At 41.2% G+C, this 471,421-nt stretch overlaps 14 protein-coding genes and 1 long non-coding RNA gene across 31 annotated transcripts; 8 read left to right on the forward strand and 7 right to left on the reverse strand.

Annotated features, from left to right (window-relative positions):
• Positions 1-8,684: 8,684 nt before the first annotated feature.
• On the reverse strand, positions 8,685-13,231 carry zic2a (zic family member 2 (odd-paired homolog, Drosophila), a). The gene is made up of 3 exons (XM_026145552.1): positions 11,243-13,231; positions 9,897-10,060; positions 8,685-9,697 (listed from the first exon to the last, which is right to left on the reverse strand). The coding sequence occupies exons 1-3, from the start codon at positions 12,213-12,215 to the stop codon at positions 9,503-9,505; spliced, it is 1,332 nt and encodes a 443-aa protein (XP_026001337.1). The 5' UTR covers positions 12,216-13,231; the 3' UTR covers positions 8,685-9,502.
• A 3,434-nt stretch (positions 13,232-16,665) lies between these two features.
• zic5 (zic family member 5 (odd-paired homolog, Drosophila)) lies at positions 16,666-21,014 on the forward strand. The gene is made up of 2 exons (XM_026145531.1): positions 16,666-18,164; positions 19,487-21,014. The coding sequence occupies exons 1-2, from the start codon at positions 16,952-16,954 to the stop codon at positions 19,924-19,926; spliced, it is 1,653 nt and encodes a 550-aa protein (XP_026001316.1). The 5' UTR covers positions 16,666-16,951; the 3' UTR covers positions 19,927-21,014.
• A 14,119-nt stretch (positions 21,015-35,133) lies between these two features.
• On the reverse strand, positions 35,134-101,296 carry clybl (citrate lyase beta like). The gene is made up of 8 exons (XM_026144784.1): positions 101,215-101,296; positions 62,767-62,980; positions 47,962-48,150; positions 43,305-43,406; positions 41,845-41,938; positions 41,035-41,202; positions 37,080-37,204; positions 35,134-35,900 (listed from the first exon to the last, which is right to left on the reverse strand). Exons 1-8 carry the CDS (start codon positions 101,256-101,258, stop codon positions 35,805-35,807), a joined length of 1,032 nt encoding a protein of 343 aa, XP_026000569.1. The 5' UTR covers positions 101,259-101,296; the 3' UTR covers positions 35,134-35,804.
• A 9,273-nt stretch (positions 101,297-110,569) lies between these two features.
• LOC113007951 (G-protein coupled receptor 183) lies at positions 110,570-120,417 on the forward strand. Of its 4 annotated transcripts, none has more exons than XM_026145032.1 (4): positions 110,570-110,834; positions 118,653-119,012; positions 119,348-119,862; positions 119,961-120,417. In XM_026145032.1, exons 1-4 carry the CDS (start codon positions 110,771-110,773, stop codon positions 120,123-120,125), a joined length of 1,104 nt encoding a protein of 367 aa, XP_026000817.1. In that variant the 5' UTR covers positions 110,570-110,770; the 3' UTR covers positions 120,126-120,417. The 4 variants fall into 4 exon arrangements, with proteins under 4 accessions (XP_026000817.1, XP_026000820.1, XP_026000819.1 ...); XM_026145035.1 differs by lacking the exon at positions 110,570-110,834 and adding an exon at positions 115,749-115,776; XM_026145034.1 differs by lacking the exon at positions 110,570-110,834 and adding an exon at positions 115,800-115,816.
• An 8,711-nt stretch (positions 120,418-129,128) lies between these two features.
• gpr183a (G protein-coupled receptor 183a) lies at positions 129,129-132,874 on the forward strand. The gene is made up of 2 exons (XM_026145714.1): positions 129,129-129,191; positions 131,100-132,874. The coding sequence occupies exon 2, from the start codon at positions 131,118-131,120 to the stop codon at positions 132,216-132,218; it is 1,101 nt and encodes a 366-aa protein (XP_026001499.1). The 5' UTR covers positions 129,129-129,191; positions 131,100-131,117; the 3' UTR covers positions 132,219-132,874.
• Positions 129,136-141,279, forward strand: gpr18 (G protein-coupled receptor 18). 2 transcript variants are annotated; one of them, XM_026145716.1, is made up of 3 exons: positions 129,136-129,191; positions 139,592-139,641; positions 139,932-141,279. In XM_026145716.1, exons 2-3 carry the CDS (start codon positions 139,607-139,609, stop codon positions 140,941-140,943), a joined length of 1,047 nt encoding a protein of 348 aa, XP_026001501.1. In that variant the 5' UTR covers positions 129,136-129,191; positions 139,592-139,606; the 3' UTR covers positions 140,944-141,279. The 2 variants fall into 2 exon arrangements, with proteins under 2 accessions (XP_026001501.1, XP_026001502.1); XM_026145717.1 differs by lacking the exon at positions 129,136-129,191 and adding an exon at positions 138,751-138,866.
• A 14,275-nt stretch (positions 141,280-155,554) lies between these two features.
• Positions 155,555-249,607, reverse strand: dachd (dachshund d). Of its 2 annotated transcripts, XM_026143811.1 has the most exons (11): positions 248,581-249,460; positions 202,595-202,710; positions 196,027-196,179; positions 182,591-182,763; positions 182,310-182,454; positions 182,016-182,147; positions 166,101-166,246; positions 163,823-163,970; positions 162,984-163,127; positions 161,808-161,876; positions 155,555-157,761 (listed from the first exon to the last, which is right to left on the reverse strand). In XM_026143811.1, the coding sequence occupies exons 1-11, from the start codon at positions 249,135-249,137 to the stop codon at positions 157,724-157,726; spliced, it is 1,821 nt and encodes a 606-aa protein (XP_025999596.1). In that variant the 5' UTR covers positions 249,138-249,460; the 3' UTR covers positions 155,555-157,723. The 2 variants fall into 2 exon arrangements, with proteins under 2 accessions (XP_025999596.1, XP_025999597.1); XM_026143812.1 differs by lacking the exon at positions 161,808-161,876 and having other exon boundaries at positions 248,581-249,607.
• Positions 249,608-285,188: 35,581 nt separating this feature from the next.
• Positions 285,189-289,621, forward strand: klf5b (Kruppel like factor 5b). The gene is made up of 4 exons (XM_026143744.1): positions 285,189-285,506; positions 286,329-287,259; positions 287,376-287,435; positions 287,786-289,621. Exons 1-4 carry the CDS (start codon positions 285,327-285,329, stop codon positions 287,962-287,964), a joined length of 1,350 nt encoding a protein of 449 aa, XP_025999529.1. The 5' UTR covers positions 285,189-285,326; the 3' UTR covers positions 287,965-289,621.
• Positions 289,622-293,170: 3,549 nt separating this feature from the next.
• Positions 293,171-329,767, reverse strand: klf12b (Kruppel like factor 12b). The gene is given in 7 exon segments (XM_026143745.1): positions 293,171-295,136; positions 296,726-296,883; positions 303,116-303,251; positions 307,408-307,945; positions 313,914-313,996; positions 329,602-329,665; positions 329,667-329,767. Coding segments are annotated over 7 exon segments (1,191 nt in total). The 5' UTR covers positions 329,697-329,767; the 3' UTR covers positions 293,171-294,954.
• Positions 329,768-358,715: 28,948 nt separating this feature from the next.
• tbc1d4 (TBC1 domain family, member 4) lies at positions 358,716-386,605 on the reverse strand. 5 transcript variants are annotated; one of them, XM_026144337.1, is made up of 24 exons: positions 385,578-386,604; positions 384,982-385,423; positions 378,571-378,699; positions 378,249-378,480; positions 376,943-377,187; positions 375,793-375,882; positions 375,374-375,478; positions 375,139-375,271; positions 374,922-375,013; positions 374,720-374,830; positions 373,869-373,991; positions 373,290-373,349; positions 370,410-370,627; positions 369,781-369,942; positions 368,126-368,283; positions 367,218-367,424; positions 365,660-365,821; positions 365,351-365,509; positions 364,202-364,302; positions 363,942-364,085; positions 362,892-363,051; positions 362,567-362,736; positions 361,934-362,110; positions 358,716-361,302 (listed from the first exon to the last, which is right to left on the reverse strand). In XM_026144337.1, the coding sequence occupies exons 2-24, from the start codon at positions 385,366-385,368 to the stop codon at positions 361,072-361,074; spliced, it is 3,756 nt and encodes a 1,251-aa protein (XP_026000122.1). In that variant the 5' UTR covers positions 385,369-385,423; positions 385,578-386,604; the 3' UTR covers positions 358,716-361,071. The 5 variants fall into 5 exon arrangements, with proteins under 5 accessions (XP_026000122.1, XP_026000123.1, XP_026000120.1 ...); XM_026144338.1 differs by having other exon boundaries at positions 370,410-370,624; positions 384,982-386,605; XM_026144335.1 differs by having other exon boundaries at positions 384,982-386,604.
• A 2,228-nt stretch (positions 386,606-388,833) lies between these two features.
• Positions 388,834-391,610, reverse strand: commd6 (COMM domain containing 6). Its single transcript, XM_026145763.1, has 8 exons — positions 391,540-391,610; positions 391,336-391,448; positions 390,608-390,666; positions 390,086-390,151; positions 389,896-389,972; positions 389,546-389,714; positions 389,281-389,433; positions 388,834-389,190 (listed from the first exon to the last, which is right to left on the reverse strand). The coding sequence occupies exons 2-8, from the start codon at positions 391,358-391,360 to the stop codon at positions 389,140-389,142; spliced, it is 600 nt and encodes a 199-aa protein (XP_026001548.1). The 5' UTR covers positions 391,361-391,448; positions 391,540-391,610; the 3' UTR covers positions 388,834-389,139.
• A 1,041-nt stretch (positions 391,611-392,651) lies between these two features.
• Positions 392,652-401,258, reverse strand: LOC113008391 (uncharacterized). Its single transcript, XR_003270014.1, has 3 exons — positions 401,197-401,258; positions 393,216-393,355; positions 392,652-392,753 (listed from the first exon to the last, which is right to left on the reverse strand). It is a non-coding gene; the product is annotated as an uncharacterized LOC113008391 (long non-coding RNA).
• uchl3 (ubiquitin carboxyl-terminal esterase L3 (ubiquitin thiolesterase)) lies at positions 394,233-400,005 on the forward strand. The gene is made up of 9 exons (XM_026145762.1): positions 394,233-394,369; positions 394,549-394,560; positions 395,747-395,875; positions 395,980-396,133; positions 398,346-398,431; positions 398,713-398,760; positions 398,861-398,936; positions 399,096-399,154; positions 399,240-400,005. The coding sequence occupies exons 1-9, from the start codon at positions 394,328-394,330 to the stop codon at positions 399,327-399,329; spliced, it is 696 nt and encodes a 231-aa protein (XP_026001547.1). The 5' UTR covers positions 394,233-394,327; the 3' UTR covers positions 399,330-400,005.
• Positions 401,259-401,446: 188 nt separating the features above from the next.
• On the forward strand, positions 401,447-449,653 carry lmo7a (LIM domain 7a). Of its 8 annotated transcripts, none has more exons than XM_026145753.1 (32): positions 401,449-401,531; positions 401,660-401,835; positions 409,440-409,510; positions 411,731-411,800; positions 417,623-417,729; positions 424,967-424,997; positions 425,906-426,019; positions 426,931-427,153; positions 427,726-427,975; positions 432,241-432,264; positions 432,924-433,038; positions 433,880-434,019; positions 434,485-435,166; positions 435,583-435,834; positions 436,194-436,308; positions 437,348-437,509; positions 438,307-438,491; positions 438,607-438,670; positions 439,909-439,965; positions 440,229-440,270; positions 441,042-441,070; positions 441,570-441,674; positions 443,421-443,507; positions 443,963-444,288; positions 444,506-444,562; positions 446,143-446,198; positions 446,338-446,496; positions 446,917-447,100; positions 447,268-447,603; positions 448,263-448,371; positions 448,780-448,882; positions 448,972-449,653. In XM_026145753.1, exons 2-32 carry the CDS (start codon positions 401,764-401,766, stop codon positions 448,992-448,994), a joined length of 4,350 nt encoding a protein of 1,449 aa, XP_026001538.1. In that variant the 5' UTR covers positions 401,449-401,531; positions 401,660-401,763; the 3' UTR covers positions 448,995-449,653. The 8 variants fall into 8 exon arrangements, with proteins under 8 accessions (XP_026001545.1, XP_026001542.1, XP_026001539.1 ...); XM_026145758.1 differs by having other exon boundaries at positions 401,450-401,531; positions 438,391-438,491; XM_026145760.1 differs by lacking the exon at positions 447,268-447,603 and having other exon boundaries at positions 401,447-401,531.
• LOC113008387 (LIM domain only protein 7-like) lies at positions 428,589-431,361 on the forward strand. Its single transcript, XM_026145761.1, has 3 exons — positions 428,589-429,293; positions 429,543-429,689; positions 430,179-431,361. Exons 1-3 carry the CDS (start codon positions 428,995-428,997, stop codon positions 430,972-430,974), a joined length of 1,242 nt encoding a protein of 413 aa, XP_026001546.1. The 5' UTR covers positions 428,589-428,994; the 3' UTR covers positions 430,975-431,361.
• Positions 449,654-471,421: the final 21,768 nt, after the last annotated feature.

Genomic DNA, 471,421 nt, shown 5'->3' on the forward strand with positions numbered 1-471,421 from the left:
TGGTTTTCGGAGTCATGTTTATATTCATGTTTTGTAAGACTAATATGGATCTCTCAAGAATATATGCATGCACCTGACACTGATAGGAGCGAAAACATACTGACAAACGTGCTGCCCTGACACTTTTGATTGTCTGTCGACAACACGTGTAGACAACACAAACTACTATGCATCTGTGTCACGCCAAACAGTGATGACCCAGCAGATAAAACTTCGGGAAAACAAATCCCAGCTCCTAATACAATTGTAAAATAATCATAATAATAATTTAGAAGGATTGACAAAATTTAGCCAAATTCAATCATGGCGAGTTGAATTTATAAATGAAAGCCTTGTATTTCTGTGCCCATGGGTTTAGTCAGAAAATGGCCGTGGGTGGCCACAGTCATCGCTAACTAAAGGGCCCATTATGACCCCTGTTCTCACCTTTGCAAGCACCAAAAGCAGTGTCACATCTGCTGGTGCAAGCCATGCTTTGTGTTATTTTAGCTGGTGATGCACCTCTCAAATTTATTAACCGTGTGAGGTTGTCATGGCCACCGCTGCCAAGTTACCCAGACAGCACCTTCCATCACTGTGATGTTGGCATCACAGAGGAATGTAGCTGGTAAAACAAGCTCCTTTAATACAGCGCAGTGATGTATCCTATCTCTGAGTGACTCTACCCAGGAAGCATTGGGTTGTTTGGAGAGAAAGCTACATTAACGCTGCTCTGTGTTTGTTGTGCATAGAGAGTTGGAACCTTGGCAAAGCAGCTCTAAACAATGGAGAAACAACCTCTTCCCACTGCATAGCACCTACCACCACCCACATAACAGATATTCGTCGACGGTAAGTCACTGTCATTATGGCTTTTACCACCATTTCGGTGTTAATATGGTGCAGAACTTCAGCTATTCCCAGATTATACATGGGGAAGTACTTAAACAGCTTGAAAAGATGAGACCTTCTTGAGGAAGGCTTTCTGCCACGTTCCAGGTACTTCAGATGTTGGAACTCAGGAGTCATGTAGCTCCTGAATTAGTGCAATCCAGTAATAATGTTGGAAAAGTAAGAAAAAACAGGATTGGTTTGATTTTTAATAACTGCTGTTTTGTTTGTTTGTTTGTTTGTTTGTTTGTTTGTTTGTTTGTTTGTTTGTTTGTTTGTTTGTTTGTTTGTTTGTTTGTTTGTTTGTTTGTTTGTTTGTTTGTTTTAACTTAAAAACGCTGTGCAGTTTTAATACTACTTATGCTTCCTGCTGCCATCTTGGATTGTTAAGTAAGGGTTGGTGGGGCCGGAAGGTATGCATATACTCATTTATACACCTACATCAAATAATTATTATCATTGTAGCAAACTTTTTTTGTTCAAACAATGCAAAGTAAATTTTTTAAAATGTTGAAACATCAGTGACTGTGCCATCCAGTGTCCCGATGTAAATAATGACCTCGGCCTGGTGACCTTACCCAAACTAAGTTTATTCCTGGGTACAGATACTTTGCACTGGGGTTAAATCTGCCATAATCTCCCAGACTGCTGTCAGATAAATCAGTTCTGCCAATGAGAAATATACACAAACACCCAGAATCTTAACAAGACCAAGACTGGACTGGACATTGACATGTCAAGTGCTAACTGACTGCCTGTCAATACACTCACTGACCAGAAAAGTCTTACTGTCAGGGGACTGTGGTGTACAAGGGAGAGAAAAGAAAAGGAGGTGAAAGTCAATGAAATTAGCTCCTTCCAGCTCACTAAACTCAAGAAGTAGAGGTAAGCAAGTTCACCCTCGTCTCAGAGAACAGACAATGTCTGAGTGGTACCCTGCTGAGAAAGCCCAGCACTGGAGAAAACTTGTCATACTTCCAAATTTCCAATAAAAGACGAATATGCAAGAAATATAATCAATACCATATATCATTCCTGTGACCAAATGGTGAATTTAATGGAAAAACAAAAGTTGAGGATTGCTGATTTGCATGTGACAAAGCCTACACACGTGTGTTATTTGTTTGTCTCCTCTGGTGAGTGGAACCCTCTGGAGAGAAGCAGAATGTGAAAATGCTGTTAAGATCAGAGTGATAATGACTTTGTGAATAAGAGTCTGCGTCGCGACGACCGCAACTGGTTTGATCTCTGTCCACTTTCATTTCTTTCTTATTAGTTAAACCAGTGGAAGTCAGACAGCCTTTTACCACTGATGTGCTTTAAGATATTAAGCATTCAACACAGTCACGTCGCAACACATCAGAAATGAAATCATCTCAAAGTGAGGCGAAGATTTACTCCAAACTCTCCTCGCTGCTTTCCTTTAGATTAAGCTCATGTCAGGGGTTGTCTTGTAAGATTTGAGAAGAAGATCAATAAACAAAATCTGAAAAGATGAGAAGACACACAAGTTGACAGAAGGTTTGTAGGCTTGCGTTTGTGTCTGTGTGTGTGTGTGTGTGTTGGGGGAATTAGTAGGGGGCATATTCAACTCATTCCTGTGTCATGTCATATAAAAATATTTGAATATGAGCAGTGACTTTTGTTTTCTGATCGTTCTTGATCTGAATGTGAGTGACAGCGGAGGGGGGCATGAGCACTGCGCTCGCACCTAGCTTCGCTGGCATGAATCGCTTTCCTGAAAGAAAAAAAAAAAGTAAAATAAAATAATAAAAAAAGGTCCCTCAGAAACTTTTCTAATCTGTCACAGTGAATGTTCAAATGGGAAGATCAACTGAGTGAACGTGATTTGCAGTGACTTACAGATTGCATTTTCATATTGCGATAACGTTTTAGCTGTGACCTTTTGAGTTTGCTGTCACTGTCGAGAGGAAACAAATCAAATGCTGCTCGCTACAGCTTAAGCAAAAATCCTCAATTTGCCCATTTCAAGTGCTATCAGTGCAGTCTTTTTAAATAAAAATACAGACTAACACCTCATAAATGATCAGCTTAGACTGTTCACCATGATCCTATTTGCACAAGAGGTGAAATGACTCCCTTTGAAACCCTTCTACTCACTTTCTGACTCGCTTAAAATGCTTTGTTCTTTTTTGCACAGGTACTATTATTTTAAAGTGTTGCATTTAAAACATTTTGACCTAAAGTGGCAGTTTTTACTTCAGCATTCAGGCTGCAGTCCTTGTTCTTGGACTTGACTGTGAGGTGATCGGGCTTAAGCGTCATCTGAGATGCTCCTCATTAGGAACCCACTACAGCATGGGCTTAAAATATGAAATGCAAAATGGCCGTGAGGTATGCTCCATTACCGGCCAGCATTCCTATAAACCAGAAAACACACACCACCTAGTCACCCTTTCTGCACGGGGTCCCCCAGGGCACAGCTCTGGTCTGTTTGAAGATCAAAAGAGCTGAGGTAAAACAGCATGTTTACAGGTGTGAGGAAATTGAAAATTTCCTTGGCCTAGTCTCTCTCTCTCTCTCTGTGTGTGTGTGTGTGTGTGTGTGTGTGTGTGTGTGTGTGTGTGTGTGTGTGTGTGTGTCAGAGACAGAGAGAAAGAGAGAGACAGGGAGTAGTGTACTTCTTGCAAATTTCTCAAAACATTCTGCAATGAACTTGTCACATGTTCCACATTCTGTGTGTATAAAAATGTGCAAACTGTGGATACATGAGAGAGAAAAAAATCAATAACATAATCTGATTTCTGGTTAGCTTTGTTTTCAGCATGCAGATAATTGGTCTTTGATGCTACACCTGCTCCTGTCTTGAAGAGTCTTGGCTTTGGCCAGAGAGAAAGAAAAAAAGAGGAGTTACCTGAAAACGTCTCGTATTAGCAGCACATTATCTATTGTTTAATAAACAGAATTGGCAAAGTGATGTGTAGGAGCCACTTCGAGAACTTCACTGCAAAATCAGCAGCAGGGGAGGATGCAGAGTTTTTTGAGGGATTAGTGGGTTTCAAACTCTTTTCTGGGGGGACGAAGACAACAATAAGTCAGTCCAGCTCGAGTATGTCATTTACTCTGCACCTCTCCACTTTGTGTTTCTCTGTGTGCATAAGAGGACCAGTCATGCCAAGCTTTCTGCATGAAAGGGAGAGTGTTTAGCTTTTAAGGCTATTTGTGCTTCTGACTCTGTAGTGTTTGTGTCCGATGGGAGGTGCCTGCGCCAAGCTTCCTTAAAGGAGTAGGGGGTTTTGTTTGTTTCTCCATCGTGCCAGGAGAAGTGACAGCCATTCCGGCTCTTTCACAGAAACACATTCATCTGTGTGAGAAAGGCGGCCGCTGAACTCAGATGAAAGGCCATGAGAGCTGCGTTGTACAGGAAGGCAGACTGTGCATCGACTTCAGTACAAAAACAACAGAAGCCGTGTCACAGACAGACGGGCAGACAGACAGACAGACAGACAGAAAGAACGAAAGAAAGACATGTTCTCCCCGGGGCTTCAGAGAATAGCAAATAAAAGATGAATTAATAATTAAATAACTTCATTTTTACTTTTCTTTATTTTTATCACTGTTGTATATATAAATTTTTCACTTTCTCATAATACAAGGCCCTCTATCTATCTATCTATCTGACATAGTGAAAATGTTTATATTCTACTTAAGCTATTTATTGCTCTGGATATTAAGTGGACTGCACTTGTCTGCACACTGAAGTGACACCCCTATTAACTTTTACGAGGGGAGACCAGGAAGGCCTTGTCACACCTCCTCCTCCAAGTCTACATGCAAATTATAATATCAGCATTAAACTAATCTTGTCAGTCCAACTTTAATTCATATATAAAAAGATAATAAAACATTTTTTCTTTACATCATGTGAGTAAAACTAACGTGAGCTGTGACTGTAAGTTTTTTTTTTTTCGTTTTCTATACTGTTTCTCTTTCATTGTTGATCTTTCTTTAAGGAAATCCTACGTGACATTTACTACACGTATTAAAATTCTCTTTAAGGTGGGAACGCCCACTGTTTGAAGTGACAGAGCGGCTATAAATAACACGCGCAGGCGAACAGACGCGTTCATTAGAACGGTTCAAATTCAATTAAAGGATGTGACGTTTTTGCTTTAAAACTTTTCTGACCAAACATGCTCACCGACCGAAGAGCGCTCATGTTATTTCTACTGAGAACGGCCCGTTTGGGAAGTAGCCTGCCTGCATCGTGATATGACATTTCTTTCAACGCCAACTAAAACAGCAGAATTCACAGATTTGGTAACGAAGCAGGGCAGAAGAAAAGAAAAGCAGGCTCATATATATATATATATATATATATATATATATATATATATATATATATATATATATATATAGTATTCATTCAGTGAATTCATGTCTGACTGTAATCGTAAATTTGGCCTTCACAAACTGGTTGGCTTTAAAAAAAAAAAAAATCAAAGTCCATAAATAATAGAAACATATGGCATTGCTGAGGTGAAGATCTAAAGTAGCATTTATTCATTCATTCCACCCTTATCGATGGCTGTTAAACCTGTACAGGCTGAAACCTTTATTTTATAAGATTCTCTTATTACCTTTCGTCGGTCAGTGTGGAAAAAAAAACCTCACTAATCCACCCACTGCCCCTCAGTGCTCCGCATCATTACCGCGTTCATAATGTGCATCGTGACGTTTGATATCTCAAAGTAAACCGGATCCGTTTTATTTACCCTCACGCTGGCTGCCTGTCTGATCAGGGGAAGGTAAAACAGGTGTAGCTCTGTCCGTAGCCTTCGCTACAAATAGGCTACATGGACAAAATGCTCGACATTAAACTAAAACAAACAAAAAAACAAGCAAGCAAAGGGTGCCATGAATATGAATTATGAATGACAAAGAGCAATAATTTATGCTGTGGTAATAACCGATGGGCCTGCTGTTACTTTAATTTTTTATTTATTTATTTTTTCCCCCCCACAAGACCTCTAACCAGAAATAAACACACACACACAGCCACACGTGTTACAATAAAGCACCTTCACGTACATATTTATACTGGCTGAAAGCAAACCGTGGACACTTAGAGTGTATGAGAGAGAGAGAGAGAGAGAGAGAGAGAGAGAGCGAGAGAGAGAGAGAGAGAGAGAGAGCTCCTGAAATCACCAACGAACGACGCGTCTCATGTGTTGCTGTGGTTGCAAACCCAACAAACTACAGCAGCTCAGGACACGCGCGTTACGACTTGGTTTAATTCCCAGGAGGCCCACGGTCCCATCCAGAGCTGCCTCCCTCTGTTACTCAAACTTCAAACCAGCTCCAGTCAGCAGATTCCCTTTTAGCTCACATCTTGAACTGCAACTCCGGTGCAGCTGAATTTAGATATTCTCGAGTCAAACGCTGTACCTAATAGTTGTTTGCCGTAAACACGTCCCTAATTATGACCGAGGACATCATTCACAATTCCCTAACTGAGTGTAATACTATCCCCATTCTCCCTGAGAAATGACAAATAAAGTTGGGTGCAATAGTATCCTAAGTAGCATAATAAAGGCGAAAAATACACTTGTCATTTTTTTTTCCTATTTCGTTATCTACTGTATTCTATAAATGCGCAATACGCTGTCTGTTAAAGAAGCCATTATTTAAAGTAGCCTATAATGTGAGTGAAACCTGTTGTTTCCAAGCTGATTTTATTTTACTGACATGTTGGTCGCAAAGGCGACGATGGTCTAGCAATCAGGGTGCTGATTGCGTCTCAGTAGCAGTTTAAAATCCAATTTGTATTCTCCATCTCGGAAATTAAACATCACCCCCAAATAGTCGTCCAATTTTTATTTATTTATTTTAATTTTTGCATTTTTTTAATGCATATTAACAGGTTTCACCTCTGCTGTCCGCATATAGTCTGACCGCAAAAGTGACACTTTGTCAAAGTCAAAGTAAACCTTTTTGTCATCTCTGTTATATACAGTACAGTAAGTATAAAGAGAGACGAGACGACGCATAACACGTTGTGGAGTGAAACATCACAAGACTTTAACAGACCTATATGTAAGGGCCCTAGTGAGGCAAGTCGAGTGTGCCTTTACAGTATACACTACAGTATTATCCTAACAGAACACAATGTAGCCTACAAAGAGATGTGAGAAGGAAAAAAAACCCGCTTCCTTCTCTGCGGATCAATATCAGCACAGCAGGAGCCGAACAGGAACCGACATCGACACACTGTGTGGAGCTGACCTTTCCCACTCCCCACAGGTCATACCTTCCTCATGCGAGGAGGTCACCGGGCCAGCCACTAAAAAGGCCATTAGGAGGTGATTTCAAGTGCTAAATACTGTGAAAAAAAATCCACAACTAATAATTCTTTCGTCCATCTCTGCCACAATGATAAAACAGCACCAAACTCAAGTTTGCGCTCTTGATTGGCACATAATCCAAGTATGTGAGGCGGAAAGGAGTCTAACAAAACTCAGATGTATTAAAGAATTGTAAAAGTGAGAGAGACAAAGAGAGAGAGGGGTGGGGGGGGGGGGGGAGAAATAAAAACATATTTTTATAAGGTTCTAACAGCTTTTAGTTAATATTGTCTGGTCGTAATCAGCCTGACTTCCCGGAGGATCCACAATCTTTTCATTAACCACATCACTCCGAGAGCCAAGAAATGTGAGCACTAACTCAGTGTTTGCTAACAGCTCAAGAAGACAGAGTGCCACTTGCTGCTACAGCGGTCTGGAAAAGATAACGAGTCCCACTTCGCGTTTTTCTTTGCTCAACATCCATGAAGCACGACTCATGTAAAAATAATGACAGCAGCTCGTTCTGGTAAGCATGCGCAATACAGCAGAGGCCGGCGTCTCTCAAAGCGTCACGCCACTAGACAAGCACTTGTCGTGGCCTCAGACGGTGACATTTAGCCCTTGGGGTGTAAACAGGCTGCAAGGTGACACTGATATTAATCTGAGTCGTTAAGTTTAACAGCAGCAACACAAACCTTCACATCCGAGCACTAAAAACCATCTATATTAATAGCAGGACTACGGGAAACACATGGTCATCCCCAAGAACAGGCTGAAACCAGAGCACCAAGATGAGCTCCCAGAAAACAACTAAAGCTGTGTCAAGTTCAAGTTCACGGCTGCTTCACGGCTGCACTAAACTCCTGTCCAGTGAAATGTCCAGCGTGGGGGGAGGGAGGGTGGGTTATATTTACAGTTTCTATTTTCAAATAAAAATCCCCGCACCTGGTTTGGGAATTTTTTTTAAAAGGGATAAGACAATGATGTACGGAGAAGAAAAGCTTTTGCTCCCCCCACACGCCTGCGCGAACCGAACAGCTTTCGCACGCATTTTGTTGCGTTCACGTGCGCAGAAGTTAAATTGCGTAGTTTGCTTTGTTTTCCTCTTTAATTAAAATAAAACTAATGTACGAATTGAATCATTCTTTTTAAAAAAGTTAGAAATTAAATTCATTATTTCAAATAGTTTGGCTTTCAGAAAATTCAGACTGTGTGCGCACACAGGTCACTTTTAATTCCGGGACTTCTTATTTATCTCCACAGCCCCATTGTCTTAAGGGCCTGACAGCATGATTTCCACGATGCCTTTTCCTCACCGAAAAGAAAAGAGTTGACAGCATGGACATTTAGAGGGGAGATAATGACTAGTTTAGAAAAAGAAAAAAAAATTGGTGAAGTCATAAAACTTCTCTGACCCATTCCAAACCAGACTAAATCCCAAACTGCGTGTAACTCACTACAAACTGCACCAAGCACCCAGCAGCGTAAAAAGGAGGAAAGGCAAAAGGGTATTTAGCACTTGCAACACCTTTTATTATATTTGTATGCAGTAAAATTCTTATCACAATAAGGAAGAAAACACCTCTTAAAACTTTGAACAAAAGCACATAACGAAACAACTGCCCATGTTTAGCTCGTAATTGTACATATTTATAGTAAAGAAACATTCTTTATAAATACTGTTTCATCTGTAGCAAGTAAATACCATAATTTAATTACAAATGGATAAATATGGCAGCTGATATTTACAAAAGGAAGGGTGTAGTTACAGGAAAGAAAAAAAATCGAACGGCACAACGTTTATTGTCCTCACAATCTTCCAGATAGTGTTTCACAATTCCAATTTGCAAAGCACAAAACATCACAAGTTAAGCCCAGCAAACTAAAATATACATTCACAAGCATAATATTGTGGTCTGTTTGAGTTAAATGTTAACTTTGGCACTCTTTCCAGTTTATAGATGTTTAGTATAGTACAATCAATTTGCCTTAGGATCACAATATTCAACATTATAGTACAATTTTATTGTAATGTGTGCACTAAAAGGTCCAGTTAAGAGAAATAGCTACCATTGAAGGAACATCAACACACCAAAGACAGACGAACTATCACAACCAAATGGAATTTGGGCTTTTAGTGATTATTTACATTATATGAAATACACCTCAAATATTATACATATTTTTCCTCTGTTGGTAATCATCATCTTCCCTGGTAAATCCAAAATAATAAGATTAAAAAATAAAGAAGTGTTCGTGTGCCTCCTGTGTGCACATGTCCCAAAACTCAGTGAAACGAGTGTGTGTTGCTTCATTTCAGCGTAGTCCTAAACATACCATTCACTGAAATTGGAGGACAGGCCACTGTGGTTGGTGGTGTTGTGCACAGCTGAGGCTGGGGAAAGGGTGGTGTTGCTTTGAGTCTCCGTGGTGGGTGACACCAGCCCTGGAGGTGTGGATGATTCGTAACCAGAGCTGGCTGCTGGTGATGAGTCTGACGCTGGTGGAGAGGATTCGTGGACCTAAAAAAAAAAAGAAATAAGAAAAAAGAAAAGAAGAAAATACATATTTATTTTCTGATTTACACGTTAAACAAAAAAAACACACAAAAAAAAACACACCATAAATTCTAAAAACCACCTGGTATTAGACTGTACAAAAATATTAAAAAAAAAAAAAAAAAGAAGAACACACACACACTTCCCTCAACGCCTTACTTACCTTCATGTGTTTTCGTAGAGAGCTGGGATGTGTGTAAGACTTGTCGCACATTTTGCAGAGATATGGCTTGTCCGACGTGTGAACGTGCATGTGTTTCTTTCGGTCGCTGCTGTTTGCAAATCTTCTGTCGCATCCCTCAAACTCACACTGGAACGGTTTCTCTCCTGCAAGAAAGAAATAAAGAAAAGAAAAGATGTTTTTGAGACTGCCTCAGGCTGAAGTGTGTAACAACAAGAGCTTGTGCAGAACCAGTCTGTTGTAAAAGTTGAGTGCAGAGTATTGCTGATGCCATCCATTTAAAAAAATGTAAATAAAACGCAGGGTTAAAAGCAACACGTTTAGCCGTAACAATTGTGACAAAGTTTCAAGCGTCTTTTAAAACGAAGTGGGGGTGCTGCAACGTCTTATTTAGCCTAAATAATGCGCATAGTGATTGGAAGGGGGTGGGAGAAGACGACGAGGCCGTCCTCAGTAGGCCTGCAGAAGGCATATCATTTGCCGGGAGACAATAAAAATCTAATTAGCACGTGGCCAATTTCATGGCACGGCACCGTAATGTATTTCCTAGAAAATAAGTCAAAATGTGAGAGGCTGGTAATGGCCCTGTCTAGCACCTCAACACATATGAGAGAGGCGCATGGGAAAACAAAAGGCATTCCTGGCAGCATTGCTGCTACTGTGCTCGGCTAAATCTACACACAACCCCCGAGCAAACACCAAGTGCAAATCGTTTCAGAGCTAAATACAAATATTTAATAAGGACACAAGGAGAAAAACCTATATGGAAAAGGGTGGGTGGGGTTGAGGAGACGCGAAATACACACATACATACACGCAGAGTATCATGAATGAGCTGATGTGATTTTACTACGAGGCTGGCTGCTCTAGGACGCACGCAACGCGCTCTCTCTATTCCCTTTGACCCATTTCTAAAGTTTAGCCTGAACAATAAAGCTCCCAGAGAGCCAACTAAACTGCTTTCTGTGCGTTTTTAAAGCTCCAGAAGAAGAGTTCGAACGGGCCCAGAGTAGCCGTGTAACGAAGAAATGAAGTATCCCCACCATTTTAAACGCATTTGTTCTCTCTTCTCTTCTCCCCCCGCCCCCCCCTCTCCCTCTCTGCCCTGGATGTGATCCTGGAATACTACTTTAGCAGCCTAAAATACCCGCTGGTAATTAGATCTTAATGTGTGTTTGTCTTGGCAAGACACGCATTTACAACAGCGAAATAAATCCTCGGGTACGCTCGGTGACAGCACCCACACCGGGCTTACTATTTAAATAAAACAATTTTATATCAAATAAAGCTTGCGCGATCGTTATTATTTGCATTATTATTTTAATTACCTGTATGCGTCCTCTTGTGTATCTTCAAGTTTTCCGACCGTGCGAAGACCTTCCCGCAGCCAGGGAAGGGGCAGGGGAAAGGCTTTTCTCCAGTGTGCACCCGAATGTGGTTGACCAGTTTGTATTTTGCCTTGAACGGTTTGCTCTCCCGGGAGCAATCCTCCCAGAAGCAGATGTGGTTGGTCTGCTCCGGACCACCGACGTGCTCCACTGAGACGTGAGTGACCAACTCGTGCATGGTGCTAAAAGTTTTATTGCAACACTTTTTGGGGTTGCTGAGCTGCTCGGGGTCGATCCACTTGCAGATGAGCTCCTGCTTGATGCACTGTTGCCTCATGTAACGGAAAAAGGCACCGGGGTGGTGGTGGGCTGCCATGTTCATCCCCATGTTCATATTCATGGAGCCGTACTGGTTGTGGAGCTGCGCGGCCGAATACGGGTCGGTCCTCGGACTGGAAACCTGGTGGTATTGGTCGGAGCGTCCGAAAACTTCGCCGGGTAGTCCAAGCCTCATTTGCCCATTCAGGACGTTCGGGGATCCGTGGGACCCATGCTGGTCGTGGATCCCGGGGAACAGAATGTGGCCTTGAGTGTCTGTGTGGGAGTGATGAAGGGATCCCGCCGTGGGGCCAAAAATAGTGTGTTGGCTACTCGCCGGAGAGGATTCTCCGAAGCCGCGACTACGAAAGAGAAAGTCCCTGGTGGAGTTGAAAGGGGAGCTTGCATACGAGGTGACATGGGCGGCGTGAGCCCCCAGAGCCGCTGCGGGGTAGCCCGGCGCCTGGGTGGTGAAGGCAGAGCTCTGTCCTGGGGAGAGATCATGGTTCAGCTTAAACGCACCCATGTGTGCAGAGTCAACAAAGCTATTTTGTGCCAAACTCAAGTCTCTCTCCTGCATCTCGCTGGCTGAGTGATGCCTGGCAAACGAGCCCACTCCGAGTCCTGGGAACTGGTGACCAGCATCCAGTAGCATTATGTCTTCAAAGCGATTTCTTTTTTTTTTAAATATAAAACACCAGCACAGAGCTCGAAGCTACAGCAAATTAGTAAAAGAAGAAGACGGAAAAATCAAATCTCGGTGCTGGCACGCGACGATTGAACTTCCAGCCTTGGAAACAACATATCAGGCGTGTTTCAAAGCGCTGCTCCGCTCAAGAGTTGAAAAAAAGAAAAGAAAAGAAAAATGTAAAAAATAAAAAATAAATAAAAGAGGGAATCTCGGCTTATCGAACACTGAATTTACTTCTAGTTTACTTGTGACTTAAAAATCCAAGAGTTTCCTCGTGTCCTCTTCTCTTGACTACGGCAGTTTTTTTGTTTTTTGTTTTTTTTTTTTTTTGCGTTAAAATCGACTCGAAGAATTAAATAATTATCGTACTAGGTGCCTTCTGCATACAGCAGAGAGACAGTAGCTGGGGCATCTCAAAAAACGCCGTTCCCAAACGCGCACGTATTTATTTCTCTGGCTTTGCCCGTGTTTATCGCGGAGGGTCCCTGTTTCTCCGTGGACTGGCTCTACCTCCTCTTCCGCCCCCTTTAACTGGAGAGCGTTCATTCATTCCTCGCAGTCTCATTGGCCGCCGCGCCTCATCAATCCCAGGTGCCCCTCCAATAGCAGGTAGCGCTTTGGCGACTTAATAGCGCAACGCCATTTTCCACTAATAATTACCGCCTACTTTCAGGAGAAGATTTGGGAGGTGTGCGGGCGAAAGGATCACGACAAGAGAGAGGAGAGCTGTTTTTGTTGTTTATATTCTGAGGGAAGTTGTAGTATGAAGGATACAAACACAGCATTTGATGAGAAATAGTGAAGATTGTAAAAAGTAAGAGTTGACATAATGGATTAAGGTATTGATTAGGTAGTTTTGTAGATGTGACGTAAGTGGTCTGTGTTTTACTGTATCCCTGTTTTTAAAAAGCGCTGATGTTGTATTTAATTTACAGAAACTGACATCAAAAATAAATTGTCAATTAACCACAACGCTATACAGTCATATCATCTCAGTAAAGGCAAAAAAACCCATCTATCCATCCTTACCAGAAAAAAATAAATAAAGTTTGAGTCACTTAATTCATGACAGCTGAAAAAGCATGTGTGGCTCCATATGGAGTCCAGTGGTTTTCCACTGGTTGTACAACCACAACTGGGCCTTTAGTGGTTCTCCAGGTCTCACCCGGGCAGCCGTCAGTGGTGGCTGACGGTTTCTTTAGTGGTTGTATATGTCGCTAGTTCTGCTTCGTTGGTGGTTCTCACTTTACCACACCAATTAAGTTACATGTTACAGCGGTGAACTGGGCTAAGGTGAAAGTTAACCCTTAGTGACCTATAAGGTAGAGGTTGTGTTGAACTGTCAGTGACGCATTTTCGGCCATAAAGTAGGATGTGTTGATAGTGACATATGGTGTGTTTTTGTAAGAAAAAAAGTCGATTTTTTTGCCCCACGTTAGCACAGTAATGTCTACATTGGATTTCTTGTTCTTCTTTCATTTTCCCCCTTTTTGGTGTCCCACGCAGCCAGACAGATAGAAGTCAAATACTCCAAAATACTTCTGTGAATTATTTACTGACACCTTCCCACAACAAACACACACTGAATCTGTAGCCACATAAATACACAGGCCGTGCACCAAAGCTGCTTATTCACATGCAAGTCAAAGGAAGTTTACTTACATTTTCACCCCCCAAAAAAATCCCACAAGCTCTGCGGTTCCGTCACACAACACAGCTTTCTGCCTGTCTCAGCTTCTCCGGTGCACTCTAGACGACAAATAATGGTGAAGACCAGGGAAACGTTTTAAAAACTTTTTTTTTAATTGTGTCTCCTAGCTCTGAGTGGGACAGGCTGAGCGTTGTATGCCATTCTTCCAAGTCTATTTCAACTCGCACCACAGGAAACGCAGGAGCTGATCCAAGTTCAAAGTCACGTCTGCCGACCCCTATAAGAAGTTCTTTATTTCTCTGAAGAAGAAAAAAACACACAAAAACCTTCCCCAGATAGGGGAAAGGAGAAAGAAAATTTTGAGAAAAAAAATCAATCATCAAGAGGCTGTGGGTTTTCCCTTCTGCCTGGAAAAGAAAAAGCCTCCAACCTATTCAAAATCCCCCACAGACTAGTATTTCAACAGGTTTTAGAAGTACCAATACTCACTATGCTCACACACGTAACAAATAAATCACGTGAAATATTACACACACAATCTACAGTTACAGCTGACAAAAATACAAAAAAAAAAAAGAAAAAGCCATCTGACAGGTTTATAACATTAAACCCAACAATCCCGATCGCGCAAGGGGCGCTCTGCCCGTGTGTTATAATGGATGCCAAAGGCATATTTCTCCTCTCCGTTGTCTGACAGTATCAATATGTTGACACATTGCAAGGTTACTTGTGTGGCTTGCTTGACCTTGTGTTTCATGCATGTTTGACCTCTGACCTGTTAAGACCACATATGTTGCCCTCTTGACTCCTTTTGGTAAAATAACCCTGTTTATGACAAAGCGTCTTTGTTTTAGAGGGAGCGAGAGAGAAAGAGCGAGCGAGCGAGAGAGAATAAGAGAGAGCGAGAGAGCAGTAAGACGCCCCCCTCTTCTGTCTGAGGCATCGACAGCTTTGGGTTATTTGGAAACTATAAGTAAATAAAAATTAACCCATTCCTACACCGATTCAACAAATCCCAAACTCCATTTATTTATTACTTTTTAAAATGTATTTCCTTTTTAATCATTTTATAATAGGATTCATGTTAGAAATGGGGAAACTACGTGCCAGTGACCAGGATATGTAATGTCCTTAAATTGCCACGATCAAAGCAAAATATTTATAGCCAACTAGCAACCAGTGCTTTACCACCAAAGTGAGACATTTGTTTTATGAATTTCTAAGTGTGTAAATTATATTAAACCCAATGTGCTGCTTAATGTGGTGAGCGTAAATCAGGGGCCCTTGGAGAAATCATAAACAATGCACTCACTACTCTCCTGTGTTTTATGGATTTCCAGAAGCTCTCTTTGGAGAAGGGAATAATTTATTTATTTAATAAAGAGCACAGTCGGTACACACACGTGGTCGTGGGTGGATGTTTTTGTGTGTGTGAATTTACAATTCCCATAAAAATACATTTGACACAACAAGCGACAATAATATGGGTGCCTATAACTGCTAATCTTGAAAAGTCTCTTTCTCTCTCACACACACACACACACACACACACACACACATATATATATATACTTAATGTCACTGCAGCGCCCTATTTGTACGTATGAAAGGTCTTAAAGCAAAACCTTCAGTTGCTGATTATCAAGCTCATAAATCAGTTCAGCAGGGGGGCACGTGCAACAGGACCATAACGTGTAGAGGTTTTCCTCCAACATAATGAAAATCAATTACAAAACTTCAGTGTCCGTGGGGAAGAAAAATGCACTGCTTAATAAATATTTTAGATTCTCCCTATTTTCAAAGTCGGCTTCTTTTTTGTTTAAGGTGTACAATAAAACTCCTGACACAACTAGCTGACATGCTGATTTGCGGTTTGAGGCGAGACATCACAATTCGATTGGAAAGGTGAATTAAGACATATCAGTGATGGATACACGTACTGCTGTCAGCAGGGGTTACACCGTCACGCCATAATCTGTCATATGAAGTAAACTTAAATACAGCTGAAATGTCTGCCAACCTAAGTCATAACCAATATTTTTTTTTTTTAAAAAGCTGGTAAAAAAAATAAAGAGCTGGTGAAATGAACTGAGGAGAAGGGTGTAAAAATAAATACATTAAAAATAAGTGTTGCCTTTGCAGTTCGCTAAAATAAAACGAAAGGTTAGGCTCTGCTACTCTTGTCCTAGTGTGCTGCTGGACCTTAACACCTCAAGCAAAAAAAAACAAACCTGGCTTACATTTTCTATTTATAAAATTTTTATTTTTAATAATTGTAATAGTTTTTGTAGTTTTTTCCCATCTTTTGTGTGTGGTGGGTGGGGTAAGATGTGTGAACATAAATATATATTTTTTTAATCTTCAACATTAAAATTAAACGACTGCCTGTAAACACAAAGTTATTTCATATTAATCAATATATTGGGGAAATCGGTCATGTGTATATAACACTTAAACAGTTTTATGCATTAATGTTTAATTGTATTTGTGTTTTACTTTAAATTAAGATTTGCATAACTTCCACTTATCAGGAACGTGGGGCGTCCACTCTTGTATTTTGTGACAAATTATACTACGTCTTTGTACGTATGAATAAAAAAAAAAAAAAAAAAAAAACAGAACTCACTTCACATTTGAATATTTGTACATATCAATACTTGAAATATTTCACAGCATCCACAAGCGCCCCCCCCCCCCAAAAAAAACCAAACAAACAAACAAACAAACCCAAAAAAACAACAAAAAATGTGGATAAACCAAAGCCGGAGTAGACTAAGGTTTGACATGTCACACAAACTGTTATTTTGGTCATCCACATGCACCAGCAGCAGTAAACACAAAGCCGCCCAAACGGATCTGCTGGTAACTTTGAGTACAACTTTTTGGAGTCAACAGCAATAAAGAGAGTGAGGGGGCGGAACCCTGCTGAGCCCCTGCGCTGAACGACAGCCAATCGCTTCGTTCTCCTAACTGCCAGTCACCGAAATCCGTCCAATACCCGCAGTGCCATTTCTAAACTGTATTCCCCACTGTGTCCTCCAACTGTTGTATGTTCTGCCAATCGCTTGAGGACAGAGTGGGAAAAGGAGCAAGCAGAGTTAGAAGCCGGACAAAAGAACTTATAGACCCCTTATATACATATTTTCCTAATGTTTTAGAGAGCGTAGTGTGGTGGGGAAAATCAGTTGCGGTGAGTGCGGATGGACTTGTCAGTGTAGTTATGGAACCCCCTTTAAGCAAGAGGAATCCGGCGATAAGATTAGCGGATTTGGCAGCGACTCAACCCCTTCCTCATCAGAATATGACAGGCTTCCCGGGGCTAGGGGGGCATCACCCTCTCTCCCACCATGCCCACCTCCACCCTGGGGAGCTGGGCAACGACCCCGGAGTGGCACTCACTCCATTTGGACCAGAGCACATGGCACAGACAAATGCTCTCAAACTTAGCCCATCTCAGCACATTCAGAGCCATCCCGAAGCCCAGACCGCGGCATCTTTCACTTCTGCTCAGACCACAGTTGGTTTCCCCGTGGCTCACCCCCACTCAGGCTACTCAAGCAGCAGGGACTTCATCCTCAGGAGAGAACTCTCAGCCTCTGCTATGCATGCACTTGGCGACCAGCATAGTTCCGCCTCCTCCCCTCATCACCATGGCATGTTCATCTCCCCAACAGGTGCTTATGGGCACACGGAAAGTGGGGCCCATTCACTTTTCACTGGACTTCACGACCAGGCGTCCCCAGGTGCCCACCACCATGCCCTCAACGGGCAGATGCGCCTGGGTATACCGGGGGACATCTATGGCAGGCCAGAGCACTTCGGGCACAGGCCAGAGCACTATGGACCGTCTTCTCTCCACAGCTACAACTCCATGAACCTCAGTGTGAACATCGCTTCTGCTCCTCACGGAGCCGCGGGGGCGTTTTTAAGATACATGCGGCAGCCCATAAAGCAAGAGCTAATCTGCAAATGGATCGACCAGGAGCAAAGTCAAAAAAAGCCCTGCTCTAAAACTTACAGCACCATGCACGAACTGGTTAACCACGTCACGGTGGAGCATGTCGGGGGACCGGAGCAGAGCACCCACGTCTGTTTCTGGGAGGAATGTCCACGAGAAGGAAAAGCTTTCAAAGCGAAGTACAAACTGATAAACCACATCCGAGTTCACACGGGAGAAAAGCCTTTCCCGTGTCCTTTCCCGGGATGTGGGAAAGTGTTCGCGCGATCGGAGAATCTAAAAATTCACAAGAGAACTCACACAGGTCAGTACTTCAAATTGAATAAAGAATACGCACCACAGTCTGAAAAAAACATGGCTTGGTTGCAGAGAATGAGACTATGTCTGAGGCGATCTTGTTTTACTGTTCACACTCGAAACGGACGTATGAAACGATCGTGCGTAATTGCGCGCAGAAGCGAGAAAAAAAGACTTTTATTGATTAAAGAATTCGCGTGGTGAGTTACCGTGTTCCATTTTCTTTCTTAAATATAAACTTTTTTTCCCCTTACTCACCAAGACACTCGCAGTAGGCGTGAAAGGATTAGAGCATATGATTTGTAAAACGTGCTTACGTACCTACAGCACAGCGACAGAACACGCGTAAATGTAATTGTCTTTGGGCGTAGGATCCTTACGCAAAAGCACGGTTAATATATTGATGATGAGTGTATGCACATGGCAGATGGCATTTAAACAAAAAACACATGCTTTAGGCTTCGACAGATTTATTGGTAACCTATCGGGGGTGCAAAATATTTACAACTACCTCTCTGAGAGTGCCTTTAGAGAAAGACAGTTTGCTCTCATATTCTGTCTACTAAAGTCTGGCAGAGCTGCTGAGAGATAAAGAAAGTCAATTTTAGCCGAACAACTTCCTTAAATTGTAATGTGTGCTCTTTATGAGAGCTGTTTATGTTTTTTAAATAGACTGAAAGTCAAATTTTGACCAGTAAATAGCCCAGTTTTGGCTTTTTGCCACCAGTATAAATAGGCCTCTTCGCCTAACTGAATTATGTAAAATCCACAGGGGAAATAAATAATTCACTGAAGAAAAAACATGGAAAACCCTTTGGAAATATTCTAACCAATTATTGTTATGAATATACAGGATGCATTAGACTTCACATTCCATTCCGGGTTTTTGTTGTTGTTTGTTTGTTTGTTGTGCGTGACAGGGTTGTATGTATCTTTGTGTGTGCGTGTGTGGGAGAAAGAGACCAGTACGGCACATATAGGTCTCCTGGTGTTTTCCGAACTGCCCCCTTTTCAACTACATACACACATCCCCTGTAAACTAGAGGGGCCTAAAGGCATGTTACACGTGTTCACGCGGGAATATAAAGTGGGTGTGGAGCAGTGGGTGTAATGGACGTTTAGTCTGCGGAGGCATACAGGCTTCTACACTGAACACTTGTATTTATTTAAGGTGGAATGCTGACAAGTTGTGGTATAATAGGTACAGAGCATTCAATTCCAGTTGTTATTCTGACTTATTAAAAAACTACAACAAAAACAAAAGCCATAAAGCTTTAACTTCGTGATGTTATCACTCGTAACAGTATCTGTGTGTTTCATTTCTTCAAGGAGAGAAACCTTTCAAGTGCGAGTTTGACGGCTGTGACCGAAAATTCGCCAACAGCAGCGACCGGAAGAAGCACTCTCACGTCCACACCAGCGACAAGCCTTACTACTGCAAAGTGCGCGGCTGTGACAAATCCTACACACACCCGAGCTCGTTGCGGAAACACATGAAAGTGCACTGCAAGTCCCCTCCGCCCCCTGCCACCAATGTCACCTATATTTCCTCCACAAACCCTCTCGGAGACCCTCTTTCGCCCACTTCTGAACCGCACAGGAACCGCTCCTCGAACCTCTCCCCTCAGGTCACCAACCTCAACGAGTGGTACGTGTGCCAGGGGAGCGGAGGGCCCAACCACCTTCACACCCCCTCCAGCGACGTGCCAACTACAGATTCAGACGACGAGGACTCTTTCAGAAATTCAGACCCGAGGACAATGCTCTGATACCTGGTATACATCCATGGGGACTTTCAAACTTGTCATCTAGTTGACCCGTTAAAGTGTGCATCTGTGTTGTTCCCCCACCCGGTTCACTTGAGATATTGATCAGTAGTGATACTGACTGTCCTAAAAAACAGCAAAATTACATTCAGTGTGGATGCAATGTAGCTTCATCAAACAAGAAAGGATTTTTTTTGTCCCCTTTAACCCAGATGACCCCTGACCTTAACCTAACATGTAAATCACAACTGTCCAACAATCAGTTTAAAACGGAGATTTGACATTGAAAGAAAGAACAAAATTTGCTTCCAATTTGAAAGAACCAAAAAAAAAATTTTTTTCTTTGAATCAGGTCGGACTAGAACTAGATTAATGTGTGTGTATTTTTTTCCACGAGATGAATGCAGGATTTAATTAACTGCATAACTCAAGACTCCACTGGTGTGCTGAAATGACATCTTTCACATCCTCTTGCAGTTAATAACTTCACTGCAATCAATCAGTGTCACATTAAAGAGAAGGTACTGCTTGTAGCTCCACAAGTAGAAATAATGAATTTTAAAAAAATCTAGAGGCTAGAGAGGAGGCCTTTTTTCTATTTCAGCTAATCTCTTTAAAATGTGGTACAAACTTTGAAAAAACTAATAAGAAAAAAAAAACAGGAGAGGAGGCAAACATCTGAGTGTCTTAAGGGTTCGCATTTACCTTATCAGATTTATACATGTGTTTGGATTGAATTTTGTAATATTTAAGAACTATTTAAGACTATATTTTATGCAAAATACACAAGTTTAACACTTGTTAAAGAGTCCAGTAAGTCCCTTGAGACCCTAAATGTCTACACTGACAGGCTTTGATCCTGTAGGATTTGTACATATGTAATTGTGCTGATGCTTGTGAATGTTGTGTAGTTTTTAATTACAAGGAAAAAAATGTTGTTTTGTACATTGTAATTTATTTGCTGGTTTCAATGTTGTACTGGAATTACAGAAACACCAAAGAATAATAATATCAGTTTTGGTGATGCATAGTACCCTGCTGATGGTTTTTGTTTTTTTGTTTTTGTTGTTTGTTTGTTTTTTTCAGATTCACCTTTTAACTTTTTGAGTTTATATTTTTTATTTGTGCTCTGTAAAAGAAGAAACATTTACTTGAATAGGCTGTGTAATGTGAAAAGTCCCTCTCCCCCCGCATGCCTTTTGTAGTGATCTGTCTTTCATATTGAGGTGCATGGTGCCATTGGATAATAATGGATGGAGAAAAAGAGAGAGAGATGAATCAGCTATGATTGTGCAGACCTTTGATGTTCAAGAATTAATTTACAATATTAAAAAAAAATCATGCTAAAATTTAATAATAAAAACAGGACATATACAGTAAATAAGTGTCACATTATATCATTAACATGATTTAAGGGTGAGTTTGATTATAAGGGGTCATTTGTTTTGGCCTTAGAAGTTTTTATAGGAGGACTGTGCCTGTACTTCTTCTTGTTATTATTATTATTTTACGCTATGTGATTTAGCAGACGTCTTTCTAACGTGGACTACACACAGTGACTGCAAAACATCAACATCAGTCTCACCTCGAGTGAAAAAGCTGAAGCAGCTCTCTTCACCTGCCTTACTGACGTTTCTATAAAATATCCAGCTCTTCTCAGAAACAGGCCTAACGGGCCAAGGAGGCTGGTACAAACTAATCACTGAGCTAATGGGAAAACTTATAGCCCCCTGATGGCGCTACCTCTGAAAGGCGCGACGGCACAAAGCAGCCGAGGCATGAATCATTCATGGGAAAAATAAAAGATAAAAAGATATCCGACAATAAGCAGAGCCTTGTATAGAGTGTATAAAACAAGCTCCCCCTCTTATTTCCTCCATTAAAACGCGAAATCTCACTTTCAAAGAGTTGCCTGTCCAGTCTATAGAATTAAAATTGACCAACGCCAGTTCTGCACCACTTCAAAGGCTGCAGCCTCTGAGAGGAAGGCTGGCTGCTTTGACAGTCTTCATGGTGCGTTAGGATTTCTATGGCAATTGGGTAGTGAAACGCTCGCATTTGAATATGTCCGTTTAAAAGGGGAGAAAAAAAATGCTAACTGCCACTAAATGAATTATAATCAAAGCATAGGATGTACCCTCTCCAGAAATGTGTGTGCTGTCACAAATATACCTTTGGCAGGTTGGCACCTAAATTCCAACCAGTCTGTGAGCGTATGTGTGCAACTAGATTCCTGTGATCACAACAAGAAAAATTGTTATCAACTAACACTCGCATATAAAAAAAAAGAACAATGAGAAATGATTATGAGATTTAACTGATAATACACCTGACTTGGATCAGCCTGGGAGGATTTGGGGACTGAGGCAATAAAAGGCGCACAAGGGAATCGTCACCGGCGCGTAAAACAACATTAAATGAACCTAATTTTACAGCCAAAGAGGAAATAATAATAATAATAATCACAGCAGCACCGCAAAGCTTTAATACAAGGGCAAGTTTGTATTACACAAGCTTGATCAATTTTACAGCTGCCTTCTCAAGAAAAAAAAGAAAGAAAAATGGGGGGGAGAAAAGAGAACACTTTATCTGCCGCTTCATTCAAACTATACGCACTTGTGGGCCTCTTCTTGTTTTGTGCCTCGACTTTTTTCTTTTTTATATATATAGAAGGGGTAGGGGCCAAGAGAGTAGCGTGCTCTTGTATGTCCTGTTTGGAAACAAATGCTCAATGAATGTTACAAAATAAACACGATGAAAAATAACCAGAGACATTAAAAGGAGGGAGAGTTCATTTAAAAAAGGAGTGAAGCGGTCACCCTTCAGTGAGAAACGCTTTGAAGTAGAACTTATTATCTGAGAAATACTTTTTTGGTTGTCCTAACGACGCTGTTGAATTGGAAAGGCACTCCTTTGTCAACGATTTGTTCTCCTTAAGAGGGATGTCCGTGGAAATCACTTACATGGGCCACCTTAACATACTGCCTGCAAATCAGTAACCGGCAGAGTCAGACATGCAGACGCCACTTGGGAGAGGACAAAGCAAGAAGTCGCAGTGAGAGCGCCGCTGCTTCTCAATCGCGCCCCTTTAAAAGGGGGTTGAACGATAATTTCTCAGACGAGCGTGGAGGCAAAACAAACGCCGTCTTGTCAGAGTTTACAAGCATTATCCATCTCCTGAATACTACCGGCACAATGCTCGCCAAAATTGCATGTGAAGTGATCTTTTTTTTTTTGGTCACAAAAGTTAAGAGTCTCGACTCAAGACTGCAAGAGATTTGATCCGAGTACCTGCGCCAGAAACTGCAGTGCGCATGGATCACCTTTACGGCAACAGAAAAGTGCTCTTGGGTTTGGGGGGAATAAAGTACAAGAAGAAGGAGAGACAGAAGAGGGAGGATAAAGAAGTTGAGTTTAAAAAAATATTTTTTGATTAACTTTACTTTTAGTTTTGGGGAAGCAGAAATCAGGTGCGGAGACGCAAACGGCACCTCTTCACACTAACCCCCTCTCACCTCCCAGAATTCACATACAGCAGAACAGCAACACCTTGTGATACCTCTGGCCCGTTTTACCATCTCACCTAAAAATAAATAAATCACACTTCCCCCGTTTCCTCAATATGAGAATGAAGACGAGGGTGATAATCGTAAGCCACCACTCCTGTAAATAAGACACGGAATATGGCTAAATAAATCTGACATGTCGAGATTCTGCAGGTATTTCACGTCAAATGGATACCAGTTTATTAAAGTAAGTGCACAGTTCACCTACTCAGCTCAAACAAACGTCCTGATGGGTGGAAATAGTTTTTATTTATTTTCTTTAAATATTTCCTATCAGTAAGAGAATCAACCTTATAAACTAGCAGCCAGTAAAAAGACAGTGATAATAGCGCTGCCAGTTCTTGCTGTGGAGCCAAATGTTAATGGAGACTGATGTTTCTGAATGATGGTGGTAACTTACGAGCAAGTTCAGTTTCTCTGCACTTACAGCTTTAAAGAGCGTCTTGCCACAGGATTCCACCTGTTTGGGCGCATAACTTTGTGAGTGGGAACTTTGTTTTTACTGGCTTCATATTTGCAGTGCAGGCATTTTGCCATTTTTCAAAGCTCCCTACCTGGTTACTAGCTAGTTTAAGTTTCATGAGCATGTCAGAAAACAAGGCAGCTCAGTTTCAGTTGCACGGCTCCCGCTTAACTTCCACATTCGCAACTCCAAGGCTGCCTTTAGAGCCGATACCCCCCACCCCTCCTTTTTTTCTCTTCTTTTTCCTCCAGCAGAATCAAAGTGCCCCTTTTTCAGTTTGCTCTGCAGCCATTAAGTTTTACACTTTGCACTCCAACCTGCAGGAAAAAATTAGAATTCCAAGTTAAAGGATGCGATTTAAAACATCTGCGTTTTTTTTCTTTTTCTTCTTTTTTTGTTGAGGAGGGGAAATGAATCTTTTTCCAGAAACATGGATTGGGAACGCTTGGAGAAGTGAAAATTCTTCGTCTGCTTTTACACTCGGTGCTCTCGGACTTCTGCATGTCGCTCCTCTTCAGCCCGACATCAACAGCTGTGGTTTCACCTATTAGCCCTGATGTCTTTCCCAAAGGAGTCCGGGACTTTAAACATCTGACACTGGGCACGCAGGGGGGGTTACTCTACTGACCTGTAGCCTACTTGGTTTTAGTTTCATAGGAACTTCATTAAATCAATTACTGTGAGCACATCATCATGTTTATAGCGTTAATAGCAAAAATATGTTGGTGTTTTTTTCTCCCCATTATAATATTTTGCCTGTTCTACAAAGACATGTAGGAGCTTTGCAGGTTTGGGCGCTTTTATCATTTTATATAAACAGAACCTGAGTGATGAGGAAAATTATTCTTGCTCTGACATTTAGACTAACTTTTTGTTAAGTGGTACCACTAATACAGGCAGAGTGTACACAAGAGCTTGCTCTTCTGTTTCAAAGTCATTTTTAAAAGCTTTCCATGACTTAATTTTAAATGCTTTTTTGGGTCAAAACATATCCAAAAAATGTCCCTCATAAGGACTATATTTTATATATATTACACTAATCGAATTAAGACTAATTATTGTGCTTTCAGCCTAAAAAATATTCTGGAGGGGCACAAGAAAAAGAAACTCAAGCAAAAAAAGCACAAATGAAGTGTAAAAACCTGCTCACAGAACACATTTCTAACAAGTGCCAGGCATCTTTGAAACACAATACACATGTGGATATTTGTAATGTTAGCACTGTGAAATTAAATTTGAAGAGCTAATATAATTCTATGTGAATGAATTGAAACAATTACATGTGGCATATTTTCAAGCCAAATAAATATTATTTTTTATTCTAATGCTTAAACAAGAAACATTTGTGTATTGTTTTGTTTTAAATGTAAGCTCTACGTTAGTCATCCCTGATGATAAACACTTTGTTCTTTACCTTGTCCTTTAGGAGGTAGATAATCTCTGGGATGAACGATCAGTGCGTCACTGGTAGAGGCATAATTATAACATTTTAACTAAGTCTTTTAGGGACTGGGTTACTTAACTGATTTCCTATGTTGTCACATGTATCATGGGTACTTTGCAGGTGCACTGCTACTCAGAAGAGTGTGATACATCACTCAGAAACTGACATAATATCTGGTGGCTCAGTAACATCTGTGGGGGTAGAGACTTGGTGCTGGTCCAAAGCCCCCATCCCAGGACTGGGAGCCACTCCAAGGCAGTAGGTGAGGAGAGCAAGGTCGTCCACGGACAACCGCATGAGCCAGGCCCTGCTACCTGGCCCTTATATTGCCCACCGGCCAGAAAGTAGAAACTAAAGTGCAGATAAGCGTGAGCATGCTGCCCCAGTAGTCTCTTATTGAATGACAGGGCTTTCCTAAAAGCCTCTAAATGCAGGATGTAGGCTTCATCGTACTTGGAAACTAGGGATGAGAGGGGTGGAGGGAAACAGTGAACTATATGCTCAATCAAAGCGAAGCAGATGGACTTTTTAAGTCAAGGATATTTTGATTCGTGCCCAGGGATGGAACTGCTTACAGGGTACTAGGTATATCTAAAAGAAACAGATTCATATCTGGCACATAAATGAGGGTTGCTTTCAGATATAAAAGCACAATCAAATTAAAAATGTTTTGATTTGAGCTCCAAAGAAAAAAAGTAAAAAAAGAGAAAAGCCATGACACAAGCTCCATAATATAGCCAGTTTATATTCATGCACTGACCTGGGTCAAGTACATGAAGGAGGCCTCTCCATAAAATAGGATTTACGTTCACCACCTGAATCCCTGCTTATCAAATTCAAGTCCATATAATACCCTTCCTTTTCTCACTTTACATATCTTAAAACCCATCTTTGATTGCTAAGAATAATTTCAGAAGCATAGTGCCAGTCCACCAGTTTATTTCATTGCCTTTTATAAAATAAAATAAAAAGGCAATGAAAGCCTCTCTTTTGCTTGTAGTGATTGATATCAGAACCAGATTTGTGGAGAACTATCATGCTTGCAACATCAGAAAGACGGCCCCTGGATGCATCTGGTTTATTGCAGAAAAGGTCAGCATTTAGAGAGTGAAAATCACTCTGTCGCAGCTGGGGAGAGGGAGGACGGGGCATACTTGGAAAGGACAAAAAAACAAAAGAGGGTTATGTCCAGATAAGGAGGAGCAAAGAGAGCTCAAGACACAGTCCTGTCAATAAAGAAAAGACAAGGAGCTATTTGTGCCAACACCAGATAAGAGTGTGACTGGCGCTCTGCCTGCGAACATCTCGCTGTCTTTACATCGCTGAAGCACTATATGTTCATCATGGGCAAACTGGTGAAGTTGGCTACCAATCATCCTTAGCTTCGAGGTCACTGCAGGAGCTCTAATCCAATGTGATAAGGCAGTGTGCTAGCAGTAAAGCTTCGAGTATGGAGGCGCCACTGCTTCCTCAACCATGCAGTGCCAATACCTCCCTCTGACTTCATGGAGATGTCTGCGTGGATCCCAAACATCATAAGCTGCCTGAAAACCCATTCCCTTCTTTTAAACATACTTGGGTTTGGCGGTGACCGATATGGCTCTGAATGAGCAGAAGAAAATGTGGAGTCTTGATGTTTCCAACTGGCCAGGGATAAGCCAGAAAGGAAATATGGCTGGATGGGCAATAAGATTGAGATATGGGGGTCTCAATGTGACCTGGGGATTCAAAGAGATGTGGTTTGGGTCTGCTGAGGCCCCAGATGAGGCTTAAGACATGAACGATTGAATGCCAAGATGACCTATGGCAGTAATGGTGTCCTGACAGATTTCCATCCGCCATACATTTCCCTTACACTTTGTACTTAAGGGCAAGTTTGGTTTTAACGCTGGCTAGAAATCACAACGCTCCACCTCCATCTAAGGACATAAACAGCACTCTTTTACTTGCTGTGAAGACACTGATGACAGCCATAATGTGTCTGCTTGTCCCACAGGACACTTAGCGCGGGACTGTCCCAATCACAAGACTAATTGTATAATTAGGCCAGCTCCACTGGGGACGGGGACCTTTCTGGCCCTTCACAGACATTTGCCATTGTAAATGACAGTATAGCTCACAAACCATCAACGCTTATCCATCTTAGTGACACAGGCCTTGAGAGATGGTGATATTTTATTAACATGACTGATAGTTCACCAAAAGGAAAAAAAGAAGTAAAACATAACCTGTAACTCTCACCTGGGGAATATTTATCACATAACGTGAGGTAATTATGCAGGTGCACTGTTCACTTCTAACAGCTCCAGCACTCGCACATTTCATAGGCATTTGAACGGAATCAGATTGTGAGAAGACCAGCCTGCAAATTATGTATTCATCACTTCAGTGGGGAGGCTGCAGAGTGGTGCTTTTCTATCAGGAGTGTGTTGTATGTGTTGGAGAAATGCAAAGCCAGAATCACCCCCTCCCCTACACATACTACTACTACAGTTCTTATTTCCCTACTACAGCCCCTCCTTAGATTTTCAGCATCACCATGCGCGTCATTATCGTTGTCAAAAGTTGTACACAGAGTATGAACTCTCGGGGATGCGGGGCTGTGGCAGACCCTGCCGGGGGGGAGCTAGAGGGGAGGAGCAGGAGGAGGTGGAGGGTGACGCGCAGGTGTCGGTGCTTCAATTCTGACCGGCCGTGACGAGGTTAAGACACTTTTCTCCATCCAGGAGGGCCCCCATAGGCGCCCTCATTAAGCAGGCCCCTGTAGCACCGAGCGGCGTGAAGAGGCGAGGTCCGACTCCTCACTCTGAAAACCTACCGCTCTCACCTGGCCTCTGTCTGTCTCGTCACACTTCCAATGGGGAGAGCTCCCAATATGAATGATAATAAGCATAATGACGACCATGCAGGTTGCTGGACGGTTGGAGTTGGTTAGGCAAGCGCCAATTTCGCGACGCCGTCTGAGATGTCATTTAAAGCGGCGCAATGCGCTGAGTAATCACTTAAAGAGTAAGCTGCACCGAGTCGCTGGTGGCTTTTTTCTTCTTCTGCAACAGAATGCGCTCAAATGACACTCCGAAATGTTTCTCATTTGTTAATTTGCAGCGCAGTCCCACACCAGCCCTCTCCTGCGTCATTTTATTTATGACGCACGTCGGAAAAGTTAAACAAATGAAGTTTCTTCAAACTTCCCCGCCGCACACTGTGACCGAGATCCAAAGGGCAAGTGGTGCTTCATTAACCGTATCCCCATTTACTTTAGATCCCCCCTGAGTCTCAGAGCGAGCGGATTAATGTCAATTACCTGTCATTTTTGCCACATCCACAATATGTTATACCGGCCTGCTTAGACGAAGCTCCGAATAAAATCCTCAGCAATGCATTCCCGCGACTTTTAAAAGAACGCATTTAATTTGTGGCGAGTTCAGTTCATTTTGAAACTTTGATTTCGTTCATCTGAGTTTTCAATTTTTATGATTATTTATTGTATTTTTGTTAAGAATCGGTGGAAGTTTCTACTCCAGACGTGGCTTAATGAATACTGGGGGAAAAGTAATTAATTCCAGAAGGTGCCGTAAAACCAGTCGTTTATTTGTGTTTGAGGTTTAAGGGGTTGGAGGCGGTGACGAAAAGCCAGGGCTGAATGTTATCTAGTTGTTTTTTCATAACAGACACAGGCCTAATCTGCTTAAACAAAAAAGGGCAAATTAGGCACACTTTAGACGTCGATTAATGTTTCCTAAATCCCAATTAGCGGGCTGTTTGGATTACAAGTTTTTCCCCATTTAGCGAGATAATAAAGAGACTCTAGATGTTTGGAGATTTATTCATTTTGTTTCAATAAACTATTCTTCGCTGACGCAGACGAATAACTGCCACCGACTCAATAAACGTGATTTCCCTTTAAAGACCTAAATTAAAGGGCTGCTATGCATGATGACCGTACCGAACAAAAAGCCACAGGACCGGACAAAGAACACACCATCCAGCTCGAGGACCAATAAGGGGTTTCTTTCACTTTTCAATCACTTCTAGTCGTGCCCGGGATTAAGAGAGGGCTCTTGACTCTCTCTTTCACACAAAACCAAGAGTGCTTGTCAGCAACTCGAAGGGAAAAAAAGAGGAGAATAATAGTGAGTCCAGGGTTATCGTGTTTAATTGGATTAGATGGTGTCATGTTGAAGTCCGGAGCATGACAAACAAGAGATAGACGGCAACACGACCGGGATAAATACAGCATTATTCCCACTTAACAGTTTTTTTTGTTGTTGTTGTTTTTAATTTTAAAAAGGAGGAGGCGGATAATTTGGTGAAGGCATTTTATTTGCTTTCTTATTTGGATAGAAAATTGCTTATACGTATCCAGTTCCTGAAAAGAGAGCATGTTTTGGCGTCTCTCTATAAAATGAAGTGAAACATGCTGAGGCTAAGAACTGTGGCGCTGGAGAGGTTTATATTGTCGGGACTGTGTTGTCGGGTTTGCGCTGTGCTCATCTGTGCGTCAAGCAGCGGCAGCAATAACAAGGTGCGCGCAGCTGTGTGCGCAGGTGCAGGTGCGAGGCCTCCACCTGCTCAAAGAGGAGAGAGGAGTGGGAGGAAGGTCCACATCAGTGCGTGCTTTCCCCCTTCCTCCTCATTTTCTGTTTTTGTCGAGATTGTAAAAATAAATAAATAAAAATAGTGCAAATAATGCCGAATTCACGTCGTTGCGTTTTGCTTTTATGACGCTTTTATAACAGTTCAGTGATTTTTTTTTTAACAAGGCAAAACCCTTGTATTGTTCTCCCATGCAAATTGTGAGCGCAGCAGAGAAACACAACCCTTTTAACGCGCCTTTAAACTTTTATCTCGGAAGGATAAAGTTGTTACAGCCTCTTATTCGTCAGTTATGCTCCATTTTAACAGGTCCGACTGTCATTTTTGTTGTTGTTGTGCGTTTGTGTTTGTCTGTTCTGCTTCAAACCGTCATGTGTGACTCGACAAATGAAGCCAGTGTGAAGGCGTTTTTATAGAGGATGAGCAGATATTGATATTGCTCAGGTAAACCGAACAAAGGGACGGCGTGTAGAGAGCAGGATCACAGGGTGCGCATCAGTGCCCAACCACAGCAGATATTTTGCCAGGAAAAAAGAAAGAAAGAAAAGATTTTTTTTTAAAAAAGTTGCAAGGTTGTGAGGAAGCCGTAAATCTTTCTATAAATAAGTTTGTTTTCAACTTTTTTTTAATCGCTGTCAAGTCATAAATATATAATCCATCACACATTTGGAGATGATACCGACTCTTAGAGGCAGGTGTGATATTTGATGTCTGGCCCTCCTCTTTAAAGACCATACACACACACATACAGCCCCAATCGCGTAAACTTTCCATCTTGCTGATGCATTCAGGGACATTGCAATAAAACAAACAAAAACCGAGTGGCTTTTTCCCCCTCAAAACTAAGCAGAATCGGTTTCATAGTTTATTCAGGTAAAATAGTCAAATATGGAGGTGATGTCTCATTAAGCTCACAGATGGGATATAAAGAAATACATATATACATTCTGACAGCACACGACAGCCTCCTGTTTGTACGCTTGCTCTAAAACTGCTTTTTGTAATTCATCGGAAATGAAGTCGACTACAAAATAAGGAGCTATTGAAACTCATTATTCAGTAAAGTCAATAGACGAAATAAAAATAGAGATACTAAAATGTGACGACAGATGGACATTTGAGAGGAGGGGGAAATAACTTTTTGAGACTTTTGAGCCTCTATAAGGAGGCTCATTACCATGCCACCCCTCTTCCCTCTCCTCCTCCCGGACACCCGTCCTTACTCCTGGCAACAGCAGACAAAGCGGGCCGATTTTACTGGTCTCCGTCGGGGCGGGCAGCCCCTTTGATCTGAGCCCGTTAAAAAGAAGTGAATCGAGGGGGAAGTTCGAACAAGACAAAGCCTGGAGGAAGGTAAAGTCACCTAGATTTCTTTTTTAAAAAAGCTTACCTTTAAAAATAATAAAATCTGACCATAATTTAACTTTTGAGGGCATCATTCCTAATTTGCTCTGAAGGCAAAAGCAAGCTCTAACCCGTCCAAAGGTTAGATCTCACCAGCCTGACATCTGTTAATAAACTGCACTATCTTCTTTCACTAAATGCAGATGACATTAAACGGACACACCCCGGACATCCAAAAGAACCAAGAGGGCCTTCAGAGGCCTGCGCGGCTTTGGGGGCTTCAGCTCAATAGATACAGTTAAATCCCGCCCATCATCGTCAGGATGGGTCTTTAGCAGGTGGATAGAAACTAGAACAATATTTATACCCGTGAGGAGGATGAAGCGTCGTCATTATTCGGCTTGCATTGGGAAGAAAAAAAGGTCATGAAAATTATATAATTTATGGAATAGTTTTAGACACACTGCATTTTTTAAAAGAAAAGATTTATGGCACAATTTAAAAGTGAGAGGAGACTTGGGGTTTGATATCTCTCCTGATTTCCTCCCACGCCGTCCCATCCTCTCGGACTTCACTCGGTGATGGGGACACTCAGACAAAAGGTCTCCTCAAATGAAGTTAGTAATGGTCCACATGTGCCAGATGAATCACGCAGCACAGACAGGGCCGCGATGAATTTCATTTCATATCATCCAAACGCAATGTTTTTGTTTGTTTTATGGGGGGGGGGGGGGGGGAGCAGACGAAGAAGAGTGGACATGCCCCTGCCATCAGTGGGAGAAATTTAAAAGGTTCCGCCAAGAACGAGTTAGTGAAGATTGTGTGGACGCTGCCAAGCAGGCAGACCATTCAGAATACAGCAGCTGATATTAAAAGAAAAAAGACCCTAAATCAAAGTAAAGGTAGAGCATTTCTGTGTGACTTGATACAACCTGCAGTTCAAATACACGTGCCACATTTTTACTCTTAAAAAAGAAAAGAAAAAAACACCTGAAAATTGTATTTCTGCAAGGCCATGATGATACCTAAAAAGAAAGTAATTTCTTTTTATTTAAAGCCCTTTAAAAAATATATATATATAATTTATTTTTTGTATAAGCAGTCCGTGGTAAGGGATAACATTTTTGCGGGGTTGTGCGCCTGAGGGCAGTGATATAATGAAAATTAAGAAGCGACTGTAACAGTGCCGTCACAGTTTCGTAGAAACACGGCCCATCGCAGTCACTTTGAAAATGTCCTCATTTATTTAAAACAATATTACTAAATATTGAAACAGAGTTAATTATCGTAAACGAAATGTTTCTATATTGAGCAGCTGTGCACACCTTATTTTTAAGCCGTTTTTGCTAATAGCTTTACACTTCTCAAACTGTGCGCCAAGCGCAATAACGAGGTATTTTATTGCTTTAGAATAATCTTCTGCTGCAATTAGTTTGTCATATATTGTCATTACAAGTCTATTAAAACATCAAGTCATTATTTGGGCATCCCCGGGCTGGGGAATTAGAATAAAACTATCTTTGCCACACGGGTCCCATTTAGATTAATGGAAAAATATGTAAAACATTTCGTTTTAATTTTCTTCTGACAGTGTTTTGCATACATGCATTTTCTCCGCCTGCGCTGTCCCTCATTATTTATGAAAGCAATCTCGACCAACACATTACCGGGCTATGAAATACTGCTTGCAGCCTAATTGATTCCCGTCACAATTTTGTGAGGTTATAATCGTGTTAATTGTAATTTAATCTCTCTGGGAATACCGGAGAGATGTATTTAAATACAACAGTCGAGCGAGCTGGGAAGATTTTATCAGTTCCACACATAATAGAAATGTCATGTAGAATTACACAGGCAGACAGGGATGCATTCCTCTAATCTACAGAGATGTCACCTACATCGTTCACTTTGCCTGCCCCCCATTTCCAAATGTTACGGAATTGAAAAGTCGTCTAAGTAAGTGCAAAGATACCAGGAAAGGGGGGGGGGGGGGGGGGATTAAGAAATACCCAATAATAACAAGATCATTGGGCGGAAGGTAAACATGATATTATATGTGGCTCATTAACCTTCAGAGGGTGTTGTGCTCTTTTTTTTTTTTTTTTCAAAACATAAAGTGACCAAATCATTTCCTGATCAGCCACAGACGAGCTGCCCTTTTTGCTTTGTCGCTGCATGATGCCATGTGCTGCTTCCTCTGCTCTGAAATCTGCCTTCCTGTCTGTGGGGACACCTGTTGGCACAGAGCAACTTGGAAAAGCCAGCTTGTCTCATCAGACTGGTCGCGCTGTCATTGCTGGACACTCATTCTACTGCGCTCTAAACAGTTATTTTATTAATGGCGGCAATGCTACAAAAAAACTAACTAAAACTTGACTAATCAAAATAATCAATGTATGTATTTAAAGTATACTAAATATTTCATCCATCTGCATACTTTCACATTAAAAGCAAGGTGTGTTTGCTGAATACATAAGATAAAGTATACAGATGGAGGGAATATTTAAGACTCAGCATTATATAAAGTGGGGACTGACGCTGTCTAGACAGTCAATCATTTTATTCATTTGCTTTATCTTTATTTCTGCAACTTTTTAAAAAATTCTCACTCAGATCAAAAATGCATCAATAACAAAACACCTAAAAGTTTAAAAAGTTAAAGTAAAGTACTTCAAAGTTTGATGAAAGTCTCCACTGAGTGATTTTGAAACAAAGTTACACCATAATCAAAGCTCATAATGCAACCCAGAGGTAAAAGAACTCATCTCTTTTAATTACTACAGTTTTTGTCACAAGGATGAGCATAAAGATGCCCGAGATCTGTTCTGAATGGAATGACCTACAAAGCCTCGCAAAATAACTCTACCTAAGTAATATTTTGAGGAGGTGGTTTATTTAGTGGAAGTCAAACAGCAGCAGTGTTTTCCACCAAATTCAGGGTATAATTTGGCTGACAACAAACAAACACACACACACACACACACACACACACACACACACACACACACACACACACACACACACACACACACACACACACACACACACACACACAAGCTGAAGGGGTGGGGAAAAAAATTATGTGGCCAAATGCCAAAGAGACAGCTTACTGTTAGGGTCTTTGGCTGGACCCAGGAGTGGCTTCGATCTTTTTGTCTGGGCCTGGCCTGGCACAGACACCAACCCTGCCCCAGACACAATAGATCATACAGTAAGAGATAGAGATAGAGAAAGAGAGATGGAGAGAGAGAGGGAGAGACAGAAAGTGGATGAGGTGGGGTAGAGGAGGTATGGCGCCTTTCATTACCATGGTCACCAATGGCACTATTAACCATTCAACACCCCCCCAATTATCCTCCTATCCACAGTCAGAGAGAGACAAAGCCCCAGTCCTGGTCTGCTGGAGCAACATGGCCACTAATCTGTCTCATTCTAACATCACACCCACTTCACTGTCTGTGCAAGTCAGACACGGACAAGCACTTCACAAAGCCCCTTTATGCTTCTGTTTGTGATGAGACAAACTTCTCTGCCTCGCTCGCTAACGAGTTCATCTTTATGTTTCGCTGTTTATAAGATTAAAGTTCCTTAGATGCCAATTTAATATCGGATCACCTTAATCTCAAGATAAATGATTCATATAAAGACTACTGCTACCAGCTTGTGTACTTTTTTCGTCGAAGTTAATGGTGAGCCTGACGCCACACGCCTTCTCCATCAACACACAATCAACCACAGGCTCACAGCTGTCACAGAGAGAGCTGCATGCCATTACTAAGGAGAATGATACCAAAAAAAAAGCTAAATTGTGAGTTTATTTGCTTCCATCTGGGTTTTTCTTTTCTTTTCTTTTTTTAAAAAGCAAGCAGGACTTTGATGTTTGTGAGTCAGACCCTGCGCAGGGGGCTGAGGCCTGACTTGAAGTCTGGGGCCCAATGAATAGATCCACAACAGTGGCTTGTTGTGTTTGTTTACCCTTTTGCCCAGCTGCCTGGACCGTGGAGATGGGAGAGCATTTATCATGACCTAGGAGAAAGAGGAGGCATGGTCACACACACAGACACACACACACAGACACACACACACACACTGCAGAGCATGCCAAGAAAGCTGCAAGGGCAATAGTCCTTGTAAGTGAGTTTTAAGAGGCAAATACTGTCGACACATGATAGTTGCAGAGTTGGTATTGCTGAAAACAATGTGAATTGGACCTCAGCAGCAAAATTAACAACAGTTTTGTTTTGTTTTTAAAAGGGAAAAAAGCTACATAAATCAACCTTAATAAAACCAAAAATCACAAATGAAATCCACAGTTTCCACACTGCATTTTTGTGAAGCAATGAGACGATGGCTGAAAAGTTTTTGAAATGTCACTTTAGCCACGAGATCAGCAGCCTTTCCAGTTTCCTTTGACCTCCACGTCCCAGATTAGTCGTGTGGTTCCTGCCATTTCTTCTCACCAGTTGTGTTATTTCCTTGGCACCGCGGCAGAGAGTGTTATTATGTTCTGAGCCTGCTTCAGCGAGGGCATGTCTATCATGCTGCCGAGGAAGGTGAACGCACCCTGAACAGGTTTGCAACACAAGGGAGAACACAGAGAGAAACATAAGATCAGACGTGCCCAATAAAACGCATTTGATCCTGATTTGCATGACGAATGCTCGGAATGTCTGCCGTACAATATAACCCTCAAGTGTTATTTAAACTGACAGTTAGCAGCAGACATATTAGTCAAAACAAAAAATCTGCAGAAAAAAAACCCTTTAGTCAAAATTGTTGTCAGTGGCTGGAGGTAAAGATTATGAAAGGCAAGCACCTGTCACATTGTAAGACAAAGGGACAAATCCTGCTCACCATTCAAACCATTACGTACGCACTCCCCTCTCACACACAGAAAGACACGTACACATGCATACACAGCAGAGGGATGGGTAAGATATGAATCCCTCGGGCGATGCTTAGTAGGAGCAGCCCTGGCAGTGAGAGAGGTGTAGGCAGATTGTGTATTACCTCAGCAGATAGACCACAGAGCTCAGCACACAGGATCCAACCATGCACTAAATTAGGAACAATAATATTGTACACTTAATTGGCCCAGCTCCCCCCACCCCTCCACCCTCCTATGTTGTCTCTGAGAGTCACCCAGGGGTGTACAGTACGTATTCTCTGGAACTACAGAGGTGTGTAACACAAAAAATGTGTATCACAAAAGATCGGTCTGAGTGATAGAGCAGAGAAAGACCTCGGACCTGTCAACAGACAGTCGACACAGATATTTTACTGTCCTGGACACGACCATTTAAGGGGGAGGGATCACTTGAAATACTCTTACATCATTTATAAAAAAGGTTTTCAGTCAGTGCATCTTCTGAATGATTCACAAAAAAATATTACTGTATAAAAGAATAAAAATGGAATTCAATTGTCGCTGCAGCTTGAATACAATTGCTAAAAAAATCGATTAAGAGCCAATACTAACAAACTGATAACCAAAAAGAATATACAGAGTCACATTTTGGGTTAAAAAAAAATTGACATTTAAGGCAAATGACACACCCATCTATGGAGCTGATGAATTATAACAAATTAATAAGATCACCTTCACACTTACATTTTATCAGCTACGAGAAAAAATGTTAAGACATTTTAGACCAAAACACTGCCATCACAGAGAAACTCCACTGACTTTTCAAAGTCTGAAAAAAAATGCAGTTTTACTTTTCTCAAAGGATGTTAACATTACCTTTCCCTCCTTCTGATGTTGGTCAAAAGCAGCAATGAGCTCTTTGGCCCACTGGACCCTCTCCTTGCTGGGGGAGAACTCTTCTTGCACAGCTTGGACCTGCCCTGGGTGGATAACCTGCTTACCTACGGAGAAACACACACACAAAAAGAAAATTAACTGTGCTAATTATAACAGCGGGGTTTCAGTGCCTTCAAACGAAACCAAAAAAAAGAAGAAGAAGAAGAATGTGTTCTAAAAACAATGCTTTTACTTGTTGATATAGAAGTAATACAATTCGTGCACGACTAAAACCAGATAAACTGCTTATTTTCATGTGAACTGATGCACAAAGATGATAGAAAAAGAAAAGCAGGCTGAGAATTAGGAAGGACTGAGGCCGAGAGGCAATGAGAGAGGAGAAGCAAGAGAGGATTGTATAAGTTTCAGAATGACGATAGTCAGGAAGCTGAACGGGGCCAGACGATGCTATGCATTATGACAGATAAAACGTGTCTCCGCTCTGCTTGCAGCCCTGCTGTTAAGCAGAAATGTCACTAAATGCTTAGTAAGACTTCATTATGTGACAGAAGTCATCTAAAAAAAACACACTTACTGATGAAGGAACAGTTTGTGAAAGAACAGTTTGTGGGCATACACAGGTAAGTAAATCACTGGAAATTGACAAGGAAAAACAAGGCTAAATAAGACAGTGCAATGTATATGAAGTGTTAATTTTATAACCACAGTGAAACAGTTAATAATCCAATGTCTGAATTGACACGTATCATTTTTCTATATTTAATTTTAGGATGCCATATGATCAGCAACCCTGCCTTCACAATGACACTGATCTTAAACAGAATCCCAACATGGATTTTCCGGCTCCATCTGCCACAATCCCCCCACCTTCCCGCTCCCACTTCCTCTCACTTAAATGTGGGTGAACGGCACAGACATAATCCCATGTACATTTGCAGATCAAACTTGTAGTGATAAGTTAAGGTTATGAAACGTCTGGGTGAGAACGGCGGCTCTGAGGCAGCCAGCAGGAACTCGACACTTTAGGGCTTAGCACTGTCGCCAACAACAAATCCTTCAAGGTGGCTGAGCGGGCGGGCGTGCTGCACGGGCTAAAAAAAAAGAAGAAAAAAAAAAGGGGGGGGGGGGGGGATTCGGCCCAGGAGAGAGGAGGAAAGGCAAGGAGGGGAGATGAGGCGAGAGAGAGAAACCCTCTCTTCATCCTGCTCCACTCACCCTGGTTAACCCTAGACAAACCCGCAGCGCTCGCACAATCAACACGCCATCGTTAAAGGCTCGAACAATTACTTATGAGCCCACATAATTCATAAACCGCCATTTGTAATAAATAGACACCTTTTAGGAAAGTGTGCATATGACAAAATATGTTCAAAAACCCATTCTGTGTGTTTGTGTGTGTGTGTATTTGCGAACTGCCAGTGACTGCTGATGGGGGTTCAGTGTGTGAAGCAGAGATTGTGACAGCACATTTTCTGTTGAACAAACAGCCCGAGGACTCCCCAGGCCACTCTGGAGTTGTGTATGAATGTGTACTTGTATGTCTGCAGGCTTGTGCATGTGTGCATGTGTTTGCGCATATGCCACTGCAACAGTTAGTCTGATTCATTTCAACATAAAAAAAAAAGGTAGAAAGCAAATATTATGTGATAATTTTTCAGTGGAACATTGTGCCTGTATGTTTAATCAGAAGTGAGAGAGGACGAGTGTGTGTGTGTGTGTGTGTGTGTGTGTGTGTGTACCCTTCTCTGCCACCTGTTTTACTTCTGGGCAGAAGACGGGGGCATGTTTCCACACAGAAAACCACCAGGTTTATAATATGGAAAGAGGGTGTCTATTTGCGTCTGTGTGAGGGTGTGTGTGGTTGTTTAGGACAAGGGGAGAATGACAGAGCGAAGAAGCAGACAAGGGTGACTCAGGTGCCCTCAGTTACAACCCATTGGTTCTCCTAAAATACATCAATCATGCCCTCCAGCCAATCCCGGCCTGCCATGTGGTGCTGGCATCTCATTGGAGGATTGCTATTTAGCAAAGTGCTCTCAAGCGAATGATGGGCAGGGTCCCAGGGATGGAAGTGAAATGTGGTCCCTAAGAGCAGAGAATTTGTGGAACAGTGCTGTTTCTGAGCAGCAAACATTTTCACAGGGATCACTGAGCCTTAACAGGAACCTGATTTATAGCGCATTAAAAAAAAGTGCTAACAAAGTAAAGAGTGAACTGATAAAGAACTCAACGGATGATATTCCTCCCCAACATATATTTGCATAGGAGTTTGGCTTAATTTCTGCTAACCAGTAAACAGCAGCGAGTGTTTAGGTTTGAACAGTGTGTTCCGTGCTCAGCACTAATGGGTGCTGTATGCGGCTTAGTTAGTGCCAAGGTCAATTACTGCACAGGTAGAAGCTTTTGGCTGCACCGCATTATTGCTTAAGCACACTCGGGCCAGTAATAGCTACTAACTAAGATTATACAGAGTGCCCATGGCTTGAAAGCCACTAATCCACTGCTTTAAACAGTTCTGCTCCATATCAAATCAAAAGCATTTATTTCTTCAAATGACCGTTTCTGTTAATTCGTTTTTAAAACGTTTGCTTCATGTAAACCACACTTCAGATTTCTTTTGATTCTCTTTTTGCTTGGAATCACGCCGAGTCCAACAACTAAACAAAAACAGTATATTACACGTCTAATAATGGCATTAATGTGAGGAACCCCTGTACTAAACATAATATACATTCTGAGTAAAATAGCAGCATAATTAAAACAAACAAACAAGAAAAATGTAAAATAAAAATAAAAATAAAAGGCACTTGGCTATAGTGCAATATAGAGTAATTCTGAGATAAACACAATCAAAAGAATGCACACAAACATGCTGCACCGGAGAATAGAGGTGGCAAATGAGGTCACCTGGAAGGGTTTCTGTATGAGACAACCAAAACCAAAAAATCAAAAGCAACAAAAGAAGCTCAACTCCAGACTGATTTGTTGATTTTAAGTGCAAGGTAACGTGTGTGTCGAGTAGATGTTCAGAAGAGTGTACAAAGGGATTTACGCTTTTTGTGCCAGTGCTTATTTTTTCTCCATCTTTTCCCAGTGTGATTGGCGACTAATGTCCGATGCTGTTCTGCTAAAATGATCTGAAACTGGGGCAAAAAATAAAAAATCCTAGCCATTACAAATCCATGAAATTCAGTCATGTGTTGCCTTAGTTTATGTGGATCTACACCACACGGGGGGAAAAGCTACATATATTTTGGATTTTAAAATCTAAAAAATGGTACAAAAATATCAAAGAATTATTTGCAGGATTGCAAGAACAGTGCCTGCAAAAACACACTGTGGTAACAGGTTGTCCTGCCTTCTGTGGTCTGTTGCAGGCAGTCTGCAGGGCTACACACACATACACACACAGACACACGCACACACAAAAAGCATGACCTGGCTATAGACACACTATCACACACTAATAACTCCTTTTAATTATACATACTCAAGTGCACACACACCCATTCATACAGGCACAAAAGAAATGTGAGATCTTCATTGCAGTGTGCAATACAAGTATATAAATAACAAATGAAAAGCCAAAGGATGCTCTGTCACCTCCCAGAGTGTTTCATGTAACATTTTAAAGCATTTATCAGCTGGTTCATTCCCCATTCTCATTTGGAGAAAAAAACAAAACAAAAAAAACCCCACATGTAACAGAGGGCAGAGGGAGTGAAAGCTGAACTGCCTGTATGCCGCTTGCAACAGGAAGTAAGGGATGCCCGTTGGCATGCTATATTCAGGAAGGTAAAGTAAGAGCAACAGATGAGAACAATGTGAAGCAAATGCAGAAATCAGAGGTAAATCACAGTGACAGACGTGATGTCTCAAGTCATGACTTGAAGGAACAAGGGCAGATTTCAGATAAAGAAACAAGAAACTTTACCTGTGAAGCCCATGAGAGCGCCTTCTCTGGCCTGCTGCCTCAGCCCCTCCACATCTTTGTAGTCGATGTAGACCAGGTCAATAGCCTGTAGCCCAAAGGCTTTGGCAGTCACAACCACCCTCTGCCTTGCATAAAGGAGCTCTCTGGCATCCTTGGTCCGTGTGGCACCTTATGAAAAAAGTCCAAGGACACATGCACAGTTTGCCAGACAAGATCTCAAAGAGACGCTGTTGATCTGTAAGTAGGTGTAGGTTAGATGAAACTGTGATGGGCGATGAGCAGCAGGTATTACATAAAGTACACTGACACATCCTTTTATGTAATAAAAAATAAATAAATCAAGGTTTATTCTGTCATTTCCGATTCTTGCTGCCAAACAGTCGATTGGGATTATTAACCACTGGTCTCTGTGCTTCATTACCCATTAACTCTGTCCTTTAAAACAAACCTACTCATTGGGTTTAATGATAAGAAACAAAAACCAAAGAATAATCATTTAGACACAATGTCCTTTTTTACTCATGTGACCTGATTCAGTGAATTAGATCTTTGAGTTCCAGCACATTTACATTTATCACTTAGGTATCCCACGTCTGTAAATCATCCCTTATTTCGACTGGAAAAAAATGTCTTCCCTTTTCCTGCAGTTCTGCAATTGTGTGTTCAAAATTGAGAACATGTGACATGCATTATATTTAAAGACTAGCAACTAAGCTTGTGCATTTTACACAATTTGAACTTCTCTGCCATGAATCCAGGAGGAGAATAAGAGAATTTGGGGTCAGCAGTGTCAGAATGTGAAATAGCTACCTATGCTTGCACAGAAGTCATCAGAGCCAAACACCACGCCATCATGGTGCAGACCAACCTTAGGACCAAGCGAGCGAATTTCCTCACACACCGCCTGGAAAGAACAAACACCAGCCCGATTGAGATGGGTTAAAGTAAAACAGACGAAAACAGGCTAAACTGTAACAAATGCTCCTAATTTTACACTCGTCACCACAAAACTATCCTAATTACTCTTTCTGAAATCTTTAACATAAAGGTAATATAATAACACACATCATTTATCTCTCCCAATTACACTCCAAGCTTTCTTTCCTCAGTGACTCATATTATTATACCAGCCCACTAAAGGTGCCACCTGCAGGTATGTAAACAGACACCTGGCTCGCGGCTCTTAAGGAAAAGTTGCATATCAAGCCTCCCTGCTATTTTACACAAGGTTTAATTTGTTAAGACTGAAGCAGTAAAGTTTTTAAAACCTGTAAGGTAATCTTAAATGTTTCCTGTTTTTTATTTATTTAAATTATTAAATGTTTACATTTTTGCATATAACAGAACAGTAATTTGTGTTAAGAAAACACGAATCACTAACACATCGTGGAGCTGCTTTATTTTACTAAAGGAAAACAAAAAGTTTTTCAAATTATATTTCATTGCTCTTCAAAAAAGATTTGAAAAAAAAAAATCAAACAACAACAACAAAAGCAAAGACTAATGGCTCCAATTATTACGGGGGAAAGTAAAACTTTAAAAAAGAAAGAAACCCTTTTGAATGCGATTGTCTGTGGCGAAGGCTGTGAAACAATATGAACATGTTTCCTGCTTTTGTTGGCCTCCAAATTAATTTCACCACTAGCTGTGCCACAGCGAGTCTTTTTTTCATGCTTGTAACCCTGGGTTCAGTCGGGGAAAAAAAAAAAAAAAAAAAAATTACAGGGTGTTCTCAAGACAGCACACAGAGCCACCCCCTGCCACCAAAACACATATACTTTCAACCACAGCCCCAGAATTAGGCTGAAGAACTAAAAGACAAATCAGAAGAAGCAATGACAGCTGGTTTCTCCCCAAATGCCCCAAACCGTGCCCTCTTTTCTCGTGTAGCTGAAGGTCGTGATGTACTATTACCAAAAAAAAAAAAAATCACTTTGATGCTATCTGAAATATCATTAAGAACTTTTGCACTGTGACGATATTAAAATGGTTCTAATTAAAAAATGTCAGCATGTCTGAAGAGGACAGTCAGAGAGAGGGACACGCGACGGAGAGGTAGAAAAAAAAAAGCCTCAAAAGGCTCGTTTTGAGGGGGACAGTCTGAAAGCTTTGAATCCCTTTTATTTTAGACATGTGGAGTTCTCTGCTCACTGATGCAGTCTTTAATCTAAAGTGAACAATGGACAAACAGAAAAATGTCTTACGCATGCAGTTTTTTTTCCCTTTTTTTTTTTTGTGTGTGGAGGGGGGAGATGTTGTTTGTAATTTACCTTAAAATTGAGCAGGCCCACAGCGGTTTCCACAAAGGTGATGAGGCGAATGGGTTCTGTCAGTGCCCATCCTTTCAAGTGGTGCTGAAACCTGTCAACAAACTAAGCACACGGGGACCATTTCATGCTCGTGCACTCATTAACAAAACCCACTGTTTCTGTGAAGCGAATGCAATAAACTCATTTGCTCTCGCTACCCTGTACAAGATAATACACAGGATATTTGTGCTTATTTGGAGCATTCGATACATGTCTTAACACTTACCATAGGAATATTGAATTTCCATATGTATAATCATCTTAAACCCAGTTACAATTTCTTGGATAATTTGTGCATCTACTCTGCTGCAACATTCAGTGGACTTATCAGCGCACTATTAGTTAAGCGAATGAGAAAACGCAACAGAAAGAGAAATCTGAGGCACAGAGCGATTGTGTGGTTGTGTGTGTGATTTTAAAAACTGGAAGGGAAAAAAATATTCAGCAGTAACAATTGTAAATGATTTGACACATCTTTCAAAAGTCACTGTGGGATAAGACAGAGAAGGTGGAGAGAAAAAAAAATCTTAATGTGCAAAAACTCACTTTTGATACAAATCTTGACACCTTTATTACTTGCACTGTTCCCATTTCGGTCCTTATTCAGAGGCACATCTATGAGGGTTCAAATAGCGCAGAGAGCAAGCACAGGAGAGCGGCAACAAAAGCAAGTGAAATGAAATATTTTACATTATCACCAGGGTTCCCCCCTTCGTCTGAAGTCTTCTGCTCTACCTTCTTTCAGAGGCTCTGCACAACTGCAGAATGTGCTCCCCCGAGACTGTGTGCACACATGTAAATGTGCACACGCACGCCCCAGCACATGCACACACACTCACACACAGCAAAACCAAAGAAGAAACAAAACACGGAAAAGGGGAGAAGAAACAAGATTTAGGATGTCTTTGAGTGTGTTTTACTGTGACATTATTCTGTTTTGCGTCCCTCCTCCGTGGCAGGGAACAGGGAGACTGGAGCAACAATCAGAGTGTGATGTGACATTTTGGTGAGGCCTTTATCCTGCACGACTCCTGCTAATATGCAAGCTCACCTAAGTAGGCCTTTAAAACCAAGTTTAATTCTTTGAAGACCAAAGCATTCCAATTTTTTCCAACAGACCAGTTCACAGCTAGCCCTGGACTGCCAGTGGGGTAGCCCAAATTCCTAAATCTATCATCTGGAAACACACAAAAGCCCCCTCCGTCAGATATTTCCTTTCAAAGCCAGACAAAAAAAAAAGACAAAAAAGAAGAGAGTGCAAAAGCTCAGAGTAGAAATGTCTACCTCCATGTCCCCCCCACCCTCCCCCCATGCCGTTTTCTTCCTCTTTGACACACTGGGGGGAAAAAAAAGAAAGGACGGTTATAAATAACCTCAGGTACGGTGCTACTATTTTTCTAAACGAAGAGCAAAATAACCCCCACGCTCACACTCACCACTCTTGTTCTCAAAACTGAAAGAGTGGGCCTCCATTGAAGGATTTCAAAAAATAGGGGCAATTTTAATCATCTCTCCATTCAATCTCAGTTGGATAAATCATATCTGAGAGATTTGCATAAATACAAACCATCAAAGTCTTTTCATCTTCAAAGAGGTTTTCAAGACCCAATAGGCTTTGTACTGTAATCATCTGAGGTCACAACCCTGTGGGAGCAAGGTTGCTATGGCAACATAAAAACTAACGCTGGGGGCTTAGCATAATATCCCCCCCCCCCCCCCCCCCCTTCACAAACACAGGAAGGGGTGCGGGGGTCCGAGAGGGAGTGTGAAAAGAGGGTGTAGATAAACCTATTTCTGTGACAGAGGAAACTAGATAGATATGGCCTGTTGTGGGGAAACCTATCTGATATTACACACGGAGATTACCACCAAAACGCTGCGCCATGCAAACCCTAACAAGGCTGAGTGGACTGTTTGGTTTCCACCAAAGGGAAACAAATGACAGCTCCACGCAGTACCGCCGGCTGAAAAGCCTCCAAGGCTTTCTGATTACATGTTTATGTCCTTCTGCTGTATTCTCCTCCTCAGCTATTGTACACTTTAAGGGTCTGATTTACACTGCATACAAGAGGTACTACAGTCCTTGTTCACTGGTACTCAGATGGGTGCAGCAACCATTAGCTATCAATGGCTCTTAAAACTAGGTCCTGTTTAAAATGTTATTCCGCCCAAAAAGGGAAAAAAGAAGTAACGTTAAAAGAAGAAATAACACCTCTTCTCTTCATTCAAAGCCACGCTGCAAACAAGGCCTCTGATAATTTCGCCACCTAATCATGAAAAGAGAAGGAGGGGGAGATAGAGCTAGAGAAAGGAGGCTATAGTGGGACAAGTTTCAATTAATTTTCTTCAAAAGGGGGCCAGATTAAATGTTTCCGGCCAGCTGAAGTGTTCATTTCACAGAGGGGAAGCGGAGAAAGGGATGAGGGGAGGGGACAGGAGGAGGAGCAGAGGAGGAGGAGCGGGACAGGGTGCGATTCTTTTGGTCCCAGTGCACACCAAATAGTGTGGTGGGCAAAGAATGCACACGGCTCCGAAATCTTTGTGAGAATTGTATTCAAACAAAGGAGGGAGTTACGCCTGTTACAGCCCAATAAGGCCTGTCAGTCACACAAGGGCCGGAGGAGAGGAGAAAGACAGAGGAAAAGATTTCCACACAAAGAGAAACAAGCAAGTCCATCTTTTAGCGACAAATCAGTCTGGAGGTTCCTGAGCTAATATCAATAAAAAGGGAGGAAAATAAACAAGTGAGGGGATTTACTGCACTGCCTTACAAGAGTGGAGAAAATCAGACACTTGTTTACAACACAAGGAACATGAATGCGCACACAGACGCACAAAAAAAGTACAAAGCGCTAGAGACTGAAAAAGTTGGGAGGGATGGGATAAAGATAAGACTCAGGTCCTCATCGAGTGCCACCAAGTTCACTTTGTCTAAGGGTACATATGCACCAACTGATGCAAAAATCATACTGGCAAATAAATCAAATGCTTAAAACAAGCAAGCTACCTACAGGCTTTTTCTCTTAAGGGGTACAGTAACAATATAAAGGGCTAACTTAAGTTTTTGCATTAATATTAAAAAAACCCCACCACATAACATAAACAGACAGTTATCCACAACTTAAAGCTTTCTAAGTTGGCTGAGTCACAGCATAACAACACAAGTGGATTTTTTTTAAAGTAAAAAAAAAAAAAGACTTTCTTAAGTGAATAAAAGCAGCCAAGGGAGAAAGGAGCTAGGGGAGAGAATTAGTGAACACCTGTCAGCAATTATACTTGCAAGAAAGAAAGGGCAGCAGGAAATAGACATGTTATAATTAAAGCCACTAGTTAAAAACTTCCTGCTCCTTCCCTCAGACCAAGTATGAGCATAAATGTGTGCGTGTGTGCATGTATGTAATAACACAGAGGCAAAAAGAAAAAAAAACAGAAGCAGACTAGACATACACCTTCACAACGTGTCGCAGTTGTTTAATCAACTGTAACTGTTCTGAATACATGCAGCTTGATATAGTAGAGACCAAAAAAATGTTACTTTAAAAGCTATATCCCCCACTTTGCATTGCTTGCTTGGGGTACTCAATGCAAAGTGACAGCAAGAAAATCATTTAGACGTAGTTCGAGCACCGTGCCTTTTTTATGAAAATGAAGGCCAGCAAATGATGTCGATGCAAACAGTAAGTAGACTGGGAATAAATCTTGCTTACCCTGGCATGTGACTGGAGCTGATCATACAGGTCTGCATTAATGATGTCAATGTCTGCTGACTTTTTGGGCTTGACTTCTCTACATCTGTTTTCCTGGTCTTGGCCATCTTGGTTTGTTTTCCTGGTATTGGCCCTACCTTTAATCTATAGAAAGCAGAGGTAGGGCCAATACCAGGAAAACATCTAACACTATTGCTTCATATTAGATTTATCAATTCAGTTTAGCGACCTTTTTCAGAGAATCAACCTTTTTAATATCTGGCTTCAGTTTTTGATAGGCAGTGCAGTCGTGGTTAGGCTTTTTTTGCAAGTTTGCACATGCGTAAACATTTGCAACATGCTATATTTAAAGGTGTATAAGAATAAGAGAAAGTAATGAATCTGAAGCATTCTGGTTTGGCTATCGGGTATTACATTTGATTAAATCAGTTCTTAGACACAACAGGACACTGTTCACAGCAGTCCTCCGTGAGTTCACCAGAGGCAGAAGGCACCATTGCGCTCTTACAGAAAGTTATCAGGCTTCTGAAGTTAAACCGAAGAAATGTCATCTGTTTCTTGAGCAGCAGCCAAGAAAAACACTCTGTCTGTCCCTGACAGGGATCGATTCCCTCTTTTACTTGGAAACGGGAAAGCTTGTTATGACTGCTTTGAAGATTCTCGAGGTTTCTTCTTACTTCATGAGTTTGTGCAAGATCACCAGTGCTTTTTAAAAGACTGTCAGAGTTCAAAGAAAGAAATGCAATGGGAACTTTAAGTGCAGCTGTTTTTTTGCTGTTGTTTTTTTATTTATTTACTTTTTCATACATTTTTTATAGGCTCAGAAAAAAACTCAACTTGTCACTTTGAGCTTATTTTGATTTTGAAAAACAACAGTTATTTATACATGACGATGATGATTTTTCACTCACCCATTGCACTTCCTGTGTGTCCTCCACTTTGGGCAACATGATGGCACGAGGGAGAACCTTGGCCTTCAAAATTACCTCCAGGTCCGCCTCAGCCAAGCCACTAGACACCGAGTTCACTCTCACACACTTTTCTGTACGGCCCAGGTCCAATTCCGCTAGCATCCTCGGAATAGTTTCTCTGGCTTCTGTCTGTGAAAGAAACCATGATTTGAATATGCAGCATATAGTTGTTTTAAAATAAAAAATGAAAGTGTGTGACATTGTTAGATTAAAAACTCTGCATGGTGAAAGCACGTACAGTTAGATTTCATCATTGCTATAGTAGTTATCTACTAAAACAAAATGCTTAAAAAGGACAAAAATCTCTCTGGTGCTGAAAACTACCTACTTTGATTCAACATATACAAAATGCAAGTTCTTAAAATTTGCAAAATCATTGGAAAAGTTCAGTTTTCATCAAGGAAACTACAAAAGTGAATTTGGACACTGAGATGAGCATGAAAATAAACCTCGCATTATGAACACAAACTGTGTGATCAAAATGAGCGGCCGACAAAGCACACAAATACGAAATGAATGACCTCAAAATGAAACATTAAACGTGCATGAAAATACAAAACCAAAATAACATAACATAGATCTGCACTCTTTTTTCCTCTGTAGTGCATCTATATCCAGTTTGTCAGAACAGAAGCTGCACACTCAGCTTTGTTCTCTCAACGTAGGCATTGTAGGATCTGAGCAGGAAGAGAGATGATGAAAAATCAAGGAGAAGCCTACACTCCCTACTTCTATCGGTAACACAGTAGCACGCACTGCAATATTCAAACCAGATGCTGGCTACAGGAACGGAGAGAAAGATGGATGGAATGGGGAGAGAAGCCAGACTAGGGAGAGCAGAGAGGCTCAGTGGGAGAAATGTGGTCTGAGTTAAGCAGCATGAGGAAACGGTGGCTTAGGAGTTGTCAGCTCAGATCAGAAGCTGGAGCCTTTGAGTGCTTGTGTATAAATGTGTGTGTGTTTGGGAATTCTCATACTGGGATTTTTCTCCTGATTCAAAGACTACCACTAACAAAATGTTAAGAAATGTACACTCAACCTGATGCCAATTGCTGGGTGAACCACAAAAATGTTCCGATAACTCGTGAAATAAATTTCAAGTAATTCAAATATTGCACCGAAAAATGCTGGCAAATGTGGCACGATGCCATGTGATGTAACTCCCTGGATCACGCAGAGCATATAGTAGTGCATCTAAACAGGGTGATAATCAGCAGACTGACAACTAAAATAAGTGTGTGCATAAAAGAGAACATATAGACAGACATAACATATTGAGCCCATATATCACAAACGCTTGTAAAAACTCAAGCGGACAAGAGTCAACCTTGGTTCAGTTGTATGAGTTTAGGGGGTACTCTCAAGGGTCACAAGGACTAAACCAGTCCTAGCTCTGATCTCCTGGAATGCAGAACTGTATGTGATATTGTAAACACCCTCCCAGCATCAATAAAATGCGGTATCAGAGTACATATCAAAGATTTCCTTGGATTTAATAGGGTTCATGAACAGGCTGAGCTGCTGTGTGTCATCTTTGTCTCCTTTTTGCCTCACTGAAAGAGACAAGAGGGATTGTCACACCATATGATGAGGGCACTGTGATCTTTGACTCTTACTCAAATTTTGCTCTCTCCTCCTTTCTCAATGCCGCTCCCATAAGCCAACACAGACCCGCAACTCGATTGCAGTAACTTGAAACGGACGGAGACGATTTACGCAACCATAACTCACTATTCATAAACCTGCTACTTGGTGGATAAAATTCTGTCTGTCTCTGCGTAGTTCATGGTGACTAGAGAAAATTGATCTGTGAGAACTGCTGGCTGTTTTATGTGCCAGGAGTCACATTGATCCCTGACCAAATTAAATAAATAGATACCCAGAAACGATCAAAAAGCGTGCTTATAACGTCCTCAGATCAGAGACGGGAACGCTCCCAATATCTTTCTCAAGGCTCAACCTGATATACTGGTGACCCGCGTGTATAAAATTCTTCTTATGTAAGCAGAAATCACTCATGAAAAGGACAGATGTCTTTTCTTCTCTTTTCCAAGGCCACGGCAGCAGAAGTGGTCAAGGAGACGGGCTGGGGTCTCATATAAAAAACTCTTACAATCAATTTTCATCTTAAGAATCCTTTAAGAATCCTTAAAGATGGAAAACATAGAACACTATAACAGTGAGTTATTTTGCACCAAGAAAATGTTAATTTTGAAAAAGTGATTATTCTGCTGTTTATGTAGAGACACTCAGGCCTGTGGTTCTTCGGCAAGTCATTGTCAGAGTCGTGGGAGGGCTGGAGGTGGCCAGCCTGATGCAGGCTAGCACAAAGAAATAGACAACCACTTGCACTGACATTCACAACTATGGCCAATTTACCCACTAAGTGCATTTCTTTGGACCGTGGAAGGAAGCCAGAGTACACGGAAGGAGAGAACCACTCGAACACTGGGAGAACATGCGAACTCCACACTGAAGGCCACTGTGCTGCCTTTTATGAACATAACAATAAGATATGTTAGTGAAAGGTGACAGGAATTGTTTGTCACACCGAAGGCTTTCTTGTCCTTGAGTTATGGAAGGACAGTGAAAAGTTAGTTTGCAGATTTGACAGACTTTATTTGCACATAATTGCCTTGCCTTCCAAAATAGCATCTCTCTGTTTTTGTTATCCACTAAACATTATAAAATGGGAAGCTACAAGGCAGGTGCGGTCAGTTTAAGTTGTTTTGTGATCTGAAACAGAAAATGACATTCTCAGAGCCTGTCTAAGCACCTTTATTTAGTCCTCAGCATCTTTCATGAATTGATTGTAAGCACGCGATCTAGACATCTGAACACACGATCTTAAGACTAAGTTCAAACATAGAACATTTTTATAAATGAGGCCCCAGGTCACTATTCACTATCCTTACTTTTATCTTCTTTTCCGCCTAAAGTGAGAGAGAGATTATTCTGCCAGACACCTTGACCCCTATGGGCTCCGCTACTCTGAGCTTGAATAAAGCTCTTTGAAAAGAAGATATTTTACATTAATGGACAGCCATCCAACAAGTTGCTTCAAAGCTCCCTCCCCAATCACCTGGTGTCCTATGGAGAGCTCGCCCCAACGTCAGTGCCATCCCCTCTTTGATTCCCTCCATCATCCTCATCATTAGAGGCTGACACACAGGCAGGCAAGCTTGCAAGCAGTCACCCAGGCAGGCAGGGCCGTCGAACGCATAGATGCACATGAGAAGCTTTTCAAGTGCAGAGAGGCTGACCTTCCAGGAGAGCGAGGGCAGCTTCTTAACACACAGCCTGAGCTCTGACACTCAGAATCCTACAGAGTGCTGTATATATGTGACACAGCATGGCTACCGCCTTGTAGACACAAAATCAGACTACAGCATCCAAACTGGTATATGTGCAGTCCACAGCAGGACCAAATTCCTCTTTAGCATCAGATCATGGACTTCCAGCCCTTCTGCCATGTTGCTTGAAACAGGGAACGTCAAACACCCCCTCTGGATAGTCTATACATGTATACATGTACACACAGTCTGTCCCTTCATTCAGCTTGAATTGTTTTTTCAGTAGAGGCATGATTATGGTGGATATACAGAGGATATGTGACTTTTTTTTAAAGGGCATAATTTGGGCTAGACTTATTTTTTTCTCATACAATATTGTTATAATATTGTTATAGTTATAGTAAATAGCAAAAACATTAAGATGTCATAAATTAGCATTATTTACAACATTAAAAAGTCAATGTCATTCTAAAAAAAAAAATTACTCACATCTGTGCACCTGCATTCACAAGAACAGCTTATATGTTCATCCCACTTTTATCATTTCCATTGTGCCTTCAAACAGTAGAGTGCTGTATCTTTAGCCTGAAAGTGGATATAGGGTTTCATGTCTAAGGAGTGCAAGATCATGAGTCACAATGCGTGTAGTTGTTTTTCCTTTTTTTAATACCTTTTAAGATCGGGTGTTTTGCACCCTGCTGTGTAACTCGTGATGCCATTTACAATGAGCTGTAGACTCTCGCAGGTGAAGGCTGCCAGCCTCAAGTGTAACTGTCCGCACTTGTTCATCTGTCTTTGTTAGTGTGTGCCAGATTGTGTGCGTGTGTGTGTGTTTTTGTAGGCTTCAAGTTATCGTGGATGCGTTTTGACAAGTGACATGCTGCACTCTATAAAGTGGGAGTGAGATGACTGACTAATTCAGGCTACGCAGATAACTGAGACGTAGCAGGAGGAGATTCAGGCCTTCACTCTGTCAGTCGGAGGCGCTCTGTGTTATCTGTTACACTGTCAGTGCAGACAACAAGACATAACTAGCAGGAAAGAGGAGGAGAAATTTGTAAATCATGAAACCTGCCTGTCATTGATGGTCAAAGCTGACAGCATGAGGCAAAAAACAGCTAGTTATTACACACTTTAATTAGCCATGAAAGGAGCTCATTAAAAATCTTTGGTTACAGTTCATTACAAGCTGAAATCCATGATACCATATCAATCCATGAAAAAAAAATACAGTTTACATTTTTATTTTACATTCTGTAAAATAAGAAAAATTCAGATTCCACCAGTCTTCTCCAAACTAGTGCCAAACTATTGATCTTTTGGATACTGCAGGTTTTTTATCATTTCATATTTGTAGTTTTAAAAATCTTTATTTATTCCAGGATAGCTTTTGGGCCTCTAAAACCAAAGCAGAGTTCTCTGGTCTAATTGTTTACAATTTGATTTGATACCTCAAAACACATTTTTCTGAGTTTATGGCCAATACAATATATATATATATATATATATGACTCCGTATTAGGGTTGTATTAGGGCCCCTATTACATGACTCTGTAACAGGGAGTTGTTTTGGGGGTTGAGGGTGGCTATACAATATATTTACTTTTGTCTTGGATTGATGCAACATTGTGACTATTCTCTGATCAATACCATAGGCCAAGCCAATGAGTTTAGTAAGTTTACACAAGACAAGCAGTAGGACAGAGACTTCTGAAAAGCGTGGGCAGCTCCTCAATAAGTCACAAATGTAGTTCCATTTCATACATCCCAGACGCATTTCGTCTGTATTTCCTGGAATGCTGTCATGTTGAGTTGGGAGACTGCCAAATTCATGGTGATCACAACAACTTCAGTGCTTGTTGCAACTACAGAAGAACCCAGCTCATTCAAAGACCTTCCTCCTAAACCAGCATCTTTTTCTGACAAAAACTCTCAGCAATGCTGGCAGTTCTTTGTGAGCTTTGGATCAATGTCTGTTGATTATAAAAAGTAACTCCACTATGTTGGCAGATACTAAGAACATCAAACAGTGCCATTTGACGAATAACCAAATAACAACATGTATAAACAAATAAAACCAAAACAAACCCACTATAGTTTGATTACTGCTCTATAATATCAGAATTGTGTGTATGTGTGTGTTTAGTTCTATTGGTATGTGTCCTTTCTATCTAAACAACATTGACTGGAGGTTAGTCCTGTGCAGAGTGTGGACCAAAGAATCATCTGCGGTACAGGAACAGAAATCTCATAGGTGACTGAGGATGGGTACCGGTATCCGGTGCCATTATTGCACAGGTCCTGACAAACGGTAGTAACCAGACCGAATTTTAATTTGAGATGTCATACACTTTGGATTCTAGCCAATCATTTTACCTTTCCAAGGATAGTAGGTGGGCCCGGGTACGTACGTTCTTTTAGAGCAGAGCTACAGGTTAAAAATGCCCAAGGCGATGCGGTCAAAAGTCTTGCTGTACTTCACAGCAAAAGATGCAAACTCAGCAGCCTGCAACAAGTGCTTTAAGGTGATACTGTGCAAAGGAGGTAAACACCTCGAATCTGATGAAGCACCTGGCGATGCATAGCAATTTTTTTAAAAGCTGAGAAATGCACCGTATTTGATAGCTTGCTGCAAGACCTCACACCGACCACATCTACTGCAGGTGTGGTGCCTGTTATCGGACCCAGAGTTAGCAACATCCCCCAAGAATCCGAAGAGGAGAGTCCTGGCCCCTAGCCCTGCCAGTGTAGCAGAAATGATGACGAATGATGATGGCAACAGCAGCCGTTCTTCTCTGGGTGAGTAGCTTAATGTTTTTTGTGTGTAATTTATGTTAAGTAGGCTAACCACGTTCACCTTAATGCACGTAAGGTGAACTAGCAAACACCGTCATAGTTACACACCCACAGTAGATGTGGTCAGTGTGAGGTCTTGCAACAAGCTATCAAATACGGTGCATTTCTCGGCTTAAAAAAAAAAAAACGCTATGTGTCGCCAGGTGCTTCATCAGATTCGAGGTGTTACCTCCTTTGCACAGTATCACCTTAAAGCACTTGTTGCAGGCTGCTGAGTTTGCATCTTTTGCTGTGAAGTACAGCCAGACTTTTGACCGCATCGCCTTGGGCATTTTCAACCCGTAGCTCTGCTCTAAAAGAACGTACGTACCCGGGCCCACCTACTATCCTTGGAAAGGTAAAATGATTGGCTAGAATCCAAAGTGTATGACATCTCAAATTAAAAAAGGCACCGAAATGTGCGTTGCTTTTTGGTCTGGTTACTACCGTTTATGTCAGGACCTGTGCAATAATGGCACCGGATACTGGTACCCATCCCCAGTCACCTATGAGATTTCTGTTCCTGTACCGCAGATGATTCTTTGGTTCACACTCTGCACAGGACTAACCTCCAGTCAATGTTGTTTAGATAGAAAGGTAAAATGATTGGCTAGAATCCAAAGTGTAGGGCATCTCAGGGAGAAAAAAAAGCACCGAAATAAAGCACCGAAATGTGCGCTGCTTTTCAGTCTGGTTACTACCGTTTTTGTCAGATGGGTACCGGTATCCATCCCTATTCACCATACATATATTTATATAACATTTGCTGCATTTACAACCTTTTTGAGTGATGCTTTTTGTCTTCTCACCATCTGCCCACCAATGAAGTCTGACCATTTTACTGCTTCTCAGCTGATTTAAAGACTTAAACCTCTCATCCATGCATTCATTACATCTAGACTCAATTTTGACATTATCATATTCATTGTGTATCATCCAAAATCCTCAGTAAGCCCCAGTCTTCCCGAACCTTTAATGAGTCCCTGTCACAATGCATTTGATTCAAATTTATTATAATCACTCAAACTCCACCCTAAAGCACCTCGTACCTCACCAGTCTTCACAGCCACACACTTTACTAGAGACTGCACCCCTTAAAACCACCCACTTATACAGAACCAAGCAATATACCTGGGATTTCTCCAAGTGTGCCCCCACTTGCTAAAGCTCTCTCCCAAAGTGCATTTAAAAGCAAAGCAAGAAGGTTTCGGGTTTGAATCCCCTTGCCAGTAGGGCCTTTCTATGTGCAGTTTGCATGTTCTCCCAGTGCTTGTGTGGCTTCTTTCTTTCCAGCTACTCTGGTTTCCTCCCACAGTCCAACGACATGCAGGTTAGGTTCATTAGTGTCTCCCTTGGTCTAAATTGACCATAGATGAGAATGTGAACGTGAATGACTGTATTTCGTCCCACATTTCTCCCTCTCGCAACTCTGAATTGACTAAGCAGTTTAAAAAAATGGAATGGACGCATACACAGTTAAAATTAGAGATATCAGGAAAAAACAAGGTAAGAAAATGTGGAAGGTATATTAAATGCATGAAGGTGAAATTTGTGTGCTGTACAGATTCTCTGAACATTACCACAGAACTATAATTAATTTCCTGCTGAGATTCAACCATGAATCAGACTTAAACACAATCATTTTAGGGTTCTGTTTTAAAGTAGGCACTCTTGAAGGCTGCACTATATAGTTACTGACCAAATGAGCACAATCCCAATTAAAACATGTTAATTTACCTTCATGCTATTGATATACAGGTTCACTAAAGCTCATTTGCAGTTTAACTACAGCTCAGTTCAATAAAACAGAGAAAAACCCAACAATCTATGAGAAAGTGATTTGGAGGCAGTGGAAAGGAAAAACTCCCTTTTAACAGGAAGAAACCTCCGGCAGAAACTGGATAGGGAGGGATGGCCTTCTGCCATGACTGATTGGGAGTGAGGGGAGGAAGACAGGACAAAGACATGCTGTGGAATTAAATGCAGAGTGTTGTATAAAGACATTGAGTGAAAAAGGTGAATGAAGAAGAAGCACATCGTGGGAAGCTCCCAACAACCTATTGCAGCTTAACTTAAGGGAGAATTCAGGGTCACCTGATCAAGCTTTAGCTATATGCTTTGTCAAAAAGCAAAGTTTTAAGCCTAATCCTAAAAGTAGAGATAGTGTCTGTCTCCCAAATCCAAACTGGGAGCTGCTTCCACATACGAGGGGCCTGAAAGCTGAAGGCTCTGCTTCCCATTCTACTTTTAAATATCCTAGGAACCACGAGTAAGCCTGCAGTCTGAGAGCGAAGTGCTCTATTGTGTTGATATGGTACTATAAGGTCTTTAGAAAAAGATTGGGCCTAAATATTCAAGACCTCGTATATGATGACAAAGATTTTAAATTAATTTCTGGATTTAACAGGGAGCCAATGAAGAGAAGCCAGTAAAGGAGAAATATGCTCTCTTTTTCTAGTGGATTTTCATTTACCTCTACTACAATTTAGTATCTGCCCCAAAATAGATGAAACAATTAAAGGACAAATAAGCAAAAAGAAAATAAAAGAAAACAAGAACTGGTGAACGATATATTTAAAAAAAATAAGACATACATTTAAGATGTGCAAAAAACAGACATATTCAACTTATATTGCCATTTTTCACTGTTATATATACAAATGTTATTTTCAAGTGATTATGATTTAGAGCAAGAAACTTTTTCATAGGTTTTAGTGTATGTTATTTATAGCGCTAACTAGTAATTCAAGTTCTTGTTCCCTTAATGCCCACCAATACTTAAACACAATATTAAATTTTATATTTAAATCTCTTGTGAAATAAGAGCTAAAGTATATTCCCATCTCATCCTCCCATCTGCTCCATCCCCTCTCTTCCTCCCATTCTTTAATGTTTTCATCGCCTTGTACTCCTCTCCATCAACACTACTCATACTGGGTTACTTTCTAAGCACTGGGTGGGTTGCGCAAGCCACGTAGCACAGAGTGGTGCTGGCCAGTGAAAACACAAGAGTGTAACAGGATAATGAGAGGCAGAGAGGACCTCTCTGTTCTCCATCTCGGCATTTTCCACTGCCTTGCTCAGGTTCATTCCTCGCACTCAGTCCACTGAAGCTGTAGCACAAATGAGTTTCAAAACGCAACCAGAGGGGCCGAAAAAAGCTGTTAATAGCAAGTGTACAACTTCTGAAACTGAAAAAAAACAGACACACAAAAGTACTGCTGCTAAAAAATTTATAAATTAAAAAAAAAAATCAACAAATACATCAACATTTCATCACAAAGGATGCTAATCACAGGACTGTTATCCCTCCCTTGTACACCCTGACCACTTGGTTACTCTACCCATGGTACTCTCAACAAACAGACCAATTGATTCCTGACAAATGACACTTAAAACACGCACGCACTCTAAACAGTAAGGTTTGGACTGGATGGTATTTCTCGTATGGCCAGGACAGGGTCTGCTTTCTGGCGGAGTGCATTACATCTCAGTTGTGAGTTTTGGCAGACAGACTGGGAGTTTCTCTGGAGTCTCTGGGGTCTTCTGAGGTGTAGAGCACATGCACAAGCACACGTACAAGGATGTAAATACGTGTGCAGTCCCATCCTGTATAATACACAATAAATAGAAATGTTTAGCATTCATAATTCTACCGGTTACCATTATTCCCCAGGAGCACTTTCTGTCAAGAGTTTATTCATTTGAATCCACTTAAACAGGGAGCAGGCCTTTGAGTGTCCTCTGAAACAACACAGTGAGCAGTGAACTGAGGTCACGTATCAGTTGACAGTTGGCTGCATAATTTATGTTAAGTTGCAATTCTCTGGTGTCAGACACAGTTCATGCATAGACCATAGCTCATGCATTGACTGACAATGAGATAAAGTTAATATACAACTATAATGATGACATCCACTCCACAATGTGTCATTCAACTGAAAGTACCAAGACCAGTGGATATTAGTGTTACTGTAAAAACAGAATTACAGAGAAAAGACAAAGAGAGAGAAATGTCTGGCTTAACACTATGCATTACGAATTAGATGCTGTCATTTGCACTTAACCATCACTTCCTAAGTCACTAAGTAGAGCAAAAAGTAAAGTCAATGTAAAGTGCTGTAAATATAATTTGATTACTCATTTTGAAAATGTGAAATATGGTCAATTTGGTCAAAAAAAATCATATTTTCTTAGACTACAGGGGGCGCATGACATTATTATCCACCTATAGACAACTGCCCTCCAACAAACAAGACTTTTGTTTATTTGTTTATTTTTGTCGTAAAAGTGTCACATTCAATATTCTGTTCATGTGTTCATGCTTTAGTTTGCCTTGCATTTTATTCTATGGAGGCCTGAAGACTTTGTGCATCCAATGTAAGAGTATTATATATAAATGAGATTTAATAATGCAAAACCAAAGGTACAGTGTATGGCTGTAATCACAACCTTCTGTTTATTTAATCTTACAGTCTACTACTGACCGATTTCTGTTCATATTAGCACTTTAAACACTACTTTGGGCTCTGATTACTCCATTTATTCACCGACTTTCTATTTAGTTGTATATACTACCTACACTTTAAAGTGAATTACCTCCTTTCAAGCCCTAACAACTGTTCCTAGTTCAGTAACATACTGAAATGAATGCAGGACACTGATGTACAGTGGGATACCAACTGTAACAATCTGTGTATGTGTTTATCTGTGTGTACTTGTGTGCGAATGTCCGTATGTGACTACACGTACACACTCATGCATGTGTGCATGTTTGTATTCTGCTGGTCTTGTGTGCATTTACAGGCGCGTGCGGGTGTGTGAGAGGTGCTCCCCGTTGTGCCGGCCGCGCCACTATGCCATCTGGAGAGGAAATCGAGTGTGAAGTACAGTATAGTTTGGGACCAAGCTCCGTGGCAGCGGCTCAGCAGTTAGTTCATTAGTTCCAAACTTCCAGGGATTAGGAGAGAATCTCTGCGGCAGGGAGGCAGGGGGGAGTCATGGAGGATGGAGGGACCCATGTGGGGAAAAGAGAGGCAGAAAGAGAAACACCAGGAGGAATACTGGACCAAAGGGCACCAAGAGACGGAGACAGAACATGGGGGGAGAGAGACATAAACAATCTTAACCCTGTGGACCCTAGAGAGGGGAGATGAGCGAGAGAGGGGGACGGTAAAGAACAAGACGGCGAGGGAGTGAGGAGGAGAGAGGACAGGTGTAGCCGTCAGTTCCGCTCTGGGGTTTCAACCTGCCCTCCCTTTTCCTCCACCCCACTGATCATACAGATATGATGATATGTGTAAGAGTGTTAGAGCAGTCAGCCTTGTCTTCCCTCCCCTCTCACCTCCTCCTTCTTTCCCCTCTGGGTCCGTGGCGACAGTTAGCAAGCTCTGGGTGGCTCCTACCCTTTACTCCCTTTCTTTTCTCCCTACCTCTTAAGCTGCCAGCATTACTGCCAAGATGGAGTGCAGACATTTTTAGAGTCAAAGTGGCAGGCAATTAAAGCCAGCATTCCTGGATTTCAATTTAAAAGGGGAGGGGGGGCCAGAGTGACTTTCACCACGTACCTTTTTGTCATGAACATCCTTTCCTGTTTTAAGGTGAAGGTGAAAGATAATGAAAAGAATACATTAATGAACACATAATAGGAGTGTGGTGGTGGGCAGTAGCCCCATTTAAGGCCTACTCATGCATACTCAGTAACTGCACTCAACATTTCGCCATCTCGCCATTGTTATGTTCACCAAAACAGTGGTTCAGAATGGCATTTAGCAAGCTGGGTCATTGCTTTGCTCCCATTAGATATGCATTATGAGACTTTAGGACATTGTTGAAGCCTGGCATGCCTTGCCAAACCCACAGTGCAGACTGTGCAGTTGTCATGGTGAAGATAATCGTTTCTAGGCTATACGGTGTTGAAATTGTCAGCAGACACACACCCACATTGTAATAGCTAACTCTCATCCATTTATAGATCAGTTGGTCCCAACGCACAGCTCAAACTGAGTTAATAAAAGACAGGGTAAGGGTAATATTTTTGACAAGCAATTACGGGGTATGCTTCCAACGCTTCCTGCAAATTACCATTCACTAGGTACACACAATTGTGTCAGTGCATTATTCAATCGAGCTTGGTATTTACTTGGGCAGTAAGATGCATGCGTGTCCAGCAGCAGCATCTGCATCTGATTTGCATAAAGTTACATTTACTCTGCAGATGCTTTTGGCACAGCGACTTCCAACAAACACATCCAAACCTAAAACTAAGCAGGAGCCAAAACGCATCAAAAATTGGCAAAAATTTTAATGTAGGTACTTGACTAAACTTACTGTGAGCCACGAGCCACAAGAGAAAGCACATAAAAACAGGAAGACGTGGAAGAAAAAAGTAACAGGCAACGTTTTTTTGGCACTAAACGAAAAGTTCCTTTGAAGATATTTAATAATATTTTTAGTGGTGTGTTGAGTTTTCATGTCAATAAACTGTAAATAGTCTCTCAACCAACCTGTGTGCGCACATTACACAACGTCCGTCAAAAGAGCAGCATCAGTTCTCTTTCACTGACTCCAGGTGTGTTTATGTACAGAGCTGTCAGGTAATTCGTCTGTGTTTTAGCAGCACTGAGAGCCTAATGAACAATTATTGGATTTATGCGTGCATAACTGAATAAAATAATCATAAAAGCATAAAAGTATGCTTTGGGTGTAGATATAACCATAAAGCATCAAATATGAGCCATTACACAGCCTCTGTAGGCAGCAGGCATCAATTAGAAGTGCATCATTAGAAGTGCATCACCTCTGAAGCATGTAACACCTTTTGACAAGATTTTTCACCTCCTTTAACTAGTTGTTTAATTTCTCAAAAACAATAAATGTAAAAATTTGTATCAGCACCTGTTTCCTCACGTGTTTTGCTTCTCTCCACAAGAACCGCTGAAAATAATGCCAGACTTAAGACAATATTTTGTCAGTCTGGCTATGATGGTTTAAAGGGGTCAAAAAAAAAATCGCGATAAATACCCCCCCAGGCTATGTAATGAAAATAATTTGAAAAAGATTTTTTTTTAAAACACACAGTGAAAAGTAAAACAATTATTTCAGTCAACTCATTTCCACATAGAAATTTATAAATCCAAAACAAATGTTTGTGGTATTCCCAGAAACCCACAAACACACACACACACACAGAAACACACACACACATTCACACAAAGAACTGTTCATCGAAAAGGAAAAAATATCATCTTAAGGGAAGGTAGAACTACACAACATCCCCCATGGATTTCCAATTGCCACAGTGGAGAAAGACGCCAAGAGTGTGGAAAGTGAAGAAAGGGTGCCAGTAGGGAAGGTGCATTTTGTTATTGAGTATATTACTAATTTTTATATTACACAGCACGACCTAGCAAACACATAATAGGCTACAAGACTTTTTGCACACTGTGCTGAAAGCCAACATGTCAAAAAGTGTCAAAAGCTCAAATCTGTTCTGACGCTATGTTCTGCTTTGCAGTGTAGTGCAGACAGGAGAAAGTAATGGGATTATTAGGTAGGAAACTACTGGTGGACAATACTATTTTCCAGAATTTAATGTATTGGTATTTTTATGTGAATTACTCAGAGAAGTAGTAGTGGAAGGTAGAGTGGTATGCCTGCTGAGGGACATTACTCTGCAGTTTGAATAAATGGGTATATCCTGTAGCTATGTACATTTTCACTTTATTTGTAAAAGCACATACTGGGGCTATAGGCACAACCCAGCAATAGCTAACACAGAGGAGACCTTTTGAAAATGAGAAAAACAAAATTCTGAATTTGCAATTGTTGCCTACAAATTCAGCCCCCCAAAATGTTCATGTTTCAGGTGAAATGAATATGTTGGTGTAAAGAATATGCTGGAGCAAAACACTTCTGCTTAAACACAAGGAAGATGGGGACATGGACCTGCTGACAGTGCAACAGTCCAGCATCTGAAGCCTGAATGGCTCCTTCAGTGCTGCATTCCTCTCCACATTCTCCTTTATCACACAATAAAGACAGAAGCTCTTACATCCCACCAACACCATCGCAGGGTCACAGTTTTAGCTGTCAGTCACACAGGCCATCATCTTATTGTCTTTGTCTACTACAGGAACAGCCTCCAGCCATATCAATCATCTTTATTATCATGACTTAAAAACCTTTGTTAGTTAACTTTTTGCCCGGGCCCCTTCTTTATCCCACTCTCCAATCACAATTTCATGGGAAGTCCAGCAGGGCCAATGAGGAGGTAGCGTGGGCAGGAGGAGAATGCTTTTAACCTGCTGCATCTGGTGCTTTCCCACTGCTATCCCAGTGGGACATGGTCACCTTGTTTTAAATGACTCTAATGCGGTTGAGGGGGGGAGCGCTGTCTTTATACTATCATAATGGGGTGAAATGTGCTTGTTATAAACATCTCACTTAGGTAGTTTTCCTTTGAGTGATTAAGACCAAGCACCTGTCTGATAGAGAGATATGGGAATTAAAATATATCCAAGATCAGACAGCTATGGGAGTGTTTGTGGCTTCCCCGCTATCCTATTAATACCAAGCTGAATTTCATTTACAAGCATGCATCTTAGTACTTATGTACCTTTTTGCTGAGGGCTACTCCATCTTCACAGTCCAGCACAGCACAGTCGACATCCAGTGAGGCTAGTTTCTTCAATTTTCGCTCATCGTTGCCAGGGCAGTAGAGAACTGCCCTGCGGGGTATGTAGTGCAGAGAGGAGCCTGCAGAGTGATAGTGATGACGCCATGCTTCAGCATACAACTGCCAGACTGCGGCCCGGAGCCACCCGCCCTTTCTGTCAACAACAACATACACATACATAAGGACATGATGATGTAAGGACATAAACATACATGCTTTGGTGCACAGAGTACATACATAGAAATGGCAGGCAGGTGTACTATGAATGCACTAATTCATGTCTCTGGTGCATATATTACTCATGAGCACACACAGTATCAATAAGTAGCTAAGGGCCATGAATAATTAAAGGCTGTTGCTGCATTCATAATATATGTAGTGTTTATAACACTCATGGAGATCCAGTGAGGAGGACTCACTCAGACTTGAGTGAAAGTCTGGATGCATTTCATTTTGGGAGTTCTGTTTGCCCTTCAGCTTTTCATTGAAGTGAATGAGAGACGCTGACCTGTGCTTTGGCAGTCTTTGTGAGAACAAACTCACCCAAACACCGAGCCACTCATATGCTAATTATTGCCACGCTGCTGAATATCTAGGCACGGCAGAAAGTGAATGAGTATCAGAGTCACTGTTGTTTAGTGCTGAGTCACAGAAAAACTTGTCTTAAAAGTGCGGATCTTTATTCCTACCATGAGCTCTGAAGGTAAAAATCAATTTTACATAATAATGTGTTCTTTTAGTCACATAATTCCCAAATGACTAAGTATACATAAAGATAATGCAATTTAAAATTAAATTGCAAGTATGCCATGTTACGAAGTCACAAATTGCATTGTCAGTGGTAGTAGTAAGTAAATTATAGATATTATAGTCAGCTAACATTTGGTATCGAGCCAAAAAAATATTTAAAAAAAAACAGAGAAGGAAATTCCCCGATACCTGCTGATCCTTTGCTCAAAGAAGGTGGGGTCACTTCAGGTCTGGAACATTTTAACAACAATCGTGTTGTAATGACAGCAGAGAGTTCAAAACCCAGCTGAGCTCCAGAAAGACTGACGGTATATGGTCGCAACTCTGGAACCTGATATGTGCTGAGTGAATAGATATTTATTAAACCTTATGAGCAGCTTGGGGGGAAACTTCATGAAGCACAGATCCATGAGGATTTGAGCACTTCCTGAGTATTGCTCATTTTGCATTAATGAAAACAATTGTTGTTTCATGTTTTCTTACAGCAGAGTTCTCTCAGGGCACCGGATGTCCATTCTGTATAAATAAATATTTATGTCTCTCATTAATATGGTTTGCCCTCTTGTGGAGATAATGTGATATTCAAATAAATCGATTCTGTGTGAATGAAAACCCAAAAGTAATTGTGTGCACACAGGCTCAAAGCCTGGGAGTCACTGTCAGTTCATTTCTCTGTTGAGAAAGAAGTTGTTTACACTGTTTTTAATTGTAGTTGCCAATGCTGTATTTATATCTGTACCCATCACGAAAGCCTATGTCACTAAAAGTTCCTCTTATAGCTCTTATGAGACACTGACAGCAGGAGCTCCAAAAACAGAGTTCTAAAAACTACAATAGGACCTAGAATCTGCTGCGCAGACACAGAAATAATAGGGTACTACATTCATCAGCTCCTGCAACTATGGAAAGGTTCCTGAAAACACCTTTTAACATTGCTGTACTCTTTCTGGGTATCAGAAGTCTGAGGATCCTATTGGTAGATTGGTGTCTTTCTTTGCCTGAGGAGGGCAAAAGAAAGAAAGAAAGCAAGTGAGGGGATATCCCTTCTGTAAAGAGGGGCTGAGTTATTCTCTTTTCATGTTTCTCGCTCTCTAAAGGAGCTAAAGTGACTTCAATAGCCACTTAATCCTGTCAACTACGCTTCCACATGCCCTCCAGTCCCAATAAGGCCTAATCTACACTGAGATGTTGCAGTTGTAGCAGGCAGTTAAAACCAATTTAAAATGCTTCCAGCATTTTAGTGCTTCCAGGCATTGAGTGTGTTTACAAAAGGCTTGGGGACAAAGTTTGAAGGGAGAACTACGGCCAACCCCATGCAAATTGTAGACCCGTTAAAATGGGTACAGCTCACAATACGTTTAGGAACTTAAATCTAAAGGACCAAAAACTGGTGAGAAAGAGATGAAAAACAGCAGCACTGAAACTAGAAAGAAAGACAGCGGGTCCAAGAATCCAGGCGAGTCTCAAAATGAAATGAGTCTATTCTATTCTATGCACACTGCACCAGGGGAACTGTTACAACGCTATACTAAGTACCAATCGATAAATCACTTTTTCATCGGCATCATGATGGGAACATGAGCAATATACACGCTGAAAAAGACTGTGTGAAATGCCATGAATGTGAAAAGTTCTTATATTTATATGTGGCATGTACTGACACTCAGCAAGCAGAAATAGCACCTTGCACAATAAAATCAAATTTGAGGTCATTTTGCATTGCAACACTTGAGTGGCTGGCTTTGTAATGCCAAAATGTGGCTCTGGAGACACATACCAAAGTGGGAACTGCCACAAAGCTGATTCTCACAGGATACACAGTGCATAACTAATTTATTAGACGACCACCCAGAGTAAGGTTTATGACACAGCCGCCCTAAATTAACAATATTGGTAACTAACAAATGTTTGTGTTTGTTTTTATAATGTGTGTAACCCTTTAATCAAAATATTTTAAATGCTAAGGTATAATTACAGTAGATATCCAATCAATTTACTGAAAAAAGACAAAAAAAAGACAAAAAATGATAAATTATTATTTTTTGATTAAGTGGCCAAACTACAGTTCATTTCCTGATCAGAAAAAATACTTTGGCTGGATGTCATGCTTGATTAATTTCTGACTTCTCACTGTAACAGCTCAAATTTGGATACAAAACTGTGAATTTAGTTTATTTGACCAATAAATAACTGTATTTTTTTAAATCTGTAAACAGGTTTTTGACAGATTTATAAATTATTTGTGTTTTCTTGTTATTCATGACAAATTTGTTAAGCACTGCATTTTACCAACACGTTAATGACACAGTCATGATAATTACAGTCTAGAAACTTTAAATTCATTTAGTTTTAATCAAACTGAAAGTCAAGATTAAAGTTAGGTGCAGTCTGACATAGAGAAAAATACTCTTTCTGAATTCGCTACTGTACTTTTTCATTACAGTGGATACCTTAGGCCACATATGTACCCGGTCTGCAATTCCTCCAGTGCTGAAGTGGGCAGCATACACCTACAGGTGTTGTAGTTTATATGATTAAGAATAAGAAGGACGCCCAGGTGCAAAGGAAAATCTACATGTGGAAGACAGTGACTAGTGCAGCTACATCCATAGCTCTGCCCTGACTCATTGATTAGACAGGGTATTTACGCTTCTGTTAAATTTTAATGTGCTCATAACTCTCCGTATGATTTGATATGATACATATGGAGTTTAAAAATAATATTTTCATAATGGGTGTAGTCTGAATGTTCACAAACGTTGCACTTATAGTGATCCTATTATAAGATGTTCTTGATAAAATTGACCAAAAAGCTCTCAGGAGTGGTCGATACTAGCTGCTAGTATCGACCACTCCTGGGAGCTTTTTGGTCAGTAGCTGGCAGGACTGACTTCCAGCCAGGTGAAAAACATTCTCCATCTTTACCCTAAATTCAAAATGTACCAGAATGATGGGAAGAAGAAAACGCATACAGAAGATCTGTAAAAGCTCATCATTGAAGAATATAACATCATCTGTAAAACATAGTGGAGCCAGTGCAATGGCATGAGCGTCAATAGCTTCCAGTGGCATCAGGTCACCAGTGTTTATAGATGATGTAGGAGAAGACAGAAGCAGCAGGTAAATTCAGTAACCTATAAAGATTAACTTTCTGCTCAGTTACAACCAAAAAGTTAATTTTTCACATTGTAACTGGTAATTGACAAAAAATGGTGAACTTAATTTAATTTGCTGTTTTGGCATTGGGATTAAAGATGGTGAGTGTGGTTGTTTGCATTAAACATGCATTTAACTTGCATTAAAGTTTTCATGAAAACCTAAAGACACTGCTTATATAGTCAAGCAACCACAACAGCGAATGAAGGAGAGCTCCGACAAATGGGAATCTGAACATCCTAACCAAATACACACATAACATCATACAACATCTGTTTGATATTTCCACATTATTAGATCAATGCATGATATATTTGCATTCTACATATTTAAAGAGTCCCTAGAGTGCTGTTTTCCCCTGTACTCCTTTTTTACTTTCTGGTTTTTTACATGAGGGGTTATGACAACTCAGGGCTATGTGACCATATAGCAGCTGTAAAGTGGTTGAGGCTTGCCTCATTGACTGTGTTTACTGGTCTTAGATCAGAGGTAGCGATATGTTAGTGGGTTATATGGTGCTGGGTGCGAATGTTTCTTATTAGAGAGGCAGCAACAGACACAGGCCTGGCGGCACTAAAAGAGGTGGGGGTGGTGGGTAGAATGCAGTAAAAAGGGTGGTAAGCTCAGTGTCAGACTGTACATGGGTACAAACCCCGACTATGGTATACTATGTTTGGACCAGCCATCTAACAGTAACTTGTCAATTAGTATTTTACATGCAGATTTGTGTCTTTCGTCAACACCAGACAGTGTCTTGGACAAAGCTGTTCACAAGTACAGAACAACCAACTGATCTTCAACTCAAACAGACTAGCCTCTGATGATGTGACACTCACTGTCAGAATCTTTGTAGACTCCAACTACAATAAATCCACCTTGAACCACAAATCCTTGAACTACACATCTTATCTACCCCACTCTGACTACTGTACACGTTCACCATATTCATGTCCTTATCTCTGAAATCCCCTGTTATTTAATCCAGGCAGGTGCATCAATGTGTCTCTCAATCTCTCAAGGTAACAGGCATGTCACTAAGAAATGTCAAACTTTGTAACGATTTCACACTTCCGCCAACTTGTTTAGACCGTTGAGGAGTTTGTGTTCTGTTTCAGATTCTGCTTCTGGCATTTGGGGGTCCTGTGAACACATGAAAGTTCACCACAGCTTTGGGTGGTATTGCATGTTTAAGTGACAAAGCCTGCTGCTGTGGGAATGATCACAGTTACTCAGAGGAGAGAGAAGCAGTCAAGATATGGATACAAACATCTGCTGAGGTTGGGAAAGTGTAGACCCTACTGTCAAAGATGGCAATCTCAAGCTATACTACTAGTAGTAGTTACTAATAGTTTCACTGAGCAGGAAAGGCCTTGTTTGTTATAGACGAGCTTATTGCTACATAATTTATATTTTAAATTTAAAAAAAATTATCTTTCAATTCTATAAAACATTTTCCCCCAAAAAAGTTGGAAAGAATTGTGTAAAATATGAATACAATAAACCACAAACATTGTAAGAACAGCTTTCCACAAATATCCTCCCCGCTTGTTCTTTAGAATGGACAAAAGTCCACCGATGAGCAAACATTTGTAAGTCTGACAGACAACAAATGAAGTGTTTCTGGGAGAAATGTTGTTTCTTGGATAATATAGGCTTATTGAATAAAACAAAATGTGGAATTGCTTTTTGAAAGGTGGGCTAAAGACGAGATGGACTTTTATCAGTGTATCTGTAGTGGTATGGGGATGCACTATTGCAATGAAACTTGTACATGTATGAAAAAAATATACACAAATACACAGGTTTTCGAGTCATTGAGATCAAAAATCTCAACGCTTAGACACCTTATGTTAGTCTTTATGGTATTTACAATGAATACATTTGTTTTTAACAATACTAAAAATCCAGTATTTTAATTTCATTTAATCTAATTTTTCTTTAACCTTTTTGTATCTGAGTGTGTGTGTTTGTGGGGGTTGGTCAAACTTGGGACACAACAGTGTTCTTTAACTTTATCATTACAATTTTTTACTTTATGTTCTTGCTGGTTTAACTGCATACTACTGTAGACCATGATTAATAATCAATTTGTCATAAGATATGTGTGTGACATAACAGTTTCAAAGCACTGTTTATTGTACTCTGGCATTCAATATTGTATTCCGGATACTCTGTAGTAATTGCTTCATTATCATGACATGATGATCACAGTTTCTTGTAACTCTACTGCCCTCCACATGGCAGCATAATAGCCTAATTCAGGTGGTCATATTCATCCAACTGCATGAATTACAGGAGATAACAAGAGGCCCACTCCAAAACAGACGCCAGTGACAGCCTCCCTCTCAATATGTAGATTTCTACAATTATCTCCAGCATGGTGGTGCAGGCAGAAGCTGTGTCTAAAATGCACAAAATTAAAGATCTGTGTTTCTACCCCACAATAATCAGCTACTTTTTAATATGCAAACTACATTCCGAGGTCTGTGACGTTTAAGATTCAAGATTAAATTTGGTGAAACTAAAGATGAATAAAGAGTAGGGAGGAAATCAATGTTACTGAAGCATCAACAAGCCCTCTGTCTGCAGAAAGCTGTCTGCGGGTGGGAAATAAAATGGTCAAAAAGTCATCAATATTTACCTACCTTCATGTCCACCTGCCTGTCTGACACTTTTTGTTTTTTCAGAATGAAAGAGCTGAAGCATTCCCCGCACATGGTCCTCCTCTCAGCATGATGCTGTATGTGCATGGTTTTTTGTTTTCTGTTTTTCACACTGCCTCAGGACTGAGGACACAACTGGATGGCAGAGAAATGTTGAAAAATTAACCAGAGACACCCAAGACAGGGAGAGGAAAGAATCAAACACTTTTCTACTACTTTTGTGCCCCCTGCTTTCTTTGCTTGCCCTCTAGCAAGTTGGAGCTCAGGATGAGCAATCCGTTCCCCTCCAGTATAGATCAGCTGGGGGTTTCAGAATTTACTGGGGGCTAGTCTCTCTTTTACCAAGAGAAGCAGGAGAGACAATGGCTTACTGGCCACGCTAGCATTTTGTTGCTGACATCTGTATTGACTGTACTTTGCAAGGGATAGGATTTGTTTTATTCATTTTGCTCTGAATAATCCACATCCCCTCAATAGAATCATGTGCTGTTCCACTGCCATCATAAAGATTATTTAATTTTACATCTAAAAAAAAAAAAAAACTTCTTTAACCCAAGTCTTCACTCATTCAACTAAAGAAACCTTCATGTGTTTGCAGCAGAAATTGAAAATGTCAGATTATAACATTGCTCATGCTACATCTTTCTTGCTTTTCTTTTAAAAGCTATTTCCAGTAACAATGTCCCTCACCTTACACATCCTCACGTTCACATCTTCTCCCCTTTCCAATCTCATTAGTTTGGGTTTTATGCCTTAATCTACACAATGAGGACAAAGTCATGGCAGTTATCTTCAGCAGCCAATGTCTGCCTACCTGTAATCCTTCTCAAAGTCCCCGGCTTTCTTCCAGCTCACAAATTGGCCCACAATGCTTTTATGCAAGGCCTCCATCGTAATGCTCACAGACGACAGCAGCCTTTTTTCTTCTTCTTTTTTATCCTTCCACATAAAACTGGTTGAATAGATACATCTTGATCTAGATCTCAGGACAGCAAAAAGCCACGATGCAAAGGACACAGGTCTTATATTTTGCAGTCGCTTGCAATGTTACGTGATGATTGGCAGATATCACTCCAGCTTCCCCGCATTGTCTTTGTCTGTCAAAGACTCAAATCTCAAGACAGTATTCAACAATGTCATGCTGTATGCACACTATGAGTTTGATTAATTAGTTATACAGAATGTAAAAGAAAACACAACATTAAACACATGCAGAATAATCCACTTGAAATGAGTGTTAAGACAAAAAACTAAATCAATGAATTTATTATTAAAAGTTAATTGAGAGGGGGACTTAAAGGTCAAACAAGTCGGTCTATTGGAGGAGGGCATAAGGGGGTTAGCTTTTAACTTAGCATTTTTATTGACTCTGACAAAACAAAATGAGCGGGCTCTGTAGGATTGTGCACTCTGCATTGGCCATTCAGGCCTTCAGAGCCCCATTGTAGTACTTTGAAGAGAATGAAAGGAAACCCCACTGGTGGAAATGCAGTGGAACAGCCCCACAACAGGCCACAACTGTTCCCTTATGCATGAAAGGCAGTGACATAAAAGACAAGATGGACTTCTGAGGTAGGGCCAAAAACAAAAGCAACAAAAGTGCTGATCACGAGGGGATGACACGACTCGTCTCAGCAGAAGGAGCAGGGAGAAAAGGGGCAGGGGACAATAGCACTCCCAGCCAAATGACATGTTGAAGAATTGAAAAATCCACACAAGAAGTGTCTTCTCAATTCACTAAACCCACAAGAGCTGGGTGAGTTGGCTGGACCTTGGTCAGACTGAGTGTGTGTGTGTGTGTGTGTGTGTGTGTGTGTGCTGAGGAGGGGGGGGGGGGGGGGGGTGAAACAGCCCACGGCTTTTCTCTAACTTTCTTTCCCAAATCTTTTCCTGTTTTGGCAAACAACTTGGCAAGGGCAGAGACAGACTGGGGTGACGGCTTTAGTCTGTACACACCAAACCGAAACCAAACCAAATCAAAGCGTGGTGGATTCCTCTCCCACAGCTTCCGTTTTGATCTGTTGGCTGTCTGTGTGTCTGATCTGTTTCTGTTTGTGTCCTAAACACAATTATGCTACTGCCCAACCTCCATGGAAACAGTCAGACGGACACAAATGTTTGCTTGCGCTCAAAAGGATCCTTGTTTTTAGAGCAACAGTGTAATGGCTGATATTTGGCCCAGCATTTCACAAGTCATACTAAATAATGCTTCGTTAATAACAAAGCTAGATGATGCTTTTGAGCCTGAATACATCTAAGCTGAAAAAAAGCTGTGTTTTTCCCAGTACATGAAATACTTTTCTTCCATCAATATGATGAAACACAAAAAAGCCATGTGTGCATGTATTTGTGTGTGACAATGGGTTAGCTCAATTTAAAATAAAAACCATGATTAGTGCAAAATGAATGCAATTTTCATAATCTGCTCAAGTTTGCATAAATTATTAAATAGCTTTCAAATGTATAAACATTGACATTTCATCATTTGAATAAGAAATCTTCTGTATTAAGTCACATTTATTCTTTTAAATCAACGGTTGGCACTACTTGTTAAGCCAAACTCTAAACACTGTACTCCACAAATGAAGGCCCTCCTCCACGATAGCCTGAGGCCTATCCCACAATTCTTCACACATACCCATGGGCCCTTTCACTGGCCATCACCCTGTCTGATTAATGGATCGATGTGGTAATTGATTAGTGAAGAGGAGGTGGGAATAGTAACATAGGTCAAACGTCAATAATGTCCCCCTGACAAAAGATGGAAGACGTAAAATTTACCAGTGATAGCCTGCAGCCAGACCTCTACCCATCAAAAGCCCTGGCAGGGCTAACATAAAGGTCCCCAGCACATTCTCCGGTGAGCCCTGCCCTCCTTCCTCACAGCTCCTTTTCTCTTGGTAATGTTGTCTGTTAAAGTGGCAGGAACCATTCTGGGAGCTGCTTGTCAGCTCACCTTCATAAAACAAGCCGTAAAGCAGCAAATAACAGGCTTATATGGCTTCATTATACTGGCTATGCAGGATCACAGCCCTAGGCTGAGGGGTGAGGGGTTTGTGCTGGTAGCGGAGAGGCGGGGACAATGTTGGCAGGACAGCATAGTTCTCGTGGAGATTTGTTGTCGCATCGGCTGTCACCATGTCCATGTTTGCTTGGGATAGGGGGAACACTTGACCCCTTTCAACCCTGTATTACCCAAAATCCCAAGCTAGACAAACAAAGAGGTATGACTCAATTTGGAAATGTTGTGACAGCTCCATCTAACAGGACTTCTTTAATGTATCTTTTTTCACTCTAATACTAAAGTAGAAATATTCCATTTTAAGCATCTAACAAATGTTATGCAAAATAATCACCAACCATGGTTGTGTACCTGAACAGTTAAAGAATGAAGATAAGGAGAGGGCCAGATGGAGCATGCATCTGCGACAGTAAACCTTTGGCCACACAGGGCTGGATATGAGAGACATTCTCATTTATTTAATGCAAATATCTAAAGGCTGTTTCACAACTTGACAGCGAGGGCTAAAATGCAATCGGTATCTCGTGCCGTGTCCCCAAAATATTTCTTCTTTTCTTCAGAATCAGCCATCAGAGGTCCATCTCAGTAGAAGCAACAGTAGATAGGTGTGCTTCCCAGTATAACGGTTTGCTTCAAAAGGAAATTTAGTTCCTTTCAAGAAAATCATTCCATGTAGATATATGATAGATATGTGTATATATTAAGGTTCAAAGCAAAGGCAAAACTATAGATGCTCTGCTGATATTAGTAATTCAAATATGCATATGCAAAGGCTTGAAGTACATCTGGTGGACAAGCTTACACGACACTCACCAAAGTGACTGCCTCATTATGTCATCTTCCCAGTCACAGTCATATCGAGATCAATTACTTAACGTTTTAGTGATCAGCACTAAGAGTGAGCGGCATTACTTGTGATCACTCCATAGTTAATTGTCACCTCGATCAACATTAACACTTTCTAACATGCGAACCAGAAGGGGGAAAAGGGGGAGCTGACAGCACACTCTATTCTGAGGCTGACACTTGTTCTCTGAGGGGCGTTTTTTTAGTGTCAGGATTACAGTGCTCGGAAGAAAAGAGGCGGAGGAGAGGTGGGGAGCCTTCTCCGCAACTCATGTCACTAGGTTTGTGTCACAGTAGCACAGGAAGAAAAGAGAGATATGGGGAAAGGTAGCACTGATTGGCATTTACTTTTTCGCTGCCTCTCAACCAATGGGAAACCAAGGAAGCTAGCATGCACGACATCATCTTCCCATGACAGCATCTCATGGGCCAAATTAATCCACCTCCCACCTCGTTTGGCTGCATGATAGATGCTGTGGCTATATGATCTCACAAGACCTAAATAGGCCTATCTGGAAGCAAACGCCACAAGGCAAGGTGAGGTAAAAGGTTCAGCGTAAAGACAGTGGCACATATACACACAAACACATCCACACACTGCACAGCATCATCTACACATATTTGGCACCAGGCCAGAAGGATTCAAATGTGTCACCGCCAAACCATATGGACACACATATCTGAGCTAATCTAACAAACACTGCAGCACACAGACACATATTCTAACCAGCACACAGACACACATATCCTGACTGCTAAACAACATTGCCATCTTGAGCCCTGTGGATCACTGGAGCCACGTGACACCGTGGAGCCTGAATGCATTAATGCGGGCAAGGTGGCTATACTTTCCATCTTAGCTAACAGTGTTACATAATCGTCCATTATATGAATGCATTAAGGGTATCAGTTCTGCAGGTGAGAACACTTGTCCCTGCTCAGCAACACTAGCACCTCAAATTAACTTCAAAATAAAACTGCACAATTTGAAGATGAAGTTGATGACATGATACCTGGTCGACTTTACAGGTGGAAAAGCATTGGTTAATTTTGCTGCAGAACAGAGTGAATAACGCAGGAAAGCACTTATATGGGTTAGCTTTAAAAAGAAAGCATGGTAGCAACAGACCTACTATACAAGCTCTTAGGCTGGGGTGTGTCTGGGTGGATATGAACCTGGATATGGATATGACTGGTACAGTAGATCAGAAGGTAGATCAGAGCATTAGGATATTTGGCCTGTGATGTGATATGTGCGTCTGGTTCCTTGCCCCCACCCATTTACCCGCTCGAGCCCAGACACAACTACACCCCCATACCCCTCCTCAGACCTCAAAAAAAAAAAAAAAAAGTCTGACAGATGGGTGTACTGGAAAGATCCACTCAGGAGACCAAAACATACTAAGGCGTTGTCTGTCTGACGTTTGGATTTGGAGGAAACTATAACCACAGAAAAACAGGAAAGGGAAAAAAGGGGACATCTGTGGTATTTGCCTTATTTTCTCTCTTGTGGGATATGATGTGTTATGAGAGAGCATTGAGTCTTTTGGATCATATTCCATTTAATTAATGAACCCCCCCATGTACAACATTCACACCCCATCTTCAAGCTCCATCCCTGTAAGTTGCCTGTGCCCCCAAGTGGTCTAATATAATAACTGCATCTTTTTTTTATTATTATTATAAATAAATCTGCTTCAGCAAACAAGACATCTTTTACTATAAATTTGACCTTTAGATTCAAGATCCTAACATATGTATACTTCAAAAAGCACTGAGAAAAAGGACTACACATGAAGGGCTTTTAGATGGTGCACTATAAAGTACTTCTCACTGTGACAGAAACGGTAAGCAGTAACCAGAGTTGAATGAAGATTTCTCATAACAGAGTGAACATTGGTATTCTCTCATAGTCAAATGTCCAAAGCCAAAATCACACGATATGCATACAGGACATCCCTCTTGTATACATGAAATTGGTTCAACCTGTCAATTTCATCAAGTCACAAGATGGCAGAATGATATCTGACTGTGCTATTTATGAGGCACTACTATATTATAATTTGTCCACGTCAAAGCCTGAATGGTCAGTCTCTTTAAAGAGGAATTTTAAGTAATAAAGCTGATACTCCCCATAGTGTTGTAACGACAGACAATTCATTCTTTTAACCAACGGGGATGCCTTTTGCCCTCGACTTCTGCCCAGCCCCGAGCCTTTAATTAAGACTGGCTTAGGCCTGATTGATCCTGACACACCAGGAAGTTTCTTGAAAATCTTACTGCCAAAACCATGGAAGTATTATATAGGCCACAACCCCCCAAAGCATCCCAGAGCCCCTCCCTACATGCCACATAAAAAGGACTGTAAGCTGAAAGCCCTTCTAGTTGGTCCAGTGGGACCCTGCATTAATAAGGTATGCCTGTACATTTTGCATCAGCCCTGAACGACAACATCTGGATTCTCGCTTGTCTAAGTAAGTGATTAGAGTTTTTGGCAAGTATAAAAACAAGAAACAAAGTAAACAGGGGCCAGAAATACACTTCTTTCAATCATTTTTCTTAAGTATTGTTTTCACTGGATATCAAACTTGAGATTGCAAATTAGCTACAAAACTATTATGAAATTATTTGCTAATATAAAGCAAGTTGTATCCGAATTTAATACACACATTCATTTATAACCTTGTGAATTCCAGCAGTTTCTCCTGAACAACAGACCTAAAAACACCACCACATCATTAAATCAACAACACATTTCCTGTAGCAAAAGCTGTGATGCAAATAGGAAGCTGGGTAGTAAGATTGTCAGAGCTCTGTGTTCAGCGGGTGTTGCGCACCACATGGAGAGAATTCTTGTACCGGCTTTCACCGCAACACAGCCACTGATGAGTCAGTAAACCCCATGAAAGTGCAAGAGCTCTACAAACGCTGCCTTCATTTCATGGTGTTCCCATATTCCCCCACACCAGAACTGTTTGATAATGTAAATTTTACAAATAAAGTAGATTATATGCAGATTAAAAAACAAAAATAAATAAAGCACAATACTAAAATGTCTAGTTGACAAAAGGATGAAAATGTAAATAAGGTTATAAAAAAAAAAACCAATTACATCTTATATCCAATTTTTTTCTTTGCTGAATGTAGTCCAGATGAACTCCTTTAACCTTCTACTGTCTGACAGAGCCTCATGAAAATTCCTACAACATAGATGTGAGGATGGGACTGATGAATCAAGGACACTCTCCACCTGAGGACCTTCCGCATGTCTATTTAAGTCTGTGTTTTGCTTTCATAAAACACAGTAGGTAGCGATTAACACACATTTCCCTGTGTACCACAATTGGGTTTGTTCGCTATTTACATATTGTGGCGATCTGACGCCAAACTGCGTTTTTGTTTTTCTTCTCCTTTTTTAATCTTTAAATGAGTGTTCAGCTCACACCTACATCTAATCTTCCTATTTCCCATGGGGATTCCCTACTCTTTCTAAATGTGGCACTGCTAAAAGCCAAAATGGCAGCTTCCTTATAAAGAAGTGGCAGAGTAGGTCTCCCTTTGCTCTCAGTGCACCCGTTAGCTTAGCACCTATCGCTGGCTCTGCAGGTAGTCTCGATCTTGTGGAAAATATGGGGAGTCATTTATTCCACGCTGTGCAGACCTTAAATCACCTGGGAACTATGGCAAACACTAGGAGTCATATACACACTTCTTTTCCACATACCCAGAACCGATGCAGCTTATACTTCATTATTATTTTATCATATTTTTTGGATTTTCCCGACAAAGTCTTTGATTTCGATTTTTGCATTGTGTTTGTAATGCACCGTTTATACTGCGGCATTCACTGTGTGTGCTCCTGCTTTGTACCATGCTTGGTTCCCTAAATTATAGTGTTGGTTTGGTGTTTTAATGTACGTTTCATGGTGGAGTGATATTCTAAAATCTTCAACTCATTTGGGGGAATAACCTAGTGAAAGATCTAACTTTGTTAGCAATCACATCAACTGGTTCCACAAAATTAAAAATTAAAAAATTAAAAAACCTAAGAAAACTGATACACTATAATTGGCAATATATATTGTCTATCAGTACCTAATAACAAAGACATTACTTTTTACTCACTTCACTCTCTACATGTCAAACAGCAGTTTGTAAGATAAAGAAACCATAGGAGTTCTGAAACTCACCAAATCTGTTATTATACATTACCAGCACGTTGAGTGCTGGTTAGCCTGCTAGCTTGAGGCCTGTTTGTATATATTACTCCTTATTCTACCTGCTGAACCTTTAATGTCTGTAACTGTTTTGCATATTGATGTAAATATTTTACATTTATTTTGCTAATGGTTACTGCCAAGATGCATACTTTTTGATATGTGTATAAGTTACAATTAAGATTTGTATTAGACAGTGTAATCTTATTTAAGAAATCACACTGTAGACACACAGCATGAATAGAATTGTCACAGTATAGCATAGGGGTGGGCGATATAAACGAATTATGATGGAAAAAATATAAATTTGGCCAACAATAGAGATTTTGACTATACCGCTCTATCGCGATAGCGCATGTTGATGATGTCATCAAGCTGCGCCTGTTTTGGTCGAAAGCATCGCAGTGGCTACAACAATTATCATCTGCAAATTATGCTGAGAGTCATAGCAAAGAGATGAAACACTTTTGAAATATGGGGAAAGCCGAAAACTGCGCTTCCTCCACTTCCGTAACATTGATTCATTAATGTTGAATTCTCTCGCAGCTGCTCTATGTTGCAGTATATTAATAACTAACCTTGTATTGTGGATGAATGATCTCAGTTGTTCTCCTGACTGAAGTTTGGCCCGTGTATAGTATCCTGCTATACGATTGCATTTGTCCCCAACCACCAGAATCCCTCGCGTTAACTTTTATCGAGTGGAAAAAAGTTGGCGTTCATCCTCCAGCTTCACTGTGCTAATGTTATGCTAACATCAGTGTTGGTCAAGTTACTTGAAAAAAGTAATCAGTAACTACTGTTTACTGATTACTTCCCCAAAAAAGTAATCCCGTTACTTTACTGATTACTTATTTTCAAAAGTAATTAATTACTTAGTTACTTTTTAAAAACACGATTTACAACCTGAAGAGGTGATAAAGCGATAGATCTTTCAGCGCAATTCTACTTTTTCTACATAATCCATCATACAAAATGTAATCAAATGGAAAAGTCTCTTTTTTTAAACTTGTTTTATCAGTTTTAATCTTTTAACTTTATGCATCAAGCAAAAATTTAATTATATGCAACATTCTCTGACTTGAATAAATTAGTTTAACATTGAAACCTATTTTCTGCACATTCCAGCACGTAAAATATTTTTTTGTGTGTGTTTACACTCACTCTTTCAAATAGATGCAAGTAAAACACAGCAGAAAATAAATAAAGTCAAAGACTCAGCGGTCCTGTTGCTCTATTTTCACCTGTAAAGCAGGACTGCGGTAGGCGGAGGTTTACCCTGGTGCAGGTGTGCCGCGGTCAGTTGAAGAATCCGCGAGTTTCTCTGTGAGTTTCCCATTACGTCGTTGCGCACTCGGTGCTTGCTCGGAAGTTTAGGGGGTTTTTTCGCTGTAAAAAGAAGTTTTCTTCCCACGCACGATGGACGCTAATGTTTTTGTCACTTTTTATGGAATCAAACTCAAAGTAAGGTCAGTACTTCCACGCTTTAAACGCTGCATGCTCATACTCTCTCCCACAATCGATATGTGATCCATTGTTGATCTGCACACAGCTGTTGTCACTAACGGCGCACTCGCTTACGTCACTGTCGTGAGACATTCTCGCAAAAAATCACGGTTTTAGTAACGCAACGCAGCGTTACTACGGGAAAGTAACGGTAATCTAATTACCGTTTTTGCAATAGTAATCCTTTACTTTACTCATTACTTGAAAAAAGTAATCAGATTACAGTAACGCCTTACTGCCCATCTCTGGCTAACATAGCTGTGTTGCTAGCAATCACGTAGCACAACATTATATACCAGGTAGTCCAACTTCAGTAACCCTGCAAACCCCACTGCTGTTTAGTTTTCTGTCTTCATTATTTTGGAAGTGGTAGCAGAGCTGTACGTTTTAATTAGTTTCAAAAATCTCTCAGTCAGAACATGGTATGTCATGTTTAGGTGGAAACTAGTGAGCCAACTTCCCGTTAACTTCTAACTCCGTTAAATTTAATAAATTCTGTTTTCATGGATGCCTGGGTGTTAAACTTAATTGTTACACCTGGTAAAGCAGCAACGCTGATGATTTTATTAAAGATGAAAGAATTTAGACTGTTTTTAACTCTCAGTGTTCGTTTGACTTTGGGACCTGAAGCGGACGGAGTTTTGGACCCAGATTACTCCGCGAAGGTCCTCACTACGGCAGCCGTAATGCTCTGACAATCCATCAAGCAGTGCGGCTTGCCAAAGTTGTACTAAAACATTTTTTAACAGATTTCTGCACGCCAAAATCGGTTCGAGGTCAGTAAGCACAACCAGAATTCACACATAAGGCACACTCTCGATTTTTGAGAAAATTAAAGGATTTTAGGTGTGCCTTATAGTGTGGAAAATACATTATACAGAAGAAAAGAATATATCGCGATATATATCGTTACCGCACATGCTTCAAATTATATCGCAATATGAATTTTAGGCCATATCGCCCAGACCTAGTGTAGCATACTGTGAATGTTCTTTAAGAGAATAAAGACATATGTCTAAATGTGGACTAAGACTATTGTTATACTTGCAATAACTGAAGCAGTAATAATGTGTTAGTAGATGCAATGCTTTGAAAAAAAAAAAACATTAACATAAGCCCAGTTTCAATGTTAAAGGTCACAGGGAAACATCAAGACCCAGCCTTGGACTATTTCTCCATTAAGGGTGTGGTGTGAGGGAGGGTGGGAAATAACCAGTGCCCCTTCCTTCCCTTACTGGGAGGATCATGGAAACTAAACTCTGAGTTACATTTTCACTTTGTTTATCATCAACTTGTGTCAGGACCACATTAAATATTATACAGGTTATAAACTCACTTAAAATATTAAATCAGGTCTTTTAGGCATTTTAATATAAAAGTGATCATTTTTTTACTCAGGAAAAAAAGTATATTAGAACAGTATATAACAGAGCTGGTAGCACGTGGGTATCCCCTTTTAACTGAGTTGAGGACTTCAGGTTTAAACTATATTGTTACTAATAGTACATGCATTTATTGTTCTTGGTGTTAAGTTGGTTGATCAGATTTATCATACTAGAAAGGCTAGCTTCTAAAAACATGGCTGTGTGTTAATTCACACTGTACAGTAAGTTTTAGTTTTAAAACAGCCTTTATTTGCAGCAAGGACCATGACCAGTGACACTTTTGAAGCTGGACAAGTTGGACGAGTCACCAGTCACTGCTGCCCAGTTTCATATAAGCCAATGTGTCAAAAGCAGTGACAAAAACATCCACGTTTGTAATTGATGCTGAAGTGATTGCGTGCTAATCTGCCATGTGTGGATTGCAGAAAGAAAAAAAGAGAAAACTTCCATGCAAATATCCTATCATAATTTAACAAATACAAATATCGTGTGATCACATCACATGAGGTCAAAATCATGTTACGTATCTTGCTAATGATAATCACAAGAAAATAAAGGTTTCTGCCAAACTTCATGTCATTGAAAAAAATGTTTTTTCATTTTCTGCTAAAGGCCATAATTTTTTCCCTCATATTTCGAAGTTTATCTCTGAGTGTGGCTCACAAAGGCCATCAGATGGATTTTTGACTTGAATCACTCTCAAACAACTGAAATGAGAGAAATCCAACAAGGAAATGAGATCCTATTTCAACAACACAAAAATGTACAATTTGACTAATACTGCTACTGCAATAATCAAAACTGCATGTGGCCAAAAAGCTGTACTTTAACCACATGATGCTAATGTCTATTAGCACAGTAACAAGTCCCAGGACCAATCAACATCTCATTCCAATTTATTTGGTGTGACCATAACAACATATTTAATTGAAAGGTTTCAAAAAAAGCTCACGTCTTCCAGTTATTTTTAGGAAATTCAATAGACCTTACCCAGGGCAACCTAATGAAAAAACTAATATTCTTTAGCTGCTTCATTTTATAAATTCTACACTTACAATTACTGTTGGGTTTTTAGAGTTTGTTTTACAAATCAAAATGTATTTTAGTCACTGAATTATTGAGAAAACAAACTGCCGAAATACATGCAATGTTTAGGACAGAAGTAGTGGTGGTATCCCAGTAACTTTGATGAATGCTCAACACCCAAAAGTCGCTTCTGCTTTTACCCAGCTGTAACATATGAATGTGCCTAAAAGGGATATATATTAGGGATTTAATTTACTTTTGCAATTAGAAGAAGTAATGCCAAACATATTAATATAAGATGCCGAAAGAAAAAAAAATCACATAATTAGGACTTTTCTCATAACTAGTACATAATAGCTGCAATGCATCATGATATAATCTTAGGATATCAATGACTATCCTGGTTAAATCCAGTCTAAGAATGACGTTCTGACTATGAAAGCAAATCTGGGACCCAGTGCTTCAGTGACAGTATTATTATTGGTGATTTCTGAACACAAAAGAAATGTAATGCCAAGCTTGAAAGTTGTGAGCATAGTAAAACTGATCCAATGCTGAAATCGAGCAATAGCAGGCGTCAGGTACAGGAAGCCATTAAGAAGATTCCATTTGGAGTTAGCAAAAGTTTCCTGATCAGTGCAGAATGGGTGTTGGCATGTTGTTACTGGAAATGTCTGTTGATTGACACAGGGCATGAGGACTGACGTGCTGTTTTGACTGGACTGCTGCCTAAAGATCAAAGTGTTCCACAAATGTTATGATATGGAAATCTTTATAAATCCACAGATATATGGTCATTTCACAAGGCCGAGTTAACTCTTATTATTTATCCAATTCCTGGTGAAGTTAAGATTCAGAAATGTATTTCAAAGATACAAAAATATTTTAATGGAAATTCTGACTTATGAAAAATTCTACTTTAAGCTCAGAAATCTGAAAAAAAAAAAAAAAAAAAAACCTGGCCAAGTATTCACTTCGGTATTGGTTTCAGGCTTTTTCCTTCCTTTGGGTCCCAGTAAAACAGGATTTCAAAAGAGCCTTATCACCGTCATTCTCTTAGAAAAGAACACAGTAATGGAGACCGGATGTACAAGCTTACACTAGGTTAGGCTAACATAACGAGGAGTGAAGAAATGCTTTGAATGATGCTTTGAAAAAGGAAGAGCTCCTGTATCGCCCCCCTGACCTTCCCACTCCACTTCCTTCCTGAGAAGTAAAAGAATGCTGTGTCAGGTTTTATGAATTAGTAAAGACGTGTATTTTAACTTCCCCATAGCAGATTCCACAATTAATTCCCGCATGCTCCTGTGAATTGATTACAAATAACAAAAATGTAATGGAAAAATGGCATATTAAATTTAATGAGTTAACTGAAGCCTTCTTTAGACAACTATTATAGGCAACATTTTTGAATGTTTGCTTGCATTGGGCGATGGGTTCTATACTACAGCAGTTTTAAATCAGACTAAGATCCCACACCATGTAAGACTTTGTGCACTGCTGAGAAATAAAGCTTTTCTTCACATACACTTTGAGCATCTACAGAAAAGTGTGAAACCTGAGCGTGTTCCATGAGTTGATTTTACTACATGAAAAATCACAAAAACAGTGCTCATAAACCGGTACTGTGTATTTAAATTGCCAACAAATAAATAACTGAAAATATTAAAACAGATCAATAAATGAAGATTAAAAAGAAGCCAAACAATAAAAGTGACTTTTCAAAAATGCTCTACGGTCATTTTGTCAAAGTGGATAAAAACTTCTGTCCTATGCAATACTTTGTCATAAATAAATAACAAAATACATCAACAGAAAGACATCATGGTATTTAGAAAATGAAAGCGTAAAACAAAGTGGTTAGTGATATGTGGTGTCTTTTTGCAAGTGCAGTGGGGTTTTGGTTGGTGGCAGAGGTGGTAAACACATGGTTTTGTTTCTTTGGTATGGTTAAATTTACTAGGTTTAGTAAAATTTCATGGTTTGGGTTTCACAACTTTTAGCACTTGTGAAAGGTTTTCTGCCAGAAAGACAAATTTCTCCCATTTCTCCTCCATTTTCATGGTTTTCATGGTGTGGCCTATTTAAATCACAAACAGGTGGGTCCTATGTGCATTAACAGTTTTACTTTTACTACTACATAGCCATGCTACAGTATTGTTTAGTCTGTCATTTTAGTGCATTAGATGGTTGCTAGGCAACATGATGATCATAAAGCATCATTCATAAGTCATGATTTGTGGATAAAAATGTGATGCCATTGTTGCCAAATTAAAATAATACAATACTTTTAGAAGTTGTTGTAGTTGCAAAAACACTATGTTGGTCATTGGTTGCTAGGTAACATTATACCATCTAACAGTGATACAGACAACCTTCAGGGGGGCTAAAGCTACACCATAAACTTGGAGGTGATTTGCAGCAACTGGTGAAAAGACAAAACAGAAGGTCCATGAATTCAAGCGACTATGTGCACAATAACTGCTGGCGATGGACGTGGATAAGAAACGCTTTTCTCAACTTCGAGGCAAAAGACTGAAGTAACTACCAATGAGAGTCAGAAATACCGTTGACTGACATATAACCAGGTAGCCATATTTCACCCAACCAGAGCTTCTGGCAGAAATGATGACTCATTTCAGCATGATGACACACAGCTTGACTCATTCATTATTCTTGTCTTAAATTTTAGATATTCCAGGCAGCTGGAATATATTAAATTGATCAGCCATCAGCTTCAAAACCAAGTGCAATGACTAAACCTCTCCAGTGTGTTTGCAGCTTATGATGTACCTGTGTGACAAATTTTGTTACTGCCATCCTGATGATCTCAGAGATTTAATGTATTACAGCAAGATAAACCTCCGTGAATTTAAAATGTTTAGGGCAATTGATTTTTTTCCTTTTAAGTAACACTGCAAAATGACACGTCACCACCACTTGTGGTACTGCCGCTTCCACCTGAGAAACTTGGTGGCCTGGGTTTCAATAGTTTCTGTCTTCCCCAGGAAGTAGAACAATATCATTCAGCAGGTTTGTGATCAATCTTTCTAAATCCTGTTGGTGGAATTCCATATTAAAATCATATTCTATGCCAAATCTTCACTATGGCAGATTCAGTAAGAAAATGTGCAAATGCCTATCGTCCTCATCCAAAAACATAAAGCCAAGTCAGAGGTTATATTCTTCCTTTTCAAAATGTAGCATTTTAGTCATTAGCATAGTAACAAATATCAGTGACATCTTTAGTTCACACCTCCTAGTTGTGGAACAGAGAATTCACTTCAAATACTGTGTGTTAAATACTACAGCAAATATAGTATTTAACAAGGCCTCCTAAAGAAGGAACAGCAAGTATTCCTCCACTTTAAAGTGCATTCTGGCTTCACAATCCAAAGAATAAAACCAAATTAATATATTTCTTCCCATTTATATTTCCTTGTACATCTCTTTTGTTCCTTTCTTCTCCATCTTTGCAGTGGCTAACCCAGTCCAACACAAGGTCCCTACTTTGACTGTGGCTTCATCCTGTATTTTCCAATTATCACCTTTTAAAGGCCAGCTGGGTGCATTCCAAACCATCAGGGGGCAATTCCATTTGCATTGCTCTGAGACAAAGTCATGCACAAGTACTTTCATGCTTAAGTTCATAACAGACAGCCTGAATGGAAGTTATAGGTGCAGCTTAAAGTCATCCCGATAGAATACCTTCAGCCAAGTAAAATGCATGAATGTGAGAGCGGTGTGACTTTTAAATAAATGTTATAAGTTAAAACATTTGCTTGGTATTTGAAATCCCCAAAAGTTTGCAATATAAACACAGCACGCAGCTTCTCCAAACTTTCTCATTTTACACTGATCAATGGAGCTCTCCTGTGAGTGAGACTCTGTTTACAATTTCAGCTCATTATGCTGATTTTATTCTTCTTCTTCATTAACCTGATTTTTAAGCAGCTGGAGAAGTATTTTACATTTGTTTTATTTAGGTCAGTGTTTCACACAAGTTGAAATTCCCCCAAATTAAACGGCTCTTCCCTCTTCCGAAACAACCATCGCATGTGCGTATATCCATGTTTGCATGCATGTGTTGTTTTGTGTGGTGACGGGTGGGGGAGTAAGGTTTCGTTTGCTTTGCACATTAATGAACACTGCATTCTCTGCCTGCCTTTAGGCTCCTTAATGCTGGCTCTTTAATGCTGGGCTGTTCACTTGTGTAAACCTGTGTTTGATTTCTCCTTTTCCCCTCCCTCTCGGACTGCATATAGTAGCATTTAGCTGTGAATTAATTTTCATGTTTGGATATATCCTGCTGAGGTGTGATGCCAGTGGTGCATAATCAAAATCTGCAACACTACACATTGGTAGATAGGCCTTGTGGGTGTTTTCACTGTGCAGATCTGTAGCTGGGTGGGAAAAAGTAAAGGACAGAGTGCAGTCAATGGCCAACACACAGACACAACAGAAGTCAGCAACAGGACAATGGACATTTAACACAACTGAATAAATCTATTATTTTATGGTGGGATCTGGAGCAAAGGATAACTTTTGCAGTGTGGTGTGCAGCTGTGAGTGTGCCTGTGTGATAATGCACATGTCTCTGGCCGTGGGACAAGACAAGCACCCAAAGCCACAGCTCAAACACCAGCAGCCCTTAACATGGTGTGTCTAATGCTCCTATTTAGCGTTTGGGGTGCAGTGGCGCGTGGACTGAGGTTTTTGGGAGGGGAGCGTGGATAGCACCTAGCCTGACAGCTGTGCCCCAAACTGAAGACAAAAGCCTGAGGAAGTACCGCATCAGCGAAGATGGGACTAAAAGGCATGGCAATTTGCTCGTGGTCTGGCCTATACTGCCATTTAATTCGGTGCATCATCCACCATTCATGCAAAATATAGCCCAACAGCAAACACTTCTTTTGTACACCAGAGCTTAAGCTGGTAGGACATCTTTAACAAACTCTGTTATTTAAAGAACAGGCATCATGTGGTACATTTAGATCAAAAGTAGATACACAAACTACAAATTCATAACAGACTTTCTTTTAGACAAACACAAACAGACAGAACATAGGCCACCTTTTGTGCATCACGTTTTTTTTGTTTTTTTTTTCCACTGGAGTTTGTAATCCTTTGATTGGAGGGAGTCTCTTTGTCAATCCATGCACTTCAAAGCTAAGCTAATATACCACGCTGCTTGTGTTTGTGTGTCTATGTGTGCAAGTCTGCATTCAAGTCTTTAACATTTCACATCAAGGAGTGTTTTTTTTTTTTTTTTTTTTGCTTTGTCTTTTGTTTAAAAAAAAAAAAACTCGACTGACTGATCGACTGATTGAATAACTGATCGACTGATCAGAAACGAGGCTGTCTGTCAACTAAAATTGTGAGTTTGAGGGCAGAGTTATGCTAAAATCTATTTAAAGCATTTAGCACCCAGGATTAAATTTCATACACATTAACCCTTTATTGCCATACACAGAGGTACCTCCTTTTCTGGGTTAGACTAACAGAAGAAGAGATAATTACTTGTTTGTTGTCACATCAACTATTAGGTGATAATTAGGCTGGGCGAGAATTTTAACTCGCCTAAATGGTTTGTTTGATCTGAACACGTGTTCTCAGATGGATGTCTGAGTATCCTGCATTAATTATTGTAAATTGAAGTATTATCCAGCCTGTTCAAAGATGGATGATGCTGATGCCTCAGTATGCAGTTCTCCTCACTACGGGGTGGAAAACAAATATTTCTTTTGAACCCACATGTCTTACTGTAAGATAGTTTTGTAAGTAAGCATAGGTGGGTGTGCAGATTTTCTCTTATGTTTTTAATCACTGTGGTAGGTTTAGCTTTGGTGTGAATTGATACTAGCTGTGAACTTTACTTGGAGCTGAGCGAGGCAGATGAAACGTTCGTAAACGTGAAGTGTGGATGGAGAGGTGCTCGCAAAGGGGTGGTGCTGCTATTTCTGGCCGCTACATCAATAACTAGCCCTGCAATAAAATGGAAAACTAAATATTTAGAAATATGTCTTAACATCAAAACAGGAAACCTATCCATGCCTCGCATAAAGGAACTACCTTTATTATGCCCTTGTGTCAATCCACACAATTGCAGAGATGTCAGAGGATTGAAGCTGACTCAAAAATAACTACTGGTTTAAATTAGACCATCAAACAGCCAGCTGCTGATTTGTTTCCTGTGTGTGCGCGTGCACATGTTGGAGTGTGGATGTGTGTATGTTGTGGTTGGATGGTGCACTGAGGGAGAGGACCGAGCAGGTTTCTGACCTCTCACGGGTGCAGAAAAGTGATTGCAACGGAGTCAGTTGACTAAAACAACAATGTGTGCAATAGGCCATTTCAAGCAAACTTTAATACATACTGTAAGACCTTTTAGTCTTATGCGACAATATTAAGAAGGGTCTAAAACTGGAATTTTTATGTCTAAACAGTAAACTATTACAAGTCATTTTTAAGGACAATTCCACAAGGCAGGGTCCTCCCACTTATCTTTTATAATCAAGAACATCAAGAAGAAATGCTTATTTTCTCTTAAATGAGAGGGGCATTGTTGATACTCCACATTTAATCTGTGACAAGTGTGTTATACCACAAGATACTTGTTTATTAGGTGAACTTAGGTGAAATGACCTACTTTTTTTCCTGTCATCCATCAGATTAGTTGTGCCTCGTCTCAGGTTGTGGCCGATTTCTGTTTTAGCAAGAAGCAACATAGATTTTCTATTTGCGCTTTCCAAAAATTCTTTAAAAAAAAAGAGTGGACTTCAACCAAACCCTACCCTTATGCCCAGCCTGAGGGCAGGTCACCTGGTACGTGTTTAGTCACGATGACTTTTTATAGCAATAGTCAGAGATGCCATTATCCTGGGTTGTTTTATATAAAGCGTACTCAAATGATGTCACTGTTAACTTAGTCTCACCTGTTATGTAATCAAATGTCAGCATATGGAAAACTAAAATGGTAAAAAGCTGCGTGCAAGTAGGTCGGAGATTTCGAGAGAAAGTATTTTTATAGACAGCCGAAGGCTAAACAGATGAGAACATGCAATAAGGCTTTCTAAGGAGCTGCTGAACTTTAAATAACAAAGCACATGGTTTTCAGAATAAACCAGAAAATTTAAAAAATAAATAAATAAAAGCCAGTTGATGATTCTGGTAAAATTTTCATAAAAATCCCTCCATAACAGGAATTTTTAAAAATCCTGCTAACAAAAGAAAACAAAAAATCAGCACTCTTTACATGTTGGTGCATTATTCTGATGCAAAAAGCCATCACTTTATTTATTTGATCCAACAGTTTGTTTTCTTCTTAGTAGCTTCCATTTACAGCAGCCGAGATAGTTTGATCATAGGTTTGAATAGCTGCCCCGCGCCCTTTAAATGGATAAGTGGAAGAAAAGGGATGGATGGATATTATTCACTCAATTAGGACATCTTAAATGGAAAACACTGCCACTGCCAGTGTGATAAGACTGTTCCAACCTTGTCAAATCAAAAGGTAAAAGTGTCTCTTCTGACTTTTTAAACATTGTTTATTTGTATAATTGTTTTGCCCGCAATGTTTGTTTTTGCTCCACAACATGAGCATGTGCTAATAGTAAGGGTTCTGGTGTGCTGTAAAGCAAACCCTATGTGAGAGTGTCTGTGTCTTTAGAGGGCATTAGTAGAGGCATTATCTTGTTGAGCCAGACAGTTCAGTAGTAAACCCTCTGGCAAAGGGCCTCATAGTAAATTCTGATGGTACGGCACAGTAGAGCCGGAGTGTTGTAGCCTTCCTGGCACAGAGATATGGGTCGTGCTAGACTGTCCTCTCCCTAACCCCAGCACCACAGCCCAAACCCTGATGAGATTAGCTGGCCAGCCAGGCGCTCAGTGGTGGTAAAACACAAACACCACTGATTATGTGAACATTAAAGTCGGATCCCCTCACACTTTAGCTCAGATCCCCTTGTGCAGGGTCACAAGTGGGTCAGTAAAATGACTGTGCTGCCATTTGCAACCTACAGTATATGTCAACGCGACTTCTACCTTGGCAGCCACCGTGGACTTTGCTGATCGTAAACAAACGGAAGACTTATCCTGCGATTAGCGATTACATCATCAGAGACACGTGCTACCACTTTTAGTGGGTGAAGAATGGAACAGCAAAACAGCTGGCTTCCCAGAATCTGCCAAATAATGGTGTTTATTTCAGGAAACATGACTGCTTGCCCGACTTTCTTGACAATAGCCCAAATCAATAACAGGCCAAAGATTTTTATATTTCCTCGCAGAGACAAGCTTTTGTGGGGTAGGTGAGTAAACACAATGCTTTGTCCATTTATACTCTGTTAAATCACTACTAGAAATGGGATTAGGCAGGTTGGTATGCCAAGGTAATCACCCATTCAGCAGCAGCCAGAAGAAAAGGCCTCCTTAAGGAGAAGGGGTGGGTTTTATATAGCCGAGAGCTTTGATTACTGCCCCGTCTTAAAACCGCATCCGATGAGTAAAGACATGCACTGGTCCTCCCCCACATTTACTGGGCAAGTTGCCCTCCTGGGTTCCTGTAAATAAGTGATGTCACAGCGCTTAATGATGCCCAGACTAGACTCAGCGAGGTCCTGGAAAAAGGAAAAAAGAAAAAAAAAACACTACCAGCTTCATCACTATTATAAGCATGCTGCCCTACTCTCATTTTGTGCACTGTATCTTAACAACATCAAGTGTACTCTTTCTAATTTTATGACACTAGAAAATTTAGCCCTCTCAGAAAAAAGCCAAAACATTGTCCTCATCTGACGTTCCATTGTTCTCCGGGTAATGAAGATGTTCCCATGATAAGCAAGAAAGTTTCTCCAGGCTTTCTCCCCATCTCCAACGACGTAGACTGGTAGTGACAGTTGTTTCCAGTTGCTACATATAAAAGGGCCCATCATAAAGCCTGGCTAGAGGAAACAGGATAAGCGCTTGAGCCAAGGCAGTAAAAAGCTCTCTGGGAACTTGAAAGCCACACAAATGAAGTCTGCGTCTGCCATCTGGAAACAATAAACAAACAAAACCCAGCAGCCAAACAAACACCACGAACGGCAGAGAGGGAGAGAGAGAAAGACACCAAGAGAGAAAAAGCGAGCCAAAAAGAGAGAGAAAGAGAAGTGAAATCTGGCTTTAAGAGTTTGAGAGTGTAAAAAGGGAAGGTATCAATGTTTAAATGTGTGCAGCATGCATCATTAGCAGACAGTGATAGGAAGACAGACACAGAGACAAGCCTTTGTATAAAATATCCTTTGATGCTGGGGAGATGGTCCTGCTGTTTGAACGTGTGTGGTACCACTGAAACCTGGTTCTAATGAAGTGTAGTGCTAACAGGAGGCTGCCTGTCTGCAACCAGTGCTGGTGCCAGGGATTTGATGAGAAGTTATAAAACCAAAATTTCCAAGTTTGAAATTCTGCAAAATACCAAAAACTCTTTGCTTCCCACCCAAATAAATCATATTTTTCTTTCCTTATTTTTTAAAATTCGGGTGAAAGAAGAATAAGTTATCTACTCCTTTCACCCGAAGGCTTAGCTTTAAGTGTCGTTAAATTTTAAATTTTCTATGAATCATATAGAGTGGCACACCTTCTTGAGAATACACTCAGGAATACCAGAGTAAACTTCATTACATATGATAGAAAAAAAGGTTCAAACTCGACAAACTTATGATCAGATTAAAAACGTGTGGTCAAAGCTCACCGTGATGCTACTAAACATTTTTATACCAAAACTCAATAATTAGTTTGTGACATAGAGCAAAATATCAGACAGCTAAAGGTATTTGATGCCACAATGCAGAAAATCAGGTTTTCTGGGCAGTCACTTAGTGACAGTGTGTGACTATTTAATGAGGGAAATTCATGAGATAAAGCTTCACCTTCTAATAGACTAAAACTCAGAAGCTTCTCTAAAAGACTTTCTCATAAGAAGACCCACTGTCAACACTGACACCGAGGGGTTAATCAAAGAACTGCAGCCATGTGGCCACAACACTGACCCTTACAGATACTTTCACATATAGGCATACATACACATAAGCTTCCTAGCGCAAAATGATACAGGGAACAGCGCTAACACATACACCACACACACTCAATCCCCCCTGCTGTGCCCAGTTAGCAACACTTTGCTATAAAAGCAGGCCTCTTACTCATTAGTTTGCTGTGTATCAGACAGGAAATGCTGGGTAAATTACACCTCATCGCGCTGGAACTAGCCGACCATCACCATGGCAATGAGCCAACCTTGGTGCCGTGAGAAGACCTAAACATGATCGTGGCAGAGGAAGACGTGATGAGACAAGATATATCATTCCCTGTTAATAACCGCTCAGTCCCAGTGACACAAATCTACTCCTACAGGTTTCTGAGTTGTTAACTGAATCCAAATCTCTATGAATTTAACAGGCCTCCAAAAAACTCTGGCCTTTTGACAGAGGAGCTAACTCCAAACCTGGAAGTAATATCCTGCCCACACACAACTTTGACTGCTACCCAATTAATGGTACATGGGCTAAACAGCAAGAACCAAACAGAGTCTGTGTGAGAAACTGTCAGTCATCTGTACAATATATGCTTCGGTAGAGTTAAATCAGTTGTAAGTAGGTTAAAACGAGTCATGGCAATCAAAAGAGATTGAAATGACCTATAATTTGGCTTTTAATCAATCAAAAACATGCTGATCATGATTTACTGATACATTTAGTTTTTAACAGCTTCCACTATGCCACTTGAAACCTATATAATGTATGCATTACATCCATTTTCAGCGGTTAGAACTAAAATACCTGTACGTTATACTTTCATCACAGCACTTGGATTGGCTCACATCTCTAAAAAGCAAAAACACAAGTTTCCCCACTTTTGTTTTCATTAATAACAGAATATTTCCCCAGCTTCTCATTCAATTCGACCACCACGCTCAAATTCTTAACCACATAAACCACCCGCTAGCCAAGTCCACCGCATGTCTCTAGAACAAAATTCTTTTGTTGCATTGTTCACACATTCCTCCCTGGTCGTGTTTATACAGATGCAATTCCATGTGCGCACCGAGGTCGTAAGAAGTCCTACTCTGGAGCCGAAGATGTGCTATTGATCAAAGGCTTAAGCGCTAGAGCAGAGATACTTGTTTTGATTGGATTTTTTTTCCCTCCCCCTCTGTAGATACAGGTTAACATATCCATCTGTTGGCCGTATGGATCCACCTTGGTCAGTTAAGGGACAAGTGTAGGCCTCTCTACTCTGCCAGCTCTTCTCTCTCATCCCTGTTTACTCAGCTGGTCCCCACGCCAGTCGTCAGAGCTTTGTTTTCACACAGCAACATGTGTTAATGCTCTGTAACAGATTTCAAAGGCGAGCTTAGCTGGGTCAACAACAGGTAATAGAGCAATTTATTGATTCTGAGGCTAAAGTGAAAAGCCCCTACTTGATAGTCACTTTTAAATATAGACACTAATGCTGTATCAGTATAGTTGGTATATTTAAGTCATATCCTGTATTTTGGGGGTGTTGCATAATTCAGCTTGATAAAACACCAGCTCAGCTGACATATAACATGAACAGTAAAGAAAAAAAAAAGGTTAGATTTAGAAAAAAAAAAACGGATAAAGAAAGGAAGGGTTTGATGTTACTTGACCAACCTGCTCACTCAAGGTCCCCACGGTTGTTTTCTTGCTTGATTGGATTACGGCCACACACCTTAAGCTCAGCTTCCACCACCAATCAATGAGGAAATGAAGTGTCAACACTCTGGTGTTTATTTAACACTCATTTATTTTCCTACCGGAAGCCAAAGAAAGCTCAGCCACAGAGGACACCAGATGAGCAGAGGGATTTTCGTTAGCCATTTAGAATTATTGCATATAACTGTATACTTCTAAGAGCATTACAAACACGGCTTTCTGTGGCGTGCAACTGCTAATTGCTTTTTCAGTTAATAAAATGTTGGTTTTTATTTTATTTTCCTTAATTGCTTTGCATGAAAATTCCTGTGGCATTATATAGTTTTGAAATTAAATTAGCCAATTTAGTGTGAAATTACTAATGTATTCAGACTGAATAGCACTTTGCGCTACAATTAAGACATTATAATATTAGACATGTATATTCAAATTCTGCATGTTTCTAATCTCTTTTATAACTTGGAATACGAAGCTTTTAAACTCCTGGCTGTGCATCCATATGACCAAGTTAAAAGAACTGGTAATGGGAAGACAACAGGAAGTCTGTAATGCTTCCAGTCAGCATGAAGTGCCATCAAAATAAAATTCTGCGCAGTAGCTGCTGCTTAAAACAACTGGGGCAATTGAAAATTCCCCTCACAATTTATGCCAAATGCCACTTTATAAACATTCTAGCACGACTGCCAAGTGTCTGCGCTGCTTTATGCCCTTTCTCTTAATTGAAAACATTATAGGGGTGCATTACACTTAAGGATTTTATAAGCTGTGCTATAAAGCCCTAGCAGGCCCTGAGAGGGGAAACTGCCCATTAACTTATAAGGTCCAGGCCTTGGCTCTCTTAATTGACAACCTCTAGGCTACTTTCATCACTTGTCGACTTCATAGCAGCAATCAATGTTTCCTCCAGGATGCTGTTGCATCTTTGACACGAGGGTGTTTGTGACAAAGAGCAGTCTGCCGCCAATGCCAGGGCGAGGGCTCTAGGCTGTCCATAAAACAAGCACACACATTCCTCTCCTAGCTCCAGCCATCTGAGAGGGCTCCATTTAACCATTCAGGTACTGCTTCCCAGAGACACCAGTGCAAATTCACTATGAAACCTATTAAGAATGTGGACTTTTTAATACGCCTCTGCAGTTCATATCAGCACAGATGAGAAAAACAATTTCTAAATGATCCACTAAAACAGTTTCTCTTATCAAAGTGGTATTAAAAACATGACATGCTAAGCAAATATTAGGTAAGATTAGGAAAGAAACTATTTTCTTTCAAACTTTTTCATGCTATCCCCACAAGCGAAAGAAGACAGACACACACACCAGACTGGCGTGACAGTCACTTCACACTCTAATGTGGCAGGATCATCAGCTTTGTGCCTCTGGAAATTCATATGCCTTGAATTAGAGCCACATGTCACGATGTTGTTGACCTGAACAGACACATTAATAGAATATTAAACTCACTAAAAGTTCTTTGTGACAAACATGCAAACTGTTTGAAGTGTCTCATTATACCTCTTAAGAGACATGCATGACAATTTACAAATGTAGGAAAGCAATAAGCAGCTCTGACTGTTAACCACCTGTCAATGGATCTCGTGAACCATCTAACAAAAACACACTCAAGTGTAGCAGCAGTATCCCAGCAATATAATATTTGAATTCTATGAACTTATAAGTCATAAGCAAGAAAAAGGATTAAAATCAAAAGAGCAGATTGGAAGGCAGCACCGGTCTTTTTTTGTTTGTTTGTTTTATGACAGTTTACATTTAAATTTGTTCATCCTTATGTTTTCCTACAGAAATTAACAAAAACTATTGCTCCCCTTTTTCTTTAGTGGGGATAAATGACAGAAAAATTGAATTAGCTACATTTTTAACACATCATAAACAAACATTTAAATCCATTACTATGACAGATCCGCAGTTCATTTGTTAGCTGAAAAATCTGACTGAGTATTAACATCTACACATGGGTATCATGATACGTGGAGATGGAAATATTGCTTACATTTGTGTCTTGATTTTGGAATCATTATACCCCTCTTAACTATCCCATGACTATCTTATAACATTGCCCTTGTGTGCCATGGTTTACAGCAATATTGGCATGTTTTGCTGTGCTAGCTCGCAGGAGAGAGATTTTCAGTCAACTATTCTTCACCAAACTGCTCTCAAATGACTACACATACCTGGCAGTTTACACATCGACTTCATTTTCATTTATTTTGGCAGGAATTCCACACAGGAGTTCTCCTGTTTATATAGTCACATCTAATCTCAGTGTCACACACACTTTACATGTAATAAGATGCAAAATATTTAACACAAAATAGTCACATATACTGTTTGTTTATTTTGTTTTAAATAACTTAATAATTGTTATTTATGAAAATTACGACTATTCCTAGTCCATTTGCATTGGCCAAATATCAGTATCAGCTGATACTGGCCGATACTGGCATACAACTATGTCAGTGGCCAGTGTTTATTAGTTGTTCCAGTTTTCCACTGGTTTAATGTTAAAAAAGAGAACAAAATGGGAAATAACAAAAACAAAAAGCAAAAAAGAGCAAAAAGAAAATGAAAAGATTGAAAAAAAAAAAGACATTTATTGTTGCAGAGGATGAAGCCTAGTGACTTGGGACATCATCTTCTCTGTAGTACCACAAGCCTGACAGGTGCCACACAGGAAGAAGAGACTCCATTGTTATTATTATTTGAAAAAGCTATATGAGTGAATCTTGTATTATTTCCTAATTTAATGAATACCAATTACAAACCCATAAAGGCATACCCATTAGCTTAACTGGTTTTCGCCTCCTGTTAATTTGGCAATAATATCATGCTAGTAGACAATATTAAGAAGCGAAAAAGAAAAACATACCTGCCTAACAAGAGTACTGTCTCTGTAAGAATGTAAGTACACTAATGTGTTGTCAAACTTCTAGACAAATTCCAATCTTGATTTAGAATTTTATATGCTTTTATATGATGAAACACTTTGAAAGTATTTAAGTTGCTAAATTACAGACTGAAAATTGTCATTCTTAAACACAAAGTCATTATTAAAGTAATTTTCAACAGATCGCTGGTCACCAAAAAGAAATTACCTGCTTTTATTCTACTATTTGTAGTCTGGACATTTCCTCTTCTCAAACATTTGGGTAAAGTTGGTTGTTGTCATTTCCTACTCTGTGCTGTGCCTGTTGTTCAGGTACACACACCTGCCACTTCATTAGGTACAGCTGTTCAACTACTTGTTAGTCAGTCAATCACATGGCAGCAAACAAAAACATTTTAGGTACTTAAACATGGTCAAGATGATGTGCTGAAGAGCAAATCAAGTACCAGAGTGAAGACGAAAGGTGATTTATGGTTGTTGGTGCCACATTGGCTTGCCTAGATATTAAAAAAAAAAAAAAAAAAAAGCTGATGTACTGCAATTTTCACACCAATCCATGGGTTTCCAGAGAACGATCCAAAAAGAGAAACTATCCAGAGAGTGGCAGTTCTCTGGGTGAAAATTCCTTGTTGATACCAGTGTAGAGATGCACTGATTTCAATTTATTTGACTAATTCCAATTTCTGATTTTTCGGTAAGTGTGACCTGGCAATACCGTTGCATACATAGTCAACTTAAAGAGATTATTAAACTTCACGATCTCTCCAAATGTATATCAAGTAAACAACTGATAATAAAGTGCTCTTCTACTGAAAAGACATACTGATAAAATGAGCTGCTGTACACCCACGTTTACATGACAGGTTTTACTTAGCAAGCAACAGCAAGTTCCCCAGAATTATATAACAAAACAAATTTCAGGTACTTCCATCATTTTCTAGTATGTTTATAGCTTCAGCAGATAAACGGACGTCAACCATTTCTCTTTTTCACTCATCTCCATAATTTTCCCATAACTCCTTTGATCATTTGCTCTTATTGAGCCTGCTGCCTTCTAACATACTCTGGTCTCTGGTTAGCTTTGTCTTTAGCCACTTTTCCTGTGTTAGCTCCTTTAAAATGACCATATATAAGAGTCTCATTAGGTTTGTTGTAAGGAACATTTTCAGTTTCCCCCTGCAGTTTACTTTAGTGAACTTTCACACTAAAAACATAGCAAAGATTGTAAAAAATATTAGTTGATCTGGCGAGTCTCCATTTCTGCTGTGACATTCAGATGGTAGGGGGAGATTTTGGTGTAAACAACATGAAAGCATGGATCCATCTTGAATTGTATCAACGGTTCAGAATACTGATGGTCTAATAGTCTGGGGATATTTTCTTGGTACACTTTGGTACCAAATGAACATCATTAAAACACCACAGCCTACCCCGGTATTGTTGCTGGCTATGTCCATCCTTTTATGGCCACAGTGTACCCATCTTCTGAAGGGTGCTTCCAACAAGATATCACACATTGTGACAAAGCATCTCAAACTTGTTTCTTGAACATGACAATGAGTTCACTGTACTCAGATGGTCTTCACAGTCGCTAGATCACAATTTAGCACTTTTGGGATGTAGTGGAATGGGAGACATGCATCACAGATGCACAGGTGACAAATCTGCAGCAACTGCGTGATGCTGTGATGTCAATATGGACCAAAATCTCTGAAGACTGTTTCCAATACCTAGTTGAATATGCGTCACAAAGAATGAAGGTAGTTCTGATGGCAAAAAAGTGTCTAAAGATAATAACAAAAGACTAACTGTAAAATGTAACAGGCACTTTATTCAATCAGGCGCAATTCCATAAATGTAGTTTTATGACTGTAATGACCAGTTTATGTGCACTGTATTGGTCTACCAGTATTCCAGATACTAATATCAATTCAGCACACATTTTCCACATTTAGAGGTTAAATTAAAAGAAACACCTCCACTCAGCATCACCACAAAGTACCACACCTAAAAACCTGAGTTAACCCTTGAATAGGGATGGGTATTGATAAGATTTTCACGATTCCGATTCCATTTTCGATTCTGTTTAACGATTCGATTCTTTATCGATTCTCTTATCGATTCTCTTTAAAAAAGGAGAACACTAAGGTCGATTAGCTTAGAACATAGGTGTCAAACTCTGGCCCGCGGGCCAAATTTGGCCCGCAGCCTAATCACATTTGGCCCGCGAAGCCATACCAAATTACTATCAGAGCTGGCCTACTGGTATTATACAGCTAATATATATATATTGTTTAGTATTAAGCTTTGCTTATTCCATATTCAGTTTTTCAGCAAAACGTGTTTGAGTCCATAAGAAAAGATTCATTCTTATATCTGGAGCAATAAATATATTTCAATAAATATTAACGTTAGCCCGCAACTTTGTTCCAGTTTTGAATTTTGGCCCACTGTGTGTTTGAGTTTGACACCCCTGGCTTAGAACTTTGTTTTATATCTTCTCTTTGAACAAGATAGAAATTTAGGAGTAACATGGCCTTACAAACCCAGCAGTGAGATCTTAAAGAGATCCAGCCTACGGCTCTTCAATGGGGTGTCACAGGGTCCCCAGGAAAAAAAAATTGTAAATGTAAAATAATAAAATAAATATTCTTCAGTAGCAATAACAAAGTATAACATAAATTGTTCTGTGGCAATTACACAAGAATATCCAGTAATGTCCCTGCCTACAATTAAACACATTCACTTACCAAAGTGAAATCGGGGGTATCTGCTGTGGCAAATGGGTTCAAGCCTTTTACCACAAACTTAGTCACTGCTTGGTGTCATTCATCTATCCTGGCCTGAAAGGAGACGCTACCGGTAGACTGCAGCGAGAGCTGCCAGCATCTGAGCCAGACTCTGTCTGTCTCTCTCATCATGGTCACCTAAATGCACAGTAATGGCAGGTTTTGTAATAAGGCAGATCGCGCTAACATAATATGCACTGTTATTTACCTGCCGCATTAACGGGAGAGGACGTGCAAACGTTACCGCTGCTGCTGGGTTGAGCTTCACGAGTCCGGAGCGGAATTAAAAACACGACATTCATTTAAGGTCATCGCGTGTTTTGTGAGCAAATGCTTTTGCATACTCGTAGTGTTTCCTCCCTTAAATTAAATATCTACTTTGCAATTATTGCAAGTTGCCCTGTTGTCATCCGTTCTCGTAAAGTATAACCAAACTTTTGAGCGTTTGAGCCGCTTACGCGCCGTGTTTCCTGCCAGGTAAATGACGCTCCGCAACGTGATGACGTCATTCGGGGCAACTGGAATCGATAAGGGAATCGTTTGCAAAAATGGCAAACAATTCCAAGGAATTGAAACAGTGGGAACCGGTTCTCAACAAGAACCGGTTTTCGATACCCATCCCTACCCTTGAAGAAAGTCCAGTTTATTGCAGGGCTGGTATATTGTTCCATTGATTTGATTATATGTCGCAAAAGTCATTAGCATTTGCATTTATCACAGCAGCATAACTCGAAACTGGCAACTTCCTTGCAACTAGGAAGGGAGAAAAAAATCAGTGGTTGCACGATGACTGCACTGAATTTTTTGTAACATTTACTCACAAACTGCCCATTAACTGAACGTGAAACAGCATCAGCACACAAGCTGAGCACAACTCACCTGCAGGACACCTCTTTGGAAGAGGAGACTCAATTCAACTGGTTGCCAACTGCTTGTATTCTGGTTATATTCCTATAATCAAAGTAAGGCTTCTGAGCACTTAGAGTATGTCACTGATGTGAGTTCACCTAGAATTTTGCTTGTGTCAGTGAGCAGGTGAAGATTAGTACACTAGCCTCATTTGAGTATCATTAATAAGAATGGCTCTCCGAGGTTGCACAGAGCTCCTTTAACAGTGAGGATCATTTACTTTTCCTCCAATTATGATGTGGTTTTGGTTTGATTTTCATATGAATATGCATCTTTTATTCATCACTCAACCACAGCATATCAAAGAAGTCTGCAACAGTGTAAAGTGATAGAGTATCCCATGTTATGCGTAAGTGTACAGCATTTGATATCCAGCATTTCAACTGGCTCCAGCATTTCTAAAGTGAGCACTGCAGGACGAATGCGTTTCTAGACCGGGCTTTTATCCACTGTCTAAGGAGAAAGGGGGGAACGTTGTCATTATGGGACTGTGTTAAATGTCTATCAAACAGTGCACATTTAGAGCAAAGGTTGACCTGTCACCATCTTCTGCTGCCTATGGAGAAAATTGCGATTCACCGTGAAGTCACAATTTATGACCGAAAGTACAGCAAAGAAAATGAAATGCAGCTACAGCAAAGCCAAGGTAGAAACTTATAAAGTTGCCAAAGGAAGGCAACTTTTCCCCAGGTTATTTTCAAGGAGCAGAATGCAACCCTGTGATCTAATCTTGTAAATGTGACACAAACATAAGAAATATGTGTCTTAGAAAAACAAAAACATAAAAAAGAGGTGTGGTGATATATTTGGATTTTGATGGGAATTCATCCAAAGATGATCACTAGAGAGAACAGCAGTAAAATAACTTTTTCTTTAAAAGTTACGGGAAAGAAAAGGGGCAATAGTGGAGTGGAGGACGACTACCGCAATGCAAGAAAATAACTGTCAAACTTTTATGTTATTATATTTTCTTTGCAAAGTCGTCGGAAAAGTTGCATTTAAAAAAAAAAGCAAATGTCCCTCACAAAAGCCAAGCCTGCATAGCACACGGTCTGTGTTTAATGTTTTACTTAGTTATCAAATTACACACTACCTCTTGGCCCCAGTAACATTTTTACTTCGTTTCCCACCTCACATTAGATGTGCTGTAAAACTGCGACCCTGGGCAGAATGAGTCACACATTCTTACACTACATTACTAAAGTCGTTCAACAAATAACAGCCACGTTGCTACAATAAAAATAAACAAAAACTGTGTATTCCGTTATTTTGGAAAACGCAAGGCTGTAAAAACATGTTGCTACAAACACAGCTGCTTCTCCACCGCCTACAAAACAAGTGACATTTGACCAGCAGCTGCTAGCTGCACGCTATGAGCAGGAAAACCTATTCATAAAAATTAGCGCCTAAATATTTACAGTGTGTTTTGTTTTTTTCCTCCTCAGCCGACAGGTCAAATCATCATTTTCAATCGAGATAAACTGAAAATAAATTGACTTACTGTGGGACGAGTTGTTTCACAGCTCTAGTAATGTGCGCCGCCATGTTTTCCGATGACGCTACAAGAGCAAGCGGCGATTGGCTTCACTAGCGGCGCGTGTGTGCAGCTTGAATCATGTGATTGGCCACAGCCTGGGAAGGGGCGTATCTGGAGTGCTGTTAGCACATGGAGTGGTAAACAGAGAGTAACTGGCTGAGACTGCTGTCGAGGATAAAGTGCAGCGGATGAAATATGTTTCCAGTCCAACAGTTGTGATAAAGTAGCAGAAATAAAGAGTAATTCAACAAAATAAGAGCAGCTGCATAAAAACTAAAGTCAAAGTTTCTGTGGATTACACATCATCTCAGAGTACTGTCTCTCTGAACTGGTCCTCACATGAACTGTCTGCTCTTTGAAGGCACAGACTGCCCGGAGCTTCAAATGGAAGGAAATGGGGGAAACAAAGTGAAAGTGAGATTTGAGCACAAGGCACGTCACCCCAGGAGTTGTCTCTCGCAGCAGTGGTGAATTACTACAGCTACCATCAGCCAGGTCCAAGTGTGGTGCACAAATGACACATAGTATTTGCCATGATTAAGTCAGCAGGAGATTTGCTCCAAATGTCAGCATTCAGAGGACAGCCTTTGGGCTGTGTTTGAATTTAAATGTGAATGTGCTGCTGGATTTATTGTAGAGCTTACTTCATGAGGGCTATAGAGCCAAATGTATCTGTTAGCTTAACTTGAGAAAAAGTCGAGAAAACGTCTCAAGTTCATGATTTGTTTCTTTTTTTTATCTTGCTTTTTGAAATGTAAGAAATGAAAGAAAGAAATCTATCCACTACAGATCATACCAAACAAAATATTTTATTTTCTCCTCATAATAAGATAAGATAATTGCCCCAGTTTTACATAAAGTAGAAAGTCCAAGTTAAAGTACTTTTTACTTAATGTATTTTTTATTCTGCATTATTTCTTCATTTTTTTTTTTACATTTTGAATTTCTTTTTTTTATTATTAAATATACAGTACACTACACCCTTGACACGGGGTTAAAGTATAGACACTGCATCACCTTCAAGACTAAAAAGCCAAAAATGCCAGGGACAACTGAAGGAATGGATTGCCATTATTTACTTTATCTTTGTCATAGACTAATAATACATGGAAAACATGACAAAAAAATAAGTTTGGTTCCTCTTTGTCACTTGAAAAATCTGAAATCTTTTTTAGATAGGCTAACGTACATTTTTAAAAACATGCAACTAAACAAAGAAAGGTCATTTCTACATGTGATAAAACTGCGATGGAGTTGGAAAATTCCATCCATGGGTTACTTGGAAACTACTTCTTTCCCTCCCCCTTCTGTTCATCGAACACAATTGTTGTCTACTAATCCAGTTTTGATAGCATTTGGCACACTTTCTTTGGATCACAGCAAGATGCTCAACTTCCATTCTGGTCTCCCCTAGGAACCTCTGAGCCCAAGAAAGCAGCCGACAACAGGTCGCGCCAGAGCAGGAGGGTTCTCCGTGTCCTCATGAAGCACAGAAAATTATTTTTTGATTCAAGTCACCCTTTTCCACACACACACACACACACACACACACACACACACACACACACACACACACACACACACACACACACACACACACACACACACACATGCACAAGCTCATCAGTCTGGTATTAATTCCAGATATATGCAGAATATGTGTTTATTCTTGTCAATCTGTTATGTTGTTGAATGTTGCAATCACCTAATGACCCCCCTGTAAGGCAACAGAATATAAAATATTATGTCAAAGGAGAAAGCTTTTTGCCTTTGTCCCGCTCTGTACCCCCCTCCCCCCCATCCAAATGGACAATGCATCACTAGGCCTTGATGCCTCAGAAGTCTGGGTTCATTAAAATCTTGAACGAGTGCCAAAGCTGTAGTCATAGATAAAAGGAATATGAAAGGATAACAAAATTTATGGATGGCAAGTCACCACCTCACCCTGGCATTTATAATAAACAAATGGTTTCTGTTTCCAATTTAAATTTCTCATTATACTGTGACTTTTGGAAAATGTGTTTTGATTTACCAACATTTTATCTGAAAAACTGTATAATTGATTAGATTTACATGGCTCTGATTTTAATGCTGATCGCCTGCCTTCCCCCAGTAGCACCCTCCCCTCCCCAAGCCCAACACTCACCCAAAAAAAAAAATGATCTGAACAGCTCCTGAGGCACATTAACATCATATAAAACAAACCTACATATCAAACAGTTTTTTTCTGATAAAATAATTGGTTTAAACCAGCATAGAATCCAATTCATCCCTTTGAAAGAAACCTCTGCGAGTGCACCAGAAAGAGAAAATGGTGAGATAGACTTCACAGCCCAAGTGAGATGGACATCAATGCGGTGTGCCAGCAATGGCTATATTAACCCATGGCTAAATCCCATCACACAAATGTCAGTGTATCCGTTATGAAACCATGACATTTAGATCCAAGGTCTCCATTGTGGTTTTAGAGGGAGCTGATGTTTGTCCATTCTTTGCATCCATCAAACCCGCACACAGCCTCACAGCCAACTGTACTCTAAGCATAGAAAGGTTAAAGATCATAAAGGTTTACATATCCAGTGTTACTGCAAACTGTTTTTAATACAGCAAGTTTTTGTTTTGTTTTGATGATGTAGGGAAGAAATGATCAAGGTAGTCTGTGCCAAGATTTTCATTATTATTAATGTCACGATTTGGCTAAGAGACAATTTATTGTAATTATATAAAATAAAATATAAATAAGATATATATTATTTTTCTTTTGAAATGATTCATTTTGTTTGCAGCATTACCAGTGATCTGTAAAACATATACTTCAATTATATATATTTTTTTCGCTGCACAAAATTTTGAAACTATAATATTTATTGAGTAAAAAAAATCTGAATATCGGTCAATTTGTTGAAATTCTTCTAATATTTAGCCATATTTGCTACTGATTTAACCTAGATAAAATCTCCTAAAATCACTTCTAGCATTACAACACACCAGGGTTGGCCTGGTCTGACACATCACGACCACTCATGAGTCGTTTGTAATGAGGAGCAAAAACCATATTCAGGATGTGGACAATGTGTCATGAAGCTCTCATGTTACAAGGGAAACACCTATAAGCCACTTGGCTGAGAATCATGAGATGTTTAATTGTTGCCTCCTTACATTAGCTTGAATCTCCCCCCTGAGGCATCAGTTTGGAGGTCAGGTTCTGGAGTGGTGTGTGGAAGAAGGGGGCGATACTGGTGGTGTTGGTGGTGGTGGTGATGATACGGGGGAATAAAATCCCTTTATTATCAGATCTCTCTTACACTCTCTTTCTCTCTCTTCTACCAACGGCAGTCCAGATCAGGAATTACAAATGATATCATGACAATTTTCCATGCTCTTCAAACCAGTGATGTTTTACCGACTCATTTGCTATGATACCTTGTTACGGATCCAGCTGTGAATCAGGGACGTGTCATGGGGCTAGAAGCCCACCTCCCGCTGAGCCTGGCCAATGACCTGGAAGGCAATAGGGGATGCCAGTGCCTGCAGCATGTGCTGCACTGACAAAGCAGCAGGGCACCGTCAAAAACCCTCTCATACAAACTTTGCAGATCACTCCGTTTTTAACAGATGAGTAAGCACTGGTGCTGGCTTTTTTTTCTCCGCACTAACACAAGGTTTATGGATTTCCCTTCACAAGTGTGTGGCTCTGGTTGACACTGAGCAAAACCCTTGCCCAGAAGGGAAATAGTGTAGTGGTGGATCTTGCGTAGAGGGGTGCAGATAGCATGTGGCAGGGTCACTGCGCAGGTTAAGCAACAATTCATTTGAGTGCCCATAAAGGAAGTGGAGTGTGGTTGGAAACGACCAGCACACCAGTTAAAGAGGCCATGCAATTCAGATTAAACTTTGGCCTTTTAACTGAAATCATTAAAAAAAAACAAAAAAAACCCTCAACTCATACACATGATCAAGGGTTTTAAAATCTTTCCTATTTAATCCTCAAAACCAGATCGGTTATTTAACCTTAGAGAGATTTCCTGAAAAGCAATCCCTTGGAATATGGTGTAATCCCAGGAGACAAAGTAGCAACTTAAACCAGTCATTAATTTTTGTATGCATCAACAGGAATTCAATGAGGTTAAGGTTGTTTGGGTTTCCAGATGAGAGCCCTCACGCAATCCTAGGCCCTGATGACTTCTGCATTACAAAAATGATGCTGCCAGGACTGATGGAGCTGAGAGTGTCAGGAGGCATTAGTCTTCACAGCCCAGAGCTGGTGGACAAAACCAGAGTGTGCCCCCTGACCCAATCCACCACCAAGTTACTGACCCAGCAATCATGAGAGGAATAAGGAGAGAGGGAAGGAACAGTAAAGGAAACGATTTAAGCATAAACCAATGTGAGATTAATACACTGAAAAAACTCAGGAACAAGAAAGGGAAAGACATATACTGACCCCCGGACTTTACCACATGCTAGCCAAATCATAGGAAATGGTCTTAAGGGCTTTTTTTCCCATTCGGTTGACTCTGATTCTGCCTCTTTCACTTCATTTAACTGAATTAATGAGCAGGTTCAGCCAGACTTCAGAATATTAACTTCTTGGGTATTTTGTTGAGGGATTGAGCAATTATGCGAATAATTTCACAATAAGTAAACATGTTTGGGCCTGCTTCAGTTACACTTTCCCACATTCCCACTTAATGACTGGTTTTGACACCTCAGGCCTTAAATATGATAGAAACCGCTCAGTTCAGAAAAGAGCTTCAAGGCTCCTAGTATGCTTTCAAGTGGGGAAAAAAGTTAAATAGATACAAATTATTTGGATGGCGAACAAAAAATGAACATCACAGCACTCTTAATTCTTGAAATTTAAGAACTGCTTGTAGTTTTATGAAAGAGTGTTCCAGCGGTACTTGCCTCAGTACACTGACACTGAGCAAACACAGTGGGATAGTGGCCTCGAAACACGACACCAGTTGACTGAGAAACACATACATCAGAGAGGACCTAAAGCTGTGTACACATGGTTCACCTCAGGACAGACCACCTTACAAAGCAAAGTCAGTGCTGGACTCACCCTGTGCACTCTGTCAAATGCGCTCTGTCAAATGTACAGTAGACAGTAGGCTCCCATAGCATGCTGCCCACTGTTTTATGTATGATGTAGTATTTTGGCCTGCAAAAGCACTTTAAACTGCATTGCTTTTATTTAACAGTAAAACCCACTGGCAAAAAAAATATGCATGCTTATTTCCATATGTTGTACATCCCATCCGATTTATGAAATGATATGAGTCCATTCATTATTCATATTGGTAGTGGAGTTATTACCATTTTCCCATCAGGCTTGCCACTGACACCATATTATTATGAAATCACAGTTCGCCCAAGGCGTTGCTGCTGCTGTGTAAAGTGGTCACAACTGACTACTTAGCATGGGCATGCAGAACACTGGAGACAAGCACTAAATGTCATACAAGTGACCCGTGAATTTTTAATACAAGCATAGCGGCGACAGTAAGATAAGTGACAAGAAAGAAAAATGACTGTGGAAGTTAGTGAGGCTTAAAACTCTGGCTCGAAACACCAAAACAGCCACGGCACTTTCAGCAATTACACCAATCTTAATGTAGTCCAGACTGTACTGTAGTCACGCCGGGAGTGAATGTGGTATCAGCAGGTTCCATTTGTAGATGTCCCACTTTTATAAAGCAAACTTCTTTTAAAATGAATAAAAATTTCATGCAACAGCAGACTTTGTTGTAAGCTAATTTGTCACAGGCTTATCAAGGCCTATTCATCACTGATCTAGTAATTACCAGAATGAGCTACAGGATAGCCCCCCTGCTCCCCATTTGCCCCCCACCCCCCTCGCAGCGATGGTCAGCCTGTAAAACTAGGATGTGTTGGCACCTTTATGATATAAATACTCACACACCCTGGGCATAGGAAAGCTGTCAACAGTACATTTGTTTTCCATTTTTCACCACCCAAAGTACTTCAATCTGAGGAGAAAAAAAAAAGCAGACAAGGCGTTAAAAATGCACTGCAACACTAACTATTTTGCCCTTTGGTAAATTTCGGTGCTTAAACAGATGGGGCTCAAACTGGTTCCTTTTTACTTAGTGTAGCAGGCTTGTCTGAATTTCCATGCAACAAGTTCTCACCTCTGCACATGCTTGGTTACAGCTGGCATACTGAGATTAGTGCTACACACACACATACACACATGCAGAGCATTCACACTTTAGTGAATATGTGCTGAAATGCACACACGACCACAACAGCTGCGATTGCTGCTCTCTCTTAGTGATCGTTCATCATTGGACTTCTTGTTTATTGAAAAACACGAGTGCATGTCAAGTGAACGTAAAGACAAGAGACGTCAAAACCCTCACGACTTGACCCACGCATGGACGTAAGCTGTTATAACCCCCCCCCCCCCCCACACACACACACACACACACACACATACACACACACCCCACACCAAGCCCATCCACCCACACCATAAATAGATCAAAGCACATCTGTTTCTGTGTCCAGCAGCCACACATCTATAATTGCAGATTGGCCGTAATGGCTTAGAGCGACCCATCAGATGCTAAGCAGTTTGGACAAAGGGGATACTAAAGCATATGAGGATAGGGTGACCATCAGCAATCGCCGGCCAGAGAATTCTCTGAAGCCACAGTGGCGGCTGTCTGGTCTGTAGTGGACTGAAATAGATAGCACAGCTTCAGCCCTGGGATAGAGGTCCTGAGGGCCAGCACTGACCACACAGCTGGGATTGCGAAGAAGGGGTTGACCAGTGGTCAGAGTCAGAGATGCCGTTTGGATCACGGTATGGGTAATGAGTTGAGGAGTTAAAGAAATGCCTGAGCAGGAGATTATTGGTAAAAATTGAATTCGTTTGTCAGACCTAGAGTTCTGTTTTAGGCAAAAGAGAAAAGGCCAGAACAGTTAAAGGTTTTAAATTAGGTGTAGGACAGTCCGAGCTGGTCTTGGTTGAACGGAGTAAGCAGTGAGTGACGAGCGAAGCCTCAAGTTGGCCACTTGTCACAGTGTGAGGCTGATTCGGCCTAATGAGCATAGTGCTGTCACCACACATCTGCCTTTCATTCACTTGTAGAATCTGGCAGACTCAAAACCTGCTGGAGTCACTGCTAGATGCTGGAACTTGAGACACTGTTACTTCACTGGTTGCCAGATTGCAAAAATAAATAAAATAAAAAATCCTCACAAACTAACCAACTTTTGCTTTTACCAAATAATCTGATAGCTGATATAAAATAACAAAACACACATATTTTAATCATTCCTTGTTTTCCAGGAAGAGTGAGAAAGTATAACCAGAACGGTTACTTCTTACAGAGGCAATAAAAAGTTTCAATGACTAAACAAAAACAGTTTGTTTTAATTGAAACATATTTTTTTTTATAATCAAAAAATCATTTTAGCTCATGCTAGCAGTTTTCTATCTTATATACACACCTAATCAAACCTAATCTCATGACTTTCTTGCATGTCACAATTGTAAGATGGGTAAATAATGATTTAAATAATGTTCCAAAGCCATCTTGCAATTATTTAGAATAACAAGTGCCACATTCTATAAATCTCTTTTGCATGATCTAATAATTAAATGTTACAGTAATAGAATTAGTGTGGTGTTTAGTGGGTATTAGTGGTTCTGTTGATCAGAAGAGAAACACAGAGATACTATGCCCTTTAAGGTGATAATGATGATTAGGTCGTGGTGTCTCTGATCTGCAGACGACAGCAGTCATCTCATCTGTCCTGCCTCTGAAGGCGTGTCTGTAGACAGAGCAGCTACTCAAAAAATTCCTCATGGGCATCCTCCTGGAAAATAGCACAAAGGTTTACTAAACATCATTGTGGCGGTGGCACCAATTATTGTTAATATACATCAAATAGCCTCGGCTGAGTCCAAGGAACAGACTGATCACTCCAATGACGGCAACTGTCAGTCTCCTCCCCAATGAAGAGAGCTGTTGAAATAATTAGTCCATGCTTTGTGAATAAAACAATAATACAACAGCCGAGATGACATCCAAAATATGCACATCGCCTCAGATGACCCGAAAACTGGCCGTGGCGTGGACAGCGGAACAAGGCCACATCTTTAAACGCAATCAGAGTCACCGGCTGCAGATGAATGCATGCTTTGTTTAAGCTTGGTATACAAATATTGATGGAAGACCAGTGACAAGGAATTCCATAAACACACAGCTTTTGGAATAGCTCGTAATATCATTGACAATATTGTCTACCTTCACGTTTTTGCATTTTCATGTTTGCATACTGTTTTTACTGCTTCATAAAATTGTGTGTGTTTCTTTTATCTGCTGCTTGCATTTTATTCTTTATTCTTTTTTCTTTTCTTTTTTAAACAGAGTTTCACTAACTACTACATCCTCTTTAAAATGTATACACTTCTTTGCAAAAAACAAATCATCAGAAAATACACCTGCAGCAGTCCAGGTAATATGAAAACACATAGAAGAACATATAAGTCAGAGTTTAGAGTGCTTAAGTATTGTTTCATTGCTGAGCCTGAAGATGGTGCTGCTCAGCTGCGCGCTTCCTGTTGTAATGGTTATGAAAATGAAAACCCCTGCAAACCGCACTAACTTCAAACCTTGTGTTAACCGAGCTCAGATCCTTTTTCCGGTAACGGATCTGTTCTGGTTAAACAGAAAATCACTGAATACCTTTTCCCTCTAGTGCTAGTTTCTGCGCAGCTGGGGTGGTGGGTGGTTCGACATGACATGAGGTTCTATAATTCTATAAATATAACTGAATATTCCAGCTTAATGTAGCTTTGCAGATAAATGTGTGTATAATATTGTCATTTATTTACAGTGTGATTAGTGTATATTGTTAAGTGGCATTAGAAAGCAAAATAGCATGTACAAAAACACGCTTTCTTACTTATTTCCTTTCGTTTTAAAACCACGTGCACATTTTGCAACCTAAAAACTTTTTTAAACTTTGTTCAAACTTTTAAGTTAGTTAGATGGGCCGTTTTGTTGGTGCTTTGTTGCAACTCTTGTGAGTTTGTATTGATTTTTATATATTCATACACGTGAAGAGTTTGGCATACAGTTCACATACAGTAAGTTCAAAGCATGTCCACTGCTGTGAAACGATGACACGCAATGGTTTGGTGCGTGTTAAAAACAGTCTGTGATCCCCTACGTTAAGACAGGCCCAGAATGAAATGTGAGAGAAATCGTGGCCTGCTAATCACAGACACCCGTGACAGCTTCTAACGGCTGCTTTTCGCACATACGCTCTCATTCAGTCTCGTTACTCTCCCATAGTAACAAGAGTCGTGTAGCACCCTCGCCTCTCCGAAGCGAGCGGAGTTAAATTGTTTCCAGAAAAACAACAAAGGACTCATCAGTGATAAAGGTGACAAATATGAACCAAAGTGTGAAAGGAAAGTCTTCACGCGAGCATGGTGGCAAAGGGGACAAGGCCTGAGTAGGGCAGGCGGCGATTGATGCGACTGATGAGACCAGACACGAGCCACATGAGGCCCACTGACAACGCAGGAGTCCCCTGCGGTATGTCCACCAGACTGCTTATGCACGCACGCACACACTCACACAAATGCACGCATTCACACAAGCACGCAATTTTAACACTACCACAGTGATCCCGTGCAAACGCAAATAATGCAGACATAACAGTTTTAATAAAAAGAATTTTTAAAATGATTAAAGCTTTTGCTTATTGCTAACTTATGAGTTCGTTTATCCTTCGGATTTGTAATGTTCGCCCACCCTCTAGTGGTTTTATATTATATTGCAATTATCCCAAAATTAGCACTGCACATAAGAACAGATTTTTCTTTTCTTTTTTCTTTCTTTTTTTTGACATTTCTGTGTTAAAGTAAAAAAACAACAACTGCTGTTTCTTCCAGTCATTATTTCTTCTATTTGGCTGCCAAACAAATAAACAGCAGCACAGTGAAGTTAATAAAGTACACTTTGTGTGTCTCGTGTGAGTGGGGCAAGTTTCACACGCAATTCATTTTGGCAGCAAAAAACATCCCAAATTTGGTTGGGCATCATTTGTGGAACCACGCTGACTATCCTACACATGTTGTGGACACCAGAAGTCATTCCCAGTTTGGCTCACCAACACACCCCTGGTTCCCCTCCACCGTGAGGGTGCCTTTAAAACGATATGCCTTCTGGGGTGTTCTTTTATGGACTGGAGTTGCACCATTGAGTATTGTGTAATTCTCTTCAAATCACTTTGTTCCCCTCTCTCCTCAACCCCCTCCTTTTTTTTAGCCCACCCCTGACTTAACAACCAGAAAAAGGTCACATTTTTGAGAAGTGACTTCCATGCATGTTCCATGCTGGGTCGTCACTTTCGATTTCCTAAGACCTTTCATGTCACACACCCATCAACCCAGAGAACTGCAAGCACGCTACTACAAACTACCATGTGCAACTTTTTATGCTGCTGCTGCCACTGGTGTTTTCTTCACTTATTTTATTTCAGGTTTGTCAGAACACAAAATATCATTCAAATGCACAATGTGCTGTGTATTATGTTTCTCTTGTACACCCAGGTTTTAAATCTCTCTGTGGGTACTGCTGAAGCCCATTTTGGGGCTTTAGTAGAGACCCTGCATGGGTAGGATTGGTGATAATCTTCTCCCTTCGTGTCTTCCTGAGCTTCTGCAGAATTTAACACTGAGATACCCTCAGGACACCTAGTGAGGGCTTAACGAACGACTGTCTTTTCCTTTTCCAGCACATCTTTCAGATGGTATGAGATGTTTAACTCAGGGCACAATATCATTAATGGAGCATGAAATTTAGGCCTGAAGTGCAGCAGGCTCCTAACCTGCAGGTGACACTGTCTGCATGAAGCTTTTATTGTGACTTAAGTGAGCTGTATTATAACCACATTTGACTGGTGACAATTAGTGACCTTTTGCCTATCCAGCAGCCATCCATTTCAATTACGCAAAGCTGGAAATCTTTTGTGGATAACCAAGTAAAATACTAGCCAGAGAGCTTCCACTGTACTTTTACTGTACTTTACTGCACTATACTTTACGGAACCAAAAATTAGGTGAGAAGGGGTCTATATTTATGGGTGTGGATTAACAATAGTCAGCTGCGTCTGACCTTCTGTGACTATATTAATATTTATTAGACAATATACCAAACAAGGAGGTAGATAACTTATGGATGAAGCCTGCTATAGGTTATTGTGAGTTCTTTTTTCCAGTTAACTGTCCTCCTCTTCTAGTAAAAGTCTTTCTCGTCGATCAATAATTAATAAATCACAAAGTTAGATATTGTAATCTATGGTAAATTTGCTAGCCCCTGATGATGCGAAAACTGAGGCTCTCTCCCTCACATCACATGATGTGCTTAAGTTATGATATTTTTTGTGGATTATTGTTAGCATTGTCAAAGTAAAACAAACCCTTATTTTTGTACCTTTCATAAGTGTCCACAATATGTACTTTCAGCTTCTCACTTATTTTTTGTGTTTACCTTGGGACCAGCACAAAGAGTACACTAGCTTGTGACCTCCCTAAAGCTGGGTTTGTGTCTCTTGGTTGCAAACCGGGGATCTTTTAACCAATTAACCAATAAACCACAAAGCAACTTCCTAAGTGTATCCACAGTGAACGTCAAATAGCTTACTGTAAAACAAGAAGCACTCAAAGACCACAGAGCTCTGCAAAGGCAGGTTGCCCTCTGGGCAGAATTTACTTTAAAGTATTTTGTATATATTCAGTTTGTTTTCATTGTTCTTTTTAAAAGTACTTTAAGAATTTTATACTGTTATAAAAAAGAGACATGTTGGAGTCAACTTGAAAGAAAGTTGTCAAATGGGGCATGATATTTGGATGCAAACTATAATGGGATATTTAGAATCCCCATATACTAGTATCATTTACTAAATGTTGCCAATACAAACAAAGGCAATAGAACTTTAACAATAGTTTTAAAGATAAAAGACATTTTTAATACAAGTTTGACCTTGAAGAAGAGTTCAGATGTCCAAAGTAATTATATATTTAGAATCCCCGCAAATGTGCCTGGCACAGTTTTAAGGAATACACTATTTTGCCAAAAACATTTACTCACCCATCCAAATCACTGAATTAAGGTGTTCCAGTCATTTGGTACAAGAACCCACATAGCAAGCAGGTCTGGCCCAGATCTGGTATCAAGTCGGCACTGCTGGATGACTTCTGGGATGGTAAGTGGTATGTCATCCAGATATGGGCCAGACCTGGTGGATTGGTTTATGTGGCCCAGGCCCATAGAAAACAGGTCTTCCCTGGATCCAGCATCAAGCTGGCACTTCTGACTGACTGGTGTCATGGCAGGGTGTATGTCAACCAGATGTTTGCCAGGCCTGGCAATGATGGCAATATTTATATTCCTATTCTCCTATTTTAGTCAGAAGACCCAAATGCCGTGTTGCAATACTATACTGCTATGGTAGCCAACGTTTCAAATGCAGGTTTGACAGGTTTGTGAGTATACACTTTATCCAATACCTATTGACGGTTTACTCATCTCTGTCAGTGGGTGGCTGTAGCTCAGGAGGGAGAACAGGTCACCTTCTGATTGAAAGGTTAGTGGTTCGATTCCTGGCTCCTCCAGTCTGCATGTCAAGAGTGTGAATGTAGTTAGGAAGCACTCAGTTTAGTGAAATTGGGCAAGTTGTATAGAGCAATTTAAGTAATCCTGAAGAGTAGAAAAGCACTATAAAAGAATCAGTCCAGTTTTGTCATGTTACTTTTGCAGTGTTTTGCATGTTCCGGCATATGTTTTTTATTATATGGCTTGATTAAGGTACACATTAGGCTGACATCTGCGGCCAGAGCTGAAACTGTTCTGGGCCAGCACAGAGCCAGCGGTGTGTCTACTGCTGGCCCATGTGTGGGCCACATCTGGCAAACCTGATCTGGGCCACCAAAGGGCTGTCATTCTTTGCAGTATGTGGGCCATGTGTAAGCACATTGTGTGGGCCAGATCCAGGCCATACCAATTTTGCTATGTGGGAAGCACCTAAGCACGCAGACTGCTGCTACAAACATTTGTGAAAGAATGGGTTTCTCTAAGGAGCTCAGTGAGTTCCAGCATGGTACTGTGATAGGATGCTACCTGTGCAAGTCCAGTTGTAAAATTTCCTCCCTAATAAATATTCCACATTCAGCTGGTAGTAATGTTATAACAAAGTGCAAGGGATTTGGAATGACAGCAACTCAACCATGACGCAGTAGACCATGTAAAATAACAGAGTGGGGATTGGTGGGTGCTGAGGCACATAGGGGAAAGATTCTGCATGGGTTTCCATGACTGAGCAGTTACATCCAAGCCTTTCATCACCAAACATAATGCAAAGTGCCAGATGCAGTGCTCTAAAGCACATCGCCCGTGTACTCTGTCTGGCAATCTGATGGACGAATCTGGGTTTGGTTGTTGCCAGGAGAAATGTACTTGTCTGACTCCATAGTACCAAGTGTAAAGTTTGGTGGAGGGGTGATTATGGTGTGAAGTTGTTTTTCAGGCTCGGTTCTTCAGTTCCAGCCAAAGAAAGTTGGCCAATTTCATGCTCCCAACTTTGTGGGAACAGTTTGGGGATGGTCCCTTGCAATTCCAACTTGGTTACGGACCAGTGCACAGAACAAGGTCTATGAATGAGCAAGTTTGTTGTGGAAGAGCTTGACTGACCTGCACAGAGTCCTGAACTCAATAGATCACCTTCAGGAATTAGAGTAGGGACGGCGAGCCAGGCCTCTTTGTCCAGCATCAGTGTCTGACCGGTGACTGACCAATTATGCTTCTAAAAGAATGGTAATAAATTCCCATAAACATGCCTAAAACTTGTGGAAAGCCTTCCCAGAAGAGTTGAAGCTGTTATAGCTACAAAGGATTGGCCGACATCATATCAAACCTTATGGATTAAGAATGTTACTCAAGATGTTACTCAAGTTCTATGGCTGTGAAAGATGGCTGAATACTTCATAATCTAGCATTATTATCACTCAGTGTTGGGGAGTAACGGAATACATGTACCGCCGTTAAGTATTTAAAATACAAAATATGAGTAACTGTATTCCGTTACAGTTACCGTTTAAAAAGGTGGTATTCAGAATACAGTTACTTTGTTGAAATAAATGGATTACACTGCGGTACTTTCCTGTTTCATTTTGTCGCGGGTCAGGACTGTTTGGGTTTTGTTTGACAGCTACGTTCTGTTGTTCCAGGCGGCAGCGTTACGGTTGCCATGGTTACAGGGCGACGCTCGCTCTCTCTCTGCGACTGTGTGTTTCCTAGGTGAGAGAGCGCCTTTTCGTTGTTGTTGTTGTTGTTGTGCTAAGCTAACAGGCAGAATGCTACAAGCATAGCTCTAAAGAATGTAGCATCATGGGCAGTGTAGTCCGCAGAGAGAATGGACTGCCATACACGTTATGGGTCTGTGAGCGCGAGGAGGGAGAAAAAGGGGAGTGGAAAGGTACGAGTTGTCATCGAGGAAAAACGGGAGCTGGAAGCATGTAAATATAATAATAACCACTTCAGCCAAGCTATTAAGACTCGACTGTACACCGTGTTCGTGTTTTCCTCCGAAAACAATAAGTTCCGTTGGAGCAGTCTTTCAACGCCTCTCTCTGTCTCTCGCAAGAAAAGTTGACCCACACAACAAAGTAAAGCTAGCTTTCGGCTACGAGCCGACAGGGACCCCGCCGTATTAGTCAGAGGTCCCTTTACTACAGCTCGGAGTCGCGGACCTTCAGTAATAGTAATAAATCACACGGCAATAGTACATTCACGTTGTTGTAAAAAGCATGATAATATATTAAGTAATCCAAAGTATTCAGAATACCATACTGTCATTGAGTAACGTAACGGAATACGTTACAGAATACATTTTGGGGCATGTATTCTGTATTCTGTAATGGAATACATTTTAAAAGTAACCTTCCCAACACTGTTATCACTTTCACCTTGAAGGAGAGGTCAGAGGTCAAATTTGACATCTTTATATGGTACTTTCTATATGTTAACAATACACACCACACTTATAAGAATCATAGTTTCTAAGTTCTAAGGCTTTTTGTCAATTTTGATCAATAAATCATTAAGTTTATCTTGAAGACCTTGGTGGATTTAAGCCAAACTTGAATGGATTTTTAACATGACCTCACTCTATACCTTTTTTCAAGCTACTTAGATTACTGTGACCTGGATGACTGAGAACCTGCACAGACATATTTACAGACAGAAAGACATACATGCATTCACTTTTGTTTTTTGCTTTTTTGTTTTTTTCACTCATCAGTTTCAATTATAAAGGTTTTACAGTCATGTGTCATGAGGGAAATGGCAACTCCAGCTGTCAGGTGGCTGCTGACACTGCTAGCTGTAGCTACACAGTTAAAATTAGTCATAATTTATTAGAATTAGCGGGGATTTCCCTCCATCAACGCCACTGGACTATTCTTCATCGTCTTGATGTTTTCACTTTAAAATACAAAACAGTCCAAAATGTTGGGGCACCTAATTTCCATCAGTGAAGTAGTATGAGCACACTGCGTCTTTTGTTTGCAGTGAAGCTCGTGTTGCACCTTCCTTTGCCAACACAGATTCACATTGCCACATGTAACCGCTATAACTATTCTCAGAATTTAACACCTTGTATTTCAGTTTAGAGTGTTTATATGTTTTTAATCTTTCAGGCGGGTTGGTGGTTTTGATTTGTACATGCACATATATATATATATGGAGACACAACTGCCTTCAGACTGTTAGTGTTTCATTCACACATCAAGCAATACTTTAGCTTCCTGCTATATCTTCCATCAGTACCATCTCAGGCCTTCTGCATTTACCTCAGCTACATAAGAGTATGAACTTGAAAAACCTCAGAGACGGGAACGTAATAAAACCTCACACTCTATCACTTCATCTAACCTTTCTCAAAACGGCGCTGCACCCACTGCCAGCAGCAGTGAAAGTGACTCCTATGTTAACTGCAGTCAATTCAAATCATATCACAACTCCTTCTGTGGTATGCATGTAAGTCTTGCTTTTGAATATATTCAGACTCTACAAGAAGAAGTAATCAGTTCTAGTCAACCTACACGGTCCTTTTTTTCAATCCTGCTCCCAAATGAGGTGCATACTCTTCGACACAAGACAGAATAAGACAAGATAGGATATATTGTATCTTCTCCTTATGCCCAGATCACGTCATATCTTTCTCTTTCTAAATTGTAAGACGATTTGTATTTATGTACTGTAGTACCCTTTCTACTCTATTTGAGCACTTGTAATGCTTTCTACTACAAATCCCATTCGCCCAATCACACACATTCATATCGTTTTTTGTTTAACACTCACACACACACAAACTCACAGGGACAAACCCTCACTCGCTGCTGACGGATGCCTCAGGGCCAAGTCAGGGTTCAGCATCTTGCCCAAGGGTACTTCGACATGCTGACTAGTGAATTGGTAGACAACCTCTTTGTTTCCAAATCTCATAATCTTTTAGTTACTCCACTGTGCAACTAACAAAAACTCAAATTAATTTAAATTAATTTGATTTCCCCCTTAGTTTGCATCACAAACCCTCCCCTCAAACAAGATTTCTGCCACCACAAACAGTGCAAACCTGTGATGGTTTATATATATTTTGTCTGCATAAAGGAAAAAAACAAAAACAAAATTGAAGTCACACATCACAGTCCAAGTGGCTTCTTGTTGTCACACTTTAAGTGTTAATACCCAATAACGATAAACTTTTAGAAATAACATATATGAATGTTACTGTTATGTTCTCAGCATGTATGTAAATTTATGCCACATATATGTATGTATATGCATGTAAATACATAATGACTACCTGCCTCACAGCTTGTGATTTAAAGTAGCATTGTCATCCCAATTAAAAAGTAAAAATACTAAAAAAACTGAAATGGCAAATAGGATGACAATTGATACAAGTACATTATATCTTAAATGAGGGTATTTTAATGCATTGCATGTCCTGGGGGACAGGATGTTAACATGCAACTACTGTTGTTGTTCATGTGTGACATTTACCCAAATGTAATGTGTGATGTCAGAAAGGAGAGGTGGGATTTGAACACTTCACATAAACTTTGCAAAGATATTTCAAGCCTTGCTGCTTCTTTTACAACCATAACTAGCAGACTCTGCAGCATTTACAGTTAAAAAATACTTGGTTACTCTGTTTCTAACTGTAAGTATTCCTTATTATAGTTTTCTTTGTCTATATAGCAGCACAGTGGTCTGTTGCTCCTGTATTTACATGCATTTTCCTGCCTGTGTTGATTTATTATGACATTCTTTCTTATTTTCATAAAGTGACAGGCAAGATGGCTGGTGGAAACATGACCCTGGACTCTGTTGCAGTTCCATCAAACCAGAGCAGCTGTGATGTGTTTGTATACCAAAGAGCCGCAGTGGTCCTTTTCCCCATTTTCTACTCTGTGGTATTCATCATCAGCACATGCGGCAACAGTTTGGTTCTCCGTGTCATCTGCCAGAGAAAACAGAAGTTCAACTCCACCTCCATTTATCTGGTCAACCTTGCTTTATCTGATGCTCTGTTCACACTGGCACTTCCTGGGAGAATTACCTACTACATCCGTCACTTTGACTGGCCTTTTGGTGACCTTCTCTGCAAAGTGACCACACTTCTTTTCTTTACAAACACATATGCAGGTAATATGAGAAATTTTGTCATTGTACTTTTGGAGCTTGTCTTTGTGTATGTCTGTACAGGTGCTGCCAGATCTTTATACTAGTTTTAGTTCACTTTTTTCTATTTAGAAAGACACATGCAAAACATGTCAGTAATTACAGACATGACCAGTACATCATATCTGTCACATATGACATATATATCTACTAACACTCAAAAAGCATTGCATTTAAACTTTTGAAATACATGAAACATTTCCAAATGTTCAACAACAAAACAAAATGCTCAGATTGCAACTGGGATGGTGAACGCAATAAGCAGAAGCTGTGTGTCACTTCCATTACATTCTCACCAGGTATCGGCTTCATGACCTGCATCAGCTTGGACAGATACCTGGCCATGGTGCATCCACACCGGCTGCAGTGTTTAAGGAGTGTAAAGGTTGTTCGAAGGGTGTGCTGCCTGGTCTGGGCTCTAGTTTTTCTGGAGGTAGCGCCTCTGCTGTTCCGCAGCATGCTGCATGAGCATCAGGGAAGACGAACCTGCATGGAGTACTTCAACTTCGAGGGCTCCCGCTTCACTCCGTATCTTCTGATTCTGGCCTGCGTTGTGTCCTTCTGCTGCCCGCTTACCATTATCATGTGCTGCTATGCCAAGATCAACATTAAACTGCGAGATGCAGCTAAAAAGAACTCTGTAACTGGTCGCTCAAGGAGGAATCACAGGGCCAACACTATTATTCTGCTCATCCTCCTCACCTTCATCGTATGTTTTAGCCCTTATCACGTCAATGTCATCCAGTTTATGGCCAGAAAAATACACCACCAGCCAACCTGTGAAGAACTGAGAGCCTTTAAAGTGTCTTTACAGGTGAGAACTGCTGTGTTTTCTTTTTTCAATTGATTTTAAAATGTCCCCGTCATTTCTCTTTCTTTTTTTCCTTTTCATAATTTACCCTTACCTTCTAGATTACCGTTTCGTTAATGAACTTCAACTGCTGCTTGGATCCAGTCATCTACTTTTTTGCCATTAAGACATACAAGAAGAGAGTGATGAGCCTGTTTAAAGACTATCTCTATACTTCCGGCGCCTCCTCCAAAATGACAGCTGAGAACAGCAGCAGCAACACCTGAGAAACCACAGCTGATTCTGCAAGATGCACATATAGAACATATGCCACAGACCTATTTTCCCATGCTAAACTAAAAAAGAAAGAAAAAGAAAAGGGCTTTATTTTACGTAGTCTCTTCTGCTGATGTGTTTTTTTAAATCCCTTCCATCTAAAATATATATCAATTGTGTATGGACACATGCAGTGTATGTGCCTTAATTTAGCTGTAAAAAAATGAACTAAATCCTTGTTCTGCTGTTAGTGTTGCACCCAGTATTTGTTTGTACTGTATGTATTGCCAAGTGGTTTTGTTGTTGTTGTTTTTGTTCATATGATGGCCTTTTCTTTTTTTCTTTATGTGTTTTCTTTATTATTATTTTTTAGTTTAGTTTTTTAATTTGTTTGATTTTGTTTTTTGGTTACAATGTGTATTCAGTCTAGTATCAACAGCGTCATACAGTAATCGTAAAAGGAAGTTACTCTAATCCATGTTTTCGTGGTAAAAGGGATTTTGTATAGTTATGTATTTGTACATTGTTAAGAAAATGTCCCAACCTATGTGTTTGTTTCCAAACTCTTTCTGAAAATACTGTGGCCATTAACGCAACACGAAAGCAGCTTGTACTTCCTTTTTTTGTTAGAGAAGCACATACCCAGCCAAGTCTTGGGTGAAATTTTTCACTGTAAGAGGAACCATTTGAGCAAATTTGTAAAGCATACGCTCCTGCTATCAAAGATGTTATTCATATGATCCCAGCAGTATTACATATTTCACAAAATGGAAGAACTGCGGGTAGGACAAAATGAGAACATGTCACACTTCTCTCTTTCATACCCACATCTGAGTTTTGTGTGGGAGTACGCAGATGAAAATCACCACTTCCTCACCCACCTTTCCTGCTCCCCTATCATAGGCCTCATTCCTGCTGGGCTCCACATCTTGTGGTGAGGGTACACTGTGTATTTTATGTGTGTATGTGTGTGTGTTTGTGTGTGCGCTCCTTGCAAATTTACGCAGGTGCACATTGTCTGTTTATAGCACAAAGTGTCATATTTAAATTTAACCTTTCGCATTTCCTGAGTTTTTCTGGAGATGTTGCCCTTTAGTTTTACATCGAAAACAATGTGCATAAACTATTCTATAAAGAAACATTAAACTGCTTTGAATGATTACTAATTTTTTTTTTGTTGTTTTTTTTATTGCTGGGGAATTTATTCACTTGTCAAGACACGGGCTACACAAACAAGGAAACAATTTTTTTCCACTTCTAGTCTTCTGAGGTTCTGAGGAAAACACAGTGAAATGAAAAAAAATGAAAGATGATTAAAACAGAAAGCAACATCATTGTCAGATCAGAATAGTAAAGGTTAATGAGTTCTACTAAGTAAATCCGAATTACCTTGAATGATTTTACATATTTTATTAAGGTAAATTAAGAAACATTTTATGTGTTCATATATGGGACACAAGCATTTGACGTATATGATGAAAATGTATAAATAAAGACAATAATACTAACAACATTAAGCAGCATTAATGGAAATGGCTTCATTTGTTTGAGATCTGCTCAGTAATTCACTGTATATTGTATGAACCTGATTAAGTCTAAGTGATCTAAGTGATCCTTAAATTAGGAGAAAAATGATCATTTAACAGATCAAACATAGAGGTTGTTAGAAACAGCATTTTAGCTCATCAGACATGGTAACCACAAAGGCAAACGAAACACTTCCTAGTGTGAGAAAATTAAGCAATAAATTGTTTATCACATCTGGCAAGAACCCGCAAGTTTGATATTCTATGTAGATCTTTAGATAGAGTACCAAACTCTGGTGCAACACAAGAAGTTCTCGTGTGTGTGTGTGTGTGTGTGTGTGTGTGTGTGTGTGTGTGTGTGTGTGTGTGTGTAGGGGTGTGTGTGAGAGAGAGAAAGAGTGAGTGTGTGTTTGTGTTTTGTTTGTTTGTTTGTTTGTTTGTGCATGGGCAGCACAGAATTAATGAGGTTAGCAGGAAATTGTTGCTGCTATTTTAGCTGCAACAAAGACAAGCTTGTTATGTTAATAAGTATATTCTATATTAGATGCTCGGATGTGAGAATGCAATGGGCTGGTAATTAACTTTTTACCCTGTTCAAGCTGGGATAAGGTAGTTATGAAAGTGGATGGATGGATTAATTTGGGATTAATTTAGTTTGGGTACAGGGTGAGCAATCTGAGCAGTGAAGCCCACACTTTTCTTTACCCCAACCACCACTGAGACATTCTCAAGAGACATAATCTCTCCAGCGAGTCCTGGGTCTGCCCCTGGGCCTCCTCCCAGTTGGACATGCCCAGAATACTTCACAGAAGAGGTTTCCAGGAGGCATCCTTGTCCGATACCTGGACCATCTCAACTTTCTATGTGAAGAAACAACGGCTCTACTTTGAGTCCCTCTTGCATGACTGAGCTCTTCACCCTATCTCTAAGAGCCACTCTTTGAAGGAAAATAATTCTGCTGCTTGTATCTGTGATATCTAATGAGCTTGGAAAGAAAGTGATTAGATTTCTTTAACGTTTTTTTTTTTTTTAAGGTTTCAGCTCTCATCTGAGAAGCTTCTTCAGGTAAAAAGCAAATGGTAAAGAGTCCCAGGTATTTAATCCCTAGTGGGAGTTGTTAAGAGTGTCGTTGACCCACTATTGATCATGTGCCTCATCACATGCTCCAAGGTGTGAAAAAGGTTTTGGGCGAAACCATTGTGAGACTTTGCCTCGCCCCATTATGTGACCCATTGAGATCATCTGATGCAAGATGTGAGTGGGGTTGAGGCACCTCGGATGGGATCTCAAAACTGCATTGTAGGTGCCAGAGAGTTGGTGTCATAAGACACCCCCTCTGTTCAAAGATGCTTGTTCACAGTGGGCATAGATGGTCTCTTTCACTCCTCTTTCCAGCCATCTGTCTTCTCTATAGTGTATAAAAGCCTATTTCTTCTTAAAAGGTGCACAATTGCAGAGGTGGGAAGCAATGAAGCAAAAAATCCTGTGTTACTGTACTTAAGTAGAATTTTCCATTATCTTTACTTTCCTTGAGTATTTAGTTTTCTGGAAACTTTTTACTTTTACTTTTTACATTTATTTTCTTACAAATATCTCTACTTCCTACTGCTTACATTTTCAAAACAGGGTAGTTACTTTTGGTTTAAGACATTTGAGGAGTTATTATTTCACGCTACTGTATACCTTCAATCCTGAATGTTTTTGATTCAATCACCACGGCTTATCATGAAAAAGGCAAATGAAAAAGACAAAATCATGTAATTTATGCATGATTTACTGCGCAATATTCAGGTGTTCTTACTTCAGCATCTAGCTACCCCTACAGAGAGAAATGAGCACAAAGAGTGACATTTTGTTTTTGTTTAAAAGTGGTAGGTAATTTCAAATGTAGCGTTTCTATCAGCTCAACAAACATCAGCAAACACACAAACTGTTTCTGTGAAGCTTAGGGCACACTCTGTATGCTAGTTAAAGGTACAATTGCGATATTTCCCAACAGGAGAAAAGAATGAGAGCTCACGTCACTCAAAGATGGAGCAAGATGTATGAAAGACAGGAAAGGAGAGGAAGACAGAGTTCTATTTAAAGGTAAGAACAGCTAGTTATGGAGCAAGAGACATTGGAAAAGAGAAAAAAAAGTACTTTTGTGAAATCTGAAATGCAATTTTTTATTTTTTTTTTTAAATTGAGATCCCAAGGGAGACTCCCCCCCCCCCCCCCCCCCCCGTATTTATTGAACTTCCATTGGTACCTGTGAAGCTGTACAAAACCGTGCAGCTAGATGTTACCGTTTTTCTCGATTGCTTAAACAAATTTTTTGAAACTATGCCTCGTATTCTCAAAACACAAATCCATAACATCTCACCCAATTTCCCAAACATCGTATTTTGAGGTCAAAATGAAGCTCTACACCCAAAACCATACCCTATGGTTTTGGTTCTGCCTGGGAGGCTATGAAGGCAGAAAGATGTTAGAAAACCTCATGAACCAGAGCAGCGCGATGGAAGCTAACATTATCCCAAACAAAAACGTAGTGAGGGTGCTCTGGCTGTGCTGGTTCCCTGTAGTCCAACTGGAACATATTTTGTCTTAGACCATCAAGAAAAGTAAGGAGAAGCATGGTGTTATAGGGTCCTAGAATGGCATGGCGGTGGAGTATCCCTCCATGGCTGATGGCTGCACACAGAGTGACATTCCCTCCACGCTGACCAGGGACATTTACAGTAGCCCGATGGTCAATTATGTTCCTCCAACTCTACCTCATCCACCTCCTCCTCACTGGTGTCCTAGACTGCCTTCTCCTCCTCCTCCTCCTTGACCTTTTCCTTTGCTTGTTTTTGGATCCATTGTTTCATCCTAAATGAGCTGACTTTGGCCATTTTGTCTATCCATCAAAGTTTCTGATTGGTCTGTGATACAGTTTGACTCCTAGTGTTTCCACTATTGAGCTAAAGGTGTGCTGATGTGAGAACATTATTGACTGCTAGTGCTTTCTAAGTGACCACATGGTGTCAGAACTGACAAATGTAGGGATTTTTGAGTAGAGTTTTGCAGTAACAGTTCACCACATCTGACTCATGTGGTAAAGCAGGGGCATAGTGTTTACAGTTCAGTGTTTACAGTGGGTGTCCGTTTTGGAAAGTGTCATTATGGTTATTAAATTTGGGTTCACGAGACTGGTTATAGTGTTTAAGCAATCAAGAAAAACTGTAAGATCTTTCTCCTACTTATGAATAGCACTCAGTGTGCTGCTATGTTGAGCATATAGTAAGAATAAAAGGAGGCAGAAATAAAATGAGTTCTGTCTTTTCGCTAATATAATTTTATTACATTAATATAGCACAAGGTTCAGTTTGCTTTGGACAAAAATAGCTGGTAGAAACATCTTATAAAGAGTTATCTTTGTTTACTTTCTTACTTTAAGTTTATTTCAGAGCCTTTACCTGTACGTATACTCCACTTTTGCTTCAGTGTAAAAGTTGAAACAGTACTTCAACTTTTACAAGATTATTTTTAAACCCACTTAATTACAGAATGTCTGCATTTTAGCCACCTCGCCACACGTGTAAGGAAAATCTATTTGTGTGTTGAGCAGCAGAGTTGAGTTGAGTATGTGGTTTGCGCCAATAAAAGACTCGTCAAATCTTCTCTGTCAAACAGCTTATTCTGCTATTAACGCTTGTTTGGTGTTGGTTATTGGATCAGATTATTGATGTCTGAAAAATAAACAAGACATATTGCTAATTTATCAATTTATTAATATAACTAACAGGAGCCTCAGTCCTCCAAGATGACAATGCTCGTCCCTGTAGAGTGGGGTTTCCAACAATATAAACAGGGGTGCACATAAGTGGTCTGCAGGTGCGCATTCGCTGTCAAAATAAAAGACGCGCACCAGATAAGAAGTTGCAATGCGTGTTTGCGTACATAAGATTTTCTGGAGGAGGACAGACATTAGTTTAGAACTCTTAAAGATGTCGAAGAAGCAAGCTCCTGTAAGCAGTTACTTTGGTGTTCCTCCACCTCCAAAGAAATGTCAGAAGGAGTCCGAACCGCAAAAGAAGCGCGTATTCTCGGAAAAGTGGTTGCAGGAGGTGAGCCGGCTTCAAACAAATGATGAACGCACAGATTTATGATTACATACTCTCTCCATTCCATCCGAAGTTGAATAGACTTTTTATTTGACTTTTATTCTTGAGTAGAAATAAAATGAAACAGCACAGGATTCTGTTACCTTTGGGATCAGACCAGTTCAATCAGTTAGAAAAACAGATTTAATTTGCTGGGCAAGGTTGTTGTCAAAGAAGATACTAAAGAGAAGTACTTGTGTAAGATAAACTACCTTAACCACTGTACGTAGATCTCAAAGAAATTCCTGAAATTGTCAATTATCTCTGAGTTGCTTTAGCTTAATTGTGCAAAACTCTTGAGCCAGCCCTAATTTCTTTACACTGTATATTGATAGGAAAATGGGGGAAAATCTGATTTTAGTGAAACATTTTAAACATTTTACCAGTTAATTTTAGTTTTCAAATTTCAATATCTATCTATTAATTCCATGCAATTTCCTCTAGTTAGGGCAATGTGTACACCCTGCATGCACAGATAGTGACATAAATCTCTTTTAGGCCTGCTGATTCCAACACTGACTTGAAATTTATCTCTTTTTGTTGCAGGTAGAAGAACTGTAAAGGCATTACTGCCATCCTGTGACTTCTTTATGCTATGACGCAAGTACTGTGTGTACCATGTGTTGGGAGCGAAGCTTTGACCTTCTCGTTTTCTTTCTCCTGTTGCAACATAATCTAAATATCTCAACCCGCAGTGCATTCCACTTGCCAGAAGAGAGCACTGCTCCTGGGTAGATGCTCCTGATCTGACGGAGAGAGTTTGATAATCGGCCAGATACAGTTAAGAAAAACTGTTGTGACATGACAAGAAAGGCACATGTATAAGGATTGCAAGAGCATAGTTATTGCGACATGTCCTCTGCTCTACATGGTCCCACTTCCCGCTAATAAACTGTATAAAGTCATTGTCATCACAGGAACCCATTGGTCCACAGGCCACTGAATTGCATTAATGTTGAAATGATGATTTGTAAATATGTTTAAAAGTAGTTATATGAACTTGGTTTTGAAGTTCTTGTAGCCAGAACAGCATCAGCTGTTATTGTCCTATAAATGAATTAAAGTAAATTGTGCTCTCAAATATTAATGCAATCACCGTATATACAATTTAGTCTCATGGGAATTTTGTTACTTGGTAGATTTGTTTTTGGCTTGTTTTCAGCAGTATGATGAATAGCCACAGGAGTTTCCTGTTGCTGTTGCACTATACTGAACCACAAGCTGAACAGCCTTTAAAAGATTGCTATCGCACTATTGATAAGCAACTCTACACATTTTTAAAATCTGTTAGTGTAAAAACTACGCTATACACCCTGTGAGTAGACCAGCCAATTCAATATGTGACATTTGTAAATCATGAACAGTTTTTTGTTTTTTGTTTTTTTTATTTAATGAGGGCAAAATTAAGGTTTTAGCTTAATGTTAAAAATTAGCAGTGTTTGGTTTCACGTGTCCTATATATTAATACTACCAAACCACAGTTCTGAACTGATTATGAACTATTTGAATACACTGACAAGTGACACATAGATCATACTACTACTGCCACACTGGCAGCATGGTCTTTACAGCCATGGTGACAATGTTTGTGTGCCATAATATGCAACTCAGGAGGAAATCCTTTTCACTGTTTCTCTGTCAAAACTTCCTTCCATGTGCACAGGATGTACAAATTTTGTTTAATTTTAAATTAAATTTTTTTTTTTTTTTTTTTACCAATTTCTCATTTTATTAGTCTTTGTTTTACGCAACTGATTTTGTTGTTATTGTCACAAAAAAAACTATCAGATATCTTTAACAAAAACCCAAGATTTACAAGAAATGTAAAAATGTTATTAGTGGCTTAGCCTTTGCACTGGTACAATATGTCTACTATGAATAGCAATGGTAAAATTCTTTGCCTTTTGTCTGTCATCACCGGGCGTGTTCTGGCTGTCTAAAGACCAGTGAGTCAGACGCACAAGGACAGGCCATGAGGAAGTTAACTGCTTCCTCTCTCTCACTACCAGACATGTTTTGAAGGAAGAAAGTTTGTGGCCAACAAAAAAAAAACCCCAAAAAAACAAGAACAACAGAAATTCTTTTAGAAATATTTCCATTTCCCACCACCTTAACAAGCATTTAATAGATGTTCTTAGTGATTTTTTTAATTTTTCTTTGAAGTTTGAAGTTGAAGTTCTTCCACACCTTAAAAGCAGTGAACTGAATGACTGAATGGAAAAACAAAAGGTGCAGAAAAGATATTTATGCTCTCCACTATACAGTTGCCATCACACTTCACATCCTGTAGTTGTGCGCGTTCAAATTCAAAGTATCCTAAAGGGCGGTGGTGATTTAAAGGTGTTAAAACCACAGGATAACTGTTGCTATAAGCTGTAAGTATACCGAATTTGAAGCTCTAATTTGAGCATAGCAATAGCATTTTGTCTTAAAGTTAATTGATGCCTTCAGAAAACCTGCTCATTTAAAAGCACAGGTATGTAAAATCATTTTTTCTTTTTTCTCTGCAATATATCAAAGCATAACCACATAATACAGTGAAACCAGTCTCTGATCTCTTACTCCAAAGCATGTTTGCGACTACCACATTTGCCTGCGGGGATTCTTTACTATATTTGTGTCGTCTCAGATCTGTGTGGTTCGTCAACTTTGAAAGTGAGCCTGAGCTAATAACATCAAAGCCAATGTATCTTTGGACTGAAGGGGAAGTTTATCACTCATTTAGCTATCACTCATTTGTTTAGTCTAGGGGAAAACTGATCAGAAGGAAGCGAATTACTCTGAGCTTGAATTGAGGATTACTGGAGAGAAGTGCGGTGCTGTTGTGGGCCAGTCTCTTTACAATAATACATTAAGAAAAACAAAATTGCTGTGTTGCATATATGATTTTATAAAAATGCTGACGGTCATACTCCTGCACCTGAAGCAACATCCTCCCATGAGTACTCACATGGGCACAGCATGTGTATGAAACCTACATTTTGCCCCCCCGCTCAAAAAGTCACACATGACTCACCACCCACTTTTTAGACCACAAATGCCAATGAAATGATTTGTTTTATTTTGATGTAACGAGTGACACTGAGCACGTCTTTTGGCGTTATCAGTAGGTGTTTTGCAAGATTTTTTTTAAAGACAAAACTTTTGAAAAAGTTGAGTTAAAGCGAGAAAAGTGAGAGACGGGCAAACGGTGCGAAAGAAACAGAGAGAGAGAGAGAGAAACTGAGCGCTAGAACAGGATATTTTGTCACTATGGTTACTGGCAGGAGATACTGATCTTGATTACTTTGTCTTGTTATTTTCACCCAGGTCAGTGTGACGGTACCGCGCTCAGGGCAGCTGTGATATCTTTCCGCCAAAAATAACGTCGGTTGAATAAATGGGACTTCAAGTCTGATGAGCAGCACGTTCCATCTGTAAGGTAAGTTTCTCTCTGTGTTTTTTCCAAACTTTAACTTGTTTTGTAGTGTAACGGTGAACACCGTGTCTCTTTTGACTTGCCAAAATCAATTTCAGGTGATCATATAGATTAATATACGTGGACTAAATGTATGAAAACAGGGCATAGACTAGAGTCAGGAATTTACTCCACGTAAATGTCTCACACCAAAGCAAAAAGTGTTTTTAAATAAACATTTTTAAATATCGTTACAATCTTCATCCTTTATTCTTTAATGTAATTGAATTTGGCAGATTCAGAAAAACAAAATACTCGCTCACTTGTGTAAACGTGACATTACCACAATCACATTACTAACTATCTTAAGAAACACACTTTTATAACACACACACTTCAAATTTGTGAAGTCATACAACAGCTTTTTGAAACTATTTAAACACAACAGTGTTCAATTCAATTCAATTTTATTTATATAGCGCCAAATCACAACAAAAATCGCCTCAAGGCGCTTCATAGATACAGAGAAAAACCCAATAATCTTAAGACCCCCTATGAGCAAGCACTTTGACGACAGTGGGAAGGAAACAGTGTTGTTGCAGGTTTGTCCAAAATGCAATTGGTGGGCCAGGAAACATTTTTCTCCACCCCACCATGTGGTCAAACAGATAGATAGAATGATAAGGCAGTCTCAATGTACACAATGTGGCACTCCAACTGCCTTCAAGGGTAGAGTACCTTGGGGAAGCTCACTTCCTCATACCCAAGGCCAGCTAGTAACACCGCTTTTTTTTTTTTTAATAAACTTTTTTTTTGTGCTGTTTATGTGACAGAGTTGCAGCTGCATTGAGAATAGCCGTTGAGCAGAGGCATTGTTCACTGACTTCCTTCATGGCACTTTTAACCACACGCGCTATGCCAGAAACGTCCTGTGAGTCAAAAATTTAAATAAAGGATTGGAACAGTTTGGAAATGAACGTGACTTGTGCTATTTTCCCTGGTAGTCACTTGAGACAGAAATATAAGAAATATAAAACCAATTTCATGTATGAAAAGGAAAATATGCTATATTAAAAAAAACAAACCACAATCATCTGTCAGAATAGAAAAGAAGAAGAGCTGCATATGCAGATTAAAAGCTAAATATGCTAACCTCACGCTGCGAAAAAGTAGCCAGTCGGGACATAAATGTACAACCTTTGGAGGCGTTCGTTTATCTTTTCGTAATGCATTATGAGGTTGGCTCAGGATTTTATGAATCATCTGGGTCGATGGGACTGTGATGTTTGAAAGCCAAGGCTTCATACGTGTGGCTGTTTACATGTGCTTTGCAGTTCCAGTCTGTCACCAGTTCCTCTCAGATATCAGGTGTATCTTTGTTTGCACAAAATTTCAAACCACAAGATGGCACTACAAAGCAAAAAATCTATTTGTACCTTACAGCACTTTGTTCACAGTGTTCACTGTTTCACAACTCATTGTTAACTCTTGCTGTTGACAGATCAGGTTTTACTTTCATGAAGAACAAAATAGTCAATTTGCTTGCTTTGACTGTCCATAGCAACAGTTTTTTTAAAATATAACTTTATAATTTGTTAGAGTTTAGAAACACAACCTAAAAGATAATGTCAGCATTGCCATTTAAGATTTTTTTTTAATGATACTGCCATTCACGCAACAATTTTGTAGACTGTGAGGAAATTGACTTTTACTTCCCTTTCGAAACACGGTCATGGATCTGTAACCCTCTATGTGTTCTCACACCAATGTTGACAATAGTTTCATATCATCATAAAGAAAGTCTCAGCAGTTCAGTTTATTTATTTATTTTCCTTTAATTTGTTACATACAAAAAATAAGAAAAAAACTCAAAGCAATGTGTTACTCTCTAGATTGAAACCAAGTGTGATTGTATTTTTTTCTTTTATGCAGATACTCAATAAATTTAAGATGGGTTCTGCCGCCGCAACCACAACCGTCAACAGTACCTCTAACTGTACCACCCTGTATGCTCATCGGGAGTATGCCAAAATCCTCATGCCTCTTTTCTACAGCCTTGTGTTCTTTGTGGGACTGTTTGGTAACTGCCTGGCCCTCCATGTAATCCGTCCCAATCTGAAGAAGATAAACTCCACTACCTTGTACTCTCTCAACCTGGTCATATCCGACATCCTCTTCACCCTCTCTCTGCCTTTGAGGATCATCTACTATGCTTTGGGTTTCCACTGGCCACTAGGAGAAGCTCTGTGCAAGATCTCAGGCCTTATCTTCTATATCAACACCTATGCGGGAGTCAACTTCATGACCTGTCTCAGTGTGGACCGCTTCATCGCCGTGGTCTTGCCTCTGCGTTTTGCCCGACTCAGGAAAGTCAGTAACGTGCGCTACATTTGTGTTGGCGTGTGGCTGCTGGTCCTGGGTCAGACACTCCCACTGCTTTACATTAACATGTGCCACAATGAACCTGATGGCTACATCACCTGCATGGAATACCCCAACCTTGATAAAGTTCCACATATTGCCACTACACTGATTGGTGCTGTTGGCTTGGGTTATGTTATCCCTGTCGTCACCATCCTGGTGTGTTATTCTGTCTTATGCTCCAAGCTTCACTTAACAGCCAAGAACAACCATTTAACAGAAAAGTCCGGCAGGAGCCGCAAGGCCATCGGAGTGATCTGCTGCGTGTCCGTGGTGTTTATCGTGTGCTTCAGCCCCTACCACATTGACCTCCTGCAGTACATGATCCGCAAGCTGGTGTCGGAACCCGACTGCAGTCAGCTCACAGCCTTTCAGGTGTCACTGCACATCACCGTATGTCTGATGAACCTCAACTCCTGCTTGGATCCGTTTATCTATTTCTTTGCCTGTAAGGGCTACAAAAGAAAACTCCTGAAAATCCTGAAGGTGCACGTTAGCATGTCATTCTCCAGCGCAGTGAGAGTGTCTCCTGAAGGTTCCTCCAAGGATTTCCTCGACGGTAACAAGATCCAGCTAAACAGCTCAGTTATGGGAACAGTCACAGAACGAAGATCCCACTATCACGACTGATCTAAAGAATTAAGGGACAAAGAGCTGCACAGAATAAGAGGAATCTTTTTGTTTCGTTTTGTTTTTCTCAGGGTGACTTTTCTCAAAGATAGTGTCTCAAATAAAGAGGTTTTAACCTTTAAATGGACTTTTGCATCATCACAAATGCCCAGCATCTGTAGACACTGGAAATGGATTGTTTTCCACAAGTGAAAGCACTCAAAGGACATTTCTGGAAATGTCTGAGAATTCAAGGAGGAACCTGTTGCAGAGCTAACATGGAGAATGGGAAGAAACCACAGTACCAATAGAGCCACACAGGTCTGGAAGGCACCAGCCTGGATTCAAAACCAGCAAGCTCACATCAAAGGCACTCACTTACAGTGATACTTCTATGAACTGAAATGTAAGGATGAATTAGATCTGACAGAAGTTTCATTCTCGTACAGAATCACGCTTCAATTGTCTTTTATTTTCCCCAAGTTTCGGTTCAGCTTTCAGGTGTAATAGTTCAGGGAAATCGACAGAGATTATTCCAACTCTCTGCCAACCTTAAATGTTTGCAAAAGCAACATATTTAATATTTTCCTGTTTGGATAATCATGCATTGTTATTTAGTGGCTTGAGGATGAGGTTGTTTTTTTATTGTTTGTTTGTTGTTTATTTAAAGAGACGTTTGCAACAACTTTAACTGTTCTGGATCTGTTTCTATAGTTATTATTTTCTGTCTGCGCAAGAGTTAGAGACGCAGTGGTTTCAAGTGCTATATGTTCCACCACCAGCAGTTTGTTATGTTTCTTGTTGAATTTTATGGTCTATATTTTAGGTTTAATGTGTGAACAACACACAGCATTTACCACATGTAAATAGGCCACAGGAACGGCCGTCATAAAACTGTATGCCATGTGTAGTGATATATTTATAAAACCGCTGAAAAACTGCAGAAACTGCATTTCACCCTGTGGTTTGCTAAGTGATTAACATCTGTTAAGTCAGTCATAAAACTGTTTAGCTTTGCGAGCGAGCTCGTAGTACTCAACAAAAAATTTGGGGGCATTAGAAATCTTTAAATATGTAACCATTATACCGTACTTTCGGAAGGGTGCTAAACTTATTCTTTAGTATGATTTTAGAAGTACAACTAGTGCAATAAAGCCTGAGGTAGACCAATCATCATACATGTGTGGCTGGAATTACCCGAAGAAACGGAAAGCATTGCAAAACTCTAAATTCACAAAAAAATAAAGTGTAGCTAAATCTGAAGATAGTTAGAAAACCTTTAAAGGCCCTTGATCTTTGCCAGTCTTTAAGTTTAATTGATTGTAACTTTATAACACATTGTATTATTTACTTTAGTTCAATCTGTTACTTTTCTTATTGGAGCAGCTCTAACAGCATCATTTTCTTGGGGATTATAAAGTATTCTGATTCCGATTCTGCCCAGATACTGATATGCTTTTTTTCCTTTTTACTGCACCTTGTGTAACTATAATTGGTAAATGAAAACTCTTCACAGCATTGTTTTTGGAGCAATTGTCACTTCAATGCTTGACATGTTTATGCAGCACTGTACATAATAAATGACTTGTAATAATTATTAATAATGTTTTGGATGTGACTGAGATTGTGTTTATATTGTGGTTATATCCGCTTCTTGCTGGATGCAAACAGCAGCTCTGTTTATAGTATATTGAGTCACCACTACGAATCGTTCTTAGATTTAACACCCATTTCACGTTATCTCACAACACCATCACCTTCCCACTGAACTAGAAGGCCATGAAGGGATGTCAGGTCTGGTTATTAGAAATTCAGTCAACACAGATGTGTTTTATCAGTGAAGCAGCAGAAATTGTGCACATATAAATTTCAATATTTGAGGTAAGAAAGAATTATAAAATATAACAGAATATTGCATGCATCCAACAATATTTTTAAGGACATTGAGAAATGAGCACTAGTTTAACTAATTTAACTGGTTAAGTAAGCCAAATGCTTGGTCTGAGGTTTGAGAAAAAAGAACAGTGGTGTGGTGGAATGCAAACTCTCACCTCTTGCATAGCAGCCTGCACCCAACAGTACACCACCATGAACTTATACCTTTCAGCACAAAGTTCAGAGAGCGTCTACTGTAAGCTGGCATCAAAAGGTCTGAAAAAATATGTGCGAGGATTTATTTTTACTGCCTTCGCATTTTGGAAAGGTGTAAACTTTTTGCTTTTAGTTTGAATTACACATGTGTTGGGAGACTGTGACAGGCCTTTTGGTCGGTTCAAGCTACTGAAGACAGTTTGAACTTTAGTTCTAGAATTTGATCTTATATTTGTTTACATATCTTGCTATCAGGTTGCACAATTCTGTCTAATTTGCTAAGATTGTGAAACAGTGGCCTTTTTTGGCTGTTGTGTTTAGAACAGAGCAGAACAGAAGGAATATTTCTGAAGGAGGCTTTGATATGCGATTGCAAAGAAACGGAGCACAATGTTAAAAAAAGACTAACTAGTGAGAAGTTCAGCAGCGTTTAACGCTTATGTGTCACTATAACATATGCCAGGGTGGCAGCAAACCCACAGAGCAAAACACATGGCACCATTTACAAAGTACAGTACTGTGAAGAACTTTGAACTTTGGAACGCAAGGGGTTTGTAGCACTTATTACAGAAAAATTTTATATATATGAAAAAATGCTAAGAGTGCCATTAAGTGAAGAAATCAGAGGTACTAAGAGTATCCAAAAACTGTGCCACTGATTTGTAAAAATTAGCAGTTGGGTGGAATTGCTATCAAGAAATTTACAAGTATGTAAATATAAAAGACATCAAAACATCAACAGAAAAACTTAAAGCATCTTAGTATTTGTATTAAGAAAACCTGGTACTCTTGTTACAGAGCTGCCAGCCCTCTGACACATTCACCACCCACATTTAGTGTGTCACACAAACATTTGCACTTACACATTTGAATGTCAATGTGTTTCCTGTATCACTTGATTTCTCACAAATAATCAAACGATAAAAGATAAAACGACACCATTTTAATGTATATATAAAAGGGGATGTTGAGCTCTCAAACAATAGTTTTCAAAGGCACACTGCCATCATTTAACAAATCACAACATGACCACATTAGATAAAGCCTGGTAAGTTACGCTGAAGACAGATTTGCAGTTGTAGTGTCAGAGCTAGCACGAAGGTGCTGCACCGAGAACATGGTTTATAGCTTCACCTGGATGTAATCTGATCCACAGATCTGTCAGCTGTGCTGTTTGAAAACCAAACAGCAGCGATGTACAACGATAAAAACCTGAACTCACGGTTTTGTCTCCTCTGAGTAGGCTGACATTAAAAGTACTCCAACAAGTAATTAACGTAACTTTTCGCTGTCACCTCTGTACAAACCTGATTTAATCTCTAAGCTGCAGGAAGTTTGCTGGTGTGGTAGCTGTGAGAAAAGGAGCAAAAAAGTGAAGCTGTGGTAAAAATACTTGAAACTAGACAAAATACTTGGAATGTTATCTGATGACATTTAGTCACCAGATAGAAATTAATCAGCCATTTAAGTTAACCATCTACGTCACTGTCATACGTACATGCAAAACAGCATCTTTCTTTCTTGGATTTTACGCCTTTGGTTATACAAAACAAGATATGTTTTCTTGTTTTGTTGTTCATTTTTTCATAGGTCAACTTATGTTACTGGAATGTTTTGCATTTACATAAGAGTTAAGTATGAGTCAGAATATATGCATATATTGACATATATGCATTTTGACACTGTTATCTTCGTACGTTTAGTTCAACGGGAACATGTCTCTTGATGATAGTGTGGTTTCTTCGTTTGCAATAAACACATATTTCACACATATAATTGTCAGCTGCTTCATCGTGCTTTGTTTCTGTCACTTATATTTCTCGGAGGGGCTGACAGTATGAACATCATGTCAGAATCATGGCCATAGGTCAGATATTTTAAATATGGAGGTTTTTGAGACAAACCTTTATAATAATCCCAACTAATACATGGAAAATTGACAGGTAATGAATGGGTATTTAGTTAAAGTTTAGCATGGTGCTGCATGGTGGTGGCCATGCTCTAGGTGTGAATTTAAGTGTAAATGATTCTCTTACTCTGTGTTAGCACCGTGGTAGACGCGCAACATGCTCATGGTGTGTCCTGCCTCTCACCCAGCGATGGCTAGGATAGGCTCCATGATGACTGATATTAACTAATCTTTAATAATTACAGAGTTGATGTTACTTTGTCGCATGTTGTTGTGACATAAAATGATTAATTTATGAATTAGAAATTAATTTACATGTGTGTGTGATAACAACAATATTCTAATGCATAGGTGTCAAACTCTGGCCCGCGAAGCCATACCAAATTACTATCAGAGCTGGCCTACTGGTATTATACAGCTAATATATATATATATATATATATATATATATTGTTTAGTATTAAGCTTTGCTTGTTCCATATTCAGTTTTTCAGCAAAACGTGTTTGAGTCCATAAGAAAAGATTCATTCTTATATCTGGAGGAATAAATATATTTCAATAAATATTAACGTTAGCCCGCGACTTTGTTGCAGTTTTGAATTTTGGCCCACTGTGTATTTGAGTTTGACACCCCTGTTCTAATGAAACTGGCACAAGTAACATTTTATAGACTCTTGTGGATTTTTTTTTTATAATTTTAAACATTACTTTTATATGACTCGAGCGTCATTACTGTTTAGTGTGTGTGAAAACGAGAAACACCAAAGGTCACCAAACGGGAAACAGGGAGTCCCACACAGGCCTTCTAGCACACTGCAGTGGGTCTGAAAGGGGGGCCTGATGATGAAAGTGCGCATGTGGGAGCCAGAGTGCTTCTTGGACAGGGTTGAGACAAACCATAATTCACTCTCACATTTAGACTCATCAGCTGATAAAGTACATCATAAGATCGACCTTTTTGGTATGAGCTATCACTGCTAACCACTACACCACAGCGCAGCTAACTAATGTGGTCAAAGAAAGAACCTTTTCACAATGTTTGCGTACAAAACCCTTCAACTCTGCGCCACCTTGAACAAATATTGAGTATGCGAATCCTTAAATTTATAAAGCAGTTACTACAAATAAAATATGATATACTGATATAATGCTTTCTTTAATGTAAAAATAATATATACGTTCCGCAGTGAATAAATAAGCCACAGGCTGGGTGTGTTGTAGTATTTCTTTTCAGCCTCTAGAGGGCAGTGTAAAACAGCGTAAGAGAGGTGGTGATTAACCAAATAAAATGTGCTTCTCAGAGGGGCCATATATCAATTCTAAATGTAGACGGAAGCTACAAAAGAGGACCTAATAATCATTTTATTGAAATATTACTTTTATGCTTTTACAAAAAATGGCATAGTATAAAATAGATAGTTTAAAAAGAGCAAAGGGAGAAGGGGAGAGGTAGTTGATGTCTGGTTATCTGTATAGAGAAAGCATAAATACACTCCTTGTTGCTTATACAGGTGAATAATTAAACATGTACTATAGAGTTGAATATTGACGCAACCACATGACAAGTATCAAAGAGAGGAAAACATCACACAGACTGTTGTCATAACAACATATTGCAATGAACACAAAGTACCATCTGGTGCGAGATTTTTTTTAAGACACATCAAGAGGACAAGCCGATAGATAATTATTTCCCAGGAATAAGAATTAGACTGAATGAGCTGTGATCAAAATGCAGTACTAAAAAAAACCCAAAATCCACTGACAATAAGAAGAAGTTTAGCATCAAAGCTGACAAATCTGCACGGCACAATTATGAATGTGCATCGGGGCAACATGTAAAACCTTTTGTGGGAGCCGCAAAAAAGAAAAAACCTGTGGTGAGTGATGGAAACGGTCTATTTTAAGCCCTGCGAATGAACCAGCGAGGACGTGAACAGAAGAAGTTTTGTTCTCACAAAGTTCTTTGAGTCAAACGTCCCAATTGATAGTTTTTACCACCTTACACACACACACTAATCAGACGCATTAATCTGTATTCAATCCGGGTCCACGCTGACCTTGAGCGTTTCACCTGAGCTATGCGCTTTGCATCCATTAAGCCGATGTGGTGTAAAACCATCTCCCAGCATCAGCGTGAAGTGTCTATTACCACCGTCTTATTTCCTGTTTATATGGCAACTGCCTCAACATCCTGTTTTTAATTACTTCTCTCCAGCAGCAGATGCTTCTCGCAGCAACCTGCTGTGGATTACTCCCCTGAGAACTAATGTGCTGTGACAGACCCCACTTTTCCAATCAATAACTCGCCCTAAATCTGCCATCTCTCTGCCTGCCAAACACACTCCCACTTCTAATGGCACATCATTTTCTTTAAGGGGGTGTAATTGCAGACTGTGGAAAGCTGTAGTCCATTTCTGTTCCAACCACGCAGACAGTGTAAAGGAATCTAAAAAAGAGCAGAAACTATAACGCACGGGCGACACAGGAAGTGAAGGGGGCTTTACAGCCTCTTCTGTCTCGCCACCATTACAGTCAAATTCAGAGAGAAAGTATTCACTTCCCTGTTTTGGCCGTGAGAGCTTGGTATTCTGACATCTTCATGAGCTCCATTTGGCTTCATAAACCTGCTGTTGTGAGCTTGTCAAGATGTTTGTTTGATTTTTGTGGTAAGTGCAGCCTTTTATTGTCCAGGCAAAGCTACCTGATCTGTTTCACTTTTAAGCGTTGAAGGTTGTAGTATTGGCAGACGTGTTTCATGGCTACTTTGTACAGTATGCGTCTTTTGGTGCTACTAAAAATCGATTCACATGATATGTTTGTTTCATTTACATCTTTCTTTCATCTAGATTATGTCTAGTTTGCTGTGGGATATCTAGATTGATAGATATTCTATAATTTTATTTACATACAATAAAAAAAAGTACGTAGAGTGGAGTACAGTAGAAAAGAAATGGGTAAATGTCAAACAGAAGTCACATGATTTCTTATCAAGATACTAAATCACTTTCTCAGGGATACAAATCACACTTCCACATTTGACTCTAACCACAGATTGCAGTTCAATCAAACATTTGCTTTCATTTTTTTCTTTTTCTGTTTATTTGGGTGATTTTTGTTGTCTGCAGTTATAGAAAAGCTCTCTGTTTTGCATGGTACAGCTGCACCGCATTTTAAAAATATATATTCAAATTAACAGCTGCTGCTGTCATCTGTAACATAAAAATGTCCATATTTAGAAGAAGCCACCATTTCAACTGAGTGTCACTTCTGTAAATCTAATTGTGTCGTTTTAATTCCCGTCTAGAGCAGACGGTTTGATCGTGCTAAACGTTAGGAAAGACTCTTAGTTTTACATTTTTTCTAAGTTTTATGTTTTGGTCTTTCTTCTCAGATTTTACTCGTGTGGATGGATGAGGAACAGATTCAAAACAATCCATATATGTAAGTTATATTTTGAGTTGTTTTGACAGATTATTTTGGTCATAACTGTCACTCTAAGAATTTGTAGCTGATTGAAATTATTCAGCTCCATGTAGCTGATGTACTTTTAGGGATCCACAAGTGGTAGCCAAAGTACATCCTTTTCAGTACCAAAACCTTTTTGGATGTGTCATACGAATATTAAAAGCACCACAGCTGCATCAGACATGACCACATGTGATATATAAACCGAAATGTTGAAACAAAGGTACTAATGAATGACAACTGAAACAAACGCCATTGTCTTTCAGTATGACAGTGGATCTAAACTCCACCAACATGTCTGCAACTATGAAGCCAGAGCAGGGACCAGTGGAGTACCGCATTTCAGGCCTGATTTTCTACTGCTTCATCTTCGTCATTGGAGTCATGGTTAATTTCACAGCTTTATGGGTGTTTGCCCTAACCACAAAGAAAAGGAACTCAGTCACTATCCACATGATAAACGTGGCACTGGTAGACCTCACCTTCATCCTGCTGCTTCCTTTCAGAATGGTATACCACCACCAGGACTACTGGCCTTTTGGAGATCTTTTCTGTCGAATCATGGCAGCCTTCACCATTTTCTACCCTTGCATGGCTTTGTGGCTGTTTGCCCTGATTAGCACTGACCGTTACATGGCCATTGTCCAGCCAAAGCACGGCAAGGAGTTGAGAAACGTCCCGAAGGCTGTGGTGGGCAGTGTTGGGGTCTGGGTCATGACCATGGGCAGTTCTGTACCATTGCTCTTCTCCCAGAAGGACCCTGACCGGGCCTCTAACTTCACCACCTGCATCAAGATGCAAGACATCATCCACATGCGCCATGACAACCCCGTCAACTTTGTGCGACTTATCTTTTTCTTCCTCGTCCCCATCTGCATAATGATCGGCTGCTATGTCGTCATTGTGGACAATCTGATTCATGGCCGCACCTCTAAACTCAAACCTAAAGTAAAGCAAAAGTCCATCCGGATTATAATCACGCTCATTATCCAAGTGCTGGTGTGTTTTGTGCCTTTTCATGTGTGTTTGGTTGTCCGTTTGCTGGGGAACGGCATCGACGGGGGGTATAGCACTTGGGCAGTCTTCACCACATTCCTCATGAACCTAAGCACAGTCTTGGATATCATCCTGTACTACATCGTCTCCAAGCAGTTCCAGGACAGGGTGATTAGCGTGATTCTGTACAGGAACTATCTGCGGAGCGTGAGACGAAAGAGCAGGCACACGCACACAGGCAGCATCAGATCAATGAGCAATATGACCAGCGCAATGATATGAAACAGCCACAGTCATTTCAAAATGGGACTGCGATACGTACTGTGAGCGCTTTTGCACAATGTAACACTGAATGCATCGCTGTGTACATGGTTCATTATCAAAGTCTAAATCAAGAACTTGCAATTAATTTCCAAGGTGTAATTTACACTCACAGTATGGGAGTGCTGCTGTTGTGGCAAAAAACATCTGTGTTCAGAGCTGATTGACTCACCCATGAGACTTGAGATGGTGTTTTTCTTCTTTTTTTTGTGCATCTTTGCTTTAGCAGACAAAGCACGAGTGGCTGTGTCTCAGGTGTGATGTGTGCAGGTGAAAATAAAGCTCACATTCATTTAAGATGTAGCACACAGTATCTCAATGTCTGCTTTGTTGTACGTGAACATTGAAACTCTTCTCAACCTACTCGCAGCGTCACTGACAGCCTCCACGGGGGGTGGGGGTGGGGGGGGGGGGTGGGGGGGGACTTACAGGAAACAATGGTGGGTTTTACATATTGTCTCTTTGGTTTGTTATCGTGCGGTGTTTTGAACTTTACCTCTGCAGCACCTCGGTTTCTGCAGAGGCGAAGTGAGCAAATGTTGCCATTGCTGCGGCATGATGTCATGCACACAAGGAGCAAAGTTTTTTCGGCTGCTTTTATATTTAGATTTGCATAGAAAAAAGGGAAAGTCCAACCTGTGGTGCAGCACATACAACACACCACAAGTTTTGTTAAAATTGCTGTAAATTTATTGGCCAGGTGATGGCAGCATGGCACAGCTACAACAGATCCCATCAACCCAGGAGAGCAGGCCATCACAGTGCTTTCTTGACTTTTGTCAAGCAGACTGTGCAAGATTTTTGTTTTCTGTTTTAAAAGTCTTTTTCTTTGTTCATTGGGGGATTTCATTTATTACATCCAGCTTCACAAAAGCCAACACTTCAGTTTTTCTTCCCCGTGAAACAACCAGTGCGCCTCATTTACACAGAAGTCCTAGCAGCTTTCCGAAACAGGAATCAGACCAAAGCGTGTTTATGGTGCAATGTGAATTGTATTGATTGGATGTTAAATGATTCAGTCGCTTGGAGTGCATTTACAGTAACATGCTCGAGAGATGTCAGGGAGGCTATTCGGTAGATTTAAAACCACCTTAAGCTTAAAAGAGAGAACCTTTTTTTCTACACGGAGATACTTCAGTGTCAGGTCTCTGCCGCAAAAGTAATTTATTCTCAGTTTCTTCTTCCTCAAATGACAGACAAGGAAATGAGTTAGACGTGAATGCGTGACAGTTCTGTCTCTGCCAAGTGGCTGTAAGTGGAAGAAATGTGACGATTTTGATAGGTGTCCAGCCCAAACATCACTAAGAATTGATTTTGGTGTGGCCAGTTGTTAAAATAATTGAGTTATTGTTTCTGTCGCGACAACGCAATCTTAATTGGGTCAGACAGTAAGCCAGTGTAGCTGGGTAACAGTGTAGTGGCGCTTTCGATTACACAGTAAGAGCACCCTGTGGTGCAATCACAGATAGCAAAGTTATTGCATAGCTGATCACTTGCAAACACAGGCTAAATATACCCCATTAAACTGTGAAAGTCTTTAAAATGTGCCTGATTCTGTTAATGTTCTGATTGATTTTTCACAAGCAAGTCCAGCTGTATTCATACTCAGAGTAGTAAAAGGATAAACTGCACTGATGGTCCACGTGGCATTCGGCTGATTGGTTAACAGCATTCAGATGAAGAAGAGGCCAGTGTGTATGGCATGAAAGGGTTAGATTTACACTGTCCTAAATAAAAGAAGGCAGACATCAAAATTTCCAATCTCGTGGAATTCTGGGAACTGCAGTTCATCATATGGTGATAGGTTTATTGGCTGGTGGACTACAAGTGGATTTATAAGGGAGAGGTCAAAGGTCAAATGAAACATCAGAGGGTTGTCTATGTGTCCCACCTGTTAGACATCAAAGACAAACCAGCCACAGTGCTCACAGCAACTGGCATTTAAAACAATTAAGTTTCCTGTCAAGTCCCTGTGATGAATTATCCGGAAGCTTTACCCGCTGTAATTCTAAATCTTCCCAACAAGTGCCTTTGTTGTAGAGAAATTAATGAAAACAAGATTGTCTTTCATAGGAGCTGATCTAACAGCGCAACAGCCAGCTGCTCTTCTTTGGGAATAAAAACAGTCAGCATTAAACACAGCTCGCACAAAATACTTTTTTTTTTCTCCTTTCTCTTTTTTTTCCCACCACTCGTGTGGAAAACAAATCAGGCAGCAGGCGCAGTGGCCATCTGTTTTGTTATTTGATATGTGTGAATACATGTTGTAATGACTTTGTTTGTGAATCACTCTGCGCGGCAGAACACACGAGAGCTCTCGAAGTGCTGGAGTGTTCAAAGCTAATCATATAATTGGACACAATAGTCGATGACAAATGGAGACGCTTGGAGCCAGCCAGCTGGGGAAGTGAATATGTAATCATTGTAAAATCATATCATTTTTGCATATTTGAAGACAGCTTAATAGAGTTTGCGTGTCAGCACACTATCAAATGATGATCAGAGACAGTGTTGCTGCATTTGTTTTTCAGATTGTGCTTTTTTTATATATTTATCTGTGCCGTGATTAAAAGTGTTTCTAAAGAGCTGGTTTCTGATGCTGCGTGTTCATGTGTGTTCCATTAAATCCTGAAAGTCAAAGCAGATCTGGGAGAAAATACTCCTCTGAATTAGGAGAAAAGAAGGAGTAGTTAGAGCTACAGTTGTACCGTAGCCTGGGGGGGATGCATGGAAAGATTGTGCATTTAAAACATTAACAAAATTCCAATACAACTAAAATATATTCACACAGAGACACCTGCATGCTATGTGCTGTAAAGAAAAACGTGAGAAATGGACAAACTGCTGACTAGAAGTATTGTTCAGTTGTGGAAATGCGCTTTTTCTGCCACTCCATTTACTAGTAGTTAAAATTAAAGCCACCAAACCAAACGAAATACTTTGGTTTACTTTGGGTTTTTTTAACTGTCTGACAAATAATGTAAAATAAAATGTTGACTGACTTCAAATTAATGCCGAAACAAAGGTGCCTAGTGGATTTTGTAACAGTTTTGTTTGAAGCAATGTTTTCCACAGTTTTACTATATACCATCAGTCTTCATATTGTTCCCATTAGAGAGCACAAGGACATGAAAGAGGGCCTATAATGTTATATAGATACTGTACACATCCAGCCTCAGCTGGGCCTCCTCATCTACTGTATGGCATTAGCAGCCAGCAGCTGCCTGCATTTACATCGTTTAGCGTTTCTCTCAGGGCACTTTAATACGCTGAACCTCTCCCCTGGTAAACTTTACAATAGGATGTTGAAGGATACTTCTGGACTGCCATAGGAAATGAGAGGCACATGTGCGTGGATGTAGCGGTGCAACGGCGGATTCCCCCCTGCGATACTGAGCTTAAGGGCTGCACAATGAGACTAATGGATTCCTTTTGTGGACAAAACTAGGTTAAGCACATGAGCTATTGTTTTTATCTGTATTTGGACGTGCAATCATATCTTATGAAGAGCAGGAACTGTGTGAGGTATGCACATTAGCAAGGATAGCCTCTCAGAGGTAATCTTTTCCTCTGGCAACTGCAGTCTACTTCTGCATTGTCTTTTGTCTCTATTAAAAGGAGATAATCTAGTGCAAGAGTTTCAAATGCTGCTAAACTGCCTCCAATTGACCCTCTATTTAGCACAAGAAGGAGAGGAAATGTATGGCCTTGATTACATCTGTGTGTCTATTTTAGCAGACTGTTCTATTGCTGATTCACACACACGGCCAGCCACCATTAAGAACCATAAATAATGTAAAGGCCCTCATCTGTGTGTATGTATGTGTATTTTCCAACTCCCAGCTCAGCTAAGTGGTTGAATGGAAACCTTGGCCTCCTCCTTGTCAGGTTCTCCGTAGATCTATATAAGATTTGTTCAAAGTCATTGTAAAGAATAACATTCACAACACTGTTCTGCTCCATGCACATGGCAAAGTTTTTTAATTCTATTAGGTGAAGTGGAATAGGAGCTCCAGTGGGGACTGTGTCAGGTTGTGTTAATATTTAATCCGGTCTCACTTCGGGTTCCGCATGATCCACGGTATTGTCAAAGAAGAATGAGAAAGCAACATTACAAGGCGGAAAAAAAGACATGGATAAAGACACCGTAGCTCCAGGACACGGCCTCACTTAGGATGTAGTGTTGTGAAATGCTTGTTGAAGACACTATTATGAGATGCCACTTGCATCTCTCCTCTCTGCAGAGCTCCTTGCCATAGTGCAGGGCTCTCTGAACAGAAAGCAATATTATGGCAGCTAATGCTAATGCACTTATTTCAGCTGATGTGCATCTAAAGAGAGCTGACTGACAAATTGAATGTACAAGCAGGTAAAGAGGAAGAGAAGAATAAATGTGCATAAAAGTAGGATGCCGCATTAGTCTATAGTGTGTGTGTGTGTGTGTGTGTGTGTGTGTAGGAAAGAGGGAGAAACAGAGGGAGGGATGAAGGAATGGAATGAAGAGCGAGGGAGGCCTTTCACTTCCTCTGTGTGCACATCACGTCTCCTCTCCCTGAGCTCAATTACAGGATTGATACTCAGAGAGGAAACTTCATCATGTCGTACAGATGTCTTCACTGGGAAAAAGAGGGAGACGATGCATGTTGTCATTTAACGTGACATGGCCTGCGCTCATTGAGAACAAACAAAATGAGAAACAGTCAGACTATAGATTTCATTAAAGGCTAATAATAAATATGGAGCACTGGTGTAGAGAGGGAGCCCGCGGAAGGAAGACTGGAGGCTACTTACTGACGGAAGAAGGAACTGGAGGTTGGCATGCCTGTTGGATAGAGAATTTAACAATTCTGCTGAGTGAATTAATCGAAAACAATATCTTGTAAACAATAATACTCTTTCAGCGAGCCATTCTGCTCCATCATAGTAAACATTTTTTATAACCCAGACAGCTCTATAAAGTGCTTTAGGCATCATTGGGCACAACCATCATTAGTCAGTGCCTGTGTGTAAATCTGAATAAAGTCACTGGGCTGGTGATGCAGCGCAGACACAAGCCCATATCTATTTTACACTGTTTCATTTCAAACGTGACACAAGCAGAGAACACACTCCACAACAATGGCCATGTTTTGCTTTAATTTGATTAGGTTTTGTCTCAGCAAATGCCAAGTCCTGTTTTGCCTCAAGAACATATCTCTTAATCACGTTCCATCCAGGCTGTGTCTTTCATCTAAATCTCACAGCCGTGGCTCACACCCAACTTTATTTCGCTGAAAGGTAGGGGGAAAAAAAGCACATACACACACACACACACACACACACATATACACAAATGTACCAGCAGGCACACGCACACATCCAACAAGGGGGAATACAATGACAAAAGCCTAGCTCTCATCTCTGTCATATAAAGTGATGTTTTGTGTTTAGCTGTGTGCAATAGAGGTGTGTGCGTGTCTGTGTGTGTGCTTGCCTCTGTGTGTGTGTGTGTGTGTGTGTCTGTCTGCAGGGCTCAGATCCATGTTGTTTGGTTTGCTTCTCCATTAAGAGAGCTGTAAAGGAGAGGGAACAGATGGCTGCTGGCCCGCTCTGTCCTGCATCCTCTCACAACTGCCACACTTCCTGTGCGTCCATTAATCTTCTCTCACTAGTCCTGCAGCACAACTTTATTAAAACAACTCAGGAGAGAGCGAACAACAAGCCCGCACAGCTGTCAGGAGCAAAAGACAGAACCATTCGTCCACAGAAGAACGGCCTCGGATTTCGAGACGCATCTGTAAAACAGCTCAAGTAGAATCTGGTTCGCTTTGAAGCAGGCTCTGCAAAGCGAGCGCTGCTGTAGAGGCACAATAAATGCTCATTAGAACGCAGCTGGAACTGCTGTTGTTGCAGAGTTCATTGGCATAGTTTGTCAAACTTAAACGTGTACGGCTCTAGCTCCCTGTCTGGAACAGACTACTGTTTTACTCCACTCTAGAAGCTTGTGGGAAATGTGGTGTACTGGGCACATTTTGGCCTGAGCTAAAGCTTTTTGAGCACTAATAGAATGCCTGTTAAACATTACAATAAATTATACATCTGAACTTCTTAATGCGATCGTGCGCGCTAATTCGCAACAAAAATGTGAGTCGTTTTTACAGTAACCTTTCCACATAAATGCGTAAATTCTATAATCACACAAGGCCTAAATTTGTTGTCTTCCCTGATTGTTTTCTTGGAATGAAACAAATGTGCAAATTTGCATGTTTGGCTCTGTCATGACAAATTCTAACAACGTAGCTCTATTTGGCCCTATGCTCTGTGTCCATAACAGTCAGTGGGTAAATTGAAAAATCAATTCCAATTTAAATTATTGGAATAAAGGACTCCAGGAGCTGAGGATATAAAAAAAAAGAAAGAAAAAAAAACGTCTTCTAGATCCCCTTTAATTGGAAAGTCATTTCTTCGGGGTATTCTAATGGTTCTGTGGGAAGATTGCAAAATAAAGTTGATGAGCTGGGGGGAGGTTAATAGTGTGTGCTTGTGTTTGTGTGTGTTCTACTGACCCTGTGTGTTTTCTTTGCTCTGCCAGCCAACGTTCAGTCTTCCCCTCCCTTATGACAGAGGCATCAAATGAAGACTAATCCAGTGGGCTCACACACACTCAGACACACACTCCCTTATGCCTGTGGTCACTCGTCTCATCTGTCTGTTATCTGGGGGAGTGTCGGTGGCTCTTGGGTCAAACTAAATTAACCATCCCTCGCTCACAATTGTAAAAATGTAATTGACTTAATATAACCAACCCTGGTGATTTGGATACTGTGTCTGTGAGTAATTTTGCAAGAGCCTGCAGATGCCACTTCAGATATAAATCACTATTGTATTGATATTTCAGGAAAAACAGTGGCCGCTTAAAAAATGTATCTGTTCCAGGGCCAAAAACTCGTTATTCCACAGTAACAAATGATACTGGTTCAATGTCCTGAAAACACAGGTGAAAAAGTCAGACAAGATAAGATGTGAATCATTTACATCACTTTCCGAATTTCTAATTTATTCATAAACTTGAAATGGATCTACAAAAATTCCCTTGTGCAAATATATCTTCTTATTTCTAAGCCCATTGTTTGCTTTACTTGCTCTATGTCAGTGACAGATGATACTCATGTTAAGTTTTAGATAAATAAACCAAATCATTAATGATATGAATGCAGGAGCATGAAAACTAATAGGTATTAAGGCTTCAGCCACACCAAACAATTCAATGAGTTAGGAATTGTTTCCCTCACTTAAAGACATAAATCACCAACTGGAGCTACTTTGGTAACCTACTACTTTTCTCATCTGAGAATATTAACCACATCACAAAGGGAATGTTGATGAATTTAGAATACCAATTTAGAATTACGTTTTAACCCTCAGTGTATTTACAGAATTAAACCTTTTTAAACATATATATTACCATTTTAGCAACAGAAACACCAACATATGATACATGTTTCAAGTTTTCAGGGCCCCAGTATTGAAACTAAATATTGAGTTTGTGACACAGTTCCCGACTTTTTTCTTTATGATGCCACAGGAACAAACTAAAGTAAAAGGAATGACTGTGTCCATCATACGCTACTGTGGTGGTGGTGCTAAAAGGCTTGCAGAGGCCGACTTTTGTGTAGTTCCACGGTGTACTAATCTGAAATACAGTGAAAAAGTCAGACAACAGAAGACATGAACCACTTACGTCAATTCTTATATTTCCTCTGAGGGCAGGACAGGGTCCCTCACCTTAGGAAGCCTAGGAGCAACACCTCAGAGTACTCATTTCACTTGGTTGGGTCCACTCTCCATTTATATTAGAAAAAAATAACCTTCTGTTGTCACCGCAGGTGTAATTAATTACTTTGGCAATTTCCTTCAATACCAAAATATTTTTTTTGACACGGCGTACAAAGGTTAAATAAATGCATAAAACTATCAAATCATTTAATGTGTGCCACATATTCAATAATTTATTCATGTTTACCGAGGTAATATAAGATTGAATGAATATTAGGTTTATATACTGAATAGATTTAAATCTTCACATTTCTCTGTATGAATAACAATAATGCTCCTTGTGGCAGAAATCAAATTTCCTATTGACTATGGATCATGTGACAGCTAGTACTCCTACTGGCTTTAACTAAAGAACCCACCTCTGTCCATCTCTTTCAGGATCCCCACAGTTCTAATGATCTAGCTTCTTTGCATTTCAGAATTTTCTTTCTTCTTCCATCCATTCTTCCATCCAGTGTAACTCATTCACATTCACACCTACATCCAAATGTATAATCACCAGTTAACCTAACATGCATGTCTTTGGACAGCCTGAGTACTTGCTAACAGCTCACAAAGACATGGGGAGAACATGCAGAGTCCACAAAGAAAGGCAGAATCCTGTATTAAACCCAGAAGCAACAGTATTAAGCACCACATCACTGTACCATCCCCAAAACAGAGGTAATACTGGACTTTGCATCATTGTGGCCCATGATATAAACTTAAAAGAGTGCTAATGATGCTGATGTTGGTGCTAATTAGTGCTACATAACATAAGTATAATTTTACTTACCAAAAAATAAATTCTTGGACAGACTGTTTGTACTTTTTTTTGATAATAATACATCTTATTTGGCAGAAAATTATATTATGAAAGGCACCGACACCACAAACACAGTCAGGAAGTTTAATTCATGATTTGAATTAGCCAAAGTAAAACCCAGTCAGCATCTACCTGTGGCGTGGTGCTTCCACAAATTAATCAAATTGAAATAGGAAAATAAAAACCCATAGCTATCATCAGTGTTGGTCAAGTTACTTGAAAAAAGTAATCAGTAACTAATTACTGATTACTTCCCCAAAAAGTAATCCCGTTACCTTACTGATTACTTATTTTCAAAAGTAAGTAATTACTTAGTTACTTTTTAAAAACACAATTTACAACCTTAGGTGATAAAGCGATAGATCTTTGAGGCCAATTCTACTTTTTCTACATAATCCATCATACAAAATGTAATCAAATGGAAAGGTCCCTTTTTAAAACTTGTTTTATTAGTTTTAATCTTTTAACTTTATGCATCAAGCAAAAATTTAATTATATGCAACATTCTCTGACTTAATATTTAAACCTATTTTCTGCACATTCCAGCACACAAAATATTTTTTTTTGTGTGTGTGTTTACACTCACTCTTTCAAATAGATGCAAGTAAAACACAGCAGAAAATAAATAAAGTCAAAGACTCAGCGGTCCTGTTGCTCTATTTTCACATGTAAAGCAAGAGTCGGGTAGGCGGAGGTTTACCCTGGTGCAGGTGTGCCGCGGTCAGTTGAAAAATCCGCGAGTTTCTCTGTGAATTTCCCATTACATCATGCTTGCTTGGAAGTTTAGGGTTTTTTTTCCGCTGTAAAAAGAAGTTTTCTTCCCATGCACAACGGACGCTAATGTTTTTGTCACTTTTTATGGAATCAAACTCAAAGTAAGGTCAGTACTTTCACGTTTTCAACGCTGCATGCTCATACTCTCTCCCGCACTCGATATGTGATCCATTGTTGATCTGCACACAGCTGTTGTCACAAACGTCGCACTTGCTTACTTCACTGTCATGAGACATTCTTGCAAGAAAATTCACGGTTTTAGTAAGGCAGTAATGCAGCGTTCCTACAGGAAAGTAACGGTAATCTAATTACCGTTTTTGCAATAGTAATCCCTTACTTTACTCGTTACTTGAAAAAAGTAATCGGATTACAGTAACGCGTTACAAGTAAATCAGTTATAGAAACCGAGCCTAGGCCTGTGTTAGATCATACTATCCAAGATAACAGTGATATAAACATTAAAATGATATAAAAATGTCATATCATGATATCGTTGCTATAGCAACATTAACATGTCTACACAACAAGACAACTATGAGCCAGGCATGTCTGACAGTGAGTAAGGATTTACTACCTAAACAGGGAGCCACTTCAACAAACTCCAACAAAGCAGAGTTTTGCAGAATATACAAGTAAACAGGATGAGCTGATGTTAGATGGGAATTACTGATGTGGTCATATGGTGGAAAACATGGCTTTAGCAGGTGGTTTAAAAGCTCTGTATCTTTAAGATTCACTATGTGACAATACTGATTTGTTAGTAGGTTAAGTTGCTTTAGTTATTGTTAAACTAAAGTATTACGCAGTTGTTTTATGTACTACTCAAAGAAAAATTAAAGGAATACTTCTTAATTACAAAATAGCATCAAGAGGGCATTGTCTCCATGCATACAAGCACGTGGAGCCCATCGAAACTGCTAAGTACCATTTTGAGTTGCTGCAATAAAATTAGTGAGAGAAGGATTATTTTTTCACTTTGTTTTCTGGAGTCTCTTTGAATTCCGCCCTCTGTAGGTTAATAATTTTCATTTGCACGAATCAATGCGGCATCCTTTTGTTCCTAACACATTAGCCAGTCAATTTGAAGATAACTATTCAACACGATTGTTGTGATCTGGTGTGTTTTCAAAATGTTCCTTTCATTTTTTTAAGGAGTGTACCTATATTAAAATTTCAAGAACACTAACTAGGCTATGCTGTCTCACAGCTATTGCATTATAATGCTGTGCTTGTGTCAATGGATTCACACTTTGAATTAGGTAGTGTGTCATCAGTGACAGTAGCTCATTTAAAAAGAAGGATGGATAAGGCCCTTCATTTACTTATACTTATAATTTGGTGCTGCTTGCAAGCTGCAAACATCAGAACACTACATCATCATAAATATCATCATCATCATCACAGATTTTTTGGAAATATCGTGATATAATTTTGAAATCGTTCCTATATCTGGTTGTAAACACAAGCTCTAAAGTCAGTCATGTTAACATTAGTGTCTGTGGAAACTGACTGAACCAGCCTCAAGTGGCCATTCCAGAAAATGTAGTTTATGGCGTTTTGCACTGACTTAATTTTTCAGCCCAGGAGTTTTAATATGGTGCACATTGTCTGTAACTGCCTGTATCCAGTTAAGTTGAATATCAAAAGAATTTTAAGCTAGTGATGTATTATGACTTCCTTTAAAAGAAAAAAAAAGTAACTGCAGTCATTAAATGTTGGACTTGAATATCTGTTCCTGTGTTTACAACATCAGAGGGGTTTTTTCATCATGCATACACATATTTAAGCAAAAACCCTTATTTATTTTTCCAGGTGTTAACCCATTACCTCACCAGTACAACATAAGTCTGGCCCTCCACAATCCTTTAGTAAAAAATAAAATAAAGAAAAATACTCCATACAATGTTGCGCACATCACCCTTTTTTACCAACCTGGTCTGAGACCTTTCTCCATCGCCTCACTGACATTAAGGTGGTGCTGTGTAGAGACATTTCCATTCAACAAACTTGTTGACATAGTTATCAGACATCAAAGAGCCTTGTGTCATTTTGAAAAGGCCTTATGAGAGTAATGGAGATGTTAAAGGCCGCGTTGGCCCCAAATATCACAAAAGGATGAGAGGATATGAGCACGCTTTGACTGAAGACTCAAAGGAAGGCATGATAGAAACATAGTTAAAAAAAAAAAAATCTGAAATGCATTCACTAGAGAGAGGGGGGGAAGAGCTCGGCTTCATTTCCGCCTAAGAAGCGCAGAGTTAAAAGGTGGCCCCTGTACAAATGAAACTCAATTTCACGCCACATTATCCCTCCCTGTTCTCTTTCCTGGCTTTCATTTTCATTAAGACCAGAGACAATCATAAATTAATAATTACTGCCGAATGTCTAAGCACAGGCCGCCATCCTACAGCCCTCCTCTCGCTTCTGTCGTCTTCCATGTTCATGCTTGCAAAATGTTAATTTAGGTAATGTGGCCTGGCCCTTGTCAGATAAAACTGTTTTGTAGTTTCACTAATGCATAATGGTCTATCTGATTAGGTGACATTAGTCCCATCTTTCAGATGATCAGCCTGCACCTTCCTAATGCCTCTCCACAGACTCCAGGTCACCACTGAGTTATCAAGAGACATGCAATATTACTGCCTTCACTAAATGGTCATCGCCTGGCTGGGATGATGAGCGAGGAATTAGTTGGGGTTAACTATGTAGTTGACACGACGTTGAAGCATAAATAAAGCTTCATTTCTCACTTGTGAAACTTTTCATCCTTTAAGTGCAAAAAAATCTGTTGCCGATCTTAAGCTAACCATGCAAGCACAAAACATCAACCAAGTCGCATTGTGACATTGGATGAACCAAAAGGATCATGCAAGAATAATCATGTGTTCATGATGTCTTCATGAGCGCATCGACACATTGAGCCAAGTAAGTAAAACACACAGCTCACAAGGCTTTCTGTGCTTTGAATATGCAATCAGCAGTGTGCTTTCCGCACTACGTTGAAGCAAAAAAAAAGAAAAAAAGGCAACAGCACATCTATAATGCACATTTGGTATTTAAAGTCTTTGTGCCTCATGGTCATATTTGTACTGAATTGAATTTATTACAAAATGTGCAGTGATATGAAACATGTAGCTGCGGGGCCTTTTCTCTCACATGCAAGTGCAGGAAAATGCATCAGATAGAGAAATAAACAGAATATCTGAGTAATAGCTGAGAACAGCCCACATCTCAGAAGCTCACTGGAGGTGAGCAGAGTGAATCTTTCACTGCAGCGCAAAGAAGGAACCTTGGAGTCATTTGATGGATCAAGTGGACGTTATGCAAGTTTCTTTCAAACGATAGTGAACTTAAGTTTTTACTGAGTGGAGCGTTGACAGCCAGTGTGAGTCTGAACTCCACGAGAAGCATGGTTTCATGATTGATTGCCCACTGTGTGTCATATTGTTCTTTCAAGGTTGATTGAAACTTTAACCTCATTTTTAATAAAAAGAAGAAAAGCTTGAAATATTTTAGGCCTTGAATTTTTACAATGCAGCACTGAATTATGCAGCAATCAGTCAATTATTCATCTCTGTGGCTGTGTTATGGCCATGCTTTAAAAAGCATGCAAAATGGGAATGGGCCAAGCATGCTGTGTCAACACATTTCACTCAGAATTGCTTACTAGAGAAATTTGTCTTTCAATGTCGATTTTATATTTTTTATGTGCTTTAAGAGCTGTACCTGTTACAGTTACTTGAAAATAATCCCTGTGGATAGGTGTTGTGAATCAAAAACAAAAGCAATAAATCAAGAAAAGCTTGTACAAGCATCTACCTATTAATTGTTTTTATTCCGAACAAAAGTCCCATGGAATTTTTGTTCGTACAACTAAAAACTAAATGTAGTGCAGAATGTGTCAGGATATCCAGCTCCACATAAAAAAAAGAAATATTATCCAGGGTTGCTGCCTTCCTCTTGGTTTTTTTAATTAAACAAGTCCCTTATTTAATGCTTTCCATTTTATATTTGTTCCTTCAAAATCCCCCCCCCCCCCCCCCCCCCAAAATAAAACAAAAACAACAACAACAAAACATCAAAAAAGAGTGGTCCACTTATGACTTATGACCACGGTTCCCTTTTGGTATTGTAGGCATGTACTTGTGTGTATGTGTGTGTGTTTCAAAATGGAACAGATGACAGGACAGGACAGATTCAAACCTACACCCCTGCAGTCTTTCAATATATGGTTACCAGGTGAGCTATGGCGGCAACTCAGGTGAAAGACTTTAAATAAAGAATTACAGGAACCTGTATTTCCCTATCCGTAAATAAATAATCTGTTGTGACTAAGACCTATGTATTTTCTGTTATATTATATAAAAAGGGCATTTAAATAATATTTTCAATTTTGTTTTTGTTTCCTTAAAAAAAAGTGGTCCACTCATGAGCTGTGTAAAACAACGGTCCCCTTTTAGTACAGTAGGAGTGTACACTGTGTGTGTGTGTGTGTTTGTGTATGCGCAGCTACTTTGTTTCTCCTTGCAAGTGCATGGTCATTAGGTTTATTTTTATATTTATTTTTAAGGACAGTGGAGAGCAGACAGGAAACAGCAAGCGGAGGATGGCATGCAGAAAACAGCCCAGTGCAGACTCAAGCCTCGCAGGCATCTGCGATGTTTCAGCATATGGATCACCTACTCAACCAGGTGAGCTATAATGGCAATACAGGTGAAGTGCTTCTGTTAAATAATTACAGGAACCTGTATTTCCTCTAATTTTCTTGTGAAAAATGATCAAATGAGTAACCGATTGTGACTAATGACTAAAACCTGCGTCGCAGCCTCACGATTTGACAGCTTTCAAAAACTTTTAATGAATTTGTGCTTACCTCAGCTAGTACTTTAAGTGTGCAAAGGAAATTATTCCACTGTGGACACGACTGCGTCAGAAAGCATGCACACAAGGAAAACATATTATGCTGCCGAAACGTTGCCAATATCACACTCACAAAACAAAAAGGCAGCACGACTATAACAGCTTTATGATTTCTCAACAGCTCAGCGAGACCCCAAGTGCTTTTTAATGCGGATATTACGAAGCATGGCCATTCATCGTGCAGGGCTGGTTAAAGGGAGTGTTTTTGTTTATCATTTTAGGGCAATATATTGTGAATTAGCATCATACACACGGAAGTACACATGAAGTAATTTATTTACAGTGAGCTTGGTCACACCCTCATTTGCGTCTTTTATCTAAGATCAGCCTATGCATTAAACACACACACACACAAGTCAAAGGGCACACTCGCACTTGCATCTGGAGTCAGTGAAAAGAAAGGAAATTGTACAGAAGTTATTCCCATCATCTGATTATACACATTTTTTTACTGCTTTAAAAAGCAAAGAACAATATGTTCATTCATTCTTAATACATAGAAAAGAGTTAAAAGTCTGAAGGCTGATTGTAAATGTCCCTAAAATGAACACAACTATACGACCTCAAAGAAAGCAGATGCCCCCATGTTTCCATAAAATCATGTTTGGGTATCGCAGTGGTAAAGATCTGTGTGTTTATGTTTCAGCAATATCAATGTGCAATCTGGAAATGTTACATCAGCGTATTGTGGGGCAACCGCTTCAAACACGTCAATGGCACAGAACTGTGTCACAAACATTGGGTTTATCATCAACATGTTAACTTTATTTGAATTTGAAATACAATGAGGAGATGATTCAAGAAGTTATATAAGTTATCAGTGACAACAGACCTAGACACTCCATTGAGAACAAAAAAGAACAAACATTGTGAACATGGGACACTCTCCCTCCTCCTCCTCCTTCTTCTTCTCCTGATTATAACGCAAAAGGTCTAAACTGTTTTGCAGTTAAAGGACTGACATCAGTTTATGTCTTGAGAATATACACAGGTGTTTCAGCACCAAAACTCCAAAAGTCTTTAGGGAAAGTAACAGTAAAATTATGAATCTTTTCTTATCGGGATATCTTGAAACACTATAAAAAAAACTAAAATAAAAAAAGTGTATTTGTATAGGTCAAACAGGGATTAGAGCAATGTAATCAAATAGCGTTTAGATTTGAAAGGTTGCATCATGACTGATTGTTTTTCAAGCTGACACGACAATAATTCATCTTTTTTTTTCTTCTTCTTCTTTTTTTTTTTAAAAAACGCATCGAGAGGTGCTGATTTCTGAGTGTGCCTCATGACAAAAATGTACAGTAAATTCCAAGAAATATTACCTCTGTTACAAAGATTACAGTAGTATTGACAGCAAAAAAAACAAAACAAAAAAAAACCTCATTTTTGAAAGTGAAACATTTGTTAATTATGTTTTTAAAATCATCCGGGCTTGAGTGAGTCAACCCTAGTATTTGTTCAGCACAATATAGGATTTATTAAATATCATAATTCCAGGACAAACATTTACATGCCTGCATGCTTTCTCACCAAAATGGCAGCTATAGGAAAGGATGACGGCTCAGAGATAGAACGAAACAAAACGGAAAAAAAAGAACAAAAAAACAAAACAAAAACTGAAGGTTTATATAAATGGCGGTATTGTTTGCCTAATAGTTCTACTGCATACACAATACCTCTTAACATTATATACACATACCTTATCAATCCACTCGGGTTCGACTGGAGTGAGTTTTTCCTATCAGCATCATCGGATCTCGTATGTACAACAAATGTAAAAAGGAAACTTGATTGTATTATCATCTAATTTAGAAAACATGAAAATCAAACATCAGTCGTCTTCTTCTTCTTTTGATGAACACATGGATAAACTCACGTTTCCCCTCCCTCCCCCTTCCCACCCCGCCCACACACAAAGGTTCATCTCGTTAGCTTCTCAAAATTCAATTTGAAATACAAAACAGAACTTCAGTCGGATTTCTTCTTCTTCTTCTTTTTTTTTTTTTTGAAGCTTTCTCGCTGGCTGAGATACAGTATAAAAATCTTCAGTGCTGTGAATTTATGAGTTATTACCAACCATGTACCATGGGTACATTTTTACTGTGCTCAATATATATGTTTATCCTTCACGTTGGCCAAGCTGTTGTGTCAAAACCTGCTTCGTCAAACTATTTCATAGTTGGCCTCTGCGATGAAAAAAAGACTCCTTATTCTACATTCAAACTCAACCTTGTCCAGCACTGGGGTGAACACAGCATGTCCATTGAACTCCTACAAGCAGCTTGACTTCCTTCCACTAAATCTGCCTGGATAAGGGCTCTCGAAAGTCTTCGTGAGTTTTCTTTTCTTTCTTTCTCCCCACCCCGCCCCCTTTTTTCTCGCTCTCTCTTTTTTTTTTTTTAATTCCTCCAGCTCCTCGTGGCCTTATCAGTACATCACTGTGGTTTTCAAGAAAAGTCTTCCATCTGCAACAGAGAACACACAGAAGCCAAAGATTAGCCAACAGCTAACATCCCGCTGACGTAAAAAGCACTACTCAGGATGCGATTGTTGATGAAACCTAACTTTGAAATGTTGCCCTGTAGTCTTTCAATTTCAGCGGCACCGCTATGAATTCATAAACTGATTTGGGGATAAGATTAAGTTAGCAGCCATGACAAATATGATTAAATATCATGCAGACTTTTTACTTTATTACTTCCAACCACTACAAGAAACTTGGTGATATCAGAGGGAAAACACCAATACAAAGTGTGGCACGCTACATCAGCATAGATATATAAACACAGAGCGTACATGCATATTTTAATGCCAACAGTGTAAAAGCAGTTATAACAATGATGCACGAGACTCATCACACATATTTAACACATCTAAACTGATATCCTTGTTGAACATAATCCTGCACTTACGACGTAAGGTGCTCGCTAAGTGACATTTCCTGCATGGGAATGGTGTTTATTAGAAATGGCAGACATTCCATTGCTACGTTATCTCCAGACACCTCCAACCTAACGAGCTTTGTCCATTTCAGGCAAACACTCTTGTCTGAGTGTTCGCCTGAGCGAGCAGCGCTGCTCCGACACTGAGCTGGTAAAAGCATCTGTTAGGCACAGCTCAGGAGCATGTTTGACGTTTATTACCTTCACATTTCCTCTGCCGGAGAGTGCCACGGTAATGCCTTTAAGAAGCACACCTCTCCATGGCAGTGCGCCTAAATAATTCAATGTTAAAGAGAAACGCGCACAAAGGCGTTTAGCGGCGCGCGTTGTCGGACATGACACAAGCCGTGCAGGACATCAGAGACGGCGCTTGACTACTATTCCGCCGAGCCGCAGAGGATGCACCTGATTACGATGTCTTGGAAACAGAAGAGACAGCATTCACCTCCGCTAATTAAAAACATCCTATTGCTGTTATTTTAACACACATTTTTGGGGTGCTTTATTATCATCTATATGCTCATTACATTATCAATATTTTATCAATTAGTCCTGCCCTCCCTTTTAGGCTGTGTTTTATGAATTGTGCACAGACGGGGGAGACAACAAAAGCTTGTTGTGTGTATGAGTGTGTGTGTGTGTTTGTGTATGTACTGTGTGTTTTTTGGGGGGGGAGGATGAGGGGTGTACAAACACACAGGCTAATTACCCAGCACTGCTGTAGGTCTCAAAGGCATTGCACTCTGGCTGCCTCTATTCAAGCAACAACCACTGAGTTCTGTGTAAAAGTCATTACAGCATGAATGCAGCAGTAGCAAGAACAGAAAGCCAAAGATGGAGGGGGGTGGGGGTGTTTGAATTTGTGCGAGTGTGTGTGTGGGGGGGTGTGGGTTAGGTATGCACAACTCGACGCACACATGCACACAAGCCCACAACAGCAGATCAAGCATCACCTCGCAGTCTGTCTGCCTGCCCAGCTTCACAGTTGGAGCAATTTATAGGGGTGTTAATGAAAACAAAGAGAATGCGATTATTTGATAGAGGATGACATTTAATACACTGTCGAGAGGGGCTTAAACATCGCGGCGTTTTGCTCCTGACAGATGAAATGATCACGAAAGCGGGGGGGGGGGGGGGGGAGGTGGGAACTCGACAAACAAATCTCCCCGATTCAAATACTTCCTGAAATCGGCGCTGATATTAGCGCAAATGTTGAAACATCTGCTTTACACACGCGACGGGGGGAAAAAAACCCCCGAAAAACTGGCGACGTCTTCACACGTTGTTTTATGAAAGGCTGTCTCATTAAAATATGTTAAAACTTTTCGTATTTTTATATTCAAATCAAGATGAAAAGTTCATTAAAGAGAATAAATATTTCATTAGATGCTAAATAAAACAAAGGGAATTTTTGGCTTCTCTCAGCATAAAATTCCTTTGAAAGATTAATTAATACATGTAAATTATGCAAATTATGCCCATGCAAATATTTTATGAAGACAATTAAGGGATCCATTAATTACAGTCTTTTTTGCTTCAGTGACATTCATTCATTTAATTTTAATTTCACTTTAACTGTTTTGATGTTTAATCTTGCAACAAAGAACTTTATCTCCGCGCGCAGGGTCGTGTAAACTTGCCGAACACGTCGAGTGGGGAAGCGGCAGGGAACCAGAGAAGATACTGGGGGAAGATATTCGCGTGCGCACCGTTGCCAGGCAGTACTGGCGAGGTACAGTCCCAGTAGCTCGCCTGCCTGTGAAAAGAGCCACGCTCCCTCTTGGACCCGATTCAAAACACTGTAAAAGCAATTAATAAACACAGACTGTGTTAATATCGCAGAATTAGAGAAGTGTGACAAAAGACAAATAGAAATAATTAGTTCTCTAAAATTATGCCCTCATTATTTTTTTTTCCACCCCTCTCTCTCTCGCTCCCTCTCCCTCCCCGTTCGCCTCCCTGAGTTTGGAGTTGAGACTATACCCACACATTTCTCTCGGCTTTCATGCGAGTGATAGGCTTGTTTTTTTCCCCCTTCTGCTTGTGTAATTTATCAACATCATTTTTTGCCATTTGAGGTTAATTATACGGCGAGGCTTGCAGAGTAGAGTAGAGGAGACATGGGTGGCAGACAAATGCTTCTCTAATTGAACAAAACACAAAGTGCAGCCTGTTATTCGGTTTCCGCCTTCATTCCACTCTTCGAGGCAATGATCAGAGTGATTGAGAGACCACAAAAATTATATGCTCTACGCTCCCATCATGGTGTTTCGAACCGGGATTAGACGAGGAAAAATAATCATTTCGACCCCGACTTTACATCGCAGCAGGACAATGGCTGCTGTCACTTTAAGTGCAAAAGCTTTAACACATTGAATCTGACACAATTACATCACAAAGAGGCAGGCTCTTGACGAAAGTGTGAAATATTAGAAATTAAAGGGGGCTAAATATACTAATTTGGTATGAAATAGAGAGCTATAATTGTGCTGTATCTGGAAGTTATCTTTTAAATGATGACATATGGATTTCCCTTTTTTTTTTCCTTTCTTTTTTTCGGGTGGGGTGGGTGGGGGCATCAAACTGTTTCAGATCCCCGCAGTGACTGAATGACATTTAATTAAGGAGAAGTCATTATTTCTCTTGCTACATTTCCTCTTATTTTTGCCCTTTCACAAAATATCAGTTCAAGTAGACTAATCATACATTAAAGAGTTAAAGGGACCTAACTTATTCACAAAACTGAACATTCCCCCACTTTTCACAGCAAATTACGTGCAGCATTTTCCTGGATAAATTGGGACCTCTCCCACTGATAAGGGCGGTTCTGAGCAGATGCAGCTGAGGCGTATTAAAGCATTACGTTCGAGTAATAATGAGGATATTCAACCTCTGTGAGGTGTCTTGTATCTGGGTAAACACAGATAGCAGACAGTCTACAGAGGTTATCGCTGGAGCGCCCTTCCCCAAACACATACTGCACCCCCAAGGCTAACAAACAAACAAACCATTAAAAATGTACAAGGCTTATTCATAAAATGGATTGATTTGCCCCGTTTATGACTATCAAAGGAGGGATTCCACTGCTTTTTGTGGTTTTATGACTCATTAATGCCGCCTGAGTTGTAAATAAACAACTTTTTTTTAAAGTCTTTTTTTTTTCCACGACCTTACAGCTTAGCTTTTTCGCTATTTTCCAGCTCTATCCCACGCGAGTTTTACCTCTTTCCCTAAAAGCATCACACCCACTAAAAGTCAAGAGAAAGAACAATATTATTTCTACAGAAAACCAATGATCTTGACCTAGTGCTGTGGCCCAGATGGTGAGCTGTATGTCTGAACAGCAGGCACAGAAACACTAATGTTCATAAACTGAAGCAGCGTGTGTGTGTGTGTGTGTGTGTGTGTGTGTGTGTGTGTGTGTGTGTGTGTGTGTGTGTGTGTGTGTGTGTGTGTGTGTGCAAAGGAGGGTGAGAGAGAAAGGGAGTGGGGGGACAACAGAGGAAGAGAGCAAAAGTGAGAGCCAGAGAAAGAGAGGGAGATTTATTGTCTCATCTGAGCCCCTGTACCTTGTATTGTCCTTTCAGCATCTGTTCTCCCACTGCTGCGGTCACTCTCCATCTCAGGGGTCAGAGATTCTGAGAGAAGAGAGGGATCACCGCCGTTAAACATCCCTGACATCCACCTATCACAATGCCACTTTCACAGCATCATTCATTCAAAACAAGAGACTAAGATGTCAATCTCTATCTAAGCCGCATGCGTCCCGTTTCTCGCTTTAATTACCAACAGTGTTTGGGAGGGTGGGAGAGAAAGAAAGAAATCCTTGATTTAACACTTTGAAATAACAATCTTTTAAACTAAAAACCCCAGCGTGGCTTGATGAAATAAAGCTAGCAAAGCAACGTTACACCTGCACCTAATATGAACAGTCGTGTTTTGATTTTTTTTTCTAATTGCCTTAATAACTCCATACTGCGCACCGCTAGTGGCAGACCAGTGAACTAATGATAAAAGAATGCCACTTTGATACGGCTGAGCTTGTGCATTAATGACTGACGCATTGAAGTGAACGTTTCTTTTACAAATGGAACTGGGCTTCTGCCAGCTTAGAGCTGTCAGATAAACACAGTGATCAATAATTGAGGAAATGTACTTGTACCTCAAAGGTGCTGGAAAGGTGTGCTTGTCTGTGTGCTTACACCGGGATACATCCCTGTGTAGAGTACTCGTTAGAGCTGAAAACGTCAGCCAATCGGCTTGCAGATAGAGAGCAAAATAAATCATTTGGAACTATTTTATTCATCAATTAATGCTGATGTTGTCTGTTCCAGCCTTCTAAACGCGTGTCATAGTCAGCGTAATGTATTTTGCCTCTGACAGAACAAAGGTAATCATGTAAAGATATGTCACCATGGATATTTTAGACATGTTAAATGACTAATCAATTAATCAAGAGGTAGATTAAATGATAATTGAAATGACTGGGTGCTGTAATAGTAGTAGAAGGACATAATGAGAACAGAAAGCAAATGTATAAGTTGACTGTGGGAAAGTTGCAGTTGAAATGAGATAGCAACTAAAAAATATTTGATGTGGATAAATAATAGATCATTTTTGTTTTGTTTTATCACTTTTCCTCGGGAAGAATTCCAGCATTTGATTTCTTTTCCTTATTTGTCCCTCTAAATTCCACACTTAAGTAGTCATGTACAGCAACACTGTCTCACTGTGGAGTGTCTGACCGTTGAGTGAGCGCATGCTGTCAGAGGGCGAGGGCTGCTTCAGGGTCTGCTCGGCCTGCTCTCTCCTTTTGGATTCATACTCCAGAGCTTCTTGGAGTTTCCTCTTGGCCTTCTTCTCCTTCTTCAGACGCTTCTGAATGATGGCTAAGACGAGGAAAAGACCACAGCGGGAAAATAAAATGAGCTCTGGGGCAAATTAGCGGTGCCTTATTTTCAAATGAAATGTGTTTATCACCATACTCTAGCAGAAAGATGGTAATCTTTTTTTTTAGTCAGTGTAGCACACTATTATGGAAAAGGGAAACTCAATTAATCCTAAATATTTTATTATATATAAAGATATTTCCTTAAAGAAGAGATTCTGAGTAAATACTCACTGTGACTTAGTAAACTGCTAGAGGGAATTAAAGCTAATTGAAAAATTTATTGGGATATTTTTCATGAGTTTCTCTCATTAAACATAAACGATACAGTTAGCATATGACTGTGATGCATTTTACATGAGACTGAGAGTAAATCTGTATCGAGTGTGTATTTCCAATTATGTTAACAGACTAAGAGGGGGAAAACCAGAGCTATGCTATCACATTATGTGCAGCCACAGAAGCACACAGAAGCTTATGTCTGCTTTAATCAGAAGCATTAAACATACATGGAGAATTGCTTATATACATTCAGGAGCGATCATATCTACATGAGCACAGGCCTGTGAAGTCTGAACATGAGAACACTGTACACAGTTGTGCACAAGCCCACCCACCTGCTCTCACTCTCTCTTACACACACACACACACACACACACACACGGCTGACAGTGCCAGGCAGTCGTCAGGCAGTACCTCTGTTCTTCTGCTCCATGGCGAGCTGCTTCTCCAGAGTCTCCCTGAGCTCCCTCTCTCTGAACAGCTCCATTTTCAGCTCTGTCTTCTCCAGCTGCACCTGCTTCTCCTGAGCCCGCGCATTGTCAATTGCCACTTTGAGCAGGCCCTGCACACACGCACACGCATACAGAAACACACACCAATGAATATATACACAGCGAGATATACAGCAAAAAAGGGATGAGTGGGGGGGGCAGAGAGAGAATGATGTGGTCTATTTAAGAGCTTCAAGATGAAGTGACAGCAAACCACACTGAAAGTATGTCACAGCAGCTCTTTGTACTGCCCACAGCACTGAAGCAGAACACAGGGCCAAAAGCTGACTGCTTCTACACGTTTCCTTTCAGTCAGACTGTCACCTGAACTAGCCTCTTACCCATGACGGTGCCTTTTAGTGCAACCTTTTGCTCCACAGCTCTGGGTACAGATCTACAAGAGTGTGGGGTAGTTATTTTCTTTCTTCTTCTTCTTTGTTTTGTTTTTTTTAGATACAGAATACTGATGTGAGTGCTGCATATGTCTGACCCCTTTTGGTCAAAACTGTGAAATACAACTGTTGACAGCTTTAACAAGTTAGAGCTAAAGGAAGCAAACGTTAAGAAAAGGGAAGTTTGTCAGAAAAAGAAGAAAAACAGGAAACACTTGAGATGAATTTGGTTAAGTAGAGGGTAAACGATTACTATGGACAACACCAGCTTATTCTCTCTCTGCTGTAACTTTACAGACTTACACAGCACAGCGGGGGTTCATAATACGAACAAAAATGACAAGCAACTCATCATATACTCCTGACTGTCCTGAATTACATGTTGCACAGTTCTGTGCACGTATAAAAGTGGCACTTTCATCACAATTAGTCCCCATCCACATGCAATTATATCCAATGCACTGGGCTATAGCGTACTAATTGTTGATTCCTCTAACCCCAATTTATTCTAAGTTGCTTTATCTTAATTTTCTGCTTGGTTTCATTTTGTTGATTTGTATATAAATATTCAATGCGAAGATCATTATCAAAGATGACTTAGAGGAGTGTTGGGAGCTCGCAGTGGGTTTACTTGTGCCTTTCTAATTACCACGCAGAGCCAAAAGAGAAGCAGGACTCTGGTGCCAACGGTACAAGTGCAACGAGAAGGGCAGCAGCGTACACACATCATTACACTCAGACAGAAGGCAAATACATTCATCTTTCTGACTGAGGGTGTTTGAGTTGCAGCTTAAATGGAGTTCTGAGCAGATAGTGCTTAAGGTCTGCAAACTGTCCATTCAAATCTTCGTGTCATGAAGTTTTCTCGGACAAAGAAATTAGCTCTTACTCTGTAACACTGACTTATAGCATCAGAAGCCTTAATATTGCAGAGAAACTTAAACAGTAGAACATACTGACAAAGATTTTGTGAAGAGCTTTAAAGGTACAATAAGAAATGTTTTGAGGTTATTTATGTACATCGCCTTTCTGCCTGTAGCTAGACCTGCCACGTACATAGTACACTTTATAAGTTACTTTTAATTTAAAGATGACAAATTGCTCTTTCAAACTTTATATGACCACTTAACATTTTTACATTTGTATTTGCATCATTTCTTTTTTAATTTGTTCTCACTTCTTCACATCTTCAATTCATAATCATTCTTCACCTCATCTCCTGAACTGTGAAATGTGCTTATTTATTCCTAATATTGTTGCACTTATCACTGTCCTGAGACCCTCCTGTCTCCGGACACCTGACAACAAGCCGGCTAAACAACAACAGCAGGTTATAAGCTAACACTGTGGTACGGCGGTCACTGTAGCTAGGATTATGAACTTGAATTGGGAGGGATAAAACAATATTCAGTTGACTGCAATCTGCTGACATCTAGTGGTGACATTTTACGCACTGTACCTTTAAAAATCTATAAGAATTTCACATCCTTAATATGCTTGTCCCAGGCACATAGCTCTAGCTGTGAACATCGAAGCTCCACCCACCTACTGTTCAGTTTGCAAGGGCCAGCCAATCAGAAAAACTTTCTTAAAGGCAGTGAGGGTGAACTGTGGAATTCAACTAAGGCCCGCGACGAGATACAGTAAGTAAGGCTTAAAAAAAACTATAAATCCCGCAAAGCTGATCTAGTAGGGTGCAGCTGGAAACCTTTCCAGGCTTTTTTAAGTCTGACCACGTAGAGGCCCTCATATCTGAGGTCAAAGGTTCAACGCAAAGTTTACTACAAGAACACGAGTGAGCAACAATACCTGTATGTTGGTAAGGAGAGTCTCTATTGATGACAGGCCGTCTGGGAAGAGAAAAGGTGAAGGGAATCCCGGAGGCAGGGTCTGTCCAGCCAGTGACAACCGCTCGTAGCTATCTCTTGCTGTTGGAGTGCACATTGGGTTGTCCTCTGCAAAGAAAAACAGTAACAACAAAGACTGATTGATGATTACTAAAAGTTGCTCCACTTGAAAGTAAGTGGCCATATATGTAAGCAGCTTTTTTGTTGGTAAGCTAATACATATTGATCCTGAATCAAGTTGACCAGCAGCAATGGCTGGGCCTGTATTGATCTCTAGGAGCCAATCCCAGCTATCCTTTCCACTCAGAAATATAGTGGACAGATTGCTCCCTTGGACATTCCTTCATATTTTTTTGCCTCTTCTCTCAGCCTGAATGGTGGAGTTGAACAATATCAACCAGGACATAAATCCAGCTTCCCCCATTTAAGAGATGTCATGTGGACTCCAAAAAATCAGAAGCAGGCCAGCAGTTTGACCCCAGCGGCTTGGGCTTCCTTTATGTATGCACGCATGGGTGACTGTCAAACTTAAGATGACATCATCCTCCATTCATCACCGGCAGAAGGGTAGGGCCCTGCCATCTGCTGTCCAGCCTCTCCACCGGGCCTCAGAGGAGGAAGGAGGAGCTTTAGAGGGAGGGGAGAGAAAGCAGGAGGCAGAGCGGCAGAAACACGTACAGCCTGGTCAAACTAAAACAGTATGTCAGACAGTGCCGTTTGCTGCCCCATCAGATCTGACACATGTTTTTGCCCAGTGAGCTTTTTATCAAGCCAGGAATTTCTAAGTGTTACCATCTTGCAGAGAGACACTTTATTAAACACATCCAAGTCTAAAAAGGTCTCCACAGGAAGCCTGCGCCATCAGCTGTTTAATTGTTAATTTAATGAAAGGGGGGGAAAAGTTTTATTTGTAATGTGGAACCCTGGCTGTGTTGTGCACAGCACCTCTCTGCTCTCATCCAGTATTCATATCTGTTTATGTGGCAGGCTGAATCTTGAACAAACAGCGAGCGGAGCTGAACAGCCCTGCCTCTCCCTCCCATCAATATTCACCAACGCCAGCCAAGTGCTGGGAACAGCTGGTCTTACATTAATTAGTTTAAAGTATTTATTTCACCCATCCTCAGAGCAGATTGAGCAAAAACATTGGAGATTATTTCAAGCATCTGCAAATGCCCTGGAAACATCTCACCGCCAAAAGTCGAGTGTTAGGATTCACAGTTTAGGTTTGTAATTTGGAGATCTTTTTTTCCCCTTCTCCCCCCTTCTCTTCCTGAGTGGGGAAGATGGTGAAATATGCACCGCTGGTCCGTGGAGAGAGTAAACAACCTTTCTCCTTTTTCAGATGGAGTTCACTCCTGTTGATTAATTAGAATGGATGGTTGCCTAATGGATTAAAATTTGTTTATAATTTGACTTCATAAAAATAATGAATTGCCTACTTTTAAGAAGCCACTCCTGCGGTAATTTATTTTGTTTGGTGCAATCCTGTCTGCATTCCGAGGTGGGCGTCTGGGTTGAGATATAAAATGCACCCTCCCTTATACAGTGGCACGACATGAAAGTCCCATTTTATCTCAATAAAGTAACTAATCAAAGATCAAAAGCATTACAGTTGGCTCCAGCTCAGGTTGATATAGATGTATTGCGTGCATTATATGCATGCATCACCCACCTCCAATAAAATCTCCATAACAACTAGAGACGTTAGTAGACCTCGGGGAAAGGTCTGCTGTTGTAGCTTTGTAATTGATTTGTACTGTAGGCACTTTGTCCCTTATTTAGTGTTGGCATTAATCATAAATCATTGCTTTAACAAACTCCGGCTTCCCACTCAGCAGGCCTCCCCTCCAACACAATGTTGGATCACAGAGAATATTTGATGGCTTTGTTGCAGGGGAAACAACCTGTCATGCTCTGGGAAAAGCAAACAGCGTGTTTTGTTCGACAGACTCAAACTACCGTACAGCACCTCTTGTCAAATAACATTTCCACCAGGAGCTGCACATAAATAGTGGCATTTTCACACAAAAAAAAAAAAAAAAAAGGTGGGGGATTTGGGGGATCTAATAAGTGGCTAATTTCATCAATATAATCAAAAGTGGCTTAATGAAACTCAAATGTAAATTCCAATGAACACGATGTAAATCCGCTGGTTTCCTCTGCTTCCAGTGTTAAAGCGCCCCCAACTCCCCCACCCACCCACCCACCCACCCAACATTTCTCTCTGTGCCTGGCTGCAAATGCTGGCACGTGTTTGCATGTTTATTTCTCACCATCGCTCCAGAATCATTGACTTCAACTTAATTACAGCGACAGGCGTTGGAGTGATGGGGGCCGGTGGAATGGAGTACTCTGTTTCCAGGTGATATTTCTGCACTAGCAAGGCTGCCAACAGCAGCTGTGACAGCCTCTTGTGCTTACCGTACGGTAAAGGTACAGTTAAGGCCCCCCGACTATGAAATACTGTGTGGAAAAACACTCGCAGGTCACCCCTGTCACAAATAACATTTCATGCACAACTGTTTCGGTGGATAATAGGAGCCACAAATAAAAATGGGACGCTGTAAATACAATGCATTCTGAATGAAATGCCATAATTTAAAACAACGTGTCCCCCCCACCACCGCCGCTGCCACCCTCCTCCCCTCTCCATCCTCCTCCTCCACCCTGTTCTCAATAGCTGCAGAGGGAGTCCTTGACAGTGTGCTAGCAATGATGAATCACCTATCCAGTTAATTTTCTCACTCCTCATGTGTTGTGCTGCTAAAACAGGGGCCCAGGAATTGACTTGACAAACTATGAATGTAAAAAATATCACTTGGAGGGATCTGGGCTTATCTCCAATTTACATGTTATTAGATTTGTGTTGCAAGCAGCACTTGGACCTCGCAAAACTGAAGCAAAAAAGATGGGGCACATGATAACCAGAGATAAAACATGTCTAAAACTCACTTGAAAGCCTTTGAAACATTTGATGGAAAGTCGCAGGGAGTGGAGGGAAACAGAGGAAACTGGCCTGATTTAAAATGTGACAGACACACATTGCAATCTGTGGTAAATCTAGAAGAAACCTTGGGAAATTTAGCTGCAATCTCTGGATAAATAGCTGTAATTGACCTTGGGAGTTGAAAATGTGCCATATGTTTCTGGTTCCTGTGTTTGAAACTGGGTCCCTCAGGACATTTCAGCTGAGTACTCACACGAAGGCAAGCGTGAGCAGGAGGAGAGGAAGATACGGGGGGGAAAAAAAGACACACAAAAAGAGTGAGCGAGAAAGAGGACAGAGGGATGCCGGCAACAGAGAGATAGATGTTTGAAGACGGAAGACGGATGGATAGATAGGTGAGGCACGGTCTGAGGTAGAGGAGGCTGCAACAGAAGAATGAAAGAGTGACAGAGACGTAGAGAGATAGTAGAGAGAGGGAAAGAGAGAGGGAGAGCAGAGGTACATTTGGCTGGCCAGTCAGTGTGATATATTGACAGGTGAAGCCTTTGTCCTTGCAAACCTGTGTTCCTCCCAGCAGGAGAACTGAATGCTAAACCTGGAGGTTGTCAGCACAGGAAACACAAAGCAAGGCAATGCTTTTTCACTGCACAATTACATTTGATTTGACCTGCCAGGGCTGCGGAGAAAACCAGCCTCCTTCAAATGGAGTAGTTATGACCTCTCGGACAGCCATTAGCAGCAAACACAGCATTATTCAAGCTGCACTTAAAGCGCTAGGTTCGGAAAAATCTTGTCAAGGGAAATATCTGTCTTCTCGTACGAACGTGGCGATGCAGAGCTGGGCAAAAAAAAAAAGAAAAAAAAAAGAAGTTGCATGCAATTTGAGCACTTGAAAAAAACATGAGCCTTAGCTGATCTTGCACATGATGTCTGCACTCTGGAGGAAAGGAAAAAAGAAGAAAAGTCAGCTGTAACTGCGAGAGTTTTAAACAGGTAGCGTAGCATGTCGTATGCTGATTCTAACAACTGTAACCCCTGCAAATGCGATAAAAGCAGGTTTCATTTCCTCGCAGAATAAAATATGTACACGATAGCTTGCGATCAGGAAGATTTGGATGGCTCGCAAGCATGCTCGTCCTAAGCAAAGTGTTTGACGAGCCATACAGGACAAATTCTTTCGGAAGACTATCCCTTGCATATGCCGCGCATATGTGTGTGTGACACGCCGTATATGCTGCGAGGAAAGAGGAAAGGCTCACATGCTCGGATGTATGCAAAACTCTCAAGCGGACATACACATTCATTACACGCACGCACGGCACACACACTTAATGTGCCCTCATCACATTTAAGCTAATTTCCTTTTCATCACGGAGAGAGGAAAATGAGTGTTTGCCCCATCCCTGCTGGGGGACAAAGTCAAGAGCCCCGGTCGGTTTGGGCTAGATTAACAGGTAACATTTGGCTCCCACTCTCTTATCACAGCATGAAAATCAAACCGCGTGTTTTTCCTCCGTCGCTCTCTCTCCCCTCCCTAATGTTCCCTTCACTTAGAGATGAAATCGCTTGCTGCACAAACCCATTTGGAGAGAGGAGAGAAGGTGAGTGGGATAATCAGGCTGGCCACTGGGCCGTGTTTCCTAAATGCTCTCCAAAACATTACTGTGCACAGGCATAAAATTAGCACCGGGACCTTAAAATGTTGACATTTAGCATGACTTTTTGGAGAGTGACACCCTCATATTTTCTTGTAGGATATCATTAAATTTCAACTGCCCTATGGCTGTGCCTTTCCATTAATAACCAATTCAGTGTGTCACTTCTCCCTCTCTCGCTTTCTCTCCCCCCTCTCTCTCTCCCGCTCGCTCGTGCCACCTTTTTAAAGTAATGAGTCCATTGCTTTGCTTTAATAAATTGAATCGTATTCTCAAGGCCATATGAAGATAGAGCCACAGATGGACAGGCTGCATGGAGGAAATAACCATAAATCCTTTACTGTCACAGAGGCGGTCTGAGGTGACAAAAGAAGAAGATCGCAACCCTCGATTGGGATCGCGCCGAGATTACAAAAGACACAGTCAAAGGTTGATTCTGTCTGTTAAAACTGTGTTCTCCTAGCAGGGACAAATATACCCAATGACGCTCTTGTCGCTGATGCCGGCTTGTGGTCAAACGTAAGAAACAACACAAGGATCAGAATACTGACAGGTGCTTGTCCCAAAATGTTTTGGAGGGTACGCTGTGCATAATGGCACAGATTACACTGTTATGGTGCAGTTAAGAGAGATTTTGTCCTTTGTTTAACTATTAGCTTGGAGAAGGAAGGGGAGGGGAAAAAACAGGGAGAGAGAGAAATGGAAACAGCGAGAGCAAGAGGCAAGGGAGCAGGATCTGTGTTGACTTCCATTCAGGAGGAAGATATCTTGTCTTTTTATGCGGCCCATGTCATATTTATTGCATAAAGGTCAGAGTGTTCATTTGTTCAAAGTCAGCGTTTTCCCTCTCTCCTCTCCTCCATGTAATAAATGCAGGGGCTATGTCATTATCGGACCTCTGAGGATTACAGGCTTGGCTGACTGTGATGACTGCATAAAAGCATACAGGACTTTTGTTTCTGCCAGCGCACAGCTTCAAATGAGCTCTTAAAGAGAACAGTAGCGGAGGCAAAATGGCATTTTGTAGAGAGAGACGATCGCAGTTCGGATGGACAAAAGGGGAAAGGAGCGAGTTGGTTAAGGCAAAAGATTGAGGGGCTAAAATCCTCGCTCTTGGTTTTAAGTCAGGCCAGTGGTGGCGGAGCAAAATAAACTTGTGGCTCAGAAAGGGAAATGACAGGAGGGGGGCTGACTTGAGACTTGAATAGATTTCTGTAATTCACCTATCGACTCTGAGCCCAAACTGTCAAGAAGATAATGCTTGGAGAAGGACATCACTGCGAGCAGCTTTGAAGGTGTTTAAACTGTCTTTGCATATTGACCTCTATTGTCCGGGCCCATTTATTAACAGAAGAATCCCAGAGATTAAACTGGCCTCAGCTATCGATTGGCTATTTTGCCCAAATCATTCACATTTCAGAGGGGGGATCATTTGTACTGTACACCCCGCTAAGCTGCCTGACCCACTAATCATCAAGCCATTTATTTCTCTCACTCTTTGTTTAGTTCTCCTTTGTTTGGCATTTATTAATTCATTAGAGCAACTTCTCATGCAGCTTAACTTAGACGGTGACTGGGGAGTCCTGTTTCCAGCCGATAGCAACTTACATTCCAGCAAAATATGCCACCGAATATGCGCCCGACATCACAATACAGATGCCAATTACATATTGATAATTAAGCATTCAAACAAACAAACAGAGAGGAAATCCCCCATAATCACCAGGTTTTAATAGAACAAGTATTAGCTTGGCGTGGTTGGCCAGATAGCCTGCTGCTAGATCAGAGCTTTGCTGGGTTTGGGAGGAAGGGGTGGGGTAGGGTGGGGAAGCGGAGGAGGGGTAGTGGGAGGGGGGAGACACATTGGTGTCATTGCCTGGCATTGCAATCCTACAGGGAGAGGCTCTGCCGTTCTGCCGCTACTGCTGAATGACTGTCGACGACAGCTGGCACTAATCCAGACTGGATACACTGAGCTGCTTTTCTTTTCTTTTTCTTTTTTTCCCCTTCTCTTTTTAAATGAAGATGAAAGAACAAAAGAGAAAATGGGAAAATGTAAACTTTTAAAGAGGGCCTTGCTTAGGAGCACTTGTTCCGCGGCTGCCTGGTGAGGAAGCGGCAAAAAACTGATGCAAATCCATTAGCGGTCCTGTTTTCACAGTAATAAAAATACTTAAGGGGTTTTAATAGGAGCGACGTGTTAAACGTGTGGAAATCTGTTTTGATAACATTATTCATAACAGTGGCTTTGCGCTGTGTGAATTAATAACACTTCATTTACAGACGGAAGAAAGCTGGCATGGTATTTCCAGTTAAAGAGATTAATTTTTAAAGACCTAATTGACAGGCTGGGGTTAGGCAGGATAAGCAACAGACTATAAGGCTGCAGCTGCAAAGTCAAGGTGACTGGAATACTCAGAGAAAGGCTTTCAAAAAGCAGAATAGAGAGGGAGGGAGTGAAGAGAATTAGTCCTCGAGCACTTTTCCCTCCGCCCCCCATTCTTCCTCTCTTTATTAGGAATGATTTACTTTCTCAGTGAAAGGATATAAAAGCTCAAGTATAGCGGCGTAATTATCGCCGAGTGAAAATTTAAAGGTTTGACTCACAATGTCCTCAAGTCTGCGAGCAGACTGCCAGACGATAAGAGTGACTGTGTTGAACACTCGGCATCCAATCGGTTGTGCTTTATGGGCTTTGCCAAGGAAGAGCACACAAACAGCACTCAGCTCTGCAAGTCTGTAAACATGATGGACTGTGGCAAACTACTAGGGCTGGTGTTTACCTTGGCAGAGCCTGGCCTTGGCATGTTGGTAGCATCGCTTAATTACTGTTTACATGTAAATATTAAATTATACAAACAACCCCACAGAATGTCTCGGAAAGCGCAGAAACACACATTCAGGGTCAACCTTATCTGTCTGCAACAGTTGCCGCCGCTACGATAGGCATTGTTTTGAATCGCAAATTTTCTGCATTGTACATAATCTTCATAATTGTTTAGTGCTGTTGTCCAAGGGCATTCAGGTAAATATGTTCCCATAATCTGCATAATAGCAGATGCTCAGATATGTAAAACGCACCTTGTGTTCTCAGAAAGAAAAAAAAAAGACGGGGTTATTGTTCAACAACAACAGTTTCATCAGGATAAAGAAGCGTGAGCATTAACGTCTCCAGTCAAGACAGATAGATGATTGCTTTGATTACGGGGCCCTGCTTTCCTGACGGTCCTGAGCAGCATATATAGTAAAGCACTGGTGCCTACTGTGCATCTCTAGTATGGCTGAGTAAAGCACTTGTTCATTTGCAGTGAAGGGTAACATGAAACAGGTCTGAGCCTTCTGATGGACAGGGAGATTTCACCTTCGCCAGTGAATGATAATGCATTATTAAATTTGCCTCTCTGCTCACTAGATACACTTAGCTGACCACAGCATATTTATCTCCCCATCCGAGGCTCACGTCTTGGCAGGAGAAAGCATTCTGTCACTTTTGAGGCATTTCAAAGATTAAAAAGAACCTCTCTCTTTTCAACGTTCCTAAAAGCATCCCCCCCCCCCTTTTTTTTCAGTGAAATGTGATTAGCAGGAGATGGTGTCACGCAATGGAACATTCATGAGAGGGGAGAACAAATATCCAAATGAACTCCCATGTCCTCGAGGAATAGCCCCTCTCTGCACCATCAGCAATCTCTCTCTCACACGGGCTGAGGAAATTTGATTGATCCTCTATTGAATTATTTTTTTGCACTCTTTCATTTCAACAGGACGCACTGACAAGTTGTTTGATCATAAAGCATTATTGTCTGCCAAGTCACATTTCAGGGCTGTGATGGCTAATGATCTTGCCTCCTGACTTAGGGAAAGTCAGGTAGTCAGCATGTGTTTGAAGCTTGCGATTCCAAGGACATCGGGAGGTACTGAGCAAAACACTATACATTAAAAGTCAGGGAGATGAGAGGGAAGGAGCTCGAACTTTTAATGATACTGTACGGCGATACCATCGGTGTCAGTGGAATATTTACGAAAAGAGCACAAAACTGACGCCGAAACTTTTGCCTGACCCAGAGTCCCCCGCCTGCCTTTTTATCATTGCAAATGCTTATGCAAAGAAGGAGCAGAACAAAGACTACAAAGGCTAGAAATCACTCTTTTGTCTTTTTTCATCTTTTTTTTTCTAAACTACGTTCCCCTTTCTCTCGCTCGCTCTCTGTACACGAACCCATGAGCATCCACAGGTCCTTGGCCAAAGCAGCTGTATGGAAACAGACTGTGATGCTCATACCTGCTCGTAGAGCTGGGCGATAGAACGATAACGATATGTATCGCGATATAACTTTGACTCGATAGAGAAATTAAGCTATCGCGATAGACCTCGCCGCTCTTGTCCTCAAGAAAAAAGAAAAAAAAAAAGAAGGTCAGCCAATCCAAATTAAGTAGCGCAGAGCCGAACCAATCACAGCTGCAGCATCACATCGCGTGACTTGTTACGTACAGCACAAGTGCCAAGCCGCACGTGTGTTTGTTTGGGAAGCAGCCAGCGGGTAATGGAGCCAGCGCGTAATGGAGGAAATGAGTGTGCCGACTAGAAAAATCAACCGAGCGTGACCGAAGAGAAAACAGATGATGGTTCCAATGCCGGAGAGATTGTCGAACGGAAGAGCCATAGAAGTTCCGTAGTGTGAAGGTATTTCGGCTATTTCAAGTCTGACAAAAAACAGAGTAGCGTGCACTGTAAATTGTGCCGAAAGCAAGTCGGGAAATACAATAAACTGGTGCATGCGTCACACTGTGCGCCACGTTATTGTTTCGGTAAAATTAACTTCTACAATACTGTTAATTCTACTCTCTGCAGTGTTTAAATGCTTACATATACACACAGTTACTGTCCCTCCACACATACGACTCGGTTCTGCTTCTATGCCCCAGCTTTGTTTACTTTTTCCCACCGAGGCTTCTAGACTTCTGATTGGCCAACATTTCGGCACGGTTAGGAATCTAGCGCCACCTGCTGCTTTGGCATGTTCATAGCAGCGTTTTCCTTCATTTCTGCCTTTATGTGTGGACGGGATTATTTTTTAAAACGAAAACGGAAAATCTCCGTTTTCAAAGATACCCGTGTACGTGTGGACGTAGCCTCAGTCTCTGACTGGAAGCGCTAATTCATCATTCGGCTTTTGTCAGACTAAAGTAACTGTTAAAACTGTTTGAAAAGCTAAGCTATACAACAAGGAGAGATTGAGAATTTCCTTTTAGTTCTCAGTTTATTTGATATTGACAAAAGTTAGTCAGTTTTGTCTGTTCTTCTGTAAAACAAACTAAGATTTATTTTTAGAATTAATATTTTGTTTCTAAGTGGAATTGACAATTTAGTCTGTTTTGTTTGTTCTATTTTGAAACTTAAACGCTTTAGTGGCTGCCTTTTGTGTAGTTTGCAATATTTGCCTTTATTTATCTGAAAAAGTCTCATGTTCCTTAAGTACATCTACCCTGTTGAACTTATTATGGGAAATAAATATTTAAATAAAAACAAGCTGCTGATTATTTCACATTTTACTTGTGAGCAACGGCACATTTAAATCTTACAAATATAGTTATTTGGCTGATATCGTGATAGATATCGTTATCGCCTGAAATGAAAAAAACATATCGTGATATGAAAAAATCTCATATCGCCCAGCTCTACCTGCTCGGTTTGATCTTTGAGAGTGCGAGCTGGGGCTGCGGACAGTGCGCCTAAGCAGCGTCCTGACAAACAAAAGGCGAGACAAATCAACTTTGTCCATTGTGGTCACACCAGTGCACGGTGCATCGCCGACTGCTCGGATGATAGCAGGTATAGGAGAGGATGCACCACCTAGGTGACATAATGCACCACAGGCTTCCATTTATGCTTGAGAGGAGATTAGGAGCGCATCTCCTGTTGTGTCAACAAGTATACATAACATTCACTAGTGAAGTGCCAATATCATATTACTAATGATTCAGCCGCTTTTAAAATATGGTTTACAGAATCGCCTTACATACTGTACTTGCCTCTGCACGTCTTGTCAGGCATTTTTAGCTCGGTGCAAAAGAGATGTGGCATGTTTACCTGCACTTGGGGGTGGGGGTTAGAGCTGTTGATGGGAAATTGCTTAAACTGCCACATGTTTTTTTTCTTCTTTCTTTTTTTTTTTTTTTTTTTAAACAGAAAACTCTTCAACATACATACTGTACATATGGCTTGTGTTTCAAACACCTTTTCCCCAAGGAAATAAAATGATAGCCAGTGTTTGATGTCCAAAGTAAGTTTACAGCTAAAAGGCTTCTGTACCTTTCAAATTTCCCCTTGTTTGTCAGCTACCTGCTGTTTCACGAGACAGAGGCTTGTCGGAAGCTATCGCCGCAGACTTTCTGTTTGAAGCAATTCAATTAGTCACATGTGAGATAACACTTAGCTTTCTACTAGCCTTTTTATTTTTTATCCCCCCAACGTATCGACTAATCTCTTTCTTTTTTTTTTCTCTTCTTTGGCAAAATTTGGACAAAAAATAATCACGTTCAAACAACAGCAAAAAAAAGCCCTACCATCTGGTTGCGCTGCACTTGGTGACACAACTTTGGGAAGTGTCTGTTTTATACGACAACAAACAGCCTTTGTCCTTCATCACCAGAGATGACATGAAAAAGATGAGGCACGTTCATAGGATGTGAGTGCTGAGGCATTATAGGGGCTGTCTCTGAGGCGTCTGACTGTTTAAATAGTCTCCATATGAGCCGGGGCACTGCATCCGTCCTCTGCAGCCAACCTGCTCCCCTTCTTAGAGTGCATTGCAAGAGATTAATTTAATGCTCTGCCAGGATCATAAAGATCAAACAAGTGGAGAGATATCATTAAACCATTGGAATGTTATCTCATTTATCTAAACAAACTGATGCGATGAACGGCCTAATTAAAAAGCTCGCCATAAACAAAGCTTCGGATGGGGAGGCCTCTCCCCTCTTTAACAATGGAACACATTTATTTTATTAATCCAATGCATCGTGTATCATATCATTACAGTTCAATATATCTATCATTAATTTTATTCCCTTCACTTAAAGCTTTTATTGGAATTACTTTGGTTATTAGTTGGTTCTAATGTATTGGTTACCTCTGTATTTGGCTGCTACAATCTCTCTTATCTCGCTGCATAAACCTGTGCATGTTATTCAAATTGCCTCATTTATTATGATAGCTTCCTCATGTAAATTGTGCTGACTGCTCGCCCTTGCACAGTCCTCATTAGACTAATGAAAACCTTCAAACGAAAAAACTAAACAACCTGCCAAATAAAGGTCTGGGGTTATTATGAAAATTACAACTGTGGGAGCCGGGAGAAGCTCTCTTCATTAATTCATGCTCAGCAAATTGGTAACTAATTTAGTTGCACTCCTCTGCATTAATGGGTTATTTTATAAAAATGTTTTCCACAGCCCGAGACCTCTGGTGCACACACTGAAGAGCTCAGAATCCTAATCAAGTCCAGTGACATATTAGGAATTGACAATCTCAAAGATAATACAGCGTGTGTTTGCTAGTAGATGTGCGCGGGTCAACTAGTTAGAACTGCCGCGGATTGCTCGGTCATTTGCTTTCTCCTCTAATATTGTGAAGAAATTAGAGTCATTTGTGTTGATTATCTGAGTGTGGAGGAGGCACTTCAGCTGAGAAGGAAGATTTCTGCTGCCGAGGAAACATTCAGTTGATTTATGTGTGCGGATCCTCGGTTAAACCCTCGTTCTTTGTTTGCGTTACCCCGTTAGTGCAAATCTCTCCTTGTTTCACATACGAACACGCACGCACACACACACACATATGCTCGCACACGTGCAGTTAGACGGTCTGTGACCCATAAATTCAGCTCATGATCCTGCTAATTATTACTATTCACTGCTTCACACCCTGTGAGTGAAGGTCTAACACTGATCTTCACGTCAGCCTAGCCAACAGGGAACATACAGCCGAATGATTTCCATAGTGGTTTTATTATCATTATCAACCTCACCCCATCCTGCATCACCCAGCACAGCTCCGCTAAAACCAACAGAGAATACTGAAATCTATTATTTGCTTCATTTTGTATTTAATCTGCCATGCTTAGTAGATTTCTATCTGCTTCTTTTCTCATTTTCCTCTTCTTCATAATTCTCATCAACAACATCGTAATGAATTTATAAAAGCAATTAATAGCGTAAAGGCTAATCGGCTAATTCTGCATTTTATTTTGGTAGGAAAGATTAAAAACAATTGATATGTGTGGCAACAAATATCATACCTAAAAATAAATAATTAAATAAAATAACTGAGATGCAAAATCTGTGTGGAAATCAGACCTAGCTGACATTTAGTTGCACTATTAAATGTTTTTGTAGTTAATTAAGAGAACTCCAGGGGTGTTATTAAATCGCAGCATGTGCATTACAGGGGGCTGATATGATGTTGCAAATGTAAAACGTCCAAAGCCAGGTAAAGACACTTTCAAAGAGATCCAACAAGCAAAACACATGTGTGCAGTTAACTTATTTCTATGTGCCTGTGCAACAATGCGCACTAAACAGAGACATGAAGCCATAGAAGCAGCAGCACAGTCTGACATCATGACAAATGAAGGGCAGGATCAATCTTTAAATTAAAGGTTTAACATTTCTCAATTTTATTGCCAATATTCAAGGACTCAAATGGACTTTTAGGGCCCTTTTCATAAAGCTCTAGAAATATAACACTTTTCTTTTGATAATGGCATGCAGACTTTTCCCTTGTGGATTGTAAGTTTCTTTAGAAATCTGTGCAACGATGACAGTTGTAATGCTGGCAAATGTTGCTGCTGGTACAAAAAGTAAATCTGAGTTTATGAAACTTTTTGCTGCTCTTGACAAATTACACAAACTAGTGTATGACCTATTTAAAACAGGCATATGCAGCAGAGTGAGCAGAGTGACTCCAGTCATTCATGTCAGGGGGAAAAGGTTTGGTCAGCAAAATACTGTACACACCTGATCTGCAACAGTTCCGCAAGTCTGGTCTCAAACTGCTATGCAGATATATGATATAGCCTTGAAAGACTTAACTTTACTTTTCACAGTTGTGTATGCATGTCACAGCATTAAATTACTGCTAAGATGAGCAATGCAAGTACTGATTTTATAAAAGGACAGCTCTAATGATGCATTCACTCAATGCAAAATACCCAACATTAGCCTGATTGTGCAACAAGAGCTTGATTTTTATTAATGGCTTTATTTTGCATACTTTACCTACGCTGATAAAATGCACATCCCAAGCATTCCAAAAACAACCCAACATCGTGTGGAATTAAGCTTTCATACAGATTGAGTTTTGAGCTGCAGTGAGAGAATGAGCTCCGCCTGCAGCTCACTAAAGATGCCATAGCTAGAAGGAGGCCTTCTGGATAGGTTTCCTATTGAAACGTCAGTGCAAATCCTCAACTGCTTGTTTAAGGGGGAGTAGGTTGCGGTCACTGCGGTTGCCACATTTTGAGAGATTGCTGTGGAGTAAAGTTTGTCAGCCCTCAGGGGTTCCCTAATGGCCTTGGGCCCAATGCCCATTGCCTGTCTCGCCTGTTCTCCAGCTGCCTGTCTGACTGCTGTAAAACTTTAACAGAAAATAACTTTTACTCAAAATGTGAGGAGCGCTCATCCCAACGACTTAAAAGTCCACACGGCGCTGCCTCGACCCCCACAATTACCTGCCAAGTGTGAAGAGAATCTGATGAACAGTTGATGAAAAATGCAAAGAACCAAAAGCCGCACAACACACACATACAGAGATTTCACCATTTATTAGTGAGACTAGTGAATGGTCTGTTTAGTAAGAGTGTTAATGAAGCCCATCCACAGAGAATCTCTTCACTTTTTGTTGACACTGTTTCATAGAAATTAGTTGCATCTCAGTAAATAGGAATAGATGGAGCTAAAGGGAAGGTAATTTTGCCTAGAAGACGCTGGCATTATATTATAATTAAGTATTGCTTATATATTGTATGTATGTATGAATGTATGATTTGAATGTTCTCCTACTGGATGAGTGGACTGATCTTGGTGAAACTTTGGATAAACATTGTCTAGCCCACTGTGAGTCCCATATATGTAAGTATGTGCATGTATGTAGTTTGCTAGTTCTTCTAATGTATGCTGATATCAGACTTGAAGATTTACAGGTCCACACTAACTTGATGGCACCTTTAAATATTATCAGTAAACATTGCTTAATTTTGCTGGCTGTTCATGCAAATTTCTTCAGACTTATCACTGCAATTCCTTCAGTCCCCAGTAATGCATCTGCATTGTGTGAAGTAAATTTAAAAAAAAAATGTCTGTCAGGAAGTTTGAAAAACACACTGAAATACCCGAGATTGTGGCCATTCAAACTGTAACTGTTCAGCTTTCTCGAGAATTTAAATTACATAATTGAGAAACTGAAAAATATGTAAAAAAAAAAAACCCCAACAAACAACAAATAACATAAGAATTTTGTGTTTCTACTTACTTTATGTGCTCTTGACTCATTTCAACTATACTACTTTTACTGTCATTTGTGGACACACTATAGTTTCTCTTCTCTCGTCTGATCTGTTTCCTCAGATATGGGCATGTTTCACTAGCTCTAAGTTCCCTCCCCTACCTCCAAAACATTCTGTCAGGCTAGAAGAAACACTGATAACGAAAAACTAGATAGCCAAGATATCCCTCATCTAAACAACACTTGCTCAGATGCCTGGACTGAAGCCCTTCAAGTCTAAAGTATATTAGAAAAACAGTTGTTCAGACACTTATAGAGCATGTAGTTGTAGACTAACATTCTCCCAAAAAATCTTTCTAACAAGAAATCTTAGAATGAGAGGCAGAGCCTTCAGCTCTCAGGCCCCTCTCCTGTTGAACCATCTCTCAAGCTCCTGGTGGACTAGTTTGCTGCACTCACCTCTTTTCACTCCTCCCCTGTTTATACGTCACTACTGCACTACTGTACGACTATAGTGTGTGTTTGGTCTTGTCTCCCATGGTCATGGCAGATGGCTTCCCCTCCCTGATCCTAATTCTGCTGGAGCTCTCTTCCTGTTAAAAGGGAGGTTTTCCTTCCCACTGTTGCTAAGTGCCTCTCATAGGGGGATTGTCTGATTGCTGGGGTTGTCCTTTTAATTGTGTACAATATAAAGTGCCTTGAAGCAACTGTTGTTATGAATCGGCAGTACATACATAGAACTGAACAGAACGGGGCTGAGACTTGACTCACCTTTATCAGCGTGCATCCTCTTTGCTTCATGGCTCATGTCATGAGCCAGGTCTCCCTCTTTAGGTCCCGGTGCGATGTTGGGTGACAGGCCAAGCAAGGCTTGGTTCATGGAGAGACCATTGTGGTGTGCGGCTGCATAAAAAAATCAGCAAAAAAAACCAAACCATTATTAGCTAGACAGGAGCTTAAACCTTCCATCTGTACAATCTGTAAAGCCCTTTAGAGTTTTTTTTTTCTTTATTTTTTCTTTATTTGTGTTAATAAATGTGCTGTGAAGCAATATATAATACGTACGTATCCTGTCTGAGGAGCTTTCTGTGTGGGCTGGGGAGCTGGACACACTGCTGCTGCGGTGGGACGATGGGTGACTACCTGGCCTCCTGTGGTCTTCTAAGGAAGGAGCAGGGGAGGGACTGTCCGGCAAACGTTCCTGCAACCCCAACAGCCACAAAACCACACATGCAAAATAAATATCCAGCGCAGGCTCGAGTGTTATGCCACGAGAAAGAGGGAACTGTGTTTACAGCAGCCAGCTGTTATTATGACATTGCTTGCTTTCTCTTTTAAAAATTTACCTTTATAACAGAGGTGACCATTCTGGAGGGCAGACTTTGGCCCTGTGCTGCGGCGGCCATATTTGCAATGGTGCTGAGGTGGTTCATCTGGCTCATCGCCATAGTGACAGAGGCTGGGGGCAGGCTGACTGGGATCAGAGGGTGTGGCATCATCATGAAGGGGAGTTCCAGGCCTGAGACACAGGAAGAGGTCGTTGGTTACTCAATGATGCATATTATGAGTGAGCTACCCACAGGGGAAACTTGGCTGAAAACTCAGAACCTGCTGGTGTTAATTCAGCAATCAGTAATTCCCACCACTGAGATCCCCTTTAAAATTGGTGTCCAATAACACTAAAGCTTTACAGAGCCAAGCGCCAGGAAAAGAAAGGAATAATTCAGATTAATCACGTCTCGGGTATCTTTCCATGTTAACACAATACACATAAATGTTTTACAGCACGTGTTAATAATAGATACTACTGCAATAATAATAAAGAAAATGGGGACGATAACTATACACACAGTCATTCAAAGACCAAAGTTTACACTGCAATAAATATGCATCAATTATTCTATGATGAATAAAAAGGGGCAAATTATGGAAATTCTCTCAATATTTACATATAAAAAAATATCTCGGTAAAAACAAGGGCAATCTTGAAAGTCATTACCCAAATGACTAGTTAAACGCGCTAATGACAAACAAGTAGCGCTAGGCTACAGTACGGCAATGACTTTAGGCTAATTATAGCCGCCGACAGTGCAGACCAAGAGACAAAGAGAAGAAGAGAATGAGACAAAAAAAAAAGAGTAGGTCGCATTCAGCTCACCCAATAATGTGATTTTCAGGGTTTTTTTTCTCTATACGAACACACAAATTATTCCATTACAACATCAGAGATATCTTACAAATGTTCTAAATCATTCAATTGCTGTCTGGCAGTAGACGCCTAATTGGGGAAATTGAAGACATTAGCAGCGAGAAAATGTAAAGAAAGTCTAATAAAGATACTGCGGGTGGGGTGCGGTGGAGGGGGGGTTGTAGCTAGTCAAATAGTGGCCCTGAACTGCACTTCTGAATGGCTTAATGAAAACAAGCCAACTTTCAAAGGACATGAGCACAGACAGAGGGTCAAAGCTAGGTGTCTGTATCCCCCTCCCCTCCCCAGCCGTGGCACCCCCCTCCTTCCCCCCGCCCGTGCTCTACAGGGACTTTGAACTGGCAGGATCAAAAGTGACTGGGAACAGTTTGGTCTCATTCCTCCGCCACTCAGATGCTTTTCCTCAAATGCTTTAAAGAAAACCTCATAGACACTATTGGATCTGATCGAGCCTCTCTGTAGATTTTTTTTAACTCCTTTTTTTTCTGTCTTTCTTGGCAGCCCGGTTCAAGGTAAAAAAGAAAAAAAAGAAAGCTGTGTAGAGAAAAAGGAGGGGAAGAAAAAAAGATAGCACACTACAGAAAGCTATCCACAAAACAACTCCACTCTTCTTTTTTTGACAAAACATCAGTAGCCAAAGGGCAAGGAGATCTGCATGGCGAAGCCTCTAAAGAGAAGGACACTGGTTGAAAATGAAAGGACATGAGAAGTACTCCTCTCTGTCATTCCCCTCCTTCCAAAAGAAGCATTGATTTCCATAAGAAAGGTGGCATGCAGTTTCTCAGTGGCAAGTATTCCCAAACAATATAAAGCAGGGGAGATTAAAGAAAGGCGGAAGCCAAGCAGCACCTTGTATCAGCGCCTCTGCTGAAGCTCAGACTGAATCAATTACCACTCAGCAGGCTAAGCTCAATTAAAAAACACCACAGAGGGCCTGATTGCGGGGGTACTTACTGTAGGACAACATGGAGAGGTCTAGGCTACCTATCAGCCTTTCAAGGCCACTCAAGGGCCAGAGTGAAGAGACTTATTCTGCCTTTGAGGTGTCTCTATTACGCCCATTCAATCAAACGCAGCTACACACACATAAAGGTAGATTTTCACCATATCAATAAAGTATGAAAAAGAGGTGAAAAGTCACTTAAAACAACGCAGGTCTGCGCTTTGTTAGTAACATACCGCCACTTATCTCCCTGTCATATCTTTCTCTTGATGGCATGTGAATTTCATTGATGTGTCTCCACCTGACTGACAGGCTGGCGCGAAAACACAGGACCTCTGTTTGCTCTAAAGGGGTATTAGTCTCGCTTTCAGTGCCCGTCCAGCCCCTTTCTTGTCACCCCATCCTAAAGCGATGTTTCTCCCATAAAGACCCATTCAGGCCACTGTAGGGGAATGTGCCACGGGCCAACAAGGGTGCACCAAATCCTTTTATTTATGGCTGAAAGGAGCCAGGTGAGGAGGATATGCATTTATTCAAGGAATCTGGCATTTTCACAAGACAGTTAGAGTGTTTTCATCGCATTCATATGCAATTTCTTCTCATTTTCTTGATTTTTATTCTCATTTAAATGAAAGGACTGTGAATAATTGCAACAACTTTTTTTACGTAGGTAACAATAAACAGAGATTTTTGCTTCTTTTTTTGTCCTTTTCAAAAACCAGAATGAAGAGACTCATTAATCGCTGTGATATTGTGAAGATATTCCAGTGGGCAAACTGTTAGAAACATATTTGTCAGTTTTCTGTTTATCTCTGAAATAGAAGTTCAGACCTGATGAGAGGTGAATTCCCACAAGCCCCCCTCCCAACCACCACCTCTCTCTTTCCTGAAGGGCAGACAATGCATTTGGAGTAATTTACCTGAAGTAAGCCTGAGGGACTTGCAAAGGTGAACTCCTATTTACCATCATTAAAACTACAAATCACTTAATACCAATATAAACAGCTCAGCTATTATGTCGTGCAGTGCTTGGGAGTTCACGCATGGATAAGCAAAGATCTGAATCGCGGAGGATGAATTGAATGAATTAAAACAGCCCTTGGTAGCAACATGATTAAAAACCTGTTACATCAGAATCAAACCTCACGGCTAATGGCAGGTTTGTTACTTATTAAAAAAAAAGATTTGAAGAAAAGTGGGAAAAAATGGATTGATTGACTGTTGAACGATTTAAAAAAATGATTAAAACGCCAGCAGTGATTTATTTTGGTGATTTGTGCCGCAGTTAATCCTCATCGACACAGAACTTCAGCCTTTTTGGCCATCTAACCCTACGGAGAAAAATAAGAGGAGAGGAGCTAAGCCATTGTCATTGAAAATGGGATGAGAAAGCAGCCGGGCCCCTTACCCTTAACTCTGTTGTGGACAGATTTCCCCTGACAAAAATTAAACTAGCTCCTACTTGGCACTTTATTATCTCTTCAACTGAATGATTTATTGTTTGTGGAGCGAAAGAACCAAAGAGAGGGGGAAGATTACATTTCCAGCCAAAGCTCAGGCCTGATCTCGTTTTTTACTCCCTCTGTCCAGGAAAAAAGCTCCCGACAAACAATAATGTCAGCTGTAATTGATCGGAGGTCGCTGGCTGGGCCTGCAGTAAAAGCGCACTATTTAAGCGACAATCGGCCCCGCGCTCTTCAGACGCTGGCTAATGAAGCTGTCTGTCTGGGCTATTTACCTTCTCTTAAATGGAAGGGGAGAGATGTACTGTAAGAGACAGGGCTGGAGAGGATCTGCCTCTCACTCCCGTGAAATAGGACCTGCACATGCCTCAGGAATGTATAATTGGTTGGCGCAGCCAAAGCTGGGGATCCGGTGCTAATTAAATGACTTGTTTAAAGCCTATCTGTCTTTGTTTGGGAGGCTCTGGGCTTCAGAACAATGCATTGTAAATGCTGTTGTCAAACAAACATTCCTGGTTATCCTTTGATTTGAATTGAACAAGACAAAGGGCTGATTTGCTCACTGCTAAGCCTTTGGTTTTCATGGTGTTGAGATATTTTTTCCTTCCCTCTTCTGATCTGTCAAACTGAACAGGGCCATTCCAGTCAAAGCTGCTAAATGGACTGACTCAGTGCACAATCCATACGCAGCTCGCCGCCGCAAAAACAATCTCCGTTTTCCCTCTTAATTGCGCTTGTAAAAATGCCCCCATGTTGTGTATGCATTTCTCCGACAAAGGTAAAGACGGTGGCGTGCACAAGGAGAGTCTTTGTTGTGGTCGTATCAAGGATTTGCACACTGGTCCCAAAAGGAAATGAATGGCTCATGAAAAAGTGTCTGTCACGCGGCGAGACATTTAGAGGTCTCCATAGCACTAATCAGCTAGTCGTCTTTACTATAACTGTTAATCTCCCTTTTTAAAAAAGGGGGGGAAAAGGAAGTCCTGCCACGGAGGAGGTGGACCGGGGGGGGGTGTGTATGCATCAGATCAAACATAAGACACGGCCTCCATAAATAAGTCGTCTAGAATTGTGGTGCCACTTTAGACTACACGAGTGCATGCTTCCATGTGCTTGCTAGTCCCACATTCATATACACACAGGCAAACAAGAAAACACACACACACAGATGGCAGGTTCAGTCAAGGCTGGTGAGTCCTGTTTCTCATTAAAATGGGGGGAGAGGGGAAGGTTTCGAGCTTTGATGTAGCCACCCACAGCCCTTCAGTGTCATTGAATGAAACTTTGAAGCTTTTTGTGTTTACGTAGTTAATGCTGATAATAAAGCAAACATCTTGTCTTTGTTAAATACCTGCTGTCCACTCACGTATGCCTACACACACGCACGCACACTGCAAACGGGGACATAAAACGAATACATCTTGCAGCAACAAAGAGAGGTAAACATGAAAACACACGGCCGCACGCTCAGACAATGATGCAGTATGGATAATTGTGTAAAGTTACGCGCCGGCGCAAAGCCAGCCGAACATATAAACACATGCGGGAAAGAAAAATGCTTTACATTCCAAGAGCTGTAACGATTGGATGAATAACAAGCTATTAACGCATCAGCAGACAAAATACGCTCGACGTGCCAAGGCAAAGACGCGCAACTGAGGTGGGCATAGACTTTTTGATGAACTAAATCACGAAATGTAACAAAAAAAAAAAGAAAGAAAACATGATAAGAAAACATTTCTGCTTTCATGAGGTAACATAATTGCTTTCCAAACCCAAACCGCTGGAGTGTAACATGTGGTAGAAATTATCAAGGAGACAGAGGTGTTTGTCCATTAAGCGCATAAAAATCTAAGGCAGGCAACTTTTATAGGATAATTTAAATCCTCGGCTCTAATAGTGCGCATTCCTTATGAAAATTGGAAGATCAATCATCTCCGTGACAGATCTGTTGTGGAAGAAGTTCTCGCTATCTTTTAGGTGGTGGTGGTGGGGGGTGCTGAACACGTTTCGCCACCGCCCCCCCTGTGCTACCCCCCCCCCCCCCCTTCCCATTTTAGCTGTCTATTTGTCTCTTTGCTGAAAATGTTAACGAACAGAGCAATAATCAAGCCATATGCTTGCATGTGGCAAATCTCATTACAGTAAATGACCTTTACCAACCAATGCCAACATCCTTGTGCTTGATAACACAGAGCGTGCGGGGCGGGCGACACAATGGTGGGTTTTAGTTTACGCAGTCATGCGCGGGAGTATGTGTGTGTGTGTGCAGTTGGCCAAGACAGCCAGGCCTTCAGGACACATTAGGACACGGGAGGCATTCACTAATTTGGGTCGGAACCAGGCTCACTTCACATTTGCCACACGTCACTCCGAGGATCGCCGCGGAATCGGCGCAGGAGCTCCGACGCTGGATCACTCACAATAAGCGGTGGCACGGAAAGTGCTGCGAGCAGAAGAGGAGAGGCGAAGGAGAGGAGAGATATTACTAGCAGCTGTTACTACTGCGGCTGCAATATATTCAAGCCCAATCAATAAAGCTCCTACAGACAGTGACACCCAAGCAGACAGAGGAATCATTTTCATCTGATACTTAGCAAAGGCTCCCCCTTTTAAAAAGATTGCTTTCAGTCAATGACAACCAGTTGTCATTTGACTAAGGCTCCTGAAATGAAATATATTGACGAGTGTTATCAATCACGACCCACTCTGCCATCATATCAATTTAGCCGGGATGGGGGTTGAGGGGTGGATGGTGGTGGTGGTAGGGAGGGATCGGTTTGCATGTGGTCATCGGATCATCTGTTTTAATTACAAAATTAGCATCACTACCTCCTGCGCTCTCACTTCCTCCATGACAAGCACCTCTCGAGAGAGAAAATCAGTAACGCTCAACCGTTGTCAGCGCGAGGTTTCCTTGAAATGCAGTTCAGTGTGGACTTTAACTGAGGCAGAGGACAACATGTTAAAATATACATAGATATATATTTGTTTGATTATTTGTCTGGAGATTCTAAATATCATTTATCAAGAAACGCCTTCCTTTGTTTGTTCACCCTCTGAAGGGCGTGCTGATTGTGAAATTCCTTTACGTTGTTTGAACTTGCTCACGCGCTCCGTCTTTATCTTGGTCCCAGAGGAGAGGCTTTGTGATGGTGAAGATGTCTGGGCTCAGGAAGGCTGATAGCTCTATTTGGATGAGGGTTCCCATATCATAATTGAGAGAAGAAGAAGAAGAAAAAGGGGGAAAAAAGTGCTTTTGCGGAACACGACCAACTTTCTTTTCTGTCACGAAACGCTTTTTGAATCCTTCCCGGGCAATGCTACATTTTTACAGTGCAATCACAGTTAAAAGAGAACGCCATTTCGCTGTTGTCATCACCGCGCTGCCATTACTGTTATTGTGTACACACAGTAATATCATTACTCTATGCTAATGTTTCCTCTTAGACATAATCACGGGGAAATGAGAGCGCATGATATCCAGCCTCTAACGCTGCGCCATCTTAACTGTGCATGTGAAAACGGCTCCGCATCCGACGCAATCACACACCACATATATTTCACATTGCTCCGACCTGCGAAAGCTCATCATCACCGAAAGGTTGAATGTCATTTATTACACGTATCACATTTACAGCAAGTGACATTGTCTTTTCAAATTGTGTTGATCTCTTCACTTTCAAAGGTCAGCCCCTTCCCTGGCTAAATTCAACCTGACAGAGAATAGTGAGGAGGGGACAGCCGAACACATGCATCACCCCGGCATCAAAGCGCTCCAAATTAATCTATCCAATTAATGAGGAATGAGGCCTAATGTTGATGAGGGATGACAACTCGACTGGTCAGTTGTTTTTTTATAGCTCTGCTCCTGCTATTGTGAGCTAACCGCAAGAGACAATCAAACAAATATTTCCATGACGGTTTGTCGAGTGCCGCCGCCTCTTCCTCTCCGTAGCGCCGCAACTCCGCTGCCACTCAAAGATGATAGAACTTGATATGGATCATTACGGAAATAATGTTTAATCAATTCCCCCTGTTATTGTAATCTATTTCTGCCGTTGTCTGCGTTTGTGTGTTTTGTAGCTACATCGGTGCGCCTCACAATTTCCCAATCATGCATATTCAAGTGTTACGCTGATGCTTAACAGCCGACGCAACCGGAATTAGAACGAGGACATTAGACTTCATTAAAAAGAGAAATGATTATCAGGTTTATCTTTTGAAATGTCTATTAAAATGTGTGTGTCGTTCTTCACTTATCTGTCACCTGGCTCCCATGAGCCTGGCAGCCTAATAGAGAGATGGTGAGGGCCAAAGCCCAAGAGAGCGACGGAGACCCATCAAGCTCTTCACTCAGACTGGAAGGCTGCCTGTCTGCTCTGCCACTCTCTGTCTCGCTCACTTACCACCACTAGCCCCCGTTTGCCCAACGCTGGCAGGTCAAAGAAATCCTGTTTTGTCTGGAGAAGGACCCTTGATATAAGAAGATGGGGAGAAAACCCAAATAAAATGTTGAATTGCATAAATTAGTCAAGACAATAACCTGCCGCTGTAAAAAGAGGTGTTATGATATGTTCGTGAAATGAATTCCATTCAGCCTATGGCTACAATCTAGTCTCTCCAAAGAGCTTTGGCTGACAAAGGCTCCCACAAGAGAGCTAGAGAGGAAGATGGATGAAGTTGCCCCTAGACACTCATATCAGGTCAGTATGTGCTTTATCCCCTAATGGTTAAGGTTAGGATTGAGTAGGGGGTGATACTAGATCTGAGCCTGAGGGCCACTGTTCTAGAGGAGAGGTGCAGGAAGTTGCCACCATCCTCCATCATGGCCCACATTCAGCTGCGCTGGGCCACCAGCACTAATGCAGCTAGCAGGTTGGAGCGCGTAGTTAGCTAGTTGGACGTGTCCTTCCACCCAGAGAGCTTTATTATTAGAAAGGACATAAACAGACTAATTAAATCGCAGCAGTGGAGCTGGGCTGACAGCTGGCACAGAGAATGTGACCAAACAGATCCCTATCAAAGTGCAAGAGCAGTGTCTCTCTATATGGGTCCTGCTTTTGTGTGCGTGGCTTTGTCTGTGTGTGCTGACACGCATGCCTGTATGTCCAGTAAATATACGCCCGGGTGCACGTCACCTCTACCCATTTTAGCCCCGTGTTCGGCTCACATTCGACGACTATCATTTCTCCACTCACACGCGCTGTCATCTTAATGTCTTATTTAGCGGCTTATCGCAAAGCACACTGACTCTCTTATATGTTCCAAAATTGCACAAATGCTATCCAACAGAGCAGTGAACACTCCAGTAATTAGTGCATGGTCTCAAGCCTGACTCCACTCAGCTCTGCAACATGGCCAAGCACGGACCCCATATAGAGAGGAGTCTAGTTATGCATTGATCTCAGAAAATTAAGGCTAACTGCCCCAGACTGCGGCGTCTTGATGTACCTTCTGGATGAGCAGTGTACTATACTTTGTGTTGTTTGTGGCGTAAACACGGTGATTTTTTTTTTCTCACTCGCCACGCTTTAAAATAAATACATGCTAAATAATTAATGACCCCGCCCACCCTAAAAGGTAAAACCACTGATGATGAGAAAATATGGCCTTAACAAGTCAATAATGGCGAGTGCAACAAGAACAGCCTAATCAATGCGGCTGCAACGTTTGCAAACAAGGACTTGAATTATAACGCCAATAATTGATCCCTTCCATTTTTTTCTCCCCACCCCCTTTCCCCTTCATGTGATGTCATTGTTTATTGATTGCTTCTCGCCCGTGAGGGATGATGGGAAGTTTCGGAGTTTGTTTTTTGCTGCGACTTTTGCCCCTCCCACCTCCCCTCCCACATCCAAATACACCACCCACCAACCCACCCTTCCTCCATTTGAAATTTGCAAGCTGTAGCACCAGCTTAACCAAAAAGGATTAAGTCCCATACCCAACTGAGAACACAGATAATGCTCAGTAATTGGTAAAAAATGAAGATGAATGGGACAGCTAGATAAGGACCAATTAGCTGCTGGGAGTGTACAGCTGTGGTCTCCTCACAGAGCGCTCTCAGGGGCCAAGGCCCCCTCTTCCTCGCTCTCTCTCTCACACACATACATACGCACGCAGGCACACGCGCGCGCACGCATGCAAACATGCAAGCGTGAGGGTAGGGCTTGCAGAAATTAGCCTGATGACCCTGGAAAGAGAGAATGATGCTTCCTCATCATCTCACCCAGAACCTCTTTCCCTCAACTCCTCACTCAGTCAGGCAAGACTCCAGGTACCTGTCACCACCCGTCCAAACTTCAGACTAGCATGAGGCTTTCCACTCCCCCACCCGCCCCTGTTGGGCGCAGGCAGCCTGGACCGAAGCCACAGATGTTGAGACAAAGGCTTTTCAGGTTTTCATGCATCGCTCCTTTTAAAGCTTCGCTGCGATGTTACAGTGCGGACTCGGAAGAGTTTGTTTTTTTTTTTTTTGGTAGATTATGTTAGCAGTGACAGTTGTGTCTTCTCCTTCTACCGCCGCGCTGTTGTTTAGCCGGCATGTCGTGGCATCATCTGGCTGATGACAGTGGAATTCCCATATCTAATTACAAACAGGATTTCAGCTCCATTAGAGTTGTGTGGTGAGGAGTCAGATGAGTGGCAGGGCAGCACCCAGTGGCCAAAGAGAGACAGAGGGTGAAAGACAGAGAAGTAAGTGAGACAGAGAAAAGAGGACAAAGGGTGAAACCCCTGCCTTATCGTCTCAACCTGATTTTTTGTTGGTTCTTTTTGAAGCTCCGAGAAACACTTTTTTCCCCCCTTCTGTAACTGGAAAAAAAACAAACCCAATTCCTTCTCTTGGAATTGGCAGGTGTTTGTTAGTGGGCAGCTGACAATATTTTTTCTCCCAGTAATGAAGGTTGTGGCTGGGGTCAATGCACTGGGAGGGAATGGCAGGCTGTTTATCCCCCTCAAGGCCAAGCGCCACACGTGTTTTGCTTGGTCTGTGATCTGTAATTGTGGCATTTCCTGAGAGGCGCAGGAACAATCCACATTGTGCTTTGAGAGCTCTCCCTCTGCCCAACTAAAGAGTGCGAGGGAAAATCAAAGAAAGACCCCACACACACGCACACACACACACACACCATCCTGCCTCTCTTTACATTTTGATGTCATTCCATCTCCGTATCTTTTTTACCCTTCTCTCCTGCCTCCCCTTCTTCATACATATCTATTTCCTTCTCTCCATCTCTCACTCAGGATGTTTGGTTATTTTGGCAGAGAGTTGAACTGGCTGTTTTTTTCCTTATAATTAATAACATTGATGCAAACAGGAAGGTCTAATTGTGATGAATATTTAATGTGAGGGAGAAACATTAGCCTGTTCAATTTACATCAACACAAAGACAGCGGCGGGCAATCCAACTCTACAAACAGTACAGAGTGTCCTTCACTGGCTGGCTCTGCTGTGCTTTGCTTTAAGCGCTTCACAATACAAGAACTGCTTCAGACAAACACTGAGATGAGGCACCTGTATTCTGTATTTTAGCCCGAGGAGGCTTTTTTTCTTTTTCGTTTCCCCTCCACGGGTTGATGTAGTGGCTCTTTTCTGATTAAATGGATCTATGTCCTTAGTGGTATTATCAGAAGGATGCTCATTATCATATCAATTCCTATCGTGGATGGTAACATAATTTGTGTAAGTAAACACATCCGTTTGTGTGGGTCTTAGTTTAAGCCGGTTGATTATAAAACGCCAGTCCATTTCCTCAGAGCAGCTGTGGTCTGAGTCTGTTTTAAAAACAGCATGAAGTCATTCCCCAGTCAGCACTCTGAACAACAGTCAGTCCAGTCCCAACAAAAGCCCCAGCCAAATGCATTTCCCCCTCTGCTACATCAGTCAACTGATTTATACGTCTCGATAGCTATTGGATAATAGGCTCAAGTGCTGGATATATTAGGGATTCGCACTTCAAAAAAAAAAGAAAGCAAAAAAAAAAAAAAAAAAAAGCTCATAAATCAAACCCGAGCGAGCCACTTTATGGAATCTGAAGTAAAATCTGTAATCAGGCTTCCTTGTTAAGTCTCGCAACTGTGGAATCCCAAAATGCCTTCATTAAAAATAAAACATGTGAAGCAAAGTCTGGGGCTAGATGAAGAAGACAACATGCTGCTAGCTTGTGTTTCATGGCTCTGCAGTGCAGAGCGGGCCATATATCTCCAGCGTATTATCAGGATGACTCCTGCTGGCCACCCTGTCACAGGAGAGTGCTTGATATAAACAAGAGATTGCTGCGACACCCAGTAATCAATATTAGGATGGTTTCAGTACCAAACATCATTTGTCTCTGCGACCATTCCTTTGACCAAACGAAGCATTAATTCAAATCATAAATCTGAGCTGATTTAAATCCGAGGAGAGTGAGGGAGAGAGAGGGGCCCCTGTCTGACTGCCTGCCCCTAATGATTTATTTTCTACATTTCTGCGAGCGAGAGATTTGTCCATACTCACTGACAGGTCACCTTCAAACGCCAGTGGCAGACTGTTCATCACCATGCAGACGAGCATCTCATCGCTGCGAGTAAATATTAAAGGAAAAGAATCCAATTGATTGTGGATGGGGCCGAGAGGCGTCACTGCCATATATTTCACTCAGAGAGCTAATGCTGTGGCCCATGCACCCACACCTAGAACTGCTCCCCCTTGCCAGAATTATGATTCTACCGGGAGCCTGTGTGGCTGGCTGTGGGCTCAAGGTTACAATTTAAATTGTAAAAAGATAAAACAGTTTCTTATTAGCTCCATTGCCACAGCCTTGCTGTTAGTACTCACATTTATCTTTATTTCCGTGACCTCGCAGGCTCGTATTCTCTCTCTCTCTCTTTTTTTTTTTTTTACACACTCCATTCTCTCGGAGTGATGACCTCACACTTTATGCATTTCGCATTGTTAAATCTGCTTAGAAACACATCCTGTTTTCATCTCGCACGCCACAAGCTCCATGGTGTCAAGTATTATTGTCGAAATGTGTTCAGGAGTCAAGCCATTTATTACAGTAAGTGAATCAAAACCTCAATTTAGCAGGCAAAGCTACGGGGATTACACTTGGTTTATAATTCGGAACGGGCTCATGAATCCACGCTAACATACATTATCATTCTCTTTAATACACTAAGTGCTCGTGTGTGATATTGCAAAAAATCCTTCTGCATTTTAGGGCTAATAATTAATTGAAATGGCACATAGTGAAAAACCAGAGCTCTCACAGCAATTCAATTAGACCTTGTTAAAAGCTGATAGCTTTGGGAAACTGTGTTCACAGTTTCACTTAGCTATTAGGAGTTGTTTTTTTTTTCTTTCAACATAAAACACTTTCGGAAAAACATGACTTACATTACTAAAGCGGGCATTCCCAGTGCATACAAAATAACTAAAATCAATAGTTTATTGCTTTATAAACTTTGAGAAGGCAGCAGCACAGTGGAAAGAGCATCTCATGAAAGAACACCGTGCGAGTCTTCGGTTTAAGGCAAGCTGTGTGTCTGTGTGTGCCTCTGTGTGCGTATAACCTTTTTATTACTTTTGACAAAGCTCCATTGACACAAAGAACAGTGTGTCTGCTTTAATGACGAGGTGTAGAAACGACCTTCTTCTTTGACATATTTCAGTCTAAACCTGCTCTGGAATTATTGTTATTTTGGACTTTTTTGCCTCGGCTGGAAAGAAAGGAGGCAGGATACATGTAAAGAGAGAATGAAGGGTTTGATTGCCAGCATTGTTTTTTTGCCTGCTGGGGTACCTTTGGAACAATGCATGGAACCGCATAAGCTTTCACTCTTGCAAATCAAAGCAAATTTGCTCAAACTTACTGACAACCCTGACAAAAATGGAACTTGTTTAATAACCAGTCTGCATTTTTCCCCCTAATGTGTTGATTCTCGTTTTATACGGCCGAGGATTGAGATGTGTATAATACCCTGCCTCTCTGGACATTTTCTGTCTAATTTTTTAAACAGATAATTGTGCAGTCTTGGAACAGTTATGAGTTCTTTGAGCGTGTGCTGAAACGGTGACAAGTGTGCAGGTCTTCGCATGTGTTTGTGTGCGGCTTGCATTTTTTTCCCACTAATGCGAGATGTATTTGTGACAGTGTGTGCGTGTATGAAGGGCATCCTCACCGACACTGGAGCTGAGGTCTCCATTCTCTCCGTCGACCCCGTGGTGGTTGGCGTTGCCGTGGTAGCTGCTCATTGCCTCCAGCTTGATCTTCTTGACCTTCATGGCCTCTGCGATGGCTGCGTTGGCAGCTGCTGCCGCCGCTGCTGTCAGGCCTGGAGAGAAGAGGCAGAGGAGACAGTGCGCTTACAGACCGCTACATGTCTGCTGTGGCTGAGCCACTGCACCTGCGAAACCTTTCAAAAAGCCTCCTTGGCAAATAAAAAAATGAAGGAAAAAGAAAACAGAGGGCAGACTTTTGAAATAATAAAACAATGAATAATTTTATACACTATGGGGAATAAGCTCCTGCGAGATCACGACTTTGTTTTTCATCTTCTGACAGGGGATATCTTCACAGCGGGTTATCATGCTGATGAGATGGATCCCCGTGTGTGTGGCAGCATATGATTTTTATGAATGTTTCAGAGACTCTGGCATTCCTCGCCGCTCTGTATTGATGTATTTGTACCTTGATGGAAAAAGATGCAGTCAAGATAACAGCGCATGATGCAAGCACTTTGTGTGTACAGCTTATAATAGTGAATGAGGAATAGTGATGCAGTGTGACACAGCGACGGGGGATGGGGGGGGGGGGGGGGGGCATTAAACATTAAGTAAAGCGGGTTAAAGTGAACAGACATAGGGGCTGAGCTGCGTCTTCTGAATCTTATTGTGGAGGGTACTTCAGTGATACCGTCTAATGCATTCATCAGAGCTAATCGACCTGAATAATACCTCACAGTGCTGCTCGTGTTTCTTACAGCAATACATTGTCGTGCCTCATAATAAGAGGGCTCTTCTCACTGTCAAGGCGAGTCATCGGGCACAATGGAATCCTATAGACAGACCAGCAAGTTTAATAGTTAGAGGGCCATGAGTGAAAATTAACTAAGGAATGAAGAAGGAGGCAATATGTGAACTTTTGTATCATCTCTTATTTCAAAATGTTCTGTGGTCTGCAGAAGTACGAAACTGATGAGGCAACAGGTCAAAAGTGGCAGTGAGCTTGGCTCAAATATACTCAAATATTCATACTGGTTTTTTGTACGGAGATGATATGGGTTATTTAGTAGGCTTCTCAAGAGAGAACCAGTCAACCAGTTGTGGTAGATGGCTGCCCCTCTGTGAGCCTTGTTCTGCCTGAGGTTCCTTCCTGTTTTTTCCTTCCCACTGTCACCAAGTGCTGGCTCATAGAGGCTCATCTGATTGTTGGGGTTTCTCTGTATTATTGTAGAGTCTTTACCTTGCAATATACAGCTCTTTCAGAGGTGACTGTTGTTGTGATTTGGCGCTAAATAAATAAACCTGGACTGAATTGAATTGAACTGAATTTGAATGTATTTGAGAATTTTACATGGATTTACTTGAGGCCAAAGTTAGCTGCTTCGTTAAACTACATGAATACTGACACCACTGAATCCCCTCTGTGATCTCAAAATACATCCCGAAATAGCAACTTTAGACGTGGTCATCCACTTTAATGAAAATGAACTTGATGTGATTGACATAGTAGGTCTAATATTACAGCCATACATATGCTGAGCACACTGCAGAGATCATAAAGCACTGGTCTGTCATTGTGGTAGTTCCAGGGTTCTGGTGTATTGAACGTGACTGAAATCTTTATTCATGAGGCTGGTCTCAAACAGCAGGGACAGATAGTGCTAAAGCTCCTCTAGGCTTGGCGTGTCTCAGGAGAGTCCCACGACTCTTCTCGCCAGCCCCAGCAACAAAATCAAAGATGCATGGCGAGAAAAAGATATGTACCTATTACTGGAATCACTCATATCCACAATACGGTATATCACCTGCCCTTTCACTGGGTGCTGCTTGTACTTGATATGCAGGTTTGCCTTACGTTTGACGCAGAACAAAGCGGCGTCTCCGTTTATCATCGCTAAGCTGTCACGTCTCCGTGATGGGACTCAAAGCAGCTATTAGCCATGCATTTGAGGGGAGACACAAGTACAAGGAGAGGTAGAAATCAAACACGTGGCTCTAATAGATACATGCCAGCACATGCAAGCGCTAACAGACACACACACACACACTGACAAACACGCACACAAGAGCATACCGGCCTGGACACCCTTTCCTCTCATCCCCAGCTGATAGGCAGATGGTGAGAGTCACTCTGAGCCTCTGACATGGAGGTGCATATAATTTAAAGCCTTGTTTGCATCTTAAAATACATCAGTACCATATTGACGTACAGTATACATCATGTCAGCGAGGGCCCTCTCGTTTGCAGTGGGCCCTGGCTGCTGTTCCATATGCATAGGCTGGGCAGGAGGAGGGGGAAAACAGCCATTGCCTCATAAGAAGGTGATACTTCTCCACATAATGAATGTGGCCTCTGCCCAGTCTGAAGGTCAGCCTTCATTTGTGTATAATGGGCAAGAGTCAACTGTTTTCCAAATGAGACGTATGCAGAACAGACTGCCGAGTAAATATTGAAATCACCTCTGGGCTGTTTGTGTGATAAATTCCCCCCACAAATCAGGTGCTGCTAAAAGGAGTGCAGCAATGGAGCTTTCTGATGCTCTCTAACTTGTAGGAATACGGTGGTTTATTGCACTGCAGCCTATCTGTCCTCAACACATATATATAATATAATTTTTTTCTTTAGTCGACTAAACTGTAGAGCCACTAAAGCAAAACGGAAACGGAAAGTAGGAGGTGATGAGTTTTGATCAAACGTTTAGCGAGAAAATAAAGGCTAGGAAATTGATTCGTACCATTGTGAAACGGATGAAATGATCACTTTTCCATTTTTCATTTATCATTCGCCCGCAACATCCACCCCTGTCTTTGACTAAGTGACACACTCCATAAATCGAAATCTTTGTTCTGATAATTGCTTCATTTCGCCGGATCAATTGTCATATCCACACAACGCACACCTCAATACAGCGCGTGTAATAAGGAAGCCAGGGAGATGTTGGCGCCCAACAACAAGTCTATTAAGCCACTAGAAGTCTAAACGTCAACAGGACCAATCCCACTCGGTGCTAATCTGCATTCATTACTATGCAAACAAAACAATCCAGCCTCATATAGTCCTTCAAAGTCACCTTTAGATTCAGACACTTTTCTCGTATAGACGCGCCGGCGAGTCCGAATCCTCCAGAGCACAAAACTAACAGCGCATCACGGTCGCATGTTGAGAGTCACACCAGCAAGGAAACAGAAAGGGGGGAACATTTCAACAAATAGAGAATAGCATGGTACTGTCACATGGGGAGCACAAAACAGCAAATAACAGAGACAAGGTCTGATGGTAGCCCTTGGAGCAGCTGTCATATTAAATAATAATGAAGGATCTATTAATATGCAAAGGAAGCAGCAGCCGACTGGCTTAACGCTGTCATGCCTCTGCATATTGTCAGGATCTTCATCATTAATTAACATGCTAGCTGCCCCATACCTGCGCCAATGTCAGAACATTCTTACAACAAACACCCCAATGCCTGTGCCCTCCGCAACTAACTCTTATAATTAAATTAAAATCAGATTAACTTCACATCAGTACACAAAAGACCGACTTTTACGACTTTCTCTTGCAGTGATTGCAACTCCCCCCCCCCCCCCCCCCCCCTCTCAAAAAAAAAAAAAAAACCCAAACAAAAAACAAGAGCTTATCTGCTGTGTTTCTGTTCTCCTCTCTGTTAGGGACTGCACCATGGGCAACAATGAAAACACCGGTTATTTATCGGGCAAGCAGGATAAATAGGGAAGAGACACTCCATGTCAATGAGCATGGCCGCCTAATTTTATGCATGGACTGGTGGCAGCACAGCAATGACAAACTGGGGATGGGAACAACGCGACTCTTAGGTACACTAAACCACTTGAACTGTGCTATCCACATCATGACAAATTTAGTATCAATTACAGAGCGTGCTAACCTTATGACAAGCGGCGGACTCAAAGAGGAGGGGCAGAGGCACAAAGAACTGACACTAAATTACCTGGCGCATACTGGATCTATTTTAAAGCAGCTTGAAGTGGCGATGGATTAGATGATCCACTCTGCAGCAGGGGATGACGTGCTAATTGTACACTGAAAGAGGATAAATATTACTGTATGTTTCCACTTACAGCACTCGTGAGAAGAAGAAGCAACTCTCTGTGTCGCTCTTAAAGCGAGGCAATGCCAGGAGGCATTAGGAAATATTGTTGTTGGGGTTTTTTTTTTATCAGCAAAGTACAGGATGCACCTCGGTAAGATGTAGGTGACATTCATTTCTCTAATGGTAAATGCAGTACTCTTGCGTTATTCAAAAGATTGAAGCCATATCCAGGACATAAATGAATTATATTGAAGCTGCTGCTTAAGTAGTGGCCAGAGTGTGAGTGGAGGCCACCTCTCCACTTTAAAGGAGATGTCATCTCAGTGTGGTGTCAGTCCACAGCAAATAATCCGATTTGGGGGCCAATCTGCCTGTAATGCATCAGCAACTGGAAAGGCTCCAGCGTAAACCCCTGCCCCACACCCCCTTCCTCGGGGCATGAAGTATGCACACGTTCAGGCACTCACACAGACACACGTGTGCCTTCACACATGTCCTTAAGTGTAAAACTAAGCACTAACTCAGCACATTAAAACGTCTATTTCTAAATGGAACTGGTGTATGTTAACAATGTGTCTCACATCCACTCTCTGGTCCTGATGAGTGAAGACGACATTTGTTCTCATGCACTTCTCACATGTGACCGATACAGCCACCGAACTTAAATCTATGACCTTAAGTCTGACGCTTCAAAAGAGCTGCGCCAAAAAAAAAAGAAGGAAAAAAAGAAATAAAATAAAAGGGAAAACTGTAAAACGGTTAAGTAAGTGCCTGTCATGCTGCTCTTTAAAGCTGGGAGATGAGATAATTGAACAACTTCCTGCTTCGATCTCAAGATGAAACTTTTTTGCCAGTTTGAGCAATAGTTAACCACTATTACCATATTTGTTAATGCTGCTTATCTCCTTGGAACATCAGCAGAGGGATGACATGTTACTGTGAACCAAACACTGTGCGCTCTTCATCCGCAGCCCAAATGAAAAAGGGCGCAGCTATTTTGTGGGCGGCTCGAAGAATTGGTGAAGCCTCGGGAAGAGCTGTCGGCCCGTATTCTGTCTTTCTGTGCAGGCGCTAACTCATCTGAAAAATGAACTAATGTGACATGACACGATGGTGTAACTATTTAAGACAGTCTCTCAATGTCGTTTTTTATCATCAATCAGAACATTTGGACATGACAGGGAGATCAATTAGTCGCCTACTTAGATGCTAACTTATGTGTGGTCAATTATACTTAATTACTAATCTGTCAAAGTCTGTAACTTCCTTGACGTTTAATGCTTAATACTATCATCAAAACAATAAATGGTTTAATTACGACACAGAAACTGGTGCAAAAAGTTCCATCTCGCCACAGTTAGGAAGCTTAAGGCAGTTATGAGAAGACCAAAAAAAAGAAAACCTCAATTACTTTATCGCTGCCCCCTGAATACCCTGACTAAATGTCAAGATCATAGAGTCCCTCTGGGCTTAAAGGGGATGATATCAAAAGGCTTTTCTGTTGCTTTATGTTCCACTAAATAACATGGGTCTTTCTCATCATTGTCCCTCTCTGTGTTCACTTCAGCCTTTAAGTTTGCCTTCTATACTGCTGCGCAGATAGCCAGTGACCTCATCCTGTTCCCACAGTTCAAAGCACTGGCCTGCACTGAACCGGCACCCGCGTTTAGTAGTGAATTTCAAAGTGGGTGGCTCTTAAACGAATACGAAAACAAACAGAATTAAAATGTGTTCAGTGGGATCATTAAAAGTGTTCAAGTTCACTATGGAAAATCTGCTGCGGTGCTTTATCTCTTTGCAAAAGTGCAAAAAAAAAAAAGAATAGTCGGTTAAATAGAATGCACAAAGCTCCTTTCGACAGCGTAATATCATTAAAGACGTATCACTAAGGAGAGCAGAATATGCAAAGCAGAGCACTTACAGCCACCAACATCAAAGCAGTCACAATGAAGCCAGCCACAAATAGAACAAAAGCATTAGTTGCAATAAGACTTGGCCCGGGGGTAAGTTAGGGCACAAACGGTTGTTGTTGATTCTTGTGGCGATAAGCTTGCTTTAGCATCACCACTGCCTATGTACATATACCAGTGGAGTGGATTTAATCGCACTAATTAGAATGCACTCAAGGCAAAATGCAACATCTACTGGAATAATCTGAGAGAAAAGATCTCCACTCCAATCTATTCTCCTCCTCTTTGTTTCCGGCGAGGGGGGGAGGGGGGGGTGGACAGCAGAGGATCTGTTTTTGGTAAACGAGTGAGCGGCTGGTGTCTGGTGGTTGGATGCATGTGTCACTTTGGACTGGTTGCCATTTCGAGGACAAGCTGCGGGGAGGCCACTCGTGGGGAGGCTGAGCGTGCATGTGCATGCGTGCGCTTGTGTGTGTGGAAGAGACCTAGACAGAGTGAATCAGAGCCTTAGCAACAGTGACAGAGAGATACAGACCAAACCATACCTGTGGGCGGGATCATGCCGGGGGACATGAGGCCGGGGACTGAGTGGGGCATGATGTGGGGGTTCTCCGGTGATGTCACACTCTGGGTTCTCTTCGGAGGCCGGCCGGGTCTGGAGCTGAAACACCGGGCAGAAAGAGGGAAGAAGTCGGGTGAGAAATGAGGAGGAGGGGCCGTGTGGGTAGTGCTGGTCTGGTGCTTTGTGGTGGTGGCGGTGGTGGGGGAGTGTTAACATTTGGAGCACTCCAGAATGCAATTCCATTCCAAAGAGCTAACATGTACTGTAAATAAATTTCTTTTCAAGGACAGTTGCTTTCTGCAGCTCAACATAATAGACTTCCATAACTAATTAGATTACACGGTGAATTCATTTCCTTTATTGAAGATCAACCACTTTTTGATGCATAATTCATAACCCGTACCTCGTTACCTGTTCCTCCGTATTAATATCCCCACACTATTTGAATTGCCTCGTTTGCATATGCTAAAATCCAGCGCGCGGCCCTCGGCCTGGAAATTACATGTTAACTTGTTATAATTATTGCAGTCAGGCCACTATTGATTTATGAGACTTTTAAAAACCAAATATGTGTAGTTCTGGTAATGAATGATATTTTAAGGTTCTTCAGGAAATTAAAAGGCAATGGCTGCCTTAGGAAATGTTCTGCTTGCTTGATTTAATGCGTGCCTTAGCTGGAAGGTGGTGTGACAGAGTGATTCAGACCTGTTGGACGGTTCTGATGGGGGAGTTTTATTACACCAAACGAGGGGCACAGATCCAGCCGTGATAAATGACTGTGCCACCTTACTGTGGAGGAGAAAAGGCCTTCAAAGCAGATACACCCCTGACTTTCCACACATCTTACTCATTCACTTATTAATACAGCTTCGAGTTTCAATCAATACCTACTTTGCTGGCTTATAGTTACAAAGAAAAGCCTACAGGCTGAAAAAAACAACAACACAATGAGCATGTAATGGGCCGAGATTCTATAGAGGTATATTCTTTATGAACAAGGGGCTGGATGTCTCAGCTGAAGATGAATTATGGTGACGTGACACAGGTGACATATTGGCCTCATACATTATTTCACATACAATAGTCCATTTCAAGCTTTACCGGGATACCGAGCGCTCTCTATCAAGAAGTGAGTTTGACTCGTTTTTAAAACACCAAAAGGTTTCCAGAGTGTTCTGAAACTACAGGAGAAAAGCTGGATGGATAGTGATATGTATATATCAGTTTTATATACATATATTTTTTTTTCTTTTGAGGTACGAGACATTTCTTTGTTCATTCATCTCCTGCAGGTAAAGTTAGTTCACACTTAAACAGTCATAATTAATATGAAGACTGAATTACACCATTTTTTTTAAAAAGAAAAAAAAAGGTGTTTGCAAGAACAATCTAGATTCAATCAATGTAACAATAATGTCTTTCTCTAGACTTTATCAAGCACTAGGCTGTTTGTGTTACAGTACATTTCACTGTATTTCCCAAAGGCGGTATCTGTAGAATGACGCAGTGTGTTTTAGTTCAGACGCCAGTCGAAATTTATTCAGCCATATCTTGCGAGGTTTATTTACCTCACTCCTGCTAATAGAGTGCACTCACTCTATCTGTCTGAATGTGCTGACTCTCTCATATAGTGGCGCTGGAGGTTTTAGGACTAAAAGCAGACCTTCACCCAACTGTGTCCCTTTGGAGGGGAAGTACGAGAGTGATAGAAAGAAGTAACAAGAGGGAGAGCGAGCGGCAGAAAGCGAGAGGAGGGAAAGGGAGAAAAGAGGGAGGTGGAAAGAGAAACGAGTGCCCGCTCAACCTAGGAACGTCTGGAAACGTAATTCCTATTTCTATAGAAGAACCTCTTTGATCTTATGAGAGGGAGAGATCGCAGACAGTTTTGCTGTCATCACTTTCACTTGTACTCTGGCTGAATTATTTATGAAAGACCTCAATAGAGGGTATGTGATGGGTAAAAGGCTTTTTACTAACAATACTAAAAGCAAAAGGACCCTCAAATGGACAAAAAAATGTCACATCAACCTTAGATCATGTCAAAGGATGTGAACTCGGGTACAAAGGCCCAGTTAAGTAAAGGTAATGTTTGGATAGGCTGCGAGAGATTCTGTCCCGTGTGTTTAAAGGGATAGCATTTCATCTACAGCCTGCACACAAATAACACCAGCGAGCCATGAAAGCAATACACCAGCTGAAAATGGAGCTTTGAACTGAGGAACCTCCGAGCAACAGGAAAGCCTCTCAGAAAATTAATGCTACTGTCTCCTTTCCTTATGGCTTAGTAGACGTCTACATTTGCAGAAATGGCAAACACTTTATTAAAGAGGGGGTGAAGTGGCTCCTCTGCTCAACGTTTCCAAAGACTGCACGTGTATAATGTTCCCGAACGATTTGCGCCACATTTTCCCAGGCATACGGATCTGTGATGGTCAGAACCATCCAGGCTAATAAGCCGGGTCCAGGGAGGAACTCAACCTGGCCTCAAACAAAAGAGCCAGGCTATTTATCAAGCAGCAGATGCTGATTCCCTAAATAGCCTGGCACAGAAACAGCTCCAAACTAGGCCATTATTGCAGAAAAAAAGATAGCACAACTGGATTTATGATTGGAATTTGTGTACCTTTGCTACATTTCTTATCCGCTGTTGTCTTTTCTAATCTTTTATTTTTAAATTTTCTCTCTCTCTCTCTGCTTAAAAAAATCGAAACGTTTCAGGAAATAAGAGCCTCTGAGTTCCAAATTGGGGCTTGTTTGGACAACTTTATTTCTGTTCTAGAGGTCAATCATGAAAGAATTTTATTTCATGCTTTATTTATATTTATGGTTAAGATATTCAGACCCCCTTATATCTCTCTGGCTTCAATTAAGGAAGCAAAATAGGCCCCACCAGCTTTGGGCTGGGGCCACAAATATGTTACACATCTATTCTCTCCCTTTTTCTTGTTTTGCTGCTATGGTGAAAAGAAAATACTGGTGAACTTTCCCTGAACCAGACTTCCTTTAATGGCCCGGCCGTGTGTTGACCCAGCAGAGTCGGCTGGAACCTGATACTATCCAACACACTACGCTGCGCAGGCAATCAGATTACACGGGGCCCAACAATACACTCCACACGAGTCCAATTTCAGCACTACAATGCAATAAAAGCACAATAATTAAATTCACGTTCTCACCCCGTTTACAGGAAGCCAACACGAGGTGATAGGTATAATAAGAGGCATAATATCGAATGAGATATCAGGATGCTTTTTGATCTCACGGCAAAAATCTGACATCTCGCCATCAGTCTCGTTTCTGACAACGGAAGCAGTGACTGAGATCTTATTACCCAGAACGCTGTTAATGCAGTGATTACGATCTGTTATAAATCAATTGAAACCACAAATGTAATGTTTAGCCCAAGTGAGCACACTCCCTTAGTGGATTCAGTTACACACAGAAGTCATCCGCTCCTCCCATCTTCGGATATCTTTAGGAATTCAACCTGATTATGTCAATAGTGGCTCGAGTTTGCAGAGAAAGAGCATAATATTATTTCCTGGTGGTTATGATTGAGCCATTAACCTTTTATCGCAGTCTTTTGTTTGACGTTTCTAAAAGCTAAGGATGAAGATATTTATTCCATTTCCGCCCGGTTGGCCAAAACAAGCGAGTGAATCATTCGTCTGGGGCTTGTGTAAACAAAAGGCCTCTCCAGGTCTCTGCCAATCAGGTCTTATAAAATATTAACCCAATGTCATTGCCCTTTTAAAATCTCTCACCTAGAATTCCCTAATTGTTCCTTTTCTTTATCTCTCCAGTGCAGAGAGTAAATAAATTAACAAAATAGCTTTTATCGCCCTGAGTAACCTTTTAACTGAAGGATTATCTGGGGTTTATTTTTCATTTCTCTCACAGCGATAGCAGAGCATGCCCCATTGATTGGTTTGCTGGGGTGGTGACCAGCCATGAAAACAAGGTCTTATTGATAAAACAAAGCAGTTTCTTACCTTTTAAGTGCCAGGTCAGGCAGAAATTCAGACGCCCTGAACCCATCAGGGGCCTGAATATGCTGAGTGCATTGGTTTTTTTGGAGGTTTGTTTTTTTTTTTTAATTCAGTTCATCAAATGGTTTAAAAATATGCGCACAACTCCCCTGAGAGGTTAACTATGTTTTTAAAAAAAGATAGGAATAACATGTCTGTGCTGTCTTACTGCCAATTTAAAATCCCCACAGGTCAGATAACATTGTTGTCTGGGAAAAAAATAGTGCGATGCTTAACTTTAATTTGAGAAATGAGTTGTGTTAAAAAAAACTTGGTCTGCTGGACAAGAGAAGTGTAATGCTAGCAAACGCAGAAGGAACAGGAAGTTGTGCTCTTTAATTTTACATTTGTTTGTTGATTAAACTTTAAGAGTAATAAAGAATTTTACATTTGCTCATCGAAATCACTGTTTGAGCAAAAGTGTCGACCGCTCTCTCAAACCGAGTATCTCTGGGTGAATAAGCAGCGTAGCATTTCTCGAGATTTTCTCAAAATCTACAATCAAATTAGCTGAGAATCGAGCGTGCGTGTATCAAAGAAAGCGTAGCAACTTGACAAAATGAAAACCAGCGAGAATGACAGGGCTATATGTTGCTTTCAACAAAACGGGGAAAAAGAAGGAAAAAAAAAAAAGATGATTTATATTTCCTGCTGACCTTGGCAGTCTATTCGTTGTGATGATCATAATCTCAGAGTCACCGTGTGATACATGGGAATGCATTCGCTCATCCATCTTTTTCATGCATCCATCTATCCTTACCCTCATCTTGTATCTGTATTTGCATTGAACCTATTCTTGGATTATCTCAATCAGCTTCCCCCTTGCACCTGTCAAACAACGCCTCGCACAGGTAGCCACACGGCACTTATCTGATCTAGATAGCTGGATTACAGCGAGTTTGAGTGCGAGCAGAGAGAAGAGGAAAGAGAAAAAAAAAGGAAAGAAAAACAGACTTTTATTTATTAGGGTTAGGAACAGCTGCATCCGCCTGCAAACTGTGAACCTTTGTTACGGAACAATATATCACAGATCAAATGGTGTGAAATCAAAGGCGGGAGAGAGTTAGCATCAATCCCACTAAAACCCCTTTTAAAGTGCTGTCTGTGCTCTGATCCCTGTGTGGACTAATGTGCGGGGTTGAGATCAGTGGTAGTTGGGAGAGTGGGTGCCTTCCTGATGCCTTTGTCTGGGCTCAGGCCTGATTAGGACCACGCTGGGTGAGACGATCGCAGAGTCTGACGGTACGGGGGAACTCGGAGCCGGTTTTGCTCCTTCCGCTGTCCTCGAGCCCGTGCAATGAAACAAGCAGACTTTGAGAGAAGACCGATGTTACAGCAGCTATAAAGAGCTTAGTCCTGTAATCGCTCTCTATTAGAGCCGTTTGAAGCCTTTCGGTTGTGAAACCGAATCTAAAAAAGATCTGAAATGCGATAAACTGCTGATTATTCCCATGCATCATTAATGTTAAAAGCTGATTTCATAATTGTACGTCCCATAACTACAGAGTCTAAGATTGCTTAGCACCACATGAACAGACTCTGATAATGAGTAAGCAGACTTCCTACATCACGGGAACTGATGAGGAAAGCCTAATTGGTTGACTTTTCCATGCCTAATGGATGATTCTCTTAATTAAAAAGATACTGTACCAAATGTTAGAAATCAGATAGCGCTTAAAGTAAATGCAGTTAATCAAATGTATGAGAATGAGCAGTTCCAGGAAAGCCTAAATGAGATTGGTAGATATGATTTGGCTCCAATATTTATTAATTGCAAGTGCCTTTGGTTAGCAAAACAGAACAGGTCTTATCTTCAAACTGCTAGGAAATTTCATCTAACCACTCTCACTGATCTCTCTTTTTCATGAACTGCGATGCATATGAAACAAGTCTTCAAAACAAGGCTTTTAAAACTTACCCAGTCAGGGTGCCTTTGAGGATATTTAATTAAAATCTAATCCTGCATTCATTAAGGCTCACATAAATTAAGCTGTCATTCATAAGATTTATGGATTCTCATTTGCATATTGCATACAATTCATCAATTACTCAAGTATGAAAGGAGCGCATTTCCCTTGGAGCTGCCTGCTAGCCTGCCAACATTTGAAATGAGAGAAAGAGCACGACTGTCAGGCATTCACTGCAAACTTTTCCCCACAATGTCTGTGCACTGATTAATCTCATTTTCTAGGCATCCCTTACAAGATTGTACACAGTCCAGCTGCACTTTTCAATTATTTCTCCTGTCCTCTCAACTAACTTTGAAAGCAGGATGGGCTAAATGTGGACTGGAGGCTACTTTGGTCTTTATGTATATAACATGTCTTTTTGCCATGGTAATCATAAATTAGAGAGAGGGGTTTTAAAGATCCTAATGGAAAGGAAATGTAGTAATTTTATTGCAAATCCCATCAGGCAAATATTCTGCATGCTATAATAGCATATTTCCTGTCACATTTAGAGAAGAATACATCCAGCAGGCATTCTGACAGAGGGAGAAAGCTCAAGAAAAAACAAAAAAAGATAGAGGGGGAGGGTGGACCAATGAGAAAGAGAGTTGCAGTGAGAAAACAAAAGGGGGGGGGGGGGGATCTTAGTGCTAAACACATAAAAACTCCCTTTTTGGACATGAGGCTATGGGAAACGCAGTATGGAGTAAGTGCTTAAACCAAGCGGAGCGTGAACGCATCTAAGATAAAAGGTCAGGCAAACACAAACAGGCCACTCGCGAGGACGAATGGAATTAATTGACTCATTAATATGCATGGCTAATAAAGCTCAAAATCCTAAAACAAAAATCATTGTCAACCATTCCCTTTTAATGGCTCTTATTTTCAGCTTGAGAAGAGCTAGTCTACAGGGTGTATCAATCTTAGGAGGGGTGGAGTTCCTCCACCAAACAGGCTTGGGGTAACCTCGGTGTTGTATGCTCATGTCCTCCCCAGCAGACAAAGGCAGAGTTGTTCTGGTGGAGGGATTAATTGAGAATTAATCCCAGTTTCTGGCAGTGGAACAGACCAGCAGTTAGAAGTGAAAGTCATCCTGAAGGGTAGTTAATTGGTTCCCCATAGCAAAAGCTTTGGAGAACAGAAATCAAGCTGCATTTTCATTAATCCTCCCCATTGTTTTGTGAAATTGTTGTGGAGAGTGACTTCAGATAGAGTCAATAGTTAAGGCTTTTAATTTGCTTTTAATTCTGCCAGTGGGGTGACAATTAACAAACCCCAAAGAACAATAGCTGTGAAAATTATGCGTTCGATTGACTCTAAATGACTCTGAAATCAAAAACCGATAAGCAATTAATATACTGTACTCTACAAATGGTAAGCACCTCCAACATACTTGATGCACTCCATCTAACTCTCTCACTCTATCTCTACATATACATACATATATATATATAGGGCTTTTAAGCTTTGGGAATAGGACCGTCGGATTGTCGGATGTGATTAATTACGGGTCCAAATGGACACAATAGACAGAAAGGGTGATGTAATCATAACACGAGGAGACACGGTGGCTAACGGCAGAGATGGAGGAGGAAAAAAGGCGCAGAGAAAACGAGAGACGGAGCACAAGAGACAGCGGCGGCTCACAAACACATTCCACGTTCAAGCTAAACAGGAAGACCGTGGTGATTAGCATTAATTGCACTGAGGATTGGAATCCTGTGTGAAACATTAAACAAAAATTATCTACTGTTTATTCTGTTTTTTTCCCCTCATTTTTTTTTCAATAATTAATGAAAAGTAAATACTTTGGAGGAGTCCAAAAATGATCTGGGGAGGAAAAGAAATGTTTACATAATCAGGAAAAATGTTCCTGTACTCTTTTTCCTCTGTGTGCGCGCGTGCGTGTGTGTGTGTGTGTGTGCACACATGGAAAGGTTAGGGCTCAGGCCTGGTTCTCACTGTTCCTCAGTGTTTCTCCATTAGAAGTAACAGTGTCTGTTCCCCTGAGTGCCGACTGCTGGGAGAGTGTTTGCATATTTAGATACAAGCAGCCCTGTTTATGCAGCCCCACTCTTGGCTGCTCAAGTTCACTCCAACGCAGGTCCTGATCAATTTGGCCAGCTGTGCTTTAAATGCTGTTTACAGCAATAACATTGTGGCTAACAGAGCACAGCCTAGCCTGCACGCACACACACACGCACACACATTCTTACCAGTGAGAGACAGACAGACAGAGGGAGAGAGAGAGAGAGAGAGAAGCAACTTCAGAGCGAACCCCCAGCCTGCACATCCCCAGACGAGCATTTGTACTGAGTTAAAGACGAATCAAAGCCTGACTCCTCTGCAAGACACGGAAGAATTGGATTCCGTCTGTATACATCTCTGTGATCCTTCCGGAAGAATCACTGACTGCGAGCGAAGAGAGAGGAAATAACAAGAACTCAAACCCGGAGTCCCAACCTGACGTGTGGGCCAAGCTGAAGGTGGCACGTTCCAAGTTACAGGCGTCGTTTCTGACGAGTGATTGGCACGGAGCACAAAATAAAACGTCAGGCTCGCTGAAATTCCCACACACACATGACAACTGCTTTCGACAAGGTGCCGCGCACCTCACAAATAACTCTGTTTGGGCGAGACGCTACATTCCTCGAGACTTTGGGGGTTTCTCTTGAAAGCTAAAACTCCATTTAAGCCTGGCAGGACAGCAAATAGGCCTACTCAGCAAATAGCAGTGAAGCTGCTGCTGCTGCTGCTGCTGCTGCTGCCGGTGTGCTCTCGCTTGATAATATAATTCTTAATGTACAGCTTGACGAGACATAAATCTTACCCGAGAACCACCTCACCTGAATTCTTTTCCCGCTCTCCTTCTCTCCCTCTCTCATGATGAATTGTTTGCTACATCTCGGAGACTAAAACCCTTCAACCTCTTCAAACCCGGGTTTCTAATAACGCGTAGGTGCTGGGGAGAGGTGACAGCATGATGAATATCACAACAGACAGCTCCAATATGGGACAATTTTACCAGATCGATATCTCACTGCAATATCACAGAAAAGGAGCTGATATTAGTCTACACAGTGTATTACAGATGGGGTACATTTCTTCTCTCTGCACTCCCAGTGAACCTGGGCTATATTTCATCCACGTCGGCAATGGTTTACACACTCACAGACGCTCTGGAAACTAATCATAGCGTGGTAGCCACACCAGATGCATCTGCTTAAAATTATCCATATGTGTGACGCGCCTCTAACCCCCTTGTTCAACACGGCGATGGACTTGCAAATAAACTGTGAATCACATTAGAGGATGTTACAGGCCATTATTTCTAGCGAGAACAAATGTTTTGTCACATTCTAATAGAGAGATCACAGGCATCATGTGCGCAGCTTTTTAGAGCAAAGCCGAGGCAAAAGAAAGAGGCTTTGTCACGTTTGAAAAGAAGCACGAGAACCTCGCAATTAGGCGACAAAACTCTAAAGTTTGTTTGCCAATAAGCTGAAATTATTAAAAAAAAAATCTCTTCAACACGTTTTTTTTGTTTTGTTTTTTTCAACTGAAATCAATAAGTCCGAATAAACTATTCCTTTCTAATTAAATGGCGCATATGTGTTTGTAGGCATGTGTGCGATCACAGGTCTGACTTTAATTTGCGCTAAGAGTAAATTATGGTTCGGGGAATTCATCACAGTACAAACATTTGTTGAGCCCTAGATGAATAAATCAATCACAAATGCTCTCTGACAAATTAACTGACACTGTTCTCTTTGTCAAGCTCGCCGCTAAACACCGTGGTCAAGTAACGTGTGCCTGAAGAAATGGAATGAGACACCTTTTACTTCCAAGGGAGACAGATGCATATAGGAGAGAGGGAGAGAGAGGGAGAGAAATGAGAAGGAGACTGAAGGAGGGAGCGCAGACGCTGCTAACGCTTAATATCTTCTCTCTCCAGGGGGCCGGGGCTGAGGGCCCCACTGCTGTCAGCTGCAATAGGACCAGTCTTTTCGTGAGTGCCCAAGGTTCGTTAAGGGCTATTAATGGAACACAGTATCCCTTGTGTAGGGAACTTGTCAGTGTTTCATTAGAGACTGATAAACATATAATACATAAGTGTCAAACACAGTGTGCGCGCAGTGTGACGTGGTGGCGGGAGGCGAAAGGGATTTTGGGATTGGAGTGTTACAGTCATTCCCATGCTCTGCACTGACAATATTTGGGATTTCATAAAGAGGGAGGAGCGCAGTGGACACACCCCGGGACCTGTTGAGCAAACTGTTTGGCTTTACGGAGAGGAAGTCCACAGCCGGCGGTGCCGCTTCGGCAAACACCGAACTGTATTATATTCTTCAATGGTTATCTGAGAAAAGAGGGGCGCCTTTTTGCACGTGCGTAACTGGTGAAGATGAGCTGGCACATCTCTTCTTACTGCTTAGGCCCAAAAGTACAAGCAAAAGAAATACATCGTATTCAATTAAAGTTCTTTTTTTCACCACTACTGAAACAAAGCAGCCCACAGCTGGGACTCTGGGTCTAGTTCACAAAGTCCTTTTGATCATTTTGTGGCAGTAAGAGAGTTTGGAGTCCCGTGGAGTACGGGACCAAGCCGATCTTATTATGATAATTGGGATACATCAACTTCAGATAGCACTAATGGAGTGAGATTTCAGTGATCAAGAGTGCGTATTCGACTGTAGAAGCAAGTTCACTTTTTTAGAAGGAGGCATTATGCAACGCTCCGGTTGTGTTCCCAGTGGGCAGCCACTGAAACTTCCAGAGCAACCCAGAGTACGCTTTTAGCTTTGGTGTTGGAAGCAGCGCTTCACTCTGACGTTTGCCACCGAAGACAAGTGTTGCTCCGGTGAAGTTAAATCTATTTCCTCGCGAGTGAGTAATTGGTCACTATGACTATTAATCAGTTAATCTTCTCCTTTTCTTTTTTTTTTTACACCCTCTCTCTTCAACAGAGAAATATCAGAGGTTCAATAATTAAAAACGTGTCAGGTGAAAGTCCAACGCGCTTCCTCACACTGTATGTTCTCACATTCCCTGCTTTGTTCATCTTATTAACCTCCTCTCCGCTCGCCGCGCCTTTAAATGAAATCTTTAGCCCCTTACATGTGAAATTAAAACTGCCCTCCCTTGAGCGCTTTTAATTATTCTTCTTCAGGAGAAACTTCCACTTCTACTTTTTGTCAAGGCGGCCTTCTTCTCTCCCCCCCCCCCCCCCCCCCTCCCCTCCCCCCCTTTTTTTTTTCCACACTCCTACTCACTGCCCAGGTCTGTCATGCTTCACTCCTCCCCTCCAGCCCGTTGCTCTTTCCCATTTTTTTTTCTTCTTTTTCTCTTCTTCTGCAGGTCTGTTTAATTCTCACCTTGCTCTGCCCTTGTCATCAAGCCGTTGAAGCACAAAGCCAGGAGCAAGGGAGTGTTTACTCATTTCCCCACTACATTACCTCTCCTATTAATCACTGCATGGAAACTTCTGGACACTGAAGCATCTCTGCAGTCGCTGCCCCAGCTGCCCCTCTACGCTAACAGGGCAAACTTTACATAAATGCCATTCTGGATATAAAAAAACCAAAATAAAAAACAGAGTGCAGAGCGTACGCTTGCACTTGTTTCTTCAAGTAGGCACCCTTAAGCCAAGACTGCATTACTTCAAAGAGTTAAATACGTTAAATACCGGGATAATATTTTAATGCCCTTGTGTAAAAGGAAACATAACTACGGCTCTCGATAAAAAAAAAAAAAAGAAAAAAAAGAAGAAGTTTTGAAGCAAACATGAGTTGGTTGACATTGAAATGCATGATACATTATGAGCACACAGGACAGGCAGAGGTTAGTGTGTCTAATTAATCAAATTTAATTGCATGTAAATTGTACTTTAAATGCAGATGAGGAAGAAAAGCTGTTTTTATTTTTTCTGTCAGAGAACACCCCCCCCCCCCCCCCCCCCCGTTATTCTTCACTTATTCTATTTGTGAGATCAGAGAGATGAAAAATGAACTGTTTGCTAAAGCAAAGCTACGTCTCTAATTCCTAGTGTTAAGGTTTATTTAGACAAACACTTGATTTTTTTGTTTTGTTTTGGGGTTTTTTTTGTTATTAGTACTAGGGGGAAAAATGTTTAGCGTGAAAATTCAATTTGAGTCCTGTGTGTCCACGCTGCCCCACGAACAAGGCAAAGCTGCTGCTGTGAAAGGATTCTTATGAAATTCAATTAACACACCAACAGCTTTCCTTTTCTCTCCTGCCCTAATTCCCACATTCCCGCTGAAATGACTGCATTCCCGGCAATTATGCTAACCGCTCGGAGTGCACCATAAATTTACAGGTCTGGGAAAGGCTGTAACGAGAGCTCCTTAAATATGGGAAGGAGACGTTTGAGAAGATGGATCGCCGTGGGCTAGTGGTCGGCCGGCAGTGGGCAGGGGGAACTTGTTTGTGAAACGCATACTACTAGCTGCTCTGCTTCTTCTAATGAGGCTATGGACATAAGGAACATTATCATTAATGAATGAACCCCTCCTTTTTCCGGCTTTTTCTTCATGTGTGTTTTTTTCTTCTTCTTTTGCTTCTTTTCTTGCCACAGCCCCCCTGTCCTTTTATTACTGTTTCACTGGGCAGCCCAAGGCGGCGGGCGGCATGTGCGTCGGCTATATATGAGAAAGAGAAAGAACCCAAAATATTTGAAATGCAAATAAATGAGTAATGTAAATAGTTTTGAGAGAGTTTACCCAGTGAACAATGGCCCCTTATGAGACACAAGTGCGACAGAGGGAGAGAGAACAGGACTGCTGGTGTGGGGGATCTGAGCGGTGGGGGTTGGAGGGATCATCCAACACAATGTGGCCCTTCTCCTAAAGCAACTTGTTATCAGGCGCTACACAGAGCCCCCCATTCAATCTGCATTTAAATACATTTCAGTCCACTCACTCATTTGCATTCATTTCTCCCATTATATTTGAAAATGGCTAAATGTCTAGCCAACACAATGTGGGAGCCTATCACCGGCCAGGGGAAGCCCACACCTGATGCCAATTTAGCCTGCTCGGATCTATTCAATGCCGTGGCCTGATCTGACAACTCCAGCTCTTCCCCATCCAGGAGACTTTTCAATTGGATCTGCTCGCGGTGACAAAATTGTTTTTGCTCATTGAGGTTTTTTTCTCCTCTTCTTCTTCTTTTCTTTTTCTGTCCCACCCCCACCTTTCCATCTTTCTCTCCCTTCTCCCATCGTCACTCCCTCCGTCTGTGCGTCTGGGTGTCTGTTTGGGAGCCATGGGAAAAGGAGAGGCAAATGATTCTCAGTGGCTTCTGATTTCCACTATTTGTTCAGCATTAGGCCCACTTATCTCTGAAAGAAAAAGCAACATGTGGAGAGAAAGTGACAGGCAGAAATTCAGCCTCACTAACAGGCCTATTGTGCCCTCAAGATCTGCATTCAAACACGAGGGGCCCTCCAACTCTTTCTCCCTCTCTTTCTCCCGCTCCCTCTCCCTGTCGCTATAAAATGTGCACATACTTGTGCATAGACCTCTGTCACAGTCAATTACTGCTGCTAATCTGTACTGCAATGGAGAGTAAATATTTCATTACTTTTTCAAATAAACAGTTGGTCTGAGCTCATGGAGTGTCATCTATTCTGTGAAAGGAGCTGTGACGTTCACATTCAATTACACCATAAAAAGCTGCCAAAGCTTCTGAAGTAGACTTTTTGTGCTGAGAGCACACTACCAAAATCATTAAGACTCGGTGGCAACATCTTGAGATGAAAAGCTGAGTGGAGAGCCCCAGCATTTACACTACAGCACCTTTTCTTCGGCCCGAAAAATCATCCTGGGAGCGCTGCCCTTGCCTCCCCCTTTCCTCGTTCTCTGTTCATCGGCCGGTGTCTACGCGGCTCAGCAGAGACACACAATGTTGTTTTCTCTGCAATGTACTAAGTAGTGTTGTGTGAGATTAGCAGATGAAATAATGCAAGGAACGGGGAGGGCAGGGCGGGAGTGGGGGGGGGACTGGCGGGGGGTTGACAGAGAGATCCCAGAGTCTACTGCTCATTAATCACTGCAGCGTCTTTGACCTTTCATTTGCCAAGGGCGCTAAGAGAGGAGGAGGAGGGTGGCCGCGGCTGCTAACGCTGCCCAGGAAAGAGGCTGAAGAGAGGAGAGCAAAGGGATAGACGGTGGGGGGGGGGGGGGGGAGAAAGGGTTGGAGAAGAATCAAAAATATGACCGCGAGATTCTGCCGTGTCGAGTCCAGACGAGATGCGTTCTTAAGGAAGAGTGAAATTAATCAGCTTCGCCAACCGTTAGATGAATCAGGCATTTCCCAGCCCCTAGGAGGTATCAGCTGCTCTGCTCCACTCACCGGGCCTGATAGAGACCGATAGGCCCCCTTTCCCATTTACACATGTTATTAAAAGAATTACAAAGACGTCTGCTCGGCTCCCTCCCCTCACACCAGTGTGGGCTTTGGGAACTGGGTGCTGGAAGTGGCAAGAGGGTGTGACATTAGCGTCAGGCGTATTTTTAGCGTGCGGATGCTCCGCTCTCGGTTTACCAGGTGGGATGACTGAAGGCAGCCAGGCAGCGGTGGTGGTGGAGGTGGTGAGAAAAGCTTGACACACTCCAGCTATTGCAGAGAAGTGCTTGTATATGTGAGAATATGCGTGTGAAAAGAGAGGAGAGTGAGCGATAGAAGTCGTGATTGTGGCCCCGCTTTGGAGACTTGGAGCGCTGATTGATTCGTAGGATGATGCCTGTTATACATCATTACATCTCCATTGTCTGTTGTAACTTGGAAACACACTCCTGTAATTAGATAATGAAGTCACAATGTTTCGCAACAAGAGCACTATAAAAAAATTAAAATAAATAAATAAAGATTCCGGTCTAAATAATTAAGCTACAAATAAGCACGAGAGGAAATGAATGAGAATGATAGCTAATCAAGTGAAAACAACGCCACTTACTGAATCAATACAGGGGAGATGAGTGATGCAAGTGCAGTATAGTTTATCACTGGATATGGTGGACAGTTATTAATATGCATTTAAGCTTATTTTTAACCCTAATTGATGTTCAAGGTTAATCTAATCAGACCAATTGTACCTCTGAAGAGGCTGCTCCAATTTAATTGGCTATTTTTATTGCCTCAGCGAGATTTTAATTGAAACCAAAGGGGATCTAACAACAACTGTGACATGTTGATGTCTGGGGGATAGTTATAAATATGTGACAAAATATGTGCATTATTAATGTGACTTCTTAATGCATTATTGTAATGCGTCCCCAGAAACGTAGATATTACTTTACGCAACACGGGTTTAAGAGTTGGGGGGGGGGGGCTCAGCTCATCCTGAATATGTCAACAAAATAATACAGGGATGCTTTAATCTGACTCCAGGCAAATCAGATTTAAATTGTTAACATTCAAAAGGAAAAAAAAGGATAACTTCTGTAAGTGTAATGAACTCTGAAGACTCCAGGAAAAAAAAAAAAAAAAAGAAGCTGGCCTCTATTGAGTCCTCACAGTTGAAATGCTGATAAAAAACTGTCAGCGTATTCAGAGCCTTTTGCGCGCCACAGATAATGTGGTTCAAGAATAGTGTTACTACCTACACAAGGAAAGCGATGACACCATAAAAAAAAAATGCCATTGATCCCAAAAGAAGAGATTACATTGTGTCTGACACAGGCGTGAACATTAGCATTAGACTCCTGGATCAAATTCTGCACTGCAGCAGTAGCCATTGATGATATCGATCAGAATCGTGGCTACTACGATTATACATGAGCCATCAGCTGGCACTTTTAAAAAATGGACTTCCTCTCCTTCCTGGCTTTTGTAGAAAATTCTCTTTATCTGTATGAATAGCCCCCCCCCCCCCCTCTTTTTTTGGGAAGATCAGTGATTTTAGACCTAAACGGCTTATTAATTGCAGGCCTGCTTCCTGCTGAAAGATCCAGTGAGAATTCAAGGGGACACGGGATTTAGTGCTGTTGGAGTGTTGCTATTTGTCCTCCAAGGGATGACAGTCAGTGTCAGTGCTTTAAATATCAGGCCTATTTCCAGACCTGGAATGACAGAGGTTGAGATAAGTAAACATACAAGGCGGGCCAAACAAGGCGGAGTGAGGGAAAGAGTGAGAAAAGGTAAAAACTCCGGACTGCTCTGTCATCTATGAATAAAATGAGAGTCTAAGCGGGGCCCATAGACCAACAGTAAGAGTGGAAAACATCACCTACTCAAGCCTGACATCTGTATAAAAACAAAAAATAATCTGCTGTCAGCAGAATGTTCAATGACTCCTATCACCCGGCTGCTGATAAAGACTGGCCGCTGTAAGGATTGGGCTGTTATGCGAGGGGCTCAGTGGATCGGAATGCATGCTAATTGCCATCAGAAATATGTGGCGAGCCTTACAATTTCTGGCACTGCTCCGCACCTTGGCGAAGGACATGCCAGACGGACTCTAGCAAAACAAAGATTAATGAACAGCGTTGAATCGCTGTAATGCCATGTCAACAGTACCATACATTTCATTACAGAGGTCACCAGTGCGCCGGTGTTAATGCCATGCGAAAAATGTACACTGCACAAGTCTCAGCCCTTTCAGCAAGCTGAAAACAAGAGATAAATATTTTACTTGTTGGATTATAGTATTCCACTGATGTGATTACAAAAAAGCCCATTACAGTGGCCAAATGCACATTTACTCAGCCAAAGGTGTGTACATATATATATATATATATATATATATATATATATATATACTAACAAGGGGTTTTGTAAATGGAAAAGTTCACAGCACCATCAGAGTGACAGCAGAAAAATATATTCACCGTGTCAGTGTAATTCAGTGTGTCAGTAAAACCTGATGCTCTAAACAGGAGCAAACCTCCCCTTTTAAATAATTGATATTTTCTGATTAAATGTGGCAGTTTGGAGATAATGAATTCTTTATAGTGTGCCTTGAGCAACTCAACAGCTTTGCCCTGTGTGACAGCTTTATGGGGCGTCTTTTTACCCAAATTTTGAAAGTTTAACCTATGTAGATCAATGTGCTTCCTTAAAAGAGTTTAATAAATTAAAGTGCAGGGGGCTTTTTTTTTCTTTTTTCTTTTTTTTTTTCCTCAGCGAGCAGAAAAAGCTGATGAGACAGGTTTAGTTTAATCTCAGGCAATAGAAGTCATTAACCATTCTCCCAGGAATTAAAATATAGCTTGCCCTTTTCTTCTCTCACTTATCATTAGCATCACTTTAATCTCCCCGCGTTTCACACTGCTATTTTAATCATTACTTACTGCCTTTTGACAACTGAAGAACATGGCTTCTCCCCCGCTCAGGCAATATCCTGATTTTAGCTGACAAAATGTAGGACATCATTTAAAAATATCTAAATTTCCTCTTCTCTTTTTTTTTTTTAATTCTTCTAACTTCCACTCTTTAGACCCCTGAATGTCTGCCTATTTATATCAAAGAAAGCACAAAAGACGAGGGGAGATTGAGTGGACGACATTCAAAATGTAATTTGAGTTAGCTGCAAGGGTAAGAAAATGTGTAATACGGTTTATTTGTGCCTGTAGTGTTATTCAAATAATTCCACATATTGCTCTATGTGGGTCATGTAGGGGATTGGGGTTATATTTGTCTGCCCTTGAATCAATGAACATTTACAACAGTATCTCTGGAGCAGAGTATAAATAAAGCATTATGGCCAGTCTCTCAGTGACAATGACAGATGTAGGGCAAGGAATTTTCTTCAACTTTTGTTTTTTTATTGTTACTGGTAACAGTAAAATAGAACAATAGTAGAGGATCTGGAGCATGGTTAATTTGTAAATGACGAAGAATGGCTGAACAGGTGATAGTTTGTTTTTTAAAAATGTGTATTTCTTTTGGGGGGTGGGGTCAAGCTTCACAAAGCTTCATTTTTTTGGAAGCGGACCCGCACGACTTGTTTTTTTTTACGCTGCTAATTTCTGTTGTGCAAACGCATCTATGCAAATAGGTGCGTTCTTGCGTCATTACATTTCATTTCACTGATTTAACAATAATCCATCTAAGCTAGTGTCGTTCTCCCCTAAAACACATGAAATTGAACTAATCTGCTTTTCCCTAAGTGACTCACTACTTCACTGCCTTCCCTAAACTGTGCCAAGATTAAAGGCATTACCAAAGAACAGAAACCTCGAGTCCTTTAGATTAGTGTTCAATTACTTAATCCTTTAATAGAATTTGAGTTTTGTCCAAAACAACAAAGTACCTCAAATGCGCATTATTATTGCTGTCAAAAGCGACAAGAAGATTAAGTATAACTGCTACAGGAAGGTTTAAGACTTCAAATTCAGCGCACGTGCAACTCTTTCACAAGTGGGAGAACTGATATAATGATCATTTAGAGAAACATATGGATGGCATATTGTCCTAATGAGCCACACAAGCAAAGGCAGAGCTTGAGAATTTGGAGCTGCTCGAAGACCGCCTCTAAGAACTCCACATTGCGTTAAAGGGGAATAAAAGCAGTTGTTTTTCTATCCTTGCCATCGGGTGCACGTAAACACGAAACCGGCACCCTCCCTCCCTTTCCTCTCTCCAAAAAAAACCCCCCGTGCCTCCCCTCCCCTCCCCTCCTGCCGCAATTTAAAAATCAACACTGAACTTGTTCGCTAAACGGTTGGAAGCAGTTTATGAACATTTCAACAATAAAATCCCCTCCTCTTACATCAAAAAGAATCTCGATTCATTTCTGATCTCTATCCAAGTTCAAAGGCTAAGTTAAAGTGATACTTCAAAGAAGCGTGTAATCAAAGACATGCAGCTGTTAAAACAATCTTTTGTTAGTTCATTGTCTTCAAACCAGACTCTTCACAAAATCCCCAAATGAAGGGGAAGCAGAATCAAATAAGTTACATTCAATCATTTTGAGTGGGAGGCTTTGGTGTCATGCTAGAATAACTGCAACACTGAGGATTTACTACTATTTACAGCAGCTGAAGCAGTACAATAAGGCTGGTATCCTGCCGCAGGAAAAACTACCAGGGTCCTCTTAAATATGCCAAGGGCTCGAGGCGCACTAAAATACGCCCCGCACAAAAAAAGTGAGGCATTTTGACAAATTAAGCACCTAGTTATGAAGGCTGCATTGTTATATTTGATGTTGTAGCCTTGCTTCTCGACTGCAAGGCTCTGCGGCTGTGTGTAAAAGCTGTATAATGTCCTCTCAGTCTTTCCTCCGTGGCCTGCTGCACTGTGTCATTTGATTTCCTGCACAAGGGCAAGTTGCAGCTGTATTAACAAGTCCCTATCACTACTTGATGCCATTGAATTTTAATGCCAGGCCAACCAAAAGGAGGGACAATGAAGAAAAAAAAGGGGGGAGCTTTGCCAGTCCACTGGCTTGGCTTAATTTTTTAATATGCGTTAGCACCTTGCTTTAATCCGACTCTAATGTACATCATCAGGGGTTACTGTTGAGATAGAGAAAGGGGCTGTCAATCAAGGCTTGGTCAAATTATACCCAGACTCCATTAGGTTTAAAATAGAGCGATGAGGTCTAGCGTGAGTCAATCAAATCATTTAAGGATGGCTGTTACAGTTATTACGTTCTCCTTGTTATGGAACCTGCTCTTACCTTTATTACCATCGCTGGCGGAGGAGAAAGTGAACGATCGCTGAAATGCACCTTTTGTTTTCACATTACATGTTACAGTAAATTTTCCTGGCATCCTGCTTTACGGTGACCATCATGCAGAAACTAAAAGTGCATACTATCAAGCTACAGACAGGTGATAAATTAAAGGAAAATCTAAAAAAAAAAGAAGACTAAAAGTGTCTTGATTGGATGTTGGAAAACCGGGACAGCTATAGTGCGTCTCGGTTTCGACTCTACACTTTCTTGGGCATCTGTTGAATGGATGGGACGTAATTCTTCAAAAAATATTCCTTCATTTTGTGTTTTGAGGATTGCAATGGAGAGCTCTGACAAGTCAGTCCAATATCTCCCCCATAGGTGTTTAATTAGGTTGAGATCTGGTGACTGTGAAGGGCAGAATCATTTTCCCAATTGCTCTACATGGTCATCCAGGAAGAGACCAATCGGGACAGAAACATTTCATCAAAGCATGAAGGTGATCATAACTTTATTAAGTGATTTACAGTGAAGTGGACAAGTGGACCTTAAGCATGGAAGCAAAATACAGCCCCCGCCCCCTTTTCCCAGACAAAGGATAACCAGGCCACCCAATGCTCTCAGGTTTTTCCTTTAATTTGTCACCCATCTGTATAAACGAGACATTTCAGAGAATACAAGTATTGCATTACAAAGTGATCTTGTTTTTTTTAAATTACAACAATCATTAAGGGAGTAGCTTGAGATAAAGTAGAACGTATGGGAAAGGTAGCTTTAAAAAAATAAAATAAAAAAGACAAAATAATTTTTAAGTTCTTTTAAAATATACAAAGACCAAATGGTATTACAATAGGAGATAGTTTGGGTTAGATTCGCTTTTTGCATTTTTGGTAATATAAAAATTACCAACCTGTACATGAGAAGATCCAAACAGGAAGCGAGCAAGGTCACCACATGTGAAAAGAGAGAAAAGGGAGGGAAACAAAGTCAGAAACAGATTTTTCTGTCAGGGCTGTAACTTAATAACTCTATTTAGCAAATCAATGAAAGGAACCCCAACGTGTTTTATCTCCGCCATAAAGACTTTCACATTGTGTTCTGCTTTTGTTGGCCCAGTCCTCACCAGATCAGTGCAATAGCAAAATAAGATGAGTCTGACGCATCTGTTCTGCGACGCGTTCCACGAACTCCGAGCCAAACGGACAATATGCGGAAAAATTCAGAATACTGTTGCGAAATATTTTCATTTTGGAATGTTTGCAAACACGCCACGAGCCGCGTGACTGCCAGACAGCTCTTAACCACCACGTTACCAACTAACAGAAAAGTACAGGAAAGACAGAAAAGAAATGGCATCATCATCTCCGTATATGTCACAAGCCAAGGAGATCTATGTCAACCACCGAAGAAAAAAAAAAGGAAAGTGTGTGAACCTGCCCGCGAGCACGCGCCTGCGCGTATGTGTGTACATCCTTGTGTATGTAAGCGAGTCTGTGTGTGTCTGACCTGCTCCATCTGGAGGATTCGAGCACTCGGGGGCTGTCACACAATAGGGAGACGAAAGCCCGCTGAAGGATAACAAATGACTTCATGGCAAAACAGCCATTGAAATTCTTTCAGTATGTGGCATTAAAAACAACTGAACAAATAGAGATAAGAAGGTGGGTAGGATTTGAAATTAGATTTTTCTTTACTCTCCCCTCTCCCTTCCTCTCTCCCTCAGCTTAAAAGCTAAACAAAACAAATGGAGCTTATTACTGCAGATTACCTTACACTGGACAGATTCACCACATGAGGCCTAGCGTAAACAATGTCTTTCTCTCCGCGCACTAACTATGTGCCATTTATAACAGTGAGCAATCATATCCACCGTACCCATAGATAAAAGCAAAATATATCCTGGCCAGCAGTTTAAAAATATAATTGTTTAAGGGCCTGTTTCCATGGGGGTTGCCATAGCAAACACTGATAAACCAATTAGGGTCTGTTGTGTTACTGCTTATTTTACCTCTGCATAAACGGCAGCTGCCACAGGAGACCGACTGGATGTGTGTGAGTCAAAGGAAAAGCTGAGCCCTCCGTCTTCCTAACGGTGTCACTCACAAAGTGTTCGGACACGCAGTTAGCACTGCCAAGACCTGAACCATGGTTTCTATTTCCATTTAATAAATCATTTGATTTGAAGGAGGGGTGGAAAAAAAAAGCTAATCGCGTTAAATGTACTGCGCTGTCCTCTTTAACCCAAAGTTTTCTTGCGCCTGCAGCCAAAGATCCATCCAAATATAGTGTGCACACTTCATGAGAATCAACCAGGGAAAATTCTGGTTCATGCAGCTTTCTGTTGGATGGATGCACTGAATCAGCAGCACCGGAAGTGGCAATTCGATTAAATAAAGCAGGCACATTAACATTAAAATGGGACAATATTTACATTTTAATTCTGCTTGCTTTATTTTTTCCAAAAATGACTTTAAATAGGATTTTTTTTTCACCATGTGGATGAGAGTGCATCCTCATAGAGGGTCATCTGATTGCTGTAGGGTCTCTACCTTAAAATATACAATATTTACAAGTATCTAAATCCTACTGTTGAATTGAATTTTGTTTGCTTGTCTTTTTTCTTACATTTTTCCCCCTAAAATAGTCCCAATAACATACCAACACTGGCTGGAAAACCTGTGCTTTACCATATGTAGTACAGCATATGTTTGAAGATACAGTTCATATAGTGGGCCTGGCCTCTCCAAATCTTTTTTTGGTAGGGAGGGGGTTGCATTTTTGGGTCCCCAAAGTTTTGAAATTAATCTAGCAGCCTTGTATCAACTAAACACCTGTGGGTGCTAATTCTCCAGTCAAGTGGTTTTACTCATGCAGAAGAAGATGGCAACACATACTGAAGTGGTTCAGAGTCTCAATCAAACCTCGAATGAAACACAAACTGTGGAAAACAACATGGAACGTGTCAGCTTGCACTGTAATAACTTGGGAAGCGTTTGAGTCTTCTTATCGGTCCACAATCCACAATTTTCTGTCTCTTCTGTGTAGTGGAAGTGTCAGTGTATGATTAAGTCACACGGTTCTTCTGTGTTATGATTTGCTAAAAACAGAAGGCTCGTCTCATTGCTCTTTGTCACGGGTCTCTTTCTTTTAAACACTTGTATCCATTTTTCACCATTTCCAGGCATTCTTTTATGAAGCAGATACATACTTGGCTGATCGACAGCAAGCACCATCATCGTTTCCAGAGATGGACAGTGTCTCAGTATTGATTTTAAAGAAGTGGGTTTTGTGAAGTAATTTCCTTTACAGCTTTTCAGTGAAATAATTATGTTCAGTGCGTGTAAATGATCAAAAGAGTTGCATTTAACAGGCAGCATGATCGGCGTTAGGTACAGGGGGCAGCAAACACACAGCTATTGCACAGAAACAACCTGCTCAAAATTTATCATGCGACCTAGTCGGCCTAACAATCAGGCGTTAAAGAGAACAAAAGCCCATTCCAAATAAATTCCCACTGTATTTGTGCTGGGATTTGATTTACTGGCCTGTGGGGAGGCACCATTTGGTAGCACAAGAAGAGGCGGGGAGAGGTAGGTGGTGTCTGAGAGGAGAGCGTACGAGTGTGTGAGTGTGCGCGCGCCTTGTGTGTGCGTGTGCGAGGGGGCTAGGCACCAGGGGATGGTGGGTAGGGGGGGTGCTCATGTGCCAGAAGTGTTTATTGTGTCATGGTGATTTATTGAGTGAGCTTCATTTCACTGAATGTTCTCAGATATTTATTTCCCTAAAGGCCCCACAAAGATATGAACAGGCCTGCATCCACATATGTCATCATTGCCCATTTTACAGCGTCAGGAGATTTCTCTCAAACTAAGAGGGGGGAAGGAAAAAAAAAGAGAGAGGTAGAGAAACAGCTAGTGGCGATCAGGGCACCTCTCCATCAAAGCCCTGTAAACAATGGTACCTCAGCAACACGGAAATGGCATTTTGGAATATGGCTGACGACTTTTCAGTGTTCATCCCTCCTCCTCCTCCTCTCCTCTCACTCATTGCTGCCAAATACATACTTACAGAGCATACATAATTTAAATCGCGACTTTGAAGGCCCACTCAGCAAGACCTCGCTTTGAGTGTTCGCCGCGTCACAGTTTCGAGAATTTCTTAAGCAGAACTTGAGAGGAGTCACCGAAGACTCGGGCAGACATTTCCGTCTCCTCGTGCAACATTAAGGGATTGCTGAGGCAGGCTTAGCATAAGATGCTAACTGAGATGCTAGGTTGTATCAAGACTGACGCATGGTTCGAGTTTTATCCTGCTTTGGTTCTTCGTTGCAAAAGCACTATGGTCATCTTAAACAGTGCTGCTCTAAAACTTTTCTATGCACATTCCAGAAAATGAGCCTGAGAGGACACGTGAGACAAAGCTGGAATTAGTGAACATCAGGTTTGGCAGGAGGATGAGCTTGTGTTCATTTTCAGGTCAGATATTAAGACACGAAGGCTTGAAGAAGGAAGGTTGGGTCTAGCTTTTTCTTCTTCTTTTTCTTTTTTTTACTTAAATGCACTTTTACCCGACTTTTTCTTTTTTTTTTCTTCTTCTTCTTTTTTTTTTTTTAACCAATAGGCCAATGAGCGTTATGGCAATGTAGTATCTGGTTGATTCTTATTCTGTGGGGGTAGAGAGTGGGTGAGGCAGCCAGATGGTAGGAGTCTTTGATTCTCCAGATGGCTGTTCTGTGTGGTGCTCAGTGACACTGGGCAGGCTCATTGACATGCTGCCTCCCTCCCCTCCATCTCTTCGCCTCCTCTTCCTTCACCTACTCCTCCAACACAGTCGCTGTTACGAAGATGGATACCAGCCCCCTGGCCTCTAGCTGCAGATCTTGAGAGGATGGGATGGGACTCACCACTTAGCCCAACATAGAAAATATCAGTGTTTGGGTTCGTATTGATGACACCCATTTGCCACTGTCAGATCTACGTGAATTGTCTGTGGGAGGCGCTGCTATTGCGGCTAAAATGATTTAAGGAACGAGGAAGAACTGATCTTAGGCTGGCTGCAGCATGACTACGGGGCGAGTTGGAATTGGGGTTTAAATACAGGTCCTGCTTTAATAAATCAATTTCACAAAGCAGGAACATTTGTAAAACATTTATTCGGCTTCTCTCTTTATTAAATTTATGAGAGCCCCGTTTGATGGTTATATGATTATTCATTCTATGACTGGCAGTGCTATTTAATAAACTTTTGGACCTTTATATGAGAATACAACACAGAGTATCACATGGTTATTATTAAGTCATTTTGTCTGTGTGTATAAATTATTATATTGGGAGTTGACTGCTGACATAAAGAAAATTGTCATCTTGACCCTCATCATTAATTTTATGGGAGGAGAAAACACACCCTAGCCATACTCACGGCTGGAAATGAATCTACATTCATGCACATCTAAATTAGCCAGTTAAGCAAATCTTGGCCTAATTTGAATTGGACCAGTTAAGACCGTGTTTCTGCACATCAGCCAAGCTCTGGCATTAAACGCTCCCTGCTTTTATTCCCTGACCCCTGGTGCACCTCTCCTTTTGGGGTCATATCATCATTACCATAGTGCAAGCTCAGAGACTGTGTTTCTGTGTGCCTTAATTAATGTGTGTTTATAGGGGGCCACAGGAGTGAGTGCACTTAATGAAACATTGCTACGGTAGCCTCCAGGGTCCAGAAGAGACAGCTTCTCTATTGTGCTGCTGATTCTTACAGGCTGTAAACACTTAATTGATCTGAGGAGCATATTTCACTGCGCGTTCTAGGGAAATCCTTTTTGAATTGGGACTGTTCATGATTACTTTTTAACTTCTCTTTCAGGGATCTCGGAAAAAAAAATAACACTGTCTGGAGTCTGTTTATTTCCACCAAGAGAGGTTTAATTAATGATAAGTCTGTACATAAAATGAAATGAAAACACAAAAGAAAGGGAGACGGCGAGTAAATATACGGCGGGAAATCAAGCGAAAGAATGCCGCCGTCTTTCCAAGTGTTTTGTGCGATTATGATGATGCCACTGGAAATTATCTCTGCTTGTTGTGATGTCACGTCTGGGAGTCTGGCGTGGAAGTACTGGTGCTATAAAAAGGCCTGGAGGTCCCTGCTTTGTGGCAGATTGCTTTCCTCCAGCAAAGAGTGATCCTGTGTTTGCGTGTGTGCGTCTGTGTGTGAGTGCGTGCAGCAGGGCCGATGACAGGGGCCATGGCCTCCCCACCCGGGGGACCGCCAATGAGAAAGAAGCATTTCCTCTAACATTCCATGGGTCACAAAAACAATTTGCCCAGAGAAAAGTGGCTAAACAGCCACAATCCTACTCAGTGAAGCTTGTGCAGGGTGGGGGGAGAGAAAACGCTTCAACTTTCGTGGGAAGAAATGTGCTATACCCTACAACGAGGCTGTGTGCTAATACCGCGCTAGCTCCACAGCAGTGTATAATTAATAAGTTTGCTCTGTATGTTCTGAAACTGTTTTGCATTGGAAAAAACAAATTCATTTTTCACGCTTCAGTTGCTTTGTGATTACTGTTAATCGAGAACACAGAATGATTCCCTACTTCATTACCCTGTACACATACCATGTCTGCAGCAAAAAAAACCCCCAACCATAACTACGTGACTAACCCCTCATAGGTGTCCACATCACAGCGTACACCTCTCCAAATATACCTCTGCTTGAAATGGCCATATTATCTAAATATAAGCATGGAAAAATCAGACGTTCCCACCCACACAAGCACACACACACACAATCATCTGTGGCCCTTTAATCAGCACAGAGTCTGGACTCTTGATAGATAGATATTCACGATGACATAACACCAGGTCGAGTGAAACCTGGAACAGGAAAGCCAGGCAAAGTCCGCCATAAATAAGCTTGAGCTGATAGAGAGAGAGGGAGAGAGATGCAGCTGGATTGCTGCTGAAGCGCACAGAGCACTTCCTCTGTCTTTCCCACAAGCCAGACGGGCCGACTTCTGGGACAGGTACAGGGAGCAGAGCGGACATTCCTCAAAATACTCCCGATCTAGGACAACTGGAAAAAAAGACAGTGACAAGTTGCTGGTGCGGTGTTACTAGGACAGTGGGACAGGAGGGAAAAAATAAATAAATAAATAACCTCTGTCAAATGGCCGTGAGGCTTGGCGGTGATAAAATGCTGTGTCGCGGGGACGAGAGCCCGTTTCAAACGGCACAGCTCGGGCTTATCCTTTTCACTCATCCAGATAAAAGTTGTCGAGAGAGCACCGAGCCCTCACTCGCGCTCTCTCCGGCTGGTTATGAAAATGTGTTTAGCGCCAGTCTTTAAGAGGAGTTGATTGGGGGAGGAGGATTCTCCCTGAACACTGTGCTTTTCCTGGGAGAGTGAGGCCAGGTAGTTAATAGGGGTCAGAGCCAGGGCTGAAGTGTAAATTGGCAGGGGTGCATCAATTAGAGGGTGGCAGAGGCTAGGATAAGGAGAGGAGAGAAGAGCTAGATGGAGCAGGAGACAAGCATATAATCTTTATCGCCACTGCAGGACGCTGCAGGAGGTCTACAGAAAGAAAGAAAGCTAAAAGATTGCACAAATTAATGAGACAAAGCAGCGGCTTTATATTCACGTCCAGGGCTCGTCTAGGTTAGCGTGTCGGACTTGATATATTATGTGTAGCTGCAGCGCTGGTGTGTCTCTGAGAAATTACAAATGTGTCTCTGTATTTGCATAGAAGGGACAGAAACAGCCACTTATCCCACCTGGACACGGATGCACTTCAACATATATATATATAGATATATACACATATATGCACCTGTGTGACCCTCTTTCCCGCTAACATGTATGTTCCGGTGTCCGTGTGAACAATTATAATATGCTCACCTATCCAAGTGATCCAAATAATCTGAACACTGAGCACTGGAGCAGACGGCCACTACAGAGCTTACATTTGCAATCTTATACCGTTTAAGTGTATATTGGAAAAAAGACAATCTCGCTTATTGAACACATTCACCCTGGAGGGCAAACTGCTACGGTAATGAACACCACACTCTCAGAGAATTACAGTGTCCTTTATCCCGCTGTAGTGGAGGATGAAAAAGGATCTGGCCGACACGTACACACAGGCGGGGACACGCGCACGGGCTCGCACACGCACACGGGACGAGGGGGGAAAGTGGAAGAGAGGAGAAAAAGAGAGCAAACATGCATTTCAAGACCCCATAAACCTGTAAACAAAATCTGTGGAGCAGATAAATTATAAACGCCACAATGCAATTAAAGCCGAATTCAATTTGAGCACACACTGTCCATCTGTCACGGTGAAACAAAAGCCGAGAACCTCCATTATTACCAAATCCCTGCTCCCGTTAATTTGCTTGCTGGGAGATTTTTAGTTTCTAGGAGCGAGTCGTACTTAAATGCCAGGGTTGCTCACTCAGGGCTACATCCTCTGAAAAACAGCCTCCAGATGCTCCCAATCAGCCTTCATCCAACTGTCACCTCTTCCCCACCACCACCCGCCCCTCCCGAATAAGAATTTTTTTTTTTGTGTGCCCCCCCATCCTAATGAGCTTTTTTGTTCAACAACAATACAGCAAAACAAGGATACCTCAGGAGAGAGCTACCATAATCTACATTCTCCAGCTTTTGCTATAACGTGCAACAGAAAATTAGCAGTAAAAAAAGAAAAAATAGAAAGAAAGTGAAAACATCTAGAGGAAAATTTTCTCCTGGAGTGTGCTCTTTTGATCGCATCTGCATGTCTTGCAGGGAATGCCTGAAAGCTCCTCTAACAGGTGAGAAAACAACAGCTGATACAGTCACAGTGTGCATCTAAGATCTTTAGTCAGGCTCTGGTGAATTGTGAATCGTGTACGCTTCCTTGGTCCTGGTGAAACAGAGGCGCTCCTCTTCCTAATCCTGTTTGGCCACTTTAGAACGGCAGATAAAGATCTGTGCCCCAGAATCTGAGAGTGGGGTTCAAGGGACTGAGCTTTCTCTGCTTTATGCCAGCAAGAAGAAAAAGAAGGAAGAAGAAGAAGAAAAAAAGACACAACTATCATCTTCAAAGGTGGAAGAGTGTGTCAATTTAAAATCAGAAATGTATCTGCCATCTTTATGCTTCTTAAACTACAATACATCTCGGCTGATTAAAGCACATCAAAGAGGGCTCATTCGTTCCTCAGAGCAATAACGGGGGAGATTTTAATTGCAAAATGTTAAACCTCACAATTAAAGGCTTTGTGGTAGTCGGATCTAACCCAAACACAACCATTAAGGACACCATACAAATTAGCCTTAACACGAAAGAGGCTCGGGAGGAACAGAAAATGGTAATAAGACGAGCAGAAATGATAATCTCCCATCAAAATCCTCATCTCTGCCCATGCTTTTAGAGAACGAGGACAGAGCTGGACTCTTTTTTTGTTTGTTTTTGTTTTTCCACAGAGAGGGGCAAGCCTGCTAAGCATGAGGCAGGAGGTGTGGGGGGTTAAAAAAACTTATCGGGCCTCGCTGCTTTTTCTTAGACAAACCCATTTTGGACCGGGGGGGGGGGGAGAACAGATATGCACTGTCCGTAAACAAACAAGTACATACTAACGCACACGTGCACGCGCGCACATACCATTGAGGTGTCGGCGTGTCAGAAAGGGCTGCGGCTGCCATGATAAGAGGCTGACAATGATACTGTACGGCTATTAGGCTGGAAATAGCCTGCCAATACAAACAGTTGTCAGGCCAGCCCATTGTCAGGCTGTGGATTTACAGTGAAGCCCAAAGAATTTAGTCGACTGCACTTTCGTAGGTAGTTTCCTGAGAACCTATTCAAAACATTGTTTTCCTTCAAAATACTTGAGCATTAATAAAGAAAAATAAACATGCTGGAAAGGTGCGACAGTAAGTGAATACATAAAGCACGCAGCTACACCACACTCACTCACACATAGCCGCACGCACGCACACAATGCGCACACATGCCTCCTTGTAACAAGCACAGAGCCTCCTTTTACAACCCCTTAGAGTAACAACCGTGTCTAATTAAAATTCACATTTCAACCAAAAAGGGAAAACAAGCCATCTTTGAACAATCCCGTCCGTCCTCGCCCTGGTCATGAATTTCAGATAAACACTGCGATACACAGAGAGTAGTGCCACATTAATTAAAAGCCTTGATAGACGTGGCTTCCATCTAACAGACCTATCAGGAATTAAATTTGTATCAGCGGCAGAAAGAGCAGTTGAGGGGTCCCTCAGGGGGATTAATGAAACAGACTTTCATAGCGGAGTCATCAGAGCCCTGGGCTGAGGGGAGGAGGCAGGGAAGAAAGGGCCAGCAGCAGGATGTCATGTGTGGGACCGTCGCGTCACTGACCTCTCATTTCATACTTTAATAAAGTTGCACCCAGGTGTCCTTGATGCCTTCCAGTTGCCTGGGGCTCTGGGAAAAAGCTAAACAGGAGGCAGATATAACATAATTCCGAATGCCCGCCCCTCCCTTTCTGCGTTCCCTCTGTGCTGTTGTGATATACATCCACGGGCACGCAAGCGTCACTGTGTGCTGCGAGCAGGCACGTATGTCGCAGGCACTTAAGGCTTTCTCGACCGTGCAGATTTTTGGGGCTTTTTATCAAGATGAAACTATGCTTTGGTTGAGAAACCTCGATGTGTTTCCTCACTCTCAAACTCGAGCATTCAACTTGTGCAATCCAAAGTAAGGGTGTTACATCAATTCTTCAGAAGTAGCCTCAAACGCTGCCGAGTTGGTACAGCATTTGCCGTGTCACTTCGGCTTCATGATTTACTATCACTGTGCAGTTGGTTACAGGAAATTGGAACAGTGCTGACTTGCTTTTGAATTGTGGTCGAGACAGTTTTCTGTTGAAAACAGAAGCAGATTATCTCGACGAGAGGCCAGCAGATTTAGAGATGTACAGTATGCAATATGTTATCGCAGCGTAGTCGGCCCAGACAGCTGCTATCTGTCATAAACTCTGCCTATTGTTGGCCACACTACACAGCAACATGTGACCTAATCTAGATGAGCAGCCACTGAGCAAATACAGAGTGGAATGGTGTCATTTTTAATAAAGCTGTTTTATGGACTCCAGTCAACAGAGCCAGAGGAACAGGCTGAAACTTCCTTGTGCAAATGATATGGCAGTAGGAGTTTCATAACTTCCTCTGCGCAGACAAGCCTGTGGCAAGTCTCCTAACAGAGCACAGAGCAGCAGTCACAGACTGAGAGAGAGAGAGGGGGAAAAAAATAACCTCAGCCTTATCAAGATTTTCCAGAGACATTTCTTTAATTAGTTTTAATATTTCTTGTTTAGATAATGTCAGCCAATTGACAATTCGGTCCCAAAAGAAACGGGGCAAGGGGGGTGTGAGGGATGGGAAGGTTGGGGGGGGGGGGGACTGTGCACTTGTCTGATACTGAGAAAAAAAAATGGCTGATTAAACAGATTGCTTATTTCATTTGTTTTAACTGTATTTGCATTTTCTGGACAGGAATCAAATACATTTGCATGCACAAACTTTTGCCGCTGATCGTTATCTCCGGCGCCCGAGCGATATGCCCTCTCCCCCCTCTCCCCGATAGTATTTGTTAAATTTACAGGTAAACCGTCGCAGAGAAGAAAGCTATCTCCGAAACATTAACTGTGTAAACACGCTCGCAACAAACCCCGCGCTCTCCACGCCGTTACGTGCTCTCCGACCGCCGTCCCGGACGTGGAAGCGTTCACGCCGGTGACGGGGCGGCGATGGAAAAGCAATTAAGGGCTGCGGAGGAAAAAAAGTTTCCCCTCTCTGTGAGATCTCGGAGAAAACGGGGCTCGGACCGCCGGCCTCACACAAACAGTGCTGATCAAAGCACGTAAACATCTGGAGCAATGCCTCTGGAACAAAGATATCTATTTATATATTTCTCTCTCTTTCTTTTTCGTTCTTTCCAAGATAACCGCTAAAGATAACCGTATTTCACGCATAAGGGAGCACTTAGAAAATGTTTAGACTGTGATACTGTAGCCTACCTGCATATACACCCACCACCAACACCACCTGCCTCTCCTCTAATCTTTGTTTTTTCACAATCCTCACTCCCACATTAACACATTCTCTGCTTTTGTACTCATGTCGCCTCTCCCTAACCACCTATCTCTATCCCCCCCCCCCCCCCCCTTCTCTTCTGCACACACCTTTTCTCTTCACCGGGCAGCAGGTGTTGAGTGGTTATGTTTACTCCCACCACCACCACCACCATACCCTCTCACTCTCTCTCCCTGTCTTTCTCCTGGTCTCTCTTTCGCTCTCTCTCTCTTTCTCTCTCACTGGCAGCTGGTAGGAGGAGGGAGAAGGCTATAACAGCTGCACATGAGGGCGGGTGGAAAAAAAAAAGAAAAAAGAAGCACACAAGGAAAACAGCTCAAACCCCCTCAGGGTTGTCAACTCCAATCCCCCCCCCCCCCCCCCCACAAACACACACACCCACAAACACACACCCCCAAACCCCACCTCAACCTCTGGTGTTTCTTAACCAGGCAAACAGAGGGGAAAACTGTTGCAGTTGGAAGACATCGGGTGGCTGAAGTGGGGGCTCGTTTTTTTAGCCCTACCTGGTGATCTCAGCCTCAGCGAGCAGGAGTTTGCGCTCCCAGAGGGTCTCTGTATAAAAGCTGTCTAGTAGCCTGCATGAGAAGTGTCCACTTAAATCCACTTACTACCATTTAATCATTTCGAGTTTGAAAAACATGTCACTTCCAAATGGAAATTGTGCTGAAGGTACTTACATCTGTTGGAGAATAACACAAAACAACGGACACCATTGGGGCGGGTTTTTTTTCACTCTTCCCTCTTTTTTTTTCACCCCTCTCAAAGTCTGAGCACTGTGTCTGCATGTGTGTGTGTGTGTGTGTGTGTGTGTGTGTGTGTGTGTGTGTGTGTGTGTGTGTGTGTGTGTGTGTGTGTGTGTGTGTGTCGTTTTCACAAACAGCATCAAAATACATGAGATCAGCTCTCGGGCTTTGTTTGGCCCTGGCAAGGTTAGGCCAGCCTCATTCCAAATTTCCTGAGGGGGAACAGAGAGAAAAACGATTCCATGCAGATAAATCACTCGCACAGATCAAAAGACAAATCAGTGGCAAAGACAAAAGATGCTGACTCGCAGAGAACAATGGAGACAGGGAGATGTAGGTATCAGAGGAGTCGGCCCTAAGATCCCCGGCACCGCTCAATCAAACCTGCTAACCAGGGTTTGCACACTAGGTCAAACAAACTCTGCTTCTGTGAGAGGAAAAAGTGTATTTAAACTCATCTTACAAAGATGGGGTTTTTTTCAAGAAGGAAGGGGCTGCTGTGGTCTGATGGTTTAGTTTTGCAGGAGCACAAGTAGAACTGAGAATTGAGTTTCTGGCTTTTGCAAACTCATCTTCTAGTTTTGATTTAATAGCTACCCTGAGAATGGGAGATGTCCCGGTTTGAAAAGAAAAATGAGAAGAGAAAGAAAGAGAGGGGGTAAACTATTTGATATAAAGCGCTGGTATGTGTGGGTAGTTGTGCATCCGCACGTCTGTGCGGCTTGATATATGTGTTCAGCCGGGCTTTCTATAGTTCTGCATCTAAGACGAGAAGTCCTGTCCCATGCAGCCCTTCACGCATCACAGCCCACATTCTTCTATTAACTTCTTCAATACGAGCAATAAATAAATATATAGAATCCACAACTCTTTACCATGCAGCCATCACTTTTGAGAACCGAGGTGTCACGCAGACAAAAAAAAGAAAGAAGACGACGACGAGAACCAGCAGCACCCTCACCGATATTACCTTTTGATCAGACTGCTTCAGAGATATCAGAGGAAGAAACACATCACTTTTAGAGCTCTGTTTAAAAACAATTCTCACAAAGGAAGGGTCATGTGAAAAGCACCTTTGTGACTTCGCTTGAAAGCATGTTCCATAATGTAGAGAACCAAATTATGTTCAAAAACAGTTCACCATGCCCCACTGACAGCCATTATTTGATCCCCTCCTCTGAGATCCATGTATGATAACGCATCAATTTAGATTAAGGTGATATGAAAGAGAAATGTAAAATAGGCTTCAAGAGGGAGGAGCTGATGCATTCGAGATGAATAAAATGATATTAAAATTAACACATTGAGCATGAGCACAGTCACATTTGACCTGTGAAGTGTGCTTAAGAAGAAAATATTATAATTTCCAAGCTCTGGGTCCAGATAGGCCGTGAGAGCTGTCCATAAAATCTGCTGAACTCGTCAAAAAAATGTGTCACAAGTCTTGACATCGGGCTTTATTCGAATATATGAGGAGATAAGGAGACCGACGGGGGCAGAGGATTTACCCTAATAGATTTGTATAGCTGGTGAGAGCCCCATTTGAAGTGTCCAGTGTGTAACTCTAACTGTTAAACGGAGCTGGGTCGAGCCCTCGGAGAATCTGACCCACGTTCCACACGGTGTTTGCCATCTCCAGTCCAAACATGTAAGATTTGATACTGCTGTTCAGGCCTGGAACAGAGGGGAAAAACAAGCCCAGTGCCACAACAAAGACAGGAAATTCAGCATAGATTCCTACTTCTCTCTTTTCTCCGGCCCCTCTATACCTAACAATGCTGGTAATGGAGAGAGAACAGTGCCCGGAGCTGGCAGAGACACCTGCGACATATTTTCTCCCCCACTCCCACTCACCCACCCACCCCCATCCACCACCCTCCTCGCTCTTCCCACCCCCTCGACATTAAAGTCCTTCACAGAAATCAGAATTTAATAAATCACCCCAGAGCCTGACAGAGTTTATCTCTGGGGGTCGCCTCCACTGTGCAGAGACTCACAGACAGACAAAGCCCGGCCCGATAAGATGTGAAATTAAATACAGTTAGCAGTTTGAGACAAAGGAGGGAGAGTGTCAAACCGAGCTTTGTACGACGTAAACGGCTGGCTGCTAGTCGGGGCGCGTGCACGCACACACAAACGACACCGAGACGGCGGGGTGATTCATTTCAGGTTTCCTCTCACATTTAGCCTCATTTGCATCATCCACTGTCAACATATCGCCTCTCCCAGATATGTTCAAGAGCTTTCATTAGACGTCCAGGGGATGACATCCTTTTTACCCAGATGCACCATTATTAATCACCAGCTCTTCTCCTATGTGGACTCATCTCCATCACGGATCAAACGCTATCTGCCCGTGTTTCCTTTCATTCAGCAGACATCCCTGACACCAGCCATCACTACAGCTAAAGGAGACTTATGGGAGTGTGTTAGGGCTCAGACGACCTTATGAATGCGGTACATAAGCATTTAGTACTGAGAGGATATAAATGTGAGGATTTGTTCGACACTGGTAGGATCTGTCAGCAAACCTCCAGCCGACTAACACGTGTGCCTCGCAGCATACCAACTGGAGGACTCTGTGAGACAATTAGTGGCACTTTGAAAAAAAGAAAATGAAACATCCAGTATGAAATTGCTGCCTGGTGTTAGAAGCCTGATTGCAATGTCTCCATAACAGTGTACCGTAATATTCTTTTCAATTAGCAGCGGTCTCCAGTTCACATCAGGATATGGCCGACCTCAGCTGTTCAAAGCTGATTTTTCCCCCTGCTCAGTAGTTAAGAGAAAGCACAGTCAGGTTTCCAGGAAGAAGGCGAGCGGGTTGCTTAATAGGCTTAGCCTGGTCGTTGGACCTGACCTTTCCCTTTAACAATACCGGGGCCGTCGGGCTCGGGCCTGCTATGGGAACACAATGACCCGTGGGTGAAGCCTAATCTTCTCCAACTCCATTCTCTCTGCTGACCAGACAGCCTTCATCCACAGCCTCTCTGTTGCTCCAACTGATGTCTTCCTGCTGAGACAACAGTGCCAAAGAACTGTCAACAGGCCCGGCCCAGCGGGGTCTCGGCTGGGACGCTCACACAGAGCCCTCTGGGGTCCGCAGGCACTGACACTCTGCGCTCAGACTGTGAGTGCCCCTACGCAGAATGTCGAGAATGACAGGAATGCTGGGTGCCATCACGAATCCTGATAACGCCGTACATCTAAGAGCATGATTAGCAGTCTCTGTAGTCAGCCCATCTATAGTTGTTATTTAAAAAAAAATGGGCTGGTGGATATTGTTGACTTGTCACTGCAGTGCAGCAGCTTGTCATTTCAAATAACCTGATCCCAAACCTCCAGCATCACATGTCCACAACGCCGTAGCGCGTCCGTGATAATGGCAGATGATTATATTATTGCGTATGCGCTTAAAGTTTCGAGTTCAGTAAGTACAACTCTGGAAAAAATATGCATTAAAAGCTTGCCTTTTGATTTGGCCTCTACAATTGTTGTAGGAAGGCATCGGTTCAGATAATATTAGTCATTAATGTTTATTGCTAGGAAAAATAAATGGCTATGCTGTGGAAAAAGCATTACACGTCAAAGAGTATTGTAAATACGTGTTTATACACTCACAGATCCGGACCCACTCAAGAGATTAGCCTCGAGTGATTCTAAATCTCGTCATCCAAAGCCCATTTCTGTGACAAAATGCATCTGATAAAGAAAGAAAAAAGTAAAGAAATGCCTCAAAACTCAATTCAGCGCTGCGCTACTTAAACTTCTTAAGTGTTTGATCTGTGCAGGTGCTGACAAGGCTGTTCATTCTTTTCCCCAAATATTTTCTTGTTTTTATTTTTTTCACCCCCCTCCCCAAGTTCAAATGATGTGCTGCGAAAGGTTGTTCTTTCTTCTCCGCGCAAGTAAAACTATACAAAGAGGTGTTTGATCTTTGAAATCCGATCTGTATTTCTAGCATTGTCTCCAGTTCCTACTGTGGCATCTTAAAGGTCAGGAGTGAAAGGCCATTTGATAACTACAGAAAGACCTTTCGGATTTATTACGCTGCCTTTCATCTCCTTTCCTGCGGAGGTTAAAACAAAGCATTGCATCCTTTGAAAAAGAAAGGATAAAATGGATCGCTTTGGAGCCTCAAGCCTCTTTTTTTTTGTCACTAGGGGAAGTCTGGCGTGCAGTGTACAAGGAAAACTCTAGTGGGATATGTTTCTGAGAGCGACGAGTCTTCTCAGGCACAATTAGCATATGTCCTCTCAACCTTCTACCAAACCTCTCAATGAGACCCTGAAATCCTATTGAGATATTATTACCACTCAAACAGGGCATTACACGAAACATCTAAAGGATGCACGCAACCGCTCGGTGCACACGCGCAAACACACACGCACAAGCTCAATGACATCCACTTCCCTCTGAATATTCCTTTCTTTTTAATGGTAACCTTGGGAGACGGGCCGCACCGGCGCGACACTTAACAGCCACTAGTCTGAGAAAAATGTTTTTGATATGCTTGTGTCATTTAATCATCCACATTCTGCCGAGGCTGTGCAGGACAATTTTGCAGGATATTAACTCCCAACTAAACCCTGGCTTGTATCATTTGTGGGGCCAGTCAAGCAGGAGTCCCAGGAGGAGCAGAGACTTCCTCCTCACAGTCGTAGTAATCTAAGCTTGACTGGGCACACACACACTCGCACGCAGCTACACACACAGACAAACACACAACTAATAGACAGGTAGAATCAACCATAAAGGAGGGAAGGAATCGGTAAACGTGTGGCACAAATAAAGGCCTTTTACTGACAGTCGCAACAGTAAAAAAGAAAAAAAGAGGACGAGTTTATTTGTGATTTGGGTGATCAAGTAACAAAAAAACAACACAGCCCAGGGAGGTTGAAGCACAGCTACAACAATTTTACTTCCTTTTCTTTTTTCATTTTCACCCCAAAAAAGTTAGAGATTGAAGAGCATTCGTAAAAATGTCACTTTAACGTGATCCATTTGGACAGCTCACATTGCTTAATGGGGTAGGAAATTCATTTTTTTTCTGCTGTGGGACAGACATAGTGGATGATGTGATTCTATGCAAAATATATGAAGCCATTACTAGAAAAATGCATGAGTTTCAATAGTTGGGGGGGGGGGGGGGGAGAAAGTATCTGAGTGCACGGAGGCTATCCCTATTCTTTACCAAGAAGCATCGCATACACACACACACACACACACACACACACACAATGCAAAAGACAGCAAAGGCAACTGATGAAAACCATTTTTGTTCCGTCACAAAGAACTAGGTCACCCTCTCATAATTGTCAATCATGCAATAAATCTCTCTGTGGCACAAATGAATACAGCATTGGAAATGAGACAAAGCTTATTGGCATGCTATGTCAGCTTGACTCAATTCATCCTCCTTTTCACACAAGACCATTCATATGTGAAGTTGTGCGAGGGTGTCTCTCTCTCTCTCTCCCTCTGTCTCTCACGTTCACACTCTAACTCTCCTTCTCTCTCACACACACACACGCATACACATACACTCTCTAACGGAGCGCCCAGCACGCACTCGCGCGCAGGCGAGCACGCTCACACGCTCCTAATGTGAAAGACACACAGGGTTAATATATGTGGACAGACCATTTCAGCCAAGGGCCGCTTTATTATCATAACCATGTTTGTTTCCATAGAGAACGTGTCTCACTGTATTTTCTGCACTACTGTGGAATTACTCGCAACGTACACAAGCGACTGTTGCAGCGCATCACTTTCAAGGGATTAGCACACGTACGGGCAGAGTTTGACAGCTTCAGACGGTCGAAGTTATCACAATCACGTGCAAGCTGTATTTGTTTCCAATAACGATGAACAACTTGCTTTTTTTTAAAAATCTTTTATTATGAAGTATTAAACTAAACTCACAAGCATTACCAGGTGTACAGTGGTTCTGTTTCCTGCTATCTGATTGGCCGGGAGCATTGGCTTGACGCAGCACTACAGCTCCATCCACAGAGGTTTGTGTCACGTCTCTTAGGACCCGACTGTCACTCTTTAAGAGGCGGGTAATAATAGCCAGGCGCCACAGCAAGTGGTGGCACAGGCGATTTTAAAGAAACATCAGGGAGACGGTGACATTTGAGTCTGCGAGGAGAGAAACCCAAGCGCCGCAACCAATAAAGACTCCCACCGATATTCTCACTAGGCTTACAGGGGAGAGACACAGAGGCAGAGAGTGAGGGGGCGCGAGGCAGAGAGAGATGTCAGTGTTAGATGAAAATGTGTTGACCTGGAGATATTGATACCCCCGTTCATAACCTCTACAGGTGTGCGTCAGGAAGCAGCTCTGGGTGTGGCTCTCTCTGTGGATAAAAGCCAGAGTTGCAGACCTCATTGTTTCACAGCACACTGAGCTGTGCACGGTTCACTTTGAACTGGCGAGAACTGAAACTGAGAATAGAGGTACCCTAAGTAAATAGAAAAAAAACAACCACTTTTTGATTGGGCAGATTTATTAGCGAGCTTATGGTGATTTTTTTCTTCTTTCTCTCTCATCTTTTGAAAGACAGATCTGGAGCAATCTGTCGAGCAGCGCCTCACATCAATCTCTGTTGTTAGATGTCTCGTCTAGATATGACCTATTAATATATTAAGGTAGTCTCGCAAATAATCGCAGCAAGTGAGACAAAAGTGTTTTTAAAAATGTAAAAATAACACAACTCTTCATTCCCTCTTTGCAGACTCTGATCCCCAAGAGTTTCTGAAACTCCAAAAACCAGAGCCATGAGAGAAGCTTAGCATCTAGCCTGCTGGCTCAACAGGGAGCTTATTTTATGCACACTGTTCGCTATAATTCAATGCAACAAATTGACTGCATAAAGTGTTTCTGGTGTCTAAGTGAATTCAAATTCACACAAATAGCTGTGGGGATGTTTTTTTTTTTGTTTTTTTTTTAATCGCAAGGTATTGACTGAGCAGATGCTTTGAACCACCGTAGAATGTGCTGCTAGTCTCAAGTGTCATTAGCTTCAGGGCTTTTCCAGCTAGCGCCAGGTAAAGATTAGATAACAATCAGCCCTTTAATAGATACTGTTGGAGGCACTGGAGCCGTTCCTGTGCTTTGCTGTTCATCTGAAGCTAACAACAGAAGAAGAAAAAGAGTGGAAAGCGATGTCATTTCCTCCCCGGTTTCTTCTCTGTGATGTACCGCTGAGCCCAGCAAGGAACACGGCTGTTGTTAAATTACATGTAACTGTTGGCTCATAGCAGAGTCATTGCAGAGTGGCTGTCTGTCTGCGGTTAAGCATTCCTGCTAGGATTTTTTTTTTAGAGGCACAATTCTTTTGTGTGCCTATTTTTTTAAAGAGATGTTGAACATATTTAGACATGAATTTGAGAAATTTAACTTTGTTATGAAATTCATTTATGATTAGTTGACCAGCTCCTCACAATTCTAGATCAAACGTGAAAAAACAAAAGAGACGAAAAAAAGAAAATTTAATTTAAATTGCTCTATGCCGGACAAAAGACGGCTTGTGCAGATTCTTAGCCCTTACTCCCACTGTAATGAAAAAAAACTGCTGTATAATATGATGAGCATTACTTGAAATTCCAAAAAAAAAAAAAAGTACAAAGGGCTTTTTGTTGGAGGACTTTCTTCTCTTAATATCCTCCAATTATTAAGGAGGAGTACTGCATTGAGCAAAAGAGCTCCAAAAACATTGACACTGGAGGAATAACATCTGCATGTTTACTCAGGAGAAGATTCATCCCCGATAGCCTCCACGAAAATGAAGAGGGGGAGAAAAAAACAAGGAGAGGAAATTTGTGGAATCCCATCTGAGATTGCTTCCCTGATGGATTCCTTTTCCTGTCAGCTCAGACGAGAAATGAAGCCGGGGAAAATTAACTCCTGATACAGCTACGCTGAATTAGACAGAGAGGAGGGGGGAAGAAGAAAAAAAAACCAACAGACTTTTTAAGGATTCCAGCCTTGTCATTTTCAATTTTCTGCTCTTTGGACATGCTTGTATTCAGATTCCCCAACATCTATTCGCCATATCAATCCTAATTAGACAATCTGGGCCCACGAAGGATGAGAGCGGAGTTATTTGCATAATTTAATCATAAATACTCAGTGATACATATTTCCAAATGCATTTGTACAATTATCTTTTCATCCTTGGGGCAAAAGTATTAATATGATTAGGCAATAATTCTTTAAAAAAGAGGGAAAATAGGAAACCAGCAAGTGTGCACTCTTTTTTAAACTCCAGCTTTGGGCTATATGAAAAATTAATTAATTTCTGAGGAAAATCAATTTCTCTATGTGACCATATTAGACAGAGCCAGGCACGGCCCTGCATTCCTCCTCCAATCAGGAAATCTCATCTGCTCCCTCTAACTTCTGTCAGTAGCATTTAACATCCTGGTACGAGCGTCTGTGACTTCCGCTGTGCTCCCTAAATGCGCTGTAATGCGAAAGAGCTCGTAAGTAAAGACGAGCTGGGGAGCTGTGACCGAGGACGGAGGAGAATGGAAATGAGCATGACCCAAAATCTATTGCTGGCGTGTTAGACAATCACTCACAGGTGAAAGAAATCATCAGGAAAAAATCAAACCGAGCTTAATGTGCAAGATTACTCGTGGATAGATGGAGAGATTTTAAACAGCTTAAGTCTAGGGGGGGAAAAAAAATCTAAGCTAATGCATGTCTATGGTTGAGGAACGTAGCAAATAAATCATTTTCACGCGCTGATCAATGCAGAAAGACCTGACGGACGTCGGCGTTGAGATTTTAAGCCACTTCGTTTCGCAAAGGAATTAATTGGTAATTCAAACTGCTGTTGCTGTTCCAGTAAAGGCATGCAAATAAGGCAGGAGCATGGACAACTAATGCGTCCAACAGGCAAATTAACAATACAGGCCTCTTTGCCATGCAAATAGCCTCTAAATCCACAAATGACATTAGACAGTGTCAAACAAAGCCTCTCTAACAAGTGAAATCTGTGGTTTCAACAATCTTGCCTCCCACTTCATTTAAAGCTATAGAAATACGATCCCAGAAAGCAGTGAGGACTTGATGTAATGTAACTTTTTTGTTAACTGAGCTTCTCCGTGGACCCCCTTCTCCCCAAAAAAACAAAAAAAAAATGTTTTAATTTGCTCTTGTTCCAACTGAGTGAATGTCAAGTCAATAAAGCAATTCTGATTTTCAAGGAGACTATTTGTTTTGCGGGAAAAGAAAAAAAACAAAACACCTTGCCACCATCTGCCAACTGCACAGTTGACTTGAGCACATGTACTGTACCTAATCAAATTTAGCAGAGCCCCACTGAAGGATTAAAATGCAAAAAAAAAAGCAGAGAAAGAACGAGAAAGAACCTTAAATGCTTCTTCTTCTTTTTTTTTTTTTTTTACTTCAATAAAGTAGCAAAGCACAATATGAGGGCCAATTTGGCTTTCAAGAAAGCAGTTCAATAGATTTGTATTTTAAACAGCTTTGTATACCATTATCTCTCTCTATCTCTCTCTCTTTCTCTTCCTCTCCCTCTCTTTCTCTCACTCTCTCTCTCTAATCAGGCATCTGTCACTCTGTTTTTGAAGTTATTATCGCCCAGGCTCCCTCTTGGATGTGGTTGCTGGGTGACGGGTATCTCGGCACCCACTCTGACTGGGAATGATTTGAATGGAATCCAGAAATCTCCCCTGAGTACCTGTAAACACATCCGTGCCTTGTAGAAAACAAATATATTATAAGAGAGCTCAGCAGAAGAGAGGCGGGAGAGAGACAAGCTGGCACCCTCAGTGGCAGCTCACACTGAGCGCTAAACAAAACAATTACCGTCATTTGCAAATATGTGTGTTTAGGCATAAACACTCTTGAAATAGGAACAAGAGAGGTGATAGCTCTCGTAGCACTCGCTGTCATATCAGTATCAATTAGACGCATTTGTTAAAGGAAAAAGGGGCTTTCGCCGTGACCTGTCACTCGCGACACTTCGGAGGAGGATCTGCTCGACTGAAACAAGGCAGGTAAAAATCTATTTAAGGGGAGCATGTAAGTGAAAAAGCCATCGCATTCCCAGCGGTGGGACATCGTCTGGGGCGTGTGGTTAACCTTCAGAGGTAGACAATGATTGTCAATTAACTGCTGTATTTCTTGCGCCCCAGCATCGGATAGCCTTGCCTCCACAAAGCACACCAATGAGAGATATGCGATATCAACACCCCCCCCCCCCCCCCCAAAGTCCCGCTCCCGCCCCACCCTCCGTGTTATAATAACCTTTCAGAGAGTTCAAGTGTCACACAGCAATAAGAACCTTTTTCATCCCACCGCGGGGAAAATGAAAAGGAAAACAAGTAGCTGAAACAGAGGGCTCCTGGAGAGGCCAGAGTCATAATGTTGGGGTGGGTTAGGAGGTGGGGGTGTGTGTGGGGGGGGGAATGAGATGGCAGAACCTGCATCAGTATGGGAGCAAGAGCGCAAGAGCGAACATGGCTAATCTGGCACGAGAGTCCTTAAGAAAATGAAGGGGCCGAGAATCGCTATATGCCGAGTGTCTTTAAAGATGAGCAATAATAACTACAGGGTAAGCAGACACAGTTTAAACACTCACTGTAAAACTAAGAACTTTAAATGAAAATGAATTCTAATTATTTAAATCTTTTTATAAAACACAGGAAAAGGGGGGGGAAATCCAACACGGCCTTTGTGAACAGCTCTGCTTTTATTTTTATTTTTTTTTGAGTTGTGCTAAAGTAAGCATGGTGGGGAACAATTTGGTTGGAGCTTGTTTGTGTCCACATCAAAACTAAAACAGCGGGATGCAGTGGTGCTCTGTGATGCTATTCACATTCACACTGTGTACAAAATGAGACGAGTGTTGTTTTAGCACAATAGACTGTGGGAGGGGGGAAAAACAGCATGTGAAAAAGTAGGGCCCATTGTATAGGAGTATTATTCACTTCATTGTTATCACTCTGCCACTGTATAAAAAGAGTAGTGACATCGTGGTAATGGGGAGAGATGAAAAGCTAAACTATCTCGGGCAGCGGGCTGTTGTTGTGTAACCTGAGCGGGTTAACCGGTGAACTCGTCTTTTTATCTGGAGAGAGCACAAACAGCAAATAAAGAAATAAAACGAGAGCAAATACTTCGGAGAGGGGACCTGTTCTCACCTACGGGGCAACCCGCGTCCCCGTGACTCGGGCCGATCATTTTGTCACTAGCTATTCAACGACAAGGAGAGCAAAGCACACATCCCCGCAAATAAAATCAAACTCTTTCTAAGTAACAGAAGCCTTTTATCCAGCGGATGCCTCGCTCTTCCATGATGTAATTCTCCAAATGGGGCAGGCAGGCAGGCAGGCCGGGTCTGAGTGATTGATTTCAGCCCAGCACAGGGAGAACCTGGCTGCTTTCAGAGACAATTACAGTCCTGTCCATGTGCCTGTAATAGCCCAGCACTTTAGCGTCATTAAAGCGACGCGAGGCACTGCATTATCCTTTAACCCCATCGCTGGCCATCCCCCCATTGACAACCCGGAGAGTTCAACCACGTACTTTGTCACCTGAAGCCCCACGCCAGGCTTGAGAGGAGGATCACCGCACTGTATGCTTCTCTCTGCGGAGTGTGTGTGCGTGTCTGGAGTGTGTGTGTGTGTGTGTGTTTTGGGGGGGGGGCTCTGCTCTCTTGATGCTTTATGTAAATGAAGCTTAAGCGCCAAAGTGCACAGGTGAGATTTTTGAGACGACTGCAAGTGGGATGGAAACATAAGACTGCAGCATATTTATACGGGAGAATAAAAGGGGGGTGTTTACTGATAGCATAGACTGCAACACAATGCTGTAACATAAATTTAAACATCTGAAGTGCACGACAAGCAGCCTCGTCACTGTAATAACATCACTCTCAGACTTCCTCCCTGTGCGGTGCGTGCTATTTGATTTTTTTTTTCTTTCGTTTGTTTGTTTTTCTGCTGTTTTTTTGCCCACATGTACTTTTTTAGTTACAGCAACACTTTGAGGCTTCAAATATACTAAATGTTAACACTCGTGGATTTCTTAATGACACAAACTGGCAATAAAGAAGAAGAAGAAGAAGAAGAAAAAACATGCTTGCGCAGCAACTTGTGTGTACGCGTCTGTGTGAATATTTGCACGCTGCATCCGAAACTCTGAATTAAGTTCGACCTCACACGGTTGGGGTTTTTTCTGGAGGGGACAAAAAATAGGGGAAAAAAAGAGGATGCATGCTTTAAAAACTGAGACTCAAAAGTGTTTATTGCTACCCCTCCTCCCCTCCCCAACTGATGTGAGCCTTTCCATCATATTTGCATTTCCAGCTCATTTCTAGAGCCAGGAGATCAATATGGAATCAATCATACTGACAGGTAAGATGGTAAATTTGACCAGGCTGAACCATCCTGTGAGACTGAGCGATACATCAAAGCTAGGAGCAACAGGACAATAATATTTTTTTAAAGGCTTTTAATCAAATATTGATCTTCGCTTTAAATCACACTGATTTTAAGATATTTTTTTAAAAAACTCCAAAAATAACTGAATGGGTCAAAATGGTTTAATGTATTTATTTAAACACTCGTAGTCCTTTGCCTCATTTGATTTAGTGAAATCAAGTATGTTTAATTAAGACAGATAACTGAGTGCTCTCATGAATTATCCTTAGCACTTACAGTGTGCAAAAAGAAAAGAAAGCTCCTCCATTAGTGCACTGTAACCTCCCTGAGAAATGTCATCAATACTAAAGGGGGGTGAAAAAAAATCATACAAGAAAAAAGCTGGCCCTTTTATTTTTTTTTAATACTCTGGTTCCTTCTTGTTTACTGTCTGAAAACTCAAGTTCTAATTGAAATCATGCTACCCCCTGTGGCAAGGACAAATAATGAGGCATAGCCTAGTTTTATTTCAGTCATTAAAAAAATAAAATTGAGCTAAAAGCTGTCTAAAATTAAACAGAAATTGGAGTTTTAAAAAAAAGAAAAGGCTCTTATTTGTAGTTGTATCTTTGTGGTGGCAGCTGTATAGCGAAAGTTTATTCAACAGCACTGTGAAACTCAACCAGGGTGTAGCCTACATTATCGATTCATTTGTTCAGAGGGAGACAGGCTATCCATCACGGCACAGCTTTGCCTTGCACGTGTTAAAAAACTTTCACTTAACTTTTCCCCTCTCTCTTTACCACTGGTGAAGTGCGCCGGTCTCTTCCTGCCCAAACACACCAGCCTCGGTGTTTGGGATGGAGTTTGACACACACACGCGCGCATTTTCACACACTCCTTGTAGGAATCAATTATTAAATTCGGCTAAGACAATCGTACGACTCTGACCGCTTGTTTTGCAAAGGCAAAATGTCTCCCCCTTACTACCTCCTGCGCCTTTACGCACGGCCGTGTGTGCGGACATTTAAACCCCCCAAAAAGAAAAAGGAAAATCCACAACAGAGCTCGCCACTAACCTCGCATTGGTGCAGTCGTTGTACAGGGTCTCGAAGTCTTTTCTGGAGATGAGTTTACAGCGGTTCACGCCGGGCTGGATGGCGCCGAGCCCTCTGAGGATGCGGACCTGCTCCACATTGCACACCACCGGCGTGATCTCGAGCCGCTTCAGCTTGGTGTAGACCGTATGCAGTCCGCCGACCAGGTGCTTCAGGAACAGGTCGAAAGCCTGAGGAAGGCAGATGAGCTCGCAGCCGTCCACGGTGAAAGAGGCGACTTTGGCACCGCGCAACTCGACCATCTTGCACTCGTTGTTTTGCGGTATGTTTTCAACAGGCGACGGAGTCGAGTACACGGGTTTGCTCGGGGGGAGAGCCGCGGTTGGGGTCGGGATGCCCGGGCTGCTGGTTGCGAGGAGCTCTGATCTGAACAGGTTCTGTCCGGGTCCCGATGGGGGGGCCAGGGATGGAGATGGTGATGAAGTTGTCGACGGCGGGGACGTCGTCGCGGAAGGAGTCGAGATTGGAGGCGGTGGGACCAGAGGGTTTGGTGGGATCAGAGCAGCCGGTACGGCCATGGTCACCTACAAGAGGGGAAGAGAGTAGCCGAAGTTCAAAGTAGAAAACCCAGCCTGCCGAGATACCCCTAAATGAAAGAATCCACGAGAGTTTAGCTCCTCAGATAAGTTGGAAAGTAAAAAGAGCTACCGAAAAAAAGGCGTGCTGAGTGAGGGTTTTTTCTTTTGGGGAGGGGGGCGAGCGGCGGGACAATGATCAAAGATAGGAGGAGGAATGACAGGAGGAAAATGAGCTGAAAAGTGCAGCTCCGCTCTGTGGATGAGTTGTTGTTGTCACACGGTACAGAGAGGGAGGAGCTAGGGGACAGTGGGAGCCTTTGAAGAGCAGATAACTGGGCTCCGGCCACTGCTCGCACGTTTCACGTCTGTTAAATGATTTCATTGCCCAAAGTAAATACGTTTATGCTGGATCATAAGTTGTAAAGAAAAGCGTATGTTTAAAACAAATAGTTTTTAAATCCCTTTTTGCCAACATTAATGCAAAGCTCACTTCACCTATGGCGATCAAGATTGGGGTAATGTTTTTTTTTAACTTTTGCTTTCATTTTCGTGCAAATACTAAAACAAATTTTTTTTTATTAAAAAAAACCCCCTCAAATGCTTAAAAAAACCCTTTTAATTCGCACGTTATTTTTGGTAATTTTTGTCATATTTACCAAGAATGCACGCCAATATGAATCACTGTTCAGCCGACTCCATCTGTGAGGAAGGATGTTTGGTCTTTTTATGTGCACATCCAAAGTGGCTGTAACTTTTTGTCTTGTGAAATATTTTTTTGTAAGAAATATGTGCAGTTAATTGCATATAAAGCTTTCATATATATATATATATATATATAAACCCTGTCATGTGAGTTAGGGGTTAATGTTAATGTATAGATTACATAAAGGTAGCATATTTTCTGGTAATTTTGCAAATTGAAGTCAGACAGTAAAGATTGATTTCCAACAGCTTTATATCATCTTTCACTTTAAGTGCATCCACTCAGTTTTATGTACTGTCCATCTCAAACCCCATGATACTTTTCACAGGAGTCAGGTGAATATTAAAAAAAATGTCATGTAGGTTAGGGGTTAAAAAGTTCATGCACTTAAAGGTAAAACCTCAGAAATGAAAGATTTAAAATATTAAACAATATTATAATATTTTAGAACTGAACTATTGAAGTTAACCCGGTAAGAACACAAAGCCATAAACTCCAGGAAGTGCAGGAAAGAAAGATAAGAGAGAGGAGGAAAATAACAGCACTGCAGAAATGTGCAGGGTCAAGTCCATGTGCAAGTGTCTTGCTGCAGCTCATATACACTTAACTGCACATTTATTTCCAACCACTAAGGTACATCATGAGGTGGAAAACCTGACTTCCTGCCTTTCCTAACAAATCAATCAGTTTATGCAGGGCACTAAATCATGTACGGATTATTTTAAATCAGACGTTATTTTATTTAAAAGATGGCAGGCCATTATTGATTTCCTGGGACATTTGGATACTGCGTACATCACTATAAAATTCTTTGTAATCCATTTCCCAACTACCCGAGATTTCTAAATATCAAACTGGTTGTAAGATAAATTATATAAAGTATACTATACATATATGTCACGGCTTTATTATTTTGTTTGCGCAAACTTTTTGAGACAAATGTATTTCTCATTAGTTGGATTTCAGTTAGTTTCATTCTGGTGAGCACATCAGCACTTATTATGTATTGCACATCTTAAAGATTGTTGCTTATCTGTCTGCATTTGCCTTAATATTTTGTGTATTTCTTGTGTCCTGTTAGATCAGCTTTAAGATAAGCAGTGTGCCATTTCAAAATTATCATTCAGGGAAGAGGTAGCTTGTAGTGTAAAATCAATAGCTGCTTAAAATTCATTGCCAGGCAATCCATTTGCCCTTTATGTTGCTAACCTTTCACTTAAATATGCACCATATTAAGATTTCATTATATACAATGAATGTCACAACAGTTTGCCCACTATTTCTCTTGTTTGCATGGGTTAACTGCAAATCATGGCGCTTGTAATGTCTGAAAAATGACTTTCATTAAGAGTATGCAGAAAAAAATAGGGAAACTATATGAGCTTGAGTGGTCTAATAGGTATTAAAAGGCACCACCGGATGTGTATGATGTTTTAGATACAAAGGCCCTTTAAACAGACTGGATGTGTCTGTATCCAGTTACGAAAACAGCCACATAGCACAAAAACATATCCGTGAAGTGGTGAAAAGTGAAATCCTTACCTGATGTGAAATCATGTATTTTAACACAATCTCAAAGGAAACCATTTCTCAGAAGCTGAGAAATGGTTTTTAGAAAGTTTACTTGTGTCTCGAAAAAAAAAAAAAGAAGTGTCTCGACTTTTTCCTCAGGCGTTGGTGACCTAAGTATTGGCAGCTTGGAGAAACACTTTCAAATTAGCCCCATGAAAGGAGTTCTCTGTGGCCTAATATTTGGTTAACTAAGTAACATAAACAGTTAACACAGTTTTCCTAAAAGTACACAGAAGTAGAGTACATGTGGATGAGATTGCGGTAAACAAATGACTATGTCAAAATGTAATCACCCCCCCGTATGATGAATGGCATCAGGAAAGTGTTTGAAAATGTATGGATATGGGACAGGACTTGTGTATGATCAATGACACAGTATATTGTTTGATGTAATAATTTATTCACCCCATAAAGCTTTGATAAAACAATGTTGAAAAGCAATTTAAATTGAATTCATTTAAATGTCAATTCTCATGGTTAGGATTTTTCTATAATTGGCTATTTAATTAAAATAATTTTCATAGTCATTAATACAGCCAGCAACTTGTAGCGCGCTGACGTGTTTTAATTACATGGTATTAACAAAATTGATATGCTTTAGAAAGCATGGTGAATAAGAAATAATTAGACCAATCATACATCATCCTCTTATGGACATTAAGTGTATCACAATATAATTGATGAACTTAAAAAAAACGAGAAAGATAAATAACTTTAATTGTACAGAGTTGGTGTACAGAGCTGGGAACAAAGAATCATACTTACGATGTATTATATTTCAGAGGCAATTCATTATCTGTAACATCACTTAGCTCTCTGTGCCCAGCACTCTCCCCTAACCTATGATTACATGACATTTGAAAGCAGTGATACTGTGTAGTCTTTTAAACTGTCCTTTTACCCAGTCTGCATAAATCTTCAAAGTGCTTTTCCGCATGGGCAAATAAGAAGAGGAAAAGCAGCTTCAGACATAAGAATCATTTAGATGCTTGGAATAAAGCTCTTATTGATCATGAATATTTGTTTTCTCCAAGGTTATACTGCCTTGACCCCATCTATCCATAGACATCGGCCAACACAAACATGCCACTTGGGGTGAACAGGGGGATGTCAGAGAGCACTTTCTGATGGTGGAGGATGAGTGATAATTTTCGGCACAGTCTGCATCAGTGTCTTTCCATGTAGAAAGAGTGGACTTTCACACCTGCTGTCGAGTTGTTGAGTTATCAGAGAGTGTTTGTTCAGAAGCCCTTACTTTTCATTTACAGAGCAAAATATGATCCTTTGACCTACAATGGCTCATTCATTAACCAGTCAGTGGAGTGCAAATGAGGTATTACTTACTACATTTTTCACGCACAACTCTTTCTCAGCTCCTCTCATCTGTGCATTTGTTACTTTTTGTCTGTTTTATATGAGAGCAAATTGAAACTTTTTTGCTCTCGTTCAGATATCAGACATAGAAACTCTTTAAACTTTTTTTCACGATTTCCTTAAAGAATTTTATTTTGACCTCTCTTTTATGTATAAAGCCATGATGCATTGAGTTTTTCCTTTCCAGTCACCTTTCTCAATCACTATGTGTTAATAGACCTCTCTGCATTGAATCATATCTGTTATTAACCTCTGTCTCTCTTCCACAGCATGTCCTTTATCCCGTCTTCCTTCTCTCACCCCAACCGGTCGCAGCAGATGGCCGCCCCTCCCTGAGCCTGGTTCTGCCGGAGGTTTCTTCCTGTTAAAAGGGAGTTTTTCCTTCCCACTGTCGCCAAAGTGCTTGCTCATAGGGGGTCATATGATTGTTGGGTTTTTCTCTGTATCTATGAAGCGCCTTGAGGCGACTTTTGTTGTGATTTGGCGCTATATAAATAAAATTGAATTGAATTGAATTATAAAGCGAAGGTAAAGTCAGTATTGTTAACCAAAGTGGTGAAATATAAAAGAAACAAACGGAAAAGTTCTGAAAGTCATAAAAGAAAGATAAAACGTCACAATCGGCCAGGATTTGGTGAACTGAATTCGTCTCTTTATCCTGCAGCAATTTTCTTCAACAACACTGCCAATATGAAACAAAGTAATTTGGTGCAAGAAGCTGTGTGTACACTTAACCTTGACAGACGTGCGCTGAGAGTTTGGGTATTGTAGATGCGCGGTCTTCGACCTCTTCACCCAATTGTTTGGACTCAGCCGAGCTAATAGAAATGCTCCTTCGCGCAATAACAGCTTTCTGGTAATGTAACTGCTCAAAGGAGCAAATGGAGCTCAATTCATTTTCAAAGCACCAGCCCCACCAATAGTACCACAATTAGAGTAGTCACGGCCCACATCCTCTAGTGCTTCATTTGATGCCACGCAGCTTCCAATATAACTGGGGTGCAAGAAACAGAGAGATTTGTGGATATCTAAATTGCTAAAGCAGAAACCTGTATAAACAGCGGTAATTACCGGCCCATTGACAGTCTCTCAGTGTTGTGCTCATTCTGCCACAGTCGCAGTGATTAAAATGAATCCTCATCGACTTCTCCATTAAAGCGCTGGCAGGAGCGATCCCGTGACCTTTCCCCATTGATTGAACATAACAATCACAATTCAATTGTAATGCAAAGAGAACATTTGTTATAATGTACACGAGATGCATGAGCCATTTCCTGGGAGCGGAGAAGGGTAATCAATGGAGTGACTCTTGGCGTGATGCAAGGAGAATGAGGCTGTGTTTGCGGGCCCTAATTCATACAGCCTGCAGTGTATGATGGAAAGCAATGATATGCATGTAAACACTCAGATTTCTCTCTGCTCATCATTCAGCGGGATAACAACAAATTCTGATTTCTATATCTACATGCTCTACGTCACTGTGGTTGGCAGTGGTGTACATGCCTGCACTTTAATTCAATCTGAGGTTACAGTTTGCACCGCAGTCATACTGAGGTATCCCTTCCAAATTGTCTTTCACAGAGCAGGAAATGCCAAGAAGTGACTTAATGCAACATCTGACTCCAGACTACACAATACTAGAAGAGTTACTCAGCTGACGGCTGAGGAATAACCTAAACCGTTACGCTCTTGGAACAATCTCACATGAAGCTATACAGTGTGTAAGTGAGAATCGAGCAAGGACAAGCTTGTATAAGCACAATAACTAACGATTAGCCAAATTCGTGCAAATGAAACTACAACTTGAACAATCTGTGTGCCTGAGAAAAAGAAAAGCATGATAGGCATAACAACCCATGCCGTTCAATCCCCCTTTAAAAGCCGCACTCGATCATGTCTTTCAAAAACTGCCTTATGAAGAGTGTATGCGAATTATGTCCTTAAGGGATTTCGTTTTAGAATCAGGAGATTATAGTTTACACGGACATTAAACAGATTAAACCAGCCAGCTCTCTAAAGGCAGTTTATCTAATGGAGAAAATGTGGTATGCTAATTGAGAAATTCCGATGGTAAAATTATATTTAAACCCCGCGCTCTCTCGCTCTCTTCCTGCTGGAGGATTTTTAGTTTGGCTTGATGAAATCAAATGGCTAATCACAGCCATAAGCTGAGAGACGTTAGCTGAGTGAAACAGTGTTTGCCATGCTAAAAGGTAATTGTCCCGGAAAACTTCATCGATGACAGATTCAATTCCATTTAGTAAATGTTTAATAAATGTTGTACAAACAGGCAGGCCTATCTCGCTGCGCTTGGAAAACAAAGGGAAACTTTAATTGCTTTAATCATCCCTAGCTTTGACGTTGTTATTGGCCTTAAAAATAGCAGTTAACAGAAACTGTCCTGCTGAGGAAATTGAACCACATTTGGAAAGCGATCCGTAATTAAGATAGGGGCATCCCGAGCAGCTAGGTCCCAGCAAATTGTTGTGACTAGGAAAAACATTCCAAGTCATACAAAGCTATTCAATTAACAGAAGGACCCAAGGAAAACAACCTCTCTATTATGTATCACTTACTTTAATCAGATCGAAAGCAATTGTATCCCTTTTTGAAATTCCCTTAACGCAAACATGTTAATTAACAGATAGGAAAGTGGAAAGATGTATTTTTCATTAGTGGGTAAAATAATGTTCCCCTTTAACATCAAGGAAAATCAACTGCTTACTGCAGTTAAACCAGTCAGCGGTGTAAATTCCCTGCCAGCATTTTTATTTAAAACCTCATTAATGTGCTTCAACCCAGCATAGCTGTACCTTTAATCTGCACTAAAAGGAAATAATGCGTTTCCTGCTTTATTTACCAGCCTTACTTAACAAGTGTTCCTGTACAATTAGAATTGTTAATAGATCTGGAAACAAAAGGACTTTGAAGGTGGGAAAGTGCTGACATTATTTCACAGGGGAAAAACACTCTTGAGAAAAAAGATCTGCTGTAAATGTAGTTTCCTGGAACACAGGCGTACTGCAATGTTAGTCTCTCTCATTAGAAATGCCATGCACAGGACATAAATCAAGGCCCGTAAAACATTTCATTGCCACACAACACTAAATTACACACTTGCTGGTTTGCCACACTGATTGTATTTAAACGTTGTAATTTTACTTTATTCCCATTAAATCTATGCAGAGTTTTACAATCCATAAACAGAGCATCCGTAATAAACGTTAATAAATGTCATAATTTGCATTTGGAAAAAAACACCCCGCTACATTTTTGCAAATATCAATCTATGAACCTTTCAACATTTCGTCAAACAAAATGCTAATTGTACCTTTAGGAATTTAGGAGACAAGTGACAAGAAATGAGATGCAATGTCCTTTGGAATCAGGAATCAGGGAATCAGCTAAGCGGGAATACATTAAGGGAGACACCAAAGCAAACCGGAGGAGGAATGTTCATATAGTGGAAAAAAAAGAGAATGACATTACATATATTATCATTATACAGATATGCCATTTAAGCATTTAAACACCTGTTTCACGTGACCCTTTGTTGCTCTGTTTTGTACTGATTCTCCCCACTTTCCTGCTACTTCTTCTTTACTTGATATACATGGAGAAGCTTACCCTCATTGGCTAATCCTTATAGCTTACTATTGCAGGTTTGGATCCCACTTCTACCTCCAGAACTTCCTTAATTCTTTGTGGCATAGATTCAAAAACAGTCCCAGAAACATTCCTGCTGCAGATTTGTGGGCGGCACCTTCGTGATGTGATTCTCCTGTTCCACCAAATCCCAAAGGTGCTCTGCTAGATTGAGATCTAATGAGGCCATTTAAGTACAGTGAACTCATTGTCATGTTGAAGAACACAGTATGACATGAATGACCCTCGTGACTCAGCTGCTGAAAATAACCATCAGACGATGGGCACATTGTGGTCACAAAGGGCTCGACATGGTCAGGAACAGTTCTCAGACAGGCTGTGGCAAATAATTGATGTACTAACAGGCTCAAAGTGTGCCAAAAAACAAACAAACTACTACATCACCACCAACCTGAATTGATGGTACAAGGTGGAATGGCTCCACAGAGAAAGTGCAGCTCATCAGACCAGCAACACTTTTACAGTCCGGTCTAATTCAATTTTGCTGAAACCATGCCCACCATAGCCTCATTTACCTTTTCTTAGCTGACATTAGTGGCACACAGTGTGGTCTTGTGCTGCTGTGGCCCATCTGCTTCAAGCTTTGACGTGTTGTGCATTCAGAGAAGCCTCTCTGCATACCTTTTTATTGTTGCCTTTCTATCAGCTCTAAGCCGTCTACCCATTCTTCTTTGACCTCTGCTGTCATCAAAGAGTTTCTATCCAAAGAACCAGCACTGACTGCGTGTTTTTCCTTCTTCTCTTTCGGACCACGCACTGAGATGATCATACACGAAAATTCCAGGCGATCATCAGTTTTTGGAAATATTCAACCTGCTTCTTGCACACCAACAACCGCGCCACACTCAGAGTCACTTACATTACCTTTCTTCCCCATTCAGATACATTGACTGAACTTCAGCAAATCCTATTAACCATGTTTATAAGAACAGATATTTGCTGTAATGAGCAGTTGAGCAGAAACTTATATAAGAGACGGACTATAAATGTATGAATGCTGTGCATTAACTGAGATTAAAACTATTACTAATGTCATGTTGAAGCTGTTGTGTGCAGTTGCATCAAAGCAAACACTCATTATTTATTAAATTACAGCACTTTAAGTTGTATCTTACATTAAGAAACTGTCAAACTTTGAAGTGTGCTCCTCAGTGTGCAGAAGAGTCTTCTTATACAGGCCAAGATTTATTAAACATATTATATTTAATATGTAATTTTTCCAAACTTACAGCGTAACGTCCTAGTATGAAGCAGTGTATATTAAATACTAACCAGCTTATCAGTGCAATGTTTAAAGTATGAACAATAGGACAGAAACGTTAAATTATACAATTGTCTTTTAAGTAACAGACAACTGCAGGCAGTTTGAGAGCAAACATTATATAACTTACACTTATTTTGTGTGTAATGCAAGATGAGGTTTGGTTAGGTTTGTGTAAAATTACCTAATTTCCCACAGCTTCATAAAGCTAAAACTACACAGCTGAACATTTGTAGTAATAGAGAAGAAACCATTTTTAATGGAATCATGTTTGGCTAATGCCCAATAAGTTAAGGGCGGTATTCACACTGAATCATTGTGTCATTAACATGAACACCAATACATCTTACACTGAGCAGGCCAAGCCAAATAGAAGCTGCTTGCCAGTCCAGCAGCATCAACAGCCATCAGTCATGGAAATAATCGGCAATTTGTAGCAGTAAGTGTGCTTCTTTGTCCACGTGTTTGCTTCACAGTAGGTCAGTGCTTCTACAGTGTGCGATATAATAATTAGAATGTATTTTGTGAGTAAATACGAGAAGTCGTTTCTCTTTTTAGTATCCAAAATGCAATACATCAGAAACTCTTGGCATGGCACCGCCACGTTCTTTAATATCTCTCAGTTTGCATTAGGTCACCGTGTTCTGCCGACTTAAACTATGCATCCAACAACAATGATTATTCATGTCATTCTTCAAAGGTCCTTGAGAGAAGCTTGATGCAGCAGCGATTCAACCTTTCGTATTAATTCAAGCTTGGCTAAGACTGTACCATCTGGGCCCTTGTACTTCATGATTAATGCCAAAGAGTTGATTCATATGTGCAATTGGAGTTTAATAAACATGGATTTGGGAGTTAAATGGCACATACAAATGCTCGGGATGAACTCATTCATAGTATCTAATTTGTGTTCTCTCTAATAAATCCTGCACATAATTGCTTGGTACAATCATCTCCCAGATACACAAATATTGGGATTTTGTGATTAGCATAATGTGTTTCTTCCATAGAGGAAATAATCCTACAACTCTAAGATGCCTTCAGACATATGTACATAAGATTCTTTATTTGGTCCAAATTAACTTACTGCGGGTACAGCGTGATTAATACTGGCACCAAAAATAATTACTGTTCAACGCTGCACAGATTAAGCATCGAATAAGTTTTTCCCTTTTAAAATCATGTTGTTTGTAGTAGACATTATGGCTTGGAAAACAGAATTGACTTTGTAATCCTTCTCTTACTTATGCTCTCTTGATCTCTTTCAATGTCACAGTACTTAGTGGAGGCTTCATGAAGGAAGGTGCTACTACTGCTGGTAGTATCCCAGTCTGACACAAAGACACCACACAACAGTGACCTCTACAGGAATAGAAGAAATCAAGTGAATTCCAGTTCATGCTTACTTGTACTACTGTAACATTAGCCCCAAAATGATCACATTAAACATTGCACTCACCTGATTGTGTTCTACAAAAGCACAATCTTTGTTTCTAATAGAGTACAGAATTATATTTGTTTTATTACAAATACCAACAACTAAGAGCAATAGTAGTTTCTAGAAATTTGCATTTATGGCACAACTAAGAAGTTAGATTATTGTTGCTTATTGGCCACTGGATCCCTGTGGATGAGCCAGGACCAAGGCAAGTAAGAGTAAAGGTGTAACGCAAACAGGTGAGTTTACTGCATATTAACAATTAATGGCCTCCCGAATTCCAATCCCTCTTCTTTTAGCCCAAAACAAAGAACGGTGCCGATCAGTGTCTTTGGTAGCGTAGAGGAAGAACGGGTGGGTGCCAAGCCACACAGACCTCAGCCAAGTGCAGGATCACAGAGGAGGAATGAATGATGCTCAGATAAGGGGCAAAGTAAAGAGGGCAGACCAAACAGGAAAACTAAGACGGGAGAATGTGCGGGGCGTTGCCTGCCTGAGCAGGGAAATGTGTTGATATGAATACATGGCATTCCTTTTTTGATTCTTGGTGTATTGTATAATCTGGTGTTTTTTGGGGGGGTTTACTGCAGTAATGACTGGAAATATTCCAATTTAGCATGTATCACCAGGGTGTAAACGGTATAATAAGGCGTCATTATATGACAAAAGTGCAACCCTCTAACTCTAACTTAGCAGAAATATGTAACTTATTTAGTAGAAGCTCTTTTAGTGCAATAATTCCTTTTGCAGAGTTGCTTAGCAGAAGCGCATACTCTGATTAGAAAGAAATGAACTATCACTAAGGAACAACACATCTGAGAAAAAAAAAAACGGTCCGTGGGGGTTAAATATGCAGCTCTTGAGCTAAAGTACTCATGGCACAATTGGAGACCTAAAAAATGCTAAATTAGTAGTTGAGACCAGGCAGAGAATGGAAAAAAGAAACACATAGGCTAATCTGCCTCTTTTCCCACACAAGGGACCGGGAGAACACAGGCTATGTTGTACCCCCCTTTTCTTCTTACCCGAGTTCTCCTTTATGTATTCAAATTCACTTCAGCAGCATAAAATTCTCCCAAGAGACAGCATTGTCCTCCTGTTTGTCCCTTGGGCTTCCCATCTCTTAGTAACATCTCTTCACTCCTTACAATTTATCCCTACATCTATCAGACAGACTTTTTTTCACAGTACCCTCTTTTTAAATAGTTCAATGCAATTTAAGGAAAATTAATCAAAATGCCTTTAAAAAAAAGGCATTTTTAAATACTTAATACAAATTATTCTAGTTTTTTTCCTTCTTTCTTTATTAGTAGGACAGTCAGAAACAAGAGCTCTGAATCAGCCTTTCACTGGGTTTAACCCCTGAATAATAATCTCGGTTGTGTTATTATGTGTGAAAACAAAGGGTACACACATTTTCCCTCTCTCTGTGTCTCGCTGCATTCAGGAAACTTAGAATGGCAAATTTTACACTGATGGCTGAGTTGCAATTGCAGTTACAAATGTATGAACACTAAACTTTCATAATAACGCGGTCCAAATGTTTCAAAAGGCACGTAGGTCTGCTCTAGTGAACTTGAATGTGTGGTCCATGGTGCATAAAGTAAGCATAAGGCCAGCTCTATAGCAATGAGGCTTTACTGAATGAAAAAAAAGAGGGGGGGGGAGCCAGAGGCGTCAGAGTTAATACATTAACGAAGGGGACGACGAACAGACAAGAAATACAAAGAAGTGAAAGGACGACTGATTAGCGTGGAAGTGAAATAATGCTTATTATGGCTTATATTTTCCGCACTCAAGCGATGATCCAAATATAAGTTGGTGAATCTGGAGCCTCGGCGTGGAAGAATATCACGAGCAGTTGCGCCAGGGGCTTTTACTCCGAGAATAAAATCATCACACTTTAGTGGGAGTGTTTCTATCACATTCTAAGTATCACAATATTGTGATATCTATTCACTGCTGGCATGATGCAAATGGGCTCAATGACATGCTTGCCTCTACAAAACTCTCCCACAGGGTTCTAATAAAACAGTACAATTTCCCACTCTCCACTCTCCCTCAGAAATGTAGCAGTCTGCAGCCCTGTGATCTGCCACAGACAAAATGAGACGCAGCAGCTACAACAGAACTGAGACGCAGCCAGAGTATTCCCTGCGCTCCTTGAATAGATAATGCTTTCCTTCACATTCCTTTATTCTTTCAAAAAGAATGCATCAGAGGCCAAATATTAATTCTTCTCGTCATATGGAAGAGCTACACAAGTAGCATACTAGGATGGGCTTTTGAATGATTAAGGGAACACATAAAGGGTTTCTTGTGGCGCTTTGAACTTTCTGCAGAGTTCTGAGCACTCGCAACTTATTCCCCACTCTGCAGGAGACTTGATGTTAAAAGACAACATTAATGAAAGCTCTGTAACAGGTAGAGACAGAGGGATTAATGCAATCTAAACACAGCAAGCCTCTCAGAACTGGCTCTGGCTAGCAGGTGAACGAGGAAACACTTTTCCTCACTTTCCCCCTTTCCTCTCACCATGAATCTCCTTTAAAGAAATGCCAATAGATCTGATTGCCTAATTCACTATTCCCTCCCTTCCTCCCCAGGCCCATAAAGATGCACGTGTGGGGGAATCACTTCAAGGAATGACATTGACTGGGGAAGTGCTGACTTGCACCGCTGTTTGTCTTTTGATGTGAGAGATCAAATCAATGTACACGCCTGTCTCCGAGCAATGTGCAGGCAGATTAGCATTAGCCCGAAGGTGCCTGCTTACACTCAATCATTAGCGTTTACGTGCAACTCTCTAAATAATCAGGATGTACTCAGTGACGTTGTAGGTGCAAAAATAGAAAGAGAAGAAAACATTTGAAGACATTTGAGATGAAGGGTACTGTGAGGCTGTCATAATGACACCTACCTAAGCCACAGACTCTGCTTGACACTGGCATTTATTATTGGTGTGAGCTGTGTTATTTGTCACTGGTCTGGTGTGCAATGGTGCTTTCACATGGAAAATGCCACAATGAGATCTCCTGAGTGCTTAAGTCAGATGGATTGAATGCTCTTGAGCGCTGATAAAGGTTGATTTTAGGTTCTGCCAACATTATTGTGGGCACACTAATGCAGAATAATTATCATATTTTTTGCTGTCAAAAGCCAGGACGACGACATATTTAATGCTCTAAAGTGTGCCTTCGCGTCACAGGCGAGAAATGAATTCAGATTTGAGTACGCTCAGGTTCATGTGTTTGTATACTTTCTCAAAAATGCTAATCCTAAATGTCCTGTCACCGTTAAAGCCTCGGTCCTCAAACAATCACTGTGGAGGGGAAAAAAACTATTAAGGGGTGCAACTTTGAGATTAAAAAAGGCACGAAGATCTTGGCAGTGCGTTTCTGCCACATTTGAATTCATAATGTTTGCCTGTAACTTCATGCTAATGATCAAAGTTGGGGGTGGGGGGGTGGGATTCTCCTGAGTGCAAGTTATGAAGATGAGATGAGGAGAGAGAGGGGGAAAGGGAGAGGGAGAGAGAAACTGCTTTGCTGCCCTGCTTTGAACACTTTTACACTTTCCAACAAGCTTTGTTTTTTAATTGGCTGAAATTAATCTTAGGGATGTAGATGCCTGATTTGCATTCATTAAAACCCAACCAAAAGAAGTCATGCTTAATTCCAATCAAATTTGCTTAATTATGCATGGCGAGATATTCCCAAATGAGCTGTGGATTTTTGTTAGACCCTTTTTTTGGTTTCCTATAGCAAATAAAATGTAATGAAGCTGTCTTTTTGTGTTTTACTGAATGTTGAGGAGCGTGTGAGGAGCACCTTGAGCCCGAGCTAGAAAACAATATTACTGCTAAAGTAATTATAAGAATCTGCATTTTTCATTGTTAATTGTGGATGTCAGCGTCATTAATTTTAATTTACGACAGGCAATAAAATTAAGAATACTTTGTGCTGATGTTTTAAATCATGCCTATGAAAGGGACACATAATGCAACTTAAATCTCAAGTAGATATTGATTGGGGTGGATGGTCTTTTCTATGAATCTTAAATAGGCAGATGCTGGGAATCTGCTTGAGACTTCACTTTTACGAGTTAACTCCGGCACCAGATAGCAGGAGTGCAATACAATTAAAGTGTCAGTTTAGGCACACACACTTGTGCGCACATCCACACACACTTAATCAGCTAACCGCCTGTCGAACCCTCATAAAGGAGTGAATGTAACAACGCGGTCTTAACATGAACTTCTCGAAATAGAACTCCACCGCGCTACCTTTTCTTTAATCCAGCAGTCGTATTAATGCAGCTGTTGGACGATCTCTGACTGTTTGTACAGACGGATTGAAAGCAGGGAGAAGGAGTTCGAGGTGTGGTACTATAGCGGGGTCTATGGGGGATGACATTATGTGTTTCTGCTCCAACACTTGATTTATAGCTTCATTTGGGCCGTGCTTGTACGAAAAACATCCTGCTGCTGCAGGAGCTTTAGTGCATTGTAGTCTGAAAACAAAGGAAGAATAAAATTGATCTTTCTGGACACACACAAAATCAATGAATGGCTATTTCCTGTTCCGTGGCATGTTAGTCCAACTGACTTGCTCAATCCTTGAACTTTCCTTGTGTCCTCATCGCGGGAGAGGAAAGGTCTTCAGAGTTCAGTGGAAACATAAGATGATGTCATTTCAAATTGGCCTTGGATTGGAGGGTTTTTTGTTTTTACCTCTCTACAGCCGTCCCTAAAGAGAAAATATCGAAAGCTTATCGTATCTTTTAAAGTTCAAGGTAGACAGAGTTTTTGGTTTTTAAAGAGTTAAATAACACTCATGTTGCCATCACGACCACAAAGGAAAAACATAATAAAAATCTTGAAATGTGTGGGCTCTTTTTTCTTTTTTTTAAATTCCACATGTTTACCTATTGTTCTAGAGGATGTGTTTGTACCTGTTGCACAATGCTTTCTGTTCTCCAACAAGGTGATTGTGTTTCCAACACAAAAAGACTCTACAGTGATGTTCAATTGTTCTCTTTGGGGCTGGCTGTTAGCCAGCAGCTCCTTCATGACACATGGAGCTGGTACTATCAGCTCCCCTCTCCTCTTCCTGCCTGCTTTCCTGCCGGTGACTGAGGCAAGTCACTCTAATGCAACAATGATGGTGATTTCACTCTGCTTATCGAAGCGAGTAAGTACTTAAGCAGCTGCTTGTACTTTGATCCAATTTACTTCCTGAATGTGTGCTTCCTCATGCACAGTAAACAGGCCTGCCTAAGTTGTCATTAGTTCAAAGCCAAGGTAAATAGTTCACATGATTATTGTTTGCTCTTTTTTGCTCTCCTTTGTACAGTAACTCTGTTAACAGAAGTGAGCTAACGTGAGCCCTCTAAATATGGGGGATATTTCAGGTATCGGTTTTTATCTTGCAGCATTGCCTCTAATTCAATACTGCCGGCGGAACTCTGGAGGTTGAATGGGAAAGCCATAAGCTGAATACCGCAACCTTTAACATCATTGTGTGCTTGAATCATCCCCAAGGACAGGACAGATAAAAGATGATCAGTAAGAAAATTGATAGCACTGATTTAATAAACATCCTCAAAATGATCTCTGTGACCTGCAGGGAGTGCGGCAGTCACTCGTACTTCGCCTGGGTTAAAGAATCAAGTGCGATGATTCATTTGAGTGACTGAGGTAGTTGAGTTTGATGGATCATTCCTAAAAGCATCATTGCTAATCTTCAGCTCCTCTTTTTTAGGTTATTCACAGATCAGTGAGTTTTCCGGCTAATCCTGGACCTGACGCTGCTCTTGTCTGTGTACATGGTATTCATCATACTCTGACAGGGAGAGTCCTTCAGACGACAAATAACCTTCAGAGAGAGGAGGCAGGCAAGCAGTAGGTGTGCAGTTATTTTGGATACATTTCACAGTGGAGTAGGAAAGCTGCATGGGGAGATGTATGGTGTCCTTGTTGGGCGCGAAGAGATGGACCCCTCTCCGTTTCCTAGCATAATCATTCTGAGCCTCAGCCATGCCTTCGACAACTCAATCAGACAGCCCTCTACCTGTAAAGTGGCTGGGTTGATTTGATTGCCATTTTTATTGGATCCTGGTCACATAAATCAAACCAATGGGGACGGCTGTACAGACGTGACCACTCGTCATTCGCTAGTAGCCTTGGAAACATTGTTTCGGGGACCGCGTGGCTGTCATCGGAGGTAAATCAGGGTTCTGAAGTTTCTTTCCTCCAACACAGGAGCATGGAGTTAAATCATCTTGAAAATTGATGTCACTGTGCCCAAGTGTTTTCACCTATCCCTTAGATAGAGTCCCATCAAGTGGTGACAATGTCAGCACTTTCACCTTTCTCGCACAAAAAAAAAAAAAGGATGTTTCCTGTCCTCGGGCCTACGGGCCTGCTGTGGCTGATAAGAACCCTTAAAGTTTTCACCGTTTTAATCATAGGTCTTCATCCGTTTATTAAAGACGTAGCTTTAAAACAAAGACGAGCAATCAGACCAGCTACATCACTCTATTTGTAATGTATCCTGTGTTATATGAAGTAGGCCGCTGTTTCAGGAGGTAAACTCAGAGACCTTGTCTTTAAAAGTTAATACATTGTTCATCGCTAAGCACTGTCTGGTGAGCATTTTGATTCAGTGCGAAATGATTAAGTCTAACATGTCCACCAGCGCTTACAGTGGGAACATATTAGATTAAATACAGGTAGCTAATTTCCTCCTCTGCATGGGTGAGTGGGAGTATGAATGAAAGTGATGTAAAATTAATTTAGACCTCTAAAATTTTGATCACGCCGCGGCTATTTTGGTTCTCATGATGACAAGTAATAGGACGTTGTTGCTTTCTAACCTCACAATATTACCATGTTTGCCTATAGGGCTTTCAGGATCAATTTCATTCAGCATAAATATCACTTGATCTGTAAAACAAATTAGAAATAATAAAAGCCATAAAAATGCACCCAAGCTCTATTGAGATGTCCCTCCTAGCCATGTGTCAAGACTGAAGACATTAATGATACACGGAGGAGAGAAAATTACCATCTAGGATACGTCCAAACCAGTAAACTGGTAAACAAGCTGGCCGTTAGGAGTGGGGATGATTTGAATCAACAAGGGTGAACAGATATGGATACTCGGCGCATTAGTGTTAATAGGAATAGATTATGGAGGGATTTCGTGGAGTGACCTTCAGTGCACTAATTGAAATAGTATTCCGAGTCAGCAGTGGAGTAATCAACTTAAACACAGAATCATAAATCATCATGAATAGCGCTGTCACAACCAAGCCATTAGCCTCATGTTTTTTCCCCAGCAACCTCATGAAAATATCTGCCACACCGATCCGTAGGTTAATAGGAACAGAAATGGCATTTAGAGTCTATTTGGATCAAATGTACTGAGAGCTTGAAAGTAGAACTTTGCTAATTTGCAGGTAATGTGAATTGATGTAGTAAGGCTTGAAGATAGTTCAGACGACGAGTCAACACGATAACAACGTAAGGGGAAAACTCGTCTGCGGAAAAAAACGCAAGAACTCGATAAAGCCTTTTTCCCAACTCTAGTCCTCTCCGTACGTGACCGAGGGAGCCAGCGGTGACTAGATATGTTATCAGGCGGGGGTTAGGTAATCGTGCTGGCTGTGTGTGACCTTTGTCTTCTCGTATTAATTATGTCTGACTGAAACACAATAAATTGCAGGACCTTGCAGCTACACTTGCTCTCTCGAAGGATCTGCAGAGAGCGACCTGGGCAATCATTGCGCAATTCACAGCAAAACAAAATGACTGAGTGTAACGCTGCAAGTTTTTCAGAAGCTACTCTTTGATCTAATCCATATTATTGTAGTTTATTAATATTATCGCTTAATGCCATATTTCAAGTATTGATACACAGTGCTTTGTCAAAGTTTACAACATCTATATTAACATCAACAAGTGTTCTCGCAGTAAATAGCTTTTTAATTGCAACTAAAGTGAACGAATTAGATACTAAACAGTCGCTTAGCGTCAGTAAAACGTCTTTCACACAACAATACCCAGCAAACTTGTCAGAAATGCTGATAAGAGGGCCGATCCTGAGCGCTTACACTGCATTAATCAAATAGCAGGTCTAATTAAAAGCGCTTTAAACAAAGCTTTTTTTCTAAATGTTGCTCAGGTATGGCAATAATTTTTGATCAGCCAAGCCTGGAAGACAAATAATTAGAACTGCCACAGCGGCCTGATGAGTGATGTCAGCATCTCCGAGTGACCTTCCCCTGCTAATTAATTTTCATTCCAGGGAAAAAAGACCCCGTTGTTGCACATTATTAATTGAGTTCATGAAAAGATGCACCTGATTAATTTTTGTTGATAATACTTGTCATTCTGGCCGCCGTTCGTAATCATTTTATGGGTTTTCATCTTAGTGTTTTTCAAAGTTGATCTAAGTCATCTTTACTGGAGATTAATTTGTCCAAAGTAGAGCTGCCCTGTCCCAAAAGACAGCAGGGCCTCAGTGCGTCTCACTTAGATGCCCAGCAAGCACATGCATTTGTTTATTTTTAATTCCCTATACTAAAAATCATTGTAAAAGTAAAAACAGCTAATCTTATTTTTCTGTATTTACTGTATTAAATACATCGTCTATGAAGACAGTTATTCACATTTACTGCCCTTAACAAAAACTGCATCTTAACCAGTCTGCACCTTTACAAATGGATGGCTGTCAGCTGAATATTTTATATTATCTACATTTTTTCCATTAAAGATTCTGGGTATTACAGTATTATAAGCCATAAAAATTAACCGGAAGACAACAGATATATTAACCTTTCTTCAAAGCTTCAGGAAAAGATGCACATTTTAACACCTTAACTTGCGAACACGTAAAGTGTGTTTAATGTGGTACTTACAGTGTTGCTTACTATAGGTGAAGTCTTAAAGTATGATTTTGTTTTATCTGATAGAAGTGCTGTATTTTGACATCTCAAAAAATCCTAAACCCTACAAAATCAAAGCATGCTCTCCCTTTTACACATAAATTTAATTGTATATGCTGTAAGCTTTGCATTCGCTGTATTTTTACACTAATATATGTAGATTTTTTTTTACATATTCAGATAACAATCACAAGTATGTCCATCCTAGGAAACGGTAAAGACAAAAAGAAGAAAAACAGCAGGGAAAATGGAATGGCTGCATATAAATGAATGACTTTCCGTTAACACATGCAAAGATTGTCCATGATCCAATCTACATTTACATTCAGACCAAATCAGTAGCCACTATGATTAAAGAGCTGGAAGTCCTTAGGTTGTAAATCATTACGGTAGTAAGAACGTGACACGATAATTTGGTTTCTGTCATAATTACAATTCTATAGTAAATTTACCAATACCGTAATAATCTACCGTAGTTGTCCTTTTATCATGCAAGTGCAATGAAAAAACTACCATTAACTGCTCAACAATCATTTTGGCTGTTATCACCGTCTATAACTTTAATGTTCAGAAACCTTCCCTCAGCCCCAAATTCTGATGTTCTGAAGGAGCTGATAGTGTCACTGCTGGCAGTGGAAAAAGAAACATCCAATAAAGCATGATGAGTTACAAGGATGGATTAACAGAACTTTGACACAGTCTCAACAAAAGTGTTATATATTTTAGCAACTCTTAGAGTATATATAACAACTTTATTGTTAGAATGATGTTTCAGCTTTTTGCCCTTATCAAGGTCACTTTGACAGAAAAGTCAAACGAACGTATCTCATGATGGTCAAACCCAGCTCAAGTCAACTATCAGTGAGTGAACAATCCAATGCTTGGTAAACCCAGTGACAGAAAGAACCTACATCATGGGTGACCCTGCCTAAAACTTTAATCATTTTAGATTTATAATATCCAGTAGCTAGGATCAAGTTTGGCAGTCAGTGTTCCAAATCTTCAGATTAGTGAATGTGGTCATAAGCTTCACTTTTATCTAGTATACGTGCAACACGGTAGACAAAGGACGTTTTTTGTCTGCACTGTTTTCCAACAAGGAGTGGTCACTGCAAAACAGGGCTGGGTATTTCTAAAGCTCTCCTCAACCGTTATATGTGGTTGGGTTAAAGGCAACATCAGTGATTTCAGCTAATCACTTTTAATGGTTGAGTAAAATCCAGAGTAAATAAAGAGCACCCCACGCCAAATTTTCCAATTCTTTATGTTGGTTGGTCACATTAGTACCAGCAACTATATCAGATGCCAAAAACTGAGCAACTGGCACCGTAACGTTATTGAAACTGTAGTGCAAATATGCCTTAAATGAATGAACGTGGAACTCACTTGGTCCTTTCTATTGCGAAGTAACATGTTTTTGAAACTTGGAAGTGTGGTGGTAAAAAACCTTAAGTCATTTGTTTGTTGGTGCAGCAGGTGCTCATATTTGAATTAGCCTGTGCTGACGTATTAATAGTTAACCTGGCTACCTAGCAAGGATGTTTAATCCCTTACCAGTCGAAGGCTCATGCCATTTAATTAAACTTTTCCAAATGAACAGAATTTATTCAAGAAATCATATTTGACCATATAGAACATATAAACTGTATTTGCCACCAGAAAGGATTAAAAGACTAGTTTAAGTAACACCTAAATATTTGCATTTGTATTTGCATTATTGCTTTCAGTTTCCTGAGTTTTATACAATATACTATGAGAGGCAGCGCCTTCATCTCATCCTCCAATAGATGCTCCTACTTTACTTTTAAGTTGAGGTTTTTGATAAAGCATATGGGTAGGGCTGGATGAAGAGAACCCAAACCATCCCACAGGTATTCTGCTGAAGGTTTAGGCTGCCAGGGGGAGCTTGCATGATGTACTGAGCACTTCTCCTCGTCGCCCCACTTTTCACTACAGATTTGTTTGTTGCTACTGCTGCATGTCTTTAACTTGACTTATTTTCCCAAAATGTATGTTTTGTTCTGTCGAGGTTCAAGGTTTTTTCCTGTGTTCTCTTCCCCTCACCACCAAAAAGGCTGCCCACCCCGATCCTTGTTCTCTTTGTGCTTTCCTCCTGGTGACTACAGTGGAAATGATATTTAGATCAAGTCTAATAAGTAACAACTGAGCTCCAAACAGATCATTTACAACAGTAAAATAATCTTTATATAGTTATATTTAATGAGTAATAGTAATTTAAATAATCTGTGACCATTCTCCTGTAGTGAGTTGTTTTTTTTTACTTCAGTAACATCTACTGTAATAGATTACTTTGCAGCGTTTTAATATTTTAGTGATTTTTTTTTGTGATTTTTTAAAATTATTTAAAATTTTAGTTATTAGAATTGTGTATTCAGTGGGTTTTCCCTGATCAATAAAATCATCATCTTTATAAGTTGTTGGTGCTAAGCTTCTACTGCACCACTGCAGTGTGTCCCCCTGGGCTACGTTTAGCTGTAGTACTGTGGTGCTAACATGAAAAGTAAAAAAGAGGGTCAAGCTGGCCAGTTAGCAGATGGGCTCATTTACTAATGATTCTATGCATGAGGAGAAATAAACGTAATTTGTCATGTTTCTACTTCCTTAAATAAAACGCTGAAATATGCATTGCAGGTTGTTTTTTTGGTTTTTTCTTCAATCTTCTTCTTCTTAATGGAAAAAACCTTTACAGCCACAAAAGCCTGCTATTGTTTGATAAGCTGAAAATGTGGAGTGGTGTCTGAAACTCCATTTAGATTTAATAATACCCAAACCATTCTTGTTAATGAAAAACTGTAATTTATCTGAAGAGGCTCCGAGTCATCTTTGAAATGCAAGATGTCACCGAGCTGAGAGAAATGCAGTTTTTAATGGATACATCGACGCTGCCGCAGTATTGTTCATGACAGTCGAAAATGATGTGAATACAGTTGCACGTCATTGTTGGGAAACTATTAATAGATTTGTAATTACGGTTGGTAAATTGTTGATTATTTTTTTCCTCTGTGGTATTTGATATGCTCAGCACAAAGAAGAGATGAATTAAGACTAATAAACAGGTCTCACGATTCTGTCTCTAATTGGAGGATCATTATATCTCTTCCAGAGAGATGCCCACAGCTAAAGCCTTTAACGGCACTATTTCAAACAGGACACAAAGGCCTTAATGAATACTCCTGTGACTTCACAGTGTCTTTCACAAAGGGACACACATACTGTATGCTGTTTTTATCTTATACAAAGTTTCCTGTAATTGTTGGATTGAGGTGCTAGATCAACCCCGCTTCCCTTGGAAATAACAATAATTACACTGAGGTCATATCTTAGGTTAAAGAGCTAATTGATCCTTTAAAAACATGCGAGAGACTTAAGATAGCAGTGGAATGACACTACATTTTCTTCTGTATGAAACCTGCACCTGCTCGCTCTGTGTGTCTAAATGTGATGGATTCTGGAAAAATATAACCGATATTGTTGTAGTGCAGAGTTAACTGTTTTACATTGTCCTAACATGCATACTTATGCATTACCATTACAATACAATAATGAAAATACATAGAGAAAATGTAATGCATGCTCAGGGAATGTGTTTAAATCTCTGGGTGCCATTTGCTCCCATCAGTGTAGCTGATAGAGTCATTAGAGAGCTGCTGCAGCTCGGCTCTGGGGTCTCTCTCCTGTAAATGGCTCTGTTGGATGGGTGAACAACCTTCACATGGTTCCGTGGCCTCAGAGCACTTCACTAAAGCTAATAGGTCATAGCTGTAGAGATGGGTGACAAAAGCATGAGAGTTAACAACGGATAATGTGAGAATGGATTGCATTTATCTGGCGCTTTTCTCTGTTTCACAATTCAGTGTTTTACATTGCATCGAGCGAGCTTTAAGTGTAAGTCACGTTGTTTTTTCCTCTGACTGCAATGACAGCAAGGTTTGGGAGTTTTGACATTACACATATGACCTCCATGCTAATGGAGGAGCTTCTTCTTTATCTATTAGTGACTAACGTGATCACCCTTGGACGGCTGAAAAACCAAAAGTGCTGAAATCGTCTAAATGATGAGCTGAAGGATCTGTGGGTTTTTGCATATCACACCTCCTCTATGGCTTTAAGAAAAAGGGTGAAAGAGGTCAGCTCAATATGCATATAATTTGGGGTTACATTTGAAGTTTAGGTTTTAAGCTTCTTGATGAAAGACAGCTATGAATAAATGTAATCTTTTCTCTCACATTTGGTCATTTGCTGAGAGGTTGGAAAAAAGCCTTTGTGCGCTCTTTGGCTAATAATATTCCTTATTGCCATTCCTTTACATTCATTGTCCTGCTGAAAAACCCTGTTTAAATGAAAATAGTCAAACATGATTAAAATTACTGATCTACGTTATCCAACTAAATAAAAATCAATATTGTTACTGTCACATTTTATGCACTCGGTTTGTCACGGATGGATGAACAGAAAAGTTTAGGCCACACCGAGGAGGAACTTATTTGTTGAGCAAGGGAAAAAACAACAAGACGAGGGCAGACTGTCAAAGGATCGAAAGCCATTCATCTGCTCACCTGTTCAAGGTGTGCTTGGTTGATGTCCTCCTCTTTGGTGGGAAACATATGTCCACAGCAGCTGTGCCACCATGAATAGGCGGTGACTGTGTGCTAGCTAACTGCATTCCTGGGAATCAGGCCAAGTCTGAGTGGAGTAAGCTGTCCCATTTTTGATGCGAACATTCCACCTGATTTACACATCTCTTTTCCTACAAAACTAGCAACCATCTACACAAGCCAGGACAGCACCTGACCAAAAATAGTGAATTGTGTGACATTTCTTCGTGCAAATAGATATAACATTAAGAAATTATGAAAACACCTTCATCAATTTAACGAAACAAGCACACAAGCAGAAAGAGTAACACATTTTTTTAAAAATGGATCTACTACTACAACATCTAGTACTACAACTTTTACTAGACGGTAATGGAAACATTTACATGTGAAAGAAACCCCAGCTGGGATATGGTGTGTTTGGTGACTTAGAAGATGCGCTACCAATATAGGTAAACTTATTTCTGTTGTCACTAGCAGCAAATCCTAGTAACTGATTTCAATGTGTGTATTTAGCAAAGTTTTTGACTGTTTACTTGTGTTGTATTTGAAGGACATTGTCTTTGCATGCTTTTTAAGTTGCAGTACATTCTCAGATGAAAAGCTATTAGAAGTGCTTTGAACATCTGTGTTACTGAATCTTGGCAGTGAAACTGCAATGATACACAATACTGTTTTGATATAGATGGTAGGGGTGCAACAATACTCGTATCGATATTGAACCGTTCGATACAGTGCTTTCGGTTCGGTACGCATATGTATCGAACAATACATTTATTTATTTTATCAACTTTTCTTCTGACGATGCTGTCTGTGTTGAGCGCTCAGTGAATCTGAGTTTGACTACTCCGCCTAGGCTGCACTGTTGACTGCAGATCCACTGAGCGCAGCGCAAGCTAGCGAGACAGAAGCTAAGCTCGTTGCAACATGGCAACTGCCTCAACGCTACCCGAAATTGAACCTCCCCCACCCTCATTCAGATCTGGCGTTTGGAACTATCTTGGTTTTCTTGTGAAGCATGACCCTGATGGTCATGGACAAAAGTAAAACAGTATGTCGGATGTGCCACGCAATGCTCAATTGGTGGGAACTAGTGCGTTAGCGCAGTTAGCTTGATAACGTGTTGATGCCGTCCAGCCCCGCGCACAGGGCGATCTGCGGTAACTCGTTAACGGAGATTTGCCGCGTTATGGGGTTAATGTCATTTTAACGAGATTAACGCTGACAGCACTTGTGGGAACACAACGAATATGACTACACATTTACGCCGACATCATCCTAGTGCAAAGACAAGTGGAAGCAGACAAAAACAACAAGCATGCATGCTACAAACTTTACCCGAGTCATTTAGACAGCCGTTAGCACATGATTCTCCTTATGGGGACCTGATATGTTTAATGTGCTGCTGAGAATATAGCCCAGAAGAAGCGTATAGTATAGCTTTTATTTTGGAAAGAGCCATTTCTCTGTAATAAACTCTCTTTTCCAAAGATGAGCGATTCCTCGATCAGATAGATTTTTTTTAATTATTATTATTTTGTTGTTTCAGCAACATTAAATTTTAAAACTGTACTTTTGAGTTAAAATATATATTTATAATTTTAATAAATGACAAATTAAAAAGGCATGAACATTTTTTGTATCAAAAAAATATCGAACCGTGACACCAAAATGTCGAACCGAACCGTGAATTTTGTGTATCGTTAGACCCCTAATAGATGGTGTAGGCTTACCTTGGTTCAGACCTTTGAATCTGTACATCGCGGTATTTGATGGACCTGTATTTTCTCAATTGAAAACTAAAAGGCTCAGTGAAGTCTGTGGCAGGACAACACTTATCAAATCAGAACTACTAGTGAATCTACCACCATCGTAATGCAGTTAAAGATTAAGCAGGCTCTATGCCATTAGCCATTTGTGAAGTCTCCATTTTAAGATTTGCGCAATTATTATGTCATCTTGTAAGTGCTATATTTGGATGATGAGGCAAAAGGCTAAGTTATCCACTAAAGCTAGCAAGTTTGATTAGCAAGGTGCTTTCATAGACTTTGTGGGGGGATTGCAAAAATACAAATACAGAATTCTAATAATGAACTCACCAAATCTTTTGCACAGATTTTTGGACAGGCTCTTTGTACAGTTAATCCATTTTAATTAGCCCGGTTGGCAAGCAATGCAACCTTGTCCCTAATAATATGTAACTTTAAGCCTTAATAAAAACTAACATTAGTGAGTTGTGCAGTGGTCTGCATTGTCACCTCACACCAAGAAGATCCTGGGTTCGAATCCACCAGCCAACTGAGGATCTTCTTCATGAAGTTTGTGTGTGTGCAAGGGTTCCCTCTGTGTACTCCGGTTTCCTCCAACTGTCCAAATACAAGCAGTTAGTTGGGTTAGGTTAACTAAATTGGCCATAGGTCTCTGTGTTAGCCCTTCGATATACCGGTGAACTGTCAGGGGTGTACTCATGAGAGCTGACTCCAGCTCCTCCTTCCACTGAATTGGATAAGCTGTCATGGTCCTGGGTCGGTGACCCAGCGCTTTTAGTTATCATTTTCTAGTTTATGATGATGATTATTATTGTTTGAGTTCTGTGTGTTATATTTGGTCTGCCTTTGAGTCTGTGTCTCTGTCTATGGTGTCACCCCATCTGTTTGTGAATCTGTCTGTTTAGTTCAATGTCTTGTCTGGTTCCATGTGTCTGAGTTTCCTGTTTTATTGTGAAGGTCTGTGTCGTATGTGAGTGTGCTCAGTTTACGTTTCCCCTGTCTCGTCAGCTGTGATTTCTCCCAGGTGTGTTCCCCTCCTGTCTCTCATCCCTTGATTACTGCCATCTGTGTATTTAAGCCCTGTGTTTCTCTGTGTCAGTGTCGTGTCGTACCCTCAACTAGCTGTGAGTTCTGCTTCTATGTTCCTAGTGTTTGGTCTCCTGCTCCAGTTTAGTGTTTCTTTCCAGTGTTTCAGTCCTTGGTTCCTCTGTTCTGACTTTTGGTTTTCTTTTGGTGAGTTTAGTTTGTACGAGGTTTTTCCCAGCAATAAAGCTGCGCCTTAAGTTTCACTTCCGTGTCTGAGTTCTGCATTTTGGGTCCACCACTCCTGCTTGCCTGCCACACAGCGATTCATGACATAAGCAGAAGAAAACATTTGGATGAAGTTATAAAAAAGTCAGTTGTAATTTTTTCTACAGAAACCGTAGCCAGCTTTTCTTCCATGGTGTAAACATCTTTAGAAACAACAACGTACATGTAACATATACACATAGTCAACAACATACTCACAACGTATACGTTAATGTCAACAACACACATGTAATGTACACCTAAATTCAACAATGTATGTTTATAGTGTTGATCATTATAGTAAGACACATTAATGAAAAAAGAATAGCTAAAATACATACCTCCTGCTCAACAGTTATTAACATTTAGCTCTGCACAACATGCAACATCACCATGCTAAATGCTAACGAATAAATTCATCTTAAATGTTAATTAATGGTTAGCACCATCTTTGTTTCTCATATTAGCATGCTCGCATTTCCTAATTTGCAACATGTATGGTACAGATTTAAAAATGAAAATATAATATGTTTGATAGTAGTTGAGCATAAATTAAATAGCTGGACAACTTTAAATTGTTAATGCTTTTAGATAATCCTCTGGGGCACTCCAGCGTGTATTCCATATAATAACCGCCCACGCTTAAACAGCTGAATAACAACAGATTTCCATGAAACACATGAAATTGTATTCAAGAAATTAAACAATAAATATGACCCTCAAGTTGGTGTTAACGAAATGTCTCTGGGTGTCGAATAGTTTCTCAGTGAATGTAATCACTATTTTTAAATATGACACTCACTCTACTTACAATAAACTGAAGCACCTGTAATAATTATTCGGAAACTTGCACAAGTAAACAGAGCCTGTGAGGGCAATTTAAATGTAAACATTAAAAGGCTGTTGCTAAATGGAAATGTCGTTTCTGTTTGCCCTGATGTCTGATCAAAAACAAACAATAGACATCTGCAATATTTCGCTGTCCTATCACCAACCTCCATCCTATGAGGAAAAAGGTCAACAGAAGAGCTCCAAATGGGATGGTGATCCCAAAATAACAATCCCAACAAACGCCCCCCCTCCTCTCTTAAACACAATCACACAATCAAAGCCCTACTGCCTTTCCTTCATTGTTTAATTTCTGCTGGCTATCTTAGATATCTCTGCGGCTGTTCTTATCTTTGACCTTCAGCTTGTTGCTTTGTCGTCACCCCCTTACATGCGCACCCTCCACCCACCTACCTGCTCCCACCCCCACGCCAGTGTGCTGCGACCTTCAGAGGGGTGTCATTACTCCCTGACCCATTTGACGATCCCCTCATGTGGAATGTGCATATGCCGAATCGCTGTGGATCTGCACAGTATGGGGTGAGGTGAAGTACTTACAGAAATATGACTTGACACGCTTTATCAAATGGGGAAAGATGAAGACGAAACAGCTGCTGGTGCTGTCGTAAGCAATCTGGCCGTGATTGAATAAAAGTGTCAGGAAAAGGGCTGCTTGATGGTCTTTTGTTCTCCCCCATCCAGCTTGATGTTAGTTTGAGCTGTCAGGAGGGAATCACAGCTGGGTGATTTATCAATACTTGGAGTGACCTTGTAGCCACACTGCTATGTGTGTGTGGGTGTTTGTGCAAAGGCTTGTATCTGTGTGTGGCTCTCCCAGATTAAAAAAGACACAAAGTGGAATATTTTCAAAATAGTTGGCACACATAGACAAAGACTTGGCTTGACTTGGAACAAAATTCTCTCTTCTCTTAAACATAGTAAGTGGATTGTTCTGCCAACACGATAAGGGTATTTTTCTCGACATCAGAGCACTCAAAGCAGCACCGGGAAATGTTTGGGAGAAGTGTGTCTCTTTTAACTAACTTTCACAATTTTTTTTTCTAAAATCGCTTTACTATTTTTTCCCCCTGACCTGTCCACACGAGCTCTTCTCCTCACTACTTTCTTTGAGATGTACTTGGACAGCCTGTTTTCACAGCAGCCACTGACTGTCTCTGTTGTGATTAAGCAGATGTTTTATTGCAGACTGGAACAGTCATTACTGCCATAAACCCATCTGTGGAATTGCTTTTTATGCAAATTTGCAAAGCATCTGCATAAATAAAGTTCTAATTAATACCTTTCTGCAAACCTCTGCGCTCTTTGATTCCTAAGTGTTCTTAATTGTGTACAAGCAGGTAGAAAGTACAAATCAATGCTCACAACATGAGAAGATTTTGTTCTTCATTTACATTATGTGTGTGTATGTGTGTGTGTGTGTGTGTGTGTGGGTGGGAGGGTGGGTGTGTGTGTGTGTGTGTGTGTGTGTGTGTGTGTGTGTGGGGGTGGGAGGGTGGGTGGGTGGGTGGGTGGGGGTGATTATTTAATTTATTTATTTAGGTAATTCAGATGATAGAGGTAAGAGCAAATAACTAATGACTGTCGCTATAATTGGCAATAGTTTGCAGACTTATAGATTTTTGAAAACACGCTGCTCAGCTGTTAGTTAAACATAAAGCGTGCATTCATACACAATTATATTTTTGATAACCCAACATGGTTAATTATTGACAAATTGTTAATTAAGAGCGAGCTGTAAGCAATTTCAATCAGGGAAAACATTTATGTAAAGTTGCATTGAGTAGCGTTTTTAGCTCCTGTTGTAGGTTACAAGGGAAATAAAACAAAATCTGCTGCTACCGGTTGATTGGGAACTACTGAAGAGTAAAGTTTCCCTGAGAACATTAAGGCTGCTTTATAGATCCCTTTGTTGTGAGGGTGCCAATGGAAGCTCATTAATTTCCCCAGGTTTTTAATGGGGAGTGTTGAACATGTGGCAAGAGTTGTCTTGGTGGGACTCTTATGGCTTGCACTTATGCTGCTGGAAGGAAGCTATTTGTTAATTGTAACAGTGTCCTTTGCTAAGTAATCGAGCCCATTTTATTGTACAACCCAATTTACTTAAGCTGTGTTGACAATTTGTCATTCAATTCATATCAGTCACTTCTCTTCTTTCATGCCCTGTTTTGCAACTTATTAGCCGTGATTTTATTTGCACCTGCAAACATTACCCTCTCCTTGTCATCTCATCTCTGTCCAGTACATATCACCTTTAAAACTAACCTTGTGCAACTCCACCTTGGGTTTGGGTATGGACGTTCTATAATAATACAGCATAATAAAGCACAGTAAAAGGTACAAAGGCATTTAGATTAAACCCCCCCAGTATCTCTGAAATCACAAGACGAAAGGAAGTGTTGTGGATGAAGAAGGACTTTGTTTAATGATTAAAGGCGGCATCTGAGGCATGAGCGAGAAGGAGGAGGAGCTGTCAGCGAGGTCAGGAGACAAATGACAAATGGTTTTGAAAAAAAAAAACATGTTGGGATAGAGGCAAGATCCTCAGCTTCAACTTTAACTTTTATTTTGAAGTGTTTAAAGAACAGCACTGTTTTAAAGCAAAAGGACTTTCCCACTTGCACGTTAAAGTGTGTAAAGTAAAGCCTGTGTGCTAACCTTCAGCCAAATGCATCAAAACTCACTGTATGACATTTCATCATTCAGCCACTGACAATCCTAAACACATGGCCAAAGCAACCAAAGTGCCCCACACAGACAATTTATTGATGAGAATAAATGCTGTGTAACCGTCTAACTATGCTGTGATCCATGTTTGATATTTACTAATGCTAGCACAAACAGTACTAAACATTTGAAATGGGGTATAAATACCAAATTAGAGACTATAGAAGTTGAAGCTTTTGTACAGAAGTCGGTATCATTTACGTAATTAACATGCAGCCTGGGAGCCAGATCAACACGGCCCACTGGGTGGCTTGGCAAAGTTCGAAAATTTGGAACAAAATGCTTCACATCTGTAGTTTTTTCAATAAAATATGTCAGCCCGGTGACGCCTTTATACACAAGAGTGAAAATGTATTGTCAAAAGGGAAATTAAATGTCATCATCGTGACAGCTGGCTTCAAAGTCATAAAGAGTAACATGCTATTGTTGTTTAGGTCCAAGAACTCTGGAGGTGTTGTACTTTTGCAGAGCCGTTGTAAATTATAATCCACATACCATAAGAGACACAGCACCGAAGCACCTCAGTGTGTTCTTCAGTCTGTTTTGTGCAATTAATAAATGTGAACACTTTTAAAATGTGCTTGTTCTTCTTTAAACTTAGATTTAAGTTTAAAATAAGTCCGTGACACACACAAACACAAAAGTGATAGAGGGAAAGCTTTCTTCGACAATGCAGTGCCAGTTTCTTGCACAGCAAAAAATACAAACATACGCGCTGCTACTCTGTTTCTCTCATCAGCTAGTGAGATCTAGCAACTTTTAGCATAATGAATTTAGCAGGGATGCCTTCTCTACACAGCCCATCAGTCCTACCATCTAGGAGATTAAATTATGTCTGTAAGCATTAAAGCTTTGATGCTGTATTTGGGCCGCATGCATGCATCCATTTGCAAAATTCTATATAACAAAATTAAAAACATGGACACCTATGGAAAATGGCTTGGCACTAGCACTTAAACCCAACCACTCCAAACAGTCTGCTGACTAATGCATTTCTAATCATTTCTGTGATCAATGTTAGCTACTGTGCAATAAGATTAATCAGCCATATGCAAAGCTAGGATCACCTTGAACAAGGCACGACGAAAGAGAGGAGAAAAAAAGGAGATAAAAGGGCTGAAAGAAAGTGTCCTGCTGTTATGTATGATAAGCACATCGTACAGAAATAAAGCGCACCTGCATTATTCACGTTTTCCATGGCGTTGGTTGTGTGTGTGTGTGTGTGTGTCAGTGTGTGTTTCATCGGCATTACACCATTGTGCTTCCCTCAGCTGTGCTTTGGCATCTGTGCATGGCCATCTCATTGCTGAATAGCTGCCTGATTATTCCAAATCTAAGGGAATATTCAAACAAGGCCGATAATGCATTCTTCCATATGATTCTCCAGAGCTGGGACAGCTGTTCAGCAGCTTTCAGTGCCATGTTCAGAAAGGGACAGATTTCTCTGCTCAATTAATAGGCCCCCATTAAAAATCCAGGAAGAAGTTTGACAAATGAAGCAGAGACTGAGTTTGTCTTAGAAAGATAGCTACAAAATAACTATCTCGCATAACTGATAAATAGCACACACTTTGAGCGAAATGATTGGGAAATTAATGTTTAACTTACAAATCAATGGCTGCGCTGAATCACTGTGGCCAGACGAGGCTGACGGATTGAAATTTGCCTGTGGAAGCACACAAAGCCTGCACTATACGGAGAGGAGTGTCGTTTACATTTCTAGACAATAACTGTCAGTAACTTTGTCACTGTGCAGTCATCGAAATTAAACAGATTACAACCAGGTCAATTTCACGAAGCGGTCGTGATAAAAAGCAACATGATAAAACTTTAATGACAAGAAGTGGTCGGCTGTACCCAGGCAGGAGGAATTACTGGAGATCACTGTCTCTTTGTTCACTTCACTTTAGCCACACGGTGATATGAGAACACAGAGCGCTGCTGCTGCTGCTGTGCCGCCGCCACTGCCTCGTAACGTTTCAACTGGCAGATGAATTCTTTCAGTCTGGCTTCGCCCTCTCCCTTTCTCCCTCACTCTCCCAAGAACAACGAGGAGGTTGTCTGTCCAAGGGCACACCTGTAAGGTGCAGACCCTCGACAGGCTTACCTCAGTGGCCTCTCCTGCTGTACTCAAAAGGCAATTATTCCTCTCAGAAGATAGAGCACTGTCAACTTCAAACAGAGGACATTCTTTAGGCAGATTAGGCGAAAATTATGTTTTATTATTTGGGCCCTGAAGAATGAATTGGACTCTATTTGGCCGTCTTTGTGGTGAAATCTAAGACAGTTTAAATGGCAGAGGTATGTTTGGAGTCAAGGTAATACTCTGGTGTCTTTATGAAAGGGCAACAGAGAGGATCAGATTAGAAACTGAACAGCGAGAGTCTTTCAGTGCGGCTGTGCTATCATCTCTGTCTTCTTGTCCGTGCCTGTAGAGAGGTTAAATTAAATGGCTGTAATAAATGTTTTGGTCTTGCTGATGTGGTATGGCTGGCTATCAAACAGAAACACTGTGGAGAAATGGCATGGTGGAAGATCAGAGAGAGGAACAAATGGAGGGTGGGAGAACTATGTCAGCACATTACCAACATTAGAAACGGACTTGTTTTCACTTAAACCTCAATTATAATGGTGGCTCCAGAAACAATTATATTGATGAATGCTTTCTTAGTTACTGTAATTAAATTATTCCATTTAATTAACGAATTATATTGAATTTCTCCCTAGAGGACGGCATTAGCCTCATCTGCTGTTTTACAAACAGGAGTACTCTAATGTTGTGTGCTATGGAAATGATTACTAATGCCTAATGAAACTGTGTCAGATCAGATAAATGCTGTGCACAGTCAACAAGCCAAGCTTGTAACACAGCCAAACTTGAGACAAAACAATAAAGCCAAAGAAAAAATTATTGATTGTATTTTTTCAAGGGCAGGCTTTGTAAAGCTGACATCAAATGAATTATAATGCAGAGTGCCTGCTTCATGTTTTAAAGACTATATAGAAAGTCAAAGAGAATTTGCATTAAGCAGGTTTTAAAAACATAATTGTCCTTGCACCAGTTCAGTCAAGTCAAGCTTTTAATTTACAATGAAAATAACCAGTGATTTAAAATTAACTTTACGTGTCTAGTTAAAAAACCACCCAGATTTAAAAAAGAAAGAAAGAAAAGGTCTTGCTTTAAAAAATTAGTAGCACTAAATTAAAGTGTGGATTTACTGCATAAAATGTCAACCCACTGCCCATTACACTCGTGTGTGTGTGTGTGTGTGTGTGTGGGGGGGGGGGGGGGGGGGGGGGGGGGATTATACACTATATAAAACTACGTAGAAAGCACACAAACTCTGATGGTTCTGCAGTACAAAGCTACACTATGTAAATGCACAAATGAGGAAAAAAGATATCCAACTGCAGCTGACCATTGCCCTCTGGTGGGTGTGAAAAGCACCTGCTTGAAGATGACTAAATATAGAGGGTAACTTAGATTTGTTTGTATTTCTTGTGTTGCAAATTTCACAAGAGCTCAGATTATTCAAGACAAGAAACAAGCACAAATAAACACAATTTATACCAGTTACACAAAAACAAACCAGCTAATTTATTTCTTATTAAGCTGTTTCGTTTCAAAGGAAGAAAAAGAAAGAAAGCACGAAAACGTTAATCCAACAGTAGTAATGTGATGCATGTGTTTATTGTCCGATCCCATTTTGGCTTGGCCATATTAGTCCATGTGAAAGGAGACAGGAGTTGTGATGCTGTAAGCACATACCGTGCATTCTCTGTCCTCCGCTGTGCAGTTGTTGGGCATATTGTGAGGTTTTAATACGAGGGATATGGCGGAGGGCTCGGCTCACATTCACTGTACAGGAAGAGCCAAGAATGACAGTTGCTCCTCTTGCAGCTGAGACATCCATGGATTTATATTGCACTTTTAAAGGTCAGCACATGACAGGCAATCAGTCAGCTCCCAATTGGATGATCAGCAGTCATTTGAATATGTTTCTAAAAAACTTTTCTCATTATTAAAAAATCTGAAATTGCAAGCATTTTCTTGGGGGTGACTCATCCTGATGTAGGTAAGAGTTTAAAAGCCACCCTTAATATTATGATCACACCATCTTATAAAATATACATAGAAAAAAATCTTTGATAATGGTTATCTTAAAATGCAAAAGGTAAGATGATTTCTTAAAAGAAAAAAAAAGACTTTGCTGTAAGTTAAGAGAAAGCCATAAGATGAAAAAGCAGAGGCAATTTAGAAAACCATAAAGACTTTAAAAGAAATCTCTAATAATTGTGAAATAAAGTGCAAGAGTCAATATGACTTTTGTGTAATATTAAATAAAATTGCTGTATACATTAGAAACATGTTTTCCTCGTATATTTTGGCTTTCAAATATGACCATATGTAACCCGAGCGATTCTCATATTTAAAGCATGTTCAGTCAAGCCTGCAATGGGTGTAGTTACAACATTTTAATAAGAGGACTCAAACTGCCTGAAGGTGAAAGTGGATGGGAGTGGCAATAAATGTCACATTAAAAGAAATCCTAACACACACTGAGGTTTCATATATATATATATATGTGTGTGTGTGTGTGTGTGTGTGTGTGTGTGTGTGTGTGTGTGTGTGTGTGTGTGTGTGTGTGTGTGTGTGTGTGTGTGTGTGTGTGTGTGTGAGTACATATATATATATATGTGTGTTTGTGCCAAATTGTGGCACACCCATATTTCCAGTTCAAGCATGCTCCCGTGGAACCATCATAGGTAGCATAATATACACAGTGTATTATGAGGGGTGTGTGTGGGGTGGTCGACAAGTCAATTCTGTTTTGTTAAGCTGAGTTATAAAGCTGCTGTCACTGATCTCGAGTGGGCTGAAGGCTGTAATCTCCTTTATTTCTGGGCCAAATCCAAGAAAATACAGTAAAGAACAAAAGCAAGTTCCTCCAGGGTCACATTTCCAAGTCTTTAGAGTGCAAAATGAATACAGGACTGGAAGTTTAGCAGGGATTGCCGCAGGACGAAGTTCAAACACCTGCAGGTTAAAGTACAGTACAGTTAATCGGTGCTAAAACGCACAATGGCGTACGCTGCATTTGATTGAAATGCTGAGCTATTTTGATGGAAACATGCGTAGCCTGTATATGCGCGCAGGCTTCGTCGCTGGCTCAGGAATGTTGGCATCAAGTATGCAGTCCTGACAGACAGCTGCACTGCAGTGGCGTTTTTAACATGCCACACCAGGACACAAGCCTGCAGGATCCTCTGTCTCTGAACAAAATCAGAGAGTGCGTGAAGAAATTAGAGCGAAACTACTGGCGAAGCGAGACGCAGAGAACTCACCAGTTTGACTCTATCTGTGGGGATGTTAGAGTTAAAAAGATTGCTGAATTTCCTTTGAAATTTGAGAGAGAAAAGAAAACCATGTGTATAATAAAATATTTCCCCTCAGAAGTCTGTGTCCAGTTTGAAAAACTTGCAGCTTTTATAAAAGCGTAAGAAGCAAAGCATTCTTTTTAAGTATGACCCTGCGGGGTTCTGCACCGACTCCATCAACGAGTCACTGACTCACTTTACTCTAATGTCTGCGAACTGCGCCTGTAAACCGCTCCTTCATGCTCACAAACACTTGACACCTTATTCTCTCGCAAGTGACTCTTTAATCACTAATCCCCAAGAGTTTTGGCGTTATTTCCACCCTCTGCCATTTCACCCCATCACACAACCACAGTATTCATTACACTAGGTGTATCGCGATCGGCTGGTTGCCCTGTTTATTTTGTACATGTTCAGCCCCGCCCTGCAGACGCGCTGATATCACGCAGTTGCGTAATTTGACAAGCCAGCGCAAAATAGGGAGAATGAGCGTTTGACAGCTGCCGTTTTCCTGCTACAGATTTCTTCGAAACAAAAGAACACTTATGCTGCATTCATTCGCTAAAGATTTCGGATAGTTGCCCAGAATCTCTGCTTGCATGGCCGCTGCCGTGAGGAATAATAATGTTTGGGTTGCTCCGCGGCAGGACGCGCAGTTCCTCCAGAAAACCTCCGCACCATTGACATCCGACGGTCTTAGAGGTGAAGATCATGGACAAGTGCTCTGTAACACGAGGGATGCCATCCCGGGAACTTCCTCCTTCCACGATTACAATTTGGTAGGGGCTCGTATTATTATTATTATTTTCTTTCCCCGTCTGCCTCTCAGCATCACAGGCTTTACTGGTGTCAGCAGGTTTAACGCAGGATTACAGTGTGTTGCTGATCAAAGCAAAAAAAAAAAAAGAAAGAAAAAAAGGCTGTTTTCATTTAAAGATGTGACCCACGATACTGAAGGAAGGCCCGTGTAATTACAGCTAAATCCTGGGCTTTTAACCTCTGCATCGATGCTGCTATTTACTAACTGTTAAGAGGGGGAATTGCAAACAGGACATGGCTGGGATGTGACGCGTTGCTCCCGCTCCTGAAACAACTCCTGAGGAAGATGCATTGCCGTGCAGAGCAACTGCATGTTCTAATTTCAGCCATGTATTCTGAAACAGCTTAGCCTGGAGTGTTTTAGAAGGGCGTCTGCTGCTTGTAGGGAGGGGGTGGTGGGGGCGTCTTTGATGTGGATGGGTGCACACGAGTAGGCCCCAGCATGCATCCCAGATTAATTTACGTCAGTTACTTTTGTTATTGTCAGACTTCTAGTACCTTAAATGGGCAATAATGGGAAGTTCTGAATGTCTCTGATTTTTCATTAACTCTTGCCCCAATTAATATTTCTCCAAGTCCAAAGAAATAATGATATAAACAGATGAGTGCATGATGAGTGCTGACCTTGATAAATCTGAATGAAAAATGTCCTAAAACTAAGCAATTAGTGAGCTTGAATCAATTGCACAACACTTGTATTTCCTATTCTGCTGTCTTTACATCCACAGTAACAATCTTGCTACGACTCACCTGATCATTTTCCTCTGTTTTGCCTCTCCCAGGGTAAATCCGAGATGGACAGCTATTTGTATTCACAACCACAGGATGTAGTAAATTCCAAAATGATGTGCAGAGACAGCACCCTGGCTCTAGAGCCACCTTTCACTGAGGACTTTGCCTCCCCTTACAGCGTCAGCATGAGTTTGCTCCTTCCCGATGTCACATATCTGCACCCAGGCCTTTGCAGGACTGTCAGACAGATCAAAACCGAGCCAACAAACTCTCTGATGCATCCCGCGTGCCAGGGGAGCGGAGTATCGCCAGCAGTCTCTGAATACCCAGGGTTTTTTTGCGCAGCTGACACTGCAAGTGGTAACTTCGTCATCAAGCAGGAAGTGCCAGATTTCCAGGACGTTCCCCTATTTCAGCTTTTGAACTCTGATCTGGAACAGCTCATTCACAGCTCGCAGGTGAACCCCATCCCCATAGCCCCGTTAAGCATTCCCACTGGGAATGTTCATGCTGGCCCAGTCCCGAATTCTACGAAACCTGCGAGCAGCTTGCAGAACGAATGTTTTTCATTTAATCGACGCGTGGGCCATCAGCCAGGATCAACCTATCTGCCACCTTCTCCGCCAAACTCTGAGCCCTCAAGTCCAGACAGGGGCAAAGGAGTCCTTCACAACCTCTCCCCACCTCCATCCTACGAAGCCAGCATCGCCTCTAAGTTAAATTTTGAGACCCACAATTCCATTGACCTTGGACAGACACCCAGCATAGCTCCAATCCAAAACCAAGATCAAATTTCCACGTCTGGATTCATCCAAAGTTCAGGTTCTGGACCAGTACAGCGTTCAAGCCTGACACCAGTTCAAACAACGTCGGGTATTGGCCCGCTGTCCCCGGTGTTGGCTCAGTCGGCTCCAGTTAAGTACAATCGAAGGAATAATCCTGATCTGGAGAGACGGCGGATTCACCACTGTGACGTCCCAGGTTAAGACTTCTGTTCGGTCTCCATAACAACAATTAATTTGAGTTTAAATTTTGTCAACATTAAAAAAGATATAAAATGCAAGTACTTAATGTGCTCTGTCTGTTTGTTTTTACAGGCTGTCAGAAAGTATACACAAAGTCATCTCACTTAAAGGCTCATCTGCGGACGCACACAGGTAAAATGTTCTGAGTTGCACTTCTTATTTTTGGATGAAATTGGTGACGTTGCCAGGCAGAAAAATTGCACTTGGCTTGCAGATGCATTCTGTCTGCTGACAGACCTGGCCCACATCTCACTGCTGTCAAATCACATAAACCCGCAGCTCTCATAAAGAGAGCAGGGACGACGACAGGACATGGTGTGATTTATGACTCACAGTTGTGGCTTAGTGTGAGTTTGTTTTTTTTAATTGGATGGAGTAGTTTGGTTTTTTTTCTTGCATAACATTAAATATTGAAGGAATTCAAATATATTTAAATATATAATGACTGGCTACCTTTATTCTTCAACTTCTTCCCGATGAAGGTGAGAAGCCGTACCACTGTTCCTGGGAGGGATGTGAGTGGCGCTTCGCCCGCTCTGATGAGCTGACACGCCATTACAGGAAACACACCGGGGCAAAGCCTTTTCAGTGTGGAGTGTGTAACCGCTGTTTCTCCCGCTCTGACCACCTGGCCCTGCACATGAAGAGACACCAGAGCTAGAAACCTCTTCCTATAAAAACATCAATCTTCCTTTCCTGTTTTTTGTTTTGTTTTGTTTTTTTTGGACAAAATACCATCATATGCATATCAGCAAATAAACATGTTAAAAACTGTGAAACTTATTTCACTCACTCCAAAAGGGGCAGATAATCTTAGCAGTGCTGGCCCACAAATACGAATAATAATAATGTAAAAAAGATCAAATATTATGGTTGCCTTATTTTTTTTCCACACAAATGCCTCAGTTTAGGGGATGTTTGCATAGGTATTAGTAAAAAGAACAAAAAAAAAAAAACATAATGTAATAACATAACTATAATGTATCTTTTTTAAGATTTTATTTTAATTCTACACAAAAACATTTTGAAATTTAAATTTTATATTTAGGTGTTTTCATTGTACACATCATATCACTCACGTGTCGTAGGGGCATTTATTTAGTATGCTGCAAACTGCTACACTGTAAGTGCAGATATCTATGTATGCTATTAGCCGGAGGGAGGACGATGTTGTTGCAGCTAGTAGGTCAAAGGGTTGGTTGTGCATTTGTGTAATATAGAAAGTGAAAGCACTTAAGTTAAAGTTGCAGGAAAGCAAGTTGCAGAGTTTTCTGAAGCGGTAGCAGGAAGAATAAACATTGAGGGGGTGATGGGCATTGTTTGTGAGCCATGTGGTGATTGCATTGCTTACAACATGAGGACACTTGGTATGAGATATTAAGCGTTGAATGACCAGCACGGTGAATGATCTTTATCTGTGCTCTGACACTGTAACATACACATGGTCCTTACAGAGAGGGTTGTCTTTTTTTTTTCTAAGTGCAGCAGATGAATCCAAATGTTGCATCTTGATTTTAGGATTTCTGTGAACACTTTCCACTACTGTGGTGTTTAACTTTCAGCGAGATCTCATTTTATATTAGGAATTCGAAGTGCTGAAACAATTTACAATATCTTTGGGAACATTTATTTTCTCTCTCCTGTCCGTTGTCATCGTGGAGAAATCAAAACAATTTGACACTTAATGTTTTCAGTGTGAACATCTATGAAAGTTGATGGTTTCTTTGACTTCTCTCCAAATATCAAACACCTTTTTGAAAGTGCCTTTAACTGCTTAGTTGTTGCTGTTTTTTTTGAATGAATGAATGAATGAAAAACGAAGCTGCCCCTGCCTGTTAAAACCATCGACTATGTTCCTCTTAATTTCCACAATGTAACATTAATAGAAATCTCTATTACCTGACCAAATTTGAATATGGCTTAGCAAAAACTAATTTTAAAGTTTCTGTTATTTAAGATGTATATATTTTGTATCTGCTGTTTTAAAATAAAAATAAAAAAGAACCATGTATTTCTTTTGGATTGTATTACAGTTTAAAATTTTCCTTTTTTAAAATAAATTAGGTTTGTTTATTTTTGTTTTACAAAGTACAAAAAGGATTAGATTACGCCGCTACAGTCGACGCTGTTACGAGTTTATCCAGCCAAGAAAGAAGCGCAGCGAATTATTGCAATACTGTTGAATAAATAAATATGCACAAAGGTCAGAGGTTTGTGTCAAAGCTGAAACATTAACATGTAGCCTAAACTGATCAAATGTCCAATGGAGCTGTGTGTCCCTCACGGTGCAAATAAAGATGTTTTGTGTTGAATATTAACTTTTGAAATGTCTGATAATTTATTCACAACATTTAAAAGGTTTACTCTAGCCATATGTCTCCATGCTAAATCTGGAGAAAACGCTGGCTAATGCTAATCTTTTGTTGCTTGCAAAGCGGGAATATTGCACGTTATTATATAATTTTACACCACAGCTTTTGCTTTCAGTGAACCTTGCTGGTATTGAATAAGAAATAGCACAAAAACAGGCATGGCAATGTTGATCGGTTTTTGCTTTAGAAATTCTGCTTTTTATGCAAAATAGGAGGGAAAAAGATTAAAGGTGGCTCATTGACACCATTATTTTTTAAGTTACAAGCTGAAAATACAGATAGTTTTAGAAGGATAATAAAAAGAACTCATGTAGCACCTTTGTAGTCTGTCTAACTTTCCCAAGGACACTTGCCAGCTGGAGGAGCCAGTTTTTCTGGAATTTGCTAATTAGTCCAGACCACACCCCGATTCATGACTTTCCTTTTTAACAATCTGGTGTAATCAAAACAAAACAAGTCATTTTCTTGGTTTCTCTTGGAAGGTGTCCCTAACATGAGTCATAGCAAAGCTTTTGCAAAAAGTACCAGGAGAACCTGTAAAAGCCACAGAAGGTGTCTGAGCTTGTCCTGGGTGCAGAGGAACTCCTGAACTCTTCTGAGGATTATTTACTAGTGTAAGTCCCCCCCCCCAGCCCTCCTCCCAGTGCTTTACATTACTTACGGTACAGTAAAGCCCACATAACTCAGACTCTAGTGAGTGATAAATCATTCAGGTGAGATCCTGCACAGTAAAATGCTTAGTGGAGTGGGAATTGATTGTAATCATCTCAATCCGTTGCTGCCTGACAGAAACATTCATCCAGACCTCGTTATAATAGAGCAGAGGACAGGAAGTACAGGGTGCATTCTTTTAGCTGAAACCTTTTCTCAGAAAAGGCTTGTTTGAGAATACCAGGTCTTAAAATACTACTCTTTGTTGATACTACATAAGAACAACAAAGCATGTGATATTACACCGAGGTACACAATGTTTTAGTTGGACGATTCAAAACGTCTTTTTCCGCTTCCAGTAGCGGTCCGATGAACTTTGCGTACAGACCACTGTACTGTTGTTCAGCTACGTCTTCCCTAATAGCGAGATTAGTTTTCCGAATGCCAGCGAATGGGAGTTCTCGGATGTCTAAGTGACACCGAAACCACATTCCACCCATCTCAGTCATAGATAGCAACTGGCTCCGTCCCAGTCTGTTACATACAAAATGCAACTTTATTAACCTTCATGCCTCCATTCATATTAATATACATGTATATGTTTGAACTTATTTTAATTTCACAGCTCCATCCATATGAAAAATACAGAGAAAAAGGCAAAAACACTGACTGGATACTTAAACAACTCTCGGAGAAAAGGAAGCAAAAAAAAGTGTAACAGGAGAAAAAAAAAGAGTACATCTGTTGTTGAAGTTTTGAAAAATATCAGGATTAAAAATTTCTGTTACAGATGTGGAATTCCATGAGCAGAATCTCCCTTTTTGAAGCGATGTTGAGCAATATCACATTTTTCTTTACGGTAAGAATGAAAAGATCTGAATATATTTACACTACACTCACTTTACATAAATACAGGAACAACGATTACTGTACGTAATATCAGCAAACTTGAAACAAAGGCATTGGCTTCACTACCTAAATTTTCAAAACCAGGAAAATCAAAAGCAGATGTTATACAGAAAGTAAAATATATATTGAACTGACAGAAACTGCAAGATAAGTATTCATTAAGAGAGGTGTGACTGCTGGAATCCCAGTCACAGGATTTTTTTTCCTTTCTTTTTTTTTTTCTTTTTTCCTGTGAGTATGATTCCTCATCATCTTCCATGGAATCACTATGTTGAATTGATGTGTTGAAGCTGAAACACCAAGAGACCTTTGTAACTCGGTTTTGTTACCCTTAGAGGAAGTGACTTATTGCAAGCAAAGTAATAATGTGTGCTATAAACAGCCTGTGAAAGTGTTATGGGAAGATGCTGCATTGTACACAATGGTATAAGGCTCAGTGCGAAAAGAAAGTTCAACATTAGAGGTCCGACTTGCATAATGTTGTCTGTGCTTCTTTTTTCCCCCCCAGAATTCGTGGTTTTCTCGTTTGAAATTTATTAATCCAAGCACGCGTGCTGAAATCGAAGCTCTGCACAGAGCAGCTGATATTACAAGTTTGTGATATGAGGCACTAGTCATTATTATTATTGCATAACTTTGACCCTGGTTACCGTAACAAAATTATGCTTTAAAATATGAGGAAAGAGATGCTGAAGGGAAATACAATACACCCTGTCCTATGGAGACACCATCTTCAAGTCAAATTGAGATTTTCAGAAATTGGTGTATTAAGGCATGCAACGTCATATACTGAATACAGGAGTACATGTGTCGCTGATATGTGCTTGATCGGTAGAATTTCTTGTCGGGTATAGCAAAATAGCAACACAGGGAATTGTGTACCTTAATACTGTGTATAAATAATTGGTCGATTCTAGCAAACACTGGTTCAGCCTTGGGAACTGAAAAAAATGATTTGATCATGAATGTGTTTAACCACAAACCAAAGAGAAAATAAAAAGCAAACTGTTCTATAACATCACATATGATCATTTACATGATGAATACCATTAGCCCCATTTCACTGTATATCAAATTAGATAAATTACAGTCTCTGAAAAAAGACTTTACATGTATAAATGTATTTCCTGCATCTACTAATCAAAAGCCCTATTTTTCCAATGTATGTACAGGCTGTAGAACTTTGTAATAAGTTTTATCTTCACTATCACATATATTACAACATTTCAAAATGTCCTTTGTACAGAAGAGAAAGATTTATATGCAAATGAAGACGTGCCCCTCAATCATAAAAACGCTCTAATACATTATAAGGATGATAAAATACGATGATGATTATTCGCTTATAAATTGACATCTGAAATAAAATCATTTGAATATCATACGAAACAAACAAACAAGGTGCTGATATGGTTTTGCCAAAATGCTAATACAACTGGGCATAATGTCGTGCACAAACAATACAGATAAATAATGACAACATGCGTTCTCCAACAAACCGAGAAGGGCGTCGCACGCTTCCGTGCGGAAATTGCTTCCTGGATTTGGCTGTTTTACTGAAAGTGAGAATGTGGAATCCAAGTTTGTGCATTAGCGTGCAAGTGTATGGATTTCAAGGTACCGTAATCGAAAAGGTTAACATTTTTCTTTTTTACTGGCCTAGGTCCAATAGATGCATTTGGCAGCATTATCGAATAACATTGGTTGGCCTGATATTTTATGTCCGAAGCTTTTACGTAGCATAAAGAGCGCTGGAAATACTTGCAAAAATGTCCGTTATTAGGTCTATAAAAATATATTTTTAATTGAATTTCCTGATTAAGGTTAAGTGATGCTTTCCAATAAATATATCTCTGCCGGAAACTGCTTCTAAAAGGTACTCCTGCTGTGAATACAAACACACACACAGAAAAAAAGAACGGAAAAAAACAGTGTGCATGTATTTGTGTATGCATGTGTGCAATTCCTGCATTTTTCTGCTTTTTACATGACCAAATCTCAGGTAAATCAGACATAAATCATAACTTATATCTGGTCTGAGGCGATTTCAAGTGACTTTGTTTGTGTTTGAGACAAACAACAGGAATAGAAATGATACATGTGGAGACAATCACCAGCTGGGAGACATCAGATTAGAAACCAGTCAGTAACGGAGGGAGTTGCGGTACAGAGCGTGAGGAGGTGGCCAAGCTGGGAACTTCTCCTCGGATATTGACATCAGCAAACAGAACAAAGAGGAGGTTTAATGTTCCTTCCCATCACTTTGTTCAGAATGTATTGCTCTTCTGTATTGTACACCAGGTGCCACACTATCCCTGTAACACTTCAGCTGGTGTCAGTGTCATTTTATGGACAAGTGCTGCGGTGCTGTGCAAAACCACAACACAAATTCCTTTTTTTTCTGTTAAACCCAGCTGAAATGACTTTTTCTTTTTAGAAAATGAGAAATGTCAGGACACAATAAAAGTCTGTAAGGTGCCTCTATTTTTTCACATACTGGAAATCTCCTCTGATTGTTCAGTTCACTGTACATGAGGGGTTGTATTTTCTGAGTCAAACATAAGCAATAAGCAGGCATTAAAAAAGAAGCAAAACCCAATAAACAAAACATTTTTATACTGAAGTATATTTATCCTTTAAGATTGCACTTTACTGATTGCTAATCACAGCTCAAAATCCACCAGATTTTTTTTTTCCTTTTTCTAATAAATGCTTTGAAGAGGCTCAACATAAACATAAAGAACAGCACTGATGAGATTTGGAGTTGTCCGGCCATGTGAGTGGATCATCAATGGTGTGTGCTGGTGCGATGATATGCAAGTCCTATTTCCATTTATGAAAACAGGCATTGAATGACTGAAAAAGTGGAGGTGCTGATGAGGTTGATCTTTTCGGGTTGTGGGCATTTGAGTCTATCTTGATTACAGTTTGCAGGCGATGAGAGAGGTGAAAGTCCAACCTTCTTTTAGCTTCTACAAGGGATGCCTCAGATCTAAGAGCAGAAGCCAACAGGAAAATGAAACCACTTATGATTAAATGGTGCCCCCTGCTGGTCACAAATCAGACTCACACAGGGGGGCGTGGTGAAAAAACACTACCTGTAACTTCAACTACCGGTACATCCAAGTCCGTTCCCGTGATCCAGTCGAGGCCAAACTTCTTCCTGCACACACAGGAAATCCATTCCTTACAACGGGGTCTTTCACATTATGAATGCTGGAAAAGCAGCCGTTTGGAACAATAATGAAAAGAAAGACACCAAAACAAAAAAAGACACAGTTGCAATTGCATTATACTTTTTTTTGTCCAAATAAAGAGTTAATCTTAAAAATCAAAGTGAAACATTTACGAACAGTGCTGTAAAAGACAGTTCCCTATTATACTCCAAGCAAAGACAAAAAAGATCCTGCCGTCTCTTCGTTCCAAACCAAAGAGGATCCAGAAGTGACCCTGTTTTGTGCTCCTCAAGCTCTGTGCACCTTCATCCATCAGTCTTCTCTGTCTCCGTCTTCTCTCCTTATGAAGGATGAGGGCATGTGTGCGTCTGTGTCTGTGCGTGGGTGTGAGTGTGATAGTGTGTGTGTGTGTGTGTGTGCGCGTCCAGGCCGGCTGAAAACATTCACAGGGAGATCCCGCTCCCCTGGCTGCCTGTGTATGCATGTGAGTGTGTGTCTTTTCGTTGACCTCTCCATCTCTCTCTTTATCGCGCTCCGTCTGATTCACACCAGCATGTGTCTCCGTCGGTGCAGGGCCAAGTGGTCAGATCTGGAGAAGCTGCGGTCACAGTCTGCACACTTGAAGGGCTTCACCCCTGTGTGTTTCCTGTAATGCCTCGTCAGCTCATCAGAGCGGGCGAACTTCCAGGTGCAACCGTCCCAGGTACACTTGTATGGCTTTTCACCTGGAAAGGAAGTCAGAAAACACAGTCCATGTTCAGTCGCATTTCCGGCAAATTAATTGGGAAAATCTGCACTTGATGAGTGATAATCCATGAATTACTGCTAACCTAATGTCCACTTTGGTAGTGCACGTTTCAAGAATCTATATAACTCACTAAAATGGTATGGATGTCTGATGAGATATTATTGAAAATATTTAAACACAAAAAAATTACAGGAACATATAAGTCACGCATCAGATTTCGACAGGGAAATATTCAATTTGAAAGTCTTCACTGAAAGACTGTGGAAGCACAAAATGATGCAAAAGCCTGGATTCAAAGTCACGGCAAAAAAGAAACATGAATTTGATCAAGTGTTATCTTAATATTCTGAGCAGTCTATACTGTTGGACCTCAAACTGGCTTTAAAGTCTATATGATTTCCAGTGAATAAACAGCAAATTGCTGTATATTGGCTAAACAACTGATATGCTATATTCTATAACAGGCCAGGAGCCGACACCTTTGCTACCCATAAGTCAAAATTTAGGGTTATTATCTGAAAAATTTCAAATCTCAAAAAGTTGCCTTTCTAACTCAAACCTCTGAGAAAAATCACTCAAAATTTAGAAAATAACTTGAAATTTCCAAGTAATTAAATTGAAATTTGGAGAGAATAACCTCAAATTTTGACTTTAGATGGCAAAATGTGTCTTTTTTTTTTTTTTTTCCATAGAAACCTTGTCAAATACAAAAAAGGTCTAATTGTGGACTGAGGTCAGAGACCTTTTACAGGGAAAAGCATTTTCCATTATCCTAACAGCTTAATGTTCACTGCTTGTCAGCTAGTGCGCTGGCTGAAAAGTCAGGCTTTGCAGCAGCCTGAGAGAAATGACTGATTTTATAATGTGAGGTGTCACAATCATCAAAGATCTACACGGTTGGGGTAATGAACGCAACATGCTTATTTCATTTGCATAAATGGTCTCCATATGTGTATATGCACTTAATCATGATATGCCACAGTTCTTTTCTTTTACGACTCTACTGCGAGGCCAATTCTTTAAATAATGCTTGACCATTAAAAAAAGTGTGCAGAGTAGTAACGTTCTTCTCAATGTGTGAACAGAATAATGTATAATTTCTTGTGTGGTGCTATAACGTTGTGCCAGGGAGCCATACAATTTACAATCCGTATACACCTTTTACTTAAAGCAGACTCTGAGGCTTGAAATGATTTAAGGAAGCTATAACTTCAGTGTCCGTCCACAACAACGGGAGATCGTTTCAGTAGGAACGGCTGTAATTGTTTTAGCACTTTTCATGAAATAAATCATGTTAAGGACAATTCAGCCTTCTCAAAAAGTAATTAAAATGTTCCAAGATGCCGTATGCTGTCTTGTCTTACTGCGTTCATGAGACAGATAAGAATAAGTTTAGCTGCTCAACGCTCTTCTTCTGTGAGTCAAAACTCTAAAGTGGTTTTCAGCAGTAACTTTCTCAAAATGTGAAATGCCACCTCACTTAGACTTAAACAAATAGCATTTAACAGCATCAAAATAAAATAACAGCATTTCACAACAACTGTTCTCACACGTAGATTTACTGACCTGTATGCGTCCTCCGGTGTGCTTTTAAATGCGAGCTTTTGGTGTACACCTTATTGCACCCCTCAAAGTCACATCTGTGGATTCTTCTCTTTTTGGAATCCGGTGACTCCGACCTCCGAGGACGCCGTATGCTGTCGATACTGAACGGGGACATGGAACTGCAAGGAGGACAAAAAGTAGCAACAGATAACATTATTAGAGTCTGATGATGTCTTTGTCTTCTTCCGTGATAAAGAGCAGTTGTTGAAAGTTTTGAAGAATAAGTCAGTCATTTTAATTAAAGTTTGCAGTGCATTTCAATTCAAAACCTGCTGAAGAATATTGCAGTGTTTATTTAACTTGCATTATTGCACCATTTACCATTTCAGTTTCAGTTTTCAGTTTTATTTGTCATATGCAAGTTAGCACAGGGTCAACATTGCAATGAAATGTGTTTGACGAGCAGCAGTCACTCAGCAGCATGGTACAGTAGAAGAAAATATAATAAAATATAATAAAATAAAATAATAAAAAAAATAGAAAAATAGTAAAGAGCAAAATATTAGAGAGACGTGGTAAAAGATAAAAGATGACTAAATATATATGTATCTATAAATATAAATATATGTACACTAGTGATTAAATAAGAAAATCTTGAAAAGAAATATGACGGGAGGGCAGATGGGATATTGCACAGGAATGAGCAGCAGAAAATTACAGTATTGCACTTTTTAAATATAAATATTAATAACAATAAAGTGGCGTGACCAGTGCAGATTAAACAGAGTACTTGTGAAGCTCCAAGGTAGCTTCTGAGTGCGTCCTGTGGAGTGTGTGTGTTTAAGTGTTGTGGTTGAGGTGTCGTATGGCTTGGTGGTAAAAACTGTTTTTAAGTCTTGTAGTCCGAGCAGGCAGACTCCTGTAACGTCTGCCAGATGGTAACAAGGAGAACAGCTGATGATGATTTGCAATAAAAGGTTTAAGTTTTTGTTTTATGCAACCAAAAGAACATAAAACATAACCGTCATACCGGCTGTAATGTCACTAGTTATTGTGTTAAGAGAGGAAAAGGTGTGTAGATAAAAGACAGACTGGTATTTACAGAGTGCTTTTGTGTGCTTAGTGAGAGCTCACTACGCATTTACACTGGAAGCACACAGTGCACAAAGACGTTCATACAGCACTTTGCTTTATGCGCTTGATCTAGAGCTCACAGTCACACAATTTGAGGTTCATCTTACCCAAAGACATTTCAACATGTCAGACTCTAGGAGTCAAACCACCAGTCTTCTGATTTGTGGATGATTTTGATGCCCTCAATAAGTACAACCATTTTATCTCTTTCTTGTAAAAAGTAGTGCGTTTCTAAACAGAATCAACATATATGTATTTTTGAAATGCAAAAAAAAAGACAGTATACAGTGAATATTGAAAGATAGACACGTTGAAGGTGGCAGAGCAGCAGCTTTGCCAGCAGGTGGCAGTGCAACTCTACTTAAGTACCTCTGAAAAAGTATGTAAGGTAAGAGGACTGATATTCGTATGGTTCCAATACTATTGTTAAAGCAAAAGTGGTGAGATGAAGAAGTTTTTGTCTTTTTTAAAATCTCTGTGTGAGTGATTTATGTACTCATTGCATTTTGGCATTTCCTCTCCAACAAGCAGTCAGTATCACCGTCTACTGTATTTGTCATTGTGAAGCAATGCTGCAAAGTGTGTGCCTGTGTCAGTGAGCATGTGTGTGCGGTTTCACATGCATGTCTGACTTGCCAGTGTTTGTGAGCGCAGTTGCAGAGTACAGTCATCATATCTGTAGTTAATCTGAATGTACTGTCATCTTTGTGTTCTGAAGGCAGCGCTGCACACAAGCACACAACCCAGAGAGAAATCCAGAAGGCAGCAAGAGGCGGTCAGAAGTTCATGCCTCGCCCATGATTGTTGACTGTGCAACAGTGAGCACCTTTTTACACAACACATGACTCGTGCACGCAGCCGGCAAACTGGCGAGAAAAAAACTGAGATACGATATTGAGCGAAAACAAGAACATCTCTGTTTTGTAAAGAGGGGAGGAGTGATATATTTGGGATATATTTAACAGGGTTCTCTGCTTATGCTGTGAGGCTCGGAAACAGGTAAAAGGTTGAAGTGGGTACAATTAAAGCAGAGTAGCGGGAGGAGGAACTGCTAAAATCATGTCAGAGGAACAGGGGCTGCCAGACAGGCCCTCCAGTGAACTGTCTCCACCGCACACAACCCACTTCCTGTCTCTCTGTCTTACACCAAAGCACAGTCAAATGCAGATACAGTATACACGCACAACAAAGATAAACACATAGCTATACGCAGGCTATATAAATACACTGAAACAGAAGCGCACGAATGCATACAGATCACCTGTTACTCTTGGCTTACTGCCAAACTGAAGCTGTACAGGAAATGAGCACACGGGTCAGATATGAAGTGAACTCCATTTCCCCTCTCATTTCTCTCTCTCTCTCTCTCACTCTCTAAGCTCAGGGAATATCGCACTGTAACGTGATGACAAAACAAATGAAGAATTTAAGACGAAGAGTTAAACTCCTTTTCTCAAAATGATTGATGAGTTTCCCGCATCACATATAATCTAGATGAAAATTTAGAGGGCCGTTTAGAGTCAGAGGTGCTGTAGAACTCTGCGTGTGTGTCTGCCCGGGAAAGTAAAGAGAAGAGCCAGTGGAAACACTCTGAGCTCAGACCATCGAGCAGATGAGGCGGATGTTTACATTCTGACTTCATCCATGAAGTGACTTCATGATTATGATATAATTTAGGAAGGTCTGAGTACAACAGCTTCTAAAACAAAGAACAAGCAACCATCATAAATTATTTCACCGAATACAACGCTGCTGCGTTTCAAGAGCTCAGTGACAGATTGGTGTAATCAGTAGTGGGAGTATTTATAGACGTTTTGTGCATCTGCAAAAAAAAAAAAAAAAAAAAAAAATTAAGTGAGAAATGTTCCAGTTCTCAAAGAAGAACGCCCATTGCTCACCACCGCTCACCAGTGACATAAAGGTAAACAGTGGAAAACTTCTAATCCCACTTAAATGACATTTTAATGATTCAAGTGAGGAAATTGGGTCACAACAAAAAAGCCAGTGAGCAGAATTCAGTGCATAATTGAAAAATAGCAATAGAAGTTAAAGGCTTAAAGAGAACTGAATATGAAATACTGTGACAGAGTTATTACTAGACCTACTGATTTAAGCTCCTGCTACACACTCACAATGAATACACGTACAGTCATGCGATTTGCCTGATTATTACTATTATATAATATATGACTATTTTGATAATCTGATAGATGTCAATTAAGAGCATTTACCAAGAAAAAAAGTGGCAGGAATTCGGTGCTTTTCAACGATAGCGTTGTAAACGCACAAGAAGTCTTCACTTTTACTACCTCATTATAGATGCACAAAGTAATTTTTCTCATTTTTAAAAATCTAATAATAATCCCAAATGCAAGAAAGCACACAAAATGTATCTCTTTGGATCTTTCATGCTTATAATGTAGTTCTTGTGTGACCGCGAATTGGTTATATTTTCTCATTAGAGCCCAGAGGAAAACTCACTCTGCCTTGAACCCTGAGTCACCGCAGCATAATGCTTGTATGAATGTGTCTGTTTGTGTCTCCCGAAGTAGCAGAAAGAAATGGGAAGTACAGCTGAGAATAATTTCAAACAGCGCTAACCTCTGTTTTTGTTCCTTTGTTTCCCCGTTTTTGGTTTTTTTTTTTTCCCCATCAGCATCCACTGGGCTCTACACATACGACAGAAAGACGGGGAGCATGGGGAATGAGTGTGTGTCACCTGCATTAGGGATTTCCCACAATACAAGCACAATACATATTTCTAACTCCTCACCCGCAGCGGGGTCACAACACCGGCTTGAGCACAGCAACAGCACGACCTGCTTCAAGGCACTGGTGGAATTATCAAGAAAACAGGAAAGGGAGTGCTCAAGTTTGTGTATGTGTGCGCTGGAACACTGCCCACCGGGCATTCCTGTACCTGTCCGAGGATACTACCCCTCACCTCGCCCACATCTCCTCCCTCCACCTGCTCTCTGGCCCCCCAGGTCCTTGGGGACTTGCCAGACTTCAACAGAGACAACCCTCCCAACACAAGCCCCTGCCCCCAGCCTCACACACCTCTCCTCTCTGTCTTCCTCTCTTTCACTCGCACTCTTCCACAATAGCCTATCCTCTGATCCCCAGGGAAACGCATGAATATGGAGGAGGCTGACCAAGTAGCACATGATACACACAAACTCGCTCTCTACCCAACTCTCCTTTCACTCATTTATTTATATATGGATACCTGGATTGGAGGCTGCAGGCACTCCCGTCCTCCGCCCTTACACCTCACCTCTCTGATGCTCTCTGGGTGACTGTTTGTGTAAATGTGGCTGCCAAATTATGTAAAGCTGCTCTTTCCACAAGCGCGGCATACACATTTAAATGAAAAGAAACGCAATATAGCGACGCAGTGGACTGATATGTTTATAAGTCGGCTTCTGTTGCGGTGCAGATGTCCATCGAGTGCATGTGCTATGTCAACACACAACGCACATTCTTCCTCTCTGCGGCCAAACCGGCGTGTAACTCAAGAAGACTACAGACTGCTTTGTTTTTCACAGACAAACATGCAAGTCTGTGTTCCTGTTGACAATGGCTGACCTCCTTCTGGAACCAGCTGTTCTGTCCACTGTGCAGAAAACACGTGCATGCATACAGTACAAAACACGCACACACACACCGGAGGATTAATACTTACAGAAGTGCACACATACTTTTTTTTCACACTAACACACACGCACGCACAGTCACAGTCACATACACAGCGTGCACACAGGAGTTTCCACACAGCACAGTCTGCACTTTGCACACAGAGAAGTGAGTGTGTGGGCAGGCCCTGGCAGGGCAATGCTAACCCTGGCTGGTGATTTATCGCCATAGTGAAAGCTTGGGCTTTGAAAGGTTGTGTCCTGCCAACCTCTGTTCTCCTCTGACCACCCGGTGCCCACGTGTGGCACTCAGGGGCACGCCTGTCCCTTTCAATAACCTGCATCGAAACCTGAGTCCTCTGGTGCGTGTGTGCTTGTGTGTGTCTGAAGCACAGCAACCTATACTTGTACCCCTGAACCACAGCTTTACTATTATGTGCTGTACTTTGGAACTACAATAAAAGATTTAGGTTAATTACAGTAGATGGTCACACAGCCAATGGATGACAAACAAACAATACAACATCTAGTACACAATGTCAAACCTGCCAGCTAGAACATTACAAAACACAGTGAGTGCCGGCAGTCTTGTTAATGTCGCTACGGCATTAGCAGGATTCTCAAGGAGTCCTGGAATACTTTCCTTACAGTTAGTCTAAATAAAAGTCTGATGGGTATTAACTTGAGTCTACCCAGGCTGGCAATTATGACTGTTCTGGGTTTATGAGCAGCAGCGCAACAAGGACAGGGCCGAGCCAAATGCTTCTCTGCATCTGATTTCCTCCCTCTGATAAGAATTCTATACGCTGTCGTCAACTTTTCATTTCAACACAGATGGACTGGCACGGCAGGAGTTGATGTCTGTAGGCCGAACAGGGCATAAAGTATGTCTGAGCCATATGCATACAGGCATATAGATGCACGCCCACGCAGACACATCCAAAGAGTGGAAGAGCGGTTACAAAACCACACGGAAATGCACAATGCTAAGGATTACAATGGATCTGATAATGACGCCCTCCTCCAGGGAGTCACAAAAACATATTAGTACTCTGTGCTCTGTCTATTCAGAAATTCAAGACTGCAACATCACTGGCTTGGATGACTAAAGGGATTTTTTTTTTTTCCAATTTTACCATATTAAATCCATTGAAGATTATTTAATTTTCAAAATAAAAGCCTCTAATAAATGCGTGCACACATGATAAGATGTTATATTATAAAACATATTTACGTGTATTAAGTTTCATGCATTATTTCTGTGAGCTGTTTTTTTTCCCCTTTATGCAATGCAGAGTGCTACTTATTTTAATAAAGAGCTCTGCTGTGCTGTCATTATTAACTATTTGGCTCAGTAATAAAGCAAAGTAACAGTAGTTCGCATAAATTTGCTTTCCCCAGCACTAACAATAATGCACCAGTGGAACAAACTGAAACTTTCATGTAACCAAATTTAACACCGGTCACTGGTAAAGAACGCAAAAACCAAAGCCACATACTTCTGAGCATCTTGTTGTCATAACTCCGACCCAACTCATGGCAGAGATCCACATTTGATTTATGGCTTTAAAGTTAGCGAAGAAAAAAAAGTCAGCGCCAGGATTTCCGGCGTGTGTTCAAGAAAAAAAATGAATATACTCACTCTTGTACAGCACGGGCTATAGACAGCGCGGTAGAGCCGGTCTCATTAACACTGTCCAAGGTCACGTTTGGCAGGTCATCGTCATCGCTGTCACTTTTGATCTGCCTTGGCGACAGGCCGTTGGGGTCTATGTGTGCTGTGAGGATGGGACACAGACATGGGAGACAGACACATGAAACTGGAGCTGGCGCTGTAAACTTATAAGGCATATCACATTGTGCGTCTTTCTAATTATAATGAAGTAACTCCTTTATATACAATTTCATCCGAATAACCCCAAAAGTATTCTTTTGTGTGCCATTATTTAGCATACTGTATGCAGTAGCTGAGCGTGAGTTGAGATGGCCTCAGTACTTGCCAGTATTTTCTCTCAGGAGCTGTCAATCAAACGAAACATTTAACTGGAGGACAGAACAGTCGACCGTGACTCTGTACCCAGAGGTTGCGTACTTACAGAGTAGCATGCGAAAAGGACACACGTGTGCACATAATCTCTATCTGCCTCCAACCACAAAGATAAGACTACAGGGTGGAGCACTGTTTAGCTGTTGTTGCCTGTGAGCAGCGTGTGAAAACATTCGCGCATTTGTTACTGTTTCCAACTTAAAAGAACATGTGCACGCATGAGAGCAACTGTGAGCATCTGGTCCTCTATACAGTATGCACACCTGAAATAGAATCTTATTCATCATAGCGACGAACCTGTACACAACACCTGAAGAGATCAGCTGCTAATTTCTTCAACCTCGAAAATTAACAAGCAAACTGTATATGTGGGTGCTTGTTTCCTTTTGGACAACATGGACCAAAACCATGAAAAACAAGGAAAAAAAGACCACAATGCTGTTGAACCATGACCCTCTGAGCCAGTGAGCTCAGTGGTTTCTGTCTCTTGAGCTACGCAGTAAGGTTACATCTATTCCACAAGCTGTGAAAACTTGTCCCTTGGACAGCTCATCAGATATGCTGCCAGAGCCTGGAGCCATTCTGTCCATTCTTTCTCTTTCAGCCGACAGATGCGGCGAAAATCCCGGATAACACAATAAATTAATATCAGAAGAAAAAACAAAGACATGCTGTAGATGGAGAATTAGCAGCAGGGCATTCTAATACAGCACTTAAAAAATGTACACTGTTAACGGTTCTGTAAAGGCTATTCTTGCTTAAAATCACCGGAAACACTGAATATACGGAGACATACAGTATTTTCCACTGAGGTCTACAACATCCCCATCTACTGTAAGCCAGGGTGCTTTTATAAGCTATCAGGACTTCACCTTCTCTGCCCTCTCAGCTGAGACTGTGGCCATAATGGCCCATAATAATGGTCTAGAGTTAGGAGCAGACATGGTGTTATTACTGGAGGGGTGGGTTGGACACAGAAATAATGCTGTAACTCAGTTGGAGCTTTTGCTTTTAAAGGTTTCTGCTGTTGTTGTAGACTAAGACATGCAGAGTGGTCACCAGCTCGCCGAACCCTATGGAAAACCTGTAATTAGCTAGAAATACATCGCGTTTTGGAAATGGGGATTGGAGGGTGGGGGTATTTTGAACTAGGGACACAAAGGAGGAGTGGTGGAGAGGTGGGCAGAGCAGCGGATTTCTTCCTTTCTCTCCTGTTGTTTCCAGTCAAGCCCTGTTTCCATGGCAACCTCCTACCGGAGACAGGGAGACAGCAGTGAAAGAAAGGGTACCCGCCTTCTCTGAAAGAGGATGGCCAACCTGTGTATGTATGTGAAAAGCGAGTGAGTGTGCACCTCATATCTACGCTGAGAACTTTAATAATCGCATTAAAGTTTTCTTGGTGGGGGGTGGGAGGGGGGCTGGATTTAGTTCGGGATTTGCCTAATGTCAACAACTTATTTGTTTAACCACCGGCCAGTAGTGACACTTGAAATTCCAGATAAGGCAGGAACAAAAAAACTCTCTCTATATATAGATGGATAGACAGATATAGATATTTTTCCTATTGCTTTAATTCATTTTTGATTTGGCTTTGATGGTGGAATGTTGGATTTTGTAGACATCATATTAAATGCAATAAATAGCCAAATGTTCTGGTTCTCAACCGTTTGCACTCTCATTAAAAGTAACTGCGTCCACCACACCCAGCACTCATTCACCCCGTTTCCTTTGTGCTGGGTGCGTTCAGAGCCGGGCACTGCTGATGTTGCTCTGTGTATGTGTGTGTGGATGCGTCTGCTTGAGTGCCACCCATCTTCAATATCCATCCACACCCTATTATGCAAGTCTTGTTTTTCCCTATCCTTCCTTCTTTTCCTCTCTCCTCTCCCTGGGAACTGACATCTAGCATTTTAAAAAGCAAAAAAAAAACAACAACCAAAAAAAAACGCCCATCTCTGAGGACCACCCCACCCAGCCGGCCGAGTGTCTGTTTGAGCACATGCTCTAATTACATATCATTGCTTGTTTGCTTGTACGTACTGTACATGCACGGGTGTGAGCCTTAATGTGTCTATTCCTTCTGCAGGGAGTGAAAAGAAGCAACCTTTTTTTACAACCAACAGTTGCCCTGTGTACAGCTCAGACTTGGACAGAAACACCTACTGTAGGGTCTCATCCAGTGGTTGGCAGTAAAACCACACCCAGAGAGAAAACCAACAACACATCCAAGGCAAGGCCGGAGAGGTCTAACTCTCAGACTACCCCAGACTTCTGCTTCTTGACAGAGGGAAAGCTACCTGCACTGGAGGCTGTTAAACACAAACAAGGCGTTCAAGCTCTAAGCCTTATCTTCCCTCTGAAGGGGCAACATTTTTGCCCGAGAGGCCATTCTGAAAGCATGGACATGACAGTCTGCCTTCTCAGCAATGTGTTGACTAAAGACAGAGCAGAACACCTGCCAGATAACAAACCACACAGCTTATCACTGAGCTTTCCCCCTCTAACATTTCAAAATCCTCAGTGCTAAATGTCAGTTTGTGCCATCCCTTATATCTGACCCAGGTGCAGCCAAAAAAACTTCTGTAATTGTTCCCAGAGAAAGCTGCGAGCGGTTTCTCTATTCATACACCTCTTAGTAAGAATACATTGAAGCTTATTATGATTATAACCTATTTTAAGTGAGTTAACGGATTTAAAAGTAATATTTCTCAAAAGGTAGCGCCTAAGAACAGGTACCAGCACTTTCAAACTCTTAAATGTCCTATTAGAGGTTTCACCCAATCTGGATTAGTATCTAGGTCACATGGTTGAGGTGAGTGGTCATCCTTCAGTCAGGCTGATCAGGAATCATGATGGCCACCAGTGGTGAAACACGCCAACAAGGTGGTAAGCCATTACATTTTTAAATACAATTGTAATTTTCAATAAAACAAAAACGTGATTTCCTAATTAAAACTCACTGGTGTAGAAGAAAAATTGACCTTAAAAAGTACGCAATTCAATTCAGAAACTTTTGAAATATATGTATCCCTGAGATACATTTTAATCTGAAAAACGTGGTAATACTAGCTCCAAACACAGAAATTGCATTATGAAAGTATTGCTTTATCTTTTCCTGCAGGGCATCGCAGGTAGCTCATTTTGTAGGAAAGAAAGAAAGTGATTAGATTGATCCACGCAAGCCTTTCAGACTTTGAGCTCAGTGATAAAGGCGTTGAGAGATAGTTGCAGTGGTTTACACATTTGCCATAGATGTGAAAAGACCCCCAGTTTGAGATCGGGAGGAGTCACAGGCTGGCGTACTCCTAGGGCCGGTTCCAATCACAGATAATCGAGAGGGTTGCGTCAGGAAAGGCGTCTGGTGTAAAATCGGTGCCAATTCAAACAAGTGAATCTATTCGCTGTCGTGACCCCTTGGGAAATAAGGGAGCAGCTCAAAGTCCCCCCCCCCTCAAGATATAGCTCTACTGCAGAGGTAGAGGATAGAAGTCCAAAAACCCTCAGTGGATTTAGGTTGTGGTAAGCCTACACAGTATTTGTAATGTAATGGCCAGGAGAAGCTAGAATATGTAACTTCTCTTTATTGAATCTAACATTAAAATGTTTATCATTTTGACTTTGTTACACCATAGGGCAACATTTCCTTATAAGTACGTCTTAGAACATGCAAAATACACCAAAACAAGATGTGGGGCTAGAGTTTCACAGGGGCCCAGGCTGCTCAGTAAATATAAATGTAATAAAAAAGGCAGCAGTTCAAAACCTGAATCATAGTTGAACTTTTTGCAGTGTATCTTATTAAAATAATGACAGAGCTTTAATAGAAATCCCAACAGAACAAAGTTAGCTGTATAAATATAGAGCAAATTCAGCGAGCAGGGTCTCACCTTTGCCCTGGCTTTTGGCCTCATCCAGCAGAGGTAGCATGATGGCATTGTTGAGGCTGGAGGGTGATCGAACGGCAGTGGTGTACATGAGGGGCAGTGACTGTACCACAACTGGGATGCGGTGAACATGGCTGGCGAGCTTCCCGGCTCCCTGCAGGCTCAGAGGGCTGGATGGAGGCGGAGGCACAGAGTGCAGGATGTGCAAATATGGCTGACCTCTCACCCCAGTTCCCGGGGCAACCAGAGGGCCCGATGTGAGCACCGACGAGGCTGAGGTGATAACAGATGGAGAGGAGGAGGAGGAGGATGACGACGATAACGAAGACGGGGAGAAGGCGGATCTGAGGGGGGATGACGATGAAATCGTGGTGGCGGATGAAGAGGAGGGGCGGGGTTTGTTGATGGACAGGTCGACGGGCTCGGTCTGCGTGTGGAAGTGCAGGTCGTGGGCGAGCAGGTCTTCGGGAGGTTCCGGTTTAACTCTGCTGAGGAAAAAGGGGACGCCGTCCATCGCAGTGTAAGGGCGCACTTTGGGTGACTGTGGGCGTAAGAGAGACAGTGATGTTTCAGTTTAATGCCACAAAATACATTAACCTCAAAAGACAGAGTGTTTCTATGGCTGAAATCCAAGTTCTAATAGTTTTTGTGGAAATATTTGTTATGAAACACAAATACAGAGCAAAATATTCATTTAAGAGTTCAACTTCTCCCGTGAAGCTCTTCAACTGGCATGATGTCACGCACAGAAATGCACGAGTAAAGATAACGTCTCTAAAACTTGCCTCCTTTCGCTCCCTCGTTCTCTTCTCCTGCCCTGGGTTGCACTCTCTCTTTTTCTCCTGTTTTCCATGACTCCCACACAAACGCAGCTCTCTTGGCTCCCCTTGTCTCTCTCTTAAATCTCCTTTGTGACGGTGAAAAAACATCATATGGGCTCAATTTCCTGACCGTCTCTCTCCGTCTCTCAGAAATGGGCCTCCTAAGGCCAATGCTGGTGGCTTAGCGTATCCCTCAACACATCTTTCACTTAACACCAAGCAGACTGTAACACAACCTCTCCATCTGTCTGCACACGTTTCAGGAACCTGTTTACTTGGAAAAGATAATAGAGAACACACACGGTAGAAAATGTGACGCTCACCCTGCTACTATTTGCTTCTTAGGGCTCCCAAACTTTGGCCCCTTTACTTGATATCGCGGTCTTTGTTCTAATGTCAGATTAGCCGAGTTGCATGTGATGCGGCTGATCTCGGCTCACTCTGCTCAACGTGGGTGCTGCAAAGTGTGGTAAGCAGTGTTGATCCTCACAGTGGAGCCTTTCAGAGGCTGAGTCACAGTTAGTGCCATCAGGGAGCGAGCACGTCCAGGATTTTTTTTTTTTAAATAATCAAACAGGAAAAGCTCATTAAAATTAAATGGAAAAAAAAATCACTCCAATAGCAGCTGCAGGAGAAATGAAAAAATGTTCTCTAATGTGGGTTTTCATGCTCACTTTTGTTTTCAGAGACTCGCATTTCTTTTTCCTTATGTAATGCTGACTGAGAGTCGATCTGCGGTGAATTACGAATTTTTCTGAGTGGTGTGTATGGGTGTTCTTTTATGTAGTAGCTTACTATTTTTACTCCAGACTTGTATACTTGTTTTCAGCCTACAGGAAGTGTTACAACCCCATGAATCAAACAAAAAAAAAAAACTTCACGCAGCGTAACTCCTCTTCAGTTGGAAAACAAACCATGCCCCATGAAAAATGCTTTCTGATGAACTCTGAACCTCAGTGGGGTTCAGCTCAGAGTCACTGGTGTCGTGTCAAGATCCACAGTAAAATATGGTCTGGGTCATTACCCACCACCGATTTCAGGCATGAGCCTTCACAGCATTTCGTTTGTGTTATTCTTCAGGGGTATTGCTTCAAAAAAAAAAGCTCAATCATGCTGTTTATTAAGAAAATGGAAGACATGATCAGTTCTAGTGTACTGTGATAAAGATAACATCACATCTCCTTCAATTTTGTCAGTACTATTCAAACAGAGACACTTCCCTAAAGGGGCTGACGAATCGTTTATAAAGTTCTCCTCTTTTAAAAGTTATTCTCAAAGAACGAGAGCGACCTACAGGCACATATAGAATATTTAGAGATTCTAAAGCAAATATCAGTAAAGGCTTCAGTAGAAGCAACTTAGATCGTTGCGAATCCACAGTGGCATAAGGCTGCCAGCACAGCGACAATGAGAGCGTCATACAGGTTCCCTTCTACCTTTTCTGTTACGATCGAACTTGTGGGCCTCATCGCAAAGAGGAAGATGAAACCAAAGTTTACAAATAAGGTTTTGGTTTTTTGGTTAAAGAATTATGGTGCAGTGATGAAGTGCAAAAAAGAGTAAGAAGATAAGAGAAGCTATGAGAGAGCCACAAACTCTATCAGCAAGAACAGCGATCAGTATCCGGCTGTGCATGTTTGAGACAATAAAGCCCGTGCACCACTGAGAGACTCCGACACTGTGGGGATGTTATGGGCAGCGCACAACAACTTTTTTGATACTATTTGAGTATTCAACTGTTAGATTTGCAGCTAATTAAAGAGCCACTGGTGTGAAAGCATAAACCAAACCAAACGGCTGATGATGTATATGTACAATAACAATAAAGAGATTTTCTATTTTATTCTATTCTAAAACACGTTTTTGGTACTTAGAGGCAAAGAAACGGAATACACTTGTATTCTTAAACATGCTTCAGGCTACATTTATACGCACAGATGGATACATAAACCTATCATTTTTATACAAACAACCTCAAGTGAGACGGATGACGCTTGCATTGCTTTGCTTAATAAAAGTTACACTCTGTTGAGTCTCCATGCTAGCAATGTCTAGATTTAAACAAGCACGTCCCTCCTTTAGGTTATTCAAATTCACATTTTATATTTTTCGTTTGTTTGTTTGATTTTTTTATGGTTGAGTGTCTGCTATCTAGTGGCTATATCAAGAATTTACCAAGACAAAATTATCTAAATAAATTTCACACAGAGTTAAACATTAACCGTCATCTCTACTTTGTCTTGCATCAGTCTGACGTAGCCTTTCTTGGCTGAGCCTCGGGCTACCATCTAGCTGCTTTTGCACATGGTCTCTCTGTGTTTCCATTTTTGTGTATAGAAAGCGAGTGTCACAGTCTGCCCGGAGCTATACCGCCTGTCGGCTTTGAAGCCGTTAGATTCACCGAGGCTAATCTCAGTGTTTTGAAAACAGTGTCTTTCTTAGTAAGTGTGTGTAGCCCACTCCTAAAATTATGTAGTATTAGCAGGTCTTCTTACCAGTTAAAGACATTGAAGTATCTCATGTGGTAAAGTGCAGAATGAATAATGTTATGAATAAAACAGATATGCTGCCCCAGTCCTAAATGTTGATTGTTTAGGACAATCAATGAAATGGAATTTTTCTGGCAATATCTTCCCAAGTGCTTTTTTAAAAGAGCAAAGAGTTTTCAACATAGCATTTCTAAACATACAAACAAACATAAAATTGTTTCTATTTGTCACAAGAAATATTTCAGAAAAACAAAAGAAATTGGTTTAGACTATTGACGCTCACAAAGTAGAAGACCCATATAAAAAGTTATCACAACATTTCCTGGTGTTAAGAACAGAAATCAAAAGAAATTGAAAGAGTCACAGAGTACAGAAGAAGCCTGGTCGAAGTAAGAAGTTAAAGATTTCAAAGCCTCTGAAAGAAAACTAGTGAGAGTTGGTGTGTAAAGACTCCAGAACGACTACCGAGGCACCAGTGAATGACTTAACCCATTTGGGAGAACAATAACTAGAAGCAGGCACAACAATGGACTGTGCAGGTCTAATGAGATGAAACTAGAGTGCTTTGGCTACTTTCAACATGGCAACGACCCAAAACATACGGTGAAGAGCTACCTCCAGAAGACCAACGTGAGCATTATTGACTGGCCTGTGCAAAACCCTGACTTGAATTCTACTGAAAATCTGTGTGATGAACTGAAGACCAATGTCCATGCCAGAAGATAATCACATAACAGGCTGGGATTGCTCAGGAAACATCAGAGAAGCTTGTTGAAAACGACAACCAACGACTGCAGGCTGTTAACCAGCAAAAAAACAGTACACACGGTTGACTATTGACGTCAGAGGAGCTAATCATTTTGACCGGGTAGTTTGGCATTGCGTTGAATGTAAGCATCCAAAATAGGGCTAGGCTGTTTGGACAAGCTGTGTTAAAAATTCCTTTCTCTGTTTAACAGTACTTTGGAAATACTTCTGAACTAAAACTAAATTTTCATAGGGAGGTCTAATAATTCTGTCTGCATTTGTGTATGTTTGTAATGACAGTGCACTTGGAAAGTGTCCTATAAACAAAGACTAGTTGGCGCTCTAGCAATGACATTTCCTTTTTAAATAAAATACATATACACTGTTTCTTAAAAAAAACTTTACTTATCTGTTAATTTATTTATAAAGTAGTTAAAAGTAACTTAATGTACTAAATGGTAAGTGAGCAAATTGCACTACAATAAATGATCATATGGCACAAACTCAGTTTACAGCAAGACATCAAACATGCCACTTACAGAAAAGTATACTTGCAACACTATTACAAGCCTATAAAAGTAAATCTACTGCTTTTTTTAGTCCATTGGTATTATACCTTTTGTTTCCATTCATTTGTGAGTGCTGCCGTAATGTTGAGAAGTAAGAACTCTATTTAAAATTCTCTCGTCAAAATATTAGAACGGTCTATACATAAACAAAACATGCAGAAACGAAAGTTCTGCCTTTTTTTCTTCTTCAAACACAACTCAACAGAAATGGAAAACTTAAGCCACCCCTACTCTCACTTTGACAGATACAAACCCACACATGCTTACAAACCTGACACACATACAGCAAGAGCCGCTCAACCTGCCTGCCTGCCTCCGTCCTCATGCCATTGTCTTTATTAGGGGATAATGGTTAGCGGGGCAGATTTTCCAGCCCCTTGCAGGCGAATTGTCTAACGAGGCAGACCATTTCCAGCAAGCCCTTGGCCCCACGCCACCCAAATGAAGACCACATTTCTGCAGCAGCCTAAACTGTCTGTCTGCCTCTGCCATCTAAAGGGAAGCTCGGTCTGTTAGGGCAAGATTGGATCTTAGTGCACTTCAAAGCTGTGTGGGCTGCAGTGCTCACATCCTGTCTGTGACTGACATCATTACAAGGAGAATGATTTCAAACCCAAGGTATGAGGTAGCAGCGCAAGAGCCTAGCTCTCAAACCCTTAAGCTGCAGCTGAGGAAAGGACACCCAGAAAGTAACCACCTGCTCCCTCTATGCCAATTCCTTAGATGTGGAGATTCAATTCTTATCAACACAAACCACCTCCACAGCCAAACAATTCTCTGCAAGGCCTCCGAGATAACCTGACGGGTTATCAGCAGCCCGTATTTTTCTCATCCATCACAGGTTAATGCTCCCAGATTCATCTCAACAGAAACTATTCCGTTATCCCACAAAGTGATCTTGGTGATTTATTAGAGAGCTAAAAATGTTATTGATAGGTTATGAATGGAAATCAATAATAAGTGAATTCTAATTCATCACGGTTACAAATATTAAGTGGTCTGCGCCCACTACACACACAGCTATGCCAGCAACACAGAGCCCTTGTAACCTAGCAACAGCTTCACCATAACAAGACCACTTTATTTCTAGGTACGTCAGACCAGAGAGCACTGATACTGTATGTGGGCCATGAAAAGCTTACGCGAGGTGCCTCTGTTATACATAACATGATCAATACATTTAAATGAACTCATGAAAGTAAATTGTTCTATGTAGCCGATCGGGTAAACAAAGTTATTACAGATTTGCTGGTGGAATTTTTAAACTGCGCTCACATGGGCTTGTAGTGACAAGCTCTTACTCTGTGTAGAAACACCACGGAGGTGACATGGAGCTCTGTGAGAGAGCAGAGGCATGCAAAGGATACAACAAAGCAGCAGATGAAGCCGTAATAGTGTGTGCAGAGAAGGAGTGTGGCATGCTGTGTTGTTTGTCTGCCTGTATTAATGTGTGCATGTGTTTTTGTGAGAAACCCCAGAGGGAGGATAAAGGAAAATTGAGAGATGTCAAGAAGCAGGAACAGGCAGAGATAGATAAGATTTAGTTTCCCATGCAACCCTCCTCCTCCTCAGAGTAGTGACGAGGCTACATCTGCACAGGCCTCACCCACCCGTCCAGCCAGCCAGCGTGGACTCCGCTGGCTCCAGTCACCTCCCTAAAAGACCCCCAGTGCATTCCTGCTCCAGCTGTGGCTCTCTTCCTCTTGGTTCTTCTCTTCTCTTTTCTTACTACCATGCTCTCCGACCACTCCTCTAAGCCCCCACTCAGTCACTCACTTGCTTAGGCCTGGGAGTGATTATCAGCCCATTGCCGGGAGGAGGAAAGAAGGAAAGGAAAGCAGGAAAAAAAAAAGGAATTGTCTGGAAAACAACTGCTCTCTTACCCCTTGTTCCGATTCCAGGGGCTCGGCTTTGACTCGGACTGCAGGCATTCCGTCAAGCATTAACATCCTGTTTCTTAGCCTGCCTGTGAAGGAACACAGAGGAGGTGTAAGACGGGTGTTTTAGCATGACTAAGCAGGTCCCACACTCACTTATTCACACATGGACATCTACAATGTTGTCCTCACACCCACTGAGAAATAAACACATTTTAAATAGACATGACTTCATGTTTCAGAATCATCAGAAGCTGACACACAAACACACACACACACACAAAAAGACGCACACAAACTGTGAGTCTCTCTTCTTTATAATAAAGATTTTCGAATTGCCTGGTGGGCTGCAGTGGGGCTAATAACACTTAATAATACTGAAAGAAATCCTCTTAAGACTTCAATGGAATACAAACACATGCTTCATATACAGTTAATCAACAGCAAAGGCATGAACACAACCCATCTTCAGAGTTTTCCTCTTTAGCCACTTATATAGAGAAAACAATGAGCGCCGTTTGAAGTTGTGGCACTTCTAAAGGTGTAATGTAATATTCATTAATTCACATTATTATTTGAAGTATTTCTTAAGATCCACGCATCCCTCTGCCTCTGAGCACGGTGCGTCTGTAAAGTGGGCAGCAGTGCCCGTCTCCTCAGCTCCGCACTGTGGCTTTAAGAGCGATACTCAGATGGAGCCAATGACAACAATGCATGTTCCGTATCCCTCAGCTTGGGCCCGACCTGAGGTAACCCTCCCTCTTATTATTTTAGCAGCAGTACATGGAGGAATGCAAGCAAGGCAAATAGACCCTAAACATCTCTATTACTCTCCACTGCTGGCACCAGCAGCGGGGTTTGCGGCCCAGTCCTCATAGTCAGCAGCACCACGGCAATCATGACCATTCTAATTCTGAGGAATAAAAGCTGAGGCGGTAATGAATGACATACATTATCTCTGTTTACCTTATGTCCTAAACATATTGCATATCACACAAAATCCCCGTGGCCTGCTCAATTACTAAACGTTTGGGTTTTGTTTTTGTTTTTTACTCACCAAAGTATCCACTCAAGACAGCTATCGGAAAACATTTCTTATGCAAAAATTGTTTCAGCAAAACTGTTTAATGCCAAGTATTGTTCCTCTACCTCTCAGAGTCTCAAGCGAAAGGCTAATCCTGACTGTGTTTGTGAGTTGAGTGTGTGAGGGAGGCAGAGAAAGAGGGAGGATTTACTCCCTCAATCTGCAACCCCCCAGATCTCGCCTCACAGGTCTAAGTCCCTCAGGTACCCTGGCTGTGCTGCTATTGTATTGTTGTCCAGGATGTCCTTCGGCTTCAGGTCTTGGTAGGCCCAGATAGCGTTGCCATGGTAACGACTGGGCGGGTGGAGCTGCAGCCTCGGTCCAGCCTCAAGCCATGTGTTGAGGAGGAAAAGAAGAGAGGAGTGCACTAAGAGAGGCAGAAAGTGAGGTTTTGTTTTCCCCGGGATGACCACCGTTATGGCAAATGCACTTTCTCCTCATTCACGAGAAAAAAAAAGAAAAAAAACCCCAAACCTCTCCAGACAGAGACACTTAAGATAAAACTTTATTTTCCCGAGGGGTTTGCTATTCTTACATCAAAAAGTTGTTGTTTTTTCCTTTTCTATTCATTTTTCTTCACTGTGCTAAATGCTCACTCTATTGCTGATGGAAAAGCAAAACAATTAGAACTTCTTGAAAGTAGCAATCTTTTCCCCGTGTGCCTAAAGTCCATTTAATCCAGTGGGTTTGTGAGCAGTACCTAATGAACTGGCCTGCAGAGGGATATTCATAGGAAATCAATGGTCTCTGCTTTCCTTTGCTTGTGATGATAATGACCAAAGAGCTAACGGCAGTCGGGGAGCCCTAACACTGAGTAATGAGATAACTGAGGGGTGTTGAGGAGTTCGTGTCGCACTCCTTTGACTGAAGTCAAATGTCAATCGCTTTTGTTCCCACAAAAGAATTGTTTCTAACAGCTAGTGCTTGAAGATCAAAAAAAAAAAATCAAAAAGATTAAAGATAAGAACAAAGACTGAGTTGAAACTGAAAAGAATTTGTTGGTTGTGATAAACCAATGCCTATCCAGTATCACTAAATTTGCTCTGCTGGCAGCAGGCTCAGGCAACTAGCAGTGCACTGTCCATCAGCGGTATGAGGCACTGTGTGTGGGAGATGGAGAGAAGGAGGGGTGGGGGGGTTAGAAGGAAACAGGGTAGATTAAGATCACCTTTCCATTTGCTGCTCTCTGAAATGAAATGGCCATCCCAGGTGTGTGGGGGAGTTGGATGGAGAGAGGAGGGCAGTGGAGTGTTGAGGCATCTCATTTCTCCCTCCTACAAGCCCTCCTGTCCCCACCACAATCCCTCGGTAAAAAAAAAAAGAAGGTAAAGGGAGCAGGTGAAGATTGATGTCAGTTCTAGCAGAAGAAATACTCCAAGTATACCTATTTGTGAATTTTCTGCTGTCTTTGTTTTATTGTTTGAATTTATTTGCGTGCCTGTTAATGCGTTTAACTGAATGAAGTGAAACTCCGACTGCACATCAACATCCATGACCTGAGGTTCACCATCTCCTAGTTCCCTGTTGACGGCTATTGACTGTGTACTCACTGAGGCAACAGCAAGAAGCTTGCGGGCTGCCTTAAAAAAAATGTTAAAAATTAGAATAGACAAACTTCTCTAGAAGACATCAGACATTGTGAGACCAAATGTTGACCTCATGCGCTCGTTTACATGCACATTTCCTCACTGCATACAGAATCAAAAAAATCAAAAGGAAAGCATATCAAATTAAAAACCACTGTGCCAGAAACAGCTCTGTGGCTTACTCTTGTCTTTTAGCTTTACACCTGTGCTACTAGCACGCTGCCAACACTGTGAATGAAATAATTTTATTTATGAACTGTTCAGTGTTAATTAATGGAGTTTAACAAGGAAGTACTTGACTGGCTAAAAAAAATTATATTAAAAAAAAAAGATGCATGTCGGTTGGTGGTGAACAACACTGTGACTTTGTGCAAGTGCTTGATACTGTCTCTGGGTGTTCACTCTAAGAGCACGGAAAAACATTTCTAATTTTTTTGTTGTTCAAGTAAAAGTTGAGGCTTAAACAAGCTAATGAAACCAGATTTAGTATCTAGCTGTGTGCACCATCTTTGCTTCCCTTCTCATCTTTTTCCTCTCATGTGGACATACTAGCACACACACACACACACAAATGCCACACACCCTGTAACACACTGCAACAGACGGGCCCCGCCAATGCTTTGTTCCCATGTCGAACGCCCAGAGCAACTGGGTGCATCTGTGTCACAGAGGCTGGACCTGCTGCCACGGGCTGGGATGGAAGAGGGATGGAAAAGGGTGAGAGGAAGGGAAGGGGTAATGAATAATTGGGGGGATTGGGGGGAGGGGATGGGGGGGTTACATGAGGATGGATTCAGGAAGGTGATAGGAAGAGATGGCGGGGGGGGGGGGTTGAAGAGCGCAGAGTTACTGGCAAAAGCAGTGGTTAGGAAAGCAATCACGGGGAGTTGAAGGGGTTGGAGGGGGTTGTTTAGCGGGGAGGAGGAAGGGAGGGAATCAGAGAAGGGAGAGAGGGGAGAGAGGGGATATGGACATGAGCCAAGGCCCGGTCGAGCGCAAAGCACACGGTGCAAGAATGCCAACAGACCCCCCCTCCCATCCAGTCCTCTACCAAAGGGAGGAGAGAAAGAAAAAAGGGAGAACAAGAAAGCAAAGCAAGAAATGCATTTAAAAATGTAAACAAATGCTTAACTAGTTCTATGGTAGTTGATGCGAAATAAGCATTTCCTGTGTTTTGCCCAGGCTGTCTGTTGCTGGCCTCTTCGCTGCAGCTCACTTCCCTGTTCTGTGCCCCTGGACACCCCAATGTGACACATTGGCCTGATAACCAACCTACGACTGTTAGCTCACTTGCACACTGCAGCACTTCCTCTCTTTCAAGTCAGCCAGTGCACAGAGGTTTTTGAAAACTAGTAAAGAAATACTGTAGCAATTTCTCAATAAAGAAGGTGAAATGAGGGGAAAAAACTTGCTAGACAAAGAGCTTTGGATGAGTGATACTTTTGCAGACACTGGGACATAAAGCTACTGATTTTTTTTTGCTAGCAGAGTAGACGGATCAGCCGAATCACAGCTGATTTTCAATCTCAGCCTGCTTCATGTTAAGCTGCATCTGTGCATGACCTCATCTTGTTGAACTAATTCTGGTCTTGAGAGGTACGTGCATAGTTCCTTGCTGAGTTAGTACTCGAAGAGTAACTGCGCCCAGGAAAATTATGGCATTTTATGCGGTCAAGGGCTCAACATTTGAATCTTAAACCCAATCCAGTCAGTGGTGCCCTACAAAGCTAAACACCACATAAATAATGCAATTCAAACAGGACCACTTTAGTCAGAGAACTTCTTATTTTCATTTGCAGATGACTAAGTTATACTTGGCTGCTTGGCTCTGCTCTCAGGCCTCCCCAGCAAAAGCCTTGAAGAGCACACCTCAATCCCATGCTCTTCCACATGCATAGATAGAAAACCCAAGCACTCTCAAAGGAAGAACAGCAGCACAGGCGTCAGTGACACCAGATATGATGCTGAGAAGTCAGATAAATCCATAGAGCTATTTGGGGAATGTATATAAAGAAAATCTTAGCTGTGTTAACTCATATTCATATCTGACAACAAACTGCATGGCTGGTAAAACATACAACTGACATGTCTACTTGGAACCTGGGTTTTCTCCAGGATGTCAAATGATAATTTGTGTGGGAATTAAGTGGAGTTTAAGGGATTCAGACACACAGCATCAGCTTATCCTCCATATTGCCTTCTGTGCCTGCTGGCGACTGTAAAAGACCGTAAAAAAGCGCCTGATGCATTGATTTTTGCTGGGAGTGGGGGGCAGTCAACTCATTCCTGCTTGCTACAATATAGCTGTTGATGACCAAAATGACCCTGAAGCCACCGGAAAATGTTCCCGTGCTCCTGATTGGTAGTCTGCCGCTGTTTGTCACAGTGCGCAGCGGTCAAAGTTCAAATTAGTTGAACTCTCAGCGCGCTGCGGGTGAGCCACATCGTTGCTTTGGCCAGCATGCCAACAAGCCATCGGCGCAGTAACAAACCAGTGGTGCACAGCGCAAACCATTTTAAAGTATGGATTTCACAGCGTCAATGTTCCATCATGTTTGAAAAACCGATTATGTTGATAGATATGAAAAAAACTCCCTTCAGAGCCACAGAAGGGACATAAAGATTACAAACAAATAATGCAAATAACTGTTTTCAATACGATGAGTTGACGTTTGAAATTAGCAGAGTTCCCCTTTAAGGTCTCTCATGAAAATGAGATTAAGGTACTTCCTATCTAAATAAAATCCCTTCACCAGACAGGAAAAGAGAAACACCGTCAGTGTTGATGGTGTTTGTTGATTGTCCAATGTATGTATGTGTGTTTAGGGTTCACGCCTGGATGTACTGTTTTGGACATGTTTTTTTTTTTTTAATCATTCCTGGCACTCTGTGAATGGTCTCAGAATTTCCATTTCAGAAGACGTATTTTCCTTGGCAAGAGCAGCAAGTGAAGTCTTTTGGATGCTTCTGGGACATTTTTGAACGGGGCTCAAGAGAGCAGAGAGCTACTACCTCCTTGCTCATAAAAGCGTGGACTTCTCCGACTGCAGACAAGCACAATGGCAATAAACTACAGCTTATACACCCTACCCTGTTTAAAAAAGAGAGAGAGAGAGGGGAAAAAAGTTCCCTTTAGGGTTAAAACCCCCTCAAAGATGCACTCAACTGATGCCTTTTACCTCAAAACACCCCGCCCATTTCCTCTTCGAATAAATCAGTTCCACAGAGGAAAAACACAGCTTGCTTTATGTACACAGTTATTAATAGACAGAACACACTCATCATGTGTTGGATGATTTATTTCTGGCACATATTGTGAAACTTGGGGAACTTATCAGCTCCTTATCAATTTAAAGGAAAAACTCAGAGACAGGATGAATACATAATGATTTTAGAAATAAAAGGTAAATGGGCACATTAAGGTTGTCAGCAGCAACAAAACAGAGCGATTACAGAGGTGTCACCTAATGGCTAATCCTTGTATGATTATTCTTGAAATTAAGAGTAAAAACGATATCACTGAGATGCTGCCTATCAAAAAAAAAATGATGTGTATTAAAAAAAAATTTCATAAAACCGAATACCAAATAAAGCCATGTGACAAATTGGGTCCAGGGTGCACCCTGCCTCTCGCCCCATGGCACCTGGGATAGGGTCCAGCCCCCACAAAACACTGAATTGGATTTTGGATGGTTGGATGCACGGATGTGTGGAAAATCAAATACAGAGTAGCCTGAGACAGCTCCAGAGATAGACACCCAAAGCATGTGAACAGGTTGACTGCGCCTAGCAAAGGATGAGTATTGATTTCATTGATCCAAGTGTCATAATGGTTACACCCAGCTTCAAGAAAAGCTCCAATTTGAAATTCCCCATAAAAGTCGTCGTGTTCCTAATTAAATTTAAAAAGAAAAACCTGCGCTCTGGCGACTTTGTGCGGTGTAAAGTTAAAGAAGCAACAGCAGTACCCGTGATATAAATCATTTGAAGACTTCAAATTAAATTCTTAGAAATCAGTGTAATGACGTCTGAAATTATGGAAACACTGCCATGTGTGAGAGAGAGCCACAGAGCAGTGAACTCATAGTGTTCCTCCCTGAGCCAGGCAGCTCAGCACCTGAGAGGAAACCGGCTCCATTTATAGAGTGGATGCCCATGTAAATACACAAACAACACACAGACACAGAGTCACACACTAGTAAGGCCCACGGAAGTTCCCATATTCTGGTGAATTGCCCTTGGGTCCTTGCTATTTCTGCCAGGGGCAGGGGGATCCTGTGTCAGTAATCCTGTCATGATGAGGGGGATGAGGTCGCCGGATGCAGCTCAAGTACGCTGCCTTCACCAGCACACACGCACACAGGCAGAATAATTTGTAACGACCACGACATACAGCAAGTCAGTTATGAGTGTGGTTACAATAACAAATCTGCGGTTCACAATAAAATTTCCTCAAGGTAATGAGAAGATGTCGCAGACCGGCACTGATACATGCTTTATTTAATCAAGTGAAACTTATCAAATTAAACCAAAGAGTCGACAGACCAAAGCAAGTTGCACAAGTAATAACACTTTAGCCAGATATTTCCCTAGTGCCTCTTGTTTAATGAGTCAAATGGTCAAAATATGGTTACAACAGGGCAAAAGGGAAATCTTTTATCTTTTTTTTTTTTCAGTGACTTTTTTCATTGTGAAAGATCCCCACCTCCACCATTACCACCTCCGTCCCTTCTAGGTCTTGTGAAACTGTGGGAAATGAAGAAGCTGTTTATTCTGAGAGGAAACACTCAAAGCGAAAAGAAGAGTCGGTCGCTGTCTGGTTTGTCTGTGTCTCTGTCTGTGTCTCAAATGCACTTCTTATAAAGCTGACTTCCTGAGCCCCTTTTCTGATCTACAATCTGGCTCGCAGACACTCACAAACCTCGTGACCTCTGCCTGCACCCACCGTGAACCATATTTATCTTAGATTCAGAGGCAGACACGCATGCACATAAACTCTGCAGCTCTGCCCATGAAAGAAGAATATGGATGCCCATTCAACACAAACAGCCACCCACACACACCTACAGTGTATGCACACACAAGCCGTGCACAAATACACACACACTCCTCCACATTGCTCCAGAGAGAGGTAAACAGAAGAGTCTGACATCCTCTTGCATCATGTGCCTCAAATGCAGCAGAGAAACAGCTAAACAAGCTGTGACCGTGACAGCGCTAAAGTGAGGTGGCATTACTCAAGCAAGCTCCGACTCCCAAGTCAAAGCAATTTGTGACACCATTCTAGACTATTTATGTCCAATTGAAGGTCATTTTGATGAAATCGTGAGAAAGAATAAGTTAAATGTTCAGTATGAAAGCTGGATCGAGTTTGGTGCTAAGGAAACCACAAATAGACACCACAAAACAGCTCCTGAAGAGATAGTTTACTATGAGGTCTTCTTGCTTCAGCATAATCCGCTGACCTCTCAGAAACACCGTACACATGCATACACACTCACTCACCTCAGTAAATGCAGCACGGTCAGTGGCTGTGCATCTAAAATAGCCTCTGACACAAAAACCTCACTTGTACCAAAGGAGGGGGAGGTGGAGCCAAGCAAACCAGGGTAAACGTGTGGAGCACTTGGCTTAGCCTTTCAGGAAGATACTCTAATATTCTGTGTATGTTTATACCACCATACGGCTAAACTGTACACGAGAGTGAGATACTGTGAGGCTGGTTGACTGCAGTGGATCAATATAAGATGCACTCGGTGCCTCTGTACCAGTCTCTTATTTACTTTCAGTTCACAGGTCCTTGGTTGAGGTGACCACACTGCGGTACTTACTAATCATCTCGAAAAGACCGAACAGCATCGCGGGCACATTTCTGTACAGCATTCACCGTGAATAAAAAATGAAAAACCGGTGAATATATTTTTATTGATGCTTTACAGTGGGAGGCCGCCATAGAAGGGAAATATAAAGCGTTCTCAGTGTTGTAAAGGTGTTAAGCAAGTGAACCTTGTGGTATTTTGCCATTTCTCAGCGCTCGTGAAGAAGTTATAGCTGCTTTCAACATGTTGAAAATGAGTGTAAGGGTGAAACCCTGCTCTAATTTCCCACACTGAACTAATGGATTAGTTCAGTACCCTCACAAAAAAGCAACAAAAAAAATCCTTTCCATCAACTCTACCACCACTAACCACCCACATGTTTACCACCCCCACCCACTCTCACCTGCCCGAAGGGATGCCAGCACACTCGACCCTAATGGCGAATTCTTTGTGTAGGCTACTGTCTCTTATCCCCTAGGCTCTGGTAGCGTATGTGTGTGTACTTGTGTTCCAACATGTATGTCTGAATGTGATTCCCCTTCCCCCAACATATGCACTGTGTACATACTGCTCCCAATGGCCTGTCTTCCGAATGCATCACAGCACACGTGCATTCTCAAAAAGATCGACCTAGATGTTGTACAATAACTGTACAATGCAAGCATGCCAAGGCACCAATACAGTGACTCATCTACTACTGTATCTACTGTAAACAACTCATGTAGAAATAATATCATCTCAAACAGTGAAACACACACTCTTATTTTTTTTTCACTTGTCTTCCTTTGCCCTTTTTTCTCACTCGCCATCTCTTACATCCAAACAGCGGCCTGCATGCAGGCATATATGCGAGCGCACGGGCAATTTTCTCGTGGCTTTTTTTTAATAGCCTTTGCAGAGTCCTCCTGATGCAGCTTCACAAAGTGTCGCGACTATCTAACCCTACTTTTTGCTGACACAACCAAATCCACCCCAACGCACAGCACATGGAAATTGACAATAACGGACCAAGCAAAACATTCCAACACACTGACACTTATTACATCAAATGCGCGCAGCTATTTTCGCTCACCGAGTTTTTCCCCTTGGTTTGACCCATTCCAGCTCTCCAATAACACTCAATAAAAGCCAGCAGCTGTGTTTACCTCTATTACTCATCTACTCACGCCTTCACTTCGATTACTGCTCCTCTCTTTTTAAGCCGACGCTGTGCCATGTTGATACCTGGCTGAAGCAGCTAATTGAGTAGAGCTATGGCCTGTAGTAGGAGCCTAAATTCAGCTGTGTAGAAATGCCACAGCCCTCCAAATGGATTCCACATGCTGTTTACATAATTTCGTTTCCTAACAGTTGACCTACAGTACAACTGGAAACAAAGTTCACAGTGATCCACGCAGCATCCTTACACAGGTCTGTAGAAACCATCTGCATGGAGGATAGAGAGAAGCAACTCCCAAAAGATTCTGTGAAGGGGAAAGTCTCAGAAATGATCCAAAACAGACTGAAAATGCTGACTTTGAATACTCTCCCATCCTTCTTTCTTGGCTTCCTTCCTTTTCTTCTCTCCTCCTTTAACCAGCCATATTTGGCTAAAATCAATCGCACGCTAGTTTGAAAGAGGAAACGTCATCGCCTATAGACGGGCCTTCCACTGACATACCTTTCTATCCTAGCCATGGAAACATGTCGAGCGACCTCAAATCAGAGTCTGGGGGCAAGCTCTGCAACATGAGTCACTTCCAGTAAGCAGTGAGTGTGCTGCTCTAGCGATTGTGTCATTACTCAAAAGGAAAAAAGAAAAAAAAAACTTGGATCAATACACCGGTCAGACATCATTTGAAAAAATCTGCCTGTCTTAATACGTTTTTTGCTCTATCAAAATAAAAACTTGGTTCCCCACGATAGCTTTAACAATAGGAGACTCCTTATAAGTATACAACCAGGGATGAGGTTAACAATGCTTAAAATGATCTTGGACAAGCTGGAATCTTTCATGTTAGATTGTAGAGCCTTCTGATTTTTTTTCTTCACTATTTATACTATCAACCTCAGAGTCCCTGGCTGTTGCACAATACTTTCCGTGCTTTCTCTCTCCCTCTCTCTCTCTCACCCCTCTCTTTCTGCTCACTAAACACACATGCTCTTGCACTCTGTGTACACCCTTAACTTAATTTGGTAAACAAACGGGGGCTGGACACTCGGGTCGAAGGTTGAATCCACAAGAGAATGTGCAAAGGGAAAGAACATTTTGTCATTTCTAGGATTATGAAATACCAGTATAGGGACTTCAGCTCACTAACATCACCTACAGATGTTTCTTTTTGTTTTTTAATGTCGCTCACAGTAAGTTCACGACAGCCACCGCTGGATGAACGACGAAGCGACACAACGATTCCTTTCTCTTTCCTTTAATTGAATCAGCTTTTGCGTTTTCTTTTTTGGCTCACATGATAGTTTGATGTAAGAAGGTGCCAACATATCCTGGATTGAGAGCTCGAGAGATGAGAAGCAATTTTCGGAAACTGGATCTGTATGTTATATATTGGGTCCATACTCTAACCTCTCTAATTTTCCTCTCACCCTGGCCTTGGATTACAGTAGAGACCCACATTAATCCAGCCATATAGTGCGCTGCAGTCTATCTGCAATCAGTGCTGATACACTCCATAACACCCACTTGGATCAATGAGCAGTCAGTCAATATGGCAGCAGTTAACCCAGTTTATTAGCCCTAATGCAGGAAATTTCATCTTCTTAAATACAAATTTGAGCCTATGTGTTGTTAGCATGAACAAACCAGAGCAAAGCACATCTTCCTGAAAGATTTGATCTGTCAACAAGCAGCCAATTTGTGCGTCCTGATACGTGGCTGACAGAGGTTGCCTTTAAAGGGGGGAATCCTGCGGAGCAATTAAATATCCTGGGCAGAGCGGTGTTGATGGACAGATAGAGTCTATCCGTTGGTGATTGGCTTTTTAATTGAGTCCCCCCCACCTGTACCGATCCTTATCGTAAGCCTTTGGACCATGTCTTGGGGTGGGGGTTGAGCTACTGAAGGAATCAGATTGGCAGCACCAGCTTTATACAGTTGTGGAGGAAAACAGCAAGACGTGTGAGACATCAAATCGTTCATGTCAATGTTGGCATAGTCGGTGTGCTCTCAAGATTTGCATTCTATTTGTGACAGCAGCGGTGGGTTTCAGGGGTTGGGTGCGCTCAAAAGCAGGCACAGGTATGCTAAAGAATACCATTTATAAATGCAAATGTTTAACCTGACATGTTGAGCATTTTAATCAGCTGCCTCTCCAGTGTTTCTTTCACCTACCACAATTGGATGGGCTCCAACTGTAGTAGTGACACATGCAGCAGTCTCCAAATACTGCAGGTCTCAGTAAAAGTGGCTCTCCAACTTACAGTGGATCTCCAGATCTCCCCATACCAATATGGGCAGCTGCCATCCAAGATGATGCCCGGGATGAGAGCAAAGCAGCTGAATAATTTTGCCAGCACAGCAGTAAACCAGCAAAGCATGACACAGGAAGGATGGGGCTAGGTGGTTAGTAACAACTGAACCTTTAAAATAAGAGCGAGATGATTGTCCACTTGCACAATAATGATGTATATCGTCCTTTCAGACAGACGATAAGAATCACAAAAATGCTAAAATGAGTCATGAGACATTAAAATATCTGTACAGCCTGCCGATATCTATGTAAAGTCTATTTGTGGGAAAACCTGATGCTTCAAGCAAAAAACTAGAAAATAAAAAAATAAGGAAACACCCCAAAACAAAATAAGTCAATTTTCAGAGCATTCTGCAAGTTGCAAGAGTTATGCTTGCTGTCCTTCAGAAGCAAATGTCAAAGATGAATAAAAAAAAGTACATACAGCGATGGGTGGATGGATGATTAAAGTAAATTTGAACACCGAAGACAAGTGTCAGTTCCCAGTTTTTTAACGGACAGCCACTGCCATCATTGTTCTTGAACTCTTAGTTATTACTATAAACAGGGCATTGAAGAGACACCAATATATCCACTGTAATCATTTTTCCAGCTAGTTTCATGGAGAACCAGGGGGTCTCCAGATCATAGACTGGACAGAATTACAGTCCTTGCTTTTTGCCTGCTGGGGTCTCCAGTCCATCAAAGGTCTAACAAAAAGACCCTAACAGCCTTTCACACTCACGCTCACCTGTACAACCGACTTTGAAATCAACACTTATATCAAGCATCTTTTTGGACTGTGGGAACATACAGAGCATCTGGAGAAAACCCATGAAGTCACAGACAGAATACGCAAGATCGAGACAGAAAGGACACCGACAGGTTCAAGCCCAAACTTTCTTGCTGTGACGCAAAAGTGCTAAACAGTCATTTTGAACCCAAACCATGACCTTTTACTAACCCACTCATTTTTTCTAGCTAAACATACATCCTCACAGTAAGCCACAAACAGCAACATCCTTTCGATACTGCTGTCAAACCAGCTAGTGCAGGTTGCATGTTGCTTTAGGGTAAACATTAAAATATATACACTAACTGGTCAACATTTCTTTTTCTTCTTCTTTTTTTGTTACTGCTATCTGAATGTCTGGATTAAGTCACAAGGAACACTGACCTGTTTATCATGTAAAGTGACCTTTACATGATAAACATTCAGACAGGTCATTTAACTCTTCTGTTATCATCCAAATGTACTACAGTTCATTTGAACTGTTCTCAGTTCACCGCATTATTATATGCTACACTGAAGTGAGTAGTGTTGTCAGTGAAGTTAATACTTTAGCAGTCAATGAAGTCATTTTTACAGAAATACAGGCTCTGACTGTGTTTCAGCAAGAAGATGGTCTTGATTAAGACAATATATCACATGCACTGTGCAGGCTTCCCTTACATGCAGGCAGCAGTAGCATGATCAAATACAGAATGTACAAAGGCTTCTAGCATCAGCAGCAAAGTGGGCATGTGATGAAGACTTCGGGACCTGGACTGCAAAGTCTCTGTTTTCCTCAGTCCACACTAAAACACAGTGCTTGAATTTTCTACACTGCTTCATAATCCAGGCGTACTGTGAACGCTGGGTAAAGACACAGCAAAAGTTATGCATTTTAAAATGTTAACCAGTTATTGTGGCCATTGCCTCAGGGATTATCCAGCTTAAAGACTTTCTGTTGAAGACCTGTTCATACATACACTGAACCCCCTAATTATAGCTACATTATCTAGCGCTTACAATGGCACTCTGACCACAGATGTGGTTCAGTGCTACAGTAATTAACCTTAAAGAGTTTATTTTCAAATTTCTTTCCAGATCATAAATACTGTTATCACAAATAAGCCTTCAGATCCGTGACATTCCAGACTTACGTGATTTGGATGATCAAGACGTGCAGATGTTTGTGTGCTGTAAAGAGACACTTTCAGGCATCTAATGTGATTCCTTGCCGTGTACACACAGTGTCGAAAGTCTGCTCTACATGTGTGATATCAGCCTGCTTATTCGTGCACAGGCAGAAGGCCTTATTGTACATGGATTTAAGCGATACTTTAAATGGGCACTAATCTCCCTCGCTCAACACCAAGGAGCTGCAGAGCTGCAGGGGGTCTCATCCTCACACATCCACACACACACATATATATGCCCACACCTTCCCTTCCTCTTTCTTTCAGATATATATATATATATATATATATATATATATGGACAGAGAGAGAGACCCCGGACGCATAGTTAAAGGCAAGGTAGGGCCTCTCCACATCGCTAGGGTAAAGTCACACAGGTCAGTGCTTAGTTTCCACATCAAACCCAAGAGCAGAGGCCAGAGTCTCTACCACCCCCATCCCCACCACCACCTTTCTCTCTCCTTCCCTCCCATTCTCTCCACACACATACTCCCCCCTCCTCCTCGTCCTCCCCCTCTCTGGATGTACAAATGCCTTTGCTGTCAGCTCTGCCCTGGTCCCCTGTAATTGAAAATAACAGCCAAGGGCCAGCCCCCGGCCACTCTCTCCAGCCTGGTGGCTCTCTGCCCCTGTGACAGCCACCCATCAATACCAATGACTATTACCCTGGAAGTGAGAGCGCTGGCGATGACATCCAAGACACCACCCCTGCAACACTCCCACACACACACACACACACACACACACACACACACACACACACACTCATATATACACACACCCGAGTGTCCTTCCTCCGCTATCCAACCCTCCCAATGTTTAACCCATTCCTAACAGCCTCGTTCCTCTGTTTCTAAGCTGCTACAGTAGACAAACAAGCCCGTCTCTCTCTTTCACACACAGACACACACACACACACACACACCATAACGCTGCACACAAATGCACACCCACACGCACACAACTCTCTTAAGACATGCACGAAACTCTGACAAGCAGCAAACTTTTTTTTCCACTGAGAAGTGCCGAGAGTTTTTGCAGCGCAGTCACACTCACATCCCCCACTAAGACATTCAGTCAGTGTTATTCTACAAGACTCCTTCACTGATAAGCAGATATGTTTGAAGTTGCATTGGACTTGTGAGAGATAAGAGACTTGAAACACAGGAGGTGCCTGCGCTGCAAAAGTGTGGATGCTGCCCATGTCCCCGGTTGTCCCGAGTATATAAAAATCAGCTCTCTTTTTTTTTGGCCTCTTTTATGACAGCTTATTAATTGACACTGACAATAAAGAGTTGTCCAGTCAGCTACATGCGGTATCTCTTGTCTCCCCCCCCACTACCTTCTCTACTGTCAAACACCAAACACAATACTATAGGTGATCTGAGTTGTCATTTGCTTTGACAGAGCAATGACAGCTGGACGAAACGCATTGAACACAAGCACAAAGCCCAGCAACGTGACAAATGAAGCACATAGCAGCAGCCAGCAGAGGAACAGGACAAGAAAATTGCACAGACCTTGTCAGAAGCTGCAGAGCCGTGGAGACTAGGAGACTGTTTTCCTTTCTACAGTCCTCTCTGTCTCGTCTCCTCCTCTCCTCTTCTCTCCTCTCACTCTGCGCGTATGTACGTGTGTATGTGTGTGAGTGAGTGTGTGTGCGATAATGTGTGTGAGTGTGAGTGAGTGTATGTGAGTGAGCAGCTCCCTCCCCTTCTGCCTCTCAGCTGCTCGGCTCAGGCAGTTCTCAGGAAATGAATGAGAGCGCACAGAGAACTGTTGTACTTGCAAATGACTTACCCCGAGTCACATGATCCGCTAAATGTAGGGTGGGCCGGTGGGTGGAGGCTTCATAAGCAAAAGGGAAGACAATATACTCTAAGCTTTAACAGCATGCATCGAATTACATGGGGCCCCTCAGGGGAGGTTTCCGACGCGTCCGCTCTAAACCAGTCCAAACTCCCTCCAGTGCACACCTCCCGGAGCGCAGCGGAGAGTCCTGGGCTGGGGTGAGCACCGGAGCACCTCCCCGTTTAAAGGGGACGGAAACGAAGGGGGTAACAGTGCATTAGTTCAACTTGTTTTATTCGCAATGCATCAGTTTGGGTTGTGATAATTAAAAGGACAAAGTTTTTACACGCGCGTCTAGTAATTACACCCACGGATACAGTAATTATAAATACAAATGAACCGATGTGGTCAGTGAACCGATTTGTGAATAGAAAAACGAACTAGTGAACATTTAGTTTAATTTTAAATCTCATCCAAGAGCAAGGAAAAACAGCAAAATCACATGAGAATTTTTCGTTCTTCTCTGATTCAGTGACGATCAGTGTCTCAAGGGAATAACTGGCAGATTAATACATGAACACGAACATTTATTGATGCAAAAATGACTTAAATCCTTAATCTTCATAAATCAGAATTGTGACTGAAAAAATATTGCAGTGTAGAATACTTTGCTTCTCATCATTAAAGCATATGTCCTATTATTTATTTATTTTTATTGTACTTACTACTTATACTTATTGCATTTATTGCACTTATTAGCATAATAAAGCCTAAAAATCTATTTTAAAAAGTCAAATAAATGTATATATATATATATATATATATATATATATATATATATATATATATATATATATATATATATATATATGTAGAGAGAGAGATCAGTGCTTTGAATGATCACCGGTATTGATTACTTCCACTATTTATTCATTAACAGTTTAATGTCATGAAATAGTAATTAATGCTTAATTAATGCTACCCTTGTTGTGCATCCATATATATATATTCGCTTATTAAAATAATCTAAATAAATAAATAAATGAAGTGACCATCCAGATTATTAACGATAATTTTCTTGTTGATTCGAGTATCACTTTATCAAATCAATGTTCCACTTTAACCAACTGAATTCATAAAATCTCACAAGACATGTGCACGCACAGTGTAAGACTGTTTTAAAGCACCCCTGTTTCCCTCGTCTTTTGGGGATTATACTATCTGCAAGTAAAACACAAAAGGCATTTCTGCCCTCGCTTAAAGTGAAAAGATTTGGATAACATGCAGGAATATAATAAGCAGCTAAGCCACTGTAACCACGTCAGTTTTGCTCTTGGTATAACTGAGCTTAATGAAAGGTATCTCTGTGGTATGAGCGGCTGATGCTCATACCCCTCAGACCCACTCCCCTGAGAGCTCTAATTAAGGTAAAGGAAGCAGACTCATCTGCATGGCTGATGGCGCTCATGCCACTTTACATGGTGCCAGCTTTATCGTGGAGCTGACTGAAAGAGCCAGAGATGATAAAGAACGAGAGAGAGAGAGCGTTGAAAAAAAGACTCTTTACTTTAGTACAGTGATCCAACTGCAACCCACTTAATATTCATTCTGTTTCACTTCAGATACTGTATGTCCTCTGTTTGCAATCAATGGAGGATAAAATGGCTGGATGGATATGAGAGGATGGAATGAAATGGATGGAGAGAAAGAAAGACTGGACTAATAAGGTTGAGTAGGCTGGATAAAGGGATGGCCTGGGTGTGCTATATGGGTGAATTCTGTGGCTGTCTCCTATTGGAGGGGTTGGTTGAATGAATAAAGAGAGATGGGACGGTGTGGCACTGACGTAAAATGTAGCCGTATATAATCTCAGGCTGCAGACCTGCTCTTCTTATCTCTGCAATGACTTTTTCCATCAGTTGTACAAGTGCTTTATATGTTCTTATCCAGAGATAATACAGCCTATTGAAATCATGGTTAAACCTGTTGGGGTTGATGCTATTTTTACTTAAAGTACCCTAATGATTATAAGTGACTTACAATGTATTTAGTGTTGTCAAAAAGCATAGCTACATATCAATTATGCAATTCTCTAGTCTAGTTACATACTTTCTGACATTCAAAGTATAAGCATGCGAAAACATGCATGTATGGTGAAAACATTAAGTATTGTGTCTTTTTCTGGATAACAGCAATGACACGCTGTTATCCAGAAACCCAACTGGGAAATGATCAAGTTTAAAGATACGGTTGTATTTAAGGTCAATGCAACAAGTGTTGCAAAACACAACTAAAATCCCTCTAGTGTTAGACTATCTCATTACCTGTCACGCATTCAATGACCTTGTGCCATGTTTTACGACAGACTAATGGCTGTTCATCTTCTTGATTACACTGACACATGAGAATGGTCAGCTACAGATTCATGTGACGTTGCCAATCTCAGAGATAAATTTATGTGATGAGCGAGCTGGCTATTAGGTGCTTTGAAGGCCCTCCGTGTGTGATGGAACACTAATGTAACATCAGCCGTAAGGCCCGGCGATGATCCTTATAATGACGTCCCGAGGAGCTATTTCAAATGAAATCCTTGCTCTGTAACTGCTGCCCCAGGAGTCCTGGCATGTGTTGAAGGAAAGACGGCAGAGTGGAGCGCACACAGGCGCTCCGAAGGAAGAGGAAGGAGGTGGAGTGTGGATGGAAGAGAGGAAGAGCAAGGGGAGAGAGGATGATGGGAGATGGTCTGAGGGACGCTTGCGGGGAGGGGGTGGGATGAATCAGGCACGCAAAGGGAGGTGTGCGAAGGGGGCCTGGCGCTTGATTCGGGAATCTCAGTTCCATCGTGGTGCCCCAGCAGAGCTTGTTAAACACCTGAGACGCGAAAAGCTCTCCCAAGGCTACGCCAGCTCTAGACAGGTTGCTAACGTGTCACCCTCGGGTGGGATCAGTTCAAAGAAGGCGTGGGTGTCTGGGGGATCATTTATGCAGCATAATAAGCAGTAAGACATCAAGAAGAACATTATGATTGCACTCCTCTCCCTTGCATCATCTGACCCAATCTCATCAAATTATTGTAACACCATTCATCATTTAGTCACACACTACAAAATGTCTACACTGAGGGGGCGGGCGATCTCAGCGTGCAGAGGAAGCCTGGAAAAAAAAAAATCTGTGCGTGTTGTGAAATGCTACAAGTGAGGGATGTGATGCTCTCCTCCTGTTCTCCCTGGCTAAACTTTAGACTCTGGACTCAAAAGATCAGTCGTGTCAGATGAAGAAATAGGGAGCAAAGAAGCTAAAGTCAACCTGTTACAGCGCAGTAAAGCGGGAAGGAATGGGGAAGGGGATGAGGGTTGCTGAGAGGATAATAATAAATACTACAAAGCCACAAAGACACATTCCTTTCACTTACTTTCGTTTCTTTTCCTTTTGACTCAGAGAACACTGTAAAATATAACTTCTACCCCATTTTAAAATATTTCACCGTGGATTTGAAAAGCATAATGAACACAGGCACAAATAAGAAATATGTGATAAAAAAGAGTAATTGTGAGAAGACTCCGAGTAGAAGAATCAGCTTGAAACCTTGAAACTGGAATGGTCAAAAATACATATTCATGCTGTCAGACAGCCACGGTTTGTAAGTGCTCACCTCTGGAGCCTGTCTTTATCCCCTGCAGACCCACGCTGTTCCCACTGTGAATACTCAACACAAATGGGCTACACAAAATGACAAGCGCTTGCTCTCAGCTTCACGAATCAAGGTTTTCTCTCCTCCAAAATGAAATTGAAGCAGTACATTGGGCCGGCCTATTTGTCTGCTTGCCACAGTACTCGCACAGTGTTGTCAATTTTGACAAAAGTTTGGCGACTGATGCATGTGTGATGAAAAATATTCATATTTGAGTATGGTACTGTTAATCTACATTACACAATAGCTTGTACACATGTTAGAACAGCAGAGAAAATACTGCATTTCACACCTGCACACAACCTTGTTCTCAATTCAACCACAGTAGCATTTCACAGTATGGAGCTGTGCTAACTGCTCCCTTGCTAGATCTGTAAAATAACATGCATTATTGTTTCTTGCAGTATACTGTGAGAATATAGAAACATTAAAACCTTTAACCTAAAATAATACATGTTAGAGTCAGCTGTGTTCAGTAATTGGATTTTTTTTTTTGGTTGTGACAATAGCAATAAAAACATTAATGGATATGTCAATAACATATTTGTCATTTAATGCACAGCAGCTGCTTGTATACATCAAAACATTGATAAATATAGGGATTGTTATCCCTTTGTCACCAATGCATGTGTTTGATGTATTTCATTCATAAGTTTGCATGCTATCTATCACATATGACACATTTATTTATCACACATTCTTAACATTTTATTAGGAAAATGCAAAATAGGTGCATAGGGATTGTTTTAAACATCTGCAAACACAGATGAAAATGTAGTATATGAGGAGAAATTAGGGTTTGTACAGTTCAAGATTTGTTTGTCATACAAGATTTTGTATGACCGCTGTCCTTCTTCAACACAGCTTGAACTCGAGCTTTCTTGTTATTTCTTAAAGTAGTCTTCAGGAATAGTTCTCCAGGCTTATTAAAGGACATTCAAAGCACTCCTTTGGATGTTGACTGCTTTTTTGTTCTGTTCTCTGTCAAGATGATCCCACACTGCTTAAATAATGTCGAGGTCCAGGCTCTGGGGAGCCCAATGCATGACTGATAATGTTCCAGTGTGTGCATTTTCTGTCCAGGTATGCTTTTACTACATTGGCAGCACGTTTGGTATCATTGCTGTGCTGTAAAAATGAAGCCATTGCCAATCAGATATATTCCAGATGGTATTGCATGGTTAATCAAAATCTGACGCTACATTTCTGCTTTCATAATTTTGAAAAGATCTCCATCACCGCTGGCTGAAATGTAGCCCCAAATCATAAAGTGTAGAGACTCACTGTTATACAGTTCCCTTGACTTCCTATTGCCAGTCATTTCAACCCAAAGTTTCAGATTTGCATAAATAACCTGTTGCCACTGATTTTCTGTCCGGTTCATGTGTGAAGAACACAAATGGGTTCTGCTGTAGATTGTTTTAGGCCTCCCATTTCTTCTTTTAGCACCTTTTATCCAGTTTCCTCAACTTTCTGAAGGATACACTGCACACAGTTCTGAAATATGCCAAGTTTTTGGCTAATGGCCTTTTGGGAATTACCTTGTTATTGCAAAAATACTATTTTATGCCTGTCAAATTGTGTTATGTTTGGCATTTTTAATCGATTTAACTTAAGAAATGGGAAAAAATGATGTGTTTTTCTGACAGGCTGCTGGTAATAAAGTGCCCAAAGACACAATTTAAAATAAAAATGATCAGGTACAAGGACTAGACTGAAAATGTCATGCCCAAAACACTTTGAAAGACCTTCAGAAAGCCTGGAGAACAATAAGAAGACAAGAAAATCCAGCTCATTATAAATATATGAAGGGTGGCTCAAGACTTTAGCACAATATTCTATATGATATAGAATGTTAACCTGTCCCTTTCTGCAACCTGATGCAGTCCCAACAAACCAGACATGTTTGAATTATTGTTATAAAAAAAACAACAACAACCAAAAAAGGCTGTTTGGGGCATTTTTAAGTTGTCTTCTCTGTATTTTAGCTATAAGAGGTTTTTCAAAGCCCCAGTGTAATTTCTCTGACTTGTTTCAAAAGATTGCTGAATTTAAACACAGAAGGATGCCAACTAAGAGGTTAGATGTGGGAGTGGATGCAGTGCGTATAACTCGAGAGTATGTACAGTACTGTGCATAAGTGCGTGGCCAAGGTTTATGCCTGCACTGGGAACTCCACCCCCAAGCTCTTAAATGCATTGATCCAGGAGCTTGATTGCAATCACTGATGAAGAGTGTTATAAGGAGTAAATTATCGTGCGTTCATGTGCATCTATTGTTAGCTAGTTAATAAGTTCATTCAAAGCATGTTCAACTGCATGTTCTGTGACAATGGTTTGCTTTTTATTTTGTCAGAAAAGATACACAAGAAACCAGAAATGATTCCAAATAAGGCCCACAACTGGAAAATAATAAGTACCATTCATTTCAGTATTTGCTATTGCAGCAAGTGGAAAGGATCCTGCAAGCATGGTAAAGAAGGTAAGATAGTGTTACAGAAAGGAAGAGTAAGGAGAAAATGAGTACCAGTGACAAACCAAAAACAAAAAGGACAATAAACCAGAAATACAAGGAAAATGACAGTGAAAATGATAAATCCAGAAGAAAGGTAACAGAGAAACAGAGTGTTAGGACATCTGCTTGCTCAAGGGCCTCACTTGGTCTGGGTCTTATGCATGTGTGTGTGTTTTTCCAGGCGACCGTACACCTGCACAGACTGAGTGGGCTGGCTCAGTGGGCTGGCGTGGAGCTCCGTGGATCCCCCTCCAGGCCAGTTCTCTGTCAGGCCCTGCCAAGGTCAGCTGCCTGCCAGTGGGTGGGTGGGGGTGGCAGTGGCAGGGGGCAGGGAGGGGGAAGCTTCATCAGCATGGCCACCGGGGTTTCAGAACACTGTGTCTAATAGCAACCGCAATGCTTGCACACACAAGCACCCCTAGAATGAACTTTAACACCAATACAAGCAGATCCTGAGGAACACACGAGCACGAGTTGATAGGAACACATTCAAGGAAGTAGAAGAGATTTTTTTTTACCCTGCAAATAAGATAAAACAAAAGAAACTATAGCTACAAAAACAAGGAAATAGTTTAGATTCATTGACAAAGTAACTATATCTACTGAACTTAAGAGAATGAAAGGTTTGCTAGGAAAGTAACAAGGAGACCTGTGTGTTTTAAAACTGCAAGCTCTGTATTATGTCCATTCCACAGCTATCACTTACCTGGATCGTCTTACTGGGTGGCTAGAACCAGGGTGGAGTCTGTGATACTCAAGCCATCCTGAATACCTGACTCACTGATGCACAAATAAGAAGTTCAGCAAGTAATATAATGAAAAAATATACACTGTTGAAAACTTACAGCACTAACCCTGGTAAAAAGTTATCAACTAAGTATTGAAAAATATCTTTACATTACTATAAAAATGATTGGACTATATTAGATGATGCATTTTTCAAACAAAGCAATAAAAAGAAAGAAAGAAAGAAAGAAAGAAAGAAAGAAAGAAAGAAAGAAAGAAAGAAAGAAAGAAAGAAAGAAAGAAAGAAAGAAAGAAAGAAAGAAAGAAAGAAACCAGGACTGATTGATTTATTTTGATCATCAGAATCTGTCCCACATGACTTGGGGAAAGCTATTCACAGAGTGCTCATTACACCCACTTGCAATTGACAATCACCTGACAACCAAACCTATGTCTTTAAACTGTGGAAGAAAGCTGCAGTGCCAAGATCAAGGCCACACAGGCGAAAGGGAATCACAGTCATGATAACAGCGTAGACACACAGTCCTAGATACCGCTCTAGCAACACTGGTTGTGAAGAAAAAATGCATATTCCCAGACTCATTGGCAAGTGGTTGGTGACAGTTGCTGGGAAAATGATTATTAAAACCCAGGTCATTGATCAGTCTCTAAGGGTGTAGAGACCTAGAGACTGGTCAATGACCCTGTGGGAAAAATGTTTACTCCCTGACCACTTGGCAAAAAAAACTTATTGCCATTGCTTTTGTTGCTGGCAGATTGCCAGCCTTACTTTGCACTCCAACTTCTCTGCAAACATTCGCCACACTGCTTTTAATATAAGATGGGGAACCAGCTAGGAGAAGTTAATGGTACAACTATAGTCACAATTCAAACTTACTTATTAAACATACTTTTAAAGTAAAAGTTTCACCTTTTAAACTCTGTTGGTTACAGCGCTGAGGCACAATTTTGATTCCCAGTTTGCATTTCACAACTGCTTTGCTAGTACTTAGGGAGTGTTTCCAGAAAAGTCTGGGCCTTGAACGCTAGTTAAATCCAATTCAGTTCAAATGAAATCAAATCACAACAACAGAAAAAAAGTAATGATCCTGTATAATACAGAGAAAACAGAGAAAATCCCAACAACCAGATGACCCCCTATGAGGAAGTGCTTTGGCGACAGTGGGAAAGAAAAACACGAAGAAACCTTCTGCAAAACCAGCCTCAGTGGGTGATTGCCATGTGCAGCGACTGGTTGGGGTTCAGGGGAGAAAGATAGGATAGAGACACACTGTGGAAGAGAGCCAGAGACTAATAATAACTAATGATTCAATGGTGTACAAACACATAGTGAGTGAGAAAGATGAGTGAAGAGGAAACACTCAGTGGATCATAGGAAGCCCCCAGCAGCCTAGACCTATTGCAGTGTAACTCAGGGAAGATTCAGGGTCACATGATGTGATGTGATGAAAAGGATTTTAAATTCAATTATGGAATTAACAGGGAACCTGTTAAGAGAAGTTAATATGGGAGAATATGGTCACAATTAAAAAGTTATTTTTCCCTTTTTTTTGGACTGATGTACCTTTACACAGGTCACTGCAATTTTTTACAGGAAAAAATGTGGCAATTTGTTACAGTGTAATTAACATCAAATGCATCAGTGGAAGGGTTAAATGCATTACTTCGGCACTTTACTAGACTTGTAAAGTGAGTTTTAAGTAGAAGACAGATGAAAGATTAGCCTCATCATAGAGCAGTGGAGACACCTACGTTGTATGGAAGCACTGAAGCAGTTGTTCACTGCCACTCTTCCACATCCCCCCACTGCTGTCAACCCTGTCATCAACACTGGTGCGTGTGTATGTAACTAGCTGGGGCTGATCAGCCACCAGAGCCCTCAGTATTGCTCTTTTGTTGCTCTTTTTCCAGCCAGCAGCCCTCTGATTTTGACGAGACCTTGTGCTGTTCCCCCTTTGGCAGCTGGACCCCCACTCCACCCCCCCACCACAGACATCCCCCACCTCACCTCCTTACACCCATCACCTCCGTCCCCCCTCACCTTCTTCCCCTCTCCTCCCTCCCAGGGTTTGGATAGAGAGGGAACAGCCAGTGCTCTCCAAACACAAGGACAGAAGCTGCCAGCAGGTAGCCATGGCAACAGTTTCTCTCTCACCCGCCACTTCCCCGCTCGGTAAAAGGGAGTGTGGAGAATCGCAGGGCCCCTCTCTCTCCTCTCTGTGCTCTCTCACAGCCCAAATTAGACGGGTCACAGTGTTTTTCTGGCACCCGTTTAAATAATCATAGAGAAGGATGTGCATAGAGAGAGAGGGTGGAAGAAAGAGAGGTGAGGCGGGGGCACGCCAAGGAAGTAGAATGGGGGTGTTAATCAAAAAGAGGCAGATTGCTGCACAACAAATGATTTCTTTTTTCCAGACATAAGACTGTGGTGGGTGTAGACAAGGATGCTTGAGATATTTGCAAGCCATGGTACAGAACCTACCTTGCTAATGCAAGTGCACGCGAGGAGGCTCGAGTTGTAATAATTTCAATTGCAGCTTCGTGGTGAGAGGATGTAAATGTCTGGGAGACAAATCAGTTCCTCGTTACGAGCTTTCTGTTTATGTGATTTCAAAGGTTCATTTCCAGATGCGTCTCTGTAACTTGTAGTTTAGCACCTAAAACATTAGAACAGAGTGCATGAGCAGATTTGATCATACATCCCTCTTGGCAGGTATACTATACTGCAGGTCTTACATATTTTTTCATGTAACACCTACATGCATCAAGCTAATATAAAACTCTCGGTGTCCTTCTGAAAGTTTATGTACCTACTAAGAGGTGCTGATATTAAGAACAAGGAATTGTATGATGGAAAAGCCAGAAATGTTTTCTTTTCATGAGCTGCTGCCACGGGTCTGCCCTGGCTTAATAGCATGCTGGCTTTTGAAAATAATTCAACCCTGCTTATTTTCTACTTGATTTACTCTGTGCAAGCCTCCCCTCATCAGGCCATGGTTTTGATATTAAGCCAAAATAAATCAGTTTCCCTTTTCAGCGATATGTTGAGCTTGCACTAACAGCAGAGAGAAGAATTTTTGAATGCAGCCACAGGATTACATCATAGTCAAACAATGTCTATTTTTACCTCAGCTAAGGTTTTTCTTACTTCCAGGAATTTCCAAAACAGGAGAAATCTGAAAGCTCACTGCAAAATTGAATTAAGCTGCAATCATAAAAAGGGGGTCAAAACGGGGAATTAGGCGTACCCTTTAAAGTAAACTCTGGGTTTCAAAGGTGTGTTTTGGGGAATAATACAGTGATGATACATACTAACAACAGCAAGACAATAACCTGAAATTTATCCTGGTCACAGTGGTACTTTGTTTGGTTTACATTACATCATTTCAAAAGTTGCCTAACCAGTGGAAATTATGCTAGTCTAACAACATACGGCCTCCTGCTTAATTTATGTGTCCACACCAGCACTAGTAGAAGAGGTCACTGACATGATGTTCAGGTTCAGCCACGAATCTCTTGTCCATAAAACAAAGTCATGTCTTCTGTGTGTGTGTGGCCGTGAATGTGTGCACATTCATAAGCTTGCTTGACTTCTCCGCATTGACACCAGATGGCCCTTCCCATCATGGCCAATGGAGGAATTCAGCTGGCAAGACCCCTTCTTGTTCATGGTCAGTGTGTGTGTGTGTGTGTCCCTGAGCCCCTCCTTTCCTACCGCACACTGACCTATTTGTATTCTGGGCAGAGCAGATGAGGCTCCAGGCCCACTGCCCTGCTCCCCTCTAGCCCGTCCCCTCGGGAGGGCATCTGTGGGTCTGCGCTGGGCAGATAGGGCAAGCCCATCATGGCAGCACTTTAAAGACCACCTCACTGGTCCGCAGAGAGGCAATGTGTTTGGATTTCAGTGTTGGTCCCTCCGTGCTTGAATGCTGAGAAGTATCTCCTTCCATTTCTTTGTCTGAGACGGTCTCGTTTTGCGACCATAGTTCAGATGACAAAAGAAATCTCCCGACTCCACCGCAAAAACTCTGAAAATCCACAGTCAAGTGGTAGCTCACAGTGACAAGTAATTGTATAGAAATGCATCTGTCACAACCTAGATCTTTTCTGCAATGCATTTGAAAAATAAACCAATAATTGAGAGACAGTGAGCGCTGTTAAGACTCTCCATCTCACACTGATTAGTCACTCAAAAGGGGCACATCTCCATCCTCTCTGAGATCATGTGTGGTCAACCCATATGTGTTGTATGAGTGTGTATTTCTGTTTGTGTGTGTGTATTTCAATTCAAACTTAGACGAGCTCATTTAAAATCACCCAAGCGTATCTGACAGACCCCTATTTTTAACCCCCACCTCCTCTCCACATCCATTCACCCTATAAACATTATTTGTTGATTTGCAGCTACGCACATATACTCAGAAGCTCACATGGAAAAAGAGCGTGTGTTTACGTGTGTGTGTGGGAGTGTCTCTGTGAAAACACGCGCGCGCACTCGCACACAGCCATAAAGGAATGCAGAGCGGTATAATCACAGCATCATCAGCTCTGTCCTCTGAGAGAGCGGGCCAATAATGCCCCTCTAATTGAATAACTTATCCACAGCTATTTCCCAGGGGGCCGAGCTGCAAGGCACTGTCGCCGAGAGAGGGGGCAGATGGTGCTGAACGGAGCAAATCAGCATCCTCCAAGTACTACAGTGTAAGGTGGAGTTAGGCAAACGCACATTGTCACTCGGCATAGCGCGACCGCTCTCAGAGGCGGCAACTTTTTTTTGCCCTTTTAATTTTAGATTTCCAGAAAATGAACTGACGTCGACTGCTGCACGAACAACTATTGTATCTGATAATTACCCAAGCTATGAAGCACATAAATTTATTAAAGCACACTGCTATGGCTTTGCTTCCTTTTTTATTCCATTGCTGAATCTTACTGTGTTTGTCGATGAGAACAGGGCTCCCTCTTCTTATGGGATGCTGAAAAGCTCGCTACATCTCCAAGCTTGGGGGTGAGGATAATTCCCCCTAAGACCTCCCAAATTCTGGCTCCTTGTTCAACCACCCTTGGGCTCTCTACAGGGGGTAACTATACATTCTGTTTCCTTTTCTCCCATCAGACGCCATGCCTCCCTGGGAGAGAACACACACACATGCTGCACACAATACTTTCCAAGTAGCATTGTTGCCTCTATCACTGCCCCCCACTCCCAGTGATACTCTGTCACTGTGGGAAGAAAACATATCTTCAGGCTCATGGGAGAGCACTGTTGTTCATACAGTACTAACCTCGTAGTAAGTACAGTAAAAACAATGCCACATGTTAACGCCACAGTTGTGCTCAACTGAAATCTCGCATCGTGATGATTTCATTATTTCTTTTTCTCAGCTCACTTGCTGAAACCCTCTCTGTACCTCATCAGCACGCATGATATCTACCCAGGTCAATACCTTTATACCCACAAGCATAGTTGAAGTCAATGGAATTTTTATTAGGAAACAATAATGGGGGTGGGTGACTTGGTGCGAGGTAGAGAAAGAGAGAAAGCGAGGTGTAGGGAGAGGTAGTACATTGATTTACCCTTCATAGTTCGTTGCACTACATTTACCCAGCAGAGTGCTCAAATTAGTGCCCTCCAGCTCTCTCCCAATTAGTTTCCACAGAGACGAGGTGTAAAGCCAGTCACTGGCCTCATTACCTCTCCTCTCCTCCCCTCGCGCTTCCCCCCCTCTGACTAAACCTTCCTCCAACTCTTTCTGTTTCCCCCTGTCTCTCTCTCTCCACTTCAGCCTCTCTCATCTCCTCCACTTTTTTTTCAGTTTCAGTCCTCGCTCCCCAGCCTTTATTTGTGCGCGCTCTGTCTGTCTCTCCATTTCAACATTTGTGTGTATTTTCCTCTTGTTCAAAGTGTGGAGCAGACTGCGGCGACCGTATTCAATCTCTAGGAACATGGTGTGGGGCTGGCTGAGAGACTCAAATACCTGATGAAGAATAGAGGATGTGTCTCTTTTGTCGCCGTGATTCTGTGAAGCTACCTAGTTCAGCACAGTCAAGGATACTGCATGAATATCCCTGCTAATTCACTGTAGAGATCCTTTCAGCCGCTCTTTTATTTTTATTCAGACCTTTACTGAAACATACACTTAAACATATTAACCATCTGTGGTCAAAAAATAAGCATGCAAATGGTTTTATTGAGTTATGTATTTGCCATTTGTGTCCTCACATCCACTTTATTTTCTTGGCTTTAACAGTTTTTTTTCTCCTTTTCAAAATAACAGCAGAATAATTCAGAATAATTTTTTAAACTTTGACAGTCTGTCTGAGCAGAGTATTTTCTCATCTGTGATGTCTTTACTCTGTTGGATATTTGTGGGTCTCTTCCATAGATGGATTATGTAGAATGGGCAACTAGGGTCAAAGATCTCCACTGGCCCCAAATTCCTTGGGATTTGTGTGTCTAATAATTACATACTGTTATTTGATTTGATACTAGAAGTGTTAATTGAAAGTTATTCCCTGTGTTTTGCAGCTCCTTCATATCTAAATCATTGCTACTTTTGTATGCTAGTTTTTCTGAGGTAGATAAAAGTCACAGACTGGGGGCTTTCTGTGTTTGCATATTGTTTTCATATGCACCAGCATCCTCCCACAGTCCAAAGACATGTATGGTGTTAGGTTAACTGGTCATTCTAAATGGATGTGTTAGTGACCTGTCCAGGATGTACCCCGACTCTCACCCTGTGACATCAGGAAAGTGTCCTGCCCAACTATGACCCTGAATTGCAAATAAGGAAAAGAGGATAGATAGACGGATGGGTTTCCTTTTGAAAGATATCTTGTCTGTGGGGTTTGCAATAGCACTACAACATGTGACATTTGACCCTCAATTATGCAGTCTATTGTGATGGCCTCACCGAGAGGCCTCACTTTATTCAGAGGTTCAAACCTGATTTTATTGTAGGGTCTAGGTTGAAAATTGAAAGCAGTCAGACGTTTTTATATGAAAATTTAGACTGAATCAGTTCTCTCACTAATACAATAGAAGGAGCACTCGTGGTAGATCTTTAGCCTTAGAACAGAAACATTTTTCTTGCAGAAAAGCAAACACCTTTTCTTGTACGATCACACCCCCAGCAATATCTCCTCACCTCCCTGCCTCCTCCTGTGTAGAAACCCAGGGAGAATCTGGGTGAGGTGTCAAGATAGTGTACTCCCTGCAAACAAAGCCACCCTGTCCACCCCAGATCCAGATGTTCCTTATTGATTCCCCTGTGGATTTGGCTGAATGTAACCGCTCTGTAATTTCTCTTTCTCTGTCTCTCTCTCTGTTTCGCTCTCACTTCCACTGTCTGCATATGTGTTACTCTCCGCTAATGTGGTCATGCATGGCAGGTCAAAGGCTGAAGTGTTGTTGCTCCTCTTGAGTTTACACTGCAACAACCAGCAGTGCGGGACTTGTAACGCACTCCCTCTCATTCTGTCTCTCCTGCCCGCTATCTGCTCCTCTCCAGCCCCTCTCGGCTGTTTCTGGTTAATAATGCAGCATGCCTCGCTGTCTGATGTTGCATTGGGTTGCTGTGGCACCACGGAGAGGCTGTCTACCTTTCTGGGAGACGCTGCAACTGGTTGCCAAGGAGTTGGTTTCAGGGAGGAGGTGAGCAAGAAGAGGGAGTGTAAAGCAAAGGTCTGGCAGAGAGACAGAGTAAGAGAAAACGGCAAAAACAAAGAGAGTGAGAGGAAACAGACCAGGAGGGTGAGAAGAGAGTTGGGGGTGTGCGGAAAGCAAACCAAGCAAGTCCAGCCATAGCTCGTATGATTTCACGCCGTACAAATCTTCCTCGTAATGATAAAAACAGACAAAGCAGGTGAAATATTACTGAGAGCAGGTTTAGTGTAAGAGACAGCATAACAGTGGTGTACTGTGGGTTGTGCAGATTTATTGTGTGGATTATACGGATGATATATTTTGTTTTAAACGACTGAAATAAATGCTCCTTGAATCACCAAAGGATGTGTTCAGGTTTACACTTTAACTTTCTTTGTAAATTCCTGTGCTTTCTTGTAAGAAAATAAATACCATAAAGCGATAAGATATGCAGTTTGCGGGTTGCATTGTGGGCGGAACATGTCATTCATGGGCTCCACAGTGATTATTTATGTCATTACATGGCGCAGACGTGGCTCCTGAAGGAACTGATGGATTGAGCTGCTTGTCGGTGTTTCAGTTAAAGGTATTTCCCTGCAACCACCAGGTTTATAGGGATGTGCGCGCACATATTCACATACACAGATCCACCATAACTGCTTAAGATGTAAGTAAAAGCTGACTCTCCGCCTTCAAGCCTCAGCACAATATTTTTTGCGGTACTTAATCTGATTCTGTAGCAAGGGTAACGCAGGCAGGGTTGTGTCAGAGATGTCTCTTTTTACCAGTGAGATGCTCCTACATCAATGGGATTGTCTTTATCTGCCTGCTTGCAGCTTGGGCTCAGATTCTGCCCTCTATATACGGGTGCTGGGTTGTGGGAGGCATGTGGGCGAAGGTGCGTGGCATCCGGCCTAATGCACAGCCTGGAGAGAAATACTAACACTTCATATTCACTGTGACTTCAACACCGCCACAGTTGAGGCTCTCACATTTGGATAGAGATTTTCAGTGAATGAGTCACAGGTTTGAAAGATATTCCATGGGACATGGTCTTCTAATTTAGTTGTGGTGTAAAATGAAAAAGCCGATTGCAGGCATCCATGTTGTGTTGTCAGCCACTCAAATGAATAGTGCGCTTAGTGTCATCTGTCTTAATATAAAAACACAGTTTATAAAAGTCTTGCCACAAAGCGCTCCTCCTCAGACCTCAGGGTTTGCCTTGTGTTTGACTCAGGATATTCCCCGCTGCACCGCATTCCACTGCTGTTCCGTTATTCTGGACAGGGTCCCTGCCTCTTCCTGCCAAAACCCTCCCATAAACACACATCCAACCCTGAAGTCCTCACTCTGCAGGGGGCATTCCAGAAGTGTTAGTTTTCCGAGCCGTCCTCCGTTTTTTGAAGACATACACGTACGTCTGCAGACACACTGTACTGGCACCTTGCCCTAAAAATAGGACAGACAAGACTCACTACTTTAGGACTCCTACCAAACATACAACAGGACTCATTGACTAACTGCAGTTGAGTCCATTTTATACACTTTCCAGCTATATCATTCCAGTAGTAGCTAATGCTAGCTAGTGACCCACATGGGACTCACAGAAGTGACACTTGCTTTCTTGAGTGGAGTTCCATTATCATTATGCCAGTTTTTTTGGCACACTGAAGTCTGACAAAAACTTTGCAAAGTTAAATGGACACCAGCCTCTTTTAAGGCACGAAAAACCAGAAACATATGTTGTGTCTCTTCAGATTGGAAAAACGCTTCCAAACTCCGTGATAACCGAAAGTCTCCTTATTATTCGTAATCTGGTTACAATAATAGCTCCTAAAGAGTGCAGGCATCCCACGTTCAGGATGCATCTTTTTTTTCTTTCTTTTTATAAAATAAAGGGATGCGGTTCTTAAGCAACTAGTGGGGTTGTTTACATGCTGAAATACCCATTTGACTTGCTATGCAAGGAAGGCCAGCTACAATTGAAAAGTCAGTGGACTGCAGCAAAATATTTCCCTTAACATAGCCACGCAATATCTGGGCTTTTTCAAGGCTTTCAGGAAAGTCAGTTAAAATAGGAGCGGCTTTAAGTTAGGTCTGTCTCCTTGGAGACATACAAACACACATATACACAGTTTACACTATCTTATTTGATTTTGAGCCCCTGATTTTTTGTTTGTTATTTTGACTTCATTGTCAGTAAAAGCAAAAAGACAAAAGAAAAAAAAAGTGTATATTGCATCCTGTTTTCTTTCCTAATCACTTTTCCTTAACCTCGTGCCAACGAGGCAAGATGTGAAGGAAAATTTATACAACAGCAGCAGTGGTCAGATGATGTGACCACACCCAGACACAACTACTGAATACTGATGGATTCAAAACAGGTCTGCTGTTGTACTGAAGATGGTCCACAAAACGTGCATCATAGATACATCTTCCTTCTTTAGTCTTACTGTTTTGTTCCATGCAGACTATAAAACCTGTTAAAAGTGTCACTTCATTACAGAGGTTGGAATTTTAAAAGGAATATACGCTGGTGAAACAAAATGGTTGTAATGAGAATAATTGCCAACCCTCCTGTATGACTCATATTTTCTCTTTCTGCTAAAGAGATGATCCCATTTAAGACTTGATTTCATTTAGGCTTTTAGCATCTGAGATTGTAAAGTAAAAATACTTCATGACAATTCACAAAAGCCTTCAATTCAGCAATGTTCAAAATGTGAAAATAGCTGACTCTCAGCTCTGAAGATATCACTTTCACTTGATCATTTTAATATAGCTTGAATCCTTTTGGCTTCTGCACACATTGTAAAATAACATACAGTGATGTGAAAAAGAAAGTACACATCAAGCAGCAATAAGTCAAAGTGATCAGTATGAGGTATGAGGTGTTTATGCTGATATGCTGAGTTTGGTTTTAATTAAATGTGGTGCTGTGTGTTACAGCCAAAGACCCTCACTTTGCTCTCATCTGGCCAAATTTTAGTGGGATTGTTTGTTTCTAATTAAGTTTTGGGGATTTTTTAGATTAAGTTTAACAAACCGAAGCCATGCTGCCATGTTCTTTTTAGAGAGAAGAGACTTTCTGCTGGTAAACCTCCAAACAAGCTACATTTGTTCAGTCTACTTCTAATTGCACTGTTGAAAACTTTAACATTTAACTTGCTAGCTGACCTTGGGATGAATTTGCTGGGTGGTCCACTCCTGGAAAGATTATGGTATTGTTTCAACACACCTGAATGCTCTAGACCAACAAACAGCCAAAACTTCTGCTTTTAAAGCATTTAGGCTGCTTTTAGGTGAGTAGTCACAATGTGGGATTATTCAATATATCTTCTGAGGATAAGAGAAGAACCACTAAATCATGTCTCTGTAGCATTACGTAGGAAATCACTTTAACACTTCATGTCATTTCTCTCAGTTACACACGTTTCTAATCTAAGGATGCCTTGTGTGGTTTTATATTGAGAAAGAGAATTTCAGCACAGTGTTTGTCTTTGGACTGTGATGAACACATGTGATGAAATGTTGAGCTCGCTGTCAAAAATTAAGATGTTCCCCCCCAAAAAAGAAAAAGTCTGTGTGCATTCCATTAACGATGGCAAGGATTCAATTACATCAACATGCGTCTTTAATTCGTATTTTGGTTCCACAAATTTTTGGATGATTTGAAAGATTCCAACATCAGATTTACTGACAGCTGGTGTTTCATCTGTCACTCGACTTCATAAATGAAGCCTCTGTGCAGCTACAATGTACACAACTTCGACTGAGAACACTTGTTAAATAGCTTTTGGTTCTCTTTTTCATCAAAAGATGGAGATGTTGAGTGGAAACATTTCTGCACTTCTTGTTTCTGTCTCATGTTTCTTTGCTAGTTTTACACAGTCAGCTATCATTCCCCATGAGGTAATTGGAGTTATTCCAGCATGTGTTGCCTGGCCTTATCAGTAGCACACATTTAAAATACTTTGTGTCTTTTATCAGTTGACACAGCAAGAATGAATTACTTGTTGTCTATTTCCATTTATAGTCTCTCATGAACTCAGAGCTGATTTGATTTTTACTAATGACAAGAAACAATTTTTTTAAAAGGTGTATAAAGAAGTTAAGAGTAAAAAGTTTTAACTCATACGTCGTCTTAGCACTTTTCCCCTCAAATCTGTACCAGTGCATACACTATGGTGGCTAGTGTGTGTTCACACCAAGTCTTGAGGTGTTCCTATGTGAACTCTGCACATCAATTATTCAGTTCGATCACCTAGCCTACTTACTGTCTCCATCTTACCATTGCTCCATGTTGTAGAAGGACCTTCTTTGCTTGTATAGCCAGTCGGGGGGCGGGGGAAAGGGGGGGCAGCCCTGTAGATAGCCTGACTGGAGCCAGAAGAGGCCTGGAACAGGAGTGTTCATTAAAGTCGCCCCAAGAGCACAGGCAGAGGAGAGGATAACAAGACCCTAGGGTGGCTGGTGTGGGCCCTCACTCCTCAAAACCAATAAATGTATTCCCCTTCATCCAGACAAATCCAAAGTCTACTGTGTCAGCAAAAATATACACACACATCCACCTTTGCTGGACGACTGATTCCTTGTATTTTATATATATAAGTTTTTTTTCCTTTTTTCCCTTTTTTACGATTTGGAATATTTAATATAGAAAAACTTTCCTAGCCATTATTTTTAATGTGGTTACTTTTACAATAACATGTTAATCAGCAACTTGTGTGATGAGAGATGAGAACACTTGTTACTGTATGGCAGATTTTTGCAGGGGAGCCAAAGAAGTGATCAGATGTGCTTTAAAAACAGTGTCTATACTAATCCAAAAGATTGATTTTTCGTTCTGTTTGTTTATACTTGTAAATTTACACTGGAATCCAGGCCTTGTGATGTGATGGCAACTTGTCCAGGTTATCTAGACCTTTGGCTACATGTCAGCTTGGATGGGCTCCAGCCCTAGTGTCTGGATAAAATGGATGGATGGTTGGATAAATGGGAAAATAAAATATAAAATATTTTCTTATAGTTTAATAGAAGTGATCATTCAAGTTTGAATGATAAGTGCACAACTGATGGCTACCAGCTGGAGTCAACAGCAGTATAACTGAGAAACCCATTGGCCAGTCTACTGACTATGTGCTTCTGGGTCCAATTGCTAATTTTATGTGCTTCAGGTGCAGCCAACAGATATCTAGGCCAAGCCTTCCTGTTCAGTCCCCTGGCCAATCTTTAAAATTTAAACCAATCTAATAAAAGTGAAATCATCGTCAGACCATAGCCAGTGGTTCAAGGTTGTATGCTGTCAAAAGCAATTCTTCTATTGACAGTCAACCTGCATGCAACCAAAGTCTGCTGAAAAGTGACGGAAACCAGACAACCTTCCATACTGGAATTGTTTTCCCTTTGGTGCAGACGATGAATTTTCATATGTAGAGATTTGTTAATGGAGATTATGAGCAAGAGTGCCAAATCACTTCTTGGTAAGCACCAGTTGCCAAGCAACCAACAAATACTTCAGAAAGTTACTGGTCCTGTGAAAACTGAGGAGCTGGTTGGTGAATGTGGCTACCTTTGGAAGAGCCATGCCCTTTGTTTCTCCTCTTTTTCCCATCTTTATGCTGACTTATGCTAAATGATGCTCGGGAGCTCTAGCTACATATTTATGTACTGGTGAGAAAGTAGGATATTTGTGAGGATATTTTTCTTTGTAAATAAGTTTTGTTTTCTTTTTAAATTTAAAAAAAAAGTATTTTGTCAACACTCTTGGTACTGGTCATTGCACCATGTCCAAACACTACAGTATGATGGGTAAAATGTGATAGATGAACTAAGACTGACACTAATGGTGTGTTATTATATGTCCTCAGAACAGACCCAGTTTTCCCCCATTCTAGTTTGCATATATTTGGTGCAAAAACAAGGAAACCAAAATGATCTGATGAGGAGAGATAGCTAAATATGTTTTTCAACCCAGTTGCTGACTGCTGGCTATTGATTAACTCTCACCCTTGTGGGTATTGGCCAGAGGTGGAGAGAAGCATTTAAAAGCGCAGCACACTGAATTTCTCCTGAGGTAGCCTGCTCTGACTGACATTATGTGTCTCTGGAGTCTAACTGCACAGAGCTGTTGTTCTCCCTTGTTTGCCTGGCTGGCCTGTTGGACCCCATACCACGGCTTTCCAGAAAGACCCCCAAGCGATCTTGCATTCAGACAGGCTGAGCAGCAAGCTGAAATTAAAGCTGTTTCGCTGTGGTTAGTTAAATAGTTGGACAGTGAGAGCATTGGGTGGCCCTGAGTCAAGGCTGAGGCTGTCTGGGCTAGTGAGTGGAAATATCAAAAAAGGATAAAGCACTGGGGAAGGGAGAAGGGAACATCCAAACTAAATGAGTAGAGGAAACTATTAAGGCGACCTGTTTAAAAGGATCCTGGGATTTTAGAGTCGGAAAGCTACAAAGTACATGTGGATGTGTTCTGTAACACTGAAAATCTATTACATTTACTGTCACTGTTCAGTGCCTGCCGTTGTTGCTGCACAGTGGTAAGGAATGCATTACATAAGATGATAAGATACTCACTCAGTAAGGCAAACACAAAGAACGTTCAATGGTCATCTAAAAGTGAACAGAGACGAGAGACTGAAAGCAGGAAATATACTTCCAGTCCCATTTTCTACAGTGTGAATATGAAACCAGAATTCATCAGCCAAAACATGTAATTGCAGTTTTTTCCAGTAACTGTGATTAGTTAGTCATAACACAACTTAAAGTGCTGACCATGTTGTAGTCTGAGTGTTAGATGGCTTACGGCTGGACCCTGGCAACAGAGTTGGAGGTGTTTGTTGAATTATGTAACCGTTCAGTATAAATCTAGGCTAAGGAGCAAGGGGCGGATCCACAAGGTTTTTCTACCCCCCATGAACTTCTGGGTTTGACCACAAGTCCAGCCCACATTCTTGAGCCTCTGCTTGCTGCTTTTTGTGAAACATGAAAAAGAGGAGGGAAAAAAAGGATCAAACCACTTCGACCTTGTCAGCAGCGAGTTTCCTGACAGATGATTTTGTCCTCGGGCTCCAGGTCTGTCATCCAGAACACATGCTCAAAGTATCGTGTGTGATCATAATCACAATACTGCTTTGGCCTTTATTTTCTATTTTTATGCTTGTTGGATGACATACAAAAGAAACATTTTTCCTAATGTTTCCAGGCTACGGTGAATCGGCCATATATAATGACTGGAATGGAAGAGAGAAAATTCCTCAGCCAAGTTCCTTTAAATCCACAGGGGTTCATACAGTGTATGGATCAGTCCTCCAAGAGTAGCAGGAGCCAAGACATCTGTGTGACTAGTAGAGACTGATCCCTTCCTACTAGAACACTGGGAATAGGAAAACCAGGGTTATCTGGTCACATTGCATATCATGGGTGTATTATTTGTGCACAATTGCCTCACTGCCATCCAAGTGCTCTGTGTCAAATTCACAATGCAGTATGAATAATGTAACCCAATTAGCATGTACCGATACGTGCACGCGCTGTATTTGGGAGATGGAACTTATTGTGAACTAGCATTTACAATCATATCTGGAACTGTGCAGGAATAGAAGCACATAGTGACAGTGAATCTTTTTGCCTACACTAATCTACTCTGTGTGGAGTTTCTCATTATCCACTCTCCACAGTGTTCCTGTTCAGTGGGGTCTCTGTGCCCAGTCAAGAGTGCCACTCGCCTGAGGGTAAAAGGATGATGATGGGGATGACAAGAGGAGCGGGGTTTTACTGTTTCTCTGCATTATGTTTTACACATGCAATAATGTTGTAAAAGAAGAAGATAATTTCATCATGATCCACCATGCTTGTGGGGTGAGCAAATCAAAGATTTTTGCAGTGGTGGACAGCCGTCTGGAGACACATTATATTCACTGTAAAACGGTGACATCCAGCAGCACTGTGTTACTCTAGTGCGGCTCTTACTTCTGAGTCGCACTAGAGTTTGTGGGCACACGAGGAGGTTTATTTGATATTTTTTGTATTTCAAGTATGTTTTGATGAGTCGGTATGAAGGAGGAGCTGTCTAAAGAGGTGACCATATGCTTGATCAGAGCTGTTATATAGGACTGAAGTCAGGTGTGATCAGTTGTGTTACATTTATCTGCATTAGAAATATGGGTATCTAAATTTAGAATTTAAGAGCTCAGTGTTTGCTCCCAATTGATTCCTAATATATTAAGTTTCAAAAAACAGTAGGAGATTTTATAATTTCCTGTTTAGAGATTTACATTTTAAAAAAAACAGCATCAGTTGGTGCCAGCCTTCCTGCCACCTGTTAAATCTACAACAAACTGCACTACAAGTGGAGTAGAGTAAATATTTAGCATCTACAGTTTAGGCATAAAGTGCATGTATGCATGACCAGCCTGTGTTTGTCCATCCAGGGGCACACAGGAATGAAAGCGTGTGTTCTCACATGTGTGACCTCCTGTGTCCTAGAATGTTGCCTCCACCCAACCACACCCACTCTCTCTCTCCCTCTCACTCACACACACACATGCATGCACGCACGCACACGTACTCCAACCTAGACAGGCCAGGTTGCCAGAGCTACACAAACTCCCACCCATTAGCGGCAGGATTCCAGGATAACCATGGCAACCAGTCTCTCACCCCCGAGGAGACGAGCAGTAGAACTGAAAGGCTCCATTCAATTTCCACATCCCAGTACAGCACACACAAAAGGACACACATGCACTCTTTTTCACACACCAACACACACTCACCGACAGGCACACTCGCACACATTCGCGCAGACACACAGACATGGACACGTCCAACGCAACCCACTTGCTCTAACAGCCTCGCAGTCACTCCAGCCTTCCCTGCCTGCCTCCACTGGGGTGAGTGGGAGCTTGTTAGAGAGACCGCACACTACATCCTCTCACCCACGGTCCTCAACTGCACATACACAGCGCACGAGTGAAACATTAATTACACCTCACTCATGGTGATTAGACACACTGTTAGAGGAAGATGACAGACTTTATTGTATGCACAATGATGATCTTTCTCTACCCCGGAGGCTTAAAACATCTTATCAAGAACTGTACTAGGTTATATCATCTGAGTGCATCCGGCATGTGCGTTCCTGCCCCCACCCTCCTGCCCCATGCTGTTATGTCACACGGCAAAATACAAGGAGGTGAGAATGGTATCGTGTTGAGTAATTTTTGTTGACACCTCTCGGAAACACGTAAAATTAAAGTTATATGAGAGGGGAAAGTGTTATATGATAAGAGACAGAAGTGCTTTCAGTTTACAGGCTAATAAGGATGTAGCCTCCATTCCACTTGAATGAGAGCAGCATGCTCCCCAAGTCTTCTCAAACAGTGCTCCCTGGGTTTAACCCAGAGAAAAGAGAAAAGGTTAATGACACACACTGGGAAATCAACCTCTAAGCATCTCAGATAGCATGAGAGAAAGTGATAGTGAGGTATAGGTGGAAAAGAATTGGTAGAAATCGGCAGTGTGAGATGATAAGCTCCTGAGAGAGAGAGAAAATGAAGACATGAGAAGGCAGAAAGAGACAGTCACAGAAATATAAATGACTGACAAAACAGCTCCAAAACACAGGGTGTTGATTATCTCCTGTTCACATTAGAGCCCACACAGACCATTAGATGTGAGCCCAGCCTGAATCAATTTGAAAATTATCTATTCAAGAAAATCTTGAGTGGCAACCACACAGCACTCAGCCTTTAACCAACACAATGCAGGTTGTTTTCTGTCATCTTCGAGGGAGAAAGCGGGGAGGTGAGGATGTGTGAGAGGGCTGCGGCGTCTTGTTAGGATGGACGGACAGGTGGGAAGACTGGCAGAGATGGGGTCGGGAAATATTCCGAAAGGGTGTGGTGGTGGTGGTGGTGTTGTTTTAGAAACAACGTAGGAGAGAAGGAGAAAGGTCTGGAACAAGGGAGGGAGATGGAGGAAGAGTGAAGCAAGGCTGGCACTAATGACGGGTGCGCCCAGGGCCACACGAGTACAGCTGTCTCCCCTCCCAACTTCAGCGATGTCAGATCGGCATAATAAAAAACCCAGTGTGTGGGTCTGAGCTAGCAGCAACAGCTGGGTGGCTTAGTGTAAGAAAATAACAGCGAGCAAGGGAGAAAAGAACAGCGATAGCAAATCATCTATGTGTTGAACTTGTCGACTTTCTTGAACAATTCCCAGGCAAGCGTAGTTTAGAAAGGCGCTTCTTGTGAACACTTCATTGTTATTGGCAGCCTCTTCTTGGACAACCCTCTCTGCTTTGATTGGGCTTCCAAAGGATGATGTCAGAAAGTGTCCAGAGTGCTCTGAGTCACACATGCGAACACCCTACCCACCACCTCGTCTCTTTGTTTGTGCCCTTTGTGGCCTCGCGAAGAGGATGTTCTTATAAACACAACATGATGTCAGGCACGCTTCTCCATTCCTCGTGTCACACCCAGTCCCTTATCGCTGATGCCGTACGCCCAGGTCTTACAGGGCTTAACCCAGAACACAGGAAGCTCAAGGATCGCCTCTGCAGAACTTGATCCTCGCATATTATCTGCTCTTTTATTTGATGGACCAACATGTAGGAGGATATCTGCCTGTCTGACTCACTCCTTGTCTGTCTGACCACCCCCACCTTCTTGCCTGCCTGCAGTCTCATTGTGTCTCTCGCTGTCTATTTCTCCTCCTCTCTTGCTTGTGTTTGTCTTAATCATTGCTGGGGTGATGTGGGCCAGGCACAGCCACTGGATAATGTGATTAGAAGGGGCTCAGGCGCAAAGTCTCTCCTCTGATCATTTCAGTCACCTGGGACTTAAGTCCCATTTGTTGTGTGGAAAAGAGCCCTACTAAAATCTTCAGACGTGTTACTTATGGTACGTGAGCTTCACGTTGTTGTTAGCCTTGTTTTCTAAATGTTTGTGGGTTCAGAGCAACGGCCAAAAGGGAATAAGGGAGTGGGCATGGGCTAGGCCTGCATGTCTGTTGCAGTTTAAAGTGCTCGTATGTGTGTGTGTACATACATATAAATCTGTGATTGCCTTGCGTCCGAGGATGCTGCGTGTGTTTTTCAGGCCTCCAGAGGCTCCACAGATGAATGAACCATTGGATCAGGTAAGCCAGGCGTTATTCCCCCAGCATGTGCTGCAGTTGGCCGTAGGGATTTTTTGATAGTGTGTCTACCAGGCCGAGAGAAAGTAAGGAGAGGAAGAGTGGCTCTTGTCAGAAAAAAAGATGAAAAGGGTTTAGATATGACAAGCGTGTCATTAATCGCAAGATTCTCCAGGCAGTATTTGTGTATCTACCTGCACTCAGTGGAAGGAACCAAAGGAATGGAATGGACTAGCCAAGGGAATAAGAGCGTGTGCGTGTGTGTGTGTGTGTGTGTGTGTGTGTGTGTGTGTGTGTGTGTGTGTGTGTGTGTGTTTAGTTCTGTGTTTCTGCTGCAGCTTCATTATTGCCCTATTCACTATTCCGTCTGTCGTTCCTGGCCGGGTACCATCACCCCCCTCTGGCAGCTACATCCATGACAGGTACAGAGGGAGAGAAAGCACTCTGTATGAAGCAAATCTGTCACAGTGCTAACTAAAACATGTCATTGTGGTAGTGCTGTGTGTCTAGGTGCACTCATGTGCATGCCTGTACAATGTGGATAGCTGATTGGAATTCAGGTTGTTATATGGAAGGGTTTATTTCATAGCTTTAGAGAAGGAAGGAGCTTTCAAAGAGTCGGAACAGCCGGTGTGTCTGCAAAGTGGGGAAATCGGGGGAAAGATGGGGAGAGGAATCAAGGCACAGCTGAACTATGAAACACTGCGAAATGTGTTCACGTCTGTGAGTCTGTGTGTGTTCCTGTTCTCTAGGGAGCCAGCTCCTCTCTCTGGACTTGACTGAGCCCACCTGAGTCTCTCTCCCACCCCTCCAGCTGTTTCTCTCCATACCCCCAAAATCTTCCCCCGTCATTCCCAATCTCTATCCTCCAAATTTACTAGTTCCCAGTCTGTATCAACAATTCCTGTGCCACTCAAGCAAGCTTTTTAACAGCACTCCTGCAGTGTTGTAAAGTTTGTTTGTTTTGTATTTTTTTTTTTTTGCCTGACTGTGATTTGAATGGGATATTGATGTGATTTATGGATAACCATGCAGCAAAGTTAAAGTTGAGCTTCAGCATAGATATTTTATGACTGTTCTACTTTGCACCAATGACTCTTGCTCCATGTTTTCTACAGAAACAGCTCCAGCTTTTAGACTGCGCCACAAGCAGAGCAGTAAATTCCCATATAAGGCAGAAGGACCCTTTCTAACCTCCTTCCTCCACCTCCTCCACTCTCTTATACCCCTTCACTCCTTCAATGCATCTAGCTCATACTGTCTTTTCATTTTCACCCCCTTTTCCTGTGATCGTTTTCTACTGCTATTCGAACGCACACTCAAATGTCTTCTAGAGGGCTAGAACAATAGTTCTGTGTCGTATGGTTGTTTTGTTTCGAGTACCAACCACTTGTGATTTTTGCATCAGCCGTACATTGCAATAACTACCTGCCTGAGCATCTGCATTGCTGGATATTTTTTCCCATAGGCTCTACAGTACAGCAGAAATTACACCAAAGCTGCAGATCAAGCCTCACAAATCCAATGGGAGGGATGAGGAGAGTGGGAAGCAGAGTGGGAGGTAGAGATGGATTGAAGGATGAAGATAGTGAAGACAGAGAGAGAGAGAAAAAACACAAATAGAGCTGATAAGACCTTCAGCAGAGGAAGTGTCATTCTGGGCCAATCCCCTGTGGACTCCCAGTATCCCTCTCTTCGCCTGCTGCAGGATGCGTCCTCGTGTGGGAATACACAAGGAATGTGGCCCCTTTTGTTTAGTGTGTGATAGGCTCCTTGTTGGCGGTCATTTGTGTGTCTTATGTGTGACAAGCTCCAGGCTTGGCAGAGGCTGATCAGAGCAACACTCCACAGTCCTTTCTGGGTAAGACCCTCCTAGGAAAACAATGACTGGTCCTTGTGGCTGCTATCTTTCAAAGCCCCTCCTTGGCTCATAGAGCACTTGCTCCCTGTGGGTTTTATTCATAAACTACGCATTAGACAAAGAGCTAAGAAGGCGTCTATATCAGTGGTTACCAGCATTTTATCTGTTACATGAACTCCAGTGTCCCATCGCTCCAGTTCCAAACATGTTTATTGGAAGTGATTTGGAACTAGTCTTTCAGAAACATTTCGGCAACCATTTTTATGCTAGTTACGTAAAAATAAAGTCGGAAAACTTAGTACAGCCCATGATTCAGTAGCTTGGAAAATCACATTAAGCAGCAATAACTTGCAGTGTCTCACATCATCGCGGAGGAATTTTGGACGACTCTTCTTTACAACATTGCGTCAGTTCATTGAGGGTTGCTAGCATTTGTTTACGCCCAGCCCTCTTAGGATCACATCACAACATTGTCAAATCAGTGACTGCACGGTGCACTGGTGCTGTGGCTGCAAAACAAGCTCAAGTCATCGCGACTCCACCACCGTGCTTGAGGAGTTTGTGCTGACATGCTGTTTTGTTTTCACAAAACATGGTGCTGTACATCATGGAAAAACATCTCCACTTTGATCTCATCTGCCCGAACATCGTACCAGAAGCCTTGTGGTTTGTTCAGATGCAACTTTGTAAACCTAAGTTGTACTGCCATGTTCTTTATTTCTAAGAGTAGAAATGTTCAAAAGCATTCCAAACAATTGTAATTGTACCATCATGAACTTTAACATTCAACATCAACTGAGGTTTCGAGAATCTCTGATAAAGCTTTGAGCACTGCACAAGGAAAGCATTTATATTCAACTATATTTATAGACTTTCACATTGCTAATAATCGATAAGGGGTATTGATTATAAGCATCTGGCTATGTCTTTCCCTTTTACTTTGTTTTTCAGTTCCATAAAACTGTATTTCATAACTGTAACCTGCACACACAGAGGCTTCCCCGAGGCTAATTAGTACACAGACCCATTTCTCCAATTTAAGCCAACATGTTGTAGAGTTGCTAACCTGTACCTGGTTGGTACTCAGTAATTTAAAATAAATGGGTTTAATCAAACCAGCTTAGTATACAAAAGAGATATCTCCAATTCATTCAATGTTCGCCTGCATTAAAAATGTTTCTCATTTCATTCACTACACTATAGCTAATTCAGAAATGCACACTAGGTTGAACGTTTCTTTGCAGGACCACAATTTCAGTGTGGATTGTTCACCCCACTGCAGAACTGTAGTTCTCTTCGCCCAAGGCGTTAACAAAAGAACAACTCCTGAAAGGTCTTTAAATAGATTCTCTAAAACTGTCGAAGCTTACCTTGGCCTTTTACGCAATAATACGTCTACACACAAAGACATTTGGGCTCCAGGCTACATCCTACACTCGGATTGCTAAAGGAACATGATTTCTTTATGAGAGCTTACTGGGCAAGAAAGAGATTCGGACATGAGTAGACAGAAAAAAAGAAGAAAAAAAAAGGCAAGGTGAGGTTTATTGAAGAATTCATGACAGTTTCTTTGCCTCTCGGTAGCCCTCGTGTTGACAGTCTTTTGTTAAAACACAGTGATGCACACATTATTGTAGAAGTCAAGACTCAGCACCTGAACGTGCTTTACATTAGATATCAAAAAGAAGCTTTTATCATAACTCTGAATAAAAGAAACAAAGGCCATCTTTGGCACAAAAAATGAACATGATGGGGAAAAAAATGCACCTTTTTTGTGTTTTTAAATTACCAATATTTGGTAACTGTTGGAGTTCTTGTCATAGTAAAAACCAAAAGATTGCAAACAGATGTCACTTCATTTTGATTGAATGAATTTGCTTTTGGAAAACAATCACATCTTTGGTTCGGTGACCTATTTCTAAGATTCACAAATTCTGTAGTTAAGCAAAACACAGGCAAAAAGAGGCAGGGGAGTGGTGAAGAATGGATGTTTAACAATTTGTTGTTTGATATGTTTTCCTTTCTTAACTATTTAGAAAATCCCTGCTGTAAAGATGTGGCCATTTCTCCATAAAGTATGAATCGTTTGGCCTGAATTTGAACAAAATCGCATCAATTACAAGACAAATTCCCACCCTGACCGAGACGATCGGGCTCGATTCGTCAGCCTTGCGTGGAACAGCTGCTGTGCTCTGGGTAAAGGATCCCTAACATCAACACACTGCATTGTCTGCCACAGAACATGCCCACATGTACTGACATTTAAAAATAAAAAGTGAAACAGACAAATGTGTCATCGCAACTTGTCACCAAGGACGGAAAGAGTGATAGACACTGTTAGTGGGTACTTTTTCCCCCTCCCTTTGATAGACATCACCTTGGTTTAAACGGAAGGGCGTTTTCTCAAAGTGAAGTCAAGCCCAAGACTGCTTTGCTTTCAATCAGAACCAGTGATGGTGAGTCAGACACAGGGGTGGGCTAAAACAAAACTGAAAAGGGAGCCAGGGACACTCGCTGAACTCATAAAACTGTCTGTCCTTACAGCCAGGCAGTTCACATCACAGTGTGTGTTTGTGTGTGCCTATATACTGTATATATTACCCTGTATTAGGAGAGACTCCCTACCAGTGAATAGAACACTCAAGTGTCTTCAAGTTTTCTCCTTTACTGCTGCTCTGCTCACCTAAACACTTGAGTTTTAACGCAAACATGCTGACGTGTGACAACCAGCAAAGCAACTGCCACTGTGTGTTAGATCTACAGGACTAGCTACCTGCATTCAACTGTTACACACAAAACAAAAGAGAAAAAAAAAATCGCATACAGACTTTTTTCTTCTCTGAGAGAACCATGTGATGTACATTCAGATCACTCCTCCACCTTGGTCTGTTGTTCGGCGCCCGGGGAGTGTGAACTCTGTCTCAGTGTCTGATCTTTGTGCTAAAAGAAGGCGACACCGCGGTCAGTCACACAGGAAACTGAAAAGGCAGACAACCACACATCCTGCCTGAGCTTTGGAAGAAACACTTCCTCCTTAAAAGTAGCAAGTGCAAGTACTAAAGCTCTCTCACGTGAAGGCAGTGAGGCGATGCCAAGAGATAAACATGATACTATATACGTATCCGCAGAAGTTTAAAGCCTAATATGGCAGATGTGTGCTCAGATGTCTCTGTAGGTGGGCGAGGTGGGGAACGACACATTTTCACCGTGATCTTTGGAGAGAAATTACATTCACAAAAATTTCAAGTGAATTAAACAGAAGTAACAAAGCAACATCAATAGCCTGAGGCTGCGCGTCCATCGCAGACACAAGTTTGAAGATATCAAAAACAACGCGATCTTCACTCCAAGATCAAAGACACTGGTAATGGCTATAAGTTGACCCTGAGGTCCAAAAGATTATTTGCCAATAGGCACCTTCTGTTCACTACTTTTGTAGTGTTGCTGAGAATGAAGGTAGTGCTCAAAGAACAAAAAAAACATTGCAGGAGCAGATCCGTTTCTCACTCTCACCAAAAAAATCTCAGAAGTGAAGGATGGTGTGCATCTTGATCTCACCTTCAAACTGGCAGTGAAATGGATGAGACGAACAGTGGCTCCAATGCACTATGGGAACGGTCTGTTTGCTAATACAGATGAAACTCTCCTCCCACTACGCTATTATCTTCTGACGAATGTCACATAGATATTTCCCTATACAGTCTGCGCGTCTCCACTTCAGACAAAACACATTTAGAAAGAAAAAAAAAATAGTGTACAGCTCTTGTACAGCATTACAACAATGCGGTGGAACTCAGCAGCTTTCCACAAAACACTCTTCATTTGTTCATTTTGGTATCTGCCTGTGCGTCTGGCCCACAGCAGCCGGCACCCTGGTTGCCATCAGGGCTTTTTGGCTGCTGTTTTGGCTTTCCCGTTGGGCCCTGTTTTGATCTGGGTCATCTCTACATCTGTCAAGGCATCAGGAGGAAGGCACGAGCGCATGCGTTCAATGGTTCTCTGGTAAGCTGCCCTCTCCTGCTCCAGAGAGCGAATCATGTGCTTCATTTTGCTCTCCCGAGAAAGGAAGTTCTCCATGCTCGTCTCCAGAGTCTGAATCTTTTGCCGCGCAGCCTGGAGGACACAAACATTGTATGTTAGAGCACACAGAGTACAATGTATAGACTAACATTTAAACAGGAGGTGAAACTAATACAGGTTACAAAATACAGTTACAAAATCTCAGAACTAAACTAAAAGTCTAAAAAGGAAGAATTTGTAACTTGTAGTCACACGATAGCACGTGACCTTTTTAAAAGTGCAAATCAAATATGATTTTATTTCTTACAGAATCACAAGCACTTGTTAAATGTTGTACGAGCAGATTTCCAACACCATAGGTGTGACTCAGACGAGACAGATGGGACAGTAAATAAATATTTCTTTAACGTGTATTTATATGAAGACCATCAGGTGTGACTTTACTGGTTCTACTTTAAACATTAGTGAAGCGATATCTGCAGAGCATGCAGCATTTAGTCCCTTTGTCTTACAAACACTGGTACTGTGTTTTTAACTTGTGTTTTAGTGCCATCTATAGGTAGTTTTAGGTACTACTACTGGCTTCAAAATTGTCTCCACACAGTGACACTGGGTTAAAATGTTTACCTCAATTATATCATAGTCACGTCAAAATTAAGTAACACCCGGCAGGGGAGTGGGTGGGGCTGGGGTCTCATAGAGGTTTGAACCTTCACTTCCTTACCTGAAGTTTTTCCAGCAGCTCCATATTTTGCTTCTTCAACTGCGCATTTGTCTTCTCCAGCTTGTCAAGCCGCTCAGAGTCATCAGGCAGTGGTCCAGATTCTAACATCTCATCTTGTAGAACGTGGTACTCCACTTCGTATGCTTGCAGCTGCTTTGAGATGTCCATCTCCATTACCTGGCCATAAACAGACAGATAGATGCCACTGAAAGACAGCTCGTTATCGTACAACACTCTGGTACCAAAACATTAAGGTCAATGGAAATGCACCTGCATGGAGTGTTCATCAACAAATAGCCACAAAAAGACCAAAGTGATCTTACAAACAGCTTCAAATCACGTGGGCACCTTTCTGAGGTAAAAGCATATTCTGAAGCTTTACTGACACAGGCCAAGAGACTGGTCATCGACCCCCTGGCAATCACAAGTCGCTAGGGAACAAAGTGCATTCTTCGACACCAACCATGAATTTCAGTTATTTAGTGGTTGATGGATGTTGTAAGGATTTGAGCTTTGAGCTTTCACTAGTATCAAATTTGGGCCAGGATGCACTTCCAAGTGTTACTGTTTGTTTAATAATCTGGCACTGTAAAAAAAAAAAAAAAAAAAAAAAAAAAAGGGCAGTTTGTGTACCTTAGCAATGGTCTGCTCCATCTGTGTGTGGCTGAGGGCGGGGAGTGTCGTTTTCAGATAGTCCACAATGCTCTCAAAGCTGTCACACTCAACTATCTCCCCCTCATGGCTGCCCAGCAGACAGAGGGCCACTTTAAAAATCACCTCAGACCCCTCGACAAACACAAAATCTGAAAAACAGGCAATACATAAACCAGTAGTGATTTACGATGTTTTTCCTCGAGCTGTAGGGCTTAGCAGACAATTCAATTATCATATCCAATTTTGCATGTGAGCAAACAAACCATTAATCTAAAAAGAAAAAGTAAAAAAGATATGTATATACCAAAGATCCGGGACACAAAGCCGAGTGGGAATTGCGAGGCAAAGAGCGTGAGGAACCACGGCGCGGCGTAGAGGCTCGGGCAGATCTCGTGCTCCTCAAAGTGGTTGTACAGCTCACGGTGATAGTCGTGCAACAGCCTGGTGAGCTGGTACATCTGAATCTGCACACACACATAAACACAGAAGCAGGTCAAAACATGCTGCGTCAAACTGGTATGTCAGGACTTGTTAACAGAATGTCACAGAGCAATCCAGGAATCACAAGCTGGCAAGCCAACTTTTATCCAAACACAGAGCCCTTTAAGTATTATTATTTCATAGACTTGCTCAGACATGCGTCACGGCCAGACATTTGATGATCTGTGCTCTTTAACAGCACGTTAGTCAAAAGTACAACCAATAGAAAAAGGAAGCAGAAGTTAGCTCAGGCTAAAATTAGACAGTTATCAAGTTTTACAATTTCCTGACAGTTAAAAAGAAAGCAAGTAATACCTTTAGCTCCCTCAAACTGAGCCACTGTGCAGAGAAAACAGACGAAACTCCTCCTGACTTTAAAAACTTTGGATTAAAAGTGTAAACCCTGCAGGGAAGAGAGACCTGGCTCAGCAGTTACCTGAAGCGGATTAAATATTACCACGCCTGCTGATGCTGTAACTGCAGCGAGGTCAGATGATGTTTAACAGATACAGAGCAGGAGTGGTTTGACTAAGAGGTGGAGACACTTAACTGCTGTTTGCTCTTGGTAGCTAATAAAACCCACACAAGGGTTCATGCAGCAGTAAGTAACAGCTAAAAGTGAATGTTTACAGCATTATAGCAGTTATGCAGTAACAAGCATTTGTTACTGTATAACTGTTTCGAATAGATTGGAATTTGTTTAAACTGAACGCCACCTTTGGCAATGGACATTTGCATGTGTAATTGTGCACAGCATTGTCTTTAAGGTCAGCGGTGGCACTGGAGCTTAACATTTGCAAATATTCCTGCAATACATAATGAACACAAACACTGGACATTGTGACAGAATAAGTTGTTCATTCCACCCACTGACCTGCAGAGAGACCATGTCGGGTCTGTACTGCCGCCTTATGCCGAGGTCATACATGAGAAACTTCAGCATGTCAAAGGCCTGCTCTTCACCCATGTGGAGGAGCAGAACTCCAGCCACAAAGCTGATACCCTGGCAGTAGCCAACCTGTGCAGCACAAGAATTTTAAAAAAAATGTTTAAAAAGGGGGTTATTGCAAATTTCACAACAATCATTACAGTACAGGCCTTAAAGTGAGCCACTGTGGGGACTACAGTATGTACCTCTGTATCCAGCAGAGAGTAAGCTTTCAGGAGGTTGTAAAGGGAGAGCTGTCCAGCGCCAAGCTGGGCTGAGAAGTACTGGTGGGTGGGGAAGGTCCGGCCTAATCAGAGAGAGATAGTGAGAGTAAATGTGAGAAAAATAACCAGGAATTGTTGTTTTCTGGTTAACACATTAAACTACGAGCAACAATACTGAAGTGACAGCTCTGAAAACAGTCGCCTTTGCTGAAGGACCAGCTGAGGCCATCTTCAGATTTCCGGCCTTCCTCAACATATATAATCATAAACAGATACAGCGTGTGTCATGTGAAAAAGAAAGTTTCTCTGTGAATTCCTGTCGAAAACTAAGCATAACCTTACTGTTCCCATTGGAATTCAGAGGTTCTGTAGCAGCCAGAAGCTAATTAATATATATATCAGATGTTTATATCAGTTTGCTGGTCTGGAGCTTTCAGGTGTGTGTTAACACAATACCACAATCTTCCCAGGAGTGGACGTACCAGCAAATTCACCAAAAGGTCAGACTATATAATGTTCAAAGAAGCTGTAAAACACCTGAGAGCTTAATCTCAAATCTTACAGGCCTCAGTTAGCATGTTAAATGCTCGAGTTCATTACAATCAGAAAAAGAATGAAGTATTGCAGCTTGTTTTGAAAGGTTTCCCAGACTTCTGCAGTCCTTTGTCCTTTGGCCATAATGCACAGCACCACATTTGGCAAAAACCAAACACAGCATATCAGCACAATATGCTGTGAGGGGTGATGATTTGGGATCGTTTTTTAGCCACAGGACCTGGGCACCTTGCAGCCAAACAAAGTATTCTACAGTCAAATGTGAGGTCAAAACTGAGCCATGCAACAGGGCGATGATCACAAGCACACAGTCAAATCTAGATCTTACACCAGATTGTTCATAAACAAATGCCTGAAAACCCCAATGAAGTGAAGCAATGTTGCAAAGAAAAGTAGGCCAAAATACCTCCACCCTAATGTGAAAGACTGACAAACGCATACATGTTAAAGGAGAGTCTACAAACTGAATCATGGGGTGTACTTTCTTTTTCACATAGACACAGAAACCTTTCTACATGCATAGATTGTATCTGTATCTTCGATGAAATTCGTGGGTTTTTGTGGTCCTGTGCACACCTAAATCGACCAGAATGGCATGCTGCTGTGCAGTGAGCTGCTTGAGGAGGTCATGGTAGTGGGTATCCAGGGCTAGCTGACGTGGCGGGAGTCTGTGACGCAGCCGGTGCTGATGGGAAAGAAGCAACCAGACTTCCCCGCGTCTGCTCTTTGGAACTCCTGCACACAAAAAACCACAACAGAAATAAAAGAAACAATGTTAACTTACAATGTTTTTTGTCCTGTGGGGAGTTTCAGATTTATTTATAGTGCTGTTTACATGCCACTGGTGATACGGTTTTCTTTTTTTCTTTTTTTAGTGCCTCTCACCTTGGCAGAGGGCACGATACATTTCTTCCTTGTCTTGTGGGACCGTTGTTCTGCCCGGGGCTGTCAGTTTTCTCTCCCACAAAGCCTGTGCATCTTTGGAGCACTCGCTCACTTCTTGGTAGTTAAGCTTCATCTTGCGGATGTGCAGCTCATCTCGGCTCGCTGTAACAGAATGTATATGAATATATATATAAATATCAGTATAAAAAGCGACCGACTCATATTTAATACATTAAAGTCCATTAAAGACTCTGTTTTCAGAAAGAAACAAAAAATGAGACTAAAGGCCAACAACTTCGAAATAAGCCCCTATAACTTTGGATTTGTAGCAAAGAATAATGACAATTAAAAGATTTCATGTTCCAGAGAAAGCGTGGATACAAAGCATCGCGGCTTCAACCTTTAATCACTGGATAACATGGAAACCCTTTTCACATAAACGCAAGCCACAATGGGCATGGAGAAACTTACAACAGCATAATGGGAGCACAAAAAATAACAGAAATCATAAAGTATGATCACCATGCACGCAAAAAAAAAAAAGCTGAATCGAATGGTACAATAACCAGCCACCAGACGCATGCAAAAACATCTGCTTTTATTTTTATCCCAAATTCTCCTTTTATGTTGCTTACCTTCTATTAAACAGTTATTCACAGTTAGGTCCTCAGACCAGCATTGATGTCATAGTAGCAAACAAAGGGAAAGAGATGTGTTGGTGTTCAGAATATAAAAGCGACACATAGTACTTCTCCTGTCTGTCACTGGAAGCAACATATTTATTAGGTCCATGGTTTGATCTGGGCATTTACAAAATATTATGATCTTAGGTCTTTTCTTTAGCATTTTAAAGGGTAACTTCATTAATCATTCATTTATAATAAGATAGCTGTTCCCAATCGCCAAAAATAAAGCCCCAAAAGCCCCCAAAATAACCCACTTGATGTCATTTTTTAGCCATTTGTTTCCTTGGGTTTGCAAAGCTGCATCTGGACAATCCACTGTAGCACTACTGGTGCTATTATTTCAGTCTTTTTATAAAGGAAAATTGCAAGACTTCATTGTAAGCTACACTACCGCTTCTACATAAGTTTGTCTATCTGAAAGTGCTGCAAAACCAAAACTAAATGTAGCTTTGCTCAAGTGTCCCAAAACCAGTATGGCGTTACCAGACTTCTGAAAATAAACAAAAAATGAAAGAGCTTAACGAGCTGCTAACCTCAGCTCCTTTATCTCTGTCCATGATCATAAAGCTTCAGTTGGGAATGACAAGACTTTAAAGATTGGAGTACGGGGTAAGGGTTGAGTGTAAAGTTTAGATGACAGGTGAAGTAAAGAGACAGGAGTTTAAATTATTACTGTAATAAATATCTTCCTAGCTTAATATAACTTAACAATGATATCCAAGCTTTCAAGTTATAGATACTAACAGTTACTGAGGGGAAAAAAATACTTATATACACTTTGAAGTCTTTTGCGGTAATATCAATATCAGTCATAGTACCAGGCTCCACTCAAGTTCACTATACTTTGTGTAGAATTAACTAGTTAGACTCACCTTCAAGTCTCTGATTCTCCTTCTCCATACGCAGCAGGAGGATCTGTTGGTGGATAGCTGTCCTCCAGAGAGCCCGGTAGTCAGCTGCCGTCCTCTTTGACTTCCTCTCTGACCCAGGGTCGCCTGCCTGGGGCAGCAGCTGACCCAAAGGGTCCAGAGATGAGGCACGAGGAGAGAGAGGCAACAGCTCCCTGTTTTCGGAGTCGTCTGAAACACAACATCCAACACATGGTAAATATAGAAAATATATTGTTAAGTCAAAACTTTTGGGACAATGAATGCTAGAAAATAAAGATGGGCTTTCTGCAGTGATAGTTCACAGATTGTTAGCACTCAGCTCTGCAGCTGCACACAGGCATTCAGACTGCTCTAGCTTCTGATCTGCTTTGGTTTTACAGTGTATTAACAGTCTCACTGCTCCCATCAATGCAGCAAAAAACACAGCAGGGAGCTCCAATAAACCCAGACCAATTTTAACTGAACAGAAGGACAAAAAAAACAGAATCACTTCTTAGAGACAGATGTTTGACTGTCAACATTGGAGACAAAACTCAAGAAAGCAGTCAAAAAATGAAACTGTTTTTTCTGGCTTCAGTCAGAAAATATTCTAACTATATATGACTAAATCAGTCGTAAATAAAAATCATGATACAATTTTGCAATGCTGCTTGGTCAAAAACCTTGTTAGAGACTTATTCATGGGGGAAAACAATGGTACAAAGCTACTTGTTCTCCCTTTGCTCTTTTTCAACCCTCAGTCTTTGCATATAAGCCTGGAATTTAAAAATCTGTTTGAGGTACTGTCATTTCTTAGAAGAAGATTCGATCTGCCTTCTAGTAGATCTGTGGATTATACAAAGCTTTTACATTGTGTTTCTTGAACTCTTACAAGGATCGAGTTGCCAGACCTGTGTGCGGCATGGATGCAGATGGCTTGTTCATTGGCGATGCGACTCTAAGAAAGATCTTCTGTCTCCAGGAGACCCTGCGTGGGCTCAGAGGGAGACCCCCGCTGAACGAGTCACTGCTACAGCCAGACAGAGTCCTCTTCCTGCCTTCGCCATTGCTACGAGAGAAAACAGCAGCGTCAGTGACACCTGATAAACGAGTCAGGTGTCAGCTTACACAGACTCTCTTTTCAGCACACTTTTACAAATGCAGACACACAAACATAAGCACACATACACACAATGGTGGTAAAATAATACAAGCTCTCTGGACTGATAAAAAAATAGCCAAGATGAAACTTCAACATACTGCTCCAGCCACTAACTCCTTCCCAGTGTAAATGTTAATAAAGTAGCAAAGTCAGCATGTAAAAGAGAAACATCGGCCACAGCTGAGGTGCATGCACGTGTGTTCATCTGCTGAAAAAGAAGTTGGTTTAGTAAGTGGAAATGAAAAATCAGAACTGAAAAACTTCCCCACCTCATAGCAACTCCTTCCAACTCAGGAAATAAATGCCAGTAAAAGCTGACCGTGATGAACATTGTTGTGCTGCTGAACTGAATACCGAACGTCCCATTTCTCATCCATGTCAACAGAGGTTTTCTACACAAGCGCACAATTACCAGCCTTGCAAGAGCAAAAGTGGGTTGTGAAAATTTAAGCAAATTTTAATTCAGTTCCTTTGAAAGTGCAGATTGCATTCTTTAGTCTGCACAAGAACAGAGCTTTTTCGCTTCTCGCTCAGTGTCGCTTAAACAGCTGGCGAGCTTGTTTAGCACACAAGAGCCCGTCGGATCACGTGGGCAGTGAAAAACAGGAAGTGACCTTGGATTGAAACAAATGGCACTGAGAAAACAATTGTTCTACACATATAACACTGTCTCTTTAACAGATTAAAACTCTTCCCCTGACCTACTACCTCTTGCTATGTTTTCATGCTCGCCAAGTCCCTAAGGGGCAAAGTTGTCATACAGTGCAATCAACAAAGCAAACTAGGCTGCGAGCACGTTGGAGTATTTAGATCAAGTGTCTCCAGTGCTGTGCCATTTAAACTTCTCATTCATCATCATTGTAAGCTGTGCTCAAAAACTTGCTCCTACTGCTGCACCATCAGGTATCAAACACACTATATTTGCTTATTTGTGAAGCTAACCATTAATAGCAACTGCTGAACATAAACGTATCAGGGAATCTTATTAGCATGACGAGTTAGAGTAGCAACTCTTGCACCAGTCAGGAAGGATGAAGGTTAAAGCTGTGAGACACAGTTATTAAAGCAAAAAGCTTGCAATGCACATGCAAATGCAACAAGGGAGGGATGCATCAGCATCCCCTGCTGAGAGAAACAGGAAGAGGATGGCTCCAGCTGCATACATGGTGTGGAAAAAAATGAAAAAGAATTTTATCCTAAGACAAATTTGCTTTGGATATACAGAAAAAGAGATACAGGGCAATAAAGCTGGGTGTTAAAAAGGTGTTGACAGCCAATGGGAATACTGCTACTGCCAGCAAAGAACAGCCTGTCCCTCCCACCCATCTCATTCCTGATGAAGTCCCCGGTATGGGGTGCATTTCAGTCTAAGCAAGGGGGGTTGCCTGAGCACCCCCCTCTCACCTCTTGAGGCTCCCACTGTCTGGAAGGGAGTTCAGGGAACCCAGTGAGCCCTGGTAAAAGCTTTTCAGGAAAGTGGGAGCAGTGAAGGAGGAGGGGAGGCTGAAGGTGGAGGAGGAGGACTCGCTCTCTGAAACACTGCGTGTTCTTGAAACAGCCACGGGACTGGGCGGGCCAAACATGAAATGCCCACAAATAAAGAAAAACATTACACAAAACAAAGAGCTTTCGGTCCAAGCACAGAAATGAATAAGGGAAAAAAAAACAAGTGGGGAGCTTATGAGGGATCAAAACAGTGACAGGAAACTTGTGATGCTATTGTTCGAGGACAGCGGGGCAGAAGGTGAAGAGATTATAGACTGATCAAAGTGCTGCAAATAGATTACAATGTCTGTGCACACACACTGTTGACGCGATTAAAAGAAAAGCAACCAGTTCTAATGATTAAGTTAGCATTAGCCATATCTTCAAACAAAACACAAAAGCTCAATCCAGCAAAGGCGGAAAGGGAGGGGATCTGTATAACTGCAAAAAGGAACAAATTATTAACTCCTGCAAATATCACCAAACAGACGCAGAACCCTTCTTTAAAACTGCAGAGGGTGATTAACTGTAAACTAGCTTATATTTACCTGCTTTGCAGCAACTCTGGGTTAACGGATTGCTGCCTGCGAAGCGGAGTCTGTTTGTTCTGTATTGGCAATTGGCCGTCGAAGGAGATGCGTTTTTTCACAGGTGGATGGCTGAAGGTGTGAGCGCGCCGACGAAACTGAAAGCCAGCTTCCGGGTCTTCGTCCGGGAAGGCAGGAGGGGAACCTGGGGGGGAGTGACCAGGAGATTCCTCATCCTGCTGAAGAGGACAGAATGTGTAAGGCGGGAAGCAGTCAGTCATATTTATGACTTCACTGTTTTCCAGTGATGCATATTTAATGACATTTTTTATGAATGGCTTAAATTTCTGTGGATCATACAATCAAACAAAATGTCAGTGACAGAAGGCAAAAGTCAAAAAGTGAAAAATCAGTCCATGTTTCACTGGAAGTTAAACCACACGACACAGCTCACAGCCAAGTTAAACACTCAATCGCACACTCACCTATTCAACCCAGAGCAAGCCTCAGTCCATGGTTCAACTTTATACTCCACGCTATCACTCCGTGCTGCCTCATGTCTGGTGGCACAACTCCCACATCTATTGTATTCTAATGGCCAGTGTCCTGTGACTCACAACATCACACACCATTGGAGGGGAGGACCTCGGTGACACGCAACTGTACACGAAAGCCCTCCTATCTCCTTCCATCATGCTTTTAGAGACCTCCCTATTTAAGATCAGGGTTAGGTCATGCTGCTGCTTTCAATGCGCTCTTTTTTTTTTTTAATGTAGCTGATGACATTAAAAAATTGAGGGCTACAGCTGATGACATTATAGACTGGAAAGAGGTCTGTTTGCAAATCACGCTAGACGATGATGTCATCTAACAACCTGATGCTGTTGTTAATTTTAGGAAAAACTGATGATAGAATTTTACTCAAATCAGAGACTTTTGCAGTAATCTCTCTTACGTCAGGGTCGAGAAGACAAATCCAGGCCACACGTGGCTCAGCAGATGCGTAACTGGACATCCTGAGTGGGATTTCCTTTTCACCAGCTCATCACATCCTGACAGAATCCCCACGAGACTACTTACTCATTTAATCCCAATCAAAGCAACTTTTTCCGGACTTTTTAAAGACATCTCAATGACAGAAACCTTTACTTGAACCTCATAAATTAAAATGATATATGTCACTCCATGATAAATGATCGCTTACATTTGTTAAAACCTGCAATAGCCAGTGTGGCTAATCATAGATAAAAGAAAGAGAAATAATAGCTTAATAAATTCCCAGACACTTGGAGCTGCCATTTGAAGACTGGTATTAATAATCGTCCTTACTTGGCGGTTAGTATTCTCAATAAATCTGATATGACAGTATTAACACATCCGGTGAAAAAAGTCACACATCTGCTACAAGGAGAGAGTATTTCATACTTTTGCGGCCTCAGTAAAACAAGTAACACTTCTTTTCTGTAGTTTTAACCCTTTAAAGTCTGTTTGCAGGTCTCCAGCAGGTTTGTGACTGTAGAGGCCGTTGTAATAATACCAAATTAAAATCATGATACAACACCAAATATTGCCTTTCAAGCTTATTAGAATTGTACAGTCTCTGTTTTTGCCTTATATGCTGTACTTTCATTGTATGTTTCACTGAATCACTATGGTGATTTCCCATTTTCCTAAAAAAATATGAAAAATGAAGGACGGCTCGAGACATTTGCACAATATTCTACAGCATGTGCTTTATGATGTGTTATATAACAATACAGTGGTTCCTCGTTTATCACGGGAGTTGCGTTCTAAAAATAGCCCGTGATAAGTGAAATCCACAAAGTAGCCAACGTTATTTTTTTTTACAATTATTATAGATGTTTTAAGGCTGTAAAACCCCTCACTACACACTTTATACACTTTTCTCAGACAGGCATGAACATTTTCACACTAATCTCTCTTGTTTAAACACTCTCCAAGTTCTAACCTTCGTAGAAAATTAAGTCCAGTATCATAGAATGAAACCAAAGTGCAAAATGTTTTGTCAACATATTTGTGTATGTTGATCAGAAAACTTACAAACATACAGTGCAGCACTTCAGAGTCACACTGCTAGCGATTGAAGATTTATGTAAATTTGACAAGCTGGACGCATTCTGTACTGTACAGAAGACACGGCACGAGATTGATTGACAATGGTCTATAGCCAATCAGGATGCAGAACACAATGCACGGTAAAAAACAAAAAACAAACAAAACAAAAAAAACCATGCAAAAAATCCAGCATCCCTGTGCTGCATCGGCATTTTAGTTACAAATGCGTTTGCTGCATTTCAAAGAAACCTCTTTAATTAATTCTAAGTATAGAATTATAAAATAATTGCTACACCAGCCACAACTTTATGTTGGGTTTGGTTTAGCCTAACCTAGCCTTTAGATTGTAAATTGGGTGCCTGGCACTCAATTGGTTAATTTGCTTGTTTACTTGTTCATCGTAGCAGCGTACTGCTAAACCCATCATGACTGATGAGGAGTCAGAGGGACCATATCACGCTCTCACTCCACATTTTGCACAGCAGTAACCACAAGGGAGCCAACAACCTTAAACGGCTCACTAGCATCTCTGTACACACGTTCCCTCTTGTACTGTTCTGCCTTTTTGTCAGTGCAAGCTTGATCACAAAACTATGTGGGGAAAAACGCAGCACAAAATCGTTTCTCCTCATGCGAAGAGGACTGTTGGCAGATCCACCTACTGACACTGATGAAAGTGAAAGTATTCTTATCGACCTGCCCCTTTCCCGAGGACACAGTTGGAATATAGCATGCTTTTAGATGCCACGGGGTAAGAGTGAGAAGTCTCAGAGTCCCCCGACTGAAGCTCTGGGAATTCTCATGTTCATCCTCAAGGACACTTACTCTTTCAAAACTGCTCATGCTTCCCATGCTTCCCAAGCGGCCGCGCATTCGACTGGCGCCCTGGTGACAGAGATGATTGTACAAAAGTTATAAAAACACAAGTGGGTAAATTTAAAAAAATAAATAAATAAATTTAAAAAAAGTAAAAACACTCTTTTTTTTCTTTTACACAATTGTTTCTGACAAAAAGAAACAGCGATTAGATTAAGAGTGAAGCAGAAAGAAACAAAGGGAAAACGTTTCCTTGCTGCCTAACAGCATTATTGTTCAGCTAAGTCTCTAAGATAATAACAGATGGCAGCAGAGTTCTCCTGGACGCCTCTGCTAAGGAATTATTCTGCTGTCTCACTGGCAGATATGGGTCAATCCAAATCCCTGTGATGACAGTGACACAGAAACAGAAACCTAGAAGACTAGTAAGAGGTAAACATCATGGCGGCTCTACTTTCTGTCCGTTGCGGAGACATAAAAGACAGGGATAAACTGGGGGAAATAAGTAAATGGTTATAATAATATAACGGCAGGAAATGGGGAAGATAAGGCAGTGGCAGAAAAGGAAACATGTTTAAAAAGACCCACCCTTGCAAAGATATTCTCCAGAGAGCTAGTGAGGGATGAACGCGCTTTATTCTTAAAAATGTCGAGCTTGAAGCGACTGCCGGTGGCTGTGCCATCTCCTGCTGCTGAGCTGTTTGCTGCATTCTGTTAGACAGCAAAAGAAAAAGATTTAATTAACAAGACTTCAATGAATTTAATTATAAACCAAAACAGGTTCACTGTACAAATACAGTTGCAGATCCTGTGATAAAGCCTGCAAGAAACAGCCAATAGCTGCTAACTGCTTTAAAAGAAGTGGTGCTGCTGCTGGAGACTGCGCTATGATTGATAATATTTAGCATGCAGATCGCTCAGGGTATATCATTCCAAAGCAATTATCCACAATCCTCTCATACTTTAAATGTCGTGTTTCCCCTCTCAGCAACTCACAGAACGTAAACAGCGGTTCATTGTAGGTCTCAGGGAGAGGGACATCTACATCTATACAAAGCAACAAGCTTTACATTTAAGACAGCAGCTAAGGAGTTCTTTTACCATCAATATTTCTACACAATCCCTTTATCAACACAAAGTCCAAAACAAAACCTTAGGATACGGTCTGAGAAATTCAAATTTTATGCCATTTCATGCAAGCGATTTTCAGAACCATCAGGGGTCTGAATTGACGTTTCTCAGATTTCATGTTAAGGACCACTAGAAACATTTTAAGGATCCAGCCTGTCTGTTTGTTTTTGCTTTTCAAAGTGAAATTTAGAGTAAAACCAACAAATCGATCGACAACTGTGATGTCGCCAAGTGTCGATTCTCTATTCAACAGAAACACCACTTTGCTGGAAATTATTTCTGGACCGTAAGCTTTCTCGTGCCCTTACCTTAGGGGCCTCTCCAATGTGGAGGTGGGACTTTTGTTTGGTTTCACAGAGCTGTCTCAGATGAAGAATCACAAGCTCATTCTCCTCCTGGTCTGACGCAGGCTTCAGTCTCTGCAGAAATGAATGCACAAACACTCAAGTGTGAATCAACAGCTGTAAGAAATAATATGTTTGTATCAAAGTGTCACCTCCATTGCCAGACCTGAACTCGCTCAAAAATCTCAGCTTGCTCATTGTCGGTCAGCTGGGAGAGATATTTCTGGATGGATAACTTTGCTCTAGGTGGGTAGAGACCTGGAAACAGAGAAGATGAAATAAGCTGTACTCTTTAACTTGCTTTAACTCTGAGAAAATTCAATATATTCATGAGTCAAAGCCGAGAGAAGTGCCGGATGTCTGATGCAGGTGACATGACCTACCTTCAATCCTCTCGCAGAGCTTGTGCAGGTCATGCATGGGGCAGGCTTCGCATAGCTGGATCTGAGTCTTGTTGCTTTGTAAGGCGGCTGCTGTACTGAAGGCCTGCTTCAGCGTCAGCATCACCTCGTCCACCTGACACGCACAGGCGAATGAACACACACACGCACAAAGAAAGAGATGTTTGCCACATGCACTTAAGAATTTCATTTTATTTACATAATTCCTGTGACTCACCAGGGATTCACTGGCACACTGGAAAATGTAGCACACGTACTGACTGGGACCAGACTCTGAGTGGTGCCGACAGATGAATCCAAAATGGTCAGTATGTTTGATACCCTGGGGATGGGAGCAAAAGACAAACTAGCCTCAGAGGCCTGGGATAGCTGTGGAACTTTATAGCACATCACCATAATGATGATTTAATTATTTAAATTAGTATTTAATTACTAAACAACCAACAAAGGTGAAAAGAAGTGTATTCTTACATTACTGACAAAGATCTGCCACTAAATTAAGGAATAAACACTAAAGGTCTGCTCTTGTGTAAAGATGAGCAAAGGCTCTCTGTGATTAGATTCCAGTTGCTAGGGCTGCAGCAGAGACACAAGAGAGACCTTTTCAGTAAACATTACAAGTAAATATACACCAACCTGACAGCACGATGAGATATCCTTGAAGTTCTTCTCCAGGACCACAGTTTTACTGTCAGGACTTATAAGGTTTACTTCAAAACGTCCAACCTATGAAACACGAGAGACCACGGTCACACAGAGTGAAGTAAAAACATGTAATAGATGCATGAAAAGTTCTCACAAAACAACACGGATGGGAGAGCATGTGTGTAAACACACTGGGATCTCCTGTGATGTTAAGCATTTTATGACTAGGACTATAATTATTCCGGGACCCGATTGGCAATAGAGATAAAAGACGCTCACGTGCGCTTTAAAATCAGGGTCAGCGAGTCTCCGCTAATGATTTTTCCTCATAATTGACTGCTACGTACAGTATCACATCGAGCGTTGTGCTCTAGTTTTTAAAAGTAGCTTCATGACGAAACAGGCATGGTGCGTGAGGAATGGCAGCTGGCTCACAGTGCGGCGCACATGTTTTTCATGAAGCAGCGACCGTGTGTTATCACAGGAGCAGTGGTGAAGTCAGTTTTTATTATTTTTTTTAATACCACAGGAGTTACGGCCTTATTAACTGGAACAGTTACACCAGGCCAAGCTGGTCTACACATTATAGCTGCCAGCCACGTGCACATAAAAATGATTTGCGGTGGTGTGAACCTCAGCAGTGAGAGTCTATGCAAAGGAGGCCTCCGTGACAAACAGCGCTGAGGCCAGCGACCATTTGGTTTTCTGGTGTAACAGATGGAATCAAGTTTTACAACACAAATTATGGTTTGGCATGAGGAGCTTAAAAAAATCTATCCATATTATTGAAAAGGGTATGTTTAGAGTGGAGTAAATCCAAAACAATGCAAAATAAGACACCCGGCCAGCCCAACTGTACACTGCGTGCACATACACGTAAGGTGGACATCCCTTTAAGCTCACTGCAAATTATTTATTAAGATATAAATGATGCCTTCAGGGCCCAGGTCAGTCACTTCTCTCCATACTAGACAAAGATTTTCATGTGAGAACACTGTTATTTTGAGAAGTGTTCTGCATCGAACCGAAGGAAAGAACTTGAACAGTCATTTGGACAAAGAGAAGAGAAGCGCTCTCACTGTGACACCAACACATTAGCAGCAGTACAGCACAGCCCTTTACTCCGTTCAACTTCTCCTACCTGAAAGAGCATAGTGCGGTTTTTGTCTGCATCCGAAGGCTGAACGTGATTTGGTGCGCTAGCGTGACGACGGCGTGTGGAAACCATGACGATGCCTTCTCCCGGCTTCCTCTGCAGACTCCCCACCATGCTGCTGCAGCGTGTCCGAAACTCCTGGGGCTCCTCGAATCCCGAGTCCTCCTGGATGGACTCGGGGAACGCTCCTCGTAGGTTGCTCTGACTGCCGCTGCTGAGAATACCTTTACCTGGATCAGACACATCAAACATGAACTCACACCTAAGTTTAGAAAATTACATCACTAGAACCTTTAGTCGCTATTGATCTAATGGATATACTCCAGTGCTGTTCTACCAAGTACACAGGATTACCCAGTTTGACTGAATCATTAAATTAACCTAGATTTTTCTACTGACCTCTTGTTTTTAGTAAATGGTTTACTTGCCTCCTGATGAACATAAAGTGATAATAACAGAGTTATTATAATTGTGTATTTTTTACTTAGTTTTTATTTTAATTTCATTTTCATCTTGTTTGTAATTCAGTTTAGTTTCACTTGATTTTCTTGGTTCAGCTTAGTTTTTGTTAGTTTCAGTTTTAGTTTTAGTCTTTTTAGGAAACTCAGCGACCGCATATATTACCATAAAAACACAGAAATTTTTGAAAGCATACATTTAGAGTTCCAATAAACACATCCATCAATGTCTCGGTTATAATCATGTTTTTACCAAACTAACAGATACTAAACCCAAGGATATTTCCTATAAATATTTTATCTTTATTACAGTTTTTTTAAGTCTAGTTCCTATTTTTGCTTGTATAGCCAGCAACTTGATAATTACATAAATGTGGATGGCTGCCACATTTTGTGAAAAGTAAGCGTGCAACTTGCTGTTTTCCATTTGGAACACTAGCCTGTCAACATAACAGCGAACACAGTGTAATACAAGGAGGTGCACAAACAGAATAATCCACACTGAGTCAAAGTGAGCACTGTAAACCAACCAATAGAAGAAACATTATAATCATTATTTGGCTGAAGCTAAATTATGCAAGCAAATGTTGTCATTTTGGGTGCAGAACAGACACGTCTGTAAAGTCACTCTTTGTCTCCTTGTGTTTAAACTTGATTTTGAGTTGCAAATCAGCTTTTGTGTCCTTGCAAAACTGACAGTAGCAGCATTTACTTACAACAATGTGGGACATGTGAACCTGACCAGCCTTCAAGTTACTTGTTGCTGTGCACACACACATCATTTCAATAAAACTTTTCCTCATCATAAATTTGTTTGAAGCGTTCGTCCCCACCTGAGGTCACGTCCTCCCCTCCAGGACCTCTGGGGTCTTCCATAGTCTCATTCAGAGCAGAGGAGAGCGGGTCTCCTTCGCCTCCCATGAGAAACTCCACAGGGGGGCTCTCCGTGGATCCTCGTTGACCGTTGAGGAGTCGAACGCGTTTGCGCTCAATCTCGTGCTGGCGAAACTTGTCGATGCAATCATCGACGAGCGTGGATGGAGCCTTCTTGTATCCGACCGTCACCTGGGATTTTTGCAACACCAACAGCATTCATTGAAGCCCTTTTTTATCTTAAAAACACTCCATTCTAAAGGCATATGCACCGATTCCTACCTTGCCACAGTAAAGCACTTCAAACTTCTGGGAGTTGTAGAAGGCCTCGTCGGTTTCCTGTTTGGGTTTGGAATCTTCCTTAAGCGCTGTTTTGGACACTTGGCGAATGTTACTAATCACCTCAGGGACCTGTAAGCGAGGCAAGTGGAATGAAAGGATGTGATGAACAGGAAGACAGGAACAAAGAAAAACCATGACAAAAAGACTAAGGGAGGTCGAGGGGAACACCAGCTTCGCAGACATTGAAAGAGCACGAGTATAACATAACCCTAAAATCTAAGACAACGAAATTTCTAACTTTTCGTCAGATTCTGTAAAGTATGAACATGAATAATGCTTCATGTCATTCTCAAAATGACAAATAAAAACTAAGAAGAAGTAAGAAATTAACAGTAAAAAAATTACGTGGAATCATATCAATACTGTTGTTTTGGTTATGCATGTTAAGACATAAATAAAATAAAACCATATTTAGACTTGAAATTTAAATAACTTGAAAAGAGCAAAAGATTTGAACAAAAACTATAACAATAGACGGACCAAAAGCTACAGTGGTGTCAGAGGTAGGCGTGCAGCCATGGGGAACACCCACTCTCTACAGCAATGAACAGAAAACAGAAGGCTGGGGGAAACTCGAGACTTGAAGGTCGATAAGCCTATTGCTGCTACACTGTGGCACTTAAACATTAGCAGGCAGCTAGTGTGTTAGTGTCATCAAAGCTTGATAACAGCTTGCTTTGATAACAAGTCAAAGATTTAAAAATTTAAAAAAAACAGGCAAAAGACAAGACAAAAAAAAAAAACCCACCATAATTTAGGCTTTGAATACTTTTACAATGGGGACTGAACAATAGCAGTGGAGTCAGAGAGCAATGAATCACCGCTGCACTAAAATTTTGGCAGCAAACAACTGACTGAAAGCCTCGACGCTAAAGCTCCCTAAAAGAAGCAGAGTGCCTGGAACTAATGCTGCAGCCAAGGTCAGCCAAATACTGTGTTTAAGACAACAGTGAGGGCTAGAACAAACAGCAGCTCCACAGACTGCACACATCAGATCAGATAAGAGCTGGATACAGGCGGTTGAACAAATATATTTCTAATGTGGACTGGAGAGGGAAGTTGTATAGCAAAGTACATGGCGCTTACTTCAGAGGTGTGACCAGAACAACAGAGCGCAGAGAGGGGAGGGCAGGCAAACAGGAAAAGAAAAGCTGTGAATGAACTCAAACATCCTGACAAAGCCCGTGTCTGATTTTCATAAAAGGCAATGAGATCAAATGCACGTCTGCTACTGGGGCTATTTTAAAGTCCCACTTTCTAAGCGCCTGCTTTCCCACCTCCCCCCTCAAGGCCTTGCGCTTTTCCTGGCTGGTGACAGAGCGTTGCCTTGAGATGAGGAAAAGTGGAAGTGGCTGGGGTGGGGGTGATGCTCAGTCCTAATCCCACACTCCAGAAACTGTGAATGATTTTCAAACTGTTGGCTGACTTATTTCCAGGATAAAATAATATCGCGGTGATCATTTTAAGCTTCAGAAACAAATATCTGCGCTCTCTGTAAACGCGGGTTGCGAATAAATGAAAACGTGCTGTAATAACTTACAAGGGATGAAAAATAAACCACACATGGGATCTTGATGGCTACATTTTGTGTGAAAGTGCATTCTTCATTGGAAAAGACAGTGTTGACACTACGAGGTCGAGGTAAGCAAAAGGTCTTGTTGGCTGAGAACTACAGCTGGCCACCACAACACTTTGTCACAAAGGGAGGGGGGGAAAAAGAGACAGATTTGTCTAAACATTAAAAGGAGCTGCTTTATTATACATGAGTAAGATGATGCCGAAGCGTGCGATCAATTATTCCTTATCTACCCAATACAGAGTCGGCAAAGGTGCTCGCCTCTTGAAGGGAGACATGCACAGACAGGCAGGCAGAAAAGCTGTTGAGGAACTAAAGGAAAGCCAGCGTCCTCTTCCCACTAAAGCGGTTCTTTAAACTAGCGTAACATTCAGTGATCATAGGCTGGCTTCATTAAACGATATAAGCGACGGCGGTTGTGAAGCAATGCTTCTCTATAAACACCAGTAGCAGAGCAGAGCTTTAGAGCTTAGGTGAAAACAAACACGGGAATAGTGCCCTCTGAGCTGCTAGAGTCCTGAGTACTCTCAGTGCATAGCTCCCATCATGTCCAAGCGCTCTTCAAAAGCCCCTAATAACATCAGATCTTACAGTAGATGGCACATTGCTCTGCTGCTATTATCGGCAGCAATAAGCCAGACCGCTGAGAAGTTGCGGAGTCTCACGTTCGGCCACAATATCTGTGATTAGGCCTAATTAGGCTCTTTTGGAGGTGCACAGGTTATCACTGTGTCAATAAAAAGATAAGAATGGAAACAGAAAGCAAGCGAGAGATGAAACGTAATACCCCACGTCAGACCAGAAGCAATCAAAGATCGCATGCTTTTAAGTTAAAAGCATGCGATGCAAGTTCTTAGAAAGTTGCCCAAATTGAATAGAAAGACGGAAAAAACAAACAAACTGTAGCTTATTAACGTCATAACCATAAACTTCGATTTATGGAGTTGCTTTAAGGCCAAATATCCGTCTTTGTGTGGCTCTGGCTCTGCAAGGATTTGTTCTGATGCCACTTGACATTTAAAGTTTGACCTCACTGTAGCCTGTGCTTTTCCATGTGGCTGAGGACAAATGTAAGTTGAACAAAATTCATATTTGACCACAACAACAAGCAAGCAAACAAACAAAAATTCCTTATGATATCTTTACTGCCACAGTGACAAGATGTCACAACTGGAAATTGTAATGCGTCAGTAAAACGTCTATTTTTTTTTTTTGCCAATACAAGTGTATATGTAAACATAGATCCTGGTAATTAAACAGCTATGGAGAGACTGTTTTTCACTTTGTTAGTGCTCTGATTTTACTGAAACTTAGGAGGGAACTCACAGCCATGTGCAAAAGAAACTTTTCATAGAGTTTTACGCAGCCCTGTGAAAAACTAAGTACACACGATCATTTTCGCAGCAACAACTTGAAGTAATAATTTTCTGTCTTGTATGACTTTATCAGTCTTTTGCATGACTGCAGAGGAATTTTGGCTTGCCATCTAAAACTTTTCTTCAGTTCAATGAGGTTTGCAGGCATTTATTTATGCACAGCTCTCTAAACATCCATGCCACAGAATTTCAATCAACCTGAGGTCTGGACTTTGGGTCATTGCAACACCTTTATTCTTGTTTTTCAGCTATTCTGTTATAGATTCGCTGCTGTGGTTGGGATCATTGTCTTGTTGCATGACCCAATTTTCAGCCAAGCTTTAGCTGTCAGACAGATGGCCTCACATTTCACTCCATAATACTTTGGTATAGAGAGGAGTTCATTGTGACTGCAAGGCGCCCAGGGCCTTTAGCTGCAAAGCGAGCCCAGATCATCACCCCTCCACCACCATGCGTGACAGTTGGTAAGAGGTGTCCATATTCTTCCAAATCAGCCATACTTGTTCAGTATTTTCTCTAATTACAGTCTCATATGTAGATCTTGGGTTTTTCTGCATTCTCTCTGAGCATTGCATGGGGTGACCTTGGGGTGAGTTTGGTGGGGTCCCCACTGTGCACCTGGCTGCCTGTCCTGTCAAAACTCACTTTTTCACATGACTGTATTTGATCCGGTGACTTATCTGTCACACCAAATTACCAGACAAGCAGCTTGCTAATAATATACATTTTTATAAAGTTAATCCAAGAACTCAAGTATTCAAAGCTGCTTGCTATGCTTATCTGACATGTAACAACATATCAGTGACTGCAGACAGTTTCCCTTTCATTGTGAACTGTGCACAGAATATCATGATAACCGGTTACAAATATGTGGCCTCAGAAATCTGGTCACATTAACAGACAGACACTGGGCCACTTTTCCTTCTCTGGGCAACAGGTGCACGTAATATAAGAAAAAAAGCTTTTCAATTCCTGTCTTTGGCACAAAAGGGAAAGGCACTTGATATAATAGATGAAAAAACAAGCTCTGCACGGTTTGTAAAGCTGAATGGTAGACAATGACTTTTCCTATTTTAGTTTAACAGTGTGTGCCACTGTGACTGAAAATGAACATCACCCACAGCAGAGACAACAGGTTACCCAGTGAGTGATTCCACAGTGGTACTGTTCCAAGTCAGAGCAGAGGTTAAAAAAAAATGATGCAGGGGTCTGTGGTTTATGCTGTGCAGGCCTTGAGTGTGTGTTGCTGGCTTGATAATAGCACAGTGGTGTTGACTGGAGACTGTGCTGAATGTGTGCCTATCAGTCTCACAGACAAGTCAAGTAAACATCTCCCACTTCAACTGAAAAAAAAAGTTTAACTTGTGTCCAAATCTTCCCTTTGATGCTTTAGCAAAATATTATCCATGGCATGTTAATGTTAGTCTTGTTAACCCTAACAGTGAACGCGTGAGGACCGAGGCTGCATTTCAAGTCCAGGAGGTCAAACCTGATTTTTAGCACGATGACATTTGAAACACATACATGAGAGATGTCACGTTTGTAGGCAAACTGCATATTCAGGGCTATTCCTTTACCGTTTTATTTCTTAAATCCAAAAGGATCTAATAAGTTGCAGTGCTCTTGAAGACATCAAGAGTGTCTTTTCATTATAACCTTTCTCATCATTTTGATAGATGCCAAATCTCCTTACACAAGGAAGGCCTGTCATTTCTACAACTAAAAATAGATGTGAAACCATTCCTGCCAACCAAAAATAAAGCAATATTTTTTGTGTCTTCAAAGTCAGTTTGGAAAAAAGAGAAAACGCACAACGTGGTAGTAAGAATGCTCGCAATAAATGCTGTTTATGTATGGAAAATGGGACAAACAGACTGCTAGCAGTTGCCGCAACAGGGTGTTGTACATGGCAACAGAGTACTGGTAGAATTAGCCATGCATTCCACATGGTCCACCTTGCACACGTTGCTTGGGCTTGCTGGTTGCCAAACCAGTTCTCGTTGCGTAATAGTGATGAATGAGGTACGTCCAAGATACTTTTCTCACTGCTGCACACACATTCGGGCATTAGCAGAGAGGCCAGAGACCTCGAAAGTGTGCACGCCTTAAGCTTGCTGGCGCTTCTGCTCCTCAGTTTTCACTAACACACAAACATTGTGCTCAGCCCCCTGCACAGGAAACACGATACGGCACGGGCACACTTGAGATCAATGCAAAATGTGAGTATAACTAGATATGTGTTTGTGAACATTACTGGTGCACATTTCCTGAGTCAGTGGGAAAACAGGATTAGCATGAGTAGGGATGTTAGACTTCAGAATGGGTTGCATGGAATTAGGAATTGAGGTGGCACCAAGATTAAACTGCGTTTGTTTAAGAATCTTGTATAAATAACATTCTCTACCACCAAATCAGAGAAAAGATAACTCAGATAAACACTAGGGTAGGCTACTGAGTGCAGCAACTTCCTAAAAAAATATGCTATGAACTGCTTTTCAGAAAAGAGCAGAAAGGATTACTACCAATATATATTTAATCACAGACTCCCACGTTCCTGATTTCTGGCTGTTTATTTCAGTTATTACTCAAGAGTGGCATGCTGATCGGCAAGTGAATGTGCTGACTCAATATTGTATTCAGTTGTTGTCACACCACAGACACCAGACACATGTCAGATCTACAGCAGCCCCAAGAGCGCCGAGCGCTGCAACTTCAGGAAACACAGTCCCATCTTCTCCAGTCTGACACATGACGCTGCAAAAGGGATAAACCGACACAAAGACAGAAAATGCCACTCTATAATGGGAGCTTTCAGCTATCATTTTCCCTTCGTGGTGCAAAATTGGTGAAACCATATGTCTTTTCTTAAGCTCTGGTGCACTGAGCTTCAGGGCCACTGTACTTAAGATCAGGGAAAGGCCAGGGATAGATTAACTTTGACCAAAAAAACAACAACAACAACACAGTACTGGGTTTGTCATGCCCACCATCTAGTGGCCTAAATACTTAATCCCAAAACAAACACATTTTGACCAACGACTGATCAAATATTGTGCGAGGTTGAGATTAAATTATACAGCTTTCACCTTGGAGACATTTCACTTCAGGCTTAGTTGGACATCTCATTGTTTTTCAGTTTACAGCTAATGACAGGATCAGTCCACCCTTAAAAAAATAGTTTGCCTCACCATGACATCATATTTAATTTAGTCACATATACTCAGGACGTTTGATTTGGATACTTGCTTCAGGTCTTCTTAGGTGTAAAAAAATATTATTTAAAGCTTTTTTATAAGTGTGTTCCTAATGGATCACCGCGTTACTTTTTTTGGCCTGAGTTTTGGTCCATTCATGCTCATGGTATTGAAAACTGTGCTGTGCAGAGAGGAGCAGGCCTACCTGGTTGGGGTCGCAGGCCTTAAAGACGTGACAGGACATCTCGGACTCGGGGTTGTCGGGCTGGCCCCGCAGGAGATAGGCAAAATAGGTGAGGTCATTGCTGTTGTGAATGAAGCGAGATATGAGCTGTGCTTTGTGCTCGAATATGAACACTGAGGAGTTGTTGCTGGTGGTGGGGACACATCGGATGAAGGGGGGGCAGAGGACCAGATGAACTTCCCTGGGCTGCATCACAGGGCCGCAGTCGCCTTTCTCGCACCGCCTGCGGATCTCGGCCACCAGCCACGGCAGCATGGGTAGGGTGGTCCGCCTGTCCAGCAGGGACCAGCCGATGTAAGTGAGGGCGAACCTGTTGTCCGACTTCTCCTTCTCGTCGTGACTCTCCATGTTGACCCAGCAGACTTTTCGCCCGAAACTCGATGACAACAACACAGAGCAAATCCTACTTCCAAAAAAACAACAACCCCAAAACAAAAATAAAACACTATCAATATATCTTTCCCTCTTGCCACCGAGGCTAGCTGTAGTTGTGTTTAGTTTGCAACACTTTCCATGTCCACATCCATACACAAAGTTTACGCAGCGCTCAAACAAACCTCCAACATGTGCTCGCCCTTTCGATCAGCTGCAACTCTCCATGATGTTCAGTTTTTCCCTCATGGATTAAAAAAAAAGAACTTCGAGTGCTGTCTATTCGCTGTTTTACTCCCTGCTCCGCTCCACCGTTTGCTTAGGCGGAGAACCAAGCGCTAAACACCCCTGTACTATACTGTCCCAACCAAGATAGCTTGCCAAAAACGTGGCTTTGGTTGACTCCCGTGTAAACACAAGTCACCCAGAGAAATCTGATTTCTTTGACGCGTTGGACGTTGTCTCCGAATGCGCACGCAGGGCGGCGCATTTCCAACGTCCCGGTCCTGAAATCCTAGTGCACAAACGCTTCTTTGCCACCGTTGCGATTTCTCTCTGCAGATGAACAATAAAATACAGACACTGATGCTTGTTTATCGTCTTGCGGCGCAGTCTCCCGTCAGTGATCCTTCCTTCCACAACGCCTCGGAGGCGGAACGGCTGCGCGCCTGTGACGAACCGCCCATCCATCCCATGTGCTGGAGGAGTGGGCAGCGCAGAGCCGCTGTGCGAAACGTGACAGGACGAGGCTCCGCCTTTCTCCACAGTACATTAAGTTTTACCTGGAAATGTTCTTTCTTCGTGGCACCGTGAGATGTGTTTTCAGCCCCCCGTGGCACAAGTGCCCTTGGTTCCAGCTCCCGTTGGTTGTAATTCTACCTGCCAACCGCCTCCATCAGGTTGAACCAGGGGTTGTAAAAACAAGCCCTTTGCAAAATATTATGTTTCGATAACATGTGCAATTTTTTTTCTTGCTAAGCAAAGTGAGTCCCGGCTGTTCACAAGTAGGTTAATCTCAGTCCCACCACTACTCGACATTCATAATCATATGTGGTGCTTTATGCACGGGAAGACTTCCCCTCAACTTAACGCTATAATATCCAAGCAGTCCGCCTATCCCCAAAATAGTACCTTAGCCATATATAAACTCACCAATGAAGCGGTAGCCAGGAGCTTTACAACCAAACAACCCCCGCGCTGATGGTGTGTACCTACTTTAAATGTAGATGCGTGCAGAATAGATACACAGCTGATCTCGGATCCTCACTGAATACCATTGTCAGTTGGTATAAAGTTAAAGTTGTACTTTAATTGGATTCGATTGCAAATAACATTCAGAATCCATAGACTGCAGTGCGTCACAGTTAAATTATCTTGAAATATCTTGAAATCTAAGGACTGCATAATCATTTTATAGTATCTTTGAAGGCCCAGGGATCAAACGTTACTTCTAAAACTACTACTTTACCATAAAAGCATACCAAAATGTAAGTTTTATTTCTTTTTTGTGAGTTCTTGAACCAGTTTGTAGGATTTCATTGTCTACTAATAAGAAGTGTGTAATGGCTCACTTGTAAAAGTTGAAATATTCATTCAAATAACAGTTAATTCTTAACTCCAATTATTACTTACTGCACCACTGCAATGGTGGGTGTTCATACTGACTGAAGCAGCAGTCTAAAATGCTTAATTATTCAAAATAGTTTTTTAAAAATGTAAAAGTTCTCACTCTCTACAAACGTTATCAGAAGCTGTTCGATTGTTTATGCCCACCCATCGGTCCACAAATAGCTGGTCCAGGCTTGGTAGTTGCTAGATATTTTAGTCTAGTGGTTCCCAAAGTAGGGGTCGAACTCCCTCCACAGGGTCACCTGAAGAATCTCATGGGTCATGAGATTATTAGGAGGGATGGAAGATGAAGCTGCTATGCACGTTCACAATTTTCAAGGTACACCTGTTCATCTGCTTGTTAATACAAATATCTAATCAAACAGACGGCAACAAAATAGGCACGTAGACATGGTCAAGATGGCCTGCTGAATTTCAAACTGAGCGTCGGAATGGAGGAAAACAGGGATTTAAGTGACTTTTACTGTGGCATGCTTGTTGGTGCCAGACAGGCTGGTCTGACTGGTCTTTCAGAAATTGCTGATATACAGGGATTTTCCAACACAACTGTTTCTAAGGTTTACAGAGAATGATCTGAAACAGAGAAAACATCTAATGAGCAGCTGTTGTATTTGGGGGGGACCAAGCTTGATAGGAAGGCAACAGTTACTTAAATAACAACTCATTACAACCCAGGTATGTAGAAGAAAAACTCTGAGCAGAAGACCACACCAGGTGCCACTCTTGTCAGCTAAGATCAGGAAACTGAGCCTACAATTCACATGGATTTCTGCTTTTACATTGAGATGGTGGGGTCAGAATTTGGGATAAACAACATGAAGGTATGGATTCATCCTACTTTGTATCACGGATTCAAGTTGGTGTTGCAATGATGTGGGTAATATTTTTTTGTATACTTGAGGCCCTTTATTACCAACTGAATATCATTTAAGCACCTTAACCAACCCGAGTATTGTACTGTAACCATGTCCATCCCTTTATGACAACAGTGTATGCCTCTTCTGATGGCTGATTCCAGCAAGATAACGTGACATGTCATTAAGTTCAAACCATCTCAAACTGGTTTCTTGAACATGTCAGTGGGTTCACTGCACTCAAATGGCCTCCACAAGTCACCAGATCACAATCTAATAAAGCACCCTTGGAATGTGGTGGACAGGAAGTTGGCCTCATGGATACACAGCTGGCAAATCTGCAGCAACTGTGTGATGCTAACATGGACCGAAATCACTAGGGAATATTTCCAGCACCTTGTTGAATCCATGCCATGAGGAATGGATTCAACATTCCTAAGGGAAAAGGTGGTCTAACCAGTGGTCTAACCAGTACTAAAAAGGTGTAACTAATAACCAGTAATGATGTGTTCATTTTAAGAGCATCTATTTGATCTTGATTTGCTATGGTTTGCATAAATTTACTTTTGTAAAATGTATTAAATTGTTGTCTTTTGCAGGCTTCCAAAAACAGGTAAAATATTAGTGAGAAAATTAACCACTGAATCTATTTTTAAAAGCCTTGGTTAAAGACATTATTTCCCTTTGAGCTGTAGAGTCAAAGTAAAGTAGTGGCAAAAATGTGTTATGGACTTCTAAGACAACCGCAACAATTAAAAAGTTGGACCACTTTACATCACATGCTCTACAAAAAGACAAATCAATATTACATGTAATATTATTTGAATATATATTAGTATGTAATTTGCTGTATAGTGCGCTACTACAGTCTCCTACCCCTGACAAAAATATAACAGATTAGGTCACTGTATTGTTTTCATTTCTGGGGTGGGGGGTAGTTTAGTGTAAACATACACACTCACAGGCAAACTGAAATTTATTACAGACTGAATCACATCACACACATTTGGCAACACATATATTAGTCAGATTTTGCTGGCTTAGCATTTTAAATATATAATGCATAACTCTAAGCTAACCCAAGGCTAGACATCCTAAAAGTATTATCAAGTGGGAGGTTGCGCAATCTGTGGAAAAATACAAGCACAAAACTGAGAGTTGGTGTTTTGAGACAACCAGCAAATAAACACTTATGTCAAAGTTTCTTCCGTTAGTTGCACATAAACCTGGTATAACTGTAACAAGCACTTAGGTGTGCTAACAATCATACAGTCTCCATAACAGCTGCCATCTCCTTGAACTGTTTGTAGAAGTTCTGCAGAAAGAAGAAGTAGGAGAGGGATAAAATATCATGAATAAATAACACCAACAACACTACATTCACATGAAAAAAAAAATACAAAACCTGGAACTGTGGGATGGTCATCTCAAAAGACCTCTGACAGATTTGTCCTGAAGGCTCAACAATCTTCAGCAGCAGACACACAAATGGGGAGTTGAGAGATCGACAGGTGTCTGAGCTCACTGCCATGCCAAGCTTCCACTGCATGTCCACCAACTAAGGCAAAACAAAGTTCCATCAGTTTTGAAAGAGAAGAGGAGAAAACGAGAAGTTATATGTTCAGGGGGGGCAGAATATATATACTTTATTTCATTAAACTTGGACAAACCTGACCGATGCTGAGCATGGCCTGGGCCTCTTGTTGAGTGTGGACTGACACACCATGTTCACTCCACAACTTATGCAAGACCTGAAGGGAAGCTTTGGTCCACTTGGTAGAGCCTTCTTCCAGCTTTGACACAAGTTCATCCCCAGAGATGTTGCTCTTTCCAGCTGACCTAGCAAAAAAAAACACTACTATCACAGCCTATAGTAGGACAACATCCTACTTTATGTATAATTTGGCCTTTTTAAGTGTGCTATGTAAGAAACAAATGTATGGAACATGGAAGGCACAGTTATCAAATTCAGAAACTACATACTTTATAAAAAATTTAAAAGAAATGTGGGGGAAAATACCGGAATGTTAGCAAGAGAAATCTGATCATGTCCTGCAGAGCTTCATGATCAAGCCTCACTTCAGCTCTCTGAAATCTCTGCCCACAAAAAAAACAAACAAAAAAAAAAAACCCAGAAAAGGTCTCAAAAGAGGAATTTGGGAGGATAGGTTATTATAAGTCAAATGTATTCTAAAGAAAGGGTGACTCACATCAGAAATTTCAGCTGAATCTACTCCTCTCTTCTGCCCTTGAAGATAAGTCAGTACGTGCTGACACTGTGGAGATTATTGAAGATTAGCTATCAGAACTGCAGCATAGCCTCCACAGCTACACCACATCCTATGGTACTTGTGCACAGTGGTTGCTAATAGCCCTGAAATGAGCGCTATTTTGGTCAACAATAACATCCTCCAGTAGCGAGTTATAAAGGCAGTGTTTTGAAGTTGCACAACTGTTTAAGTTATCGGAGTTTCATAATACAGTCTGAGCCTGTGGCAGTGAAACTAATGAAACAGCCCCAAAACAATTTAAATAAAAGACTTATATTTACAAGTAGCTGTACGTGATGCTCAAGTAATGGGAAAGACCCAGAACGGAAATGGGGAGAGTTGCAGAAGGAGGGTTGTCTGCAGCTGTCACTGTAAATACTATTTAAGTCTACTCTGTTTTCCTAGCTGCCACTTTTTTCCACCCGTATAGTAACATACACAACCAAGGACAGATACACTCACCACATCTGCTAACAGATCTGGAGAAATCCTGCATATGTTGTCCACAACTTTGTTGACGCCTTGAATACAGAAGTGAAACAATTTATTTATCACAAGGTTTTCCATACTTCTTTTTAATGCAGTCACAGGCATCATGGGAGTCTAATGATAGTACTTGTGTCTTCTTAATGCTTTTTGTTTTCTTTCTTTTCCCAAGAGTGTCTTCTTAATGCTTTTTGTGTTCTTTCTTTCCCAAGAGCAGGCAATCACAACTGCAATAGCATGATGATATAAATTATGTAAATATAGTAAATAAGATAGTATATAGTATAGGCCTTACCTGAAGAACCTTGCATAGTGATTTGTCAAATAACAGTGGGTAAACAAGGATAAAATAATAATAATAATACATGTAATAACTAATACAAGAGGGCAAGGTTCATTTAGCTTTTAAAACATCTTATTTTGGCTTTATTATTGAGCTGTAAACATTTGTGTATTTCTGCATGTATGTTAAAGTAGCATTCATTAAAAAGGGGTTAAGGGCTTTTAAGCATTAGGAGTCAGATGCTGGAGTCAAATATAAGTGGGGGAAAGGCAGCGACAGGAAGTCTCTGTGGTTACAACGGTGTTAAGTTAATGCTATGCAGTGGCTAAATTAGCACATATTTCCTGGGTGAAAGCCTAATCTATTCTTCTTAATTGCCATTTAAACAACATTCTACTGAAGTGGAGTAATGCGAACCCACCATATGACTCCTCTGCTGCTGGCATCCTCTCTGTCAGGCTCTGGGTTTGACCACGGTATTAGCGCAGCCAAATTAGCGACTTTCTCGCTAAATTTGACCACCGAACAGATTGCCTTGGAAATTTCAGAAAACGTTTAACGTAATTATTGTATTATTTACAAAAAATAGTAGTTATGAATAAATCGGCTTCTTAGATCAACTAACCATCTATTCTACGTCAATTCTGTTCATTAATGCTCCTTCCTTAAAAAAAAAAAAAGTCTTCTTCTTTGGTTTTATTAGCTTATAGAAAATCACTGTAAACGGTGCATAGCGCCATCTGCTGTAGCAGATATTTATTGTTCTAGTCTTTTGCAGAGTCAGCCGGAGAGGTGGCTCATTGACTCTAAATGGTCAGGATTTTATTTGGGGAAATGACCAATCAATATTATTTCTAGTCCTCAATCACTGATTTCAAGAGAACTAGATAAGTGGTAAAAAAAAAAAATCTGTCAAAGTGGCTGGTCTAATTTAAAGCTCTGCTAGGTTAAATCTCTGATTTATCGTCAATATAGTTGTATATCTGTGACAGATTTCTGTCCTCCTCTCCCCCCCTGCACAATAGCCTATTAAAAACATGTTTGCTCATTTTTTTAACTGAACACCCTAATAAATATCCAGTTGTCTTCAGTACTATTCTACTGAAGTTTATCCATTAAGAATTCATTCATTCATTTGAGTACAAAAGTTAAAATGAACTTATTTCAATGAACTCATGAGAAAAGTCTTTGAAGTTTTGAACAGCTATGCACAATTCTACCACATCTGAAATTCAATATTTGGTATAATCACTTCTGTTACATGCATTTTCTTGTCATTTCTTAAAGTAGTCTGTAGGAATAGTTCTTTAGGCTTTGCATGTTGCCAAGGTGTACCTACACTGCTTCAATAATGTTGAGGTCTGGGCGCTACAGGGGCTAGTCTATGACTGATAGTGGTATTTGTATGTTTTTCTATCCAGGTACACTTTTACTGCAATGGCAGTGTATTCAGGATCATGGTCATGCAAAACAATTAAGCTGGTGGCAGTCAGATGCTTTCCAGAGTGTAATGTAAAATCTGATGGTACTTTTCTGTGTTCATAATTTCATCGATTTTGACAATATTCCCATCACCAGTTGATGAAAGGCAGGCCCAAACTATAATGTTTTAACCTCACAGTGTGGGTATTGATGCCTCTCTCTTGACCTCATCCATACATAACGACAAAGATTTGAACACAGCAGTTCAAATTTGGATTCATCACCTTATAAGACCTGTTGCCACTCTGTGCCGTTCTTGTGTAGTTTGGTATCCCTCTGTCTTTTCTCTCTGATTCTCTTTCTTATAAATTGTTTTTGACAGCCACTCTTTCTCTGAGATCATTTCTCATGAGGGATCTGCAAAGAGTAGATGGATCAACTGAAGGGCCAAATGCATCTCCCAGGTCCTATGTCAAGTCTTCTCTGGATTTTTTTCCTATTTATTAAGGACATGACTTTCAGATATTGTTCATCTGGTGGTGGATAGAATAGTGCTTTATTGTCATTGTGTATGTACAACAACAAAAAATGAATCTGTTTAAGTGGCTTAACAAACCATCACTCCTCTGAAAATGGTCAGTGTACAAGGACTGGACTGAAAATAATTCATAAAGCAGCCCATGTCCAAAAAAAGCCTGGAGAACTATGGCTCAAAAGCACTTAAAAATTACACCAAAGTCTGGCTCATTGGAAGCAAAATATGAAAAAGTAAGTGGTGGCTCAAGGCTTTTTTGCAGAGTATTGTATTTCTTAGTACAATATCAATAAATCAAACTAAAGGGTTGAAAGCTTCAACAAACCGAAGTCTTACACACTCACCAGTTTAATCATGATGTCTTGATGATTTGCTGCCTAGGTCTCTGATTTATTGATCCCCTTAAGTTCAATAAGCCTCTTCAGCACTCTCGAGGTTGATGAACAGCTGTTTTGAATCCCTGCCAAATAGTTCAGATGAGGGACTAGGAGAAAGTATAGGGTCAGAGAAAAACAAAAATACATCATCAGACCACTAAGCTTATAACACACAGTCATTACCATGTAATTACAGTCAGTTAAACACTTTAGCAAAAGATTACTGAATAAAATACTACTAATAAAAACAATAATACAACAATAATATACATTAATAAAAACTTACTACCTACTTAAAAAAAAATCTAGAAATACATCCAACAAACAATTGTTTTCCTCACATGATGGTTTCAGTTTTGGCATAATTCACAAAAAATAAGACGATGAAGGTATACCACCAAAGTGTTATGAATCAATATTGAAAGGTATGTTATGAAACCTTGTTGACTAACTATAACCACATAAAGAAAAATATTTTTGTTCTTTCTGTTTTGTTGTCGTTTTCTTTAGCGATTGAATTTATGGCCAACAACGCCCCCTACTGGTAAAAATAACACTTAGATTAATAATTTAAAAATGAAATAATTTAATTGAGTGTGGTTCTTGTTGTTCATTATTTTTATTAATATTATTATGGTGGTTAGATCATTAAGAAAAACAATGACCAGTGTCATATTATGTCAGTTAGATGGTATATCGGGGAATATACTTAAACATCGTCCATCCCTGAGCGCAAAAATGCCTTTATCTAAGCTCCGCCCATAGCCCTGGAATAGTCCACCGAGGCTGAAGATGGTGGGATTACCATACTTTAATGTTCATTTTGTGTATACAGAATCATATTTAAACGATTTATAATAAACATGTTAATGCATCCATATATGTCGCATGCCTTATCGAGTCTTTTGGGCATTTTCTTTGGGTAGTTATGGTTTATTGATAAAGTCAAGTCACCCCCGCGGATCACACAACGTGCGCCCTCCAGACGCGGAAGCGAATCGCAGCTGTCAAACAGATTTGATTGTAAATCGGACTCAGCACTACTCTAACGGGAAAACATCACTTAGTTGTGCTTCACAATGGATTCCCCACGTTGGCTGCCTCTTGAGTCAAATCCAGAAGTATGTTTTCCTGGTTTCCTTCAGAACATGTTGTTTTATCGAAGTTATTCATTCTCAAACATGTGAAAGGCAGCTAACTTGAAGCTATCAGAGAGAACAAAAGCTAAAGCCGTTGTCGCCGCTTTGCTAACCCAACAACATTTTCATTAACGTTTTCCATTTGTGTCTTCTCATTTCAGGTCATGACTAAAGTAAGTGTTTTCTTTTTATATTTTCCGTAAAACACGATAGAGTAGTCAAAGCAAATAACCAAACCGGTTCGGAGAGATGCAAGGCCTACTCAGCAGCGGTGTTGCACCTAATGTTATTGTTAAAAGGTTCATATTACATAATATGATGTAATAATGTCATGTAAACAGACTGACAGGAAACAAGAGTGAAGAAATCTGATAAATTTAAAGTTTTGTCAACTTGCCCTGCTTCTAATTTTAAGACGTTCAGTCATTTTCCTCATACTTTTCATCCAACTTTCCAGCTGTTTCAGTCTGCAGATAGTGCGGTGTGTTTGATGTCATTCGCAGGACGCACACTAGATGATTACGTTACACTTTATTGCACAGGTTCCTACAGCTAAGAGTATTATGTAGCATAAATTAAATGGTGTTTTATTGATACAGATTAATTAATGTCGTTCAAGTGTGTAACTACTCAAAAGTGGGCGTGAATATGAAAATAAATCAAATTTTGGGCGCATAGACGCAGATGATATAGTAATGGATTACCGGTTTGTAGTCGAGATTTTGAGTGAACTCTGATATTGTAGGATACTGTAGTTTGTTTGTTTGTTTGGGGGGGGTAACCAAAAAACTATTTTTAAATTGTTCTTAACACTTGTTTAATACAAACATCAAACAGAATCGCAACTGCATCCTCCAAGCACGAATCATCATCCTTCTAAATAATTTTTCACCAAATATTAAACATTATACACTTCATGAAGGCAACTCTTTTTTTTATTTATCACTTTTTTAGTTTTTTGCTGATAGACTGACTGTTTTAGCTGCAGAAGGTGTCATTTAGCAATTGAGTGTTTGGTTGAAATAAATAATGAAGGAAATTTGTATTTTCTCCACAAAGTGTCAAAAATACTTTCCTGAAAACGGTGTTACTGTAAAAAGTGCTTCTTATTATGTTGCTATTCTATTAACAGTTTTAGTTTTCAAGTTTAAATTCCTGACATACAATGGCATAATGTTTAATTCTATACCAGTTAAATTACATTGAATTGTCAAAAGTCGAATGTTACAGAAACATATCCTTTTAGGTAGAAATCTAATTTTCAGATGGTAATTAGGAGCCAGCTATTGTATTTATTTTAGATTTAAAATGTCTAAGTTTATTTTGATCTGCATGAATTTGCACTCCGCTTGTGTGTAGTTTGTTAGCTGTCTGGGTATGAAGCCAACCTGGCAGTTTGGGGATGTGTATGGATTGGATCCGGAGCTTCTCAGCATGGTACCAAGACCAGTGTGTGCGGTGCTACTCCTCTTTCCAGTGACAGAGAAGGTACCTGTTATAAGTCACGTATTTTCATTATCCATATGTCAACTTTACATCTGGTTAGGAAACACTGTTAAACTGATTTTCTCTCATCTGTCATGTCTGTCTAGTATGAGGCATTTAAACAAGAAGAGGAGGAGAAGCTCAAAGATCAGCCTCAGGTTTCTCCAGACATCTACTTCATTAAGCAAACTATTGGAAACGCTTGTGGAACAATAGGATTAATTCACGCTGTGGCAAACAACCAGGCACATCTGGAATTTGGTGAGTTTTCATTATATTTTTTATTGAGGTTACTTTAATGATCATTTAGCTTTATTTAGACAGTTTTTTTTTTTTTCTATAGCCATCTATCTTGTTTGGTTTTTGATGAACTAATGTGCAAGACCCTATGCGTGTATATCAGTGAAGTTGGTGTTGCTAGGTGCCTGTTACATGCATAAGAGCGGCAGAATATTAGAAACACCATCAACACTATCCAGCGTGCCCAAATAATAAACCAAATGACCTTGGTACAAAACCTATAACAACTTATACACCTGTATGTCAGTGTCAAAATCCATTCAGCAGCTACTTATTAGGTATCTTGCTAGTGCCAGATTGGATCCATTTTGCCTTTGGAAATGACTTAATTCTTTATAGCACAGATTCAAAAAGTTGCTGGAAACATTTCTCAGCTATTTTGATCCACGTTGATGTGATGGCATCAAACAGTTGCTGCACATTTGTCAATGGTATGTCCATTAAACCAGTCTCCTGTTCTAAATGTTCACTATCGGATTGAGACCAGGAGTTTCAGAGTTTAATTAAAACGCAAGAGAACACTGCAAAGGCTGCAAAAGCAAGGAGAGAGGGCTGGCAGAAAGTTGCTGACAAATCAAACTCGTAGGTAATTTAATAATAATAATAATGGATTGGATTTATATAGCGCTTTCCAAGGCACCCAAAGCGCTTTACGATACCACTATTCATTCACTCCCACATTCACACACTGGTGGAGGCAGCTACGGTTGTAGCCAGGCTGCCATATCGCGCCATCGGCCCCTCTGGCCAACACCAGTAGGCGGTAGGGTAGATCTATCATATGACACTATATTGTCCAATATCATATGGCATTATATTATATTATAATATGTTATATTATATCCCCTTTCACATTAGAGCCACAACAGGACCCACAAGAACATGGGAACAAGTAAAAGTGGAATACAGGAGTATTCTACAGAATGGTAATATTTATCTCTTAGATTGCTTTGCGTCTCTTGGCAAGGTAATACTGGCCTGTAATACTCTGTTAGTTTGTTCATAACAGCAACCAAGAAAAGGGCAGAGGAAAAAAAGACAGGTGGTGGTCCTGCACCCCCTCGTCAACAAGTTGGTTAAGTAAATAATACCCTCACGGGAATATCGATATCTCTCTATGAGCACACTGTCGCGCTGAGCTAAAGGATCCTGTCTGTCCCGCAATATACGCTGAATTCTGAGGACTCTCCTTATCAATCTTGCACCTTCCGCAATGGGTTGGTCGCGTATACGGACAGGACATGGCTGCGACAGGCTTCCCAAATCCACCTTCGCTTTTATAGCCATGGTCTCTCATCTTGATTACACGAAGTAATTTACAATTACTACTCTGAAATATGAATTACATCTGTAATAATCACATACATGTAATAGAATGTTAATAGTTCATTTCCCTTTTTTAGGAAATGACCTGTATGTATCTGTGTGACATCAATAAAAGGATCAAGTGCTGCATTATCTTTAGTTACATTGATAATATTTACCTGGTGACTGTGATGTCACTGTCATTGATGTCATTTGAGTACAGTTAATTCATTGACATGTTTGATGATTTGAGCCTCGTGACACGGTCTGTTATCCTGCTGAAAGCAGCAATCAGAAGATGGGCACATTGTAGTCATTAAGGGATGGGCATGGTTAGCAACAATACTCAGGTAGCTGTGGTGTTTAAATGATACATAGTTGGTACAAAGTGGCCCAAAGAGTGCCAAGGTTATATCACCCACACCATTACATCACCAGCTTGGATGGATCCATTCTCTTATGTTGTTTACAACAAATTCTGACCTTACCATGTGATCTCTGTAAACCCTAGAGATGTTTTTCTTTGAAAATCCTAATAGATCAGCAGTCTGTGAAAACCTCAACAGCAGCCATGTCACATTTGTTCTGATGCGTTGTTTGAACTTCAGCAGGTTGTCCTGACCATGTCTGCATGGTTAAATGCACTGAGTTGCTGCTTAAATATTTGTGTTAATGAGCAATTGAACAGCCGTGCGTATCAGAGTGGTTGTTGAGTTTATGGGCATGTTGAAGTTGACTTCTCTCATTATCTCATTTCACTCCATTATACAGGTGTACCTAATAAAGACGTCACTGAGTATAAATCTAATTTTGTGTTTGCTTTAAGTCAGTTTTTTTAGGTTCTATTAAGTGTTTTTCTTTCTTTCAGAACCTGATTCTCCTCTTAAGAAATTTCTTGAACAAACATCTAAAATGACCCCGGAGGAAAGGGCAACCTTCCTGGAAAAAGACGAGGTTGGAAAAGTATCTTTATTAAGAACAGGGTGACAAAGTTTTCATCACGTGTGAAGGACAGTACTAAGAATTGTGTAACCAACTTGTCACAAGAGGGCATTGTCATACTTGTGCTTGCTACCGCTTTTGCAGTGTAATAGTACAAAGTCATAAAAAATTATTTCACAAACCAGGAAAAAGGAAACCATAACAAGATCAATGCAAAAATGTGCATCATTCAAATGACCCTGAAATATACAACAGAGGAAACATTCAGCCTGTTTTCCTGTTTTCTCTTCCAGAGTATACGTGTTACACATGAATCCAGTGCGCAGGAAGGACAGACTGAGGTGTCTTTTTGATTTTTAACTCTGTGTTATCTCAAGTTTTTTTTTGCATGCTTTGTGTTGAACTTAATGCACTTTAACATTTGCTTCTTGTCTGTTGTAGGCCCCAAGTTTAGACGAGAAAGTGAATCTGCATTTTATAGCTTTTGTGAATGTTGGAGGGCACTTATATGAACTGGGTGAGTTAGCCGCAAAGCAAAAGTGCGCTTATAGAAAATATTTGGTAGAATTTGTCACATTGTTGATGGTCATTACAATCATTACAACATTTAGTACTAGAAGACTGGAAGCACATTTTTGTTAAACCTACATGATTAACTTTTTCTTCCAATACCTAGATGGCCGTAAGCCTTTCCCTATTGCCCATGGAAAAACCTCAGAGGATACTTTCCTTGAGGTGAGACAACCAAATAAAACTGAGATGGTCTTAATAATACTGCCATAAGCTTGCCTACATTCAATCATTGTCTTCCTTTTTCTAGGATGCTATAGAGGTTTGCAAAGTCTTTATGGCTCGCGACCCTCAGGAGGTTCGTTTCACCATCATTGCCCTCTCCAAAGATTCATACTGAGGAAACTACTCTGTTTTTCTCTGACCCTAGAAAACAAAGACAACATTACTGCCAAACATTCTGAAGTGCTGACTTTATTTAATTTTTCTTTCAAAATGCTATAGCAAGTCGATGTGTGAAGAAAATAAAATGTCAGGGATATCCTTGTAAAGTAATTTCCCCTTGTGTTCTACATAGTTGTTAAATTAATTCTAAAGCAAACAGAGTGCTGCTTGTCAATAAAGGTATTTCTCACTGAGATCTGAATTTTCCAGCTCGCCTCTGCTGACATCTCTAAATGTCATACAGGTATTAGCTGTATGGTCTCGACATTGCACTACGGTTTGTTTACTTAATTTTTGGCCTTTTAGTGAAGAAGGAAATGTTAAAAATTTCTACATCACTGAGGAAAGTTAACTTTTTTTACTCAGACTTCAATGACACATACTGTATGTAGTGATTTGTTTTAAATGAGATGTCTAATCACATGCTCAACACAAGCTGAAGAAACACATTTGCAAGCTATATCACTCATAGCTTTGAGGGGGGAAAATAGGCCTAATGTTGTTGGATGCAGTAATGATGTTGAAGTGAGGCTCACTAAACACGCAGACTATACAGCTGGAAATCTGTGTGGAAGATGCCTAGATTTTTGTAATAAGAAATATGTCAAATAAATGAAAAATTTATTAAGCTCTTCTTTTGTGGATACTTTTTCCTGTTGCAAAACCATTAGCTTTTTACCTTCATCCTGAAAAAAGGAGTTTTTACAGGACTCCATAAAGTCCATTGAAAAGCAAAGTAACCACTTAAAACTTCCATAGGGGTCATAGCAGCCAGGTGCTGCTAATCAAATGCACTTATTCATTTATTATTAGAAAGAGTGAGTGTCTTTATAAATGCAGAAGTTTTGGCAGTTTGCTGGTCTGGAGAATTTAGGTATGTGTTAACACAATACCACAATCTTCCCAGAAGTGGACATCCCAGCAAATTCACCTCAAGGTTAGGCTGTGCAATGCTTAGAGAAAATGCAATAAACCCCCTATATGTTTAACTGTGACAGTATGATTAAAAAAAGACTGAACAAATATTGGTTGCTTGAAAGGGTTTCCAGGAGATAAGGATGTCTCATATCTCTAAAATGAGCATGGCAGAATGATTTACACCTGAACAAAACAAGACTTGGAACAGTGTTTTTTGGACATATGAGACCAAAATAACCCGATATTTCTTGAAAACCAAACAGCACATCAGCAGATGCCTCATACAAACTGTCAGCACGGTGATGGAGGACTTGTTTTGCTATAGGACCTGGTATTTTCCAAGTCATTGAATTGACCATGAAATTTCTTTTATACCAAATATTCTACATGGTTGTAAAGGAGAGTGGGGGAAAACTCCAATGAATTATACAGAAACTGATCACATCAAATTATTGCTACTAAAGGTGGTTCTACAAGCTACTGACTCATGCTTCATTTTTCACAGAACTGCAGATAATGTTGTAGCACATAGCCTCTTCCCTACAAGTTCCAAAAACAAAAAAGCCCAGTTGATTGAAATGTAATCAGTAAGTTGTTCTAAAAGTTGCAAACCAAATCCCACTCATTTTAATGGATCGGCATGCTGTTGTTTCGCAATGAAGTTTGAAACCCTCGAGTAAAGCATGTGCTCAGGTCTTGGAATACCCCTTAATCACCGCTTGGCGGTGGTGCAGGAAAAGAACGTTATTTTAAAGGTAGCGCCGAACTCCTGCAATTACATAAGTTTTATCCATAGACTCAAAGTTTTTTTTTCCCGCAACATTTTTGTGTTTGGAGACCAGACGTCAACCGACCTCACATTTTCTTTCAGGATATTTGTAGTCCGACAGAATTTAATGGCTTACCTCAGTATACACTTACACTAACGTGCATCTGGCCCAAACCAGGAGTCCAAATACCTTTCTTGGGGGGGCTAACAGCGAATTCAACCGTGTGTTTCAACTGGAATCCGCTCAAGGACCTGTGGGTGGTCCCCGGACCCGGGTTTGGAGACACTCCCGCTGCAGACTCTAACTCATGCAGCTCTAAAACTTGAGGTGAAAAACTGTCTTTCGTGTGAGTGCTGCAAGAGGTGAGCTCAGCGCGTCTTCAAACACTCAATCGCTGCGTAAAAAAGGTGGAGTGTGTAAACCCGCTGCCAAAAGGACACAAAGCACAGGTGTGTCGGATGAAAGAAAAGGTAAGCAGTCGCAAGATGATGCACACTGTTACACCTTGCATTCATTTACGAATGAGCAGGTGGGAAAGAACAATAGGAGGCATATTTGATGAATGACTGAGAGTTCACCTGTGTGCACTTTTATGTAGGTTGATCGAGTTTGCTTGCTTCAGCTGGCTCACATTTATGTGGACCTTTTATATGCGGGCTGCTAGGACTTTACCCGCCGGTGAAGCTCGGATAATAAGTTCTTATGATGGAGTGGCGTGAGCAGTCTTCAGTCAGCTGCGAGGAAGCCTACTCGGAGGCGCAGAGATGGATTGAGGTGAGTAAAAACACACACACACACACACACATACATATATATATATATATATATATATATATATATATATATATATATATCAGAACTTTCTTTACTTCTTTTCTTTGCTGTCCTCAGTAGAATTAACAGGTAAGGCAGTCTATAAGTAAAAGTTAAGGACTGTCAGCTGCTAGTGAAAAAGATCTGTTATTTGTATATCTTTTTAATTTTATAGTTATGTTTTTGGCGGAGTTTGACCTTCCAATACATACATGCTTGAGAAATTCTTTATGACTGTGAACTGCTTTAACCGCCAGCACCCAAGTTCCAAATGATAATAGCCCTGACTCAAAGATCCATACAGGCATGTGTCACCTTTTGACCTCACGTCTCAAGTTACCCAGCCATCAATCTTCTCTTTTGAAAGATGAATCACACAATTCTTAGCACTTATCTCTTTTCTCTTCACAGAACAGGTAGGTGGGTCTGACCCCAGTCATCACTGTTGCTGGCTGATACTTCTGATGTCAGATCTTGCCTAGACCTGTTTTTTTTTTTTTTTTTTTTTTCATTTACCTTTGCCTTCGAGGCTTCAGTTGCTGCAGGTAGAGAGGAAAACCCAAAAGAGCAATTAGGAAAATCTTCTATGACTGATCCAAGCTATTATGTAACTGTGGATTAACTCCGATTCATAACAAATGACTGAGATTTTGGGTTTATGGTGCTTATACAAAATTACATGTTAGCAATGAATCCAAGCATTCGTATTTTGTGCTGCATATTATGATTATGACCAATTCTGAAAGTGAGCAATATACAATAGAGGTTTTGACAAGAGGGTTCTTTTCTGAAGCTGAAAAAGTGTTTTACAGTAATTTCCCCCTCTCTTGTGGTAGCCTTCAAATTTTAAAATAGCTGCCAACAGAAAAAAAACTCCAGCTGTTCCATTTCATTCCTAAAATGTCATATTCTCTAAAGTTTCCACTCCAACTCGCGCCAGACTGGCGCTTTTTTTCCCTATTCTCATAACAAGCGGGTGAAATTATGTGTCCTCATCTTGCAAATTCTCTTCCCAGCAGGGCTGCATGAAACTGCTGCATGGCCCTAACTAAACAAATATTGTTCTTATTTCATGAGGGTGAATCTGAATGCTTTCAATGTGACATCAGTGTCTCTCACACTTGCACACTGGCCCATTGTAGTGGCTTTGCTCATGGAGTGAGGTGGGGGCATGATGGTCTGCAGGGAGGGACTTTAGGGAGGGTGAGCAGAAAGCTGAACAAATGGGTGAAGGCAATGGGGGTAATATTTTTGAAAGAATAAGACTAAGAACTATTCTGCAATACAAGAACAATCAGCTACTTAGTACCATCAGAGAGGAAAGGTTTCTCTTCAAAGAGATCCCCCCCTCACTTCTTGGATTCAGCCACTGAATGATTAACAAGCTGCTTGGCTTCACAGCACTTTAAACAGAGGCATGTGTGCGTGGCGAGGTTGGTGGTGTTGTTAAAAACTAGACTAAATGGTCTGGAGCCTGTCACATGGACACATTCCTGCATTAGCTTCCATGGCTGTGAACATAGCCCCCTCGAAGCTGGCAGGCTGTCAGCGCAGGGCGATGCGTCCTACAACCACAGGGCCCAGTGGAATAATGGAGGTCCTCTTTAATTAAATAGAAAGGCTTCAAGTGTGATTGGTGGGACAATTGAGAAGAAGTGGCTGTGTTTATATTTACAGGTCAGAAGATCATGTATATGGCTGGTCCGACAATAAACAATCCGCTATGAATAATAACTTGGCAATTAGTAATATAATAAAATCATTAAGTCTTAGATCTGTGTTTCACTAACAGTGCCGAAGCAAGCAAAGATGTCAGACACATGGCAGCATCTTTTCCGCCACCTCTTTTGTTTACGTTGTCATTAATAAGACTGAATTTTTCAAAGAGCCTGCTCTCAGAACAGTTCTAGGTGGGGTTTCCCAGTAGCTATTGGTCCATGTGAAGCTCATGTTAACATCGCACTCTTTATTCTGTATAACATTTCAACTCTCAATGCTGTGTGTTTGTGTGTGTGTGTGTGTGTGGTTAGTATAAAAAATGCTGCATTGTGTTTCTCAAAAAAACAAAGTGGAACAAAGCAAAAGGTCAAAGGTAACATAATACTGCAGATATTGTGAAGTTTTGTTACTTATCTGGTTACAGTTGTGTAATACTGAACCAAAACTAAGCCCTTTATAGTTTCTTGTCCCATCTACCATAGTAACATGTGTAAGCAATGTAACTTACTTCTACTTTTCTGGAGATTTTCCACATGCACTCACTGGCCACTTTGTTAGGTACACCTGTTCAACTGCTTGTTAGTTCAAACCTCTAATCAGCCACATGGCAGCAACTTAGTGCATTGTTTTTCTTGCAGATATGATAAGCATCAGAATGGGGGAGGAAGGTGATTTAAGTGACTTTGAGTGTGGCATGGTTGCTGGTGCCAGAAGGGCTGGAATATTTTAGAAAATGATAATAAACTGGGATCTTCCTGCACAACCATCTCTAGGGTTACAGAGAATGGTCCAAAAGAAAGAAAGGATCCAGGAAGAGGCAGGAGGATATGGCAAGACCGCTTCAAGCTGATAGGAAGCCAACAGGAACTCAAATAGCCAGTTGTTACAACCAGGCGACGCAGAAGTGCACGACACATAGAGCCTTTAAACACACGAGCTGCAACAGCAGCAGATCACACCAGGTGCCACTTCTCTCATTTAATAACAGAAAGCTGAAGCTACAGTTTACACAGACTCACCAAAATTGGAAGACAAGTGAAGACTGGAAAACCGTTGCCTGGTCTGATGATTCTCAACTTCCTCAGCAACATTTAGTTTGGAGGATCAGAATTTGTTGTAAACAATATGAAAACATAACCCTGCCTCATATCAACAGTTCAAGCTGGTGATGGTGTTAGTATACTGGGAAGCTCATCTTGTAACCGGAAGGTTGCCGGTTCGATCCAAAGCTCTGTCTGTCTCAGTCATTGTGTCCTTGGGCAAGACACTTTACCTACCGCCTACTGGTGATGGCCAGAGGGGCCGATGGCGCAATATGGCAGCCTCGCTTCTGTCAGTCTGCCCCAGGGCAGCTGTGGCTACAACCGTAGCTTGCCTCCACCAGTGTGTGAATGCGAGAGTGAATGAATAGTGGAATTGTAAAGCGCATTGAGGGTCTCGAAAAGCGCTATATAAAAATGCAATCCATTATTATTTTCTTGTCACACCTTGGGCCTTTAGTACCAACTGTGGCCTGCAACCACATTGCAGCAGTTCTGAAGCCAAAGAGGTTCAACCAAGAATTAGCAAGGTGTACCTAGCAGCGTCTGGTGAGTGTAGGAGGGATTTGATTGTTATTTACCTGTTAATCACCTGTTTATTTTCTGTAAATGTTTTTGTTAAGTGCAGCAAAAGTTTGAAAAATCTCTCTTATAGTAGAGCAAGTTGTCCAAGTTGAGGTCATTGGGGTGTGGGTTTTGTTAGCCAGCTAAATATAATATTGCAAAATGTTACAATTATAAATGCAATGGATAAAAAAGGACACATTTTTGGAAAAGAAGTATCTATTCAAATACTTTCCTCAATTATTTCATACAAAGACTGATTTGGAAAGAATTTCACAATTAACAAATCCAGAAAGGAATATTATTAGATATGCTTTTATTCCATGTGGGGTTTGAGACATTTTGCAGCCATCCACATAAAATAAGTAAAATAAGAAGGTTATGAAATGCTATCTGATACCAGCTAATCCACACAACATGCTACGACAGATTTTCCTTGACTTTTTGTGTGCAAACTTTTCCTTATATAAGTGTTATGTAGGGTCATTACCTTTTCTACAAATTTTTTTTTTTTCAATGTTGCCAAGTTTGAATGAATCCCCCCTCCCCGTGACCTATGCTGCTGTGTTGTTTTTCATACCAAAAGCTGTGTTGTGCAATTGATGATTAGTCACTTCGCTGTAGCCTCACTCGGGGTTTTGACTGTTTTGACAGAAACCAATTAGAAACGAGGCCGCATGCTTTCAGACGTACTCATGTGAGACCAGCCCTCAAACAAGACAACATTCCCTTGCAGTTACATGTTGATGTACTCCTATTATTCCAGGATGCTGATGGTGTTATTACTAAGTGCTTCCACAGTAGTGTCTTTCCCTTGAGTCCAAACCTTGAAATATTTGGATATGGTCCCAGTTTCCCTCTGATGACCCATACCTCAATGTGCTGCAGAAGAAACAAAGAATTTCAGGAACAATTAGTGGCCAGAGGGGCTGCATCCGCACAAACCTTGAATACAGAGTTGCCTCAGTGCCCTGCATGAATAAACAATAACTGCGGTCATGGATGCAGAGTCTCTGAATATTTGGCCTCTACCACAGATAATGGTTCACTCCAATAATAATAATGAATTTCACAGGACCCTTCCACAGCCCAGAGTAAACTTTGGTCACATTTTGGTGGAAGCTGGAAGGTGAAGGTGGGTGCGCATGAAGGCAAGCTGTTTTTGAAATGCCTGCTCCGGCTTAAACCTCCCTGTTAAATCAGAGCGGCAGTATGTTGGTGCAGATTAGAGTTTTTTATCCCACATGGCAGGTTGGACAGGAGAGGGAGGGCACAGCAGGACTGGATCTAAGTGCAGTTAATACCTCTAATGATGACTGTAGAGGATAGAATTATGCCAATGCTTCCAGCTTTGTGTTAATTCCAGGTCGGCTCCCATTTTTAGCCTTGAAGTTATTATTGGAATCATTTTGTTGGTTGATTAGCCGATAGAACTCTGAAAAGAACGTTTAATGAAAAATAAATAAAGGGACACTTTTAGGAAAGACCCAAATTAGATGGAATCATACTTCCGATAATGTTCCCACATGTAGTGTTTGTTTGCATGCATGCAAATCCCAGCTGTGTGTATAGAACAGTAGGGGTCAGGATTTCATATGCCAACTGCAGCAGCTGGCTGACTGCTCTCTGTCTGCTGCAGGGGTTGTTTGCTCTCCGTGTGATTTTGTGTTTGTGTCTACATGTCTGTAGCTTTGCATATCTGCGTGCTGGTTTCGTGTTCTCAGTGTCTGGTTCTGATTGTATTTTGGTCAATGAAAGAGGAGCAGGCCAAGATCTCAGTGTATTATGTAAACAAAACATGTATTTCCCAAACAGCAGCACAATCACATATGCAGAATGGCTTCCTCCTACTAGTGTGAGAACCTTAATCTTTATTCATCTATTACACCATGGTCTAATACTTTTGGAATGATGGGTATTTGAGGCTTTGGGCATCTCAGCTTACCTAGGGTGTGTTTTGGGGTGTAGCACAATCTGTTGGCAAGGAATAATAGTGGCATCCAGCCAGTCTCTATAATTGTTTCTGTTTCTCCTGTCATCCTAAAAATGTTTGCCTGTACTTAACTATAGTAGTAATTGTCCCAGCTTTTGTTCCTTTCTGTGGGACAAAGGAAGTCAGACAAAAGGCTTGGAACAAGGAACATCTGATCAATCAGTCAGCGAGACTCGTCCAACGTGTTTTTGCTTTCTGTGAGAGTGCGTGCATTTATGTTTTGGCTCATGCCAGCTGCACCCACCAGTATTATTCTTGTAGTTCAATGTGTCAGCTCACCCTCCCTCTTGGTGATTTAAGTTACAGTAATGTGCAAAGGTCTTGAATCAGCCTCCGTTTCTTTATATTTTGCTGGAAAAATGTAAATAGCTGTAGCAATTTATCAAAGCACGTCCAAACATACATGGAAATACCGTATATAAGGCAAAAACAGACTTGGTTTAATTCTATTTTACAATTTGGCTTCTTGAACTTTGGCCTTCCATTGAAACCAGTTCTGATGAGGATTCAGTGAAAAGTAGATGGATCATCTGAAGGGTCAGATGTGTTTCTCAGGTTATTTTAGAAAGCCTGGAAACTATTGCTCAAGACCTCTTAAAAAAAGTGTTTTACAGTGTGCATGCTCCCACAGTAAAAAAAAAAAAAAATACTATGAGGTTGCCATTGTAGTCATAACCTCTGCCAGAGAGGATAGCACTGCTTTTTGTTTCAACTCTTCAGGGATTGCTTAAAAACTGAGCACAATGTGTTGGAACGTTAGGCCACTGGCAAAGAAACACTTAATTTAAAAAGTCCTTTCTGCTTTGGAAAATAGAGGAGGATATTTTTGTCCAGTTGTTTTTACTTGTCCTGCAGTGCACTTACCACATTGCAAAAGTTCTATGAATACATGTATAATTGTCTAATGTGTTTTGATGTACATGCAAATTAAAAAAAAAAAAAAATTCCACAATCCTGATACCAGAAAGGTTGGGATGCTGTGCAAAAAGTAAATAGAAACAGAAACCTTACAATGGTAAACTGCATACTACATCTATTACAGCAGTATGGCTTCATAGTAGAAGAGTCCAGGTGCTGCACTGGCCTGCCTACAGTGCAGACGTTTCACCAACTGAAAACATTTAGAGCACCAGATCCAGGAAGATCCAGGGCTCTTGAACGGCTAGAATCCTGTGTCAGACAATAATGGAACAACATTCCTCTCCCAAAAGTTCAGCATCTGGTTTCCTCGGTTCCCAGATGTTTACAGACTGTTGATAAAAGAAAAGCGGATGCTACATAGTGGTAAACGTGGCCCTGTCCTAACTTTTTTTTTTAAGACATGTTGCTGCCATTCAATTTAAAATGAGTTAGTATTTCTCTTAAAATGGTACATCTCCGTTAAAAATATTTGACATGTTGTTGTGAATAAAATGTGATTTTATTAAAATGGCATTCATTGCATTCTGTTTTTATTTACATTTTACACAGCAAATAAACCATGTGGAATTGGGGTTATAACATATTGACTGTAAAGGATTGTGCAGAGCTGCTCTGCTTTCAAAGATAACTGGATACAGGAGCCGGATACAATCACAGGTACTGACTGGTGTGTTAGTCTGACAAACTTAGACTGGTTAGTAACATAAAAAAGCTATTATTGGAAGTTCAGAATGCATTAATGAAAAGCTACAACAAGCAGATACAAAATATAATTAGTGTTATGTTTAAAATCAAGGATGCAAATGTGCATGAGTTTAAATGCATAAGGCTGCACAACATGCGTGCGGTGTGTTTGTCTGCGTAATGGCTCTTGGTGTTCCTGCAGCGGTGGTTTTAGATCATGGGAAAGGCATGAGGCTATAACAAAGTGCTGTGTTCCTCCCGTACTCCAGATGCTGCCATAGCTTTGTGGTTCAGGCAGTCTGACTCCAGCACAGTTTTAGCACAGCTCTCCGGTTTACCAGCAGCTTTTGGCATTAAAGTGAGAAGACATGAGGTACTTGTGAGCTCCTGAGGAATACCTGAAGAACTGTGCACGGCTCTCTCCCCGCAGAGACAGCGTAGGAACTCGAGAGGAAATACCTCTGACTTCCTCTGCTACTGTTCTCAACATCCTACCTTTCTTCTCCAGGCTCTCCACCCTATTTCACACATATAACACCCCACCCCCCCTCACCTCCCGCCTCCTCTCCTCATCCAACCCTGATTGCTCTGTTATGTTTTGTTTTTTTTGTATCACTTTTTTTCCTCTTTTTTTTTTCCCCCAGGCAGTAACGAAGAAAAAATTTGGGAGCAAGGACTTCCGATCTGCGCTGGAGAATGGCGTTCTTCTGTGTGAGTAAGTACTCTGCTTTTCCCAGGCACCTCTCGTAAGCCACTCATTCATAAGGAATCCTTCCGCTCTCCTTCAGGTCTGCGCACCGACGTAAGTGTTACTGATGTTTCCCAGGCAGACCCCCTGCTGGGTCACTGTTTGTTTGTTAGTCACATGAAGTGAGCCTGTGTTTTGAGACAGCACAATAGTGACTCTATTATGTAGTTATTTGATGTTTTCTTTGTCAGCTCTTTCCCCTGTGGTCTTGTTTGAGAATATGAAATGTGATCTATTTCAATAGGAGCTGTGTTGTGTGTTTGACAGATGTTACAGATCTGTGGATCGGGCAGAGCGCCATCGTTACTTTAATGAGAGCTGTGTGAGAAGCTGTGTAGTGAATGGAAAGAGCTCCAGCTGAAACCGCACTGGAGAATCAGGGCACCCCGCTTTCTCATTAGCATGGGTACATCGACGGGTACATACATTTTTGATGAGTTGGAGGAACAAATTTATCTGTCCGGGACTGGCTTGTGTGTTCATTCACTAACTGCTCTTCTTAGAGTTGTGGGTTTGTGGCTTTTTCTCAGATTAGGGCTCTGTGTGTGAGGGCTAGCCTCATGTCCCTTCATGTGTCTGCTTGTGGGCAGCACTGCTAAATGGGCACATCACTGATGTGATTTGCTCGGATCAGCAGGAAGCCGTAATTACCAGCAGGCCATGCAGAATCTTCCACACTCTATTGGCATTGGTTCAGAGAAGAAGCCGTTCATTCTGCTGATTTGATCCTGACTCGTCTGTTTGCCTGATGTCAGAGAACTACACGGACACTCTCACTCACGGGCTGTCTGTGTTTTCTCAACACAAGGAAGAGGAAGACAGATTAAAATCGCTTTCACCTAGCAACGCTGCCTCCCTTCCCATTGTGTTTTGGTTATCGGAGTTTCTCGCTTGGAAAAGAATGTTTTGCGTGGATCGCAGACATGTTTATATCCTACTTCACTTAAAGTGTGTGTTATCTCGTAACGTTCCATTGTTTCATGCTAAATGAGTAATGTGAACCCAAATGGCCCTTTGCATTCTTTCTTTACATCTATTGTGAGCCCATGCTAAGCCTTATACCAGTCCATCCGCTCCCAGCCCGCAGAGTAAACAAATTATTTTGCCTCATGTTGAGCTTTTAATGTGTTATTTTTCTTTAATCAAGCAGTGGGGGTTGTAGTCACACCTTTTTATTGCTTTGGATTACATTTTATAGGGATTTTTATTAATCAGTCATGCAGAATAATAAAACCAACTGCACAGTATTGCATAGTTTCATGCTTACCCCCACATGGATCATCTGTGGGTGTCTCTTACTCTCTGGCACTGGGATGTTTGCTAATAATTCGAATGAACAGTCAGCTTGGAAGTTTGGAGATCTGGTAAACACCCTTTGCTCTTGGTAGAGGTTCTCAGCAGTTTGTGCAGCATGGTTATAACAGAGCTGGGGGAGACCACTTCCTTTGAGGAGTGCACCTGTCAAAGTAACATCCATATAAATTGCAAGGTTTTCTAGCTGAAAACTGAATTTAAGCTAGATGCTCAGTATTCCTCAGTTGACCTGTCAGTCATGTTAATGTAGCTCCCTGGTATATAAAGCATATGATCTTTATATTAAGTAGTAATGAATATAGGATTTAGTTGCAGTCTGCAGTCCTTGTACTTTGAGTATATTTGATTGCAAAATATTCTATAATTTAAACCGTGAAAGGAAGACTTTTTAAACGGGAAGCATGACTTGTAAATACCTCTAACAGAATAATTTTACTGTGTGGTAGTTCTTTTTTTTCCGACCAGATCTCTGAGGCACAATAAACTATGGTCATCTTATGAAGCCTTTAGTCCAGTTGGTCAAGCTGTTTGTTTTTTTTCTGCCTTGGGTGTTTGGTTAACACCAGAAATCCACCATCTATCTTACTTACTGTTTTCTGAGGCTGATTCAAGGTTTGTTTGGGGTTGTTTCAGTGTTGGAGGGTATATTTTAGGAGCAGTGTGCCTGGTGTGTTTACATCACGGTTGCAGCAGTGGCGATTTGCTAAACTGAAGCCAGGTGGCTACCATTAAACAAAGTCGTAAACACACAACACTAAGACTTTGCAACACATTTTATTCGTTCCCTCGCACTTAAAGCAGGCTAGCCAATAACCAACTCCTTTCACTCACCGTCTCCCTTCCCCTCGTCCTCTCCCTCTCTTTTGCTCACAGACTGATTAACAAGATCAAGCCTGGTGTTGTCAAGAGGGTTAACAGACTGCCTACTCCTATTGCTGGACTGGTAAGTTTTTCCCCCTTATTGTTTAGTCTCAATCTTATTGTATTTAAAAGCTGTACTCAGACATATCCTTTAAATACAATAAGAGCTCATCTTTATTTTGATCATAGTTTTGTCTCTCGTTATTGCATTTTTTGGGGGGGGATAATTTCTATTGTAGAAATAGTAGTGGGTGTCTTAGATTGGGTGGAGCAGTGTGAGGTGTAGCAGGCAGCAGCAGAGTTTTTGCTCAGTGACTTGTCGCTCCACGTATCCTTCCACGCTATTAAGTTCAATGAACGTGAAGCTGGTTGAAATGCCGCCGGTTCATTTGGTTGCATCATAAATACGGGGACGGCCGTGCTGAAGGCTGTGTTCAATCAAAACCATTACAGACAAAAGGTCTTTGTGTTGGCATGATGATTACAGTTTTGATTGAGTGATAGAATGTTAGACGGGGCCAGATTTGGGGTTTAAAACCAAGCGGCAACCTGCAGAGCAGAAAAACTGAACGCTGAAGTTCAAGAAGCTCCTTTAACGGCCATGTGACGCTGGCTCCAAGAGTCAGTCAATCCCCACAAACCCTCAAGTTTAAAGTTGCAACAGAAATAAACATGTCTTTAGAGTGGTGCAAAAACATCTGTTGTCTCTATGGCTAATTTCGTCCCTCGTGACGACACGACAGAGGATACATTTTTAGAAAACTCATCTGTTTCAGTTGCATTAAGATGTAAATTCAATCTTTGCATCAAATTTAGTATTAAGGAGAAATATGGACGTCCCTTAAAAACCAAATTGACATTAGCATTAAGTATTGGCGTTTTGTCCAGATATACCTGCACTATAAAGTAGGATTTGGGCTTATCCAGGTGATTTCAAGGTTCAAAATAGATCATAGGTGTCAAACTCTGGCCCGCGGGCCAGATTTGGCCCGCAGCCTAATTACATTTGGCCCGCGAATTACTATTACTATTAGAGCGGGCCTACTGGTATTATACAGCTAATATATATATTATTTAGTATTAAGCTTTGCTTGTTCCATATTCAGTTTTTCAGCAAAACGTGTTTTAGTCCATAAGAAAAGATTCATTCTTATATCTGGAGGAATAAATATATTTCAATAAATATTAATGTTAGCCCGCGACTTTGTTCCAGTTTTGAATTTTGGCCCACTGTGTATTTGAGTTTGACACCCCTGAAATAGATTGTTAGTAGAATGAAGATGACTGACCTCTTACCGGGGTGCACCAACATCGCAAGTTATCCTTCGGGCCTTACCTGCTCTGCAGCAGGTTATGTTCGAGATCAGAGATCAGCAGGTATAAAATCTCCACCTACTGACCAAAATGACATCACCATTCCTGGAAGAAAGCTCGGAAAGAAGTGTGATCACTTAGCTTCATTGCTGATCTTACGGTAAGTGAGGCCAGATCATGGAAAGATATCCTGGGTTTGTTTAACTTGCTTTGTAGTACAGGGCCCAGGTCCATTTTCAAAGACAAAAACAGTAAGCCAGTGGCTTGTGTCTTTGGTTATACCAATCTTTGGTACAGTCTATGCTAAATACCTGTTTTTGAATCAGTCGGCCTGGTACTGTTGTCACATTTCAGCTGAGATCTTTTGGGCCTGGCTGGTTTAGCTAACATGGATGTTTTGGGAGCGTCTGCAAACAACTTCTAGGGTAGGTTTAAAAACCTACCTTAAACCCATCCCTCAGCATCTCTCTGTTGTGGGAGTAATTGGGACCAGCTGTCTAGTGGAATTATAGAGAATCCCAACCCTAGCTGAAGCAGAGGGAGTTCATGTGTGTCTATGGGCTCTGCTGACAAGACAGTGACAAGTTAGCAGTGAAATAAGCAGTCTGTAAACAACAAACATGCGCCATCATATAGGCATTTTGACGTAAATCAAATTTCCTGCCAGTTTGTTTTGGACTACTACTGACAGAGCTGGCCGGGCACCTGCTGAGGTAATAAGTTTCTCCTCCATCTGAAGCATTTGTGTGGTATTTCCGAGACCTGGACATAAACCTGAAACCACCTGATCATAAATTCTCTCGCAAATGTGAAGGCTTCTGGTTGGCTCGAGGCTATCAGTGACTGCCAACCACATGGAGAAAAGTGGAAAGTTCTCCAGACGAACATTACTCAGTCTCACTGATGCGAGAATATATTTCCTCTCCAAGTACTCTCACTTTTTCCCCCTATCTCGCGTCTCTTTTAATAGCAATAAGTGTGGTCTTTGGTGGTGTTGTTGTTGTTGGTGGTGGTGGAGGGAGGTGGTTTTTTTAGTTGGAAGTTTGCTATTTTCTGAACATTTCTGTGTTTGCCCATTCATCTTCTGTTACACAACTTAGAAATATAGATCTGGAAGAAAAGCCAGAAGCAGTGGACAAAGAGCAAGAGTAACACTATTTTTCTTTTGTTTCTTTTTTCATTTTGCAGAGTAGATACAGCATGATTTGAATCATTTTGTTCCTTGCAAACGTGCCTCATTACCACTCAAATATGAGTATTTTCAACTTTTAGACTTATAAGTGGGGTTTGAGATTTGCTATCTGTGGGATTGTCAGTACTCTAAATCAATACCAGCCTCAAGTTTGGGCAGAGCAAAAAAGACCAAAGAAGGAACGAAGGAGAGAGAGAAAAACAGTAAATCTCCAGTTTTGCAGAATATTTAGCAACATTGGCTCCAGTCTCTGGCCTATTCTTTGCTTTCACTTGTGTCCAGGGGAATGTTTCTCATGTCAGCAAACTCCTCTGACTGTTGCTGAGTGAGATGTGGGTTTGGGCCATGGAAGCCCGGTTCAAGCCTGGTTCTGCTTTTACCAGTGCTTAGCAGGAAGGCGGCAGTTGTGTGGTTGGGCAGCGAACTGCACGAATGTGGGCCTGGATCTGAGGCCCACTGGGGCAAAGCCAGAGGGAGGGAGTTAAGGATGACTCCATCTGCCCACTAAAGTGCAGACCATAAATACACCGTAATTGGCATGTCAGTGGCTGCTCCAGCACACACCAACTCCTTGGTGAGTTGAGGTAGTTGGGAGAGGATGGAGAGGATAAACAGTTTCAGTGGCCTTTAGGGTGTCTTTACTCATCTAAATGTGTAATTGTCTGTGCAATGAACGGTATTTGACCATGTTTTGTTACTGTGTTTGCGTTGTATGCGTGCATGTTATGACTGGATCCGACTTTTGAGACGTGTGGGCCCTTTATTGAGCCCGTTTGAGGAGAGACGGTATTTCAAGTATTCAATCTCCTCTTGGTTTATTGTCACAGGTTTTGAAACTGTGTAGCCTGATATTTTAATCATAACGTTCCTTGTTCTTTAAAGCACTGGAAGGGGTCAGTTGAGGGGAATTATTGTAGACAAAGAGAGCAGTGAAAGAAATGGCGTGGCCATAATGCGACCAGAAGGGATGAAGAAGCTTTCCGTTTCTTGGAGCGAAGTGCTTAAATCAGGATCCTCGAGTTTGCATGAGAGGATTAGAGGCTGCTGGATGGGTACAGCATATTTAGCAGGATTATATGCAGGCACAAGTCAGCATAAAATTCCTTCAACATCATTATCTCTGCATGTTCTGGGACTGATCTATTGGGGGGGGCGGGGGCTTTTAGTTTGTTCATAATGCTCTTTGTAGTTAATTAACATACCAAAAGATATAGAACTAGAATTTTATTTGCCTTAATCCCATTTTCTGGGATTGAGTGGGATATATGTTATGAGATCTGCACGTTAACAGTTTAGCATATAAAGTACTGAATAACATTACCAGTTAACTTATTATAACAAATATAGTCACTATTTAGATAATGGACACAGATTACAAACTCAGTTCCTTCTATAGTTAGTTTTGGATGCCACTTTAGTTAATTAAGGCTAAGTAAAGGGATCATGCTAACAGACTCAGTTATCGCTGAATAATTTCTCTAAAGAGATTTTACATATGAATATGTTCATATATGCAACAAAATTGTTGTTTGCACAAATATTCTGGTTTCCATCTGTAGTCTGTTCGTAGGCTTAGTTTTATTGTCCAGTCACTTTTTAGGAGGCTTTGGATGGGCTGATGGGTTACCAGGTTGTATGATGAATAAAGCTGTGTTTCATAATTCATGCCACTGCAGATATTTGCTGCATTTGAAAAAACACCATGATACTTCTCAAACTTTAACCGAATTAGACATTTTCCTGGGAAACAAATAAAATATTAACAATTCCTCACTTCACTGTTGAAAACATGATCTGGGCTGTGTTACACTTCCTTTAAACCATATTTATTGTCTCGTCTTTAAACATAATTTGTAATGCAAGTTTTTAAAATTCCAATCTAACATTCAGAGTGTCTGTACTTGAAAGCTGTCTTGTTGTTTGCCTCACCCTAGTGAGGCAAATTAAAGCAGCTAAAAGTATGCTTTGTTTTTTCTGAAAGGTACATGTTGTACCAATCAGTAACACAAAATGACATGACATTCAACAAGGCCTGTGCATTTTTTTTCTTCTTGAAAACAGACATTGCTGCAGAGTTTTCAAAAAATAGTTTTTGGCCCTATGAGTGGTCCAAGGCAAGCGCCATCTGATTGCATTATATTCAACAGAAAGACGACATCACAATAGCTTAAATCTCAAGTAGTGATCAACTCACACTTAATCAATGTAGATGGAAGATAAAAAGCACCAAAGGCCCTATCTGTCCCTTTAAGCAGCCAGAATCAGTGTTATCTCCTGAGTTACTCAGTCGTATTCGTCACGATATCTCAGTCTGGGAGATTGTGCTATTCTGTACCTCTTGCATACAGTAGGTGAAGTGCTGATGTATGACTTGTAATGGTTGTAGCCTATAAAGCCCATCAAAGTACTGCAGAGGGACAGGCAAAACTGTTAGCTCACATCCACTGGGAGGCGAACTCTCTTCCTCCATTTGCTAATAAGCATGTTTGCCATTTAAATATAGAACTAGCTACCCCTTAATTATTTCAGCCCATGTTGAAACCATGTATGATTACATGAAAGCCCTCATAAGCAGTGCTGTCCCAATGGGAAGTGCAGCCTTACAAACAGGACAGTTGGGATTACAACTGGAAAAGTCACGAGACCGGAAAAGAATGGTGCTTGTGTGGTTGATTTGCTTGAAATGTCTGAGTTGTGTGTATATGTTTGGAGCAAAATGTATTTTTGCTTTCCTGCATCATGCCCACACACCTGTCCAAATCGTGTACGTACACGCAAACCGTAAAGTGATTGACACAATGTACGGGGGAAACAAAAAAAAAAAGCAGTCCTTCCACTCCCATGTCCTCTGAAGAATCGCTTCAGGGAAATATTTATCCGTTTCTGTCACCCGACTTAAGGTTTCATAGCAACCTAATGTCTCAAAAATACACCACCACCCCACAGATTCCACAGGTATTCTCGAATAAAGGGCTTGGCACAGAGGGGAGGGGACAGTTTCAGGGTGTGAGAAAAGAGTGCAACAGGCAGCGTGCTGCCGCGTGCGTCACTTTTGCTCTCCAGCTCCTGGCTGGGTGGGACTTGTGCAAACCTCTGATGTCATTCTTCCTGGTTTGGCTGTTTTCCCTACCCTAACGCAACCCACAGGTGGCTCTGCTGCTGTCACTCAGCTCTTGTCAGGCTGCCTCCTCCCCCCACCCACTGCATGTGTGTTTGTGTCCTGCCATGGGTCACTTCTTATTTGCTACGCACATGCTCCTCCCAATCCACTTCTGCTCTGTGACATGAACTTTGGAAGCAATCACTTGTAGGTTGTGTCCCTGCCACTGAATTCCTGAGTGATTATTCTTTGCCTCTAAAGGTGGACAGACCTCATCCCTGCTTTGTTCTTTACCCAGGACAACCTTAACGTCTTCCTCAAGGCCTGCGGGAAGCTTGGACTAAAGGAAGCGCAGCTCTTTCACCCCGGAGATCTTCAAGACTTGTCCTCAAGAGTCACAGTCAAGTAAGTTTTAAGCTTTCAGAGCATTGGCACAAACACTTTGATGCCTGTACTCATCATTCACAGACCTGTGATGCAATCATGCAAGAGACAAAAGCCGAGACCCACTCGTGTTTTTGCTTCTTCCTTGATTGAATCAACTTAATCTCCCACAGAGAGGCTGAATGATTCATTGTAGCTTTCACAGATACTGTAAGGGACATGGGTTCTCATGTGAGCCACGATTCAAGCTGCTGTTAAAAAAAGGTCAACTCTATTTTCAGTACATATTTTCTCCTGCTGTTATACACCTGCCGAGGTACATGAGTTTCTTTAAAGTGTGGGAGATCCAACTGTTGATTTAAAAAAAAAAAACACAGTAGTAAGAATGTGTAATCTGATTGTAAAGTATCAGGTCAAATTAATTTCCATTCAATACAAATGTCATGATTCCGGTTGCAAAATCCTAGTCGTGACAGTAACTGAGCACTTACTGGTGCAGGGTATAGATTTTAAAGACTCGTCGTTGCGATTGTTAATTAAAGAGAAGCCTCGCGCATTATCAGTACCCTGCTGCTGTGTTTATTAGTTTTTTCACACAGTTGCTTTTGTGTCAGTTGAATGCCCCGCCAGAGAAGCGCGCGGTATGTTGAACAACCTGTTCATCTTTCGCACAGGTGTGCCTTCAGGGGGAAGCGAAGCAGGGCTCGGCGTACTGTCCATCCTCTGTGGCACCCTCTCTGTGCTGCGCAAGCATTTAAAAAAAGTGCTTTAACAGCAATACCTGCAGGTCGTTAAGCTTGACGCAGATAAGCCCTTATTAGCAAATACATCACTTTGGGTGACAAAATAATCCATGGTGAAGGTGTAAAAATGCAGCATGTATATTCAGAGGGGCTTCACCTCTTTGTGTTTCACTTAATGTAAACACAAAGTAGCCCTTAATTTGGGGTGTTCCTTCGAGATGTTGCATTTTTCCCATAATTCACCTAAGCGGTTTTTCGCCACCGCTGACAGCTATTGTCGAAACCACGTAAATCAAAAAGGCATACATGCAGACAGGTGTACTGTAAAGTGGTATATGGGCTTTAAACAAACAAATCTGCCTACCTTTTATGAAGACACACCCTCACCTCTACACCAGAGAACAAGCTGCCTTAAGATATCTTTGCCTGTCACTCTCATAAAGATAATTCTGTGATACGTCTTACACCATGCTCTCAGTCACTTCCTTCATTACATAACTTTTCCCATGATGCTAGTGGTAAATTTCGTGCGACAGTAACAAGCTGGAGAAACGATACTCATGCAGTGATAGCTGACTAAAAGTCACTCTAGCATATTAGCAGCTGACTCTGTCACGCAGACATATAATAAAAAGTATACTTCTTAGAGTATACTTGAGCTCAGCTCTTTGCCGCCTTGTCCATCTGCGTGCTGGGGTTTTGTAAGACTGTTCTCGCTATCCTATTTTTAGCATCTGGGGTCACTTTGAGAAGCAGGACTGATTGGAATGGTATCAGGACACCAGTAAAGGAGCTTTTTATAGTTTGCAGCCTCCCCTTGCTTGTGGTCTTCATAGTACACCTGCGTGTGTTTGTGTTTGTATATATTCAGTTACACATTCTTGAGTGCACGAGTCATTCCTGCTCTTAAATTCAGCAGGTTTTAATTATGCCCAGAATTCTTTTTATGCAAGAAGGAATAAAATTTGGCCTGCTGGGTAAAAATTTCGCTTGCAGCATTTCTGACTTACAAAGAGAGAGAGCGCGCACCAGGAGTAACATGAGGATATCTTCCCAAACAAGGCTGCATACAAGCAGCCAATGGTTTTATGGTGCTGGTGCTTATCAGAGGCTAAGCAAATGAGGCACTGAGAGCTCACACACACACACACAGAGCGAGAGAGAGAAAGTTGTCTCTATCAGCTGTCTTTACCCCTGGTGTTTGTCCAACCTCCACTCCCTTAAACCCAGTCTGACAGGTGCTTCGCTCAGCTTCACTGTTTTTTGCTGTTCAGCAGCAATTAGGTTGTTATTCTGTCTCTTGGTTGCTCTGTGTTGCTTTCACTTGCAGATAAACCGGACGTTTATTTTTAAATTTTTTTGCCATTTAGATTTAAACTTTCCCATTTTGCATTAGTTACCTGAAATGTTTTGCAGCAGAAAGATGAAGCAGAATGAACTGACTGATATATAAAACGAAACTGAAATGACAAATCGAGTTTTCTATTTGTTAGCAGACCAAGAAATTCTCTGCAACGTGTTTTTGCTGATCAGTCGTCTAGGCTGAAATGTCCTCGGCATCCAGTTTGACAAATAGATGTAAGGTGCTTAAAATACAGTTATTAACAAGGCACAGTGACAGTTTGCATGACGCCGCACACAAGGAAGGCTTTATTTAATTCGTGCCCGCCCGCATTACGATCACCATAAAAGCGTATTGGATGTTTGGCCTGACCTTTGAGCTTTGCAATTGTAGTACTGGTTCTAGCACGTTCAGTGCTGTATTGCATTGTGTTATGAAACCTTTTTTATGATAATGACTTTTATCAGTCACAAACACAATGTCAAAAAGTGTTAATAGGCATCACAAACTGTTGTGATACAGATACTGAAAGATAAGAGGGGACAGTGTCCTGCCTCGTATCGTCCACGTGTTAAACCGAAGCCAAGTTACTGTTTCTTAAGCACGTAGTACCAGACTGAATCTGATTCATGATCGCAAACTGTGATTCACATCTATTTATGACCAGCTATCAACTGTCCACAGGATGAGGCTGAGGATTAATCATTCCCTCCAAAAGCGCACTATTCAAAATTAGCTACATCCTGTGGACTATTAGATCCGATATAGAAATTCAGCAGCATTGCTACGACGCGGTTGTGTACATGTCCCAAACATAACCAGCAGAAAATAACTTGCTTCAAATATATAAGCTTGGCTTAGAGGGGGTTTTTTTCACTCAAAAGTTAGGATTTTTTAAAATAAGAAAAAAGTTGTTTGTTGATTTTTGTTTAAATTGAACTTAAAATGAAAATTTATTTAAATCCGTTTTATAAGGCCCTAAGGATTTAGAGATTGTTCAATGAGTTTCAGCCCGTCCATAAACCATAGTTTTATGATGATGCCTTTGCTAGCCTACATGTATTTAAGTGCTTTCTGAATGCACAACGTTTATAGTGGAATTTGCAAATTGCTCTCGCTGTTGTGATCGCTTTGCTCTGTGACTTCCAGTAACTGACAGAATAAGTCCCCCACAGAGAGGGGTCCAAAGTCTCATTTGTTTTCCACTGTTTGATTAAGCAAATTATTGACTGCTCTGCAACCCAAAAAAAGAGAGAAAACAACTGCACAAGATTGACAGGTGCATTGTCCTCTGAGGAATGTTAATAGCTTCTTCTAAATAATCAATAAGCATTGTGACCTCTGTGTGTATTTTCTTATGCAATGGCATAAGAAACCACATATTTGAAGGAAAGTGTTGTTTCCCAGAGAAATGTGTACAGATTACATAGCTTGTTATCAGAATTTCTTCACCACCAGTGTGTATTGTACCCCATTCTGTGTGTACTGTGGTAGTACTTTGAAGCTCACTGTGAAAATCTGAATGTTTGGAACTCGGGGCAAAGGAGTCAGACGCAGTGCCCGGTGTGTTGTTGTTTCGGGTGTGGTTCAGCGAGCTGGAACTGCACCTTCTGGTTCCATAGTATAATATATGGCAATGCCATCACTGTTTGTCACAGCGTTGCGTGAACCGTGGGCAGATTGGGAAACCAAACGAGCGATGATGCTGAGAGGCCAATAAAGTTTCTACACCACTGACACAGCCCTGGCTGTAAAAGGGCAACACAAGGGTTATATTTGTGCCCTGTAGTTAACTTGGAGAGAGAAATACCAGCCTCACCCTGTTTCCTCGCTCACAAAGGCTGCAGTGTGCCTGATAAGTACGACACAATGATGTCTGACACTGTTTCACCCACAGCTGATTCCTCTATTTTAACTCTCCTTGTGTCTGTCTTTTTTTCTTTTTTGGGGGGGGTACTGCTGGGGATTGTCTGGGTCTGTATTTAAATCTCAAAGAACATAGATGAATGCTGTTACATGTGGATTTATGGATTGCGGCTGAGCAAGTAATCTTCATTGCAGAGGTATGCTCTCTGATTGCGCTTTCACACCCACTAATTTAGCTTTGGTGTTTGGTTTGAGAGGTCGAGCTGGTTTGATGTCGTTATTGGCTGTAAACAGACTGATACTAGAGACAGATACAGGTTGGAATACATTTATCTGTAGATTTTATTATTATCTACTTAGTCTATCGTTCTGCCTCTGTTACAACACAGGGAAGTGATTGAATTAGATAATTTCCTTTGCTCTCTCTTAGAAAGTTATTTGTGTAACATTTGAATATTTGTGTTTCTTCAGTTTATCTGACTTCTTTCTGCCCTTTTGTCTCCTTTTTCTCAATTTTGGCAGCATTTACTATTCGACTCCTTTAGGTCAAATTAAAGTAGCTGATAGTAATAGCTGAAACTGTGCCATGTAAATAAAAACATCTTGTTGGGGAAAAACTAATTTTGATTTGGTTGTAGAGGTAGAGGCTTGTGTTTATCTTTCCAATGGCTGTGTAGTAGACGTTGCTGACTTGCCTACGTGTTGTCTTGGGTACTTGTGTGCGGCGCAAGTTTAAAGAACGCCGTCTGAAGTGATGAGGGATTGGTCGTTACGTGTTCTTTGCCTTGGCCAAAAGTGTGGTGGTGCAAAAGTCTGTGTAAACATGTAGCAAATAACACTTGTGAATGATAAGACTGTCTTATAATTTTGTCAAGCTTGATGGTTTCCTGTCAGAGCTTTGTTTGCTCACTGTATAGCATGTATAGTTTTTCATAGGACCATAAACCAATCCTATATGACTTCCTGAATAACCTCTTTTTACCTCTTTTGACACACAAGAAGACACTTGCATATATTTTAGCAGCCACGATACATATAAAAAAAGAAGCATAAAACACAAATGTTTGTTTTTTTTCCCCCCTTGAAACCTAATAAATCACAATAAACTGATTATACTACTTTAGAGTATCTTTTTCCTAGCTTGTACTTTCTGTTTAGAACTGGTGTGCATCAGACTCCAGCAGTGTCCGTGCTCAATCATATGAGTACTCAGCTGATTCTAACAAGCTACAGCAAAATCCCGAGGTTCCAGAGAACTAGAAATAGCCCCATTTTATCTTCTCTGCTCGTGTATAAATGGGCATTACGAGAAATGCTGGTAGTTTTGGTATACAACGCCCACTTTTTTGGACCTGGCTGCCGCTGCTATAATCTTAGACTTTGTGCCCATGTTCCAAGCCACACAAGGGCATTTTTTTTTATCCATCTCTTTTACTGGGGCCATAAATATTTCTCAGTGTTCCAAACTGGTAAATGTCCATTTCAGTTTGCAGTGTTGGCAAATCAGCATTTTGGAAACCCCTGGTGTGAGATGACGCTTGCTAGTGGGAAAGTTGATCAGCTTCCCATCCAGCTGTTTGTGGTGAAAGAAGTGTTAGAACCTTTAGATAGGTAAAAGTACCGGCGGCAGTGGAAAAATACTCGAGCAGAAGTACAGAAGCATTGTCAGCAACATACTGTTTATCATAATAAATACAGAGTTTTACACCATATGCCATTCCTGACATAAACTAGGGAGTGTGAGGAGTATACCAGCTTGTGACTTCAGGAAGCTTTCTCCTCCTAGTCTTGCTCATATGCATGTAAGGCATATGAGTCTTTACCTTACAATATAAAGGCGACTATTGATGAGAATTGGTGCTATATAAGTAAAACTGAATTGAATGGAATTAAATAGCCGTTAAATAAAAAGGTGTTTGTAGAGCACAAGCGGAGCTACTTCTTCCACATGCAGTGTGGTACTATAGTTCATGGGTCTCTTTCAGAGGAAGAAATTGAAAGTTTATGATGATGAACTTGACAGAAAGTGGGTTTTTTTTTTTTTTTAGTAATTTCATAAGTTACTGGGTATGTACTCTTGAACAGTTCATTCAATATATCTGATTCCATGAAAAGGGGAGGTCACTCAGATGAATATGCAACATCTGACATTGGCTTGTTTGGAAACTACCTGTTTAAGTCCTACATGGTGCTTTTGTTGTAAAAAAAAAATGTTTTCAATGTAAAATCTTAAGAATAACCAAATATATTAAATACATTCAGAGTACAATAATAAAAAGTACAGTATTTTCTCTCAGTATCTCTGTACTCTGCAGTGTACTTCAGAACAGCATTTACATGTTTATTTTTAGCTCTTATTTCTCTACTGAGCAATTCAGTTGTTCCTTTCTGTCCTTTGGCCTGAAAAATATGGATTCAAATATCCGTCCTTGCTTTGTTTCCTTTATCTGAACCCAGCAAACCCATAGAAGCCTAAACATTTCTGGTTTTAGGTACTGATGTACAGCATCATCATTGTCTTGGCAGGTTTATTGGTTACATTGCATGCATGGCATGCATGGAAAAAGTCTCGCTGTAACCCAAGTTCTCATTGTTAGACAGAGGTGTGTTTGCCTGTGGTATTACAAAGATGCAGAAATGTGCAACGTGAACAGGAGATGTAAAGCAGACTGTAAATCTTCTCGTGAAATCATTATGGTTACTGTTTATGATGCATTTCTGTTTGCCAACATCTCTAGACAGACATTAAGGTCATGATAGGTGACAAGTACACAGACTACCAAGGGTAATAGGCTGCAGCTTGAGACTGTGAGTTTTGTTTGGTTTCACAGGAGCTTCCAGTTTCCTGGGAAAGTTGGCTTACTGACACAGTTTGACTCTGAATCCCCAGAAATATGAGTGAAATATTAAACAGAGCCTTGTTTGGTGATAAATTAGCAGCTGCTGGGCTTATCTTTATTCCACATCGTGACCAAGAACCCATTTATGTCCCTAAAGTTTAACTAAATGATAGCGCAATTGCTCAGATGTTGCGATTAGCTTGAAATTAGGTGCTCAGATGTGACACGGATTGTTAAGCCTCAACATTTTACTTCATGGCTTTTCCCCCCACAAATATGTGTTTGTTTTTCTCACCGCCTTTTGTGTGAGAGCGAGGCTGGCAATAGTCTGGATTGTGCTCTCAGTTTCCAGCTCTTTCACTACCCGACACATAAACTCAACAACGATGCTCTGTGTTTTTTTTGTTTTGTTTTGTTTTTTACTTTCATCTTCTCTCATACACATGAACCTTCTGTTTTTCTCCCAGGGATCAAGAGACCAGCAGGAGGCTGAAAAATGTGAGTGTTTTTTTTTATTTATTTTTTATTTTATTTTATATATTTTATTCATTTTCAGATATTTTACAACTGGCTTATAGAATCCCATAATAGTTTGTCATTATAAATATTTATTCCAATGCAAAGATAATGCCACATAGAGCTTTATTGCTCATATTTTTGGAAGGTTAGACAAAGGAGGAAGAAACTGAGAGACTCGCGTGATAATGCTTCACAGATTCACAATTTGAATGTATTGATTAGACATTTAAAGTCTTAACTCCACAGGTCACAAGAATGCCATAACCTCCTACACTTAACCTCCTTTAATGAGGGTCATGCAAGGAGATAGGTAAACCTCTCCTCCTTATTTTATTTAGGTGCAATGCCGAAAAACAGCTACTGCAATTTATTTGCATCTACAGAATAAATTGAGGAAAAAAATGACAAATGATCACCTCATAACTTTAAAATTTTAAATTCATTAAGAATGTATACATGTTCACTAGAGGATGTTTGCCCCTTTTTATGTAAAAAAAAAAAAAGTCAACACCAACCGTGATAACTTTCTGACATAAAAAACCAAAGCGCTGACACGCCACTTTAAACGGTATCATGTGTAATGGGGTTATAGCTTTGTTGGTTTACTGTTTGCCTTAGTGCACCAGTCTCCTGTCCAGCATATAAATGCACAGACAAACAACAACAGAGTATTCTGGATGAGCCTGGAAATTAGAGCATGGCTCTAGGTGATCTGACCCTCATCAAAGCAGGGCTGCAACTATCATAACAATCGACTGCTTTAGCACTGCACAGCACATTGATCCCTGACATTTGTACAGGTAAAGCTGTAGTGATAACCTGATGTATAGATATAGGTTTCTCATAAAAATAATGAAGGTATAATCTCTTTTGTTTTCTCTTTCCAGGTATTGATCACCATTTACTGGTTAGGTAGAAGAGCTCAGTGTGACTGCTTCTATGATGGACCTTACTTGAACTTCAAGGCATTTGAGGGTTTATTGGGCACAGCACTATACAAGGTAAATTCCCAGAAGTGTGTTCTCTCTATCTCATTCATGAAACACGAGCTGAATTTCCTTGTGGACAGCAGAAATGGCAGGACTAGAAATCCTCTTCTATAGCCGCTGTCTTGTTACTGTATCCTCCCTGGTATGAAGACTATGAGGCAGAAGAATGACAGCAATAGGCCGAGGGGGACGCAGTGTGCTAGCCACGAAAACCAAAGCTACGTAGAGTCATAAAAGACCCGATCCCTTGACTCAACTATTTTAATGTTGTTTACAACATGCTGTTCGCATAGTTTTGCAAGTGAAAATAGCCACGTCTTTTCTTGAAGAAGCCTCGTTTCCGCCCGTGCCTGTGCCAGTGTTGAATTTGGCGCTTTGCTTTCACATAGATTTATAGGTTGGTGTGCAAGACCTCTCCACCGATTTTCAGTAATAGCAGTGGGATGCAGCGTATTTTGTACGTTTAGCCACGATAATCCAAGTTCAGTGGCGCAGGGTTAGGCTGAGTTTGCTTTGCGGACTCGCATTGTCTGGTAGGATTTGGCAGATTACAGATGTGAAAATCATTTTCTCTTTAAAGTGGTTGACAAGTTTTTGCTCGTCTGGGGCTTGCTTATGCGTTTATGTGCGATGACATTCTTTTCACGCAGTAAACACAGCCGTCGAGGGCGTGCGAATCGTGACACTGTTTATTTTGACAAAGATGGGAGAGAAGAGAAAACAGTGAAGTTATCCCATTTAAATGGCACTCCTTTATATATGGTATGGAAGCGTATGCTTATAGTAACTTTGTCTGCGAGAATGAGAGGCCAGACAAAACAGACCACTCACTCTCTACCTGGGAGATCTCACCACACACACAGTGGAGATAAATATTGTAATTGGCACCCTATTATCTGAATGTTTTTGTGTGTGTGTGAAAGGCTCTGCAGGATTCTTCCAGTCAGAAAAGCAGCAACGTCCGAGACAGCGGTTTTGGAGACAATTGGTACTCTGAGCGAGAGGAGCTCTCCCATCTGAGAGGAGGAGGAGGAGGAGGTGGTGGTGGTAGACACAGGAGGGACGACTCCCTGGACAGCTTGGATTCGTTGGGTTCCCGACCCCACAGCATCTCATCTGACACCACTCTTAAAGGCAGCAGCGAGGGTAGGAGACATCATTTCATTTCCATCCACATCTTGGTGACAAATTTCGTCTTTCTTTTTATCTTCCTAAAGCTAATTATTTGTCAGGACACAGCGTGACATTAGAGAGTGGTTCTCACGCTTTTCGCTTGTTTGTTCTCAAATTGTCTCTCTGCTTGAATATTTATAATCCAGCTCATCTGTGTAGAAACTCAAATATTTGTGAACAGGGAAGACACACTGCCTCAGAACCACAGAGTTGACACCCATTTGTGAAAACAAATGCCTATTGCCACCTAGTGGTATGCTTTTGAAAGTGAATACCAACATGTGATGATATTGACTTAAAGAAGGGGAAACTGCTGGCAGATGATCTCAGAGCAGTTCCTCCATGCACAGTGGAGGTCAGTGAGACATTCCACAGCCGTCCACACCGGCCTGTAAATGAGGAGGCCTCTGTCCCCACACCCTGCACCCCTCTGTTACTCATCCAAAGTCACGCCAAAACACACAATATACTCCTCTCGCTCTTTTCTCTGTTCTCCCACTTTCTTCCCTAATCCTTACACCTGTTTTTCCTCTTTCATGGTCCAGGTTGTTGTAGCGATACCGAGGCAGACTCTGTCTTCAAGATGACCGAGAACAAGGACAATCTCAGCTACCGCCGGTCGGCAGTCGTCGCACCGAAAACCACCACGCAGTTTAACCAGTTCCTGCCCACTAAAGACAAAGCTTCTGGCTACGTGCCTGCTCCACTAAGGAAGAAACGGGCCGAACGTAATGAGGACAACCGGCGCAGCTGGGCCAGCAGCAGTTTCGCAGAGGATGAAAGCTCTCTCACCAGGTAGCACAACAATCCATGCACATTGTTCTGTTTGAAGGTGCTCTTTCTCATCTGAGCTGTTTTTTATTCCTCTTACCTTTTGGTTATTATAACAAAAGATATCTTGACTCCATGTTCGTGCTTCAAAGGCTTGAAGTTTACTCGGTAGCTCTTTGTTTCTCCTTTCTCATCGCTGTGTTGTCTATGAATGGCCGATGGTGTTGTCTCTCATTTTTGTTGTGGAATGACTGCCTTGGTGAAATAAGGGTGTCCCCTGGCTGCTACGGAGACAGTCAAGTATCCCAGAGTGCCTTCTCTGACGCGCATCTCCAGTGGGCCCGCGAGTATGAAAGTGGCAGTGACTCGGACACAGACCGACCGGACCCCGATCTCGTTCTGGATGACCTGGCCAGTAGGCGCTTCCACAGCCCCTCCCCTGCTCCTCCCACCAACTTCGCCTTACCCATCAGTCCTCAGGTTGGGGGACGGGTGGCTGGAGGCAGGGGGGACACCTTGCCCAAGGTCACTATAACTCCCACTGTTGTCCCTCAACAAAACGTGGCCTGCCTCAGGTCAGAGAACATGAAGCAACGGCGTGACTTTGATGTGCCTGCTTGATAAAAGCAAACAAGAATGCTTTTCTTACCCTCAGTTTGCATGGTTAGTTGTAACCATGAGCAGTGGCTTTTTGTCATAGTGTGCTGCCTCTAACAATTTTGCAGTCTTCAGTTTGGTGCTTTTGTTCAAAGAGCTTTGCGTTTTTAAAGATATAGCATGCCCTCATTTGCTTCTTTTCAGCTTGGAGGAGTGATTTGAGTTGGCAGGACAAGTCCACAAATCAATTTTTGCCTCCCAGCTTGACGTTGAGCTTGCATTGGTTTGATATTCCTTGCGTCATTTCATTTGCGGTTGTTGTGATGGACAAATATATATATATCCTTTTTTTTTTTTGGTGTGACCTGTGTGCCAAAAAATAAGGTTTTGACACTTGTGGTTGGCTGTCTCTCTTGAGCAGCAGCAGCAGCATCAGCAGAGGGGAAATGCAACCCCCCCGGCACGGTTCAGTGAGGGTGGACCACCGCCGAGGCGTGTCCACTGACAGCTTGTTCAGGGAGGTATATGACGACTCTGAGGATGAGGATGATGAGGTGGGCTATGCTGACCCTGTCCAAGATGATCTCTATGCCCGTAAGATGGGTATCAAACCTCTGCCTACAAGTAGTGTATCTTATGACAAGTTCTTACCCAAATTCTGGACACCAGAAGAAGACATTCACATTCAGAAGATCAAACTGGGCTCTCAGAGGAGACCCTGGTACAAGAAGATACAAGGCTTCAGGTGTGTGAGGGCATACATTTATACTCATATATACACAATCCTTTCTTTCTTCCTATCTATAGCTTGATTTTGCTGACCTTAAATAACTGCATGGCAATCTAACCTTTCAGATTAGAAATCTGTGATTCTGTGGTTCACTGTTTTCCAGATTCCAGCCTATATTTCCTTTAACTTTTCCTACCGTTGTTTCTTCTCTAATTTCATCCACCTTTTGTCTTCCTCTGTCCTTTCTTCTTTCGTCGGCTGTAGCCATAAGAAGTCAGGCTCTTCGTCAGATGACTCAGACTGTGACATCAGCCCCTGGCTCTCCTCCGCCCCCTCTCCCTCTGGCCCATCTCCCTCTCATACCCGCACACACGAGGCTTCAGCTCACACCACCCTTGTTGTGGGGAAAAGGTCGATACAGCTGCATGATTGTGATGATGCTGGAATATTTTAAAGCATCCAGATTTTTATAAGAAAATATAACTGACTCCTGTTGGGGCTCTGTTTCTGACGAGCTCCTGGAAAATAATACTAATGATAAAATGTATCCTCAGGCGACGGGAGCAGCCCTAACATGCTTTATAATGTAGTTTGCTTCCTTTGACCTTAGTGGAAATAGGCTGTGTCAATATTAATCTATTTATATTACAGCCTATTCAAGCCTAGACTTTTTCCTTTTTCTTTTTTCCTTTTTTTTTTTTTTGTAGAAAGCAGCATTGCAGTTTGATTTCCTAACAGTGTGACTGTAAAATCCACATTTGATCAACTTCTGTTTGAATCAAATGTCACCACTGTGGCTGCTTGTTGTATCTTTTCCTCCTTTTTTTGCTCTTTGATCCGATTCACACGCATGCACTCACCACCTCTCTGTCCTTTTCTCTCCTTCTGCCTACTCTGCAGTCCTCATGTTCAACCACACACTCCTCCACAGCATCCCAAGTCCCCTCTCTTAGAGACCCCCCCACTGGTGTTTGCCCCTGTGGACCCCACCTCAGGTCCCAGACTGGTGAAAGGGGAGAAGTGGATGCTCCTGGGGCGCCAAGACCCCCGGGAGCCCCCGGACCCCATTGATTATGAAAGTATTTGCCCGGACTTGGAGAATGATGACATGTTTGCCAGGCGAACCCTTGCCTTCCAGTCCAACACAAACTTGGCTAAACTGAAGACTCTGCTGACTTGCAGACATCGCCGCTGCACCTCTGAGCCGCAGCTCAACATTGTCACCCAGAAACCCGTTTGTGGAGGCGCCGAGGAAACTGAGTTCCCAGACATTGAGCAGGACGATGTGGTGTTTCGTAGGGAGAAAACCCAGCAGGCACAGCAACAGCGACCACTCTCAGGAGCACCTGACAACTATGCCCCGATGCCCATCCCAGAGCCTTGGGCACTGCCTCCTGACCTCAAGTCCAGACTCCTCTGCCCCCCATGTCCCCTGACTCATAAAGCAGCAATACCGAACCTGAATGAAGTTGATAAGGAGACCCGTCCTGAAACGGATGACATGCTAATTCGAAAGTTCAGAATCTGTTCTGATCAGAGCCAGAGCTCCGCTTCATCAGCCAGTCAGAAAACCCCTTCAGTGCCTTCTTCCTGTAGCAAAGAGGACCTGCAGAAGTGGCAGGCAATCAGGGAAGCTAGTCAGTTAAGACATAAGAAAAGGCTTTTGGTGGAAAGGCTAGCTGCTCTGAAGCTGTAAAGGAAAAAAAAGATTGACGTAAGAGTGGCTGTAGACTTTTTTCCTGCATGTTTGTCTTGTTGTTTCTGTGCCATTTCAGACTTTCAGTAATTTTTGTTTGATACTGAATTGTTCTGTTCTGGCTGAGATTTGATTTAAAGTCCTTCACAGTCAGCGAGGCGAGTTTTACACAGTTAAATGCTTGTTTCTTGATCAGACATGGGTATTTCAAAGTAAGAGTGAAGAAAATGTGGTGAAATTAACCACAACAGCAGCTTAGAACTTGTTCTAAATGTTTGTTGTTCCCTCAGAGTTGAGTGCTTGATGTGGTCAATTTTACTTCTCAAACTCATGGCGTGTAAAGACTGAGACATTACCTGCACAATAAACCAACCAAGATTGTGTATTTTGAGTTGTGATGCATTGATTTTTTTAAAAACCATAATGATTTGGTGTATCATTTGCGAAACAGCCCTGAAAAGAAATCTGCCTTTCATCTTTTCTTATCTGACAGTTTACCTACATATGGGAATTAAAACATTCATGCTTAATAAAAGGAAAAAGCAACTTGTGAGTAACTGCGCTGATTCTTTTTTTAAACCCGCGAGTGCTCAAGCAGAGTAGAAAAGTGCAATATGGGAATTTAAAGTCCAACCTGACCTGAGCATAGTGTTGCTTTTACTCAGCACAAGGAACTTTATACAGGTCCGTGAAACTCAGAGAGCAGCAGAAAGGGTGGAAAGGTTGAATGCTGAGAAGTATCCAAACATAACATCCCCAACACTCTAACTGCACCAGTCCAACAAATTAAATATAGTCGTGTCTGTTGCGCCAACAAGAAGCACTATAGAAATTCCTCACAGCTCTGAAAGACGATGTGACTCATGCCCATAGTAACTTGAACACAAATCTTCACTGTACTGTTTGCACATGAGCGGACACACAAAAGCACACACACAGCAACCGTTTAACCTGAATTAAGCCCATTTGGATGGATGGATTTGGGGTCTGCAGAAAGCAGCCTTGTTTAGGGAAAGGTACACGTCTACACGCTTCCTCAGCCTAGTGTAACTTTAATCCTCTTGATATTAACAACAAAAACAAGCAGAGTCATGTCCTAGCTGGCCCTCTATACATTTGAAGCCCTCTTAGCTGTGAACGAGCTGGTGTGTAATAGCTTCTAATTGGTCTCAAGCTCTTGACCAAAGCTCTCACTGACTCACTGTCAAACTGCAGTCGGTATAAATGTGACTTTGTTGTCTGTGGCTTTTTTTTCTGGTTTCCTAGAGAGCGCCAAGAGGGTACAGACGGGTGAGTTTCTAAAAACAAAACAAAAAAAGTGGCACGTTTGCATTTGCTCTGCCCTCTTATGGTCGCACGCTGCTGCCTCCTGCTTTTTGTGCTGCTGTTCTCACTCTCTAGCTGCTAAACGCTGACACACAACATTGACTGTTTCACGGCTCAGAGCCAAGTTCAGGGTGAGGTGAGGGGAGGTGGGCTTTGCTCCACAAAGCTCTTTTGACACAGCTTACATATAATAGTAGTGGGTCCATGCCTAAACTGCAGTGTGTCCCAGTGAGAGTTATGACACACTGTATGTAAAACTTTACAGGTAGGTGAAGTTATTTAAGTTATTTCTCCATAAGGTGGGGCTTTAAAGACTTTTGCATGATGGGAAAGACTGTTACTAACCTGAGCTTATATCACCCTCAAGGTTTGGTGGTCAGCTGGTGTGCTGGGTTTGAATACTAACAAGTTACTGCAGATACCAAAAATATTAATGGCAGGTACCCAGTGGAACTGCAGTGTCTTCGTTATGTGTTTGTATTTACAGCTTATTTAACAGGATGGAAATACACAGGACTGTGCATGCATATCTGGAGTGGATTTCCACCTGTCAGCTAAACTTCTGATGCCTTTTGATCTTTGAAAAAAAAAAGTCTGCTTGATCTGCTTTTTTCCCCCCGCAGGAGTAAATCAACAAGTGATGTGCACGTCGACCCCGCGGTCATCCGGCAGGTTCGCTACGAAGAGCTGCAGAAGTATCGTGAGAAGGTTAAACAGAGCGAGGATAAGTGGCAGGATGTGAGTACAATGTGCACTGATATTTGAGGATATCTGTCAGCTGCCCACTCTTCTTGCTATATGATTCAAGACATGCCTGCTTGGGCAGAAAGAAGTTTGGTTGCAGTGCAGATGAGGCGAAAGATGAGTCACACAGATCTGTGAGATCCATATGTGCTACTAGGCGAACAGGGGAGCAGGTGCTTTGGTGTGTTGGATAGCTGCAGGGTGGAAAAAAGAACAGTTTGGATTGAAATTGTAGGTGTTCAGATGTTAACTAGAGCAGCACTGCCCTCTGGCTATGGACCTGCATCATTAAAAATTGTCGCAAGAATCACTACATGCACGAAAAAAGTAGAAATAATGTGAAATGAAGGAATGATGTAAGGAAGACTTAGTCGATTAACTCTGAAATTAACTCTCAAGTTACAGTGAAAATGGAAAGTAAGCTCCAAATGGCAGTGCTGCAGTAAATTTAAACACTGCTGATCCATTGTGCATGTTCATTCTTAGCAATAAAAAGTTAATAGTAATAAAAAGTTATACACATATACACTACAGGACTGGGCTAGTGTGGTGTCATAGCAAAATAATGGAGTCTTAAAGCAGCATTTGGGTCACACAGCCCCCAACACACAGGGGAAGTGAGCCGGGAGGAGCCTAAAGCACACAAATAGAACACCTTCAAATGGAGCCCTTTCTCTTTTTTCACATCTTTTTCTCCCTCCTTCTCAACTTCACTGTCCTCAGTTGTACACTTAGCTCTGCGCACACAATCAGTCTGCTTTATCTGCAGTACTTATAAATTGACTTTTTGAGATATGTTGCATGAGGTGATGAGGGCTTCTTCTTTGCACTGCAGGCCCTGAGCGACTGGAAGAGCCGACGTCGCAGTGTCAACTCTGATATAGTAAAGAAGAAGGAGGAAAGGGAGAAGATAGAGCAGATTACTTACGGCGGTGAGAAAAGGTCTAAGACCTTCAAGGAGATGCAAGAGGAGAGGTGAGGAAAAACACACAGGTCCAACAGACTTACTGCTGTAGTTGTTTTTCTGCTTTTAATTTCTGGTGATTCTGGTTTTCCTCAAAAAGGAACACTCACTACATTTATTCCTCTTTTAAACCCTTTCACCATCAGAGGGGAACCATTTGCTAAGGTAACCACATGAAAAAGTGTCTGTAATTAAGAGAGACTATGTGATTATTTGGGCAAGAGTGAATGAGGAGACCGTAATTGTGCACTGATTCACTGTGAAAGTGTTATTCAATCATGGCTTAGAACGTGCCGGTCATTTTATTTAAGTGCACATCGTTCTTGCCCTCTTATTTCTGCCCGTGCTCCGCTTTCTGCTGTCCTCGTTAACACTCCATGCCCCCACATTCATCGTTAACTTTATTCATCTAGTCCAATTTGTACCTATTTGCCTCTCATGTCCTCCCACCTTCTCTTCGTCTGTTCGCTCCACAGAGAAGGTAAAAGAAAGAGCAGCGTTGGCAGCCGTCTTGGATCTCTCTCTTTTTTAGACGACGACGACGACAACGTATTTGAAAAACCCGTCATTGCCCCACGTACCCGAGCTCTTCCTAGCCGAAGCTACACAATTGACACTTCCCAATTTTCCTATGAACCCCCCAAGCCCTCTGTGAATGACAAAAAACCTCCCATCGCTTCCCCAGCTACCGGCAGGGCTGCTTCCCCTCCCACTTCACTTGAAGTCGTGGACAGTCCCGCACTAAGCAGCTCCATCACGAACACCATCACTCCAAACAACTACAGCTCATTCAACCGCTCCCCGTCTCCAGAAGCTGTACCTTTGCAGAGGAGTACAGACTCAGAGCGCGCCAGCACAGCCAAGAAGCAGGAGGCCCCAACTGTTGTCTCCTCTTCTAGCTCCCTACCAAAGGTGCCTGAGCCAAGCCCTGCATTGTCTGGCACACAGACTGAGGTGAAGCCCCTCTCTTCTGGTCCTTTGCACACACAAGCACAGCCCAGCTCAATGGAACCCAAGCCTCCCGCGGTGTCTCGGGTTTCTTCCTCCCTGCCCAAGACCTACCAGAGATCGGATAGCGCACGTCTAACTTCAGTTATCACACCAAGGCCCTTTGGGAGCCAGCCCTCACGCATCACATCTCTTCCCCGAGGCTTTACCGTGAGTACTAGATAGTTTTACAAGTAAACTACCAGCACAGCACAAGAACATCAAGAGGGAAGGATGTGTTTGTTTGGAAGTAAGAAATGTTTGGCAGGTAATTTGTTTTCACTACATCAGTATTGCCCAGGAGTCATATCTGATTACAGTGTGAATAATGGATGAAGCTGGTGGTTTTATTATGCTAACTCCACTACCAGAGCTGCTATTTTCAGACTATTCCACATTCATTACTAGTTACTCGTCAGGAAACTGTTTAACACATGTTTTAAAAAATAGCTGGTAACATAATTACCAGCTTTTTTTAGAGTAAATTCTATCATTTTCTAATCAGCAGCCCTTTGCTGTTAAAGTTCATTTTACACTTTGTTGTAATTGAGCCTTAACGGCTGTGTTCTTTGCCACTCTACATGCAGCCCGCACAGACAGACGACTCACACAAGCGCGTCAATGGCAACGTCGATGTTTCTAAGAAGTCATCAGTGCCGAGTCGGTACCATCAGTTCATGACCTCTGAGGACGAAGCTCAGTCTAGCTCAGCACACAGCAGTGAAGAGGAGGAGGAAGAGGCGACTACGGGGAATAGCGTCAACTCTGCTCAGAGCGTCACACCTGTACCTCCACAGGTCAAGAGTGAACCTCCTGCTCCAGCCAAAGAAACCAGCCAGGTACTCGAATCTCCTCCTGCTGACAAAGCAGTAAAGCTTTTTTTGTTTTCTGTTGGTTACAATGAAAAAAACTGAACACGTTTCTTTTAGTGAATTTTTTAAATTTTCAGCATTATTAGTGTATCTTTAGCTTTGTGGTAAGTAGTCAGTAAAACTTAATGCATGAGCTCATTAGGAGTAGTGTAGTAGCTAAAGTATAGTAACAGGTTGGCATTTATTCAACAGCCATAAATGACTAATGGAAGGCTTCCCTGCCAAAGCAGGCCAACCCTGACAAGCATCTCCAGAGCAAATGGAAGTCAGCCCACATTTGTACTCTTCAAGTTCACCTCTACTCACCTATGTCGTCTGGTTTCTAGGAGAACTACTGTGAGATGCGGATCAGCCTGAACCAGAAGCCCAACAGCAGCAGAGATTTCGGTTTCCAGGCAGCCTGGGACTCAACAGGAGCTTGTGTCACATCTATCCAGCCAGGTAGCACTTCACAGGAATACTTTTTTTAAGGATTTGTATTACATAAGTAATATGTTTTTTTTCCACCATCCAACATAATGTGTGAAAGTCAGCCAAACTGACAGCATTCGCAGTAAATAGGCCCCGAAGAAAATAGATCAGACACACAATGCAAGTTTTTCACTCTCACTAGAACTGACTGATCTGTTCACAGATACAGTACAGTGGTAATATTGACAACCAGCGCTCCGCTCTGTTACAGTTATCTGTCAGCCTCGGTCGGTTAGTTGTCAGCAGGTTTTTGAGTCCATTGCAGTGGCGATGCCTGACTCACTGTATGTAGGGCAGCTTCTATCTGGGTCAGATCTGCTGGGTCTGAGCCTCTCCTTCTACTGAGATTCCCCACCTGCACATCACAGCATGCCAAATAAATTAGTAAAGTAATACAAACAGCCCAAAGCAATACACGAATATAGCCTTGTCATACCTGCTTACAGCTTATTTCACTGTATCTGCAGACTCTGTATGGCGTAGCGCTTGATCTTTCATTTTATTCTTATTACCGCTTACACTTGTAAATGTGCCAGTGTTAGCATGCTGACACTGGCATGCTGATAAAGTAAGACGTTTATTAAAAAAATGCAGTTCAAACACTCCATAAAACACTTTTAACTAAAATTTGACATTATGATCTTCATGAAGCTGGAATGTGTCTCCAGGACTTCTACTGAAAATACAGGCATGTTTTATATGGCGTGAAGAGTAAGTATGACTCTGTAGCTTTTATCTGTTAGACAAAATAGATAGTGTGTACCTACATTTACATGTTACATGTTAACTGGGAAGAATAATGCTCATATAACATTGAATTGTTTAACTGTGAGCTTTTTTTGTAGGGGGATAAAACAGGTGGGATGAAATCTTGTCTTCCAAAAGTCAGTTTTAGTGACATTACATTCCCAGTTTTATATAAGAAACACAAGTGGGAATTATGATGGTCAAAACAAGTGTGGAATCAAGTAAAATTTCAGCTTATGACTCTGACCTGTGCCCACTGTAGGCAGCCCGGCTGAGATGTGCCAGCTTCAGACTGGAGACAAGGTGCTGACGGTGAACGGGCACAAGGTGGCAGACATGAGCTACACCGAGTGGAAGTCCCACATGGATGAGGCTCTGCAGGAGGGCAGTCTGGTCATGGATATAAGGCGTCATGGGCAGAACAGTGAGTAGTCTGAACCCTGCCTGTTTTTGCTTGCGTGACAGCCAGAGAAGGAAAGTGAAAAGTTTTTGAGGGCTGCATTCCCGGACTGGGAGCACTGCTTATGCTGCTTGGGTTGCTAAACAGTTTTGACACTCTAAATTGGTCTGTAGCCTGTTGTGAATTCATCCATAAATGAGCTCATGACAGGCTAAATGATGAAGGACTTGTGAGTTATCTTTGCTCATCTGGTGAAGAAAGACTGTTATTGTTTTGATTTCTGTGGGATTTTTTTTTTTGTTTAATTGCTTCCCTCTTCCCCCCTTATGTAGTTATTTCTTCTTTCTGCTCGCTATTCCACCCCAGTGTTTTTCCTTCTAGAGAACTAACCCAGCTCAGATCTACAGGCCTATAAGTGTGTGGTGTTTTCAGTGTTACTGTTACAGGTTTACTTTATTTTGGACTATCAGTGTCACATTAGTTCACACAGTATTGCTAACTTTAACTAACTCACAATATTAGTTAATTACAGGTGTCCAGTGGTTGTGAGCCTATTAGAAACGGTGTTTGGGTTAATGGGGGCTTTAATGGGCTGCATGGCTGGGGAAGGGGGTTACTCTGTCTCCCCCTGCTGCACTCTATAATAACAACATAACAGCGCGCTTATCCCCTTGCTTTATAGCTTTCTTTATGCAGACGTTGTATATGTTCACATATATAGAAGCCTGGCAACAAGAAAAAAACCAAAAAAACCCGCACAAAACACATGGTTTATGTGCAAACACATCATATTTTTATGCTGTTACATTGTCTGCGCGCAGACTGGGACAGAGTTCAACCTTCCCTGCCATTTAAAAGCCATAAGACCATCAATCTGACCAGTACGGATCATCCAATGCTTGTAGGTTCCCAAGAAAAAAGCACAATCAGCTCCAGCCTGGATTTTACTTCAAACACTCCAGCAGAAACGCTGACGTTCAAAGAGACCCCGGCTCATCCCGTTAGCGTAAGTGACTCAGAATCACCTTGACTGACTCAGACTTGATTAGCCTTTATTTCTGTATTGTTCCCCAGCCTGGTGGCTTTTTAATGAGTGTGCACCCCACGATGTCTCCCTGCAGGAAGTGGCTTCAAACGGAGTTAATGGAGGTTTCCGAGAGGAGCCGGTGACCATGAGGAAAAAAGGTAAAGAGCAGAGCGCACAGTCAGAAAGGTTATGAAATTGATCTTGATTATTTCTGGACTGAATACAAAAATACATCAGTAGGAGTTGCTGGTTTGACTTTGGCTTGTTTTTCACGTTACTTTGTACAGCTCCAAAAGAGTTGACATGCTGTGTAAAATGTGAAAAAACACACTGGAATGAGTTGCTAGTCTCATAAAACCGTATTTTATTCACAGTACAACACAGGAAGTATATCAAATGTTTTAACTGAGAAAATATCCCATTTTAAGAAAAAAGATAGTAGATCTTAAATTTGATGATAACAACACATCTCAGAAGTTTGGAGGGGGAAATGTAAGTGGTACAAAAGAAACAACTTGAGGAAAATTTTTAAGCTAACCCGATTTTACAGCAACAGATTAGTGACCTGACAGGGTATGGAAAGAGGATCTTAGAGAGGCAGAGCTTCTCGGCAGTAAAGATGAAAAACTGTCTACAAATTGTGGAACGATTTCATGTAAGTTTGTTTAAAATGGACTGATGCAAAGTGGAAAACTTTCCCCTGGTCAGGCAAATCGAACTTTGAAATTCCTGTTGGAAAACATGGATGCTGTGTCGTTGAGTTTAAAGAGAAGAAGGACCACGTGGCTTGGTATCAGCGCTCAGTTCTGATGGTGTGGGAGTGGATTATTGCTTATGGAACTGGTAGCTTGTACATCTGCCAAAAAGTATATCCAGGTTTTAGAGCAACAGCTTAAGAGTCAGACAATGGATTTTTCAGGGATTCTACAAAAAAGATGCTAACCCACATATTTGCAGCTAGTACAACAGTGTGGTTTTATAGTAGAAGAGTCCGGCCCTCAGCTGGCCTGCAGTTCAGACCTTTCACCACTGAAGACATTTGGAGCATCATGAAAATGAAAAACACAACAACAAAAAGACCCAGGACTGTTGAGCCGCTAGAGAAGTCCAACAACCTGTCTCCTCAGTTCCCAAATATTTATATGGCCATGTCCTGACTTTTTAAGATGTGTTGCTTCCATCATACTCAAAATGAGTGTCAATTTTCTTAGTTTAAACATTTTGATATGTTTTCCATTATGAATGCATTCTGTCTTTATTTACATTTTACATAGTGTCCCAACTTTTTTGGTTGTAATAGACTTTATCAGAATGACATGATCAGTATGTGCTGTTAGGTCAGGTTTAACTTATTTCTAATGTTTTTGTTGCATTCTGTTTTCCATCTCTCATGTAGAGTCAGAACCCATATCTTTGAAAAACTTAAAGCGGAGGTCAGAGTTCTTTGAACAAGGTAAAAAAACCAAAAAAACAAGGAAGGTTGAGCGAAGAGATGTAGGACAGTTCTTCGTATTTATTATGCTTTCTGTGTAACCTGGTGGCTGGATTCTCTATGCTTTTGTCTCTCTGAATTCCTCAGATTATTCGAGGACTTTTTGCATGTTTTCGTATCAATGGCAGCCTCGTGACTTTGATTTTTCGATGGCTCTGTTGTCTCATGTTCTCTCGTCTGGTGCCAGAGCTTAACCTTTATGCTGTGCCCCCTCCCTCCTTCAGGTGGCTCAGGGTCCAGTGTCAGTGCGCTGGTCTACCTCTGTGGTAAACAGGGCTGTGTGTGCATTGACCTCCTCACATTCACTTGGTACAGCCCGGGACCCTGACATGCTGCTCGAACCCAGAAAGATTGATGTTATTTTTAAGGAGGTTCTACTCAAAGACCTCCTGCAGATGAAATAAAAATAATCTGTGACATGACGCATTTCCCCTTAAGTTTGACAGCATTTCAGACACGGTTCCAGCACACCAACCACAAACACAAACCTTTGAATCCTGCTGTGCTTTGTGGTATTTTGGGATGGTGTCCAGGCTTAACACATGGTTACACTTTTCACTTTGCTGCAAGTTAAAAGCACTCTTGGCATGCATATTTCGAAGCATCTGTTGGCCTTTGAGACAGACCCCTCTCTGCTTGTGTGCATGCTGCTGGTTTCTTTGTGTTTCTTTTTTCTGGTTTGATCTTTTTTGTCATCACAATCAGTTTATTGGTTTTCCCATTCAGAACTATTGGGCCTGCATCCAATCCAAATGTTAACAAGTGGGTGAGCTTGAATTGAGAGAATCAATAAGCCTTAGTGGGTGAATGTTGACCGTTGCTGCTGGGGGGCTTTTTCTGAAAACATCAATTGTCATTTGCTTTGATTGACTGCTACCTGACTAAAAGATCAAGTTGAAACTTAAATAAGCCCGTCAACTTGGCGCTGTTGTGTTACATGTCTTGAGGGCTCGCTTGTGTATTTTTACATTATGTTTCACTGCTCTGCCTGTGCCTGCCTGGAGATATCGACTGAATGATTGTCTTTCTTGTTCTAGGAGGAGGATCAGAGCCTGCAGTGCCAGATGTGAGTAGTGTCAGTGCATAAAGGCCGGTTTTTGTCTCTTATGTTTGCTCTTCTAGTATGACAACATCTTTGAAAGCAGATACTGCAGTAATTACAAAGCCCAGAGCCGCTGTTAAGCCTCTCACATTGACTGCATTTGTAGTTCACTTTAGAGCCAGGTTCACACATCTTTTTCAGTCTTTTAGCATTTTAGTGACTCAACAGTGATTATAGGGAACCTTTTTTAGTGTAGCTTTGAAACCAGATAAGAAAATACAATAAATAAAGTACAGACGGTGCAGTGCAAGTGCATATTTGCAGTTTCATCTCACCTTCAGGAGCATGTAGAAATGTTGTGAAACAAGAGCAGATAAGTACTGGGTGTTTAAGAGATTATTATTTAAGTATCATCACATCTATATGGCACAAGCAGGCGGACTTCAAAGCAACAAAGTTCAGCGATAGTTTTGTACAACTGCGAGGTAAATTTGCTATGTGTGGTTTCCTTTTTTGCCTTCAGATACCGGTTCCCGTAATCACTCCCTCCAGTCGCTGGTCTTTTGACCCAGAAGAGGAGCGGAAAAGACAAGAGAAGTGGCAGAAGGAACAAGAGCGCCTCCTACAGGTATGTGAAGGTGTACTCTTGTATATTTAGTAATGTTGAGTTCAAGCACACAACACTGTCAGTTTATTTCTTCAGACTACAACAGCCTAGATCCCCCATAAAGATGACATTTGAAAACCTCCCCTTTACCCTTATTGATGAGTTTTTGCACCTCAGTATGTATCAAAAAAGACTAGTATGTACAGGCAGAAATCACTGTCATTAACTTCTGATTCACAGCCAGTCATTTTGGTCTGGAAGCCAGCCTGACATATCAAAGAAATCACTAATTTCGTAAAAGAGAAAGCAGGGTTACTCCTAGTAGGCGTCCAAAGGTGTAAAAGAGAAACGAATAAGAAAATTTCCCTCACACAGAGCAGTAAAGCATGGGTTACTGCATGAGGTGCAGCAGGAGGTGGAGGAGGAGTTGATGATAAGATTCTCATTGAGAGTGACCAGGAGGGACAGGATTAGAAGTGAGAGGGACAGCTGAGGCTGAGCGGTTTGGTGACAAAATTAGAGCGGCAAGGCTGAGATGATTTGGACATGTGCAGAGGAGGGATAGTGGATATATTGGGCAAAAGATGTTGAATATAGAGCTGCTAGGCAGGAAAGGAAAAAAAGAAGAGGAAGGACACAGAAGTTTTATGGATGCAATGAAGGAGGACATGCAGGTTGGTGTGACAGAGGAGGATGGAGGAGCATGAGCTGCTGTAGCAAACTCTAAAGGGAGCAACTGAAAGAAGATGATGATTTCATATCTTTCTTATCTTGCACTGTGAGAAACAGCACTGCAGTGAAAGTGTTTTTTTTTCTTACAGTCTACTCAAATGCACCCCCTAATGGCTAAGGGCTAATTTCAGGACCTCACAGGCACTGATATGTACCTTTTTGATGCCACTCCATTTCTTAATCTGAATAAATAATATTAAAAACATATAAAGTAAGCCAATAAACACCTGCATCATTACATGAAGGTACAAAACTGTCCCCAGATGTTTAAAACTGGCTTCCATAAGGTAAAACCCCCCGTCAGAGGTTACAACCCAAGTGACAAACTATCATGTGTCCACAACACATTACGAGTTGAACTACACTCACTGTAATTACAGATGGGGTGGGGATATCCACTTATCCAGTTGAGGGTTAGTGGGGGGGGGGAAGAAACCTTAATTTAAAAAGACAAACCAGAATGAAGCCAAATCTTGACCCATTTAATGTGAACTGACTGTCTTTAAACGCCCCATCTGACAATTAGAAGTTACTGACATGCTAGGAAATCCTCAATTACGTCTGCTCTTAACAGGCTCAGAACAGAAGGAGACAGCACTCGAGCTTCTAAGTGTGCGCCGAGTATCCAACTTTAGTGTAGGAGAATCATGTCAAAACATTTTTCTGGGGGCCTATTTCTGGATGGAGATCAAAGGTGGTTATGCAGAGTGCCGTTGCAGCCGGGAAGGATTTTTAATGCTGGCAGGCTTGTTCCCTGTTGGTTAAGCAGCCTGATTTCATGATCTTCCAGCAGGACTTCCTGCTCTGGGCAGGTTTCCCTAGAATGTGTAGAATAGTTAGATAACACGTAAGTGAGCTGAGAAATCATCTGAACAATATAACAGCCACAATACCTAATTATTCTGTTTTAAAATTACATATGGAATCTATAATGAATAGAAGTTTCATGTGTTGTTTTAGAAAGAGCTTTGTATGTCTGACTGGATTAAATGAGATGACCTTTGACCTCACCTTCATTTTTTTTTTTTTTTTTAGGAGAAATATAAGCGTGATCAGGAAAAGCTGCAGGAAGAGTGGCTCAAGGCTCAGCAGGCAATTTCTACAAGCATGGTCCCCAAACAGGTAACAAAAGTGTTTTGTTTTGTATTAATTATGAGCTGATAAATCAGCTGGAGAGTATTTAATGGTGGCAGTAAGTTGTGACTCATGGCACTAATTTATCTAAATGTATCCAAAGAGCTTTGATCTAAAATTGCTATAATTATGCATGGAGTATGTGGGCACGCTCTCTTGTATGTGACCCTTTAGAAATGGAAAGGGAGAGCAGAGCAGTGTCTAGTCATGTGAATGCTCACATAGTACATATATTTACTGCAGTGGCTGAAATCTTTCCAACTAATAGGTTTGCAACAAAAACTCCCCTCTACAATATAATTTCTAAAACCTCGCCACCTCGGGGGATGTGAGGAGTTTCTCCATCGTTGTCGCAGTTCCTCCTGGATGCTAATTAAGATTAAATTACTTGGTGCTCAAAAAGCTTCCTCTTCTCGTCCCTTTTCGTCTCTTGTCTCTGGTAGCTTGGGAGCCTGGAGGTGAACAACCACAGCAACAGCAGCACCGGCCCACACTCACCACTATCTCCCGTCAACCAGCCCACATCTCTACTGTGGGAAGAAGAAGAGCGAAAGAGGAAGGAGGAGCAGGAGCGCCAAAGGCAGGCAGAGGAGAAGAGGAAGAGGGAAGAGGAGGAGCGAGAACTGCTGCGTCTCCAGGAGCAGAGGATGAGGAAGGAAAGGCAGGAGCAGGAGGAAAGGAAGAGAAGGGAGGACGAGAGGAGGTTGCTGGAGGCAGAAGAGCTGCAGCGCAGAGAGAAGGAGAGAGCCTTTGAGCAGCAGCAGCAGTGGTCAGTAGAGCCACTCCTAATCCTGTGCTGCCCTGAATACTCAAACTCACATGTCTTTTGTATTCCTTGACTCACCATCATGCTGATAATAACACATTTAACCAGCTTTACTGTCTGTGCATTAACATGTGCAACTAATGTGTTTGCATGTGCTTTATCCCTCCTTTGTGTGGTACTCATCATCCCACCTCTCTGCACACAATGCCTTTCACCAAAGGGCCACTAGCTCCCACGGCTTTCCTTATCCCCAGCCTTCACTCACCTATGCAGACAGGTTAGTACGAGAGAGCGAGAGCAGCTGGACCTCTTCCTGTTTATAACCTGTTAACCATGCTTTCTCTGCAACATGCTTTTGACATCATTGCTCTACAATAACTGCAGTTTGATGTGTTGAATACTTAGTTGACTATCCTTATTTAGCATGCATGAGATGCATACACACATAATTAATTAAGACAGATTATATTGGATTGGATTTAACAACAGTCTGTGGAACTCATGAGCGTAACCCCCCATTATAATTTGGTATAAGCTATACCAAATTATAATGAAACATGCCTATAAATATACAAATAGAATAAACATACAATAAAGTATGTACATATTTATGCAGTTTTATATGCACAAAACAAATGCTTCTTCTTACAACAACAATATAGTTTGATTAGAAACCTTTACAAAGTAGATTATTTACAGTTGTCATTATTGGGTAATTAGCCCCAAATCATTTTCAGCTCTAGATTTTTACATTGTTAGACCAGCAAACATTTTGTCCTTTCCGAAACAGTACGGAAAGATGATATGGAGAAAGTAATCAAACCGCTACATTTATAACAAAATTAAATCCATAAAATTAGAAGAGGTTCAGTCCTTTTAAATGATTGACAGACTTTTAGTGGCTAGTGTTGTGTGATCCTTCTGAGGCCTTTATTTAAAAAAAGAAAATGGGTGCCTTTGAGAGTTTATCTTCAAATTAACCAAACAGTTAAAATATTTTAAAGAAAATATTTACAACTGGTGCTCGTATTAAACTTGTATCAGAGATATGAGAGGAAAAAAACTTTGCTGTGCAGAAAGGAAATTGGTACAAAATTCACAGTTTCCCAGTGAACAGCTAAATGTTGCACTGCAGAGACAAATCAAAGGCAGAGTTGTGTAGCCACAGTCATATTAGAGTGGTTGAAGATAATGTGAGGGCATATGTCCCTAAAACTGAAGCTGAACCTGAGTGGGGACATTCAAACAGGATAGTGATCCTAAGAACAAATGTAAATCCACCAGGATTCTTACCAAGGATGGAATAAACTAGGCATTAAGGACCAGGAATAAAAACAAGCACAGATTTGACCTCGTGGGGGATTTGAAGTCAAGCAGTGCATGCAACAAAATCAAACATCTAGCAACTAAAGAAAGAATCTATATAATCTGTAATCTGTGAACTCATTTGTTAAATCATTTGCAATGTGTCTGTTCTGCTTCTCATAAAGCGAGAACTGTAATCCTGCATTCCTGAACGCCCACACAAATGGAACCATTTAATTATTTATACTGTATTTATTATTATAGGATTTGTGGGAAGCGGGAAAGAAGGTCAAAGGGGATACAAGGTAGAGGGGAGGCAGAGAGTGCAGGAGTCGGAGGGAAAAAGGAAAAATACACAAAGTTTTAAGATGAATGCTACATTACCAGCTGACATGCTGTGACACTTATCGCCTTCTATATTATACCATCTGACATATAACTATGATCCATACAAAAAGACATGAATTCCCTCACACTTGTACACAAAAGTGAAACATCTGCTAGAACTGAAAAGTAGTGTTGTTCATGTATGTTTTGAATTTTGTTCGACAGGACAAAATCCAAATCATCCCCTCAGCTCGACGAAGAGGACAGACCTCAGAGAAAAGGTCAGCCTTCTTAATTCATTAGGGGCTTTGTGTGTGTGTGTTGTGGTGGTTGTGGAGGTGGGAGAGGGTGTTTTAAATGACTCCACGTACACATTTTGTTGCACAGATGTATACCTGTGTGGGTTGTACCCTGCTGTAGGTGTGCATGTACCCCCGGGGGGCATGGCTCAGCGGCTGCTGGAAGAACAGCTGAAGAAGGCACATGACAGAGTTTACCAAAGTCAGAAGGCTGCATCTGAGCTGGAGCTGGAGCGCAGGAACATCCTCCATGCCATGAGATACAGAGAGCCGGAGAGAGGTGGATTTTAGCCCCCTAAAGCGCCGTTTCTCGTCGTTTTAATGTGAAACTCCCGTTACGATCAGCCGATCAGTCAATCGAGACATTTCGTTAACTCTAACTCTAAACCTACAGATGTTTGATTTGCAGCTGACCAGACAAATGACGAACCAATCAGCCATGTGGCCAGAAAATGACATGCAGCAAAAGCAATTTAACTTATTGATTACAGCATGTTTTCTTTCAGATCAATGACTTTTTCATCCATAATTTAGTCATATCTTGTCTCATCAAGCCAGACTGTGGAAAACAGATACTTATATCATCCTCATCTAATTCTGTCTGCCCCACGACTATTCATTTTGTTCCTCCGCCGATCACCAGTCATGATTTTTTTTTTCCATCGATAATGTTTCCTCTGTCTGTCCTCCCACCTGGCAGTGACCTCAAGCGGAGCCGCTGAGAAGAAGGACCAGCAGCCTGCATCTCAGGCTGAGCTGGAGCGGCAGCAGATCCTCAATGAGATGAAAAAGAAGACGTCATTGCTGACGGACAACAGCTGGATCCGCCAGCGTTCTCCCGACACTTCCACCAACAAGGAGAGGGACCTGCCACCTATGCGCAGGTACAGTAATACCTCATTAACTTTGGTGCGATGGTGGCGGTTGGCTCTTTTCTGTTACTACTGTCCTGTTTTTTTGAGTTGGGTGTAAAAGTTAAGTTGTCAGTCAGAAGGTTCGACTGCTTTTTCTAACTGGCTAACATGGGGTGTGGCTTGGGTTGGCTTTGCAGAGGCGATTCTCTTGACAACTTGGACACCTCATACAACTCCTGGCGTTCGTCATCGAAACCCCGAAGCGGTTCTTTTGCCCAAAACTACTTTCGGCCTCACTCTGCCCTTTCTGGCAGCACATCCTTTTATGGTGGGGGGCCGCGGGCTCAGCGGTATGGTTCCACTTCCACTCTGCCTTCTTCCTATTCCATGGGCTCACTCCGAAGTGGGGCAGGATCCCATTTGGTCCCTTGGTCCAGGCAGTCGCCTTCCCCTTCACCTTCACCCTCTTCTCCTTCACCCATCAACTCTCCAGAACCCACGGCTGAGGCAGACGCTCCTCAGCAGCACAGCAGGTAAAACCAGAAATGAAGCTTTGCTTAATGCTGCCTCTAACAACTCACTGGTACATCTGGGTTGCGGTATTTAAGGCGTTGCTACTCAGCCGTGCAAAAGTGGTGGCAAAGGGTATTTCTCTTTTTCCTTTATGTCACTCCTTTTATCTTTTGATGTGCTTTTTTATAGATCACACAGTAGCATAATTCACTTTAACTTATGTGTGGAATACAGCAGATGCTAGTTTAAGTTTAGCCATGTTTTTGTGGATTACACGAAAGTTTGTCAGTGATCATGTCCAAACACCTGAGAGACAAAGAAAGTCCAAAGGTTGCCTGAAGGTTATCTTAAAGAAGCTTGTTCACTTCCTAACACCCGAGTTTCCCAACCTTTATGAAAATTCACAAGTGTTTCCCTTGTGTCATTTTTGTTGCGATAAACAGTATTTTGCGTGTGACACTAAATGACACTGTTTTAATGAGCCTTTGTCATTTCAGCAGTGCTGTTTCAACAGGTTAACATTTGCCAGCTTGCCAAAGTGTCCGTCTGTCTAACCCTGGTTTGAACCAGTGTTGGCGTGTGTTTTGTATGTGTGTATGTGCATATATGTGTGCATTCATACATGTGTCATGTATGTGTGCTTGGCTCTGAAATGACAGCTGTGCGTTCTGTAATTCAGGTCAGTGAGTGGAAAGAAAATCTGTACGTTCTGTGAAACCCCGCTGGGAAAGGGAGCAGCCATGATCATCGAGTCCCTTGGGCTCTGTTATCATTTGGGTTGCTTTAAGGTGAGAGCTGGACTCCGGTCAGCCGCGGAGCACATCGGCCGCCGATCCTCAAAAACTAACTTGATCGCCTCAGGCTCTTTAGTTTGTTTTACTAACCTGGTGAATCCTGGTGAATGTCAATCCCCTGATCCCTTTATTGAGAAAAAGAAACTAAATCCTGCAAGATCAACTATTCCCTTTGCTTTTTTTTTTTATCAGCAGTCTAATCTAGTTGTTGTTGTTTCTTCTGGGAGCTGCGGTGACCTTTATCTGAAAGTTAATCCACTGTGTCAGCCTTCATCTCTTGATTCTCATCCTTCTCCTTTAATACACAGAATCACGGTCTAGATTTGTCTGTCCTCATCACTCCTCCTTTGGTCACGTTTACTGATTCATTCCTCAATTCTTCTCCTTCCCAAACTTCCTCAGTGCATCGACTGTAAGTCTGACCTTGGAGGATCAGAAGCCGGGGCTGAAGTCAGAATACGAAACAAGCAGCTCTACTGTAACTCCTGCTACATGCGAGTCAAAAGTGAGTACTTTCTCGAGCTGATCATCAGTGGGTGGTGTTGTTCTCGCCTTCCTCCCATAATCGGTCGCTTTTTTCCCCTCTTCTTTTAGCTGGTCAACCAACATCTATGTGACGTGACTGTACTCCAGCAGATTGATGAAGAGACTACTTCCGACAACAACCCTTGAATTTTAAAGTGAACATTGAAGCCATTGCAATTAACCGGGACACTTGGTTGGGACGTATCGCTGTTTATGATTCTGTTAAAACCCCAGGCGATACCTTGATGAGAATCATATTTGTTTTTACAGTGTGTGATTAAGGGAGGGACGCTTGCAAAGTAGTTATCAGCTTTTGTGTTTATATCCTATTAAGCAGCACAATTGTACAGAGTGTAAGGGTTCTGCATGCGCCGGAGTTTTTAAACGTTTTAGCCACAAAACTAGTCGAGCTATTAACTGTCTACCAGATTCCAGATGAAAGTCCTTTTTGTTTCTAAACTTTGCTTAGATACTGAGAGAAAATCCTGCAGGATCATCCTCCTCATTTTCACGCTTCTTTTCCCACCAACTATTGTGTTATAAAAATCTGTGTCAGCCAAGGTATTGGTATCATGTCTATGTGCCTTTTTATTTGTAATTAAGATTACTAAAATACTGCAAAATGTCATTTGCATTTGTCTCAAGTTTTCAGTGATGGAGTATTGCACACATAAGCAGGTTTCTATGTAAAGAATATGCGTCACACTGATTAGGCAAACATAACAATGTAAATAAAAATAACTAAATGCTCCCCACGTGTTACGTCGTTCTTTTTTTTTTTTTTTTTGTTCTCCATCTGTTAAATTGCATAATACTGTGTAATGATATTCCTGGGTACAGTGGGATGCAAGGACTCTTCTGCCTCTATAATCAGAAATCATTATACTCATCTTTCTCTGTCTGTCCCTCTCATTTTCTGTTTCGCTGTAGCTCCACGGTCATAATGAAAGGAATTTCAATGAGCTTTTGTGCTAAGGTTCAGAGGACCTGCCTGCTCTGTGTTCTCCAAAGCCAATTTGTCATGCATATTTTATTCAGTGCATGCATTACATTTGATTATACTTTGATTGTCTATTTTCTCAATGTATTCTGTCATTTTATCTCTACTGCATAAATATACAAGGAATATTCATACAAGAAGGAGCTTCCAAATGTATTTAATCTGCAGGGGAAGAAATTGTCCTCACCCACCCTACACCCCGCCCGCGACCAAATGGAAATAAGCCCAATTCAAGCAATATACTGTATGGAAATAAGCTGGACTGAGCATAAATTGGCTCTGTCTTCTTGAGGTGAAGCACAAACAGCCCCCGGAGGTGCACATCTCAAATTCTTAGATTCCCTTTTTAGATTTTTCTTGGCGCTCTTCTGGGAGAGAGATTTTAATCCTAATGCTTAGAAAACAAACACAGCCTGAATGGCGCCGAGTGCCTGAGAAATCTGAAACCCTGAATAATATGTATCCCCGTCTTTTTCCTCCAAAGCAACAGCCACAACCTGTGGTTTGGGAAGGTTTTGACATGGAGAATCATATAACTGTGTGTGTGCGTGTGTTTGTGTGCACGCACTGAGGCTCACAAATAAAAGGAACGCTTGACTGCTCAGAAAAAATGAGGTCTGTAAAGAGACGGAAAGGCCTCTTCTACCTTCCTTTAAAAAGCTATTCCTAACTACAGGAATGGCTTTTTTCAGGATTTTTCAGGATTTCTAGGGAAGAACATGTGATGAATTTTTTTTCTCTCTCTCTTTTGTTTTCTTTTCCAGCCTTGGTGTCACAACGGGAGAGATTTAGTCCTTCTTTCTGATTGGGTGCAATTTGCCCCCTTCAGTACCTGAAGGGGGCACTGTGCTATAAGAGTTTTCACCAAGAAGGACTAAATTCTCTTTCATCTGCAGCTGCTGTTGCTTGCACTGCTGAGTATGATATCCAGAATCAGAGAGGAAGTGATGCTGCCACAATCATTTAAAAGCAGAACTCTATTTGCAATGTGCTTTAAATTTTGGAGCTTCATTTCTAAATAAATGACCCTCAATGTTTTGGTTGACGCTGTGTAAAGACAGCTTTGGCGAGCAGCACCTGTTGCAATTTGCCATTTTAAAGCAAAATGCTTTTCGCACATTTTAGAGAAGCCATCAAGCACTAATTCACCTGCAGCTTGAACTGATGCTATAATTAGTCACGTAATTGCAGACGCTGTCTCACCAGACCATGGCTTGCAGGCACCATGTGTAAAGAGCAAAGTGCTGTCACGCTTTCAATTAACCACAGGGATTAAAGAAAATGCACTTCAGGTAAATCTATAAGTTCCCAGCACATCAGTATGGACCCGTGAGGCTGCTCCTCATTCATAATAGCACGGCTTTTTAAGAAGCAGTGGAGAATCTTTAAGCAGAAAAGGTGTAGCAATTTAGTAAATCAGTAAAAAGTCAACAGCGTTTATGCAGGCTGTGATTACATTATGATTACAGCTCTGCGGGCTACATAAATGATGACTGTGCTGGATTGGTTTAATTGCAGCACATGTCTGTGGTGGTGGAAATGATTAGAAAATGTTACTAGATTAAACTGAATGTGGTGCATGTAACTCTCATTCATAGTAAGTATCTGTAAAGGCCACAGCAGCCGTTGAGACGTGTATAGGTTCCATCCATATACAGTCATCCAAAAAAAGAAATGCATTCTTTTTTCAGTCCTGAGGTTTTATAAATCATCTGGTTTTTATCATGGCCTAACATCACTTAACTACAACGTCAGATGAACAATTACACATACATGATGAAATTATTTATTTAACACAAATGAAACCTAACTGCAGAAGCAGCGTGTGGAAATACTAAGTGCACCCTGTGATTCAGTAGCTTGCCTTTAGCAGCAATAATTTGATTGTTTACTGTATGACTCCGTCTCTCACATGTTGTGGAGGAATTTTGTCCCAGTCTTCTTTAAAACATTGCATCAGTTCATGGAGGTTCAGGAGCAGTTGTTCATTGAGCATTGGCAGTGACCCATTGAAACATCTGGATTCTTATCTTTTTCAGACATTCAGCTGTAGATTTGCTGCTGCGCTGGAGATCACTGTCCTGAAGTAGCTCTGCACATTATGATCAAACATCTTCACTTCTTGTCTGTCATACATCCAAAGACAGAAGTCTGGTTGTTTTGTTCAGACACAATTTTACCAGGCCTAACCCGTGTTGCCATGTTCTTTTTGGAAAGAAGAAGCTTTCTCCTGGTAGTCCTTCCAAACCAGCCATATTTGTTCAGCTTTAATCTAATTGCACTATCATGAATTGTAACAGTCTGAAATGCATCTCTTGGGTTTTTTGCAGTTTCTTTGAGCATTGCATGGTCTCACCATGGGGTGAATTTGCTGGGACCTCCACTCCTGGGAAGATTGGCAGCTATTTTAAATATTTTCCAATTGTAAAAAGTCTTCCACACTGCAGAAAGATGAACATCATATTTGTTTAGAAATGGCCTTTTAAACCTTCCCATATTGATGCACACAACAGTTTCTTCTGTAAGATCAATGCTGATGCACACCTGAATGCTTCAGACCAGCAAACTATCAAAACTCCTACTATAATAGAGACACTCACACTCGCTGCTGATCAGTTAATCAACGTACCCTCTTAAACCAGGTGGAGGCAGTAAGGATCTACTTAGTTTTTCACATTGATTCTGCAATTTGGTGTAATTTTGCTAATTTTTTATGCCCTGATTTGTAGAAGCTTAGAATTTAAAATGGGTGTACTTTCTTTTCCCCAAGTGTACAGTACATGTACACATTATATTCACACATGGCGTTTCCCATTTTTTAATGGGTTTCCAATTACCTTATCTTTCAGTCATTGGACTATTACGAGTGTGTAAAATTGGTACTTTAGCATACACAGTCTGGGAAAGCATGACCAGGTTCAGTAGTTGCAGCCTTGTTAATGTCACCTGCAGTAACTGTGTTAAATAAAAATCTATTGAAGGAGTAACAAACCATACCAGCACTTCCTCTGTTCATTATGCAAAGCACAGCTGGCTGTTTTGTTGACTGACAACAGCTTATCACCTCGCTTCTGCAGACATGAAGTCATTTTTTCAACTAGATCCCTACTCGTCTTCATTGCTCTAATCCCTGACTCACAAAGGGCAATGTTGATTCAAAAGCGACTCAGCTTTATAGGCAAAGGTCTTTTTTCCCTCTCCCCCACCTTTTTATTCAATAAGATAAGATTCCCATGGATGTCTAAAGTAGTGTGAGGTAAATATGACACATTGACCAGAGCAGGTTAGTTTTCTTTATATGATGAACATGACTCACTGTGAGCAGTGCTCTCCCACTCGTATTTAAGGTTTCTTCTTTTATTAAAGAGCAGTATCTTTGCTAGGAAAAAGACTACCGACTGAAAAACGTAATTATCCAAGACATGAAAACAATAAAAAGCAAAGTATTTCTTCTCATCTTCCAATCAGGACCACGAACATCCGTGATTTCGCTCGATGTCCTTAAAGAACACTGATTGATTTTTGTTTCCTCTGGATAGTGGATGAGAAAGGAAAGCTACCACTGGTGACAAGATGCATTTGAATTGCTTTTCCAGTTGGCAGTGAAAAGAAAAGGAGTGCAGAAAGTGTTACACGTCTCTAAAATGATAAGACTACATGGTCACAGCTGGGGCACCCTGATATGCTTGAGACCGCAATATGCCAGAGGTGACAAGGGACCAAGTTTTCTGTCCTCATATTAATTCATCGTGCCTCTGCCTTAAATCTGAGCGTGAGTTAGAATACAGATTTTCAGTTAAGCATTTTCTACTCTTTATGTGGTGTTTTTGTGTGTATGTTTTGAGCAGCAGAAGAAGAACGGAGGAGCACAGTCATTTGCCAAGACTGAATTTGATCAAATCCACATGCGAGGGGTTATGCTCTACTCACATTTTCTATTTGGAGTCTGCCGGATGCTGCTGCACTATTCATCAAAGTAGCACTACCTCTCGGTCTGCTGTATATGCTCAAGAATTGTCCTGACAGGAGGACAGATGTGTGCAGCAGTACATGTGAGTGCATGTCACCTTTCCATAAATTGCCAAGTCTCTGTTCCCTTCGCTTTGTGCTTACTTGTCGCCCAGGATTGAAGTTAATTAGGATTTTATCAGAAGAAAACTTAAAAGAAAGGATAGCACTCTCTCAGAGCTGCCCTTTTATTTGATGTCAGGAGATTCATTTTCACGTTTGGACTGCACACACTGCTACAGAGGCAGACAGTGTTGCACAGAGATTGTGTTTGCACTGTCCACCCACAGCATCCAGCCCACTGCTACTCTAGCTGAGGCAAAAATGTCTTTTACCACCTAAAGGTCATTACCATTTTGCCTGTTTACACCAGGTACATTTGAAATATCATAAGCGACACAACCTGTAAACATCACCCCTTTTCACCTTCACGCCACTTCTATTCTCCATACCTACAGATACAAAATACTTTTTTTTTTACAGTTCTGAAAAGACCTGCTGATAAAATAGATGGATAAATGGATGGATAGAGAAAGTGTCAGTTCCTCAAGTGGCAAGTTGAGGGTGGATCTCAAAAGTGACAGAATCCTTATTGAGGTTTAGCAGTCATGTGACTACTACCATATTGGCTCAAAATGTTACAAGGGAAAAATGTGTATTCTCCAACCAAATGGTGAGCGATTGGCAAAGGCTGATGGCAGAAATCAATTTGCGAATGCCCCAATCAAACAGGCCTAGAGACAGTCAGCAAGTGTCATCCCTCACTAGGAAAAGATGTGCATTCCCTGATTGGTGGGCAATAACCTCTATGTGATTGCTTCGGTTGCTAGCAGATTGCCATGGTTTGCATGGAACATGCTGACTTGTCTGTTGGCCTTCAAAGCAAAAGCTATGTTTTCAATAAATTGTCGGTTACAGCGCTGAGGCAGAGCTTTTACTTTGAAGGTGAATGTTTTCAGTTTTCAGCCTGCATCTGACTTTTTCAACTTTTACTACCGTTGACATTATCCTGCAGCTTTTAGCAAGCTTAGTTTAGAAGCTGCGTTCAGCCTATAATTTTGTTGGCCCAAGCAAGTCTACAATGAAATAACATAATCTAATCTAGAGTTGATAAAAGCATGCATGACTGTGTCTGGATTTCTTCTGAATAAGCTTGAACTAATTAGATTTTATGGGATGACTTATATTTTTTTTTAAAAAATGCTCTGGATTTATCATGTAAAGAGAGTTTGCTGCTGGATAACTCTGTAGCTCTACCCTTTTCTCCAAATGTGTTCATGCTCTCATTCAAAAACCAGGATCACATACTGAAGGCTTCAGAACAAGTTCGCAAATAATCTTTTTGTGTCTTTGTTTTATACACAAAAGTTCTTCTGACTTTTTATGTTTAATTGTATTAATAGAGCAAAAGAAAAACACAAAACATTTTTGGCTCTAAACTTTTACTCAAGCTTGAAAGGAAATTTGGTTTCTTAATAAACAAACAGACCTTGAGTGAGACCTTGAACTGTGAAAGAAATTACTCAAGAATAACAACAACAACGCTTCATCCGGAAGAAGAGAGAGCATAATTTATGAACACAGACAAGAGGATGTACAAATCAAATTTTAGAAAAACTGTAGGCAGACGCTGTTTGAGTTCTTCAGTTGTTGCACAAACTATCAGAGTGGAAAGTTACACTTAATGACTTTGTTTAGGTCCAATTTAAGTCATACTACAGATGTAAGTCAAACGTATAGTATTCTTATTAAGATGTGGTTAAAGTGATAGTGAGGCAATATATGCTTATATTGGGCAATGGTTGAAATTTCATATTAGGTCGAAATGAGAGTAGTTTTTATTATATTATATTATATTATATTATATTATATTATATTATATTATATTATATTATATTATATTATATTATATTATATCAAACAGTTATGGCAGTGTGATTCTGCACAGGCCGGAGGGAGTTGAGTAGAGAGTGTTAGTGGATGTGCATGGTTTCTGCTCATTCACAGCTGGCAATGCCAGCATCCACTTTTGTTCCTCTCTCTCTTTCTCTGAATAGCCATATGGGCAACTCAATAATCCTCTGGATAACCCGAAGCCAACCTTAGGCTGAAACAGCCTGATTAAAGCCACACTGACAAGAAAACATTTGCAGTCTTTGCTTTAAACGATCGTGTAACACACACGAGTGAATCATGACTGTATATGTAATATTTTGCTGTTGTAGACTGCAGTTTCAGTGATTTTAAAAACACAAAAGAAAAGCAGGTGAATGTCTGAATTGGTTTGAACAGCCTCACTCTAATCCTTGCTTTTATTTGGCTTTAAATAGGATCCTTTTGTGGAACTCCAACTACTCTAGACAGATCAGTTTGTGTAGATTATGCAACTCTATGTTGAGCTTGGTATAACAGACAATTTGGCTCCATGGTTTTAACCACCCAGATGCAGGAGGTCATGTTACAGAGGACTGATTACCAAAACCTCCTTATGTAAAATAAAAAGCTGAATAAAGATGCATAGACAGGATTTGGATTATTTCTTTAAGTCACAATATTTCAAATGTCACTATAAAAATTATGTAAAATGAATTATTAACATATATTTGTTTGTTTATTCATTTGCTGTCATAGCACCATCCTGTGCTGTAGAGGCAGCTGTTTACAGTGAAAAGTACCAACAACCCCCCCCCTGCACACTACCTTCTTATCACCAAACAACTGACAGGCGCTGTTGGGTGACACAGTGGAGCATTTAGCATCTAAACAGTCAGATGTTTCCTGACCAAGAATGGAGCTAGAGGAGCAGAACTGCTTTACATTCATCACTCTCCGGGAACAAGACTCCAGAAAAGATGCTAATTATGCTCTGCAGCTGTGCCATGGATAAATAAACAATTGTTTGCAAACTAAATTTAAAGCACAGTAATTTCCATCTTGTGCACACAGTTATTTTCAGCTCTCCCAAAGGCGCCATTCTCTCATAGTAGAAAGTAGAAAGAACAGTCACCTTGAATCTGACAATGTGATTTTGCGCTATATAAATTGAATTGAACTGAAAATTATTTGTTTAGTACCAAAGCACAACAACAGTTGCCTCTAGGCACTTTATATTATATTTATATATATATAGCCTATTTAGACCCGCTTGTGAACCCATGCCTGCAGCTGTGCTCGATGAAAGGTAATCCAGCAGGATGTGTAACTTTGGTTTGCTTTTAAAGCAGGTCAGTCCACATTTCTCCCTTCTTCCGCTCTATAAAGCTCTCCAACAGGAAGAATATAGTTTGGTCAAGTAGCTCCATGTCAGAATCTAAATGCAGCAGGGGGGTTTCAGGTTTCGAGTTAGTGCGGAACATTTCTTTGAATGTGTGCAAAGACCAGACTGGTGACACACCAGTTTGAAGCATATTTTTAACAGCACATCTTTTCAGAGCTGCACACTTCCACAAAACAACACTTTCAGTGCCTGACTGTGACTCTGCTGCCTGACGTGGATGAGCTGTCTGTGTACGCTTTTAGACACCAATATAAATTTGGCTTCTCTACGCTACACTAGGATGCAGCACGCTGTGTCCTGTTCTGCCTTTGGTTGATGTCAGCCTCGTGTTCTCTCCTCTCAGACATTAGTAGCACTTATAGATGTTCTCAGAGTGTATATTATGTCTAAAGATGTGTCATCTTTCTGTTTTCTTGCCCTGTCAAAACAGTTTTTTCTCGCGGTTGTGCTGCGTGTCCTGTAAAAGAATCTAACTTTATCTTTACTGCGTGTTTAGTCATAAAGACCCACTGAGACAGGCTTATGTGCCATGGAGCCACAGTTGTTGAATTTAGGAAAGCTATCACTGTCTGTGTAGATAAAAGCAAAGGTTCTTTCTCATCCATGGTTTAATTCTCCACTAGAAGTTTAGTCTCTTGACTTGACTGAATATACCTGTTGTTGCTCTGACTTTGAAGAAACGCAGGACTGTTGGGTGAATAGATTCCTGAAAAAGAAGCAGGCTAATCGAAACGGGACTTTATTGTTACCGCTGCAGCAAGCGGGCAATATTTCATCTGAAAAGCACCACTAGAACGTGAAGCTGTCAGTCCTGTCTTTTGTTTGTGGCCCATTCAGCATCATTTTCTCCCTTGCACTGCTGTAATTACTGTATGGTGAATAGCTTTCCAGAACTCATCATTTCCTGCACTGTAAGCTTCTTGTTTTGTTCAGGCTACAGCAGAAGAGCAGAGCTATTGTCAGTATATTGATATTAACAATTTTCATGATGGCAACACAGGAGGAGGGTTTGCGCATATGCTCTGTGTACACAAAGAAAGAAAATGGACATCGAGGAGAAATTGGAGGATGAAATAGCGCCGAGAGTCTCTGAAACATCAAAGAATTGACCTCAGCTGTGCTCTTTGTGAAGAAGAAACCACAGAGGAGCACGATAGCGTGGGGCCTGATGCAGGCATTAACGCTTGATTTGTATGAAAGAACTCCTCTAATTTCTTTACAATCAGACTTTCAGTAATTTAATTTAGACTTAAAGGTTGCAAATGGGTTAGTTCAACTTTCTAGGCCTTATGTCCCGAAGTCCCAAGCGTACGGGTCGTTGATACGCCAGCTGCTATCTTCTTCATACTTGACTGCAGACCCGCGGGGAATGAGGCTGAAGCTGCGGCGGGAACAGGACGCCCTTTAGGGATTCCTCCAGAGCCGTGGCTCCTAAATCACTGTTTGACAATTTGTTTGTGTTGGATGAACGCTCATCATTCATATTCACATTCTGAAGGCTGTCTGTAGAGATAGGAAATTAAATTCCAATAACGTTCTTTCTCATATCCTTAGATGTTCAGCATAACTACAAAACCTGTGTCATTGCTCCAGTGCACACAAGGCTAAATGAAAGACTTTCCACCTTGGGGGGCAAAGGTAAATCCTGTGCTGTCTTGTGTATTTTATTAGCCGCTCTCACAATTATCTCAATTAAATTCTGACTTTGCATATGAAAACTATACTCCCTGAAGATCATGCTGACATGATTAAATACTGGCGCAGACTTTAATTAATGTAAATATCCCTCTGCTAGGCTCCCTCGGTATGCCTTTTTCTCTGATTGACTACACCACAAATTCCACAGTTGGAAAACAAAGTTTGTGTACTCAGGAAGAGGAGGTTGTATCCTCCTCTTCCTTTATTGTCTGTTTGCAGTTTAGCCATTACCTCTGTTCATCATTAAACCCTGTGAGTGCTCCGGAGTCATACACAAAGCAAAGAGAAAAGCTGAGCTTATTAGAGTGTTTGGCTTGTTAACTTGCTAATGGCCTGGGTGTTTGCTCTAGGTTATCATGAAAACTTCACTTATGTCCATTTATCTCTAAACTCAATTTCATGCTCTCCTGAGCTGATACTTTATGTCCTCAGGAGGAGGAGATATGAGGGTTTGAGCGGAGTGGATCATCCTTGTGCCACGCATGCTACATGTGGATGTAGTGTTTGTAGAAAAACACTTTCAGGAACGACCAAGAAAAGGTAAAGTCTTCAGACCCACAAGAGTGCCACTGCGTTGCTGAGACTTTTTTTTTTTTAGTTCTTCTACTTGTGTTCTTAATAGTGAGAACTATTTAAAAATGGGAACAACTCAAAGGTATTACAAAGTATTATGATTGTTGCATCCATCCATCCATCCATCCATCCATCCATCCTGCTGTCTTAGAGGCAGGGTACACCCAGGACATTGCAGGATTGTTGTATTTATTAATAATTACTGCAGTGATTATGATAACTACATATGCAATATACTGTATATTATTATGTTATTATGAATTTCCTCTTACTTAGTGGACTGGATGATATGCTTTCCTGCTCATCAGTGTGTATGTACTCTTTAAGACGTCAACCCTCAACACATCATTATAGCCCCCATAGCCTCCTTGTAGTTGCTATGGTTTCCATAGATGAATTGTTTCGGCCTTTGAAGGGCCTTTGATTTTCCATCTATAGTACTATATACAGTTTTCTTTTCTACCTGTGAGATCTCAGCTGTGTGGCAGTCAGCAAGTAGCAACAAAACATCTTCCAGCTACAAGTGAATTCTCTTCCTGTGATATTAGTTTCTGTAGTTCGACAGTCCTGCAGCTCCGTTCATATCATTTTGGAGAATAATCCCTTTACCTAATTAACAACAGCCACGAAGGCGGGCAATTTTTGATAAACAGCCGCTTCTCATTGTGATGCCAGCCACTTGAGGATGTTACACTGAGCATTTTTCTCCAAACTACTGATTGATTTCCAAGGCTTTGGCTCTTTACGGCTTCACATGAATCATACAGGCTATTTCGAGCTCTCGGATCTCAAAGGGAGTGGACATAATTTGAGTTATATATCCATCAAGCACACTTCATTTGTATTTTAAAACACTAAAAGCCTAAACACTTATTTGTAAAAAGCATGAATTTGTCTTCTTTAGTTTAAAGGGATTTGGGTTGCTTTAAAGGATTTAAACAATTAGCCTGGCTAAGCCCTGCCCAAATCGGCATCAATAAAGATAATAAATATACATGCTGTTTCGTGGTAAATCCATAATAAAATATGGTGTAAAAGCATCGATTTATGGCTTTATGGAGTGGTTATGTGCTGGACTGCTTCTTAGTTGTTTCTTAGTTAGTGAAAACATCTTGAAGCCTTGACTTGAGCATTTTGCGCGTCACCATTTTGGTGTTTTGAAATTGGAAATGACAGGTGAGAGGTAGATCAGAATTTATGCTCGTGATGTAGGCTGCAAAGCATTCCCTGCATGACTGGCTTTTAGACTGACAAAACAAACTCATCAGAGAAATGTGAGGTCATGTATCAAATGAGTTGAAGGGTTCTTTTCTTACAGACTTCCATATAGTCTGAGACAAGAGGAGTAGCTTTTTGAGTAGAGTAGTGATTTAAGGCACTTAAATCACCACCAATATCGGATTTTTAAGACCAACATTTGTCTAACATTTTTCTTTAGTCTTAGCGCAAAGTTAAAGCGGGCTGCATCCTCACACTAAACTTCTGTGCTATGAGTGGAATGAGTCTTCTTGTCGAGCTCCCAAAAAGAAGGGATTTCCCAAAAATGTTTAACAATTTTATTATATGTTTAAAACTTAAGTGATGTGATTTTAATGATATTAAAAGTAGACCCACATAACCTTTTCTTTATTAAAATGTGTGGATGCTTTGAAGCAGAGACCGAAAACGCTGTTTGTTTGTTGTAGCTCCTCGTTTTTTGTGCTCATTAATCCTCCCGTGCCCTTTAGTAATCTCCACCAACCAGCCTGATTTCCTAACTGAGAAGTGGCAGCTGTTGACCTCTTCTGTAGAGACAGATTTAACTCTAACTGATTTGAGCAGGTTGATTTATTATACTTTTTTCCAATTGTAGATCTTGCCAAAAAAAAAAAAAAATCAGCTTATTCACCAGCTGGATCGCAGCTGCTGTAGGCTGTATTTCCTACAAAACACCACCCTCTGTCTTCCTGACAAACCCTCTTCAATCTAATATGTAATCAATACCACTAATTTGCTGTCCCATCAGGCTTCATCCTGTCTACTGAATGCGTTGCACCGGGTCAATGGCTACCCAGGTGGGGGAGAGATTAGCCAGCTAAGCGAACAGGATGAAGCAGAAGATTCACCCTGGGTGAAGTTGGTTGCTTACTTCAGTTCTGTAACGGCTGGTGGGAGGCTGATGGGAAAACCTGCTATCCTTGGAGATCAGGGCACAGCTGGGTCGTGAGGGTGCAAACACACCTGCTTTCTGGTAAGAGTGAAAAAGAAGGAACAGCACAGAACAGATAAATAGGCAGTTTTTAAGCCGGCAGATGTTGTTGTTGTTTTATTAGTTTTTCTTGTCTCTTGCATCAATAACATTTCATCTGTTGAAATCATGTGTAAAGTAGGCAAATCAATATACAGTATTCAATATGTACCAACCTGTTATAAGGCGATGATGAGAGTGTCAATTACTTTACTCATTTCCTGGCATTACCATTAGGCCATTACATAATTTCTTTATTATATAATTGTTCTTGTTCATTAATGGCGTTACGGGAGAGGGAGCCAAGTACCAGTCAGCTGTGATTATACCTGTAACTCTAATAAGCATAAATAGCCCGTCATAAGCCAATGAAAAGGTCGGCTACAAAGCACACCATATCACATAGCACGTTGCTGACAATCATGTCGCTGCACCAAGATTTAGTCGTGGATGAGTCACTGAATTTCAGCCCACCTCTGCATTTCAGCATCATATCTTATACTTATCACCTCACACTTCCTAATCCATATTTCATTGCAGACTGTATGAAGGATTAAGTCTTTCTCCAGTTGAAACAATTCCTTGTTAGAAGACAAGAAGGATTTTTCCTATCTGTTACACAAAGGTTTTTGCACTAGAAATTTGCTGAGTTTCAGAAGATCCCTTTGAAATTCTCTTCCCACTTCATAAGAGGAAAAACCTGGCTGTGAATGTAGCTGCTTTGCTAACAAAATGTGGCTGGTAGAAATCTTTTCAGATGTTCCACGTCAGCAATATGAGCTGAATGTGGTCGACTAAAGAAGAAAAACGGGAAATGAGACAATATGATTGCCTACAACACTCTGAGAGTATTGGAGTAGGAAACCGAGGCCGGTAATTAGGTCTCTGTAAATTCAATTGACTTCCTCACCGATTCGAGCAAGCATTTATTGTGAGGGTTGAACTGTGTATCACACGGGTCAGTCTGTTACAAGTAGATATTCATTTAAGTCAAATCGCCAGCTGTCTCCTTGAATTGAACTGATAAGTTACGCATATTTAAACTCGAGCTTCATACACATACCCCACAGCCGAGCTCTCATTCCCAGGATCCCACCGCCAAGCATGCAACAACAAAGGAGGCTGACCAGTGAGGGCTCAACATCAAAGCAGTTTGGGCTTGGTGCACCCCGCTCCTGCAGCACAAATACAGCGAATCATGCATACAGAGGAAATTCAGTGGATATCATAACTTGATGAAAGTGTACACAAAAAATGATCACATGGAAACACTTTCACGTGTTTCACTGTTTAGCCAATCACACAACCACACACTGACAGAAGTGATTAAAATTTTGTTTGTCACACTCAGAGCTTCAAAAAGAAACATAACAAGAAAACTAGATGCCACCCTGGCATCATGTGACCTTTACACCTCCTGAAAAATCTTCCTCAGCGGTGGTGTTGCTTAAATGTCAGCTGCCTCAGCGCGATCCTTGTTTCAGAGTGAAAAAGAAATGCACTGAGTGCAACTCCTCAGGCCACCTGTCCTACTGCCGTCATCAGCCACAATATGATGCCTCGTTGTACGGCAAATATTTACAGCTTGGCTGCGTCTTCAACAGTCACTTACACAGTATCATGTTGAACCGCAGTTCTAGTTAATCACTGCGCTGAGCAAAGTAAACAAGCGCATTAATAATTAAAAGAATTTAGCATGGCAGTAGGCGCCCCAGCCTTTAGATAAAGAGTGAAATCCAAGCTGGCAACGTTTTCTCAGTGCTCTTAAATCTTTTTCCTTCCCACCATCTCATCTAATCCGGCACTTGGGTTTGATCCAGTTGAAATGATGAAGGAGACGCTGCCTTATCGCACTCAACCCCCTAAACCCACTTCCATTTCTACTAAGGTATTTTTCTTTGCAGCAATCTCATGTAAGATACCCTACCTGCTCCCACTTTAAACACAGAGGAGAGATTAAAGTTGTGACACTACATCTTCGACTGCTGGTGTAATACAGCGTTGCATTAGTGTTTACTACTGCAGGGTTCAGATCAATGATTATGACAGCACTTTATCATAGTCAGGCAGTTCACTGGTTTTCCCAGCAGCTCTTCGAGTGTCTGACTGAGCCAAGCGTCTTTCCGGGTGCGCTGTGGGAGATCCAACTGAGGGACTGTTGCAAAGAGGAGAAAATACAGTTTTTGAGTCAATACAAAAGTGGCTTTTTGATTGCGGCCTGCTGAGCTCAGTGTGATAATGGCCAAGATTGACACACAATTAAAAGTTTCTCTGTGAGAGTTGGGTCAGTGCCGTAAGAATAATGAGCGCCATGATGTCTCCTGGGTGACTCATAAAACAGTCTGAAATCTTGACTAGCCTTGAATTCTTACAGTAAAAGTGAAACTTTCAATTTAATTATGCTTGAAATATAGTGACTTTCATTAGGTGTAATTACCATCAGTATGGAAAAGGCTCATATCTAAGGAAAAGGCTCATATCAGTGTTATTTAGTGTCCTCTATTACAAAAAATCAAGGGTCCCTTTTTTCTTCATCTATTTATTATTGAAAATTTACAGAGAATACAACTTTTAGGTGACGAATGAAACATCACATTTTTGTCATAAACCTGGAAGCCCACTAAACTAAAGGGCTTTGTTCATATGGCAACAACTTTTCAATACTTTCTGCAAATCTCCTGTTCCACCACATCCCAAAGGTGTTCGACTACATTATGAGCTGGTGACTGTGGAGCTATCGGAGTACAGTGAACTTATTGTCATGTTCAAGAAACCAGTTTGAGAGGATTTTAGCTTTCTGGCATGGTGTTTTATCCTCCTAGAATCAGGAATCAGATGATGGGTACACGGTGAACGAATGATGCTTAAGGGTCCTTAAGTGTGCAAGAAAAAAAATCCCATGATTTTTTTCTTACACCCCATGATATAAAAGCAGGATGGATCCATGCTTTCAAGTTGTTTACAGCAAGTTCTGATCCAACCACCTGGATCAATAATCAGAAATCAAGACTCATCAAACCACACAACATTTTTCCAATCTTGTATTGTCCAATTTAGGTGAGCCTATGAGAACTGTAGTTTCCTGTACTTAAGTGGCAGGAGTGGCATGTGGTGTGGTCTTCTGCTGCTGTAGCCCATCTACCACAAGCTTTGACGTGTTGCTTGGCCACAGATGCTCTTCTGCATAACGAGTGGTTATTATAGTTGCTGTTGCCGTCTTGATACTCGTGTCTGACTATTCTCCCCTGACCTCTAACACCAACAGGGTATTTTGACCCAGAAACCTGCATATTTTCTTTTTTTCAGACTATTCCCTCTAAACCCCGCAGATGGTTGTGTGGGAGAATCCCAATAGATCAGCAGTTTCTCAAATACACAGACCAGCCCATCTGACTCCAACTAACCTAAAATATTCCATCTTTGACATACCACCAAATAAAAATAAATAAAATCAAAAAGTCTTACAGGATCAATTATCATTTTCAATGCTAGAGTCCACACATGTAGAAAAATGTGCACTTGCCACACATCGATGAAATCTGTTCACAGTGAACACACAGAAAGATTTGTGAATTTTCCATTTCATTATGCGCTCGTTTCAAATGCATCTTTTTTTTTCTTTAATATTGTGATACTGATACAGCATCTCTCCTTAATTACTGCACTTAGTGGATGGAAATATTGCATAGCCTATCCAATCACAGTGTTAATTTACAGGCATTCGCAAGTCGGTTGTGTCTCTCACTTTGCTTTATCCCTCAACCAATGAGTTTGAAGGTTGTGAGAAGAGAGAGAGAGATTTACTGAATCTTCATATAGGAACTGATGTACATGCCCACATGCCTTTGAAGGATTGTGGCAGCAGTTACATTCCTTTTTTTTTTTAAATAAAATCTCTGGTGTGATGTTTTTCTAACATTAAAATAACTCCATTGATGCTTGCCAGAACAGCCACTCTAAGCTTTGCCTCAAGGAAGAAGCAGAACATTTGATTGGGATTTTCTGTCAAACAGAGACGCATCTCTGTGCATGTCTACCAAACAGCGCTGGTAACGTTAAACAGTTTCTACGCTCGTGTCTCTGCTTAAGCGAAACTTTGCTAAATTTTAAGCACCGACATTTCATCAGCATCCTCAGCGACGGATGCAAAGTCATGTATATGTTAACCAGTATCTGCATGTATGAATGCACTTGAAAATTCGAGGTTGTCTCAGGAAAAGGAGCCTAGTTCGACCTAGTTATCTAATCAAGCTGTAACCTGTAAACAAGTTCTGCAGAAGAGGCAGACATCTGTCAGAAAAGAGTCAAGCAGATGTTGGATTTTTTTTTTCACCACTTTCTAAGGAAGTATTTCTATAGCACTCCACTCTCCATCACCACTTAACTGTGCTTGGTTCTGAACATGGAAGCAGTCACTGCTGTGATCACATATATAACACCACAGACTTTCAGCACAGCTCATAGTGTAGTTCTGCAACGCTGAAAACAATCCCCCCGTGTTAATCTACTATCTACTGGCTGCCTGTCAGAGTGTAACTCCTCAAAGAGAACTGTTTTTATTTATTTTTTAAATTTTGTTTTTAATATATAAATTAATAGGAATCCACCCAGAAGAAAGATAATCCACCTGTACTGTATCCCTGCTGCCTGGTATTGATTTTCTGTGTGTTACATAATATCTTTAGGGGCTTCCATCAACTCCTCCGATGTTTATTCTCCCGCTACAAATAGAGGATTGTCAGACAGCCAGTGTGCAGATGAGCAACACAACACAGCTCAAAGCAAGCGGGATGAAATCACCTGTGAAATGTGTGTACAGAATGTCTTTTTTTTGTTTTTTTCCCCATCAGTTCTTGCTTTGAATCTGATATGACAGATACAGACGTGTATTCCTTTTTATCTGAACACCGCAGCTGTCTCAGTGTTTGTATCAGCTTCTGAAAGTGCTGTTGTGATTTGTAGCCCTGAGACTCATATCCTTTAACGTTTCTTCATTTTCGTCTATTGTTGTTTGCAATAACAAGCAACAACGGGAGATTTTTGTTCTCAGTCTTGACTAGTGTGAATTCCAGATAATGTTACAGGGAGTTGGAGGAAATAAACTGATGCAATTTTCTTTGTTTAGCTGCGCAACGTTCTTCTGCATGTTATATATTTTAAATAGAAAAGAGAGAAGAGAATAGATGAGAAAGCAAAGGCAAAGAAAAACACCTACGGCAAAAAATGTGCATTTTTCCAGCAGCTTTGAATTCACTCATGAACGTGTGGTTTGAATACAGAAACTCAGTAATTTAAGTAGTTTTAGGCTGCTGATCACTGCGGGTTTTTGTTTGTAAGTGAATCATAGCTGAAAGTTCAGTTTTTCAGCTTTAAAAAAGGAAAAAAAATAAATAAATAAATAATATCCTCAACTTATTTTTGACATATTGCTGCACTCTATGGTCTTTTCAGACCGCAAATAATCAGTCTGCATCAGTTGGCTTCTGCAGGAAATTCTATCTTCGGTCTTCTGCCCCACAAAAATGTGCAAACTCAAACAAAACATAGAAAAGGTCTGGTCTTAATCACGTAATAATAACGTGCTCCTTTTCCATGAAAACCAAACTCGTTTTTGAAAGTCAGTTATGCTTTGAAAAGCATTAGCAAGACTTTGGCAGCATCACAACTAAAATATTTGGACATGGCTCCAAACTTTCTGCATTAACCACCCTACAGAACATCAGAGGGTTCATGCATTTTTATCTTTGCACCAGTTTGTTAAAAAATACTTTGAACAAATGCGTTGTAGTATTCAACGGCGAGAGCCCCACATGGATGAAGTGACGAGCTTCTTTGTTCTTCAACTGCTGCAATGCAAAGCCCTTTTTCACTACAAGCCTCATTCACACAGTGCACAATTATTCTGACCAAGAACAACAAATTGACGTCAGTGTTATTAACACATGACATCAAAAGTCTCTTAAAAATTAAACTAGCTTACATGGGGCTGGGAATGGGGTCTAAAATTACCAATCAATCAATCAATCAATCAATCAATCAATCAACCAATCAATCTCATAGGAAACATGTTCACCAGCCTGCTTAATACTTACTTGTTAACTTGTTAACCATTTTTGTAACCAAAATTTACACTCTCTCTTCAGTGTAAATTTTGACAATGCTTTGCTATTTAACCTACTAATAGCAGTATGCTAGCACTATTAAAGGGCACAGATTAAGATGTTTTATCTTATGTACTTGACACCAAAAACAAAGCTTAAGGACAATTTATATCCAGAGCCATTCCTCAGCACTCCAGGAAGTTAGAGCTAAACAGGTTATGTCCCATTTTTTATGCTAAGCTACATTAGCTAGCTAGCGGTACTGACTGAGTAGCTGCAAGACTGACGCTAATTTTCATTTTGAGTGAGCCACTTACGTGACTTCATAGTAGAGTGCAGTTCTCAGTGAATGCTGTTTCACAAGCTAACTTTAATGGCTAAAGGGTAGACTGTAAATGAAACACAGGATGCTGTGGTTTCTGTAGAGGCTTGTAATTTAAGTTATTGCTGCCACAGAATCACCCAAATGTCTAAGTAGACTAAAACTATTGTTCAAATGGATTTGAAACTAACAGTAAAAGGCTCAGTGTAGTCAGTGAAAAATCTGTGAAAGACGTTGTTGCCTTTTCCTCGGTAAGACCACGATGCAACAGCATACACATAGAGCTGTTGCTTGACTTCTTCCATAATGCCACTTGTGAATGTGATTTACACCTCTTTCCTTCCATTTCTGTCCATCGTGGCTATTTCTAAGCTCAGACATAAGCACTGACTTGATACTTTGGCTTTTTTTATTTATGCCTCTGCACCCTGTAATTCTGTCTCCTGTACACAAAATTGCTTCCTCTCAAAACCAAGCCAGATGTGGAAAACGTGAAACTAGACCAACGACTCCAAAAGCCTGTCCTCCGAGTTCATGCGGATACCACATTCGTGCAGACGTAACCGCATCATTGGGGATTCTACCCTGATACAGTTAGGAAAGAGAAAAAACTGTGTAAACATGCATTATTTGAAATTTCTATACATCAAAAAATACAAAATATAAACAGAGAGTTGAAAATATAAAAATATATAGTATATCATGCTTCACTGTGCAAAAAAACAAAAAAACAAAAAATGTCTGGTGATTTAATATTTCAATGTTGAACTTCCGCTTTTGAATTTGGTGTAGTTTGATTAAAAAGATTAACTCAAGGTCTACAAGCTAGCTTTTTCTAAAGCATTCAATGATCCTGATAGAAGTGAGTAATGTGTCTTTATTATTATTGAGGTTTTATTTTGAAATATAAAAAGCTTCTACAACTGAGCAGACACCTTACTTGCTTAAAGGTGCATATAGATTAAGATTTCAGCACTCTTGCAAGTGTATTGTGTGCTTTTCTGTGCAACATGACTGCAAGATGGTAACAGCTAATGAATCGTCGACTATGAGATGTGGCTGCAATTCCTCCACTGTGTCTCCTGCTGCACTCTCCTGAGTGGAGATATGATAACACCAGAAACATAATCATTCAAGCAAGCGTTTGGGTCTTTCAGGTCAACATTTTTTATTACTATTATTTCTTTGCATCATAAACATTTTGTTTGGCCTATTAACCTCCATGTCTTTTATTTGGATCTGTTCCAGTGTTGCACTGATCGGATCATTTCAAGAGACGATAGATCGATAGATAGATAGATAGATAGATAGATAGATAGATAGATAGATAGATAGATAGATAGATAGATAGATAGATAGATAGATAGATAGATAGATAGATAGATAGATAGATAGATAGATTTTTGAACAAGTAAATAAAAATAAAATTCAAAACAAAATACATTGATGAAGATGGTATGATTGGAGTAAAATGTAGATGTAGATGATATATATTCTGTATGAAGCACACAGAAGCTTTTTGCATATAATAACACTGTAACAGAGGCTATCCACGGGTGAGGAAAAACAATAAAATACAACTCTGTTAAGAAACCATGACTGACTAAGGCACTCAAAAATGCATGTAAGAAAAAAACTGAAGAATAGAAAAAAAAGCAGAGCGATCTTGTAAGAAATATAACAACAAACCAACTAACATGGTGAGAAATTGTGAAATGGCTTACTACAGCGAATCTAACAAAATTCATGCAAGACAAAAAAAAACTATACTTTCCCAATAATTTCCTGATACAAAACAAAAGATATTGAAAATTGTTTTAATGAATTCCTTGTCAGTGTTGGTCCTGGTTTGGCCAGAGAAACTGCAGCGACTGAAGGGGAGGACTTTCCTGGATGCCAAATAGAAAAATGTAATGAACTCTTATAAGATGTGGAGATGAGAAGGATAATTATTGATGTGGAATAATCATTTAAGGGCAAGAAATCAGTGGGCTGTGATGGCACAGATATAGACTCACAGTCACTTACATTAGGCAATGTGGGTTTAGACCAAAAAAAACATGCACTACTTTTTTTTTGTTCTTTGACAAAATAACAACTGCAATATGAAAAGAAAATGTGTGCCCTGTGCCATCATACTGGTATGTTATTAGACATAGGGTAATCAGTCAAACCACTGGTTAAGATAACCTGAGTGCATTTAGCCAGATATCTTCTGGAGAGTAAGGCAATGCAGGATGTGGGGTTTTTGCCATATTCTTTTCCTTTTTGAAAGTCGCAGATGACATTGTCCTTCAGGTCCTTTTGGTTTAATAGAACGTCCATGCAGATTAGTTTGAAACATTTTTTTGTTTTTTCTAGCACATGTTAAACAAATCTCGTTCTTGACTTGTGATCGATTCTAGCCAGAGTGACATGGACGGTAATAAAATCTATACACAGGTTGTCACCTGGACACCTTAAAGACATAGGACAGACACAGATGAAAATGCAGATGTGACACGGCTTTCTGCTTGTTCTCAAAACATTAAAACAGAAATAGTCACTTGAGTTACTATTCATTTACGTAACTGTTTTTCCTGCTCAGAGGACTGGAGTCTGTCCCAGTTGTCACAGGATGCACCTTAAATAAGTCACCAGTCAATCGCAGAGAAACAGACAAACAGACCAAACAGTTCATGAAGAATCACCTCTTAACCTAATGTGCATGTCTTTAAACTCTGGGAGGAATCTAGAACAACCTGGGAAAAACCCATGCAGGCAAGGAAACACTCTGGGTTTAATTGAACACAGTCTTCTTCTTACTAACCACCATAATGCCACATTGTGAGGTCATCATCCTAAATTTCTGCCACGGCGAGAATTTTGTCCTGTGTACTCTTTGGTTGCAAGACCATTAAAACGCCCAGCTGTAAGCTGCTCTTACAGATAACTACTGGTTACATGTTTTGTCACCACAATCAAAAATATCACAGTGAAGCTTTCATATTGCTCGTCTTTCATCTGGGCCACACTTATACTCGGCATAGCCAGTTTAAAAGGGCATCTGATTTTAATAACCGTAGGAATGCAGAGAAAACTGGAATGAAAGGCTTCACCGTGAGACGAGCGGTCCCCGGTAAGTAAGAAAGATTTTACAGAAGTGCACAGCAGCTGTGGAAAAAGCATTTCTATTTGATGACTGTAATTTTCAAAAGAACTCAGCTGCGGTGAAAGGTGGGAGGTTTAATGGCCAAGCGAATGAACGGCGCAACATCTCCGCTCAGGTGATTGGGACACATTATATTAGTCTGAAGACTGCTGATAAATGATC

The sequence above is a fragment of the Astatotilapia calliptera genome, chromosome 16, assembly GCF_900246225.1.
Source record: "Astatotilapia calliptera chromosome 16, fAstCal1.2, whole genome shotgun sequence".
NCBI lineage: Eukaryota > Metazoa > Chordata > Actinopteri > Cichliformes > Cichlidae > Astatotilapia > Astatotilapia calliptera.

What these genes read in the sequence shown, in the direction of transcription:
- zic2a (XM_026145552.1), bottom strand. Translation starts at nt 12,215, where the DNA reads ATGCTACTGGATGCTGGTCACCAGTTCCCAGGACTCGGAGTGGGCTCG. An exon ending in ACACAAGAGGACGCATACAG is followed by an intron (nt 10,061 to 11,242) that starts GTAATTAAAATA and finishes TCTTTCTTGCAG; the next exon opens with GAGAGAAACCGTTCCAGTGT. An exon ending in CTCTACGAAAACACATGAAG is followed by an intron (nt 9,698 to 9,896) that starts GTAAGTAAGGCG and finishes TTTTTTTTTTAG; the next exon opens with GTCCACGAATCCTCTCCACC.
- zic5 (XM_026145531.1), top strand. Translation starts at nt 16,952, where the DNA reads ATGTTCTGCCAATCGCTTGAGGACAGAGTGGGAAAAGGAGCAAGCAGA. An exon ending in TCACAAGAGAACTCACACAG is followed by an intron (nt 18,165 to 19,486) that starts GTCAGTACTTCA and finishes CATTTCTTCAAG; the next exon opens with GAGAGAAACCTTTCAAGTGC.
- clybl (XM_026144784.1), bottom strand. Translation starts at nt 101,258, where the DNA reads ATGGCGGCGCACATTACTAGAGCTGTGAAACAACTCGTCCCACA. An exon ending in TGGGCCTGCTCAATTTTAAG is followed by an intron (nt 41,939 to 43,304) that starts GTAAATTACAAA and finishes TGTTCTTTCCAG; the next exon opens with GCGGTGTGTGAGGAAATTCG. An exon ending in TGACTTCTGTGCAAGCATAG is followed by an intron (nt 41,203 to 41,844) that starts GTAGCTATTTCA and finishes TTTTTTCATAAG; the next exon opens with GTGCCACACGGACCAAGGAT.
- LOC113007951 (XM_026145032.1), top strand. Translation starts at nt 110,771, where the DNA reads ATGCGACTGATGAGACCAGACACGAGCCACATGAGGCCCACTGACAAC. An exon ending in CTTTACAAACACATATGCAG is followed by an intron (nt 119,013 to 119,347) that starts GTAATATGAGAA and finishes CATTCTCACCAG; the next exon opens with GTATCGGCTTCATGACCTGC. An exon ending in CCTTTAAAGTGTCTTTACAG is followed by an intron (nt 119,863 to 119,960) that starts GTGAGAACTGCT and finishes CTTACCTTCTAG; the next exon opens with ATTACCGTTTCGTTAATGAA.
- gpr183a (XM_026145714.1), top strand. Translation starts at nt 131,118, where the DNA reads ATGGGTTCTGCCGCCGCAACCACAACCGTCAACAGTACCTCTAACTGT.
- gpr18 (XM_026145716.1), top strand. Translation starts at nt 139,607, where the DNA reads ATGGATGAGGAACAGATTCAAAACAATCCATATAT. An exon ending in ATTCAAAACAATCCATATAT is followed by an intron (nt 139,642 to 139,931) that starts GTAAGTTATATT and finishes ATTGTCTTTCAG; the next exon opens with TATGACAGTGGATCTAAACT.
- dachd (XM_026143811.1), bottom strand. Translation starts at nt 249,137, where the DNA reads ATGGCCGTACCGGCTGCTCTGATCCCACCAAACCCTCTGGTCCCACCG. An exon ending in AACGACTGCACCAATGCGAG is followed by an intron (nt 202,711 to 248,580) that starts GTTAGTGGCGAG and finishes CCGGTGTTTCAG; the next exon opens with CTCCAGACCCGGCCGGCCTC. An exon ending in AGACCTCAGCTCCAGTGTCG is followed by an intron (nt 182,764 to 196,026) that starts GTGAGGATGCCC and finishes CCTGTGTCTCAG; the next exon opens with GCCTGGAACTCCCCTTCATG.
- klf5b (XM_026143744.1), top strand. Translation starts at nt 285,327, where the DNA reads ATGGCCGCTGCCGTGAGGAATAATAATGTTTGGGTTGCTCCGCGGCAG. An exon ending in TCACCACTGTGACGTCCCAG is followed by an intron (nt 287,260 to 287,375) that starts GTTAAGACTTCT and finishes TTGTTTTTACAG; the next exon opens with GCTGTCAGAAAGTATACACA. An exon ending in TCATCTGCGGACGCACACAG is followed by an intron (nt 287,436 to 287,785) that starts GTAAAATGTTCT and finishes TTCCCGATGAAG; the next exon opens with GTGAGAAGCCGTACCACTGT.
- tbc1d4 (XM_026144337.1), bottom strand. Translation starts at nt 385,368, where the DNA reads ATGGAGAGTCACGACGAGAAGGAGAAGTCGGACAACAGGTTCGCCCTC. An exon ending in GTATCGTGCCCTCTGCCAAG is followed by an intron (nt 365,510 to 365,659) that starts GTGAGAGGCACT and finishes TTTTGTGTGCAG; the next exon opens with GAGTTCCAAAGAGCAGACGC. An exon ending in AGCTGCTGGAAAAACTTCAG is followed by an intron (nt 361,303 to 361,933) that starts GTAAGGAAGTGA and finishes TGTGTCCTCCAG; the next exon opens with GCTGCGCGGCAAAAGATTCA.
- commd6 (XM_026145763.1), bottom strand. Translation starts at nt 391,360, where the DNA reads ATGCCAGCAGCAGAGGAGTCATATG. An exon ending in AGCAGCAGAGGAGTCATATG is followed by an intron (nt 390,667 to 391,335) that starts GTGGGTTCGCAT and finishes TCTGTATTCAAG; the next exon opens with GCGTCAACAAAGTTGTGGAC. An exon ending in CCATGCTCAGCATCGGTCAG is followed by an intron (nt 389,434 to 389,545) that starts GTTTGTCCAAGT and finishes GTTTTGCCTTAG; the next exon opens with TTGGTGGACATGCAGTGGAA.
- uchl3 (XM_026145762.1), top strand. Translation starts at nt 394,328, where the DNA reads ATGGATTCCCCACGTTGGCTGCCTCTTGAGTCAAATCCAGAA. An exon ending in TCTTTCCAGTGACAGAGAAG is followed by an intron (nt 395,876 to 395,979) that starts GTACCTGTTATA and finishes ATGTCTGTCTAG; the next exon opens with TATGAGGCATTTAAACAAGA. An exon ending in CCAGGCACATCTGGAATTTG is followed by an intron (nt 396,134 to 398,345) that starts GTGAGTTTTCAT and finishes TCTTTCTTTCAG; the next exon opens with AACCTGATTCTCCTCTTAAG.
- lmo7a (XM_026145753.1), top strand. Translation starts at nt 401,764, where the DNA reads ATGATGGAGTGGCGTGAGCAGTCTTCAGTCAGCTGCGAGGAAGCCTAC. An exon ending in CTCTTCCCCGAGGCTTTACC is followed by an intron (nt 435,167 to 435,582) that starts GTGAGTACTAGA and finishes CTCTACATGCAG; the next exon opens with CCCGCACAGACAGACGACTC. An exon ending in CAGCCAAAGAAACCAGCCAG is followed by an intron (nt 435,835 to 436,193) that starts GTACTCGAATCT and finishes TCTGGTTTCTAG; the next exon opens with GAGAACTACTGTGAGATGCG.
- LOC113008387 (XM_026145761.1), top strand. Translation starts at nt 428,995, where the DNA reads ATGCAACCCCCCCGGCACGGTTCAGTGAGGGTGGACCACCGCCGAGGC. An exon ending in AAGAAGATACAAGGCTTCAG is followed by an intron (nt 429,294 to 429,542) that starts GTGTGTGAGGGC and finishes CGTCGGCTGTAG; the next exon opens with CCATAAGAAGTCAGGCTCTT. An exon ending in ACCCTTGTTGTGGGGAAAAG is followed by an intron (nt 429,690 to 430,178) that starts GTCGATACAGCT and finishes CCTACTCTGCAG; the next exon opens with TCCTCATGTTCAACCACACA.